We start from the raw sequence: 553,558 nt of genomic DNA on the forward strand, positions 1-553,558 counted from the left end.
TCATTCTTGTAAATGTCATTACATTTAAAAATGAAATCTGTGATGCAATTATCTCCTAACTGCTTCAGGAGCAGCTGTCCTCCCAGGGCATATACCTTTCATGTAGTACTCAACCTGGCTAACGCCTTTGGGTCCGTGCCCCACCACCATATCTTTGCCACGCTCCAGGAGTTTGGGACGCCAGAGAACTTCCTCCGTGTGATCCGAGAGGTGTACGAGGGATGCAGCACCACCATTTGCTCGGTTGAAGGGGAGACTGCCGAGATCCCGATCCGGAGCGGAGTTAAGCAGGACTGTCCCCTCAGCCCCATCATCTTTAACCTCGCCATGGAGCTGTTGCTGCGAGCGATCTCCAATGGCGCAGATGGCTTCAACCTCCACGGTGAGAGCGTAAGCGTCCTGGCTTACGCGGATGACCTGGTCCTGACCGCGGACGACCCAGAGAACCTCCAATGTATGCTAGATGCCACCAGTCGAGTTGCCGATTGGATGGGGCTCCGCTTCAGTAAAAAGAAGTGCGCATCTGTCCACATCGACGGCAGCAAAAGGGACTCGGTGCAGACGACAGGGTTCCAGATCTAGGGTGAGCCCGTCATCCCCCTGGCAGAAGGACAGGCCTACCGGCACCTGGGCACGGCAACGGGTTTCCGTGTCCAGCAGACACCCGAGGACACCATCCAGGAGATCTTGCAGGATGCCGCCAAGATCGACGCCTCCCTGCTAGCACCGTGGCAGAAGATAAACGCCCTGAACACCTTCCTGATCCCTCACATCTCGTTCGTCCTAAGGGGATCTGCTGTGGCGAAGGTACCCCTCAACAAGGCAGACAAGATTGTCCAGCAGCTGGTGAAGAAGTAGCTGTTCCTTCCCCAGAGAGCCAGCAATGAGCTGGTCTATATCTGTACCGTTTTCTTTTTATTTCAACATTATCTTAATAAAATTATTAAATCTGTTCTTATCAGTCTCTAAACTGCCCATGACTTTGTCCTGGTATGTCTTTGACCCAATATCAGGGCATGATCATCCAAACCCTGACTGAAGAAGTCCTTGTCTTCTTTGTTACTAGCTGTCTGTATGGTTCCTAACACAATGGGGCCCTGATCCCTGACTGGGTTTCCTAGGTGCTAGCCGTGATACAGATGATAATAGTAACCTCAGTAGAATTATTCCTGTGAGTGAAAACAAACCACCTGTCCAAAGGTTTATCAAGCTCAGGTTGGTATGCACCTTGGTGCAGGGATCACCTTTCCATGTGCTGGCCCACCTACAATGCTAATACATAATAATAATAATGAATGCTATAGAAAATCTGTATCTTGCCGTACCTAACAAACAGAGGTGGACACAATGCAAATAGATAATATAAAGCCTCAAATTATTTGAGATTTTTGAGATCTCTTATATAACAAAATGTTTTGTCAACTAAAATGATCTGGCTACCCACAGCTGAAATAACAAAAGTAAATACATGTTTCTATTGTTATTCATGCTGTCAGTATGGTTACCAGCAAAACTTAACAGTTATAGTAGATAACAGGCAGGTAAAGACTGTTTTTTCCATTTTTCCTGGCTCTTGTTTCTGGCTGAGAGAAAAATAGGCTCTTTTATTAGTTCACAATAACCTTTATTATAGCTGAGCTGAGCCAGGTGTAATTTGCACAAAACCTGTCGCATGGAAATAATGCCAAGGGTGCATTATCTGACAGAAAACATGAAAGCATCTCAGCAGCCTAAAAAAGAGACTTCTGACTTTGTGGGATTTTTAAATGGGGAAAAGGACTATTGCATAGGGAAAAAGGAGTCTGAATGCACCAGATTTCCAGATCTTGACCTTCCTGGCACTTGTAAGAGTCTAATCTAAACTGAAGCCTGATCCTGCAACCTTTAATCATGATACACTGCTCATACAGTTGCTCATACAGTTGTTCCCATTGACTTAAGTGTTGCAACCCTGGGCTCCTGCGGCCAATATTCCTATTAAGACCCTATTGTGAGAGGCTGAGCACCTTCATCTCCCAATGGGAGTCAAGGGAATTTAGTATATGGATGACGATGGTGCTCTGTACCTATTAGGAGACATTCAGCTCCTTAGAAGATTGGCCCCATTCTTGTTAGTCATGGTGACAATGAATGGATTATCACTAATCAAAGGTGCTACTGGAATAGCACTGAATAACCCCACTGATCAAAGGTGCCACTCGAAGGGGTTTGCAGCTCAGGCAGGGCACCAGATTCAATTACTGAAACTATGCACAGAAGTGGAATACTCCATGATCTGTGCGGCAGAACTCTCGCACTAAGTGCTTTTGTGTCACAAGCAAGTGGCCAGTGGTAGCCAAATCCTGTTCTCCTGCCTCATGTGTATAGTCTGACTGAGCAGGATTTGTCCCTGTTTTGGGGGAGTGTAGGCTGTCTGGGTAGTGTATATCCAGGCATTACAGATGAGCTTTTTTCTTTTTGTGTGTTGTATTAGCATATTATCTTGGGATCCAATTTTTTTCTCATTCACACCAGAGCATATTTGAAGCAATTCCATTGTCTTCAGTGGAGTTACTCTGGATTCACTGCAGCGTAATAAATCAGAATTTGACCTACAATCCTTTGTTTTTAATCACATACATTCTTTGCTACTTTTTAGTTTTCATCCTTTGCAGTAGCATCTTCCATGAGGGGAAAAAATAAGCCACTGAATAGAGAGGCAATCCATAGGCCCCACACAATGCACCAAGTTTCAGTAGAAAGTAGGCAAAAGGTTACTAGAGGCAGCCATACTGTTTGCCTGCTGGTGAAACCAGAGGCAGTCCCTTTAAATTTCCAAGATGCACTTCAGCAGCAGGGTTCTTTGCCAAACCCAGCATCTGGCGCTGCTCCGCTTCCCCTTCCTCTCTGTAATTATGTCCCATAAAGGACATTGTTCTAGCTAAAATAAAATCTAAACCTTTTAATCCAAATGCCTTTTTATGTTCAGCCTTCCTCCACTGAATGCCTTTGACAAGTTTACATGGCTATATGTACCTTTAACATTTAAAATAATCTTTACTCAGTAGCAGTAATTTTTGGATGAATAAAAATAATTCTTTATCGTTGATCAATGATCTCTGAAAACACAGACTACTCAGTGCAGAGTTTTAGATTTCCTCAATGATTTTCTGTTTTTTGAAGGCATATTTCCTCCTAGTCATAGTATAACTAAATGCCGTTATATATAAGTAATTTATCCTATCCAATAAAACAATTTTGTGAGCAAAAAGAGTTGTAATAAATCGACCATGCGTTAAAATTTTAAGTCCTATAAAAAGAACAAACTACATCTAAGTGGCTGCATCGGATTGGACTCAGCCTTTCAAATCTTTGCTGCATATTGTTCAGTGCAAATTGTCTGGAATCAGAGTGATATGTACAATGTGTAACATTTCTTTTGCCAGAAAGTAATCTTAAAGTGGAATTCCAGCTCTGCACATTCTCTAGAAGGCTCGCAACTCCCTGCCCCCACAGTGCCACGTCGTCCAGTCTGCATCAGGCAAAGGAATGGGAGGGGGAGAGCAGGGATACTGGAAGTTGCCTTCTTCCCTCTTCTTTGCTCCTCCTCATTACACAGCTTCATCCTCAAAAGACACTTCTACTTCTGGAGCGCTAAAAACCCACCACTGCGATAAAATGCTGCATGCACAGTACAACTTGTCTTTCTTTTACCAAGATCTATTTGAAATACTCCCATTTCCTGAATGGAGCAGCAGTAAAACTTGCCAGGGACAGAGATTCCTTGCTTTAGGGAAGGATGTGATGAATCCAAGGAAATATACATTCAAAACACCGTTAACTAATGGTCTGATCCTGCTTCTATCCAAGTCAGTGTGAGTTTTGCAATGGGATGAGGGTTGGGTGATACTTATTAGACTGTGAGCTGTGTGAGGCAGGGTCTTTTTGTTCTCTGTTTGTACAGTGCCTAGCACAATGGGGTCCTGGTCCATGAGCAGGGCTCCTAGATGCTACCACACTACAAATAATAAACCCTATTTAGCTCTTTCTTGTAAACATCACTGTTAACTAAAGATGGGACCTAAACTCAAACCTCAGATCCAGCCCCCTCAACCCTATATTTTGTAGGTGGATCCAAATCTGGACCCAGACTTCATGACTCAGGTCTCAACAGGCCCAGCCTTTGGGGAAGTTTGCATTGATGCTGAATCCACATCTGAACTTGGTAGTTCGCCACTCCTCAGGTGAGCAGGCTTTGGCCCTGAAGCCATAGAGGAAATACTTCTAGTTAGAGGCAGCTCTCTCTGGGGTGAGGGCAGCATGCTCCATATCAGTGTGGGGACAGGGAGTTTTGTCCAAGGATGCCACTGGAAGCCCTCTACTCTTAATGAAAGTTCATGGGCTCTTTAAGTCCCTGCAGATCTCTAGTTTTTAAGGTCTCCTCTAAGTGATACTAAGCTCTAAGGCATTCAGTTTATCTGCCTTGGAAAGATGTCAGCCCAGATGAGATTTCAGCTTTATTTCCAGGGAGTCTGGGTATTTCAAACCCGAAGCTTAGCTCACTTAGCCAGCCCCTTTGGCCTGTAAAACACCCACCCCCCACCCCCCGCCATATGGAAGAAATAAAATGTTGCCCAGCCCAGGAGACACCTCTGGCCTGCAAGAATAGGACATGATCATGCCAGGTTCTGAGTGTCTCCTGCACTGGGTTGAGCACTCTCAACTCCCTTTGACTTGAATGGAGCTTGAGGACACACAGTTTGTTGCAGGACTGGGCCCATGTGTCACATAGCTGGGGGAGGAGTTACAGGTAATTAACAGCACAGCTCAGAACTGGGGGAGTGAAGTAGAACTGCACATGAATTAAGCTGTCATTCCTGATGACAGCCTCTAAAGAGCCCATGACACCGTTGCCTTTCCTGTCTCCCATTCAGCATCATCTCTGTCCCACACACAGAAATCACCAATGTTTGCATGAACTCTCACAGACAGTCTCTTCCCCTGTAGGCATGCAGCTGTCCCAAGCACCCTCTTGAAATGTGGCTGATGATTGCAAAGTCCACACAACTTCCTCCCGCCCCCAGTAATGGCATCTGCGGCCTGCCCTATAGTCTGGGTGTGTTAGGGAGTTTGCCTGCATTCCAGCCTCCTCCGCAAGCCAATCAGCTTGGGCCGCTTCTAACATGTTAATGGACAGGGCTGGGTGGAAGAGCAGGGACAAGAAGGAGGCAGACATGGGGATGGAGGAAATGGCCTGAGGTTACGCCCAGGCACTGCTCTGAGCTGTAATCCAGACACTCTGGCCAGCCCCCTGGTCGTCCCTGATCCTATAAATCATTGAAGTCAAAGGGAGTCATGTCCTGCACACGGAGAGTGCTCATACAGCCCACATACAGTGTAATCCATTTACACTGTACTGTGTAGGGCAGGCAAAATCGATCTGCCAGGCTCAGAGCTGATTATGCTAATTATACTAGTTATCACCTTTCCCACACCAGACCTCTTCTGAATGGCAGAGACCTTCAGACACATAGCACCGCTTTTTAAACTGCAACGCATAATGCATATATCTCAAGGCTATGCTAGCGTGACTGTGAGTCAATAGGAAGCAAGGTGGCTAAGCTCAAAGCTCCCAAATAAAGAGAGTGCAGATACACGGATGAAGAGAAGGTGCATGACTGGCAAAGGGCTGATGTGACCTTTTGCTTTTCTTTTGTTCAGAGGTGGCCAGCCCAGAGCAGACAAGGTGGGTAGGTCCTGCTGGTCAGGGCATGTGGCAGGGGCTAACAATGTGTGACATCTCTGTGCTGCGGGACTTAATCTCTAAACTCGCAGGCTCCTGCTTTTAGCTCTGGAGGCCCCTGGTTCAATCCCCAGTCATCATGACCAAGATGGTTGGCATTCCTGCCCAAGAGGGACTGATCCAGAAAAGCTGGGTAGCGCCTGCCCTTAAGGTGGCTGGGCAGTGCCCACTTGAGGGATGGTAGATCCAAAGACAGTGGAGGCAGAGTTTGCCCCAGTTATCCAGAGAGGCCGGACTCACTGTCGGGTTTGTCCACTTGCTTTCAGGTGTCACCAACCCCTGTAAGGATAGGCACCAAGCTGTTAGTGTGGGAGTGGCTATGCAAATGAGATGAGGTTACTCTGAGCGTGTCTGTGTTGATGTAATACCGACAGACACCGGTCGCTGGCGGGCAGGATCGAACCAGGGACTTCTGGAGATTAGTGCATGAGATTCTACTGCATGAGCTAAAAGCCAACTGCCTTTTAGCTCTGGCTGTAGAGCAGACTCCATCTCTCTCTCTAAGTGGTCTTGATGCCACAAGAGGGGACAGAACACCACACCCAGGAAGTGTGTGGGTTACACTGACACCTGTATTAAGCCTCTGAGCATGCCCAATGTGCACAGAAGTTTCCAGACTATGCAGGGCACTCATGCAGTTAATAGCAGGCAGGAGGCCTTTTCTCCTGACACCTGGGGTCTTCCTCGGCGGGGCAGCCTTTGCTGGTTACTTCTGAGAATTTAGTGCTGGTGAAAGGTTCGGCCTGGTCTCTTCTCTAGACTTAGCTCCTCCACTGAGCCACTGGGCAGGGACAGCATGGGCAGTGGTAGCATGAGATTCCCACCCAGATGCCTAGCCAATGTAACTCAGCTTTGCCCTGCACACCTGGAAGTGCATGAAGAGTGATTCTCTTTGTCCTTGGCCCTGTGTGGAGGCTGCCAGCTGGCATGACTGAGGTAGTGTCTGCGGGGATCTGCCCTGACAGCCCAATCCAAAGAGGGGGCCTGCCAGGTGTCACCAGGATGGCTTTGCAGTCACGGGGCTCCATCAGAATCGATGGTGTTTTCCTCATTGTTATCTGTATTATGGTAGTGCCTAGAGGCCACAACGGAGATCAGGACCCCATTGTGCTAGGTGCTGTACAGACACACAGCAAGAGACAGTGCCTGCCCTGAAGAATTCGCAGTCCAAACAGACAAGCCAGACTAGTGCTCTCCTGTCTCAACAGGAACAATGAACTGTCCTGTCTCATCTGTAACAACAGGCCAAATTCATTTCTGCTGTAACTGATGTTGGTGGAAATACGCCAGGGATGGCAGCATCCCCATGTGTACATTATATTTGTTCCAAACCCAGAGATTTAGTGAAGCCCCAGGGTAGATTTATACACAGTGCAATGGAAAGAGAATACAATTGTGTAAATCAGTGGGGATCTACACTGCAGCTGGGAGGTGTAATTCTCAGCTCGGGTAGACGTGCCTGCACTAAAAAGCAGCGTGGCCACAGCAGCATGGGCAGTGGCTCAGGCTACCCACCGGTCTACATACCTAGGTCCTCGCTGATAACCTCTGCTTAATGTGCCAGAGAAAGGTCCCCAGATCTCTGCCAGTGTGTCTGGGGGAAGTTCCTCCAGTGCTTTGAAATGAAAATAACCGCAATTGTGAGGACTAGTCTCCTGGCCAAATTCCAGGTTGGGTAACTGCATCTGCCCCAATTCCCTCTGTACTTTCAAATGGATATGCTTGTTTTTTTCACTTCCTGACCTAACCTGTTGCAGGGTTTACTGTGCCCCTGCTAAACAGCTGGTATGCTTCACCCTGCTGGTAGCTGCATTTCAGTAGCTGGTGAAGCGATGCCTATGAATAATCTGTCCATCAGTTTGTAAAATGGGATTAAAATTTCTCTAGTTATCACATGAACAAGGATGGGAATAGGAAGAAAGGTAACACCCAAGTGAGATGGTCATGTCATAGGACAACATGCTGTCAGGCACTGGGGGTCTTGAACTTGCATCTGTGGGGATGGTGGTCTAGGAGTCATCACCACCAATCCTCCACCTCGTAGTTCATAGACAGCAGCTGGGACTGGTATCCATGAAGCCCAGCTGGGGCACAAGCCCTGCCCCTATGCTCTGATTGGGAGAATTCCAAGGCTCCTGATTGGGCTGCAGCCCCTCTTTAAGCTAGGAAGATGGCCCTGTAACTAGGCTTCATGTGGTTGTGGATGGCTGTAATGGTATTTGTTTGCTTCTGGCAGCTGAGCCTGACCGCCTTGTGTCCTGGCTTTTGATTCTGATCTCCTGGAGTTCCAACCTGGCCTGATTCCTGGTAACTGACCCATGTGCCTTCCCTTAAGCCAGGCTGCCCATGCCCTAGCCCTGACACATGCTGAGCATGATCTATGATGCCTGTGGTACTGGGGACTGTGCCTCTAAGGGCTGAGCTTCTCAGACCAAGTCCGGGTGGGCTGCTGTGAAGCTGTTGTTGTTATGCACAGCCACTTGGAACTGGACACAGAATAAAGTGGATTTCTTGTGAAGTAATGTAAGACATTTCATTTCTTGCACTTTTCCTCTCTTATGCTGGGCATTGTGTTGACTGCCACAGCGTGTGCAGATCCATGTGCTGGAGTCTGACTTTACGTTTTGCGTATGGGAACGTATGCAAAAAGTGTGATGGGTGGAGTGATGTGATTTATTGCATTTCTTTGGATCCTCCCATAAATCTGTCTGGGGGTACATGTCTCTTGTTATTGAGTATCCTTTGTTGGCAGTGATATTACTGAGACCCTGACCTGCTGGCTGTCTCCTCAGATTCTGCCTTGATATGGAGAGTTGTTTTCTTTTTTTAAAAGTTAATTGTTATTGTTATGTGGCACACTTGTACAGTGTTGCCCTTGCTTTCATGATTCCTTAGGGGCACTTCCCTTGCTGCCAGACATGGACCAATGTGGGCTGAAACCAAGACCCAGTATCTGATTGGGACTCTGTTGGCTGAAGGCGTTGAGATCTGAACATGTACCTGGATGTGAATTTTGCACATGCTAAGTGCTGATCACCCCAGAACATTAGGGTGTTTGAAATCCAGATTCAAACTTTGCAGCCGGGGCTCATCTCTTTTCCTATGAAATTTAAACCATGCAATGCAAAACAGCTTCCTAACACACCTGGGAGTGTTGACCATAGTCCCCCACCCTTCCACGGGGAATCCCATGCTGCACACCTGCTCAACACCCCAGCATCCCGTGCGCTACCCCGTCTGACTTCATTGTCAGCAGGTAGGCATTAAATTGGGGATTTTAGTCTATGTGGGCAAGCTGTGCTTCAGCCCCACTCCTTGGCCCAGGTGAGGGGAGCTACTGAAGCTGTGGAATCCTACAGACAGTGGAGGAGGGAATCGTGTTGCAGGCAGGGGACCCTGTCATAGAGGGGGTGTGAAGCTGGAAGGACCTACCTAAATGTAGGATGCTACTGCTACAACAAATCATTTAATCTGTGAATTTTGATTTTGTTAGAGGACTGGGAATCAGGATACGAGGGTCCTGCTCCCCTCTTGCTTGGCTTGATATCTGACTTTGGATAAGTCCCTTAGCTTCCCCATCTGAATTAAGTAACCCTGGTGAGTTACTACGTCGGTGTCCATAAAGAGCTTGAGAATGGCAGGTGGAAGTGCACAGTGTATTGTTAAGGAAATTGTATGTTGGAAGCAGTTTCCAGGCTCTTGTGACTTCATTCTTCTTGCTCACGTGTACAGTAAAAGAGCACTGTCTCTTTTTAGACTTGCAGCAGAGTGAAAAGAAACTCCCTTAACTGATGATAGAGCTTCTCCTGAGGCCACGTGTCTAACTGGCCCCCTGCGCTGAGAAACCCAACACCAGCCAATCTTGGGCTTCCAGCTCAGATGCTCTGAGAGCAGAGCAGCAAGCCTGGAGGGTTCATTGCGCGCATGCTTCCCTGTGCGAATTACACAACTGTCTGTGCCATCCCGCTAGCTAGTGAGGCTCAGGCCTGGCAAAGGGACGTAATGCTGCCTTGTCAAGTGTCTTTCTAACACTCGATGGCCGGAAAGGGGATAGCTTGACGGAATATAGTCGCTGACAAGGCTGGGAGGCAGAATCCTTGCTAAGATTTAAGCAGCACTTACTATGGGGTTGGGCTCTGATTAGGTGGAGTGAGGGGCACTGGGTCAGTATTGACTGCTAGAGGAGAATGCCAGGGCAGCAGGCATGCTGCTCCGGTGATGCAGGGAAAGGAACAATCAATTGCGCTAATGTTGTTCTCTTAATCAGCCCCACACAATTGTCATGACAACTCTAACGCTCCAGTTGCAAAATCTACTCCCCCTTCTTACAATGAAAAGGGTGGGGTGAATGCTATTTTACTCACCCATTTAAAAAAAATGACAGCCTGAGTGAGCAGCAGCATTATAAAAACACTGTATGGTCACTAATCCCAGCTGAGCTGCAGCTAAGCAAGCTGGGGATCCAAAGCTATGCCTATTGAATGAGGTCTTTCCCTTCACTTCAGTGGGCACTGCATCAGGCCTGGCAGCAATAAGGAGCGCATGTGATAGCATCTTTCTCTGTCTTGCTTTGGCATGGGAGGCTCCTTTTCACTCTGGGAGTAACTCCTATGTGAGAGTTCAAAGGCCAGATCATAGTATGAAAGGACAGTAAGGGGACCAGATGTCATAGAATATCAGGGTTGGAAGGGACCTGAGGAGGTCATCTAGTCCAACCTCCTGCCCAAAGCAGGACCAATTTTTGCCCCCGATCCCTAAATGACCCCCTCAAGGATTGAACTCACAACTCTGGATTTAGCAGGCCAATGCTCAAACCACTGAGCTATCCCTCCCCTGGCACCCCATGTCCCAGTTTTATAGGGAAGGTCCTGATATTTGGGGCTTTGTCTTATATAGGTGCCTATTCAACCCCAATTTTTCACACTTGCTGTCTGGTCACCCTAGGCTGAGTCCATCCCTCTGTCTGTGCAGGACTGTTCTCCGGTCTTCTGTCTGGTTTTAAATGTACTCCATTGACAGGCCTCCCACTGCTCTCTTTGGGAGACCAGGCCACAGACCTTACTGTTAAGCTCTACCTACCCTGAATGCTTCTACCATGCTCATTAGTCTGGTATCTGATCACCTCAGACCAGAGACCCTTTCCAGAGTGATGGCCCCTCATGAAGAGATACCAATTGACTGATGTTTTCCAGAGTGACTGGTGATTTTTGGGGTGACATCATTTTTTGAATGGCCCGTTTGAGGAACACTGAGTGGGCCTGACTTTCTGAAGGAGGGCGGTCCCTCAAGTTAAGTACCCAATAAATGAGAGGAAGGATGGTCTAGGGGTTAGGGCTCTAACCTGGGACTTTCGGACGCGGAGTCACGTCCCTGCTCCGCCCCGGACTTCCTGTGTGACCTCGGACAAGCCACTTAAGTCATTTGTCTCAGTTCCCCATCTGCAAAATTGAGAATGCTAGTCTGCTCATCTGCCAGAGGGGTTGTGAGGATAACTACATTGAAGGCCCCAGGGTAACAAGGGCCATATAAATACCTAAGACCAGAGACTACCCGTGTCTGCTGATAGAGTGGGGCAGAGGGCAGCTGGCTTCAGCAGTGTTACTGAGCATGCTCAGTAAAAGCTAAGCAGCAAATCTGGGGGTGTACATGAGCTTGCATGACCCCCCCCCATCACCTCTTGGTAAGACCTATAAAATTAGGCTAATGGCTTGTCTGGCTGTACACTGATACAGGACAGAGGTGGTAACCCTTCAGACCAATGGCTAAGAACAGCTCTATCTCAAAGACAGAGCTCTTTAAAGAAATATTCTTTTTTCTATAAATGTTTCTATTTAGCAAAATTGTCTAAAACTGACCAGCAGATATTTTGGATTTCTCAGTTGTATTTACCCAATGAAGTTTTCCCTAGTCTCTCACTCATCCTATGCGTCCCCTTGGCAACGATTCAGTGAGAGCGCAAAGAATGTCTGGTTCCCACCACCCACGTACTGCAGATATGTAAGCAAGGGGAGAGTTAGAAACAGTCTTGGCAGCTCTGGGGCCTCATCTGTTCCACTTCTACGTGGTCAACAAGAAAAATGCTCAAGTGGATAGGGCAGGGAATAGGGCCTCAACTGTTCTTCACCAATGGAGTTAGCCACCTACTTCTATTTATCTGAGGGCTGTAAAATCTTAAATGTCTTGAAACTTCATGTGCTTGCTTGTCGTCGAAGTATGATGTTTTATCATGTATTGATCTAAATCAGCATGCTGCTAGATGCCCAAAATAAACGTGGGACTCTAAATGTCTTGTACATGTAACCCACACACCTTCTGGGTGTGGTGTTTTGCCCTATCTAGTGGCACCAAGACCACTTAGAGTTAAAATGAGTCTGCTCTACAGCCTTAGCTAAGAAACAGTTGGCTTTTAGCTCATGCTGTAGAGGCTCATGCTTTAAGCTCCAGAGGTCCCAGGTTTGATCCTGCCCGCCGATGACCAGGGTCTGTCGGTGTTACATACGCTCTGGATGCATCTGTGAAAATCAGGACTATATCTTGGAAAGTGTGGGAATGGCTGGTGGTGATTCTATCACCGGGTATCTTGTGCAGATATGGGTAGGCAGGTGTCTTAATATAACTGGATGTTTCTTGCTCTCTAATCTTTTCCAGATTTCCACAGTGGGTTTAAGTGGTGGAAACCAAGTGTTCTAGGCAAGGAACATATTGGATTCTTTATATACTTTTCCTAGTTCCTCTTATTTCCCTTTCTCAGTATTGGTGACTAGCACCGTCCCTTTGGTTAGGCATAACAGGCTGGTATTTTTCTAAAGCTCTCAGCATTGGCCTAACTGCTCCCATTGACTTCAGTGGGATCAGAGTTGAGTCAAACTGATCATTTTTGAAAATGCTACTGTAAACTTCTTGCTGTTACATGACTGAACATTGCCTTAAGTTGTTTTGAGGGAAAAATTCCATGTTGGAGGGAAAGAAGAAAACACATATTTGTCAGTTTGGTTTTTTTAAAACAAAAGACAACATAAGGCAGCTTTTAGAAGCCCTTCAGACTGAGAATGTTGGGCTGTATCTTGGGGCAATGGCATGGTGGACAGAGCACAGGTGAAGCAGTTAAGGCGTGATCAATGCAATTCATCACATAGGTATCACCAGATCTCCTCCCAAGGTGAGATTCCTGTGTCTCACCATTTCACTGGTGTCGGAGAATAATGTGAAAGCTGCTGGAAAAGTGTCCCATCCCCCTCTAGTGCTGGTCCACATAGACTATGACAACCTACTACTGCCATCAGTTACTCTGTTAGCTCAAGTGGCAGAGGTCTGTGCAGTGGGTCTAAAGGTTCTAGTCCTGCTGGTGTCAGCAGGATGTCACATGATAACATTTCTATTCCTTCAGTTTGCTTTTTTTAAAACCTAGCTTGTGTGTTTTCTATGTTAAAAGAACATCATTAGGTTTGCAAAACCAAGTGCTCAAAAGTTAGGAAATACCAGAATTAAGGTTGCCTGTACAACCTTTTTCCAGGCCCCTTATGTGTATGCATTATGATAGGGTTTTTTATAGCATGAAAACCTCTTTCATGGCATCCCTGCTTCATTCAGTGCACAGAATCGACGTGCTATGGGGATAAATCAGGGTTGAGTAGTGAAGGAGGCTGGACCCATTCTTAAGGTATGCAGTGAGTGAGGCAGGAAGAGAGGATGGACTCCTGGTTATGGCAGCTGAATGCTGCCCAGGGGAATTGGATTCTGTCACTGCCTTTGCCAAAGAGCTCCTGTGTGATACAGGGCAGGTCACTTAAATGAGACCTTTCAAAGGGGTCACTAATTGTGTGTTCCTCATTTTCTAGTGATTTGCAGCAGTGCTGAGCTCTGATAGCTACCGCTGATGTCAGTGGGAGCGGTGCTTTGAACGTATAAAGTGCTGTGTAGTGCTAAGATCTCTGAAAAATCAGATCCCAGGCATCCCATATTGGGTGCCTAAAATTAATAGAAGCTTTTTACTTTCATTCTTTAGGCTTCAGCTTCCTATCTGTAAAATGAGGATAACACCCGCTCACCTCACAGGGCTGTTATGGAAAATAAATTCATTAGTGATTTTAAGCATTCATGTGACATGTGCCACATAATCTACAAGGGAATGAATAATTCTGTCTTCAGAGCAGGGTTTGAGTAGTGGGTAGTAAATAAGGCCTGGGGCCACACACTGGACAAGCAGAGGAAAACAAAATATTAAATAGCTGCTCATTAACTGAGTACCATTTGTCCTGTGCACCAAATGAGGCAAGGGTCCTGAGGAACAAAGTGTGTGATCATGTAATTAAAGACTGTCACAATGCAGATGAACAAAGGGGTTGAATTTAAGTTGCACAGGTAATCTCAATACTGGCATTTCCAGACTTTGGAGTACTTGACTTTGCAATCTTTTAAAGTTTGTGTCTCTATTACACATGCATTTCTCTCTCTTATGTTATCTGCATTTCAGAATGCTGTTTCTGACCACAAGAAACTTGGTAAAAGTAGCATTTGCTTTTATTCTTAGAATTACATGATGCGCTTTTTTTAATAGCCACAAAATAACCAAAGCCCCACACAGTTTTTAGCCCAAGTTAAATTTTCCTTCCTGTTTTAAATGAGGAGAAAATTGCAGGGCTCCTTAGCGAGGGTATATGTTCTAGCTACTTCATACATACACAGGCAAGGCTTCTAGCAGCTGGCCAGGGCCTAAGATGGATTTCTGAAAAATTTAAGGAGTTTTCATGATGCAACACTGGTGAATTCTTGCAGAGCAACATCTGCTAAAGCAGTCTAGCTGTTCATATCATTCAGAGATGTTAAAGGGCCTCTTCCCCAAACTCTGTTCTTTCAAGGCTCATATTTCCATGCTGGCTAAAGCTCTGGATTTTGTGGCCTTCTCATATTACAATGCCGTGTTCATGAGTTAAAGCTACATTGATTTTTAGAGTTGTCAATAGTTTTCTGTTTTGATGGGTTAATAAGTCAAGAGGAAATATTGCTCCCTAAAATATCTAGGCTTTGACTTTTCTACTAATGTCAATTCTCCTTCAACAAGAACTGGCATTCAACCATTTCTCAAACTGTAAGAGAGGAAAAGCATTCAGCAGCTGCACATGTTGCTTGTTTGCTAGGATGACACAAACTCCCCTCAGACTGTTGGAATAAAGCAAACATTGCTGGGACAGAGCTCTGGATGGCTGAATGAATCTTGACATTTTATGGAGGTGGTATTGTTTCCTTTGGGGATTTGAATGCACTCCAGCTCTCCTTACAATACACTGTGTGCCTCTCACTTCAGTTGGAACATCTTTGGGACCTCCAGGGACTACTCATCTGCTGTTTTGTACAGGGCCAAACGTATTGTTCTGCAAATGCCCCACATCATCTCCTCTGCTATGTGGAAGAGGCCAGATTCGGTCGGAATGTGTCCTGGAATGTGTCCTAGGGGCGTGGGAGAAGAGTGCGCTGCCTCTTGGCCATTCTCTGCCACTCTGTGTGACCTGCCAGAAGCCCCTCCTTTGGTGCACTGTGGGGATCAGCTGTGTGTGTGGCTGGTGTAGCTCCTGGCTGTCTTGGGAATCCTATCGGGGCTAATGCAGCAATTCTCCTGTGGGGTCCACTTTGCTGCTGCAGCTGTGGGGACTCTGCAGGGGGTAGTGTGGCTCAGGAACTGCCCTGCTATGGGTGACGGAAGGCAAGGCACAGTGGATGCCCTCTATGGGCCTGCCCCCCAAATCACAGGCCTCCCTTCCCTGCCTCGCTTTAAGCACCTCCAAATGCTGCCTGGCCTGGGGGAAGTCCAGCTGGCCAGCCCTTCTAACCTCAGGTGTGATGTGGGGATGGGATGCTGTAACTCAGTGTTTGCCCTAAGAGCAGGTGAGCGCATGGGCCTGTAATCCGCATGGGCCTGTAATCCACATGGGCTGGTCAACTGTCCTACTGCAGTTCCATAGCTTGCACTGTCCTCCAGAGGTCTCTTGCTTTTATGCCTGCCAGCTCACTCGAACTAGAGAGCTAGAGTTTTATAGCACTGATGTGTCAGCTGGTGTAAACTGGCTCAGATTTACACCTGCTGAGGATCTGGCCCATGGTATATAGCACTCCTCACTTGCAGACCCCCCTCTTTATAAAGGTGGGGAAGTATCATTATCCCTTTTCATAGACCGAGAAACTGAAGCACATAACTGTTAAGTGACTTGGCAGAACCAGAAATAGAATCCAACCAGCCTGACTCTAAGCATAAGTCTACATAGCAATAGGAGAGTGACCCAGGCTTTGGCTAGGCAATGTCTATGGTGAGGGGACACTGAGGCAAACCCATACAATGGAGCTCACCTTAAATTTTAAATGTTATAAAGGAAAAATGCAGACATTTTGCAGGAACAATAATATAAAGTAACATCAAAAACTTGCTTAGGACAATAATAAACTGTAACTTACCCTCACAATACATGCTTTCTCTCCCCCCCCCCCCAACAACATGCTGTGTCACCCCAAGAGGGAATCAACTCCTCCTCTTCCTGGCTCCAAAGTCCAGCTTCACACCTGCCCTCCCGCCTCCACCTCTCTCTGGTTTGTGCTGCTCCTTTGATGCTGCAATGAGCGCCCCTCTTTCCAATGGGTCCACCTGCCAACTACAGCTCCTCAGACAGAGGACCACACCCATTCTCCAGCTGCCCAAACTGTATTCCCTCCCTCTGCATCCCAACAGTCCACCTCACCGGTTGTACGCTCTGCACCCCTCGCAGCTGGGCTCCTTGTGTAACCCACACACCTCCTGGGTGTGGTGTTCTGTCCCATCTAGTGGCAATGAGAGAGATTGAGAGTGTGACTGACTGACTGCTCTACAGCCTTAGCTAACAGGCAGTTGATTTTTAGTTCATGCAGTAGAGGCTCATGCGCTAAGCTCCAGAGGTCCCAGGTTCGATCCCGCCTGCCGACAGCTGGAGTCTGTTGGCGTTACAAGTGGGAGCTCATCCAGGATTTTAACTGGGAAGTCTCTGAAGGTCCGGATACGCTTCCTCAGCTAGGGGAAGTATGTAACCCACGCACCTCCTAGGTGTGGTGTTCGGTCCCATCTGGTGGCACCGAGACCACTTGGAGAGAGGTAAAAATGAGTCTGCTCTGCAGCCTTAGCTAACAGCCAGTTGGCTTTTCGCTCATGCACTAAGCTCCAGAGGCCCCAGGTTCGATCCCACCTGCCGTTGACCGGGGTCTATCAGTGTTACACTTGTTCATGGCTCCTCGTGGTCCAGCTTCCTGGCCAAACCCCTTTTCACCTTCTTCCCTCACCGCTTTCCCACTGCCCCCTGTAGGTGGAGTCTGAGTCCCCTCCCCAGCTCGAGCTGCCCTCTTGTCGGCTGTCGCTCCCCAGGACAGCATTTGAGGCTGCATCACAGCTGTAGGGGGCGCTAGGGCCAGGGTCATTACATCTGCAGCACCTGTAGATGCACCTGAACCAGCTTTGGTCTGGCTAGCTCAAATTAGGAGAGCAGTGAAGCTGCAATAGCCTGGCTCCTGCAGTGTAGACACACCCTGGGTCTCAGTCCTGTACCAGCTTCACTTGACCCTACTTCTGCCCTTCTCTGACAACGGTGCTGGGGGACCGTGACCAAAAGCACCCCTGTATTCACACCCTCCACGCTACTGTAATAATCTTTGCAAAACATGCCTTGTGTGAGGTATCATTTAAAAACTAATGGTCAATATTCTTGTATACGGTATGAAATGAGTATTAATTTCATCTTCTGTTCATATCTCTTGACTATTTACCAGACAAATCTAGCAAGGGCATAAACCTGTTTCTGAAAGACAAAGGACAAGCTGCTTCCTCTGCCAATCAAGTTTGACACCTGGTTAATCACTGGTCATGTGGCCATTCTTTTACAACGAAGAGGGGCAGGAACAGAGTGATCTGCCTTTTAGCAGACTTCATGGAACCTCTTTTCTCCAAGAGTCCCCATGTCTCTGTCCTCACAGCTAGAAGAAACTTTATCTAGGGCATTTCAAAGGGTGACTGAACTATAAAAGTGAGGGGCAAAACCATCCAATTCATGGTTCATTCACCTAAGAAGACAAAGGAACCAGCCCTTTGACTTCAGAGGGGGAGCCTGAGCTGAGAATCTGGCCAGCCATACTGCTGGGAACCTGTGGTAAGGATTTTGCCTTGAACCAAGTCTAGCTTGTTAAAATGCTCCCTAGAAGTGAAAACCTTTTCTTTATTTTTCTTGTAACCATTTCTGACTTTAGAAACAAGTGTATTTAATGACACAGATTTTAAGGGAGTACAAGTACAGAGATATTAATCCAGTGTTGGGTTTAAGCTATACTGTTTGGTAACTCCAGTTAAAGTAGCAAACAGTTGAATATTTTTCCCTTTACAGGGGCAACAGACCTCTAATATCTGAACAGGCCAGACATATGCTTTTGAAAAAATTCAGGCCTGGGAGGGTGTTTGGGGTCACTCTGCCCGTGGTAACCAAGGCTGGTGGAAGCTGGAGCGTGACTGGTGGGTTGCTGACAGGCTGCTGGGGTCAGAGTGGCTGGACCAGGGCTGTAGCTATACAGAGACACTCGGGGGTGACCTGCAGGCTGTTTGTGAGCAGCCCAGGTTGGGAGCTACATCAGCACAGCATTGTGAGGCACCCAGGGTCGTGGGGCACGTGGTGAGACAATCCCTTACTGGTCTGGATTGCACTCCCAAATGTGGCAGTGGCAAATGCCTGAGAAATTCACAAACAGAGGCACCTTTTGGGGGACAAAACCTGTAATAAAAGTGAGGTGGGGAAGGGAGAACAACTTAATGGATAATTCTGAGACTGACCTAGGGCTGTTGCAGTGGGGGTAGTGATCAGCAATCTGCTAGCTGCAGCTAGCCTCAGGTACAGCCAAGGCCCGGGTGTAGCTTGGGTTCAAATCTCACCGTCGGCCCAGGCAAGGATACTATACTCATTCTGATGCCAGCATTTGGACTCTGTCCCTCCAATAGTGGGACTTTATTAGTCATTGCTGCTGCTGGGAAGAATTACTCTTGTCCCTGACCTGGATGCCCAGTTTCCTGCTGTAGATGGTGGAGAAAATGCGGATGTGGGAGCCATTCCTGGCACTCTGACGGAATGATAAACATTGGCCATTGTTAGGGGCTTATTCCTTCACCTGCTTACTTCCCTGGTCCTTCTCGCATGAACAGAGAGCAACAATACCCGAAGACCAAACATGCAAACAATTTGATGTTTTTTGGGGTGAACTTCCAGCAAGCATGATTCCAGTTTCCTTCCTTAGTGTCCCCCTTCCCAGCTCTGACATCACAGAGCCTTACTTGTGTCCCTGTTCCCATTCCCCCCCCTTAGCAAAACATGATTCCAATTTCCCCACCCCCATTCCCTGTTCCCATTCCCCCCCTTACTTCCTGATTGACTGCTGACTATATAGTAAAACTTGAGTTCTGCTTAGCTATACCTTAACCTATCATTTTACTGAAATTTAATTAACCAATTCTAACATTTTGTAACATGATTATTTAACCAATTATATCCCACCACCTTAATTAGTTTACACCCAGCAAAATTAATTCTACAGCAGACAGAAACAATCACAGAACCAAACAGAGACCATGCAAATAAACAATAGCAAAGTGTGGGAACTAGAATGACAAAACAATACAGAAGTGAGGATTTCACAACTACATCTATAAAGACATAAGGGTTTCCCAGCTGTGTCTATTGATAAGTGAGTTCTTACTGAACAGAAAGCTATCAAACTAAACCTCCTTTTACATCCTCTAGGCTCTTCCCTTTCTCTGGAGGTGATAGATCAGAGCACCTTTCTAACAGCCCCAGATTGCCTTATTTCAGTGTGACTAGTTTGGAATGTGAGGATGTGACCAGTCGCTTCCCAGCTTATAGCTGCCTCTGCTGCTTAGCCAAAGATCTTAGCCTAAGCACAGGGCCTCAGACTGTCACAGTGAGAAAAGGCCTTATTCAGTCAGATAGTGATTTTAATTCTCTCTTTTATACCTCTATAACTAGCTAAGTGTAAGTATAGACCTAAATTCTTAGAGTATAGGCCTTTACAGGCAGGCCTGAATATCTATATCCTAACATCCATCTGTAGCTTGCACCCTAAGCAGCCTTTCTGGCTAAGTTAGTAAATGTCACGCTGGGCAGACCACGTCTGGATAAGACCTCAGAACTCCGCACCTGCCGCAGCCTAAGGAATCTACCCAACGCTGGTAGCTGTGGGTACAAAGGCTGGACTCTAAGAGTTTCAGAGAGCCATACATCACACTAAGAAAAGGAGTACTTGTGGCACCTTAGAGACTAACCAATTTATTTGAGCATGAGCTTTCGTGAGCTACAGCTCACTTCATCTGATGAAGTGAGCTGTAGCTCACGAAAGCTCATGCTCAAATAAATTGGTTAGTCTCTAAGGTGCCACAAGTACTCCTTTTCTTTTTGCGAATACAGACTAACACGGCTGTTCCTCTGAAACCATACATCACACTGTAGACTCATGGCCCTACGGGTATGAAACGAAAAGTTTTGTAGCCTTCATTCCCAGGGACACCTTACTTCTAGTCTGAGTTTGTCTAGCTTCAGCTTCCAGCCACTGGATCTTATTAGACCTTTGTCTGCTACGTTAAGAGCCCTGTGTTAGGAGCGTTCTGTTCCCCATTTAAAGGCAAGTGTAACCCACACAACTCCTGGGGTGGTGTTCTGTCCTAGCTAGTGGCACTGAGACCACTTAAAGAGAGAAATTAGTAAGTTTTGCTCTACAATTGGCTTCCAGTTTTAGCAGAGAGCCACACTACAGAGACTGAACTCCATTCACACAGCCCCGAGGTTGTCCCTGGGGTCACGTCCGCAGGGCAGGAGGGGGAAGCTCGCGCTGCTGCTGCTCTGTGGGTAAACTGTCAACCAAGGCCAGTCCTTTTTCAATAGCACTAAATTCACGCACAGATCCCAGGGGAATATACGTAGCATCAGCAGCACGGGAGTCTGAATATCACGTGGCACGGGCAAGAGCCTGTCAATGCCACGCAATTGCTCTGAAAACAAAATGCATTTTTTCTTTACGTAGGGGGAAATGTTATTCTCAGTCTTGAAAGGTCCAAGGGCCTAATTCCCCACTGCTCCCCCCAAGCAAGGACATTTGGCTGTGAAGCTGGTTTATTGCGCTGATTAATGATGTACAGCGGGGAAAGCTGCTGCCCTAGCAGTGTCACTAATCACAGGGTGACCTGCAAGGAGCCATAGACCTGTCATCCTCTGGCCAATAATTACCGGTCCAGAGAGATGCCTGAGTGGTTTGAAGGATATCTTCTTCTACGAACTACAGAAGTAACAGTAGCTGGTTGGCGGCTCCTTTCCTCTGAAGTCCTCTCTGGGCTATGAGCAGTGACAGGGAAAGGGAGCATGGCGGGCGTGGGGAGCCTACTTGAGATGACACAGTTGACTGAGATGAGCCATCCATTCTGTGTACTTGGAGCCCAATCCTGCAAGGTGCTGAGTGCCCACATGTCCCATTCAAGGGCATGGACTTCAGTGAAAGTGTGGCTTTCCCCAGGTTCATTGCTGTGATGGTAAGGAGCCTTGGAGAGGATTTGGATGTGCTCGGAGCCTTTGCTCCTAGGTACATAGGGCTTGCCAGACTGGGTCAGAGCCGAGGCACCCCTAAACTAGTATCTGGTCTCTGACAGTGGCCAGCACCAACTGCTGATCTGGTGGTCATTATTCAAGCAAACCTCCCATAGCTCTCAGTGGAGAGACTGTCTTTGTGTTAAGTTTCTATGGTGCCTAGTCTCATGGGGCCCTGATCCCTGTTTGGACTCACAGGTACAACCACAACAGAAGTAACCCAGATGTTTTGATATACTAAGGAATATGAATGTAGAAGGTGAACATACAGAAAAGTGCCCTCTGGGAGACCTAGAGGACACAGCTATTATACCCATAATACCTTCCATGCTCTTTGTATCACATAGTCATAGAACTTTGAGCCGTTAGTTTCCCCTTCACCTCTGTAGTCTTGTTCCCTAGGGCAGTGGTTCTTAACCAGGGGCCCCCTGGGGGGCCGTGAGCTGGTTTCAAGCATGGTCAGCATTAGACGCTCTGGGGCCCAGGGTAGAAAGCCGAAGCCACACTGCATGGGGCTGAAGGCTGGGGCTCCGACCCCTGCCACCTGGGGCTGCAGCCGAAGCCTACACAATGTAGCTTTGCGGAGGCCCCTATAGTTTGGGGCCCTGGGCAATTGCCCTGCTTGCTACCCCCTAATGTTGGCCTTTGCTTTTATATGCAGAAACCCAGTTGTGACGCAGGTGAGCCGGGGAGTTTTTATAGCATGTTGGGGGAGGCCTCAGAAAGAAAGAGGTTGAGAGCCCCTGCCCTAGGGTATATTTTTCTAGTGCTTGATCCAGTCTGATTTTCAAAGCCCCATGTGACTGAGGCCTCTGCCTCTTTCCATGGGAGACTCTTGAGAGACAGCAGCATGGTCTAGCACAAAGAGGGACTCAGGAGATCTGGGTTCTACTCCTGAATCTGCCAGCGGCCTGCGGTGTGACTTTGGGAGAGTCACTTCTCATCTCTTTCCCCTCCTGGCTCTTGAGTGTCTTGTCTGTTTAGATTCCAACTTCAAGGCAGGAACAGACTCTTGTGTACGTACAGCGCTGAGCACACTGGGGCCTTGATCTTGGCTGGAGCCTCTAGGAGCTGCTGCAGGATAAATTATAATCTCACCGTCTTAAATAAGACGCTCTCTGAAACAAAGAGCTCTATATTTTCACTGTGTGGGAGGAAAGGGACACGCTCCCTATTAATGTCGCCATGGTTCTCATGCTGCCTAGGACCACAGGGCTTCATCTGCAGCCAGGCCTGTACTTTGGAGACCTGGCAATGCAGCACGCACAGCGTGGAGCTGTTTGCATGGTAATGGGAGCCCAACAGGGCAAGTGGCTGCCACAGCGAGCTGCTGCCTGTTCCCCGGCCTGAGGCAAGCAGTTGCTCGGAGTAATTTGTTTCATGCACGTAAGTGCTCTAGTTCTGCAGCTGGTGAAGGCAGGGCTTGTGTGAGTGGGGGAGTGAAGGACGAGGGAATGGCTGAATGGGGACATTGTTTCACCCCTAATCGCCTTGTGCGATCCTTACAGACCGACGACAACCTAAGCACTTTTTTTGCCTCATTTTCACTCTCTAGGTCACGTCCATCCTGTTACGAGGCCCGTTTCCTTCCTTGATTCCTGGGATGTTTATGTGATAGAGATGGGCCTGAATCAACCCACCTGCCCTCCCTGGAACTGAACTCCGTGATACTTTGGCTCTGAATCTGACTCTTGTAGCTTGAGTTTATGCTTTTGCAGTAAATGAATTTGAGATAGAGAGAAGTGGAGGACTTGGGGGGGGGGGGGAGGGCTAAGGGCAGCTTCCAGACCTTAAATAGTTTGGGAGCCCAACAGAGGGTTCCCAAATTTATTTAAAGGGATAATACCCAATTTCTATATACTAAATGTCAAATATACCCCACGGGTATTTTAATACCAAGCTGTGATCTTGATGAACTCCAGTTCCAAGCAGGCATCACTCCACATTGGATCTAGATAAGGCATACCAGGCAGCATGCTGTATATTCCATGGGTAGTGACTGATTATCCAATGGGCTCATGGGGCCCGTGCCCAGGGGCCCAGGCCAACTGTGGGGCCCCCAGAAAAATGGGTGCCCCAGCAGAAATCTGCCGTGGGACGGCGGAATCCCGGTGCTCTGGCAGAAGCCACGGGGCAGGCAGGGGAAGTCCCAGCGCCCAGACCCCAGCTGCAGCTCCAGGACTGCAGGAGCTCTCACTCTCTGCCGCAGCCCCGAGGCTGTGGATGGGGGACAGAGCTTCTCCAGTCTTGAGGCCGCAGTATGGGGGGCAGAAAGGAGCAAACCGGGGGCAGGGCTGCAGTGGGGGATGCAAAATGGGGTGGGACTGTGGGCAAAATGGGGGCAGGGCCGCAGGGGAAGGGGCGGAATGGGGCGGGGCATGTTAGTGCACTTTAGATATTACACCCCTGTGAAGTGCATTAACATACTGTACAGACAAACCCTGAACTCACATGTGAACTAACATGAGGTAAGAATACACCAGTTTTCTAGTGAAGACACGCCCTGAGACTTAGAACTCGGATACTGTCAAGTTTTCATACATAGATCTAGACTTTGCACCACAGATGTATCCTCTACCAGGTGGGGAGCTGCTGTGTGTGTGTAAAAGATCTAGCACAATGAGGCCCAACCTGGTTAAAACTATTGTGAATTTCTATGTAAATGTTATGTGTCACGCCTGGGGTTCTGAGAAGCTGCGGATACAGCCCAGCATAGGCCTCCTGGGTTGGGATCTGATCTTCAGAGGTAAATACTCGCTCAGAGGACGTCGCTTTGCCCCAGATGCGGGAACTGCAACTAAAAGACAGAAAGTCCCTGTATTTTAAGGTGCGTGGTACATGTTAGTGATGGGCAGCAAGGGGCTGAAGTGTTTTTGACTGCTCTCTGTATCAAGGAAGATGGCTTTTTACCTCCCGCCCCGACAATCAAAAAGAAACCCCATCCTTAGGGTACAGCACTTCTTGAGTGGTAAGTTCTAGTGGCCCCAAGTGGTGATTGAGGCATCCATACAATGTAATCATTTTAGACCAGGGGTCGGCAACCTTTCACAAGTGGTGTGCCGAATCTTCATTTATTCACTCTAATTTAAGGTTTTGCAGGACAGTAATACATTTTAACGTTTTTAGAAGGTCTCTTTCTATAAGTCTATAATATATAACTAAACTATTGTTGTATGTAAAGTAAATAAGGTTTTCAAAATGTTTAAGAAGCTTCATTTAAAATTAAGATCTGCATTTTAATTTATCAGTTTAGTGTGATCCTTGCCCTTGCTTTTCCTTGCTGAGTTTTCCAATGTACGGCACGTATTTGGATACTTTAAGCTGTACACAGGCTTCTGAGTTATCAGTTAACCAGCTCCGAGAGGGACAGATTTCATGTGTGAAAATACCTGTTAACACAGGTATGTGGATCCAAATTCTGAAAGCACTGCAAACACAATTTTCTTCAGACAGTTAAATTTCACTGGCAGGGACGTCCAGCAGGTCAGAATAGAGGCCCCATGATCTCTTTCAGTAGCTTCAAGTGCACTCCACTGATCTCCAAACTTTGATGCCCACAATTCTGAGCTTTTTAACTGAATGAGCTGCATTTTGAAATCTTCAACACCCATCCACTGAAATACAGACAAATCCAAGTCGCTTTCTTTGAACTTTTTGAGTTTAATTAGAAAAGAAAGCTTTGGGCCAAATCGCTGGAAATCTTGAAAGCTGTCAGAAACTTCTGATTCCAGTTCTTGCATGTACATTTTAATCTCAACGTCAAATGCAGTGCGCAGTTCCACGTGGCGTGATAGTGATGTAAGCAGCAAATCAGGACTTAAAAATATCCCAGTATAGTGATGCTGGAACAATTTTTAAGGTGGGGATGTTGAGCTGTGCCCCCTCTTGCCCCTGTCTGCACCCCTCACTGCCCCAGGCTGGGGCCCGTGGGCCGCAGCTGGGGCCGGCAGCAGAGCCCCCCGGGCCGGCGGCCAGGACCCCAGGCTGGCAGCAGAGCCCCCCGGACCGGTGGCTGGGACCTGGGGCTGGCAGGGGGCCAGCAGACAGAACCCCAGGCTGGCAGGGGGCCGGTGGACGGAACCCCTGGCCAGCAGTGGAGGCTTCGGGCCCGGTGGCCAGGACCAGGGCAGTGTGAATGCCAGTGAAAATCCGCTCACATGCCACCTGTTTTAGACCTGTTTCCTCCATAGGTTTCTTTCTCATTTAATTGCTTTGACAATGTCTGTCTTAGTCACATGTTGGAAGATGGTGTCAGGTTTTAGGGTCTGTGTGTGTGTGGGGTTTTTTTTTGTTTTTTCTTGGATTTGGGACAGGTGCTGTCTCTCTCCATCCCTTTTTCCCCATGTGGGCCGAGGTGCTTCTGTTGTTCATAGACTCCGATTTTAAGGCCAAGAGGGAACAGTAGATCGTCTAGTCCGGGGTGGCTAAACCGCAGCTCATGAGCTGCATGCGGCTCTTTTACAGTTAAAGTATAGCTTGTGGGAACACCCCTCCCACCCCACCACCACCATTCTCTGCCTACTAGACTGGTGGGGGGGGGGGAGGGGAGCTCAGGGCTTCTGCCCTGCGGTGCGGTGATGGGGCTAGGAGCTTCAACCCCACGGGACGCTCCTGCCAGGGCCCTGGACTTCAGCAGGAGTGGGCATGCAGGGAAGGTCATGCCTTCAGCAGGGAAGGTCATGCCTGACTAATCTAATCGCCTTCTATGATGAGATTACTGGTTCTGTGGATGAAGGGAAAGCAGTGGATGTATTGTTTCTTGACTTTAGCAAAGCTTTTGACACGGTCTCCCACAGTATTCTTGTCAGCAAGTTAAGGAAGTATGGGCTGGATGAATGCACTACAAGGTGGGTAGAAAGCTGGCTAGATTGTCGGGCTCAACGGGTAGCGATCAATGGCTCCATGTCTAGTTGGCAGCCGGTATCAAGTGGAGTGCCCCAAGGGTCGGTCCTGGGGCCGGTTTTGTTCAATATCTTCATAAATGATCTGGAGGATGGTGTGGATTGCACTCTCAGCAAATTTGCGGATGATACTAAACTGGGAGGAGTGGTAGATACGCTGGAGGGGAGGGATAGGATACAGAAGGACCTAGACAAATTGGAGGATTGGGCCAAAAGAAATCTGATGAGGTTCAATAAGGATAAGTGCAGGGTCCTGCACTTAGGACGGAAGAACCCAATGCACAGCTACAGACTAGGGACCGAATGGCTAGGCAGCAGTTCTGCGGAAAAGGACCTAGGGGTGACAGTGGACGAGAAGCTGGATATGAGTCAGCAGTGTGCCCTTGTTGCCAAGAAGGCCAATGGCATTTTGGGATGTATAAGTAGGGGCATAGCGAGCAGATCGAGGGACGTGATCGTTCCCCTCTATTCGACATTGGTGAGGCCTCATCTGGAGTACTGTGTCCAGTTTTGGGCCCCACACTTCAAGAAGGATGTGGATAAATTGGAGAGAGTCCAGCGAAGGGCAACCAAAATGATTAGGGGTCTGGAACATATGAGTTATGAGGAGAGGCTGAGGGAGCTGGGATTGTTTAGCCTGCAGAAGAGAAGAATGAGGGGGGATTTGATAGCTGTTTTCAACTACCTGAAAGGGGGTTCCAAAGAGGATGGCTCTAGACTGTTCTCAATGGTATCAGATGACAGAACGAGGAGTAATGGTCTCAAGTTACAGTGGGGGAGGTTTAGATTGGATATTAGGAAAAACTTTTTCACTAAGAGGGTGGTGAAACACTGGAATGCGTTACCTAGGGAGGTGGTAGAATCTCCTTCCTTAGAGGTTTTTAAGGTCAGGCTTGACAAAGCCCTGGCTGGGATGATTTAACTGGGAATTGGTCCTGCTTTGAGCAGGGGGTTGGACTAGATGACCTTCTGGGGTCCCTTCCAACCCTTATATTCTATGATTCTATGATTCTATGGGACTGAAGTCCCGAGCCCAGACAGGCGCCTCCTGTGGGTCTGAAGCCCCAAGACCACCCCCTCCAGGGCTGAAGCCCTGAGCCCCAGATCCTGAACTTCTGAAGATTGTCGTATGAGGCTCAGAGAGCCAATAAGTTTGGCCACCCCGATCTAGTCTGACCTCCTGTTTATCACAAGCCATTAAAACTTGCCTTGGCTACAGTAGGGTTTTAACTTTAGTTAGCACATATTAAAAACACATTTTCCCTAGTGAAGACAGGATCTTAAAGGAAGCCTTAGTTGCCAAGGGTGAGTGGGAGGATGAGTGCTCAGCACTGTCTGAAAATCAATCCTCTTTAAGGTGTCTCAAGTAGGGCACCCAAAATCAGGAGTCACGTTTGAAAATTTGGGCTTTGGCCTCTGTCCCTTGAGCTGAAGAATAAACTCCTGTAGTTAGCAGCTCCGGTAGAATTCTAATCCTCTACCTGTGCACAGACTCCTTAGCAGTCACTTGGCTGCCATTCTGCTCGATGGCAGTGTTGTGAGGGTTAAATAGCTCTTTTCATCCTGGTCCATGGTTTTGCTGCTGGAGAACAGCACAGAGCTGCACAGGCCTGTCAGACGCTAAGGAGTGAGCAGCGGGGCACTCCCCTGCGGGATTCTGAGTGACAGATGAGAGTTGAGAGAAGTCGTTCATACCCAGGGACTCCGGCCTCTGAGGGAAGGCAAACCTCAGCTATGTGAGCATCAGATGAAATGTGCTTTGCTTGCAGCAGATGAATGAGGCTGGTTCCAGGTTTATCCTAAATAAATAAAGGTAAGGGGCTGGCTGGTTCAGGGGAAGATGGATAGCAAGTCAGGCCTTTCACTCCAAACAGGTCATTAGAACATAAGAACGGATATACTGGATCAGACCAAAGGTCCATCTAGCCCAGTATCCTGTCTTCCGATAGTGGCCAATGCCAGGTGCTTCAGAGGGAATGAACAGAACAGGTAATCATCAAGTGATCCATCCCCTGTCGCCCACTCCCAGCTTCTGGCAAACAGACTATAGGGACACCCTCCCTGCCCATCCTGGATAATAGCCATTGATGGACCAATCCTTCATGAACTTATCTAGTTCTTTTTTGAACTCTGTTATAGTCTTGGCCTTCACCACATCCTCTGGCAAGGAGTTCCACAGGTTGACTGCGTAGTGTGAAAAAATACTTCCTTTTGTTTGTTTTAAACCTGCTACCTATTAATTTCATTTGGTGTCCCCTACATTTGGGGTCATTTGGTCCACTACTGTGACCTCAGTCCCATTCCCAATAGCCAGGTGTCCACGTCACTAAAACTGCCATTGTTATTGGTCTTAACAGGCACTCTAGGCAGCGTTCTTAGCAGAGAGGCTAAGGACTGGCTGTCTATGGAGAGTGAACGCCCTTCCCACCTCTAAAGATGTTTCTGGCATGAAAGGCTTGGTGTGTTTTGCTGGTTTGAAGAAATGCACATGCATGCTGTCAGGCTCAACCAATCTCTGTGTTAGGGACAGGGGCTGTTCCTTGAGCAGGGCAGGCAGGGGATCCGCTCCAGGGTCTAAAGTAAGAGTTAGCTGATGGAAGTCAGTCCAGGGGCAGGCTGTTGTGAAGGAAGGCGACATGCAGCCCCTGCTAACAGAGGGCATAAGGCCAAGTCAGAGACCCCAGTTTGGAGGGATGGCTTATCTTTGATTTTCTTGCTGCTTTCCCTTGTAGCTAAAGTGGGCTTTGGCCTTGTATCCCTTGAGTCGATGGAGTTCTTCAGCTCTGGGATCCAGATGACCCTGCCTTTGACTGCTGAGCTGGCTTACGTCATTGGTTGACAGCTCTGATTGAACACTGCTTGTAGGAAATCTCCTAAGCTGATGCAACCCATAACTGTCAGTGAGACTTATGAAAAGGGCTGTACCAGAGCCAGAGTCTGGAAGTAGATGCATCTACAAATAGTAGACGAGGAGGCTGGCCAGGTAAGGTCTGGTAGCTGGAAGAGAGTGAATGATATAGATCTAATAAATGAATTTGGGCTGTACTCCGGCCTGGTGAGCAAGACAAGGGGTTTCAATGGTCACTCTGCTCCCAGTAATGACACCTGTTCTTCTCCAGAGAATTTTTTCCCAAGCCTGAGGCGATGTTGCCTGAGACTATGATCTTGTGAAATCTCATCAGCCAGGCGAGGTTGGGCCTCTTGTAGTGCCTTGGTGGGAGATCTGCCTGCGGCAAGGTGAGAAACCTTGCAATTCATCCTCTGTAACTCACTGGTGAGTGTGCATCATAGAATTGTAGGACTGGAAGGGACCTCGAGAGGTCATCTAGTCCAGTCCCCTGCACTCATGGCAGGACTAAGTATTATCTAGACCATCCCTGAAAGGTGTTTGTCTAATCTACTCTTAAAAATCTCCAATGATGGAGATTTCACAACCTCCCTGGGCAATTTATTCCAGTGCTTAACCACCCTGACAGTTAGGAAGTTTTTCCTAATGTCCAACCTAAACCACCCTTGTGGCAAATGAAGCCCATTGATTCTTGTCCTATCCTCAGAGGTTAAGAAGAAAATTTTCTCTTCCTCCTCCTTGTAACAACCTTTTATGTACTTGTGCCTGATCCATTGGAGATCTGAGTCTGTTACAGCCCCAGCCGGGAATCGGCCCCTCGCCGTTTTGCCAGTCAGGGTGTAAAATCTTTTTGGTGCCCCTAGCCCCAGTGGCCTGGGGGCGGGTTGGAACGAAAGCTCTGTGGCCCAGCAGTTCCCACCCCCACTGCCCCCAGCCCCAAAGCTGGTGCCCAGGGCATCTGACCTGCTCACCCACCCTTAGGGTGGCTCTGGCCCCAGCTGGGGAGTCTTGGTGCTGTTGGCTCAAGCTGTGGCAGCTCGTGCTTTTAACTCGGGAAGTCCCTGGTATGTCGGCCAGTACGGCCGCTGTTGCAGTACTCCATCATGGACCACTAGGTGTTACCGGTGATGGATGAACATCAAAGGTTCAAATGTTTGCGCCAGGTGAGCATTTTCAGGCAGCTTCTCTGACCCATTTTTAGGTCCCTCTCTTGCCTCCATCCTGACTTTGTGACTCCAAAAGGCCCCTGCCCTCCAGTTCCTCCTCTGGGGAATGTTGGAAGGTTGCAGGGAAGGTGCCGCAAAATTTTTGAGAGTTGTGGAACAAAAAGGTGGATGCACGGGGCCCTTTGCGGATGTCCCTGTGTCTTACATTCCTTCACATTTGGGGGAGGGGGTGGTGGTGATACTCGGAGACCACAGCGATGAGAACGGACAGCGCATATAGCCTCTCCCAAAAAGGCTGGCCATGTAGGAGGGCAAATGCTGCGGATGTGGCCCAGGTCACCTCCCTTTGGAGGCGTACTGGCCCGCTGCCTTTTAGAGCGCTGGAAGCGAAGCTCCCTAGAAGTGTGGGGGCCACCGGCACCTGGCCCCTAGCCCCGCTCGGCCTCTTCCCTCTAGGCCCCACCCCTGCTTGGCTTCTTCCCCCGGGGCTCCCCCCACCTGCCTGCCACTCGCTCCTCTCTGCTGCAGAGAGGAACGAGTGGTCGGTGGGTGGGGTGAGCCTCGGGGGAACAGGTGGAGAGGAGCAAGAGGTTGGGGGGGCGTCTTGGAGAGGACCGAGCGAGTTGTGGGTGGCTGGGGTGGGTCTTGGGAGAAGAGGAGGGGGTAGGCGGGGGGGCCTTGGGGAAGGAGGTGGAGAGGAGCAGGTGGGGGTTTTGGGGGAAGGGGGTGGAGTGGGGGTGGGAAGGGGTGGGGCCTCAGGGGGCGGGACCACAGTCTGGGCACCAGTGGGCCCCCCCACTTCTAGGAAGCTTCCAGCACTCATGCATAAGCCTCCCCAAACAGAAGACTCACACGCAGCCTATAGTGATGGGCCAAGATTGACAGAACCAGGACCCCCTGAAGTAGACAGACCACTGGATCATGCCTGTACATTCAGCACTTGTCTAACTGGAACCTCTAATTTACAATATGGTATCTGTGATGGGGTGTCCACCCCCACACAGGAAAGTAAGGTGGCCAGGAAGGCCTGTTAATGGTCCAAGCTGCACCTGGAGAAGAAGCCAGGGAGGGCTGGGACCTAATTGCTGACGGCACCCAGCTGAGGTGGAAGGGGCAGGGCCTACAAAGCCAGGCAGCTGGCACTCGACAGGGGCCACAGTCACCCCCTGGGAAGAGGGGGAGGGTTTGGAGCTGGTACCCCCAGAGAAAGGAGGGAAAGCAGCGTGGTGGGAAGCAGCAGTGAGGGCTGGGAGAGTAAAGCCCAAAACTGCTGGGCTGAGAGTCCCAGGACTAGTGGCCACGGGGGAAGTGGCACCCTCAGGGCAATGCTGGAGAAGACTGCCTGAGACTGTTTGTGCAGAAGGACTTTGGGGGAATACCCCGGCAGGGGGGAAACCCTAAGTGACCTAGCCAGAGGGCTGAGTCACAAAGAGGATGCTGCGGTTCCTAGACGAGAGAGGGGCTACGGACCTGAGAGAGACGGTGAGGCGCCGTACGACCACAGGAAGGGGCATTGACCTCAAGAACTAATCCCCAGAGTGACCAGGAGAAGGCACCAGACAAGTGGTGAGTGAGGCCCCCCGGGACAGTAACAAACAATGGCATTTTTAAAGCTCTTTGCCAGGCTAACAGTACAGCGCTTCCCAGACCTGTCAGATGCTAAGGTCCAGACAGTCAAATACGTTCGCACAGGGGATGCTCCGTGACAGATAAGATCCCAGAGACCCCTTTGGACCCAGTGTTCCTTAGGGAAGGTGGACTTCAGCCAGGAGAATGGCAGATGAAACATGCCTGTCTTGCAGCATCCAGATGAAGCTGCAGCCCCAATGTCTCCCCACGGCTCCGCCTCTGCGAGGAAGGACCTGTTGAATTTGCTTCAGTCTTCACCATTCAGTGGGCCAGATTTCTGGGGTGCCTATTCCCCCACAATGTCAGCCCTGCAAAGCCTTGGGCAACATAAGGAGAGACACGTCACTGATCACCCTGATTTCTTTTGCACCAGACGGTCCAGTTGCTAGCAGCACATAGCCCCGGTCCTGGTGACTGCACGGCTTAGTGGGCTGAATGAAAATGGGAGGGGGCAGGGGTGTCTCCAACTTCACCGTTCCTGTCTTGTAGGCCAGCAATTAATTCTGCCTCGTCCCTCACCTCTGCTCCTCCTGGAGCTGCTGGAGTTCTTCATCCCCTCTCCCAGGTCTGGGGTGGGAGCTGCAGTGGGGTCCCGTCTCCCCCTGCGCAGGCCAGGTGTTGTAGGGGGAGGAGCAGAGGAGCCTTCCTTGTTACTCACAGAAGGGAAGGGGGAACGGAGGAGCCCTGAGCTGCTGGGTGTCCCTCACCCACCAATTACTTCTGCTGGGGAGAGCTCTGCCTACTTCCTGCAGCAGCCCTGATCGCCCCTTTAGCCAACACATCCAAAGTGCAGTTCTTCTTTCCATGGGAGCTCTGACTGCAATCTCTCTGCCAGCAGGCTCCATGTCTGTTCTTTCCATTGCGTGGGACATGAGCACATTGGAAAAGACATTGGCCCCGCAAACACGCTGTGGTCTCGGAATCAGGGGAGCTTCCTTGTTTGTATGTTGTCATGAGCCAAGAAAGGTCTACAGACTACTGCGCCCTTTCTGCCCAATTTGCCACTGGCAACCCCATTGTCTTCAAATCAGAGGGTACGCCAGCCTCCACGGCCTGCAACTCTGGCATGTAAAACTATTCCTCAGCTGCGCTGGCTCTTCAATGCTAACAAGGGCAAAGACAAAGTGTTTTTTTAGAAAAACCAGTGTATTTCTGAGGGTCTCAGCCGTGACACAGGAAGCAAGTCTACAGAGTAAGAAAGTGCATCTGACATAGTTACAGTACTAGTCCAGAGGCCCCAATGAATTTTAATGAGCGGGAAGGAGAAGATGGGGGTCCCGGGATTAGTGCACTCCTAGGCTATGTCTACACTGCAATAAAAGACCCACAGTTGGCCTGGGTCCGATGACCCAGGCTCCTGGGGCTTAGGCTGCAGGGCTATAAAATTGCCATGTGGACGGCTCAGGCTGGAGACCAGGCTCTAAGACCTCCCAAGGAGGGTGAGTTTCAGAGCCCAGGCTCCAGCCCAAGCCTGAACATCTGCATGGCTATTTTTCACCATGCAGTCTGAGCCTCGTGGGCCTGAGTCAGCTGACCGGGGCTCTGAGGCTCTGTGCTGGGAGTCTTTGCTTGCAGTGTAGATGTACTCTTGGTCTCTCTCTCTCTCTCTGGGCCTCAGGTTCCCACTGGGGCATGGGCATAATAGCACTTCCCTACCTCACAGGGGTGTTGTGAGGACAATATGTTAGACTATGAAGGGCTCAGATACTGTGGTAATGGGAACGATATAGAACTTGGCTAGAACTCCTGCACTTTGAATGGAACATTATCACCATCTTCAAGGATGTGTGCAGGCTTTAAACACCAAGGGGAGAGAGGGACTATTTAGGATGGCTCAGGGAGCCACAGCTAGAGTAATGGACTGAAATGAAGAGAAGGATGCATGTTGGGAATAGCTCCCTACCACTGAGATCTGTGAGTGTCAAATAGTTTCCCAAGACCTCAGAGCTGCATTGATCGAAGCTTTTAAAATTAGACTACGATCAATTAGAAAATTCCCACTAGGAATCTGTCTTGCCCTGGCAGTGAGGTGGACTAGGTGATTTCACAGATCTTTTCTCTCTCTAATTTATACCTTTACTTATTCCTTTAATAAAGGTGTCTTAATAGGGCTCTCTATCCAGAATTGCTATAATTGTTTGACCAGCAATAACACTCTGATGCCAGTAGGTGGTGAGCATCAACTAACTTTCAGGGTGAATGCTGAGTTCTGGCCCTCCCAAAGTGCTGTATCTGCTTGGCTTTTAAGGTGTGTGTGTTGATTTTAATTTTCAGCCTAGTCACCTCATAGTAAAATCTCCTTGCTCCACAGCAGAGGGGCTTTCTTAGGTACAAGCCCAACCCAAATCCCAGCTCTGGGGCTGTTGGAATCCAGTTCCATGCTTTGTGGTTCAACCCCCTCTCGTATGCTCGTTGAAGCTCTCTGGTTATGCCCTGTGAATCCTACTCCAGGGCCCTTCCCAGGCTGAGGGTATTGTGTAGACAGGCAGGATCAGCCTGTGGGACCTCTGGAGAAGGCACAGTCAATATTTGGCTCAGTTCCCCCTCCAGACACTAGTCTGCCTCTCTGCTCCAGTCACTCCGTGTAATGAAGCCTGATGGCACCCAGGTCCCATCACTGCTTCCAGTGCTGACTAGGCAGGAAGCTTTCTGCAGAATGAATGGAGCAGGGAGGACATGGACGTGCCGACTGTTGCCAGAAGGACACTGATTCAGCTATGTTGCTGGTTCCTCTCTCTCCTGAGCAGTAGTAGCTGCCCCAGACACAGTACCCAAAGTCCCCTGTACAGATGACATTGGGAACTGCAGGTAGGATCCCCTGAAAAACCTTAGTCCTCTCTGATCTTAGAGAGCACCTAGAGACCTCGGTTGGGGGTCAGTGGTGCGCTGTGCTGGGTGCTGTACTAGTGACATGAAAAGACAGTCGCTGTACCAGCAAGCTTACAGTTGGTGCATATGATGAAAATGGCTGGTGGAGCCAGCAAAAAAGGGGTCAGGGAGGACAAAGTAACAGTGAACCAGTCACGTGTAGTGTAATAAGCAGCACTCCAGCTGCCTAGAGATGGGGCATGGTCTAGAAGACTGAACATGGGACTGGGATCCATGAACAGTTCAATTTTCTCTCCAGCTTTACCACTGGCTTGTTTGGCCCTGGGCAAGTCGCTTAATATTTTTTGCCTGTATTTCCCCATCCATAGCATGGCGATGTTCATACCATTACCTGTCTCACTGAGATGTCATGAGGACATAATGTTAATATGCCTTGAACACACAAAGTGCTCAGCATTATTAGGTCCACTTGCATGGCAGGGCAAATGCTGTCTCAGCATTTACTTCGGCATGGCTGTTGCCCTTTACTGTGATTGCTGGGTGGCAAACCATTCCAGTTCAGGACTAGATGGTGGGAGGATGCTGCACACTGGCCACCTCCCAGGATCCCTTGCATCTACTCTATCGCGTGTGTTGCCCAGTGGCCCAGTACTTCCTCGAGCCCTAAGACCTGGCAGTTAAGTGACAATTAACGGAAAAATTCAGCTTCATCTTTAAAGTCCAAACAGCAGTGACTTGATCAAACAACTTTCTTGCTACACGCTGTAAAAGTGCAGGGCTGGATCTGCAACAGAGCCAAGCACAAAGCTCTAAGGTCCAGATTCTCAAAGGTATTTCGGCTCCTAACTTCCATTGATTCAGTAGATGTTAGAACCTTAAGGTGTTCAGGCTTCTGGGCTTAAGAGCTTAAAGTTTCTGCTTTTTTCTAATCCTGGGGCTGAATCAGGCCCTCGCCTCCTGCAGCATAAGTTAGAGCAGCCTTGTGCCTACTCTAAGTTCTATGTCTGCTGGAATGGTCTTTAGGAGCCTACTCTCCTGGCCCAAGGTCACTGTAACTCAGTGGTTTTCAAACTTTTTTTTTCTGGCAACCCAGCTGAAGAAAATTGTTGATGCCTGCAACCGTACAGAGCTGGAGATGAGGGGTTTGGGGTGCAGGAAGGGGCTCTGGGTTTGTGGGGGGGGCTCAGGGCTGGGGTAGGGGGTTGGGGTGCGGGGTTGGAGCATGGACTTACCTCGGGTGGTTCCCGGTCAGTGGTGCAGTGGGGGTGCTAAGGCAGACTTCCTGCCTGTCCCAGCACCACGGACCATGCTGCACCCTGGAAGCACCAGGTCCGGCTCCTAGGCGGAGGTACACAAGTGGCTCTGCATGGCTCTTGCCCGCAGACACCGCCCCCCCTCCCAGATCCCGTTGGCTGGGAACCGCCTAATGGGAGTGCGGAGACAGTGCTTGAGGTGGGGACAGCGTGTAGAGCCCTATGGCCTCCCCGCCTAGGAACTGAACCTGCTGCTGGCTGCTTCTAGGGCGCAGTGCGGTGTCAGAACAGATAGGGACTAACTTGCCTTAGCCGGGCAGCACTGCTGACCGGACTTTTAACGGCCCAGTTGGCGGTGCTGACCAGAGTCTCTGTGACCCACTGCCTTACATTCCACAACCCAGTACTGGGTTGTGACCCGCAGTTTGAAAACCACATCTGTAATACATTGCACTCTGGCTCACTTGTTCCATCCCCTCCTGCCCCGAGATGCCTCCTGCCCGCTCCGATGTCCCCTATGCCAGAGGAGGGGAGCAGGTGGGGTAAAGCCAGCTATGCCAGCTTTTCACCAGCTGAGGTGGGGAATCTTCCATTACCTGTTTAAAGCTGCTTTAAGTGCTTTGCTTGTGGTGCTGGAGCAGGGCAAAGGGGCCTTAACCAAGGAGAAGATCTGACTTATGGTTAGCTGCTTTTTGTAATGATGGCTGGGGCTCTGGATTTCTTCATCCAGGCGCATGCACCCCTCTCTCCTCCCGGGACAGTTTGGATCCACATTCAGGTCCAAGTTAACACTTAACAATGGAGCTCTGCGGGTCCCTGTCCTAGTGCACTAATGGATGGTTTATATGCTGAGGTAACGTCTGCTGGCTGGGCCTCGCCTGTACTCGGTCAGATTCCTGTATAATGAAAGGCTCTAACCCTGTGCTTTGCTCTCCAAACCTCAGGGCAGCATGCCTTAGGTGGGTTCGAGCTGGCTGCCTGGTGGGCTAGGCCATCTCCGGGCAAGGAGTTTCGTCTCGGGGGGGTAATGGAGGGCTGATGTGCTCTGGATACGGCTCTCCAGATGCTCCTATCAAAGCAGGCTGAGCCTTCCCCTGGGAGCCGAGGACTCTTTCCCTCCTGCTCTGGTGGGTTCTGCCCTGTTAAAGGTAATGCGGAGCTTGCACAGGAGGAGGGCAGCTGCTGTGTGGCAGCAGCAGTCCGTGTTTCTCCTATGAATGCTCTTTAATGATGACAAATAAATAGTCGCAGAAAGGAAGGGACGCTAATCTAGATCAAAAAGCAGGCCAGCATACAGGCTATGGACAGTTCCTAGCATGCTGGCACTAACCTGTGTGCTGCCGAAAACAGGAAAGTGTGGGATTTAAATGGCCATTACATCTAGGGAAATGAGGCAAGAATCGTGCTCCATGGGTTCCCCAAACAGTCCTCTCTCCCAGGAGTTAAAGGAGAGCTGCTGGCCCCGAAGGAGTGGGAAGGTCCCTCATGCTCTCCGACTCAGCCCCTGGAGGGCATGTGCATACACACATGCTACAAGGCAATGCCGCACTCCTGCTTCTTTAATCACATCGCACCAACAGGGCATGGGGGGGCTTCCCTAGTAAGTGTGAACAAAGAGCACTAGCCCCCCAAAAGGCTCCTCTTCAAATTGAGAATGCGCAGATGAAGGGATGAAAGATACTTCAGCAGCCTGAACAAAGGTAGAGGGAGTTCTCTGGGCTGGATACCAGGGGCCTGATTCTTGACTTATTTATACCTTAGGTTGCTCTAACACATTGGCGAGCATGGATTAGGTATCCCCTTCTGTGTCCAATCCACAGAGCCTGAATCTGTTACAGCCTCACCTAGATCCTTAGCTCAGGGTGTAGAGACTCACGTTGTTAGCTCCAGAGGTCCTTGGTATTGGCCAAGATTGCAGGTGTCACACAGGTACTTACACCTGTGCGAAGCAAGCGTAGACTGCTCCCATTTTGACCTGACAGGATTTGGCACCCACTCCACGCAGGCCGTGGGTGTCAGACTCAGGTCCTCTAGTCTGCATTGAAGAGGAGGGCAGCTGCAATCTGCTCCCATTTCATGCCAGTGCAGTGCAACCTTCTGGTTCTTGGTAAGATGCTAAATGCGGGTCTCAGTTGGGCTCAGCTTGGGAGCTCCTGAGTTAAAGTAAATGAGTCCATCTGCTGCAAACATATGCAGCCACACTTACCCTTTCAGAGCAGCTGGAGCAGGCTTGTGTTTAGAATGAGCTCCAGAGACATGTCCATTCCAAGCGGCCTGGGGTCTACTTGGTAAATGGCTGAATAAACTGACGAAATGCATTTCCTGAATGGCCCAGAAGCTTAGTAGGTTTCATGGACATGGGTTAGACTTTCATGTGAATAAGAATAACACCTATAGTTACACCAGATGCAAAAATAAGGGACTATCAAGCCTTTTGATTCAGGGCATAAACTGGTCACCGGTTGGGGTCAGGAAAATCCCTCCCACTTTGCCATTTACAGTTAGAGAGAGAGAGAGAGAGTGTATGTGTGTGTGTGTCAGACAAGATATCAGACTTATAGGTGGATCTATTCCAGTGTGGCCACTCTTACATCCTGCAGCCTGGAAGGGTTTTTATGGCTTGTCATTAGATGCAAGCAATGAAGGAAAATCTCTCATTCTGTTCCTTCACGTAAGTTAGAGGCGAAAAAGACCAGTTAAATCACACTGTCCATCTTATAGCCTGGAGCAACACCTGAGCCCTCTGCCCTGAAGAGCTCACAGTCCAAGACTAAATGTAATGAGTGAATGTGTCGATCAGAAGGAACAAAGGGGAGGAAGGATGAGGGGAACTATGATAAGAACAAGTGTTTACAAAGGCCAGTTGTGTGCACAGCTAGATGGCTTGAATTCATATTGCTACCCACCTAGCTGTCTTTTATCAGTTAGCAATTAACCTTGGGCTTCATGACAGACAGACTGAGAGAAGAGATTAAAAGAAGAACAGGATAGTGAGGAGAATTCTTCCACGCAGCCCTTATGTATGGAACAAGCACAAAGATGTTTATGAGAGAGATGGACAAAGAGGTGATGGTGGCAGGCACAGCTGATGGACTGGTGGTGATGTAGGTTGACATAAGATAGAAAGACCAATAAGTAAGAAGAGGTGAAATTGTAAAGGACCTTCAAGGTAAGAACCATAAAGCCTGTATTTGCTGGAGAAAGGGGGGCCTGGTACCCAGCCAAGGGGGGGATTAGAGGGTCAGAGGCAGGAGAACCAGGAATGGACAGTTGGGGGAGACAGGCCTTGCAGGAGAAGTGAGGCAGCGGCGTGATCAGCTGAAATGAGTATTGAAAAGAGCTACATATGCCTGGGAAGGGAGAATTCTCTTGTGACTGGTGTGAGAGCAGCTTCAGTAGGCAGGAGAAAGCAGAGGCTGGAGGACAAGGTGCTGGGAGCAGGCACCTAGAGGGACTTGGAGTGAAACGGGAGGAGGGGCTGGAGTGATAGGTAGGGGGAGGGTGGGGTCCAGTGGATAGGAGACTCAGCAGCAGGCAGGGGATGGAGCTAGAGGAGAGAGCAAGACATTGGTGAGAAGCGACAGGGAGGCAATGAGGAGAGGGCACATGCGCGGCATCCTTTGGGGAACTCTACAGGGACTGGATACTTGTCATTCCTCTGACTTGCCACATCATTGCTCCCAGGGCACGAAGCTATCTTGAAGAGAAGCTGGCATCTGTCACCTATTGTCTGACCTATTATCTTTGCCAGCTTGTTTAAAAGCTACTGCTTCCTTCAGAGATAGAGGGGCGGGAAAGCCTCCCTAATACTGAGGAACCAAAGCAAAGCTGAATACTGGGTGAGGAAGGCTGATGGACTGGGTAAGGCAGTGGCCTGGGACTTGAGAGTTCTTGAGAGTCCTGCCACAGACTTCTTCTGCTACCCACCGGTATAATTGGAGCAATACTCCCTTTGTCTTGCCTATTTAAGATCTTTGGTGTAAGGGTACGTCTACAGAACAACTGGGAGGAGTAGTTCCCAGTCTGGGTAGACGTAGACGTGCTTGCTTTCCTTGAGCTAGCGCCATAAAAATAGCAGTGGGACCCTGGGTGCGGGCTTGGGCTAGCAGCCTGAGTATGTACCTAGGGCTTTGGATGGGATTGTACTTGGGCAGCTAGCCCTTGCTCAACCAGAGCTTGGAATTACACCTCCCAGTTGCTGTGTCGACATACCCTCTGTGTCTGGAAGCACCTAGCCCAATGGGACCCTGACCATGGGTCCGTAGGGGCCCTGGAGACATGGAACCAGTAGGTCTTCCAGCTGAACCTGAAAGGGGTTTTCCCCTTGGTCAAGCATGTAGGAGGGAGGCTGAGGCTGCCCCAGCAAGAGGCTGCTCTTTATATGGCTTGTGCCAGGCTGAAAATAAAGAGGGGGGTGTTCTTGTAAGTCTGCCAAGAGGCAGATTTGTCAGGAGTAGAGCAGGTGCCCTTGAATTAGTTTAAATATTGTGGGTTCAGAAGTTTGACTGTGCGGGGCTTTGGATTCTGCTGCGAGAGACTGAAAACAGGGTAGGGACGAAGTGGAGTGGAAAAGCTCAAGTCTGAAAGAATGGGCAGGGATGACCTGTGAGGGAAAATCCTAATGCACGAAGAAATGCACCATATAGCGCCCTTATTTGCACCATACTGAACAAATATACCATATCTGCCACTAGCTTTCTTGGGGTGGGGGTGTGTATTCAAGCTTAATATATAGCCCCTCTCGTCTTTAACTAGAGAAATGTGTTAATGGCTGGAAGTGGGAGAAGGAACTTGTTGTTTAAATGCCAGAAAAGGAATTCATACACTACAGCTAGTTTATAATCCTCCCCAAGCTACTCTCACCGCACCCTTTTTCATTCTCTTTGGTCAAAACTACTTGGCGCTCCTGCAGCATTGCACCCTTACTCCGCACATCTCATGTTCACTTGGCATCATCTCACTCCTGAGAGGCAACTGGGTGGTGTTATCCCCACTTTACAGATGGGGAAACTGAGGTGCAGAGGGGTCTAGTGGCTTGTTACACAGAATCAGTGGCTGAGCTGAGGGTCCTACCTCCTGGACCCCTGCTATGACCACAAGAGACACACATTTACTGAGTGGCGGAGGTCACACTGTACTTTTAGGTTGGCAGTTCTTCAGAGCAGGGTTATGGTCTAGGCTTTGCTGTGCTAGGTCCTGTGTAAACACACCATAAGAGACAGTCCCTGCCCTGAAGAGTTTACAATCTGAACAGCCATGACAACAGAAGGTGTATCATCCCATTTTACAGCTGGAGATTAAGTAACTTGCCCAAGGTCACCTGAGTCTAGCGGAGACTGCAACTGAACTGTGATGTCCAGTGCCTTAACCACAAAACCACCCCTCCTATCTAGTCAGCTCTTTGTGGAATACTTTCTGTCTCCTGTATGAGTTTATGGATCCCTATAAATAACCACACTGGAGCGATCCCGCTGGCAGCTGAATGGCAAGGGATGGATATATGTGGAGATTCTCAGTGGTATAAAGCTCACTCCCTGGAGCGACGTTTTAAGGGGCTAGCAGCTGGAAGGAGCTATGCTTAAATAAAGGCAAAGGAATTTCTGCCCTGTGACCTCTTTGCTGAAGGTCCCATCCGCCCCAGGGCTTTACAGCACAACGTTGTACAAAAACACCAAGTGGGCTGTGAGCAATAGGGATAGAGTCCTCCCCCAGACTCAGGAGTTTCCCTTTAGAAAGGGACACGGGGGAGGTCGGTTGGGCCCTCTTTTCATTATGTGTTGGCAAAGGATTAACTACTGCAGGCAAAAGCTCTGCTGTGAATGTTACTGTCTCTGTAGCTGAGCTGCCTTATGCCAGATGGTGTTTACGCTGAGGGTGGGATTTTAATAATACTGTGACAAGGAGCCCTCAGAGCACTGACCCGGGCCTGGTGGCTAGCAGCAATGGGTGCGGTGAGCAATGCTGGCTAGGACCACCGGGCCCAGTGAGAATACACTTGCACCCATGAAAACCTGTAGTCCCCGCTGTGAGCCAGAGCCTCAGATCTCTGCTTGGTCACAATGGCCATTGATTTCAATAGATGTTCACCTGAGTAGAGACCAAGGCCTGCAGGATCGAGTCATTATGCTCTGTCTCCATGGCTCGACTGAAAGCCTTGTGAAGCAATGGAGATCTCATTTTGAGGGGGCTGAACGTCTAGCCATTTTTACAGGGGCCAGGCTAAGCCGTGGGATGGAAGGGTAAGGGGAACTGCCCCACGATGGAAGAAATTATGGACCTGATTCTCAGTTACTCCATTCCTGTGCTGGGGGGAGGGGGTTTAAGTCACCTTACCATATTCTGGGGCCATGAAGGAGCCCTGTCTGTCAGCCCCCTTCAGTGTAAATTAGAGCAGCTATAGGGCATCTCTCACTTCAGCTCTACTCCCCATGGGCACTGGACTATGGACAATACCCAGGTGCCTTGCATTCCAGACATACCCCAATCTTCTTATGCGAGAGGCTATGAGCCAGGGCGTTGTGAAGCCCTTACACCAGGTCTGAACCAGACAGGGAGGCCATCTGCATCAGAGTTATTCTTCGGGGGTCATTTACAACCCCTTTAAAGCCCCCGTATATGGTCAGATGTGACTTAGAGCCATGGTGTAACTGAGGGTATGTCTACACTGCAATTAGACACCCTGGGTTGGCCTGTGCCCGGTGATTTGGGCTCCTGGGGCTTGGGCTAAGGGGCTGTTTAATTATGTAGACATTCAGGCTCAGGCTGGAGCCCAGGCTCTAGGACCCTGGCTGCGGGAGAGGGGGCTGCAACCTGAGCCCAAATGTCTACACTGCAATTAAACAACCCCTTAGCCTGAGCCTGGTGAGTCTGAGTCAGCTGGCTCTGGCCAGCTGTGGGTATCTAATTGCAGTGTAGACATACTCTTGGACTCCAGTCCTGGGAGTCCCTGTGTGTATGCATGGGTGAGGGGCTTGATCCTGCTCTTATTGAGGTCAATGGCAAAACTCCCACTGACTTCAGTCGGAGCAAGATGAGGTCCCAAACATGGGAAGTTTTTAGTTCCCTGTATGGGAATAATCTACAGAGGACACAGTACAGAGCAACTAGTCTCCCTTAGAGACTAACAAGTTTATTTGAGCATAAGCTTTCGTGAGCTACAGCTCACTTTATCGGATCCGATTTATGCATCCGATAAAGTGAGGTGTAGCTCACGAAAGCTTATGCTCAAATAAATTTGTTAGTCTCTAAGGTGCCATGAGTCCTCCTTTTCTTTTTGCGGATATAGTCTCCTTTGTGATTTAGTGGATCGTGTCATTGGGTGATTTACTAAGCACCAAAACAACTTTATTTGTGAGTCTCTGGGTGCACGTACTTTCTCCCCTATTAGCCAGATGATGCTTCTCGGAGGTGAATAGGGCAACCGAGGAATTAAAGCATGCAGTCCTAACCCATGTATTATTCCCTGGCACAATTTATCAGCAGCCCAGTGTTCCTGAGGAGCAATATCTCAACAGCTGGGATTTCTTCTCTAGGAAGCATCAGCATGAGGGTTTATCAGGGAGATGGTAAAGGCGAGTGCTACATTTTACATTAAAGAGGCATTTGTGATTCACATCAGCACTGGATTTCTGCTCTCTTGGCTTCTGTGTAATAAATGTAAGAGACACATGGACAGACTCATCCCTGGGCTTGTGTGGGGACAGAGGGGAGACGATTCACCACTCTACGGTTCATGGACCAGTGTAGTCCCCCAGCATCCCTCTTGGAATAGCCCCTCAGGGTCGCTGCAGGGGTGCAGAATCACCGCAGTGCAGGTCTGCCAGGGCACATCACCTCTTGCCTTGGTCCTCTCCTGGCCTGCCCCAATATGCCTCTGCTCCATCCCTGGTCTGCTCTCAAACACCCGCTGCTCCTGTGGGGGCGATGCAGTGCGGATAGAGCCAACGCAGCATAGGGAATGGCCCCCAAGCTTGAGCTAGACCTGGGAGTGGGGAACGGGACCCAGCTGGTGCAAAAAAGCCATAAGGCAGCTGTGAATCTGGCCCCAGTGTCAGAGCTAGAAGGAACACACAGTACTGTGCTTAAACCGAACCCATCAGTTGCAGGTATTGGCATGGCATTAACGGCCTTAGTAATCAGTCTGCCAGTATTATCAAGGCTGTACCTCAGAAACAAAATGTTTTGGAAGCAAGAAACATTGGGCCAAAAGAATCTGCTTCCAGTTACCCTGGTGCATCTCTGCTGAAGTCAATGGCATTATATGTGTGTAGCAGACAGTAGAATCTGCCTTGTAGCATTGGTTGTACCGGATACAATCATGGTTTCATTAAGTCTGCTTCGCAATCAGTATTCTAGCTTAGAGAAAAGCAAAAAAGTCTCTAGCTGGACTGGTTATTAAGAGAACCTCAGACATGTGAGCTGAGTGTAACTGATTCAGCCTGGGCCAACAGAACTGCCCCATTCATCTCAGCAAGCTGTTAGCTCAGATGCGCAATGGCTATAGGTCAGCATTACTAACTAGGTCACTGCCCATCACAGCATGTCAGAAAGGGGAGGGAGGATCACAGGTCATTCAGGTGTACTTAGGAAACGCCACTTGTCACAGTGACTGGGCTAACTGCCCTTCTGACCACTGTTCCCTCTAAGCTGTGCACGTGTGCGTGCGCACACAGATCCTAAATCCCGTGCACATGGCGAAACACCGCACGCACAGCAATTTGCACAGAAGACATTTTTTGCATACCCGGCCTGTAAAAAATTTGCACAGAAGAAATTTTTTGCACACATGGCCTGTCAAAAATTAGAGGGAACCTTGCTTCTGACCCATCCTGGACTCTCTCAGCACACCGAGTCTAGCTCACAGGGCCCAAGCTGTCACCTGTCTCTCACGTGATTCTCCCACTCTCAGAATGGGCCCTGGATTGCAGTCCCCTGCGTATCAGCCATGATTTACTTCAGCAGCCCCTGCAATTTTCTCCCCTCTGGGCAATGACAGTGGTTTCAGTGTCCAAATGGCCTCCTTAAGGCAAAGTCCTTATTTAGAATAAAAGCATTTCAGAGAAAATATATCTTAAACAATCAAATAGAATAGACTAAACATATCTAGTGTTTCCCATAAGGAATCTCACTCACTGGCTTTGGGAAGGCCCAGTTTGTGTGTGTGTGTGTGAGACTCAGCCTGTCCCCCTCCTAGACAGCTTCTGACAAGTGACCCCCTCCCCTTTTCCCCCCGAAGAAGGGCATTTTAACTCTTTAGGCTCCTAGTTTTAACAAAATAAGGCTTGCAAGCTGTTGGAGATTGGAGACAGGATTCTTGAAGCTAACAGTTTGCCCCACTGTCTTTCAAGCGTGTGTTCTCATCTGATCAGCCACTGTGCCATCTTCATCCACTACCCCACTGTACAGTAACTTCCCCTCACTGAGAAGGTCACATAGTGTTCACACCATTATTATATATCAGCTGCGCATCTGTCACTCCACCATTTGTTGTCTTTTCTTATTCAAGAAAAAGCCACACCCAAAGAGCCCAGAAAGGCTCCTGAGCCCCACTGCGTGGAAGCTAAGGCTGAGGAGCAAAACTCATGGGTGTATTCAAATCTCACCGCAGGGAGCCATTCCTCTGGAGCCCAGAGAGTCTGCCTGATCATATTTTGAACATCTGCACTCGCTCCTGTGAGTGGAACCTCACCTGGTTGGGGCTTATTTTGTGGGTGGCGCTTGGAGGAGTACCACCACCGCCCCCAAACCAGAATTTGATGCCTGGTTTCGTGGTGAATGCAGAGGCGATGTGGGTTCTGCTTCTGGCTCTGCTCCAGGCTTCAAGTCTGACCACGTGAACTGTAATAGACTGGCAGAAACCCTCCCATAAAAAGCATGCATTGAACAATTCCAAATGACAAACATATTCACATGGTGACGTGTTTGCAGACAAGTCCATGAATGGGGACAGAGGCTCAGTCTGACAGATAAATGACTCGCAATAAAAAATTTGGCTGGGTGTAACCACAGCATTGGGGCCTTGATGCATAGGCTGACCTTCTCATGCCCCCTTTAGTCAGGGAATGCCTGTATCAACCTGTGTCCTGTGGGTGCACAGTGTGTGTGTTGCGGAAGCAGGCCCCACCTCCTGCTCAAGACATGCCAGAATGTCACACAGATAGTTTCTCATCACATTCCTGGGCGGGGGGTCCTGATCTTATTCGATAACAAAACAAACTGTTTATTTCTTATCCCAGGAGGTGTCTCATGCACATGCACCTGTGTGTGTTCTGCAGACAAACGGGATAGTAGCAGGCTTATTCTGATATTGGTTGCCAGCCCTTGAGCCTCCTTTTACTAAGCTGTTATGTAACCACTCTGGGTATCTGACCTCCTAAACCACTGCTGCTGAAGCTTTATCCTGAACGAGCCAAACTAGCTTTCTAATTAAACATGTGCCACGTAAGACTGTAATTACACATACATTAAGAGTTAATGTTAAGATTAATCAATTACATTGCATGCTCGGATCCATGCACCCTGGATAGCCCACAGATTGAAAGGCACTCATCACACTCCTTGCCTGTATGCCACTGCCCCATTTTTAAGTCCTGGGGTCCTTGACTGGAAGTAGAAATACCCTTCCTCTGTGTCCCTACTGTTTCTGTGTCCTATAAACAGAAAGGCTTATGCTGTCACTGCTGCAGATTTAGACCTGTGTGACCATGAGATTTACTGAAGCAAAGCATCAGCTGATGTATCTCTATACACTCATTAAAGGAATTATTTTCCACTGACATTCAATCCATGTCAGTGCAGAAAAAAGGGGAACTGGTTTGTTTCGCACAACTAGTGAATGAGAACGACTCCAACCGGGTTCCCAGCAGACAAGGGACACTGTTTCTGTGGGGGAATCCAGTTTATCTGGTGCTCATGTGTGGGGGGAAGAGCAGATGGGCTGGAATCCCAAAGAGTTCTCTTTGTTTTCTTATGAATTTCTCCACCATGCCTGAAATGAAAACACTGTTGTTAAATGGTGGTAGGCGAAAGTAGGTCAGAGGATTAGTAAATGAAGAGGAGTTATATTATTAATCAAATAATAGTAACTTACATTAAAATAGCAATTCTTTTGTCCCAAAGGACACCCACACACTTGTCATAACACATAAGCAGGAATTCACTGACCACTGAAATGCAGCCACCTCTGTGTTGGGATGCAGCAGGTGACAGCACACAACGGTGCTGCACAAGTTTAGGACAGGAAGTGAAGACGATCCCCCCCCCAGATGAATCTATAAAGTGATATTGGTCTGCAGAATATAATGACCCAAATGGGACATTTAAAACCAAATTTTGTGCAGAAAGTGCTAGATTATCAGCCCTGGAGACTAAGGCTCATAGGGATGTTCTGGGCCCAGGTCACGTACATTTCCCCTACCTTAGACAGCCTTACTGGTTCATCTAGATTCTCTTCTGGAAAAGCCACCTCTAGAGGTGAGAGGGTTGTTGTTCAGTCTCCATAACTCCTTCAATCCCTGGTCTCTCTACTCAGACATCTAACACAGGAACTAATCAGTGAGTTTTGTAACAGACACCCACCCCCTGGGAACTGGACTTAGGCTGCCAAACTGGCATTATTAATGCTTGTTAAGACTAGCTGGAGATACCTCTAACTTCTTACACTGTGAAGGCTGCGTCACTTTAGCATCTCATAGACATTAACAAATTCCCCTCACAACACCTCTGTGAAGTATTATACTCCTCCTCTTGTACAGATGGAACTAATGCACACCGCGATTCAGTGACTAACCCAAGGGCACAGAAGGTATGTCTACACAGCAAAGAAAAACCCATGGCTGGCCCAGGCTAGCTGATTTGGGCTGCGGTGCTGTTTCACTGCAGTGTAGATTTCCAGGCTTGGGCTGGAGCCTGAGCTCTGGGACCCTCCCACTTTGCAGGGTTCTAGCAACCAGAAATCTACACAGCAATGAGACAGCACAAGCTCTGAGTCAGCTGGCACGGGTCAGCCTTTACTGTGTAGCCATACCCAGAGTGAGTCTGTGGCAAAGGCAGGAATCAAACCCAGATCTGGCTCTTAGGTTATTTCTATGGTACCCATTACCATAGTAGCTGAGCGCCTCATAAACACAAATGTATTCATTCTTACAACATTGCTGTGGGTCGGGAAGTGCTTTTTTCCCCATTGTACAGATGGGGAACTGAGGTGCAGAAAGACAAAGTGACTTGGCTGAGGTCACACAAGAGGTCTATGGCAAAGCAGGGACTCAAACTCAGGCTTCCCAAGGCCTAAGAGAAGCCCCTTACCACTAGACCATCCTTCCTCTCTGATTTCCTGGCCACTGCTTTAACCACAAGGCTACCTTCCCTGCAGCAGCAACAGCTTCTGCCTTCCAGAAATCTTTTCTCGGAAACACCCTCTGTGCACTCGGCCAAACTCATCCCTGATGTAACTAAACTTAGATCAACAGTTACCACTCAGATGAATTTGGCTTTGATCAGTTTGCCTCTGGATCTGCTCCAGGAAGTTTGCCTCTAAATCCTGTTGATCTGCTAGTTGTTGCCATCTCTCTGATTTAAATGTTTGTGCGTGAGCAGAGTGAGCGATTCATTCGTGGTGCTTTCTGAACCCAGGTATGGCGGCACTGGTGCTCTGTAAGTTTCCCCGAATACACGGCTCCATCGGTGCACCTTGGTCCTGGCAGACAATACCACTGCCATTCCAGTACTGGACATTCTTGAAAGAGATGCTGTGGAAACTTCCACCAATGCAGCTTCACAGGGGCTAGCATCAGTGGCAGGAGCTCTAGTGTACACAGGGCACCTGGATTTTCCTGCTGTGATGTCTGGCCCAGCTCAGAGCTGGTCTTGCCATCAAAAACACTGGTAGTTGCCTGAGATCAGTCCCCACTCCCACTCCCTCAATTGCTACCATATTGACAGTGCAACAGAGTGAAACTTCCCCAAAGAGCCTAGTACAGACAACTGCCAGAGACTGCCACTTACTGCTGAATCGGGCTGCCTCATTATCTTTTGGGTGTATTCTCTCAGCTGGGTGTATTTTTAAACCTAAGAGGGACTTGAATCAAAATCTCAGACCTGACTGCAGGTCTAGTTCCAAACTTTCCAGCTCTACAATAGGCCAAACCAAAACCTGGTTCTGAATGGTCCTGAAATTCAAAGCTTTGGGCTGTAAACTCGGACTAAAACTTGAACCAGAGCTAAGATTTCAACTCTAATCAGATCCAGACCCTTATATTCTATGATTCTATGATTCTATGAAACCTGGACCCAGATGCAAGCTTTTGTCTGTAATTTAAACTTTCTAGTAAAAAACCAACATAGTTAATGTATCAGATGGATAAATGGGTTTATTTCCCAGTGGCTACAGTTCATGGCAGTTTCAGGTCATAGGTGTTCATGTGTGGATGTTCTGATCTATGCTGAGAAGCATCTTCTTCAAATGAACCTTAAAGCCCCAACCGAAACTTGGTCAAAACTGCAGTTTCATCACCTGCTGTCATGGTGAAACTATGGAAAGCTCTGAATTTCATACGATTTCAACAGAAAACTATAAATTAACCCAAGTTTCCTTAAAACGAGGGCAGGCTGATGTGGAATGTGCCTCCTAGTGAACATATAGATATCACCCATTGGCTGAGTTATTGAGTTGTTAACAAAACACTAAACCAGGCAAATGCCCCACATGGATCTGAATTTTGCTGTGAACATCTGGCCCAGCTCAGACTGGGTTCTGTGCAATCTAAGTGGGGGTGTCCCTTGTAATCACATTACATGGTGATCCTTTGATGTTATGTTGTATTCCTAGGTTCAGAGCTGGACTCTCTTCTTTCTTCTTCCCTCCTTAAACTCTGAGTCTTCCTATCAGACTTTGTAGGCTCCATTCAGTAATGACTCTGGCCCTTAGTGATGCTAGAATCCCCACAGATTCCCAGCTCTGGCGCCATAGGACACTGTCCCAGTTGGCATTAAGGTGTGCTAGCTGTGAAAGGTCTACAAGCAGAACGAGCCAGCTGTCCCCACAGACAGTGCTGAGATGGCTGGGAGGCGAAGAGGTCATGCTTGCCTAGACACTCTTCACTATGTCAGGTACATTACTGCTCCCAAATCCCCATCCACCTACAGCTGGGCAGAACATTGCGAAGGCTGAAAAATGATTGTTGATAAAAGCTAGGGTGCTCCTAGAAGGCGGGAGATATATGGGACTTTGGACTTTGTTTTTCAGAGGGGAACATTCAGTCAGTCTGACTCCTGTGTAAAACAGACCATTAAATTTCATCCAGCTTTCCCCTATATTGAGTCCAGTGATTCTACTTCACCTAAAGCATTTCTGTCCTCCGGAGACTAAACTGTTGTGTCACAGGCAGAGGACAGGAGGGACTGAGGTGCCTTCAATGCACCATGCTCCTGCAAATAGCAAGGAATTGATTAGGTGAGATTAGGTTTGGGAGGGCGAGCAGCATGGCAGACTTATAAAAGCTTTCTGCTGCCTGGCTAGCGAGGGGAAAAGGGAGCTGCTCCAGGCCATCTGCTGTGGCTATCTGAGCCCCCACGGGAACACTGCAAATTGGACACGAAGGGATTTGTTGCCATTGTCTAGCACATTTTCATTTCTTTAACTGAATTTAGATCGCCTAACACTTTATTATTGCTGTGACAGTAGCTCCTAGATCCTGAGACAGGCTGACATTCTGCTGGGTGCTGTATCATGCACAGTAAGAGACAGTCTCTGCCCTGAAGGACTTATTGTCTGTACACTCAAAACATTCAGACGCATAGGCACCGAGTTTCTAATCTGCCATGGGGTGCTCCCCCTGGCTCCGCCCAGGCCCAGCCCCCACTCCACCCCTTCCCCCAATGCTCCACCCCTGCCCTGCCTCTTCCCACCCCCTCCCCTGAGTGTGCTGTGCCCTCGCTCCTCCCCCTCCCCCTCCAGTGCCTCCTGACAGGAAGTGGGAGGGGGAGGTGCTGATCGGGGGGCCCACCGGGGGGGGCAGGAGGCCCTGGGGGGAGGGAAGGAGGGAGAGCTGTTGATAGGGGGCTGCTGGTGGGTGCTCAGCACCCACCATTTTTCCCCCGTGGGTGCTCCAGAGGGGAGACAGGTTCAGAGAAGGGAAGTGACTTGCCCAGGGTTATACAGGTCTGCATCCAACTGGCCTATAATGTTGGCCTCCATCGCCCACTTGGTAAATTCTCAAACGTGCACCTTCATGTTTTCTCCCTGGCTGCCCTTCATGCTTGGGAAGAGTTCCCCCTAAACATCCACAAAGCTACCTCATTGTCCTCCTTCACATCCCTCCTCAAAACCCCTTTGCCAGGATGCCTTCAGAAGCTTGACAACAGGCTTCGAGTGTGCTGAGACACTGTCTGTCTTGCTGACCATGGTACTCCCCGCATCAGACTGTCTGTATATATCTGCTGTCCTTAGACTGTCAGCTGTCTGGGGCAGGGACTGTCTTTGTGGTCTGTGTTTGTACAGCACCTGGTGCCATGGGGGTCCTGGGCAATGACTGGGGCTCCTAGGCATGATTGTAATACAAATTCATAATGACACTCATTTTACACATGCACAGAGAGGGTCAGACAGAAGCATAGGCGCCGACTTTTACTTTTCCTCGGGGGTGCTCCACCCCCGCTCTGCCCCCAAGGCCCCACCCCCACTCTGCCCCTTCCCCCAAGGCCCCACCTTCACTCCGCCTCCTCCCACCCATGCTCCTCCCCCTTCCCCCAAGGCCCCGCCCTCGCTCCACTTCTTTCTGCCCCCTCCCTAAAGGCCCCGCCCTCCCATCACTCACTGCTCTCCCCGCTCCCGCCAAGCCCCTTTCCAAGCCGCCAAACAGCTATTTGGCAGCGCTCCCAATTAGCTGATCGGCGGCACCCCTGAACAGCTGTGGCTGGTGGGGGCTGAGCAACCCCTATTTTTTCCCTGTGGGTGCTCTAGCCCCAGAGCACTCACAGAGTCGGCGCCTATGGAAAGTAACCCGAGGTGCCACAGCAAATTTCTGGCAGAATTGCGGTAGGCTATAAGGGATAAACTGCTAAATCCTGACTCCCCACCCTTCTGTTCTCGCCACGGGGCAGTATTCTTCCTTATGCGTATTCCACGCTCCTCTCTTTTGAACTCAGCCTGACATATGTGGATGGCAGCTCCAAGTAAACAGTGCCGTTGACAGGCCCCTGCACAGCTGCTGACAGCTGGAACGGATCAGCAGATTTCGTAACCAGTGCCGTGCGTGTCAGGTGAACTCGCCAGCCTCACTTCACCCCAAACGCCTCCTTGTTGTTCTCCTAGTACGCAGAAGGACTGTGGTAAATCTCCATACATAGATGCACCCTAGAGAACTTCCATGCTAGCAGACGGCCAGGAGGCCAGAGCAAAATGGAAATTCTTGTTGTGAATGAGTCACGCTACATAGGCAAGTGCAGCATGAGTATGCTTGGAAAAACATTCCATCATTATTGCTGCCCATCCTCTCGTGGTGCCGGGGGAGGGAAACATTTTGTGTTTGGGGGTTTTTTGTTTTGATTGGGAAGCGTTTGCTGACGGGCTGTGTGCAAGCTCCTCTGCCTCGGCCCAGCAGAGCTTCTGTTCCAGTCAGGAGCTCTTTGGCACTGGGGTTGCCAGTTCGGCCTGATTGCTGGGCGGTTCCTGAATCGAAGCATCACAGGACTGAAAGCTGGAAAAGATCTACCAGTCAGCGAGCCCATGCCGCTGCCAGTGCAGAATTGCTCCTTAGAGTCTGTCTGGGTTTTTTCCAGGCTTTGCCTAGTCCAGTTTTAAGTGTCCCATGCAGTAGGGCTGTCACCACCTTGATATCACAGTGATGGGTGCAACATAGGAACTAGAACAGAAATCTCTTGGAGATTATTATTATTCAGCATTATTATTAGTCTAGCACCTAAAGTTCCTAAGTGAGATCAGAGACTTACCATGTTAGGCACTGTATAGACACATACTGAGGTCCGGTCTACACTACAGACCTATAGTGATATAACTATGTTGTTCAGGGATGTGAAAAATCTAGCCCCTGAGCAATGTAGTTATACCGACCTAACCCCCGGTGTAGACAGCACTGTGTCGGTGGGGGAGCGTCTCCCGCTGACGTAGCTACCGCCTCTCCAGGAGGTGGAGTAACGACACCGCTAGGCAAGCTCTCTCCCGTCAGCGTAGAGCATCTTCACTAAAGTACTGCGTCGGTGCAGCTGTACCAATGCAATGTTTTAAGTGTAGACGGGCCCTCAGAGGCAGTCCCTGCCCCCAAAAGTATAGAACAACAGATGGACACAGCCAGAGCAGCACAAGGAAATGAAGGGGCTGCCTACACTGCAATAAAAGACCCACAGCACAGCAATGGCTGGCCGACTCAGCTGAATTAGGCTTGCAGGGCTTGGACCATGGTGCCGACTCCGTGGGTGCTTTGGGGCTGGAGCACCCATGGGGAAAAATTAGCGGGTGCTCTGCACCCACTGGCAGCCAACTTCCCCCCTCCTCGCCTTCTTCTCCCCCCTCGAGCGTGCTGTATCCCTGCTCCTCTCTCTCCCTCCCAGTGCTTCCACCCCCCCGCCACCTAACAGCTGTTTGGCGACACTTAGGACTCTCCGGGAGGGAGGGGAAGGAGCGGGGACGCTCAGGGGCAGGGACTTGGGGAAGGGGGTGGAATAGCAGTGGGAAGGGGGTGGGGCTGGGGTTGGAAGAAGCAGGGTTGCGTGGGGACTTTGGGGAAAGGGTGGAATGGGGGTGGGGCAAAGGCAGTGCAGGGGCTGGAAGAGGCGGTGCAGGGGCCGGAAGAGGCGGGGCCTGGGGCGGGGGGGAGGGGTCGAGCACCCACCGGGCAGAGGGGAAGTCAGTACCTTTGGTACAAACCCCGTGACGGAGGAGGGTCTTAGAGCCCAGGCTCCAGCCTGAGCCCAAACAGCTACACTGCAATTTTCAGTCCTGCAGTCCAAGCCCCACTAGCATAAGTCAGTGGACCCGGGCTCTGAGACTTGGTGGCGCAGGTTTTTTATTGCAGTGTAGACGTACCCCCTGAGACAGTACTGGTCAGCATGATAGACAGTGGTCTCAGCACACCTCCCTGGTCACCTAGTGATAGGGTGACCAGATAGCAAGTGTAAAAAATCAGGACGGGGTGGGGGGTAATAGGTGCCTATATAAGAAAAAGCCCCCAGAATCGGGACTGTCCCTGTAAAATCGGGACATCTGGTCACCCTACCTAGTGAATAGATTTCACTCTGGATTTGTAAGTTTTTCTCGATACTCAGCCTGTCTGTTGGGGATTTGGCTATGAGCAACAAGTGAATCACAGGTTTCAGAGGAACAGCCGTGTTAGTCAGTATTCGCAAAAAGAAAAGGAGTACTTGTGGCACCTTAGAGGCTAACCAATTTATTTGAGCATGAGCTTTCGTGAGCTACAGCTCACTTCATCAGATGCATACCGTGGAAACTGCAGCAGACTTTATATATACACAGAGATTGTTTCATATTCTCTGTGTATATATAAAGTCTGCTGCAGTTTCCACGGTATGCATCTGATGAAGTGAGCTGTAGCTCACGAAAGCTCATGCTCAAATAAATTGGTTAGTCTCTAAGGTGCCACAAGTACTCCTTTTCTTTAAGTGAATCACAGAAGCTGTTAATACCGTATCATGGTGTGAACCCAAGTCTCGAAAGGGGAAAGGTTAATATAGTAAATAACCCACTTAACTTGCAAAGGAGAGACGTATTTGGGTTTTTTGCTATATATTTAGAGCCAATTTTCAAAAATACTGTTGTTCTCCATTTCCCTTTGCACTCTCACCAGCGCATTAGTTGCATCTGACTGAAAACACAGTCTCACTATTCCTCTCCAAAGAGGTCTAAAAATTAATTACAACTTCTGCCATAGTAGCACACTAGTAAAACTGCCGAGGCTGTAGGAAATACCAGAGCGTTTTACTCACATAAGGGTGGGAGGGTTAAAGCCTATAAAATATAAATCTACCTCTGCCATCAAAACATAGAATACAACCCATTTTTATCCTCTGTTTAGTCTTCCATTCTTTGGGACGATAACAAACCATCCCCGCTACAGCATCAGAGGCTGCTGTCTGCAATTGCAGAAATCCTAACAGTTTCTAATCTTAGCCTGGTTTTCCTTGGGAGTTTATTTCTTTAAATAGAAAGGTTTAAAATGGATTGACTGGGACAATGTTTCATCGTTGTGCTAATCATTAGCCATTAGCTGCATCTTCTATTGGCTTTCTTGCCCTCATTCAGACCCTGCCTCATTTATCATTTCCCATTTCTCTTGTTCATTTTTCTTTCCTTTTTGGTCTCCGGGCTTTTCTCTCCCCACCCCCCTCATTTCATTTCATTGGTCCTCCCTTTTTCCCCTCCACATAACTTCTTTTGTACTAGTGTCAACGGTCCCATCACTGGGGTGGGGTGGATGTGAAATCTATTGTCCAGTTCTACAACACAGCTTTCTTTTCCTCATTTAAGTGAGTCAGAAAGATAAAATCAAGGCAAGCACAGATTTCTGAGCTGAACGGCTAACCAGGTGTCATGGAGCACAGAAAGAGCTGTACTTTGGCCACTATTTTGTTGACCTGCTCAAAAAATTCTAAGTAGATTGGAGATACACCCTTTCCCTTTGCAGAGGCTGTTCTGCTTTGTCCTTATACACATTATGCTCCATCTCAGCATTTTTATAATTCCGTTTTCAATAATCATTTGAACCAATTTACCTGGCTTATTGGCCTGTAATTCCCAGGATCACTGAAGTGCTTTGTGCTGAAGATGGCTTCAAAATTAGTTGCCCTCCAGTCTCCTGATATAGGAGCTGATTTTAGCAAGAGAACATATTTCTGTTAGCAGGTTAGCTACTTCATTTTTAAACTCCTTCAGAGCTCTTGGATGCGCCATCTGCTCCCACTGACTTGTTTCTCTAGCTTATCAATTTTGTTTCAGCATCTGCTCTGAAGACACCTGACGAGTGAAATTCTCCCTGTGCAGGTAGGGTTGCCATCCTCCAGGATTGGCCTGGCGTCTCCAGGAATTAAAGATTAATCTTTAATTAAAGATTATGTCATGTGATTAAATCTCCAGGAATATGTCCAACCAAAATTAGCAACCCTATGTGCAGGTCAGCACAAGGACTAGGCCCTACTTCAATCCCACTCAGAACAGGATTTCAGTTGGACATAGGCCTTCTATGGGTCCTCCGACCAAAAATCTAATTTCACTCATAAAGAGGAGGTCCAGGGTAGGTATCTCCCACCATTCTCTGTAGTGAAGACAGAGACTTGAATCACTTAGCTTCTCTGCAGTGGCCTTATTTTCCTTAATTGTTTCCTTTATTCCCTTGTAGGCCTGCAGAGCCACCAACTCTCTTGGAGGTTTCCTGCTTTTGATATTCTTAAAAAACAAACAGCAAGTAAACTGGGGTTCAAGTCTCTAATGTCTACCCACAAACTCAGACTTAAGTAGGGACACTGGGCCCAGAAACCTGTGTTTAACCTTCCCTCCCCATACTCTACTTTGTAAGTCTTATTTGTTATCAGTACAAGGGGTATCTGAAATCCAACCTACCGTTTTGTTGCCGTCTCTGCTGCCACCACTCCAATGCGAAGGAAGCACAAGGAATTGTGAAGGTGAAATGAGAGAATAGCTGCGCCACTGATTCTGAACCAGAACAGCAAGCACCACCAGGAAACCACACTGAGAGACTTCACTGATACGTGCCAAGAAGAGACAGTGCCAGAGTACCAGCTGCATAAACACTGCTGGATCAGACATGCCTGGATCTCTTACTCTTCAATTAATATTTGCGGAACCACGCCTATTTTCCTTCTGAAATTCCTTCTCCCCCTGGGCTGAATAGATTACACCACTGCTCGCTTTCCTCTCTGGAACACGTTCCATCCTAACAGATCCCAGAACAATTTACAAACGAGAAGAGATATACATATGATGCACAAAGAGATCTTCACTGAAATGCAGCCACTTCTGGGGTGAAACATAGCCACTGCTGAACAGGGCACATTATTTTTCACTTCTTTTCCTAAGCTCTCATAATATAGTCATTTGAAAATGCAATAGGAATTTAGGGAGACAGAGTGTAGTTACTTTGGTTGAAAATTGACCAGGCCACTGGAGAGAACACCTTACCCTTCTGGAAAAGTGCCATGGCATCTTTAAGAACTATTTCAGATGGACATTTCATCGTAAAGTTTATTCACAAATATTAAGGTCAGAATAGCCCATGATGATAATCGTGTCTGGGCTCCTGCATTGCACAGGCCAGAGGAGTCACCCAGTGACTCCTGCATTGAGCCGAACAACTTGGAGTTGAGCAAAGACTATCTTTTGTTAAATACCTCCATCCACTCTTTATTTAAAGATGCCGAGAGATGGAGAGTCCATCACCTCCCTTGCTAAGCTGTTCTGATGAGCAAATACCATATGTTGTGGTAATTTTCTCGGAGAAGGAATTGCAGTGGGTGTTCAGAAAGTTAGGCTAATGTCTGAAACGATGCCATTTCCTTCAGAAACCATTTGATATTTATATCACGATGTGGAATAGTTCTTACGTAAGTGCTGAAATTTTGTATACTTGTGTTAATCATCCTAGTGAAAGCCCGTATATATTGTGTGTCTGGTTGGCACTTCGCTTTAGAAATAAGCTATTACAGGCAAGGCAGGGCCTGGCATCTGCCAGGGGCCGTGAGAGGGCACAAGGCACCCCCCACAAATACCTGCATCCAAGACAGGTTGTAGGGACAACGACTGCTTTTGTTCAGGGAGCACAACAACCACTCAGTGACTGTACTGCTCCCAGCACTAGACGCCCCCCCCAAAATAATGAAGGCGAAGGATCAGTGGTCCTGGATAATCCTTTGCCAGCTTGCAGAGATGGCTGAGTGCAGAGAGTAGTAGATACAGCGCTTCTTCCAGGCACCATGCCTGCCAGACCTCCTGCTTGGTTTGGTGTGGCTCTGCACTGCCCTCCAATGAAGGGCTGAGTCTCAAAGGCACAAATTAGTAGAGCATTTTCTCCCCCGTAAGGACGTATGGCCAAATTCACGGCTTAAACTACACTTAATGAAGTGTAGTGTCAGTGGGAGACACCAAATGGCTCTGTTACCCCAGAGCTCTGTCCCGCTGAATGTAGAGGCTTTCGGAAGCCATTAGGCCCAGATTTCCCTGCCTCAGGCTATGTCTACACTTAAACCGCTACAGTGGCACACCTGTAGAGCTGCCCCTGCGCAGTTATAGAGCTTCACATAGCTGCTTACTACAGGGACAGGAGGGGTTTTCATGTCACTGTAGTTAATCCAGCACCCCAAGAGGCAGTAGCTAGGTTGATGGAAGAATTCTTCTACCGACCCAGCACTGTCTACATCAGGGGTTGGGTCGTCTTAACTGTGCCGCTCACGGGGGTGGATTTTCCAAACCCCCTCCATGACGTAGCTAACTTTTAATCATCCTAGTGAATCTGGTAGATCCGGCCTCAGACTCTTTGAGCGAAGCATTATTTAGGTAAAGAGTAGCTGTGTAATGATATGTCCACGTAAATGTAGGCCAGGTCTACCCTAGAAAGTTAGGTTGACCCAGCTACATGGCTTAGCAGTGTGAAAAATCCACACTGAGTGATGTAGTTAAGCCGACCTAACCACCGGCATAGACAGCACTAGGTTGACTGACTAATTATTTCGTCCTGGATCCAGATTTGAGTCTGGATTTCCAAATTCACCACTCCCTCCCTCAAAATTCTTGGGTAGTTGGACTGGGAGAAAGGACACAGATTCCTGGGTCTAGCTGAGCTGGATTTGGCATCATATCTAAGGCAGGAGGGTGGGGAAGGCAGCTTTAAGCCACCTTGCTGTTCCCTTGATCTTGGAGCTGGCATGATCTAGAGCAGCCTAAGAACTGCTCTGAATTATGCCATCTGAAACAGGGTCCCCTGGCTCTGCCAGCTAAGAATTACTAGGAACCAGGATCCAGCCAAGGGCAAACTGGCACAAGGCCCGAAATGTGAAATGGGGTGACAGGATCTGGGGTTCCAGTTCTGCTAAGAATTGAAGGAGGCCCTGACTGCAAAATTCAGATCTGGATTCAAGTCCAGAGTTTGAGCAGATCTGTAGTTCTGGCTTGGGCTTGTCTCTAATATGAAGTAAGGTTTCCAGCTGGGTCAGAGCAGAGACCAAGAATGGAGGGAGAGCCAGTGAAACACTGTGTAATTTTTCACTTACTCTGAAATAAAAATATATCTCGGGCTTGTTTTGGAATGAATCTAAAAAAAATTCCTCTTGATGGGAACCATCTGTAGCCTGAGGATGCTGGCTGCTTCCCTCTGAATGAGCATAGACTGTTATTCAGCATGTGTTCCTCTCCACGTTTTGCTTTTGGTCTTTACCGTCCTTAGGAATTCTAGCTATTCCAGTAGGTTTTCCTTCTGGATGGTCCTACCACTCAAAGCACAAGCAGTTTATTATGCCTATATGGCATAATATTTACTTTCCTCATTATAATAGCTTTGGCCAGCACAGCCTGCCAATGGTTGCTGGTCTTGCTAGTATAGACACTGAAAGTGTCTTCATTGTAACCCTTCAACTCCAGACATTACCTCATGTTTGTGGCTTCTTAAATCTATACCACATAACAAAACAGAAGGGAAAATCCACCCCAGGGGCCTGAGGAGCAGGGTTATCCTGGCTTCACATTGACTAAATCAATGGAAATGTCACTCCAGTTGAATGATTGTGTTAATAATGACTACCTCACATATACAGGGTACCCAAGAGATCCAGTACCTTACTGACCTGCATAGGGCTCACAGTATCTATCACTGAAATGCAGCCCCTTCTGGGGTGGAGGGTGGTAGCTGTTTAATAGCAGCACTGCACAGTACTATTCACGACAGGATAGGAAAAAGAATTCTGTATTGAAAATGGTAGCATAAGAACATAAGAATGGCCGTATTGGGTCAGATCAATGGTCCGTGTAGCTCACTATCCTGTCTTCTGACAGTGGCCAATGTCAGGTACTTCAGAGGGAATGAACAGAACAGGGAAATTATCAAGTGATCCATCCCCTGTTAACCAGTCCCAGCAACTGGCAGTCAGAGGTTTAGGGACACCCAGAGCATGGGGTTGCATCCCTGACCATCTTGGCTAATAGCCATTGCTGGACCTACCCTCCATGAACTTATCTAATTCTTTTTTGAGCCCAGTTATACTTTTGCCCTTCACAACATCAGCTGGCAAGGAGTTCCACAGGTTGCCTGTGCGTTGTGTGAAGAAATACTTCCTTTAGTTTGTCATGCATCCGACGAAGTGGGTATTCACCCATGAAAGCTTATGCTCCAATACGTCCGTTAGTCTATAAGGTGCCACAGGACTCTTTGCCACTTTTACAGATCCAGACTAACACGGCTACCCCTCTGATATTTGACTTCCTTTTGTCTGTTTTAAACCTGCTGCCTATGAATTTCATTGAGGTACCCATGAGTCTTGTGTTATGTGAAGGGGTAAATAACACTTCCTTATTCACTTTCTCCACACCAGTCAAGATTTTATAGACCTCTATCATATCCCCACTTAGGCCTGGTCTATACTACAGAGTTAGGTTGACATAAGGTAGCTTATGTCGATCTAATTATGTCAGTGTCTACACTACAGCCTTGCTTGCACCGGTATACATGCCCTACTCAGGGCTGAATTAAGACCTTTAGAGGCCCTAGGCACTGGAAAGATTATGGTGCCCCCCCATATGTAATTCAAAATCAAAATAATACTATCCCGTAAAATAAAATTTTATTTTTCGAAATGACACAAAACTTACATGTATGCTGAAATTAAAATAGCTTCTTTCAAGATTTTCTGATTGCAAAATTCTGGATAAGTTCAACGAAGCTGACTTGACGAAGCATGTCCACTTCCACACACAATAGGGAAAGTGAATCAAGTCTGTCCTGACACATTGTTGTTCTCTGAGCGTTTTTTATTCTTTTCAGCTGAGAAAAAGAGTGTTCCGTGGAGCAGTTAGTAATCATCAATGTTAGAAAAATACGTCGTGCGATCTCTACATTTGGAAGTACACATTGTATTCCGTCTTTCAACATTGTGTCATGAAGATCAACGTGACTGAATTTCATTTTTCCTGTTTCATTAAACTTTGCGCACATATAACAGTGGAACTGCTGTACTTCTCCACAGAGATTCATGTTCAAGTCAACAGGGTATGAGTCAACTGGCTTTTGGGAACCTTGTGAATATTGTTCGTCAGATAAGTCCATATCATTTAGAAAAGAAAATCTATTTGATACTTCTTTGTACACATCACCTCTCCTTCTCATATAAGCTTCAAGTGTATCAATTATAGCGTGGTAAGTAGATACGCAAAATTTGTCTCTAGGATTCAGTGCTGTTTCTGGTGCACTGCTGTCATTTGCTTGTTTTTTCCTGATTCGCTTGCGGGACTGGGCTTCTTTGTAGTTAGAATCAGGCAAGATATCTTTTGATATGTCTTCAGATCTTTCAAAATCATTCCTCAAAGTGTGTAAGTGGTCTGCTAATGATTGACAGAGGCCTGCACATGTTTTCAAATCCAATTCTTTTTCTTGGAGAGCTTGACTTGTGTGGTAAAAGTGTTGTAAAATTTCATTCCACATGGTCAACATGAATACGAACTCTAGTTCTTGCATCTTGTTTGCAATGTTTTCTGCCTCTCGCATAGTTTCTCCCTTTTGTGATTGGTCTTCAGCTATACTTTCTATTTATCCACAATCTTTGAGTAGGACTCCAGAGTTGCACTTGTTGCCACTGCATGTGCCTCCCAGTGAGTATTAGAAAGAGATTTCAACACACGATCATTGCCCAAATATGTTTTAAGAACTGCCCATCGGTGTGTTGAGGCAGAGAAAGTAACTGGACTGTTGAGAAAAAACTTACTGCCACCGGACAACAATCACCAACACTGTGGCCAACAAGATTGAGAGAGTGTGCAGCACTTGATATGAATCTGCCATATTTGTTCTGTTCTAAAAGCTTCTTCTGCATTCCTTGATAACGCCCTGACATGTTGGCAGCGTTGTCATAAGATTGACCTCTGCACTTTGAGAAATCTATTTTGCAAACTTGGCACAGATAATGCAGTACTTGATTTGCCATTTCTTCACCAGTGTGGCCTTTCAAATGGAGGAATGTTATAAATCATTCAACTGGTTTTCCATCTGTGGGAGACACATATCTTAGTACAATACTCAACTGATCAATATGTGAAAGATCAGCTGTAGAGTCGACAGATAAACTGAAGTACCCAGCAGTACTTATTTCATCCACAATAGCTGAACGAACTTTGTCACTCATTAGACCAATGAGTGCATCACATATTGTCTTGGATAAGTACGATACTAGTACGTATAACTCAGAAGAATATATCAATAATAAAACATAAATTTATTGCAATACACGACAGGATCTGATTTCCTCACATTATTTTGATCTCCGTTAGTAGGACACCCCCCTGGTTTAGGTGGGGATAAGTAATAAAAAAAGAACAGAAAAATGGGGGAAGAGTGTGTAGTGGAATGTAAGGAAGTCTAACAAAGTTCTGATTTTTCCCATGATGACTACTTTGATGCTTTTTTTGAAATATCAAATATCAATTTTTTTAAAAAAAAATCTCATTTTTTTGGGTGCCCCCTGCTTTGCTGGTGCCCTAAACACGTGCTTAGTCTGTCTACTGGGTAATCCAGCCCTGGCCCTATTACACCAGCGTAACAGCTCCATCTCCACGAGCGGAATAGGGCTTATGTTGGCGTAGTTCGGGTAATGCAGTGTCCTTGTAGACACTGCAGGTTGCTTAAGTTGGCTGTTAGTGTTGTCAATCTCACAGCTCTGTGCTGGAGCCCTGACATTGATAAGAAAGGCTGGTAGGCTCCCTGCTGCGAACCGCGCCCCTGGCTCACAGCTCGGGCTGTCCCCCTGGGATGGGTGAGGGGCTCCAGCTAGAGCCCAGCTGCCCTCCCAGGTCCCCGATCCGAGTCAGGCTTCCCACTGGGAACCTGATTTCCATCCGGCTCCCTGCTGGGAGCCTAGCTGCCCCTGGTGCTCCTGGCTCCCTGCTCCGTGCCCAGAGCCTGGGCTGTTGCTGGGCTCCCAGTGGAGAACTGGGAGCTGAGAGCCGGGGGGGAGGGGCAACCAGGCTCCCAGTGGGGAGTGGGAGCCCAGGGGGACAGTGGGGAGTTGGAGGACAGCCAGGCTCCCAGTGGGGAGCTGGGAGTCCTGGGGGGCAGATGGGCTCCTGGCAGGGAGTGGGGAGCCCTGGGGGGCAGTGGGGAGCTGCGGGGCAGTTGGGTTCTTGGCAGTGAGCTCCGTGCAGAGCTGAGAGCCCTGGTTGTAGCCGGGCTCCCACCAGGGAGTGGAGCTGAGACCCGGGCTGGGCTCCCAGCGGGGAGCAGAGCTGAGAACCCAGGTGGAAGCTGGACTTCTAGCAGGGAACTCCCCATGGAGCTGAGATCCCAGACTCTGAGTCCCCCACACTGCCCCTCTTTGGTTGGTGGAAGCGCTCCTGGTGAGGACGTGCACCACTGACAGAAGGAGGTAGAGTGCACATGAAAAACCAGAGTAATTACTGTGGCGGCTGTCAGTTGATGTATCATAGGTCGACTTAAATTTGTAGTGTAGAAATGCCCTGAGTCGTCTCTTTTCCAAGCTGAAAAGTCCCAGTCTTTTTAATCTCTCCTCACATGGAAGCCGTTCCATACCCCTAATCATTTTTGTTGCCCTTCGTTGTACGTTTTCCATTTCTAATGTATCTTATTTGAGATGGGGTGCCCAGAATTGGATGCAGTATTCAAGGTGTGAGTGTATCATGGATTTATATAATGGCATTATGATACTATCTCTCTTATTACTATCCTTTTACTAATGTTTCCTAACATTGTTAGGTTTTTTGACTGCTGCTGCCCATTGAGCAGATGTTTTCAGAGAACTATCCACAATGATTCCAAGATCCCTTCCTTGAGTGGTAACAGCTAATTTAGATCCCCTCATTTTGCATGTGTAGCTGGGATTATGTTTTCCAATGTGCATTACTCTGCATTTATCAACATTGAATTTCATCTGCCATTTTGTTGCCCAGTCACCCAGTTTTGTAAGATCCCTTTGTAGCTTTCGCAGTCTGCTTTGGACTTAACTATCTTGAATAATTTTGTATCATCCGCAAATTTTGCCACTTCACTGTTTACCCCTTTGTCCAAATCATTTATGAATATGTTGAACAGCACTGGCCTAAATACAGATCTCTGGGGGAATCAAATTCTGAAAACTGACCATTTATTCCTACCCTTTGTTTCCTGTCGTTTAACCAGTTACTGATCCATGAGAGGACCTTCCCTCTTATCCCATGACAGTTTACCTTGCTTAAGAGTTTTTGACGAGGGACCTTGTCAAAGGCTTTCTGAAAGTCCAAGTACACTATATCCACTGTGTCCACGTTTGTTGACCCCCCTCAAAGAATGTTAACAGATTGGTGAAGCATGATTTCCCTTTGCAAAAGCCATGTTGACTCTTCTCCAAAAAATTATGTTTGTCTATGTGTGGGATAATTCTATTGTTTGCTATACTTTCAAACAGTTTGCCTGGTGCTAAAGTTAGGCTTACCAGCCTATAATTGTGAGCATTGTCTCTGGAGCCTTTTTAAAAAATTGGCACCACATTAGCTGTCCTCCAGGCATCTGCCACAGAAGCTGATTTAAGTGACAGGTTACATACCACAGTTAGTAGTTCTGCAAATTCATGTTTGAGTTCCTTCAGAACTCTTGAGCGGATACCCTATTGATACCTTAATCTGGGATAGTTCCTCAGATTTGTCATCAAAAAGAAATAGCTCAGATGTGGGAATCTCCCTCAAATCCTCTGCAGTGAAGACCGATGCAAAGAATTCATTTAGCTTCTCCACAATGGCCTTCTCTTCCTTGAGTGCTCCTTTAGCACCTCGATTGTCCAGTGGCCCCACTGATTGTTTGGCAGGCTTCCTGCTCCTGATGTATTTAATTTTTAATTTTTTTTGCTATTAGTTGTTCAGTCTTTTGCTAGTTGCTCTTCAAATTCTTTTTTGGCCTGCCTATTTATACTTTTACCCTTGATTTGCCAGAGTTTATGCTCCTTTCTATTTTCCTCAGTAGGATTTGTGATGTTGCACTCTATATGATTTTATAAAAATATGCTAATGAGTGTGAATATAATGTAACTGGAATATGCTTCATGCAAAAGGTCTCTTTTAAGGTATCATTACAAAGCTTATAATCTACTGAGTGTGGTCATCCTATTTGTATAAATGTATCACTCTTGTATCTGAAACTAGAAATATGAAATATAACTCTGAGGTCCTATTGTAATTATGCAAAGTGTGGGCCATTAATGGTGGTTTGGAATCTTGATGGCTCCCATCAACTAGGAAAATTGGCTTGTTAGCACTGATGCCCCACTTGGTAAGGCAACTCCCATCTTTTCATATGCTGTGTATTTATACCTCCCTACTGTATGTTCCACTCCATGCATCTGATGAAGTGGGTTTTAGCCCATGAAAGCGTATACCCAAATAAATGTGTTAGTCTCTAAAGTGCCACAAGGACTCCTCGTTGTTTTTGCTGATACAGACTAACACGGCTACCGCTCTGAAACCTACCTTCCCACTTAGTGTGTAAATGTATATTCTCCCCATCTCACTTCTTGTGTGTGGGTGCATGCCTCGTCTGACTGCCACTCTCTTCCTTTGTTCTCTACTAACAGGTTCCTGTCTGTTCACCCCTGCCTACCCACTCGGATCCTTACCTGTGTGTGTGTGTGTGTGTGTCCCTTTGATGGCAGCTCTGACTGGAGAAGAAGCAGCATGGAGAGAAAAGGTATTTTTAAAAATATTTTTACAGTATTTGTTTTCAACATACTGTGGAATGAATGCACTGTGCGATAATGGAGTTCACCTACCCATTCAGAGCTTGGCAGCCTCTGCTGGAATGTAAGCAGACAATGTAATTACTTCAGCTGAAATTTGTCCAGGACACTGGGGTTAGCAACCCTGCGCTTGTGAAAAGTTACGTGGACAAGTGGTCAGGACTCTTGGCCTTCAGTCTCATCTAAGTGTAAGCAGGGTCTGAATGAATGCTTCCCAGACAGCTAGCTGGGAGGGGGAGAGACTTTGGGTGTGTTTATGTAAATACAGTTTACTCCTGCTCTGCTTACATATTCAGCAGATACAGTGGTGTCAAAGTGATCAACTTTGGCTGGTGTTGGGTACAAATCACCATAGTACTGAATGCAGGGGTAGTGAAATATGGTTACCAATGTTGTAATTATTGTAGGAATACAGGGAAGCAGGACTGTGCTTAGCCTGTCCCAAATGAGGGGGTCGCCCTCAGCTGAAAGAACCTCGTTAATCCAGGGGCTCAAATGGCAGGGCCCTGTGACAGTAAGAGAGGTGGGAACAGGTGTCCTAGCTAGGCAGTGGTACAGCCTCACCAAGCATCCTTGCTGGGCTGTTTAAAGAGAAAGCTAAATGGGCTCCATTAAGAGTCTCTTTGTTGTTTTAAATGCTCAATGAGAGCTAAAAATCAGGTGTGGTAGGACTGTGTTTCTGCCCATAGCTGAAATCACTCGAGATGGGGCAGTGTTTCTGTCCAGCTTGCAAAGAGCTGAAAATCACTAAGACACCTGATGTGCAGAGGTCACAGCAGAGAGGCAGGTGGTAGCAGCAGGTGACGGATAGCGGGCTGATGAGCAAGCAGCTGGTGAGGTGACGAGCAGAATGAGCGGCTGGTGGGGAGGCCAGGTGGCACAGAAAGCAGCTGGCAGAGAGACACAGCGAGCGGGAGGTGGCGCAGCGAGCCGCCAGAGGAGAGGGGCTGTGGAGCGAGTAAGAGACCTCCTTACCTCCACCCAGGCTGGGAGGTGAACTCTGCAGATGCACCTCTGAACGCTGGGTCTGCACTAACCAAGGACAGCAGCTGTGAGTGGGGTGCAAAGAAGGGATGGGCATGTTAAAGGCACTTTTGGGTTGCTGGACTTAAGAACCTGAGGGGAAAAGGACACTGCCCAGTCTACTTGGGGGGTGGGTCTTTTGCTCATAGTTTGTTTATGAACCCTCTTTGTGGTGTTTTCCCAAATTAACATTGCGTTACTTTCCTCCCTTTATTAAAAGTTTCCTTCTACACTCAGACTCTGTGCTGACGAGTGGGGAAGTATTGCCTCTCAGAGGCGCCCGGGGTGGCGTGTAAATTTCCCAGGTTACGGGGTGGGGGCTCGAGCCAGTTCTGTGTTGTATTGCTGGAAAGGAAGCCCTCGATATTGAACCCAACCTTGGTTGCTGCCGGCTCTGCCTGGCAGAAGGGTTACATAAGAGACAGAACCTCCAGCAGCACAGTGCTCCCCGGTACCATTCCACACGGACTCAGAGTTAAGGGTGACACTTAGTCTGTGTCTATGCTAGCATTTTTCTTTAAATTTCCCATGATTACGTTAACAATTTGTTATGCAAATCCACTGATGGGATGAGCTGCAGCTCCAGTTGCACCAGTCCTGGTGAGCACAGGTGGCAACGCTGCTATAGACCAGCGCTGACATTTTGACCACTGTGTCTTCTAACCCTAAACGGGCTGATAATCGCCAGAGTCAGGCCTACACAAGCACTCCCCACCCTTGCTACCATTAGTGAAGTAGCACTGGTCTTATGATGGGAAAGTGTGAGAAAGAAGCTGGTATAGACAGAGCCAAACTGACTCGTCAGCAGGAATTCCTGCAGTGCTGAGTCTGGAGATTTCCCATTTAACTATTGATCCAGCCCTAATCAGCCTGTGTGCTCTCACAGAACCATAGTCCAAAGCGTTCTGGGTGAAATCAGACTGAAAGGACATAAGAATGGCCACACTGGGTCAGACCAAAAGTCCATCTAGCCCAGTATCCTGTCTTCTGACAGTGGCCAATGCCAAGTGCCCCAGAGGGAATGAACAGAACAGGTAAGCATCAAATGATCCACCCCGTCGCCCATTCCCAGTTTCTGGCAAACAGAGGCTAGGGACACCATCCCTGCCCAGAGCTAAACTATTGTGTTGAAATACTTACAGAAATATTAATGCTGAGATGGGTAATACCTAGTGTTAATGTTCCCCCAACTTGAAATCATTTAATGACAGAGCCCAGTTATAAGTGGATCATAAATGCTGATCAGCCAAATCTGCAAGTGCTACAGCTTACATTTACTTTTATTTAGGATTTACTTCTAACTTGCACAGAGTTTGGAGAATTTAAACAGGTGTGTTTATTTTGAAGCATAACATTTGCTCATGAGTCTCCCTTTAATTGAGGGGTAAATTATATTGATCTGAATTAGTCATCAAATACGTTTTGTCAGAAGTCTTGTTGGCACAGAGTTCACAAATATGTGTAACAAACACCTGGGAGGAACTGGGTTACTGCGCTGTTTGTGTTGCCTGTGAGAACAGGATCAAGCTGTCCTGTATAGTAAGAGTTGTAGTCTAAGGGACAAGCCTGTTCCTGATGTAAATAGGTGAGACTTCAATAAAGTCAGTGGAGAACACCATCTTACCCCAGTGCTGATTTTAGCCCTGCCTCTCTATCTGTTTGAGTTATTTTTTTACTCCAAAGAATAATAAAACCTAGCTCTTATATAGCATTTGTCATCAGTAGATCTCGAAGTGCTTTACAAAGGAGGCCTGTATAGACTCATAGAATTGAGGGCCAGAAGAAACCATCATGATCATCTAGGCTGACCTCCTACACATTACAGGCTGCAGAACCCCACCCACCTGCTCCTGTACCTCACCCACAGAACCGTACCCACCCATAACCTCTAGCTGAGTTACTGAAATCTGCAAATCATGATTTAAAGACTTCAAGTTACAGAGAATCCACCACTTACTCTAGTTTAAATCAGCAAGTGACCTGTGGCCCATGCTGCACAGGAAGGGGATCCCCCCACCAAGGGTCTCTGCCAATCTGACCTGTGGGAAAATTCCTTCCTGACCCCACATATGGCGATTGGTTGAATGGAGGGAGGGGGATGGAGCAAGCAGGGGCGGGACCTCAGAGAAGGGGTGGGGCAGTGGCGGGGCCTTGGGGAAGGGGGCAGGGCAGGGGTGTTTGGTTTTGTGCTATTAGAAAGTTGGCAACCCTACCCTGTCTGAGCCCCTCCCAGTCAGGGTCAGGAGTGGGGCCGCAGCTTGTGGGGGGAGGGATGCGGACACGAGTAAGGGGGCCGAGGCTGGGGCCACAGCTGGGGGCAGGGCTGGGAGTGGAGCCCCGGCTGTGGGCCGAGGCCCCCCAGCTGTGCCCCCATGAAGGGTCCTGGAACCTCTGATTGAGGGGGTATATAGACTACTCCTCCAAACACAACAGAGAGCATTCTGTCTTGCACTTGTTACTGTAAGCAGATAACGGGAAATCTGCTTATGGAGCTTCTACTGCAAAAACCAAAACAACTCAAAAAACCCCTTGTTTCCATAGTTCTTATGGCTTCTCCACCTTACAGTCTATTTCACACAGCTTTGATTTCACCTTGCTGAAGTGGCTTGGAGTGCCTTCCAGAAACTCCAGACTAGAACACTGAGATACGGCCTTGATAAGGAATCTGAAAAGGAAATGTGAACACGCAGCATTAGGGAGGGTGAGTTTCTAAGGGGCAGAGAAGCGCCCAAAAGCACCTATCAGACTCTTTGCTCATGACATTGGGCTGGAAAGCTCATGAGAAAAGGGAGACTTTCTGCAGTAGCTGATTTCAGCCCGGTCAGAAATGCTGTAAAAGCAGCTTTTCTGTGTCATTGCTTCAGCATTTTTGCTTCCTGTTCTTTCCACCGTCAGGAAACTCTGAGGCTCAGGAGAAATGAAAGGAAGAACAAAACAGTTAATTTACCCGTTTCCAGCCTCATCCAAGGGTTGGATTTTGTTTGAGCTTTGGGCACAAGGACTATTGCACCCCTTAAACCTCATCTAAGTCATCGAAACAGAGCGTAAGCGGTGCGACACTTGTGCTGGCCCTGCATGCAGGGATGAATTTCACTGCAGGCGAATAGAGGCATGACACACCACTTCAAGCTGCAGTCTTGTCAGTTCTCATAAGCAGGTTCAGTACCTGAGAGACCTGAAAACCAAAGTGATGCAGGATGCGGTGCTGATTCAGTAGTTGTGCTCTCCTTTCAGCACTAATCCAATTTCCCACTACGGTGCTAGGGAGCACGGAGCTGCCAGAGGTTCTGTCGAGATCCTGAATGCATGTGGGTACATCTATTCTCACAATATATTTGTAAGATTAAGGGATGTCCTATGTCCTGGCTAAATTCCAATTAGGTGATTGCATTCTGCCTTCCTAAACATTTCCTTTATGTTGATGTTAACTTTTTCTCTTCTATTCTGTTTTGCTCTGATGTGGTGAGACGTTATATAGTTGCAGTATTCCACACCAGAAGGGGAGGTAAAATGATTCCTACTGTATATACATAGGCGGCCAGATTTTTGAGATCCTAGCCCCCCCACAATCTAGGGCAAGCTTTCTAAAGGACTCAACACCGATTAGTTCCCATTATGCCCCTCTGGGTGCTGAGCCCTTCTGAAAATTCTGTCCATGAGCTCAGTCTGGTCAGGTATTTGGCACTTTCAGTGAGATGCCAGGAGCTCAGGACATTCTGCACCTTAAATCTGTAAAACACTCTGGATGACAGGCACCAGGGACCAAATGGTCACAGGCACATCAGTCCAGCCTCTAGGACACGCACGTTTTTACAAGCACAATTGTTGTGTGCTATCTCTGGCAAACACAAGTGATACAACTTACACATAGATTCATAGATTCATAGATATTTAGGCCAGAAGGGACCATTATGATCATCTAGTCTGACCTCCTGCACAATGCAGGCCACAGAATTTCACCCACCACTCCTAAAAAAGACCTCACATCTATATCTGTGCTATTGAAGTCCACATCCAGACCTATTTCACTTGCAAGTAGGTTTTGTTGTGTATTTGGGGGGGAGGGTTAGGCAAAAGAAGTTTGAACTCAATGAGAAGCATATCAGCTGGTCAAGGTGTTAACTTTTGGTTTTGCCAGTGGGTGCCCCACACTGGCTCCGCCCCCTCCCCAAGGCCCTGCCCCCACTCCACCTCTCCCTGCCCCTGCTCCGCCCCCTCCCCTGAGACCCTGTCCCCTGAGCACCTCCCACCTTTGTGCCCCCTCCTGCCTTAAGGGCAGTGAATGGGGGCGGGGGCAGAGAGGAGCGAGTGGCAGGGCAGCCCTGCTCAACAGCTGATCGGTGGCAAAGCCGCCAAAGAGCTGATGGGGGCGCAGGGCCAGCCACTGAACAGCTGACTGGCAGCCAGCCCCGGGGCCACCAGAGCAGCAACCCTGGCCAGCCCCAAGGGTGCTAAGCACCCCGTATGTTTTCTCCGTGGATGCTTGAGCCCCTGAGCACCCACGGAGTCGGCGCCTGTGAGCTGGTGTAAATAGTCAGCCCTCAGTGGCACTCTGACCACTTACACTAGCTGCGGATCTGCTCCTAAATGTTTCACTCAGACACAGCATCCTTCAGTTCTGTAGTCTCCAAAAAAAGAAAAACCCAAGCAATTTTCTGAAAGCGCTGAGGATGTTGCTGTAGTGGGGGGGTTTCTGGATTTTTTTAAATCCTGAAATGGTGGTATATAAAACCACATAATCTTGTACATGGAAGAAAATATACCTGATTGCTTCTATACTTGAAACATGGACTCACACAACGCTTTCCAGACCCTGAGATTTAGACCTACAGGGATTTAATTTATGAATTGTGTGTGTAAACATGTCAGATCATAAATATATTAAGTGGAAGCGTCTGATGAGCCGTCTCAGTCCCTTATGTAAAAAGGAGCCATATTACAGTGTCACTGTACAACTAGCATCTGAGACTCAGGGGAGTCCGGGACTGAGATAACAAGGAAATTGATGTCTACTTCCCCCTAGTGAATAAAAGGGCCTTTGTTCAGGGACAGGGTTCTGGTCACTAGTAGCATTGTTTGAGGGAGATTTTTTTTCAGTTTCCTGCAAATAAGCGATGAAAAGAATGTTGTAACCCTGTAGGGTCCTCCCAACCCTCAGAAATCGAAAGAGATTAATCATAGGTAACGTTTACTATTAAGTGGACCAGAAAAATCTGTTTATTACATAGGTATGTGACTTCCAATTTCAGATTAATACTGGGGGAAACCCCTAAGAGTGCCTAAGAATTTGCAACTCCCATTGAAATCCATCGAACCGCGGGTCTGACCCACTCCACCCCTTCCCCCAAGGCCCCACCCTCGCCCTGCCTCTGCCCCCGCTCCTCCCCTTCCCAGCCTGCCTCTTCCTGCCCAGTTCCACCCAATCCCCCGAGCGCGCCAGAGAAAGAAATGACATAATCCAGTGGAACGGAAACGATTCCGTTGCTGCAGTCAATCCACTCCCTCGAAAGGTGGTAGCTAGGGATGGAAGAGTTCTTCATCTGCACTTACAGTGGGAGTTAGACTGGCCTAACTACATTGCACAGGGTGTGAGGGAGGGGGAGGCGCTGATCCGTGGGGCCTGCCGGTGGGCAGGAGGTGCTGGAGGGGGTGGGAGGAAGCTGATGGGGGGGCTGCCGGTGGGTGCTCAGCACCCACCATTTTTTCCCCATGGGTGCTCCAGCCCCGGAGCACCCACGGAGTTGGTGCCTATGGAAAATGCCATTAAATGATGATGATTTATGTCATGTTAATTTTCCTTCAATTAACTCTGACATGGCTCCACCTATGTGTCTTGATGTTTTAATAAGCTCTCTCGACCATTAATGTTGATTTTTCAATACGTCTTGGAGCACTGGGGAAGTTCCAGATGACTGGTAGAAAGCTAACATGCCAATATTTAAAGAGGATAAATGAGACAACCTGGGTAATTATAGGCCTGTCATCCTGACGTCAGTCCTGGGCAGTATAATGGGATGGCTGCTACAGGACACAATTAATAAAGAAGTATAGGAGGGTAATATAATTATTGGCAATCAGCATGGGTGCATGGAAAACAGATTGTCTAACTTGATTTTTTATGAGTTTACAAATTTGATTGATAAAGGGAATAGTGTTGCTGTAATCGACTTAGAATTTTGTAAGGCATTTGTCTTGGTACTGCCAACACTTTAAGAAACTAGAATGATACAAAATCAACATGGCACACATAGGTGCCGACTTCCTCTATTTCCCATGAGTGCTTGACCCCCCCGCCCCCGTCCCACCTCTTCCCCACCCCCATTCCAACCCCTTCCCCAAATCCCCGCCCCTGCCCTGCCTCTTCCCCGCCTCCTCCCCTGAGCACACCATGTTCCCGCTCCTCCTGCCCCCGAGCATGCTAATGCTGCCAAACAGCTGTTTGGCGGCGGCCGGGTGGGAAACGCTGGGAGGTAGGTGGAGGAGGGGGACGCGGCATGCTCAGGGGAGGAGGAGGAGGAGGTGGGGCAGGGGGTGAGGGGAGCTTGGCTGCCAGTGGATGCAGAGCACCCACTAATTTTTCCCGTGGGTGCTCAAGCCCCAGAGCACCCACGGAGTTGGCGCCTGTGATGGTACACATTAAATGGAGAACCGTCACTGAGCAGGTATGTTTCTTGTGGTTCAGTTCTTGGCCCTGTGCTATTTTACATTTTTATCAATGACCTGGAAGAAAAAATAAAAATCATCACTGATAAAGTTGACACAAAAATTGGGGGAGTGGTAAATAATGAAGAGGACAGGTCAATAACCTGGAGCAATCTGGATTGCTTGGTAAAGTGGGTGCAAGCAAACAATATGATAAATTGGAGAGGGTTCAGAGGAGCCCCAAGAATGATTAAAGTATTGGAAAACATGGTTTATAGAGAAACGTTCAGGAACTCAAACTATTTAGTTTGTCACAGAGCATGTTAAGGAGTGCCTCGGTCAGTCTCGCAGTACCTAAATGATGAACAAATAGTTGATGATGGGCTCTTCAGTCTAGCAGAAAAAGGAATTACATAATCCAATGGAATGTAAATGATTCCGTTGCTGCAGTCAATCCACTCCCTCGAAAGGTGGTAGCTAGGGCGACGGAAGAGTTCTTCATCTGCACCTACAGTGGGAGTTAGACCGGCCTAACTACATTGCACCGGGTGTGAAATTTTTCACATCACTGAGTGAGGTAGGTAGGTCGACCTAAGTTTTAAATGTAGATCAGGCCTTTGAGGGAGATCTTAGAGGCATATGTCTCCCCTTGTTATTCAGAGGGCCGTGCAGCTTAGCACTTCTTCCTCAGGGCTGTACCAAAAGATACAATTTGCTCAGAGTTTTAGTTTTCTGTCCACCTGTTGGCCAATATATGCTGGCTAGCATATCATCTCATCTAATCTAATCTAATCTAATATATCTATCTCATATTAATAATACGTACTAGTACCACCATTTATACATTAGTATGCATTAAGCACCAATATTATAGCAGTTATATAGCCTAAATTGGCCTAAATCTTTACTATAATATGTTCACTTATGCTAAGTATCCCATAACACCTTGGATTTGTTGATGTAACCTTTGGCTTAAGTAGATAGGGAAACTGTCAGGATCAAGACATATGAATGTTCTACCTTGGTACAAACTTAGGAAGTGCCCTCACACTCTTGGTACTTGGAATGCATGTGTTATGATAAAAAGATCTTCTGTACTTTCCACTGAATGAATCCGATGAAGTGAGCTGTAGCTCTCGAAAGCTTATGCTCAAATAAATTGGTTAGTCTCTAAGGTGCCACAAGTACTCCTTTTCTTAAAGAGATAAGGAGTACACTACAGTAGCAGAAAAACAAGGCAGAAAGCTGATTGGTCAAATCTAGCACCAAATGACCTACACAGTTCCTTTCACTTATAAACAGGAAGGGCATAAAAAGATGGCTTGAAGGGTGTACTATTGGGAGTACACTTTCTGTGCAAGGTACATATAACAACACTGCACAAGATGGCTTCCCAGAAACTGGCATTGTATTGAACCTTGTCCCTATGCTGTATTATTATTGGCTTAGAGCAGTAAACCTGACTGATACTGGTTATTTGGTCTCTTACATATATTGCATAACAAACCAAAATGTGGTCAAGCACTTGACTATACAATTTATCAACACACCGAACACAGAAGAAGGAGGTTTCTACGTCTGTCTTTCCATATCTTGGAATGTTTTATGCAGATGTCCAACTCGTCTGTCCCTGCCAATGACAGGTGGTTCATAATCAAAATTCATGTGGTTTGTGATCCAGGCCTGGACTTTACACAGACTAAGAATGAAACATCTGATCAAATTTATTCCTCCTCTGCTGTGCTGGAAGTGCAGCCACTAATGGACTTTAGATCTAGTTATTTATTAATTTTTTTTCACCACTCCATTAATAGAATGCAATCTTGACTGTCTTTGGCACTCCTCCCTAGACCAATTGTCAGGAAGTCCTACTTGTGATGCAATATGGGAACTTTTTAGTAATGTTTGTAGTTTTTTTCCCTATAACAGACATGTATATATCCTTTGTCTCCTGCTGAGAGCAGAAGCCAGGGGTTAGAGGTAGGCTCCTTATTTGTAATTGTGTTTCCTTAATGTGGAAAAACTAATAAACAACATTTAAAAAGGAGATTGCTTAAGACATGAAGTCAATGATGAAGGAAGGAATAACCAATGTGTGAGAGAAGAGAAGCTTTGTCTGAGGCCTCAGGGATTCAGACTGTGCAGCCCACAAGGTGGGAGGAAGAGAACTACAGATTGCTGCTTCTGCCAGAGCTCAGATCCTGGTTCCACCAGGACCAGATCTCCTTTGAAGAGGGAGTGTGAGCTGTTTCACTGATCTAGCTGTGCGTCTTATGGTGACGCAATGCAGCAGTCTGTCAGGTCCTTTTTGGAGGATGTGAGCAATGAATTAGCAGCCCTGCACAACAGGGCTGACAGGAAGACCATGCTGCTCTCCTTCCCACCAGGAGGCACTACAGGAAGCTGTGGGTGAACCATCCAGACTCAATTTAGCTCCCTCTTTCCAGCCAAGACCTTTCAATGGCCATAGGTGCAGGTGCTAAAGCTGTCTGGCCCACTTGAGGGCTTTGCTGCCCTCTTCAGTCCTTCAAGAAGCCACAGGAGGAGGGAAGGGCAAGTAGCAACAATCCCCCCAGAGAAGTCCTGAAGGAGAGGAAGATGCCTATGGCTTGCATCTGTGCGTAGCCCCACTACTGTGAGGGGTGTGTTGGTTGCAAGCATCTGTCAAGGCATCTCGAGCTCCTTGGGTTGCTGTGGCCTTGCTCCAAACACCATGATGATTCATGTCTCCCTCCTGGGCCAAGTCCTTCACAGTAACGCATTGGGAATCTGTGACCATGAGAGGCAGTCCCTGCAACCCCCTATTTAGAATCCTACAATTATAGGACTGGAAGATACCTCAGCAGGTCATCTAATCCAGTACCCTGTACTCATGGCAGGACTAAGTATTCTAGACCATCCCTGACAGGTGTTTGTCTAACCTGCTCTTAAAAATCTCCAGTGATGGAGATTCCACAACTTCCCTAGGCAATTTATCCCCATGCTTAACCACCCTGAAAGTTAGGAAGTTTTTCCTCATTTCAAACCTCCCTTGCTGCAATTTAAGCCTATTGCTTCTTGTCCTATCCTCAGAGGTTAAGGAGAACAATCTCCTCCTTGTAACAACCCTTTATGTACTTTAAAACTGTTATCATGTCCCCTCTCAGTCTTCTCTTCTCCAGACTAAAATAAACCCAATTGTTTCAATTTTCCCTCACAGGTCATGTTTTCTAGTTCTTTAATTATTTTTGTTGCTCTTCTCTGGACTTTCTCCAGTTTGTCCACCTCTTTCCTGAAATGGGGCACTCAGAACTGGACACAATACTCCAGATGAGGCTTAATCAGAGTGAAGTAGAGTGGAAGAATTACTTCTTGTGTCTTGCTTACAACATTCCTGCTAATACATCCCGGAATGATGTTTTCTTTTTTTTAATTACATGATTGACTCATATTTAGTTTGTGATCCACTATGACCCCCAGATCCCTTTCCGCAGTACTCCTTCCGAGGCAGTCATTTCCCATTTTATATGTGTGAAACTGGTTGTTCCTTCCTAAATGGAGTACTTTGGATTTGTCCTTATTGAATTTCATCCTGTTGACTTCAGACCATTTCTCAAGTTTGTCCAGATCATTCTGAATTTTAATCTTGTCCTCCAAAGCATTTGGAACCCATCCCAACTTGGTATTGTCCACAAACTTTATCAGTGTATCTCTATGCCATTATCTAAATCATTGATGAAGACTTTGAACAGAACTGGACCCAGAACTGATCCCTGCAGGACCCCACTCAATATGCCCTTCCATCTTGACTGTGAACCACTGATAACTACTCTCTGAGAATGGTTTTCCAATTGGTTCTGCACCCACCTTATAGTAGCTCCATCTAGGTTGTATTTCCCTAGTTTGTTTGTGAGAAGGTCATGCGAGACAGTATTAAAAGCCTTACTAAAGTCAAGATATACCATGTCTACCACTTTCTCCCATCCACAAGGCTTGTTACCCTGTCAGAAGAAAGCTATTAGATTGGAAGTTGATGGGTCTGCTGGGTGGCACAACCCATCCCCCATTTGGAGACTGAGGCTTCTTTCTCTGGGGTGCCTTTCACCCCCCTCTCTCCCTTCTGCTCTCCCCAGGAATGAATATTAGCAGCAGCCTCCCCTCCTGCTCTTCCTTTCTGGGGATTATGTGAGCCACATGCCTCCTTCTCTTAGGGTATCTTCCTTAGAAGCAGTGGTGCAGCCAGATCAAAACTAGCTGGGAAGGAGGAGACCAGAAATGAAAGTGAATGAGTCCTGAAGCCTCAGTGAGTGGGACATAAACAGGATAGGAAAATATTAAGAGGGTACATGTCCCTCCTCTTTTCCTCCCCACATTCTTGCATCTGTACCTAGATACTTTGTCATGGGCCTGTTTTCTGCATCAGCTTTTGTTCTTCTCCCCATCAACTGTCCTGTCTTCCCTTTTCTGGCTGGCAGTGAAACATTCCCCTCCACCTCCCTTCACACATTTGAAAGGTCTTGCAGGAAAACCTCCTAACTTGCTTGTGGGCTCTGTCTCCTGGAGAAAGATGGATTTCTCCCTCCTAGCCGTCTCTTGTTCTGAGGGCAGCTGTCCCTCTGATTGCCAGAAGGGATTACTTAATGTCTGTGGTCTCAGCCCCTCTCCATTTCCTAAGTGGTCAAAGTTGCTTCCTGCTGCTGCTGGAACTTGTGGTTGCTGTCCAGCTTGTTAGTCTCTCTAGTCATGCAGTGTTGCTCTGTGGTCACCATTCTGAGGTGCGCCAGCTGCTATTTCCCCAGTCCCCAAGAGCACTGCACAGTGGTTCTGACAGAGTGGCTCTGGATCCCTGTGTGCCCAACTTTCATTTCATCAAGAAGCAGAGAAGCCCTCAGAAGCTGAGCACCAGAATCCTTGGACCCTGACATTCTTCTATAGGGTAAGTACTTTCTCTGTTCTCAGAAAAGTGGACCTTTACTCTGGGACCCACCAGGGTGTCAGATTGCAGGTTCTTTCTTCCCAGGATATGGGAGACATCCCTTCTTCCGTAGGGTATGACTAACACAGCAAGTAAACACCCACGTCAGCTGACTTGGTCTTCCCGGGCTCACGCTGCAGGGCTGTAAAATTACTGTGTAGACATTTGGGCTCAGGCTGGAACCCGAGCTCTGGACCCTGTGATGGGGGAGGATTGCAGAACCCAGGCTCCAGCCTGAGCCTGAACAGCTACACAGCAATTCTTAGCCCTGCAGCCCAAGTCACCTGACCCCGTCGAGCCACGGCCATGCTGCAGGTCTTTTATTCCAGTGTAGATGTTCCTTTGGAGGGCTGTGGTTTTGGATGGGCAAACATTTACCTTGTAGGTTATAGATACCTACTCACCTCAGCCTTCCTGGTTAAAAGGCCAGTAGTGCACTGGCCTATCTCTGCAAGGCTCAGCTGTTAAATTGGCGAGCTGTACACTGCTGTTACCTCCCCTGCTGCAGCCATCTGCAGGTTTCTTGTTTCATCCTAGTTTTCCTGTATGGGCTGCTGAGACTAATGCACCCTTGGCAAGCAGGGAGTGAATTTGGGGACAGGGCTGCCTCAGTAATTCCCAAGCCAATCTGTTCCTTTGCCTTTACATGGAGCCTCTTCACCATGGACGCTGTGCTATCTCCACCATCCAAAGAAACCCCTGCAGACCCTTTTAGGTAGGCTCTTCCCTTGTTATTATTATGTTGTGATAACTGGGCCTACAAATTTACCCAAATTGTCAGCTCAACTGTAAAAAGTATGTGAAAGTTCATAAGATGTCATGGTAACTAAATGCTGTTGGGAAAAGGTACGAAAGGGAGACAGACTGAATTAGTCTAAACACAAAGGCCTCCTGATTAGGGTGACCAGATGTCCCGATTTTACAGGGACAGTCCCGATTTTTGGGTCTTTTTCTTATATAGGCTCCTATTACCCCCCACCCCCATCCTGATTTTTCACACTTGCTGTCTGGTCACCCTACTTCTCATATAACTCAAGGACTGTGTTAAACTCATGCTTGGTAAGGACAGAAGATGTGGAATTGGAACTTAATGAATGAAAATTGGTGTCTTGGATATTAGATTTAACTGATGGACAAAACAATGAGGGGATGGGCTAATCCACCCAGCAGTCCCTTTTGGGTGCTTAAAGAAAGAGACTTTGGGGGGAAAATGGTAAAAACAGACGGAGGCTACTGGAGTGAGCTTCACCATCATGGCTGCAACCCCCACGTTTCCTGGGACCCTGGACCTTCTTTGTCTTAATCCTGAGCAATGTCTTGACCAGACCAGGCCAGAGAGAGGGACCCAGATGACATTACCACCCCTACTGGTTCCAGCTGAATCCCAAACACCAGCTAAGATTAAATGGGATCGGACTTTAAGAACAGCACCAACGACAGCTCCAGCTCATCTCAGCTAACTTCTTCTTTTGTCCAAAAAGACAGTTCTTGCCATCTTTGATACCATCTAAAAGACTGTCAGACAAGGGGTCATTTCCTTCTAAAACCTCTCTCCAGCTAAAGGGAAAGAGAAAAGGAATGTTGTTAAAATGAAATCCTTACTTCATACTTTACATTTCAAATGCTTTAATTGTTTTCCCTTCTTTTCTGTATCTTTAATAAAAAGTTAAAAGGATTTTCAATGGTGCGTTTGCCACAGTACTAAGCAGGCTGAGGTCTCTGTATACCAAAACCTGGACCTTGTTTAACACTGTTCAGTGTTGGACAGTGACCGGGTTATGTTAACATCTCTGGCCTATTTATTCCATTTAAATTAACATAGCAGGCCCCTCTTTCAGCTGACCTCCTATCAGGCACCAATCCTCCTCCTGTCCTGCATCAGATTGCCATCCAGAGAGTTTAAGGAGGGTCTAAACCTCAGTTCTGGCCTGGTCTGGTAAGGATATCTCCTCCTCATGACAAATATCAAGCTCTCTTTCCAGCAGTCGGAGGAGCTTTCTTTTACTGACATCCCCCAACTCTCTGTGGATGATCTTTAAGCTCTATTGCTTGTCACTAGTCAAGAAGTTGCCTGGCAGTATTACATGTCTTCCAGCCCCTCAAGCAAGAATGACAGAAGAGTTTCCCTCCCTGGGAATATCTCTCAGATAACCCTTCTGACAGGACAAGAACTCTTTCCTCCTGCTTCAGGGACCTTTCCACTGTTTACTGGAAACACTTATGTAATGCCAGTATTTGAACAAAAGGCTCCTACGAAAAATGACTGTCTTAGCATATAACAAACCTGGTGTTCCCCAGGATGTCTGTGGTCACCAGGAGCAGAGAAAGAGACTGGGAGCTTATTTATGTGTTCCCATCTTAAATACAATATTTTCTCATAACCATTACCAAGGAAGAAGCCAATTGTCAAAGTAAGTTCCATTAAGTGCACTTGCTGGAAATGTTTGTACGTCGTTCCTGAGAGAAACATAGAATGTATTATAGCACAGTGTTCAACTTACACAACTTGTATGTGTGTGTGCAGGCATGTGTATATCTAGATTTTATATATCCTCTCCGGGAAATGTATTTGAAATATCCAATGGCTACAGGACTATACCAAGAAGCATAACTTAACCTTTGCCAAAGTATATCCAGGCTCATCTGCCTGAAGACTGGACAATACCTTCTATAGCCTTTTAAGGCCATAAAGGATTCATAGATTTCGGTGTCAGAAGGGACCAACAGTTCAGTCTGACCGCCTGCATAACACAGATGATAGGATTTTACCCAGTTACCCCTGCGTTGAGCACAATAACTCGTGTTTGACTAAAGCACAGATTCCAGAAAGGCATCCAGACTTGATATAAAAACATTAAAGGGATGGAGGATCCACCAAAGCTTGTCCAAAGGTTTACCATCTGCGCTGTTAAAAATGTATGCCTTATTTTTAATTTGAATGTCTGCATTCTACTTCCATCCATTAATTCTTGTACTGCCTTTCTCTACTAGATTGAAATGCGCTTTGTAGTGCCTGGTATTTTCTTCCCATCGGGGGACTTATTCACCAATCATTATGTGACCATTTAGTCTGACATGCATAACGCAGGCTCCTAGAATTTCACCCAGTGATTCTTACATCGCTGTGGCTGAAGTAGTGCAGCACTCTTAGAAGGACATCCAGTCTTACAGATAGACTCAGGGTGATGAAGAATTTACCACATCCCTCGCTAATCTGTTCTAGTGTCCTCACCTTTAAAAATCTGCACCTTATCTTGAATAGAGAGGGTTGAGGCTTTGGTGGTTAACCTAACAGAACAAGCAAACACCAAGATTGTGTAAATGTGCAAAGTATTCCTCAACAGAGTCAACTAATGATATCTCTGACTTCAGTTGCTGGGTAACATTGAACATCTACATGCTCCTAGTCAATGATCTCTTCCGAACTTGTTGCTCACACTTCTAAGACTACAAGAGTGATGTAGTGGTGGGAGTCTGCTATAGACCACCAGACCAGGGGGATGAGGTGGATGAGGCTTTCTTCCGGCAACTCGCAGAAGCTACTAGATCGCACGCCCTGGTTCTCATGGGTGACTTTAATTTTCCTGATATCTGCTGGGAGAGCAATACAGCGGTGCATAGACAATCCAGGAAGTTTTTGGAAAGCGTAGGGGACAATTTCCTGGTGCAAGTGCTAGACGAGCCAACTGGGGGGGAGCTTTTCTTGACCTGCTGCTCACAAACCGGGAAGAATTAGTCGGGGGAAGCAAATGTGGATGGGAATCTGGGAGGCAGTGACCAAGAGTTGGTTGAGTTCAGGATCCTGACACAGGAAAGAAAGGTAAGCAGCAGGATACGGACCCTGGTCTTCAGGAAAGCAGACTTCGACTCCCTCAGGGAACAGATGGGTAGGATCCCCTGGGGGACTAACATGAAGGGGAAAGGAGTCCAGGAGAGCTGGCTGTATTTCAAGGAATCCCTGTTGAGGTTACAGGGAGAAACCATCCCGATGAGTCAAAAGAATAGTAAATATGGCAGGCGACCAGCTTGGCTTAACGGTGAAATCCTAGCGGATCTTAAACATAAAAAAGAAGCTTACAAGAAGTGGAAGGTTGGACATATGACCAGGGAAGAGTATAAAAATATTGCTCGGGCATGTAGGAATGAAATCAGGAGAGCCAAATCGCACCTGGAGCTGCAGCTAGCGAGAGATGTTAAGAGTAACAAGAAGGGTTTTTTCAGGTATGTTGGCAATAAGAAGAAAGCCAAGGAAAGTGTGGGCCCCTTACTGAATGAGGGAGGCAACCTAATGACAGAGGATGTGGAAAAAGCTAATGTACTCAATGCTTTTTTTGACTCTGTCTTCACTAGCAAGGACAGCTCCCAGACTGCTGCGCTGGGCATCACAACATGGGGAGTAGATGGCCAGCCCTCTGTGGAGAAAGAGGTGGTTAGGGACTATTTAGAAAAGCTGGACGTGCACAAGTCCATGGGGCCGGATGAGTTGCATCTGAGAGTGCTAAAGGAATTGGCGGCTGTGATTGCAGAGCCATTGGCCATTATCTTTGAAAACTCGTGGCGAACGGGGGAAGACTGGAAAAAGGCTAATGTAGTGCCAATCTTTAAAAAAGGGAAGAAGGAGGATCCTGGGAACTACAGGCCAGTCAGCTTCACCTCAGTCCCCGGAAAAATCATGGAGCAGGTCCTCAAAGAATCAATCCTGAAGCACTTACATGAGAGGAAAGTGATCAGGAACAGTCAGCATGGATTCACCAAGGGAAGGTCATGCCTGACTAATCTAATCGCCTTCTATGATGAGATTACTGGTTCTGTGGATGAAGGGAAAGCAGTGGATATATTGTTTCTTGACTTTAGCAAAGCTTTTGACACGGTCTCCCATGGTATTCTTGTCAGCAAGTTAAAGAAGTATGGGCTGGATGAATGCACTATAAGGTGGGTAGAAAGTTGGCTAGATTGTCGGGCTCAACGGGTAGTGATCAATGGCTCCATGTCTAGTTGGCAGCCGGTGTCAAGTGGAGTGCCCCAGGGGTCGGTCCTGGGGCCGGTTTTGTTCAATATCTTCATAAATGATCTGGAGGATGGTGTGGATTGCACTCTCAGCAAATTTGCGGATGATACTAAACTGGGAGGAGTGCTAGATACGCTGGAGGGCAGGGATAGGATACAGAGGGACCTAGACAAATTGGAGGATTGGGCCAAAAGAAATCTGATGAGGTTCAATAAGGATAAGTGCAGGGTCCTGCACTTAGGACGGAAGAACCCAATGCACAGCTATAGACTAGGGACCGAATAGCTAGGCAGCAGTTCTGTGGAAAAGGACCTAGGGGTGACAGTGGACGAGAAGCTGGATATGAGTCAGCAGTGTGCCCTTGTTGCCAAGAAGGCCAATGGCATTTTGGGATGTATAAGTAGGGGCATAGCGAGCAGATCGAGGGACGTGATCGTTGCCCTCATTCGACATTGGTGAGGCCTCATCTGGAGTGCTGTGTCCAGTTTTGGGCCCCACACTACAAGAAGGATGTGGATAAATTGGAGAGAGTCCAGCGAAGGGCAACAAAAATGGTTAGGGGTCTGGAACACATGACTTATGAGGAGAGGCTGAGGGAACTGGGATTGTTTAGTCTGCAGAAGAGAAGAATGAGGGGGGATTTGATAGCTGCCTTCAACTACCTGAGAGGTGGTTCCAGAGAGGATGGTTCTAGACTATTCTCAGTGGTAGAAGAGGACAGGACAAGGAGTAATGGTCTCAAGTTGCAGTGGGGGAGGTTTAGGTTGGATATTAGGAAAAACTTTTTCACTAGGAGGGTGGTGAAACACTGGAATGCGTTACCTAGGGAGGTGGTAGAATCTCCTTCCTTAGAAGTTTTTAAGGTCAGGCTTGACAAAGCCCTGGCTGGGATGATTTAATTGGGGATTGGTCCTGCTTTGAGCAGGGGATTGGACTAGATGGTCTCCTGAGGTCCCTTCCAACCCTGATATTCTATGATTCTATGATTCTACACAACACTCACCAGTCTATACAGAGCACAGTGTATGTTTCTGTTTAAATAGACAGACAGCTATTAAAATTAAAACGAAAACCAGTGAATCTAAAAGCATAAACATAAAAATTACCTGTTTTCCAATGTTTGTTTCCTTGACAGACCACTATCTCCTGTGCCTTTCATAGATTCAAAGGCCAGAAGGGATCCCTGTGATCATCTAGTCTGACCTCCAGTATAGCACGGACCATAGAACTTCCCCAAAATAATTCCCACAGCAGATGTTAGAAAAACGCCAATCTTGATTTAAAAATTGTCAGCGGTGGAGACTCCACCACGACCCTTGATAAGTGGTTTCGGTGGTTAATTACTCTCACTGTTAAAAATATACTGCTTATATCCACTCTGAATTTGTCTAGCTTCAACTTCCAGCCAATGGATCGTGTTATATCTTTCCCTGCTAGATTGTAGAGACCATTCTTAAATATTTGTTTCCACGTACATATTTACAGAATGTAATCAACTCACCTCTTAAACTTCTCTTTGCTAAACTAAATAGATTGAGCTCCTTGAGTCTATCACTATAAAGCATGCTTTCTAATCCTTTAATTATTCTCATGGCTTTTCTCTGAACCCTCTCCCATTTATCAGCCCCCTTCTTAAATTGTGGGCACCAAGAGTGGACAGAGGATTCCAGCAGTGGTCACACCAGTGCCAAACACAGAGGTAAAATAACCCCTCTGCTCCTATTTGGATTCCTCTGTTTATGCATCCCAGGATCGCATTAGCTCTTTTGGCCACAGTGTCGCATTGGGAGCTCATGGTCAGCTGATTATCCATCATGCCCCCCAAATCTTTTTCAACCACTGCTTTCTGGGATAAATTCCCCCTTTCTGTCAGTAGGGCTTATATTCTTTGTTACTAGATGTATACATTTTTATTTAGCCATATTAAAACACACAGTGTTTGCTGGCTCCCAGTTTACCAAGTGCTCCAGATCGCTCTGAATCAGTGACTTATCCTATTCATTATTTACCACTCCCACAATTTTTGTTCTGCAAACTTTACCAGTGATGATTTTATGTTTTCTTCCAGGTCACTGATAAAAATATTAAATAGAGTAGGGCCAAGAACGGATCCCTGCAGGATCCTTTTGGAAACACACCTCGCTTGATGGTGATTCCCTGTTTACAATTACCTTTTGAGACCTATCAGTTAGCCAGTTTTTAATCCATTTAATGTGTGCTGTGTTAACTTCATATCGTTCTACTTTTTGTATCAAAATATTGAGTGGTACCAAGTCAAAAGCCCTACAAAAGTCTAAGTATATTACATCAACACTATTACCTTTATCAACCAAACTTGTAATCTCATAAAAAAGTTAAGTTAGTTTTACAGGCTCTATTTTCCATAAACCCATGTTGATTGGCATTAAGTAGATTACCTTTCTTTAATTCTTTATTAATCGAGGCCCATATCTGCCTGCGATGGGGTGTAGAAACCCCACACTGGGCTTCATAGGGTTAAAGGACAATACTGGGCCCAGTCAGCCCTGCCCCTTCAGACCTGCAGAGCTTGATCCAACTGGAGAAGAAGTTGAAAGGGGAGCAACACAGCTCAGATGGGAGAAGGCTGGGGAGGAAGAAAGGCCTCCCCTGAGGGTCCTGGAGAACAGCACCAGAGAAGCCTCCATGAGAGGAATAAGACTGTATGCTGAGCCCAGCTGGGGCTTAGTTATCTTTTCTTTTTACCTTATATTGGACTTGGCGCTGGGGGAGAGAAGCAGATGGTAGGAAGTGACCCAGGGAGGGTCACTCAGAAGGCAGACACCGTTGATCCCTTTAGGGCCCTGGGTTAGAGCCTGGTGGAGGGTGGGACCTGGGCTCCTCTACCAGTTGCCCCTGCTGCAGAAGGGGCATAAACCTCATGCCCATCTCACTCTCTCTCTCTGGTAAGAAGAGGGACTGGACTGAAAGACCTTTCTGCTGGGAGGTGGCCCTAGCGTGCTACCCACTAGGCCACCTAGCCCACCAAGGACTCTATTACACAGCCACTCTATTATCTTGCTAGGGATAGATGTCAGGCTGACAGGTCTATAATTACCTGGATCATCCAGTTTACTCTTTTTGAAAACTGGCATAACATTAGCTTTCTTCCAGTCTTCTGGAACTTCCCCAGTGCTGCAAGACTTATTGAAAAGCAACATTAATGGTCCAACAAGCACCTCAGCGAGCTCTTTTAAAACTCTTGGATGCAAGTTATCTGGATCAGCTGATTTAAAAATGTCTATTTTTAGTAGCTTCTGTTTATCATACTCCAGAGATAAGAGTGGAATGAAGAGCGTATTAGCATCACCATATGATGAGACCATATCATCTGTTTTTTCCCCAAATACAGAACAAAAATATTTATTGAACACTTCTGCCTGTTCTGCATTATTATTGATAATTCTAGCATTTCCATTTAGTAATGAACCAATACCATTGTCAGGATTCTTTTTATTCCTAATATAGTTTAAAAACTCCTTCTTGTCCTTAACTCTGCTGGCCATAGAGGTCTCCTTCTGTCCTTTGACTTCCCTTATCTATTTTCTACAATTCCTAACTTCTGATTTATATTCATTATTATCCACTTTCCCTTTCTTCCATAGTTTTTTTTATAGGTGCCTTCATCTTCCCTCTAAACCACATTGTTTTTTTAACCAGCCTTCTTCCTCAGTTGTGGTATTGTGGCTTTTTGGGCATCTAGTAAAGTATTCTTAAATGATTCCCAATTACTATTCACATTTTTTTAAATTAAATTCCACCTCCCAGCGGATTTATCTCATAATTTTTTTCAGCTTTGTGAAATTGCCCCTATGAAAGCATCAAGTATGTACATTACTGGTCTGGAGTTTATTCTGTTTGCATGTTATAAATGGGATCAAGTCATGATGAGTTGTACTTAAACTACCATTAATTTTAGTTCTGTGATGAGTTCCTCTTTATCCTGTGTTGGCTGCAACACTTTTTGGGTTTGGAAATTGTCATCTACAATCTTTAGAAATTCCAAGGATATTTTAGTACTGGCAGCATGAGACTTCCAGCATACGTCACTCAAAATTGAAGTCTCACAGGATCACACAGCTTTTTTCTCTACACATTATAGAGAGGTACATAAAGAGGCAGTCATCCTGTTCCTAGTGCAGGAGTGGGCAAACTATGGCCTGTGGGCTGGATCTGGCCCGCCAGCCGTTTTAATCTAGCCCTCGAGGTCCCGCTGGGGAGTGGGGTCTGGAGCTTGCCCCACTCCGTTGCTCCAGCAGCGGAGCAGGGTCGGGGGCCGCTCCATGTGGCTCCCAGAAGCAGTGGCGTGGCCCTGCTCCAGCTCCTACACATAGGGACAGCCAGGGGGCTAAGCTCTGCACACTGCCCCTTCCCCAAGTGCCGCCCCCACAGCTCCCATTGGCCAGGAACAGCGGCCAATAGGAGCTGCAAGGGCGGCGCCTGTGGATGGGGCAGTGCACAGAGCCGCCTGGCTGAGGCTCTGCATCGGAGCCGGAGGGGGGACATGGCCGCTTCTTCCGGGAGCCACTAGAGGTAAGTGCTGCCCAGATCCTGCATTGACCCCTGAGCCACCTCCCCCACATCCCAGCCCCCTGCCCCAGACCTGATCCCCCTCCTGCTCTCTGAACCCCACAATCCCAGCCCCGAGCACTCTCCTGCACCCCAAGCCTCTCATCCCCAGCCTCACCGCAGAGTCCACACCCCCAGCTGGAGCCTGCACCCCTTCCCGCACCCCAACCCTCTGCCCCAGCCTTGAACCCCCTCCAGTCCTACAAACCCCTCGGTCCCAGCCCAGAGCACCCTCCTACACCCCAAACTTCTCATCCCCAGCCCCACGCCAGAGCCCGCATCCCAAACCGGAGCGCCCTCACCTGCCCCCCCCGGACCCCAATCCCCTGACCCAGCATGGAGCCCCCTCCTGCACCCTGAACTCCTCATTTCTGGCCCCACTCCAGAGTCAGCACCTCCAACCAGAACCCTCACCCCCTCCCATACCACAATCCCAATTTCGTGAGCATTCATGGCCCGTCATACAATTTCTATTCCCAGATGTGGCCCTTGGGCCAAAAAGTTTGCCCAACCCGTGCTAGTGTGATTTGGTGGTCTATAGTAGACAGCAACTAAAACCCCATCTTGTGCTTTATCTGTTAGGACATTGATCCATAAGCATTCAAGATCTTTTCTTTGGAGTTATTAGTGACTCAGAAACTGTAATGCCATTGTTGATATAGAATGCCGCTCCCCTTCCCGTTTTGGCCCACTTGCTCCTTCCTAAATAGTTATAATCATTGAGTTTAACATTCCAATTGTGCGAATCATCCCACCATGTTTGACTAATACCGATTAGATCAAATTTATGCTGATAAATGAGTAATTCCAATTCCTCTTGTTTATTACCTTGTGTGACAGGGTGCTCAGCGGGAATGGCTCAGCCAGCTCTCTGTCACTCCAGCGCCAATTAAAGGAGGTAAATTGGAGCTGGCTGGAGACACCTGGAGCCGATGGACAAAGGGGAAACAGCTGCCAGCCCAATTAGCCTGAGGCTGTATACAGGCCCAGAGGCAGACAGAAACGGCAGGGCAGGGCAGTCTTGTCTTGTCTTTTTGGGTCCTGAGGCTAAGGAATCCTCAAGGCTGTACCTGGTAAGAACGTGGTGGGTTGGCACTATGTAAATAAACTGCATTCGTGACTGCTGAGCCAGAAGGTCTTAGAGTGGTTTTTGGAGCAAAGCGGAGGCAGGACCAAGGGAGGCCCTGCTACACCCTGTTTTCTCACATTGGCATGTGAGCAATTCAAGAATTTCTTCTCTTTGTGGTCCATGTGAGTGCTTGGACAGGATGTGGTATATCCTTGGAAGCACTACGCACTTCCTTTTTCTGTTCAGTCACTGGAACCCTGGAGTCTTACTCCAGACTCCTAATCTTTAACTACTGGCTGGCCCTGACCTGTGTTCTTGAACAGGGTGTACCTAGAACCTTGATTTTCTTGTCCAGGGTGTTTCTGTCCCCAAGAGTTTCCTGGATGGGGGTGTGGTATATTTTAAAAAAAATTCTCCTAATCCCCTGGTCTTCAGTGTGGATTGTAGAATATCTTCAGTAAATTCTCCTGCTAGGTCTTTGAAAGGGATAGATATATCCTTGTAACTTCTCATCTTCAGGCTTGGGGATGATTTATGCTCTAACTTTTCCTCTACTGTTCCTAGCTGAGAGGGAACATTAACTCTTCCTTGTGTTACCATGCTGGAATGTGGCCAGAGCCAGCCCTAGCAATTTGGAATGGGTCTGCAAACAGAGTTGCCAACCCTGCAGGGCTGTCCTTGGGTCTCCAGGAATTAAAGATTAATCTTTAATTAAATATTATGTCATGTGATGAAACCTCCAGGAATATGTCCAACCAAAATTGGCAACCCTACTTGCAAAATAATTTTTCACCTTGCTCTCCACATCCTGTGTCCTCACAATGGACTGGATTTAGGAGTAGAGGAAAGGTTGCCATGCTGGTTGCATCCTAGCTTGGAAAGAATTCAAATCCACTGTAAATAAACAAAATCTTGCAAAGCAGAGTGGTGAAACTTTCACAGAACACTTTAAAAAAATCTCAGAACCTTTCTGAAAGCATCCAAAGTAAACAGCTCACCCAGGAGTCAACCACCATTCCTGCAAAAACAAAGGCACTCTCTTGGGAGTGCAGCTAAGAAGTAATCAACTCCTCTAGTAGACCACCACTGATATGGGGACTAAAGCTGTCACTATCAACTCTGCAGGGGGAAATCAAATGGCCCATGGGGACACTTTCAATCAAAACTCAATTATATCCATTAAGGACTGAATATCTCTGAATTAAAGAACTGGAAAAAAGCATATTAATAAAAATGTATTAACACAAACACAGGAACATGCAGATCTCATGTCTCTTTAACTTCCACTTTCCTAATATCACTGTGAGCAAAACAATAGCACCCTTACCATGCTTGTCTGTATGCCATGATCTGCAATGATTGTAGGGATTTACTTCAGGTTCGTATCATTGCCCTTCAGTAGGTATAACCTACTGGTCACTGTCTGTTCCATGTCCCTTTTGGGGACCGATCTACAGAGGATGTGAATCTGCTACATCTCAGAGCTACAAAGATTGGCACTTTTGCTCCAACTTTAGGGACTCCTGCTTTTACTTCTGGAGGTCCCTGATTCAAACCCTAGTGTCAGCCCAAGAGGGCAGCAATCACATAGGCATCTCAATGCCCCACTGAGTCTCCCAAAGTCAACAGTCCACCACCAGTCTGGCATTTCTGAGGCAGTAGTTGTGTTGCCATCCTCCTCAGGTCATTGAGAATCACAGCTGGCACAGAAATACCACTAACATCTCCCCTGTGGAAAGGGAATATAGCATCCCCATCCAACCCTTCCCAGTATTTCATCCGCAAAGCACTCTCCAAGATTCACTACAGTCCGCTGCGCCCTCAGAGTACTGTGATGTATGGTTGTAGAACTTTGGGGTGGCCTGATTGGGAACTGAGTTCCATCCATCGCTCCAGCATCTTTCAAAGCCCCCTAGTATTTCACAAATGCTGAAACCTGGATTGCATAGGTCACTGGCACTTGGTTTTGGAACTGCTGGGGTGGGCTGTGTGCAACCACATATAAAACCAGGGAACTAGTTGAGCAGTGGTTGCGTAGTCCATTCAAAACATGACATTAAAAGAACATTAAAGTTGCAAAGGCAAGGATTCAAAAGTCAGGTTGCCCCTGCCACCTTAATTTAGCCTCCATGCATTATGGCACAGTTGTTAATTACATGATCACATACCATTCCCCCCCCCCCCCCCCCAGGACCCCTGCTTCATTCTTTGAACGGGTTGTTGTTCAATATTTCTTTTTATCCTCCTCACTGCATGTCTGGCCCCAGGATGTAGTTAACTCACACCATCCAAAACCCTGCACTGTATACAAAACTACTAATTTCCTGTTGCTCCTTTCTTGCTCTTTACACAACAAATGTACTATGAAAGAACCACACGGCACAGTGGGGTCCAAATAACCATGTTCATTAGCTATAGACAACGTGCAAAACCTGGCTCCATGTACACACTGCTGCTCTGGCAGGGTTCTGACACACAGAAAACAAGGGTCACTAGAGGGATCACAAACCATTTAAAGAGGGATCACAAACCATTTAAACTACCCAATTCCTATACGCTGCATTTCCTCATGAGCATTTCTGTGGTGCGGTCATCATAATATCTGAGTGTTTCACAAACATTAGTGAATTAATCTTCACAGTACCCCATGGTATTAGGTGCTATTATTATCCCAATTTCACAGGAAAACCACTGAGGCACAGAGATAAGAAGGCCAAAATTGTCAGAAGTGCCTACTACTTTTGGATGTCTAACTTGGGACACCTAGGGCTGTTTTGTTTTCCCAGAGAACTTAGCATTTTTATAGCACTCAATATGTTTACAGCACAGCTCCAGTTGACATCAGCTGCATTTGTGAATGCTCAGAACTTCTGCAAATTTTCTAATTAAAAAAACTGAAAACAAATGAACAATAACAACAATTCTATCATGTGAAACCACATTGAACCCCAGCTTGGGTCATCAGCAAGGTTCAGACATTTAGATCCACAGCAAAGTCCTCTGTCACTAGACCTAATGGAGTCACTGATAGCAGTAGAAGGCTGTTATCCTCTGTGTAGACCAGCTGGTAGAGGGGGATGTGATACATTACTGTTGAGTCTCACAGCTACTTACTGACAGCAGCGGAAAGCCAGGACTCCTGGGTTCAGTTCCAGGTTCTGAAGTCCCACTGTATCCACAACCTGTCTCTGTCACCTTCTGCTCCTATCCTGGTGTCACGGAGTGTGGGGGAGTCAGGGCCCTGCAACCCCCTCTTCCTGCGATTCCCCATGACTCTCAGCCAGCCAGTAAAACGGAAGGTTTATTAGATCAGTGCTACTCAAAGTGGTGGTCCACACTGGGGAAAAAAATTGCCAGTCTCCCACATCAGATAGCTTGAGAAGCACTGTATTAGATGACAGGAACACAGTCCAAACAGAGCTTGTAGGTACAAACAGGACCCCTCAGTCAGGTCCCTCTGGGGGCAGGGAGCTTAGACTCCAGCCTTGGCACTCCCTCCGTTTCCCCAGACCGCTCCAAACTGAAACCCCCTCCAGCAGTCTCATCTAGCCTCTCCCCGGCTCCTCCTCCAGCCTTTGTCCAGTTTTCCGGGCAGAAGGTGTCACCTGGCCCCTCCCGGCTCAGGTATCATCCCTCAAGTGAAGTCCCCCTCCCCCCCCCACCCCGCTCTCCCATCCCCAATGCAGACAGTCCCAGTAAAACTCCCCTGTGACATCCCCAGGTCAATCCTCCCCACTCCCTGCTCCATCACACCTGGTCTCCCCCATCCTGTAGCACCTGCCCCTCTTCTGTGCACCCCCTCTGCTGTCCCTCCCCCTCTGGCTACTGCAACTCCACTTCCCCAAAGGCCTGGCTTTCATCTCTTTGCACGCCAGTCAGGTGCACTCCTCCTTCTTCCGCAGGCTACTTGGGCTTCAGCAGCAGGAGCATTGAGAGCACAGGTGAGAGAGTCTACCTGCTCTCGAATCTTGTGCCTAGAGGCCCCCTTGGAGCTGGGAGGAGCTACTGCTGGAAAAGACCTGTTCAGCCTCCAAAGCCCTGGGCTGGAGGATGCTCAGGGCAGACAGAATCTGTACCAGCTTAACTGTAACAAATTTCTACAGAGCATGTGTGAACTGAGATCAGTTAGAGGTTTATAACTTGTTCAAACTTAGGTGAATTTTCAGTTCAAAAAGCACTTCCTTCACACTAGGGCGACCTCCATCGAATGTCAAGTCTATTCGATATTGGTTGGTATATTGCGTTCATCACCACAGTATGGGAGCAGCTTCCAGTGGTGCATTATGCAATGTGACTAACACCTGTCACGTTGTTCTCTCATCCTCTCCCCTCGGGGAGAAGTGTGCACAGGAGCGTTGTATTTTGATAAGGTGGGTTTTTTAAAAATACGTGTTGCTATATATTTAGCTTAGAGAAGGCAAGGTCAAAGAAATGCAGCTTGCACTTGGAGTGGAAGGTGGGAAGGTTGGTGATGCTCCTTAGATCAAAGCATGATGGTGCTAGAGCTTCTCAACAAAACACTTAGAAGAATTTTTCTAACATGGGCAAAACAAGGTATTTTCTCCTAATGTGCCAACTCTTCACAATTTGTTTTTGTTAAAGTCCCAGCTCTGGGATCCACATGATTAGAGGAGAATCATAGAAGTGTAGGACTGGAAGGAACCTTAATAGGTCATCTAGTCCAGTCCCTTTCACTCAAGGCAGGTCTACATGATAGTCAGACAAGTCAGAATCTCAGTTTCCATTTAAAACAAAAAACAAAAACAAAACCTGTTTCCATTCCTCTTGGTTGCAGAGAAAAGTTTGAAAACATGATCCCAGTGCACCCTAAAGGTTTGGAAATCAGAAAAGAAATAAAGATCATGAATTTTAAAAAAACACAATACAATGTGGGTTCTTTTTAAGCTAATCCCATGAGTTTTTGGCGCTTGACTGATGATTTTTGAATGCTTGAGATTGGCAATTGCTGTTATGGAACGTGTTATGCAATTTTAATTATAGTCAGTGTTAACTGTTCTGCCTAGAATCACATTCTTTTGTTTGCATTTTATCCTCTCTGTCTTTTCTGCTTTATTATGGTGTTGGCCGTTGTACCATTCTTTAAGTTTTGTTTTATCTACTTCATTTTTCTCCTTGGAATAGAGGGAGAATTGCATATATATATTTATCTAGTTAGGATGCAGCTTCTTGAATCGTCTTGGAGCTATTATTGAAAAGTGTGACAATGTCTACCTTGTTATCAGTCTGCTCTTCCTATTTCAGTGAAGTCCAGTTTTCTTTGTCTAAGACTCCGTTTTGGCTCTGGTGGTGAACTGGCAGCAGAGTGTCATACCATGGCTTTATCCTCTTTGTGTAGCACGCAGAGGCCCAGTCAGGATCAGGGCCCCATGGTCCTGAGCAGCACCATACAAACCCATGTTAAGAGACAATCCCTGTCCCAACCTGCTTGCAATCTGAGGCCCCCAAACCTAAAATCATTTAGATTTATGTAACTTTACCTACATGACTCCTTCCAGGGAAGCCTATGGGGCTGCTCCATGAGTATGTTCTTAAATGTTTGCAATATCAGGGTCGAATTTATGACAAGGTGAATCAAGTGAGCCTAACAGATTCCTGAAGGTGGGGGAATGATGGTGGGGGGATCAGAATGCCTGGTGGTTACAGATTCGATACCTGCACTTTTAGCAGGTATTGAGTCAGTTTCCTTTTCTGCCTGAGTTCAGCAGGGGTGGGGTGTATCCCAGGCTGTAACCATTTCCTCCCCAGGCTCCCAGCTGGGGTGTATAGCCTAGGCTGTAACCCTTTCCTGCCCATGTTCCCAGCTGGGGGCAGGGGTGTATATCCCAGGTGGTAACCCTTTCCTGGCCCGGGTTCCCAGCTGGGGGCGTGGGGGTGTATCCCAGGTCATGACCCTGCCCTGGCCCGGGATCCCAGCTGGGGGCAGGGGTGTATATCCCAGGTGGTAACCCTTTCCTGGCCCGGGTTCCCAGCTGGGGGCGTGGGGGTGTATCCCAGGTCATGACCCTGCCCTGGCCCGGGTTCCCAGCTGGGGGCGTGGGGGTGTATCCCAGGTCATGACCCTGCCCTGGCCCGGGATCCCAGCTGGGGGCGGGGGGGTGTATCCCAGGTGGTAACCCTTTCCTGGCCCGGGTTCCCAGCTGGGGGCGTGGGGGTGTATCCCAGGTCATGACCCTTTCCTGGCCCGGGTTCCCAGCTGGGGGCGTGGGGGTGTATCCCAGGTCATGACCCTGCCCTGGCCCGGGATCCCAGCTGGGGGCAGGGGTGTATATCCCAGGTGGTAACCCTTTCCTGGCCCGGGTTCCCAGCTGGGGGCGTGGGGGTGTATCCCAGGTCATGACCCTGCCCTGGCCCGGGTTCCCAGCTGGGGGCGTGGGGGTGTATCCCAGGTGGTAACCCTTTCCTGGCCCGGGTTCCCAGCTGGGGGCGTGGGGGTGTATCCCAGGTCATGACCCTGCCCTGGCCCGGGATCCCAGCTGGGGGCGGGGGGGTGTATCCCAGGCCGTGACCCTGCCCTGGCCTGGGTTCCCAGCTGGGGGCGTGGGGGTGTATCCCAGGTCATGACCCTGCCCTGGCCCGAGTTCCCAGCTGGGGGCGTGGGGGTGTATCCCAGGTCATGACCCTGCCCTGGCCCGGGATCCCAGCTGGGGGCGGGGGGGTGTATCCCAGGCCGTGACCCTGCCCTGGCCGGGGATCCCAGCTGTGGGTGCGGGGTGGGGTACCCCAGGCCGTGCCCCGGCGCTGCCCGGGTTCCCGCCGGGGCGGGGTGTCGCCAGGGCGGCCCCGCCCCCGCCCCTTCCCGTCCAGCCGGGGGCGGAGTGAGCTGGTTTCCTTCTCGCCCGCGCCGCGCTGCCGCTTTACTCCGCGGCTGCCGGCCAGGGGTGCCAGCGGGGAGGCTGCGCGGGCCGCGGGGGCGCTGAGCGAGCGGAGCCGGCCGGCTGCAGGGTTCCTCCTCCCGCTCCCCGCGCCCGGCTCGCCTCCCCCGCCGGCCCGCTCCCGGAGAGGCGCCGATCGCAGCGCCCCGGCGCCGGGGAGGAAGCGGCAGGTCCCCCGCTCTGCGCGGCTCCGAGTCCCCGGAGGAGCCGGGCGAGGTGGGGCGGCCCCGGGGGGGACTCCTCGCCGGGAGCAGGCGCCCGGCCGCGGGAAGTTGCGCGGAGTGGCTCGGGAGCTGGTGGCTTCCCCAGGTAAGCGCCGCCGCCCGCTGCGAAGGGAGCCGGGCCGGGGGACAGGACGGGGAGCAGCCAGCCTGCGGTGTCGGGGGGCGGCGCGGGACCCCCCCACCTCACACGCCGCAGGGGATGCATCGGGGCGTGTGACCGCTTTTCCCAGCGGCCGGGCGGGCGGGCGTGTCGCTCTCCTTCCCCCGGCGTCCTCTCCCCGACCCCGGCCGCTCTCTGGGGAGCTGGGCTGGGGGCGGAGAGATTCCCCTTGGGGCGGCAGGTGTTTTTGGAGGCGTCTCCCCTGGATGGGGCGCTTGTGCACCTCCCCTTAATCAGGGACCAGCGAGATGGGCTGCAAGCCCCGTGGGCTTGGCAGCTGGCTGAGCAGAGCAGCCCCGGGGGTGGGTAGGAGGCTCTCCCATGCAGAGGGGTGGCGGTGGCTCTCTCTGCCCTGTTCGGGTGGCAGTAGGATGGGGGGGGGGTCCCCTGGCATGACAGTCGCCCTCCCACCTTGCTCTCTGCCGCCCCAAAGTTTGGGACTGTGCCCCCTGTCCACGCGGGATGCTATGGAGGTGCTGGGCACGGGGGGCTTCACGCTGAATCTCGAGGGGCTTGTGTAAATCCTAATGAGGGTGGATGCCAGAGGTACAGCTGGAGCGGGGGCACCCAGGGTGGGGGTTATAGGATTGCTCACACGGGTGCCGGCGTATGAAAGGCAGCAGATTGTGATCGTTACATTTCATCTGGGTTGCATCCGGCTTTGTTTTTAGCACCGTGTTTTAGGTATGAGTGTGTGTTCACAGCAAAAGTGCTATCGGACGGACAGCATCTGCACTGCCCTAGCACCCTCTGGAGCCGTGTGTGGTATTTTTCAGGATAGGGGGTTATCTCGTGTCTTGAAATCCTGAGCCAGCAAAATCCGCAAGCCTGAGGTAGATTAATGCAGCCTCATTAGTTTAGTCAGGAGGAACACCCTGGGTCAATGCAGACAATTAGAAACCTCCCCTAGTGTCTTAATAAGTCTGACAGCATGTCTCTGCCTGGTGACACCTTCCAGGGGGTTAGCTTTGTTTTTATTAAATCTTCTTTATTCTTTATTTATATTGCTAGGGGGGAAATGTGCAGGAGAATCCATGGCCTTTTGCCTTCTTTGCAAAGAAAACACCAGAAAGGGGGAAATTCTGAAAGGGAGTGAAGCAAGAATGAATGAAGGGGCTTGGGATGGAATGATACATGCTTGGAGAATATTCGTTTTATTTACACCCCCTTCCCTCTGCAATCCCTCTGTACTTCGTGGTGAATAGACTTCCAGGCATTGAAAACTGTTTGCCTTAGCGCTTTCTGGCATTAAAACTACAGAGATGCAGATCTCTTGGACCAGATGGCAAAGCAGGATTCTTCAATCCTGGAAATCTGTCCTCTTCAGATTTTGCAACACTTCCTATCTTTAAGAGAAGAAGAATCATACAGCAAATAACTTGATTTGTTATCACTCATACATATCCTGTCTGTTTGTGTGCTTTTTCTGGTGGCGAAGGGGAGGAAAGGAAATATGGATGTAATCTGAAATGCTCTGAAAGGTGCACACTGTTAGGCAGTAAGATGCTGTGGTGAAACTTTAAAGATTAGTTCTGATTCTGTTTGTACTGGCTTTTGATTGATAGCTCTACAAAGGAATAATGGGAGCTCACAGAATAGTTCTCTATAATGGGTTGTCTACATTAGAAAGTTCCACCATGCATTTACATGGTTAGACCAGGTTTCAGAGTAACAGCCGTGTTAGTCTGTATTCGCAAAAAGAAAAGGAGTACTTGTGGCACCTTAGAGACTAACCAATTTATTTGAGCATAAGCTTTCGTGAGCTACAGCTCACTTCATTGGACCAGTGCATTTTACTCTGTGGTCATGGGTGGCCAACCTGAGCCTGAGAAGGAGCCAGAATTTACCAATGTACCTTGCCAAAGAGCCACAGTAATATATCAGCAGCCCCCCGTCAGCTTCCCCCCTTCCCTCCCTGCACCTCCTGATCAGCTGTTTTGTGGCATGCAGGAGGCTCTAGGGGGGAGGAGTGAGGGCACGTCAGGCTCAGGGGAGGGGGCAGGAAGGGGTGGAGTGGGGGCAGGGCCTGTGGCAAAGCCAGGGGTCAATCAGTGAACACCCCTTGGCACCTTGGAAAGTTGGCGCCTGTAGCTTCAGCCCCGGAGTCGGTGCCTGTACAAGGAGCCGCATATTAACTTCTGAAGAGCCGCACGTGGCTCCGGAGTCACAGATTGGCCACCCCTGCTCTAGACGATGTAGACAGCACTGTGTCCAAAAAACCTGCAAATCGGGCTGTTTTATTTTAAAGACCTGTTTGGGATAGGATTAAACATTGCCTTTATCAGAATAAGTGGGCTGATTCTACCTTGCTTTGTGGTTTAGATTCACCACTACCTAAATTACTGGTCTGTAGATAGCATACCTACCAATTAGCATCTAGAGGGTCTAGTTATTGGCAGATTTGGTGTATATTCAGTTGCCTTCCATTTGAATTGTTGGGTATATTGGTCATCTGTTCATACATAACACAATCTATTAACACACCATCTAGCCATTAAGAAAAGGAGTACTTGTGGCACCTTAGAGACTAACCAATTTATTTGAGCATGAGCTTTCTCTAAGGTGCCACAAGTACTCCTTTTCTTTTTGCGAATACAGACTAACATGGCTGTTCCTCTGAAACCCATCTAGCCATTGCCTACTTTCATCGTGGTCATTCCACAATTTGGGAAGAGGTTGCTATTTTTACCATATTTTTCACTTGCACTGTCAAGCCTTGAAGTCTGCTTCAAACTGATAATCAAACAGTAGTAATTCAACTGTAAAAAGCCACTTTATAAATCAGAAGCCACTCCTTAAATGCGCATATCAGATCAGTTGTAAGGCAGTTAATTTTAGAGTGGGTGTCTCCTTCAAGCTGTGCAAAACACTTCTTTAAAAGAAAAGGTTCTTTGTGTGTAAAAAAAGCAAAATGACCAGGATTTGTCCACTGCCATTCACAGCAGAAGCACAAATTAAATGAATTCTGGGCCAATACATTTTATTTGGTTTCTGTAGATTTCAGCAGCTAGCTCTTTGAAACTAATTTCAAAGCTTTTAATTTATAGAGGAAATTCTTTCTTTGGACCAGGAAGACTATGATTAGATGTGATATCTTGCATCTCCTCTGTGGGCCAAGGATTATTTGTTTCTTTCACTTTATAGAAAGTGCCATGCGTGTTACCATCCTCTATAAATAACTGTGTGCTACAATTGTCCTAGTTTTTTGTCTAACGTGTACTATTGTGTGGATTTGGTTATCCCATCATTATCTTCCAGGGTAACACTGAACAAGGTAAGATTCCCATTAGCAAGTGTCTTGTTGTGTCGGGTAGGTGCCCGTTGTTGCTTGAAGTGTGGCCTTTTATGCAGCAGGTGCGCCTGCTGGGGATGTTAACCAGACTCTGAATGATTCCTTTATCCATCTTTATCTGCCGCCCCCCCACCCCCTCAAAAATCCTGTCTTTCTCTCCAACAGTGGAGATCCAGCATGGCACATCTGGGCAAGGTGTGGATTGGAATTCAATTTGATGCTAAATGTAGTTAGAGAAACCATTATCCCCTCCAAAAGGGTTTTAATAACTAGCCCTTTTTTTGTAACTCATTATCCAAAAGATAGTGTGATTAACTGAGAAGATTTATTTGAGGCTTGTCAGACACTGCTCATATTTCTCCTTCAAGTGGCTCTGCTGCAATACTGTATTTCAGCTCCAAAACAAGTACGTGGCTCTTCCTTTCCCTGCACTGATTTACAATCTCCATGTAACTCTTTGTGGACACTCTTATGTTTCCGAACCAATGCTTCGTTGGTTATGTACGTACATTCTGTAGCTTTAAAACTAATGCTTGCTGGCAGGAACAATCCATCATTTGTTAATGATATAACAAATCTGTGGTCACCTGGGATTTCAGTGTTGTCACTATATTGCATGCCACAGCCACACTAAATTATCTGATATCTGCAAGGGTTGGACTCTGATTCTCCTGCTTCAAAAGCCAAGGAGTAAGAGGAAAACCTCAGCAGAGGTTAACAGTATAGGGACTATGCCCAAAGTTGAGCTCTTTGATTCTGGTCAGAAGAGGACAGTGCTACACAAACCAGCCGGTTCATTTAAAATGCTAATACTCTGTTCCATAGCACCTTTCATCTTGCTAACATTAAGCCTATTAGAGAATCTCCATTTTTACGGGGGAGCTAAGAGACAGAACTGAAATTCATTGACCTTCTCAAGGTCGCATTGTGAACTAGAGACCACAAAGAATGGAACCCGGCATATCTGGTTCCCAGTCCCCTGCTCCAAGCACACTCCCTTCCAGGCAGGGTCCTTGTCTGTTTCTTTTGTCCAGTACCACGTACACATGGATGGTACCGAGCATGTATAGAAGGGGGTGTGTGTGTGTGTAAAGCGGGGGAAGGGTTTGTAAGGGAATTCTAAATGGTTGTCTGTAGTAACAGGAGATTGTTAAACAGTGACTGGAGAAAACTATTGTTTAATAAAACCCTAAACAATCTTGATATCTGGTTTTGTTGTGTTCTTTTTTTTTTAAGCCACTTTCTCTCAATTCCCTCCCCCTCCCACACCATTCTGAACAGCTGCCTTGTGATTTGTCTGGACTAATATCCTCTCGTTGCTTGATACTGTAAAACATAAGCCACCTTATCTCTTTAATATGTAGTTTAAAATATTTTTATAATGTTCCTGCCAAGAAAGACTTTCAAGATAAATGTGCTCGTTTGAAGATCTTCAAACTAGGTTTCTCTTGAATTGCTCGTGAAGGCAATCGTAAACCTTTCCACACTAAGGTTTATCTCGGAATGCATTGTACTTAATCAATACACGATTGAAGAGGTACCTGGCGGTTGCTTTAGTTTTGTCTGCTTTGTCCGCTCAGACTTCAATTACATTGTGTATAAGGATGATTCTGTGTAGGGGTGAATCTTCCATCCTCCCCTCCGCTTGTGTACGTAAAAAATCTGCAAATAATCTCTTGCTTAACTTTGGGGGCACCTGAAGTTTGGGTGCTAACTGCTCAATTGTAGCCACAGCCATGTTGGTCCCAGGATATTAGAGAGAAAAGGTGAGTGAGATAATATCTTTTATTAGACCAACTTCTGTTGGTAAGACCTCAAGAGCTTGTGTCTCTCTCACCAACAGTACTTGACTCAATAAGAGAAATTGCCTCACCCGCCTTGTTTCATTGAATTTGATGGGAGTTGAGGGTGCTTGGCAGCTTTTCAGGATCAAGTCTATAAGGGTATCATATATATTTATATTGTGAATGTGTAAAGTGGCTGAGGAAGGGAAAAAAAGATCCCCAACCTTCTCCACTTCTGCCCTCTGTTTTTGTGGAAGTGGTACCGGTGACAGACCACAAATCTAGGCATCAGTCCCGCAGTGAGCTCTGTGCTGCCAGACCCCTGCAGCCATGCGGAGCCTCGCTAAAAGCTCTTCTCTTATTTAGAAATAGCAAGTGCTTGCTTGGAAATGATTCTGTGCAATCGTGGTTTATATATGAAAGCCCTATCTATTATTTACACTTCAAGGCACTGATCCTGCAAGTTACCCCATGGGGATTCCATTGGGGCACGGGGTTCTGCAGGATTGCTTGGTTGGGGTCTAGGTTATTTCAGCTGAAATAACTCTCTGATCTACTGTACTCTTCTCCACTTGTACTGTTTGTTTACTATTTGCTATTTTGTTGCTCTGGACTGGTGATGCTAACCGGTCAGTTTCACTTTCCGACTCTACTGCAGGGGTGGCCAACCTGGGGCTCCGGAGCCACGTGCGTGCGGCTCTTCAGAAGTTAATATGCGGCTCCTCGTACAGGCACCGACTCTGGGGCTGGAGCTACAGGCACCAACTTTCCAGTGTGCCGAGAGGTGCTCGCTGTTCGACCCCTGGCTCTGCCACAGGCCCTGCCCCCACTCCATCTCTTCCCACCTCCTCCCCTGAGCCTGCTATACCCTGGTTCTTCCCCCTCCGAGCCTCCTGCATGCCACGAAACAGCTGATCGGGAGGTGCTGATTGGTGGGGCTGCTGGTGAGCAGGAGGCGCTGGGAGTGGGGTGGGAGTAGCTGATGGGGGGGGGGGGGGAGGCTGCTGACGTATTACTGTGGCTCTTTGCCAATGTACATTGGTAAATTCTGGCCCCTTCTCGGGCTCAGGTTGGCCCTCCCTGCTCTACTGTTAGGATGATGCGATGTGTGACCTTCAAGGTAGGAGAACATGTTTTAAAAACAAACTCTGACTTAAAATGAAAAACACTGCCATTATTTCTCTTTGCAAAATCTTACACTCTGGGCATGTGCTACTGGCACCAAGCACTTATAAATATTGCAACTGTGCCACAGCATGTCGTGTCCTCCCTCTGCTCCCCCCAAGAAATCAAAGCAGAAATTCAAATAACCTTTTTCTTTATGGTCCCAGGTGTGACGCACAGTGCAGGAGGGTTCTGTAATGCTGCTTTTCAGTCGGTGGGTTTTGCATATGTTCCTGAATGACATGTGGGAATGCATCAGGCATAAACAGCACATACGTGAAGGCTACATTTTCCTTTAGGAGCAGTGGCCTCTTCTAAAGTGTCTGTGTTTTTAAATTAACCAGATGGGATTTCTGTGTGTTCCAATTTCCAAGTGCTACCATGAGGCACTCTATTAGATTAGGTCTCAGGCCACTTTTATATTTATTAATCTGTGTGATCACTAACACACTCACTGATCTAAAACTGCCTGAGTCTGAAATAATGGCAGCTGTGGTGGTGTATACTATGAAAACTGCAAGAGAAGGCAAGGAACAAGGAGATCTGTATATTTGGTTACTACAATTAATGAGCAAAGCATAACTTAAGAACCTAAGAGCAGGTTCTAGTCTCAAGTCTGACATAGACTTGCAGCATAACTTTGCACAAGTCAGTTAGAGGCTACTTTTGAAAGACTGGCCCTAACTGTGGATGTTACTCGATACCCCTCTTCCCACCCCACCCCACCCCCCAGGTCCTGAGAACCTATGGCTCCACTTGCTTTTTACCCATATACCCTTTTCTCCATTTTCCAGTCTGAGAAATGGGGATATAATACTTAGAAGCGTTGTGGGGTTTAATGTCTTGTAAATCATTTTGGGACACTTGGATGGAAGGAGATACAGAAGTACAAAGGATTTGTTTTGCTCATCCATCCGTCAAAACTTTCTTCCCTCTGTTTTAAAATATTTCCTGCATGCCCCAGTTGTTCATGTGTAAACATTATAATGGGCTTATCCAATGCTTTGATTTATGCTTTCTTCTGAAAGATAAAGATTGGATATGTTTCTGGTGACAAGAGGGTACGGGGAAGGGGGACATCCTCTGAAATCATGGTCTCTTCTCTGTCTCCGCTTTCATGCTTTAATCTAGAGGGAAGCCCTGCCTGGAGAGAAGTTTCTTTAAGGTGTCAAGTCAGTGAGGTTTCAGAAGCAGTTGCCCGGCGAGGGTGATTACCTTCGTAGGCAAGTGTTGGAATTTCATATCAATCTATTCACTGATAATTTGCATCTCTTTTGGATGAGACTTAAACCAGACAACTGAATCAGCTGTGACACAAGATCCATGGTGCTTCACATAGGTAGAGGTGCATCTACATGTAACCTTTGTGAAACCTAGTGCCAGAGGCCAAAGTCTTCAAATCTGCATGCCTAAAGTGAGGCTCCTGAAGTCACATTTAGACACCCGAAACAGAAATGGTCTCATCTTAAAAAGGTGCTGAACGCTTGCAGTTTCCAGCCTAACTTTAGGCACTACTAGGTTTGAAAATTTTGGACAGAGGTTCTCTTTTGGACCCTGTCATATGTCAAGGTATTGGCTAACTTGGGTTACCTTCTCAGGGTGTAGGTGCTGCCTTACTCAGATCTGGGTTAAAGCTCTTTCTTTTAGAGTTATGATTCAATGATATCCTTCTAACTGACTACAGGTAAGACAGCTCTGTGTGTTCAAATATTAACAATGCTGGGTGTAAACGTGTCTCTTACATTAAATTATCTGAAAGCAAATTGCTTCTCGGTACATCACAAGATCATGCATAGCACCAATGCTGCATGGATGCTTGTTGGCTAAACACAAACTTGTGTGGGTACCCAGGAAGATAACTCTTGCTGTGCATAGAAAAATTAAGTCTCCAAAGCCTGTGGCACTATATCCATGCAGCAGCTGTCCCTGAAAAGTACAGAGAATGCGACAAGTACAACTAGAGTCCTGAGTGCAAGAAGAAATGCACTCTTTAGCATTTCTATAAATGTAAGTTTGAGGGCCCGTGCAAAAGCACCATGCTCTAGCTGTTTGAACTCAGGGCTGGGGCCAGAGTTCTAATCCTGACTCTGCCACCCACCTGAATCACCCTGTGAAGTTAAGCAAGCCACTAATCCCTGAATTTTGAGTGTCACTATTTTTGAAGACTTGACCTGAGACACTTGAGGATCTGATTTTTTCTTTTTATTTTTTTGAAAGAGGTGCTCGGCACTTAACTCCAACTGAAGTCAGTGGGTGCTGTGGGGCCCTAGAAGTGTTGAAAATTAGGCAGAAGATGACTTGCATTAGGGCATCAGAAATCAGTGGCTACTTCTAAAAATTCTCACCCTCCCCCCTCTTTTTACCCTTCTGTCAGGGATAACTTGCCCACCTTTTTAAGGGATGGTGTGTGAAGATTATATTTAAAGTACCATGGAGGCCTTTGTTAACAGAGCCTGTCAGTTTGGGTTAAATGTAGCCTTAAATTTTAATACAGTCAATGAAAAATCACTCCCACTGCTTGGGGGCATAGGTGCTTTGATGGTGGGGGATGATTATATGGGGGACTGTCAGCCTGTCTCAGCCAAACCTGTGCATCCCCCATTCCTGTAGGTACTGCAGATTTGTGCAGGGATTTTGTGTTAGGAATCATTGTCCTGCCCGGCTGGAACCTGCTGAGCGTGCAGGAACAAGATGACTGTGCTTTGCACTTTCCACAGAGAGCTGGAAAACCTGCACTTTTCTGTGTGTGTGACCCTAAAGAACATTGACAGAGCTTTAAGCATTGTCATATCTATTTAAATGTGACACAGTTGTCCTTTAATGGGCTGTTAATGGCTCTGCCTTAAACCTGATGTAGGAAAATTAGTCTGTCCCACACTTGGGAAGCTAAGATGGTGACATTAAGGGGATTGCCAGGAAAGGGATGGGGTGGGGGCCTCCATCAAGGCCCAGGGGTATTAGTGGGAAGCTCAGATCTCTACTATTAGCAGCTAGGTGGGTGCTAACCATGAACTTTCCCCAAGGGACTAGTTTTACAAATCTGCCTCCTATTTAGTAATTGTCTGACAAATTTTGGAATTATACCCCCCTGCCCTCCTCTTCCCTCTCTTCTTCTCTCTCTCTCCCTCCACACACCATGCTCTCACTCTGAGAAGAAGATCACTACTTTTCTTTCAGCCCCTCCCAAACCCAGTTATCCAGAGAACTGTGAAACAAGGCCACAGAATAGCACCTGGATATTTGGTGTCTGACCCCAAATATGGTGATCAGTTAGACTCTGAGCATGTGGGCAAAACGCATCAGCCATTCACCTGGGAAGTAATTCTCTGTAGTAACTCAGTACTCTCGCCATATAGTGCGCCATCCCTAGCAGTTGAGGATTTTTGGTACGGGCAGTTGCCGAGAGGCCACGTGCCATTGTAGGCAGTCCCATCGTACCATCCCCTCTATAAACTGATCAAGCTCAGACTTGAAGCCAGTTAGGTTTTTTTGCCCCCGCTGCTCCCCTTGCAAGGCTGTTTCAGAACTTCATTCTTCTGGTGGTTAGAAACCTTCACCTAATTTCAAGCCTACACCTAGATCTTTTCCTCCTCTGTTGCTTCCAACTGATAAATCCCCAGTTTATAGCAAAAAGTTGTCTTTTTGGTCCCTCAATTCATGACTTCGCACTTTGCACTATTAAATATCTTCCCATTTCTATTACTCCAGTTTACAAGGTCATCCAGATCTTCTTGTATGATATTCTGGTCCTCCTCCATATTGGCAATACCTCCCAACTTTGTCATCCGCAAATTTTATTAGCGCACACTCACTTTTTGTGCCAAGGTCATTAATAAAAATGTTAAATAAGATTGGTCCCAAGACCAGTCCCTGAGGAACTCCACTAGTAACCTCCCTCCAGCCTGATAGTCACCTTTTAGTATGATCCATTGTAGTCGCCCCTTTAACCAGTTCCTTATCCACCTTTCAGTTCTCATATTAATCCCCATCTTCTCCATTTTAACTAATCATTTCCCCTGTGGAACTGCATCAAAAGCCTTACTGAAATCCAGGTAGATCAGATCTACTGCATTTCCTTTGTCTAAAAATCAGTTATCTTCTCAGAGAAGGAGATCAGTTTGGTCTGGCACGATCTATGTTTTGTAAAACCATGTTGTATTATCCCAATTACCATTCACCCGCTATGTCCTTAACCACTTGCTCTTTCAAAATTTGTTCCAAGACCTTGCATACAATTGAGGTCAAAGTAACAGTAGTTTCCTGGATCATTTCCCCTCCCCACCCTCTTAAAATAGGAACTATATTAGCAATTCTCCAGTCATAGGGTACGACCCTCGAGTTTACAAATTCATTAAAAATCCTTGCTATTGGGCTTGCAATTTCATATGCCAGTTCCTTGAATATTCTTGGATGGAGATTATCCAGGCCCCCCGATTTAGTCTGATTAAGCAGTTTGAGTTTGGCTTCCACCTTGGATGTGGTAATTTCTACTTCCATATCCTCGTTGCTATTAGTCACCCTGCTGTTAGTAGCACATGTCATAGATTCATAGATATTAAGATCAGAAGGGACCATTATGATCATGTAGTCTGACCTCCTGCCACAGGCCACAGAATCTCACCCACCCATTCCTGCGATAAACCTCTCACCTATGTCTGAGCTATTGAAGTCCTCAAATCAACCTCTCACCTATGTCTGAGCTATTGAAGTCCTCAAATCATGGTTTAAAGACTTCAAGGTGCAGAGAATCCTCCAGCAAGTGACCTGTGCCCCGTGCTACAGAGGAAGGTGAAAAACCCCCAGTGCCTCTTCCAATCTGCCCTGAAGAAAAATTCCTTCCTGACCCCAAATATGGCAATCAGCTGAACCCTGAGCATTTGGGCAAGATTCACCAGCTAGATACCAAGGAAAGAATTCTCTGTAGTAACTTGGATCCCACCCCATCTAACATCCCATCACAGGCTGTTGGGCCTATTTACCATGAATATTTGAAGATCAATTAATTGCCAAAATCATGTTATGCCATCATACCATCTCCTCCATAATTTATCAAGTTTAATCTTAAAGCCAGATAGGTCTTTTGCCCTCACTGCTTCCCTTGGAAGGCTATTCCAGAACTTTGCTCCTCTGATGGTTAGAAACCTTCATCTAATTTCAAGATGGCCAGTTAATATCCATTTGTTCTTGTGTCCATATTGATACTGAGTGTAAATAATTCCTCTCCCTCTCCGGTATTTATCCCTCTGATTTATTTGTAAGTGGGGGAATAGCCCTACTATTGTGGGGAACTTTCTTGGCTTCTGCACTACCCCGGTGAAGTGGGCTAGCGAAAGAATCTGAGTCCTTGCTCCCACTTCCTTTACCCAGTGGCCTCCCTGCCCTTGAGGACTCCCCTTCCACTCTCCTGTCTGGCAGAGTCCTCGTAACCCCAACAAGGCTGGGCCCAGGCTCGACCCCCAACCCTGCTGCGGTCACCTAGGACAGGGGCTAGGGTGTCCCCACTCTGGGGTACTCTCTCTGCACTGGGCACTTCTCTGACCCACTGACCATTACATACAAGTTAAAGCAAATGCAAGTTATTTAATCAACAATTAGTTTTAAAAAGAATAAGGAAAAATGGGAAAGGTTAAAGGAAACACATCACCCCGCTCTGTGGCAGGGAACATCACAAATGGTGTCTCTGGAGCGTCAGGGCAGTTCACAGTCTGTTCCTTGTAAGTCTCAGGCCTCCTGCTCAGGCCCTGGCTGTGCTGCAGGGATGCTGTGGGTTGGACACTCGCTCTGGTGGTGGTCTCAGGCTCTAAGTGGTAGGACCCTTCTTCCCAGTGTCGCCCCTGCCCTGTCGGGGTTATGATCCACGCCTGGCTTGCAGAGCCTCTTGGCTGAGGTGTCTCCCTGTGCTGGGCCCGCTGCCCAGGGTCCCCCTCGGTCTCCCCAGCTGCTCACCCCACCCAGCTCCAGACTGCTCCAGCCCCAGCTCCACCACTCGGTCTCTGCGCTGCTGCTGCTCTGCCTCCAGCTCCCTGGGCTGCTTCTCTGGCCCCTCTGGCTCTGGTTGCTGCAGCTCTGCTCCCAGGACAGGTCTGCTCTCTCTGGATTTGGCACAGTTCTGCTCCCCAGCTCAGCTTGAGCCCCTGCTTTCTCGTTAGCTCGGCCCCACTCTGTCTGACCCAGGCAATTCCAGCTCACATGGAGGATGGGACTTCCCTGGCCTCCTGATTCCCTGATTAGCCTGCCCGCCCTGTCATTCAGGCTGACCTGGAGCATTGGCCTCTCCCCATTGTTCCTGTGGACTATCAGTCTTAGGGTCCTGATTTCCCATAGACCCTTCCCCTTTTAGTGCTGGGAGCTAGCCAACAAAACACCCCCACTGACTGTTAGTAAGGGGGCAATAGTCCCCTTACATATTTATAGAGAGCAATCATATCTCCCCTCAACCTTCTTTTGGTTAGGCTAAACAAGCCAAGCTCCTGGAGTCTCCTTTCATAAGACAGGTTTTCCATTCCTTGGATCATCCTAGTAGCCCTTCTCTGTACCTGTTCCAGTTTGAATTCATCCTTCTTAAACATGGGAGACCAGAACTGCACACAGTATTCCGGGTGAGGTCTCACCAGTGCCTTGTATAACGGTACTAAAACCTCCTTACTCCTACTGGAAATACCTCGCCTGATGTATCCCAAGACCGCATTAGCTTTTTTGGCACCTTGAGCGAAAGCTTATGCTCAATAAATTGGTTAGTCTCTAAGGTGCCACAAGTACTCCTTTTCTTTTTGCGAATACAGACTAACACGGCTGTTACTCTGAAACCCGTCATTAGCTTTTTTCACAGCCATATCACATTGGCGACTCATAGTCATCCTGTGATCAACCAATACTCCAAGGTCCTTCTCCTCTATTACTTCTAATTGATGCGTCCCCAGCTTATAACTAAAATTCTTGTTATTAATCCCTAAATGCATAACCTTACACTTCTCACTATTAAATTTCATCCTATTACTATTACTCCAGTACACAAGGTCATCCAAATCTTCCTGTATGATATCCTGGTCCTTCTCTAAATTGACAATACCTCCCAGCTTTGTATCATCCGTAAACTTTATTAGCACACTTCCACTTTTTGTGCCGAGGTCAGTAATAAAAAGATTAAATAAGATTGGTCCCAAAACCGATCCTTGAGGAACTCCACTGGTAACCTCCCTCCAGCCTGACAGTTTATCTTTCAGTATGACCTGCTGTAGTTTCCCCTTTAACCAATTCCGTATCCACCTTTCAGTTTTCATATTGATCACCATCTTTTCCAATTTAACTAATAATTCCCCATGTGGCACGGTATCAAACGCCTTACTGAAATCTAGGTAAATTAAATCCACTGCGTTTCCTTTGTCTAAAAAATCTGTTACTTTGTCAAAGAAGGAGATCAGGTTGGTTTGGCCCGATCTACCTTTTGTAAAACCATGTTGTATTTTGTCCCATTTACAATTGACCTCAATGTCCTTAACTACTTTCTCCTTCAGAAATGTTTCCAAGACCTTGCCTACTACAGATGTCAAACTAACAGGTCTGTAGTTACCCCGATCACTTTTTTTCCTTTCTTAAAAATAGGAACTATGTTAGCAATTCTCCCGTCATACGGTACAACCCCTGAGTTTACAGATTCATTAAAAATTCTTGCTAATGGGCTTGCAATTTTATGTGCCAATTCCTTTAATATTCTTGGATGAAGATTATCTGGGCCCCCCAATTTCGTCCCATTAAGCTGTTCGAGTTTCGCTTCTACCTCAGATATGGTAATATCTACCTCCATATCCTCATTCCCATTTGTCATGCTACCATTATCCCTAAGATCCTTGCTAGCCTTATTAAAGACTGAGGCAAAGTATTTGTTTAGATATTGGGCCATGCCTAGATTATCCTTAACCTCCACTCCATCCTCAGTGTTTAGCGGTCCCATTTCTTCTTTCTTTGTTTTCTTCTTATTTATATGGCTATAGAACCTTTTACTATTGGTTTTAATTCCCTTTGCAAGGTCCAACTCTACTTGACTTTTAGCCTTTCTCACTTTATCTCTATATGTTCTGACCTCAATAAGATGGCTTTCCTTGCTGATCCCTCCCATCTTCCACTCCCTGTAGGTGTTCTGCTTTTTCTTAATCACCTCTCTGAGATGCTTGGTCTACAACTCCTGCCTGATGAAGTGAGCTGTAGCTCACGAAAGCTCATGCTCAAATAAATTGGTTAGTCTCTAAGGTGCCACAAGAACTCCTTTTCTTTTTGCGAACTCCTGCCTAGGCATTTTTTTCCCCTTTCTTGGGATGCAGGCTTCCGATAGCTTCTGCAGCTTTGACTTAAAGTAATCCCAGGCCGCCTCCGCCTTTAGATCCATAAGTTCTTCAGTCTAATCCACTTCCCTAAGTAATTTCCTTAATTTTTGAAAGTCAGGCCTTTTGAAATAAAAAACCCTAGTCGCAGATTTATTTTTGTTTATCCTGCCGGTCAGTTTGAACCGAATTAGCTCATGATCAATTGTCCTCCAATCTATATCTGGGAAGTTAAAGGTGATCCATGCCTGCCAATAATGGGCGGGGAGGGGGAGAGGATGGACAGAGTGAGGGCCTCCAGTTTCAACAATGTTACTGAGCATGCTCAATATGAGCCAAGCAGCAAATCTGGGAGAAGGCATGTAACCCTGCATACCCTCTGCCCCACACGTTGCCTCTAAGTGGCAGTATGACCAACGCTACATGGACGCAATGACATGTCTCCATCCTAAAGCACAGGGATTAATGCTTGAGGGTAGTGTAATCTCCAGGGCCCATTCAGTTCTGAGGGTATGTCTACATTGAAGTTGAAAATCTGCAGCTGGCCTGTGCCAGCTGACTTGGGCTCATGGGGCTTGGGCTGCAGGGCTGTTTAATTGCAGTGTAGATGTCTGGGCTCGGGCCGGTGCCTGAGCCAGAAGGTGTACAGTAACTCCTCACTTAACGTTGTTTCATTGCTGATCAATTAGGGAACATGCTCGTTTAAAGTTGTGCAGTGCTCCCTTATAACGTCGTTTGGCAGCCGCCTGCTTTGTCCACTGCCTGCAGGAAGAGCAGCCCGTTGGAGCTAGCTGGTGGGGGCTTGGAACCAGGGTGGACCGACAGCCCTACTATCTGCTCCTGGCTCCCCTTAGTTCCTTGTGCAGCAGCTGCCCAGCAGGCTATCCATTGCCGGCAGTTCAGCTGTCCCTCCCTGCACTGCCGTGTGCTGCTCCTGCCCTCTGCCTTGGAGCTGCCCCCAGGAGCCTCCTGCTTGCTGTGCACAGGGCCAGATTAACCTTTTGTGGGCCCGGTGCCAAACATATTTGTGGGCCCCTGTGACGTTCCCCTCTGGTGTTGTCTCGACCAGTGATCTGCTAAGCCTCTCCAATCCTTGACTCTGGGAGCCAGCCTTACCTTGCTCTGCTGTGAGAACCCCCACTCCTGGGCTGTTCACACACAGTCTCTGGCATGTAAGCTGCTTCCAGCTACTCGCAAGCGAATGACACTAGCCAATATCTCCAGTCCCCGACACAACCCTGGGAACCTCTGTCTTGCGGTGTCCAGTTTATGCCCACTGGACGCTGCAAGCTTATATAAGTTCATCAATTTAACAAAGAAATTGATATGTACGAGGCTTGTTGTTCCAAGGGGAGCCTCTGACACACTTCAAACCAAACACACTGCTTCAGGTAGAATAAACAAATTTATTAACCATAAAGATAGATCTTAAGTGATTATAAGTCAAAGCATAACTAGTCAGGTTTGGTCAAGTGAAATAAAAGGAAAACACATTCTAAGCTGATCTTAACACTTTCAGTGTCTTTACAAACTTAGATGCTTTTCACCACAGGCTGGCGGGTAACTTTTCAGTCAGGCTCTCTCCTTTGATCAGCGCTTCAGTCGTTTGGTGGTGGAGGTGTCTGTAGATGTAGGTGGAAGAGAGAGAGCATGGCAAAATGTCTCTCCCTTTTATCATGCCCTTTCTTTCCTCTTGGCTTTGCCTCCCCCTTCAGAGTCAGATGAGCATTACCTGATCGCAGTCCCAAACTGCCCAAAGGAAGGGGGTGACTCCCTCGAGGGTCTAACGGTCTTTTGTTGCTGTCTAAGCCAGTGTCCATTGTTCCTATAAGGCTGGGCTGGGTTCGTCCCATCCATGCCCTGCCGAGATGTGAACTGCCTCTCTGTTCTTGGAGAGTTTTTGCATGGGCTTGCTTTAAGCCATGAGGATACATTTTCAGCCTCATAACTATATACATGAAATTATAACCTATAACTTTACTATAACATTACTGTAACAATTACTATAACATCACTATAACAGCCATACTCAGTGCATTATGAGCCTTCTGAAGACACCCAACATGACAAACTTTGCATTGGATACCATGCAATCATTTTATAAAGATGAACATGGGGGTATAGGGTGTTCTCCTGAGGTACAGAGCATCACACCTCCCCTCTTAGTTTACAGCAAGAGGGTTAGTCAGTGACTATCTCGAAGGCAGTTTCTTGTTATAGTTCTCTTGGCATCCAGCCATTAAGGCCATGAGGCAGCATGCCTCAGTTTCCCCATTAACACACAGCAAACCAGGTGTGGTTTTCTTTATGACAGGTTTCAGAGTAACAGCCGTGTTAGTCTGTATTCGCAAAAAGAAAAGGAGTACTTGTGGCACTTCAGACTAACCAATTTATTTTCTTTATGGTTTCTCTGCTGTGATAGCTTTAAACCTGTTTACAGGTATTAATTGAAAAGTAGCATTATCATAAGGTTTAACATCAGTGTCGAAATTCTTATCCCCAAAACTTAAAATTTAATACCAAAATTTTTATCACAGATCGGTGTTTACAAGTATCTTTATGATACCACACCCTCTATTCAGTTAGTGTAGTTTGAGGTTAGTTTGTTCATTACCCATGGTTTCCTTTGACTCCCTTCCATGTAATCAGTCACTGGCTTTTCTTTCCCTCCAGCATTTCCCTCTGTGTGGGCTATTAATTTAATCATGTTTCTGGAATTTTGGTGCCTCAGGGTCTGGCAAGATAGGTGTTCAGGGGGATCCTGCACATTGGCTGGCCCTTTGGGGAGCGGTCTCCCAACCTCAGGACTGTACATATGTAGAAAATTCAGCTTCCCTTTTGGGGTTACCCTGTGTTTTTCCCCCTCCCAACAGAGTCTTTCCCTGCCCCCTAGCCTAGAGGGCTGTGATCTGTGCTCCCTGGGCTAGGTGTGTTTACCCTTTGATTGGATTCACCCTTTCCCGGGAGCTTTCCCATAACTCCTCTCTGTGTCTCACCAGCCTGGGGGAAAGCCACCGCCCACACAAATTGGGCCCTCTGTATTCTGGCAGACTACCACCTGGGAATTTCCTGGTCTTAACTCCTCGCTGTTACAAGCGTTGGAGCTGCATCTTGATGTAAAAAGAGACAGTTACTTTCCAAAAACTTATCAGGAATAGCATCCTGAAAAATTGGGACCTGGATTGGGGTACCTTCCCTCGCCCCTTTCTCTGTCTCCAAGAAGTCAGCTGTGTGACTGCTCCCCTCCAGAAGGTCAGTTACACAGTTCCTTCTCAAAACGTGGGTCACAGGCTGAGTGCCTGGGTGCACAGATGCTGACCAGCCATCCTCCTAGTGTCCTGGGCATCCTGCCCCAAGTGCCTAGTGAGGAGACATTCCTGCACCCCCTACTATTCCTTCCCCTGTTTCCTCCTCTGGGCCCCCTTCTAAGACACATTTCTCTGTGATGCCTAAGAAGGGTTCTGTCTTTTGTTCAGCTGCACAGCTCTGCCAGCTAACAACTGGGACAGTTTCCTTAATCCTTGACAACACCTCTCCTGCCCCTGCGCCTGAGGGCATGTTGCCTTCTGCTGGAAAGGAGCTAGTCTCAGCCCCTCCCATACTTGGAAGCACCCTGCTTCCCTGTGTTAGTCACAGGAATCCTCACCCACCTCAGTGGTTTCTGAGATCCCCTGCCCCTTCCTCCCATGGAAGCAATGGAGCATGGCGCTGGGAGGTCAGTCCCCGGAGCGAGGGGCTAGCCAGAGGCAATGGGGCATGGCATGGCAGGCTCTGCCCAATGTGAGGGCACTGTTTACAAACCGGCAGTTGCCAGACGCACAGTGGCCTGCCTGGACCTGTGCTGCCAGTATGCCCCTTCCCCTCGGGAGCGGGCCCATGCCACACCACACAGCTCTCCCCTGACTCCCTATGGCCAGAAGCCCCCTGGACCCACTGCCCAGCGCCCCTCCCAGACCCACCCCCAAATGCACAGCACCCTGCACAACACCACCCCTGCCCACAGCCCCACCACAACTGCCCCGCACCCCCCACAGAACCCCCACTCCCTAGTGCCCCAACACACACACATCCTCCCGCCCCTTCACAGCCCAGCACCCCCGCCCCCGAGACCCACTTCCCCCAAGCCCTGCCTCCTGCCCGCACTCACCGGCCCTGCGGCAGCGCAGCCAGGGCTGATCCCAGAGCCGGGAATCGCTCCGGCCCCTTGGGAGTGGCGCGATCAGGCAGGCCAGGAGCTGCCCCAGCCGGGGTCCCTCAAGACGCCCTTGCCTGGAAGGGCCCAGCCAAGCCCCCCACACTGTTCTCCCCCCCTCACCTGGCTGGGACTGGCCAGGCTTCTGCACCAGTCCTAGCGGCTCAGCTCTGGGTGGGGAGACGGGTGGGGCCCCACAGGTGCTGGGAAGCAGAGACTGCCCAGAGCTGGAGGTGCACTGGGGTCCGGCCAGGGGGCTGAGAGGGCAGGGGGTGGGGCCAGAGGGTGGAGAGGAGCCCTCGGCCAGGCCGAGAGGAGCAAGTGGTGGGCGGGGGGAGCCAGCGGGGTCTCGGGGCGCAGTGCAAGCGGAGCAGGCTGTGGCCCCTTCGCAGCATGGGCCCGGCTCCATGGAGCCGTTGGAGTCCTTGTAAACCTGGCACTGGCTGTGAAGCGTGGAGGTGGGGGGGGGGGGGGGGAAGAGAGGTGCTAATGTCAGGGTGTCCCCCCTCCCCCTGCTCCTGTACCTTTCCACAGAGCGGGGGGACATGACAGGGCTTGGGAGGGAGGGATCTTGCTGGCAGCAGCTGCTTTCTCAACTTGCTGGCCTACTTAAAAAGGCAATGTACTTAGTGGCGTCAGTGTACTTAAAGGGGCAATGTTTGTCTCTCTCACACTCACACACGATGTGTGTGTCTGTCTCTCTGCCATGCTGTCTCCCCTCCCTCCATTTGTGCTGCCTTGTAGAGTGTGAGGCTACATTTACGACGTGTTAACCCTTGAGGGCTCAGTGGAGGGCTAGTTCATCATTTAGCAGTAAGGCATTCCCTAGGAAATATCCCACCCTCTGAATCAACCACCTCAACCAAGCTTCACAATCATCATTGCTGTTTACAGTATTAAATTCTTTGTTTAAAACTTATACTGTGTGCACACACATATGTATGTCTATGGGAAAATTGGATTCGCTTAATTTCGTTTCGCTTAAAGTATCATTTTTCAGGAACATAACTACAAGGTCAAGTGAGGAGTTACTGTACACTGCAGTTAAACAGCCCCATGAGCCCAAGTCAGCTGGCATGGGTCAGCTGCCGGTGTCCAATTGCAGTGTAGACATACTCTGAGGCAAGAGGTCAGAGGGTAATAACCTCATTACTACCTAACTGGGCTGGATTTGAACCAGTGACCTCTATTGCTACTAATCCCCTGGTGGCCTTGTCATCCTGGCATGTGAAAAAGCCATCTTGTTATGAGTAAGAATGTGGTAAGTTAGCAGGAACTTCCTCTAAAGAATGGAATCGTCGAGCGTATTTTGTGATGAAGCTTTAACATACTGTTTTTCCTTCAGAGAGCCCCTGCCAGGAGTAGTTCCCATGGCTTCATTTCTAAGAGGAGAATAAACTCAAAGTGTTCAGGTCTTTCTAAAGATACAACATTAAAACACCTAAAAACTCTCCAACTTGAGACAGCCCCTAAATACTTGCTTAAAAGTGGTACATTATGGTACTCATATTTGTAGTAATGCTGGTGTGATTGTTGCCCTCTTGGCCAATGCACAGGGGGTTAAACTGGGGACTTTCAGAGCTAAAAGCATGAGCTGCTACAGCAAAGAACCTAAGCCCCATAGCTGGGGGCTGTAATAACTCCTATACCCTGTAGATTGGCCCAGTGGGGGGCCTGTAACACACACTCACTGGTATGTTACACTAGCCCTTAGAGGGCACCCTTGTACTGGGCGCTGTATAAACACACAGTAAGAGACTGACCTTTTTCCCCTCAAAGAGCTTGCCATTCAATAGCAACGGTGGAAGAAAGGAAGTAGTGTTATCCCCATGGTACAGATAGGGCAAACTTTGTACGTCCGCTCCCCAAGTCAGAGCTTCCCCAACCTTTTCAGGGTAGTCTTCCCCCCTCCCCACCCCTCACGAGCGGGGCTGAGGCTGGGGGTGGAACCAGGAGCTTGGCTGTGGTGGGAGTAGCGCTGGTTGGTGCTCCCTCCCTGCCTTTCGTGGCAGCTGGGCTGGGCCCCAATGCACGCCCCGAATATTTCTTTGTGGGGCATGCCCCACTGTTTGGGGACCTCTGCCCTAGGTCATGTGGAAAGTCTGTGGTAGGGCCAGGAATTGAACCCAGATCTTTGCAGTCTCTATGCCTTAACTGCAAGACCTCCCTCTCCCTCATGATAAGAGTGAATTAAAAAGGACACACTTTTCATACAAGAACTCGATGGGAACGTGCAAGTTAAGAAGGCTGTGAAGTGAAGCGTGTGTGATGCCTCGTCTTTTGGTCTGATTTTAGTGCAACTTATCTCTTCTTTTTTTAAAAAAAACTTTTAACTGGTTTAATTCCTGGTTCCTTTTCTGAGCATTATCTACAAATTTCTATCTCAGTAGCATCCTTCTAATGAACTCTGAATGTGTTCAGGTGAACATTTTCAACACAGATAAAAGAACCCAATGCACTTGAGGGCTGCTTCAGACTGGAACTCTTTATCAGCACTGGGACATTGGTGAAACAAAAGTGCCAGCTCTTGCCAAGCCCGTAGGCATTCGCTAAGAACTGACAAACTCTTAGCTGGAAACCAAACCAGCTCACCTGTGTAATTTGGTTCAAAATATGTATTAGTCTAATGTATTTTAGTGTTTTACTCTGAGGTGCTTGTGAGTTGCTGCATGTATTAATTTCATTTGTAGCATGGAATACAGATCTTGCAAGGAAAGATGTAAGTTTTGCTTTGTAACTTTGAAATCTTTGCTCTGAGCTTGTGAACCCAGGCATGGGAATAGTCTCCCCCACCCATTCAGGAGGTCCATCAGGATTAAATGGGCCATTTAAGGAACATCATGATACAAAGGAAAGGGCCATTCTCCAATTGCACCTTGGAAATACTGTGTGGAAGGGTGCTTTGTCTCTTTGACTGGAAGGCTAAATGTAAAAGATTAAACAAGGTCACAACATTTTTTTCATCTCTTGGCTGTTTGAACTCTCACAGAGACACTAAACTAAGGCAAAGATCACTCAGGGGTGACCCCTGGGTCCAACCCAAAAGACTTTTTTTTGAATTGACACAGCGCTCCAATTCTGTCATCTTTAGGAACCATAGATGGTAACTCACTTGTGTGTATATACATGCTTGCTTGAACCTGTAAATAACTATCTTGTTTTATTTTTTTTCTAGTTAGTAAATCTTATTTAGTTTATTACAGCACTGGCTACAGGTGTTGTCTTTGGTGTGGGATCTGAGATACAAATTGTTCTGAGATATATGTGACTGGACCCTTGGGACTAGAAGTTACCTGAATATTTTGTGACCTTTTGGTAGAGGTGACCAGTTATCACTAAATCCCGCTTGCCTGGGTGGCAAGACAGACTGGAGAGCTGAAGGGGACTGTCTGTGTCTTCATGGTAAGACTGTTCTAGTGATCCAGGAGCTCACTGAGTTGGTGAAAGTTAATTCTAGAACCAGGGGCAGTGGGTATCAAAGGCCAGGGCAGGTTAATCCCCAAGGCCCCTCTCCCTCTTCCTCTCCCCTGAAGGACTAATGTTGTTCTAGGAAACTTTAGGTCACTTCTGTATTGCTAAAACATGTCAAGATGCTCTTCCTCTGCTGTAATAATAGACTAATGTTCCTTTTTTAAAGGAAAAATGCAAAGGGGAAATGGATGGCTCATGGTAATGGGCTGTGAAACCTTTTAATGTCTATATTACTGGCTCAAATCTGGTGTCCTAGTTTTCTATTTATTCAGTGGCCTCTGTGAAATGAGTGAGTTTGTCCAGTGCCTAGAAGTGAAGGCTCCACAAACACCAATACCATAATGGCCAACGGGAGAGGCGGTCTTGGCAGAGAGACAGAGGGTTAGATAGACACTGAAACTGGATCACCTACTTGCACCCTGCCAAGGCAGTTTTGAAATGCCTTGGTTGGAGGAGAGGAGCTTGTGGTACTTCTGTGCATACTGTTCTGTAGTGATATAAACTTTGTTCTCCAGGGCTCTCAGTCGGCACCTTTCGCAAGCACTAACTTCACAGCAGAGGGAGAAAGAACCTGCCTGTGTTATGTGAGACTTTAGTCCTCTCTAATATACTAAACTAAATCATGGTGGTGGTTGTAACCCTGACTTTTACAGGGGTCTGTGTCACTCCAGTGTCTTCAGAGAATGTGGGTGCCCAAGTTGGGCGTGTCATGTTACATGATCTACAGGTGCAGAAGGTTTGGCAGAACAGAGAGGCCCTTAAAAGCCAGCTCTGCTGCTGAGCCCCTGTCTGAGCTAGCAATAGTATTGTTTTTCCCCTATAGTGTAACTGGAATATTTAAGTTGGAGGCAGAAGCGTGGCAGTTCTCTGAACAAGCAACCAAGAAATACTTAGCTCTCTTCCTCCCTCCCTCCCAGAACAGGATTAGACTACTTCCTCTTCTGTGGTGCTGAGATGCTGGAATGAGGTCACATTCCGGAAGCTTGGTATTAGCTATGTGTAAAGAAATACCTATGTGTTGGATCAGATAAGTGGCGCGGCAGAAAGATGAGATGTGGGAATGTTGGAGGAGGGAGGGAGGAGATCTTTGTGGGCATCAGATGTATTTATAACTATGCTATTACCATCCCTTGCTCAAATGCAAAGCTTGAGCTCCTTTTGGAAACCTGCCGTATTTTAGTGAAAGCTTGATTTGATCACTTTAGATAAGCTATTACCAGCAGGAGAGTGGGGTGGGGGAGGTATTTTTTCATGCTTTGTGTGTATAAAAAGATCTTCTACACTTTCCACAGTATGCATCTGATGAAGTGAGCTGTAGCTCACGAAAGCTTATGCTCAGATAAATTGGTTAGACTCTAAGGTGCCACAAGTACTCCTTTTCTTCTTGGTTTGATCGAATCACGTTTCAGAATTTCTGTTCATAGGAAGGTGGGAGATCCCAGGGAAAGGAGACATGGACTTCATTGCAGATATTTTTGCATTGTTGGAAGAGACTGGTTTTGAAAAACAAACCAGCAACGATCAGAATATTTAAGAGACTTAACAGCATTCGTTAACCTGAACGTGTGTAATAGCAGTGTAACATGATCATTCTTGTCTGCAACTGGATAGTCACATTTCATCATTTTGGTGACTGATGAATCGCGACTGAACAATCATGTCCAGTTACTGGGTTTGCTGATCCATAGACTTCAGTTTCAGTAAACACATGACATAAACGTCATATGGGAACACTCAAATAAGTGGCCTGCAGTTGAAAATTATGGCTATTGGGATTTTCAGATACATTGGATATTCTTCAATCACCAGATCTACGGGATTCAAAGGCGCCTAAGAGTTAAGTACTCAAATCTCAAAGAAGGTTAATGGGAATTACACACTTAACACCTTTTAGGTCCCTTTTGAAAATCTCAGTCATAACTGAATGCTCACCAAATGATAAAATATAATTAGTGGGAAAGGATAAATCGAATAATCACGCTAAATTGCAGCATAGCAAATAAGTTATGTATGCTTAGGGTAATGAATATTGTGAAATCCCTCTTATGTAAATACCACATAGCTGCTGTTTTCTGAAACTAATATCTTGCATCAATGGAAAATATTTGCAGTAACTTCAGTGTCTTTTTACCTAGGAATTTGGTAACTGGAATTCTGACTGATTTCACACTGCTCTATAAGCAAATTTAACTCTAACTCTAGCAAGAGAGGTTTATATCTAAAAGAAAGAAATGGTTGTTTTGGAGGCAGGCAAGATAAACATACTGTGGTGGATGGAAACATGCTAGGTGTAGCTTTGTAGCAGGGTTAGGACAAATATCAAGTATGTGATATCTCATCTCTGACCTTTTGGACTCTGTCGTCATGCCTGGATCTTTGCCCAGCCTCTCACATGCATTGCAGCTTTGTTTTTAGTTCCAGGACACAATTAATTATGGAGGCCGCTCAACTTCCAGGAAGAACATTTCAATGTGTCATTGTGTTTTGTGACCCCTGGTGACCAATGCGTCTGCAGGTACCAGCCAGCGGGAGTGGGGAGGATGAGAGCCTTCCCCCCACACCCAGCTTCCAAGGTTAATTCTGTAAAATGATCTCAAATATTGTATGCTCTGAACTAGCCCTCGCTTCAGAGAGACCCTATCTAAAACTGCTAGGGAAATGAGGTTTGTCAAGTCTTTGTTTTTTGAAGAGCTAGAAGAGGAATCTAATATGTGGTCTGTCCATTGGGATAAACTATCAAATACTCTAATGAAGTGGGGTTACGGTCAGAACATGTAACAAGATGCTGTAAAAACACTACCGATAATGTCTACCTTTGTCAAATACCATGTCTGGTCATAGACTACATGGGTGGTGCCAGCACCGTACCTGGTTCTGCTCTTTTGAGGTCTCCCATACAATGTGGTGATTTTTAGTTGGTGGAACGCTTTCCTTGGTGCTGGCAGCGAACAGTTCCTTGCCGTAATGGGCACTGATGAGCTAGAGGCGTCTAAGACAATCCCATGGTACTCGGTACAAGACTAGGCATGTTGATGCCAGCCTCTTGCCAAAATCGCAGCTTGGGAACAGCATTGTGCTCATTAAGATTCTATTTGTGGTTTCTATTCACGAAGTTTCTGCTTTTCATCCTAAAATGTTAACATTACTTTAGACAGATGCTTTGTTCTACTCCAGAAGTCGCTCTCTGTGGCGGATCGTTGTAAAATGCTCTAGTACTCCTCTTAGATGAAGGGTGCTACACGAGCACGGACTAAAACGTCTCCTTGGCTATCGGTTCTATAGAATCAAAATAGCAGCTGGATTTTATTCTGCCTCATGCATCAGCAAGTTTAATGCTAGTTAAATAGCAAAATATTTGCGCCAAGGAGAAGGTTTGGGCTGAGACTGCATTACTGGCATTAAAAGTAAACATATTTTTAAATGACTGACTGGGTTTTGAAATAACAAACTGAAAAACTTGAATGGAAGTGAATGAGTGGGGACATAGGAATTGTCAGTCCCAGAGGTTTCAGAGGAAGCTGCAAGAAACATTGTACTTGGTTGTTATGGTGTAAGTTCTCCCTAATGTCCCCTCATGTGCCTTCCCCATTCTCCTCCTCCCCTGATAGAGGTTGGCTTAAATCCGCAGGCTGCAGGGTATATCACATCTAAATCGCTAGACTTTTTAAAATCCTTAACTATAATTAGATCAAGTTCTCTCTCTTTACTGACTCTAACCAAGCTTCATAACTCTTTCTAGTGTAATGTCCAGCCCTCTTTCTATCCCTACATCAGCACTGCAGTGTAAAATCGAGGATGTATTGATAGCAATGACTTAGATCTACCAACCCCTTTCTAAGTAAAGTAATTCAATGTTAGGTTTTGACAGAGAAAGAAGAGACGTGAGGCGCCGGAGGTGAATGATGAGTGATGCACAGTTGGTGTTCGGAATATCAGGGGTGACTGGTGGTCTTCTGATGAAAAGATATTAGGAGTAGGAGCTGGCAGTGCCAACGGGCAAGGTTCTCTGGCATGGGCGCTTCATTAGGACAAGACCCTTCCTTGTTGGCAGTGGTGGTTCTTGGAGTACTGGGGCTTGAGAGTGGGAGATTGCATACTGGTGGATCTGATGTCTTGCCTCTAGCACAACGTGGGCTTGGGCAAGCCGTGCTCTGTATCCCACATCTAAAATTGAAGGGGGCTGTTGAGGATTAAGGCCCTGATTCAAAGCCCACTGAAGTCAGTGAAAGACTCCCACGAATGGGCGTTGGCTTGAACCCTGTGCAGCACTCTGGGATCTCTGATGGAAGGTGCCACAGAAGTATGACGTGTTTGATCAACTTTTTTTGGATCATCTCAAACGTAACACATTTTTCTTCCACTCCTTTTGCTTTGTCAAAGCATAGCTTCTCGTTATACAGTCCATTTGCCCGCCTTAGCGTTCCCACCCCCTCTTGCTTTCTGAACCTGCTGGTGGCAAGCCCTGTGTAGTCAGCCCCCCTGGGGGAAGAGATCCTGTTTTTATTGAGCACTTTGGGGTACTTAAACTTCTGCGCACCTAGTGGTATCCAGGCATCATTTGTATATCTCAGCCCATGTACTTCGCAGAAATCATCCTATAAGAAGGTGGCACCTGTGCAAAAAGTAATGGAGGGGATGGCTTAGTTCAGGGGTGGACAAACTTTTTGGGCGGAGGGCCACATCGGGGTTCTGAAACTGTACGAAGGGCTGGGTAGGGAAGGCTGTGCCTCCCCAAGCAGCCTGGCCCCACCCCCTACCTGCCCGCTCCCACTTCCCGCCCCCTGACTACCCCCCTCAGAACCTCCGACCCCTCCAACCCCCCCACTCCTTGTCCCCTGACCGCTCCCTCCTGGGACCCCGTCCCCTGACCGCCACCCGGGACCCCACCCCCTATCCACCCCCCTGCCCCCTAACAGACCCCCGGGACTCCCACGCCTATCCAGCCCACCCTGTTCCCTGTTCCCCGTTCCCTGACCTGACCCCACCCCACCCCCCCCGAACTTCCGCCGCATCCAACCACCCCCTGTCCCCTGACTGTCCCCCCTCCCCCCCCCCGGAACTCCCCGCCCACTTACCATGCTGGAGCCAGCCATGCCGCCGCGCTGCCCAGCAGGAGCGGCAGGCCGGAGCGCTGGCGGGGCAGAGTGCTGAGGCTGGGGGAGAGGGGGAACAGCAAGGGAGGGGCTGGGGGCTAGCGTCGCGGGCCAGGAGCTCAGGGGCCGGGTAGGACGGTCCTGTGGGCCGTAGTTTGCCCACCTCTGGCTTAGCAGCTCAAGCATCTGGGTTACAATACCGATGCTCCCTGGAATTGCAGTTTAAACCATGCTGTTCATTTTGGCCCTTGGTCCTTTTGGTTGTAGATAATCTTTGTACTGAAACAGGGTATGGGATGGGCTGTGTGTGTGTCTGGTACATCCAGAGAAGAAGGTTGGTGTGGGGGTACTCCCTGCCTGGGGAAGGGTTTGTTGGGAGTCCGCAGCAGGCAGGGAGCTGCCTTTTTACCCTCTTCCAGTAATAAATAAACATTCTGTTGTTTATTTGCTCGTACCTCTGCTGGCATTCCAGGGACCCTGTCTACTTGTGCTAACCTACAAGAAAGAGACTGGGTGAGGTCATACAGCCTTACTGTATAAGGGTGTCTTTCAGATGGGGGGGTTAGACTGGTTGATGTAAGAGCACATGGAATTTAAAGAGTGGGAGTTTGCCCTGGCTTATGACGAAAATTTACTTTTTCTAACCCCCTCTCCCTGCCATACTTCCATTGTTCTGCATTTTAAGTGGTGGGAAAAGCAATTCTTCCTCTATGTGGATGGGGGAGTTTGTAAAGCATGTAAGGATGAGGCAAGATGTGCTATGTAAGTGTTATGATAACATTAGATTTGTGAAGACCTCTAGCCCAGGAACTCCTGAACTCTGGGGCACTTGTGGTCTTGTTTGAATATTGGGGCTTGAGTGCTTCTCTGTTTTGTTCCACTATCCATCTCTTTTAGCAGAGATTTTGATCACATTTTGATGTGTCTATGAAAAACTATTTGTTTGTGTTTTGCCTTATCTTAAGAAGGCTATCTTAACAAACGAGTTTGTAAAGCACTGGAGTAGGGGTGGACTGGGAAAACAACTTGTGCTCTGAACACCACAAACCGGTCTTCTTTCACTAGAACCTGACTCTTGGGCCAGCTCAATGGAAGAACTGTGTAGACTTGGGACTTTCTATCCAATGAATGCAGGATTTTTTTACTTCCGTGTCCTCTTAGCACAAATGATACAGACACTCGGAAGGTGACTCATTCTGCCACCTCCAGTTATATTAAAGATGAGAACTGGGGTAGGAAAAACCTCTTGCTAGGATAAGGTAACATTCAAGACCAAGTCCTAATTTCTCATGGATGAAAGGCGTGGGGGGAATTGCAGACTGCAAGGAGAACATGTCAGAGTCTACCCTGTAATACCATCACTGCATGTTCAGAGGTGAAGCTGGTGGGGAAGAGGGTGTGGTATTCAGTAACTACTCTGGGCCCATAATACTTGAAAGGGAACCTCTGTATTCAGCGACTAAATTCCAACTGCCTCTGCATAACAGGACATGGGCTTCTGCATTGCCCCTCCTCTAGACTTCCTGTCTGGGAAGCTAAAACACGTAAAGGTGCAGTTCCCAGTACCACAGTGGGAGGATAGGAAAGAGCATTTGTTAGTGCCTTAAGTAGCAGTGTTGCAGCAAAAGTTTGTGGTTTTGCTTAAGCTTCACTTTATGCTAGGTAGCAGCTTGAATTGGTTTATAATGCTTCAAACTTTCAGTAACTTCAGTTTTTCTTAAAAACTTCAGTTTTTCTTAAACAAAATGCATTTCATCATAGATCAAGCAATAGCCACCCGCTCGACTGCTAACATTTTTCCGCAGTGAAAGTAGTCCTTTGGAACGCCATAGTGGCTGTGTATAAAATTTAATTAACTTTGCAGTCCCCAGTCACTCCTTTCACCAAAGCATAGACAGACAAGTTTTTTGCATAATCTTGCAGGCTGTGGCTTTCATGTGCGCACAGCCTGCTTATAAATGGCTTATTCTTTTTTTAATCAGAATTATTCCCATGTCCAGCCACCTTATGTTATGAACTACTGACGAATGGAGTTTCTAATGGAAGCGAGCGTGAACTGTAACCTTCCAACAGAGCTTGTTGTGAATGTTAAAAGTATCTCTGCAGCTGTTTAGCCTTCTTTTAACAATACAGACAAATAATTAAATCCTCTGTTTATCTGCTGGAAATTGTCTGAGTCCTTGCAGAAGCGGAAAATGGTGCAAGAAGGTGTAGACAATACGCTAGATGTAGCCTGAAGTGAAAAAGAAATTGCATAGGCTTCTCCGAACTGCACCTGCTTATGTCAGGCCTGAATTTGGTCTCTTCTCCTTTTGGAGACCCTTTATGCTATTTAAGTTAGCCTCTTAGGTTGCCTGTGCTTAACAGGAGGCTGTGATGTGATGGTGGCTAGGAAAGGAGACCAGGTATCTGGGCTTTGTTCCAGCCTCGACAGGTGACTTGGTGTGATATTGAGCCTTTCTGTGCCTCAGTTTCCTCATCTGAGGAAGAGATGGCCCAGTGGATAGGGCACTAGCCTTGGATTTGAGACCTGGATTTGAGATAAGTGTCTGCTCTGCCACAGACTTCCTGTGTGACCTTGGGCAAGTCACAGGGAGTATTGTGAAGGCCAAAACTATAAGTGGGTTGTTCAAAGAACTAGATAAGTTCATGGAGGACAGATCCATCAATGGCTAATAGTCAAGATGGTAAGAGATGCAACCCCATGCTCTGGGTGTCCCTATACTGCTGAATGCCAGAAACTGGGAGTGGATGACAGGGGAGGATCAGTCGATGATTACCTGGATGATTGTTCCCTCTGAAGCACTTGGCATTGGCCACTGTTGGAAGTGGCTAGGTGGACCATTGGTCTGACCCAGTATGGCCATTCTTATGTTCACTTAGTCTTTGTGTGCCTCCATTCCTCATCTGTACAATGGGGATACAGCACTCACAGGGGTGTTGTGAAGATAAATACGCTAAAGAGTGTGAGGTGCTCAGATACAGTTGTAATGGGGGGGGTCATATCAATATCTCAGACTAGTTAGAACTGTATGATGGCATTAGGCAAGTACTAACTTTTGGAAAGCACCTTGAGATAATCTGATGAGCGTGCATGTTTCCTGTCTTATTACGCTGTCAGCATTCAAGTGATCCTAATTCAGTTTTGACATTCGCATGTTGTTGGGCTAATAAGGGGGTAGGCAAGCCTAGGAACAAACTGTTGGGAAGGGTAGGAGAAGGGGATTCTGTTTTTTAACTTACTGGAGATTTTTAGGCCTTTTCTTCAAATAATTCTGATGAAAATAGATGTTACTTTTACTCTGGAATGAATTTTAGGTAGCCTGGGATGCCACCAATAATTATAAAGGGGAAACTGCAAGAATTGGCCGCTGCTCATCTCCTTTCATGGGCTATACTCCCTACAGGTTTGGGATGTCAGCTAGATCTGAATTACCGGGGATTGCTGGCCACATTATGGCCTGCCCCTACTCCTGTTGACTTTATTCAATAGCATGATCAGGCACGAACTGTAGTTGAGTGGCTTTGTTCTACTTCCTCTCACCCCTGCACCTCCCAATAACCCATCATCACTAGCCATCAGGCATAAAGACTAAGTTCTGCTGTGAAATCCTGCCATGCAGGAGATGGCACAGAACCCAACGTTGCTCTCTTGGACGGACGTAAGGCTTAACGGGAACATCGCTTAGTTAAGGTACTGGAGTGGGACTTGGGAGACCTGGGCTCAATTCCCTGCTCTGCTGCAGACTTCCTCTGTGTCCCTGGGCAAGTCACTTAGTAGTTGTTTGCCTCTGTTCCCAGTCTGTAAAATGGGGATAATGGCCTTGTCCTTCTCCTCTCCCCTGTAAGGAGGACTATTGTGAGGATAAATCGATCAAAGGCTGTGAGATGCTCTGAAAATGGGGGTATGATGGAGTATACAAAACCCATGCTGGAGAAGAAGGGGTAAAGGAGCTGCTCTGGGCCTGCATGGTCCAGCCCCGCTGCAGCTTCAAAGCCTGTACAAGCTGGAGGGTGGGCTTTAAAAGGGGAAGCACGGGAGCTCAGCTGTAGGCAGACAAGAAGGTAGCTGACCTGGAAAAGGGTGCCACAGGTTGTTACCCAGTCTGCAAAGGAAGGACTCGTGACTCTTTTTTTATTTTTGTGTTCAATTCTTTACTTTACCCTGTGTGACAAGGGGCACTGGTAGGAAGCGATTTGGGGAGGCAGCTGCATAGCACCCCAAGGTGCTGGGCCTGGGATCCAAGCCCTGTGGACAGGTGGGTACGGCCTTCCCTTCCAACCCCCTAAAAAGGGGACAATGACAGAAGTTGATCCCTCGGCAGGCAACTTAGTTGGGGAAGACCTGGGACATGCGAGGAGGAAGCCGGGAAGCCTTTGCTGACTTCTGATGATTTCCATGTTATTGGACACTTGATGTGTACCTGAAAGGGATGGACTTGGATGAGTGACCCGGTCGGAGGGTCACTCATCTGGGCCTAGGTGACTCACCTAAGGTTTACAGAAAGAATGGGTTTTGAGCTGGGATTGGAATCTGCAAGGCAATAGCTCCTAGTCTTATGCTTAGACCCATATATTACATCTAGGTGTCCTTTCCCTCCTCACTGGGAGATATTTATATACACCCCCCTAATATGCTGCCTAGCTCATTGCAAAAGTGTAGGGGGATGTCTGCACTGTTCATCTGGTTAACTTTACTGCAGAGGAAGTGTGTGGTGAGGCCTCTATGTGCTGCTCAAAGCATATTTTGGGGATAACTCAGTTTTTGTATTTTTTGTGGGTATTTTTGCTCACAAAAGGGTGTGCTGCTGGGCTCTTTGCACAGCTGTGGGATGGGTGTCTTCTTCCTATCAAATAGTGTTAATAAAAAATGGTATGTCAGAGGAATTTAGTAGCCCAGGAGGTCTGTTAACTCCTATTAAACAGACCTTGGAGAAATTCACAACACACTCTGCTATTTTGCTTTGGATGCTGCATGAATATTTCCAGATTGTAGTTTAATATTCTCCATTTGAATTGCTAATGTAACTGAGTGGGGTGATTGCTCAGTTATTAAAGTGCACATTTCTCAGACAGAGGTGGGCATCTGGATGGTTTTGTCTATCTGCAGTTGTAGGGTCTGAATTATTCCTGAAAGTAAGGGAAAACAGGCTGACAGATTGTCTTTACTGCTTTTTATTTATTATTTTTAAAATATTTAAATAAAGCTGTTTTTCACCTTCGGGCGGGGGGGGGGCAATCCATGTGTGTGAACTATCTTGAGGTAAAAACACAACGAAGACCAGGCTCTTTAATTTTTACCATGAGGTAAACTCACTGGGGTTGACCTAGGTGATTCTACAAAGATGAAAACAGTAAGTAGCCATATCAAACTGAAGTTCCTTCCCAAAATAAGCTAGAGCCAGCACAACAGGGGTCATCACCCTTCTTATAGGGTGGATCGCATTTTAAAAGAGGATCTTGTGGCTCAGCCTCCCCAGACCAGTTCCCAGTTGCCATTGCCCAGACCAGTTCCCCTCCTGTTTACAATTGTGTAACAGCCTTGTGGCAACCACAGCAATTTCTTACATGGAAAAAGTAATATTTAGTTATTGCTGAATGCATTTTAGCAGCTGGAAATAAGCAGAGCATGGAGTTCTCTGCAGATAAGCAGAAAGTTCCAGGGTTGAGACGCTCATAGTAATAAATATAAATCAGAAGTTAGGAATTGTAGAAAATTGATAAGGGAAGTAAGGAGAAATCTGTGGCCAGCGGAGGTAAAGACGAGGAGTTTTTAAAATGTATTAGAAACAAAAAGCATCCTGTCAATGGTATTGGTCCATTACTAAATTGAAATGCTGGAATTATAAATAATGCAGAAATGGCAGAAGTATTCAATAAATATTTATGTATTTTGGGGTGTGGGGGGTAACAGATGTTCAAGTCTCACTGTAAGGTGGTGGTAACTCTTTCCATTCCATTAATATCTGGAGGATGTTAAACAGAAGCTACTAAAGCTGCTGACTGTTTTAGAATCAGGAGGTCTAGATAACTTGTATCCAAGAGCTTTAAAAGAGGTGGCTGAGAGAGCTTGCTGGTTGGTTAATGTCAACTTTTTTTTTTTTTAGCACTTGGAAAGTTGTAAAAGACTGGAAGAAAGCTAATATTGTGTCTGTTTTCAAAAAGGGTAAACAGAATGACCCAGATCATTATAGGCCTGTCAGCCTGACATTGATCCTGGGCAAGATAATAGAATGGCTGATATGGGGTTTGATTAATAATGAATTAAAGGAGGGTAATTGATGCCTGTCAACATGGGTTTGGTTGATAAAGGTAATAGTGTTGATGTGATATACTTAAACTTCTGTAAGGTGTTTGACTTGATACCACACAGTCTTTTTGACTTAAAAAGAGACACTAGAAGGAGATAAAATGCACAAGGCACACATTAAATGGATTAAGAACTGGCTAACTGATGGGTCTCAAAATGTAATTGTAAATGGGGAATCGTCACTGAACAGGTCTGTTACCAGTGGAATCCTGAAGGGATTGGTTCTTGGCCCTAAGCGATTTAACATTTTTATCAGTGACCTGGAAGAAAACCTAAAATTACTGATAGGTTGCAGATGACAAAAATTGGGTGAGTAGTAAATACTGAAGGACGGGTCCCTGATTCATTGGGCACAAGCAAACTATGCATTTTAATACAGATAAATGTAAGCCTGTCCACCTAGGAACAGAGACTGTAGACCATGCTTACGTGATGGGGGACTCTATCCTGGGAAGCAGTGACTCTGAAAAAGATTTGGAGGTTGTGGTGCATAAGCAGCAGAATGTGAGCTCCCAGTGTGATCCTGGGATGCATAAACCATGAGGTACAAATAGGTGTATAGAGGTTACTTTATCTCTGTACACCTCCACCCTGATATAACGTGGTCCTCGGGAGACAAAAAATCTCACTGTGTTATAGGTGAGACCGCATTATATCGAATTTGCTTTGGCCCCCGCTGTTCCTTGTTCCCTGACCGCCCCCCCACAATCACTCCCAGGACCCCACCCCCATGCCCAACCCCCCTGTCCCCTGACTGCTCCAACCCCTATCCACACCCCCGGGCCCCTGCCACTGAGTGCGGGGAGGTTGGGGAAAGGACGCCCTCCGCACTTGGCAGCGGGAAGAGGAGTGACATGGCCCCAGCCCGCCCTGCTTTCCTTGCCCCGGCCCCAGCTGGGGTGAGGGGGTTGGGGAAAGGTCCTGCACTTGCCTGCAGCGGGAAGCGGAGTGCAGCGGCTGGGAGCTGGCGGAGCAGAGCAGGCTGGGGCCGGGCTGTTCTGCTTCCACCGCTGCTGGTGAGAGCGGGGGGGATCCCTTCCCCCAAGACCCCTCCCCCGAGCGACACGGCTGGGGATGGGGCGAGAGAAGCGGAGTGGGCTGCTCCCGGCTCCCCGCTAATCCCCCGGGCCACTCTGGGACTGCGGGGCCCCAAAAGTGCCCCCCCACAGCTCCTGCCTCCCAGACTCTGGGGAGGGGGGGAAAGCCCCTGATCGCCTCTGAGACCCTCTGCCCCTTATCCAAGCCCCCGGCCCGGCTACCTTAACACACTGCTCAGAGCAGCGTGTCGGACCTTTACCGCGTTGTATGTAAACCCCTGTTATATCGGGTCGCGTTATATCGGGGTAGAGGTGTATTTGGCACTGGGTGTGACCGCTGCTGGAATACTGTGTCCAGTTCTGGTGCCAAAAATTCAAGAAGGATGTTGATAAATAGGAGGGGGTTCAGAGAAGAGCCATGAGAATGATTGAAGGGTAGACTAAAGGAGCTCAATCTATTTAGCTTAACAAAGAGAAAGTTAAGGGGTAGCTTGATTATAGTCTATAAATATACACCTGGAGAACAAATATTTAATAATGGGTTCTTCAGTCTAGCAGGGAAAGGTATAACAAGATCCTGTGGCTGGAAATTGAAGCTAGATAAATTCAGACTGGACATAAAGTGCAAATTTTTGACAGTGAGGGCAATTAACAATTTTAAACAATTTATCAAGTTTTGGGGTGGATTCTCCATCATTGGTTCCTTCTGGTGTTGGAATCTATGAATTGCTGCTCCAGGTGACTTAGCCCAGGGATGGGCAAACCACCGGCCGAATTTGGCCCGCGGGCCGTTTTAAGTCGGTCCGCGAGCTTCCGGTGACAAAAAACTTCCACCCCCAACAAGCAGCGGTAGCTTGTTCACACTGGCACTTTTCGTCAGCAAAACTTTTGTCTTTTGGGGGGTGTGGGTTTTTTTATTTTTTGTTTTTTAACACGTTGGAACGACAAGTTTTGTTCGGTTGCCAGTACAGACAAAGTCTGAGATGTGCATTTGTGGAATGGTCTGCCTTGACTTGTTTCTAAGTTATTGAGGTGATGGCTGTTTCTTATTGCTTGATAAGCTGATTTTACCATGAAGATGCATGCATAACTATCTAGATAACAATCCTGTTATCTTGTCCTCCTTTCTGTCCTGCCCTCTCTCTCCCCCTTCCCCCCTTGTTGTTTTCCCGTGCCTTGTTTCTTTTCTTTTTAGACTGCAAGGTCTCTGAAGGAAGGGATCAAGTTCCCTTGTAAAACACTTGGTGTTATAAATATTTGGCCTCTGACTTCTGTCACACAGCATCAGTACTTCCCAAACCATGAATCTGACAAGAGTTCTACAAAAGGCCTGTCGTGATTATAAGTGATTTAGCCTCCTGTCTCAAGGACCAGCTTCCTAGCAATGGCTTTTCCTGCTGAAGGTGCCTAGGCATATAGATGTGATGTTCTGAATTCTCTCATCTTCTCAAAATTCAGAGTGCTCCGCTCAGTGCATGACGTACATTGTTGAGGATTGCAAAATGACTCAACTTCCTGGAGGTCTTCGTGTCTTGAACATTGTTGATAACGCTGTGGCTTGGCTTGACCGAATTGCATACGCTAAATAAATAAGTGCAGGATACATGATGTGAGGGTTCTCAGGAAGGGTTCTTTGCTAGTTTGGATCAGCAAACTGTCCAACTACACTTTGCAACTTTTTCAGTCTCCCACACAGTACAAAGTGCAAACACCACTCTGTATAATACAGCCGTCCATCCAGAAATGTGGTCTGGGGCATGGCACTCAAACACTCATAAATTAAGTCCATTAAAAGAATACCTGTTGGCCCAAATGCTGAGATCCCCTGAGAACCAGGGAAGTTACAGGTGCTCAGTGTGAGCAGCGGTTGTTCAGCACCTCACAAAGCTTGGTGTCTTCCCCCCTCCAGTGCAACAATTTTCTCGCCTGCACCCTCCCCCCTTGGGTGTTTGCCTGGCAACAGGGGGCTTACAAAAACCTTGTTGGTGACTTAGCAGGGGTGTGACTGATCTGATTGGCCTCATGCCGCCAGTTGGCGGGAATAGCAACAGTTACGCTTAATGGCCATTTGGATACGATTAGTAATAGCTTTGCAGTAATTTATAGGTCTCCCAGTGCTAGTTTTGGCAGTGGGATAATTTGGCCTGAATGCATCTATTTATAGAGCACAAAGGGATTTTTTTACCCAACCACTTGACGTTAAAGTAATAAGCTCAAAATTATACCACTAAGAAATTCACACCTCTCATTTCCTGCCTGCATTTCTTCTCCCTCACCATGCTCCCCCCTTCTCTCCTTAGTGATCCCTTTTCTTTCCTCCACTTGCTGCCTCATACTCTTTCATTCTGCCTCTGTGCTCTCCTGCTCCTTCAGTTTCATTCGTAGGACCTCTTTCTTAACGGCACTAATCTCCTCACTGTCCTTGTTTTACTACCATGTATTTCTCAAGTAGATAGCGCATAGGACAAGGAGCTAGAAACTACAGTATTCTTATCGCAGCTCTGCGGTGTTGGGGAAAATTTCTTAACTGCCTTACCTTGGTGTGTCTACCTGTAAAATGGGTTTAATAGACACATATTGGGTATTGTGATGATTGCCTAACATTCATTAATTGATATATCAGTGCTAAGTGTTGTTGTTCGATATCAAAGTGGATGCCTATGACAGCTGGCAGACCAGAGACATACAGAACTAAAAGCATGAACTGCTACTTTTTGGGCTAAGGATCTGTAGATGGGGGCTGTAACTCATATGTCTGTGAACTGTCACAAAGGGGAACATGTAACATACCCCTTCACTGGTGTGTTACACTGACACTAGTTCACAGAGATTCATGGAAGCACACAGTGCTGACATGCCCTCAAACTGTTGTATCTTTTTTAAATGACTTGTACATCAAAGGCATGTGTCTCAATAGGGGGCTTAAATCACTTTGTCACTGTTTGTACATACCTTTTTTCATGCAGCGTTGACTTCCTGTGTTGATTTGAGAACTTAAACATCGGAGGGATAATGCTTTACACCTGACTCAAAATAAACTCATGGTAGGGCCAGAGGTGCGCTTCAGCAGTGCAAACTTTGCTCAGCTCCCTGGGCAGGAGATCTGTGCTTGGAGACAGGATTTCAAAACTGTAGGTAGCTAGCAAATGGAACTCCCTCATCCGGATTCCTTATCTCAGTGGAAACAGACATTTTGACTTGTAGGCTTATAGTCGTTGCCATGAATAACTTTAAATTTGCTGCTGAGGAAGTGGAGAGGTGCAACAACAAAACCACATGAACAGCCTGGATACGGAAATGGAGAAAACAATTTGACATGGAGAATAACCACAGCTGGCACATGCTTTAATTAATCCAGACTTATGACAGGCTCGTGGCTGCTAATAGTTTTATATAGGCCCTGATTCAAGAAGGTGCTTAAGCAAGTGGGTCATCTCAAACTACCTTCCTGAATTGGAATTGTAACGCCTCTCGCGTAAGGAAGCACAATCTGCCCAGGTACAGCACGGAAATGCAGCCACTTTCGGTTTGGCGGGTTGCTGCCCACGGCACAATAATGAGAAGGAAAGGCCCACTCTTCCTCAAGGACCCAAACCCTTACTCTTAAGCTATGTCTACACTGCACTTTTATCAGTAAAACTTGTGTTGGTCAGAGGTGTGAGAAAACCACCCTCCTGACCAACAGAAGTTTTAATGACTAGAAGCGTCAGCATGGACAGTGCGATGTTGGTGGGAGACTGCTGCTGGAATACTGTGTCCCGTTCTGGTGCCCACAATTGAAGAAGGATGTTGATAAATTGGATACTCTTCAGAGATGAGTCATGAGAATGATTCAAAAACATGTCTCATACTGATTGTGCCTTTTGAGTCTATCTGTTTAGCTTAATCAAGTTACTCCCTAACTTTCTTTTTGTCAGTCTGAGTATCTACATGGGGAACAATATCTAAGAAAGCGCTCTTCAATCTAGCAGAGAAAGGTCAACATGATCCAGTGCCTGGAAGTTGATGCTAAACAAATTCAGACTGGAAATAGCGCATACATTTGTAACAGTGATGATAATTAACCATGGGAGCAATTTACCAAGGATTGTGGTGGATTCTGCATCACTGACTATTTTTAAAAACAAGTTTGGATGGTTTTGGGGAAGTCCTGTGGCCTGTGTTGTAGAAGAGGTCAGACAGGATGACCACAGTGATCCCTTTTGGCTTTGGAATCTGTGAATTTATAAACGCTATCCAGAGAACTTTTTTTAAAGTGGTGCTAACGTGCTGTTTGCTGGCCAGCCTTGGTTCACATTTGCTTGTGTGATGCATTCCTTTCTGCTACCTTCTGTCTTGTCTGTTTAGTTCTACGCTTTGCTGGGCAGAGACTGTCTACTACCATTTGTATGATGCCAATGTGGTCCTATTCTTGCTTGGTCCCTGAGTATGAGGTTAACTACTTAACAATCTTGATCGGGGCTGTAGGTTGCACCCCCAGGAAACCTTTCTGCCTCTTGAAGCAGGGCCAATCAACTTTGGGAAGATATAAAGGAGGGTGGCGGTGGGAGGGAGGAGATATTTAGTTCCTCAAGTGATGGATGCCCAAAGAAATCACAGAACATTTGGATCCTTCAACCAAGGGGGCTGAAGTCTCTGGGAACTGAAGACAGGTGAGAGCTGCTTAGGCAAAGATTGTAACTTGCTGAAATTAAGTTTTACTTTTGTTTGCTTGTTACCCTTTCTATTCTTTATGCCTTTTTGTTCAATCAACTTTTTACTTTTACAATAAACCAGTTCAGTGCACTGATTAAAACACTTTGCTAACCCCAGTTAAAATAAACTTCTAGGCACGGTCTTTTTAAGGGAGTGGCAGACTTAATTTCTGAGTGTGTTGAGTGAGAGGGCTGCACGCTACAGAGCAGATGGTTTGGGGGAAGTGTGGGATGGGGAAGGGATGTTGAGGTCACCCTGCAAAGCACCAAAACCCATCACTGGAGGCTTTTAAGAACCTGCTAGACAAATACTGTCTGAGATGGTTTAAGTATGCTTGGTCCTGCCACAGTACAAGGGGCTGGACTAGATGATCTCTCAAGGTCCCTTCCAGCCCTGCACTTCTGCGATTCTGACTAAGAAATCTGTTTTTAATCCGCATCTTCTAATGAAAAAACATTTATTTGGAAAATTCCCAGCAGCTCTATTCTTGACCCCTGTGCTTATGCAGTGGCTGGCTCTCTTCAGGCAAAACAGCAGTCATATGCCCTAGTTCCCAGATTATTTGCGTTCTAGCATCTGGGTTTTTTCCATTCAGGCTGATCAGCTCCCCAGCACTATGGGATTTCTCCATTGCTCTCACTGCTGGAAAATGGAGTATAGCTTCCCATTCAGACAGGAAGGGGTGTGGGGAGAGGAGGATGGGATCGGTCTTGGAGGAGGCAAGTTGTCGGGAGGACAAATGATACCATACAAGGTATCTTTTGTACAAACATGATTGCAGTAGTGTGTAGGGTGTGAATACAGGGGTGCTTACGGTCACATTCCCTCATCTGTTTGTATCCATCTATTGTCTTGTGTAGTACATGGATTGTAAGCTCTTTGGGGCAGGGACTGTCATTTTGTTCTGTTTGTACAGCGGCTAGCACAGGGGAGTCCTGTTCCATGACCAGACCCCTAGGCACTCCCATAATATAAATAATTATAACATAGACTTCAAATCTGTTTCTGACAATCCTGCAGGTCAGGTGCGTGGAGGGTGTAGAAGATTCAACAGGAATTATGGCCAATATAGAATTGAAGTATGCTAGTATGGATTTTTTTGCATATTTCAATAAAAATTAAGTTTACAGAAACTACTGCTGTTTCTCAAGAACCTATTTCAATTGGCTAAAGCTCTCCTTGGGGGTGTTTTTTAAATTACTGGGGGGAAATTTAGTTACTCACGCAAACCAGCTGTGTTTGAGAGATGCAAGGCTAACAGACCTGGAGGATGAAAGTCTAACCTCCTGAGAAGTTCAGTGTGGACAATGTCACTACCAGCTTCCCACCCCAAATTATCCTAATGTGCTTGGGGAAACCACCTATTCACGGAGGAAGAACTTGTCTCCATGCTCTTGTCATGGGTAGTGGCTTGGGGTTGTGAATACTTGTTGATTACAACAACAATGAGACTCTTGACTTTCTTCATACATAATATTGAACGTCCCCATGGTGGTTGTGACTTGAAGTCACTGCTGACCTGGGCTGGATTTGAACTGGTGACCAAAAGGTGAATTATGCCATATCTCATTGCTATTCCTCCAGGCCATCCAGTCTCTTAAAGAAGCTTAGCAAATACACACTGAAAAACGCAATTACATTTTTGTACTTTGCCTGTTTGTCCAAACAGTAAGGGCTGGTTTCATCCCTGGCGAAACCTCAAGTGCTTTGGGGTGAAAGGGAACTTCAAAAACTGTCTTTCTGGGGAATAGGGATTGCTGGCATTGCATTTATAAAAACAAACAGAGCAACCTTTTCTTGGCTTGAAGCAAGTATGTGATGTTAACACCATCCCCGAATAAGGCAGCACTGAACATGGAACTGCTGCCAAGAACTCTGTAGTGGTGGCTGCTGACAAGGAGACAAAGGCCAAAAAAACCTTGATTACAACAAAAATTCAATTTTAAACGACATCACTGTGGTAGCAATGATGACAGTTGGGAATCGTCCAGCTACTTGTGGGCCTTGTGAGAGTCGTGCTTTCCCATTGACAATAGTGATCTTGAGCGAGCTGGAGTATTGATCTTATTTATTATTCATAGACCATCTAAATTATAGATGCTGGGAGAGCGTGGGGTGGGGGTCAGGGAAGACCTGTTTGGTCATTTAATGCATTCCCTGGGGGGCTCCATTGCTGCAGGATTGTTTCCTAAAATCTATATTTTCCAGAGCGTTGTCCAGTCTGTCTTCAGTATATCAAATAAGGGGCCTTTGGAGACTTTTCAACTGCCTAGCTGATCACCCTATTAGAAAGGTTTTCCTGACATTAGCCTAAACTTCTTTTCTTGAGTGTTTAGACAATTTTCTTGATTAGCACGCACCCCGCAAAAAACCTTATAATTCTAGGCTCTTGTTCTTCTAGTCATCACCATAGTATCTGAGAACCTTTCACCTAAAATAGGGCAGCAATAGCAAAGCCCTTAGTCACTCTGGAGTTTCTAGCTATCTTCCCTCTTTCAGGTGACAAATCTCTGCTTTGGATAAGTGTGGGGATTTTTTGGGGTGGAAGGGAGGTTGGCTGATTCTCTGAATGGCTGGAAGAGTAGGCTTGCCAACTTCCTAATTGCACAAAACCAAACACCCCCACCCCTTCTCCATCGCCCCCTCCCTCTGTTGCTTGCTGTCCCCCACCCTCACTCACTTTAACCGGGCAGGGGGTTGAGGTGCAGGAGCGGGGTGAGGGCTGCTGCTGGGGGTGTGGACTCTGGGGTGGGGCCAGGGATGAGGGGTTTGGGGTGCAGGAGAGGGCTCTGGGCAGGGGGTTGGGGTGCGGAAGGGAGTGCGGGTTCTGGGTGGAGGTGGGCCCAGAAATGAGGGGTTCAGAGTTTGGAGAGGGTTCTGGGCTGGGGCAGGGGATTGAGGTGCGGGGTCTGGTGTTCCGGTCGAAAACGTAGCAACCTTGTGGAAGAACTTTATGTAAGAATGCTGAGACTGTGGATTTGTCTAATCTTCTTTGGAAGTTTATTCCACACTCAGATAAACTAAGAATCTCATCCCATCATCATTCCCCCCCCCCCCCCCCGTCTCGCATGCTTCACGCTGGGCTAAAATAAAAACATTTTGTGGTTATGCTAGACAACATTAAAAAAACCCCACCTTCCTGCGGCAGAGTACAAAGTGATCACCCACTGGAATTGGGAAGAGAAGTTCTTCCCCTTTCCCAACGCTGTGGTGTAGTATCGCACAATTTAGATGTGCCTTGGGACCTTTACTCCTTCCTGTGGAGTATTCTGCATTGACTGCTGCTAGAGATGGGATATCGAGGTAAATGGACCATTGTTTTTTCTTTCTGGTAGGGCAATTGCATTTTTAACTCATAACCACTAATGGAAGTGATGCACACAACTATATAGCAAGATGTAGGCATTTATCCATAGAGAGAAAACATAGTGGAGACAGCATGTGCAAATTATTTATGATGTCTGGGACCTGCCTGAGATGGATATTCTGCATTATGGAGTCTAACACTCCTCCCCCCTCGCCTCCCACCCCTGCCCACCCCAATGGTTTTACCTATGCTAGGGGCCTGATCCTGCAACTGGGCATGTGAGCCTGTTGTGCGGGGTGCTTGGTACCTCCACAGGATCAGGTCCCAACAGCACAGTAGTTAGAATGCTGGCCTTGTCCTAACAGAGGCTTTTGTCCCAGTGGTACCAAGGTAGGACTAGGATTTCATGTAATCAGATAGGTAGAGCTCGGAAGGGATCTTGAAAGGTGATCAAATCTAGTGCCCTGCGCTGAGGCAGGAGGAAGTAAACCTAGGCCATCCCTGCCAGGAGTTTGTCCATCCTGTTCTTAAAAACCTCCAAAGATGGGGATTCCACAACCTCCCTTTGGAAACCTATTCCAGAATTTAGCTGCTCTTCTACTTAGGTGTTTCCTAATATCTAACCTAAATCTCCCTTGCTGAAGATTAAATACATTACTTCTTGTGCTATCTTCAGTGGACGTGGAATACGACTGATCACTGTCCTCTCTATAACAGCCCTTCTTATTTGAAGAGTTATCAGGTCCCTCCTCAGTCTTCTTGGCTCAAGACTAAACATGCCTTGTTTTTAACTTTTCCTCATAGGTCAGGTTTTTTTAAAGACTTTATTATTTTTTGTTCTACTCTGGACTTTGTCCAATTTATCCACATTTTTCCTAAAATGTGGCACTCGGAATTAGACACAGTGGTCCAGCTGAGGTCTCACCAGTGCTGAGTAGAGCAGGACAATTGCCTCCCTTGTCTTACTTGGATACATCTGCAGAACATTAGCCATTTTTGCAACTGCATCCCATTGTGGATACATTTTCAATTTGATCTACTATAACTCCTAGCTCCTTTTCAGCAGTGCTCCCTCCTAACCAGTTACTTTCCATTTTGTAGGTATGCATATGATTATTCCTTCCTAACTGTAGTAGGATGTACTTGTCTCTTTTGAGTTTCAGCTTGTTGATTTCAAGCTGGGTGGTTGATGTGGGTGACCGTGGACGGGGGAGGGCCATGGACGGGGGAGGGCATGGTCAAGAGGGTGTTACAATAACAACTCCCTGCCATCCCTACGCAGCTCCGCCCCCCAGCCCTGTTCAGCTCACAGCCGCGGTCCACCCACAGCCCTGGTCCACTCCCATCCCCTGTGCCTCTAGAACCTCTGCCCCACTCCACCCTCATCTCCCAACCCCGCTCTACCTCCAGCCTCACCCAGGGTGCCATTTTCCATAAAGTCAGTCCTGGTGCCATCTTTTGGACGAGACGTACAAGGTCCTGACCCTTTTTTTTATTTATTTTTTTTTTTACTAAAGATCCCATAGCACTAGTCAAAGAACTGTATAAAGTTTTTAAATGCTAGAGGTGTTAATTCCAGGCTCCTGGCGAAATTCCAAATCTGGTATGGTTAGACCTTTCTGAGTTTCCCCATGTAGCTTCCATCTGATGGGCCATTCTAAACCTGTGTGTAGTGCTGCTATTCTCTCTCATCTGCTGTTATGTTTCATCCCAGAAGCAGCTGCATTTCAGTGCTGGGTGAAATGATCCCTGTCAATATAGTCTTATATATCTGTGTTTAAGTGCTTTGACATTCTCTGGCGTAAAAGATTCCAGGGTGGTAATGGCCTGTTAATAGACTTTTTTGATCTTTCCTAAAAACTAGCCTTTTAAATGTGGTGGTGGTGGGTGTGTGTGTTTTTTTTTTTTTTTGAGGACTAAGCCTTTTTTGCTTGGTGGCTTTGCTCGTAGCTTTAAACATATACATTTGGTGTGGGAGGGAGGAAACAAACTGAAGTCCGAAACAGCAGCCACTTATTGCCCATACTGTGGTGAGAATGTATGTTTCTGGCTTTCTCCCATTCGGTGAGTTAAAGCTGGAAAGCTACATCTGTTGTCAGAATGGCCAAACTCCTGAAGTAATTCAGCTCTTTAAATCTGTCACGTTCTCCATTTATCTATTTCGCCTGAACGTGTTCCCAGCAGAAAGTAGTCGTCATCCCTGAGACACTGCACCCCATATTCTTCATAGAGACGGTATGACATTAGGGTTGTAACATCATCATAAATGTATTTCATGCAAGATCGGTCATCTGAGACCATGGGAGAGGTTATGATTTACTGAATATCCTATCTGCAGGCATGTATCATTTTTGTACCCGAAGTCAGGAATATTGACGCTGTATCTGTATTACAAATGTTTTTATGCCTGGGGAATGCCCTCTAGACAAAAGGCGATCAGTCTAGATGGCTAGGGAGAACAATAGGCCTTAGAAGAAGCTTATTGCCCAGCTGGAGGGGGGAGGGAGGGGCTCTTCCTGAGGATGCTGCAAACCGCCTCCGACTCATGGCCGCTGTGACACTACAGGGACATGTGACCAAGTCACCTGCTGCTGGACTCCATCGTGGGATATCGATACTTCTCCACTGGCTGATGTAGGAACCAAGCTTCGAAACAGAGTTCCTGCCATATGCTAAGGCTATATAAGGCAGGGGAGTGACATCGTGGTTCTTCATTGTCTCCCCACAAGAAGAGACTCCTGGAAACGCCTGAGGAACACAGACTGAACTGGGGGAAGTGCTGGACCCAGGCTAAAGGGATTTTTAGCCTGTGAATAAAACACCTGGGTTTTCTAAGCTGTAAGCCAGTGCAGGCTGCTGGTATCATCACTTAGGCTGAGGATCTGCTATTCATATCCAATCTCTTTAGTATATTAAGCACGGATTGTGTTTTTGTTTATTTGCCAGGTAATCTGCTTTGATCGGTTTGCTATCCCTTATAATCACTTAAAAAAAATCTATATTTTTGTAGTTAATAAACTTGGTTTTGCTTTGTTTAAAACCAGTGTAGGGGAGTCATAACTTGGGGCAGAAAGCTGTGTATATTCCTCTCCACATTGAGGGAGGGGATGAGTTCCCTGTGCCACTGTTCAACAGCTGCACTCGCACACGTGGAAAGAGAGTGGCTTCATGCCACCTTCCAAGGTTTGCTCCAGCCTACAGTTGGCAGATGGGTGGAGATGAGGACTCCTTCAGGTCTAGTTGCAGGACAGGATGCAAACTTGGGTGGGCTGCTTCAAAGCAGTGTGATCCCCATGATTGCACACTCACTTCAAGGCTTTGTATGTAGTCCCTTTCAGGTTCAAGGCTGGTGAAGTGCCTTACAAATAGAACTGATGTTGATGTTGTAAAGGCCAAGACTATCACAGGGTTCAAAAAAGAACTAGATAAGCTCATGGAGAATAAGTCCATCAACGACTATTAGCCAGGATGGGCAGGGATGGTGTCCCTAGCCTCTGTTTGTCAGAAGTGGAGAATGGTGTGTAGTATGTTGGGGGGAGTGGCCCTTACCCCTCCGGGTCTGTGGGCAGCCAATCCGCCTCACTATGTCTCTGGGAGGTTGCCTGGCATGGGAAATCAGCGGGGCGACAGGAGATGTGAGCATGGACCGGTGATTAGGGCCGAACGACAAACACAGTTACAGAGCCTGGCCCCTGGACAGGGCGGGGCAGTAAAGAGTCTCTGGCTCTGGCCTGTACTCGGGCCGGGCAGCCAAACAATCCGTTAGTCCAAGCCCTGGGTCAGGGCGGGGCAGTAGAGAGTCTGAGGGATCAGGCCTACGCTCCGGCCAAGCAGCAAAACAGTCGGGTCTCCTAGCTCTGGCGGAGGGCCAACAAGCGCAGGCTTCTTGCCTAAGAGGGGGAGACTGTCCCCCATGGATTGGGGTGGCAGGGGGCACGCAGGTCCACCCAGTCCACTGTGTCCCAGCCCAGGGCCCGAGCAGTGGCAGAGCGGTCTGCCACTGGGTCCCCCGGGATCCTGACTGCAACATGCTGACTCACTTGCTGGCAGTGCTGCAGCCAGATGGGGTCGGCTACCCCAGGCCACTTCCCAACTCCCCCTCAGGGGGTACCTGGCTCTGTAGAGGGTCATCGGGGAAGAAGGCCTCTATCAGTGCTTGCAGTTCCTCTGTGTTCAGGTCTGTAAATGGTCCTGGCCAGTCCTCAGCTTCCTCAGGGGTGGCAGTGGCCTCCCAGCTCAGGAGCTTGCAAGAGGCATCTGGCTCCTCCGGCAGCTGGACCCCAACTGGGTTCTCTGGCATGCCTTTTATACTTCCAGTCCCGCCCCCTGATTTCTGGTGGGAGGGCTGAGTATGGTGTAGCTCCGCCCACCAAGGTTCAGTGAGGGTTCCTCCCCTTCCGGGTCTGTGGGTGGCCAATCCACCTCACTACAGGGCGACAGTGGATGGATCACTTGATGATTACCTGTTCTGTTCGTTCCCTTTGGGGCACCTGGCATTGGCCACTGTCGGAAGACAGGATACTGGGCTGTATGCACCTTTGGTCTGACCCAGTATGGCCGTTCTTCTGTTCTTAACTGATGAAATGCAGCTGCTTCAGGGGTAGAAGAGCAGGGACCCACCACTGTACAGTAAATGATGGGAAATTTGAACTAAGAATGCTGGGCTCAACCTGCTCCTCTCGCTAAAGGTGCCAAGGGGTGTGTCTAATGCACACACCCAGCAGGCAGGAGCTCTAGAGCTCTCATCAAAAACATTCCCATGTCACGTGACTTTGATATTTGTGCCTGGAAGGATCAAAAGCTAACATGACCTTTCTGGAATCGAGCCCTTCTCATGACAGACCTTTTATGTTGCTTAGCCAATGGTGCAAAAGCGATAGTTCAATAGTAAAGCAAATGGCCTTTGCACTCCTTTTTCAGACAATTCCCACCCAAGGCTAATTAAGCAAAATCAGTGCGGGTGGTACATCTCTGCAGGATGATCTTCAGATGAGAGGAACACAGCCGAAGTGCAACAAGGCTGGCTAGGTGATACAAGGCCTTTCATTATGTCCTTGGGCAGTACAGGGCAATCAAATACACTATTCAGCATACACACTATAATGGAAAAGATCTGCTTTTTGTCTGTTAAATGCAGAAAGACAATGTTAACGTGAAAGCTGAGAATTTAACAGCTAAAAACTGGAAAATGACAAGGTAGGTTTATCATTAGCAATGTTAACTCACCCACAGATATATTTTCAGCATACGGTATTTGCACTATCTATTTAGCTAGTGCTAATACAAACAGGCCTTTTACCACTCAAGAGAAAGATCTTGGTCATTGCGGATAGTTCTCTGAAAACATCTGCTTTAGGATATCTAGCAAGCTTGTGACAGTGAGAAGATTCTAAACAACTTCACTTTAGTGTGTGTGTGTGTGTGTGATCCCCCCTCCTCACCGCCCAAAATTACTCAGAACCAAATCAACTTGTCTATGAATTTCCTCCCTCACCAAACAGTAGTTCCAAGCTCATTTGCAGCCAGTTTTTGGGGAGTGAAAATGGGTACTCAGGGAAACGAAGTTTTAAAATGTTCACTCCTCTGTTAGCCTCAGATCCATGTACAGTTTCTTGAGATTTTTTTTTTTAAAGCAGCCTTTTGGGTTGAGACATTTTCATATGAGTTGTGTGTTTTAAATCTTCTGGAAGCTTTGAAAAACTTGCCCAGTAAGTGTTCTTGTATTCCTGCAGATAGCTGCCTATTCTGTTCTAGTTCTTATTCCACACCATTCACTGAGGTTGGAGTGCGCAGTGTCTCATAATTGAGTACACACAACATGAATATCGTTATTGAAAATCTGAGCCTGTGTGAGATTAGAGACCTATTGTTTGCATATATGCAAAGAGCTGGGCTGAGACCACTGTGGGTTCCTGGACTATACATTTCTTTTGCATAATTGGCACGTGTTACCTCCCAGTGCTTAACCCACCTTTCCTCCACCCATGCATAGTACAGCTAAATAATTCTTAGTGCGCTGAGCAGTATTAATTTGCCTGATGCGATTGTGACTGCCCTTTGAGATTTCGTACCCTAATTGGCTTATTACAGAGGAAATGCTGCACATGCATTCTGGAGAATGCATCTTGTGAGAGTCTCACAGCACTTACTGCTGCTCAGCAAACCTAGCGCCAAGACAATGGAGCACAGCGAGTTAGAGATTTGGGGTCAGGAGTAGGTATTGGTAAGAATAGTACAAAGACAAGACTGAGGAAGCCAGGGCGCAGCTGCTTACGTTGTTGGCTCGCTATTACCTATATTTTTATCATTAATTAATGCTGGCAAAAGATTGAAGGACTTGGAGATGGCAGTTCTTTGCCCACAAAACAGATTTGCCATGGGTATTGGCAGTGCCAGGTTCTTCATCCTGTCCCACCAATGTGATATATCAGTGACCTGGAGGTTCTGCCTCCCAGGGTGGGGAAGGTAGTTTGTCCCTCTAATCTATACACTCCTTGCCCTCTGCAGAAACTACTACCATTGGGGCCACTTACCGTGAGCTGTGGTGATGGTTGGTTGTTGGAAATTCTTGTCCCGTGAGACAGCCGAATCCATTCTTATAGGCCATCTGATGGCAACAGCCATCTGATGGCAATCCACCTGGATTGCATTTGAACTGGAGGCTTCTGGAATGTTTTATCCATAATATTGTTAAGGACAATTTTGCATGGTGAGGCCCATAGATGCTACCCTTCCAATGATGGAATAGGGCAAATATCATGGAACTTGTGTGAAAGTGGGGTCCGATGGCTTTGCACCTCAATGTTATGTTCCCATAGTTAAAAGGGTGGTTGTGCTGTAGTAAGTGGATTGCCAGTCCTGCAAATCTGGTGACTAAGATAAAGCAGCACAGTGAAATAGAGATTTGGGGTCAGGAGCAGGTAGTGGAAAAGACTCTTGATTCTGGGATTCTTGGCTCATGGAAGTGAGTTCCAGAGCAGAGAACTTCTTGCTGAGTGTCCAGTCTCCAGTCCAGAGACGTTCAAATTGAGGGATCTGCTGGGCCTTTTAAATGTCTGATCTAGTAAGAATTCTTTTTTGCAACTAGATCTATTCCTGAAGAACAGATAGGGATGACCCTTTGTGGACTGTATCTAGAATCTTTGACCTGGTAGGCCGACCTTTTTAATAGGATAAAACCAGTCTTAATTTGTGCCATGGCTTGCAAGGGCTGAGCCCTGACACCTCTGAGCTTGGCAGTTCATGGCCCTGGCACCTCTGGGCTTGCTGCATCAGTTATGAATGTAAAACGATGGCTTGAGCCCCGGCACCTCTTTCATTACAAATTAAGCACTGGATAAAACCATAGTGATGTACCAGAGTCTGGTTTGTAAGGCTCTGTTCAACTGTCCCCCAGCTGTACTGAATGGCAGCATAATTTCCTAATAATAGCACCATATTTTCTACAATAGGATGCTTGGTTGCATGGATGGAATTATTTCCACCTTTCATGATGTAAAAGTGGGACAGAGACTCAGGAGACTAGTAGTCCAACAGAACCTAACACTGGGCTTTTTTGATCCTGAAGAAAATCCATCCCACCCTCATGAGTTTTGTCAGTCAGTGCTTCTGAGGTAAATAGCATAAGGCAAAGTTGAGGGCACCACGTTTGTGTGAGAAGAGGCAGCGTTGATTCTGAAATGTGGGACAGCCTTCACTGTGAGTGATGTAGCTGAAGATGGACTATCCTTAAGTTGAGGAGCCCATCTCCCGACGATAGAAACTGACATAAGCAAGTGAGGCTTATGCCTACCACGTGCGTAGCTGTCAGAGCTGGCTGCTGGGACAAGAAACCTGTCTGCGTGTCAGCATCTTTTTGAATCTACTCCCTTGTTACTGAGTTGACTGTGGGAAGGCTTACAATGAATAGAGTTTCCTACTGCTAACCGTATCTGTAGCACAGCACTTGAGAATTTAAATACCTAGGAATAGTAAAGAAAATTTATGAACATGGGCAATCCATGGCATCTGTGTTGTGACCAGAGACAAGTCACCTGGTGCTTCACTCCTAAGAGGCAAATGAATACTTGCCTTTCCCATTGAAGTTAATGGGAATGACAGGTGTTCAGAACCTCTGAAAATCTGGCTTGTAACCTGTGCCACCATTCCCTATCTGTAAAATGGGGATTCTTACCAATATCCCAGGGGTGTTGTAAAGCTAAATCGAACATTTGCTATGAGCCTCTTGGTTCACAAAATATAAAGTTTAATATTTTCAAAAGCTGTCCAGGCTTCCTCTGATCTCAGCGCCTCTCATTCTCCTGTTCTGTCCTTCTTGCATTTTATGAAATCCTTGGAAGGTGTGCATGAGTCTTGCCTCCCAATGCCTTTCCAAGCCAAGTAACGATTCCTATTAAAATGTAGGGCTGGTATCAGGATACTTGTGCTTTGTGGATTCTTGAAACTTCCCAGTTTGCAGCTCTTGAACCATGACTAATTCTGCTGCACTGATTGCCCCCTGGTGCCAACCCCACCCCCCGCTCCTCTTGCAATGATTAAATTGCCCACGGGCCCTTTTGTACATTATGCAATTCGTCTCCTGTGGGCTAACCGAAAGCTAAATGATCATGTGCACCACACTGGGCCCAAAGAGTCACTTTCCGTGCATGCTGCAGAGAAGGCCGTCACACACCTCAGTATGGACTTGATCCAAAACCCACTGAAATAATGTAAAGATTCCCTTTTGATTTCTCCTATGGGCTGTGGGTCAGTTACTAAAACCATCCACCCCCTTTGACTAACCCTTGTAACGGGGGGCGCGTCTGCACTGGCCGCCGCAGCAGCACTTTAACGTGGCTTGTGTAGTCGCGGCACAGCGCGCTGAAAAACCCACCTCCACGAGGGACGCGGCTGGTGCACTGTCTACACTGCCACGGTGCAGCGCTGAAACGTGCAGCGCTCAGGGGGGTGTTTTTTCACACCCCTGAGCGAGAAAGTTGCAGCACTGTAAAGTGCCAGTGTGGACAAGCCCTGAGCTGACAAGGCTGCAGGCCTCAGAATTGCTAGCAAAGGTTGCCTGCCATTTCAGCTAAAGGCAAATCTCTGTTCCTCCCGAGCCTGAGGCGTTAAGCAGCAGTCTCTCCTCCCTGGAATGCTTGCCACTGACAAGCTTACCTGTGTCATCTTGATTGTTTAAAAATAACAGTGTTTTTTTTTGCTTTCAGACTTGTTTAAATGTACGTTGTCACAACTGTTTAATGCTTCCTCTTGAGTGGGAGATCTGATTACATAAAATATGTCATTTGCTCTGACAGCTTAGCTGTCATTGATGCTTAATGCAGGGTTTATGTGGATGTGATTGAAACAAAGGTTGGCTGGAGTCTGAGCATTTGTCTACGCTGGCTAAAGTACTGCTCTACATGTTTGTGAGAGAAGCTTTCCTCTAACAGCCTGACCCTAGGTTATTAGAGAGGCTGACAATATCCAGTCTTGGAGTGGACTCCTCTGTCTGATCCACTCCTTTTGTCTCTGGTGTCTTAACTTTAAAAGGAAGCATATATGTTTTGATGGGTTTTATAAACAGAAGCAGAGAATTGAGGGACCAGAAAGTGTCTTGTTTGTATCATGAAATAGACATGGGAAATTACTTTTCTTCTGGGTCATCTCTGAAACACATGAGTATGAGCAGTCTCCTCTTGATGTGCTCCTCCCTCACTCCCTGCAAAATAATACAGCTGGTGGCTTTGAAGAAGAGTATTTCCTTTCAAACAAGGAGAAATCCAAGACTCCTGAGTCCCAGAAGACCTCTCAGTAGCACGTGGTTATTTTGGGAGTGTGGCACTTTAAGGTTATCTCTTCTTCTTCTCACTCAGCAAGCTATAGCGTGGTTTCTAGACTTGCCTTTGCTGGCATATTGTGGTCTTTGAGCTCCAGAGGAAGAATAATGGTTCTACAATAAAATTGTGTACTCAAATATGGTGCCTTTTTATTAGAGGATCTCAAAGATTTTTCAAAATAGCAGTCCCTGCCTTGAAAAACTGCTGTCTATATTTGTCATCCCAAACTTTGGCGAATCATCCTAAATTTGCCAGAGAAATCCCATGTCCCGCAAATGAGATTATTCATCGGTCCTGAACTATTATTTGACTCAGTAATCACATGGTCTTCTCCAGAAGTTTGCATTCATTTTATATTTGTGGTTCCTGGAAGTGTATAATTCTACTTTTGCAATAAAGCTGACTTTTTTTAAAATATCCTCTGTTCATCCAAGAATGTGAAACTTCTAAAATGAGCTCCTGCATAACTTACTACAGTAGTTCCTTGCTGTATCCTCTCTTTTTTTTAAATTGGAAACATTCCATTGGTACAGCTGTAGTGGCATTTTGCCAAAACGCTGATTTATTTCCTTCCTTTCTAAAGTTTCTTTAGGGAAAAAAAAAATCCTTAAAGAAAAACAAGCCAATTGTTTTAGTCATTGGAGTATGCTGCTGACTTCACATAGTGCCAGTGTGGGACAGCATCCTCCAGGCAAGCTGAAAGGGCATATCAAGTGGGGTCCCACACCGATCAGTTCTGGGTCTGGTTCTGTTCAATATCTTCATCAGTGATTTAGATAATGGCATAAAGAGTACACTTATAAAGTTTGCGGATGATACCAAGCTGGGAGGGGTTCAAGTGCTTTGGAGGATAGGGTTAAAATTCAAAATGATCTGGACAAACTGGAGAAATGGTCTGAAGTAAATATTATGAAATTCAATAAGGACAAATGTAATTCAATAAGAACCTCATGGTGGTGAGGTTGCGTGAAGTATGATGCTCATGGATTACAGTTCCAAATCTTGTCCCACCCTTGCTGGAGCTGGGCAGATGAGGCTGGGCATTGTTGCTAAAGGGGTATCAAGATTTTAGAGTTTGGATTACCAGAAGAACCTTGTGGCGCTTACCAGCTACTCAGGGAGGCAGCCATCTCTTCTGGTCTTCCCATATTTCAGGGGTGGAGTTGTGGAGAACAAAGCCATATGGGACCAGATTTTCCAAAGAGCTCAATGTCCAGCAGCTCATTGCAGCAGACTTCCAAAGGACCTCAGCAGCCAACGCATTGAGCTCTCCCAAAAACCTGACCCTTGGAGCCCAAGGCAGATGTCCTTGGATGGTTGTCTGGGCACAGAAGCTTTAGGCCTTGCTTACATGTGTGATTTTTGTTGGTCACTGGTGCAGCTGCACCAGTTCAGAGTCAGTGTAGATGCAGTGCACCAATATAAACCATGATTTACATTAGGTCAGCTTACTCTGGGATGCAAATCCATGATTTCTACTGCAACATAGTGTTTGCTCTTGCCTCTGGCTTTGCATTAGTGCCAAGTGGCTTAAAAATCCAAGTGTAGAATAGTAAAGCCATAGGGTTAGAAGGGACCACAAGGGTCATCTAGTCTAACCTTCTTATCAAGATGCAGGTTTTGTTGGGTCTAAGCCATCCAAGACAGAATACAAGAGCTTGGTGTCATATTAGTGACTTGTGTGGTTTTTTTTTTTTTAAATCAATGTCATTGGAAATACCTGAGCAGAGAGGAGTAGTAGCATGTTAGACGAAAGAACTGGGCTCAGAGAGTTTGGGAAGAAATTACTAAAATTACCTGAAAGACTTTAATCCCTATCTTGTAAACGCTTGATTTTTCTCTTGACTCTTTAGTATTTGACTGGGAACTTAGTCCAATTGAGAGTTTTAGGAATCCCAAAAGTAATAAGGGCTTGCCTATATAGAGCCACTCAGGAAGGTTAATACCGATTTAAATAAAGGTGTGAATTAAAAGTAGAATAATTGAACTGCATTCAATCCCTGTGCAAAGACTCTCAATTCAGAATTCAAATGGTCTTATTCTGGCAGTTCAACTATTCTACTTTTAGTTCACACCTTCACTTAATTCGGATTAACCTTCCTGAGTGTCCCCTTGTAGACAAGCCCTAATGAATATCTGATATGAAACATGCGTGGCTACCACTTAGGCTGTAGTTACAACAGCCCTATCTCTCTGCCCCCAAACCTGTGTGCATAATTCGGACTGAGCAGAATGCGTATCGGTGAGGTAACAGCCCTGGCTACGTGGGTTGCTCTGCTTGAGATGGGTGGCTGATCCAGGCTAATGCGCTGTTCATAGTATAGATTTTTTTGCTAATAGGCAGCTTTTTGGGGCTTAAGTCCCAAACTGACCTTGCCGGTACACATCCATCTAAAGGGAGCGGGTTAGCTTATGGTTTAACACTGCAAGTTAAAAGTAAACTGTCAGAGGAGTCATTAGAAAGGGGAAGATCTGTTAAAGAAACTCCCAACTTGTTGATGTCATGGGGATGCTGCTGCTTTGCATTTCCAGAGCACCTTTCTTCCAAGGATTTCAAACTACTTCACAGACTGTAATTACGGGATGAAGGATGCTCTTGTGGGTGAGACACTGAACTGGGACTCAGTTTTTGGCCTGGCCACAGACTTTCCTGCTGGCCTTTGCCAAGCCATCTAAGGTATGTATGCACAGCCCATGGCGGTGAGCCTCCCAGCCCAGGTTGCCAGACTCAGGGGCTCAAGCTAGCGGGCTAAACAATAGCTGAATAGACAGTGCGGCTCGGGCTCTGAAGTCCATCCCTGTTCCTAGGCTTCAGAGCCCGAGCTCCAGCCCGAGCTGCAACGTCTGTGCTGCTATTTTTAGCATAGTAGCATGAGCCTTATGATTCTGAGTCTGTCGATCCAGGTGGGGAGGCTTGCTGCTGCTATGAGGTTGTCAGTACCTGAGGTTCCTATCTGGGTTTTTTGGTAAGTGGATAACGCTTCCTTTGTCTGTTTAGATGGCAAGGTCTTTGGGGCAGGGACTGCTTCTTGCTATGTCTGTATAATACTTAGTACAGTCACTGCGTGTCTGCCTTCCTTCCCCACCCCATTGGTTGGGGCATCTGTTGGTGTGTTACCGTAGGATCTAATTGTCACACACGCCCTGTGGGTTACGTAGTTATTTCTGCTTAGAGAGTTGGGTGGATTGAGGTACAGGAAGGCTGATGGCTGCATTTTCAGATGTCTCCCCTAATTTGGGTACCTCACTTACTATGTTTTCAAGCCAAGCAAGCAGGAATTGCCTTTCAGAGGTACTGACCTCACTTAGCTCCCATAGACTTCTTCCTCTGGAACTGTAGGTGCTCATCACTCCTCCAAACTAGGCCTACAAATCTAAAGCTAGGTACTTGGAAACAGGGCAGATGCTCAAGGTCAGACATCAAGTTGGTACTAGAGCTGGGAATGGTAGTGTTCTCTGCCATGCTTCCAGTTCCATACGCAGGGCCAGATAGGGAGGCAGAACTGCAGGGTCTCAGTGCGTGGAAGAGACGATGGTGTGGGGAAGAGGGATTTAGGTTTATTAGAAACTAGGAGGGTCTAGTTATTACTTAGTCCTGCCTTGAGTGCAGGGGACTGAATATCCAGCGGCTCCTCCTTGGAGCAGTGGGCACTGTTTTGGGTTCTCTGCATGGTGCTCCTCCTGGAATCTTACTGAACTAGGTGACCGGATGACAAAATGGCAGACGTAATTGAATGCTGATAAATGCAAAATAATGCACACTGGAAAACGATCCCAACTATACATGCAAACTGAAGGGGTCTACATCAGCTGTTGCCACTTGAGAGAGATCTTGGAGTCACCCTGGATAGTTCTCTGAAAACATCTGCTCAGTGTGCAGCAGCAGTCAAAACAGCTAACGATGTTAGGAACCATTGAGAAAGGGATAGATAAGACAGAAAATATTATTAATGCCACTATATAAATCCATGGTATCCTCACACCTTGAATACTGTGTGCAATTCTGGTCACCCCATCTCAGAAAAGATACACTAGAATTGGAAAAGGTAGTGAGAGAGGCAACAAAAGTGATTTAGGGTATGAAACAGCTTCCATATGAGGAGAGAGTAAAAAAGACAGGGACTAGTGAGCTTGGAAAAGAGACTACTAAGGTGGGGGATATGATTGTAGTCTATAAAATCATGACTGGTGTGGAAAAAATGAACATGGAAGTGTTATTTACTCTTTCATGTAACACAAGAACCAGGGAGTCGCCAAATTAAATAAGTAGGTAGCAGGCTTAAAACAAACATAAGAAAATACTTCACACAATGCACAGTCAACCTGTGGAACTCATTGCCAGGGGATGCTGTGAAAGCCAAAAGTATAACAGGGTTCTAAAAAGAATTAGATAAGTTCATGGAGGATAGGTGCATCAATGGCTATTTGCCAAGATGGTCAGGGATGCAACCCCATACTCTGGGTGTCCCTACTGCTGAATGCCAAAAGCTGGGACTGGACGACAGGGGATGGATCACTTGATATTTGCCCTATTCTGTTTGTTCCCTCTAAAGCATCTGGCATTGGCCACTGTTGGAAGACAGGATACTGGGCTAGATGGACTATTGGTCTTGATCCAGTCTGGCCACTTTCATATAAATAGAACCTAGGACCCCTTACTTCCCTTCCTACATGCTAACTACTAAACATTATACTCTTCATAAGAAATAAGTAATTCAAATAGCTTTTAAAATTAACTGCTCTGCCTACAAAAATATTGACTCTGGTGGTAGCAATTTGAGCTCAAATTTTCCAGGAGTTACGGCAGCGTGTTTCTTTGCTTCTTCCTTAGCTGAACAACTTAAATGGGTGTTAAAATACATTTTTTTGCCTTCCAAAACCTGGTAGGGCAAAAAATGCGTTGTTGGTGAGATTCTCTTTTCTCTTCGTCTCCTCCCTTCTTCAGCCTTGACTCTAAGGGCTGGTCTACACCACAAAGTTAGATCGAGTTACCTACATTGCTCGAAACTGTGAAAAATTTCACATTCTGTGCAAGCGTAATTAAGTTGACCTAAGCCCTGGTGTAGACTTGGCTAGGTCGAGGGAAGCGTCCTTTTGTTGATCTAGCAACTGCTTCTCAGAGAGGTGGATTTACTCCTGGAAGAACCCCTTCCATTGCTGTAGTAAGTATCTACACGACAGTGCTACAGCAAGGAAAGATGTGAATCGCTTCCCAGGGACCTGTTGGAAATAAAATGTGTTGGAACCATAGACTCTGTCAGACCTAATTTTGTCTTGATTTGCAAGGCGGAGGGGAAACTATGGCCGCGTATGACCATAGTTGACAAACGCAAGCAATTTTGTTTCTTAAACTGCACATTTCTTAAGCAGCGTTTTACTCTTGTTCTATTGTGCTGTGTTAGATTTACCCTCCCAGTGCTCACAACGTTCTATTTGCTTTAATTCTTACACGTACCCATGACCTTCTCTTGGACAAGGTATTATAGCTCCAGAAGTTCTGAGACTTGTTCATAGCATGGACAATATCTTCCTAGAATGATTTTACCCTGGACACCTCCCATCCCATTCGTGATTACAATAACCTCTCTGCCACAAAGGTAATTGTTGTTACTACCACAAAGTAATATATTAGGTAAGTATTTTAATGTGTCTTGCTGCTTTTAATGCACTTAGCACCTGGAAACAAGGAGAACCACTGCCCTGAGACCAGTCAACTCTCCTGGGACCACCAGCTAGGGGGCTGGACTATTGATGGTCTGTGGAGCTATTGTTCTGCTTTTTTTGGAGGATCTCTAAACACTTGCTGTCTTAAACTGATGGCTGGATTCGGCTCATCCTTGTAAAAGCTCCTGTGACCCCAGGGTCACATAGCCTGGAAGAGCCCTGTTCTGAGCAGTAGAGGGGAGCCGTGTGTGTGAGACAGATAAAGCTAAGCAGTAGTCATCTGTAGATGGTAGTTGCTTTGTTAGGTAATGGGGAGTGAAGACCTCTGCTTTGTATACCAGGACGGATGGTTAAGGACTCAGGTTTGATAGGTGCTCCTGTAAATACTGTGACCTTGTTAGATAGTGCCCTTGCTGTAAGCCAGGCAATGGTGCGACAAAAGGGGGTTGTCCCTTAGCTGGCTCACATATAACTTGATTTGTTACCCCAAGATCAGAATTTGTCCCACTACGGCTGTTACTTACAGACCACACCAACCCAGTGCAATGTAAACGCAGAAGTCCAGTCACTTAGAAAGAGGCAACACATCTGTAAGTGCATTGCATGGCCTAAACCCCATCTCCCCGGAGCACTCCCTGACATGCAGCATGATGTGCATTCCTGACATCAGTCACGGGTCAGGCTGGGGCGCTGTTTACATCCTATAATTAACATCTGGGTAGTTAATCACCAGGCAGCAGCAGAGCCAAAAAAGCTCTGAATTGAAGTCAGGCTCACAGTTGCAGTGGGGTCTCTGTAGTCCATAGCTGATGTGAGCTAGCAACAAAGCTGTATAGACTCAAGCCATCCACGTACGTGTGTGTGTGTGTGAGAGAGAGAGAGAGAGCGAGAAAGAGAGAGCCATCCCTCTCTGTAATACACACATGACATGTGAGAGTTACACACAGGAGGTGAAGGAGTACTTGTGGCACCTTAGAGACTAACAAATTTATTTGAGCATAAGCTTTCGTGAGCTACAGCTCACTTCATCAGATGCATGCAGTGGCAGAGGGGGATATGTGAGAGCCGTCTCCCCTGTGTGCATGCATGCCATTCCCCCTCCACCGCCCCCCCACCTGTGTGGATGTGTGAATCAACAAGTATCAGTGTCATAAATATAAAGGGAAGGGTAAACACCTTTAAATCCCTCCTGGCCAGAGGAAAAACCCTTTCACCTGTAAAGGGTTAAGACGCTAAAGATAACTTCTCTGGCACCTGACCAAAATGACCAAAGAGGAGACAAAATACTTTCAAGGCTGGAGGGTAGGGGGGAGGAGAGGGGAACAAAGGGTTCTCTCTGTGTGTTTTTTTTTTCTTTGCCGGGACCAGAGCAGGAATGCAGGTCAGAACTCCTGTAAAGGGCTAAGAAGCAATCTAGTTAGATATGTGTTAGATTCTGTTTTGTTTAAATGGCTGATAAAATAAGTTGTGCTGAATGGAATGTATATTCTGGTTTTTGTGTCTTTTAGTTACTTAAGGTTTTGCCTAGAGGGATTCTCTATGTTTTGAGTCTGATTACCCTGTAAGGTATTTACCATCCTGATTACAGAGGTGATTCTTTTACTTTTTCTTCAATTCAAATTCTTCTTTTAAGAACCTGATTGCTTTTTCCTTGTTCTTAAGATCCAAGGGTTTGGGTCTGTGTTCACCTATGCAAATTGGTGAGGATTTTTATCAAGCCTTCCCCAGGAAAGGGGGTGTAGGGTTTGGGAGGATTTTGGGGGGAAAGACGTTTCCAAGCGGGCTCTTTCCCTGTTATATATTTGTTAGACGCTTGGTGGTGACAGCAATAAAGTCCAGGGGCAAAAGGTAAGAGTTTGTACCTTGGGGAATTTTTAACCTAAGCTGGTAAAAATAAGCGTAGGGGGTTTTTCATACAGGTCCCCACATCTGTACCCTAGAGTTCAGAGTGGGGAAGGAACCTTGACAATCAACTAACTCCCATGTAAGTCAGGCTCAGTTCTTTCTTCTTTCTCTCTTCCGGTCTTCAATTGAGGAACCTTTAGTCAACACGAGGAGTGTAACAACAGTCCGGTATCTGGCTAGTGAATGCTAGTTGGGTATGTCTGAACTATTCTTGCAATAGACTACTAGTACTAAAAATTTAGCCTTATAAGTTCACAAAACAGAAGAGATTTGCCATCTATTAATAGCCCCTCATTCCTGGTTAGTCATGTACTATTTTCACTGGAACACAATATAAAAAAGCCCATTAACTTCATTAAAGCTGTTTCTGAGAGAGTGCAATTACTTTCTACTGTAAGGGGGTGGGGGAAAGGGGAGAGACTTGTAGCGAGAAACTGTGGGGTGGTAACTATGGGTCAGAGTTCCCCTTCCTATGGCAGCTGTAGACCATCTGCTTGTGGTTTAAGGAGGTGGAAGGGGATTTCTTCTGAACCTCAGTTGTTACTGAAGATGATCACTTATATGTAGTGCTTTTCATCAGTCGATCTCAAAGCACTTTACAAAGGAGTGCAGTATCAGTATCTCCATTTTACAGATGGGGAAACTAAGGCACGGAGTGGCAAAGTGACTTGCCCAAGATCACCCAGCAGGCAAATGGCAGAGCAGGAAATAGGGCCCATGACTCCTGAGTCCCAGTGCAGTGCTCTAGGTGCTAGGCCACCCTGCCTGCCAATGAAAGATGGCTACCACTGTTAGTTGCCACATCATAAAGTTTTCCTGAAGAGAATTTTTTCCTTTTAGAAATAGTCATTTTACAAACAACATACTCTGTATTGGTTAAAGGCCTTCTGTTGCATACGGCTTTTGTCTATATGATTTGACCTAGTAGGTGAGGAGAAATCTGCGGTCCATTCTTTTCTGCCTCCTTTAAACCAAATTTATTGAAAGCAGTTAAATTACAGCTTTAAAACAAAGGTTGGAAGAGGTGAGAAATGAGACAAGGAGCCTCCCTAAAGAATATGGGCTTGATCCAGCTCCCGTTGGAATCAATAGGAGCTAGCTTAGGTCCTTTCTGCACATCCTGGTCTCTTAAATATGTACACAAAGGTGCCCTAAACTTGCTCCTGAGTAGGAGGGGTGAGTCCAACAGCAGGAAGTGGAGTACAGAACGTACTGTGTGAATTCATGTTGCCATCTTGTTGCTGGCTTACAGGAGCTAAGGGCTCTATTGCTAGGGTTACCAACTGTGTGATTTCATCATGGGTCCTCCCATAGTGGGTATGTTTTCTTAAAGCCTCAGCTCCTGGAGTCATGAGGTCACATGAGAATCTGACTTGGCTTCCTAATGAAAACAATGTTTCTGGCGCTAATCATTGTAGAGAAAAGCCTGAAACCATGAACTAGGCACGCCCCGTAGGCTCAGAAACCAGAAGGAAAAGAAAAGGAACCAACACTTCTATTATTTATTGTTGTTTTTAAATTTCACCTTTTAAAGCCCAGTTATGATTTCTGGGCACTTGGGGTTAACAGAACACTGCTGCTTCCGCTTCCAGCTGGCAGAGATGTTTAGCTCAAGTGGCCGAGGCTCGTGTGTCATGGAACTGGGGTCTAGTCGTGGCTCCTGGAGGTGGAGTTTTAAGCAAGTCCTCTCGAGTTACTGCGTCTTGTCTGCATGGATTCATGACCAATGGAGAGAAGCTGTTAATTGACTTAAAATATTCCTCTCCACAGACTGTATTTTACAATGCATAAGTGTGTGTATAAAGCTTCATTGTGCTGGTCCAAACTGATTAGAATGTAGCACCTCAATTCCTCCTGACACTCCAGCTGTTAACACAATTTGTTTCTAGTAGAGGCTTCCTGCGGTTAGATGTCTGAGCCCAGGTTAAAACAGTGTTATGCAGCCAGGATGTAGGTTGGGCAGAAGGAGATGAGAAGGCTTTTCTCCGTGTGGCTGGCCCAACCTTTGAGAATGGGGAGAGAAATAATTTCTCTGCATTGGCCAGTGAATCTGTTAGTACTCGTAGCTGGGAGTGGGGTGCACAGGGGCCCCTGTCTCCTGAACTGGCAGACCTGTGCTGCTGTGAAAACATACACAATGCTGCTTTGAAAGCCTTCGCGGTGGCCTATGCGGGTGTTTCCTGTGTTTAGTGTGTCTGCGATTAACCACTTCCTGGAACTTTCTCCCCCTTGCGCAAAACCTCCTGGAGAGGAGAAGAGCAAAGGTCACCCCCACGGTGACTGGTGGCGTTTCCCAGAAATGCAGATCTGGTCTGATCAGCTCCAGAGTGGCAGAGCAGGCTGAAGGCCTGACTGATGGGTGGGGGGAGGGCACAGAACCCAGAAATCCAACTGCTCGCAGGGACAAGAATGAGAAAAGTGACAAGAGTGCATGTTGCAGGCTCAAAAAGAGGGATCTGGTGAGGAGCCCCCAGCAGAGCACCCAAGACGGTGCCTGCTGCTCCAAGGAGGAGTTGGTGGACGTTGCCCAGAGGAACCTTTGTCTCAGCGCTTGGGCAGCAGCCTGGCAAGGTCATCAAATTACTCCACCATTTGGCCTCCCCATGACCTGGAGGGACCGTCTTGAGGAGTCTATTCAAGGGCTTGTTCGCTCTGCTGAGTGACGGTGAAGTGCGAGATGCACTGGAGTGAGGGTTCGATGGGCCTGCTTAACGGGGGAGCCCCAGCTGCTGTCAAGGGGATGCTGCATGCTGGGCTCCTGCTTCCCCCTGTGATTCTCGCCCCTCATTCCCATGTTCTCCTCTTCCCCCCCCGTCTACTCCCTTTCCTTCCCTACTACCTCTTCTGCCCACCCCATCCTTTTGCCTCCTTTCTCCCCCATCCCTTACCCAGCCGCACTATGGGCACTCACTGTTGCACAGAAAACAGGAAGGCTCCCAGCACGCAGAAGGGGAGCAGGATTGGCACTAGGCCTCAGGGAGCGGCATCCAGCTATGGCACCAGCAGGGCCGAGCCACAGCCTCTTTCAGCTGGGCAGCTCTGTGCTCCCAGAAATGAGGTGGGGGGGGGAGGCAGTGGCTCGTAACCCCGGGTGCCTCCCCATGCCTTCCTCTGTTTTGAGGGGGGCAGTGCCCCTCCCGAACTGCACCCCTGGTTGTCCCCACGTGTGCCCCTCCTTTGCTTCCCTATCATTTTCTGCCAGGAAGCAAAGAAATTCTGCAGGGAGAACATTTTCTGCATGCACGCAGTAGTGCAGAATTCTCCCACGAGTGGTGTGTACACATGTCTTAAGTTGAATTGGTCAGCGAATTATTTATTTTTACAAAAAAAAAAAAATTAAACTCCTTCACTTCCCTGTGTGGTGCCCCCTCCCTCCAGTCTGTTCATTTAACATTAAAACTGTCCATGTTGATGTTTTTATTTTTACATTTCTTTTAATCTCTCTTGAAATTGCGGCCAGTTGCAGTGAAGACGAAAGCATATCTTGCCACACAATGTTCAGCACAAAGGAGACATTTATCTGTGCAGGTAGCCAGTAGCTCTCCACCCATGCATGCACTGGTCTGTTGATACCTTTTAAAACTACATATACAAGTAATGGCGTTTTAAAACCAACACCAGTTGCAGCAATGTTGTGCAGGCAAACCAAAATAATCTCTCAATTCCTAGTGCCCTTTCCAAGAACAGACCGATGGTAACAAATTGTTCAGTATAATTTAACAGATCAATTCCCACCAGCTGTTCTGCACACTGCTAGCAGCCTTTCTGGTAGCAGTTCAGACAGGATGGGCTAAATCCTGCCTTGAGTCACAGCCTTGCAACTTGACTGGGGGCGTCTGGGGTATGACTAAGGGCAGAATTTGTCCCATTTTCCATTCCAACTTGGGAGTTGGGGAACATACTGGGCAAATCAGTGGGGACGGAAGTGTGTGCTTCAAATGTTTTCAAAGAAGTCAGCCTTTCTGGAAGAATGTAGAGTTGCTTTATCTAAGCTGTTTCCAAGGCACCCACCATTGTGATGAGAGCTCTCTCCTGTGGTTCCAAGTAGCTGTAAGTATGCGACAGTGGCCAAACCCTGGTAAGCTGCCTCGGCAGGCGGGCTAAACCAGGTGGGGGTAACTAGAAGTGTGGAAACTGACGGTAATTTAGGGATTGTCCTCCCAAGCATACGAAGACCGTTCCGGTAGTCAAAGTGAAAGAGACCATATATTGATCTACTGTCTTGAAAAGCAGTGTAGCGATGCATTGTGGAAGGTGAAAGGCATGATGGGGCACTACAGAAGTCATGGCTATCCACTGCAGCTAAAGGAGCCTCCAGCTGTAACAGCCTTTGTGCCACTGGACCAAGCTTCGTCAGCCAAGAGAATGGGATTGTCCCAATGCAACGACTCTCGCATTTTAATCAACTTCATGCACGTGTCATTTAACGCACATCTCTCTTTAAAAGTCCTGTGGCGATGGGGGAGTGGCAAAGCGACAGCTGAAGATGATTCCCAGCAGTCATAGCCTCAAGCCTGCGCGCAGGCGGCCTGGGACATTGGTCGGCCATCCCTGACCCAAGGGCAGCGGGGAAGCTTGACAGCACCCCATGTGACAGAGCAGCCCTTTTTTGGATTGCGCTGCTCTCCCTTTGTAAGGGAAGGGGCTAGAAAAGATGCCTCAAACATTGCCTGCCCAAATTGAATCCGGCCAGCTTACTGCGGCTGGTGGATCGTACTCAACGTGGTCGAAAACCAAAGATAACTAAAAAAGCACTAAAGATTGCTGCTTGGAACATTAGGACTATGATAGAGAAAGACGATACTTCTCGATCTGAAAGAAGAACAGCTCTCCTTTCAAAAGAGCTAGCCTGGTATGACACCGACACTGCAGCGCTCAGTGAAACTAGATTGGCAGACGAGGGCATTATAACAGAACTGGCTGTGGGTTACACCTTCTTTTGGAAGGGAAAAGAACCACCACATGAAGATAGAATCCATGGAGTGGGAATTGCCATCAAGACCAAACTCTTGCAATGTCTTGAAGAATTTCCAATAGGCATTAACAAAAGACTCCTGAAACTCTGGTTACCACTAAATACGTCGCGATTTGCTACCATCATCAGTGCATATGTGCCCATCTGAACAAGCCCTGACAATGCTAAGGAATGGTTCTATTCTGATCTCGACTCTCTCAAGTCGACACCACAAAGTGACACTAATCGTCCTAGGAGATTTCAATGCAAGAGTAGGTAAAGATAACAACAGCTAGCAAGGCGTCACTGGAATCCAACTAAAGCAAGTTGGCAGTTTTCCCTATCTCGGCAGCAACGTTTCCAACGATGGATCTCTTGACAAAGAGATCACGAACAGGATACAGAAAGCTTCTTAGTCATTAGGAAAGTTACATAACAGTCCTGAAATCCCACAAAAATAAAAATTTATCATGCTTTTGTGCTCACATCTCTCCTCTACGGCTGTGTGACCTGGACACCATACAAATGGCATGTCAAACAGCTAGAGGCCTTCCATATGCGGTCTCTGTGTGCCATTGTGGGGATCCACTGGCAGGACAAAACTACCAATGTGGAGGATTTCCAAAAGTCAAATGCCACAAGCATCGAGGCCATGCTGATAAAAGCCCAACTACGCTGGGTTGGACACAGCATTAGGATGCCCAAATATCGACTCCCCAGAAAAATTTTCTATGGAGAATTGGCACAAGGACATCGGAATCAAGGCCGCCGCAGAAAGCACTACAAGGACAGCATCAAGAACAGCGCACACTTTGGTGCAATAAAACCTGATAATCTTGAAGTCTGCATTAAATAGATCAGCATGGTGACACACAGCACTCAGAACTTTCCAAGCCTTTGAAGAGGACAGAAATAATCAACTGTTAGCTGCCAGAGAAAAGCGACATACCACTGCTATAGCTACCAAGATGCTCACCAATGACTTGGTCTGCCCAATCTGCTCAGGAGCATGTGTGTCACGCTTTGGACTTCAGAGTCACTCCAGAACCCACAAGGAGAGAGCATGAAAACGTCATCGTCAAAGTGACGAAATACACACACGCACCATTGTGGTATCTAAGCACCAAACATTCATAATGTGAATTGATGCAGTCTGAGTGACCCTAAAAACTAGGCATTTATATACAGAGATCATCTTCAAAGTTCTCTGATTAGTTCTCCAGCATCCGTCACAGTTAAGTAAATGCTCCTCTTCACCCCTCCCTCCCCACCTTAAGGATGTCAAAACTGAGGCAGAGAGTATAAGGGACTTGCCCAAAGCCATAAGGAGTACTTGATTGGCTCCCAGGCAATAAAGTCATCACCTTTACTATGGCCTATTAAATACTGTGCATTGGGAACTCTGGTACAGAAACTGCCACGGCAGGTCCATCTAATTCTATATTCTGCCTCTGGTAGTGGCCTATGCTGTATACTTCAGAGGTGAGCAAAAGAAAAATCTCATAATAGAAGATGTGTAATGCTACTCCATGGCTTGTTCCTGACCAGGTTGTGCCCCAAGTGAGGGTTTAGAGCTCTTAGGCTGCATATGATCTCTTTGTTCTTCAAACTGAACTGCACCGTCTTAGACGGACAATGATAGACCCCTTCTGATCCGCATACAGCGCGGGTACTGGTCAATGAATAGACATTTTGCTCATTAATAAAATATTTTACCCTCCTAGAACACTTTAGATCGGAGGCTCTCCAAGCACTTTGCAGACATGAATGAGCTTAGCCTCTCCAACATGACTGTGAAGCTGGTAGGGAAGCATTGTCCTAGTTTGATGGATGGGAAACTGAGGCATGGACTGCTCGAGTTGCCACAGAAGGGTTCTGTGGCAGAGCTGGGACTATAATCCTGATTTCCTTAACTCTGTTTGGTGTCTTTTCATTACCATGTTTCCTCCCCGTCATGAACACAGCTGTGACCTACATAGCCTTCCCAAGGGCGAAGAAAGAGACAAAGGCTGGCTGGCTCAACAGAGGAACTTCTCTAAGGGCAGGTCTACACTACAGAGCGGATTGATGCTCTGAGATTGATCCACCAGCGGTCAATTTAGCGTCTAGTAAAGACCCGCCAAATGGACTGCAGATCACTCTCCAGTCGACCCCTGTACTCTACCCCCGATGAGAAGAGTAAGATAAGTCGACAGGAGATTTTGTCCTATCAACCCCCCGTGGTGCAGACACCGCAGTAACTTGACCTAAGGTACGTCGACTCCAGCTACATTATTCACATAGCTGGAGTTGCGTAGCATAGGTCGACTTACCATGGTCGTGTAGATATGCCTAAGCTTTGATCCGCAATAGACAAGCGCCAAGGCCAGGTCTTCATGGTTGATGCCTTCTTATCAATGGAATTTGTGCCAGCAAATATGACCTGTGAGATACCGATACATTTGATCAAATATTTATTATCCGACCCCTCAGAGAGACCAGCTTATGCACACTTCCACATTACTGGGGGAGTGGCAGTGACCCCCTCTATTTAGGCTGCTTAACACTTTTCCCATAATGAAGTGTAAAGAATTAAGTGCCCAAGTGCCTCCATAGTTTGCACCAGGACTTTGAAATTGGGCAGGGAGCTAGCCCTGGGGTCAGCGAGGTGTGTGGTGTCCCCTCCCCCACCCCCCTAGGCCTAATGTAAATAATGTTCGTATTTGGCTGCATTCAGATCTGCCACCTCCCATCCTTCCTCCGCTCATTGCAGTGTGTTTTTGGCTCGTTGCTCCCAAACCCTCAACCGTCTATTAGCACTGCACACGCGCCGCTCCAGCATCTTCCGTCCGTGTGCCACGCTCGTCGCGTCGCTGAGCAGGCCCCGGGCACAAGTGGTGCTGCTGCATTTTGTGCACTGAAGGAGGCAGGCCTCTGGGGATGAAGTATTGTGTAACTTAGAGACTAACCAGTTTATTGGAGCATGAGCTTTTGTGAGCTACAGCTCACTTCATCGGATGCATAGAATGAAACATATAGTAAGGGGTGTGTGTGTGTGTGTGTGTTGCAGTCTGTTTGGCCAAACCGGACAGTCTACGCAAAAGAATAAATGGACACAAATCTCACATCAGGAATCATAACATTCAAAAACCGGTGGGAGAACACTTCAACCTCTCTGGCCACTCAGTAAAAGATTTACGGGTGGCAATTTTGCAACAGAAAAGCTTCAAAAACAGACTCCAGAGAGAAACTGCTGAGCTTGAATTAATATGCAAACTAGATCCCATTAACTTGGGTTTGAATAGAGACTGGGAGTGGCTGGGTCATTACACATATTGAATCTATTTCCTTAAGTATCCTCACACCTTCTTGTCAACTGTCTAAATGGGCCATCTTGATTATCATTACAAAAGTTTTTTTACTCCTGCTGATAATAGCTCATCTTAACTAATTAGCCTCTAACAGTTTGTATGGCAACTTCCAACTTATCTGTGTGTCTGTCTGTCTGTCTATTTTACTATATGTTCCACTTTATGCATCCGATGAAGTGAGCTGTAGCTCACGAAAGCTTATGCTCAAATAAATTGGTTAGTCTCTAAGGTGCCACAAGTCCTCCTGTTCTTTTTGCGGATACAGACTAACACGGCTGCTATTCTGAAACCTGTGATTGTGTAACTATGTAGTTTAAAACGTGCAGGCCAGGTCCTCAGCTGCTATAAATCGGTGCTGCTCCTTTGACTTTTTTGGTATGTAATTTCTATAGAACCTCTTGCTGTAACAATTAGGTGCTTTAAATAAAATATTTTAAAAAATAACCAAAACTCTACAGTGCCTATGGTGTTTAAGTGGTGGCACAAAACTAAAAACACAGCTACTGTAACTTGCCAACATGTCTTACACGGAGACAATCTATATAGCTTATCAAAGAGAAGGTGCTGGTAATAACTGATAAGTACCTATGTGCAACAGAGCTCTGTAACTGAGCAGACTAAAGGGTAACAAGGTCCAATAGTTAGAAGTTGTGGCTTATTAATAGCTTGATTCCCCCACCCCACCCCCAGCTTTAACTTTTTTACAGTAATCTGGGGGAAGGAAATGGAAAACTCTCCATCACTTGAAGTCTTTAAATTGAGACACTGGATGTCTTTCTAAAAGATGCCCTCTAATACAAATAATATTAAAAAAAAAATAATTCGGCCACAAGCCACCTGGTTTGATAGTTTTCACGTCTGTCACAGGGAAGAGTAACTCCTTCCACTGCAGGAAGGGCTGGTTGAAATTTTCTGACCGGCTCTGCAGCAGGTCGGAACAGATGGTCACAGAGGTCCTTTCTGACCTTAAAATCGACCCTCCTGCCCGCTGCCTGAGTGGTGGAAGGGGGACATCCATACTGGCAGCAGCACCTACAACTTCTACCAACCTTCTGTTCGCCGAGCAGTGGCTTGGTAGCACGTGTGTCAATCAAGCTCCTAGAACAGTCAGTCAGAACTCTTTCCTCGTCTTTCTGGCCTCCATTTGCAAATGCCGTTTTTTTTTTTTTGAGGCCTGGCGCCTTTATGAGTCATAAGTCAGGACCAGACTTTCTAACAATTGTGCCTGTCAATTATTTCCTCAAGATCTAGGCAGAAGTTTCCACGTGTCCACTAATTTTAGTGCGTTTGGGTGTCAGAGTGAGATGCCTATAAATATGGGCATAAATATACAGGGAAGTGGGGGAAGAATATTCCCCCTCAACTGAGGGTAGGTGCATGGGTATGGCAGTGCCATTGGGGATAAGATGTCTTGTAGGAGGACAGCAATATCCAGTGTGCTCGCGCGCTCTCCCTCTCTCAACTCCCTTGTCACCTGCTTAGCTGCACACACGAAGCGACAGCTGCTCAGCTGCACACACCAAGCTGGCTCTGCAGGCTAGCTAGGGAAGTGGTAAAGGAAAGGTCGTTTCCCTCCAGCAGGCAGAAGATGGCGGGGCGGGGGCGGGAGGGCACGAGATTCTGGCTTCCAGCAGGTGGAGGATGTTGGGGTGGCAGGGAATCTTCTGTCACTTCTCAAAGCTTAAGGGGAGGAGGTACTGGTGGGAAGGGGTGAGGCTGGGTCAGAAGGGGAGCCAGGGAGTGGGGGAAACTTGGGAAGGTGAGGAGCGAGAGCTTTAGGGGAGAGGATGGGAGCTGAGGAATTGAGGGAGGAAGATGCAGGAAATTCAAGGTGGGGCAACAGGGTCAGGACATCTTCTTGTCCCCCTTCAACTTTGGGGCCAGCATGACCCCACTTACTGGAAGGGCCTGATCTGCAGAGGTGCTGAGCACCTGCAGTTCCCAGTTGACTGCTTGGCACCCCCAAAGATGTGTCCCTGAATTCTGTGTTTGGGGAATGTCGGCTTGTGTAACCCAGTTGGAATTGGAGATCATTGGTATAGCAAGCGTGTCTCTTGGCTGCCCCGACATCCATCCTGTGACATCCCAGTGTTGAGATCTTCAAAGCAGCGCCGGGGAATGTAACCCTACGTCTTCCATTAATTTTAATGGTTAACTGCCCTGCGCTGCTTTGAAAACCTCCACCTGTGTGTCTTATTGATCAGAATTGTTAATATGTAACATTGCTCCTGTAGCAACGGCTCCTGCTTTTGAAAGTATTTCAGTTTGGGGTGCCTTGGCAATGTTATACTGCTTGGACACTGTCTCTTTATCCAGTCCCAGGAGGTGAGGGGTTAGGCCCAAAGCATTTATTGCTAATGCAGCTTTGTGTGGGCTTGTGAGGTAAACCTGTACAGCTTTTTCCTGCCAGGTGAACTAACTGCTTTTTATTTGCCAAGTCCTAATCTCAAGGCCTGTATCTACGTTAAAGAATAAACTGTGTGCTTAAACTGGTTCAAGTGTGTCCACACTAGTTATGCTGAAATGGTGTGGGAATGGTTATAGGCATGGTCCATGTCCGTACTAGTACTGTTCTAAATTGCTTTGGTTGTAATGCTCTCTGGTGACTCAATTCATAGTTTGACAAGCATCTTGAAAGCAGTGGATTTGGAGAGATTTCAGTAGGGTACAGATGCATAAAGAGATAAGTAGTCCAGGCCTATTTGAACCATTCCAGCTTGTCTATGTCTAGGTTCACAGTGTAAGGCCTGGTCTACACGGGGGGAGGTGAACTAAGTCGGTCTAAGTCACGCAACTTCAGCTACGAAAATAGCGTAGCTGCAGTCGACGTACTTAGAGCTACTTACCGTGGTGTCGTCTTTGCGGTAGATCGACTGCTGACGCTCCCCCATCGACTCTGTGTACACTTCTCGCTCCGGTGGAGTACCGGAGTCGATGGGACAGCGCTAGGTGGTCAATTTTATCACGTTTTCACTAGACACGATAAATCGACCCCCGCTGGATTGATCGCTCCAGAGATAAGTGTAGACATGCCCTAAGAGTTGAGATTGACGTGGTTTTTAAACGTGCTGAATATCTAATCTATTTAAACCAGTTCTTGAGATACAGTAAACTTCTCTAGTGGAAGACAAAGCAAAGGTTCTCTGGCTGACTAATGTTTAACACAGATGAGAAAGCTCTCTCCCTTACTCTGCATTTGGTGTCTGACTTTAGATGCAACAGGCAAGATGCAAAAGGAACCTTCAGGGTCTAAACTCGTGTTGTGGCAGGTAAATGGATGAAACAGCTGAGTTTAAACTATAACTGACTGGAAAATGGAATTTTCATCCCGTGGGAAACGCTCACGTTTTGAAATTTCGTCCTGAACTGGTATTAAAAAGTAAAAATTAAAAGATATTCTGTGGAACATAAATTCCAAATGTTTTTCAATTCAGAAACATTGAAACCACCTTAACAAAAACATTTTGTTTTGATGTCGTAATATGTTTTTCTGGATAAAGTTGAAAAACTGTACAGTAAAAATGAATTGCCTTGTGCTAGTTCTGAACCGTTTCAAATTTTTTCCATCAAATTAAGTCAAAATCAGTGCACGCCTGCGAAACTTTTAGATTTTGATGAATCAGCATATTCTGATAAGTATTCCATCAATTCTTTGGTCTAGCTCTAGCTTAAACCATCCCATCAGCCTTTCAAGTTTTGTAAAGAGGGAAATGTTACCTTTTCTGTCGTAAAATTTCTCATGGCACTTTGCTCAGAAACAGCTGAAGTTTGATAGCTGAAATGTGGCGTTTAAATAGTCTGCAGTGAAGACAGATGCTTTTTGTTAGATGCCAAACTTAGTTGCTTTAACACCAAGCAAAGTTTAGGTCTGTACGAAAATTGCGAAGTCTGTAACCATCTGTTATTAAAATGATTTTGCAATTTGAAATCTTAACGCCTGTTCTGAGTGACCTCGACCAGAAGCTTGGAATGGGTGATACGGAATGGATCACTTGATGATTACCTGTTCTGTTCATTTCCTCTGGGGCACCTGGCATTGGCCACTGTCGGAAGACAGGATACTGGGCTAGATGGACCCAGTATGGCCATTCTTATGTTCAGTAGCTCCATTCTAATTACCACTGCTCACAAGGAGTGAGCTGGAAGCAGCTGATGTCCAAGAAGTTTATCATCAAAATTGCAATCTGTCAGGCATATCATACAGGGTCATCATCACGTGAGCCGCTGCAGCAGTTTCACCAGAGTGTGTTCCAGTTCCCCCGCTGGTTGTTAGAAGTGGCTATGCCATTTGTGGAGCAGGCAGTCAAAAGCGATGATCTCTGAGCTGGGTGGAGTAGCCTGGTAAATCTGGCCTCCTGCGCTCCCCGCACCAGTTTGTACGGGCACTTTCTGTATGAGTTCAGAGCAAATCTGAATGAGCTCTTTGTGCAGGTGTATTCCTAGGTAATGGGAGCTCCTCCAATTCAGGAATTAATACTTGACAATAGGCTTGGCAAGCCAGTCCATTGACTGCCTAGTCTACCACTGTCAAATATTCCAGCAAGAATGCCCTGATGTGGACAGGAGCTAGCTTTTTGATTGGAACATAGAGCCATGAAGATGCCCAAAGATGTGGCCCACTGCCTACCTAGCATAATGAATTTTAAAATGACTTTTCTTTTATAGTTGCTGTTTGTTTTATTTCTGTTTAACTTCATTTTTCTTTTAGTTTTTGTAACTGTTCAGTCATGAATAGCATTGACATGGAAATGCGAACCTAATATTGCTAAAAAGATCATTCTTTCCATTTTTTTAAAAAAACTTCACTTCATTGTGTTTCACATTTTTCTGAGTTTAAAATAACTCTGTTAAGTAACTTTGTTTTTGTAATTAGGCATAAGTATCTATTTAGGGCTAGGCCAAGTGAAAACCATAAAGTCTTTCTCCTTTTTTGTTACTGTTGTAAAAAATCAGTGCGTTAAAATATTTGACCATTTTTGACCAAAGTCTGACCAGTCAATTGCACCATTATTTTTGGACAGGTCAGCTGCCCAAACCTATGTCAACAATACGATATATAACTGAACCCTATTGATTGCACCTGCCCTGGATGCGTATTCACACAGCACTTTCTAAACTCCCAGAGCTTTCTCCCAGCATGCACTAAACACTGTGCAAACCTGAAATGGAGTCTCTGGAAGCAGTCTCTTTATTTGGTGGCTTCAAATTCTTGGTCTGGAATCTGGAGGTGACGTGCCCAGGGTGTTAGGATATAGATATTCAGGCCTGTCTGCAAAGGCCTGTACTTTAAGAATTTAGGGGTATTCTTATCACTTGGCTAGTTCTAGAGGTATAAAAGAATCAAAATCACTGTCTGCTGGTGTAAGGGCCTTCTCTTACTGTGACAGTTTGAGGCCCTGTTCTTAGGCTAAGGCCTTTGGCTAAGCAGCAGAGGCAGCCATAAGCTAGGAAGCGAACAGTCACATCCTCACATTCCAAACTAGTCACATTGAAATAAGGTGCTATTGGGCTGTCAGGCACTATCAGGACAGGATTGTATTCCTATCACCTCCAGAGAAAGGGAAGTGCCTAGAAAATGTAAAAGGAAACTTAGTTTGATAGCATCCTGTCTGGCAAGAACTCACTTATCAATAGCTGGGATGTGAAATCCTCACTTCTGTATTGTCTTGTCATTATAGTTCCCACTTTGCTATTGTTTGTCTGTATAATCTCTGTCTGGTTCTGTGATTGTTTCTGTCTGCTGTCTAATTTTGCTGGGTGTAAACTAATTAAGGTGGTGGGATATAATTGGTTAGCTAATCATGTTACAATATGTTAGGATTGGTTAGTTTAAATTTCAGTAGAATGATTGGTTAAGGTATAGCTAAGAATAATACTATATAAATTAGGGGCAAACAGGAAGTAAGTTGGGATTCGAAAATAAGGAAAAAGGAACTTGTATTTAAGCTTGCTGGAAGTTCACCCCAATAAACATCGAATTGTTTGCACCTTCGGACTTCGGGTATTGTTGCTCTCTGTTCATGCGAGAAGGATCAGGGAAGTGGGAGAGTGAAGGAATAAGCTCTCTAACACAGGGCTTTATAACAACCCAGATTTTTAATCATACGCAGTGGTGCTGTAGCCCTGCTAGTCCCAGGATATTAGGGAGATAAGGTGGGTGAGGTAATATCTCTTATTGGACCAACTTCTGTCGGTGAGAGATCTGAAGAAGAGCTCCGTGTAGCTCGAAAGCTTGTCTCTTGAACAGAAGTTGGTCCAATAAAAGATATTACCTCCCCCACCTTAAGTCTCAGATTTTTGTAATGCAGTCCACAAATACCTACTATGTTACAAATATCCTCTTACTGACTTAACATCTTATCTTTTTGCCCTTTCACTACCTATGCTATTTAGGCCGTTTTCATTGTGTTGCTAAGAAGTAGTCTGTTTCACTTGTAACTAGTAAACTTTTCTTTGCAGCGTGTGATGTACAGGAGCATCTCAATGGTGGTACTGTAAATCTTGTTGGGGGGAGTGATTAAGAAAACAAAACCCTGTTTTAATGGTTTTTAAGAAAGTATCCTGGAAATGCTTCTACTGGCATCAAATTTTGGAATAAAGTGCTAGGCCAGATTTGATACGACAGTGTCACTTTAATTCAGGCTTAATTTCCAGTGCTGTTAGTTGAAACTTATGGCCAGTCCAAGCAATTTACATAATATTGTGCCTTTTGGGTTGCAGTTGGAACACAGCAAAATTTTTTGGTAGAGTTCTCCAGAAATCCCCTGGTCACACCACAGGCTCCTAACTCTTTGTGGTAATGGCATTATTGGGTGTGGGGTTTGGGTTTTTTTAATGTCTAAGAGCATTTTGTTATTGCTTCCTGTGTGAGAGTCAAAATAAGACACAATTTCCTGTCTGATTCAGTGTGACCAATGAGCCTTTCATTAACCTGACTAAGCACAGTATCACAGTTTAGTCTTCTGAAATTAGATCGTAGATCACAGAATATCAGGGTTGGAAGGGACCTCAGGAGGTCATCTAGTCCAACCCCCTGCTCAAAGCAGAACCAATCCCCAATTTTTGCCCCAGATCCCAAATGGCCCCCTCAAGAATTGAACTCACAACCCTGGGTATAGCAGGCCAATGCTCAAACCACTGAGCTATCCCTCCCCACAATGCTGAATTAGGGGATAATTTATGGGGAAGGACTTGCAGAATTGAATAATAATCCTATCCTAGCTGTAGAATTCTATATGGAGATTCATAAAAACCGGTAGAAAGGATAGAGAAGTTTGTTTTGCTCCTATAGAAACCTTATTGTTTTCATCCCTCTAAAATTAAGTAGTCAAGCATCTTCTCTTATGCAAAATACGCTCTCCAAGCACTCTAAGCTTGTGGGTGGGGGGAGTGGGGCGGTTTCTGACAATGTGTGTTTTCAGAACACTACTGGGAAACAAACACACGGTTCCTCTAAGTACTTGAGATCAAAGATTGGTTTTAGGTGACACAGACAGACTAGGCAAAACAAAGAGAGAGAAAAGCCCTGGAATATCTTCTTGGCCTTTTGTAAAGGCAGTAGGCAGGTTCTGTGTTTCGTCTAGTAGGCCATGATCCAGCAAAGTAATTAGGTACATGCGGTGTCCCCTTGAAGCCAGCGGGGCTAGGCATGCACTTAAGTCTCTTGCTGAATCAGCCTATAATGGGAAAGCTGTCTCCAACCTGAGCTACAGAGCAGCTACAATTGTTCCATAATGCCATAAGATAGGCATAGGGATGTAAGTATATGCTACAGGACATACAGGTACAACACAACAAAGTTATTTATTGTTGAACTATAGCATTCTCTCTACCCTGCTCTGCCCCCAGCCTTCTTGTAACTAACCATGGGATTGTAACACTACATTGAACTTGAATACCTATGGCCACATTCTGATCTCATTTTTGCAAACGTAAATTCAAATCAACTGCACGGGCATCCCTTTCTTTTGCCCTGATAAAACTGAGCTTGGAATTGGGCAAATAACAGGTGATGTGATGCTATATTTGCTCTTTGAAGTATGGCTCCCACACGAAAGGCATAGTCACAGCAACTCGCTAACAGCCGCATGAGACTTCTATCCACAGGAGTAAACATCCAGGTTATATTTAGATTTTAAAAGCCCAGAATGTGCTGTACAAAGTGACTGATATCCATGTCAGTGGCTGAGCAGAACTTCTCTAAAAACAGCCCATCATATTGTTGCTCTTTTAATGACACTCGTGCCCAAATGAAATGAGCCCCTTCAGAGAGAAAGAGATGATAAAACCATAGCACATCCTAGTTTAGCTTAAGGGAGCTATACAATGCAGTATGAATGCCCCCAGGGTTCTTATTTAGCTTCTGTCATAGTAATGGAACAGCTGGCTTTGGTTCCAGGGTGAACCAAACCATGCTAGGATGCACATCCGTGGAGTGAATTGGAAAGCGCAATTTATGGCATAGATTCATACATGGGATGCATAAAGTTTTGAATTCTGCGGGGTGGAGAGCTGCTAAGTGTGAAAACATCTAGATTCCTGGGCTACTCTGTGGTCTGACCAGAAATCCCTATCTGCCTAAGGTAATGGACTGTGTCTTGTAACTACTCATCTCTGGATAGAAAATGCAGAGACAAAAACTGCAGAGACGAAGGTTATATATATATCGTATATATTATATATATTTTTTTTTCTTTCTTTCTCAGCACTGGCTGCACAGTGGATCTGTCTCCCTTAAGTCGCTCTGATTCCTTAAAGTTGTTCTGGCTGAAACTTTGACAGTACGGATAAGTCAACTCAAAGGTAAGCAAAAGAAACAGGATCAAGAAATTTTTCCCCCAGTGTCCCATAGTCCTGTTTCTAACTAGGTTAATTGCTACAGTGGCTTCTCCGTAATGTTGCTCTGCTCCTTTTAAAGAGCAACCTTTTATGCCGAGAAGTAACTGCTTGTCAGTGTTACGTCAATGACGTTTGCGTAACACCGACAGACCCTGGTCGTCGGTGGGCGGGATCCGACCTGGGAATTCTGGAGCTAAATGCTTGAGCTTCTGCTGCAGTGGTTCTCAAACTTTTGTACTGGTGACCCCTTTCACATAGCAAGCCTCTGAGTGTGACCCACGCCCCTTATAAATTAAAACTACTTTTTAATATATTTAACACTGTTCTAAATGCTGGAGGCAAAGCCGGGTTTGGGGTGGAGGCAGACAGCTCGTGACCCCCCATGTAATAACCTTGTGACCCCATGAGGGTCCTGACCCCCAGTTTGACCCCTGCTCTACTGCATGAGCTAAAAGCCACATGGACCTTAGCTGAGGCTGTAGCAAACTCATTAATCTCTAAGTGGCCTCTCTGCCACTAGAGGGGACAGAGCACCACACCCAGGAGGTGTGTGAGTTACGTTTGCATAAGAATATATGATGTGTGGGGTGACAAAAGCCACTATAGTTGCTAATAAATCAGAAAATGATACTCTTTTATAAATATTTCTAATTCCCATCCAGAATCTTGCACTAACAAGAGGTGTGCATGAGTCTGTAGCAGGGGTGGGCAAACTTTTTGGCCCGAGGGCCACATCTGAGTATGGACATTTTATGGCGGGCCATGAATGCTCACGAAATTAGGGGTTGGGGTGCGGGCTCTGGGGTGGGCCAAAAATGAGGAGTTCAGGGTGCTCTGGGTTGGGACCGAGGGGGTTCGGAAGGCAGGAGAGGGATTAGAGCTGGGGCAGGGGGGTTGGGGTGTGGGAGTGGGTCAGGGGTGCAGGCTTCGGGCAGCGTTTACCTCAAGAAGCTCCCAGAAGCATTGGCATGTCCCTGCTCCGGCTCCTACATGGAGGTGCGGCCAGGCAGCTCTGGGCACTGCCCTGTCCGCAGGTGCCACCCCTGCAGCTCCCATTGTCTGTGGTTCCCGGCCAATGGGAGCTGCGGGGGCAACGCTTGGGGCGGGAGCAGCGTGCGGCGCCCCCTGGCTACCCCTACGTGTAGGAGTTGGAGAGGGGACATGACACTGCTTCCGGGAGCCACGCGGAGTGGGGCAAGCCCCTGACCCTGCTCTCCGGCGGGAGCTCGAGGGCTGTATTAAAACGTTGGGAGGGCCAGATGTGGCCAGGGCTCTAGTTTTCCTAGCCCTGGTCTGTAGCGTAACCCCATGTTCTTATTGCTGTGCTAGTCCCTCCTTTTTCACTCCTCCCCTTCCTTATTCCCACTTGCCATATCTAAAACTAGACTGGAAATGCTTCAGGGTGCGGCGTGTGGGCCAGATCCTCCAATAGGGTAAATGAACTATTCTAGCTGTTGTAAATGTATCCTTCCTTCCTGACCCTTACCTTTTACCTTTCTTTTTTTAAAAACCTTTCTGGGGTGCAACTGATGTTTTAAATAATGGAAAAGGTGCTGATAGGATTTTTTTCACTTATCGAACAACTTAAACTTCGGGCTGAGATGAAGCATGGGAAGATTTGGCTCAATAGGACAATTTTTCCCCCCAGAAAGTTATGAGGCAATCAGTGAAAGTTGTAGGGGCAGTTATATATATGTCAGCCTTAATTCTTGCTGTACATTTGCAACTAGGAAGTCTCTGCTACAGGAATAGTCTATAATGACAGTAATGTCACTGGCTATCCTTAAAGCCATTTCTACTCTTCTGCACAACTCAAATTCAGCTTGGGGTCCAGCAGAAGACGATGAGCTCTTGTGTCAATGTGCTATGTGTCATGGAATTGATTAGGCAGCATGACAGGGCAGGTGTGAAGCAGGATTGCCGGGGAAGGAACCATTCCTCTCTAAGCAAATACGTTTACTATTCTAGTGTAAATGGCAAAGAATGAGTGAAACTCAAATCCACTTTGTGTAATAGATATTACAGCTCATGGCTCCGTGGAAGGGTCTCCTCCTAAAGGATTTTGTACACTGTGGGACCCGGTTTCAGTCCTGGTGTAAACAGGCACAGAACATTTATTTCAGTGGAGTCGCACTGGTTTTCCCGAGACTGACTGTGGGACTTGGATTCCATTCTCTCGGACAGCTTGCCAGAAGGGGAAGCTATTTAGCTGCTGTATGGCAGGAGGTAGTGAAGGGACTAATACTCTGCCCTTTAGAGTGTCTGCCATCTGAAGGTCTTGGAGAACTTTGCAATTGTTCTAACTCTACCCCTGCCACTTACCCCTCTGTGTGGGTGATACCCGCCCATTTCTGGTTCACCAAGCCACTGTTCCTTCTTCGTTCCAATAATCCCCCCTCAAGGCTCTCTCCTTCAGTGCTGTCGACAAGGAGCAAGTTGATAGTGAACTATATTGGGGGGGGAAAGAAAGCATATACCCAAATGTACCAGATAATCCTTCTCCTGGCCTACTGGAACTTGCAGTAAGAGGTAGAAGTTGACAGCAACTTGCAGCCTGTTCATTTTCCAATTTGCTTTTAACTTCTAAAGCACCCTGCTGACTTGTCTAGTGTTACCTTCGTTCGCCTCTGTCACTGGCTTGCCTAAGCCAGGGGGTGTCTCATGAGCTCACCTAGATTTCAGCAGCCTGGCCCATGTCTAGCTCAGGTTGGCCCATCTGGGCCTTCCATTCATAGAGTAAATCAGAGTCTTTTGGTGACCTAAGCGCAAAGTGTGGCCAGCAATGGGCCTTGACCCGGCCTGGCTTCTTGGGTTATGATAGAGAGAAAATCCATCCTTTCTCTCCTAGCTCACCCAGGAACTGCCACTTGATAGAAGTAGCCAGCCTTCTTATTTGGCCTGCTGGGCCTTCACTGGCTGCCACCTGCTCTCCCAGCCCTTCTAACTGTTGGAGGACCAAGTCTTGCTGGTTCTGTGTGCAGCTAACCCTGGGAGACCTTTCTGGGCAACCCCAGAGGTCCCAAACTTTGTCCTTCTTTTCTTAAAGGGTCACTTTCTGGGGTGTGGTGCATCAAGGCAGCAGAGTCTCTGGCAGGGGGCAGCAAATGCCTGGAACACCGCATCCTACCCGAATGTTTCTTTTTATTGGTGCTAAACTGCGTGGGCTGGCCTTTCCTACCTCTGTTTAATACGGGTCTTACCATCCTCCTATTTGTAATACAGTAACTCCGAGGAACCTGGATAAATGTCTTGTTGCGCTTGGCGTGGTGCAAACATAACCGAAGACCGTCCCTGCCCATAAGAGCTCACAGTTTAGGTGACCGGATACAGCATAAAAATGGGATGGTGGTGAGTTGCGGGGATGGTGTAACAATAAGATGAATGATCTTTTGCCTCAGTGACCTGCACTAAGGGGTATCCCTCCTAAAGAACCTCATGGATCTGTACTGTTTTCTCTCAGCCGGTTTGGTTCCTGAAGTTTTGACCTCTGGCCTGTGGTCAGCCAGAATGGAATCTACAAATGCACTGGGCACAAGCATTGATTATTGAAGCTGCATGGCGAGGAGGCTGTTTGTTGGTTTGTATTTTTATTTTTTTTTTTGTTCCGTGTCTGCTTTGAAGAAGTCTCTGCTCATGCTGATTCTGGGAGTAAGAGACCAGGAACTGGAAAAAACTAACTTGTCCTTATCCCAGAACTGGATGGCTCTTGCTATCTCCCATAGTGTAAGTGCCAGGGCAGGCCTTGCCACAGCTTAGGGGGAGGGCTCTGTGTGGCTCTTTCGCTTGTGGTTCCCCAACTCTTCTTTGGAGCCAGCGAGTCACTTCATTTCTTTTTAAATCTCACCTTCGAAATCCTCTTCGCTTTGGGAACCATGCCCGGTAAAGCCTCCGACGGTCTCGATGAATGGTACTACGTATTTTAAAAAGCATATTGTGAGCAAGCGTGGCATGGATGTTTTCAAGAACCTGCCTGTCTGGAAGCGGGGCAGGTTTCAAGTGTGTTTATGTCCAAGTGCTAATGGAGAAGCCAGCAGAACAGACGGACAGCAGTCAGTGTGTTTTGTGGGTCTAATTTTAGTGCTGGCTGCTGCCCAAAATGGGTAGCTGGATCGGTGGGTTTCCCTCTCAGAGCCAGCCAAGATCTAGCCATCTAGTGAGTTGCAGTGACCTTAATGGGCCTCAGGTAGCCCCTTGCTTTTGTCAGATGACAAAGCTAGCATTGCTGGCCATGCCTCTAAGCGTGTTGGACAAATTAAGTTACTTTCTATTTGGGTAGAAGCTTGTGAAAGAAGCTCTCTTGAAATTGAGAGGAACTGATCCAACGCTAGGAGAAAGCTTTGCAAACTACGGCCAGCTCCTTACTGCGTCAAAGTGGTTGGCTCTGTTCCTCTATTTCGAGTTGTGTATTTCTGTAGAGTGCATGTATAAATCTGAGACTAATTATTTATTGCATGCAGTGTTGTGGCTGGTGGGTGGGTGGTTGCTAAGCACCAAGGATGTGCTTGTCCATTTTAAATATTTTTTTTAATAGATCAGCAATCATCAGTTGAGAGTCAGTTTTTTTCCCCCCAATCCATATGTTAGTGTACTGCGAGAAAAAGGCATTGGGAACATGTAGAGAATTTTGAAACTTCACTCTGAAACTGCTACTAAAGGGTTCTGAAAGGAACCTTTCAATTGGTGCGTGTGGCAGTTACGGCTATGTAAGAACCGTACTATCTGCCAGCGGGCAAGAAGACTTGCATGATACTGTTGAAGAAGCTGCATATGTTGGGTTCAAATCCGTGGGTGAGAACACACGGCTTGAATAAGTGTTTGTTTGGTGACAACTGTGTTTCTCCCCCTTTTAAAGAACATAAAATCTTATTAAGCCATGAAAAGAAACTGGGAACAAGGAGAGAGATCTAGGTGATGACCCTACATCTGTCCCTTGAGGTGTTTAAGGGGGATGCTGTCGAGTCAAGCGGTTATAGGACCAAAAAGTGCTGTGTGAAAACGTCCTTGCCTAACTCCCCATGAATGGAAATGGGCACATGATGCCTCCCCCCCCAAGCAAGATGTGGCATGTGTTGGTGTGAGGCTTTTTGGGAATAATGTTGGGAAAAGAGGAGGCTTTAACATACCCCATAGCACTGGTGCAATACTGATGTAGTAACCCTCACCCTGGTACCAGGGCCAGCTCTAGGCACCAGCAAAACAAGCAGGTGCTTGGGGCAGCATGTTTCTAGGGGTGGCATGGCTGGCGCTGGCCATGCCGCCCCTAGAAATGTGCCCCCGCCGCCCCAGCTCGCCTCTGCTCCGCCTCCTTCCCTGAGCGCACCGCTGCCGCTCCGCTTCTCCCCCCCCCCCCCCCCCCCCGGCTCGCCGCACGCGAAACAGCTGTTTGGCGCGGCAAGCCTGGGAGGGAGGAGAAGCCAAGCGGCGGCGCGCTCGGGGGAGGTGGCGGTGGTGGAGCGGAGGTGAGCTGGGGTGGGGAGTGGTTCCTCTACCCCCCCATTACTTCCTGCGCTCCCCCCCACCCTCGCTCACCTCCGCTCCGCCTGCTCCCCTGAACGCGCTGCCTCTCCCTCGCCTGAGAGGGAGGGGGGAGAAGCGGAGCAGGCAGAGTGGAGGTGAGCGATGCAGCCGCAGAGAATGCAGGGCTTGGGAGAGACCACTAGTGAGTGGGCAAGTCAGGCTGGGGACGGGGTTCAGAATCCACCCTAAGGGGAAGTTTGGTAAGAGCTATTAGAAAAGCAGCAGAATCAAAATGCTGAGCTAGCGGATGACCTGGTGCCTGAGGTGATAAAAGAAGAACAGGAGAATAAAAGTCGGGCACTGGGAAAAGAGGAGGAGGAAAAGGAAAATCGGAAACGTTTTAGGTTGGGAGAAGGAGGGAAAATAGACTTGGGTAAGTGAGCAGGTACGATCAGCAAAGGGAAGAAGAGGGAAATAAAATCTATGCTTAGTGGAGAGAGAGTATCCAGAGAAAAAACAGAAAGGAAACAACTGGTGAAAAAGAATTGATCAAAAAGCTGTTAGATGAAAACAGAGCCTAAAAACAAAGCAAGAAGCCCACCAGCAAAGGACCTAAAGTACATGAACAGAAAGAATGACTGTTTGAACATCTATTGAATGAATATAGTCCAAAGTTGCCTGTTGATCAAGTGAGGTCCATGAGGTGAAGAAACCCTGCTTGTGGATAAACTCAATGAAAAGAGGGATAGTCACAGGAACATTGAATCTAAGGAGCGCTTCAAGCTGAAGAGAAGCAAAGAACAGGACAGAAAGAGTGGAGTTGGGCATACAGCCAAGGAGGGGAAAAGTTGATTCTTCTCTGAAGTGACACAGTACATTAAAAAGAAAAGGAGTACTTGTGGCACCTTAGAGACTAACAAATTTATTTGAGCATAAGCTTTCGTGAGCTACAGCTCAAATAAATTTGTTAGTCTCTAAGGTGCCACAAGTACTCCTTTTCTTTTTGCGAATACAGACTAACACGGCTGTTACTCTGAAACAGTACATTAAGTAATCTCTCTTGTTCTTGTTAGTAACCATGCATTTGGTACAATAGAAGCTCAGAGTTATGAACTGACTGGTCAATCACACACTTCATTTGGAACCGGAAGTATGCAATCAGGCAGCAGCAGAGACCAAAAAAAAAAAGAGAGAGAGAGAAAAGAGAAAAAGCAAATACAGTACAGTACTGTGTTAAACGTAAACTACTACTGAAAAAAGGGAAAGTTTGGGGGAAAAAAAAAGATTTGACAAGGTAAGGAAACAGTTTCTGTGCTTATTTCATTTAAATTAAGATGGTGTGACAGACCCAGACCAGGGGGGTACAGGAGTCTGGCAGAAGGCAAATATACTGGCCACTGGATGAACAGTTTTCTGTTCCCTAGGTGACCAGAGCAGGGGCTGCCCTAGAGCAATCAAGAACTTGCTAGAACCAATTAAGACAGGCAAGCTAATTAAGACACCTGGAGCCAATTAAGAACATACTAGAATCAATTATGGCAGGCAGACTAATCAGGATACCTGGTTTAAAAAGGACCTCCCATCAGTTAGGGGAGGGTGTGCAAGGAGCAGGGAGTGAGAAGGCGTGCTGCTGGAGGACTGAGGAGAACAAGTGTGATCAGACACCAGGAGGAAGATCCTGTGGTGAGGATAAAGAAGGGGTGTTGGGAGGAGGCCATGGGGAAGTAGCCCAGGGAGTTGTAGCTGTCACACAGCTGTTACAAGAAACACTGTAGACAGCTGCAATCCACAGGGCCCTGGGCTGGAACCTGGAGTAGAGGGAGGGCCCAAGTTTCCCCAACCCCCTCAACTCCCTATTTGAGACAAGAGGAGGTGACCTGGACTGTGGGTCCCACCAGAGGGGAAGATTCCTGGCCTATCCCCTGACCCACTAGGTGGGTCAGCAGAGACTGTGGGGATTGTTCTCCCTTTCCCATGCTGGCCAGTGATGAGGTTAGCTGAGTGAATGGCAGGTTTGAGCCACTAGCAAAAGTGGCCAAACTGAGAGCTGCTGTGAATCTCTGAGGCGAGCAAATCCACCAATAAGCGCAGGACCCACCAAGGCAGAGGAGGAACTTTGTCACACTGGTTAAAAGCAGCATTTTTCTTCTGCATAGTAAAGTTTCAAAGCTGTATTAAGTCAAGGTTCAGTTGTAAACTTTTGAAAGAACCGCTATAACGTTTTGTTCAGAGTTACGAACGTTTCACAGGGAAGAACAACCTCCGTTCCCGAGGTGTTCGTAACTGAGGTTCTACTGTAATTGTGAGATATTCCCTCACCCACTTTGTATCTACACAGAGTAAGGAAGAGGAGCATGTACAAGCTCATGAAGGTTAATGAGTAGGTCACCTATAGTTTATGATTATAAGTAGTAAGTATTTAGTAATGTTCTATGTTTATGCTCCTGGCACAATTTTGAGTTTTCCCATATGAAGTTCTAAAAATTTCAAATGATCCCTTTTTATCATGGCTTGCCTCTGCCTCTCCTCACAGTCTAGTCTAGTCTTGCTTAGCTGGGTCACCCCACGGAGGTGTTTGGGTTGCTACTGGATGAAAAGGGAAGCTGACCAGAAACAGTGAAGCTGGCAAGCTTTTTGCTTTGTTGGCCAAGGAGAGATAATTGCCCCCCCCCCCCAAAAAAAAATAAATAAAAAAATCTCTGTTCAAGTTCTTTCAGTCTTACTGGTGTCAGGTGCTAGTAATACCAGGAAGGAAATTTTTAAAATAAAACTTTCATTAAGACCCTGTCCTTTCTTAAAACATTGAACATATTCAATATTCCCAGTAAATAATAATTTCTGATAAGCACTAATTATTAGTAATTGCTATGCCTTGCCACCAGTAACACAATAAGGTCATCTAGTTGGAAGAGAGAATTAGCTTAAATTTCTATCTTATTAGATTATGTAAAACAGCCTGGAGAAAGCTAAAAAATTAATAAAAAGGAGGGCCCAGGATAAAGAGACGGATGATCATTATGATCTACTGTTGCAGCATTGATTAACACTGCTGTAATTAGGGTTTCATAATGGAAAAGATGAATACATCCTGACCAACCTACCGTTTTTAGGGGGTTTATAACTTGACCATAAAAATTCATAAACTCAGCTAAAACTTGGCAAAATGCTCCTTCCCTGGTGGAAATTTCCATTTACAAAGTAGCCTCCTTCTCTCCCTTTTCTTATTTTCCATTCCCCTTCTTAAATTGCACTGGAATAGAAGCTAAATTGCAGTTACTTTACGCCAGTTTACCGGGGATATGCTCTTCCTTTTCAGGTTTTGGAGACAAGGGTTAGTGTTTTGCAGATTTATTTCTCACATATGGAAATTGCCACTACAAAAGCAACAGTAATTAGTCTCCTGCAGGTAGAATAGCTTTTCAACCTCTAGCTGGTAGAAAGATCTAGTGGGCAACTGCACTGCTTGGTGTACTTCAGCATTACAGCTATAATATGTATGTGGATGCTACCAGTTCTCGGGTTTCTGCTTCTGCGTGCAGTGTCTTGCTATGTGGATTAATCAAAGACTCAGTCTGAGGATGGGCCTTGTGCTTTTGGTTTCATTGAATGCGATGTTGGTAGCCTCACGAAATCAGAATGGTCTGATCCCATCCACTTTCTCTTACTTCGACCGACTTGCATTCTAAAAGTTTAAGGGCAGTTTATAGTCAGAAAAGTGACTCTAAATGTGACATTGCGTGGTTCCATCTTCATAGTACCATGAGACCAGACTCCATCAGTTTACAGGTCAGATGGAGTTTTCAGTCACCAGGCCCACAACTAGCCTGGGCTCTGAAAATTCAGCCAGGATCTCTGCCTCTTATCACTACCAAGCTTCTGCAGTTGGAACTTAGCCGGTTGTTTTGGTGGTTGCTGTGGGAGTTGGGGCAGAATCCAGCTTGCTAGTCCACAGCTACGTTGGCTCCGCAACACTCAGAGGAGTGAAGTCGTCTCTTGTGTCTGTAAAAGGAGCACATAGAGAGAGGCACAAGGAGCATTGATGTTGAGTAAAAAGGCACCATGTTTATACCATCAGTTTTCTGATTAGAACACGCTAAAACTAAATAAAGTTATATAATATTTATAAGGAAATGTCGTGTGAGTTCACATCACAAGTGACTTATTCAAACCCTCATGTTCGTAAGTTTTAGCTATTGAATCTTGCAGAGCAATACTCAAAGCAAAAGTCTCTGGCACCTTTTCTGACGTGCCGAGCAACTACGCTGGAAAGTGCTCAGCACTTCCAAAAATCGGGTTCTCAGTGAACAGTTCAGAAGTGGCCTCAAGACTCAAACTTGTTCGTGGACAACATCTGTCAAATAACTTTCAAGAATGAACAAATTAATAAAAATTAAAGTCTGCTCGTAGATAAATTCAAAATTCCTTTAACCATTTTCTGTGCCTATATTACCTAGTTCTAGTGTATGTCAAAGGAGGAGTGGAATTATTTGGAGTGATCCAAGGGACAAAAGCTGCTTAAAAGAAATGTTTCAGAGGAGAAATGGTAAGCTGGATATCCGGAGGTGTGACTTGGTTACATCTTAGACTGGAATAGCATCCAATAGCTTGGCTATTTCAAAGTTTGATCGGACAAACCCTCCACATACAGCAGGGACCAATCCTGCACTGTAAGCTGGGGATGACCCATTTTAGGGCTTTCCAGTGTCTAATAGTGATAATTTTATATATTGCATGCAACTTGCTGTAGAACAGTGTATTTAAAATTCGTGCCAACCATGTAGCCAATGCCAAGGAAGTGTCATTTAACATTTAAAATCAGAAGAGATCTGAATAAAAACAAACACCTTCTTCCCCCAGATCTTGAAGAAACATTAGTATTTGAAAATATCTGCAGCTGGATTTTTACCTGGGGGGCGGGTAGAGCAGATAGCAACGGGAAAGGAAAACTTGCTTGCTAGCTGACATGGAGTGACTGAGTGGAGCTGAGTGACTGTGGAAGAATGCGCATGCCACTTCACCTGGTGAAGTGATTTACTGCATTCCTTCCGTAAGGCACCTTTCCGACTAAATTAGCTTTAGAAATTTCTAAATAACTTCCCTGCTGTTTCTTTAATTTTTTTTAGCACGGAGGATAATTTGCAGTCACTGTCTCACCGTTCTGACTTCTTAAAAGGAGAAATTATCATTTGCTGGTTAGAAATGTGTCTTAGGGTCCGATACATCCCAGTGTTTAATTTCACAGGGTTGAGTGATTTGTTTTACATCTGTTTGAAATGAGCAGTTAAGTGGGGCTGCCAAAGAAGCTGGAATCTAGAAGCTGTGTTGATGTCAAAAAGATTTTGGTCGGGAAATAAAATATGGAAGGTGCATTTTGTCACAGTTAGCCAGTTAAAGTCTCTGTTAGGGTATGTTGACACTGCAATTAAAAATCCATAGCTGGCCCATGTCAGCTGACTTAGGTTCATGGGGCTCAAGCTAAGGGACTCTTTAATTTTGGTGCAGATGTTTGGGCTCACCCTGAAGCCTGGTCTTTAGGACCCTGCGAGGTGGGAGGGTTCCACATGCCGAAGCCCGAATGTGTACACCATAATTAAACAGCCCCTTAGCTTTGAGCCCTGTAAGCCTCTTAAATCCCAATTTAAAGTGACACTTCAACCATTTATGCTTTTACTCCTTCTTAGCTTGGAGAAACTTTCTTGGTTGTTTTTATGATTTATTTCACTTACATCCCCTCTCCCCCCCCCTTCTTTTTTTTTTTTTTGCTGGTTCATCATGATGTTGTGTCTGTGTTTACAACACCGTAAGAGAATGGCTTTACATAAAAAGAAGGAAAAATCAATTGGATTGGTATCTTAATAGCCTAACACTTGTGTTGAATAAGTGTTGTAAAAATTCTAGGTAGTAAACAAAACTATTTCCAGGAGAGCGGCATGGCCACATAGAACTTGATAGTTGTAATCAAGGATTTTCAGTTCTTCTGTTCCAGAAATGCAAGCCTTTACCATGTGAGTGAAAGGAGAATCTTCTTAAAGCTATGCTATAAGCATTAATACAGGTCCAGCTAAAGTCTTTCTTCCCTCTAATGGATGGAATCATAAATACTCAGTGGGCCAAAACCTGGCCCTACAGCTGTCTATGGGAGTTTTGTCATTGACATGACTGGGGTGTTGGGATGTGGCCCAGGATCTCACTGACCTTTTGTAGTCCCTTAGTGATGCTGCTCCTGCAAGGTGCTGAATGTCTTTCAGTGCCGTTGTACCAATAATTTCCCTTTGTTGACTTTGCATGAGGAGGCTCAGTGAATAGAGTACCGCTCTGGGAGTCAGAGGTTGTAGTCTCAAGTTTGACTAGCTATGTGACTCCGAGCAAGTCACTTAACCTCCGTGTACCTGTTTCCCCCTCCAGTAAAATGGGGATCATAATGCTTATCCACCTTCGTAAAGTGCTTTGAGATCTCAGGATGGTAAGTGCTGTATAAGAAAATGGAATAGTCGTATCTACTAATGGGGCCACTTAAAGCCCATTTGAGATGTTAAACCAGCCTTTGAGGAACCCAGTGGATTGCTCTAAGTCTACAGGCTGAAAAAGTGACCTTCCATAATGACTGTCCCTTCTTGATTCTCCAAGTAATGCTAGGTAAATAATCCATATTAAATAGTAAAAATGTCACGGAAAATCTGATGTGACTGTTGGATTAACAGTAAACCGATGGATTTTCACTCTGATTGTCAATAAACTGAAATACTCTTTGGGAGACCCTCATGGCCATAGGGCTTGTCCTACACATTGCTTTGTAAGAGCCTGCTAGCTCCATTTGTGTGGGCTTTTTTCAATGTTGACTCCACTTTGGTTTCTAATGAATTTAGGAGAAACCATAAAAAGTCTTAAAAAAAAAAAAAAAACAAAAAAAAAAAACCCCACACACCCAGCACAGCCCTTTCTTGATAAACTAGAGGGTCACAGCAACGGCTCGATCTGAAGAGTGGGTGTCCGTAAATGTACATCCATCCCTATTTTCAATTTGACTAGGGTTTTTTTCCTTAATGGGAGACGGTAAACATATGAGACATCAGTAGAGTCCGGTTTGCCAGCGGACTTCTATAAACAATAATAAATGGCAGGGGAGGGGTGTGTTGACTTTTCTCATTCACTCCTTTCTATGCATGATTATTTGGTCTGTTAGGAAGCAGATGATGTCCCACACATGGGGCACTTTTTTAGTTACTCACTTGAAGACTCACATTCTCCAAACTCAGCAAGATTTCTTTTATAAACGGAACACTCCATAGTAGGTTCTGTAATGACCTGCATGGACTAAGGTGGATAAAAGGAGTTGTTGCTTGGAGAGACTCTTATTCTGGAAAATCTTTGCACAAATTGCTCTGTAAATAACCCCGGCACCTCTAATATCTCGCCTTCTCTCATGACCTAGTATTTAATAGTGCAGCTATTTTTTTTAACCCCTTTTATGTAGGTCATAGGACGCCACAGCACTGAGCAAGTTGGAGTTAACTTCTTATTCTTGCCAGATGTCATCGTAACATTCCCTGCCACAAATCTTCCATTCAAGTAAACTCCGCGGACGGGATTGCTTCTGCGTTTCTTCACCACAGAACGAGATGTATTTTTCCTGTTCGTACTGTACTAGCGCCATCTGGAACAGCCTCCCCCACTGTTTGCACCTAATTAACTCTGACTAATATTTTCCAATCCCCTCTCTCTCTTCCATGGTTTGACTCTAATAAAAACAAGGAAAACCTTGGCCCTGGAGCCGCCGTTTCCTTTCCTTTCCTTTTTATCTTCCTACCACCCAATTTTTAATTCAGTCTCCCACTTTCATTTTTATCTTCACTCCATGGTCCTCGTCTCTGGTTTTGTTTTGTTAGTCTGCTCACTGGATCATCCTCTTAAACCCCCCCCCAGCCAAAAAAAAAATAGGTTTCCATAACCTGGACCTCTCCACTTCTCGAGGCAAGTCGCATCTCCATCGCTTTCTTTCCTCTCTTCCTGGGCTGACCACCGCTTACCTAGTCCTCTGCTCCTTGTGAGCATAGGGACCTTTGGACCTTCCTTGGGGTCTGTCTAGTTTGAATATTGGCATACTCTGGCACATGAGGCTCAAGTGCCCTCAGGCTCCAGGGAATGCTAAATCCCATGGGAATTAGAACGGAGTTGCAGGAATCAACGTGAGTGTATTGGGGGGTGGGCTATTTTGGCCAAGGTGGAAGTACTGTGAGCATCTGTTTTCATTCTTTCCCCACCCCCTACTTTCCCTGACCTGATAGGGATCCGGAAATACTGGAAACCTTGCAAGAATCCTTGAGGTTTCGCACTCAATTTAACACACGCATAAGTACTCTTGTGGGTACTTAACCAGACTAATCCTTTAGAACTTCTTTCTTGACCAAAATTGCCCCCCTTCTGTTCTGTTGATTGACTTCCCATATCCACCCCAGACATGGCTGCAATTTAGTGTGCGTGTGTGTGTGTGTGTGAGAGAGAGATCTTTAGGGATGAATGTAGCTATAGAAATTATTAATAATTTTGTGGTGCCTGCTCCATATTTGCAGTAAAATGGCTTGTTAACGGAACCAGGTGAAGCCAGTGATGAAATTAATGCCCAAGGTACGCCTAGGTATTTCCCTGTTCTGGGCATACAATACACAACGTCACCACTTATGAAATGAAAGAATATGTTGTTGTTGAGCCACTGTAGGTCTATTTGTTCCCTGTGGCCTGGTTTATTGGTGCTCCGTGAACACTTACGTAACTGATTTTTTCAGTCTGTTATCTTGGTACTATAAGGTGGGTAGAAAGCTGGCTAGATTGTCGGGCTCAACGGGTAGTTATCAATGGCTCCATGTCTAGTTGGCAGCCGGTATCAAGTGGAGTGCCCCAAGGGTCGGTCCTGGGGCCGGTTTTGTTCAATATCTTCATAAATGATCTGGAGGATGGTGTGGATTGCACTCTCAGCAAATTTGCGGATGATACTAAACTGGGAGGAGTGGTAGATACGCTGGAGGGGAGGGATAGGATACAGAAGGACCTAGACAAATTGGAGGATTGGGCCAAAAGAAATCTGATGAGGTTCAATAAGGATAAGTGCAGGGTCCTGCACTTAGGACGGAAGAACCCAATGCACAGCTACAGACTAGGGACCGAATGGCTAGGCAGCAGTTCTGCGGAAAAGGACCTAGGGGTGACAGTGGACGAGAAGCTGGATATGAGTCAGCAGTGTGCCCTTGTTGCCAAGAAGGCCAATGGCATTTTGGGATGTATAAGTAGGGGCATAGCGAGCAGATCGAGGGACGTGATCGTTCCCCTCTATTCGACATTGGTGAGGCCTCATCTGGAGTACTGTGTCCAGTTTTGGGCCCCACACTTCAAGAAGGATGTGGATAAATTGGAGAGAGTCCAGCAAAGGGCAACAAAAATGATTAGGGGTCTGGAACATATGAGTTATGAGGAGAGGCTGAGGGAGCTGGGATTGTTTAGCCTGGAGAAGAGAAGAATGAGGGGGGATTTGATAGCTGCTTTCAACTACCTGAAAGGGGGTTCCAAAGAGGATGGCTCTAGACTGTTCTCAATGGTAGCAGATGACAGAACGAGGAGTAATGGTCTCAAGCTGCAGTGGGGGAGGTTTAGATTGGATATTAGGAAAAACTTTTACACTAAGAGGGTGGTGAAACACTGGAATGCGTTACCTAGGGAGGTGGTAGAATCTCCTTCCTTAGAGGTTTTTAAGGTCAGGCTTGACAAAGCCCTGGCTGGGATGATTTAACTGGGAATTGGTCCTGCTTTGAGCAGGGGGTTGGACTAGATGACCTTCTGGGGTCCCTTCCAACCCTTATATTCTATGATTCTATGATTCTTGGGAATTGTCCCTCGTTAAATATTTTATTTTCCAAATCCATTGAGTTGTCAAAGGCTGTTAGAAATTCAGTGTTCAGACTCTCTCCTCCTGAGGCGGAATCTCCTTCATACCCCTGGTGTCCTCTGATCATGGCATTCTTTTTACATCCAACCTTCCTCCTTCTCCTCAGTAGCCGTGACAGATAAACAGCAGTTCCTCCTCCAACTCCTGGCAGCAATCTATCAGCCCCCAACACACTCTGACACACCCCTCTCCTCCCAGAGCTTCACTAAACCAACAACTCTGGTTCATTCAGGGCTTGTACTTTGGAAACTTTGGCCCAAGGTGTCTTGGGTTGGGCATTCAATGTCACCTGCCGCTTGAAGACATTTGGGTCCACGTCCCTTTCTTTGGACTATGAATGGCCACGAAGAGGTGTTACTTGGTCAGTGTATAGTGAACCATAGGATATTGCTGTGTTTGGGGGTCTGATGGGCTGCAACTGCTTCTTATGAATGAATAAGCTTAACTCTGGTCTGACTTGTTAGGGCATCACTATGGGGAGGAGCTGAGGCTGTTCTTTTGCTGTGAAGACAGAAAATTCTAGTATGTGCAAGCCAGGATTTTATAGTTAATCTTAGCCCTACATTTCAACATTGTGTTAAATTGATGGTTATAATGGATCTAGTCACCGGACTAGCACTTTGCAAACTATAATTGTTAGCTATCAAAGTGTGGTGGGTGGTAATAGCTATAGATATTGTAAGATATGCCTTGGAAAACATGTGAAGTGTCAGGGAGTGTAACAGAATGGATGCTATTAAGGTTCAAGGTAATAAAAATATCTTTTAAAATGACTGAAAGTACTTTGACTAATAGCTGTTGGAGTCATATCCATCAATGAGTTTATAAATCCCTCATGGTTGTCCCTCTGGTAAGGAAAACGAAATGGTAGCTGACATAATTGGTTTGCAGATGGAGTTATTTTCCCCCCTCAACAGGACTCTCCAGTCAGACTTGAGAGTGAACTTCAATTTATCCTGCTAAGTCAGGGAGTCTCCCTTTAATAGCTGCTTTAAAGCTCTTCCCTTTTTTCAATGACTTTGATCTCCAGTACTGGATTTGACATGACCTCTACCTGGATGTAAAGATATTCTTTGAAAGCAAAGAATGTGGTCCTCAAAGCCGGTCTGCCCCTTGTTCAGGGAAAGCTCCTGGCGCGCCGAACCGGCACATCCCTTGGCCGCTTCCCGCAGCCCCCGTTGGCCTGGAGCGCCGCCGCGGCCAGTGGGAGCTGCGATCGGCCAAACCTGCGGACGCGGCAGATAAGCAAACCGGTCCGGTGCGTCAGGGGCTTTCCCTGAACAAGTGGCGGACCGGCTTTGAGAACCACTGGTCTAGACTATACTGTACTTGTAAGCACATAAAATGAGCGATGGCTAAGATGTTGTCGGCTGGTGCACTCTCAGCAGTTCCTTACCATGCCATCCTGGATTGGCCCGTCGGAGTTCACCTGGAGCCATGAAATACCCCTTAGTGTAGGGTAATTTAGACTAAACTTGAAACTATAGTAGAACTTATAAGTAGTAATTAGTAATAATGTAGCTAGTAAGATACCTCTGATAGAGCAATGTGTAGCCCTCAGAAGTATAAACTGACAGAGTATGATCCTTTGTGTGCTTCACTGGTATTGTAAGAACTGTGCTTTCCTAATCTGTATTCTCATAAATGTTTAGGGCTGCAGTACATGAAATAATTTCACACATATGGACACTTTACAGTGGTGCACAGTAAGGAACCAGGTCAAAGCTGGCCTGGGGTGCCGAGCGCATAAATTGCAGTTGCTCTCTGAATCCACCTCAGCTACACATAAGCTCATAAAATATTCCCCTTCCAGCTGTCCCTATTACCTATTGTGACGCCTCAGTATTTTCCTAACTAGAATTTAATCTATAAAATGCACTACTGCAAACTCTACCTGGCCCTGTTTGCTAGTTCAGCTGACACCACTGGGCTTGATCCATTGTTTTCTACAGCGGTTTGGAGTAGTTCCACTGACTTCACTGAGAGTTGGCCTTGGGCCCTTCAGTAAGACTTTTAAACGAGCAAATATTGTATTTTGGTAACTGGGCAGGCAGACACTAGCTTTCTCTCACTGTGACAGGGCGTTGTTTATGACTGCCTAAGGCACAGTTCTTTCTTGAGATCACTGTGCCACTAGATGGCACTTTTACAGGTGAGCCATAAGTCGCCTACTGTCTCGGCAGTTCAGTTTTTGAATGAAAGCCGTGGTGTTTAGCTGGGATTCAGTTTTTTAGAAGCTGCTTTTTATTATTTGTATACATAAGTAAAAGCTTGTTCACTGCCTGCATGTGTCTGCCTGAAATAATTGTGATGCAGAGCTGCAAAACAAATGATGTTTGTAATGCTTTTGAGATCATGTAATGCGTGTACTTATTAAATCTGGTCTCTAGTGTCCCAAAACACCTCAAGTAACTGTAGCAGCTGCAGCTCTAAGAAGAGAGAGCGAGCTTCAAGATTTATACATGATCTGTTTTCAGACTTTGAAACTTGATTAATGCAAATAAAGAATACTTGATGTTTGGATCCACAGTTGCAAGTCAAGTGGGAAAATGCCTTTCTTCAATAACTCAATATGCTGCATAATGATGTAAATAGAGTAGAAAGGAAAATGGTTCCATCCTCATTTGTGTTTTTTCTCTTTTGGGTTTGAAAAAAATTATACATGTAATGGAACAATCAAGATGGGCACATACCGAATATGGGTCATCATGTGATCTTCTTGTTGTACACTTTGTCTTCCCTTGCCCCCATTCCTCTGATACTTGTTACAGTCATTCATTGTGTCATCTCTAAATTAGACTGGAAACTCTTTGGCACTTGAACCACATAATGTCTGTTTGTGTGCTTTGTGCAGTGCCTACTATGCTTTGAGTGCTATATAACAATACCTAGAAAATCAGGCTTTAGTGATACAGTTGGATTTTCTGAGCATTTCTTGAAGATAGGATGGATCATCTCGGCTCAAATGACTGTTCCGTCAGGTTGGGTATCTTTGTCTTCAGAAGTAGCTTATTCCTAAGTGTTTCCAAGAGAGTGGACTGCTTCAGTGGAGATGGTGAAATGCACATACTCAGGTGAGTGATAGGGAGATATTCCTACCTGACACTTGTGGTAATCGGATTATTCCAAGAAGCGTAAGATTGGAGTACCCTTTTCTTAAGAGGACTATAACAGTTGCAAATGCTTCTCATAAATATATCCAACTTTCAAAAAATAAGGTCCCACCATAGTATTGGAATCATAACCAGGTGTATTAATGAATTCTGTAAGTTGACTATTGATTTTCTCTTTCTCTTCCTCCTCCGCCCCCTCTAATTCTTCATTCCCATGAGATTGGTCCGCACAATCAGAAGCATGGCTTTACTTTGAAAAGTGTGTGTGTTCCACTTTGTCTCAATTGCTCTGAATAAAATATGCTCAGTCTACAAGTGAGGAAAAAAGCTTTTTTCTAACTGACAGTTCTCAAACTCAGTCAAGTATCTGTCATGCTGTCTGGAGTGGCGTATAACGGAGAGTCCCTAGCTCAAGGCAGACTGTCAGAGAACAAGGGCAGACACCCCAAACTGGTGGTATGTTCTAAGATTAGATTTCCACCAATCCAGTAACAAATGTGAACTCCTGGATTGCTATACCAGCCTTACCATGGAGTCACAGACCATCCCCATAGTCTCTCCAGTCTATCTTGCCACCCTGACAAATTGAACTTTGTGATAGTTACTTAAACGTAAAATTGCACCGCATCAGGTTTCTCCCAGTCCCAAGAGACTAGTCACTTACCCCAGATCAATTGATACTCCAGATCTTACACCAAAGACAACGCTGGCAGCCAAATCTATAGTAAACTAACTAAAGGTTTATTAGCTAAGAAAAAGGAATAAGTTATTGAGAGGTTAAAGGGGGTCAAACATATGTACAGCTGAGTCACAGTTTGCAATTTTAAATAGTGGCAGTGATGTAATAAACTGCCAGTTTATAAAAAGTCTTTCAGGGTATCCAGCTCATCTCTGGAAATCTCTGCTTTGCATCTGGCGCACTTTCCTGTAAGAGTACAAACAGTCCAGAGATATAGCTTCTTCTGCCAGAAGCCAAGCTGGCAGTATCTACTCACGTGAGCTTATCCTTGGAGGATAAGTGAGGATTGTACTTAGCCTTTTGACCTCCGACCGCCCAGCATAACGGCCACTTGCTTTTGAAATTAGCATTTTCTGTTAAAGCCCTTAAGTCCTTCATTAGCATTTCCTAAGATTTCTTTGATGGGTTATTTAATGACATGGGTATGCACAATGTAAATGTTTGCTATTACGTTGTAACAGGAACAGACCGGTGAAAACAATACAAGTAACATTCCACTAGTTTTCATGAAGTTTAAACCTTTGAATACACACTTGTATATTGCTCACTTTGATCTATAGTAATACACGAGTGAATTGGCCTGTGACCCTGATCTGACCTGGTCTGCCAGCGTTATAGTATCTGAAAAACAAGTTGGGTTCTTTTGGACTTGCATATGATTAGTTGAGATTTTGCTTGAAATAGAGTCAAGCTTGCGTTCCCACAGCTAGGTTGACTTTACAGGGCTAATGACTATGAAGTAGTAAAAATTTGCTTTTGGCACTAAAGCAGACGTGACAGAGCTGAAGAGACACAGGGAGTAGATTTGTTGAGTAAGTATCATTTCCACTGCCAGTTTTCTGACAATAACAGTACTTTGATGCTTAGTTACACAAGCTGGTTTCACCCAAATTGGTTACTCAAGAGAAAAGAGAGCAAAAATCTAGATAAGGGTAGGGCAGACTGGCTCTGCTGCCTCTTTACACAACAGAGAATTGTGTGACGAATATGTTTAAAGACTGTTTCTTAGAGCAAGGAGGAGGAATTGTGGGGAAATAAAGAGCTCATAATCTGTTAAACTCATGTGCACATGAGGATTTTTCCACCCGTCCCCAAACCAGGAGAACCACGTGGCTGGCACTTGGTTCTCTGGATAATCATACAGCAAATGTGCAAAGAACGTGATCATAAAAAACAAACTTAATTGAAACAATAAGGCAAAATCTGTGTGAGTGGTGTGTGTGTGTGTGGGGGGAAGCATTTCTCTAGCACTTAGATGAGTAGCTAATTGCAAGGTTTATGCTTTTCCGGCTGGTATAAAACACTTTTTTTCAATGATGCAAGAAGGAAAATTCCTCAAGAAAATCATAGAACAAATGCTACAGGAGCATGCATGACTTACCAAGGGGAAACTGTGTGTGTCTGTGTTGGGTTTCAAAATCTGTTCTCCTTTAACTTCTCAATAAAACACATGCTGAAAATAGATAAGGCTGGAGGGCAGATTCTCTGTTCTGAAGCTAGTTATAGCTAAAAGAATTAGGATTTTTCTTATTCCCAACTATTAGTCTAGCTGGAAATGTTTCTTTTTCTTAGATCCACTTTTAATTAGCACTTATTCTTTGTGATGGAGAGAGTCTCATCTGGTGTGCTTCTGCATACAGCCTTGAGCTTTGCCTTCTTGGTATCTTGTCTCACTGTGCCCCAACATTGGTGTTGCACCTCCCTTCTGGCTGTTCTCCTCTTCCTCATTCACATCTGCCTCATGGACCTCAAAATCATCTTCTCCTGCCCAGCTTGGCTGAGGTTCTCCTCACCTTGGGTGTATTGCATCATGGTGAGTTCTCTCCCAATGCTGTTTACAGAGGCTCTTCCCCAGGCAGGAGCTTTCAGAACCATCTGGTGTCTTGATCAAGACCTAGCCTTTTCCGATGCATCGTGTGCTCCTGCTATTTATGTTGTCCAGTCTACCTTTTTTTTGAGGGGGGGTGGTGGTGTAAGTGGGTCTTATTGCTAATGTTCCTTTGATGCTGCGGTTGTGGCGGTATTAACCGTCATTCCTGCCAGTGATGTCTGGCGTTCCCAGTGCTTGCATCTGCCTTGCTCCTCTGTGGCTGTGGATGTATTCTGGACTCTTCTGACTGTTTTACCATTGAGCCATCTGTGTGGTGTTTGCCTCGCTAATTCTGGCATGCTGTCACTAGCTAGCGTGCAGATAACTTCTCAAAAATGTTGCAGAACAATGGTGAAGAATTTAATTACCACTGCTCTTAATCATTAATTATTGTAATATATAGGACCCAAAAGGTGCTGGAAAGTAATATCTCCTGCCTGTAAGAGCTGGTAATACGAGAGCAACGTGCACATTAGTAGCTATGCACATGAGTTTTCCCTTAGAATTCAATGGGGCTACTCATGTGCATAACCATTTTGCAGGATGTGACCCTAGGTACCCAGTCGAGCAAGTCCTCACTGTTCGTATCTTATTCCTTTGGGGCTTTGTCCCTAGATCTTAGTTCCTCTCTGCGGTCTGTGGCGCACTGGTGGTTTGTGAAGAGCTGGCTGGACGCATTGTGCTAATTCTCCAGTTGCTAAATGACACCCAAAGCACTACAAATGCCCAGACTGCTTTGCTAATGTTTTCTATGTAAGCAGTCACCGTGGTTGTGTTTTGTGCCTGGGAAGGGAGGGATCCAGGAGGCAATCTTTAATAAGGTGTCCACCCAATTTAAAAATTTGAGAACCCTAGTTCTAAGCAGAGACAACAAGTTCTCTCAACTTCTCCTGCTGATTTTTAACTCATCACTACTGCTTTCCAACCTAATTTTCAATTTAAGAACACACTTCTTGAAGTTGAATCTAATTCTTAGGTCTCCTCAGCCACTTATTAATCTGGTTCTTATTTTGATCCTAAACTCTTTCATGGTATTGGCCAGCCACTCCAGCCTCTTGTCTTACAAATTTCCTAGTGGCTGGGGATCTCCAGTATTTCTAAGGGAAAGCCAGTAGTTGCTGAGGGTGAATCATTAGATGGTCTGCTTCCCACTGAATCAGTGCCGTGACACGGACCAGAGTCCCAGTATGGTACTGTTACTAGATGTTCCTGTTACTTCGGGGTATGCTCATTTATTAGGGTTACTCTTCTGGGGAGGGGGGTTTCTGTAATTCTGTTAATGTCCTGCTTGTGTCACTTGTGTGTTCATATGGAACTCTACTCCTTCCTTCTGCAAGTCCCTTCCCAATGGAACTATCCTGCAGGACCTAGGTTCCCCAGGCCTAGAATTAGATGAACGCGCGCGCACCCACACTAACAGAGCAAGTCTGAGCGGACCGGGTCAATCAACACTCTCAAGCGGATACCCTCATATGTCCCTGTCCTCAATGGGTGGGGTTAAGCAGCCCCTTCAAGCTGTCACCTTCATGTGCCCCTGGGCTCAACAGGCTGGGCTGAGCAGCACTTTCAGCTGCTCCCGCCTTATGTGCCACAGGTTTAACACGCCCCTATCCCACTTTCACCTCCCAATTGTACTGGTTGTAACCCACTTGATGAGCAAACCCCACAGTATTTTTGGGTGCTACAGGGATCTTTAGCTTAGGTAAAAGAAGCGTTGCTGCAGAGTAAATGGGGGAAGCTAAAAACACAAAAGAGTAAAGTTCACAGAGAGAGAGAGAGAAGCAACCAGCTTAACCATAAAAGTTATTTATTGAATAATAGGGATAACGACACCAGGGGAGCCTAAGCCCACATAACATACACTATTACAGGTTAATACCTAAGGTAGAAAGGAAAACAGAGAGAGAAAGAAGGGGATCTCTCCACTCCCTGAAGCTTGAACTGGTCAGGGTTCCCAGGTGATGGGGGTAGCTCAGGGTCCTGAGGGCAGGAGACCGGCGGAGCCCGCAGCACGGTCAGTCAGGAGAAGATGGAGTCCCAGTGGAACTGATGCATAGTTTAGATCGAAGCATCACAACAGTTACTTGGGCATAGGCAGGGGTTTTTGTAGAGAAAATATAATGGTTCAAGGGAGAACACTAGATTTGTTTATGGGCAAACTGATGACTCAAGGGTTTTCTTTAGGCTAGACAATAGGAGCTGATCACTCTTGGCTCTGGGTGGTGTTTTCTTCCAGGGAGCTCACAATGCAACTAGGCTGCTTCAGTATTTTGAATATCAATCAAGGATTTATTACTAGAATTGGTCTGATAATTGCTGAGCTGGATGTGTGCAGGCGTAGGTTCATTAACATCTGGAGCAGAGATTCCCATGATGCAGTGCGTCCCTGCTTTTCTGATCCCAGAGTTCAGTGTGGTTCTCTGTTCTCCATTCTGTATGCAAATTGAAATGTCTCCCTGTCCCATCTTTCATGAAGATGAGGCTAGGGGAGTTGTCTCTGTTTTCCATTCTGTATGCTAATGGAGATGTCTTAATCTTGTCACCCTTGTCAGGAGGGGTCTAGGTGTGTCTCCCATCCGCCCTCTGCAAGCCTTTTCTCTGATCGGTTTTGGTTCAAGAAGAGACTGGCCGGGGGGGGGTGTCTTTCATGAGTCAGACAGGCTAGATACTGCGCCCTGGTTCCCCAAAAACACGGAGCTGTCTGGTATCAACGGAGGGGAGAGTCCTGCAGGGGTGGGCCTCTATAACGGACTAACTTTTTGGTTACTGAAGAGTCATGTGTCTGTGTAACTGTTGGCCTCAGCAGTGTCTTGTGGCAATGAATTCCACAGGTTAATCATGCATAGTGTAAATTTTAAAAAAAGTACTACTGGCTTTTGAAATTTTTCTTTCCATTAGATTGGCAGTTACTTTCTCTTATTATACGGGAGGGTAAGTAGACATGTCTGACTGACCTCCTCTTTGCCATTCATTATTTCATATACCTCCATCCTGTCCTTGTTCATCTCCACTGCGAACTAAACAGTCCTCACCTTGTCAGCCACCATTAACTTTCATTGCCCATCTCTGAATCTCTTCTGCTGCTGCAATATCTCCTTTGCAAGAAGGTCACCAGAACTGAACACATTATGTCAGGAGAATGTGGCTTGATACGTTCAGCATTGCTTTCAGTCTCCTACCTTCTACATCTTGTTTTTTGTTTGCTCTTTTGACTCCTTCAGCACATTGTGGGCAGCTCGAGGAGCACATCTGCTTAGTGATGGCCAAGTCTTTTCCTTTGGTAGTGTACAAATCACTTAGAATCCAGCTGTGTAGTTCATGGTGTTCCTTCCAAGGTATTTAGCATCATTGTTTAAATCTATGATTTACATCTCAAATCTTTCGCTGTGGTTCAGTGTTTTTGGTAAGAAGCTACTTCATAAATCTTTTTGTGTTTTCATGGTCTCTGTATTTGGCTACCACAAAAAAAGCCATCTGTGTTAATCTTCTCCATCATGACCCCTTGCCTCTGCACCACAGCTGGATCTCCTGTTACATCACTGTCCTGTGATTCTTCTGTTGCTTTTCATAGTGTCCAAATTCAAAATGCTACCTTAGTAAAATTGAACTAATTTCAAGCTCTTGCCACTCTTCCCGAGAACGGTCTCCTGTGTTTTGTGATCCTACCTTGCCTCTGTGCAATGCCCTCTTCTGCTAGGAGAGGGAAAATTGGAGTCGGATGGGAACGTGATGGGTTCCCCCCCAGGGTGCCACCTGGAACTGGGGAACCATTGAGCCATCCTGACCCACCAACCTGGGCTCCCTTTACACTGTACTGCTGTGACCAGCCTGCCAAGCCCTCTCCCAGGCTCCAGCACACATACAGGTAGGGACACACCCTGCTGCAGTACATACAGATGCTGTGATCAGCTCTGCCTCGGGAGACTACAGCTAAGGAACTGCCCAGCCACTCAAGTGCACCCCTCCCACCTGGAGTGTAAACCCAAAATTATACCATCTTGTGCTGCACAGAGAACTGTACAGCATAACCTTATGAAATTCACCCCCTCCCTCCATGTGGAGAAGGATATGCAACAGCTTTCTGCTCCAAGTTATGATTCCCACACACTGGCTTTAGACAAAGCAAAAATAAGTTTATTAACTACAAAAGATAAATTTTAAGTGATTATAAGGGATAGCAAACAGATCAAAGCAGATGACCTAGCAAACAAACAAACAACGCAAACTAAGCTTAATATACTAAACAGATTGGGTATGAGTAGCAAATTCTCACCCTTAGTGATGATACAAGCAGGCTGCAGAGATTCTTAAGGGGCCAGCTGCACTTGCTTACAGCTTAAAAACCCCAGGTGTTCCTTTCACAGGCTAAAAATCCCTTTAGCCTGGGTCCAGCACTTTCTCCCCCAGTTTAGTCTGTGTTCCTCAGGTGTTTCCAAGTGTCTCTTTGGGTGGGGAGTCAGTGAAGAACCACAATGTCACTCCCCTGCCTTAAATAGCTTTTGCATATGGCGGGAACCCTTGTCTCAAAGCTTGGTTCCCATGCCAGTCAGTGGAACAAACATTGGTATTCCAAGATGGAGTCCAGTACCAGGTGACCTGGTTATATGTCCCTGTTGTGCCACAGCAGCCATTGCTCGGAGGCCGTTTGTAGTGTCCTCAGGAAGACTCCCACAGTGGGAGATAAGCTTCTTCTAAGACCTATTGTTTTCTCCTAATGGCTCATGTTGAATCCATGTGAATATTTGTTTTGCTTCAAAAAGAAGCAGAGCGATCTGTCCCTTAAAGGGTGAAAACACCTTGCTCAGTTCTGTTCCCTTGCTTTGGGTGGAGCAGAAGAAAGCGTTTTTTGGAATTCATTCGAAGGCCAAAGATCACTGGTTTCTGCAAGTGCAGGCAAAGACTTCAGTTTGTAGGAAGAGTGAAGAATGCATTTGTGGTGTTTGCTCTGTAAAATACTTTTGTGGGTAACTCCTCCTAAATCACCCCCCATCTTCTCATCCTCCTGTGTATTCTGGGGAAGAAATATGTCTCTTGACTTGTGAAAATCTTAATAAAGACTTTAAAGGGAGCTAGTATATGTTGTACTTATTTACTTAGTGAGATTAAAGTCTGTTTTCCTTCTGTAATTGCTTTGAAGTGTTATCTTTGATGTTGAATTCTCGTCAACTGGAGGCCAAAAAATCCCTAGGTCAGAATGTCATTTTGAAAATGTAAATATTTCTGGTTTTAGGAACTCTGAATGGCAAGTTATACATGGGGTTGGGGATAATTATGCATCATCCTGTTCCCTTCATGTTCAGGTCATTTTTTTACAATCTTGCAAATGAAAGCAGATATAAATGATTGCTAATGCTCAGTTTTTTCCCCCTGATTACAGTGTAGCTATGGTTTTGTCATGAATGTTGAATTCCAGACAGCACTGAAAGCCTTTCTCCCTTAAAGGTACAATGTTGGTGCCACAATTCTAGAACTTGTCTGTCAGATAAGAACAGCCACACTGGGTCAGACCAAAGGTCCATCTAGCCCAGTATCCTGTCTTCCAACAGTGACCAATGCCAGGTGCCCCAGAAGGAATGAACAGAACAGGTAATCAAGTGATCCATCCCCTGTCCCCCATTCCCAGTATCTGGCAAACAGAGGTTAGGGACACCATTCCTGCTCCTCCTGGCTAATAACCATTGATGGATCTATCCTCCATGAATTTATCTAGTTCTTTTTTGAATCCTGTTATAGTCTTGGCCTTCACAAAATCCTCTGGAAACAAATGTCACAGATTGATTGTACATTGGGTGAAGAAATACTTCCTTTTGTTTGTTTTTTAAACTTGCTGCCTACTCATTTTATTTGGTGACCCTAGTTCTTGTATTATGTGAAGGAGTAAATAACACTTCGTTATGTACTTTTCTCCACACTAGTCATGACTTTATAGACCTCTATCATATCCCCTCTTAGTCATGTCTCTTCCAATAAGAAAAGTCCAAGTCTTATTAATCTCTCCTGCGATGGAAGCTATTCCATACCCCTACTCATTTTTGTTGCCCTTCTTGATACTTTTCCAGTTCCAGTATATCTTTTTTGAGATGGGGTGACCAGATCTGCACACAATATTCAAGATGTAGGCATACCTTGATTTTATACAGAGGCGACAAGACAGAAAATATCCCTTTCCTAATGATTCCCAACATTCTGTTTGCTTTTTTGACTGCTGCTGTACATTTGAGTGGATGTTTGATCTCTTTCTTGATTGGTAACTGCTAATTTAGACCATCATTTTGTATGTATAGTTGGGATTATGTTTTCTAGTGTGCATCACTTCGCATTTATCAACATTGAATTTCATCTGCCATTTATCAAACAAGCTCCATCAGCTTGCTGATCTCTGACTATTTTGATTTATTGTTAGTGCTAGTCCATAAATGTCTGATGGAGGCTGCTTGGGGCCCATTAAATATAATTCATTTCTGGTCTTAAGTGACTCTTGCAAATATTTATGCAATCATTGTAAATAGACGTGATATATTTGCTTTCTTTTGGCTTATAACTGTAGTTCTGTGCTCACCAGTTAAAAGGTGGTCATCTGCATTTTAAAGCATTGTGTTTTCAACCTGTGCTCTGTGGACCCCTGGAGGTCCACACACTATGCCTAAGATTTCCAAAGGGGTCCACACATCCATTTGAAATTTTTGCATGTGGAAAATGGTTGAAAACCGCAAGCCTGTTGTCTTCACTTGTGCAGGAACTTTCTTCAGTATTGATCATACAAAAAAGAACCTTGCCTAGAACAGAAGGGTGGGAGGAAGACCTCCATGATTGCATGTACCAAAAGCCCCATTTCTAGATGTTGGCGATGGGGGAAGAAACGTTTTGAGTCCCAAGTGAGCTCTCTGCCAGCGTGGGATTGTTCACGACTAGTTGCTTGTTCGTGTGCTGTCGCGTCTGGTTTGAAATGTCTTTATTGATGCAAGTGCCACCTCATCCCTTCTCTTGGGATATTTTCATAGAATAGAACTTCAGCTATAAAGCAATGGCACAATGTCTGTCATGGTCACATATATACTGTCCCTCACTTGTTTTTCCACCCTCTCCCCGCTCCATACTTCCTGGAGGAGCTGGAATCCTCTAGGACAGTGGAACTCTCCGTGACTAGGCTGGGGAGGGAGTCTAGTCAGAAGCTGTTCTCTGGCTATGGAGCTCTTTCACATGATGTGACAATGACCGTTAGCCTCTCCACCTTCCAGATTAAGGGCTTGGTCAGCTGAGCACTTGCTTGTTATTTTTAAGCAGATGCTTAAATATAGTCCCATTTGAAGTCTAGGGCTCTACTGGATTGGGGCCAGAGTGCTTAGCACCTTTACAGGAGTGAGCCCAAATGTTAGCATCTCATAGGTAAGGTGGAATAAGAATGGAAAAACCTTGCTCTCCTCCTGCTGGAAATGGCGAGAGAAGAGGGGCTTGAGGTCACTGGTAAGCAATCCTTTTGGATTTGTGTTAACTTTGTTTAGCCATCTGAATAGTGAATACCCAGAGAGTGGGCGAGGTACCTGTGGTGGCAAGGCAGAAGACAGTTTCTTTTCTTGTTAGGGCAGTGGTCCCCAAAGTCTTCACGTCGCACCCTGCTTATCCTTAGCCAGGGCCGGAAGTGAGGCTGTGTCCCTTGGGTGTTGGGGGAGGGGGTGCGGTCAGGGGGCTGAGGCTGGGGCTGCAGCTGGGAGCAGGTCTGGGGTTGGGAGCGTGGCCAGGAATGGAGCTGCAGCTGGGGGCAGAGGCTGGGGCTGGGGCCGGGAATGGAGCTGAGGCTTGGTGGGGGTGGGTGAGCAGGCTGTGGCTGGGGTGGCTTGAGGAGGCTGGGGCCGGGAGCAGAGCTGGGGCCGGGGCCAGGCTGGGACCAGGCCTGTGGGACTGGGAACAGGAGCGCAGCTGCATCCAGGAGCCGAGGCTGGGAGCGGGGTTGGGACTAAGGCTGGGCTGTGGTGGGGGCCAGCAGCCGTGACTGAGAGTCGAGGCCACAGCTGTCGGTGGGGCCAGAGCAGAGCTGGGGGCAGAGCAGTGTTAGGTGGTGTTCCATCCCCACCCTCTGGGGGCTGGCCTGGGCCTGGCCCCCTGCACTCTCTGAACATTCGTCCTCACCTCCCAGTGGGGAGTGCACCCCACAGTTTGGGGACCACTGCCTTAGGGATACTGTAGACTTAGGCCATTTCCTTTAAAACTTAATGGTTTCAGGGTGGTCATGAAATCAATAACTTTTAAAATTTCATTACAGTCCCAGTGGGGCAGGAGAGCCTTGGATAGATGCATGTGATTATTACATTTGGAGCTGGAGAGTCTGTTCCTAAGGAACTTCATTTCTATCTACTTAACTAGGAAGTATTTAAAGAAAATCAGCATTTTCCAGAGCAATTAGGGACTCGCAATTGAAATGAATGCCTATATGAACATTCACTAATTGGCTATCAATAATCGTTTCATTTAATCAATGTCTGGTGCTCATGCTTTTTAATGTTTTAAATATGATTAACTCTAACTTGTAATGAGAGATGTGGCTATTTGATTTCCATGGAGATTAATAATAAATACAGATCCTATGAGTCACAATGAAATTCAGCTCCTTAGTTTATTACCTTTCTTGTCAATGAAAGAAGTCGGAACTAAACTTTGACCTCAGAGCCTATGAAAGATTTTTCTAAATGTTCTTTTAAAAAATTAAGTGAAAATTTTCAAACCATTTCCCCCCCCCGCCAAGATTCTTACAACTACAATACCCATCTGCTGAAGTGAAGAAACAGATTGACAGAGCCAGAAAAGTACCCAGAAATCACCTACTACAGGACAGGCCCAACAAAGAAAATAACAGAATGTCACTAGCCATCACCTTCAGCCCCAACTAAAACCTCTCCAAGACATCATCAAGGATCTACAACCTATCCTGAAGGACGACCCATCACTCTCACAGACCTTGGGAGACAGGCCAGTCCTTGCTTACAGACAGCCCCCCAACCTGAAGCAAATACTCACCATCAACCACACAACAGAACCACTAACCCAGGAACCTATCCTTGCAACAAAGCCCGTTGCCAACTGTGTCCACATATCTATTCAGGGGACACCATCACAGGGCCTAATAACATCAGCCACACTATCAAAGGCTCGTTCACCTGCACATCCACCAATGCGATATATGCCATCATGTGCCAGCAATGCCCCTCTGCCATGTACATTGGTCAAACTGGACAGTGTCTATGTAAAAGAATAAATGGACACAAATCAGAAGTCAAGAATTATCACATTCAAAAACCAGTTGGAGAACACTTCAATCTCTTTGGTCACTCGATTACAGACCTAAAAGTGGCAATTCTTCAACAAAAAGACTTCAAAAACAGGGTCCAACGAGAGACTGCTGAATTGGAATTAATTTGCAAACTGGATACAATTAACTTAGGCTTGAATAAAGACTGGGAGTGGATGGGTCATTACACGAAGTAAAACTATTTCCCCTTGTTTATTTCCCCCTCAAACCCCCCACTGTTCCTCAGACATTCTTGTCAACTGCTGGAAATGGATGGCCCACCTTGATTATCACTACAAAAGGTGTGTCCGCCCCCCCCCCCCCCCCGCTCTCCTGCTGGTAATAGCTTACCTTAAGTGATCACTCTCATTACAGTCAAACACCCATTGTTTCATGTTCTCTGTGTATACAAATCTCCCCACTGTATTTTCCACTGAATGCATCCGATGAAGTGAGCTGTAGCTCATGAAAGCTTATGCTCAAATAAATTTTTTAGTCTCTAAGGTGCCACAAATACTCCTTTTCTTTTGCAAATACAGACTAACACGGCTGCTACTCTGACAGCACTCATTTCACAGTGGCCACTGAATAGCCATCAGGTGGGAAAGACTCTTGATCACTGCTGTGCTGGAAGGATTGGAACTGGGGGCGTAGGTAGAGAGTGAAATTAAGATTCCGATATTTCACTGAATCTAAGTTGGTTTCACTTTAGTTGATAGTGAGGGCATCGGTGCAATGCTGTGATGACTGAGGAGTTGATGCTGGAGGGGAATGGCTTTAGTTGTAGAAAATAGCAATTTCCATTCTCTCTCTCTCTCTCTCTCTCTCTCAAAAAAAAAAAAGGGCTCATTTTTGTCCATTTAGGATGTAAGCTTTTTAGAGCAAGGACTGTCTACGATATGTGTCTATAGAGCACCTAGCAGTGTGCCGCTGATCTCAGTCAAGGCCTCTAAGCACCACTGTAATGTACTACTAAAAGCAACCTATCCTCCCCAGGGAAAATTAAAAATATAAATAAATAAATAAAATTACAAACTGTAGCCAAAATTTGACCTGACAGTTTCCATTTACATTTTCATCATGAGTAAAGTAATTTTGCTGTGCTTGAAAGTGATCAGAGAAGGATAATTGTTGCAATGTATGTAGTGTGTTCTGCATCCTATTATCTCTCTAAAGAAATGTGTGCTAATTGCACTCCCTAAAGTCTTCGTAAAATGTTGCTGCTGTATTTGCAAACAAATTCCCCCTCCACCCCCCCATTGGGCATGCTAACTAGGAATCAGTTCACTTATTCAACAGTAAAACATTTTTAGCCATTGGCAGATGATGCATCTTTAAAGTCAAGGTTGACAGGCTGTGTGGGTTTTTCTGGTGTGCGTTGCTGAATGTGAATAATTAATTTGCCTTGTTTCTGGTTTTATTTCTATGTGTAATGCTAATCCGCAGAAGTTTGAATCATTCATAGGCTGCATTCTCCACGTCAGAGCTGTAGATGTCATGGGAACATTGACTGTTAAGGGTACAATCTTTTAATTTCTGTCAGAATCCCTTCTAGTTGCAGGGGGTGTAAATATTCAAGAGATGATTTCAGACTAAGCACGAAATCCTTGGATAGATGGTAAACACGGTGTGGAAACTTTATCAGCCTGACTTCCGTTAGTCAGAAGGTCCCTTGTTGTTTCTGTTACTCATCAGCCTTGTAGATCTTTTTCCTCATGGACTTCTGTTTGTTACCTAGCGACACACACAGGGGAGGTGGGAGTATTTATGCTGATAACATTGTATTGCAATTCAAATAAACATTTTAGTTTTTAATTTTTACATTGGATTTCTTGGCATATGTTTTGGGGTATTTTTTTTTAATATGCAGTTGGAAATGAATCAATAGCCTTTCAGGTGCCGAATTTGTAGTTGGCTCCACAGAGATGCACTGCAGTCAGTTAGACGTTCCCAACAGACGTAGGGGTCTGCCTGTAAGGATTTGATTTCAGGATTGGGGTCTAGAACTCCACTTGGCATGGCCAATAAGCCTTCCAAATGCAGAATGACAACAGGATGCTCCAGCAGACTGGCAGATGTTGTTTAAAAACATAATAAATTTGATACTCTGTTCCCTGCACTGGCTGTCAGATTCTCGGGTGGAATTGAAAGGTCCAAGTCACCACTACCTATTCACAGCCCAAACTTGCTACCTTCTAGTTCCTATGTGGACAACTGTCTCCGCATTTCTAGTCTACCACATAAACTTTGATTGTTGCAAGTGTTGGAACGTATTAACATCAGGATGAACTAGAGGCAGGGTATTCTTGGTAGCCGGCCCAGCCCGTGGAACTAGTTCCAGTTGGAAATATAGAATGATCTTGGCTGCACTGAGTAGTGAAAAGTTCTTTGTACCCAATTCTTTTCCATTCACAAAACTGTGAAATCTGGGACTCTTAGTATAGCTGTTTTGTACAAGTGTAGGGTAGTGTATTGTCTTTAAACTTTGAATATCCCAGTTGAAGCCATTTAACATACACCCAGATACCACGTCAATGGAATGCAATAAAGAAATGCAATAAAAAACTTGATCGATGCCTTTCAGAAATCTGTAGATTTCTGCTTGTTAACCATGCTCAAAAGCTTGGACATTTAATAGCTGTAGCAATATACGACATTGTCTGTTAGTACTTAAGGGACGCGTGCCAATCTTGATCTGTTTGTATTCTTCTGAAGCTAGGACAGATCGATTCATGAAGCCTGAGCAAACTGGCTCCGAACATAAAGGTTCATAAAAAACCCATTATGCATCCACCCACATGTGCCCCACTATACGACTCCCTCAAAGTAGAAGGAAATAAGAGGAAGGTGCTGGGGTTGAATCATCTGAGGGCTTAACTGAATTTCCAGACCATCCACCTTTTACCCAGGATCATTGTTTCAAGGTGAGGTAGAGTGCTGTATCCCATATACCAGGATGGATACCCTTTCTCGTCATTTACTCCTGTTTGTCCCCTCCCGTCTAAACTGACTCTGTTCCTGCCACACCTATAGCAATTGCTTACCTAGTGCTGTGCTGACATAACAGTCAGAAGCTGCTGATGCAACATTCTGCCCCCCCTGCCCTCCTGCAATCAAGGAGCCAAGAAATTACTACTAGCTGAAATGGCAATTGGATACAACACCCAAGGTAATACTCTCACTCGAGCCAAATGAATACATGTTTCTAGGATACGTGCTGCACCGCATCTTTGTTCACAAAGTGCGGGGCTCCTGGGTGTGCTGGGGGCATGCAATTGATCAGGTGTGTATTTGAATTTCATGCTGGATGAAAGGGATACTCTATCTTACCTACGGAGCAGCTACAGTTTGGGTAGAACAGTCGATGGGTCTCCAGCCTGACCTGGTGGATCTCATTGACAGGGTAAGAAGAGCAGTTCTTTGCCCATTCAATCCTAGGTTCCTCTAGGGAGATTTTCAGTCTAATCACCAACTAGGTTGGCATTGGGGAGACCTGGATTCTATTCCCACTGCTACTGGCCTGGTGTGCAACCTTGGGGATGTCACTTTGCCTCCTTTTCCCTTCCCTCTCTGTCTGTCTTGTTCATTTAGATTGCAAGGTCTTTTGGGCAGGGACCGTCTCTCTGGCTGTCTTTGTACATCATCTAGTGCAATGGGGCCCTGGATCTCAGCGAGACTCCCTGGGTGCCACAGTAATTACGGAGATACCAGCTGAGGCTTGAATTAAGGTTGAATTGGACGTCGCACTTTAAAGCAGGGACCTGGGCCAAATTTTAAACCAGTGACTTACAGGAGGAACTGTTCCACCTGTCGTTGTCATCCAGCGACCACATCCACAAGGGAAAGACAAGGCCTAATATTAGGAATGGAAGCAAAGCCTTTGTGTTGTTTTTTTTACTCTTTCTGAAGAGCAGCCGTGGTTTCTGGGCATCTGCTGCCTTGTGATCGATGGGATCTCGGTTGAAAGGCCTCTTCATGTGCCGACTTCCACAATCTGGTTTGTGTGTGGGACAGTGGTGTTGGGAGCAGCCTAACACAAGTTTCTCTCAATGAGTTGAGTTGCAGGAAGGAATGGACAGCTGCCGGTGGCTTCCAAATGGAAAAAACAGAGCAAATGGTCTCTTTTTAGTCTCATGTTCGTGGAACAGCATGTACACATTTGCAGTTAAAATATTCAGTAAAAGCCTGTATTTTTTTCTGTGTCAGACAGGTGAAATAACAGACTTTACAATGGTATCTGTCAGGGATCAGGTTTGTTTTTTTATAATAGATGCTGGGAGAGTACGAGCCAAGTTCTGCCCACTCCTGACCGGCAAGGAGACTGCCACTGTCAGAAGATCATGCCAGCCTTTCACAGCAGGATCACCCCGCTCCTTTCTTAGGCGCTTTGATTGGCAGTGAAATAGTTAGGTGATGGTGAGTGCACTCCTAGGCTACAGAGTTTAAATGACCTTGAAATGAACTAGGAGTGGCAGCTGATTCTCCGTAGAAGTATTGTTTGAAGACTCGGGGGCTGTCTACACAAGTCTCTGCCCTAAAATTTCCACAGTTGTTACCACAGGTGCAGCTTCACTGGTGATAGCAACCCTGCAGCCTAGCACAGTGGCTAAAACGCCTGCACCTTGGCTAGCGTTAACCACCGTTGCTGCTGCTGGAGGCGCCTCAGTGGTGATAAGCTCTTGAGACAAAGGCCCGTGTAGCCAGCGCTGGGCAGCCATGAGTGTACGCTTCGACAGGCTGAATGTTTTTTTTCTTTGCAGCCTCAAAGACTAGAGGCTAAACTTCTTTTGAAAAAGGCCTGAACTATGTTGTATAAGGGAAGAACATTGGTTCGCCAATCCACCACTGGATTGGTAGTTTAACACCTGATTTAACGTAGCTTTCAATACAGAGCAAAGGATAAGAGGTAATCTATTATGCATCACGCAAAAGTTGTCTAGATGTGCGCTTTAAATCCAGATCTAAGTTTTGCAAATGGCCCCTAATATTCTGAAGCTTTGGGCATGTTTACATTTTGCAGTTGAGGCCCATCACTAGTTCAAATGTAATATTTGAGTCTCTTGTGTAGCTTTAAATCAACATTAGTGCAACAGAAATTTGTGTGGTGTGGGGGGCGGCACGTTTGGGTTTTAATTGTCTAGGAAAGAAAAAATGTATAAGACTGTGAAGAACGCAGTCAAGATATAAGAACATAACAGAAGAACGTCAGAATGGCCATACTGGGTCAGACCAAAGGTCCATCTAGCCCAGTATCCTGTCTGCCGACAGTGGCCAATGCCAGGTGCCCCAGAGGGAGTGAACTTAACAGGTAATGATCAATGATCCTGCCATCCATCCCCACCCTCAGACAAACAGAGGCTAGGGACACCATTCCTTACCCATCCTGGCTAATAGCCATAAATGGACTTAACCTCCATGAATTTATCTAGTTCTCTTTTAAACCCTGTTATAGTCCTAGCCTTCACAACCTCCTCAGGCAAGGAGTTCCACAAGTTGACTGTGAGCTGTGTGAAGAACTTCCTTTTATTTGTTTTAAACCTGCTGCCCATGAATTTCATTTGGTGGCCCCTAGTTCTTATATTATGGGAACAAGTAAATAACTTTTTTCTTTATTCACTTTGTCCACACCACTCATGATTTTATAGACCTCTATCATATCCCCCTTAGTCTCCTCTTTTCCAAGCTGAAAAGTCCCAGCCTCTTTAATCTCTCCTCATATGGGACCCATTCCAAATCCCTAATCATTTTAGTTGCCCTTCTCTGAACCTTTTCTAATGCCAGTATAACTTGTTTGAGATGAGGAGACCACATCTGTATGCAGTATTCAAGACGTGGGCGTACCATGGATTTATATAAGGGCAATAAGACATTCTCCATCTTATTCTCTATCCCTTTTTTAATGATTCCTAACATCCTGTTCGCTTTTTTATGACTGTTGCTGCACACTGCGTGAACATCTTCAGAGAACTATCCAAGATGACTCCAAGATCTCTTTCCTGATTAGTTGTAGCTAAATTAGCCCCCATCATATTGTATGTATGGTTGGGGTTATTTTTTCCAGTGTGCATTACTTTACATTTTTCCACATTAAATTTCATTTGCCATTTTGTTGCCTGATCACTTAGTTTTGTGAGACCTTTTTGAAGTTCTTCACAGTCTGCTTTGGTCTTAACTATCTTGAGCAGTTTAGTATCGTCTGCAATCTTTGCCACCTCACTGTTTACCCCTTTCTCCAGATCATTTATAAATAAGTTGAATAGGATTGGTCTTAGGACTGACCCTTGGGGAACACCATTAGTTACCCCTCTCCATTCAGAAAATTTACCATTTATTCCTACCCTTTGTTCCCTGTCTTTTAACCAGTTCTCAATCTTGAAAGGATCTTCCCTCTTATCCCATGACAACTTAATTTACATAAGAGCCTTTGGTGAGGGACCATGTCAAAGGCTTTCTGGAAATCTAAGTACACTATGTCCACTGGATTCCCCTTGTCCACATGTTTGTTGAGAACGCTAATAGATTAGTAAGACATGATTTCCCTTTACAGAAACCATGTTGACTTTTGCCCAACAATTTATGTTCTTCTGTGTGTCTGACAGTTTTATTCTTTACTGTTGTTTCAGCTAATTTGCCCAGTACTGACGTTAGCTGTATGTTCGTTGCAGAAAGAAGCCCCTCTCACTGCGTGTTAAATTACAAGGATTGTAGATTGTGGACTCTTGTTCTGCTGTGCTTGAGAATTCAGTTGAATTCCTGTCATCAGGACAGCTCCCCATTCTCACTTTGCATATTACTACATGAGGGAGTTGGGATTTTTCCATCAAGGGGAAAGAATCTTCTTCAGGCAAAATTGCAGGGTGCTATTGAACCTTTCTGGCTGGATCAGAGGGTGCTGTTACTGAGGTGGGGCATTTAAGGCATTTTGCAATTGTATCTTCTCTTGCGCTTAGGGATGTGCTTGAATAGGAATTAATACGGTGCTGTTTCAGAACATGTAAACCATGGACGTTCTCATGATGTGCAACTTGCTTCAAGACATCAGTGGTCCTGAATCCTGGTGAGACACAGTCATGGACCCTGTTACTAATAGCAGGTGGTCATGTACAATGCACAGCTAGTTGGCGAGTGGGTGGGGGAAGTGGGATGAATGGGCTACTGCTCTAGATAGGCTCTTATATCCAGCTCATCGCCGCAGTATGAGTGCCTTCCACTAGTGCACAAACTGATGTGACTAACATCATAGAATCATAGAAGTGTAGGACTGGCAGGGACCTCTGTAGGTCATCTAGTCTAGTCCCCTGCACTCAGAGTAGGACTATGTAATAACTAGACCATTTCTGACCAGTGTTTGTCTAACCTGTTCTTAAAAACCTCCAATGACAGAAATCCTCAACCTCCACAGGCAATTTATTCCAGTGCTTAACAACACTGACAGGAAGTTTTTCCTAATGTCCAACCTAAACCACCCTTGCTGCAATTTAAGCCCATTGCTTCTTCTCCTATTCTCAGAGGTTAGTGAGATAATTTTTCATTCTCCTCCTTGTAACAACCTTTTATGTACTTGAAAACTGTTATGTCCCGCCCTTAGGCTTCTCTTCTCCAGACTAAACAAACCCAATTTTTTCAATCTTTCCTCATAGATCATGTTTCCAAGACCTTTAATCATTTTTGTTGCTTTCTTCTGAACTTTCTCCAGTTGTTCACATCTTTCCTGTAATGGGGCGACCAGAACAGGAGACACAATACTCCAGTTGAGGCCTAATCAGCACGGAGTAGAGTGGAAGAATTGCTTCTTGTGTCTTGCTTACAACACTCCTGCTAATACAGCCCAGAATGATGTTCATTCCCCCAACAGTGTTACACTGACACATTTAACTTGTGATCCACTATGCCCCCCCCCAGATCCCTTTCCGCAGTACTCCTTCCTCGGCAGTCATTTCCCATTCTTTGTGTGCAACTGATTGTTCCTTCCTAAGTGGAGTACTTTGCATTTGTCCTTATTGAATTTCATCCTATTTACTTTTTTAATGTTTCAGATCATTTCTCCAGTTTGTCCAGATCATTTTGAATTTTAATCCTATCCTCCAAACACTTGCAACCTCTCCCAGCTTGGTATTGTCCGCAAATTTAATAAGCGTACTCTCTATGCCATTATCTAAATCATGAATGAAGATATTGAACAGAATCAGACTCAGGACGAATCCCTTAGGGACCCCACTTGATCTGCCCTTCCAGCTTGATTGTGAACCTCTGATAACTAAGGGCTAAGATATTGTCACGGATATTTTTAATAAAAGTCATGGACAGGTCATGGGCAATAAAGAAAAATTCACGGAAGCCCGTGACCTGTCCCTGACTTCTTCTAAAAATATCTATCACAAAATGGGGAGCCCATAGGCAGCTGTGGGGGACTGGTTGGGAGCTCTGGGGACCTCCACCACTCAGGGGGGCTTGGAACTCCAGGGTTCCTCTACCCCATGGCTCTGAGCTGTGGGGTCCCCGTGCCTGTGGCAGGCTGGAGCTTCAAGGAGCTCCAGGGTCCCCCTGCTGCCTGCAGGACCCTATTGCTTTCTTTTTGCATGGGTACCCTGCAGCTCCTGGCTGCCCCAGATGGTGGCAGAACCCTGCAGCTCCCTGCGCCAGCAGGCTGAAGTCACGGAGGTCTTCGGAAGTCATGACTTCCCCTACCTCTGTGATAAAATCGTAGCTTTACTGATAACTATTGACTTCAAAGCACTTCACGGAACCAGGTCCTAAAAGTCCCAAAGACCTATCCCAGCATGTACCAGTCTCCATTGTTTGAGAATGGCCTCTTAAGGGGGAGGGAGGAGTTCCTGGGACAAGATGTTCCTATAATGGAAATGTATATAAAGCCTGTGTGCATGCGTATTTTGATCTGGGAATCTTTTCGATGAAGTGTCTTCCTGTCAGAAAATGCCACTATGAGCAAGGAAGACCCCACCCCAGAATAGCCTCATGGCTAGAGCACGCTCCTGGGATGTGAAACCCCCAGGTTCAAGTCCTGCCTGCTTTGGAGCAGTCACTTGAACCTGGATCTCCCACATGGCGGGTGAGTGCCCTAGCCCATGAGGCTATTTCTTATTGGGGGCTCAGCTGGAGGGAGGGGGCGCCCCAGTTTTTGTGAAATTCTGAAAGATCTCCTTTTTGTTCTGCATCAGAATAAAAACAATTTCTGAAACCTCCATGTTTCACCAAATGGAAATTATTTTCCAGCTTGCGCTACTCATGGCCCTGCACGTGTCACTCGTCTTGGATTGCAAGCTCTTTGGGGCAAAGATCGTGTATTTTGTGTGTGTGTTGAATGGCATCTAATGCTATGGGGCCTTGATCCTAGTCTGGGGCCTCTTGGTGCCAAATGTATGGGAGTGTCTGCCCGCAGCATACTAGGTGTGCTCTAAACCTTTCAGAAGGGCCAGTCTCTTCTTAAGGAAGGTCTTGTTTAAGGGCAGGCAGACGAGCGGCGAGACGTTTAGAGGAAGGAGAACAGGCAGCTTGTCCCCAAAACAACAACAGCAGGAGGTGGTCTGTAAGAAAGGGTTAAATTTGGCCAAAGGAGGCGACCTTGTAGATGAGCTTGGAGGCCAGGCTTGGAGGCCACATGGTAGAAAGCACAGCAGTGATTGAGAGAGATGGTGACAAATGGGCAAGAAATAACCCTTGTGTCCAATCTGAAATGGTCTTGACTCTGTGCCCTATCCCTGGGGACATATTAAAAACCTCTGGCAATCTGGTGTGGGTAGACCATTATTTTTGTTGAAGTGGCAGCTTCTGCTAGTTCCTGTGTCGTCTGGCTGGATTATGGTGCTAAGCAGCTGCTGGGACCTGTACAGAGAGCTTTAATCCTAGGATTGAGATGCCAGGTGTGTGAAAGAAGAGGGAGATGCAATGCTGAAGTGGACTATACTAATATGCTGTCTGTTCACTGTCTGTCTAAAGTCTGGCGGGCTTGAAACCCTGGTTGTCTGGCATGGTGTGTAGTCCATGGACGGGGCTAATTTTCCCCAACCTAGGATTAGCCTGACTTTAATTAAAAAAAATATCATCATCCCGTTCTCTCCGTGCCATCTTTATCTCCGTGCAAGCATGTGGACAAAGGGGATCCAGTGGATATAGTGTACTTACATTTTCAGACTGCCTTTGACGAGGTCGCTCACCAAAGGCTCTTAAGTAAAGTAAGCTGTCATGGGATAAGAGGGAAGGTCCTCTCATGGATTGATAACTGGCTAAAAGATAGGAAACAAAGGGTAGGAATAAATGGTCAGTTTTCACAATGGAGAGGTAAATAGTGTTGTCCCCTAGGGGTCTGTACTGAAACCAGTGCTGTTCAACGTATTCATAAATGATCTGGAAAAAGGGGTAAACAGTGAGGTGGCAAATTTGCAGATGATACAAAGCTGCTCATGATAATTAAGTCCCAAGCAGACTGCAAAGAGCTACAAACGGATCTCACAAAACTGGGTGACTGGGCAACGAAATGGCAGGCGATAGTCAATAATGCAGAGTAATGCACATTGGAAAACGTAATCCCAACTATACATATAAAATGATGGGGGCTAAATTAGCTGTTCCCACTCAAGAAAGATCTTGTAGTCATTGTGGATAGTTCTCTGAAATCATCCACTCAATGTGCAGCAGCAGTCGAAGTGAACAGAGTGCTGGGAATCATTAAGAAAGGGATAGATAATAAGAGAAAATATCATATCACCTCTATATAAATCCATGGTACGCCCACATCTTGAATACTGCGTGCAGACGTGGTCGCCTCATCTCAAAAAAGATATATTGGAATTGGAAAAGGTTCAGGAAAGGGCAACAAAAATTATTAGGGGTAGGGAACGGCTTCCATATGAGAGATTAATAAAATTGGGACTTTTCAGCTTGGAAAAGAGATGACTAAGAGGGGATATGATAGAGGTCTATAAAATCATGACTGATGTGGAGAATGTGAACAAAGGAACTGTTTACTCCTTCTCATAACATAAGAACTAGGGATCACACAATGAAATGAATAGGCATCAGGTTCAAAACAAAAGGAAATATTTTTTTACACAAGCGCACAGTCAACCTTTGGAGCTCCTTGCCAGACAATGTTGTGAACACCAAGACTATAACAGGGTTCAAAATAGAACCAGATAAGTTCATGGAGGAAGGTCTGTCAGTCGCTATTAGTGAGGATGGACAGAGATGATGCCCTATCTTCTGTTTGCCAGAAGCTGGAAATGGGTGACGGGATGGGTTGCTTGATTCTGTTCATTCCCTCTGGGGCACCTGGCATTGGCCACGGTCGGAAGACAGGGTACTGGGCTAGATGGACCTGTGGTCTGACCCAGTATGACCGTTATGTTCTTAGAATTGGAGACAGCAGGATTCTGGTGGAGGTTCCAAACACTGGGCCCTCGACTGGAAATAGCCAGAACTGAACACGTGGAATGCAGGGTGAAAGGAAGCACGGCAGTTATGGGGTGAGGACCTCTCTAGATGTAACCCATGCCTGCTTGGTCTGGCACTCTGTCCCCTCTGGTGGCACCTCGATCATCTAGAGCACAGGTCCCCAAACTGTGTGACATGCCTCCCTTAGGGGAGCACAGAGGAACATTCAGGGGTGTGTGTGTGTGCGTGTGTGTGTGTGGTGGGGCCTGGGCCAGCCCCAATGCGGGGTGGGGAGGGAGCACCACCCAGCCTTGCTCCTCTCTCAGCTCAGCCCTGGACCGGCCCCCAGCCTCAGCCCTGACTGCAGCCGAGGCCTGGCTCTGCACTTGGCCTCAGTCCTGCCCCCCAGCTACCCCCTTACCCTGTCAACATCCCCCCACCCTGCCCCAGGGGCTGCGGTGCTGCTCCTGGTACGGGCTTGGGGTGTGTGTGTGTGTGTGTGTGTGTGGACAGAGGTAAAGGGGGGCATGACCCTGAAAAGTTTGGGGGACCATTGATCTAGAGATTGTTTGTTTGCTACACCCTCAGCTATGAGCCATGTGGCTTTTAGCTCATGCAGCAGACGCTCATACACTAAGCTAAGGTCCCAGGTTCGATCCTGCCTACCAATGACTGGGATCTGTTGGCCTTACATAAAGATTTCCTGTCCACGTAGAAAATATACGAACATGGGTGAGGGGTATTGGTACGGGGTCTGGGAAGGGAATGGAGAGCCCCACAAGTCCTACCACCAAACAGTAGTTGTGTTCAGTATGCCAGATTTCCAAGCATCAGTGTCATTTGTGCAGACAATAAATCTTAGGTTTCCTTTTGCTAATGGTGATTTTTAATAGTAAAATCCATTGGATCACTAAGGATATTGGCTACAGATCTCCGCTGAGACGAAAGCAAGCGTCTAAATATAAACAGTAGCTTTGTGACATACGTGGCATAGAATCAGTGTCGTTAGTTACAGAATGTTTTCTCAAGGAATGCACTGGAACGCTGCAGAACATCGTGCACCGGTGGAGCGGGCTAGGAGGGACAGGGAAAACGAGCCCTTTACGTGTGTCATGGTAGTGGCACTTGAGTATAGGCAACTCTTTGGGCGCTTAATGCATGAACTCTTTTGGGGGAGAGAATGCGTCTGTGTCATGGGAAGGGCCCTCGGCCAGCTGCAGGCCCCATCAGCACAATTCTGTTGGAGCGAATTGGGAGGGACATGCAATGCGCTCCTGAGAACGCTGCCTCTCCGACTCACCAGTGTAGGAAGCAAGAGACGGCTTGAAACCCGACCTTGGCTTGCTTTCCAGACACCGCTAAATACTTAGGGCCAGATCCTCAGCTGTGGTAAATCAGCGTAGTTTCATTGTCAGTCGAGTGATTTAGACTTGTACCAGCTGAGGATCTGGACCTTAATATTTAAAAGCACAGAGATTTAATTGTCCGGGCTTGTGAGTAGTGCAAAAAGTAAACATCATTCAGTGTTGTGCCAGCACAACAAGTAGACGTTTTTCAAATATAAACTTTAATTGAGTTGGACAATTTGCCCAAATCCTGGTAAAGCTGGGAATACAGCCCAGGAGTTCTGACGACCATTCTCCAGTTCTAACTATGAACCATGTTCTGCTTCCATCGTTTCCATCCATTTTAAAGGATCTGAGAGTTCACAGCTTCCCTCTCTTCTCTCTTTTCAGGGCACTCCCAAGACCTGATGGATTTCTGATAGCGTGCTCCTGAAGAGCTGGGAAGAGCATGGTTAAACACCAACCACTCCAGTACTACGAGCCGCAGTTATGTTTGTCATGCCTGACCGGGATCTATGGCTGCCGTTGGAAACGGTACCAGCGGTCACATGATGACACCACAAAGGTTGGTAACCAGGTGTCTCCTCCCATATGCATCCCGTGTTCATGTTAATTTTTTGAACGTATAGCCAGGTATGGGGAACCTGAAGGCTGGCCTTGAATGTGAAATTAGGCTTCAGTTTTAAAACATGCTCTCAATAGCTCTGGTTCTATGCAGCCTGGCTGCTTTATATGTTACTGAAGTGAGGGATAGAAATTACTGGCCCCAGGGTCCTGGGGATTTCTCTGAGGTAAAGGTGGCATGTGTTTTTAACTCAAACCATGAGTGTTCCTGACCCTTTGTTGCTGTGGCAGAAGAGGATGCGTGTATCCCTGTTCTTGGCCTTCAGGCTTGTGAATTACACGGCCCTTGTCAGCTTGTGTCACAACCTCTCATTTTAATATCTCTGGTCTGCCCTTTGCATGTATGAGGAGGCTTCAGTTCTCCCTCCTTTGTTTAATTTGGTCTGTTTAAGAGCCTGTGGCTTCCTGGCTGGCAGATGTTACCTCCCTGGTGAAGCAATTCTGATGGCATAGCCCAGGGGTCCCCAACGTGGTGCCCGCAGGTGCAATGGCGCCTGCCGGGGCAGTTGTGTGCGCCCGCAGGACACTGCACGGCCGCCAGAGAACCGCCCGCTGAGAAGCGTTGCCGTTTCTTGGAGGCATTTTGGTGGCGGGGGTGTCTGTGCTAATGTGCTATTCCTACAGAAAGGTTGGGGACCACTGGCATAGCCACTGCTGGGGCTGAGGCAGCTAATCGAGCTGCAGTACTGCAACCTGGTTCCTCTTCGAAGCAGTGTGGCACAGTGGGCAGAGCACCGCAGTGGGACTTGAGGGGACCTGGGCTCTGTTCCCAACTCTACCTCTGGCCTGCTGGGTGACCTTGGAACAGTCACTTCATCTCTTACTCCTGAGGGCATTCTGCACCAAAACATTAAAAATTCCGTGCCCAATATTTTAAAATTCTGCATAATTCTGCAAGTTTTATTTGTCAGTAAATAAATGCAGAGGCTCCAGCATGGCAGTGGGGAGGATAGGCCATTGGCGGTACGAAGGTGGGAGATCACCCTGCAGGCTCCCCACCCCCGGGACACGGACTCAGTGGTAAGGCTGCACCCGACCCCGAAGCAGCACAAGGCCTGGGCCTGGGCCTGCCCCAGAAACACGCTAGGGCACTGCCCTCTGCGCCAGGTGCACCAGGTGTGGGGCAGGCAGGATCCAAGAGTGGAGGGTCTCAGTGAGGGGGGATCCAGATGTGGGGTGAGAGGGTTCTGTGTGGGACAATCTGGGTGCAGGCAGCTCAGTGGCGGGGCGGGGTCCTAGGTGTGCGGGGGATCTGGATGCACAGAGGCTAGTTGCGGGGGTTCTAGCAGCAGTGGATCTCTGCAGGGGCTTCTAGGTGAAAGTAGTTGGGGCTCAGCAGGGGGGTCTGGGTGCAGCTAGTTGGGGGTCAGTGGCATGGGGGTCTGGATGTGGGGGCTCAGGGTGGTCCAGGGGTGGGGGTTTGAGTGCAAGGAGCTCAATGGTGGGGGGTAATCTGAGTGCAGGGGTGGGGTTCTGGAGGCAGGGGATCAGGGTGCAGAGGGGTTCCAGATGGAGGGGTTGAGGTTCAGTGGAGTGGGGTTGGGGTATGGAGGGCTAGGGGGTTCTAGGTGTATGGGATGAGTTAGTGGCAGTGTTTGGATATGGGAGGTACAGTTGCATGGGGGTTGGCTGGATGGGGAGCAGCTCCCTGTACAGTAACTCCTCCCACCACAACTGAAGGGCAAGGGGGGCAGGAAGCAGGGGAGGATGCTGAGCTTCCTGCAGCTGGGGGAGGTTTCTAGGTGTGGGACTCGCAGCTGAACCTGGCTCAGGGTAGGAGCCACTGGCTGGGGTGTCCCCAGCCCTGCGGTGACTTACCTATCCGCTGGCTGCTCCGGGTGCCTGAAAGATGTACCTGCACAGCTAGGGAGTGGTGCATGACTGCTCTTGCAGCTTCCCTTTGCTTCCCTGTCAGTCATTTTTCTGCAGAGAAGCAAAGAAATCTGTGGGGGGCATAAATTCTGCACATGCGCAGTGGTGCAAAATTCCCCCATTACCTCCTTTGTGCAATGCGGGATGATAATACCAATCTCCTTCCTTAAGTTCTTTGAGATCTATTGATAAGAGCGAAATAGTCATAATATTTTATTTATTATTCGCATCATCAGTTTTGGGTACTTCAAACCTCTAGTGCATTTTTGCTTCCTATACCACAGGCAGTGCTGAGTTTCTGCAGTTAGGTTGCAGAAGGTGTGTTGAGTGGTTTCATTGTACTTGGAGGAAAGCAGAACAGTGAGTACTAGCTGGGACTGAACAGGCTATGGAAACCAGACTATTTCCTTGTTACAGAAGGTATTTCCATCCCTACCAGGGCAGCGTTTAGGTATTTTGGCAGAGGTATATGGGGAAGCTTATACTGCTGCTAATGCTTCTCTCATTTCAACATTATACAGTTTCTAGTGCATACTGCTTTAAAAACAAATCTACACTGGGGTTAAGAAAAGGTTTGAACAAACTGATATGCAGAACTCCTCCCCTCTAGAAGATCTTGTTTGTTTCTCAATGCTCAAGAGTTTTGCTGTAGCAACTGTTAAAAACATTTAAAACATGACCAGAAAACTGGGTCAGAATGTTGAGAAATACAGTGGTAAGTAGAATTACTTCACTGCACTAAAAGACATTTGCCAAGATGCTGAATTGTGTCCAGTGGCGCAGTAGAGTTAGGTTAGCTGTTCACACCCTTTAAGAAGGGTTTTAAAAATAGACATCTACTAGCTAGAATATGAAATTTACTAGCTAAAGATTGGTTGTAAGGGTACTATTCAAGAGTGAGGCCCAGGGGGTATGTGCAGCCTTAATTTTCAAGTGAAACATGCCTCGTCTTGCACTAATCTTGGTTTTGTTGCCATAAATTGTCATCCACAAGATTGAATCATGAATCTACAGTTCTGCTAAAGAAATTAATACATTGTGTAAAGCTCTTTGCACTGGACTTTTTATGTCCTTCCATGTGGGCATCAGCTCTCTGAGAGGTAAGAGAGGAGTTGGCAACCTTAACTGCATTGTATGGTTCAGCTAATTTTGCTCTGCTTGTCCGTACAGAGCTTCAGAGCTTGAAGTAGCAAGCAAGAAGGGAAAGAGTAAGTGAGTTAAACAAAGTTAGGTAGGGCCAGACTAAATTGAGATTCTAAGAGGCCTTATTTGTAGTCTTCCTGAAAACCCTGTACTATTGTAGAAGAAAACAAATATACAGATGTTAATACCTAGAATGAAACATTGTCACATCACTTAAAAATAAATAAAAAGTAGAGGCCGTGTACCTCCCTGGTTTTGATTCGGTTCTTGAGTATTTTTTCATAGGCTTTGTTCTTGCATCCTCTGTCTGTCCACTCTTCCTCAACTTTCATTCCTCTTCCTGCCATAGTGCATCCGTGTGGCGCAGAGAACGGCTGTAGCTGCCAGTGAGTGCACATAAGCAGAGCTGGATTGGAGTCTTTTGATTTTCAGCTCCAAAAAGAGATGTCTCCATCACGTTAGCAAAAAGAAACCTCCTGCAGGTTGTGGTAGTGAAAGTAGTGGGTACCTTTATCTGCTTGGTGGACCTTTCACCAGAGGGTGACGGGACATAGGCATCCCGTACGTCACACCATGCCAAGTTGCTGTCAGATAGCGCTCAAGTGTCAGGAATACAGAAATAATTTGGAAGCAGTAGATCTGCTGCCTGAAGCTTTTAGAATGTTTTTCTTCCATGCTAGTACCTTACTCTGCAAGGAGCTCCTCTATCTTTAATTGCACCACCTGAGGAGTAAGATGTTACTGATGCTGAGTAGGGATAGGAGAATCTGTCCCTGAATATTTAAACATACTACGTAATCAGTGAATTTGCTCTAAATCTATTTAGTCACTGAAATTTTGTGCAGGTGGGTAGATGTGAACCAAATCTCAAATGGTGGCTATTGCTTTGCCATTTGCTACTAAGGTGGTGGTGATCCAGAGCTAAGCAGTAGTCCTAGCATGGTGAACTCTTTAAGGAAGCTATTAATTATTGCTTTGATGTTCTGGGTGCCCAGACTTCTTGACTCCATGGGCATTTTTGGCAACTAGCCAGGATTCCAAAACCTTGCACTTAATTAAGGATCGCAATGTAGATATGTTAATCATCTCAAAACGATGTGCATCCAACCGTGGCATTTGTCTGTGCAGGTTTCCTCATGGCCTTATGAGTAAAAATTGTTCGCTACGGCTTGCCCTCTATGGAAAATCTGTAGTTGGTGTGGTTCTTTGGTCTTTGCCCTGTAGTTGCAAGGAGACAGCAGCTGCTGCCTGCTGCTACACCCTCAGCTACCTTTAGGACTTTCCCCTGTTTTCATTATAAATTATTGTGTGGTGGTTGGCATATTGCTAAGCCCTGCCCACGCTCACAGAGAGCAGTGTTCGACAATCGGAATCCGACTACCCACTGCGTCCACCTTCGGCTGTGGTTAAACGGTCGCCATATCGATATGGAGCGTGAACTTATTAGTCACCGTAGCAAGGTGCGCTTGACCCTTTGTTGTACTCTAAAACCACCATGGATTGTTGCATGGGATGCTGAATTCTACTTACCCTGGGCAGACAAGCAGAAAAACAGCTTTCAAAAGCAGTTGTGGGAGGGAGCGCCATTGTTAAATGCAGCCTGCTTGGCTGGGGTGGATACAGAAACTTGGAGATCTCCAGTGAAATCCACGTAGATCAAGTTCCTAGTGAAGAGCCAAGGTTTTAAAGTCACTTCTCCTCTCCCCACTCGCAACTTATAAAAATGCAGCTCAGACTTCCTGCTGTGTGGAAGATTTAAATGAAAATGAGAATTTTAATTGTAAGCTTGAGTTTTACATTTTTGTTAGAGCGCCGTGTAACTGTAATTGTCTCTTATCCTTCTATAACCTTTTGAAGGACAAAAGGCCACACGCTTCTTGCACATTTGATTTCCTTTTTGTATTAATTTTGACGGATGAGTAGCCGCTGTGAGGCTTGCAGCTCCTTTTCCATTAAGTGCGGTTTTCCTAACCTACTGGTGAGATTGCCTTTCATGCTTTTAAAATATTAATTGGAGTCTTCATAAAAAGGAAACAATTTTGCTTGTGTTCTCGCATTATTCCTGCAAGTGTCCTAGTTGGCATAAAACAAATGATTTAGTGACCGCTCTGTCAGAAGGTACTCGAATAAGGACGTTCTGATTAGATCATTGCTTCATCTTAATGAGACATCCTGCGCCAGCATACGATTTGCAGCCCTAGAGGTGTGAGGGACCAGTACAAACTGGGTTTGGCATATAGTTGCCATTTGTGCTTTGAAAGATCTAATGCAGAAACAGAAAAGGAGTACTTGTGGCACAAGTCCTCCTTTTCTTTTTGCGAATACAGACTAACACGGCTGCTACTCTGAAACCTGTCACAATGCAGAAATAGCAATTTCCGTAGGTGGTCACCAGACAAAACTCTCCAGCTGATGGATTCCTAGCAATGAAACGCCTAGGGAGCAGCCTTTCTAATGGCAGTGTATACATGTGGTGGTCTCCATGTGTAACTCACAGGCTTTTACCTTAACTGTCCTGATGCTGGGTATTACAGTATTACAGCAGCATTCGCTGGCAGTGCTGTAATTCAGATTCTGCTGCAGCTTCAGTCTTTTAAAATCCATTGGGGCTGAAATGTGGGATTGGGGGCTTGATTCTCTTTTCACACAGGTGTAAGGCAGGCATCTCACTCTGCTGTACATTAGAAATCAGTACTCTTCTGCTGTTGTACGAGGGCAATGTGCATGTATAAGAAGAGAAACGTGTTCAGAGTCTGTTCTGTTCACACGAATGTGGTTATGCTGCTCCTGTAAGCGTAGCATCTGAGTGCTTCAAATCTCACCCGTGGGAGAGGAATTTTTGTTTGGAGAAGTCCACAAAATCCAAATGTAATCAGTAATTTCTTGTCAATCCATTGTGCAAAACTAAACCAGCTGTTTTATAGGTTGGTTGCATCTCAGTAATTTTACAATATTGAATGGGTTTTGGTGACCAGCTTCTTGGGTTGTGGGGGAGGCAAATCCTCTAAATTGCCACTCAAACACCAACTGAAACTTTTGAGGTTTGAAAACTTGAGGTAAAACCAGGGGTGTAGCTATGGGTGGGCCGTGGCTCACCCACATAGCATCTAGGGCTACCTCCCAGCCCGGCTCTCCTCCAGCCCCAGCGCTAGCCCCACCCAGACCTGGAGGATGCAACTTGGATTGTTTGGTAAACTGGGCACAAATTTTAATGTGGCTAAATGTTAAATGTGTACATATACGAACAAAGAATATAGGTCTTGCTTAAAGGATGGGGAACTCCATCCTGGGAGGTAGTGACTCTGAAAAAGATTTGGGGGTCATGGTGGGTAAGTAACTAAAGATGAACTTCCACCATGGTGCTGTGGCTAATGTGACCTGGGATGCATACACGGGAATCTTGAGTAGGAGTAGAGAGGTTTATTTTCCATCTATTTGGAAGTAGCGTGACTGCTGCTAAAATACTATGTCCATTCTGATGTCTGCAATTCAAGGATGTTGATAAATGGGAGAGGGTTCAGAGAAAAGCAACAAAAATGATTAAAGGATTAGAAAACACACCTTATAGTGATAGACTCAAGGACCTCGATCTATTTAGCTTAGCAGAGAGAAGGTTGGGGTGACTTGATTAGTCTGAGTATCTATGTGGGGAACAAATATTTTATAATCTGTTCTTCAATCTAGTGGAGAAAGGTATAACGTGTTTCAACGTCCAGCCATTGGATCTAGAGAAATTCAGCCTGTAAATAAGGCATACATTTTTAACTGTGAGTCATTACTCATTGGTAAGGCTAAGATTTTGTCATGGTTACTTTTAGTAAAAATCATGGAGAGGTCATGGGCAATTGTTGTAGTAGCCAGGCAAGGTACTAACAAACTTCAACAGGACTTTATTTTTTAAAGTGGAAACCTCTTTTCCAAGCTGCTGCTGCACCCTCAGTAGCTCTCCCTCAGCCTCTTCAACTCCTCTCCCCTTCTTCCTGTTTCCTGTCCTTTCAGACTCCCAACAGCCAGTGCTCCCAATTCTGATAATTACAAGCAACATCTAAACACCACAGCAATACACAAAAATTCACAGCAGCCTGTGATCTGTCTGTGACTTCGCTAAAAATAACCAGGGGCAAGGCAAGGTGGTGGGGGTGGGGAGAAAGAAGGGTAGAATGACAGCTGGAGCCCTCTGGAGGGGACTGATAGGCCAAGTTCTCTGCTATGGGGGGGCGAGGGAAGGGCACAGCCCTGGCTCCAGTGTCCACAGCCTCAGCGGGGGCACGCAGCCACTTGGGCGGGGGACGTACAGCTCCTGCTCCGGAGCTGGCTACAGCTGCTGGGCAGGGCCACGCAGTCCTGGCTCCAACCCCAGACACAGAGGCGGACATGGCCCTGGGAAGCTGTGAGGGGGGTGCTTGGCTCCCGCTGCAGCCCTCGCTGCAAGCTGCAGGGTAGGGGCACATGGCCCCAGATGCAGTCCCCGCCATGGGGCAGTGGTACGTGGCCCTGGCTGTGGTGTGGGGGCACACAGTCATGGCTCCAGCCCCAGCTGCGGGGCAGGGGTGTGCACAGTCCCTCCTCCAGCCCCAGCTTCAGCCGCTGACAACTGAAGCCAAAGAAGTTACAGAGGTCTGGTAAAGTCACGGAATCCGTGCCTGCCGTGACCTCCATAACTAATTGTAGCCTTACTCATTTATTCAGTTTACCAAGGATCATGGTGGATTCTCCATTACTGGCAATTTTTAAATCAAGATTGAATGTTTTTCTAAAAGATCTGCTCTAGAAATTATTTTGGAGAAGTTCTATGGCCTGTGTTATACAGGAAATCAGACTAGATGATTACAATGGTCCATTCTGGCCTTGGAATCAATGAAAATCCACAAAGATCGGGAAATTGGAGCTTAAAAGAATGAAATTGTGTAGAACTGTATCTCACTGGGATTGGATTTCCCTTCTGGCTTTAGATTGGAGACTGACTCCTTTTTTTTTATTTTATGACCATAAGTTTTAGGCTGGAGATAGGAATGATGTGAACTTTTGTCGTTTAAAAATTTTAATTGCTGTGAGTCCAATTTAATAATAGCCGAATTTGCTTCTGTGCTCCAGCACGGGATACGTTCTTTAGTTTAGCTGTCATAACACTGAGACATTAATTACAGATATGTAAATCTGTGTCTGCCCGTACATAGTTCCCCCTGCTTACAAACTGTTTTTGTCCCGATGCCTCTAGTACATGTTGTGGTTTAAATCCCTTGCATACAGTTTACTTGGTGAATCAGCCTTGCTCTGTGCTGTGAATCCTGGACCTTGTCAGGAATAACGGAGAGCCTAATGATCTTGTGGCTGCAAAGTACTTAACTGATCAGCTGTTTTACATGTTCTAATTGAACATCTCTCTCTATGGCCGATAGCAGGAACAAATCACTGGCCCATCTAATTCAAACACACAGACCTCTCCCACTTGAATTACAGTACAATCTCCATTCGATGTACCAGCAGTGTTTTGGCTCGTTCACTGTGGCCATTCAGTAGAGCTGGGATTATCAACACCTCCACAGCATGGACCAGAGACTGTTTTACCACCTTCACACCCGTTAGTCATCAGAGAAACTACTTCTCCTGTTTGTCACTGATCACATTCATATGGCAACTACCATCACTGCTTGCATGCAGAAGCAGTGTCTGGTAACTATTGTCTAGCATGCAGTAAGTGGTGGTATCCTTTTTGGATAAAAGTTGATATTTTTCTTGCCCCTCTGAGTATTGTGTTCTTCGGTTTCCCTCTGCTTCTCCACCAGATAGTGACAGCCTCTTTTCCCCAAGCACGCTTTCTTGCTCCTGGTCCTTTTGCCTGGCTGCCTCATTCTCCTCTTCCTGGGACTTTTCTCTCTGGTATCTGCCAGCTCCAGGTCTAGTGAGCCATTGCTGTTGACCAGTTTCTTCTTTATATAGCAACAACCTTTACAAGAAGTAGCTAAGGGCTCCTTTGACCTCATTTCAAGTTGCTTTTACAGACCATTAGGTAGTTTGCAACAAAGAAGCAGTTGGGTATAAGGAGAGCCAGCACCATGTAACCAGCCAGCTCTATCCAGGGACCATGGTGTTGCTGCACTAGGATGGGTCATGCAGGTTAAGGAAGTCTGACATTCCATCCTAAAGAGGGCAGTCGGGACCTGTCTGCTAGCCAGGCCATTACAGAGAGATTGCTTTAAAAGTCCTCTAGCCAGGACCATGGTGCTCCTGCCTCAGAAGTGGCCCCTTTTAATGTTTTTTGGTACCTTTACATGGAGACATTGAAACTCACTATGAAGCTTTGCTGATCCAACCTGATACAACCCTTAGTAAGGTATGGAAGACAGTCCAGATCTACTCATGAACCGGATGAGTTTGCATCAGCTGAAGTGACTCCAAGTGCTGGGTGGGGAGAAGCCAATGAACTGCTTAATCTTAGTGCCATGTGCCAGAGCCCGTTCCAGAAGACCTGGGGAAAAAGTCCAACCTCTTCCCCAGCTCTCCCCTAACACCAGACTGTTTTCTATGAGTGCAGTGTAACTGCATCAGTGCCACCGAACTTGAGGGCTAAACCCAATTCTGAACATCTTTATTTGGGGGCTGGGATTGACGATGGTTTTTAGTGGCACTTTTTATGTTGGTTGGGGTGAACGCAATAGCTTCACTCCCGGCATGCTGTTCTCCGGGGGCCTTTGGAGGAGTTACAAACAAGTCTCAGAGTACCATTTGCGAGGGAGGCCTCCTCACAGTTGGGCAAAGTGAGGCACAGAAGCCAAGCTGCTGTAAGGTGAATCAGTGGCAGCATGGGGAACGGAGCCCAAGGGCCTTGACACAGGGTCCTGTGCTCTAACCGCTAGGTAGCACGGCCTCTCCTCAGAATAGGATGTTGGCATTGAGAGAGCGGCTCAAGAGAGAGCATAGGTTCTGCCTCTTCAGGGTTCAGAGGAGGTGCCCCAAGAACTTCACTCAGCCAGTCAGGGACAGAAGAGTGGACCCAACGTCTTAGACAGCAAAATGCCATTCTCCAAACAGCACTTCCAACAGACATAATAATCCCTTCTTTATCTGGAGCCCTTTGATAACAATTCCACTGGATCCCTGTCAACACCGGGCACCTCTGCCAAGCAAAGCCTACATCTGGGTTAACTCCTGTGACAAGTGCTTCTTTACGCCGTCGAGGATTTCCCGACAGCGCTGTGCCTCCCTGCTTCTACCACTGCTGATTGTCATGCAAAGAGTCTAAGGTATCTGGGAAAATGGGGAGAAGAGAGGGAAGGTGGCTTGGCTCTAGGGTTGCCAGGTGTCTGGTTTCCAACCTGAGTACACAGTCAAAAAGGGATCCTGGCGGCTCCGGTCAGCACCACTGATCGGGCTATTAAAAGTCTGGTTGGCGGTGCAGGCAGGCTCCCTATCTGACTCTCTGCGACTCTTGGGAAGCTGCGGGCATCCCCCTCTGCCTCCTAGGCAGAGGGATGGCCACAGGGGCTCTGCACGCTGCCCCTGCCCTCAGCACCAGCTCAGCTGCTCCCATTGGCCAGGAGCAGGTGCGGGCAGTGTGTAGAGCCATATGGTCGAGCCTCCACTTAGGAGCCGGAGGGAAATGCTGGGAGCTGCCTGAGGTAAGCGCTGCCCACACTCCCTCCTGTACCCTCTGCCCCAGCCCAGAGCCCCCTCCTGCACCTCAAGCCCTGGCCTCACCCCAGACCTCGCACCCCCAGTTGGAGCCCTCACCCACCCTTCCACCCCAACCCCCTGCTACAGCCAGGATCCCTTTTGTGCATCCTGAACCCCTCATTTCTGGCCCCACCCTGGAGCCTGCACTCCCTAGGCCAGATCCCATACCCCCTCCCACACCACAACCCCCTGCCTCAGCCCAGAGCCCTCTCCTGAACCTCAAATCCCTCATCTTTGGCTCCACCCCAGAGCCTGTACCTGCAGCCGGAGCCCTCACCCCCGCTCTCCCAACCCCCTGTCCAATCCCAGATCCCAATCCCACACCCTGAACCCCTCATTTATGGCCACACCCTGGAGGCCACACCTCTAACCCAGAACCTGTACCCCTTCGCACACCCCAACCCCCGCCTCAGCCTGGAGCCCCCTCCCAGACCCTGACCCCTTGCCCCAGCCTGGAGCGCTCTCCTGCATCCCAAACCCCTCATCTCCAGCCCCACCCCAGAGCCTGCACCCCCAGCCAGAGCCCTCACGTCCCCCCACCCTGCAACCCCCTGCCCCAGCCCAGTGAAAATGAGTGAGTGAGCAAGGGTGGGGGAGAGGGATGGAGTGAGTGAGGGCGTGGCCTTGGGGAAAGGGGTGGGGCAAGGGTGTTCGGTTTCCTGCACATAGAAAGTTGGCAACTCTACCTGGCTTTGCTGTTCTGGGACCCCATTGGGGTACAGTGGCTGAGGCCACTGAGGTTCCTAGTCCACTTAGTTGTTTAGTGCTGGATCTTAAGTTAGTCATAGTCAATGATGTTTTGATTGTCTCCTGATCTGTGGGTGACTGGGTAATGCTGCAAATTGCCTCCCAAACCTGGATGGCATTTAGATGAATGAGGAGTGTTGGTTCGTACATTATCAGTAACGGTAATTCCTAGTGCTCTGTGATTATTTAGCACGTTTCATTCAAAGATCTCAAAGCAATCCATCCCCACCAAAGCCCCCTGTGACACCGGGAGGGATTTACCCCCCCCCCCCAAGTTTACAAATGGGGAGGAAAAAGAGGCAGAAACAGGTACTAAGTGACTTTCCTGAGCTCAGATTAAGTAACAGAGCCAGAAATAAAAACCCTGGAGTCCTAACTGCTGGGCTGTCTTGCTTCTAACCACTGTACTACACTTCCTCCAAGCTCTGTTTCTAATGCTTCATTCTGTCATTGTTCTCAGAGTGCAATTTATGTGGCTCCAGTCTGTCCCCTTTCCCTCTCCTTGCAATAAATAGGTCACTTGCTGGTATAGCCTTTCAATGGGTAACAGAGGCTGCTCTCTCTTCTGCGGCCCCTGAACCAGCTCTTTGCACTACCTTGCTTTGAAGTGTAACCAGAGATGTGGGGGTCAGCATTACAGTACCTGCTTATTGAATGTTGGTAACTCATTAGCCCTCTTGTGAATCCCGATTCCTATTTGAACTAAACAAGTCCCCCAGAGTACATTGGATCTTTGAAAATGGAAACCTCTGTGCTGGCAGGCTCAAGGTGTATCTGGGCCTCGTCTGCATAAAAGAGAACTGGAATTAAGTCTGTAATGACACAATTAAATCAAGTTTCTTGACCGCATTAATCAGGGGTTGCTATCAGATTCCTGGGCTGCTGTTTGCTGCAAGTTAAAAGGAAACTGTTTAATATTTAGCATGTGTGTAGCTCTTCAATAGCTCATCCCCACGATGCCCCTGTGATGGAGGTATTATATTACCCTGTTAGACATATGGAGGGAGGGGGTTCAGTAAGGTGCAGAAGGCTGTGATGTGTGCAAGGTCGTGCGGCAAATTGGCAGCAGAGCTGGGAGTTCACTGCCGGATTTCTTGGCTCCTGCACCCATGCACTTGATGGTGGAGTCCGTAGACTCTGTTGTTCCTTGGGGTAGGGCTTTACTATAACCCTACAGAATAAACAGTGAGCAACTGGCAACTCAGTGGCTACTAGGTGTCAGTTCTGCAAGGTGAACCGATAGAAAAAGGAGCTGGAGTCTCTGGGGAGGAAAACCTGGAGATAGTATAGAAGCCTTCTTCTGAATATATAAAATGAGGAGGGAATTAGGTTTGTAAACCGTTCCTTTGCCCTCTCGAATGAGGCCCCCTGCTTGATGCTCAAGGCTGGATGTAAAGCAAAAGGGGAGGCCTACCTGTGGCTCCTTGTACAGGCACCGAGTCCAGGGCTGGAGCTACAGATACCAACTTTCCAATGTTCTGGGGGGTGCTCACAGCTCAACCCCTGGCTCTGCCACAGGCCCTGCCCCCACTCCACCCCTTCCCGTCCCCTCCCCTGAGCCTGCCATGCCCTCGCTCCTCGCCCCCCCCCCCAGCCTCCTGCATGCCAGGAAACAGCTGATCGGGAGGGAGGGGGAGGCGCTGATCGGCGGGGCTGCCGGTGGGTGGGAGGCGCTGGGAGTGGGGAGGGAGCTTAAGGGGGCGGGGGGGGGGGGGGAGGCTGCTGACTTATTACTGTGGCTCTTTGGCAATGTACATTGGTAAATTCTGGCTCCTTCTCAGGCTCAGGTTGGCCACCCCTGAACTAGACCATTCCTGACAGGTGCTTGTCTAACCCGTTTTTAAAAACGGGTTGCTGTGTTGTCCTCGAATCCCAGCCAGACCCAATCTTTCCTGCTGTGCTCTACTATTTAACGCTTTAATAAAACCTGGCCAGCAGCCCCCACTGCAGTGCAGAAGTAAGGGATTCCTTCAGGTGACCAGTCATGGAGGTCGGCATGACTGGAAAAGTTTGCGCACTGCTGCGACGGTACACGTGGAGGCATAAATAACGTAAGGGGAGACCAAGGCAGTAGCTTGAACTAAAGCGCTTTGGTTCCATCGTGGGTGATTCCACATGCCTGAGCGTTAGGGCAAACGCTAGCAACCGAGCAGTCAAAACCATTGCTCTTGTGCCGTGTGAGAAGCGGCCTGTGCTACCTTCAGAGCCGCAAGAAGGGAACTTTTGCTCTGGTTCAATTAAAGAAATCTGCACTTCCTAAGAATGTGTAAAAACAAGGGGGAAAGGGACTATATAGTGTCTGGAACGTGTCCCCTCCCCCTCTTCAAGCTATCTTCGTTCTGATGATAACATTGGTTTCCTGGTCTAATTTCTGCCACTAGGTCTCGCCAGTTTTTCCAACCTAATTGTCTCATCTTAAATAAATGGGAACTTCCTACCAATGCACGGGCTGACTTTGCTTCCCTTACTGAAGTGCCCACGAGTTCATTACGCCCTTTGTGGCAGAATGGGGGCAGAGGGAGCAGGGAGCTGACTAGATGACTTTCTTTCTCTGCGGAGTGATGGAGTTGCTAGAGAATCGACACCATAGCCCTCCTCCTTGAGGGCGGAGTGATTACTCCAGAACACATTTCCCTATCCTAGAAGAGAGCTCTTCATTCTCTTTCATCCCTCTCTTGTGCTTTTAAAGCAGAACTGGGATGACTCATGATGATGCAACTCTTCATGAGTGCAGGGTGGTGCCCTTGCAGAGGTGCTGTTGATGGCTATTTTTGTCATGCTTTAAAGCATAGAGCTGTGCAGAGAACTTGGAACTATGCTCAGTGGACTTAATGGTTGATTGTGGAACTTTGTGTGTTAAACAACTTGTTTTATATTGAAGCACTTCATATAGCTTGTTCAGTTATATCTAGCCCGGTATGTGGCCTTAGCAGTGTGATCTAAGTCATATAGCAGTGATAGTCATTCCTCAGTGGTTTAGGAGCCAAATTAGTGATCAACATTCCCCCAAAAAGCCATAGTAGTGTGAATTCGTTGTTTCATTTACTGTATGAAAATTCTCACGGCAAAATGACTAACCCGTATTATTTTATCAACTACAATTAGTTAATAACATAGTAAAAGCATCCTGATTGGTTGTTAATTAAATCACACCATGTTTTAATATCATATGCTGCAAAGAGCTGCAGGAGACACGTTAAAGAGTCACTTGCAACTCCCGAGGCTCAGTCTGAGTTGCACTGTCATGTAGACATAATAGTCTGTTTAATCCTTGATGTCAGAGATGGGAAAGACCATCTCAGGTCTTAGGAAGAATTACTGTATTACCGACCCCAATCTGTAAAAACAACATCATGAGCCAGACCACAAAAATCATAAGTTTAAAATTCATGAGGGTTTTTTATTTGCCTTCTGATTTGTCAACCTTTCAAGCTCTTAAATGCAGCCATGAATATTGGAAATGCACTTTTCTTTCAATGAAAGCTGTGATTCTCTTGCAATCACCAGGATCTCTGAAGTGTGGCTTTAAGGACAAGAACAAATATGAGACTTGACACACTAAGTAGTTCTGGGTAGAGTGTTTCAGTGAAAGAACCCAGTTGTACTTAAATGTTCCTATGCAAGGACAAACCCTACACAGTGTAATTTTGCAAAACCTGGCCATTTTCAAATATTCAGAACATGGTGCAAAAATCCCCTACCTTTTGAAGTTTTGAACTCTTTTGTCTTGAGTTGCACATAGCTATGGAACGATAGCGAAGATTTTTTTCTCTCTCTACTGCCCCTTTCAATTTACAGGGAGAGTCAGTGCTACGAGTTGATCCACGACAGAGGATCTTAAAATGAGCAATTCCCACTTTCTCTGATGCCTCTGGAGTTATCTTTATTTTAAAATCACCCAGACTGAAAGAACATATGTTGCTGCCGGGTCTAACTCCCTGGTCCTTTCTGATGCTTTTCTCTGAACTCCCTCCAGTCTATCAATATCATTGGTTGTTTGTTAGTGTCTCATTCTTAATATTGTCCGAGGAGCTATTGTCCAGCTGTGCCCTTATTATGGTGTCCCAGAGGATCCTCCAGCCCTTGCCACTCTTCATCGCCACTAGCATTCTTAATTCTTCAGCATCGTGCTCTGGAAGTGCAGTGTTACATGTGTGATGTGTTGGATTGATGTAACGTTGGATCGCTTCCACTAAGTTTCTCCATTCTCAATTAGCTCTTCCTATAATTAAGCAGGTAAGGTGAATCCAGAGTTGAACTGTCTTTAGAAAACACAGCAAAACCTTTCTTCTTGGGATGGCCTCTCCACATAAAAGATGCTCACAATATGAAAGACTTTCTATTCCTTAACCCCTCCCCTCTCCGCCCCCCCCAAAAAGAACCCTATCCAAGAAGAGTTTTGACCCTGAAAGGGGAGAAGTGCCAGAGACTCCATTAAGTCCACTAGTGGGGACATAAGTTTTCAAGTACATAAAAGATTGTTACAAGGAGAGAGACACATTATTGTTAACCTCTGAGGATAGGACAAGAGGAAATGAGCTTAAATTGCTGCAAGGGTGGCTTAGGTTGAACATTAGGAAAAATTCCCTGTCGGGCTAGGTAAGCACTGGAATAAATTGCCTAGGGAGGTGATGAAATGTTTGTGTCTGGAGATTTTTAAGAGTAGGTTGGACAGATACTTGTCAGGGATGGTCTAGATAATACTTGGTCCTGCCTTGAGTGTGGGGGACTGGACTAGATGACCTCTTGGGGTCCCTTTCAGTCCTACGATTCTATTAGTATTGACTTTACACGGTAAGTGGTCAGATATTACAGTGATAGGTGGCCATATAAAACCTTAAAATAGGTTCAGAATGGTTGGCATTTCTGCTTTCTGGGTCTTAAAGTTGCTCTTAATGAAAGGTTCCCAAGTTTCATAATGTTGTTCTGTTCAACAGCATTGTCAGAATTCAGGTGCTGAAACTTACTTAATGCTGCAGCAAGCGTTGACCATTTCCTGATGCACCTGGGCAATTGTGAAGATAGACGAGAAATCCTGACAATATTCCGTTTTTTGTTTTGCTAATTCCCGTAGTGTTGATCTCCAAGTTCCACTGATGCTGTGAGTGCATCACCTCAGTGCTGAGTTGTAATTTGACAATCGAGTGACCAAAGTAACTTGATTTCTCTGCATCTCTACTCTTCCCCTCTTCTGTCATTCCCAGTAAAGTCCTCCGTCTTGATGTTCGTAGCGGTGCTTGCATTAGAAATAACTTCTGTTTATTACCAGATGATCCTTTGGTAATCCTCCTGTGGCTTCCTAGTGGAGAAGGTCACACAAAAGGAAATGGAGAATTAATCGCTCATCTGCTAGTAGCTGTTCAGCTATTAGTAGCCTCTCATTGGAAGAAGAATAGCCCAAGCACTGAGGAATGGTTCAAAAAGTAATGGGAGACCATAGTGATGGAAAAAATTAACACAGCAGTTACATACCCAGGAAAATAGACCCAAGACCCAGATAGACAGATATTTGGTTGCCTTTTATTCAGTTTTTTTATTTGGTTGCCTTTTATTGAATATTAACATTTGATAGCTAGACCTGGTCTGTTAAATACGTATACAGGGATTTACATGGCAAGGATTTGTAAACTTGTTAAAACTAAATAAAATAGTTAAAAAGCCTATTTAAATATAGGAATAAGTGCAACATGAGTGAGTTTACTTAAGCTTGAGGAAGTGTTAAAATGCCGCAAGTGCGGATCCATAGATAACATATTTCCCACAAAAATGGTTACTTAATGTTAAGTCAAAACAGTGTATGACTGCTTCAGATACCATTTGGAGGCCAGTTCAGTGGTCTAGTTATATTACAGTGAACAGACATGCAAGAGATCCAGCTTTGGGTCTCATGCTATTAAGGGCTAGCAGAATGTGGGTGCATCTCAAGCAGCCATTCCTTCCCCCAACTCTAGACTTTTTGAGGGACTGCCTGCAATAGCAGGGGGACTGGACTCAATGACCAGGAGGTCCCTTCCAGTCCTACGTTGAGTAGTAACATTTTGCATTTCTCTAGTGACGCTCTGGCCTTCCTGAAGTGTAGCGCAGCGACTGGTTCTGGGTTTGTAGCGGTCCACAGGACACTGAGGAATGGGAGCAGTGGAAAGGAGTTAATAGCTTGGTACTTTGGATTGGCTCATCAATCCGCATACTTGTCCTTGGAGGTCTAGTTTGTAGTCTCTGTTGAGGAGGAGGTGTGAGATTAAGCACGTAAATCCTGTTGGGTGATTCCCATTAATCCTGGAAAGTCCCACTAATGTAGATGAGAAGATAAGGTCCTTGGCTGACTGGCCCCGTGTGAACAGTTTCTATGGGATCCACTTTGAATTGTGAAGGGATTTCTTGTGTGTGTAGGCATGTCACTGTCCCATACTTGATGAAATAGGTCAGTTCTTCTCATAGACATTGAGTTGATTTCATTAACTAACTGAGGTTTCGCAGCTGCACCTTTAGTTTAACTGGTAAAGGCCTATGTCTTTTGAATCTGGAGTATGTGTCTCCTATTTCTGGCATTCCATGTAAGTGAATGGCTGACTACCATGGTGACCTTCTGTAGGTGTCTGCGGACTGATAACCCTGTTTTAATATGATCGTATTAGACCCTTGGATTGAAAGTTTATATTTTAAATTTACCCTTACTGCCTTTTTTGTTGATAAATGAGGTTGTGAATGTTCATGGTGCTATAGAGGGGCTGGCTTAAGAAACAGACTGATCTGAGACCCTAAGCTGGTGAACAACATTTAACTTCTCTGCATCAAATAGTCAGCAAGTGTGCAGGCGTTGAAAATTGTTGCTATAGCAGCAGAGTGAATGCAATTTGAAAATCATGCAGGGCAAACTTCCTGACAGTGAGACTGTGATACTGTTATGATTGAATATGACCTTTTATATCATTGATATTACCACTGTTATACAACTGCAACAAATCTGGTACAAAGTGTCCTGTAATGTTTCAATGGAAAAGTTATGATTTGCTAAGTTTGATTATCTTGTTTATATGCATGTATCGTCTTTGTATCTAAAGTTGTGAATATTGGCCATAGACGTGTGTCTTATACACGTGTTATATTCCTGGCTAACACCCAGCAGATAAGAGTTGCATCAAGGCCAGACAGCTATGTGATGATGGCGCATTAAGGACATTTCACTCTAACAATGGGCCATAGAAGAAACTCATACTGCCAAGTAAGTTTTCCTGTGAATGCCCCAGTAAGAATATGGGCAGTGGCTGCTACTGTGAGTCATGAAAGCATGTAAAGACATGTGATATGTGCATGTGACCCTGGACTCCATCTTGGGCCAGTAACCTTCCACAAACAGAGGCTGTGAGCTTTATTTGGGACAGTAAAATTCCATGCACATGGCAAAGCATATAAAAGGACCTCTGAGATTTCCATTTTGTGTTCATTTCTTGCGTCATTTCTCTGGACTGGATTTTTAACAAGGAAGCTTTGAACAAGGACTGATGACCCCCAGTATGCTTGGATAATTTCCAGAGAGACTTTTGAAAGCTAGCATTTATTCCATCACTGCTGTGATCCTGATCTAGGAACACTGAAAAATCACTTGTATGTATATGATCTATTAACCATTTATAACTTTTTTTTTATTATTAAACCTTTATTTTTAGTTACTAAAGCATTGGCACCAGCATGATTACTGGGTAAGATTTGAGTTATACATTGACCTGGCAAAGTGGCTGATCTCTTGGGATTGGAAGGACCCTATATATGATGAAATTGGTTTTCAGTAACCACTCATCAAAAGTCCACTGTCTGGGTGGTGAGCCAAGGGGTGAAATGCCTAAGGAGACTGCATTTTTGACTTCTGTATCACCACACTGCTTAACAAGAAGTTTATTTTTGTTACTGGCCACCAGTTTGGGATGAGTCTGCCCTGTTTCTCAGCAGTTTGTCCTGAATTTGGCGTTCTCAGCTGTGACCCACTGAGGCCCAGTGACAAAAATCTATTCGGCTCTGGAAGAGTCTCTCAAGAGAAGTGGTGAAAACCATATCACTACTCATTTAAAAGTAGTGTACAGAGCATTGAGGGGTGTATGGAAACCTGCTCTGGGAATGCTCTAGTCTAAGTGGACTTTTTGCACCTCTAATTTCTGGTTCTGGGAGTTTTGTAGGCTGGGCATTAATTATGGATTTAGGCTCATAACATGTTTCTAGAAGCAGAACATTTTGCTTATCCAATCCGGTTGAGTGCCCTTTTAGATTAGAGTAAAACTACTGTGTCTGGTTTTGCGTGGTGCATATGGGAGGCCACAACTCTGCTGCAACATGAGGCACCAAAGTCCCCTTGGCATTTATTGGGGAATTAGGTGTCAAACTCCCTTAGGATTGTCAAAGGGACCTATCTTAAGGTCTAAAGAGAGCTGTGATAGTTTTGTTGGTGGGTTTTTTATTTTTGTATTATTTTTTATTTCTTGCTGAATCTTCTCCCCAGACACTAAAATTAAAGCAGGATCTGTGTTCAGGATCCACAATGCACTTAACTTTGTACCCCAGTCTACATATGGATTACTAACAAAGTACTCCGAGGAAAGCACCTCTTCACAGCAACAGTCATCTCTCTCATGTGCACTGAAAAAGCAGGGGAGCCGGCTGCTCAGTTTGTTTTCGGTTTCATGTAGTTTCGCACCCCTAGAATGTTGGTTGTGAAATAACCTCGCAAAGTCGTCTTGACTTATGAGGTTACCACTCAGCTGTAGCGTAGTGTCTTGTGCCAACCGGCTTGGTGGCTTTTGACGGAATTTCAGATGCCTAATGCAAAGGCAAGAGGTACCTGGGTTCACAGTGAGTTTTTTTGCACAGTTCAAGTGGCAAATTTGAAAGCCCTAGTATCTGTGCTTCCTTAAAATGTACAGGCTTAATTGTGGTGCCATCTTTTAAACTTTACGCTGAGGTGGGGGAGGTAATATCTGTTGCTGGACCAACTTCTCTTAATGAAAGAGGCAAGACCCCTGTTGAGTGGTCTCTGTAGGCCAAGGCTGACACACATTAGCAGGGAAGAGTTAGGGAAGCTTATACTCTCACAAGCTATGCTTTGCTCAATCCATGGAGGATTTTACCAGCACTAAATTCACTTGAGAATAGAGGACATAAGCCTTTTTTTGGTTTAAGAGTAAGATAGTCCCAAGTTAACCAAAGAAAGCAGAGGGTGTATGTTTTTGCAAGCAAATTAATCTTTGCAGCTCCTCCTTCTTTAAAAATTCAGGCATCACATTGAGTGATGGTGAATCCCATGAATTTTAGCTCAGAAAGCTCATCACTGAGTTCACAATGTCTTGTCCATCATTCTCTGGACTGATTTCACTATGTATCTTATGCTTTGAGTTAATTAAAGAGAGGAAATTCAGCTTTTCCCCCAATTAGTCTCATGGCTCTAGCATTTGGAACATCTCATATTAGTCTTTTATTCCTGCGGGGGGGGCAGCTGACAGGTTGAATTCCCCTAGCAGAAATAATCTTATATTCCTTTTAGGCACGCAATCAGGATGCATGATTAACAGGCTATCCCACATCACATTACTTCTCCCTTCCCTACTGCTGTCCAGAATTAAGTTTATGTATGTTCTTAATTGGCAGAAGCTCATGCATGCTGCCCTGTCCATTAGTAGGTCTTGACGCTCCTTACAGTATATGCTCCAACAGCAAAACACAGGACTGAACCAGTCATGTGATTAAAACGCAAACGTTCCCTCCCTCCTCCCCCCCCCCCCCCCCGCGCCGAGAGTTGGCAAGAGGAACAAGTCTGAATTGGTTCCTATATTTCCTCTTTGAGCTGCAGTAGTATCTGTTTAGGGAATCCTATTTTATGTGTGTGTTTGAAGCAGTGGGAGTGGTAAAAGGGGTTTCTGGACATCCCATGTAAAATTCCTCGAGCTAACTGAAGGGAGGATTGGGGTGTCTGAGAGTCTCTCCCTCCACTGGATACTGCCAAATCATCTCTGTCAGAACTGACTTACCCTGGGACTGATCACAAAATACTTCTGAGTAACAAATTTCCAGTGATGTGCGCTTAATAGTTTGCCAGGAGGTTCTGCCGTCCTTCATGTTCTCCAAATGCATTTTTGTACAAATGAGAAAACAAACTAATAGACTCCCTTTCCCCTCCTCCTTTCTCTCTACAGTGCAAGGAGCAATGCTTTTGTGGGAGTCTCTAGTTAATGTAATCGCAGCACATCCTCAGCTTAATACCCTTCTCTTAATTTTATAATCTGATTTCCTTTCTTCGGTGGAGATGTCTGCATTCGTACTTATGACAGCGTAAATCCTAATGGTTGAACTACATCCGGACAAATCTACTGTAATGTATCAGTATAAGGAAGAACAACTGGGCTGTCTGTAAATAGCTCTGTGTTCTTTCCCTTATATATTGTTTTACTGGAACTGTTCAATATTCCTTCAGTCGAATGGGGTGTGTGGAGGTTCGAAGTTCTGTTTCGTAAAGGAGTTAAGGATTGCACAATTTGGCTTCATTCTAAATTGGAGTGAAACCCAAATGTTTTGAAATTCTTTGCAAAGAAGAGTCTGAAACAATTGTTTTGGGTTGTTCAAAGTTGCGTTTTGACAATCTAAATGTTTTTTGTTTCAGTTTTGACCTTTATTTCATAGTCTAACATCTAATGTAATGCAAATTCAGAAGCGATTGTGTTTTGAATGAAAAAAATCAGTGTTTCATTCCAAAAGTGTTGAAATGGAATGTTTCAACCTTGCCGTTTTTCTCCCAAACGAAATTCATGCAAAATTGACCCATTTTGCAAAGTATTTACATTTCCATGGATCTGCATATTCCAACAAACAATGGTTCCATCGAAGTTTCTCTGACCAGCTCTAGTTATTTTGCATGTTCTCAGGCTCTGGTTAAAGACTGTTGCCTCAACAAATAATCATGCATTTCATGTAACACCATACTTATCTAGTGTTCTGAAAACTAAACAAAAACCCTGAGCCCAAACACCCATGATTAAGGTTAAGATTCTGTCATGGGTATTTTTAGTAAAAGTCAAGGACAGGTCGTGGGCAATAAACAAAAATTCACAGAAGCCCACAACCTGTCCGTGACGTTTTTACTAAAGATACCCTGGGCGGGAACTAACAGACCACTGCTGGGGTCTGACCTCCGGCAGCTGCTCCACCCCCAGGGATGCTGACCCAATCCTGGCTGCAGTTGAGGGAGGGGAAGGCGCTGCTCAGGGGGCTGGTCCGGAAGAAGTCATGGAAGTCCAGGAAAAGTCACAGAATCCATGACCTCCCTGACAGAATCCTATCCTTACCTATGATATTTGGAAGTCTGAATCCTAACTTTGCTTGTCAGACTGTCTGTGCCGTGTGCATACAGCACAGCAATTTGAAGGAGGAGATACTCTGGCTAAAAACATGGGCAAATCTATGTTCTTACTGAGAGATTTATTTTTTTTTAGTGTTCATACAGAGCAGGTAGGTCCTCCAGGTCCAAAGGATTTATGCATTCTAAGGGAAGGGGACAAGGAAAATGTCTTTCTCTTGGTGGTAACTTTAGCTGCTAGTCGTGTACTTTGCTACATTTGGATAAAACCACTCAAGCTTATGCATTCCTTTCCAAGCTCCATGAAGAGCTATTCTCAGATGTCTTAAAAGTTAGAATGCCCTTTGTGGTGATGGAAATATACTTTTATATTAAATTCTTTCTGAGTTGAGGATGCACCATACCTCGTGAAGCATTTAGCAGGAGTGGGACCTAGGTGAATAACTCATTGGCAGTGCTCAAAAGATGGTCTGTCCTCGGTTACATCCAACATCAGTGTGTAACTAAGGAAGAACTGCGCAAAATGCAGATTTCTGGCATTGCTGCCTTTTCACCACTTCTTATGCAGCTTTGTAAACTCCAGCCTCACCCAAATGTCGCTTGCCTTACTATTTTGGGGGTTGGCTCTATTCCACACAGAAAATGCAAATTTTGGTATATTCCCCAGGCAACAGCTCTTGCAGGAGAGGGGAGAGTCTTAACACTGAAACAGCCCCCTGGACTAGAAAACAGGCTTGGTTTTGCTCAAACCAGTCACCTAACGATTTTCTGCAGAAATGGCCTGCTTCTGACTTTGCAATTAAATGTGTAAAAATGGAACTTAAACTTTTTTGTGGATGCTAGGTTTACCATCACTTGATGTCTTCAGATCAGGACTCAGTGCCTTTCTGGAAGGCATGCTTTAGCCAAAACAGAAGTTATTAGCCTCAATAGAGGAGTAACTGGGTGAAATTCTGTGGCCTGTGATAGACAGAAGGGCAGACAAGACTCTCTCATGGTTCCTTCTGGCCTTAAAATCCATGAATCTTATTGAGGAATATTTTTGCATCTCTAAATTGGGCACAGAGTTTAGCTCGTTAATTATTTTGCAGCTGTTCTGCCTATTTTGGAAGGTGGTGGGTGTTGGGTGAGCCCTGGAGCCAAGAGCAGAGAGACTCTTGGAAGGTGGCAGGCATACTCCTCCTGCGTAATATAATTTATCTGCTTTAATACTGATGGTCACATTTGTGTCTTGTGCTCTGGAGTCTGGCTTCTTATGGTAACCATATGCAGTTCCTGGTCCTGTCCTTCACCTTCCAAGATGTAACTATCTAGCCCAAGACAGGTAAAGTATAAGATTAATTTCCTTGCTTGAGTTTCCAACCCACACTATAAATCTAACAATACTTCTGTCTCAGTAGTTTGTTTGACATGCCCTTTAAAATAAGGGGGTAGTCATAGCAATACCGTATATTCCTTTACAGGCCAGTAGTGCTCTGAATGCATCAGTTGGTATATTAAAAAGCTACTGCCAACTGCAGAGACATTAAAAGTGTTTATAAAACATTCTTTATTGTCTGTGATATATTACAGTGATATAAATGTGGTAGTTTGAATCTAATGTATGTGAAATTTTTAAAAAAATCTAGTGGAAGTATGAAACTAAAATATTGTTTGTACTTAAAATATGAAGACAATGGGCAAAATGTGGCCCATATGCATCTGGTCTTGTTTTCAATGAAGACAATGGGAGTTGCGATCATTTAACCGAGGTGGCATTGTTCCCATCGAGAGGTGAGGGTTAATGTTTGTTTGTTAACCTCCCACCTCGGTTTGATAGACATTAAAGATGGCAAAAACTTGTTAGGGTGTTTTGCCTGTCCCTCTGCAGGACTTTTCCCTACTATATATTCTTCCACATATTGTGGTGTATACCTCTAAATGGCTTGGGTTTGTAGCCAATTACTTCATTTTACCATTCATTTATTGTGTGATGTTATGATCAACTAACATGTCATGTAATATGTAATCATTGTATGCTAAATAGATACAAACTGTAGGATTACAGAAGTATAAGACTGATCAGTAGTTAGAAGGGATAAGTATGTCTTGGCTATCCAAGTAGGGCTGAAATGCAAGGCCTGCAGGCTGAGGCCTGTAAGATTTTAGCTTAGCCATACTAGGCCTTCGAGTTAAGAAACGTTTGACATGAGTAAGTGACCAAAGAATAATCTGATGCCGTGAGCGGGAAAAGATGTGCCAATGGTTGGTATTGCGAAAAATTAGCTGTAAGATGAATGATAGATCACAAAATTCCCCAGAGGCACATTTCTCAGACATTCTTGTCAACTGCTGGAAATGGCCCACTTTGATTATCACTACAAAAGGCTCCCCCCCCCCGCCGCCCCGTCCCCCGCTCTCCTGCTGGTAGTAGCTCACCTTAAGTGATCACTCTGGTTACAGTGTGTATGGTAACACCCATTGTTTCATGTTCTCTATGTATATAAATCTCCCCACTGTATTTTCCACTGAATGCATCCGATGAAGTGAGCTGTAGCTCATGAAAGCTTATGCTCAAATAGATTTGTTAGTCTCTAAGGTGCCACAAGTCCTCCTTTTCTTTTCTCTAACACGTGTCTTAACCACAGGATACAGGTTTTGCGCCAGTGCTAATGAGAATAAAAGGTATGACAAACAACCCCCTACGAAAGACTGGGTACCCCAATATTCTTGGGGGACACAATACGAATAAGGGAAAAGAGGATGGACACCTTCATGCGCATGTACAGATTATTAGGTATTGTCAGTCACAAGATAAGAGGACTCCCAGATTGGGTAAAAGTTTTTGTCTTTTCTCTGTGGGAAAACTTCAGCAGGAACCATCCCTCTGCTGCTGATCAGTGTGGCAAGGCATCTGTCAGACCCTAAGAATATCGTTAAGGATGTGAGTGTGACTATCTTTGTAACTTCTGCATCGGCCTTTACAGAATTTCTACATGCATGGGTGATCCTAACCTTAATAGTAACTTTGTTAGTAGAGGTGACTTTCAAACTGCTTGAAACTGTATCCAGCAGAGCCGAACTGCCGGTGGTGTAACACAGCATTACTAAATTCACTTTAAAATAAAAGGCTACAGATGCGAGGGTTTCTTCCACCTCTCTTGTGAGCAGAGCCATCCCTTGGGCATGGCAAATTGGGGCGACTGCCTGGGGCCCTGTGCCTCAATAAAATTGTGAGGAGGAAGGTAGAAAGGTGAGGCAAGTGAGTGAGGAGGTGAGTGGCAGGAGGGTGAGGAGAAGCCCCTCTACCAGAACCTCCCCCTCAACCCAAGGCCTCCTGGCCGCCGGTGGGCCCCACCGATCGGTGCCTCCCCCTCCCTCTCTGCGCCTACTGCGGATCAGATGTTTTGCGGTGTCAGGAGGTGTTGGCGGGGGAGGAGAGAGGAGCGAGGGCACAGTGTGCTTGGGGGACGGGGTGGGGGTAGGGGCAAGGGAGGGCATCCCCCCGGCAGATTAGAAACTCAGCGCCTATGTCCTGGGCCCTGCACCCTGCTAGGGACGGCCCTGCTTGGGAGACATGATATTGTATTGGTACCGATAGCACTTAGGAGCCCTAGTCATGGGCCAGCACCTCAATGTGCTAGGCGCTGTACAAACCGAACGAAAAGACGATCCCTGACCTAGGAGCTGACTGTCTCAGTAATAGACCTCACCATCAGGAAATCTCACATGATAACCAGCCTAATTTTTCTCAGCTCAGTTTCATCCCACTTATCTCTGTTTTACCCCATGGATTCTGTTGGAAACTTTCTCTGCCACCTGGATATTTCACACTTCCGGTATGGACAACCCCAAGCTCTCAAAAACCATCAGACCTCTCAAAAATCATGAGATTGCCTTCAAATTCTGATGATTTTTTTTTTAAAATTGGGCTCCTTTTTATTTGCCTTCAGGGTCCACCTGAGTCACATTTTCAAGCTTTTCTCTGCAACCACAAGGGCTAGAAACTTTTTTTAAAAAAAAAAATAGAAGCTGAGAGTCTCATAAAAGCTCTTGGCTGCAACAGCTGAGGCTTGAAGAAAAACACCAACTGTTTCAAGCCCCATGATGGAATCACAAGTTGGCCACAGTGCACTTACTATACATACAAGAGACTATTTAATATGCCCGGCGGCATAGCTCTTCAATGTTTGCTCATCAGTCTCTGTTAGTAATGTTTGCCCCTCCTCTCTGAATTCCCTTCCATTTGTCCCAGGTGCAATCTCTCCAGTGTCATGAGGAAACCGGCCATGGCTTCTTCATTCATTTTACTTTTGAAGATTTCAGAACAGTTTTTCTTATCTTCCTCTCAGTTCATTGCAATTACTTTTATCTGCATGGCGCTGATAGCATATGTATATGAAATACATTATTAGAGCAGGGCTAGCGTGTGATGTGAGTGATGCAACCTTCAAAGCACAGAAAAAGTCAAAGAGCAGCTGAGCTGCTAACTAAATGTGTGACAAATAACAGCTTCAGGCATGGACCTGTCAGAACTTATAAACGAAGTGGGGTTAGGCTGGGTCAATACTTAAATGGGAGACCTCCAAGGAACACAACTTGTGCTCTAGGAAGTGGTGAAGATAATTCATCAGTAGTGCCTTTCCTTCTGAGTTAGTACTGAGGCAGTGTCCCAGCTTGGTGCTCAAGAGTTTCTGGAGACGTCTTTCAAAGAAGACTGAAAACTAAAGCCCTTGCTGTTTGTGATCATTAAAGTTCCCATGGGGCTCTTTGAAAGAGTAAAGACCAAATTACAATTCGGGTAATTACATCTTGGTTTTCCCCTAACGTTTAATTTTTGGATGTAGTATTTAGAACACCTCACTAGACATGGGCAATGCCAGGACAGATGAGCTGGAGTGCTGTTGAGAAGCAAAGTCGGGAAAGTAACTAAAATACTACTTTGATGGATTGGATTTATTGAGGGACAGACTATCCTAAGCGATCAATTACTGAGGAACAATCTACACTCATTGCTATATTTGCTTTCCACAGGCAGCTCTTAGTATAACCTTCTATGAGTGATGTACCTAAATATTTGGATGGTAATATCTAAACTGTGTTGTTAAATTGATTAACCTTAATTTGGGATAGTGCAGATTATGTACTATATGTATTTTATGATTTTTAAACCAAACTTTGTACTTTGGGATAATTGAAGCATTATACCCAGATGTATAGACACTCTTTCCTTAACCTGAGTATTAGATAATTTTAACATTGGCTTCCATAAAAAAAAATCTGTACTAAACTTTTATGCAGTATTGTTGTGCACTCGTGTGTGGCTATCCTATTCCACTCTCCAAGTGGCTGTATTTCAGTGGTGAGTGAATGATTTCAGTGTATAGTTTGTGTATCAGTTTGTTTGCAAAATCTTTATTCACAGTAGGTACATGGCTGTTTTACACTATTGGCAAATGTCACTCTTGAGTGTTAACACGTAGAAATTCTGACTCAGGAAACACTTCTTAGCATTAAGACCAGTTAGAGTACAGAATAGTCTCCCCAGGGAAGTGGTGGATGCTTCATGCATGGAGACATTTTAAAGATAGATTGAGTGAATCACTGGTGAATGCATTGTCCAGACGGTGCAGGATGGCTCCCTAAAGAACGGACTATTCTAGTAAATCGCTGCTGTGTTCAATTTACAATTCTTGGTTGTATTTTTTTTTATCCCACTGTTGGGATAAGTAGGAGTAGTTTTCTTTGGATCAGCCAATGCTGTTGAGACTAGAATTTTTGGCATGTTGATTTTTTTCATGCAGAAACATTATAGTAACACTGCTTAATAACATCACCGAAGCTTGGAGACTTAGTTGCAATCCATACTCCTCTATAATTGATGCGTACAGAACTAGAAACTGCTAATGCTGTACTTACCCAGAAAGAGATTGATCATGATTCCGGAACTTCAGAGTAGGTTTCATGGTTTGTTTTTTTTAAGGAAGGATTTAGCCCCTGTGAAACTTTGCTGGAGATTAAGCTAAGCAGGTAGCCTAGCCGTTGAATTAGTACATGAGCCTTTCACCTCTAGCTTACTCACAAGTAAAATGAATTCAGTGGTCTCAGTGTTAATCACTCGTCATCTTTTGACCATGTCACAAAAATGTCACTTAAACTGGCGTAACTTGGTATGGCTTCGAGACACACTACTTAGAAGTCTAGGGGTACCATAGCAAGGTTGTTGCACAAGAGGTTAGAGAAACAACAAAGAACCCTAAAAAATGTCAAGCTACTCAAAGATCGTTCGTTTTTGTTAACTATCCAAATCGTTCTTGGATAAGTTCCACACTCACTGCTTATTGGTGTGACTATTTTAAATCACCTGTTGTATCATCTAATGAATCAACTATTTTTTTTTTTACCTTGCTTGAATGAGGATAGCTTTTGCATTTTCTGATAACTACAACAAATTAATGTTGCAGATGTTTCCGGTATGGGCTTGTGTGCTAGCAACTGTGTTGTGGTGTGTTTGATTATTCCTCTTCTCCTGACCAGGCTGGTCTCCAAGGCCATGAAGTTCTTGCAACTGCACAGAATGTCACCTTGCCCCCAGGTTACCTGACGCAACCTGCTGCTCCAGTGAGGAACGTGCAGCAGAGCATGGGGCCAGATTAATCATTGCCGTTCAGGGATGCCAGGTTCTGTGCAGCTCTTGGTGCAGGGTCCAGTAGAACTCAGTAAACCAGAACTGATTATAATGAAGAGTGTGGCATCCTTAACGATAGCAATGAACCTTGGACTGCTCCTTTTTCTGGCTGTCCTCCTCTTTCCATTATAAACAAACTGCTCCTATTGGCTGTCTCTCAAACAACTTGGTGTCCTATGTGCAGTTCTTGCGTGTGCCCGAAAAAGCTGTCAAGCCAAGCTCTGCCTACTAACCTGAGGTGCTGCACAGCAGGGATCTTTATATCCTAAAACTGTCTCTTGTTAAAAGCCACAGAGAGGCTACACTAACCGGAGCCAGATTTCTGCTGGACATGTCGGCGGAGCTGTTTGTCACATCCTTCCTGTTGTACCGCATGCTCTTGGTTACCTAGGCTCCATCTATGGCTAGATGCTTGTCTGAACTGTAAATATAACAGTTGGGGGAAAATGCAGTGTAGATAATGAATGCACTGGATGAATGCACTTCAAGGTGGGTAGAAAGCTGGCTAGATTGTCGGGCTCAACGGGTAGTGATCAATGGCTCCATGTCTAGTTGGCAGCCGGTATCAAGTGGAGTGCCCCAAGGGTCGGTCCTGGGGCCGGTTTTGTTCAATATCTTCATAAATGATCTGGAGGATGGTGTGGATTGCACTCTCAGCAAATTTGCGGATGATACTAAACTGGGAGGAGTGGTAGATACGCTGGAGGGGAGGGATAGGATACAGAAGGACCTAGACAAATTGGAGGATTGGGCCAAAAGAAATCTGATGAGGTTCAATAAGGATAAGTGCAGGGTCCTGCACTTAGGACGGAAGAACCCAATGCACAGCTACAGACTAGGGACCGAATGGCTAGGCAGCAGTTCTGCGGAAAAGGACCTAGGGGTGACAGTGGACGAGAAGCTGGATATGAGTCAGCAGTGTGCCCTTGTTGCCAAGAAGGCCAATGGCATTTTGGGATGTATAAGTAGGGGCATAGCGAGCAGATCGAGGGACGTGATCGTTCCCCTCTATTCGACATTGGTGAGGCCTCATCTGGAGTACTGTGTCCAGTTTTGGGCCCCACACTTCAAGAAGGATGTGGATAAATTGGAGAGAGTCCAGCAAAGGGCAACAAAAATGATTAGGGGTCTGGAACACATGAGTTATGAGGAGAGGCTGAGGGAGCTGGGATTGTTTAGCCTGGAGAAGAGAAGAATGAGGGGGGATTTGATAGCTGCTTTCAACTACCTGAAAGGGGGTTCCAAAGAGGATGGCTCTAGACTGTTCTCAATGGTAGCAGATGACAGAACGAGGAGTAATGGTCTCAAGCTGCAGTGGGGGAGGTTTAGATTGGATATTAGGAAAAACTTTTTCACTAAGAGGGTGGTGAAACACTGGAATGCGTTACCTAGGGAGGTGGTAGAATCTCCTTCCTTAGAGGTTTTTAAGGTCAGGCTTGACAAAGCCCTGGCTGGGATGATTTAACTGGGAATTGGTCCTGCTTCGAGCAGGGGGTTGGACTAGATGACCTTCTGGGGTCCCTTCCAACCCTTATATTCTATGATTCTATGATTCTATGATAAGGCCCAACTGTGTTGTAAGAATACAGCTGAAGCCTTGGAAGTAGTAAGGCCATACTGCTACTCTGTAAATAGGCGTTAATCCCATCAACACTGCATAAAGGGCTGTGAATTAACTGTTGGACAGCCAAACACATTGCAACATGGTTTACGGGTAGGTGAATGGAGCCCTATAGATGGGTTCTTGAGTTTGCGTTATTCTTAAGCAGTGGCATTGCTCCGGTGCATAGTGGTACACAGTCCACCTTTCCATTTCTTATGCTGTAACAAGCTTGCATTTGTCTTTAAAATCCCAAACCAAGGGTGCATAACTCAGCATTGAAGCTGGACATGCTAGGATCATTACTGTGGTTTCTAGCCAGTAGGTATTATCTGGATCAAATAAAAATGTGTGTGTATGATGAGCTATGTAATGAGACACATACAGGTGTGATTAGAAAGGCTTTATTGTCATGAGTTTGGGATGGTCAGTTTCCAGGGGCTTAATCCTGCTATTATAGAGATCAGGGCTGTCTGTGGAGCTGGGATTTGACTCTAAATTTCCCCAACATATGGGGATGTTCAGATGTGAGGCTTTGTTTTAGGCCTGTTACTGATTGCGACTCTCAGAAGTCAGGAGGCTTCTCTTCCTAGACTGAGGCGTGAGTGTTTAGGGTGACCAGACAGCAAGTGTGAAAAATCAGGACGGGGGTGGGGGAGAAATATCCAAAGGGAGAGTCTCTAGGTCTGTGTAAGGGAGCGCCGGTGAAATTGCATTATCTGGTGTAGGGTGCTTTGTACACAAGATGAAACCTAACCCTGGGGAGCTTGAGGGCTGAAAGTTTCTGTTTATCTTTCAAGGCAGATGCTAGGTCAGGTGCATGGCTCTGGCACTCCTGGCAAATAACCAGCAAAGCCCTGGGTGCCGACAGTGGACATCCCTCATTACTTGTCTCCTCTCTGGCATTCTCCATTTGAGTCTGAACTTTCAATGACTAGCTTTGTGTGCGACTAGCTACACCTCTACCCCAATATAACGCAAACCGATCGAACACGAATTTGGATATAACATGGTAAAGCAGCACTCTGGAGGGGGGGCGGGGCTGCATACTCCCGTGGATCAAAGCAAATTCAATATAACGTGGTTTCACCTATAACACGGTAAGATTTTTTTGGCTCCCGAGGACAGCGTTATATCGGGGTAGAGGTGTATTTGGTTTTCATTGGCCTTTAGGGGGAGTCAAGTTTATAGTCAGCGCAAGTTACCTCTCAGAATGACTTTCCAGCAAAAGGCAGGCAGCAGATAAAATAGCCTGCATCTTCTCTTTGGTGTGAATCTCGTTTTCGAAATGTAGGCTTCAGGGGTTTTCAGCTCAGCCAATGCACATTAGCACGTGGTGTATCAGGGTTGCCTGAATTGCAACACAGCCCAGGAGGGATGGCTGCGAAATCCCTTAACCAGCAGGAAGCTGCAGTAATGAGTTCGGGGACCTGGACAGGAGGAGACTTTTTGGAGTGGAGAGACTCTCCAGAGAAACCAGGGGGACTGACACAGCTCCCTGGCTTAGAGGTTAATGGAGGGAGAACCATTAACTGGATACTGAAGCACAGAACCCAGGGCAAAATTGGAAGCTCCAGAAGGGCAGCATATAGGCCTGAAGTGGACTGCGTTCATGAGTTGAACCCCCGCAAGTGTAACCGGGCTGCAACACGTTGATGGGAGAGGTAGAAAGGAACTGAGGGCAGGGGGCCTGTAGGGCCATGCTGTGCCAAGAGGGGGCATACTCGGGGACTCTGCCATACTGTCAGACCTGTGTAGTGCCTTGGGAACGAATAGACTTAGACAGTGTAGTCATGTGAGGGTTAACAGTGATTTTTTTTAATGAATCCCATTTTCTGAATAAATCCCTCCTAATTATTAGTAATCACAAGTTTCTGATTTACAGAGGCTTCACTGAATCAACCAAGGTGAAGTGTTTTCCTTCTCTCACTGGGCTTTTTCTGAGGAAACGGTGATTGTTTATGCCCCAAAGCACGGCAACTCTCCTTCACTCCTTGTTCGTGATGGTGGCTGGTATATGTAACGCAGTAACACATAGAAATGTCGTATGAGACTTGGGCCTCGTGCTGGGTACTGCATGTACTCCTAAGAGACGGCCCCTGCCCTGAACAGCTTACAATCTAAATAGACAAAGAGCTGGAGAAAAGGAAGTATTATCCCCACTTCGTCGGTGAGGGAATAAGGCACAGAGAGATGAAACAACTTGTTTAAGATCCCATAGGAAGTATGTGGCAGAGACAAGAATTTCACTTGGATCTTGAGTTCCAGTCCGCAGGAACATCCTTTCCCCCCTTTCTGTCTTCGTGGCTGCTTTTTAAAAAATGTCAGCAGCTATCCTGGTCTTATTGCAAAAATAAGCCACTTTCCATTAGCTGCTTTTACTTCAGAACATATGAATTGTTGTCTTATTTTTGGGTGCATTAACAAGCTCATGCTTTGTAGCTGCTTAAACTACTGCATAACTTTAATGAACAGCACCAGAGTGATGCTCTGATTTTACTGTACCATTTTGTTGTGTTAATTTTCCTTTCCCCAGTAACACAGTAAGCCTGAAACAGTTTTCTTTTTATTGAGCCATCCCTGAGAAAGCAAGGAAATGTCTCTTCTCATTTTAAGGTAGATAGCTAACGAGAGTGCTTTTTTGGTTGGGTATTACTATGATTATTAATGCCTTTGGTGTGCAGCTCTTAACACACTCTTTTATTATAATCATCTGCTACCATCCGGGGTTCCTGCTGCTTCAGCAAAAGCAAATGATAAATGGAGCAGTGCAAACAGGAATCCTTCCTCCATGCTGTATTACGCTTTAGTGCTTTATCAGCGTCGAGTGAAAGTGACATTGCAGTGAGCATACGGACGGAATGATCAGCCATGTGGTGAATGGTTACTGACCCCTAGATTCTGCCCATGACAGCTGTGGGTTTGTTTTTGACATTTAGCACTAGGCGGAGGGAGGTAAAACCTTTCTACTTCTATTCAGAGATGCTGTGCTTTGATTTGCAGCTAGTGCTGAAGGCCTCCTATATTACTGAGAATTTTCCCAGCCGTGTTTAAGCCATTTTAATCTCTCATAAATGCAAAATATGTCAAGTAGTAGGATGCTTTGTCTAAGTTAAAAATCCTTGTGCATTTTCTTTTCTTTGGAAGGTATAGGAATAAATGCACCCTTGTTTCTGCAGAGTAGAATTCTAACCTCACCGCGGTAATTCTGAAAAGCTAATCACCAAGACTTCAGCTAGCTGGTGAGTTTGAATGCTGGGGAGGAATCTGGGCTCTTATTACTCGCACCCCAATGTCAGCATTGTGCTGGGGAATGTAAGGAGAGCAGAGGACTTCTGTTTTCATACTTTAATTCTTTTGTTGTCGACATTGTCTCTGGGGTCTAGGAGATGTAAGAAAGGTCTAGCATGTTTGTCTGTTTAGATGCAGCCATTTGTTAACACAAGGTAACTTCTGATCAGAATGTCTGCCCTCTTAGATCTCGCTATGTGTAAGGAGGGATGTGCATTTCTTCACAGGGCTGGGGGGAGTGCCATTTCTCATGGAGCAAAACATAACATTGAATGTTGAGCCATTAAGTTTGTCAGACCTAGTTTTGATGGCCAGTACGATGGTCTTACTAAGGGCTTGTCTTCACTACTGTGCTATATCGGTGCATCAATGGAGCAATGTTTATGTAGCGCGTCCGGGCCTGCCGACAGCAGGGCCCAGGGCAAAACAGTCAATGGCCCCCCTAGAAAGGGATGGCTGAGGTTTTTGACGCTACTATTTATCCTGTTGATAACACATTAGAACCCACTATGTGTACGTCGTGGTGTTGCTTGATCTAGTTAACTTTATCTTAATTTTTATTTAAAAAAAACAAAACAAAAAACCCAACATATCTCTCCTATCCATCCAGGCCCTTTTAAATCACCAGGCTCCTGGGCAATTGACCCATTTGCCTGTCTCTGTTGGCAGGCCTGAGCGTGTGGGGTAAAGACGCACTCTGCCGATCGGAGAGCACTCTTGTTGAGGTGGAGTAACTACGGTGACGGGAGAGGCAGAAACTATGTCGGCGGGAGAGTGTCTCCCGCCAACGTACTGGGGTATAGACACTACTTGAAGCTGATGTAACTTATGTCACTCACTTTTTCACACCCCCTAAGCGATATAAATAACATCAACTTTTGCAGTAGTGTAGACATGCCCTAAGATGTTTCAGGACGCAGCTGGGGAAATAAAGAGTTGTTGGCAGCCTTACTTTGGTGAACTCCTGAGAATCCAGGAGTGGTTTTGTATCAGAGTTGTGACTTAGAATCTGTTTTTATCTCATTGTCTTATGCTCCATGTGGCCTGACTCTCGCTTTCCAGTCTGAATCATAGAATCATAGAATATCAGGGTTGGAAGGGACCTCAGGAGGTCATCTAGTCCAACCCCCTGCTCAAAGCAGGACCAATCCCCAATTAAATCATCCCAGCCAGGGCTTTGTCTGGTAGTCTCTTGTCTATGATTGTAACTCCTTGAGGGCAAACAGGGCAGGACAACCAAACTACTCGGCAGTGGTGGTAGAAAGGGGGGGAAAATGCAAGAGCACCGGAAGGTTGGGGATTGTTCCCTGAATAACTAGCCTGTAGTATTGTTTTCTCTAGAGTGGGGAAGATCAGGAATCCCTTTCTCAAAGGTCTTGTATTTTGTTCTCTCCTCCACTTCTGGGTAAATTAGTCCCTCTTGGGCCCCCAAAATAAGGATGTGAGGACAGAATCTCAGGAGATGGCAACCAGCATAACTACATTGACTTCAAGTGAGCAGTGCTGATTGACGCCTGTTGAGAATTTTGCCCCATTCTCTAGACTAGACCCTTAAGAGGAAAAAAAAAAAACCAGAGGAACTTTGGCAGACCATGTTTTCTGCTGAGAAAATAGTACAGTTCTTTGTGTGTCCGGTGCTGAATGCAGTTAGATAAGAGATCACTGATTGGGTAACGAATAGCATAGCAAGAGACAGGCGTGAGAATTGGAGCCTTACTAGATGATTTTACGCCAACTAATTGATTATAAAAGGGTGCAAAAGGTAATTGTGGTTTAGATGGGGTTGGCAAACATAGCAAGTACCGCGTAATCCTGAACTGCAATGGTAACCGCATGATGCATTAAGAAATCTAAAAGGGACTTGGATCACTTCCAGTGAGAGGGAGACAAAAAACTAATTCTGAAATCTCACTTCACTCTTCCCTTGTGACTTTTGGTTGAATATACCATGAAAATGTGTTTTCCTTGTCCAAATTCTGTAGCCCTCAGGGTACCGAGGGAAGCTGCCAAGAAAGAAAGCAGACTTGACGCCCACTATGTCTCTCTAATATACTGGGACCAACATGGCTACAACACCACTGTGTACAAAGCTAGAAGATGTTAAACATTTAATGATCGTGATTTTATGCAGATATTCGAAAGTATCTGATTGGAGCCATTTCTGGACTCATGCCTTTGTAGTTGTTTAAAACAGAGTGTTAGGAACTAGCTTGATTAGCACGATGACTCGCTGTTAAATGGAACACGAGGGAAGCAGCAGGGCCAGACAGCCAAGAACTAGTAAAGCTTGGGGAGTTGGAGAGGTGAAACTGAGAGCCAATGATGGCTGAAGGCTGGCTCAATGTGAGGCTGTGGGCTGGGCGGGCTTCGGCTGTACTCACAGAGAGAGAGAGAGTCAGTGAAAATATGAATTTCTGATATCCACGTCAGCCTGATCTTATCAGTCCCTTATGGTATTTTCTATTATTCCCAGGGCTTAGACGACTGCACTTGAATGGCTACTTTGTGCCTAGCAATGCAAATAAATAAAAGAAACTCCTTTTGTACATATTGGCATCTTGGTGTACTGAGATGTGCATAAACCTGTTCTTCATGGCAAAATACAAATTAAAATGGGAATGAGTGAGCAAATAAAATGGCAAGAGAGAAGGAAGTGTCTGCCTCATACAGAGCAGCATATCCTTTGATGTGGTGGGCAATAATTGGCTGCATTTTTAGATTTAATTATACGATGATCATCAACAACAACAAATCTTTCTGACGTGAGTCGATATAACTGAAAATATCTTGTAGTCCCTTTTTATAAAATACATATGTGATGTTATTGACATAAACTGTGACCATATAGATCATTGTTGCAACCAGGGTCCTATGGTTGCACCAATTCTTATATAGAGGAGGCCAAGTGGGGTGTTTATGGGAAGGTTGTAGTTTGCTGGTTATGATTATGCTGTCTGTGTGTATCATTTTTGTATTTGAAGTTATGAATATTGGCTATGTATTTGTTTGATTCTAAGTAGCCTCAGTGAAGCATTTGGTCAGCTTATTGAGAAAGGACTATTCTCAGTAAGTTCCCAGTCAAGAAACACTTAACTGACAATGGTCTTTGGACGATGTCAATCCACATCTGCGCTTTCCTGGGAATGTTCAAACTAACATGTAAACAATGGCATCGGCTTGCAAAAAGCTGAATCATTCATAGACAAGTGACTTGCCCAGGTGACTGCAAACTCCATCTCGTTGAGGAGATTTTACACAGGAGAACAAAGGGGTTTCCACCCACAAGAGAGAGGCTATGTAAGGCACTGGAAACCCCTCTGTTTTGTCTTTAGCTGGTTCAAAAGATAGCCTCTCCACACCAAAGAGATGCTTGAAAGAAACTGGAACAAAGGACAGTAACTACAAGGGTGTGAGTGATTGCTGGACCCAGACTAGCAAGGAATCTAGTCTGTCAAAGAAGCTTATTGGAACATCTCTGAGGGTGAGATTTACCTGCATTTAGTTTCCTACTGTATTAGGCTTAGACTTGCGTGGTTTTTATTTTTCTTGGCAATTTACTTTGTTTTGTCTGTTATTACTTGGAACCACTTAAATCCTACTTTTTATATTTAATAAAATCCCTTTTTGCTTATTAATTAACCCAGAGCAAGTAATTATTATCTGGGGGAGCAAACAGCTGTGCACATCTCTCTATCAGTGTTATAGAGGGCAAACAATTTGAGTTTACCCTGTATAAGCCTTATACAAAGTAAAACGGATTTATTAGGGGTTTGGACCCTATTGGAAACTGGGTAATCTGGGTGCTGGAGACAGGAAAACTTCCTAAGATGTTTTCAGTTACGCCTGCAGCTTTTGGGGGACGTGGTTCAGACCTGGGTCTGTGTTTGCAGCAGGCTAGCATGTCTGCTCAACAAGGCAGGGTACTGAAGTCCCAAGCTGCCAGGGGAAACTGGCTCAGAAGTAGTCTCAGCACATTAGGTGGCAGTCCCAAGGGGGTTTCTGTGACCCAACCCATCACAACAAATTAGTGTAGCAGGGTCCTCTGGATCAGTCCATTAATCTCACTGTAAAATGCAGTGATTACTTCCATGGCATGCTGTGGTATTGAGAGGGAATGTGGAATAGTGGTTAGAGATGAGAGGCAGGATTCTTGGGTTCTGTTCCCGGTTTTGGTGCTAGCTTTACTGTGTCAGCCTTGGACACCTCCCTTCTACCATCTATCAGATGTGATTAATAGTGCCAGCTCGTGGTATGTAGTCCCACGAGGTCAGCATTAAGGTATGTTGGCAGGGCTGCCCTGCTGCGGCTTGGGCTCTCAACCTGGCACCAACCACTGGAACTAAACTCCTAAAGGATAAAGCACGTGTTCTGGCATCTTCTAATTGTACGTATCTGCCTGATTTTTATGATTGAATCATTCAGTGCTATTAACCGGGTTTTAGCGCAGACGTCATGGTGTCTTAAACCAGCATAATTCCAATGTTACCTGAGGAGCTAGATCCCAATTTTAAGTTATTCTTCTAAGACTTAAGTAGCTTAATTCATTTTCCAAAGCAGACTGAACTATTGCCTGTGTGGGGAATGGCCTTCTCCCACATTTAATATATGAATGAAAACTGCAGCCCTCCTCATCGAGGTTTGAAGTGGAAACTTTGGCTGGGTGGAAGGGGGACAAAATGTATTTCCCCATCCGGTTCAGAGTAATCCTTTCCCAAGAGAGCTCAGACAGAATGTGCTATGCCAGTGGAAAACCAGTGACCTCCTCACTGGGGCCAAGCTGTCCAGAGCGGCAAGTGCTGACTTCAGACAGAAAAACACAATAGAGGAGCTTGTTTTCGGCTCTGACTTTTTCCTTTCACTGATGGATTTTGCTTTTAGACACAAATAAAAGTGACGGTAGGGGAAATCAATAGATGTTTGGGTTGGGGTGAAGAGCCAGCTCCTGTGATAAAATGGAAGCTTTCTCAATGACACAAACATAAAGAAAGGAAATTGGAAGGGTCAAGCTTCCGGACAGCAGGCGTGCTTGCTGGCAGCTTGGTTCTTCTCTCTGAACTTGGTGTGAATAGCTTCTCCTGAACTACAAACAGCGGTATCCTGAGGTAAGTGTCTGTTGCTCTGTAGCTTGGCAGATGGTTCTTCTGCATGCAGCCAGGGTGGGGCTAACTGAGGAAAATTCAGTATAATTTCAAAGTTCTCATTTGAGACATGGGCCAAAACTCCAAACTTGTCCAGTTCTGGGTTTTTGGATCTGAACCGCTTCTGTTCCTTGCATTTGCAAACTCTGGCAGGTAAGACTTGCAGAACTGAAATCGCCAGGCTCTGGAACAATTCTTATAGTGGGGGTGCTGAGAACCATTGAACCAAACTGTAAACCCTGTATGTGATGGAAACCACTTCAAGCCAGGGGGTGCAGGAGCACCCCCAGCCCCTGTAGTTCCAGCACCTATGGAACCTGCTGTTGATTTTGCCCATGTCGAGCTGTTGTCTGTTTCTCTTTCACACCCCCTCCTGCCACCTGATCATTTTGTCATCTCTTTAATGTAAGGCCTCAGCTGAGGAAGAATAGTCTTGCACTGAAGAGAAGGGAACAAACAGGTTTCACATATGGGTTTGGTTCCCAGTTCTCCCATAGATGTCCTGTGCAATTCTGGGCAAGTAATTTAATCTTGTATCTACATCACAGGCTATTGTGAAGCTTCTGGACATAATTCTCAATTGTCTTGTACCTTCTGTAATCATTTATAACTGTACAAAAGGGTTATAACATGCTACTTTTTTGATTTGGTACAGACACAAATAACTACATGTTGCAAGGCAGTGCAGTGCTTGGAAATGCTTGGATCGGAAAGTTAGTGTCTAGAACCTATTGTAATATCTTGATACCAGCGTGACTGATGTTCTGTATGTGCCACCTAAGATAGGACAAGCGAAGCGCAAAGAAGTGTTTTTCTGGTTTGAAGTATAATTCAAAAAAGTGACCTACAAACAGATAAGATTGCACAACTGGAATCTGACTTGAGGATTGTATCTGATAGCAGAGTAACTAACTCCTAAGCAGCCGGCATCATGACTAGCTACAAACACAAACAGAATGCTGCTTGGTTCCAGCATTCAGAATTGGGGTGGGATCTGCTAACTTCTGGTGTCTTTTTTGATCCTCGATGCGAGAAACTTACCTAGCCTCAAGCTGGCACTCCTGGCGTCTCTTTAGGTGTGCTCCCCAGAGAGCTGGATGCTTATAAATGTCAGCAGCCACTTCCTTTCAAGAAAGGAGTGAAAATTCACACTGAAGGAAAAGGAGCAGAACAAGTCTTGACAATAATCCCTTAAAATGTTCAGCCAACCCTGTAAAACACAGCACTTACTCTTTTTTCTTATACATATCCCTGGCTGGCTAGAATTGGTTTGGGGCACTCACTGTTTAATAATTCAGTGAATGTTCTCACTGCATTTAATTTCAGCAGCTCTAGCAAGCCGTAATCTAGTTAAGGACCTCTCATTCAGGGTTCAGAGTAACAGCCGTGTTAGTCTGTATTCGCAAAAAGAAAAGGAGTACTTGTGGCACCTTAGAGACTAACCAATTTATTTGAGCATAAGCTTTCGTGAGCTACAGCTCACTTCATCGGATGCATTCAGGGTTTCCATGATAAAATACAATATTCATGGATTTATCTGTCGTCCATAAAATATTTTGCTTTGCATTATATATTTTGCATTAGCCTTCATAGAATCATAGAAGATTAGGGTTGGAAGAAACCTCAGGAGGTCATCTAGTACAACCCCCTGCTCAAAGCAGGACCAATCCCCAACTAAATCATCCCAGCCAGGGCTTTGTCAAGCCTGACCTTAAAAACCTCTAAGGATGGAGATTCTACCACCTCCCTAGGTAACCCATTCCAGTGCTTCACCACCCTCCTAGTGAAAGCGTTTTTCCTAATATCCAACCTAGACCTCCCCCACTGCAACTTGAGACCATTGTTTCTTGTTCTGTCAGCTGCATCTTCAAGAGAAGCTCCAGAAGGAATTTTGTGTATTCAGCTCTTTTCAACATAAGAATGGTCATATTGGGTCAGACCAATGGTCTTTCTAGCTCTTCCAACAGTGGCCAATGCTAGATGCTTCAAAGGGAATGAACAGAAGAGATCAATCAAGTGATCCATACTCATCGTCCCGTCCCAGAATCCAGAGCATAGCATTGCATCCCTGACAATCTTGGCTAATAGCCATTGATGGACCTATCCTCCATGAACTTACCTATTTCTTTTTTGAATCCATTTATAGTTTTGGTCTTGACCACATCCCATGGCAATGAGTTCCACAGGTTGACTATGCATTGTGTGAAGTACTTCCTTTTGCTTGTTTTTAAACCTGCTGCCTATTTTGAGTTAGAGGAGCATGCGGGTGGCGGGTAAAAGACCTGTCTCATATTTTTTTTAAATCTCATAGTGCTCAAATATGACTCTACCCCTTTCCTTAAAGGGGAATTAGGCTGTTTACTATTAGTCCAATGAAAAGAGACTAGTTAGGTGAGTCAGGAGTAGTTGGCAACACTGTTTTCAACTCTTGAGATGTTGTTATTGCTAGTCTCATGATATCTGGTCTCTTTTTTTTTTTTTTTTTAAACCCAGCTGCTTGAGTCAGGTTATTAACTGGAAAATCTCTGCTTCCTTTAAGGATACTCTCATATCTGCACTTGAAAATGTGAACCCTAAATTCCCGAACCCCAGAAGACCTATAAAAAGAATCCTGAATTTGTTTAGTTTAAAAATCATGAGATTTTAAAACATGTTGTGACTTTTGGGAGCCTGACTTCACAGTATTGGTAACCCCAAGTAATCAAATAACCACGAAGCCCGAAAAATTAACACTTTCAATCAGGATGCCCATTGTGCAATGACTGTGTAAACAGGGAGGCCACACACCTTTCACAGGGTCAACTAAGTGACTACAGACTCCGCTCTATTTTTTAATACAGTTTTACACTCTTACAGGTTCACGTGTTTATCTCATTTCCAGTTCAAGTTCTGCAGAAGGCTACAAGCTAAGCCAGGGAGCAAGCTCTGAAACCAGGGAGACTTGCTAAATGCCTGTAGGAACATAGAAATTGCCTTACTGCAGGGGTGGCCAACCTGAGCCTGAGAAGGAGCCAGAATTTACCAGTGTACATGGCCAGAGAGCCACAGTAATACGTCAGCAGCCCCACATCAGTCCCGCTCCCACCCGCTGCTCCCAGAGCCTCCCACCCACCGGCAGCGCTGCTGATCAGCTGTTTCGTGGGGTGCAGGAGGCTCGGGGGAAGGGGGAGGAGCAAAGGCATGGCAGGCTCAGAGGAGGGGGCGGGGAGGGGTGGAGAGGGGGTGGGGCTTGTGGCAGAACCAGGGGTTGAGCCGTGAGCACCCCCCCAGCACATTGGAAAGTTGGCGCCTGTAGCTCCAGTCCAGGAGTCGGTGCCTGTACAAGGAGCTGCATCTTAACTTCTGAAGAGCTGCATGTCGCTCCGGAGCCCCAGGTTGGCCACCTCTACCTTACTGGATCATGCTAGACATCTGTCTAGACTATTCTCCAGTCACCAATGGTTTCTAGGACTAGCTGCTTCAGAGGAAGGTGCAAGAAACCCAGCAGCTGTTATGGATAACTTGTCTCTCTAGGAAAAGTTTCCTCTTCACCACCACTAGTTAGAGGCAGCATGAGGGTTTGTGTCTCATCCAAAACCATTTTTTAAAAGTTATTTATTACTATATCTCTGGACAGTCCCTACATAAAAGAATAAAAGGACACAAATCAGACATCAGGAATGGTAACCTACAAAAGCCAGTAGGAGAACACTTCAATCTTCCTGGACATTCTGTAACAGATTTGAAAGTAGCTATACTTGAACAAAAAAACTTCAGAAACAGACTTCAAAGAGAAACAGCAGAACTAAAATTCATTTACAAATTTAACACCATTAGTTTGGGCTTGAATAGGGACTGGGGCTGGCTGGCTGATTACAAAAGCAGTTTTGCCTCTCCTGGAATTGACATCACCTGCATTACCTAGGGAGGTGGTAGAATCTCCTTCCTTAGAAGTTTTTAAGGTCAGGCTTGAGAAAACCCTGGCTGGGATGATTTAATTGGGGATTGGTCCTGCTTTGAGCAGGGGGTTGGACTAGATGACCTCCTGAGGTCCCTGCCAACCCTGATATTCTATGATTCTATGATTCATCTATTATTGGGAGTGGACTAGATCCACCCTGATCGAATGGCCCTGTCAGCACTGGTCCTCCACTTGTGAGGTAACTCCCTTCCCTTTATGTGTCAGTATATTTATGTCTGCATCTGTAATTTTCACTCTATGCATCTGAAGAAGTGGGATTTTTTACCCACGAAAGCTCATGTCTAAATAAATCTGTTAGTCTTCAAGGTGCCACCGGACTCCTTGTTGTTTTTATGGATACAGACTAACACGGCTATCCCCTGATACTTATATCTCTGGATAGTCTTGTTCACATTAATGCCTATCCCTGCTAGACTCTTGGCCTCAGTGGTACTGTATGGCAATGGGTTCCATAGGCTGTGCGTTATGGGGAGTAAGTATCGCCCAAGTGTTGCAGTGAATAGTAAGAAGATTGGGAATGCATCAAAGCTAGCATGATCACTAAGCCTTGTAATCGTGAATCATTAACATCCTTCATGTTAGTATCGCTATGTTTCCATAACTGAACTCCCTGTGCAGCCTTATCACAACTTTGGCAGGTTCAAAGTGAAAGCAGCAGGAGACACCTGTTGTTGAGATAGAGATAATGAACTGTTTAGACCAGGGGTCTCAAACTCAGATGACCACGAGGGCCACATGAGGACTAGTACATCAGCCTGAGGGCTGCACCACTGACCACCCACACCACTCCTTCTGCCCTGCCCCTTCCCTGCTCCCATTCCAACCCCTTCCCCTTCTCCATACAGTTTTGCAACCCCCATGTGGCCCTCGGGCCAAACTTTTTGCCCACCCCTGCCTTACAGTGAGAGGTTTAAAGAACTCAATGTGTTTAGTTTATCAACAAGAAGATGGAGAGGTCATTTGGTTGCAGTCTATAAGTAATGGGGAGAAAGTACCAGGTACTGAAGGGGCTCTTCAGTCCAGTGGAGAAAGGCAGAACAAGAACTGATGGCTTGGACCTAAAGCAGGACAAATTTAAATGAAAAATTAGGTATGACTTTTTAACAGTGAGGTTGATTAACCACTGGAACAAACTTCCAAGGGAAGTGGTGGATTCTCCATCTCTTGATGTCTTCATATTTAATGACAGGTTTCAGAGTAACAGCCGTGTTAGTCTGTATTCGCAAAAAGAAAAGGAGTACTTGTGGCACCTTAGAGACTAACCAATTTATTTGAGCATGAGCTTTCGTGAGCTACAGCTCACTTCATCGGATGCATACCGTGGAAATCCGATGAAGTGAGCTGTAGCTCATGAAAGCTCATGCTCAAATAAATTGGTTAGTCTCTAAGGTGCCACAAGTACTCCTTTTCTTTTTTCATATTTAATCTTCACATGAAGACCCGATGCTTTTCGGGAAGAAATGCTTTGACCAGATACAAGTTGTTGGGCTCAATATAGGATAACTGGGTAAAATGTAATGGCCTGTGTTATACAGGGGGTCAGACTAGATGATTGGCCCCTTCTGGCCTTAAACTCTATGAATCTGAGATGTACCAGACAGAAGAATCAAAAAATCTGGCTCTTGCTGTATGAAAGACTGCTTAGTCTCTTGTCTCCTTGATCTTTTATACCAGGGGTTCTCAAACTTCATTGCACCACGACCCCCTTCTGACAACAAAAATTACACACAACCCCAAGATGGGGGACTGAAGCCTGAGCCCCCCGATCCCTGCCGCTCTGCATGGGGGAGGGCTAAAGCTCAAACCCCACTGCCTGGGGTTGTGGGACCAAAGCTGAAGCCCAAGGGCTTCAGCCCCAGGCAGGGGGTCCGTAACCTGAGCACCGCTGCCCAGGGCTGAAGTCCTCAGGCTTCGGCTTCGGCCGTGGGTCTTGGGCTTCTGCCTTGGGCCCCAGCAAATCTAAGCCAGCCCCAGCGACCCCATTAAAACCCCCTACTTTGGGGTCCCGACCCACAGTTTGAGAATGGCTCTTCTATACCAGTCCACATGCTTGAGTTATAGTTCCTCTCAATCAGCAGATGGAGGCAGAAAACAGACTTTTGATGTCATACCCTGTCACGTAAGATCCTCACAATCTTTCTGCCTTCAGTTGTTTCCGACATGCCTTGGTGTGAAGTTGCTTTGCAGCAAACGTGAGGCACCCGTGGTCTGCAGATCCTCATTCCCACAGGTACTATATGTAACCATACGGGCTCCTCAAAAGTCTTAGTGTTTTGTCTCCATCTGGTGGTTGGGAGGAACTATGAGTCAAACATCTGTACCAGTAAAGATGATTTCAAAGAAAGGAAAGTGATCAAATAATGATCATTTCCCATCTTATTCTCCCTCTCCACTAAGGAGAGAGATCAAATGTTCCGCTGGTGGCAAAATATTTTATTCATGGACTCCACACTAAATGTATTGCACAGTACACAACATGGAAAGTTGACTCTTGCCAAATTTTCATTTTAAGTGCTCTCCTGCAGAATGTGTGAACCCCGTCTGCTTAATAATCTGATCCACCTTGTATTAAGCTCAGACGCTCTGGTGACTTCCAGGCTTGAGGAAGAACTCTGTGAAGCTCAAAAGCTTACCCCTTCCACCAACAGAGGTTGGTCCAATAAAATATATTACCTCACCTACCTAGTCTCTCTCATATCCTGGGATCAACATGGCCTCAACAACACAGCTATTTTACGAATACTAAGACATTTCATGAATAATTTGTAGATCCAGGCCAGACGCTAAATCTTCAGAAATGAGACATTCAAATTACTTTTCTTGTCTCTTTGGCAAACTCTAAGCACTCCCATATAAATTATAGCGTCCCTGAATGCAAGTGCTGGTTCTGATTAGCATTTCAGTTGCAAATCTGGTTCAGTTGTCTTATTTGTTAGAACAGTGCCCTGGAGCGTTGCTCTAGCTAAAGGTTGTGTGTTTCTTTATGCAAGTCTTCCTTTCGCTTGAGGATCTTGTAGCTCTGCCTTGAACATTTGCTTGAGCGGCTTGAAGCTTGGAATTAACATGTGCAATCTAGCAGTAATGTTATGTATATTTTTAACCAACTTCCTATAGGGTCAGGATGTTTTTCAGTTTCATTTGCAAGCATAAAGCCAAAGGGGAAATTCCAGTGTCAGTTCCTGTTGCATGTGGAAGGTTTTTAGCAATGCTCATGCAAAGCTGGTTTGTTTGTTTTTTTTAAATAATTTATGGGAGCTTGATCTCTACCCAAATCGAGCAGGGCAAAAAACATGTTTAAAAAATCCCAGTACTAGCTCAGTGCTGCTTGGACTAGGGAAAATATGACACAGAATTGTGTGATGAGTTATGAACTTACTATGGAATGGATGAAGGCTGCACCTGTGCATTTGTGATGCATTGTCTGTATATGTTAGAATGCATAGGGGGTGACTTGGCTTGCAAAGTCTAGTCCTGTTCGGTTTGTATCTTGCAGAACCAAAACCTGGGTGGTTTGGATCTGCATTCCCTTTTCCCTCCTCTGGCATCCCTTCCCTCAACATCTGAGGAGGTTGCATTGGTTTGCCATTGGTAGCAGCAAGCCAGTAAATGGTGTCTGTGACCCTGGATGTTTAAAAGTTTTTGCAAACTTTAGTTGGGAGAGGAGGGAGGGGAGCTTTTTCTAGTGTTGATTGTTTAAAAAAAACTACCAAGGGAAAAAACTTCGGCCCATTTATATAATGTGTATGGATGACCTTAAAGTTTTCAAAGAAAAATCTGCTTGTCGTTTTTCTTTAGAAATGACCATGCTTGACTTTCCTTTGTGGGGTGGGAGTGAGTGTGATAGCAAAACTGGCTGAAACCTCAGCTTTAGCTTTCCTAGGTCTCTGGTGAACTAGGAGGGGATGCTGAGGCTTGGAGTATCTGTATATTTGCTGATCTTTAGACTTTAAAAAAAAAAACACATGCACATCCTTTCCACTTGGGGGAACTTCGTTTATTATTTTTAGATTGATTCTAAGGAGCCTTGTATGTTTCAGGATCTGTGTGTGTTGGACCACAGACCTGGAGGATGGAGTTAGCTGACATGATACTGACCACATCTTATGTGGTGAATGTGGACCAAAAACCCATCATGTTCAGTGTCACATCAGCTAAATGTCTCAGCAGTGTGTAATCCTGGAGAGCTGACACACTGATGCCGAACACTACTAGTCCTGGTCTCTATTGGCCTGTCGGTATTATGTCAGCTAACACGGTTCCTCATGTAGATAAGATTTAGGAGAGCCTCCCATTTCCTCCATGCAGGGAATGAGATAACTTACCACATCTGCCCACGCAATGCTATACTTACCAATTGTTGTTGTTGTTATCCTGCCTGTGTAACATGCCACCGGGGGAATCTGCTGTCGGTATTGATGGTGATTATGGGCTGCCTGAGCTGGTTGTATGTTCTTCCCTGTGTAAAGTGCTTGTCTCCTTAGTTTCTGCAAAGGGGGGTGAGGGATCGCCTCGAGCATTTAGAAATGCTGCTGCTGTTTCTTCCTAATGTCCCAAGTATTAACTGTTGACTGACAGCAATAGTCCATTACCAGAGTCAGCGTGACAGAGTTCATCATGACACACAAACACTTACTTGCCTGCCACAGGCTCCTCAACAACCTCTGGTGCTCGTTTCAGTTTTCTTTGTGCACAGATCATAGAATCATAGAATATCAGGGTTGGAAGGGATCTCAGGAGGTCATCTAGTCCAACCCCCTGCCCAAAGCAGGACCAATCCCCAATTAAATCATCCCAGCCAGGGCTTTGTCAAGCCTGACCTTAAAAACTTCTAAGGAAGGAGATTCTACCACCTCCCTAGTGTTCCAGTGTTTCACCACCCTCCTAGTGAAAACATTCCAGTGTTTCACCACCCTCCTAGTGAAAAAGTTTTTCCTAATATCCAATCTAAACCTCCCACACTGCAACTTGAGACCATTACTCCTTGTCCTGTCCTCTTCTACCACTGAGAATAGTCTAGAACCATCCTCTCTGGAACCACCTCTCAGGTAGTTGAAAGCAGCTATCAAATCCTCCCTCATTCTTCTCTTCTGCAGACTAAACAATCCCAGTTCCCTCAGCCTCTCCTCATAACTCATGTGTTCCAGACCCCTAATCATTTTTGTTGCCCTTCGCTGGACTCTCTCCAATTTATCCACATCCTTCTTGTAGTGTGGGGCCCAAAACTGGACACACTACTCCAGATGAGGCCTCACCAATGTCGAATAGAGGGGGACGATCACGTCCCTTGATCTGCTCGCTATGCCCCTACTTATACATCCCAAAATGCCATTGGCCTTTTTGGCAACAAGGGCACACTGCTGACTCATATCCAGCTTCTCGTCCACTGTCACCCCTAGGTCCTTTTCCGCAGAACTGCTGCCTAGCCATTCGGTCCCTAGTCTGTAGCTGTGCATTGGGTTCTTCCGTCCTAAGTGCAGGACTCTGCACTTATCCTTATTGAACCTCATCAGATTTCTTTTGGCCCAATCCTCCAATTTGTCTAGGTCCCTCTGTATCCTATCCCTGGCCTCCAGCATATCTACCACTCCTCCCAGTTTAGTATCATCCGCAAATTTGCTGAGAGTGCAATCCACACCATCCTCCAGATCATTTATGAAGATATTGAACAAAACCGACCCCTGGGGCACTCCACTTGACACCAGCTGCCAACTAGACATGGAGCCATTGATCACTACCCGTTGAGCCCGACAATCTAGCCAACTTTCTACCCACCTTATATTGCATTCATCCACCCCATACTTCTTTATCTTGCTGACAAGAATAGTATGGGAGACCGTGTCAAAAGCTTTGCTAAAGTCAAGAAACAATACATCCACTGCTTTCCCTTCATCCACAGAACCAGTAATCTCATCATAGAAGGCAATTAGATTAGTCAGACATGACCTTCCCTTGGTGAATCCATGCTGACTGTTCCTGATCACTTTCCTCTCATGTAAGTGCTTCAGGATTGATTCTTTGAGGACCTGCTCCATGATTTTTCCGGGGACTGAGGTGAAGCTGACTGGCCTGTAGTTCCCAGGATCCTCCTTCTTCCCTTTTTTAAAGATTGGCACTACATTAGCCTTTTTCCGGTCATCCGGGACTTCCCCCGTTCGCCACGAGTTTTCAAAGATAATGGCCAATGGCTCTGCAATCACAGCCGCCAATTCCTTTAGCACTCTCAGATGCAACTCATCCGGCCCCATGGACTTGTGCACGTCCAGCTTTTCTAAATAGTCCCTAACCACCTCTTTCTCCACAGAGGGCTGGCCATCTATTCCCCATGTTGTGATGCCTAACGCAGCAGTCTGGGAGCTGTCCTTGTTAGTGAAGACAGAGGCAAAAAAAGCATTGAGTCCATTAGCTTTTTCCACATCCTCTGTCACTAGGTTGCCTCCCTCATTCAGTAAGGGGCCCACACTTTCCTTGGCTTTCTTCTTGTTGCCAACATACCTGAAGAAACCCTTCTTGTTACTCTTAACATCTCTCGCTAGCTGCAGCTCCAGGTGCGATTTGGCCCTCCTGATTTCATTCCTACATGCCCGAGCAATATTTTTATACTCTTCCCTGGTCATATGTCCAACCTTCCACTTCTTGTAAGCTTCTTTTTTATGTTTAAGATCTGCTGGGATTTCACCGTTAAGCCAAGCTGGTCGCCTGCCATATTTACTATTCTTTTGACACATCGGGATGGTTTGTCCCTGTAACCTCAACAGGGATTCCTTGAAATACAGCCAGCTCTCCTGGACTCCTTTCCCCTTCATGTTAGTCCCCCAGGGGATCCTACCCATCTGTTCCCTGAGGGAGTCGAAGTCTGCTTTTCTGAAGTCCAGGGTCCGTATCCTGCTGCTTACCTTTCTTCCCTGTGTCAGGATCCTGAACTCAACCAACTCATGGTCACTGCCTCCCAGATTCCCATCAACTTTTGCTTCCCCCACTAATTCTTCCCTGTTTGTGAGCAGCAGGTCAAGAAAAGCTCCCCCCCTAGTTGGCTCGTCTAGCACTTGCACCAGGAAATTGTCCCCTACGCTTTCCAAAAACTTCCTGGATTTTCTATGCACCGCTGTATTGCTCTCCCAGCAGATATCAGGAAAATTAAAGTCACCCATGAGAACCAGGGCGATCTAGTAGCTTCTGCGAGTTGCCGGAAGAAAGCCTCATCCACCTCATCCCCCTGGTCCGCTGGTCTATAGCAGACTCCCACCACTACATCACTCTTGTTGCTCACACTTCTAAACTTAATCCAGAGACACTCAGGTTTCTCTGCAGTTTCGTACCGGAGCTCTGAGCAGTCGTACTGCTCCCTTACATACAGTGCTACTCCCCCACCTTTTCTGCCCTGCCTGTCCTTCCTGAACAGTTTATAACCATCCATGACAGTACTCCAGTCATGTGAGTTATCCCACCAAGTCTCTGTTATTCCAATCACGTCATAATTCCTTGACATCACCAGGACCTCCAGTTCTCCCTGCTTGTTTCCAAGGCTTTGTGCATTCGTATATAAGCACTTGAGATAACCTGCTGATCGCCCCTCATTCTCAGTATGAGGCAGGAGCCCTCCCCTCACAGACATTCCTGCCGGTGCTTCCTCCCGGTATCCCGCTTTCCCACTTACCTCAGGGCTTTGGTCTCCTTCCTCCGGTGAACCTAGTTTAAAGCCGTGCTCACTAGGTTAGCCAGCCTGCTCGCAAAGATGCTCTTCCCTCTCTTCGTAAGGTGGAGCCCATCTCTGCCCAGCAGTCCTCCTTCATGGAACACCATCCCATGGTCAAAGAATCCAAAGCCTTCTCTCCGACACCACCTGCATAGCCATTCGTTGACTTGCACGATTCGATGGTCCCTACCCAGGCCTTTTCCTTCCACGGGGAGGATGGACGAGAACACCACTTGCGCCTCTAACTCCTTTCTCCTTCTTCCCAGAGCCACGTAGTCCGCAGTGATCCGCTCAAGGTCATTCTTGGCAGTATCATTGGTGCCCACGTGGAGAAGCAGGAAGGGGTAGCGATCCGAGGGCTTGATGAGTCTCGGCAGTCTCTCCGTCACATCGCGAATCTTAGCCCCCGGCAAGCAGCAGATAGATGACTCAGTCCCCCGGAGGAGAGAGTCCCTGACCACCACCACCCGCCTCCTTCTCTTGGGAGTGGTGGTCGTGGAACCCCCCATCTCAGGACAGTGCATCTCATGCCTTCCAACCAGTGGAGTCTCCTTCTGCTTTCTCCTGCCAGACATATCATCTGGTCCATTCTCCGCAATGGTACCTGTGGAGAGAACATGAAAGCGGTTAGTTACCTGTGTCCGCGTTGCTGGAACCCGGACATTCCCCCTTCTTCTGGAGGTCACATGTTGCCAAGCTTCTTCACTTGGGCTGTTCTAAATGTCTCCTTGTTAAGAGAGGTAAATGCTGATGACAAGGCTAATTCCTGATTGGTTTCTATTGCCCTTATCACTGGACTATGCTGAAAAGTTCCAGACTATCAGATTGGAAATCTGAGATGAGGAGTCTATTCCCACTCCTGCCACTGTCTTGCTGAATGATGTTTGGCTGGTCACCTAACAGCTTTGTGCCTCAGTTTCCCCATCTGTAAACTGGGATAATGAAACCCACCTTTGTGCAGCTTTTTCTTTGCAATCTATCCCAGCAGATATTCTGGAGATTGGTGTCTAGTTTTCAGGCCAGTTCTGCTTCATATAAAATGGTCGTATCAGCAACACCCTGGATGGCTTTATTAGTTCTTTGTTTATAAAGGGGGAGGGAGATTTGTTTCCATTTAAGCTGGCTTGATACATTTAATTTTCAACCTTCAGTAGCACAATACAGCAGCGACTTTAAAATATCTCAGATTTGTTTAACATTTACATTACGAGTGACATAAAATGTTAAGAAATTACAAGTATTCCAAATAGCCACTAAAGTCCACATAATAATATTGATCTAAGGGTTTTTGTAGGTGCCGATCACCATAGTATTTAAGTGCTTAATGCTGACAAAAATACTTACACTTTCCAAAGCATTCTGTGGACATTTACTAATCCTCAGAACATCCCTGTAGTTAAGTATGTAGTATGTACAGAAGGGGAAACTGAGGCAGGAAGGTTAAGCGACTTGCCCAAGGCCACAGAAGGAATCAGTGTCAGCACTAGGATTATAGTTCACAGGTTCCTGACTCTCAGTTCTGTGACTGACTTCTTTCAGTTACAAATGCTTTTAAAGATAACGTGGACCAAAAAGCTCCTCCTAGGAGTGACTCATTCAGAAGCCTTGTGAGGAATCAATGTCAGAAAAATATATAAGGTGAAAGTGGCTGGGGACATAGTTCATCTACCCCACTAATGCTAGCGCCCTCATTGATACAGGTCTGATAAATGTTTAATGTGGCCTAAAGCAATCTCTTTCCTAGCAGTAAGATTCTATCTCCACTTATGAAGCTCAGCGTTTGTTTTATATATTTTGCATGTGCCTCCCCCCCCCCCCCCGTTTTATCAATTATCTCCTTGTATGACCTCTCTGTGGCTCACCTCCTCTGATCTCTCTGCCTGGGGTACTTTGCTAGGGCGCCTTGTCATCCCAGCAGAGGCGAGATTAGCCAAACACTGGATGTCTTGAGGGAGAAGGCTCACAAAGTTACTTTCAGAAAATTAGTGCATGCCAGAGTGCCTTTTAACTGCAGGTTCACTGCCTGTCTCATCTAGTGCTTGCAGCAGGTAGTAACTATGGCACAGATGGCAATTTCCTGCAATATCTTGGACACATCCTATTGAATTAAGTTTATGTATCTTTATGGGCCAGGGATTGTGTGTACAGTCATGGGGGGTGCCCTCCAGGAACTAGGAACAGTGGAGGAAAATTCACTATGGTGGTAACACCTTCAGGGAGCTACCGCCTCCTGGAGAGAGGCTCACATAGACAGGTTCAAACTGGATTCTCTAGGGACCAACAGGTTTTGTTTTTTTTAAAAAAAGGACTTTTGTTTAAATACCCTGAATTAAAACTGACTCAGGGCCTTCTGTCTGATCCAACAAATGGGCAGGACTGTCTGTCTCAGGGGGCCCCAGTCCTTCCTGGGAAGGATTGGAAGGATGTGGCCCAGTCTGGGTGCTTGTTCTGAGCTAACAGCTGTTGGAAACTTGTAGCCACCGGAAAAGCCCTGGTGGGATTTGAAAGGCTGTTCACTGCCCAGAGCCCTTGTTGGAGTTGGGGTGAACTTGGGTAAGATTATTAGCATGCATGTAGGTTTCTTGATTGCTTTTAATGTTTTCTCTGCAGTGCTTTCACCTTAAAAATAAATGTGCTCGCTTAGAAAGAGCGGTGTGGTACCTTTATATCTGGGCAGTAACATTGTTTACAGTCTCTGAGGAGAAAAGAAAAGTAAGCCTGTTTACACAGCCTGATTTTGCTGGGAATATCACAGTGGAGGCAGAGAGCTGTGCAGCCTGGAAATGCCCTGGTGAAAAGGGAGAGAGATGTGCCTTCACCCAAGGTGACAGCGGGTGACTCAGAGCCTTGAGAATGGGTGAGTTTGGTGGACCATAGAGAGGGAATACAGGTGCAGTTGCCCGGAACTCTGACTGTAACTTTTTCACTCTTGCTACTGAAAGTTAAGCGAAACTTAAGGGGCTATATAAGAAAAAAAGTATAACCTTTCAGAGTAAAAGCCGTTTTAGTCTGTATTCGCAAAAAGAAAAGGAGTACTTGTGGCACCTTAGAGACTAACCAATTTATTTGAGCATAAGCTTTTGTGAGTTACAGCTCACTTCATCGGATGCATACTGTGGAAAGTGTAGAAGATCTTTTTATACACACAAAGCATGAAAAAATACCTCCCCCCACCCACTCTCCTGCTTATAGGTTATCTATAGCTTATCTAAAGTGATCACTCTCCATACAATGTGTATGATAATCAAGGTGGGCCATTTCTAGCACAAATCCAGGGTTTAACAAAAACGTCTGGGGGGGGGGTAGGAAAAAACAAGGGGAAATAGGTTACCTTGCATTATGACTTAGCCACTCCCAGTCTCTATTCAAGCCTAAGTTAATTGTATCCAATTGGCAAATGAATTCCAATTCAACAGTCTCTCGCTGGAGTCTGGATTTGAAGTTTTTTTGTTGTAATATTGCAACTTTCATGTCTGTAATCGCGTGACCAGAGAGATTGAAGTGTTCTCCGACTGAAAACCAGCGAGAGACTGTTGAATTGGAATTCATTTGCAAATTGGATACAATTATCTTGGGCTTGAATAGAGACTGGGAGTGGCTAAGTCATTATGCAAGGTAACCTATTTCCCCTTGTTTTTTCCTACCCCCCCCAACCCCCCCAGACGTTCTTGTTAAACCCTGGATTTGTGCTGGAAATGGCCCAACTTGATTATCATACACATTGTATGGAGAGTGATCACTTTAGATAAGCTATTACCAGTAGGAGAGTGGGGTGGGGGGAGGTATTTTTTCATGCTTTGTGTGTATAACAAGATCTTCTACACTTTCCACAGTATGCATCCGATGAAGTGAGCTGTAACTCACAAAAGCTTATGCTCGAATAAATTGGTTAGTCTCTAAGGTGCCACAAGTACTCCTTTTCTTTTTGCGAAACTATAACCTTGTGTCTGAGGATAATATTGGTGTTAGGATATAGATGTAAAGGCCTATACTCAAGAATTTAGGTGTATTCTTATCACTTGGCTAGTTATAGAGGTATAAAAAAGAGAATCAAAATCACTGTCCGCCAGTGTAATGTCCTTCTCTTACTGTGACAGTCTGAGGCCCTGTTTTTAGGCTAAGGCCTTTGGCTAAGCAACAGAGGCAGCTATAAGCTGGGAAGCGAACGGTCACATCCTTACATTCCAAACTAGTCACATTGAAAGAAGGTGCTATTGGGCTGTTAGGAATACAATCCTGCCCTGATAGTGCCTATCACCTCCAGAGAAAGGGAAGTGCCTAGAAGATGTAAAAGAAAACTTAGTTTGATTGCATCCTGTCTGGCAAGAACCCACTTATCAATAGCTGGCATGTGAAATCCTCCTTTCTGTAAAAGGAAAATGAGTACTTGTGGCACCTTAGAGACTAACCAATTTATTTGAGCATAAGCTTTCGTGAGCTACAGCTCACTTCATCGGATGCATCTGATGAAGTGAGCTGTAGCTCACGAAAGCTTATGCTCAAATTGGTTAGTCTCTAAGGTGCCACAAGTACTCCTTTTCTTTTTGCGAATACAGACTAACACGGCTGTTACTCTGAAACCCTCATTTCTGTGTTTGTTCTATCACTGTAATCCCCATTTCCCTATGGTTTGTCTGCCTATTCTCTGTCTGGTTCTGTGATTGTTCCTGTCTGCTGTATAATTAATTTTGCTGGATGTAAAGTAATTAAGGTGGTGGGATATAATTGGTTAAATAATCATGTTACAATATGTTAGGATTGGTTAGTTAAATTTCAGTAAAATGATTGGTTAAGGTATAGCTAAGCAGAACTCGAGTTTTACTATGTTGTCTGCAGTCAATCAGGAAGTGAATGAGTGGGTGTGTGTGGGGGGGAAATGGGAACAGGGAATGGGGAAATTGGAATCATGTTTAGCTAAAGGGGGAAATGGGAACAAGGACACAGGTAAGCCTCTGTGGTGTCAGAGCTGGGAAGGGGGACACTAACGAAGGAAACTGGAATCATGCTTGCTGGAAGTTCACCCCAGTAAACATTGAATTGTTTTCACCTTTGGACTTCGGGTATTGTTGCTCTCTGTTCATGCGAGAAGGACCAGGGAAGTAAGTGGATGAAGGAATAAGCCCCCTAACAATTGGTATAATGGGCATCACCAGGTGGTGCTGTTTAGTCTTCCAAATATTTTTCTTAACATGTGAGCAAATGGTCAGTCTTGGAAAGACATGCTGTGCTGTTGGAGTTTTTGTTGCCTCTGTGTAGAGGGAGCTGCATGAGCAGGAGGAGAGCTTGCTCTCTGTCACTGCCTCAACAATTGAATCTGATCAGAGACAGAGTTGCTCCATGAAAGGCAAACATTTGGTTTAGGCTCAGACTCCTGAAAGAGTAGGTTGCCCTACATGCTGTTTGATCCCCTGTTATTCCAGGATTGGTGTACGTGTGTGTCATAAATATAAAGGGAAGGGTAAACCCCTTTGAAATCCCTCCTGGCCAGGGGAAAGCTCCTCTCACCTGTAAAGGGTTAAGAAGCTAAAGGTGACCTCGCTGGCACCTGACCAAAATGACCAATGAGGAGACAAGATACTTTCAAAAGCTGGGAGGAGGGAGAGAAACAAAGGGTCTGTGTGTCTGTCTATAGTCTGTCTTTGCCGGGGATAGACCAGGAATGGAGTCTTAGAACTTTTAGTAAGTAATCTAGCTAGGTACGTGTTAGATTATGATTTCTTTAAATGGCTGAGAAAAGAACTGTGCTGAATAGAATAACCATTTCTGTCTGTGTATCTTTTTTGTAACTTAAGGTTTTGCCTAGAGGGGTTCTCTATGTTTTGAATCTAATTACCCTGTAAGGTATCTACCATCCTGATTTTACAGGGGGGATTTCTTTATTTCTGTTTACTTCTATTTTAATTAAAAGTCTTCTTGGAAGAAAACTGAATGCTTTTTCATTGTTCTCAGATCCAAGGGTTTGGGTCTGTGGTCACCTATGCAAATTGGTGAGGCTTTTTATCCAACATTTCCCAGGAAAGGGGGGGTGCAAGTGTTGGGAGGATTGTTCATTGTTCTTAAGATCCAAGGGTCTGGGTCTGTAGTCACCTAGGCAAATTGGTGAGGCTTTTTACCAAACCTTGCCCAGGAAGTGGGGTGCAAGGTTTTGGGAAGTATTTTGGGGGGAAAGACGTGTCCAAAGAGCTCTTCCCCAGTAACCAGTATTAGTTTGGTGGTGGTAGCGGCCAATCCAAGGACGACGGGTGGAATATTTTGTACCTTGGGGAAGTTTTGACCTAAGCTGGTAAAGATAAGCTTAGGAGGTTTTTCATGCAGGTCCCCACATCTGTACCCTAGAGTTCAGAGTGGGGGAGGAACCTTGAGAGTGTGTAAATAAGTTACACTTGCGTATACCTAGTCTCCACATCACTGATTTCTCCTCTACTGAGAGGATGAACTGCCAGGATCCAGAATCCGCTACCTGTCAGCACAAAGAGGTGATGTCAGAAGAAGAGGCAGCAATAACACATGCCAGATAGTACGCTAGGAATGTTTCGTTGACTAGAAGTCAAGTCAGTGGTCTTCATAGTAATCTGTAGCTCTTTCATACATACTTAATTTTTCTTATCCATGCGCCCACGGTCAATGAGCAGCAGGAAATGACCATTGTTAGGAAACCCCTGTAGTCCACTACAGCACATGCAATGTCAGTGTTGGTTTCTGCCAGCTGCGTGTGCCTGGGGTGAAATGAAGCCCTGTGATAGTTGGTGGGTAGCTGTGCCAAATAGTTTGGCACAAACTACTAGGGCCTCGGAACATGAGGATTCCAGCCGACCTATAGTAGGGGAGTGTTTCCACCCACTTCCCTAATTAGTCTTCGGTGTTGCTACTTCCCCTCCCCCTGACTCCAAATTATTTGGATCCTGTTTTACAAGAGCTGCAGGTCTGTTTTAATGATATTTACTTTCAAACATGAAGTGTCTGAGAAGCAAATCCCCTCTAAGTGCAGGACTGCACGTGTCTCCTGAGAAGAGCTCTCTTGCCCCGATTCCTACAAAGACACCTAGTGACTGATGAATGAATTAATCATTGAGTGCACTGGAGTCGAGAGAAAGCAATATCAGATATTGCCCTGAATCCTGTATGGGAAATTATTATTGCTACAATGCCAACAGTACATTAAGTGCTTTACAGATATGCAGGAAACAAGATACCTGCACTGAGATGCTTACGATTATAAATGAACAGCATGCAAACAGAGGATGTACCAATAAGCATGCTGACTGACCAACAGTTTAAGAAGTACTGTGCTCATTTCCCAAGTTTTGTTTGGATTTTTTTATCACTAACTTTATTTTTCCATGTAGAGAGGGTTAGAATTTAGAGGGTGTTTAGCAAAAAGTGTTTTTAAGGAGGGTCTTGAAAGAAGGGGGAGGTTGAGATTTTGGGAGGTTAGGGAAAAAGTTCCACAGTCATGGAACTAAATGGATGAAAAGCAAGAGAGGTTGTGGAAAGTGATAGTCTTTTATCTTGCATGTACCATACTTTCTTAGAATAACTGTCTCTTGCAGTGTACTTAGAGAATTCCTTTGGGAAGGTTGTTAAACCAAGTGGAGACATGGCAAGAGGCTGGTATGTTTAGTCTCAACTATAGATTCCTGGATCTCATTAATAAGTAAAGTCAGTCTACGTCCGTGCTTGTAAAGGAGATGATTAGGAAAATTCAGGTGGAGCAGAGGAATTGTTCCTTCAGTAGGTGGCGCTCTTCTTTCTCAGAAATGGAATTGGGAAAAATCCTGTTTTAGGGAATATGAAGGAGAGCAATGAAAACAGGTGAGAATTATTTAATGTGAAGATATTACTATTCTGCCTGCCTGTTTATCGGCCCCTGATCGTATGTGAAATTAGCAGATAAGATGTCTGTAGTGACTGTCAGAAAAGCTGGTGCATCCAAACTTCCTCTTTTGTGTTGCAGAGAGTGTGCTGGAAGGAATTACAGTATATGCTGGCATCCTCTTGGTGCTGTAGTGTGGGACTGTAGCATTTGAAGTGCATGTTAATTGTGAAGCTCTTTGAAATAATGCGTTGGACTTCCCACATTGGAGAATATCAATGTGCATGAAATGACATCTTTGGACAGGAGATAAAGTAAGCAGAGCAAGAGGAGACTTTATTTTACCTAAAATTATTATATTAAACCTACATTTTTAAAATGCTATGATGTTGCTTAAAACGATCCTGGGTGCCAACAATGAGAATGTGCCATATCATTATTGTAGCGCCTGGAGGTGCAGTCAGGATCAAGGCCCATTTGTGCTAGGTGCTGTACAAATACGGAGCAAGAAACAATTCTTGCCCCAAAGGACCTGCAGTCTGATTTAAGGTAGGATGAAACAAGTGGGTGTAACAATGATTCTACAGCAATGGGGAAGGGAGGACGACCATAATGGTGGTAGGTAAATGTGGTTGGCATGTTACATTTGGCCTGTCCTTTGCAATATCATAGAAATCATAGAATATCAGGGTTGGAAGGGACCTCAGGAGGTCATCTAGTCCAACCCCCTGCTCAAAGCAGGACCAATCCCCAATTTTTGCCCCCGATCCCTAAATGGCCCCCTCAAGGATTGAGCTCACAACCCTGGGTTTAGCAGGCCAATGCTCAAACCACTGTCCTCTCACATCTCAACTCTTAGAACCTAGAAGTTAGTGTCTTCAAGGAAGCAGCACTGCAAAGCTTCTCAGCCTTATCATTCCCTTTAAGAGAAATACAAACTAATTGAGTTTATAGAACTCCTTTCACATGAGATCAGCACAAATGCCTTCCAATAACATACGGCGAACAGCTTCACACAATTATGATTAACCATATCTTTAAAAGACCAGACGTTACTTTAAGTAAGCCCAGATTCCAACACAAATGCCATGTATTTAATGCCACTAATGGTCTTTGATTTAGAGTGAAAAGTGGATAAGAGGCTTGGTGTTTTCATGGACAATTCTACTTTCCCTGTTTGTTCTACTCTGTTCTCGGACGAGTATTCCAGCGCAAGGCCAGGGCCGAGGCAGTATTAGGAAGATTTCGGTGTCCATGTTGTTCTGTTCTGTGACTAAGAGAAGATTCTCTCTCCAGATCTATCGCTCTGGCCCCTTTCCCAAACGATAAATTCACTTTGAAAGGGAAGAGATCCCACAACAACAGTAACACACTCTCTATGGCCAACACTTTAAAACTAGCCGCCTTGTGTGCCCTAGACTGCACCAAGCTCTCTGACTTTCAGAGATGCTGAACTCCCATAAAAATCAGAAGAAGTCAACTGTGTGGTCTTTGGTTTTCAGACCATCAAAAGCATTAATGGCAAGGCTGGTAGACCAGTAGTAGGGGCGACTGATTTGTTGTCTGTAGTATCTATCGGTTGTTTAAAATACTGTGTGAATTGTGCATGTAATAGTCTACTCACCCACGTTGGCCTCACCCTCCCTCTTGCTGATAGCTACATCTGCTTGTGGCATCCCATCTTAAATTAACCTGTAGTTTTTCTTTAGCAGGGTCCATCATGCTATGGGCTTGTCTACGATACGGCTTAAGTTGGATGTAACATCTCTCAGCGGCATGTAAACACCTCGCCCTCCCCCGAGTGACCTAAGTTGCATTGATTTAAAGCAGTGACGACGCTGTGCTCTTTCAGTGACCTAGCTTCCGCCTCTCACTGAGGTGGAATTACGTCACCGAGAGAGCGCTCTCTCGTCGGCATAGCACGTCTTCACTGATGTAACGCAGTAGTGAAGACAAAGCCCTGTGTAAGTGCAGTGCCTCGCACAATGGGGCTCTGACCCTCGCTGGAGCTGTTGGGCACTAGTGATGCAAATAAATAATTATGCCCTTTCGCACCAATGTCATTTTACGCAAATGTCTGAGGCTTTTAAAATATAGGGACAGAAGAGTATAATTATTGTAGCGATATGCACGTGAAGTCGTTTCTAGCTCTGGTTACTGGAGCTACTTCTAGAGCTGTTGCTCAAAATAATTATATTACAACCACCCCACCTCTTCCCATATGTGTATCTGAGGCATGTATCCCTGTTTGTTTAGGAGAGTGAGGCATCCCTTCAGGTCTAGGCATATGTTTGGAGAAAAATATACTAATGACAGACCCCAGGGTTCAGGGTACAGAGCTAGAAATGGGCAGTGCAGGAATTGAGGGGTCCCCTCCCACAGGAAGTTAGCTGAGAATTGATGCACTCATTGCATTCAAAAGGGGGAAAGCGTGCTATTCAGGAGTACCTCTGTGGGCCCCCAAGATAAGCCATCCTTGGCAAGGATGACTTTGCAAAACGGCTGTGCAAATTTACCATCTCAGGATCAAAAATTATACTCCCACCCTTTGTCATGGTGATTCATAATGAAGGTCTGTGTGTAGGGGGAAGCAGAGTCATAGCGTACTTGCTTGTCAAACACAGATGTACTCATGAGGCAAGTGAGGAACTGGAATTTTTGCAAGGCTGATTTGACGGTAGCCAGAGGGTAGAAGGAACTTATAAGAGGGAGGAAAATCACCTTCACCAACTGCAGTGTGGTGATGGGAACTCCCGAGAGCCTGTTCTAAGAACGTTGGTGCGTGCTCTGTTCAGTATCCCAAGCTAGATAAACTACACCCTTCCTACTGCTTTCTTCAGAATAACACACCCGTTTTCTTATCAAAGCCCTTCCCCCTCAAAGAAACAACTGTTCCCAAACAGGGTTTGTGCTAAGTAATTTAGCACCTGGCTTACGAACCTCTTGGTGCTCTAAGACCCAGACATTTCTGGAGCCTGGCCAAAGAGCATGTGTGTCTGAAAGTTTACAGCTGCTAGGAAATGAGTGCTGTGACAAAGTTCCTCCTCTGCCCTGGTGGATCCTGCGCTTATTGGCAGATTTGCTCGCCTCAGAGGTTCACGGCAGCCCTCAGTTTGGCCACTTTTGTGGCTCAAATCTACCATTCACTCAGTTAGCCTCATCACTGGCCAGCATGGGGAAAAGGAAGAACAGCAAGCCTCGCAGTCTCTGCTGATCCACCTAGTGGATCGGGGAACAGGCCAGAGACCTTCCCCTCTGGTGGAACCCACAGTCCAGGTCAACTCCTCCAGTATCAAGCAGGAAGATGGAGGGATGGGGGGGAATCTGGGCCCGCCCTCTACTCCAGGTTCCAGCCCAGGGCCCTGTGGATTGCAGCTGTCTACAGTGGCTCCTGTAACAGCTGCGTGACAGCTGGGCTACTTCCCCATGGCCTCCTCCCAACACCTTCTTTATTCTCACCGCAGGACCTTCCTCCTGATGTCTGATGATGCTTGTACTTCTCAGTCTTCCAGCAGTACGCCTTCTCACTCTCAGCTTCTTGCACCTCTTGCTCCCAGCTCCTCGCACGCACACCACAAACTGAAGTGAGCTCCTTTTTAAACCCAGGTGCCCTGATTAGCCTGCCTCTTAATTGATTCTAGCAGCTTCTTGATTGGCTGCAGGTGTTCTCATCAGCCTGTCTGCCTTAATTGTTTCCAGAAAGTTCCTGATTGTTCTGGAACCTTCCATGTTACCTTACCTAGGGAAAAGGGACCTACTTAACCTGGGGCTAATATATCTGTCTTCTATCACTTTCCTGTAGCCATCTGGCCTGACCCTGTCACAGTGCACGCAGTGAAATCCCTGCTGGGCAGCACATCATAAATGATTGACTGCTGGACCCAAGAAATCGCAAGCAGCCAAGGTGAGCTTGCCTAGCTTAGGGCAGGGTTGCATTCAAGATTCCTCTTCTACAATGAATAGCAAGTTTAAAAGGGAGGGAGGGGGAAGCTGTGTGAATTTAGGGCTGGTGAAAGGTGCTTCCCTTTCTTGGAACTTGCCCAGCTCTGGAGAGTGGGATTTATTGCAGGCCCATGTCGGGAGTCAATGCTGGGAGCCCTTGCTATGTTGTCGGCGTACCTCACTGCGATTAGAACAGCAGGGAGCCTGAAAGCCCTTGGGTCAAGCCAGGGTTCTCAGGGCTTCCAGTCCTAGTGCACTGACAGGGAGCCTGGGAGCCATGGATGAGCTTGGAAGCTGGGGTTTTCAGGTTTCCAGCTCTGCGGCAGAGATGCTGGAAGCCCAGGGTTCACTGACCCCAGGGCAGTCTGCATGGCTGGGCAGCCCCAGAGGTGCCAACCCTAGAAGCCCTCACTCAGGTGCCCACCAGGTGAGCCTGCAGTAAACCAGATAGATTTCCAGTGGAACCAGGCCTGTGTTTTATTGGAAACTCCTTGAAACAACAATTGTTTTGTGGAAACATGTTTTGACAAATTGATATTTTCTGGCAAAAAGTTGGTTGGTCGGGAATGTTCCCAACCAGCTGTAAGTGTACAGAAGTCTGTGCTGAAAACGTGGCTGCTGTCGCCTTGGGGATGGACTGCTAGAGGATGAGCAGATGGCCCACCATACTATTTGTGAAACCAGGGCTTGGTCTAGGCTTAAAATTTTGCCGACGTAACTATGTTGACCGTAAGTGATTTAAACTATACTCGCAAACCCTTAGTAGACACGTCTATAAGGTCATGTTTTGGCGTGAGTGAACACATGGGGAGGTCACAAGGAGCCTGTGTTCTGTTCAGCAGGGGGTTGGTATCAATCCAATGCTGCTGCTGGACATACTGGAGGGAGCTGTGCTGGACAGGGCTATATCCTCAGTCCTTCTGCACCAGCCAGCAAAGTGCACACAGTGTCCAGTCCCAGGATGGTGTAGCAGTCACATCCCCTGTGTCCCTGGGGGCATTGTGCCTCCCTGAGGAGCATTTGATGGGACAGTGCAGCTCTGTATTGCTCCTACCTACCAATGCATGCAGCTGTTGAGTCCTAAGAGGGTAGGTTTGCAGCATGGCTGTTTCCTCCTTCCTTATCCCTGCTCTATCCCTCATGACCTTCAATGAGATTTCTCCTCTCTGCAGTTTCTGTGGTGTGGGAGGGCACACATGACATGACGTGCCCTTGCTAGGAGATTATGGGCTGTGAATGGGATGCGCTGCACCTTCGAGATAACCTAATGTGGGAGGTTTAATCATACACCCTTTGGCTTTTAACGCTTTTCAGTCTTTCTGTGGTATGTGCTGTCTCTAATTTAGGCCATTTCCACTTGTTCCAAATATGATGGCAGCAGCTGTGTTCCCAGTTTCAGCTCTAGTGCGGGCAGGTTTTAGCCACTGGGCTGATCGTAGGATCATGCTGTGTAGTAAAACCTTTCTCTCTAAATACATGGCCCTGTGTGAGAATTCTTACATTTTTACTTCCTGAATTAGCATCTCATTGGCTTTGCTCCCTTGAATGTGGTACTATTTAAAGTAGTGTTGATTGACTATAATTACATGGGTTTTCACCTGTTGTACATTGTGCTCACAGCTAAATGTGTGGCCTAAATTTTCAAGTGGTGGTCCCTAAAGTTTGTCACCGAGGATGATAAATCTTTCAGAAGTACCCAAGTCTCATCTTCAAAAGTGACTTGGAGACACGAAGGAGCCAAAGTCCCCTTGACTTTTGATGAGGTTTAGGCTCCAAAGTGCTTGTCAGTTTTGACGTGGGACTTAGGCCTCTGAGTCAGTTATACGCTCTTGAGACCTTTAACCCTAAATTCTAAAATAGCACCCTGATTTTTTTCCCCCAGAGCTAAGGACTACTGCAACTTCTGTTGTGTTGGGATTTTTGGCTGCTTCAATGTGTCTGAAAATCAGGACACTATTTCTATGGGTTTAGTACCCCACATGTGAAAATGTTGGCCTAAATCTGTTCTCCGCTGTGTGTATTGTGGATACTACACCTCTACCCTGATATAATGCGGTCCTCGGGAGACACAAAATCTCACCGCGTTATAGGTGAGACCGTGTTATATCGAACTTGCTTTGGCCCGCCCGTTCCTTGTTCCCTGACCGACCCCACCCCCTACCCAAACCCCCTGCTCCCTGTCCCCTGACTGCTCTGACCACCCCCTGACAGGCACTCCCCAGAAGCGGTGGGAAGCGGAACAACGCGGCCCCAGCCCGCTCCACTCTGCCACCTCCCAGCCGCGGTGCTCCACTTCCCGCCACTGGTGAGTGCAGGGAGGTTGGGGAAAGGATGCCCCCCCTTACTCACCTGTGGCAGGAAGCGGAGAGCTGTGGCTGGGAGCTGGTGGAGTAGAGCGGGCTGGGGCTGGGCTGCTCTGCTTCCCGCTGTTGGAGAGTGAGGGGAGGTTGGGGAAAGGACGCCCCCTTGTACTCACCTGCGGCGGGAAGCGGAGCGGCATGGCCCCAGCCCACTACGCTTTCCTTGCCTGGGCCCCAGCCGTGTCACTGGGGGCGGTGTTGGGGAAAGGTCCCGCACTCACCTGCGGCGGGAAGCGGAGTGCCACGGCTGGGAGCTGGCGGAGTGAAGTGGGCTGGGGCTGGGCTGCTCTGCTTCTGCCGGTGAGTGTGGGGGGGATCCCTTCCCCCAAGACCCCTCCCCCGAGCACCACGGCTGGGGCTGGGACGAGGGAAGCGAAGTGGGCCGCTCCCAGCCTCCCGCTAATCCCTTGGGCCACTCTGGGACTGTGGGGCCCCCAAAAGTGCCCCCCTCCCACAGCTCCTGCCTCCCAGACCCGGGGGGTGGGAGGAAGAGAGCCCCTGACCGCCCCCGAGACCCTCTGCCCTTTTTCAACCCCTCGGCCCCGGCCTGGCACCCTTAACACGCAGTGTGTCGGAGCTTAACCGCGTTGTATGCGAACCCGCGTTCTATCGGGGCAGGGATGTTCTGAGAATTAATGAATGTTTGTAGTGCACATTGAATATGAAAAGAGCTAAGTGCAGAGTTTTTTTTTATGCCCCTTTGCCAACTCTTCAGGGAGGAAGACATGAGACTTCAAAATGGCTTTAGAAAGCAAAGTTCATTGCAATGGATTGTGTAGATTTTAACTAATGTGGAACTGGCTGAAAACCTAACATTTAAATAGGTTTCATTTGGGTTCTCTTTTAAAAGTCAATTGCTCATCTCCAGTGACTAGGACAAATGGAGGGAAATATTGCCTGAAATGGCAGGGATTTTTGTTTTTCTTGCTCAGTTCACGCTTACAGGGATTGCAGAGGCCATTGTTCGAACAGGACTTATCCCCTCCAAGGGGGATAGCCTTTACAAACTGTCCTATGCTGGAAATCCATGCATCAGATTACAACCAAACTAAATGACACTTTGGTCAACTGGGGACAGGCAGATGAAGGACAGAGAGATAATTGGCGAGGTGCTAACATACTGCTCTTTCCACTTCACTGAGGGACCTAGGAAAAAGAGCTGCTAATCAGATCAGATTCTTATGCTTTTCATTAAAATACAGGGGCAAATCATGCTGTCTCAAGTCATGCCATGAACTTCCTTGGACCACTCCTTTGTATGGACTACTCAGATACCATGGTGATCACTGCAGTAGAAAACTCTAGATAGATTTGGGAGCAGCAAATGCAGGATCGGTCCCAAATGAAGTGTTAGATTATTTTAGCAGAATGTGTATGTTTAATCTAAGTGGAAAAGATAAAGTTGGTGTTTTCAAATTCTCTGGCAGTGAGGTTCTTGAAAGGAGTCACTCGTCTCCATCCACTGATTAAAGAGCCGGTTCCTTTGTTGGACCTTCATACTGTCTTAGCCACTCTTATGGGGCCTCTGTTCAAACAACTTCTTCAATCTCCCTTCTGTGTCAGAAAACTGCCTTCCTGTGGTGATGATAGCTGCAAGGAGGGTGGGTGAGTTGCAGGCTTTGATGGCGGAACCCCCTTATGCTCAATTTTCTGCACCCTAAGTTTTTATCTAAAGTGGTTTTCCAGTTTCACTTGAACCAACCTATATATTTTCCAATATTCTTCCCTAAGCTGCTATGACGGCTTCCCTGGGGTGCAGCCTGAAACTGGGGTGCCGCTGAGCCCTCTGTCTTACCAACCAAATTGGTTAGTCTCTAAGGTGCCACAAGTACTCCTTTTCTTTTTGTGAATACAGACTAACATGGCTGCTACTCTGAAACTTTGGAAAGAAAATCCTGCAGTCCTTGTTTAAATAGGCTCTGAGCCCCATCTCCTCCTTGTACTGCTTATGAGTCACCTAAGTAGAATACACAGCTGCATCTACTCAAAGAAGAAAAACGGTTGCCTGTCTGTAACTAACTGTTCTTTGAGATGTGATGCAGATGTGTATTCCACATCCTCTGACCCCTTTGCGTCTGAGTCTGTTCTTCTGATGTTTGGTGCAAAGGAACTGATGGGGTCAGGATGGCACCAGCTTTATATGGCCAGGGGCAGGGCTAGTGCTGCATACTAGGGTATTGCTAGGCCAAATTCTCTGGCTCTGGTGCGCTGACATGCACATACCTAAGTAGAATACACATCTCCGTCATATCTTGAACAACAGTTAGAGGTAGGTAACTGTTTTCCCTCAGATACTGTAATTAAGTAGAGCATTGGTTCTTGTCTTTTTCCATCAGCCCATGTCCAACAGGAAAAAGATTCTGGACCCCACCCTTTGTCCTAGGGAGAATGGTCGTGACCCTCTGGACTCTATTCATGACTCCCCTGTCAAATGGAGCAGTCTTGTTATCAGACTCCCCGCTGCAGCATCTGTTTTTCGCTGAAGACTGCACATCTAAGTGAATAATCTGAAAGGCTGTAAAGCACTCAACAGAAACCTGAAGGGGAGAACTCAATTCTCATTGAATTGGTCAATGTGCAAAAGAGTGTATTCAAATAGCTACCATATGTTCAAACAACAAAACCCTTGAATTACCACTAATGGTTCAGGTATGAGCCACCTACAGAGAAGAACCCAAAATGTAACTGAACCTAAAGTTAAGCACATGTAACTTTTAGATAGCCACCAGTAGGGTGGGAGGGCAGCGTACAATCAAGAGTTCTTAAGGACAAAGTAACTACCTCGTTTTTTCCATTTTTAGAGCACTTTCAAAATATTGATCTTCCTGAACACCCCATGGGAAAGTGTAATAAATATTTGTATCTGCAATTTACAGGTGGGGAAGTCAAAACTAGAGCTGGGTGAAATTTATTCAGGTAAATAATTTATTTGCCAAAAAATGCAGTGAACAATTCATAAACTTGACCTGAAGCTTTTCAGGGGTGGCGGGGGAGGAAGGAGGGGTGTGTGTGTGAGAAGATTTAAATTCACATCTCCTTCCTCCCACCTCAGTACCTTTGTCACCAAGCTACAGAATCATATTCTCTCTCTCTAGTCTCCGTCCAGACCCAATGAATATTTAATATTTGTACTAAGTGGAACAGCTTCAAAAGGAGAGATTGAGAAAACCCTAGCCTAGAGCCATGTGGTTAGGGCACTCACTTAGCAAGGGGAAAGACCTGAGTACAAATCCCTGCTCCAGAGTGGGGAATCAAACCTGGTCCCATGTCCCAGGCTAGTGCCCAACCAAGTGTTTAATTTGTAATGAGAGGTGCCAAGGCTCAGCCCTGGCAAGCCCTGGCACAAATTAAGCCCAACCAGTGGGCAAAAGTTTCACACACCTCACTGTGATGGGTTCCGCCCGGGGTGCCACCTGGAACTGGGGTACCACTGAGCCCTCTGACCCACCAACCTGGGCTCCCTCTCACACTGTGCTGCTGTGACAAGTTGCAAAGCCCTCCAAACTTGCACTTTGACCAGCATTCACACAGGTAGGGACACACCCAACTGCAGTCACATTCAGGCTCTCTAACCACCAGCCTCCTAGCCTAGGACCCCAGAGCAGAACCGTCCTGCCCTGGTCAAATCTGGACAGTATATGGTTTAAAACCTGGTCTCTCTCTCCCTCAATGTGAAGAGGACCATGAACACTTATGACCAAGCTGAGATTTGCCCCAGGCACCTTAGTCAAAGGCACGCTGGTTTGTATTAAAACATAAAATAAGTTTGTTTAACTACAAAAGGATAGCTTTTAAGTGATTATAAGTGATAGCAAACAGATCAAAGCAGATTACCTAGTTAATAAACAAAACACGCAAGCTAAGCTTAATACACTAGATAGGTAGGATATGAATTAGCAAGTTCTTATCCTGACTGATAAACAGACTGGCAGATTCTTAAGGCACAAGCTGCCTTGGCTTTTCAGCTTGGGTTTCCCAGGTTTTCATACACAGTCTCTGTAGCCTGGGACCATCACTTCCCCCCGTTCAGTCTTTGTTCCTCTGGTGTTTCCAGATGTGGTGGTGTAGGGAGAGTGAGGTACCCCCATGATGTCATTTCCTCCCTTTTATATCTTCTTCCCACTTGCTGGAAAGCTCTTTTGCTGTGACTTGGGTCAGACAGTTCCCAGTGTGTAGCGCTATTGCTGAGAGGTTTCTGTTGTACACAGTTCCTGGGGTAATCATTAACATTGTTTGGCCTTTTTACTTTTGTACCTGAAAGGCTGCTTGTGGGTGTTTTCAACCTCAGGACATGTTTCAGTAACACATACATAGCCAACTTCATAACTTCACATGCAATGATAGCACATACAATCCAACGAGATATTAATGTCCAGCTGATTAAGACTGAGTGATACCTCACAAGGCATATTTTGTATAACACATATCCTAATAACATGTCAGTGGTGAATATTGGGGTGCCAGGGTGTTGCACACACACATGGTTTGCTGGCCCGAAATGGACTCTTTCATCTTTTTGACAAATTCCATATAGTTTTAGAACTGAATACTTTTCTGGCAGAACCGAAAAATCAATTATTCTCCCAGCTGTAGTCAAGACAGAGAGAGGTTATGTGACTTGCTCAGGGCCTCAGGGTCTGTGCCAGATCCAGGATTAGAACTCTGGAAGTCTCACCACCTGGTCTCCTATTCAGACCATTAAAATATGTTGCCTTTAGTTGAATCAAATTCTGTTTCTGAGGCTGTTGCTTTAAAAAAAATTAGTTATTTGTATTACAGAAGTGCCAAGAGGAATCAGCCAATAACTAGGACCCCTTTATGCTGTGGGTTTTATAGAAAGTCCTCGTGACTTCTATAAACCTCCCAGACTTCTATAAACCTCACTGGCTGTTTCTGCCTCCATAGCTGTCTTGTGGGCAGCCTCCTCTGCGTTAATTCCCAATCGTCTTAATTCCATCAGTCTTTTATGTTCATTTTCTTTCTCTTTTGCTTCCAGTCTAGCTAGCTCTAGTTTAGTAGCTGCTTCACTGGTAGTCATTTCCCTGCTTTTTTTGTGCTGGGCCACACCCCCTCTGCAGTTCACTGAAACTGGGATGCACTCAGCTAAGGGGCTTCTTAGTTAACAGAGACTTTCGTAGCACTCCGTGTTCAGCCTTTCTGGGCAATTTGCAACCTGTGCAGTTCTAGCTTGTTCTGATCTTCATTCTTACTTATTTTGCTTCCTTTTCTGTCCCTATTTCCCTTACCCAAAATAAGCAAACAGAAAATAACAAACCAGTAACCACTTTCTCTGTTCTCCAGTCACCACACTTAAAATTCACTTAAAATCACTACCAGTATCTCAAAGCAGTCAGCTGTGCACAGATCCTGCTCGACTACGCCACTGTGATGGGTTGGATCACAGAAACCCCCTGTTAGGATATAGATATTCAGGTCTGTCTGTAAAGGCCTATACTCTTAAGAATTTGGGTGTATTCTTATCACTTGGCTAGTTATAGAGGTATAAAAGAGAGAATTAAAATCACTGTCTGCTGGTGTAAGGTCCTTCTCTTACTGTGACAGTCTAAGGCCCCCGTTCTTAGGCTAAGGCCTTTGGTTAAGCAACAGAGGCAGCCCTAAGCTGGGAAGCGAACAGTCACATCCTCACATTCCAAACTAGTCACATTGAAATAAAGTGCTATTGGGCTGTTCGGCATTATCAGGACAGGATTGTATTCCTATCACCTCCAGAGAAAGGGAAGTGCCTAGAAGATGTAAAAGGAAACTTAGTTTGATAGCATCCTGTCTGGCAAGAACTCTCTTATCAAAAGCTGGGATGTGAAATCCTCATTTCTGTGTTGTTTTATCATTGTAGTCCCCATTTCCCTATTATTTGTCTGTATAATCTCTGTCTGGTTCTATGATTGTTCCTGTCTGCTGTATAATTTAATTTTGCTGGGTGTAAACTAGTTAAAGTGGTGGGATATAATTGGTTAAATAATCATGTTACAATATGTTAGGATTGGTTAGTTAAATTTCAGTAAAATGATTGGTTAAGGCATAGCTAAGCAGAACTCAAGTTTTCCTATGTAGTCTGCAGTCAATCAGGAAGTGGATGTGTGTGTGGGGAGGGGGAAATGGGAACAGGGAATGGAGGTGCGGAAATTGGAATCATGTTTTGCTAAAGGGAGAAATGGGAACAGGGACACAAGTAAGCCTCTGTGGTGTCAGAGCTGGGAAGGGGGACACTAAGGAAGGAAACTGGAATCATGCTTGCTGGAAGTTCACCCCAATAAACACTGAATTGTTTGCACCTTTGGACTTTGGGTATTGTTGCTCTCTGTTCATGCGAGAAGGACCAGGGAAGTAAGTGGATGAAGGAATAAGCCCCCTAACACCTCCTTGGGGCTGCCAACTGGTGTGCCAAGACTTCTGCCCCTGCTTTGCCTGCCAGCTTAGGACTCCAGCACCCTGTCTTGTTGAGCCAGACCCACCAGTCTGCTCCAACACAGACCCAGGATCTGAACCACGTGCTCCAAAGCTGCAGACTTAATTGAAAGCAGCTTAAGAAGTGTTCCTGTCTTTAACACTCAGATGCCCAACTCCCAATGGGGTCCAAACCCCAAATAAATCCGTTTTACCCTGTATAAAGCTTGTACAGGGTAAACTCATAAATTATTCACCCTCGAAACACTGATAGAGAGGTATGCACAGCTGTTTGCCCCCCCAGGTATTAATACATACTCTGGGTTAATTAATAAGTAAAAAATGATTTTATTAAATACAGAAAGTTGGATTTAAGTGGTTCCAAGTAGTAACAGACAGAACAAAGTGAATTACCAAGCAAAATAAAATGGAACACGCAAGTCTATGTCTAAGAAAACTGAATACAGATAAAACCTCACCCAATAAGCTTCCTTTTACAGACTAGTTGCTTTCTAGTCTGGGTCCAGCAATCACTCACACCCCCTGTAGTTACTGTCCTTTGTTCCAGTCTCTTTCAGGTATCCTTGGGGATGGAGAGGCTCTCTTTAGCTAGCTGAAGACAAAATGGAGGGGTCTCCCACAGGTTTAAATAGACTTTCTCTTCTGGGTGAAGACCCTCTCCTCTCTCCTATGCAAAGTCCAGCTCCAAGATGGAGTTTTGGAGTCATATGGGCAAGTCACATGTCCATGCATGACTCAGTTTTTACAGGCAGCAGCCATTGCTTACCTGCTACCTTGATCGTCCTCAGGTAGACTTCTTATGTGGATTGGAGCCTTTCAAGATCCATTGTCCATTAAGTGTTTCTTGATTGGGCACTTAATTTGCACGTTCCTTTCTCAAGAAGCTGACCAAATGCTTTACAAAGGCTACTTAAAAATCAAGCCAGTACACAGCCAATATTTATAACTTCGAATACAAAAATGATACATGCATGCAAATAGGATTAATAGATTCAGCAGATCATAACTTTTACAGAGATGTTACATGGCATATGTAGCATAAAACATATTCTAGTTATGTCATATATACATTCATAAGCATATTTCCATAAAGCCTTATGGGGGGCGCCATCACGGTCCTTTCCCAGAAAGAGCTTGCAATTTAAATATGCAAAGACAAAAGTTGGAGGAAAGGAAATAGTATTTACTGGGGAAATTTTTAGAGCAAAATGTGGATTTGTTTGGGAAAACTTCACAAAAAGCATTTGTATTGGCAAATATATCTTGGTTCATTGCTATGAACTGGATGAAATGCTTTTTGTGTTTCTTATGAGCCAGTGAAGAATGTTCTCTGAGCTTCGTAACTGATGTATCTACATCTTCGACTTTGTTAAATAAATTTTCTGAGATCATAGCAACCGCCTTGAAATAGGATTATGGGTTATTTTTTATTGTCTTCCTGAGATTTTATCCAAGGACGTGGTTCTGTTACTAAGCTACGTTTATTGTATTAGGAGGCTAAATGCCCACAGTAAAAACTTGCAGAAATGATGTATGCACCTCTCAATTTAAAAAGTGGAAAATAAATATTAATAAATGTAAAGCTATAGTCAGACAAAAATTTAGAAATGACTTTCGCATAGCTCAGAGAAAAGGAGATAAAATACATGAAAATGCACATGAATCTACTTGTTTTTAAGGAATGTGTCTTCTGTTAATGTGAGCTATCAGTGCTGTATGTGCAAAATTACAACTCTTTATCCTCCATGGAGTTTCTTGCGGTAAAATTCCAAGCTTTTGGGTTTGTTTCCTTTTAACAATGTGATATTTTTCTGAAATTTTAATGAGCATTTTAAGCTTTTATTTGCCATCTCTGAATATAGAGAGATTTTACTTTGTGAGCTAAGGGCTTGTCAGACAACTCCAGAGCATCTTTTGTAGGCCTCAGAAATATTGGCGTTCTGGTTTGGAGAATTAGTCTCTTCCCTTTCTTGAGAACACATTCTTATGCACCCATATACCAGGGGATCTTATAGGTAATGCAGTGGGCCAAACTCACTGGGCACTTCCATCAGGATTATGTATTATACCCATTCACATGGTATCTGAACAAAATAAGGATGCACACTGTAATAGACTTAAAGAAGTGATCTGCAAGGCTGCTTTTATAAAAGACTGTGGGACTTATATAGGACAGACTCCATTGCTTCTGCAGGAGAAGTGATGTCTGAGCACTGGACTGGGAGCAAGGAACTGCCAAAGTCAGATCTAGGCTCCCTCTGTGACTTTGGGGAAGTGATTTAATCTTTGTTTCTTTATCCGTGTATATTACAGTATCTGCTTCCCAAAGCTGTTGTGAGGACTCAATGTTTATAAAGAGCTAGAAGATGAAAACGCCTGTGTAAGCATATTGTTGGCATTAGTGGTTTACAGAAGAGTAATGGCATATACCTGTGAGTCAGTCTTTCTGTTTTGTCCGTTTTATTCCATTTTATTTGTGTATTGACTTTCCCCCTGAGAAACATTTGCGACATTTGCTGAAAATGGTTTATGGTTAAAGAGCAGAGTCTGTAAAACTGGAAGACACGACTAAATTCTCTCACTGCCCTGTCATGCAGATATTGTCCCAATTTTACAGATGGGCTAAACTGAAGCATGGGGTTGTGTCCATGACCATCTTGGCTAATAGCCATTGATGGCCCCATCCTCCATGAACTTAGCTAGTTCTTTTTTCAGTGGCTAGGTCTGTTAATTTGTAAATGATTCAAGTGATGGGGCTGCTATTATGGAGCTCATTGTTTTGGGACTAATACAGTGTGTACTAATAGGGCCAGATTCTTAGGGGGTGTAACTCCATGTTTCTCTTTTGGCTTAATGGACCTGTACTGATTTACATCCGCTGAGGATGTGGCCCCTGGTTTCAGCCAGTTTGAAAATCTTGGCTGATTCAAGCAGTATCCCGCATTACGTGTTTGAGATGTTTCCTGTACACTAGAATCTTTTAAAGTGCACATGTTGTAGACCCCATGCAAAGCTGACTAGGTAAAGCTGAAGTACTTGGCATATTAAGTGATTAAATAGTCTAGATGACAGAAAGAAGCTGCAGAAAATCATATTAAGCCAAAATATTTTTCCCCTGCTGTATGTATTTTTTTCAACATTACAGACCTCCTTCCATCTCAAACACTGTCCTAAATCACTGACCACTTATGACTAAACAGTTGTTTTGCTGCACACCCTGGCCACTCTGCATGTGATGGTGCTGGCATTGGAGGGGCTTGCACCATTGAAACAAGAGGGTCCCTCTTCAGCTAAAGGAGAAATCCCGGTACCTGTTAGCAATATAGGGCATATGAAACAAGTGAGAAGGTCTGATTTCATCCAGTAGAAGATAGTGAAGTCTACACATTTCTTACCATGTTAAGCTATTGGACTGTAGTTCGTTAACATTGTGAGCCCTGATGCCGGGGGGGGGGGGCGGGGGGGAAGGTGTTTAAGAATGCCACAGGACTTAAAAGTTCTGATGAGTTGAAGTGATCAAGTTATTGTGCACTTTTTCCATACTGATCACGCACCAGATAATGTTCAGTATAAACATTATCCTCTAGTCTCTGTGATAGTGCAGAAGAATAGCTAATATGTATTTCCAACATGCGCTTGTTGATTAACTTTCTTGGAAAATGACTTCAGGAGTCTAATGCATCCATCTTGCAATTCCCCAGATGCACATCAGTAGCTTAAAATGGCAATGATTTCTTTCTCCTGGAGCTTTGTATATTAATCAACTCCTTGTTGAAGGCAAAATACAGCATAGCAAGAAGTATGGTTTTACCACGGGAACAAAACTACCAAACTATTCTGAAGAAGTGTGCTCCCCAAATTACTGTCCACATTAAAAGGTCCGCGGTGAATTGTTTAGTTTTTAATCTGTCTAATCAGGATAATGCGTCTTTATTTTCTAGACCAGTGTGTCTCAACCTTTTTGATACCTTACTGCCTTCCTAAACTGTGTCAGGGAGATTTCAGGGACTGGCATCAGTCCATGGACCGGTCATTGGGAAACACTGTTCTAGACCATGAGGGATTGGTCCAAATGTTGGTATGAACCCCAGATCCCAAGGAATTTTGGTAGACTCTTTACAGCTGTGCAAAACTGCTGCTGGATAAACAAGTCTCAGAAGTATTTGTTACTCAGAAAATAGGAACCCTGGGTAGAACTCTGTGTAAGTAGCTGCTGTGGGTATTAAACACGCTGGGCCGGATTTTCCTCTTACAGTCACGCAAACCCACCGACATCACTGGAGGTGCTCTGGTGTACCTCAGCAGAATTTGGCCTATTGTGTACCTTATGTTCAGTTTCCTCATCTTGAGTTCTTATCACTTTGCAGGGAAAGTGCCACCTCCCTCTCTTCCCAGTGTACTATTTTGTGTATACACACCCATTATAAAAGGGAGGTACTTCATGCCTACCTAAAGACACCCATATGAATAAGAGTAGGGGACTGATGGGCTAAATCTCCTTTCTCACTTGTGCAACCTGAGTTATGTTAGGAATGGGGAGGCTTTTTTTCCTTGTTGCCAGTAGCTCTGCTGGCCAGTGGGGTCGTCCAGGTTGAGACGCCCCTTGTGGTTACCGAGCCTGGAGTTGGTATCACACTCCCCGTTTTCCTTTGTCTATTCTGCAAGCCCAACCAGTAGCTCTAAATTAGTTTGGGCTTTGGTCACAGCACCCTTGCAGGGAGCACCAGGATAAATGCAACTGTCACCCTAGGCCACTGCCACCATGGGGATCCAGTGTTCGTAATGATAGGTCAGTTTCCACCCTACTTCAGGTTTAACAATCGGTGCATGGCTTTTACTCATTAAACATTCATGCCTTTTTTTCTGGTGGTTAAACCATTCTCAAAGCTAGGTGGAAACTGGCTCAATTCTCTTACATTGTCTTCTCATGCCTCCGGTGTGCTGCTGTCCCTGACGCATACGGCCACAGCCAACATTCAGAAATGCCCCTTGTAATATAAAATGCTGTTGTATTTTAAAATAACAGCGTTTCACATGCTGAGTGTCCTTATAGAGCAATGTTGCTTTCTGCAGTCGAGCTTCCAGTGTCTACGGGAGCTCATTCTGAGCCAGGCTGTCGGGGGGAAACAATAAAAGAGCCATCACTTGAATAATTTAAACAGGCTGGAGGAAACACCAAAGGGAATAATCCTGCACTTACAGGGTGTATAGTGGACCGCAGAGCATCCTAAAATCATTCAGCCTCTAATGTGTGCGTTATTCTAGGACATCTGTGCACGCTGTGGGGAGGGGAGGCACAAGCCCACCGCAATTTGCGGTTGCCAGCAGCGTCTGTGGGCCTTCAGGAGGGATTGCTTCATCCCTCTCGCTTTCTTGTCGTTGATTTTAAAAATAAAAATATGTAAAATCCACCATAAGGAATTGGAGTCAAAGCTTCCAACAAAAAGTAGGAATAACAGTTGAGCTTTTACATAGCACTTTATACCCAAATGACTGCCCAGGAATTGCTTTAACCTGCATTCATTGTACAAAGAGTCACAGCATGTAGAAGACCAAAAGGAAAACGTGATTGCTGCCCCACAGAGCTCACGATCGGAATAGTGACGCACATCCGATCGACAGCAAAGCCGGGGAAGAAATAAAGGCCACTGGGCCTGATTCTCCGCTGCCCTGCATCTTGCACAGTCATGCTCTACCAGTGCCCAGTGTGTGTCAGTGTGTGTTCTGAAGTGGTTACAGTTTTGCGCTCCCGGTGCACGATGAGTGTCCATGACTACACAAGGTGCAGAGCAGCAGAGAATCAGGCCTGCTTTATCGGGCTGAAACGACAGGAGAGCCCTAGGGAAGCCTAATGTAAATACCCAAATTGGAATTAGCCTGAGAAAAAGTTTCTCTGTGAAAAGTGCCGTGAGACTTCTAATTCCCATCCGTGGTCAGCACCTCTTCTGCTAGCCATTACCTCCATGCTACCTGCGCTGCTGAGCAATAACAATTGTGGTGATTGAATGAAATGACACCATAGAATCGTAGAATCTCAGGGTTGGAAGGGACCTCAGGAGGTCATCTAGTCCAACCCCCTGCTCAAAGCAGGACAGATCCCCAACTAAATCATCCCAGCCAGGGCTGTGTCAAGCCTGACCTTAAAAACTTCTAGGGAAGGAGATTCCACCACCTCCCTAGGTAACGCATTCCAGTGTTTTACCACCCTCCTCATGAAAAAGTTTTTCCTAATATCCAACCTAAATCTCCCCCACTGCAACTTGAGACCATTACTCCTTGTTCTGTTATCTGCTACCACTGAGAACAGTCTAGAGCCGTCCTCTTTGGAACCCCCTTTCAGGTAGTTGAAAGCAGCTATCAAATCCCGCCTCATTCTTCTCTTCTGAAGACTAAACATCCCCAGTTCCCTCAGCCTCTCCTCATCAGTCATGTCTTCCAGTCCCCTAATCATTTTTGTTGCCCTCCGGCATTTTTGTTTTCAGTAGAAGCTGAAGAGCTGAAAACTTGGCCCCAACATGGTGTGTTCGAAGACTGGGCTGGGGCATTGGGGCAATATTGACTCTGAGGGAAGACTATTAATGGCATGGCTGCACCTGGGGGCAGTTAAGTCATGAATATCCTTGTCCGATCGAGACAGTCTCTGCTTCAGGATGACAAGGGAGAAGAACGCGTAGAAAGCCAGGACACTCTTGGAGACTGGAGCAAAGACTTACCTTACTTTGTGTGGATCTCCTTTGCTGTGGCTCTTCCCAAAGAGGATGATCTTTAGGAGAGATGTGAATGAGGATGGGGTGGAGGGGAGGGACCATAGCACCTGGGAATCGTGAGGTTGTTCTGTCCCTAAAGGGCAGACCAGAATAAAAGACTCAGATGGAAGTGGAAGACAATGACAAAGCATGAAGAGAGAGCGTGGTAGTGCGAGGTAGGGTGAGGGTGGATGTGCTCAGAATTGAGATCTGAGATGTAGCCTGGGGAAGAGTTATGCAAAGCTTTGAAAAGCAGGGAAGGAGTTGAAACTGGATACATAGCTCAAGGCCAGATCATTAGGGCAGTTCCAAGAGGGAGCAGTAATGTAGTCTGATTGGGCAAGGGATGTAACTTTGGGTGTGTGTGTTGGGGAGTTTGGAGACGCTGTGATACTTGCATGCCTGCTCCAGGTGGACTTGCCTTTTCACACTGTGTAGTTTGTGCAGCCTCTCACTGAGGAGGAAAAATCTGCCTTTAAAACTTACTTCCAAGAGGCAATTTGCACTGTCCCTAATTAGACCATATTTTAGATGTTTGCACCATCTTGAGTTGTTTCTTAAAGATCAAAATATCTATCATAGTCTGAATAGAGCGAGCGAAGCAATCACACCTCTGATAGCTGCGTAATCAGCAAACCCAGACGCCAACTTCTTGATGATCTGCAGAAGGTCCCTTTGTCATGTAATAAGAAACAAATTTCAAAGTAGCTCTTTAATCTTCATCTGACAACTTATGCTCTGGATCCAGGTGCACTGCCTTATTTAGGATAGAGTGTTCTCACCAGAGGAAAGTATCTGAACTGTGTCCACTCCTTGCTTATAAATGCTCACATTGATTTCACCTCTGCACGTCTTTTTACAGCTTGAAGATTCCATTAAAAAGGAAATTCCTAATGCAACTTTGTCTGTGGATGACATTTTCCATGGCTACGGAGCAGTGGTGGCATAGCCTAAAGGAATCTGCAGCACTGCAGGAATTGTGAATTGCTAATTGCCAATCCTTGCTGTCCCATTGTCTGTGATCTGTCTGTGATCTTGGACAGGTCACTTATCTCTCTGAGCCTCAGTATTCTCCCCTGTAATGGGGACAATACTGACCTGCCTCTAGGTTTCTGTGGGTCTTAGAGTTCCAAACATCTATGGCTTCTGAGGATGTAACATCCTAGTGCCAAGTATTACGTAGAGTTGTCAAAATGAGATGAAAATGTTTCAGGCCAGTGAAGGCTGTTAAGATTCATGGCAAATTGGAGAACTGAAACACTCTAACTTATTGGCCAGGGTAAAACCAGTGTAAAACAAAACCTGTAAAGGCACGAGTGGTCTGTCGTTAGCTATTAGTAGCTGCTGAACTCTCTCTTTTTTTAACAGCTTGCCTAAGAAATGAGATGTACAGCAATATACCAGAATCTATGCGGCAGAGACAGAAAGCTGTGTTGAGTTACTTCTTTATTTAATTTTCTGCTGCTGACTTAGTTTTTCAAGCTGGATACTCAGCCCAGATCTCAGACTGATAGCCAGTGTCTAAACTACTGGAAAATACAGCACAGCATTGTAACTATTGCTAGTTTTTTTTTATGGCATACCTTGCAGTGCATTGTAGATAGAAATCAGCCTAACATGGAAATGTTTGATCCTTTCTCCCATCTGACTTTGTGTGAGGAGGGACAGCATCCACCACAAGACACCAGTGTGTGCAATATTCAAGTTGACTGACTTCAGGTCAGCTGTCTGTACAATTCCATGTGCACTTGGATAGTTACAGAATTCAGCGACTTAGACAGAAACAGTCCCTGTGCTTTATTGAGCTGTTTCTGTCACTTTGCATTGACAGTTCTGGCATTGTGGGGACATACATTTTCAATATGAACCGCAGTCCGTTTTCGTGGCTCTGGCTATCAATATATCAACTTTGGTGGCTGTACGTGGCTTATTATTTTAATTCTCTGACACCCCCCTCTTCCCCCCCCCCACAGGACATATTTATGGCATGAACTTGATTCTCTGGGGTGAGCTCAGAATGGACACACTGTCTTGAAGTGTATCACATTCACATCTGTATATGGTGTGCAGAAGATCAGATTTGCAAATAGCAAGTGCAGGTGTACCTTCTGTTGGGGCTCTTATACATCTGATGAAGTGAGCTGTAGCTCACGAAAGCTCATGCTCAAATAAATTGGTTAGTCTCTAAGGTGCCACAAGTACTCCTTTTCTTTTTGCGAATACAGACTAACACGGCTGTTCCTCTGAAACCTGTGGCTAGATTGTTACTTGGATTACCTGCCCATGGAAAGGAGTAAGAACCGTTATCCCACAGAGCAAGAGGGTGGGGAATGGGTGGGACCTAGGTGCTATTCCCCGCACTCATTGAGCGGGCATGGGGGCCATCATAAATTGCTGTTGGCTTAGAGTAGCAGCAACAATTGCCTACCCTTTTGCCCACCTCTAGAACAAAGAGGAAATTGGGAAGAAATTGTGACTCAGGTGTGTCTCTCTGAATGACAGGGCTTCCTGGCGGCGGCGGGGGGTGGGGTGGGGTGGTATGGTTTATGCAGCACCTCCTGCTCCAGTTGGCATCTAAAGACACCATCTAGCTCTGTGCATGTAAAGGTTCCTCTTTGTTGAACAGTGTTTGTCCTAGTTACGACCCTAAACGAGCCATATGGTTCTTTTAATTCCAAATAACTGCTTTGGAACGACTCTCCCTCCCACCTTCACCAGCTGTTACCCCCTCCCCTCCCCTTTTGACATTTGCCCATCACAGTATTAGGCATCTGGTTTATGTACCAGCCAGAATTGTCCATATCTCAAGTTCAGGGGTACTACTGGGTTGAGAAATGAGACTGTAAATTGCATGAAAACCCGTTTCAGAGTAGCAGCCGTGTTAGTCAGTATTCGCAAAAAGAAAAGGAGGACTTGTGGCACCTTAGAGACTAACAAATTTATTTGAGCATAAGCATAAGCTGTCCACTGAATGCATCCGATGAAGTGAGCTGTAGCTCACGAAAGCTTATGCTCAAATAAATTTGTTAGTGTCTAAGGTGGCACAAGTCCTCCTTTTTGCCTGAAAACAGGCTCTGATGCGAGATTTCCAGTCTGTTGTGGAAAAGTAGAAAGACTAACGCTTTTGTAGGGCACGTTCCTGAAACCAGCTAGAGCTGAGATAAAACAAAGAGTGAACTCTGGTTGCTTGCCTCTTCTCAGTCAGAATTTTGTTGAACCCCCAGAAAAGGTTCTGGTTGGGTTAGCTTCTTAAAACAAAGAACGGAAAATCAAGGGGTTTGGATAGTGCTCACAGGAAACCTTTAAATACGCTAAAGATCTGTATTGCAATAACACTGTCCATCTGAGGATCTTGTAGCACTTTAATAAAGGCTCTTTTTGCCCCTCTGAGATAGATAATTATCCCCATTTTTGCAGACTGGGCAACTGGGTCACAGAGTCAATGCCTTGCCCAAGACCCCAAGGCATGGTGTGACAGAGCTAGGAATGGCACCCAAGTCTAACTCTCAGTTCTGTGCCTTAAACATAATTCCTCCCTTCCCAGCAAACTGTCCCAGCATACACAGAGCAAAGCCAGACTTCTTCTGTGGCTGTCTCTAGTGGCACCCAGAGGGCATTACTGTGGAGGATACTCAACACAGCTTTTTTTTTCCAGTGAAAACACAAATACTGTGGTCTTCCCAACTATAACAGGATGAAGCTAGACTGTCCCTTGACGTTTCTTTATCTGTCACTGCAGCACATCATCTCAATCTTGCTAAGCTCCCTGTTTACTTCATTCTTCACAGAGCGTTTGCCACTGATAAATATTTGATGGAATGAAAAGGATAGGTTCATTCCTGCAGCAGCAATGGGAATGATTTATATACTGCTCATCACAAACTCCGACTGTGTAGACGAGAGCTGATGAGTTAAGCAGAGATTGGCATGGGCTGGTGTTGTACAACACTCCAGAGATGCACACTCAGGAGTCGGTGCCTTTCATTGATTGGAAAAGTGATCTCTACTGCGGGGAAGGGTGACTAACTTTTCAAAAGGCAAAAGCAGGACACATGCAGGAGCTTCGCCCCCTGTTCCTCCTCTTTCTCCCGAGGCCCCGCTTTATCCAGGCTGGAAGCCAGAGCTGGGCTAAGGCAAGAGCCACCCGGGGAGCCTGGGCTGCAGTGGGGAGCCCTGGACCCTTCATCAGCCCCTGGGCAAGGTGCCAGGGTGCCTGAAAGAAGCTCCTGGCCTGCGCCCCTGCCTCCTGGGGTGCATCACCCAGGATAGTTGGAGGGTCTGGGGCTCCCCACTGCCCAGCTCCAGCTTTTGGCCTGGCTAGTGGGTGGGGACTCAGGGGAGAAGATGAACAGGGGGCAGGGCCTCGTGGCGAGGGAGGGCTAAGGCCAACTTCAGCCCCTGCTCTTCTTCCCCCCGCCCCCGCCCCCCCGGGAAGAGGCTGGTGCCACCCCTGAGCCTTGGGCATTCGCAGAGCAGCACCACAGGGAATCCAGGACAAATGCTCTCCCGGACTCATTCGGACTGGGATTGGGACTTGAACTCTCCACTTCGGACCAGGTGGCCACAATACAGAGGTGGGGGGAAGGACAAAAACCAGCCTGATGCTGCTCGAGCTGTGTGTAAGCAAGTAACAGGCTTATTTGTCTTGGTAATAGGTACTGAAAGGAAATAGCTGCATGGGGAACTGGCGGACTTCCTCCAGTCAAGTGTAGGCAAAGTGGTTACGTAACTGGACTTTGGAATGCCAGAGTTGTAAACATCAAAGAAAATGGCTTATCACAGCTGCAGCACAAGAGTTGTGTGTGCTGCTGGAAAGCGGTTAGGAGTACTTGGTCAGGTGGGATCTTTAGCTTCTCTGTTGAGACTACAATAAAGGGTATTAATTAGGGCCAACATTACGTTTGCTTTTTGTGATAGGGAGGTTGGGCCAGCAGGTATTACACTAAGACAGGAAACTCATGTGGCATACTGTGGGCCATCAAATAATGAGCAGTTGGTAACTACCGTTCTTCACGACCGACCTGAGCTGGATTCGAACTAGCAAACCAGTAGTGACCAGCTTCGTTTCCCAGGCATTGCCAGTCAAACCACAGCACCTGCTTCTCAACACTGTGCCCCAGCAAAAGCCTCTTTTTAACTTGCTGTAGCACATTATACTTCAGGACTGATCAAAAAGGGGGAAAATCCAAGTAGAACACAGATTACTTCGGCAATGTCTACACTACAGCTTTTGCAAACTCAAGTTATGTCAGCATAAAGCCATCGCAGTTAATGTATCACTTATATGTGTGCATACTTGGCTCCTTGCATTGGTGCTGCGCGTACTGACCGGGAGTGCTTGTGTCAATGCACAGTGTGGTGCACCATGGGTAGGTATGCCAACATGCAACTCACCAGCGTCCAGTGCACTCTCTTTCACTCGCATCAGTTTGGGCTGGTTAGGGAAGGTGCTTGATGCTCGCATCTTTTTAAAAACACAGGACTATTCAGAAAGTCCCTGCTGGTAACTTTGTTTCACAACTGGCAGATTACCATTGGTGATATTGAAACGCCAGTAGTGACTGGGTCAACCTACTCCTCGCTCCCTAGCTCATGAAGCAAGACACCAGCCACCTCAACAGCACCAAGGAAAGATTCAGCGACTGGCTCAGCAGGTACAGAATGACAGCTGAATGTGCTTTTGGTAGATTTAAGGGATGCTGGTGGTGTTCACTCACAAGATTGGGTCTCAGTGAGCAAAATATTCCAATGGTTATAGCTGCTTGCTGTGTCCTGCATATTATCTGTGGGGGAAAAAAAGGGGGAAAGTTGCTGTGAAGGTGGAGCAACTGTCTGCTGAGTTTGAATAGCCAGCAGAAGGACCATTAGAAGCACTCAGTGTGGAGTTATACGGCTCAGGGTGGCTTTGAAAGAGCACTTTGACAGTGAGCCACAGTAATGCTCTGTGGTGGACTGTGCTCTGCCTTGCCTTGCTGTTTTGGGAGCCTGTTAGGAATTGTGTGGTGCTTGGTGTACATCTAAGTATAACACTGTTGATGCACCTATTGATTTCGTGGTGCCTGCTGTACATTTGATTATTACACTGTGATTGTCACTGATCCGATGAGCTGTCACACAGTATGATAACAAGTAAGTGAGTGCTTTCCCTTCTGCAGCATATGTTGAGAACTAATAAAGATGAATTATTTTCCTTACAGTAGAATTTTATTGAGTAACAAAAAAACACTTTTTTTAAAAAGTCTGTGGGCAAGTTAAAAGCAAATACATAAAAAACTTAATAAATTATGGAACGGAGCTTAAGAAGGGGTAAGAACTTTCATGTCCGTTTTTTAGCTACACATACATCAATCGTGGCTTTCCCAGGTTAGTCTGTGAAGCTATGGCTTTTCTTAATGTCCCTAAGTGTGGAGTGGTAGAGATAGTGATGTAACCCCTGGTGCCATGTGGAAAGCCCCATTATGTCCTGATGCATCTCTCTCTACTTTTTCTGCTTGGGCTCCTGGGCCTTTCTCCTGTTTTTTTTTCCTTTTCTTTTTTTTTTTTCCCCCTTCCCCGTAAAGTCTGAAATATTCACCCTCCAGGCCCTCTACTCACAGTCTGCTGCAGCACTGGCTTGCAGGATCTCACTGAACATGTCATCCTGTGTTGTCCTCTTTCTCTGGCTCAGGCGTTCTGCGGGTGTGGAGGGGGAACCCCTCAAAGATGCAATGGCAGGGGCTACCAATAAAACACACAAAAGTACCATTCTTAATATAGTCACACCAGAAAGAGAAAGTTAAGATTCAGAACTCCCTTCCCTTGCTCCCCTACAGTTATGCTTATTGACGCTTTTGATTCTGAATGCTTGTGCATGGCCGTGCTCTCAGCACCAGCCATAGTGAGTGTGTCCCGCCTGGGGTGAGGCAAATGAGGAGAGAATTGCTCGGTTGCATGCAACCATCAGTACAGGGCAATGGACCTGAATACTGGGACCATTTTCCACAGGTGGTGGTGATTTTAGTAAATATCTCACTCCAGGGGGTGACAAAGGCACTGAGAACACAGCAGCTGCTGCTGTCCAGAAGCCACCTGGGCTCAAATGCCACTAGCCTGCTGACTGCTGAAGTTATCGCTGTTGGGTGTGGGAAAGCATCCTACCGCAGAGGGAGGAATGAGGCAGATGCCGCTAGAAACCTTCAGGAGAGGATGCAGAATACCTCCATGAAAAAGTCATTGTGATCTCTGACGATTCAAGGAAAATCCCTGTGTACACAAACCTCGTGCCTAACTCTACAGGGGAATGAAAAGCCGCAAACTCTTCTGCTCTTTGTTGCACTGCCACCTCTTTGAGTAGGAGTAAATTTATGAAAAGTCGATAGCTCTGTCCTGATAAGTTGGGGGCACCATGGGTACCACGCTGTAATGGGAAATAAAATAATACACTTACCCGACGTTCCTTCCCCTGCATCGAGCTTGCCTGTTGGGATTGATGGGACTGCAATGGAGTTTCAAACAGGTCCTGACTTTTGGCACAGCTGGCCCCCCCCCCCGGTTGCATGTCTCCCATCCTCCTTCACCCCCCTCCTTGTCCTCCCTGCTCACAGCAGGGGCCTCTTACTGGGGCATTTTGGAAGTATCCATGGTGGTGTGTGAGGTAGAAATGGGGTCTTTGCCAAGTTTGGCATGCAGCTCTTTGTAAAAGCAGCAGGTCTGTGGCTCGGCACCAGATGAATTGTTGGCCTCCCTGCCCTTCTGATATGCCTGCCACAGTTCCTTTGTTTTCATGCAGCACTGCTGCTGTGGTCCCTGTCATACCCTTCTCCTGCATCCCGCATGCAATCTGCTCCTAGAGGTCCACGTTTCTACGGCTGGTCCCTAGCTGCGCTTGCACAGCCTCTTCTCCCCACAGGTCCAGGAGATCCAATATCGCCTGTCTGCTCCAGGCTAGAGCATGTCTGGAGCATATAGCCGGCTATGTGAGCTGGGCAGTTGCACACAACAATGGAGAGGTGCTAAGTGTGCTTGCCAAGCTGGACAATCAGGAAAAGGCATTGCGAACATTCGCAGGGTTTTAAAGTGGGGAAGGAGAGCTTCCGGTTCCCACGATTTTGGGGCAGTGGAGTTCACAACCGTGACCAGAGTGGTCAGTGTAGGGCATTGTGGGACAGCTGCTGGAGGACTATTAGGGTCGACATTGGTAGCAGTTTCTATAATTGTGCTGTGTTGAGCTCTGTATGTCAACCATGGCTCTATGCTGCTCAGGTAAGGAGTGTGAGTATGTCGCTGTAACAAGGTGCTTACATCAGTGGGAGACAAATTTAAGTGTGGTCACATGAACAACTAGGTTGATGCAAGACTGCATATGTCGCCTTAACTTTGTAGTGTAGACCAGGGCAGTGGGGAAATACTCCCTCCTGCAGTCTAGTATCTGTTGGTTTTTCCCTGTGTTCCTTTCCTTACCCTTCCACTGCTGGTATAATATGGACAGTCTCCAAGTGGAGAGGAGGATAAGTGTGCAATTGGTTTGAGAGAGTCTGTGTGTTTTGCTCATGAGGTAATGTGATAACGGAGCTTAAAAAGTGTAGGCTCTGGAAATGGAGACCCCTGGATATGCCTCTTCTCCATTGGCCCTGTGGAGTAGGGTAAGACCCTCAAGGTAATTTCTCACAGGGTTTGTGGTGAGTCTGTCTGCAGTAGGATACAGGGATTCTGCGTGTTTCTGTTTTAAGAGCAGAGCTGGTCCTGAATTTCTTGACCATGTTTTCACTGGAAAATGCGGATTCATCTAGACAAAACTTGTCACGGAACCACGTCTGTTTCAACAAAAATTGCTTTGGGAAGGTTTCTCAGGTCCAGAGGCTAGTCAAAACGAAAGATATGGAGACATCCCAAAATAGCCCAGTGGTCAGGGCATTCACTGCGAGGTGGGAGACCCAGGTTCAAGTCCCTCTGTCTGACTCGAAGCAGGGACTTGAATGTGCCTCTCCCATGTTCTAGGTGAGCTCCTTACCCATTGGGCTGTGGAGTAAGTCCCGCTCCTGTTGGAGCTGTTCCAATTTCATATAAAGATTAAATATTCCTTGGGCCAGAGAGAGAGGGAGACAATGCTTTAATTAAGTCAGATGTGAACTCCATAGGAAAGGTCTTGGATTTGACTTAGGATCTCAGTGTCATGGTCAGTTTGAGACCTTTAAATATACCTACTCCTCAAGCTGGTCTTTCCACTGCTTGTATGAAGAAGACAGTTGGGTTTGATATGGAGATAAAGCACTATTTTATGTTGTGAACTCTTCCCCCCCCCCCCCCCCCCATTGTTATTTACAAACTACTGCAGTAATGGACTTCAATGCTGTACTGACATTCACACAAGCTATAATGCATTGCACCATTATTTCACATTGCTGCAGCAGTGGGGTGAGGTGTGGTTTTTGTTACAAGTGTGACAGCCTGCAGTTAAATCTACTGCAGTCCCATCATTAAAGCCTGCAGTAGATTGTGATTTCTTGCAATGGTTCAGTCAGAACTCTTGATAAGAAAAAGAGCTAATGATGCTCTATCCCATCCACAGAAGGGTCTATTTATCCATCCCAGATTCTTCTGGTCTTGCCAGTTCTTGCTGCATAACAGGAGGTGTGCAGATACCTGTCGATCAGGCTGACCAATATTTTCTTATGGTTTCCTTGTATTCCCCTCTCTCTGTCCATGTATTGTCTTGTGTTAGATTGCAAATTCTTTGGGGCAGGGACTGTCGTTGTTCTGTTTTCATCCTACCGTGCCGAGCACAATTGGGTCCTTGTTCATGACTAAGGCTCCTGAGGCCCATGGCAATACAAATGTGTTTTAAGTGTATATAGCGTCCTTCGTGCTGAAAAGACCCCCATAGCAATTTACAGAGTGATGTACAAAATCACCTTTGAAATAGATCTGCCCGCCTCTCCAGCAACTATTTCACAGCACAGAGTGATGCTATGCAAGTTTAGGACAGGAAGTGAATAGTGAACCCATTGAAACTGCATAGGGAATTTTGCCTATTGGTAGCTAAGCACTGAATTTTGGGTATGCAGGATGTAATTACATGAGACCGAATTCGACCAGGCCACTATTATTCCTGCAAAAAGTGTCATAGGATCTCTAACGGCCACAAGTGGTGAGGAGCTCAGCTCTGCATCTCAGCCATGGGATGGCTCAGTAAATTGACATCACTCCTTCAACATCTCTTGCCGAAGTTTTCCATAGGAACAGTATGAACAATAATTACAATAGCTGCTGGGCTAAATTTAGATACTTATAATGAGAGAGAGAGAGAGAAAAAAAACAATAACTAGCGAGGAGTCTATGCATATCTAGTGGAGAATAAACTCCCAGTGTGGCTAATCAAAGTTAAGTATGTGTGTCAAGGACAAGTTTGGTCCCTTCCCTGCTAAGCAGAGCTGAATGAATGCGAAACTCCTTCCTCTTATGGAATGGTTTGCTTTTCAAAACGCCAGTCAATAAATCCTGAACATACCTTTTAGGCAAGATTTGGCAACAACGTGCCATCAAGTTTTAAATGGGGTGACAACAACATAATTTTTAGAGACTAGCTTTGAGTTTTTTGTTGCACCCAGTGATCTACAGTTGCATTAGAGCAGCCACAGCAGGAGAAAAATGTTTATTTCAATACCGTGTTCTCTGCTTTCGCTTTGACCTGCTAAATTGGATTATAAATGAGGCATATCACAGCTCATAGACCTCATTCATGTTCATCCATAACAAAGTGTGCTGAGAGCTATTAGTTGGATTTTTATGGCAGTAAAATATGATGGGACTGGAATGGGTTTTTAAAATATGCTCAGTTAGCAATAATGTCCTCAGCATGCCAGGTATTCCTTCTTCCTCCTCATGTTTTAGATGCATCATCCAATGAATCTGATTTCTTCATATTCTCTCCTGAAACAGACCAGATGCAGACTCAATTCAGTGCTGTGGAGTGTTACCTCTTTTTGATAGAGCTGTGTTCTTTTCCACCAGGATTGCTTTATACTTTTTAAGGTAGCACATGAAAATAGTAACTCTTACCAACTTGGAAATACTGAATAGGGGTGAGGGAAATTGAGGTGGAAGGGGAGAAATGGCAGGGGGAGAAAAGGACGTTGTTAATCGACAATCTCCACTAGCAGTTAGTAGTCTTAAAGCTTATAAATTCAGTGGAGCAATCAGGCATTTTGACAGGTTAGTAGACAATAACTACATACGCTAACCAGTATGTTAGACAACCATAGTGGAACCAATTCTATCCATGATTGTCTGTTTGGAGTTCAAATTCAACATGTGGGTGTCAGTCTGAAACAAACCTTTGCCTTCTAGTGTTAAGAATGCAGAAATGGGGTCCAGGGCTCCTGAATTCTGTTCCCAGTGCAGGTAAGGCTTAACAGAGATTCCCCAGCTAGCAGTCAATATAGACTTCTCATTTATAAGGTGTTTTAAGATTATTGGATGCAAGTCACTTGGAGTGCAAAGTAAATTTATTTTATTATGATTGTAATGGCATGTTTTTCCTTGCAGTATGATGTTCAGCTGTTCTGTGTTTGAGTGCTGTGTGGAGTCCCTGGTGGTTTAAAAAAAAGAAAAAAGAGGGATTAAGCTGGAGCTTGTCCTGTGTGGAAGCCTATTTGCATATCGGTAGTGTGCGGTTGTTCTGTGTAATAAGCACCTTCTGTTTAAGGACTGTGATTCCATATAATATGACAATTATGTTTATACTATACTTTTACATTGCATACAAATTTAAATATTCAGTCTAAGAATAATGAAATATATTAATCAAATACATCAGTTTATATATTTCGCTTGATTATTTTTTGTTTTATCCTGGATTCATGGTTTCTTTGGACACACATTGGAAAAAACGGTGCTCTTATTCAATGATTCATTTGGAGCAAGCCTTATTTTGTTAGTTTGAGAGAAGTCCAGTTACTTAAGCCTGATACATAAAATTTTACCTTCAATTTTTTTTCTTTAGGAGGCAAAAATAGCCAAAGCTAGGAGGATATTAGCTAATAGTGACAAAAATCCTCAGGAAATTAGTTCATGGAAATGTAATGGAAAATGTTATAGTTAAGACTTTCTTGAAGAAGCTCTGGTGTATCCAGGAGTGAATTTAAATGATGAAATGACCTTATGTTCTATGAGGACATATTTGGCTAAAGGTTGTGTCCAGGCTTGAATCCAGGCATTTAGACTTGAAGTTGAGATACATAACTATCACCTTTGTTTGTCTGTTAGCCATTCTAGACACTGATGCAGGATCTGGGCCCATGTCAGTGTTGTAAAAAAAATCCGTACATTTATTTATGTGGAGCTATACATATACATGGTATGTTACAGAAAATGAAAGGCACATTCCTTGTCCTGAACATATTATGATCTGAGGGCCTGATCCTACCTCTAATGTCCCTGGGAGTTTTGCCCAAATAAGGACTGTGCCCTAAATTAAGACCTGACATGACGGGAGGATGATAAATACTGGGTGTGGAAGATGAGTATTACAACAGATCACATGGTTATTTTGGTTAGTATTGCATACATCTTTGAGGGCTCTACATTGAGCATTAAAATGGCTCAGATTTAAGGGCCTAGTTTAAATGCCGACCAGACTTTTAACGGCCCGGTCGGCAGTGCCAACCGGAGCTGCCAAGGTCCCTTTTCGACCGAACGCCTGGTCGAAAAGTGACCGTGGTGGCTCCAGTCAGCACTGCCGACTGGGCTGTTAAAAGTCTGGTTGGCGGTGCAGCAGGGGCCCGGGGCTAAGACAGGCTCCCTGCCTGCCCTAGCTCTGTGCGATTCCCAGAAGTGGCCACCAGGTTCCTGCAGCCACACGGCGCGTGGGCATCCAGGGAGTGTCCGTGCGCTGCCTTCGCTCCTAGTGCCAGCTCCACAGCTCCCATTGGCCAGGAACCATGACCAATAGGAGCTGAGGGGGCGGCGCCTAGGGGCCTTGGAGGCACTAAGAATGCACATTCAGGGCTTGTCTACATAAAAACTTTGGAGAAATTTCCCATCCTTGTGTTAACACCACCAGGAGCTCTAGCACAGGCTAGAACTGCTGCTGGAGTTCTCAGTGACTGTGTTGAGTAGACCTGCTCAGAGCACAGATACCTAACATGGGGTTCCAAAGACAGCTGTCCATTTACATTAGGGCTCCCAGTGTTGCGAGCTGAATTGACAGTGAGAAATATTGAAATTTTCCATAGCGTGGGAGAGACCTGTGATGCACAGATGACTGAACTGGGATTGCTCATATGAGTAAGGTTAACAGAACCTAACCCTAAAGTAGAATCCAGTAAAGGCAGATCACAGTAGTGAGCTGAAGAGGCAGGCTGGTCCAGTGGGCAGGGCACTAGATTGGAAATCAGACTCAGGTACTGTTCCCAGCTCTGCCATTCACCCGTTGGGTGAGCTTAGGCAAGTCCCTTCCCCTCTCTGCCTCTTTCCCCTCTTGACTTTTGTCTGTCTTGTCTGGTTAAATTGTAAATTCTTGGGGGCAGTGTAGTATGATGAGTGGAATTGGAGAAAGTTCTGTGCCTCAGTTTCTCAGTACGTGGCCTCGAACAATGGGGTTCTGGTCTTCATGGGTGCCTCAGAGCACTGCCGTAATTCTAGTGAATACTAATCCGGGGAGCGTCGGTTTTCAGAGAATAGATTCTGCAACTTTCCATGTTTCATATATCATAACGTTTGAAATGATTTAAATGTCTTTTTTTGGATTACGGGGTTCTTAGAATTAGAACAAATGTCCAGCACAGAGCCAAATTCAGAGGCGACTCTAGAGCGGGTATGAGTTGTTGTAACTGACATACTGTGGTGGGAAGTGGGAGAAGGTGGTGTGCGTTGCACAGGTTTTGAAATGCTTAAACACCCTTCAGTTGTCTTAGATAAAGCCACTTACCACCAAGTAAACTACAGTCCTCTAAATAAACCATTCCCTACTTTAACTCACACCTAATTGCCAGGTCCATAGCTTGTAAATTACACCAGTAGAGACTCCTCTATAATCGTTTACATCACCTTGCTCATCGTCAGTGAATCTGGCCAATAGACTGAGGTTGGAATTTTCAAAAACACCAAAGGGAGTAATTCACCGCGCTCCCATTGAAAGGCAAGGGTGCTGGGTACCTAATGGGAATTTATGAAAATCCCACCCTAGAAATGTAACTAGGCGCCTAATCTGGTTACTGTTGGGGTCAAGGGAAAGATTCCTGTTGAATTCCATGGAAGTGGGATCAGGCCCTAGGTTCTTTAAGATTATTGCTTGATGTGCATATTGTGTTACGCATTTGTGAGAAAATTGATGTTTCAAAGCATAAAAATGTCTGAAATACAAAGGGAAAAAACAGGAAAGAGGCCATTTACTTCTCTCCCATTTCTCCCACAAACACACCTATTGTGTGACTACACACCAAATCACCGACTTTGGTTTTCTCTTGCAAAGTAACGCTTCCCTATAGCCCTGACGTATCACAGACATTAATTCTGGCCCTGGGTTGGCTATAGAAAGATGATCCTTCTCATGCCAATGTTGGCATATGGGGCAGAAATTAATCTCTTCCATCCATCACTGCCATTGGTTGCTGCTTGCATCTGCTCTGTGGTGTTGAGGTCCATCCAATGCCCAGAATCTTTCGTAAGCACTTATTTTCAAAGGCATCTAATTTTCTATCTAACGTTTTAATAGGTCTCCAGCTCTCACAGCCATATGTTAGCACTGAGAGTATGTTTGAGTTGAAAAGACTTTGGTACTATATATAATGGTTTCATTACCTCAGTGAATTTAGCGAATGCTGTGGATTATAGACAGCTACACTAGCTATCTCAGTAGCATGTTTATTAATGACTGAACCAACACATTTGGTTCTCTTGTGGTCTGCCTGCTTAGAGCAATCAGCAAGTGAGGTGGGAAAATGAACTCCTTGGGAAAGATTGCTCCCAGTACAAAGTTTAGCGTGGCATAGGGTTAATGGGGAGAAATGAGTCTGTTATGGTTCTGATTGCAATGATCGTTAACACCAGTTGTTTTCAGCCCATGGGCTGCTTGTGGCCCAATCAGCACACAGCTGTGGCCCATGTGGCATCCTCAGGGCTATACAGGTAGTATTGGATGTGGCCCCCAACTGTAAATAGGTTGAGAACCACTTGTTAACACTTTTTATATGTAAAACAAGAAATATTTACAGTAAAATGGAGATTTAAAAAAATATTTAAAATACCCTTTTCCTCTTAATGGTTTTGAGAGAGCAGAATCTTTGCTCATTTTATTTCTGTTGTAATGAGACAACGGTTATTTCTGTAGCCTCTGCTACACATCACTTCTAAGGATGTGATTCCCTGATGTGATATGAAATACAACTTAAGTGCAGAGAATAATTCAAAATTAAAATAGCGCTCAATTTATCTACTTTTCTGGAAGTCCTAATTAGCCGTAAACATACCAAAAAGCCTAACGAAATCCATTGTGAGTATTTTCTTTATTTCAGTGAGCTTCCAACCAGGGCCTTATTTCGTCGTCCAGTCTCTTCCAACTGCCATTGAAGACTTGTTCACCGCTGTGTATTCTGGACAACTTAATTCCTTCTAAAATTAAATGACACCAACAGTAATACTTGATGTAACAAATATTACAATCACATGCAGTATCTTGGGGGATTATTGTATCGCTGTGGGTAAGGGGTTATAGGCTACTGCGTGAGTGAGGTTTACCACAGCTCTTTCAGAAACTAAAAATAGTGTGTACGTATGGAGTGAGGGAAGGATAATAACTGCAGCCCCTGGGCCTCTAAACAGCTCCAGAGAAGAACCGTGCTCCCCCCGTGGGGTGCTCAGACAGGTACCAGAGGCCAAGGAGAAAAAGGGCATCTGCAATAGAAGGCTGAGTTTAACCTGATAGAGGGGCTTTCTTTTTGATTCCTCAAATGGGGACGACCTTTTGTGCCAGGGGAAAACCAACCCTAAAGAAGGGTCAGAAGAACTGGTGCCTACCAGGGTCTCCCCAGGAATGATGGGTGACATCTAGTATGTTTAATGTGCCTTTAGACTTCTTTATTGTTTTGTGTTTTCACTGTTTGCTTTTGTCCTCAAATAAAGGTACTCTGCTTTGGAAAAACGGTGTGGTCACTAGTTACTGCTGACAAAGCCTGGTCATAACCCTGGAAGAGAAAGCAAAGCGCAGGGGCGTGGTGGTTAATCAGACCTGCTGAGGGAAATAGTGAATTGCAGGGGAGCTGCAAACCTCAACTCCCAGTCAGGAGCGGGACACTGGTCCCTGCCCACAGAGAGATAACAGCTAGAGGCTTGAGACTTTTAGCAGACTACAAAAGGGGGTTAAAGGTGCAGTCACCCTGAAACAGCGACACCTGGTTCTTAGAAAACCCGTCATCCAAAGATTTCAAAATGCTTAACATTCATGAGCCTTTTGCCAGTGCAGCATGGTATGTAAGCGTTTATACCAGTTTCAAAGATAAGTCTTATTAGTCCAAAAACCAACCCCTTTGTTTCACTGGAGTAGCACATAGGCCAACTCATAGTAGTCCTCTCCATGGTTATTTGAGTCCATGGCAGAGCTGGGAGTAGATTCCAGGGGTCAGAAGTCCCACTGTCCTGTCTTTAACTGTTAAAAAACATTCTCCTAGTGGTGGTGCAATTTCCATCCCTTTTCTCTGAGATTATTCAGTAGTCTACTAGATTTCACTATTCAGACCTTTTTAATTATATTTTAGCACTAGTCTTTGAAAAGTGTCTGATCCGTACTTTGGAGATTCCTTGACAAATGAGTTAAAGGTGCCTTAAAACTTTCAGAACCCTGGAACTTTGCCATACTCTGTTTACCACTGATACTTCCCTGTGCTGTGCTTGACATTGTAAATGTGATCTGTAACTGATCAGCATATTGGCAGTGCAGCAGGAGCCATTCTCAACACGGCATGACTCTCCTTATCATATAATTAAGGCTCTTCATTTTCAGTGTTTACTGATTTTTAACTGAAAAATTCCCAGGTTTTACAAAAGCCACTATTCACTTTTTACCAATTTTTTTCCCCACCTGAATTTTGGAAGTGCTGGAAATCCCTGGACCCAGCTCCCCGCTCCAGGAGAGAGAATGGTTTCATAGGCCTTAAATATAATTTAAAATCAAGGCTGGGACTTCATGTAGTGATCTGACATCTCGTGCAGCATATCGGTCTCTTCAATGCCTCTTTTTCCCTCTTGTTCATAGTACTTGAGGCTTTGTGGAAATAATTGATACATCTTAACCTTTTGTAAATGTTAGTGTGATGATTTTGCCTTTATTCTGAAGATCTTCAAGAGCAAGTTTATAATAAATGAATTGATAGTTGATTCTTGTGCATTGCTTAAAAGAGCATGTAACATTTTCATTTCATGGATTTTTTTTGAGACACCTTCTAACTGTTCAAATTTTAATTAAAAAACCCAGAGTCTCTTAGAGGCAGGTGGTCAGCCAGAATTACCAGTATTATTAGATAAATTTATTTCTTATAGGTTTATTCAAAAGCCTCTTACTCTCTACAAATTCTGCAAATTGCTTGTCTAACAAAAGAATATATGTTACCCTGTCCTCACATTTTGTTTGGGACAGTCACTTGTCTGTTTTTGAACTTGCTCCCTGTTTACACAGCACCTGGGAGCAAAGGGGCTCTGATGTATTTGAGGTTGCAAGGCAGCATAGTATTGTTATTCTGTTTGTTTACAGTATTGTTGTAGCAGTGTGTGGTCCCAGGATGTGAGACAAGGTAGGTGAGGTAATATCTTTCATTGTGCCAATCTGTTGGTGAAAGGTACAAGTTTCTGAGCCACACTCCACTTCCTTCCCCGGACCTGAAGAAGAGCTCTGTGTAGATCGAAAGCTTATATCTTCCACCAACAGAAGTTGGTCCAGAAAAAGATATTACGTTCCCCACCTTGTCTTGCTCATTTTTTTGGTGGGTCAGTGTTAATGTATTTGAGTTTTAGCCTTTTGAAGGCAGCCATTTTTCTTTCATTAGGAGAATTTGTTCTGTCCGTTTTTGTAGCGTAAACCTTTGACTGTTCTCCATTTTCTGTTGGAACTTACTAAGCTTGATTCTCCTGAAGTTGTGCTTTGACCTTGTCAGGGTTCCCTCCCCACTCTGAACTCTGGGGTACAGATGTGGGGACCCACATGAAAGACCCCCTAAGCTTATTTCTACCAGCTTAGGTTAAAAACTTCCCCAAGGCACAAATCCTTTCTTGTCCTTGGATGGTTCTGCTGCCACCACCAAGTGAGTTAGACAAAGATTCAGGAAGAGGACAACTTGGAGTTCATGTTTCCCCAAAATGTCCCCCCAAGCCCCTTCACCCCCTTTTCTGGGGAGGCCTGAGAATAATACACCAACCAAATAGTTAAACAAGGTGAGCACAGACCAGACCCTTGGGTTTTTAGGACACTAAAAACCAATCAGGTTCTTAAAAGCAGAAAAAAGTAAAAGAAGCAACTCTGTAAAATCAGGATGGAAGGTAATTTTACAGGGTAATAAGATTTAAAACACAGAGGATTCCCCTCTAGGCAAAACTTCAGAGTTACAGAAAACACGGCAATAAACCTCCCTCTGAGCATAGGGAAAATTCACAAGCTAAAACAAAAGATAAACTAACGCATTTCTTTGCTATTATTTACAATTTTTGTAATCTTGGATGCTTATATCAGGTAGGGTTTTAGGAGATGGTTTTTCCTACCCTGGTCCCGCTCTGTCCAAGAGAGTACACAAAGAGAGCCCAAACAAAACCTTCCCCACAGATTTGAAAGGATCTTCTTCCCTTATTGGTCCTTTTGGTCAGGAGCCAACCAGGTTATTTGAGCTTCTTACACCCTTACAGGTAAAGGAGGGATTTTATGCTACCCTTAGCTGTATGGTTATGACAGACCTCAATGGGAATTGTGCTCACGTTACAAACTAACAAAAGTGCTAAAAGCGGAAAGGCCAGCTGGCCACAGGTAAGTGGCACAATTATATTAGAACAGGTAGTTGATCTTTGAACTACTACTGAGTCTGATCACAATAGACCATCTAGTCCTCCATGACCTCATCTTGTGAGTGGCAGCCCAAAGGTGACACATCATTGTGAAGATATGGCCCTTAATGTCAATGATTTTGGAGATGCAATGCCATTTTCAATTCTGTAAGCATTTTGTAGAGGAATTGTAACCCCATGGAATATATGTATGTAGAGTCAGTGGGGGTCTCATCTGGAGCATGTTGGAGAAGGGGGCAGAAGGAAGTGTGTATATTACACAAGTTGGGACTTATTCGGGTTGATTGACAGACTTAAAACCCACTTACCTCTCAAGTTTACTATTGCTCTAATTTCATATTGGTGGAAATCAGGACAGACTCAGAAGGTGGTGACATTACAGTACTGTAAAACTAAGAGTGATCAGAAACCAGCCCAATGCCTCACCACTGTTGGATTGTGTGGCGGTTTCTGGAGTCACCAAGGAAGTCTCAGGCATGGCCAAATCTTTCATTCCCTGGTTCGCTTACCTAGCATGCAAACCTGCTTTGGAGAAGAGCATGTCTTGGAATGCGGGGGTAGGGGGAGGCAGAAACTCATTGTGAAAGTGGAGGGATAGGAGGAGGAGCGCTACTGAGACCCAGGGGTTGGTGGCAACTTGACGTGCTTTGTTCGGCTTAGCGCAAAAGGCAGGCAGGCTCAGTGCCCTCAGCAGCAGACTCCAGAATTAGCTTAAAGCTGGGTGGGTGGTGGTTCATGGTAGCATTCCAGTAGCACTTAGGGAATTTTAGACCATTGATCAGGGCCAGACCTCATCAAGCTATTCCAATTTACACCAGCTGAGGCTCTGGCCTTGTAATGTTCTGCTTCATCCACAAACTGGATGCAGACCAGGTGGCTTCAATCAAAGCTTATTTGGCTTTGACATAACAATTTATTGCCCCTTAGACCTCAGGCAAACTGTTCTCTCTCTGTTCTGAAAAGTCATTTCAGCCTGCAATCCAAGTGCGGGGGAGGAGAGCAATTTAACCTGCGACTGGTGTATTTCATCACAGTTCATCAAAACACTGTTATGCACTTGAGAGTGATAACAGCACCCTGGTGAAAAATACCCTTGTGTGTTAAGTAAATAAGAGGGTCTAATTTGTGCTGGGTTACAAGTGGAACCTGTCTGCTTGGCCTGGCTGCCCTGTATAGGAGCCGAGGAGGGATCTGTCCATGCCCACTCCTGCATTACCCTTCAAGCTAACAGCTTCATTAGAAAATCGTAACTTTCAAGGAAGAAACCGCGTTAGTGAAACAATAGCAGCATGTGACATAATAGCAGTTTTAACCTGCGGTCATGTTATAAAACTATCCTTCCCCATGTGTCCCTGCTCACGTGTCCCTTCCTGTTTAAAGCACTTTGTCCTACTTCTGCCAGTCTTATACCTGGGAGGATGTAATGAGTAGAGACGGTCCTAATGCAGGATAAAATTATTCTTCAAATGTGATTGAAGTGGGCTTGTTCCACCAGCTAGCAACCCAGAGGCATGATGAAATGTGTTGATCAAGTAAGCTATTTACTTGTGTTGTTCAATTCAGAGTCTACTACCAGTTCTAGTAGGGAGGATCCCAATATGCTTTTTGGGCTCTTCAGGATTCACCCACCACTTGAATGCACTCCTCTCTAGGAGGGGAGGGGAAGTATACTTTATTCAACTGTGAAACTACACGGGAAGGAGGAAACCGGTCAGAAAATAAAATTAGCCAAGAGAAAGTTGTACCACCAGTGTTTTTATTCTCTTTTTAAAAAAATAGTTAATATTTGATAAATCAAAATGATACAGTAAATGAGCATGTTTGTCACTCATGTTTAAAATCCTGAATGATCAGTCTTGAACAACTCATAGACCCTTCGGGGTTAAAGGTCATGGCATGAGTAGTTGGCGAAGAGGATCCAGATTAAATGGTATTCTCAATGTCACAAGGCATTAATTATATTCATGCAGATTATACACAGTGTAACATTTTATTCATTTAGAAGGCTGAACCCAATTAGAGCTCTGTTAGTTTCTAAAATGTTTAACCTATACTCAGTGTATGCGTTCTTGAGAGAGCTGTACTGGTACAAGTAACAGTCTGTTGCTATTCAAATACACTGTAGTGTTAAGAATGCCCTGAGAAAGGGGTTTGCTCTGAGTGGGTGAATCGGAGTTCTAATCCTAAATAACATGGACTCTCTTTGACTTTGGGGAGCTCGCTTAATCATTCAATTTCTCCCTCTGTAAAATGTGATAATACTACTTACTTCACAAGGGTCTTGTGAGCATTAATTAGTTAATGGTTGAATGCAATTCTGAAGATAAGTACTGCTAAATCATATTAATGCTGTGAAACTCATGAGTGTCAGGTGGCTGTTAGCTTTTTTTTGTCTTTATCCAAAATATATCTTGCGGTTAATGTACATGAGCCATGATTTCCCCTGATTTTCTATGAATTGCAGCACAAGAGGTTCTCACAAACCGGGAAGAATTAATAGGGGAAGCAAAAGTGGATGGGAATCTGGGAGGCAGTGACCATGAGTTGGTTGAGTTCAGGATCCTGACACAGGGAAGAAAGGTAAGCAGCAGGATACGGACCCTGGACTTCAGAAAAGCAGACTTCGACTCGCTCAGGGAACGGATGGGTAGGATCCCCTGGGAGACTAACATGAAGGGGAAAGGAGTCCAGGAGAGCTGGCTGTATTTCAAGGAATCCCTGTTGAGGTTACAGGGACAAACCATCCCGATGTGTCAAAAGAATAGTAAATATGGCAGGCGACCAGCTTGGCTTAACGGTGAAATCCTAGCGGATCTTAAACATAAAAAAGAAGCTTACATGAAGTGGAAGGTTGGACATATGACCAGGGAAGAGTATAAAAATATTGCTCGGGCATGTAGGAATGAAATCAGGAGGGCCAAATCGCACCTGAAGCTGCAGCTAGCGAGAGATGTTAAGAGTAACAAGAAGGGTTTCTTCAGGTATGTTGGCAACAAGAAGAAAGCCAAGGAATGTGTGGGCCCCTTACTGAATGAGGGAGGCAACCTAGTGACAGAGGATGTGGAAAAAGCTAATGTACTCAATGCTTTTTTTGCCTCTGTCTTCACTAACAAGGTCAGCTCCCAGACTGCTGCGCTGGGCATCACAACATGGGGAATAGATGGCCAGCCCTCTGTGGAGAAAGAGGTGGTTAGGGACTATTTAGAAAAGCTGGACGTACACAAATCCATGGGGCCGGACGAGTTGCATCCAAGAGTTCTAAAGGAACTGGCGGCTGTGATTGCAGAGCCATTGGCCATTATCTTTGAAAACTTGTGGTGAACGGGGGAAGTCCCGGATGACTGGAAAAAGGCTAATGTAGTGCCAATCTTTAAAAAAGGGAAGAAGGAGGATCCTGGGAACTACAGGCCAGTCAGCCTCACTTCAGTCCCCGGAAAAATCATGGAGCAGGTCCTCAAAGAATCAATCCTGAAGCACTTACATAAGAGAAAAAGTGATCAGGAAAGTGATCAGGAACAGTCAGCATGGATTCACCAAGGGAAGGTCATGCCTGACTAATCTAATCGCCTTCTATGATGAGATTACTGGTTCTGTGAATGAAGGGAAAGCAGTGGATGTATTGTTTCTTGACTTTAGCAAAGCTTTTGACACGGTCTCCCACTGTATTCTTGTCAGCAAGTTAAAGAAATGTGGGCTGGATGAATGCACTATAAGGTGGGTAGAAAGTTGGCTAGATTGTCGGGCACAACGGGTAGTGATCAATGGCTCCATGTCTAGTTGGCAGCCGGTGTCAAGTGGAGTGCCCCAGGGGTCGGTCTTGGGGCCGGTTTTGTTCAATATTTTCATAAATGATCTGGAGGATGGTGTGGATTGCACTCTCAGCAAATTTGCGGATGATACTAAACTGGGAGGAGTGGTAGATACGCTGGAGGGCAGGGATAGGATACAGAGGGACCTAGACAAATTGGAGGATTGGGCCAAAAGAAATCTGATGAGGTTCAATAAGGATAAGTGCAGGGTCCTGCACTTAGGACGGAAGAACCCAATGCACAGCTACAGACTAGGGACCGAATGGCTAGGCAGCAGCTCTGCGGAAAAGGACCTAGGGGTGACAGTGGACGAGAAGCTGGATATGAGTCAGCAGTGTGCCCTTGTTGCCAAGAAGGCCAATGGCATTTTGGGATGTATAAGTAGGGGCATAGCGAGCAGATCGAGGGACGTGATCGTCCCCCTCTATTCGACATTGGTGAGGCCTCATCTGGAGTACTGTGTCCGGTTTTGGGCCCCACACTACAAGAAGGATGTGGATAAATTGGAGAGAGTCCAGCGAAGGGCAACAAAAATGATTAGGGGTCTGGAACACATGAGTTATGAGGAGAGGCTGAGGGAACTGGGATTGTTTAGTCTGCAGAAGAGAAGAATGAGGGGGGATTTGATAGCTGCTTTCAACTACCTGAGAGGTGGTTTCAGAGAGGATGGTTCTAGACTGTTCTCAGTGGTAGAAGAGGACAGGACAAGGAGTAATGGTCTCAAGTTGCAGTGGGGGAGGTTTAGGTTGGATATTAGGAAAAACTTTTTCACTAGGAGGGTGGTGAAACACTGAAATGCGTTGCCTAAGGAGGTGGTGGAATCTCCTTCCTTAGAAGTTCTTAAGGTCAGGCTTGACAAAGCCCTGGCTGGGATGATTTAATTGGGGATTGGTCCTGCTTTTGAGCAGGGGGTTGGACTAGATGACCTCCTGAGGTCCCTTCCAACCCTGATATTCTATGATTCTAAGAATTTTCAGTGCAGTGTAAAGCCAGAATGATAGAGAATTAGACCTTGAGCATTGTTTTCTGTCTACAGATATTTTCCTAGGGTAAGAATCATAGAATCATAGAATATCAGGGTTGGAAGGGACCCCAGAAGGTCATCTAGTCCAACCCCCTGCTCAAAGCAGGACCAAGAGGTGGATAGTTACAGAATATCTCCATCCAGCTGAATCAAAACTCTTTCTAGTCGCTGGAAAATTTACTATACAGACTTTAAGAAAAGGACTCTTTTTTCCCCCAGAGGTAGAAAGAATTGCTTTTCAAAATGCGTGGTTTTCTTTTTGTAGGAGTCAAGGAGCTAACAATGTTTAGCACGTTTTAAAAAACCCATAAAGATGGTGATGATTGTGCTGGTGAAAACCGCTACAATGGTTGCTGTGAAAATGGCAACATTTGCTTGGTCACACATGTAAAGCCCCCCCGCCCTCTCTTTCCTCCCTGGGTTACGCTGGAATAGGCAACACTCACCTGTGTGCCTGGGCGCCTGATGTTGACATTAAAGAAGATCCTGCGTATCCCAGGGGTGATGCTGGACAGGTGAGAATCCTCTATCCACCCCTCTGCTGCAGTCCCTTTCCTCCTCAAGGGATTTAAAATTGGCGGTTCCTCCACCTGGCTGGCACCTGTACACACTTAGTGGTGTGCCTTGGGAACCTTCAGGAATAAAGCTATTCTAATAAATAATAATAATAATATAATCTGTGGCATGGGTGTAACTCAAACACCAATTATAAATAATATACATCCAATATGTTTACATTGGAGCGAACACTCTTTTACTTAACAATGAAAAACCAGGATATAACTGTCTAAGATTACATGTCACTATTAATTTAAATCCACAGGGGGCAGTTGAATAAAATCAGTTAACAAATATTTTATACAGTGATAAATGAAACCTATGTAACTGGTATTTACACTGCCAATATTCTCCCACCCCCCCCCCCCCCACCCCCCCCCCCCCCCCCCCCCCACCCCCCCCCCCCCCCGCACCCCCCGCACCCGCAGTGCACACTCCTCTGGATTTCAGAGTCTGAGATGCTTGCCTGCGTGGGCACGCTGGACAACCTGCAGCTGGAGTCAGCGCTCTGTTGGGTCTGCAACAAGCTGCACAACCCCTGTGACGACTGGAGCCGACTCCACCAAATGCCAGCAGCTCTGGGCCCTGGTTCGGTGGGAAGATCACTCTGCCTCTCCTCAGACTCAGACTCTCTGCTGTGCCCCTTCCCTTGCAAGTACTTTCCCAAACCAGCGTGAGGGTTACTCACCGTCCTCCACTGCAGGCCCAGTTCAGTCAGCTCCAGGCACAGCAACAGTCTCTGCTCTGACTCCAGTGAAGCCATCAAAGCCCCCACAGGCTCTCGGCAGCAGCTTCTGGCCTCCTGGCAGCAGCTTCTGGCCTCCTAGCAGCAGTGCCTGGTCTGGACAGAGCTCCACAGCACCAATCTCACTCCTTTCCCCAAAATGCAGTCCGCCGCCAGCTCTCCCTGCACCAGGACGTCTCTACCTCTTTCCCCAAGGCACCATGGGAGTTGTGGTCTCTAAAGCTAGATTGCCCCTCACAGGCTTTTCCTTGTCACACTCCCAATAAAGCTCAGAGGACGCTCTAGTAAAGGTGCCTACACACAGATACCAAGTTAGTTCCTATTGTAAGGAAAGGGGGAAACTGAACTTCTCAGATGGCACTATATGGTTATTCTTGGCAAATGCTGACATTTTAAAGGTGGCCAATATACCTTGTCCAAAAGTATTTTAAAAAATAATAATGGTTCTTGATCAATAAGAAACTCTTGATTTAAAAGCAAAACCACCCAAAATGAAAAGATCTGTTTCAAAATGCAGTACACTGAAATAATTTACAAGGGGAAGAGCGATTTCATCTGTTCTAATTTAACAGGAAAGATTTAATCAAAATAGTCACTGTGGTATCTGAGCACTCAGAAGTGCTTACAATTTAGCATATCCAGTGATTTTGGAAGCTTTTACAGTATGGGGGGAGGAGGGGCATTTGGGATATAAAATGTTTTCAAAGCGAGAGAGCAAACAAAAATTAAAGTGGTTTCCTTCAGCTCTTCTGGTGGCATTGCAGGGTGGTTAGTGCTATGATGTGAAAGTATGTATTGATGGAGTCACAGTAGAACAGGCTGGTTAAAACTTCAAGGGACCAAAAGCTAACCCCCAAAGGTGGAAAAACTAATTCAGTTAATTAGTTAATTTAATTAGTTTAAACTAATTCATGATACATAGCTCATAGAACTTACAGTGCAGACTTGGGGGTTGTCTTCCTAGTTCAGCCACTGACTTGATGTGTGAGTTTGGCCGAGTTATTAATTACTTTTATAATGTGTATTACCAGAACAAGTAGGAGCGCTAGTCGTGGATGCATTGGCCTGCTAAACCCAGGGTTGTGAGTTCAATCCTTGAGGGGGCCATTTAGGGATCTGGGGCAAAAATTGGGGATTGGCCCTGCTTTGAGCAGGGGGTTGGCCTAGATGACCTACTGAGGTCCCTTCCAACCCTGATATTCTATGATAAGACCCCTTTGTGCCAGGTGCTGTCCAAGGACAGATCAGAAAGACAGTCCCTGCCCAAGGAGCTTGCAGTCCAAGTATGACACGAGACAATAGATGGATACAAATGCTATAATGGGGGAGGACAAGGAAACAATGAGACAGTACTGGTCCGCGTGATAGGCAGTGGGCTGCTGGTGTGATGAGAGAGTGTTGACAAGTTGTAGTCATGGTGACAAAAGAGAGTTCTGAGGAGGGATTTGAAGGTAGATAATGAGATTGTTTTGTGGGTATTTACAGGGGGCACCTTCCAAATGTATGGGGGCAACATAAGAGAAAACACAAAGGTGTTGGTTTGAAACTGTAACAAGTGTGCAGTAGGGAGGGGACAGGTATGGTGGGGATAGGCTGTGGAGGGCCTTGAAAGTGAAGACAAGCAACTTGTTAAGATAGAGCAAGGGCATCCACTGGAAGGATGCAAAGAGAAGGATGACAGTCAAAATGACGGGCTAGGAGAATGATCTTTGCAGCGGTATTCTGAATGGACTGGAGTGGAGCAAGGTTGCATTTTTCAAGGCTGGGAAAAGGACACCACAGTAATTGAGATGATGAAAGCCTGGAGGCAAGTTTTAGTTGTGGGGATGGATATGAAAAGCCTTGTCTTAGGGATGTTAGGCAGAAAGAAATCGACAAGATTTAACTTCTCCTTGCCTCTGTTTCCTGATTTTATTTTTTTAATTGCGAAGAATACTTCCAGATCTTAAGGGGATGTTGAAGATAAATTTATTATTGTGAGGTGATGTAGGGTCCACAGATGGAAGGAGCTATAGGAGTGCCAAGTACAGTATTATTTTACAATAAGCACTCTGTGGTACAGATCATCGTTAGGAATTGCATGCTTGCCGTCAGCTTTGAAAGGTTTGTACTGCAGCTCAAAGATGGGAAAGTTCTTTAGAAACGAAGATTTGATATCTTTTGACCAGACCTGCAGGCACTCTGAAAGCCAATGTCTTGAATTCCTTTTTGTTGAAATGCCACTAAGATTAGGCACTAGAGAGTAGATAATAAATTGCAAGTACGGTGGTATATTTAATATAGAAAAAGAAGAAATGTGCTTCTCTAGTTTGATAATGTTAAGTCTGCTCTTGACCTTTTCAGTATTCTTGCCTCAAAATCATTTTTCTTTATTTTAAACAAGCAAGCAATTTTCCATCTTCCTCTGAGCTGTTGTGAACTCTGCTGGTGTGCTCCACAAAGAGACTATTGCATGTACCTGCTTTATCCATTTGTCTCTTTAGAACTTGCACTTTAATCAAACTGGCTATCATATTATGGGCACGGCTCATGTCACTCGAAGCAAAGAGATCATCTTGGGGCTGGAGTAAGGATCAGGGAGTTGAGCCTCTTGAGTTCTAGTCCCAGCTCACTCTCACTATGACCTTCGGCAAGTTACTTTTCTGAGCCTCATCTTACCCATTGGTAAAATGGATCTAAGAACACATACCTCCTGTGGATTTGGTAACTTGGAACTGATGTGACTAGAGCAGTGTGGGACCAAAGGACTATCTCCTATTAAAAGGATTACCTCCAAATTAAAAGAATGCGCACCGCACATCAAATACAGCATTCATGTGAATTATTTGTATCCACTCCACAGAATTCCCAATATTCAAGGTGTTAGGACGTGCTTATCTTCTCTGTTCCCCTTATTGGAATTCTGCAGTGTACAATCATTGTGAATGAACTTGGGTGATTCAGTTCAAGATCTTGCTGCTTGTGTATAAAGCCTTTAATAGTCTAGCCTGGAAGTACATCCTATAGTGGGGAGAAACTACAGAGGAGGGGAGTGCTAGGTATGCAGAATGTAATCACCCAAATTGAAATCTGGTCAGGACAATGGGCTTGGGGAAAGAGCCTTGCAATTTCTAATAACTGTACATGTTCATGACCTCTGTTTCTATATTCCCTTTGAAAGACTTCCCACAATAGCACTAGTAGCCATGTTTATCTGAAACAAATCCCAGTCTTCATTTACTTGCTGCATGTACCAGCCTCTTTTTATAAAGTGTCCAAAATGTTCATGTTGCCAAACTAACAGCACCACCTCCTCCTCCATGAAATACCTACCAGGTTTCATTTGTAAGGCTCCGCAAAGTGGGTCTGTGTCATCTGTTTTGACAACATGAGGGTTAAAAGTTGCACAGGTAATTGATAACCAGCTAGCATAGTCTCTTCATCCTGGCATTTTAACATTCGAGTCAATAAAGCATTTTTTAAAAACCCCAAACTTCAGTGCTAAAATCTCAACGCTGACAAACTTGTCAGTTGGAAAATTTAATAGAGTATACAAACATACATTTCATATACTTTTAAACTGTATATTTATAATGGGTACTGTTCATGTTCTTGTAATTACATTTTGTACACCTAGATGCAGTTGTTACAGGTTGATACTTCAGTAATCGGAATGACGTGATTTTAAAGTCTAATAGTTGGGGGTCTGTCAGGGCTGAAAACCATTGCTTTATACGGTTGTAAAATATTAGTGCTAGCCGTGATTATTCAAACTTAGAATTGTAAAAGTGTCACGGTCATGTTGGAGTTGATGAGCTTTTTCTGTACTAGTCCTAAGGCTAAATTAAACAAATTCTGGAAGTTGGCCAGTATAATTTCCATTCTCTGCATGTATCAGTGATGCTATGATTTTTTTTGTTAGACTTGTAAAGAAAGCTCTGTTCCTCTGAAACAACTCGCACGTCGGACATAAAATTTGTTAAAAAGTATATCAAACAGTCAGCTAAGCAAATAGATGTAGGAAGAACAATCTGTCACAGAGGGTTGGACCTAAATAGCCACTGGAGCCCCACCCAAATTAAGGTACCTACGTATAAATGCAATGTAAATAAACTGCCCTGAAATGTCCAGCTTGGCTTGTTTATCGAAATAGCTGTCATCCTAAACCTGAACATAATCCAAGCTTATCCCAAAGTGATCATCTCCGTATTTAAAGATCACTTTCCTTGTGTCAGTGTTGGTGTGAGATAAATAAGGATAGTTTTGGTAGCCTTGATTTCTACTTCATAACAAGTTTAGGAAGTTTCTATTACTGGTAATGCCATTTCAAATCCTGCAAGCCAAGAGGCAGAGGAACCCAGGAAACTAGCATCTCAGCACTTTAGGCATATTTTAAACTCCCTTTCTGGAGGTAGAATATTGATAAATGCAAATGTGTTGCTTTGGAAAACCTATCCAGTAATTTGGTGAACTGGACTCGATGGGCGTAGTAGGTTAAGTACTGGATAAAAAAGGAAATGATGGATGTTAATAAGACTGGGACTTTTCAGCTTGGAAAAGAGATGACTAATGGAGGATATGATTGAGGTCTATAAAATCATGGCTGGGGTAGAGAAAGTAAATAAGGAAATGTTGTTTACTCCTTCTCATAACACAAGGACTAGGGGGTCACCAAATGAAATTAATAGGCAGCGGGTTTAAAACAAACAAAAGGAACGCACAATCCGTGGAACTCTTTGCCAGAGGATGTTGTGAAGGCCAAGACCATAACAGGGTTTAAAAAAGAACTAGGTAAGTTAATGGATGATAGGTCCATCAATGGTCATATATGTTTGCCAGAAGCTGGTGATGGGCGACGGGATGGATTACTTGATGATTACCTGCTCTGTTCATTCCCTCTGGGTCACCTGGCATTGGCCACTGTCGGAAGACAGGATACTGGCTGGGCTAGAGGGACCTTTGGTCTGACCCAGTATGGCCGTTCTTGTGTTGAAGACTAGTGAGGTTTCTCTGAGTACAAGTCACCTCTTAAAATGAAGAGGAGGTGCGTTTGATAGGGCAGCAGTTCTCAACCAGGGGTCCAGGGCCCCCTGGGGGCCACAAGCAGGTTTCAGAAGGTCCGCCAAGCAGGGCTGGCATTCGACTCACTGGGGCCCAGGACAGAAAGCTCGAGTCCTGCCACCTGGGGCTGAAGCCGAAGCCGAAGCAACTTAGCTTTGTGGAGCCCCCATGGCATGAGGCCCTGGGCAATTGCCCTGCTTGCTACCAGCTAATGCTGGCCCTGGCTTTTATATGCACAAGCATTGTTGTTGTGGCCTGGGTGGGGTATGGAGTTTTTGTAGCATGTTGAGGGTGGGAGGTTCAGGGAAAAAGATTGAGAACCCCTGTGATGGGGAGGCAGGGAAAATCCAGCGTCTGCAAAATAGTCACAAACACCCTCTTGGGCACAAATGAATTTTGGTGGTAAGGAAAGTAGAAGTTGGGTGCATTGTGTTAATTTACGCCGCTCTAGTGCTGGTCATTTGAGAATCCCAAACCCACTTCCATGAAAGAGGGAATTACTGAGCTCATTTTATAGAAACTGAGGCAGGGGGAAGTTAGGGAACTTGCCCAGGGAATTATTTGAATCAGTGGCAGAGTTGGGAGCTCCCAACTCCCATTTCCCTGTGCTAAAAGCAGTCCGTGCCTCTCTGAACGTAGTGACAACCCCCTGAGCCATGGAACAGAATATCTCATTCTTAACTAATTCAATCTCGTTTGTCTTCATCCAAGAAAACAACCCCTTTTCTCTTCCCCCACCCCAGCTTGGCTCGGCAGATCTGGTCTTGGCTCTTCAATACCAAGGTGGTTTATCATGCGACATCTTACCGTGGAAATGTTTCCTTCTCACATTGGTTTTAATTGTTGCTTTGATACATGCGGTGTGTGCAGAAAGGCAGTAAATAGGAGCGGACGTGCATGGCAAATGCAAGGTCTCATTTATATATTCAGCATGAAATCCTGGCTTTATCAAAGCCAGTGGGAAAACTATCAATTGATTTCAATGAGGCTGTAGCATGCTGCTAAACTTTATCACTTTTCTCTTCCTGGGGGTTCACGTCAGCCTCAGGATTTACCCTTGTGAAGCCAAATTGTGCAGATTTCTGTTGGATGCTATGTGCTTTAGGATGCACCGCCTGTGTTCAGTCCACACATAGCAAGGCTGGATGTGTGGGCGGGCAATGGTGTATAAGATCTCAGCACAGCAATTTAGCCACGTGACTTTAATTGCAAATAATGTTTGTAGAAGTTGCACCTGAAAAGCCCTCAGCATCGCTCTGTCTTTACCCTGATGCTGATAATTTTAGACATGTCAAACATTAGGATTTTGAAAGGGGTCTAGGGGAATTAAGCACCCAAATGCCATTGATATTGATTTAGCACCCGACTCCCTTAGGCTTTCTTGAGGATCCAAGCTTTGCCCCTGTATCAAGAATCAGGGATGTCTAGTGGAAAACATTATTGCAAGCAAAGGGGGTGATTAAATTATTCCAGCCCTTGTACTTTCTGTACCATTTTGTGCTGTGGAGCATAAAGCAAAAAGCTATGTCACCAAATTAGAATCCAGGCTTGTGCATGATGAATTATAATCAAAATACTGTTACGTAAGTGACTAACCTTTAAGATAAAAAGGAGAAAGAAGTGGAAGAATCTTATGTGATAACAAAATGCATACTCAGTTATTTGTGGTGGTTACATTGTTTGCTGTAATTAAAAAAGCAAAGTCATAGTTCACAGGTGAAAAGCATATTTTGAAAACCGGTTAATAGTGTGTTCAGAGTTTAGAAAGAAATTATAGTAGTAGAGTCTGCTTATAAATTTTGGTATCCTGTCTTGTTATTTCTGGAGGGAGAGGACTAATTTGAATGTTCTCCTTTGTTAATTTACGTCAGTTTTTTTTCCAAGTTGACTGAAAGGCATTTGAAGCAAAATCATCTGTGCCTGCAGAACCGTTAACGCTGTGGACTATAACCAGTGGGGAACACACAGAAATGATATTAGTTAGGGACAGAACAGCTTTCTCCAAATGCTGCTTCCTAAATGAACGTCTTTGGGACGTTCCAGTCTATTGGAATAGAACACCAAGTAGCTGATTTTAAGATAATACACAAAACTGAATATTGTTGTCTGAGTCAAATGTTGCCTATTTCTCTCCACTAGAGTATTTTGCAAAATACTCTATATAAGGGTGGAAAAACAAGTGATGCCGGTGGGAACTTTGGATTTACACACACCTGTATCTGAGTGCTTTGGACATGGAAAGGCCTACAGCAGGGGTAGTCAATAGGCAGATCAGGGGCCAAATCTGGACTGCAAGATGCTTTTGAAGGGACTGCAAAAATCTTTTTATTTACTTATTATTATTAATGTTGTTGTTTTTTTGTATTTTTTCTAGAACCTAGACCTTGAAGCTTTATCTATACCATTTTCTCTAGAATCTATACCAAGAAATTTGGACTTTGACAAAAAAATAGATTACCCCTGGCCTACAGACTTACTGTAGCATTGAGGTAGAGCTCTTCTTTGAGCATCCATGACATGGTGCATGGAATCATGTGGACACAACAGTAATTGGCAAACTAAATACACGGCACCAACAGGAGTAGAATTCACAACAGTTGCCTTGACCTTGTGAGAAGGGGAAGCCCACCTAGTAAAGATACTTTGAGATTATATAGTATTTCCAATGGAAGGATCACAAAGCACTTGACAACCGTAGTGAATAAAGACTCTCAAGCACCTGAGAGATAAGTATTATCCCCATCTTACACATGGGGAAATTGCGTCCCAGAATAATGATGTCTTGCCCATACAGGAAGCCTGTGGCAAATCTGGGATTAGAACCTAGATCTCTTTGAATCCGAGACCTTTACTTTAGCCACAAGGCCATTCCTCTTTCTCAGTATCAACAGAGTGAGCATGTGTGAAGTATTTCAGCCAGCAGAGGTTAGATTTTCATTCATTGCAAACACTGCTGCAGAGCTGAGGGGATTCATTCTTTATGCATAAAAAAAGAACTCAAACTAGACCTTGTCTATAGAGAATTCTTGCACTGATTTAACTAAATCAGTAGAAAAGCTAATTTACTTAAATTGTTGCAACCATCACAAGTGGAAGTAATTATGCCAGGCTAAAGATATTTATACTGGCAAAGACATTTAAATTTACCAAGTCTAGCTATATCAGAATAAAGGTGTTTATATCAGCACAGCTGTATCCACACTAGGGAACTAAATCTACCTTTCTACCAATTTAATTAGGAGGAGAAGGACCTTGGAGTATTGGTTGATCATAGGATGACTATGAGTTGCCAATGTGATATGGCTGTAAAAAAAGCTAATGCAGTTTTGGGATGCATCAGGAGAGGTATTTCCAGTAGGGATAAGGAGGTTTTAGTACCATTATACAAGGCACTGGTGAGACCTCACCTGGAATATTGTGTGCAGTTCTGGTCTCCCTTGTTTAAGAAGGATGAATTCAAACTGGAACAGGTACAGAGAAGGGCTACTAGGATGATCCGAGGAATGGAAAACTTGTCTTATGAAAGGAGACTCAAGAAGCTTGGCTTGTTTAGCCTAACTAAAAGAAGGTTGAGGGGAGATATGATTGCTCTCTATAAATATATCAGAGGGATAAATGCTGGAGAGGGAGAGGAATTATTTAAGCTCAGTATGAATGTGGACACAAGAACAAATGGATATAAAGTGGCCACCAGGAAGTTTAAACTTGAAATTAGACGAAGGTTTCTAACCATCAGAGGAGTGAAGTTTTGGAATAGCCTTCCAAGGGAAGCAGTGAGGGCAAAAGATCTATCTGGCTTTAAGGTCAAACTTGATAAGTTTATGGAGGAGATCGTATGATGGGATAACATGGTTTTGGTAATTAAATATTCATGGTAAATAGGCCCAATGGCCTGTGATGGGATATTAGATGGGGTGGGATCTGAGTTACCCAGGAAAGAATTTTCTGTAGTATCTGGCTGGTGAATCTTGCCCATATGCTCAGGGTTTAGCTGATCACCATATTTGGGGTCGGGAAGGAATTTTCCTACAGGGCAGATTGGAAGAGGCCCTGGAGTTTTTTCATCTTCCTCTGTAGCATGGGGCATGGGTCACTTGCTGGAGGATTCTCTGCTCCTTGAAGTCTTTAAACCACGATTTGAGGACTTCAATTGCTCAGACATAGGTGAGAGGTTTTTCGCAGGAATGGGTGGGTGAGATTCTGTGGCCTGCATTGTGCAGGAGGTCAGACTAGATGATCATAATGGTCCCTTCTGACCTAAATATCTATGAATCTATGAAAAAAAAACTATGTGTAGACAAAGCATGAGACTTCATCAATTCTGAGCGTTGGAATCCTTGCAGTGTAGGTCCCTGCTAATGTTAATTTCCTTTGCCTCCACAGTGGGAGCGACTCTGGTTCTTAATCCTCACCTTCACTTTCTTCCTGACGCTGGTCTGGTTTTATTTCTGGTGGGAAGTTCACAATGACTACAATGAAATCAACTGGTAAGTAGAGCATTTCTGGTGGGGTCAACTCATGCAGATTTGTGTGTTCTTGAGATGAACCAGGTCACTGTTGTGTGTGTGAGGTTTTTTTGTTTGTTTTATTTAAGGAACTTCTTATAACATTAATGATACGTTTGGGTTCGTTTGGTGGAATCAATAACTGTAGTAAATGGGTAGTGGAGTCTGTATTAAGTGAGAACCGTCTTCTGTCTGTTTACATCAGTGATTCTCAAACTTATTTGATCACGCCCCCTTCTTTGTGCCTGTCGTAGTTTATGCCCCTCCTCCCGCCACAAAAGTACATATGTCAATTTTTAAAAAATCAGCACGCAACCCTCACTAGATATTCAAAACAATAAGGCCTTGATTCAAACAGAGCCAACGACCCATTGTTATAAGAGCAAAACCAAAACTGTGATGGTGGTCAATGCTTACAATTAAATGTGCACACTGCCTTGCAGTAAACAGATTCACGTGCAGATGGCAATGACTTTGTATAATGCGATGCAAGCTTCACCGAAATCCATTAAAATACGCAGCGCCATCTGAGCACTTGATGTGTTGTTAGTTATTTATTGCTGTGGGTAAAATGTGCACAGTAAGGTTTTTTTTCTTCTCACCCTCCCCCACCCCTCTGAATACATTCTCTGCTCCACCCTTGGGGGACCCGCCTCCCAATTTGAGAACCTCCGGTCTACATGGATAAACGTATTGATATATACGTGTATTGATATCATTTAGCCACTAGACGTGGGCTGTGCAGAGTTCCAGATGGGTATGCTCCATGGTAAACGTGGAGAGAAAGAAGGTGGAACTTAAGTTGTTGAAGCCAGTTTGTGTCTCTAGTTAGTAATTTTATTTAAGAAATGTTGCGTAAGAAGGTATTGTGATGTCCTATCCTGTTGATCCTTGTCAATTGTTTGCTTCCATAAGACTGTCAGACCCCAGATTGAATCTACATTGGCTATTCTAGTTGCAGTGATGTTTTTTATTCTAGTTTTGGCTTTTGTTTTTTAAATTGATCCTCCCAAACGTGAAAAATTCAAACCGAACAAAAAAAGTTGTGGTACTTTTTTGTCTAGGTTCAAACTCCTCTCCCCACTGTAAAGGCTAAAAGAGGCAACCAAGCAAAAATACGCATTTATACATAAACCATGTATACAAAAAACCAGCTTACTCTGATTCATTTCCATTTTATTACCCCCTTGTTGAACACCTTCCCCTGAGGCCTTGCCCCACCCTGTCTCTTCCCCCATGACCCCGCCACCCATTCACACGCCTTCCCCCTCTTTCCTCCCCATCGCTTGCTGCTCTCCCCCTCCGCATCCCCATCCTGGGTTGGGAGGGACTTGCCTGTGAAGCCAGGGCTGGGAGCTGCAGGTGCCCAATGCGGGTAGGAGGTGGCCCCAGCTGAGCAGTGGCTGATGCAGGTGATGACCCGGTGCCTCCCCAACCCGCAGTGACCCGACTTTGGGTGTCCGGTCAGGAGATGTGGCCGGACACTGTCAGGTCCCCTTTTCGACCACTTTCCGGTCAAAAACCGGGCACCTGGCCACCCTACATCGAACCTGCTCCAGGGAAGTGTTAAGATCCTGTCAGTCAAAAGCCTGAGGTGGGCTTAACTATGGAGCCACTATCAGCGCTTCCACAATACACACCTGTCTGTCTCTCCCACTTCCCTATTTATTGTTCTGACGTGTTGTTCTCGACGCTCTGTCGTGGCAGGTACGATCACAGAGGAAGTCAGTTTATGTTAAATATTCACACAATTCTTAAAAAATTATTTAATGGATTTGTTTGCTCATGTTTTATTACCAAAGGTGCTGGATCCTGATGATTTCTCTTTGGGGAAAAAAGAGATACAGTGATGCGTCCTTTATTAAGAAACGTTTTAAAAATGTATTTTAATATAGATTATAAAAATATGAAATAAGGTATATTACACATAGTTTATTACTATGTTAAAAGAATGAAGCTAATTTACCCCCCACAAGCACTGTGCATATGTATTATGGGACAGTCTTTAACTACATGGTCTCGCAGTATTTTTCCCACAGGACCCCTCCTTCACTCGTTGCACAGGATGGACGGCACTCAATTAATGAGCGGCTGTGCAATGTTTTGTTTTATCCCCATTGTTAAATGTGTGGCCCAAGGCCTTGTTTACTGCACATTATTCAACCCCTGCTCTGAAGACAGAATTAGAAAATCCCAGGAGGACATTACTGTGGTGCTCATCATTTATAGTATCTGAATGCTTCACAAACAGTCATGAATTTATCTTCACAGCCGCCCCTGTGAAGTGAGGGAGTGTGAGCCTCATTTTACAGATGGGGAGCTGAGTTACAGTGAGACTAAGGTCAAAAGTATCCATTAATTTTGAGTGCCCAATTTGAGATACCTAGGGCCTGATTCCTCAGAGTACTTAGCATTATATAGCGCTAACTATGTTCAAGTATTGCTCCCAGGGACTTCAGTGGCAGCTCTGAGTACTCAGTGCTTCTGCACAGCAGACGCCAGGGTCTCAAGTCAGGCACCCAGAAAATGAGCCACTCCCAGGTAGTGACCGCTGGGGAAAGTTAGGTTGCATTGACTTACCCAGCGTCACATGGGAATGCTTGGGCAGAGGGACGGGGTAGGCTCCGGTTCCCCAGGAATGCATTCAACTGTCTTAACCATGAAAGCGCCCTCTCTCTTCCGACAGTCCCCACTATCTCAGTCCCAGTTCCAGTTTACCACCCCACTCCCAGCTCCTCATCCTATCACTTCCCCGCCCCCATTGTGATTCTCATCCAATCTCAGTCACCGCCTCCCTCCCCCAGCTCCTTTCCTCAGTCTCTTAGCCCCACCAGTCCCAATGCCTTGTCAGAGCTCTCTCCTCCCCTATTTCTTAGTCCCAGTTTCCTTGTCCATCCAGTCCCACATTCCCTCAAGCTTATCATCTGATCTCAGGTGCTCCTTCCCAACCAGCTTTCTCCTATTCTTCTCCCAGTTCCCTCACCAGGTCCCAGTCTCCTATTCCCTGACTCCTATTCCCGTCTCCCTTCTGCAATTCCCACTCAGTTTCTTTCCCCTCTTCCAGTCCTCAGTTTCGGTAGGTTCCTTGTACCACCCTAGTCCTTTCCTGTCTTCCTTGTCCGCGTGTTGTCCCCTCTGCATTCAGATCAGATGGCTTCCTTCTCCATGCTGCAGCCAGGGCATCGAGATCGCAGGAGAGAGATGCTCCCTGCTTTTAGTTCTGGTGCCTGGCCAGTACGGTGAAAGTTCTTCCGGGCCCCTGTAGCCCTGGGCAGGAGTATGCTCCATTGCTCTGCGGGGATGGCACGTACAGAGTCAGGTCAGCACTAGGTTCTGTGTGGGGATGGAACGTGGTGGTCGAGACTGGACTCTTCAGAGATTTTACCCGCTAAAATCCAAAAGTCGCAACTGAGCATGTGTGAACTGTGATTCTCTTCCCCACCCCTCCCCAAAGCCTTTATAACTCTGCCAAATTGCGGTGAATTTTCACAGAGATGGCAGAAGGCAAATCTCTGACACACAGGCCACCCCACTGCTGAATTTCAAGTCCCTGCCCCACAGCACTGGGGCACTAGAACATTTCAAAGAAATGGATCACCAGAATTTGACTATTGCAGAACATATGCCCCCCAAGCCTTGCTCTCAGAAACAGCAGAGCCTGGGCTAGACAGCTGGTATGCAGACAGGTAACATTTTGCAAAGTTATAAGCAACTAAAAGAAGGCTTTTTCTTCAAAAGTTCAGGGAACCTTACTCAGCCCACTTTTAATAAAATTGAATTTCTTGCAATATGTCTTGGCAATTTTCTAAAACGCTTTAGAGCAAAGCCCAAGCTACTGTCAACTAAATCACCTCAGCAATCACCTTCCTGTCAAAGACAATGTGCAAATTCTATTCCAAATGCAAGTGGTCATTGATCCCGTAAATAAACTGCCTGTTAGGATGCTGAAGTTACTGAATGAGTGTTCAAAAAAACTTAATGATGGGAGTAATTTTCTGCCAGGAATGACTGATACAAGACAGGGCTGTCTCTAAACAAGTTCATGTTTTCAGCAGGGAGATTAACATAATGCTCCTGAGGATGTGTTTGGGGGTAGCTTGTATCCTGTCAGCTCTTTTGACAGTTGTATTGAGCATGGCCTGTCCGCTCTCATAGACATTTAGAGTGGAACATGTTTATTTGGGATGTCTTGTGTCCTGGAATAACTTGATGTTCCAGGGTGGGGAGAATAAAGCGCTGAAGAGAAACTCAGTCTCAGATGGTGGTACCATGCTGAGGTGTCTTTACCTGTCACCAACCCCTCTGGGACTTCTGTTGTAATGTCACTCATGGTACTTCATTTTCCTTCTCGTGTTTTTTCCTCTCCATGGTTTCTCCTCGTTGCTTACTTACCACGCTGACACATGTTGTTTCTTTGTGCTCCCCCATCTGTCTGTATCTGCCTGTCTTTTGTCTTAGATTGCAAGCTGTTTGGAGGCAAGGACCATCTATTTCTTCTGCACTTTCACAGTGCCTTGCCCCGTGGGGTCCTGGTCTGCAACTGAGGCTCCTGTGTGCTATCACAATATTCGTAACAACAATTATCTGGAGTCCAAATATTCAGCAAATACCTGTGTGCGGCTGATGTTCTAACTTTTTAAATTATTTTTGTTTTACCTGAGGGAAAAGTGCAAGGGTTTACAAGACCCCCAATATCTTTTCTTCTGTCATCTCATATCAAATGCACAATTTTCTCTCTCTGCTTTCTTGTAAGCCCCTATGCCGCAGCCGATCACCCTATGAAAAAAGCAGCACTGAGTCTCAGAGCCCAGGTCAACAGACTTTGGCTCAAGGAGCTTGTGCTGTGGGACTAAAAATAGCAGTGTAGACATTTTGGGCTTTGGCAGCAGCCTAGGCTCCAAATCCTGGTGAGTCCAAACCTCTACAGTGCCATTTTTAGCTCTGCAGCACAAGCCTGAGTCAGCTGACACGGGTTCTGAGACTTGCTGTCTGGGGTGGGGGGTGGGGTGGGGGTGTTTTCTGTGTGGATGCACTTAGAGAACTGACCAGGGCTGCTTTCAGCGCTGCTTTTGCTTTTCATAGCAAAGGAATGTAAAGTGAGTACTTCAGACTTCTTTCAAAGCCATCCTGGCCATTTCTACAGCTTTTTTTAATCTGATGACCTGTTAAAGACAATGAAGCCACATGAGTAGAGCCCAGGTAAAATGTTTGCAACAAAGCCCTAACTGCACACAACTCACTTGGTTTCAGATTCACAATGGAATTTGAAACCAAAGTGGAGCAGGGTTGCTAAGGTGATGAGCAAACCTGGGCTGCTGGGAAGTTTTGCCAGGTCTCTGGAAGAAACCAGGAGAAATCTGAACTCTGTGATCCAAACGCAACCAAACAAAGCTCTGCAAAGGTCAGTTGCCGAGTTTCCTTCGAAGTACCCCAGTGAGGAAGGCAATATTACATCTATAAAGCGGCTGGATAAATTGAAGCATAGGGCTTAAGTGACTTGCCTAAAGTCACCCATTGTCTCATTGGCAGAGTTGGGAATAGATCCCTTAAGTCCTGGCTCAAACCTCTAGACCAGTGGTTCCCAAACTGGGGTTCGCAGAACGTTACAGGGGGTTCGCCAGAAAAATTTCACTCATGGCGGCCAGAGGACCCCGGGCATTGGAGACAGCAGGTGGGACCTGGTTGCAAGCCAGACAGCCTGAGCCCCAGGGAGAGTGGGGCCGGGCAGTTGGGGCTGGCAGCCCGAGCCCCAGTGGTCAGCGGGACCTGCAGCCCGAGCTCAGTTGACCAGGGTGGTCAATGGGGTCCAGCAGCAGGAGCTGTGCAGAGTGCGGAGGAAATTTAAACTTAAATCCCTGGAAATATTCATTTTTAGGAGGGGGTTCACAAGATTTCACAATTTAGTGAAAAGAAAAGGAGGACTTTTGGCACCTTAGAGACTAACCAATTTATTTGAGCATGAGCTTTTGTGAGCTACAGCTCACTTCATCGGATGCAGGGGGTTCGCGGGCTGTTAAAGTTTGGGAACCTCTGCTCTAGACAACACTCCTTCCCTAGCACGCTATTTTCCCTTCTAGCATTAGTCAGTAGAGCCCAGTGAAGAATCCTGACCCCTCTGGATTCACACGGCTGCTGGTGGCTCCAACTCTGTATGGGTGAATGTGTCCAGCTGCTTTGCACTGCCTGCAGGACTTCTGGCAGCTGAAGCATACTGGACACCAGCCAACCGGGTATGAGTTATGGCACTCTCTAGTTTGCAATGGTGCCAGCTAGTGCATCATGTCGTTCAATCTCCTAGCTTATTCCATTATAAAATCCAAAAGGAATTATTTTTTTAATGAAGCAAAAGCCCCAGAGGACTGAGAAAGGGGGCCTCATTTGGATCTAGATCACAGATGGAGATAGCTCATGCTAGGCCTGCAGAGAGAGAAGTGAACATCGCGCTTAGGCTGAAGTGTTCAAAAGTGGCTGATGACTTTGGATGCTTGGAGTTTTGGGTATGCAACTTGTGATGCTGAGTGCCCACCGTTCTGTTGACTTAGTTAGGGTTGCGCCGCTCGTCTCACCAAAAAACTGGAGTACCCAAAAATCATGGACCATGTTTGAAAAATGTGGGCATTGCATGGTCTAGAAGTCTGAATGAGTCTGGGAGCCAGGAATTCCTGAGTCTTCTTCCCAGCACTGACACTGCTCCCTCCTGTCATCAGAAGCAAGTTACTTTCTCTCTTTGTTTCTGTATTTTCTTCAGTAAAATAGAGATATTTCATAGGAGTAGATAAGGGATTAGTAGTAGGGTTAATTTAAAAAAAAAAAAAAACCAGCAAAATGTGCAACTGAGAAAACTGCCAATTTATCCCGGATCCATGTGCTGATATGATAGACATACTTGCTCCCTGTCCTTCGTCTGTCTCTGTATCTGCGTTGTGGGAAGGACTGTGTGTGTGTCTTTGCAGCGCCCAGCCCAATGGAGCCTCAATCCTTTTGGTAGCACCTGAAGACACGAGTAATAGACTGCTGTGTCTGACAGTACAACCTCTGCGCAAATGGAGCCTGAGTGTCATACAGCTGCTAATGCAATCCTAAAACACAGTCCATGGATTCCTTTTCCTTGCAGCTTTGTACTCATCCTGGAGTTAATCTACTAACCGTTTGTATTACTGAGGAGCACAACAGCAATTCTGTTCATCCAGCCGTGAAGAGCATGGGACAAGCAGTTTTTCTGATTGTGCGCTCCTCTGTTTTGCAAATGCGCCGGTTGAATGCTTTTGACAAGAAACCGCAATGACATATTGAAGGCATATGGTGGTCTCACCTCGTAACAGGCATTGGACCCACTCCAGTGCACTCCATTGCTTCCAATGTCTTCCCAAGTGATTCAGTGCTGGCTCGGGTGGCTTAGCCATCTGCTCCATCCTCCAGAATCCCAGCCCGCTATGTTTGCATGTTTGATCCAACAAGGATTGGATGGAGAAGACCTCATGGACAGCATTGCACATGCTGGAAGGATGCTGTGCCATCCCACCTCAGCCTTAATATAGAGCAGGTTGCAACATTGGTAGGAGACTGTGGGCTCTCTGGAAACGGGTGATCCGAAGTGTGCTTTCTATGCTTCATGAGCAGGAGAATTAATGAATTGATGTGTGAAGTACAGCCCGTGGTGATGCAAAATTTGGGCACCCCATTATGAAAGCTTCTGGGAAGGCTGCTTTGGTCACCATATGCCCCATCATATGGGAGGAAGGTGTTGCTTATTAAAATTTAACGTTAATGGAACCCATGGTCCCAGTGACAGGGTTGGGAGCCCTGGGTGAGTGGATGGCATTGGGAAGAAATCTCCCACGTATAATAAAAGTAGCTGCGGAAGATGCTAACTGGACTGGAAATAGCAGGACTCTGTATATGCATTAAGCCACTCAAGCATCACAGTTTGATGTTAAAAATGGGCCAGTTGCTCGGTATGTACCAGACCCCAATTAGCCACCTGCTTTGGGATGCAGTCAAGTCCTGACAGCAGTGGTGTACAGAAACAGCACTGTTTTAAAAATAGCCTAAAATTCTATGAAAATAATAGGAAAGAGGATGGTAACTCAGTGTGAAGCTTTAATTACTGTGAGGCTAATTCTGGGGATGGAAGAAACATCACTTTCCACTGTCTACACACAGGCACACTCTGGCTTTTGCAGCATAGCTGTTTGCGATGTAATAAAATGCACTGGTGACCAAAAAAGTGCCCAGCCAAGTGGCAGTAGGAGAAGCAGGAGCACCTGTGTGGTCCAGGCAGAGACGCTTGCACTGGTAATTGACATGCAGGCAGTATGAGCAAGGATCCTCTTTAAACCTGGCCTCTGTTGAGGTCCCAACAAGCCAACAGCTGCTAGTGATAGTGAGACAAGTGGTGGCCTGTCACCCCATTCTCTACCTTTGCACCATCTGTTTTTTCATTCACCAGTCATCCAGTTGCAATCTAGAGCGTAAATTCTTTAAGGTGTGGGGGCTGTCTTCATAGAGTACAATGAGCCCCTGATCCCTGCTTGGGGCCCTTAACCCCATCAAGGTTATGAAGATTTTTTTAAAAATGATTCTGTGATGTGGCCAGCTGGCCATCTGCAGTGCCTGCCATCTCTCTCTCAAAAGCAGTGCCAGTGGCCCTCTTCAACCTGTCCCAATTAAAGTGTGAAAAGAAAATAATAGTGTAACTATAATCGTAAACAAATTGTTATACACACATGCACCCTGTTGCATTCTGCCTGTCTGAAGCTGCACCTGCAATTTCAAATGGATCGAGTATTCTTCATTTCCTGACCCAGAGTTTTGCAAACGCATTGCCAGGTGCTGCTAATCAGCTGCCACCACTCACCTGAAAGGCAGCTGCGCTCCACAGATCAGTGTGGTAATCCCTGTGTATAGTTTGTATAACATATTAAGGGCCCAGCCCTGCACAGATTTCCCCAGGTGAGCAATCCCACTGAGTTAAACTGGTTATTCATGTGGATAATGTGGTTCACGTAGGCAGATGTTTGCAGGATGGGGCCCTGAACTTGACAAGAGTTATGGAGTCCTTTGGGTTGAAGTGTAGTACAGAGACAAACCAAAACCACAGCTTGACATGTATTGCTACAGGCTTTTATCCTTTATCTAAAAGGCTGGCAGCCCTGAATATGCAATGTCCTTCCAAGCTTTTATGCTTCATGCCTCAAAAATAAGTAAATGTTTTAAATTTATTGCCTGGAGTGATTCCTTTTGGTGCATATATTCAGCTGACTTTGTCTTTGCAGCGCCCAGCCCAATGGAGCGCCCAGCCCAAGTCACCACTGCCTAGAGGTCATAGCTACATAGTCAAACCACGGATGGAAAAAGGGAGGGTACATGAGGCTTTGGAACTAGCAGGCTAGATCCTATTCTCCTCTAAGTCTATATAATAAATTCTTAATTCCTGTTTTCATCTAGATTCTGGGGAACATGGATCTGTTTTTTATAACACAGTAATACAGTTTTTAAACTTTAATATTAAACATCAAGTGAAGACTTTCATTAAAATCCAGGGGGAGTTTAAGGGATGTAGATGGCAAAAGCAATAAATGCACGGAACAGTATATATCTGAGCCATGTGATGCGCAGTAGTTCAGGCGCTCATGAGTGTCTGTGAACCCTTCCTCCCCACTTCAGTTTGTGTGGCGCACATTCCCTTATTTTCTGGATCTAGGAATCAGGATAGAAATCTTGAGCTGGGTGCCTGTATTCAAAGAGGAGAACCAAGTGATGTATTCATGGAGGTCTGTGCTGCTATGTCGACAGGCTGTCATATTTTGTATCCATCAAATCTGCATCAGGGGATGTAGCTTTATTCCTAAATATAATGGGCTGTAGTGATGAAGCCTGGTGTTCATGAATGTGTGGATCACCAGATCTAAGCCGGATAGGATAGGGCCACTTGCAGATGGAAGTGGGCGTGTGACAGACATGACAATGTTCTGAACAAATATTACTGAATGAAGTTAAATCTTGTTGAATTAAGTTTAATTAGTTGAGTTTGTTGCATTAAAAATCCAAAGGTTTATGCGTTGTTGTGGGATTGCATGGAACTTCTTGAGGAGGGAGACGTGATTCATGCAAGTTGTGGGAGGTGTTAGGAACTTGAAAGAACTGGCTGGGACAATACATGTGAAGTGGATTTCGTTGGAGGCCCTTGGGGGGCCTGGAGAGAGAAACCCATTGTCTCCTGGTTACCTGCTCCTGGAAACTCCTAATCAAAGCCACCTAGGCTGTGTAAAGGATGGACTACACTTTCCATGAGTGCTCTTGTTCTGAGCAAAGGCTATTATGAACTTGAAACCACAGGAAAATTCTTGTGTGTGGTTTGAAGCACAGCTCACCTGACAGAGCCCATGTTGGAGTTGGGGTGATCTCTGGTGAGCTTATCAGCATGTGTGTAGGTTCTTTTATTGTTTTGAATGTTTTCTCTGTAATGCTTTGTACATTATAAATAAATGTTTGCTTAGAAAAAACTGTGTGGTAACTTACTTTGTTGTTAGTCTCTGAAGAGAAAACAAAGGGCAGGCACTGGCCTGTTGCGGTAGTCTGCCTTGCTGAGGGATCACAGTGTAGGCAGGGAACTGTTCGGCCTGGAAATACCCTGGTTGGAAGGGAGAAAGATGCGGGTCTCTGCCCAGGAGAGGTGATGGCCGGGGGAGCCAGAAGCCTGAGTGTGGGTGTGCTTGCTGTATGACAGAGTGGGAGGTATGGTCACCCTGAACTGTGACGGACATCTCTTGCCGCTGTGGCAGTCTGGGCATCCAGCAGCACTGAGGAGTCCAAAAGGACCCTCAGACTGGGGTCCAGCTTAACAATTAGATGCCAGAAATCTTCACTAGCAGAGGAAGTTATGGAGAAGATGAGTTCTTCCAGCTGCTTCCCTGTTCATGTCAGCATCTCCTCAGTCTTGCCTGGGTTCAGCAGCTCTTTTCCTTGCTGCTAGTCTTGGCCAAGGACTGTGAAAGGTGGATGATCGGGGCCTTTTGCCTTTGCAAATGCTGTGTGAACTGTGCGCTGCTGGCACGTCATTCTGCATTGTCTCATGAGCTCTCCATCAGCTTCATGGTATGATGTATTCACTGAATGACATGGGCAGAGGCTTGAAACTTTTGGGATTCTGCAGACCAGATCATAGAATCATAGAATATAAGGGTTGGAAGGGACCCGAGAAGGTCATCTAGTCCAACCCCCTGCTCGAAGCAGGACCAATTCCCAGTTAAATCATCCCAGCCAGGGCTTTGTCAAGCCTGACCTTAAAAACCTCTAAGGAAGGAGATTCTACCACCTCCCTAGGTAACGCATTCCAGTGTTTCACCACCCTCTTAGTGAAAAAGTTTTTCCTAATATCCAATCTAAACCTTCCCCACTGCAGCTTGAGACCATTACTCCTCGTTCTGTCATCTGATACCATTGAGAACAGTCTAGAGCCATCCTCTTTGGAACCCCCTTTCAGGTAGTTGAAAGCAGCTATCAAATCCCCCCTCATTCTTCTCTTCTGCAGGCTAAACAATCCCAGCTCCCTCAGCCTCTCCTCATAGCTCATGTGTTCCAGACCCCTAATCATTTTTGTTGCCCTTCGCTGGACTCTCTCCAATTTATCCACATCCTTCTTGAAGTGTGGGGCCCAAAACTGGACACAGTACTCCAGATGAGGCCTCACCAATGTCGAATAGAGGGGAACGATCACGTCCCTCGATCTGCTCGCTATGCCCCTACTTATACATCCCAAAATGCCATTGGCCTTCTTGGCAACAAGGGCACACTGCTGACTCATATCCAGCTTCTCGTCCACTGTCACCCCTAGGTCCTTTTCCGCAGAACTGCTGCCTAGCCATTCGGTCCCTAGTCTGTAGCTGTGCATTGGGTTCTTCCGTCCTAAGTGCAGGACCCTGCACTTATCCTTATTGAACCTCATCAGATTTCTTTTGGCCCAATCCTCCAATTTGTCTAGGTCCTTCTGTATCCTATCCCTGCCCTCCAGCGTATCTACCACTCCTCCCAGTTTAGTATCATCCGCAAATTTGCTGAGAGTGCAATCCACACCATCCTCCAGATCATTTATGAAGATATTGAACAAAACCGGCCCCAGGACCGACCCTTGGGGCACTCCACTTGATACCGGCTGCCAACTAGACATGGAGCCATTGATAACTACCCGTTGAGCCCGACAATCTAGCCAGCTTTCTACCCACCTTATAGTGCATTCTTCCAGCCCATACTTCCTTAACTTGCTGACAAGAATACTGTGGGAGACCGTGTCAAAAGCTTTGCTAAAGTCAAGAAACAATACATCCACTGCTTTCCCTTCATCCACAGAACCAGTAATCTCATCATAGAAGGCGATTAGATTAGTCAGGCATGACCTTCCCTTGGTGAATCCATGCTGGCTGTTCCTGATCACTTTCCTCTCATGCAAGTGCTTCAGGATTGATTCTTTAAGGACCTGCTCCATGATTTTTCCAGGGACTGAAGTGAGGCTGACTGGCCTGTAGTTCCCAGGATCCTCCTTCTTCCCTTTTTTAAAGATTGGCTCTACCTTAGCCTTTTTCCAGTCATCCGGGACTTCCCCGGTTCGCCACGAGTTTTCAAAGATAATGGCCAATGGCTCTGCAATCACAGCCGCCAGTTCCTTCAGCACTCTCGGATGCAACTCGTCCGGCCCCATGGACTTGTGCACGTCCAGCTTTTCTAAATAGTCTCTAACCACCTCTATCTCCACAGAGGGCTGGCCATCTCTTCCCCATTTTGTGATGCCCAGTGTAGCAGTCTGGGAGCTGACCTTGTTAGTGAAAACAGAGGCAAAAAAAGCATTGAGTACATTAGCTTTTTCCACATCCTCTGTCACTAGTTTGCCTCCCTCATTCAGTAAGGGGCCCACACATTCCTTGGCTTTCTTCTTGTTGCCAACATACCTGAAGAAACCCTTCTTGTTACTCTTGACATCTCTGGCTAGCTGCAGCTCCAGGTGCGATTTGGCCCTCCTGATAACATTCCTACATGCCCGAGCAATATTTTTATATTCTTCCCTGGTCATATGTCCAACCTTCCACTTCTTGTAAGCTTCTTTTTTATGTTTAAGATCCGCTAAGATTTCACCATTAAGCCAAGCTGGTCGCCTGCCGTATTTACTATTCTTTCGACTCATTGGGATGGTTTGTCCCTGTAACCTCAACAGGGATTCCTTGAAATACAGCCAGCTCTCCTGGACTCCTTTCCCCTTCAAGTTAGTCCCCCAGGGGATCCTGGCCATCCGTTCCCTGAGGGAGTCGAAGTCTGCTTTCCTGAAGTCCAGGGTCCGTATCGTGCTGCTTACCTTTCTTCCCTGTGTCAGGATCCTGAACTCAACCAACTCATGGTCACTGCCTCCCAGATTCCCATACACTTTTGCTTCCCCCACTAATTCTACCCGGTTTGTGAGCAGCAGGTCAAGAAAAGCGCCCCCCCTAGTTGGCTCCTCTAGCACTTGCGCCAGGAAATTGTCCCCTACGCTTTCCAAAAACTTCCTGGATTGTCTATGCACCGCTGTATTGCTCTCCAAGCAGATATCAGGAAAATTAAAGTCACCCATGAGAATCAGGGCATGCGATCCAGTAGCTTCCGTGAGCTGCCGGAAGAAAGCCTCATCTACCTCATCCCCCTGGTCCGGTGGTCTATAGCAGACTCCCACCACTACATCACTCTTGTTGCACACACTTCTAAACTTAATCCAGAGACACTCAGGTTTTTCCACACACAATAGGTTGGAAGAGCCATAGGATCCAGGTATCCTGACTCCCGGTTCTCTATTCCAGACCCCACGGCCCATTATGTGGTTGGTAGTGCTCCCCACTGTTGTGTTAGAAACTTGGGTGTGAACCTTTCAATAGGATTGAAGCCGTGGATCAGCAGAGCTAGGAGTGCCGTGAAGGCAGCGTGTTTTGATTTTTTTGAGTGGACTATGGAGGCAAAATCAACCAAGCGGTGCTCTAGGACTCAGAAGTTCAGGTGGCCATGCCAAAGCAAACTTGTGAGTTGGCATTGCCTCACATGTCCAGCACTCAACCTCTCCTCCCTGCCGCATGAGAGGATTCAACTGCAATTGTGTTTTAAGTCTAGAAAATAACCCACTGCAGAGCCCAACGGATGTCTTTCTACTTTGCTTCCAAAAACATGGAACCTCACCACAGCGGGGAACTAAGCACAGGGCAAGATTTAAAATTATATTTAGGATCAGAATTAGGTTTACAAAAGCTGGGAGAGGGGCTTTCCGGGTCAGGCTTTATTTGCACCAGTGTACCTAAGTGCTACAGGGATCTGCCCCTGCTTTCATTGAAGTCATTCAGGAAAATTCCCATGTAGTCCCGTGGGGACAGGACTGGGCTCAAGATCCTGCATTACACTTGGACACAAGGTGTGAGGAAGAAGGAGGATCCAACTGCCGACATCCTGTCTTTTTGTGGATTTATAGAAGATGGTTTGATATGAGTCCGTGGGAGTTAAATGTATTTTGGGGCTATTTTTTTTCTCTTTCCGGTCCTTTTGTCTGCAGGCTGAGCATTGTTTGAAGACTGTTCTTGTTAAAGTCTCAGTAACTCTAATGCTACAGATGAATATAACAAGGTTCCCAAGTCATCTTAAGAAGCCCTTGCACATGAGAAAAGTGAAGTGCAGTTTGGGGGCAGCAGTCCCAGGAACTCCAGGGGTTTCTTTATTATTTGTTGTGCAAATCCCTGAAGAGTCAATGTCTGTTTTCTAACCATGTCAGTGTACGTGTCACTGCCCATTTTTCCCTTTTGCTCCTTTCCTCTCTATTGGTTGCTGCAGAGAGCAGGTGCTCTGGTTGATTCTATAGAACTTTTTGGCAGGCGAGTCAGATTAGGGGATGGCAAAGAGCCACATGGGGGAAAGCACACACTTGCTCAAGTCATCTTACTGGCAGCGCTTCGTGATCTAAAGCATTTCCAAGAGCTAGCACAGGAAATCAAACACATACATCTGTATGGGGTCTCCACTGGAGGGAACATGTGGCTTCAGCTGTTGTATAACTTTGTATAACTTTTGTCAGCAGGGGATACTCTCTGTTTGGCAAGACAGAGAGCTGGAGTCCAAGTTCATCTTGTTTCATTGGGTTCACTGATCCTTACATGAAAACTGGCAATACGGTAGGCTCTTTAATTACCGCTTAGGTCTGGGAGAGTTTTATTGGGAAGTGGCTCTCCATTTAAATACAGATTTGACATTTGAAGTCCAGTGAGAAGGGGGTAGTATCACTTACAGCGCTGATTGTGGTCTACTTGGTTCAAGCTATTATCGTTAACTCTTTCACCATCAGCATCTCTACCCTGCCAATAGAGATGGGTGGGAAGCAGGCACGGAGGAAGACTGAACCAATCTCCCTGCACTGGAGAGAAGGGAATCAAAAGCTGAGAAGGAGATAGTGAAAAGGGATGTGGGGAACATGGGGAAAGGGTGCACAAGAAAGGCTGAAGTAAAGAGACACCAAAATGCGTGTAGAAGGAGAAGTGAGAAGCTGAAGCAAGGGAAGGATTTAGGAAAGACAAAAACATCTGGGAGAATGAGTGAATTTTTTCATTGAATGTCAATTTAGTGGATGATCATTTTAGCAGGTGGGGTGGGTTAGGATGTGGAAATAGCCCCCTGGGTGTGGGGTGGGGAGCAACTGAGAGTTGCTGCAGGGAGGAAAGGGAAGGTGGGCAGGCAGGGAATAGGGAGCGAAACAGAGATGAGATAGGGCAGAAAGAGAAACAAAGAGCAAACAGGGTGGTCAGGAAGGCCCAGTGCTTGGACAATTTCAGTTCCTGGTTGAAGAACAGCTGGCTGAAGCGGAACCCAAGCAAAATGGGGGTGATGCTGGTGGGTAGAGGAAAGCACCTGGAAGAGATTGTGGCCATGGTGCAGCCTCTGTGGAGGAAGGTACACACCCACAACTGGCCGGTACAGTTCGTAGTGATTACTCACTGATTCTACCTTCTTCGTTTGGCCAGGAGGCTCCACCCTATCCTGGCAGACAGTGACCTGGCTTAATTTGCGTCTCCGTCACTGCTCATGTGGATTACAGCAGTGCAGTAATCCTAGGTGTGAAACCAACAGTGCTTGGGGAAACTCCAGCTAGAACAGAACCCTGCAATGTGTCTCCTCTGCAACACGAGCTGCTGCAAGCACCTCCAACTTGTCCTTTGCTCGCTATACTGGCTTCTCATAGAATAGTGAGTCATTTTCAAGGGTCTCAGTCCTCCTTTTCAAGGCATACAGTGGCCTGGGTCCAGAATATCTACAAGAGCCTAAAGCTCTGGGATGAAGAATGTGGTCCACAACTCTGCTGCTCTGGCTCAATGGAACTTTCTACCCCCAGGGTAAAGATCATGTGTTCAGGGGGCAGAGCTTTCATAGGGGCTGTTCCCAGACTGTGGAACAAACTCCACAGGGCCTAAGGACCATCATAAACCACCATCTTCCACTCCTGGTGCAGGACCACCTCTGACCTGCCTTTGCCAATGGACACATACAGCAGAGTGTACAGCTTAAAAAAAGAAATGAAATTAGAAAAAAATGACAACCCCTCCCACCAAAATAAAACACTCCATTGCATGTACAAGTCTCCCCCTGGAGAGACAATGAACGATATGTGATAGGTGTCAGTCATGTCTCTTAACGCCCTGCTGGCAGGCGCTCGGACACAGTGGGGATGTGGGCAGCATAAGATATTGTGGAGATGAGTGTATCTGCCCACTGTACAATGGTGAATGCAACAATGCTGAACAAATAGCTCTTTGCGACACACAAGCTGTGATGTCCTTGATCTTTGTACAAGTCTCCCATTGACATCAGTGGGAGATTGTGGTTTGTGACGCAGCTAATACACAACATTTAAAAGTGGAATTCAGTTCTTTGCACAGAAAGTTTGACACCTCATCTCTCCTGCTCTGAATAGACAGGTGCATTGAAGACTGAACCAGAGGGAGAAGGTGGGAGGTGTGGGGGCAAAGGTTACAGATACAATATGATGAGTATTACCTTGTTTTGAATGGGGGTTTTATGTATTTTTTTTATTTTTAAGGGACATGGCTTTTTGCTTGTTCAATGCCCAGCTCTGTAGTGCACCCTCTGTGGGCTGTTTGACCTACTTGCAATGAGTTGGTGGCCTCGTTCCAGCTTCTAGTGGCCAGTTTTCCACATCTCCAAAAATCACCTTCTCGATTAAGCCTCTTTCTTCTCAAGCTCAGCAGAGATTGGACAAAGGACTGAGTGGGTCATAGGGATTGAGCTCCTTTTTCTTTCCTCTACCTGGGCCTGCCAGGTCAGGGTTATGGCACACCCATGGTGTGGGGGAAGCCTACATATCCGCTTCCTGTGCCAGAAGTGGTTCTGCCCATAAATAGAGCTTTCAGCCTCCTGGGCTCTCAGTCAGGCACCTTATACAACACTAAATCTCCCACACGCAATCTGGTCTGATCGCTTCTTATCCATAACAGTATTATCCTTTCTAGTGAAAAGACTTTAATTAAGGACTAAGATGCACAGAAATTATCACTTGTCCAAGGTCACACAGCAAAGCAGTAGCCAAGCCAGGACTAGAACTCAGGAATCCTGCATCAGTCCCTTCTCTAATCACCAGAACATACCAGCTCCCCAACTTTCCTGAAGTCCTCTAAGCAAACGAGCACCTAACCTGATAGACATGCTTGCCTTACACCAGGGGTGGCCAACCTGGGGCTCCGGAGCCACATGCGGCTCTTCAGAAGTTAATATGCGGCTCCTTGTACAGGCACCGACTCCGGGGCTGGAGCTACAAGCGCCAACTTTCCAATGTGCCGGGGGGTGCTCATGGCTCAACCCCTGGCTCTGCCACAGGCCCTGCCCCCACCCCACCCCTTCCCACCCCCTCTTCTGTGCCTGCAGGGCCCTCACTCCTCTCCCCCACCCCCAACCTCCTGCACACCACAAAACAGCTGATTGGGAGGTGCGGGGAGGGAGGGGGAGTCACTGATCGGTGGGGCTGCCAGTGGGCTGGAGGCACTGGGAGCAGGGGTGGGGAGAGCAGATGGAGGGGCTGCTGACATATTACTGTGGCTCTTTGGTAATGTACATTGTGTTGTAGTAGCCAGGCAAGGAACGAACAGACTTCAACAGGACTTTATTTTTTAAAGTGGAAACCTCTTTTCCAAGCTGCTGCTGCACCCTCAGTAGCTCTCCCTCAGCCTCTTCAACTCCTCTCCCCTCCTTCCTGTTTCCTGTCCTTTCAGACTCCCAACAGCCAGTGCTCCCAATTCTAATAATTACAAGCAACATGCGAACACTGCATTCCATCTTCTCTTAAGAAACGCTCCCAGTTACAATAAACATTGTTGTTCTAACCACAGGAACAAATAGGAAACAAGGCACTATACTGTTGACAGAAATATTACACTAAAAACTCTATAGATACTACATAACATAGTCTCTAGTCCAGACAGGTGGTTGTCTGGGTCTGACAGGCCGTCTCTCAAGCCCCGGTTCCAGTGCAATGTCTTGTTGTGTTGATACTACAGTGAAGTCATCCAATGCAGACTGGGTATTGGCATAATCTCCTCTTGGTGCATAGGCAGGTGCAAGATAAGAAGCATTTCATACCCACCCATCAGAAAGTCAATAGATGTAAGGTCCCTTCTTCTCTATGATTTTAAGAGGAGCTGTGAATTTACGGTCCCCTTTGCATAAAATTCCATTTATGGTCCCCTTTGCGTCAATTTTCGTATTCTAACGAAGGAACCACACTCAAACTTTGATTCCTTAGCACCCCGCCACTTGTCTGTGAAAGCCTTAGACTTTGCTTGGTTCTGTTCAACTGTTTTTCTCACATCATCCTTGGTTGGGGCCTCAGGTCGTGCCTTTAACAATCCAGCAATGTTCAGTTTAGTATTCATCTGTTTCCCATGCAGTAACTCTGCGGGTGATCTTTGCATTGTGGCACGTCATGTAGCTCGGTATGCTTGCAAGAAATCAGTAGTGAAGGTTATCCACAATCGCCCTTCCAGTTTAGCAGTTTGCCAACTTTCTTTCAAACTTCTGTTAAACCAGTGGTTCTCAACCGTGGTCCACCGTTTGTTCAGGGAAAGCCCCTGGCACACCAGGCTAGTTTGTTTACCTTCAGCGTCCGCAGGTTCAGCCGATCGCGGCTCCCACTGGCCACGGTTCACCGTCCCAGGCCAATGGGGGTTGCGGGAAGCGGCGCGGGCCGAGGGATGTGCTGGCCACCGCTTCCAGCAGTTCCCATTGGCCTGGAGCGGAACCACAGCTAGTGGGAGCCGCAATCAGCCGAACCTGCGGATACGGCAGGTAAACAAACCAGCCCAGAGCACCAGGGAATTTCCCTGAACAAATGGTGGACCACAGTTGAGAACCACTGTGTTAAACCGTTCGATTTCCCCATTGGCTTGAGGGTAGTATACGGATGACCTTCTGTGTAAAATGTTCCTCTCTGCTAGAAAAGTTTCAAACTCCAGGGAAGTAAATTGATTACCATTATCTGAAACCAGTTCTTTGGGGTTACCTTCCCTGCTAGAAACTGAAGAGAGGAACTTAATTACTGTAGCAGACGAGATTTGCGATGTAAACACTACCTCAGGCCATTTACTGAAATAGTCTATTAAGGTGATGGCATAATGACAGTCAATTGGAGTAGTATCAAAGGGTCCTACAATGTCAATCGCCACTTTTCCCCATGTAGATTCAGGAAGAGGAACAAGCTGTAATGGAGGGGTACATGTCACTGCTGTCTTATCATGCATTTGGCAAGTGACACAGGATTTTGAGTGCTTCAGTTTGAGAGTCCATCCCTGGCCACCAATACAGATCCAGTAGTCGTTGTTTTGTTCTGACAATTCCTTTTTGAGTATCGTGTGCTAGGTGTATGGGTTTTGACTGTAATTCTTCTGGCACAAATAGCCGGTGTGTACCTCGTAGCACACAGCCATCGAGCAAAGAAAGTTCATACCGAACTCTAAAATGAGGCAGCAAAACTGGGTCAAGGTTTTTAGGGTTTCTGGGCCATCTCTTTGTCAGAAATTCCCATGGTTTTTGTTGAATTGGACACGCTGAACAAGCAGCTTGAAATTGTTCTCTTCTAACTGCAGTAAGAGTGCTTGTAATAAGTGCAACTACTACATCCTCATCCTCTGGTGCACCATCTGGTGAAGGCAAAGGCAGGTGAAAAAGGCAATCAGCTATCACATTTTGGTTTCCAAGCTTATATTCCAGTTCATAATTGAAAGAGAGTAGTCTTGCAGACCATCTAGCAATACGATATCCTGCTCTTCCCAGTCCTTTCGTGGTGAGCAACGTTGTCAAAGGGTTGTGTTCTGTGCGCAACTTGAATGTGCAGCCCCACAGGTAAGTTCTCCATTTTTCAGTAGCCCGGACACAAGCAAGTGCTGCTTTTTCGACTGCAGAATATTTTCTCTCAGTATTACTTAGTGTCCTTGAAGCAAATGCAACAGTCCTCTCTGTGTTGTCCTAATGAAGTTGTGTGAGGACAGCCCCAAGTCCATAATCAGACGCATCAGTAGTTACAATTGTGGGTAAAGCAGGACTGAATAGTGCAAGTACTGGACTATGTACAATCAAGTCTTTTGCCCTTTCGAAACTAGCTTGTGCATCCGTTGTCCACACTGAGGTTGAACTTCCCCATAGTAATTCTCGTAACGGTTCAATGACAGAAGCATAATTGGGAATGAATTTTGCATACCAGGAGGAAAGACCCAAGAAGGAACGTAAGGTTTGCAAATCTGTTGGAGGAGAAGCATTTGAAATTGCCAGGATATGAATCGGATCAGGTTTTAGTCCAGCCTGTGAAATTGTATGCCCCAGAAAGGAGAGTTCAGTTTGTCTAAATTTGCATTTGGACCTCTTGAGCTTGAGGCCTGCTTTGCTGATGCAGTTTAGTACAGACTGCAGGTTATTGTCATGCTCCTCTGAAGTATTTCCAAACACAATGATAATATCCAAATAGCACTGAACTCCATGTTGATTCTTCAAAATCAATGACATCATTTTTTGGAAGGCACTTGAGGCTGATGCGAGACAGTATGGAACACGTTTAAAACGGAATAGTCCCTCGTGTAATAAATGATGTGAGGTCTCTTCTATCTTCATGCATCATAACCTGGTGATATGCGTTCTGCGAATCAAGAGCAGAAAACATCTTTGCTCCACAGAGTTCTGCAAATACTTCTTCTATGTGAGGAAGAGGATGGCTGTCAATCACAATAGCTTTATTTGGCTCACTTAAGTCCACACAAAGGCGAATGCCTCCATCCTTCTTCTGCATCACTACTATAAGTGAAACCCATTCTGAGGAGTTAATCTCTTCAATAATGTCCTCTTGAACAAGTTTTCTAAGTTCCTCTGAAACAGCTTCCCTGACTGAAGGTGGTAAGCGCCGTAACTTCTGTCGTACAGGCATCACATTATTCCGTATTTTAACTTTATGCAGAAATCCATAAGCACAGACGAGTTTCTCCTCAACCTGGTGTTGGGTCCCAGCTGGTGTGTGTACATGGTGTGTGTACCGCAAGAGTGCTTTGCTGAGGAAGATCAATTTGTCCATTAACTACGCTGAGATATAAAGCAGCTAATAAATCTCTGCCAAGGATGGGAGTGCCTTTGTGGGCAATATAGAACTCTGCAGTTACACAGCAATCACCAAAAGTAACTATTGCTGCAGGCAGCCATGTACTGGAATATGGTTTTTCAAATAGCACACCAAGTGAAGGTTGGGTTCAGTAAGAGGCACATCTTTAAAGTAATGCAAATAGATGGAATCAAGTAGTATAGATACTGCTGAGCCAGTGTCCAACATTAGCTGAATAGAGTGTGATTTGACTGAGGGTATGGCGGAAACGTTTTCCGTGCACTTTATTTGTTCTGGAATATGTGCAGCAGTGATTTTGTCCACACTCAGCACAGTAACATCTGGTATTGTAACTGCATGCACCTGTTGATTGAACTGTCTGCTGCGACATACTTTAGCAAAACATCTAATCTTTTTGCAATGATTGCACTGAGCTACTTTTGCTGGACATCCTGTGTAGCTTGCAAGGTGTTGTGGGGATCCACAGCAAAAGCATGCTTTCACTGTATTTCGAATTTGCTTATTTGGTGGTTTTTCATTAGTTTTCCTCTTGTAATTGTTTGTCTGCAGCAATAGTGAACTTTTCTGCAAAGGAGTCACAGCCTGGACTGTGCCTCCTGTATCCATGCTCATTATTTTGGCTTCAGCTGTCGCTGACTCAATCTGGGTAGCAATGGTTATTGCTTTTTCTAGTGTACTTTGTGGTTCCAGAAGTAAACATTCTCTTACACAAAGCATGGTTTTTTCTTAATGAGCTGGTCTCTAATCATCTCATTTGCCATATTCCCAAAGTCACAAGTTGCAATCATACTCCTCAGGGAAGCAATATACTGCATCATAGTCTCCCCTGGTTTCTGCTCATGCTGGCGAAATCTGTAGCAATTAGCTACTACGTTCACTTTTGGTACAAAAAAGTTCTTTAATGCAGTGAGTGCAGTCTCATATTTATCGTCTGCAAGGGGAAAAGTGTAAAATATATGCTGCCCTTCTGCTCCAAGGCAGTGGATTAGCAGAGCAGGCTTTCTTACTTCAGAAATCTCTGTAGCACTGATTGCAAGCAGATAAGTCTCAAACATATGGATCCAGGCAGTGAAAGCAATTGGAGGCTCACTTGGGCTTTGTACAAAGGGTGCAGGTGGGTTCAGAGGCAGAAGATCCATTCTCGTTGCCAAAATGTTGTAGTAGCCAGGCAAGGTACTAACAAACTTCAACAGGACTTTATTTTTTAAAGTGGAAACCTCTTTTCCAAGCTGCTGCTGTACCCTCAGTAGCTCTCCCTCAGCCTCTTCAACTCCTCTCCCCTCCTTCCTGTTTCTTGTCCTTTCAGACTCCCAACAGCCAGTGCTCCTAATTCTAATAATTACAAGCAACATCTAAACACCACACATTGATAAATTCTGGCTCATACTCAGGCTCAGGTTGGTCACCCCTGCCTTACACCGTCATACACTCTGTGTCTACACAGCAATTAAACACCTGCGGCTGGTCTAGGTCAGTTGACTTGGGCTGAGGGGCTGTAAAATGGCTGTCTAGACATTCGGGATCAGGCTGGGTCCCCCCTCACAGGGTCCTGAGCCCAAATATCTGCACCCCAATTTCACAGCCTAAGCACCACTAGCCCAAGTCAGAGGAGCCAGGCCAGCCATGGGTGTTTAATTGGTGTGTAGACATACCCTAAAAGGCTGTTTTTTGGAAGAATTGGTTGACGCCTTCCAGTTTCTGTGGTCTGGCTCTGAAATGTAGATCAGATGCAATTTCTATCACCACCACCTTCCCCTCTGCTAGGAACTCAGGACTTGAATAGAGCACCATTGTGGATAGCTTAACTCTTATTTTCCTCCCTGTCTTTCACTTCTGATTTTACCTATATATTGTTGTTGGATTGGTGAAATGGCTGGTCTGTGACTGCCAGGTACTGGTTTGAAGCTGCTGTTCCAGCTGGAATATTTGTCTGTCTCTTTGGTGGTTTATATGGAATTATTTTTTTAAACCCAAACCCCAGTGTATTTTCCCCCATAGCACAGTATCAGCATTTAATGTGATTGTGTAACTCCTGGTTTCCCAAGAGGGATCGGTACCCAAATATTGGGGGTTGTTGTTTTTTTTTAATGACTTGTTTGTTTCATCTCCCATCTCCGATCTGCTTGGTGGGAAGGGAAAGGCCTTCTCTCTAATCCTTGTTTAATCAAGCAGAGTTGCTGAGCTATTGGCTCACTCCCTAATCTTTGTTTTCATACTTATCTTCCAGGTATTTATATAACCGAATGGGATATTGGAGTGACTGGTCCATTCCAATACTTGTAACAGCTGCTACTGGCTTTCTGTATATCACAGCATTATTGGTATGTAAGATAAAATCCCTCTTTGAAAGTTTGTGTAGAAAACCGGAGCGTGAATGTCTGTGCAAAGGGATTTATGAAATCTTACTGTCGGGAATGGCTTAGTTCTGTACAGTGTGTTTCTCATGTGCTCTCACCCTTAAACAGCCCGGAGTAAATGCAAAAATTTCAGCTTGGGATGACAACTGTGCGGTTCCACCATCAGGCCTGCTGGCTGTGTCGCTCGCCGAAATTGCAACTCATGTGTTCGTGCTGCAGCTGGCCTCCTGAGAAATAGATCTCTCCGGTGTCTCATATTCATGATGGTTTCAGTCCTGTCTGCTCTTGCAGCACCAGGTTTTGGTCCCCTCGGTCCTGGGCAAAATCTGCTTCACTGCGTCCTGGGCTGCCAGGGCCAGTATTTTCAAGCTGATGCTTCAACAGGCAGCAAATTCTTGCCTGACACAGTGTAGATAGTGCCTTGGGCCAGCTCCATGGCCCTGGGCAGTAACACAATAGTAGTTTCCCTCTCAAGGGGGATAAAAGTCCATTTATTAGATTATTTCTATGAAGAGCACTCTTCTGTACAATTGCCACGGTCTTAAACCTTCCTGCTAACCCCATCCTATAACTGCTTTTCTTCCATGCCATTAAGCAATGTCTTATTGAAGGTGCATTTTCTCCACATGCTGAATGAACATGTATAGCTTGTCCGTTCTGATCTCTGACTGGCTTCTCTTTTGATTGTCCTTTCAGATTTTAGCACTATGTCACATAGCTGTGGGACAGCAAATGAACCTACACTGGCTCCACAAGGTAAATTGCTCCTTCTCAGTTAGGAAACCACCAAGGATCTGAGTAAACCAAAGAAGACTGAAGGAATGTATGGAGGTCCCAAAACGTATTGCTCATGGAGGGGTGTCAGAACTACTTGGCTGGCTGCAGCACTTGACTTTAAATCTTGGCGGGAGGAGGGGGTGGGGGAGGGGGAGACGTATCCCAGCCTGTTACATAGGAAGTAGAACCAAAACCTTCCCTTCTCTCAGCTACTAAAGATCCCATTGCCCCAGTCTGGATAATTTGGTTTTTGCCTGCCACAAATTCCCCAGGCATTTCCTGCCACAAATTGTATGTGCTCTTGGAAACAGTCGCCACATTTCACCCACTGGTGGCGGTTTTTCAGTGGGGCAGAGAGATTCCTGTATGTTTTGCTAGATAAAGGGTGCTATATAACTGTTAGCTTTTTACCTGGGTTCCTGTGGCTGATGGCAAATGCAGAGTCATGTGACATTATGGTGAACCTTCAGGATTTTTGAATCTCTGGTTGGAGAGCCGAGTTCAAAGAGGTTTAATGGTGGCAGGTTGGAGTCTCTTCTGCAGCAGGTATTATCTGAGCACTGCAAGAAAACATAAGTTAGGATGGCGAATGGCAAAATTAAGCACCAGACAGTTACTCCCTTTACTTCTGAAGCACACTAATATTTAGGTCTAGCTTATTATCTTATGCAGAAAAAGTCTGCAGGAGACAAGACAGTTCCTGAAGTTTGCTTTGCAGAGTTCCCACTTGATTATTCCGTTAGGGAGGGCTGGAGTTTCCCCCACCTGAGGAATGAACAAGAGGTTCAGCCCTGACAACCTAGAGATCTGAGATCTGCACGGCCCATGGATGTCCACACAAGCCCCCATGCCTCCATACTGCCCTTCTCGACTCCCGCAGACCCTTGTCTCCACAGCTCCTTGAAAGCTTTCCCTGGCAGTATCTATCCCAAAGCATTGCCTGAAGGAGACAAGGGGGCCATCTTGTTATGTGAGAGTCACAAATATAACTCCCCTTTGGCAAGTAAATGGAGGAACTGCACAGAGAATAAGTGACTTACCCATAGTCCTACAGTAAGTCAGTGGAGCAGCTGGCAATATGGCTATGCAGCACTTCCTGTTTTCAAAGCATTGCACAAGGAATCCTGACTGCTAGCTCCCTGCTCTAACCACTAGACTTCTTTACTAAGACAAAGCTTCCATGTGGGAGGGGGGTTGGGACCTGAACTCTGAGCAGTTGATCTACCTTTTGCTTTCAGGGGACTAATTTCGCTAGTGGGGACTGTTGCCCGATCTTTAGATTGTGTATTAACTATATTGATTAATATATAATTCTTAAGACTTAAGAATCCCCAGTTATCGCTTTGATGGATGACAGGTTCTTGTCCCAAGATCAGGCCCAGTATTATTTAAATTATTATATAACTGGGAACCCCGATGTGCACAGGTGCAACACTTGCACTATAGGAACCCTTTTATATTTACAAGTTTAGTTTATTAATACATTTAGCACAGTCACAAACACCCCAACTCAGTAAGGTAGGTAGAGATACTATAGGATGTACCTCTGCACGCCCGTCTACTTGTAGAACACCTGAAATGTTAGTCATTGTCTTCCTCATCACCATTGCCTTCTACAGTATCACCAGTGGCCATCATTCTGGCACCTCCCAAGGACTACAGCTCTCTCTCCTACTGCCCCTAGGCTGGGATGTCACTTTCATAATAGGTTACGCTAACACTGTTATGTTGGATGCATATTCAGTGGGGGATTCCCCCCCTTTCCTTATTTGTATTTCATCATCTTACTAACGTTGTAGTGTCTTTTTTCTATATATTAGTATATCAGTGATCTCAACTTATTATCATATACGTCAGTTTGTTACCATGGCCCTTTTGTGGTTAGGTATCACATTTGTTATTTCTTTCCTAACTGGTTATTTCAGTTCTTTCCAAGTTGTGGTGTACCTGTTACATTTAAAGGGGTATGAACTTAGGAAGCCCCCTATGCCAACCTACTTCAACCTATCCTCTATGTTAAGGTCACAGCTATATATGGGCCTTTATGCTTTAGCTCAGCACCATGTATCTAGGTGAAAGGTCCCAAACATGAATGCTAATTTTGACTTAGTGCAACATACAGGATGTGGCCTGGGGGTCCCTTGAGTTACAGCCAAAATATCCTCTACTGTAGACCTATAAACCTAGTATAATAAAACAAATAATCAAACCCATAAGAAACTTATAAGAAAAGATATATAGGCAAGCAAGCAGGCTAGCCTTAGATGTGTGTCGTGTACCTGTTATGTAGGTCAGTTCATTGCCAAGACACTTTTGTGGTTGACGCATGTACCTGTGGTCAGAACTTCCCCTTAAATTCTATTTTCAGCTCCCCAGGTTTTCTGTTGGGCTGTTGATCAGTGCAAAGTTTATCTGTTCAAAGATCATAGGCCTCAAGCCTTATACTAACTTGCTGAAGCTAATGTCTTATAGGATACAGGTCTGTACATTTCTTGCATTACTGCTGAATGTAATGCAAAGCAGAATATAATGCAAAGCAGTGAATGTAATAAAGGCAAGCTATAGCCCACTGGGCTAGAGAATAGCTCCCATTGTGAAGCTGATTTTAATTTTTAGTAACCAATTTGCAGCAAAGCACATCTGTGTGCCTTGTTTGATTTGCAAAAGCACACAGGATACAAGCTTCCATTTGCAGGTTATTATTTCATAGAGAGCACCAGCTTTGTGCTTGGCACTGTGCAGACCTGGAGAAAACATCCCCGCCCTGTTCCAAACAGCTTGCTGTGTAATTCAGACACATGCAATGTCATTCTGTGCTGTTCACAACGTACTGGAGAATGGTTCAGGCACAAAACAAGGAGGGTGTTGAAAGGTTTCATGAAAGATCTATGGTTTGAAGAGGGATGTGACGAGGTGTGAAGCAGGTCCCTGGAGGCACAAGGAAGGGAGCGTTCCAATCATAAATGGTAGTGTGGAAAGAAGTTCTTAAGCCCATAGTGAGAGAAGGATAGCAAGCGGGGTGCTTGGGAGGATCTGAGGGTGTGTCTACACTGTGATTGAAAACCTGCAGCTGGCTCAGGCTCGTGGAGCTTGAGCTGAGGGACTGATTAATTGCAGTGTAGACATTTGGGCTCAGGCTGCAGCCTGAGCTTGGGGGCCTTCCTGCCTCACAGGCTCCTATAGCCTGGGCTCAAGCCAGAAAATCTACACCGCAATTAAACATCCCCTTACCCCGAGTCAGCTGGCATGGGCCAGTGGCAGCTTTTTAATTGCAGTGTAGACATACCCATAAAGACCAGGAAGGGGGAGGGGTGTACTGTAGGCAGGGGAGGAGGTGTTGAGTCGTGAACTTGAAAGTGAGAGGAAGCTGGTGAACGAATTCGTGGATTGGCCCAAAACCAAGCAAAATTTGGCAGCTTTGGCTGTGTCTTGATTTGCGTTTTCAGGTTCAGGTGAAATTTGGGGACCTCCAACCTCTGTAAATTGGAATAGAAAAAGATGTCCATACACCAAAATCCACAGAGCTTAGCGGTGTATGGAAACACAAGTCTGCAGGAGAACAAGTGCTAGATGAAACACTACTAAGTATAAAATATATATATATATATACACACACACACACACACATGCAATACACAAATGCATAATAATTGATTATGGGACAGGTCCTACAAGCTCTCAATACACAACTCCTGTTGAAATCAGTGGGAGTTCTGCACCCGGGGGGATTTTGCAGGATTGGACCCTTAACCAGCATATGTGCAGGGGATTTGAATTCTGCCACTTTCCTGTCTCTTTCCTCTTTCCAAAATGTGTTGCTGTTGGGAGGTGGTGGGTGGGGAGGTAAAGAAGGGGGGCGGAGGATGTCTGCTGCTGAAAAACAAGTTGTTGATTCTGAGTACAACATATGTTTCTTGGCAAGGAGTCTGGTATTTTTCTGACACATTCCAGGTGGCTGGTGGGCTTGGGTGAGTAACACCAAAAGAGAAATATGTTACAGGGATCAATTGGTGATTGCTGCCCCCGCCACCCCTGTCCCTCACAAATTCCAAACCAGACTTGTCCGTTTCTTTCCCTTGAACTTTCCAGATGCTGCAAGGTGGGAGGCTGAGCGAAGGGGTGGGACCGCTGAAGGCCAGAATTTAAATTTGTGTCTTGGTTCTTTTTTGTTAACTTTGGATGGCTGAAATCCAATGCCATGTCAGGAAATATCTGCTCCATGCACTGTCAGGATGCAGTGGCCTGTATTTTCAGGGCAAGGAATCTGTGTTCAGATGAGGGTCTCTTCCATGATCCTATAAAGAGTTATGGATCATGGGCCAAGTTCAGAGGCCATGTGTAAGACAGTGTCAACTCCTTTAGACCAAAGGCTCTATCTTCACATGTACCTTCTTCCCACTCCTGTGTTACTCCAGCTTGGTTTTCTTTGCATATCTGGGGTCTGAGAGGGGGAGGAGGGTTCAAGGGAGTCTGGCGCTACCTGTACACATCACCACTGAATTGGTCCCCAAGCTGGGAGCGAATCCGGCTATAACTCTCAAGCATTCTGTTAATTGCCGTCCACTTGGCTGATGTACGCGGGCAGAACACTTTTGCCGTTTCCCCCAAAGCTTTTTTACCCAAGCAGATGAGTTGAAGGTAAGCGGAGTGGCAATCAGCGTGCCTTCGTAGTTCTGTCGTCAGGGTAAGGGCCTCGGGGTGGGATACTTCTGTTCACAGGCTGCCTGGATCAAATGCACACCCCTCTATCCCTGCTATTACATCCTGCCCAGAGCCCCTGAATGGGATGTACCAGTAACCAGCAGATACAGGTGCTAAAAGGAATGAATCATGAACACTGTTGAGGGACATACAGACAGAATACAAGCAGCCTTCTATATGTTGCTGAGCACTTCCTCCCAGATGATCTGCTAGAGCAGAGAGCACAACAGGAAGGTCGCTAGTCACATCGGTATTTGTGTAATTCCACCTACTCCAGCAACCCATGAAGGCTCACACAATCCGAACCGCCGTCAATGCACCTTTGGAATTCCCCACCTTTATTGTTCATGTTGCAAAGACAACTAATCTCAGATTTCACTTCTCTGACCTGCGTAGGTTGAGTAAATCCAGTATGATCAGGAAATCACTGGAAATAATGCGCGAGGCCACCTCATTTGGTGGTGAACGGAGAGATTTTTGTCTTGGCCAGCCAATCCAAGACTTCCCCTCCCTCCCGTCTGAAGAAGGCCTCCCAAAGTTTAGAAATGGGTCCCTAAAATTCTTACCTATCAGACCTTCCTCTCCAGTGCAGTTCAGACCAAGTTTAGCCTTAATCCATCCCTGACCCCCTTAGTGTAAACTTCACCTCTTTCTTATGGGCAGCTGCTGAGAGAAATTTCACCCTGACCGTTCACATAGGAATGAGAGGAAACCATATCATTGCACTCTTTTCTATTGCGCCATGAATGTTTATTGACCATTATGCTCGTGTTTGCGCACGCACCCATTCCTGTCACCAAGGACCTAGAGGCTGGTGTAAATTCATTGGTGTCTGACAAATTACACCAGTTGAGAATCTGCCCCTTACAGACTAAAAGCAAGCCATATGGTGATTGTTCAAGAGAAGGAGAGACGAGGTGGGTGAAGTAATATCTCTTATTGGTCCAGCTTTTGTTGGTGAGAGAGACAAGCTTCTTCAGGTCAGCTCTGCGTAAGTTCCAAAGCTGGTCTCTCTCACCAACAGAAGCTAGTTCAATAAAAATATTACCTCACCCACCTCGTCTCTGTAATATCCTGGGACCCACTTGGCTACAACAACAGTGCATGCAGGAGAAGGAGCGTACAGGGGTCGTGCATGAGGAGGAACTGCTCAAAGGGGTGGATTAGAAAGAGTAGGGAGGGTGCATGGCAGATGAGGACATGGGAATTATTCTAGGCCCAGGAGAATTTCTTTCCCAGGTGAGAAGTATTTTACTCAGAAATAACAAGAACAGGTTTTTTGAAGGTTTTTTTTAAAAAAAAACAAACAAACCCAACAATGAAAAAGAACCTCAGCTCTTTTCATGGCAATGGACAACGTGTCTTAAGTTCAAACAAATCCAGATAGTTGTAGGAGTTTTGTACTGTATGTTTTGTCTAACCTATGCTTTCTCTCTCAAAGACTTTTTGGTCTTTTTTTTGGCTCTGAAATTTTCTGTAAAGAATCCAGATCCAGCCAGGACATGAGACCAAGGCACAGAACAGCAGCATCCTCTGAATCTAGCCAGATGTACAGTGCAGACTGAGATAACAGATGGAAGAGAACAGTGTTCTGACGCATTTGCTACAATGTTCTTTGTGATAGAAATGATGGATAAGACAGACATGGCAGGCTAAAGCTGTAAAGCTGAAGTTCTTTCTGTGCCATCATGAGGCTATTTTAACCTTTTGCCTTCAGTGAATCCAGTGATTTTTTTTTTTTTTTTTTTGGTGCTGTGCATAGACTCGTTCATTCTGAATACGTCCAAGTGCCTGCAAAAGATGCACTGAAATAAAGGGGGAAGCAATGCATTGGATTCTGCCTTTTTGGGGTGTTAGAGCTTCATAAAAAATCAAATAACACCACTAGCTAAAATTTGCTAGGTTCATCTACATAGCTCTTTCAGTGCACCTCAATGCAGATGAGCAAGAGTGTTGTTGCCATTTCAGATGGTGAGTCTCTCCCAGGGAAAGTCATGTTGAACTGTGCCCAGCTTTCAGAGGTGGCTGCTTATTGGCGTGTCCTTGTTGTGGTGTACATGTACACCACGGTGGTGTGTCAGCATGACACAATGCCAAACCGCTGTTTTGGAATCCTTTCACTTACTGCAAGCTAAATTTGGAGGACTGCTCTAATAAAAGTGGGAAGACCCTTGAAAATGCAGTGTAGATGACATCCCTTCACCTTTTTTATAGAGCACCTGACATCACTGATTTGGGAGCAAATGCCCTGGCTAGGGCTTTCCATGCTTACTGCTGAGAATCTAGTCCCACCTACTGATGCCAGTGAAATGTTCTTGTTTCATCAAATGTGTCTCAGTTGATTCATATTTTGAAGCCTGCTCCAAGAAGGGAAGAGAAAAAGGCAATGGTCAATTTCATGGACTGTTTGAGTCTGGTAATCTGTCTGAATTAATAAACTAGTGGAGGATTTAAGGCTGAGTTTAACCAGTGATCAGTGTGGTTACTGCCAAGTTAATTTTTGTCCTGGGTGAAAAAAGATTGTTGACCTGTCTATAATCAGGCCTGCCTCACTACGCTGTGGGATGGGACTGGATTGTGAGGTGGTTCTGTAGGAGAAAGTGGTGCAGTGTGTAACGCTGGTTACAGAATATGGTTAGAATGTAAGTGTGAGTGAATGGGAAGATTTGAGGCCAATTATACTATCTATACATAAAGCTGTTTTTCTTATGGGAAGCATTCATGTTTGTCCAGATCATCCCTTCTCCTATCTTAAAACAAAAAGAAAAGGCGGACTTGTGGCACCTTAGAGACTAACTAATTTAGTCTCTAAGGTGCCACGGGTCCTCCTTTTCTTTTTGCGGATACAGACTAACATGGCTGATACTCTGAAACCTATCTTAAAACAGTCACACGGCAAAATGTAATGTGTGTTGGTTCAAAATTAAGCTTGTGGTTTTGAATGAAAGTACTGTAGAATCTTTCCATTTCTGAAATAGTTTTTGTGACATCTCCATGACTAGAGGCTTGCAACCCTGGTAGCCCATTCTCTACAGTCCTCTGCTAATCTTTGTGGATGAATAGTCCTTTTGATCCACCCAGGATACCATGTTGTCAATCCAAGATCTTTTTTCTGCCTTGTATTCTTCTGTCAATAACCTTCCCTTCCAGTGCCTGAAAACATGCATTGCCCACTAAATCCCTTAAAACGGGTCTTGCAAATTGAATCTCTCTCTTCATAGGGTCTCTAACTAGAGTTTGTTGAGTTCAGATCATCTCTAGTACCAAAACATCCTTTCAGCAAAGATCCATCGTCTTACCGAAATATGTGATGCCGAAAACATCATTTAGTGGAAACTCATTGAAAAGCAAAAATCAGGAGTTTCAAAATGGTCTTCAGAGGACTTTTTTCACAATATTGTTCCAACTAATATTTTCTATTTCAGCACCACCTTAGTTGCTAGGTACCTTTAACTTCCCTCCCTGTTGGATTGTTACAACCCATAGCCAAGAGGGTATCACTTGTATTTCAAGTGGGCTCTGTGTCCTGCCACTGCCGATCTATTGCTAAAAAGAGCACCGAATAGAGTGTCAGGATTTAAAAAGGAAAAGCATGCACTGGAAACACGCTTGTTGAAATGTCACTTGCTCTGAGACTGCCATTGCTTGCCCTTTGGCAAGTCACTTACTCTCTTTGTGCTACAGTTTGCCCATGTGTAAAATGAAGGTAATACCAAAATCCATCTCACAATGGTGTTGCCAGACTTACTTTCCCTTTGTAAAGCACTTAAAGAACCTCAGATGAAAGGTACTATGCTAAGCGGACTACACAGCAACAGTGTTCTTATTAGGGATTTGACTTGTAAATACTTTCTTCTTTTGTTTCAGATCGGCCTGATGGCGACCTTGGTAGTTACTGTAGTAACCATGTCTTCTATAGCACAACTTTGGGATGATGAATGGGAGATGGTAGTTATTTCAATGCAAGTAAGTTGCATAGTGCGTTTGGCTATTTAAAGCCTTGTTGCAAAGAACGGTGCTTGTTCTGTAGTTTTCAATACATAGGGTGAAATCCTTGCTCCCATCAGGTCAATGACACAACTCCCGTTGACTTCAGAAGGGCCAGGATTTTACCCATAGTCTCTATCTTTGGAGTTATTAGTTCTTATAAATCAGGCTGAAGCAGAGCTACAGAGCTGGACATATGAAATATTGATCTTGGATGTCACATAAAGCCCTCTGAAATCAATGGCCTATTGGGCTGCATTAGTAGAAGCATTGCCAGCAGATCGAGGGAAGTGATTATTCCCCTCTATTCGGCACTGGTGAGGCCACATCTGGAGTAGTGTGTCCAGTTTTGGGCCCCTCCACTACAGAAAGGATGTGGACAAACTGGAGAGAGTCCAGCAGAAGGCAACAAAAATTATTAGGGGGCTGGGGCACATGACTTATGAGGAGAAGCTGAGGGAACTGGGCTTATTTAGTTCGCAGAAGAGAAGACTGAGGGGGATTTGATAGCTGTCTTCAACTATCTGAAGGGAGGTTCCGAAGAGGATGGAGCTAGGCTGTTCTCAGTGGTGGCAGATGACAGAACAAGGAGCAACGGTCTCAAGTTGCACTGGGGGAGGTCTAGGTTGGATATTAGGAAAAACTATTTCACTAGGAGGATGGTGAAGCACTGGAATGGGTTACTTAGGGAGGTATCTAGGTGGAGGTGGAATCTCTATCCTTAGAGGCTTTTAAGGCCTGGCTTGACAAAGCCCTGGCTGAGATGATTTAGTTGGGGTTGGCCCTGCTTTGAGCAGGGGGTTGGACTAGATGACCTTCTGAGGTCTCTTCCAACCCTAATCTTCTATGAGTCTATGATTCAATGAGACTCCAGCAAGCTCAATTAAGTAGTTATGTTGTTTCAGTTTGTGTAGCTGTGTCCCAAATTTTGAATCCTAGGAGTACAGACCTGGAGCTTTAAAATTGCTTCTGGCCTTAAAGGGGAATTTGGGGGTGGGTGGGTGGTGGGGGGTGTAATGTGCTTCTGTTTAAAAATTAATTAAAAGAAGACCCCTGATTTCTTCAGAGCAAGTGGAATTTTCATGTTGTAAGACAGGTGAATAATCGGGGGAAATTATTGCCAAATATTTTAGTGAATCCTGAATTGCTTTTTGAACAAGCCATTTTTTCACGTCTCTTTGTTCACTTCCCCAAAGATGTGTTTAGTGGTTTGGGTTGGGGTTAACTATCCTTTTTAGGAATACTCAGATGCATGCTCAAAGAAGGGGATGCATACACGAATAAGGCTATTCCCTATTTGTGGCAGAAGTGACTTCCCCTGGTTTCTGAAGATTTAGTCATGTAGTAAGGGAGTGGGAGCAGTACCATGTGACTAAGGAAACCAATCACACACAGTGAAGAGTGAAGTGTCAAAGCATATACTAGATAGTACTTAGTCCTGCCATGAGTGCAGAGGACAGGACTAGATGACCTCTCGAGGTCCCTTCCAGTCCTATGATTCTATGATTCGACAGGTGGTGAACAGCCATCAGGCTATGCTGTGTGTAAAGTTGTTTGCTGGACAATCTAAAGAGCCAGAGTTTTATATTTATAATTAGTATTAATATTAGATAGCAGCAGCAGTGGTAAGGCGGGGGGGAAAGGTGATGGGAGTATGAAGACTAGGCTGCAAAATGTGTGTTTCCTCCTGCACTCTTGTGTGTTTAATCTGCTGTTTTAAGTAGGGCTCTGTTTCCAATAGATAGTGGCAGCAGGGGACCCTCACATTGGCCTTCCACTTGTGTTTAGAGTGCCAGAACTGCACAGCTTTGTGTTTTTTGATGTCCAAGCCACACTGGCAGGTTGAGGGTGGTGATGGCTGAAACTGGGTGCAGTCAAAAGCTGATGGAGGTGCAGGGACACCTGGAGCATGGGGTTGCATGCCTGACCATCTTGGCTAATAGTGATCGTTGGACCTATCCTACGTGAACGTAGAGCTACTTTGTTGCAGCAGCTAAAGAATGCATGGGATCTGTCTCAGAATGGGGTAGGCAGATTCCCTCTGGAAACTTCACTGTTCAGCCGAGAGCGCTTGTCTTAAGACTCTACTGTGTGTGTGTAATAACTGTTTGAAAAGTTAAGTGACGCTGCCTATAAAATACCTTTCATTCAGTCCTTTTTGTTTGTGTTCCCCTAGGCCACAGCTCCCTTTCTGCACATAGGAGCCCTGGCTGCAGTCACGGCCCTGTCTTGGTTGATAGCTGGGCAGTTTGCAAGAATGGAAAAAGCCAGTGAGTACCAACCAGACTTCACCTTGTTTGCCCACATACTGCTGTCTACGTGTGTTCTGAGATATGTTTGGAGTGATGTGTTTTTAAAGAACAAGATTGGCTGTCAGCTGACAAGATCCTATTGTCAAGAACAGCTGATTGATCTAGGATTTGTGCCCTTGAAGTTACTTTCTCAGATCTTCAGACCCTCTACTGTTCAGAAGAACTGGGGGAGGTTATGGTCACTATCCTAGATAACTGGACAAACTCGGATGGAAGCAGGAGTGGGCTGGCCCAGTCAGGCAGCAGTAAGCCACTTACTGTTTTTCTACCAGTAGACGCACACTATAACTGAAGGATGTGAAAAAGCATTTTCTGAAGCCTTTTTTGTTTTAAGACTTCCCCAGCAGCAAGAAAGAAGTTAATTACACCACGCTCCAGCAGAGTGATGTGTTCTTACGTATACAGTTTAACCACAAAACCCTCAACCCAAGACATCTCATTGGCTCCCCATTCATTTCAGTTCATAAATACCATCCTTGTTTTTAAAAGCCTTCATGTGCTTATTGCTTGTATTACAGTAGTGCCTACAGGCCCCAGTTGAGATCTGGCCCCATAACTCTGTCAGTGGTTCTCAACCCATGAGCCACTTTTGTGGCCCAGTCAGCATGGAGCTACGGCCTATGTGACATTCTCAGGGCCATACTGGTAGTATATATATTTTGTGGATAAGGCCCATGTAACACACAGAGAGCTGCATATGCGACCCACAGTGGTTAAAAGGTTGAGAACCACTGCTCTATATATTGCACAAATGCATAGTGAGACACTGTCCAGGCTTCAAAGAACATAATCTAAGGAGACAAAGATAGAAAGAGCAGAAAGGCGAGTGGTAGAGATGGGAATCGAACCTATAATTGGTTAAGAGATAGCAAACAAAGGATAGGAATAAATGATCCGTTTTCACAATGGAAAGCAGGGTCCCCTGAGGATCTGTACTTGGACCAGTGCTGTTCAACATATTCATAAATTATCTGAAAAAAGGGGTGAACGGTGAGCTGGCAAAGTTTACAAATGATACAAAATTATTCAAGATAGTTAAGTCCAAAGCTGACTGCCAAGAGCTACAAAGGCATCTCACTAAATTGGGTGACTGGGCAAGAAAATGGCAGATGATATTCAGTGTTGATGAGTACAAAGTAATGCATATTCGAAAAATAATCCCAATTATGCATATAAAATGATGGGGTCTAAATTAGCGTTGCAACTCAAGAAAGAGATCTAGAAGTCATTGTGGAGAGTTCTCTGAAAACATCCACTCAATGTGCAGAGGCAGTCAAAAAAAGTGAACAGGATGTTAGGAACCATTAGGAAAGGGATAGATAATAAAACAGGAGATATCACAATGTGACTCTATTAATCCATGGTGCGCCAACACCTGGAATACTGCGTGCAGTTCTAGTCACCTCCATCTCAAAAAATATATATTAGAATTGGAAATGGTGCAGAGAATGGCAACGAAAATGATTAGGGGCAGCTTCTGTGTGAGAAAAGGTGAAAAGATTGGGACTGTTCATCTTAGACAACTTAAGGGGGGATATGATGGAGGTCTATAAAATCATGACTGATGTGGAGAAAGTGAATAAGGAAGTGTTATCCCTTCACGTAACACAAGAACTAAGGGTTGCCTGATGAAATTAATAGGCAGCAGGTTTAAAACAAACAAAAGGATGTACTTCCTCACACAACACCCAATGAACCTGTGGAACTCATTGCCAGGGGATGTTGTGAAGGCCAAAAGTATAAGTGAGTTCAGAAAAGAATTAGATCAGTTCATGAAGGATAGGTCCATCAGTGGCTGTTAGCCAAGATGGTTAGGGCCACAACCCCGTACTCCAGGTGTCCCTAAACCTCCAGCTGCCAGGACTGGATGATGGGATGGATAACTTGATAATTGCTGTTTTGTTCATTCCCTCTGAAGCATCTGGCACTGGCCACTCTCCGAGACAGGCTACTGAGCTAGATGGACCATTGATCTGACTCAGTATGGCCGTTCTTATGTTCTTAATCTAGTTCTCCTGACTCCTAGTCCAGTGCCCTGTCCACTAGATGAAACTGCCTCTCCTCTAATCTAGCTTCATGTGTAATCTATCCAATCTCATGGGCCTTGGAGCTTTCTGCTGCCTTCACCATTCTTTCAGTTCGCCGGGCACTAGCCACCTCTCTTTGCCTTCAACAAATATCAAATATATTTTCTGAAGGGTTCAACTATAGAGCCTATGAAATTACTGTGTTAATGCTGTAAAAATTCTTTTAATTAGTAATTGAAGGGTAGTGTGAAATGCAAGCCTTGGGAGGGTTTGGCAGTACTTACAAAAAAATTGCCAAGAAGTAGGTGTTGAGTATGTGGAAGCAGCGGCTGAGTGAGAGGAAGAATATTAAACATGTAAAGAATTCATATTAAGAGAGATTTCTCCAAAGGAAAATTTGCTGTAGTTTAATTTACAAATGGAAAAGGTGTACCTGTTCAACAAAGAAAAGAAAAGAAATAATAAAATAAAATACAGTGTGTAATTATTCTGCCAGTCCAGGTGGGAGGAACTGTCTACGAGAGTAGATAATATGTGTTCCTTGAAGTTCTCTTCTCTGTATTGTGCTCTTAGCTAAGCCAGGAAAAATTGCCACTTATTATCTCTATTTCCTCATATTAAAACTTTACAACAGCCTAAGGGCACCGTTCATAGAGTAACTTCCCCTCTTACACCATAACATCACAAAATGCCTTGTATATTCAGGGATCATTTTACCCATCACTGGAATGCAGCCACCTCAGGGGTACAATGCAGCAGCTCTTCAGTGGTACAAACCTGCATCACGCTGCAGTATAAGACAGGAAGCAAAGAACACTTCATCAATGGAAACTGCTAGGGGAAAGTAAGGAATGCGAACACAAATCCATAGCACAAGGAGAAAGTTGCATCTGTCTTGCCTGCCTGACCATAGTCATTTGTAGACATACTGGCTGTTGCCCACTGTCATTGGCACAGGAGTCTACGGTTCCTGTCCCTTTTCAGGCATCAGACTCTTTAGCTGTTCTTTTCCCCAAATCCAGAAAAACCAGCTCAAAATAAATGGTCTCTTTATAGCTCTTGTTGTTTATAAGTTCCTTCCTCTCTCAGAACTCACCCAGAAGGCTTCCAAGGCCAAACCCAAGACGCAGGATTAAAAGAAGCAATAAAAGCAGTGAGGCGACGGGAGGAGCTCTGCCAATGAACTCGTTCAGGAAACCAGATAAAATGGGGTGGGAAGGAGGGGGCTCCTCACCAAGGCAGAAAAGAAAGGAGAGGAGAAATGTACTCTGAGAAACAGCATTGTCTGTGTCTGCCTCCAGAGTATCAAATGTCTGTTGGTGATTACAGAAGAGAACAACCCCCTTCGCTTTCCCCCAAGGTCTTCATTGCACAAGCAGATAAATACTCTACAGAGCTGAGAAACTGCAGGTAGATTTTTTTCTAGCCGTCTTGGTTTGATCATAAAATGTGAACCTTTATTTTTCAAGTCAAGGCAACTTACTGCTGGTGAAAAGGGCTGGAGGCTAATGGGCTCCAGTCATCTCCAGAACAGGAACATGACAGATGAGAGATGCCTGATGCGCTTTCTCTGTTCTTACACAGTATCCTTCTCTGTAATATCTCGGAGCTTCTTATACACTCAAGAATTCATCATCCTAAAGCCCCTGTGACCTTGGGAAGTGCAGTCCCCAGTTTGTCAGAGATTGTGGCTTGCCCAAGATCATGTAGGAAGCTGGCTGTGATTTCCAATAAGGAGCTAGTTGTTGGTGAATGTTGTGGTGTGGGAATAGAACCCTAAACCTCGTGAGTCCCAGTCCGGTGAGTCACCCACAAGGCCACCCTCCAGTGGGACATAATGCTGAGCTGAAGGAACTGCCTTTGGGAGGCGAGACGCTAGTTCAGATGCCATGTACATTCAGTCTGTGGCCTTTTGCTGAGATGACTCACAAAGGAGCTAGCTGTGGCGATTTTGCAGTGTGGTGCACAGACACCAGTCTCTGCACGTGGAGGATCCCCCTCCATGCACAGTTCTGCCCGTTTTGACACACAAGTTTGGCTGCTGCCTGCAATGGACTGTCCCACCCCGCCCTGCCTTTCCCATTGCTCAGCCCCGCAAAGAGCCCCTGTGGCATCAAGGATCTACATGTGAGCAGGATGTGACAGGCTGGGGGCTATCCCCTACCAGCCCCATGTGGGGATCTACTTAAAACTGGTGCTGTCCTAACTTCCAAGTGGACTCTTTCTGTGATGTGAAGACACCCTTAGGGTAGGTTGCCAGGAGCAGCGATCAGCAGGGGTATTCCTGACAGGGAGGTGGGGGTGAGGGCGCAATGGCCTGGAACCACTGTGGAGACACAGGGCCTCCATGCTAATCACCCTGGCCTCTGACAAGTCCTCCAGGATATGAGTGCCTGGCTGGCAACCCCCTAGCTTTGTCCACGGAGTGGATGGAGGCAACTTTAGGTGAAAAAACTCCTAGGAAACTCCACCAGGGGAATCGCACATATGACTTTCCACACAGTGGGATGGTCGCTAGAAATGGGACTGAGATTGGAACACAGTTTGTCATACCACATGTCTTTTAACAGCCACAGTGACTTTGCTCATGACTCACCTGGACCCTATAGGTGAAAGGCTTGCTGCTTTTCCATCACGTACACTCTGATTCATCCGATTCCACCCATAAACAGGGTTTGCTGGGACTCCCATTCCCCATGGCGTATGTATATGCCAGTAGTGTGTCTGGTTTTCTGTAACCACAAACACTTTCCAATCTAACTCAGAAATAGTTTTGATCCTTTATCAAACTCTGCCAGGCTACTTTGGAGTGGTACCCGCCATCCCTTGACATGCCAGGCACATCTTGTTAAAAAACAGACTTCTCGCTTTGTCTCCTAAATAATGTACCTAAGTTCATGGGACTGCACCACAGTTAAAATGCTGTGTCCAGGAGGAATGTGGTCCCAAGATTCACGGTATTAAAAGGAAAGTGATGCCTTCAGCTGCCTCCCACATTGCTCTGTGAGGTTTTCTAAAGAGATTAATGGGCTTCCTGGAAATGAACTTTACATTTCCCAGCATTTGTGGCTAATGGTGGGATTCAGCTTCAATCCCATTTCACAATGGTGCACGTCCTGTGATCTATGCTGAGTGACATTGACCTTTCTCATGCAGGTCAGTGATCAAAATCTGTCCTAGCACATGTATTTCATTTGGTATTTGCCTAGGATTTGGATCACTGAGCTGCATCGGCTCAATCAGCAGAGGTGGATAGGAAAGGAAAGGGTCTTTCATACTGACAAAATGGGCTATTTGAGGCTTGGTGGAATCATAGTGTGTATTTCTGGGGCAGAGAAATCCAAGTGGAAAGAGCCATTATAGAGTAATCCATAGCAAATTGGAATTACCTGGAAGTTTCCAGTGATGTAATTTAGCTCCAGAGCACCACAACTATGTGATGCTGTACACCATGATGGCACCTAGTTTACTTATCTCCTGAACGCTCGGGAAGGACTGGAGCTAATTTCTCTCCCACACTTACATTCTCGTCTAATTGATTGGCAAGTAGGTGCATGCTTGAACAAGGATATTAGATGGCAAAAGCAAAGGGCAGCTTATAACTTAGCAACTGAACATCTGTGTTCAAACCATTAACCAGACTTCCTGTGGCTGTTACTTCTCACAAGAAACAACCGCGGTATCATTGGTTTCAAGTGACTGTTAATAGCCCATCATGTTCAAAGCACCTATCATCCTAACTAATGCAGCTCGGTAGGGAGCTAGGAGTACCTCTGCAGTGGCTGTCAGCACCATCTTCTAAAGATTCCCATCTCATTTGAGTGAAGTCCTTGGCAGGCAAAGGAATGCTGCCCTTTGCAAAACGCAGGACTGAGAGTCAGGAGGTCTGGGTTTTGTTCCTGAATCGGCCATAGACTTCCGGTGTTGCCAACTCTCATGAGACTTGCAATGTTTGTTGTTTCTCTTAACGCCCCGGCTCCTGGAGTCAAGTAATTATGTGAATCTTATATTTTAATTGAAAGCTACATTTCTAGCTCTCATGATTGTAGAGAAAATCCTGAAAATGGGACCCAAATGTACTCCTGAGCCAAACATCCTCGCCTTTTGAGCTTTGACTGGCGATTTTTTGGAATGCTTGGGGTAGGCAATGCTGACTTTGGGCAAGTCATTCAACCTCAGTTTTCTCCATCTGTGATACTTGCCTACCTGCCAGGAGAACTGTCACAATTTAATCCATTGGTTGAGACGTCTGAGATCCCGAGGTAGGAAGCCCTGTAGAAGGACAACATACTTTTTATTTATATTTACCACTTTTGCTACAATACTTAAACACTCTGTGTGTGTGTGTGTGTGTACTGCTTTTTCTCCACTGCTGTTGTAGCCATTGAGCTCAACTGCAATGAAAGCCAATCCCAAGGCAAGTTGGAGCCATTAGAGGGCAGCAGACATGGACTCTGACCCATTAGAAGCATTAGTCACTGCAAGCTGCATCTTTATCCAAGATATAGCGCTCCTGAGAGCAGCAGTGGGGGCTGCTTTGTAGGACTGACACACTTGACCTGGTCCCCGGGCTGGTCTCTGGACTCCCTGATGTGACTATAAAAGTCTGGAGGGGTTACGCTTCCCAGGAGAGATACTGGAAGTTACACATCCATCTCTACACCTCCAAGACAAAAGACTGGTGAAATTTCACCATACAAAAGACTGGGAGTCAGGACCGCCGGATTGTATTTCTGGCTCTCGCTGACCTTCAGCAAGTCACTTAGGGCTGGTCGTCTCTATGAAGTTAGGTTGGTTTAACTACATTGCTCAGGGTGTAGACACCACTCAGTACCTGAAAGAATTCTTCCATTGATCTAGCTACTGCCTTTTAGGGGTGTGGACTGCCTACGGTGCTGGGAGAACCCCTCCTGTCGGCACAGGTAGTGTGGACACCGAAGTGCTACAGCAGCGCCACTGTAGCGTTTCAAGTGCAAACAAATCCTCAGAGAGGTGGATTGACTACAGGCATGGAAGCACCCCTTCTGCTCTTCTAGCAAATGTCTACATTACATCACTACAGCGGCGCTGCAGCTGTGCTGCTGAAGGGTTTCTAGTGTAGACATATCCTAAACCTCTGTGTGTTTGGTTTCCCTATCTGTAAAATGGTGGTAAAGCACTCTGAGACGCTGGAATGGGATGCACCACTGGCCAAATACAAAGCATTGCTATTCTTTGTAGCTGGAGGGAATTGCTATGGTTTGTCCATTATGTTCGGGGGAGCAGGACAATGTCTTTCGTTTGTTTTTTCTGGAGCGATTTGTTCTGAACCAGCATTTTCACTGGCTGCATTTGTGTTCAGCTTCACAGATGTTGATATTCACTGCATACTTTGCCATCGTAGTTGCACTTTACCTCGTTCCCCTCACTGTCTCTTCCCCTTGTATAATGGAGAAGAAGGACCTGGGACCAAAACCTGCCATCATTGGCCATCGTGGTGCACCAATGGTAAGTAGCTTCATGTTTTAATCAATTTGTCTGTGCTGGGTTTGGCTGCCCTGGAGACTAAAGTCTGCTATCCGTAGGACATGTGCAGCATGACTTGGTGTGTGATCTTGGGCATGTCATTTAACCTCACTGTTCCTTGGCTTACTCATCGACCTACCTTCTTCACAGGGGGTTGGGAAGCTTGGTAAATTGCTAAGTGCTTAGAGATCCTCTTACGAAGATCACTATTTTGCTATGGAAAGGCACCTGCCCTGAAATTTCCAAAATCCTCCTGATTTTAGTGGCTCACTGTTGCTCCCCACGAAACCTGCTAAAGAGAGTTTGAAAGGCTCTGAAGTTATGTTGGGGGGCCTCCAAAACTTTTCTGTAACCCACATTAACCTAGTTAGTGTGTCTTTGTCCTTATGTGTGGCTGGATCATATAAGAAATATGTTCCTGCCTGTGACTTAATGGACTTGGTCTTTTAGCTCACTGGTTCTCAACCAGGGGTACACAGAGCTCTTCCAGGGGGTATACCAACTCATCTAGATATTTGCCTAGTTTTACAACAAGCTTTGTAAAAAGCACCAGTGAAGTCAGTACAAACTAAAATTTCATACAGACAATGACTTGTTTATACTGCTCTATATACTATACACTGAAATGTAAGCACAATATTTATATTCCAGTTGATTTATTTTATAATTATATGGTAAAAATGAGAAAGTCAGGAATTGTATTTTTAGGTCTAATTTTGTAAGCAAGTAGCTTTTAAGTGAGGTGAAATTTGGGGGTAGGCAAGACAAATCAGACTCCTGAAAGGGGTACAGTAGTCTGGAAAGGTTGAGAGACACTGTAATTAGCTCAAGCAATAGAAACACATGCTTTTAGATCAAGGTCCTAGATTCCTTTCGCTGTTAGGACTTAGGCAGGGGTATTTAAAAATGCAGCACAAGAAAATATCTTTGGCAGGTGACATTTTGAGACACAATGCTTACATGTGCCGTGCAATGCAAGAATACAACATTGTGATGTTGTACATAAAAATTTTAAAATGGCAGTCTTAAAAAACTGCTTTGTGGGTGGTTGGTTGATTATTTCCCAGCGGATCAATACCAGTATACATTTATTTTGTGGCTAACCAAACACCACTGGCTCTCTGCACCTCCGGGCCATGGTTGGTGCATTTATAAATATCTAGGTAGAGCAATAGAGCAAGCCAGTTTTTGGAGATAATCCTGTTTCTTCTGATACTTGCTTATTCTGTGCCTCTGCTGATGGGCATCTTGAAAAGTCTGAGATGGATCCAGGTAGAGCTTTTGCCAGCAGGCCAGTAGGTAGGGCTTTTTTTTTTTTTTTTTTTGAGGTAGGGCTTTTGCCAGCAGGCCAGTCTGTTGTGGTTAATTCTTGGGACTCTGCAGCCATTAACAGATTAGCTGCAATGGCAGTTGGCCATCTGAGGATATTGGCATGCCATATCTTCCTTCTTGGAGTCTGTTCCGTATGGCTGCTTCACGGGTACAGCAGAGCACTTCATGACTGGCTTTCTCCTTGCTTCTTGATAGAGTGCTCCCTGTGACCATTAATTTTGGTAGGAGGGGGAGGAGGAAACAGGCTGCAGTTTAATCATTAGCACAAAAACATTTTATCCTTGTGTGGCTTCCATAAAAGGAACTCGTTCTTAGGGGCATCCAGATACAATTTGTCTGCAAGGCTCAGGCTCACTGAATCCCTCTTGTGATTCCGTCATCTACATCGGTGACTCCCAAGCTTGATTGGTTCACACACCACCTCTTAAAAAGTTCTTGTGAAGGTAACGGCTGGAATGCGAAGCTCATGCACCCCCAGTGATGCACATGCTGTGGTTTGGGAACCCCGATCTATGTTCATTACAAAACGCAGAACCTTCCTGTCATTTAAAGGGCTGATATTACATTTGCCTCTTTAATGGCTTTTTTAATAACAGCTTTTGTTCAAATTTTCTGAAGACATAAATCCAGGGAAGATAGAAATCAACTTTATACTTCAACCTGAAATTCCAGCTGAAGTTCAACCAAGCTTGGGGGAGATGGGGGAGTTGTTTTTGAGGAGTGGTGTGGAGGTGGAATAAAGTTCCATTGGTGGGAGTGTAAACTTTTTTCTCTGTCTATCTACGTTTTATATGGATGTGGCTGAGCCCGGAAGTATCAAAATAGCTCTATGATATTCTGGTCTCTGATTATTTCCTGCCTAGCAGGAAGTCATGGAAATTTATCTGGAGACTCTTTTGCTATTAAATTTCCTGAGTTGGAGATTTGGATAAATTTCCATATGCTTATCTGACCAAACCTCAAACCATATGAGGCTTCATACTTCACATTATTTCGTTGCACTTCTGTAGTATTTTTGTGTTGCGTAATAGAAAGGCTGCTGCTAAAGACCAGCTTTTCTCCTTCCCTTCACCAGAACGCAGTAAATAAAGCTAATCACTGTACAGTATCTGTTGTGTAGGTAGGTGGTTTATTTTAACGCTTCACAGAAGACAAGATTAGAAGCAAAAGTGTAACTTCTCTGAGCTGTGAAATCAGTCGGATAAGAAACTGGCAGCTACATTGAAAAGAAAAATGAGAATGAAAGAGAGAAGTGGCTAAAATATTTTGTACTGCCCCCCTCTTCCTAGAAATATCCTGAGTGTCACCTCGAGTCTTATTGTATATTTCAGGGGTCCCTTCTAAGCTCTCCTTATTTGGATTATTTTCTCTTAAATGCTGATGCCGCACCAGATTCACTTGTCATACCAAGTGTATTTACTTTCAGACCTAATTATTTTAAAGCTTTGCCAAAAGGAATTCCACAAATAATACCTAATTTTCACAAAAATACTTGCCGTGCTTTGTCACTGAGCTAACTGTTTTGGAGAAAATCTTACTATGTTTGCAACAGGGGAACTAGAGAGTAAATTACCCCGCTTAAAGGAACTGTGCTGCAGAATACCGGCAACACTATTAAAGTTCTCCTTTAAATAGTGCAGAGATCGAAGGTCTCCAAAGCTTGGGAGCTGGCACCAAGGGCAACAGTAGATCTAACAGATAAGATCTGATAATACTTCACTGATTATATAGCCTGTGTTAATCTTTATCTCCAGAAAGGGGCAAATGTGATTTCTGGGTTGTGCTGAGAGAGTCAAGATTTAATGAGAACTTGTGGCACCTTAGAGACTAACAAATTTATTTGAGCATAAGCTTTCGTGAGCTACCGCATCCAAGGAAGTGAGCTGTAGCTCACAAAAGCTTATGCTCAAATAAATTGGTTAGTCTCTAAGATGCCACAAGTCCTCCTGTTCTTTTTGCGGATACAGACTAACACGGCTGCTACTCTGAAACCTGTCAAGATTTAATGGAGCACCCTATAGTTAGTTTCTGTACTAGCCCAATGAGACTGCACCTAGAATATTGTGTTAACATCTGGAAACGTTATTACCTTAAAGATTTAGGTAAATGTAACGGATTTCAGCAGAAAGCCACTGAAATGATGAAGGGTCTGGAGGGACTCTCTTCCAAGGAAAGGCTTAGTGTCCGGGAATGATGACTAAGTGAGGGGTGGAGGGCAGGAAATTGATTAGGGTGGTTCAAGGAGTAAAAGCAAGGAATGTTGGGTTACAACTAAAGGAAGATTTAGGCTGAATATTAGAGGACCTCTTTATGAGGATCAGATTGGGTCATACTATTTGTGCAGCTGTCTCTCGCGGGAAGCAGCCGACGGGAGTTGAGGACGCTCAGCAGCTCACACTATAACCCAGCACAAAGGACGCATTCAAGTGGTGCGAGTGCTTTAGGGTGCAAGTTGCATTACTGTATCAATGTCCATTTCCATCATCCATATATATGCATTTATAAATGAATGATGTATTGGCAATTTATGCCATGAGCAAAAATAGCAACTAGGTTCATAACGCCCATTGATAGTAAACGGGAGTTAGCAAAAAAAGGAGGACTTGTGGCACCTTAGAGACTAACCAATTTATTTGAGCATGAGCTTTCGTGAGCTACAGCTCACTTCATCGGATGCATACTGTGGAAAATACAGAAGATGTTTTTATACACACAAACCATGAAAAAATGGGTGTTTACCACTACAAAAGGTTTTCTCTCCCCCCATCCTACTCTCCTGCTGGTAATAGCTTATCTAAAGTGATCGCTCTCCTTACAATGTGTATGATAATCAAGGTGGGCCATTTCCAGCACAAATCCAAGGTTTAACAAGAACGTCGGAGGAACAGTTTTTTTTGGGGGGGGGGGAAATAATAAACAAGGGGACATAGGTTACTTTTTATAATGACTCAACCATTCCCAGTCTCTATTCAAGCCTAAGTTAATTGTATCCAATTTGCAAATTAATTCCAATTCAGCAGTCTCTCATTGGAGTCTGTTTTTGAAGTTTTTGTGTTGAAGGATAGTCACTTTGAGATCAGAAATCGAGTGACCAGAGAGATTGAAGTGTTCTCCGACTGGTTTATGAATGTTATAATTCTTGACATCTGATTTGTGTCCATTTATTCTTTTACGTAGAGACTGTCCAGTTTGCCCAATGTACATGGCAGAGGGGCATTGCTGGCACATGATGGCATATATCACATTGGTGGATGTGCACGTGAACGAGCCTCTGATAGTGTGGCTGATGTTATTAGGCCCTGTGATGGTGTCCCCTGAATAGATATGTGGGCACATTTGGCAACGGGCTTTGTTGCAAGGATGGGTTCCTGGGTTAGTGGTTCTGTTGTGTGGTATGTGGTTGCTGGTGAGTATTTGCTTCAGGTTGGGGGGGGCGGTCTGTAGGCAAGGGCTGGCCTGTCTCCCAAGATTTGTGAGAGTGTTGGGTCATCCTTCAGGATAGGTTGTAGATCCTTGATAATGTGTTGGAGGGGTTTTAGTTGGGGGCTGAAGGTGACGGCTAGTGTTCTGTTATTTTCTTTGTTGGACCTATCCTGTAGTAGGTGACTTCTGGGTACTCTGCTGGCTCTATCAATCTGTTTCTTCACTTCCGCAGGTGGGTGTTGTAGTTGTAAGAATGCTTGTAAGGAGAGTGATCACTTTAGATAAGCTATTACCAACAGGAGAATGGGTTTGTGGGTTTGGGGGGCGGGGGGGAGAAAACCTGGATTTGTGCTGGAAATGGCCCACCTTGATTATCATACACATTGTAAGGAGAGTGATCACTTTAGATAAGCTATTACCAGCAGGAGAGTAGGGTGGGGGGAGAGAAAACCTTTTGTAGTGATAAACACCCATTTTTTCATGGTTTGTGTGTATAAAAACATCTTTTGTATTTTCCACAGTATGCATCCGATGAAGTGAGCTGTAGCTCACGAAAATTTATGCTCAAATAAATTGGTTAGTCTCTAAGGTGCCAGAAGTACTCCTTTTCTTTTTGCGAATACAGACTAACACGGCTGTTACTCTGAAACCTGTCATAATGGGAGTTTGGTACCTGTCATTTATGCCATTGAAAATGTCTGCCAAGATCACCTTTCTGGTGAGGAGAAAAGTTCCCTGGTTCTTCTAGAACACCTGCCCTGTCCCAACCCCGCCACCAACCCTGACCCCTAGTCTGCGGGGCTGGGCGGCAGCAGGAGCTGCTGTAAGGAGCCGGACAGCAGCCCTGACCCCGCAACCAACCTTGACCCTGACCCCCACTGTCTGGGGCCAGACAGCAGCCCCGGCCCTGGACCCCGCCGCCCTTCAGTATACAGTTGGGCTGCAGCTGTGTGCTAACTGGGCTTCATGCCGCCCATGGGCCGCGAGTTGCGAGCCGCTGTTCTAGAAGGATCAGAACCTAGATTTGTGGTGACCGGCCTTTAAGATTGGAAGAATTATGCATCACTGCTTTTGCATAAACTCAAATGTAGTAAATATGGTTGTTCCATCAACCCCCTGCTTGTTTTTAGCTGTTAATCTTGAATATATGTTTGTTACTTTGTGTCAGAAGTGAGATTGTTAATGATGGGCCTGTCTGGTATTGCAGGTAATCAACGGGAAGATTTATAGTACCAACAGCTTAGCATCGTAGATGCATCTTTCTGAAAAATTACATGATGCTTTATTTTCACTTCTTTTTATTGAGACCAAACAAGGCACTGGCGTTCTAAAGCAGCGTCAGGGTGGTACTGTGGAAACAACCAACCCAAGTGCACAGTGGAGACAGGAATGGTTCATAATCATGGTGCTTGGGTCTCCAAATAGCAGGGAAGTAAATGCTCTTGGCAGAGCACCCAGACAGCTGTTCTTCTAATAGTGTGTCTTAACAGCATTGACAAAGACATAATGTTGAAACACTGTCTGCATCTTGTAGGAAACACACTAAAGAAAAACTCCTCTGACCTTGAGTACCACGTATCGGCTCTTTGTTCTGTCCCCATAGCACATGGTGGATATTTTTGTGCTGTGTGGAAATGCTCTGCACCGAGGAGGATTTTGTCAGGAATGCTGACTTGCTGATTTATTGTAGGTTCACACTTACAAAACCTTTTAAAGCCAAACTGGAGAGCCAATTTGAAACACCCAACACTTGAGTGGAGGCATGGAGGGGACCTGCTTCTGGTATGAAGCATCCTGATGGGCAGCCAATTTTTAATCTCTCTGACAATTACATTGTAGTTTATTATATCCCAGAAAGGCTGGGCATTATGGTAGCAACGGGAAATTTATCATGAAATATATAATTATCACCTATGTCTCGCCAGTCGTAGGTAATCAGCTTTCCACACCATTATGAAGCTGTGATCCATTCCCCGAAGAACTCATGTATCACTGAGTTCTTTCAGCCTCTGTCTGACCGTCTCAGTGCCAGGTAGTGGCAGCCAAAAAGTGTTAACAGAGAACACTGACTGCTGCTCACAAACAAGCCCTTGAGTGAGAAACAGTGAGAGGAGGCATGTATGTGCAGGGAAGACTGCACATCCCACTATGAGATGCTCCATCTTGATCTGAGCAGCTACCTTCTACCAAGGGTTATGGCTTATTGGATAACCTTCTAGCCAGCTGTGGTGTTCTGGCTCATCCATTCCTCCTCCCTACCTGGAAAGTAACGCATGTGATCTGTAATAAGCTACAGAAAACAAATAGCCTTTTTGCACAGTGGAAGAATTAAGTGAACAGAAAAGAAAAAACGTCTCAAAATGTTCAAACGTGGGTGCCTAAAGTCAGGCATCCAACTACACATGGTAATAGGGAAATATGGCCTGGTATTCAAAGGGGTCTGTTCATCTTCAGCTCCCGGTGACTTCAGTGAAAGGAGAGGATCCACAGCACTTTTGAAATCAGGCAACATTTATTCAGTTCTTTATCCTTAGGCACCAAATTTAAAACTTGGCCGGAGGGATATAAAGGATTGTAACCGGAGACATCAACTTCATCTACATATCGCCATCACTGATGTAACTAATGAATCCCATCTAGAGTCTGTCATCCAATTGAGACCTTAAAACAATAATAAAAATCTCTTGTCTCGCTATTAAATATCTAATAGTATGTTTTGTAAGTTTTGCTTGGTCTCCTTGGCCAAAATGTTTCTTCCCTCATTGCTGCATTCTTGTTTACCTCCTTCCATCCTCAGGGTGACGTACCAGTAGTGCTGAATATGTATAGTCCATTAAATCTATTGGAATCCTTTGGGATTATTATTAGAAGCTGATTCAAAGCTAAGACATTTCATCTGTCTATTAGGTCAGTGTCTCACTTCTTATATGGTTTATTTGGCTGAAGTTTGTGGTGAGTCTCAGAAGCCATGTGGGAGATCATATTGTGATGCTGTATCAAACCTGCTGCAATTCAAAGGGTTTAACTCCCCCACAAGCTTTGTGATCCATAATTCAAGGGAGTATTTTATGACCTTGAGTAAACAACCCAAATCCCTTCCCCTCTAGTGCAGCAAGACTTGAAAAGGATCCTTTAGCGAAGGGTCTCTACGGGTTTGTTATTTGGGTCTAAAAACTCCTAAACCTTTCCTGTTTTTTGTTTTAGACAAAACAAAGTCCAGAGGTGGGAGAAACACCCGGCTTTGTACAAAAGGCTTCAGATCCCTGGGGCTGACTTGCATGAGGCCTATTTCCTGCACACTCTGCAAATGTAAACGTAACTCTTTATTTGGGGAATGGGTGTTTTTATTTTGAAACCTTTTTGCTGTTTAAAACCTGGTTTTAACAATGTCACTCCTGAAATGGATCCCATAACAAGTAAAACATGAGGCAGAAAGAGCATTAGATGCAGGGAATTCCAACGGAAGCCTTTGAAGAGAAATGGTTTGCTGCTATTTTGGTAGTAGTCATTTTTTGGGCGGGCTATGAGTATCAAGAATGTTAGTGATTACCTGTGTAGGGACCCACTGACTCTCAATCATTCTCTCTACCCAAGGTACTATAGTATCTGAAAACTATACAATTTTAAAAATGTCATCCCTGTGAGGTAGTGCAGTACTACTGCACTGATGGGGAACAGAGGCACGGAGAGACTGAGTCCCTTGCCCAAGGCAACACAGGAAGTCTGTGGCAGAATATAGGATTGCTGAGAGTGTCCTGAATCCCAGTCTAGTACCCTAACCACTGGACCACCCTTCCTCTGTCCAAATAATCACTATATTTCCCATCCTTCCGCAGTCTTGTCTGTTTAGAATGTAAACTGTCTTTTTTTCTCTCTTTGTATAAAGCCCAGCACAACATTTGTCCTGAGTGGGGCCTTTGGGCATTTTTGAGATATAAACAATACATATGGATCCATGAAACTGTGAACTACCCAAATCTGACTTACACAGAAGAAAAACTCCGTCTTCCAGATCTTGTTCTGTCACCATGTCAAGGCTGGTTATAATTGCTTACCAACAAAGTGGTGGTTGGTACAAAATACCAAGAAATTCCCTTCCTATCTAATCCTTCCCATGTATCATTATAAGCAAGAGCCAAGTCTTTCAGTACAGCTGAGTAATAATGCTGGGAATGTTCTGTAACTATTTAATTTTAAAATGAACTGAGTTTATTTGCACCCCTTTGTTCATTTCCCAAAAACATTCGAGTCATCCAGGAAGTTTGAAGCAAACTTGGCTAGCGGCAACAAAAGGTCTTGCATGCACAGCCAATCAGAGGACAGAAACAATGTTGTTTGACTTATCTGACCCATTACAGCAAAGCAGCTCGGTTCACATTTAGAATATTCACAACAAATCCATAGAACAAAAAAATGCAGAAGGATATTAATTTGGATAATAAACTTAAGGAAGTTGCAATTGGCTTGTGAATGTTCTCTGTGGAAAACAAACTACATTTGCTGAGTAAGTAATACACTGCAAATCATTTGCTCCATTCTCTGCTTCAGCAATCACTGAGAGGTAGATTTTGGACTGATCGTTGCAAGTTATCAATTAAATCAAGCTCCACTGTCAAGAACTAATTTTCCAAGCACTCTGCATAGAGGATTCCAATTGACATTCAAAGGAGTCTTGATCCTGATGGGGGGCTTGCATGATCAGGCCTTAGAATGAAAACATTACTGTCTTCTTTCCATCAGGTTAACTTTCCTATAACTTGGTTCTCTTAAGAAACCAGTTATACCAGATGGCAATAGAGCAAGGGTTTTTTAAAGAAAATCTGCCTGTTAACATTGGACTAAGGGAGAAACTTATTCCTAGTAGTGATATAAATATTTCCATCTGGAAGTGATTCATCTCTGTTTTACAGTTTTTGCTAGAGAATTAAAAAAACCCAAAACTTAAAACAAAACAAACCCCTTATACTCCAAGTGGATGACTTTGTTGTGGCAGTGGCTAGCTCCCTTGGGCACATCTCTGCTAAGTATGTCACTGATTGCTTTGCATTTCCTACTTTTCTAGGGAGAAGAGAGGTTGGTGGGAGTGAAACGTATTCCACTTGGATAATCCCAGTGCTCCTTTACAAAAGTCCTCTTCAAAGCTCACAGCTCTGGTTTTAAAATCACTTTGCAAGCATGAAGCGGCTGGGCAGAGAGAAGTGCTTTCTCAGCAATAGTGAGCAGACCTCTGGGAATAAACAAAAAGCTGGTCTAAAGGGAGTGGGTTTGATTTATGAAGATCCCTGGCTCTCTTGTGTTCTCTTGGATGCTCTGCAGAGTTGTGTGTGAAGGCATTGTCAATTGAAGAGCCATAATAAAGCCAGCACTAAATGACACTTCCCTATACCCAGGCATGGGGAATAGTGAAGTGATATACAAATTGGTGGGGGAAGAGGCCTTGTGAAAAATGGAGAATCAACAGTTGTAGATAAAGGAGAGGTGGAGTCTAAATTCTAATGATTATATTTGTGTATCTGTATTGTGGTGGTACCCAGAGGCTCCAATCAGGAGCAGTACCCCATTGTTACTTATTTGTATTCCTGTAGCCTGTAGGAGCCCTGGGACCAGAACCCCATTTTGCCAGGCACTGTATAAGCACAGAGCCACAAGACAGTCCCAGCTCCAAGGAGCTCACCGTCTAAATATGAGATGAGGGACAACCGATGGATACGGATGTGGGCATACAACGGAACAGAGAGACAATAACAACATGACAGGCCGTGGTTTGAGCTAGATCCTGCATGCACACGCACGCATGCAGTGGAAGGGGCAGTCCTTGCCCTGGAGAGCTTAGAGTAGCTTGAAATTAGATCAACAAATGAGTGTTATGCACACACAAGAAGAAAAGGGAGCTAGAGAGGCAAAGAGTAATGGGTAAGGCGATCACGTGGTTACATAGACCAGCCATTGCCCAGCTTCATAGCACTTCAAGTTATATGTCATTGGAATTACAAGAAATACTGCCTTTAGAGCCTGATCCTCCACTGTTGTCATGCAGCACAGTGCTGTTGGCTTCAGTGGAGCTTGATGGTTTATTCCAGCTGAGGATCTAGTGCATAGTGGGCACCATTTTAAACATTTAGGGTTCATCACCCCAGGTTCTTGCTGTAGACTTGGTATCTTCCTTAGCAGATCCCACAGGATCGCAGTCACCGCAGAGTAGCAAATAATGAATTTTGATGGTACTGGCTATACAACCTCCATTTCTGGAGCTGAGTTGTGAAATGCTTGTTCCTCTGAATGTCCAGCATTAGCACTAGAGCTGAGTGTGGGGACAAATCTAGGTTTCCTGAAGCTGGTGAATCTGGGTTGTGGCCTGAGCTGATTTGTGGTTCTGAGTTGAATTTTTTTGAGAAACCAATGGCTTTGCAGGGTGGTCAGCCGGCAGCCAGACAAAACATGGCTTCTACAGAGTTTTTTGCTTTGAGTTTTCTGGTTCCTTAAAAGTGAAACTGAATGCTGCAAGCCCCAGAGGAACGGAAACAGCTCTGCAAAAACCTCTCCATGGCTTGAAACTGCATTTTCACCCAGCACTGGTTCTGTCTAAGCACAGATGCTGGGATTTTCAAAGGTGTCTAAGGCAGTCAGGTTCCCAACTTTCAGTGAATTTCAGTGAATATCCCAGCTTTAAACTGCAATCCTCACCATGGTGTCTGTGTCAGCCTGGCCCAAATACACTATATCTGATATGCTGCTCAGTACAACCTATAGACAGCCAGTATTGTATGACCAGGTGACAAAGCAAGACAGTGTCCCAAAGAAACAGTTTCCTTAGTAAGCTTTGATCTCTGTCATTTTACAGGTGTGGGTATTATTAGAGGCCAAATGACCAATGTCCGGTTGGAAGTTTCAAAATGGCTGACATACCCTCTTCCGTACGTGTGCTCTAGGGCCTCTCAGACCAGAGGACCCTAAAGAGCTTTATTTATACAAAAACCATTTCACTCACCACTGAAGCGCAGCTACTTCTGGAGTAGAGCCATTGTATCAGCGGACAGCATCACCACGTATATGTTTTCATTTGGCTCAGTCTAAGCTGTTGTGCGTTTTACATTGTGAGTCATCTTCAATGTACCTTGTAGAAACTCTTGAAGAATGGCTGGCAGCATTGGAATCTTTGCTTGTTTTATTACATTTCCTTTGTGCATCTCCTCCTACAATTCGTCCTCATGGAGACCAAGATTCCCCTGGCCATTTAGTTTTGGGCCCCCTCTGTACTACAAAGCCTACCGTTTCCTAGTCCTACTGGTGTCAGAACATAGTTTGGGCTTGCCTGAGGGTAGGCCCGAACAAAACCCATACTAGTGTTTTAGCCTTGGTAAAGAGCAGAGCACAGCTTCTTCTCATCCACACAGACAAATCTTGTTCTCACTTGGTGTGGGGTGCTTAAACGGGGAGTCTGCAGTATGTGCAGGACCTTATTCATTCAGCGACACCTCCGCCTTGGGAAAATTTTGAGAGAGAGAGAGAAGGTGGGTGAGGGAATATCTGTTGTTGGAGCAACTCCTATTAGTGGAAAGGACAAACTTTTGAGCTTCACAGAGCTCTTCCTCAGGTCTGGAGAAAGTAACCAGATCGTCCAAGCCAAATACAAGGTGGGACAGATTGTTAAACCTAAGGGATTCACACCTGTTGAGGGAGACCATAGAATCATAGAATATCAGGGTTGGAAGGGACCCCAGAAGGTCATCTAGTCCAACCCCCTGCTCGAAGCAGGACCAATTCCCAGTTAAATCATCCCAGCCAGGGCTTTGTCAAGCCTGACCTTAAAAACCTCTAAGGAAGGAGATTCTACCACCTCCCTAGGTAACGCATTCCAGTGTTTCACCACCCTCTTAGTGAAAAAGTTTTTCCTAATATCCAATCTAAACCTCCCCCACTGCAACTTGAGACCATTACTCCTCGTTCTGTCATCTGCTACCATTGAGAACAGTCTAGAGCCATCCTCTTTGGAACCCCCTTTCAGGTAGTTGAAAGCAGCTATCAAATCCCCCCTCATTCTTCTCTTCTGCAGGCTAAACAATCCCAGCTCCCTCAGCCTCTCCTCATAACTCATGTGTTCCAGACCCCTAATCATTTTTGTTGCCCTTCGCTGGACTCTCTCCAATTTATCCACATCCTTCTTGTAGTGTGGGGCCCAAAACTGGACACAGTACTCCAGATGAGGCCTCACCAATGTCGAATAGAGGGGAACAATCACGTCCCTCGATCTGCTCGCTATGCCCCTACTTATACATCCCAATATCTTTAAATTCCTGTGTGGATTATGGTGTAGGGTATTCTTTCAGTTCTTTGTAGTAGATGGTATCAGAATTGTTGGTGGGCTCATCATGAGTAAGGCTGCAAGTCTGTCATGGAGGTCACGGATTGAATTTCCAGGACCTTTCTGACTTCTGCAGTGGCCAGTGCGGCTGGCCCCAAGGCTACCTGAGCAGGTGGGGCAGCCCCGGGGCCAGATGCGCCAGCCACTGCTGGAGCAGCCCCAGGGGCCAACGGAGCAGCAACGGTCCCGGGGGTGCCCCTGGAGCAGCAACGGTGTCTCTAGGTTCCACACCACCCATGCCCCCCTCAACTCCCTGGGGTTCCCAGAGCAGCTAAGATTTGGTCAGGGGTATTTATAGTACAAGTCATGGACAGGTCATGGTCTGTGAATATTTGCTTATTGCCCGTGACTTATCCATGACTTTTACTAAAAATACCTATGACTAAATCTTAGCCTTAGTCATGATTGAGGACTACAATGGTGCCTCCTTTGTCTGCTGATTTGACCATTAACTGATAAGTGGATTTTTTTTGCTATTGGTGCGACGTGGTAGCTGTGGGTGATGTCTTCGTTGTGAAAATTCCTTGAGGTAGAGTCGGTGAACGAATGTTTCCAGTTCTCCACGTCAGACGTTCAGTCCCTTGGAGAGTACAGCTAATTCAGTTCCCGGTGTCTTGATAGCTTGATGATATTGGGGTGTCGTGTAGTGTCCATGTGGATGGGTCCTGGTGTCGTGGTTTCTCCTAGAAGTTAAACTTGATAATAACAACCACCAGCGCGGTGATTTGTGGAATCTGTGCTGTGGTGTTAGTCTAATTTGTTTTGGTTTTTTTTCAGTGTTCCACAGACAGAGCCTCAGAGAAGCTTCACTGCTTAACATGGAAATATTTAGCAACTTGTTTATAATCACTGTGGATATGATTTCTTATTTGCCTTTTGATGCTGCAGTTCAGTTTATATTTCTAGTCACTCCTACTGTGCTTAGCTCAGTGAGAGAAGTGCAATGACTGGGCAGAAAAAACATCTGCCAGAATCCACATTTTTCTTAGAGTGCTGGTCCTCATGTACCTGAGTCAAACAAGTAGTGTCCACTGGCCCACACATGCTCTGGACCAATGGTATAAGAGGCAGTGGGGGCCAGCAGCTCTCCAGTTCCTTCTTACTGCCATGTGGAATCCAAATGTCCACAGATTTTCTCCAGATTTTCTCTTTGATCTCCTATAAATAGCTATGGGTAATAGTTTCATAGTTTTATATTTTTTACATTAGCGTAGTTAGAATTTTATAGTATCGTTCGTACAGCTTGGTTTTTTCCTGTTCTGGTCAGAAGCCTTTTAAGTAGGCTTGAAAAAGTGGATGTGAGGCCTGTGTTCACAATAGCTCCTAACTCAGACAGTGTGTCCATACACCAGCCTTGCATTTCTCTCTCTTAAGATACCCCATGTAGGGTCGAGCTCAGACTTTGTCTGTGCAGGTCCTAGCCTGTTGTTTCTGTGTGAGTGACTGCAGCCTGTGAAAGAGACTGTCAAGTGATGCTCAGTGGAAACAGGATTAGCTTGCTTTGTTCATTTTAATGAAACCCGAACTACTCGGTAAGACATGAGAAGCTATGCAAGAGCAGGGAGTGCTTTAGCAAAGGGTAACCGGTATGTTTGCTCTGGCTGACCAAGATCTTTGCTTGAATGCTGCCCCCTTCTGACAGCTTTGGACATTGCACTTGTATTTGAAATAAGAAAAGGAGTACTTGTGGCACCTTAGAGACTAACCAATTTATTTGAGCATGAGCTTTTGTGAGCTACAGCTCACTTCATCAGATGTTTACCGTGGAAACTGCAGCAGACTTTATATACACACAGAGAATATGAAACAATACCTCCTCCCACCCCACTGTCCTGCTGGTAATAGCTTATCTAAAGTGATCAACAGGTGGGCCATTTCCAGCACAAATCCAGGTTTTCTCAGCCTCCACCCCCCACACAAATTCACTCTCCTGCTGGTGCTAGCCCATCCAAAGTGACAACTCTTTACATAATCAAGTCGGGCTATTTCCTGCATAGATCAAGGTTTTCTTGACCTCATGTGACTCATGTGGTGAGAGTTGTGGGTGTTCCCCCTTTCTTTGTCTGTTGGACTAGTCTGTCTTTGATTTTCTAGACAGACATTGTGGCTTATTCTTATTTTTGTAAAACAGCATGTACATTGATGGAAACCTCTTCAAGCCAAAGGGTGCGGCAGCACCCCTACTTGCAGCACCCATGAATAGCTGTGACTGCGGGGTACCAACTCCATGTAACCAGCCAGCCTTTATGGGCACGCCAACAAACACTCTGCAGGCCATCAGTCCTCTGTAAACCACAATTTGAGAACCAATGCAGCTGACCAGTACATGTTACCAAACCTTTTAAACAGCGTATGACTGCAAATCCAGAGCTCACTGGGACTTTGGTGCACATCATGATCATTCAGTATCGATCTACCAATGAACTGACCCCTACCCACTGAGTAAAGGAGAATCTCTGTTAGCAGTGAGCAGATTTAAACCATGATGCTGGGCAGATTTAGTTCCATCTGTGAAGTGCCGTAGTCATTACACATCCTACCCCAAGCCAGTGTGTTCCAGTATCATTACATGATTCTCCCTGAGTACATTGTATGAAGTCTTGTAATATTTTTTTTAGTAATGTTGCTTTGTCGTCTCTCTCCAACCTTTTAATGATCTCCTGTAAGTATTTTGATTTATTTGTTGTGTTGTTGTTGCAGCGTCATGTGTGGCTGACCGAAAGGGGGATTTATAAACATTGCTACTTTATTAATAAACTTTTTCACTGCTTCTTCCCTAGCTGGCACCAGAAAACACTCTGATGTCCTTCCAAAAAGCAGTGGAGCAGAAAATACATGGAGTGCAAGCTGATGTAGCGATAAGGCAAGTCTGTGTAACTGTTTGCTTCAAGTGCAATGATTTTCTTTAGGGACCGGTCCAACCCAAATCCCTAGATCTGCTTTGTTTTGTTTCCAGATCTGAATTTTGCCACTTAAGTTTTCCACTGTGGCATCCTCTGAGAAGGGCCTCTTGGAGAGTGTGCTCGTATCTTCTCATATGCTGCTATTTATAAAGTATGTAAATTAGTCATTTGGCTGGCACAATGATTAGGGATTAAATTATAAAGGAAACCAGGCTTTCTACTAATCTTCATATCAAGGGCCAAAATTCACGACAGGGTGCCATCTTATAGTTTGCTTTATTATGATGAAATAAGGTAACGTGGGGCTGGTTTGCCTTAGTCTGGCTGCCTTCTCCAAAGAAGTACAGTGGAAGTTCTGGTCGCATGGAAGGAAAATGAAAGTCCTAAATTTTTTCATTGTGTTGTACAGTGCCTCCCGAGTTAAAACAGTCATGAGAATTTACCAGCCCAGATGCAAAATCCCTTTGCCTTCCCTTACCCTGATGCAGAAAATGTAATTAGATTTGTATCTGCCTGTTTACCCACACACACACCTAACCCCCCACAAAAAAAACCAGTTCTACCCTCTAGAACTTGGCAAGGCTGAGTTGGGGGAGTCTTTGAAAGAGTGGAGTTATTCTCACACAAAAAATGTCTAAGAGGGCAATTTTCTGCATTTAATTTTCTCAGACCTCCTAGATCTCTTAAATATAAATATTGTATGCATGTTTTTTTTCATAGACATCCAACATGTGCACATTTGCAGAAAGCAAATTGGACATAGTCTGTACAACAAACTTCCATTCAGTAGGAGCAAACAACAGTGGGAGGCAAAACTTCAAAGGGACATTTTTAAGGATGATTGTGTACGACCGCTATTACGGTAGCACCTAGCAGCAGCAGTCAGGCTCAGGGCCCCATAGTAGAACCGCTGTGTACAAACACAGAGTAGAAGGACCGCCCTTGCCCCAAGGAGCTAATTTAAGGCCAGGTGCAGCATTGTGTGTGATAATGCTGCACCGAGGGAGGGAGGGAGGGAGGGAGGCCGGCCAGCTATATGAAAGGTTAGGTGGTATATTTATTTTGAATTAGAAGATACAAGTCACAGACAAATATCTAAAGTTCCTGCTGCTTGTCTTTGAACTTGCCCATTTGGACCAAATTGAAGGTTGTTAAGTGGAAGATATAAAAAGGGAGAGTATCACAGTGGTTATGGTTAATGTTGTTCAGCTGACTTCTCCTCAATTTGCATGCAACAGAAATGAATGAAGTGGAATAGACGAATGGGGCACAGGAGAAAAAAAAAAAGGAAGTGAGAGAGGAGAATAGAGGCAGGGCGAAATGGGGAAGGGATAGCAGGAGAGAACTCACTTCCACGTTGGCTGTGGATGTACAGCAAACCACATTCAGAAAAGGCATTCCCTTTAGTACCTTCCCAAGGCTTTAACCACACTTGCCAGGCTGAATCCTGGAGAGGGTGCTTTTTATTTCTGTCAGGTTAGATACTAAATCTGATTCTCTTTGCATGGGGGAGGATGTGGATTCTCTTGGTTTCATTTTCCTGCACTGAAAGTCAGTGACCTTCTCTTGCTTGTCTAATAATGACACTGCGTTTGCATATAGTGTGGATCAGGATTCATATCTGATGCTAAGAAATAGCTTGAAATTAACCCACTAGAGAGACACATAATTGGTATTTAAAAAAACACCCAAAAAACCTCTTTGGTGGGTTATTCTATCTGAAAGGCATCTCTGCGGTAAAAGATAGGCTTGTGGGTTGTGGAGTTTGAACATCAGGGCTTCTCTTTTGCAATCGCTGTCTGACAGCAAACAGATTTAAACCCTAATGGAAGTTCCTGTCTGCTGTAACAGGAGGTCATTTTGCAGTGTTGAAGGACAAATCAGGGTTGATAGCGGCTTAATCCCTTAATGAATTCACTTTTGAATTATTCTAAACTGTTGCAAAGAGAATACCATTGGAAGCAAAATAATCGCTTGTGTGTTGGGGATGATCCTGGTCGCTTTGCATACCTATTCTAACCGAGTCAGCCAACCTTATGGAAGAGCGGAGTTGAAAGTATCACTCAAGCACCCTGAGCCTGGACCAGATCATCCTGCTGAAATGGCAGTCCTGTGTCCACCGCCCCCTCCAGGAGAACCCAGATCTGTACTTCAGCTGAAAAGCTTTTGTCTCCCCTACCTCCATGGGAACGTGGAGTCTGCATGTTTCCTTGACATCATGCCCCGCCTTGATTCATAAAATGCATCCTGTAAGATCTTTATAAAGTCAGGGCTCCACTATACATGCAGTGCCTTTCTTACCTGTGCATGTTTGTACGGTGCTACTTAGCCCGTGCGTTCCAAATGACAGTACACCTGGATGGGGCCCAGGAGGGGATTAGAAAGGGGAGAGAACGTTAAAGGCCACGCAGGGTTTCTGCATGGCACTGTGGTGGTTAAAGAGGGTCTGAGTACACTGTGCTGAGAAATGTACTGAGTCGTAGGCTCCTGTCTACCTTAAACATTCAACACACTTCATTCCGTGTCTGCTCGGCAGTTTTAAACCCCATGAAAGACCTTCAGATGTCGAGGCATGATGTGCTTCTAGCCAGGACTGGTGCTCTGTCAGCGTGTTGCTTTGGGTGGAAAGGCAGTTTATATAATTCATTGCTAGAAATAGAAAACTAGATTTGAGTGACATTTCAGATAAGGGCCTTCTGCAGGCATTGGTGAAGCTGGGACTGCATTTGCTCTGTCAACTAAAGTAGGTCTTTGTACCGCTCCCAGCTCAAGGCAGACTCCCAATTAGGTTCAAATGGGTTTCACTGTAACCCTGTCTGTATTCAAGATCTCCCTCTTGAGCCTCACTCCAGTGGGGATCTGTGCTTTGATACCCCGAGCCGTTTCCAGGGCTTCACCCCCCGCACCTCAGGCCAGCCGATCACTGGAGAAGCGTGGCAGCAGCTTCCCGACGAACAGCTGTCCCAACATGTCTTCCCCACTGCGAAAATCATGTCTAGAGCCTTATTCTTTCAAAAGAGTTTGCTGCACTGCTCTGAGATAGATTTCAAACCTCCACAGCAAAGAATTCCCATCCACAGCTCTTCAACCTCTGTGGGATCCCTCTTTTTCTTTTAATGTTGCCACACTTCTGTCATCTTTTTTGAAGTGTTTGTTAAACACCTGGGTGGGGCACTATATAGATGCAGCTATTTTACTTCATGGGGCAAAATTCTGTTTATGGTATCTGCCCCCTCCTCTGCAGCTGCTTGTATGGATGCTGCCTTCAATATATTTTACTCTGAATCTAGCACACCTCTCTAGGTTAACCCATATCTTCAGAGGAAATGTGTGTGTGGTTATTATGGTCAGAAAAGCAATTTCATAAAAATAACAACTTAGCTCAGCTCATCTGCTGCCTGGTCTGCATTACAAGTGTATCTGGTTTTTCTGACCAAAATATGGATGTTTGTTACTCCGGTTTTAGCACTGCAGAGCCGGTACAACTATGGATAGCAAGGCTGGCTCCCACATCCTCAACAAAATTGTTCAGTAAGTTCAGGTATAAAGCCATGGTTAGTTCCCTTTTTAAAAAAGTTCATAATGTAATGAGAGACAGGCAGGCGTAATGTGACCACAGGATTAAGAACCAGAGTGCTAATCCTAGCCCCAACACTATCTCCATCTATGGCCTGGGGCGAGTCTCCTAATCCCCTTCCTAGTTTTCACATCTGTGGAATGGGAATACTGCTCCTGTACTTCACAGGGTCATTGTGAAATGTAGCCAGCTCATGTTTGGAGAGCTCTTTGTGGCCTAAACCCTTTATGCTACTGCTGAGTAGTAGTAGTTGGACCGTTTAGGGCAAGGTGAATCTCAAAAGGTTACTCTGGATTTCATGTTTGCTTTGGATGTTTATCGGAACTTTTTGCGCAGTTGGGCTGGGAATCTCATGAAAATAGGCTCTCTTGTGAGATCCCCCAGCATCTTCTGCTTCCGACTGGCTTGTAAATAACACAAGCACTGTGCCTCTTGCCATATTCGTGTGCTTCCTGCCCCCAACCAAGTCCCAGAAGTGCAAAAGCAGGTCAAAATGAAAAATGAACCACCAAAAAACACCCACAACTAAACCCGAGGAACTGGATAACTCTTCTTCAGCAACCTGTGTCGTCCATTCCGACTGCACTGTTGCTGTCATTCGTTCCTTGTGAGGTGATGTTTTCAAAAGTGCCTAGGTTACTCAGGATACTAAATCACATTTTCAAAAGTGACTTAGGCTTTGTCTACACTTACAGCAGCATGTAGAGTACATACACTACACGCCCCCTAGCATGAGTTTAAATAGCCAAGACAAGGCTTATGCGAGTAGACTAAAGACACGGCAGAACCTTAAGGTAGGTACCCTACAGGGCTGTCTACCCACCCAAACCACAGGGAAAGGCTCTGGTAGTGGAAAAAAGGGTTCTGGCAGTAGGGAGGCAGCTCCTTGCTGTTGGAAACTTTCCTCGCTGCATCACCCATGCCAGACACTTTTCACTGCAGCGTGTACTACACGTACCCTACACAAAGTCACCACCGATACGGACTATGCATCAGACACTTAATGGTCTAAACCTTATTGAAATTCCACGGGACTTTGAGGGTCCTAAACAGGGAAATTGGGGTCCTAAGTAACTCAGGTGCTTTTGAAAATGTTATCATTATTTTAACATTATCAAAATGTTATCTAATTTTTAGGTTGTAAGACTTTCGGGGCAGGCATTATTTGCTTTACACATGTATAAAGGGCCTCCCATGCTAAAACAAAATTAACGGGATTCATAATGAATTTTCAGAGGGTTTTGGGCCTCAGTAGAACGGGGTGAGGTTTTGGCAATCATTCAGGTGGGGAGTTTTGTTCTTATCCAAGTTAGTTTACCAAATCCTAAGAGAAACTCTAAGTTAAGGGTGGAGCTGTGCAAACCTTGAAATGGATGAAAGTATCTGAAATGCATTTTAAAGATGATTTTTCTCCTATGTGTGTAGCTTTGTAAATGAATCAAGAACACTGAGGGCCTGCAAAATTAATTGAGATCTTGACCCCATTTTAACCCTGGTCTGAAAAGCTGGAGAGAGGGTGGAGCAGAAACCATCTGTTCTTCTCTAATATTGTGTACGTGCTAGCTAATAGCCATAGGTTAATGGAGATGCTTGTTTGCTTTGCAGCTATGATGGGGTGCCATTCCTTATGCACGACAAGACACTCAGGAGGACAACTAACGTGGAGGAAGTGTTTCCAGAACTGGCCTACGAGCATTCTTACATGTTCAACTGGACTGACCTGGAGAGGCTTAATGCTGGAAAATGGTTCCTAAGGGTGCGTGCGATCATATACTGAAGATAGGGTCCCTACCATCTGGAGGGGGTGGAGGCAGGGTGTTGTGTGCCCTTATCCAAAGTCAGGACATTGGTTGAAAGTTCACACCACAGACCCTGTCAGGTGGATGGGCGTGCTGCTGTCCCATCAATAAAAGGGTTTAATGAAGGGTGAATAGACCAAGCCAGGCTTCTCCGGTGCTGCTCTGTCAACCCCATTCAACTCTGCCCTACGGCACCAAGTACCTTAGCTCAGCCGTTTTGATTGTTGGGCACAGCACTGTAGCCAATTCCAGCCTGTCAAATGAAGGAATCTTCCAGAGGCCCCCACCACGGTTCTAAAACGGAATGCACAAATGTTGGTCTGTGTTTGCACGTCCTGAAACTCTGACTTCTGTGCACAAACATTGAATTTTGCATTTGCATCTGCTGGGAGCTGGTGGCAGGTTGATAGGGCAATGGGCTAAGAGTAAAGAGACTTGGCTTCTAAAGCTGCTCAGCCGCACGGCTGCTTGAGAACATGGGCAAGCCACTTACACTGTTTCTCAGATCCCCATTTTAAAAATGAAGAAAATAGGACAAAAAAAGTGTTAAGTATTATTCCTTATTGGTACTGCCGTGAGTTCTCCTAGCAGGCCCTCAAATGTTACTGCACATCAGTCAAAAGCTTCCTCCATCCCCATGTTAGGCAGAGACAAAGAAGAGTTGTGTTTATATTGAATCAGCTCCTTACAGAGAATATAGCACTTGTCCTTTCTTGCTAAAATACTCCTGATTGTGAGGCTCTTCTACAGCCTCTCGAAGATGAGAACTTTTGGTTGTATCCTGCTTTCGCTCTGCACAGCAGTGGGATGTTGCAAAAACCCTCTTGTGTTCTAATGTTTTTAAAATCCTTAGTGCAATTTACCAGTCCAACAGCAATGTGCTTCCTCTTTATTTCGCTTTTAAGACCCCTTACCATGCCTCCTGTGTGGGGATTAACATGTAAATCAGATGGTGGGGTGAATGGATTCTGAGCAGACTCCATTTTTTTTATCAAATACCATTTCTTTCTTAATAAAGCTGGGGGCTGACCTCAGATTCACCCTCGGCTGAGTGCAATAGAGATGACATGGAGGTTTAATGGAAGGTGACACTCAGATTTAATGAATATATATATCCCAGCTCCTCTGCACTGTCAGATAAGGAACCTCTCCAGATTGCACAGCATATTGGGGACTGGCAGCTCTGGGTCTGTCTGAAGTGACTCATCGCTAGTGGCGTCTAGCATTTCCTCTACCACAACATCCATCCAGCAGTGTCACTAGGGTGCGGCCACCAATTATGGACTCCCTTTGTAATTCTGCCTGTCCAGTTCCTCGGCCTGCCGAGTAAATTCTGTTTGAATGACGCTGAGTTCCCCTACTTGGGTGTCTAACAAAACAACACCCACATAGCTTCCGGCTGCCTGGGGAGAATGTCTAAAGCAGTGGTCCCCAAGCTGTGGGGCTGCCCCCCTACGGGGGAGCAGAAGAACATTTGGGGGGCAGGCAACAGGGCCCGAGCCAGCCCCCAAGAGGGGGTGGAGAAGGAGCACCACCCAGCCGCAGCTCTGGCCCCAGCCATAGCTCTGCTTGGCCCCCCTGCTCTATCCCCCAGGCCCAATTCCCCTCGACACCTTGCTCCTGCCCCAGCTCCTGCCCCATCCCCAGTTCTGCTCTTAGCTCCACCTTCAACCCAACCTCTTCTGCTGAGCCAACTGTGCAGTAATGGAGCCGGGGGAGGCACAGACTGATTCCACTACTGGTAAGGGGGTGGGGGTGCGACAGGAAAAGTTTGGGCACCGCTGGTCTGAAGGGTCAGCACTATCGCTTGATTTCAATCACCGAAGGCTGCCTTTTTTGTAGCGTTTCCCCGGGTTGCCTTCTCATTACTCTTTGTGGTTGGATGATAATGTTTAGATGGTTTTAAACCAAGGTATAGCACTTTTCATCCAAGGGTCCCAAAGCACTTTAGAAAGGATGGTAAATAGAGGAACACAATAATTCTACTAGATTGGATCAGACCACTGGTCTGTCTAGCCCCGGATCCTGTATCCAACAGTGACCTGTACTGATGTCTTCAGAGGACGGGGCAAGAAACCTCTCAGGAGGCTATGATGAGGTAACCTGTCCCCCAAGGAAAACTTCCTCTTGATACCCCATAGCAAGAGGTTTTTTGCTGTTTTTTTTTTTTTTGTGGGGGGGGGGGAAGAGAATCATCACCATGTCATAGAATATCAGGGTTGGAAGGGATCTCAGGAGATCATCTAGTCCAACCCTCTGCTCAAAGCAGGACCAGTCCCCAGTTTTTTGCCCCAGATCCCTAAATGGCCCCCTCAGGGATTGAACTCACAACCCTGGGTTTAGCAGGCCGGTGCTCAAACCACTGAACTTTATTCCCTGAAGCGTGAGGGTTTAAATCTCTTCCAAAATTCTTTTGGGTTTTCAATCTTTACTATAATGGCCTCTTCAGTCCTAGCAGATAAAAGTAAAACAAGATTGTATGGCTGAAATAAGGTGCAATTTTTTATTAGTGAGCGTAATTAACCTTTGGAACAATTTACCAAGGTTTGTGGTGGATCCTCCATCACTGGGAATTTTTAAATCAATATTGGGTGTTTTGCTAAAAGCTCTGCTCTAGTTCAAACAGGAGTCAATTCAGGGAAGTCTTATGGCCTGTGTTAAACAGGAGCTCAGACTAGATAATCACAGTGGTCACTTCTGGCCACCAAATCTATGAATCTGTTATAACTCTGGATGGTCTTTGTCTTCATATAAGTATCCCGTCCTTTTTAGAAGCCTAGTAACTCTTGATCTCAGTCATATCTAGTGGCAGTGAGTTCCACGGGCTAATTAATACTTCCTTCATCCGTTTTGAATTTTCCACCTTTCTGTTTCTGTATTATGAAATGGGCCAAGTTAAATGTTTCCAGACTCTTCAAATGTATTTTCATGCCCCTGATCGTTCTGCTCACCCATTTCCAACCCCCTTCTATTTCTGCTATAGTCTTTGAGGTGGGGTGACCAGAACTGCATACAGTACTCCTGGTAAGCATGCATCATATCCTCCAATGGGAAAACAGGGACAGGGAGGATTTGCCCAAAGTCGTTCAACAAGTCAGTGTCAGAACTGAAAATAGAAGCCATCTCTCTTGGCACCTAGTTCAGTACCTTATTCACTGGGGCCACACTGCCTCCTGGTATGAAAGACGTTGCTTGACTGTTCCCTTTCAGGACTGAGACCTATCAATAGAGCTGGGTGGGAAATGGTTTCCCACACTGTGAAAATTTCTGAGATTTCAAATATGGTTCCCATTCCAGGATGTAACTGAGGCCTCGTGAAATTTTTCATGAAGAACAAGAGAGAGGGGGAGGAGCGAGAGAGATCACAGAATACCCAGGGGACCAGGGTGCTCACCTGGGACATGTGAGACTGAGATTCGAGTCTCTCTGCCTGATTCACAGCAAGGACTTGGACCTGGGGTTCTGACCTTCCCAGGGAGCACCCCCAGCCACCCGGTTACTGGGCATTCTGAAGTCTGGGTTGCCTCTCTCTCTGACCAGCAATTCCATCCTGGACCTGAGAAACCTTTCCTGACTACAGTTTGAATGGAAACCGACCCTTTCCCAGGAAAGACATCTGTTTTAATGAATCAGTATTTTCTGGCAAAAAAAACCTGTTGTGTTGGCCAACTTTCCCTAGCAGCTTGGCTAGTCACAAGGCAGATTTCAGGGGCAGCTGCCAGAGGTAACTTCATTGCCACCACGACATGGGCAGAAATGAGTTCTGTCTGACCTCCGTCACAGCAGGGACCCCAGATGCATGGCAATAACTTTGACCCTTGTTTGTTTTCAGAGTGACCCCTTCTGGACTGCTGGCTCCCTCTCGGGTTCAGATTACCTGGAAGCTGCAAACCAATCGGTCTGTAAACTGGCTGATATGTTGCAGATCGCCAAGGACAACATGTCAGTGATCTTGAACTTTCAGGACCTGCCACGAGATCATCCATACTACAGCACTTACATCAACATTACCCTGCAAACCATACTGGACTCTGGGATCCAGCAGCAGGCTGTAAGTCCTGCAGCGTTTTGGAGACAGGCTCGTGGGCTGGCTCTTTCAAGCTCAGAGGAAGAGGAGTTTGCTTTAGTAACTGGAGAAATCAGGGTTCCATGCAGAAGATTGATTTCTGGCCAGTTTTCTTTCTGCTGTAGAGGCTTTTGACCTCCTCTGTGCTTAGCCGTGGTGAAACCATGCTGCCCACTTCCCAATTATAGTGTCCATCCTCTAACTCACAGCGGTCTGGGGTGTTCCGATCCCAGAAAGCCTCGCTCTTCGTTCCCTTGCACTGCTCTCTTGCAATGTGGGTGCTGTTTGGGTCGCACCAGGATTTGGGCTGCCCCAGAGCACACAATCTGCCGGGGCTCACACAGGGAAATCAGGATGCAGGCAGTGCGGTATCAGGAGGCCTCGTCACAGCTTGATCCCAATGTTCTCTGAGGCTGAATGGTGCTGGGTCCTGCCACCAGGGGTGTAGGATGCAGAGACAATCGCAGACCTCTTCATGTGAGTGGCTGTTCTAAAGTGCCCAGCAGCAGGAGCACGTGAGACTCCTCCAGCACAAGACAGCTCCTTCCGGTGTGTCCAGCTAATCCCCAGAGCCAGGTTTCAGTACAAAAGCGAAGGGAAGCCTCCCTCTCCAGCAAGCCCCCATCAGTTCCTCCTCTTCCCACCTTTCAAGGAATTGTTGCCCCTTTGGCCAGATGGTTCCCAAAATCGGGCACCGTGCAGGGTGGTGTTTTCGGTTTGGATGAGAAATCAGTGATGCAGAGTCAGGGTATCTTAGCGTGATCTGTTTATTTACAGAATGTGCTTGTGGTCCTGTTTCCCTGAACAGAAGGAGGAACAAACATGCACACAGGCAGCTTCTGTTGGCAGAAATCCCATCCACACCTGCACTGTCCCAAGAAGCGGCTGCCAGTCTGCCTCTGCTTCTCCTCAGGGCTCCAGAGGGTCCTGCTTGCTCAGTTACTCACTCCAGCTGCTGAACCTGCAGCCTCGTCCCAGCTCCTAGGAAACCCTGTTAGCTGCATGAGCTCCCAGCAGCCACTCTCTTCCTTTAAGCAATGATTCTTTCAGGGTGGGAGAAGCTGGAAGTGGCAGGAGCTTACTGCAGAGCAAAGATTCCCATTTCCCAGGTTCAAACCTCGGGGCACTGGGGCAGCTCTTGAAATGTGACATCTGCTCAGCCCAGCCAAAATGGGAAACATCTGAGATTTCCCCCTCCTTCCCTTCTGATTTTAAATTGTTGAAAGTAGCTTATAGTCAAACATGTGGATGTGCTAAGCAGCTGAACATCTTGTGACTGTGAAATATTTCAGACTCTCCAGTTAGGTGAATAATACATCTGTATGCAGAGGAAAAATGGAAATGTTTAGCAATCACACTTATGAAATTATTAGCCTGGGGAAGGATCCATTTTAAGCTGTCTTTCTAATGACGACTGCTGCCACCCGAGTTTCAATTAACCATGAGGCCACACCACCAGATATTTATTTATTTATTTTTGTGAGCCTGTTTGAATTTCCGTCAGCTTTCCTGGAGCTCATTTTATCACAAGGGGAATCGTGCTCCCTTCTTTGCAATTGTGTGGGCAAGCTAATGCAAAGAGGTGAGCAAAATAATTATGAAAATACAAGCCCTTGGTAGTGAGAACAAAATCCATTTTGATGCACTCTGCCTAGTTCTGTGAACTGAACTCCTTTGCTCCAGAATTTCCAGCCTAGCTGGCTGAAAATGTGCATAACCTGTTTTAAACTGTTCTGGTGCATTATTAGGTGAGCATTGATTAGTTATTCTTCATTGATTAGTGGAATTTAAGGCCAGAAGGGACCAGTATGGTCATCTGGTCTGACCTCCTGAATAACACCAAAGATTTTCACCTAGTAATTCCTGTGTCGAGCCCAGACCTTGTGACTGAGGGTAGAACCTATTATTGTTAATTTGATTAAACTAATGTGTGTACAATGCTTTGAAATCGGAGTGGGAAGTGCTAAAAATTGCCAGGTTTGAACGGATTTAGTGCTGATGGAAGTGAAGACTGAATAATTCTAGTTTGAGCTGGGCATAGTTTGGGCAGTTGCTGGAAAGCTTTTCCTACCCAGCTCTGCCAGAGCCTGCTTGGTATCCTTTCCATGGGTCCTTCTTGTGCTGAAATGGATGTTTTGATGGGCGCAAAGTGCATCTTAGCATGAAACCTTCCAATATCTTATCCCTTGTCCTCTGGGTTAGAATTTAAACCCGTGTCCCTCGAGCTGAAAGTCTGGTGCCAAGACCCCACATTGCCAGCTAGTCAGCCCTGCATTCAAAATGCAGTCAAGTAAAGACGTGTGAGGCTTTAAGCCCCTTTAAGCTGATTATAGCATTAGTGCAAACTCTCTAGCTTGGCTGTCCTTCCCGCTTCTTTGTACTCCAAACTGCTCAGAGCCTGTATTCCTAACGCTTTCCCAGCTGCAAACAGGTTTCCGTCTTTGAGAATCATCTCTTTAATCAGAATGGCTCCATTTATTGACTCTCTCTCTGTATCTCCAGGTGATGTGGCTGCCCAACACAGAGCGGCAGCTGGTGAGGCAAATTGCGCCAGGTTTCCAACAGACTTCTGACATCAAAGCAGACGTGGAGCGCTTGAGAGACAAAGGCATCAAACAGCTGAACCTGCGGTACACTAAGGTCACCAGTGAGGACATCAGGTGCGGGCCTCAGCTTTCATTGGTCTGAATTTCCACTTGCTGTGTGCATGTGCTGTGTGCATTTTGCAAAGCCAAAGTATATAGCTGCTCCCTTGCCCCTTCCCATTGAGGCCTGCTGGGCTCTCAAGCTGTGGTCAAGCCAGGAACCAGGACCCGGCACTCAACCCACAGATTCTAGTGATCACAGTGGTCTCTTCTGGCCTTGGAATCTACGGGCCTTTGGCCTTCTGGCTTCCAGGCAGCTGCTGTCCTTCCACAACAAAGAACTGCTCCCACCTAACAGGGCACATAGCTGGCTGTCCAGCGGGAGCTTTGCTGTCTGGTGGGGGGAGCATCTATAGTGGCAACATCACTTCAATCAAGGACAGACTCCATTTTCCCCTTTAATGGGCCCATCGTATCTGCTAGTCCATGGGAGACAGCAGGAAACTCCCCCTCAGCTACATCAGCAGCAGTGCCCTGTTGTCACTTGATGATGGGAGGATCTTAGTGTCTCCTACTGGAGACCCCTTGAATTTGTCAGCCCCGGTTTCACACCTACCTCAGGCAAAGGAGAGCAAGACACAGGCCAGGCTGAAAGTACAAGAAAAGAGGTTAATAGGATTGTAATTTCTTGCTAAGTAACGCATGAATCAATGGGTCACCGAGCAAACTGAGGCTGACCTACCATCAAGGGAAAGACGCGAAAGGAGTGAGATGCTGAGCACTTCCTACAGGCATTGTTTGCAGACACACCCAGATGCAGGGCAAACTCTCAGGCCATAAACCTTCCGACGTTCCATAGCGCTGGTTTGCGCTGCGGTTGTGTCCGAGTGGGGCAGAGAGGGGCAATGGCAAGCAGGGCCCTAGCTGAAACAGAGCTCATCCCTGTGTCCTAGTGGCTAGAGCCTGGGACTCAGGAGAAACGGGCTCTATTCCCCTGTGTGCCACTGGTCTGCTGTCTGTCTTTGGGCAAGTCATGTCCCCTGTTTCTGCCTCCGTTTCCACATCTGTAAAATGAAGCTAGTGATCCTGACCACCTTTGTAAAGCGCTTTGAGATCTACGATGAAAAGCGCAATCTAAGAGCTAGTTAGTTATAGTGTATATAGAAACCTCTTCTCTCTCTCTCTCTCTCTCTCTCTCTCCCTCCCCCCCTCCCCCCACAAAAACACAGTTATCGTCTTGAAGATTTTTGTCAAGCACGAGACAATCGACTCAACCCTTGCAGTGCTGAAGGGCTGAAAACTCAGACGAAGCTCCTCCTCGGTCTCTCTCCCTTTACTCCAGCATGCTCTTCCACCCCCTGACCCTGGCCATTTGCAGTCTAGTCAACCCGCTGCAGGAAACCTTCCTCAGTCCCCAGGCCCATTGTCCCCAGCAGAGCCACCTAGGAATTGACCTTTCTGGGCAGTTTTCAGGTATTATCTTCTGGGAACCGGCCAGTTTAGAAAGGTTTACAGGATTGAGCAGTGAGGTGGCTGACCAGGCCTTTAAAGACTTCTCAACAGAATCCCTCTCTCCTGCTGTATATTAGGGAATAAAATGTATTGCATTATGGCCTCTGCGTTAAGGCTTTGCCACTAGCACCTAGTGGTCGTGAAAGAAGTTTCTTTATGCAAGTTTTATGACCTGCTAATTATCAGCATGGTAAAGGGGACACATCCTGGGATGTCCCGTGTTAAAATGTTCTCCTCTAGGACAAGCATCCCTTGCTGGTGTGGAGACCTTGATCTCACAGCACTGAGACATATTTTGATGGTGTTGCAGGTAGGGGTGCTGGAACAATTTGTATAGCTGGAGTGCTATGATGGAAACCATGTATTTGTTGTTTGTTTTTACTACTCCAAGCCAGGGGGTGCAGCAGCACCCCTGGTTCCAGCATTGCTGGCTGCATGGATATCAAAGATCTTTCCTGATTTCTTTTTAGTTATTTACAGTGAGATCCCAAGACATGGAACAGTTCCATTGAAACTGGGACCATTGTGTGAAAATCTAGACCAAGGGCAGCCCTGGATCTGACTCCTTGGACAATAAAGGGGGTTGTGTAGTTTAAATACCTGTGCCACCCTAGTATGTTTGCCAAAGATCCTGTGGGAGAAGAGATTTATGTTATGATGGTCTGGCCCATTTCCAAGCGAGGGTCATGGAAGCAGAAGGAGAGAGTGGCTAATCTTAATAGCTTTTTACACGGAGTTTAGTGTGTGACAACATTAAGGGAGCCTTTTAGAAATCAAAATATTAATCATCTGATTCTCATTCCAATACCAGTTTCAGAGGAAGTTTAGGCAACTCATTCAAAGCACATCCAGCCAGTTTTTCAACCTGATTAGCAACCGCCCTTTGCGTCTCATTCATCTGCTCCAGAGCTGCTGCTGCTGTGAACCTCTGATTTAGGCCAAGCTCCTGAGTTCTTTCAGACATTACTTTGTGCCAATAAATTTGAACACAGCCTTTTAACGACCCTATTTAAATCGGCCTCGTTTCATCTTTAATTAGCCAATGCCGTCTTTCTTCTTGGTAGTATGTGGAGTTTGAATTTCATAGGGTGTGAATCAAAATGACCTCTGCTGCTAAAGTTAAACAGATAAGGGATGTGTTGCTCCTAGGTGACCTGGTTAATTTTTAGGATTTATTGCTTGCCAAGCTTGACTTGGTCCTTAAGAAAACATGGAAATCAAACGGTTTGGGAGAGGAGATAATATTTTAAAGCTAGAAAGGAAAGTAGGTCCTGTTATGTAGGTAAGGACTGATGACTGAACTGCAGTGTATCACATTGTAACCGATGCTGTTTTTTGAAAAACAGATAGTTCATAACCCATGGATGTTAAATGGTTAAGGGCCAGATTGTGCTACTGCAGTGCGGGTTGCCACTGAGGACCAGTGTGGAGCTGTGCTGCGTCGGGGGAGCTGTCCAGACATGTAGATCGATCCAGGCACTGTGCCGAAGGGGATGGGGAAGGAATGAAGGCAAAATATGCCCTGTAACTTTCAGTGCATGAGATGCAGAGAGGTCCAGTCATAGGGTGTTCAGAGACTTGGGTTCTATTCCTAGCTCTGCCACTGACTTGTTGTGTGACCTTGGGCAAGTCACTTCCCCTCTGCCGCTGTTTCCCCTCCCACCCTTTGTCTTGTCTATTTAGATAAAGTTCCTCCAGCGTATGTACAGCGCCTAGCACAGATGGACCCTCTTGGTGCTGCTGTAGTAGAAATTAATACATGCTTTTAAATTCTAAATCCACATCAATTTTGGCCCAGATGCACCACTCCCCTTTTTTAGTTGTCGGATTCCTTCTACTAAAGACCCTGTAATGACAACTGAATCCTCTTTTCCTGCTACACACACCACGTTTGCACAGAGCAGCTAGTATTATGAACGTAGTTAATAAAAGCTCACCGCCTGCTGCTCCGCTGCTGAAAACAAAACCAGGCCATGTTACATACGTTCCGGAACTAGAGGAACCAGCTCTGCCAGAGTGCTACAAGGAGCAATCTTACGATTGCCTGGTAGCCCCTGGTGCTCTGGGTAGAGCAAAGCCTTGCCCACCCTTTCTCCTTTCCGTTCATTCTCCATTTCTTGGAGAATTATGGAGAAGGGGTGCCCATCCGGCAATTGTGCGGTGGTTTGTTCTAATTATCCTGGCTCCGTTCTGTTTGCCTCAGCAGCCTCAAGAACCAAACCTGCCATGTTGGCAAACTGAAGGGTTCAACCATAGGGTTCAAAGGGACATTGCCACAGTCCTACATCAGACTCGTTAACTGGGGAGCTACTGACCACACGGATTGAATCAACCCTGATGAAATGCCATCCTTTACCACAAAATACATGTCCTAACTACTGTATATGCAGTGCTTACTCGGCATGACCAGCATTGCTTTCAAGAGTGTATAGCTTCACCCTCAATATTCAGTATAATCAGATCGTATTAACAGCCTTGTGCTACCTCCATAATTACATATGGTGTTGACCATCTTCAAAGTGTTAATGAATCGTCACAGTCAGATAAGGAAACTGAGGCAGAGCGACTTACCCACGGCCATAGATAGGATCAATATCCGCATTGCAACTCGAGAGTTCTTGTCTCCCAGTCTTATTCTGACCTCTGAAGCAAACCCCTTGAAAAGTGGATTCAAGCACTCAGAAGACTTGAGACCTCTTTTGTTAGCAAACAAGAGCCCCATAAATCTATGTCTGGACCCAGGCAGGAGAGTAAGAGTATGACTGACTCTTACATCGGTCTCCAGTTTAATTCAGTGACTTGCCCTTTCAGTATTATAGGCATCTGCAATGGCTGTTCATTTAACATCACCCTAATTAGGGACGCTTTTTAAAAATGTGTCCAGACTACCACCATGTGGGGTGATAGAATTATGTATATCTAAGCTGGAATCTGCTCTGGTGAGTGAATAAAGCTTTTAAGATCAAATAGTGGTTTAATAGGTTTTAAGGCCAGACAAGATCTTGTGTTTCAACATGACCTACTTCACCAAATTTCAAATCTGGCCACTATTAAAAAGCATGCTGTTTGTCAGATGACTCTAATCTCCCTTTGTATTTATTTCATGCGAATCACCCGTGTATAGGATATGGCATTTTGTGTCCTCTGTTCACTGTACTTACAGAGATACTAACCTACTGCTCTGTTATTTTTCTCGGCAGGGAATACGCCGCCGCGAACCTGAGCGTTAATCTCTACATTGTGAATGAACCATGGCTGTACTCTATCCTGTGGTGTGCTGGTGTTCAGTCTGTCACATCTGATAGCTCACAAATCCTTAGCAAGGTGCCTTTTCCCGTTTGGCTAATGGTAAGCAAGACCACATGTGAAATATCCATATGGTACATAAGATTCGCCTCCACTGTCATCCCTTTAAAAAACAGGGACAGATTTCTGGGTATGTTCGAGGCTGCTCTGTCCTGTAGAAGCCATACGTTAGAGGGGTAGGTTCAGCGGTGTGCTATCAAAATTTTAATGAGAGACTCCTTCAAAAATGTTCAGTTTCAGACCTACAGGATTCCCTGGGTTGGATACTTTCCCCTCTTCCCCCAGCAAAACTCTGTCTTCATACTCTTCTCTTATCCAAATCAATCAGTTCTTCCACTCCATGCCCCCCGGCTTAGTACCCTTCAACACACCATGCTCCCTCTCACCAATACCACATTGAGGTACTGTACCTCTGTGTGGAACCCCTATCCGGCAGCTGTTCCTAGCAGCAGCAGTGGTGATGGTGGCAGAAGTGGGTTTTCCCTAAGTCTGTCTATGGGATGTTAAGTGGAAAGTGGATCCCCTCTTCAAGTGAGCTGGGTGCTCAGTTGGGGAATGGGCTCCCTTTGGTTGATGAGGTGGCAGGTCTCCTCAGCTAGTGATAGGAGTGACAGAGCTGGACACCTCTGGCTGGTGGGTGGGGAGCAGAGCTCTGGTCCCTTGCATAGTTCCAGCTTTCCAGCCCTGGGTGGGCAGGCACCAGTCAGGGGAGAGATGGGTGGCAGTGGCTCCAGGACTCATGCCCCCTGCAACAACAGTTTGCCCCGTCTCCTTATGGACAGCTAGAGCAGGGCTGTAGGGGTTGTGGAGACTACGTTGTGCAGTCCCTGCCCGCCATGTGTACCTAGAGCAACTGGTGGGGGCATGCTGGGAAGGGACCGTCCATTGTAGCAGCTGTCACAGTTGCAGCAATAGTGAGCCCGCCCAGAAAGGGCCCTAACTTTGAACAAGCTGAGTCCGCTTCAGCATTTCAGGGCAGATTGCAAAACTCATTTTTGCTGTCTCCTCGCCAATATAACCGGCTCCTGCCTGTGGTTATCTCTCCACTGTGTGGGGGGAATTAGATCATGAAGACTGGCCCTGTCGGCCACTGAGCAGACAATGGCCCATCGAAAATTTGCATTTCCGTGTATTTGGATCTTTGAAGCTTGAGAAAGCCAACATGAAGATGAAGTGATGTGAGGCTGCCGTGTCTAGGGATTCTCAAAGCAAGTCAAGATGGTTAAATATTCAGGGGAGTGGGGGTCTCTTTAAGAAATGAAGTCTCGTGCACCATTGCAGGGCTGGCGATTATCTAGTACTGACCCAAGAAACCCTTTCTGATCCTGCTCCATGAATCCATGACCCTGCAATGTCTTGTACACTATCTGCAGCTTGATCTTGGAGCTCTTCTTGGACCAGCTAGTCCTGGAACAAACAAGGTGAGGGCAACTATTGATTTAGTCTTAAGAGGCACACAGGATCTGGTCCAAGAGGTGAATATAGCTGAACTGCTAAATATATTTAATTATATATATAATTAAATATAACACACCTCTGGGGGGGGAAATCCCAAAGAAAACCTCCACACCAGTAGTTAGCTTCAAAAAGGGGAACTATGCAAATTGAGGAGGCTAGTTAAATAGAAATTAACAAGAACAGCAACAAGAGTAAAATGCCTGCAAGCTGCAGGGCACCTTTTTAAAAACACCATAATAGAGGCTCAAGCTATGTATACCCTAAATAAAAAAACAAAACCAGTAAGAGGACCAAAAAAATGCCACCATGGCTACACAAGAGAGTAAAAGAAGCAGCTGGAGATCAGACATAGTTTAAAAATTTGAAGTCAGACCCTACGAAGGTAAATACTCTGGCAAGTGTGAAAGTATGATTAGGCAGGACAAAAAAGAATTTGAAGAGCAATTAAGAAAAAGACACACACACACAGCAATATTTTTTTGAAGTACATCAGGAAGCCTGTCAAACAGTCCATGGGGCCACCGGTCGATCGGGGTACTAAAGGGGCACTCAAAGGAGACAAGGCCATTTCAGAGAAGCTAAATGAATTCTGTGCATCAGTCTTCACTGCAGAGGATGCACGGGGGGGACTCCCACATCTGAGTCATTCTTTGGGTGACAAATCTGAAGAACTGACCCAGATTGACGTTTCAGTAGAGGAGGCTTTTCAACAAATTGGAAACAGTAATAAGTCACCAGGGCCAGATGGTATTCCTCCACGAGTTCTGAAGGAACTCAGATGTGAAACTGCAGACCTACTAACTGTGGTATGTAACCGATTGCTGAAATCAGCACCTGTACCAGATGACTGGAGGATAGCTAATGTGATAGTGATTTTTTTTTTTTAAAAAGGCTCCAGAGATAATCTTGGCCATTACAGGCCAGTAAGCCTAACTTCACTTCCAGGCAAATTGGTTGAAACTATAGTAAAAACCAGAATGGTCAGACACCTACATTAACACAATACATTGGAAGAGTCGACACAGCTTCTGTAAAGGGAAATCATGCCTCACCAATCGATTAGAATTCTTTGAGTGGGGTCAACAAATATGTGGACAAAGATGATCCAGTCGATGTAGTGTACTTGGACTTTCAGAAAGCCTTTGATGAGGTCTCTTACCAATGGCTCGTAAGCAAAGTAGGCAGTCATGGGATCAGAGGGAAGATCCTCTTATGGATCACTAATTGGTTAAAAGGCAGGAAATGAAGGTTTGGAATAAATGGTCAGTTTTCACAATCTAGAGAGGCAAATAGTGAAGTCCCCCAGCAAGCTGTACTGAGTTCAGTGCTGTTCAACATATTCATAAATGATCTGGAAAAAGGAGTAAGCAGTGAAGTGGCAAAGTTTGCAGATGATACAAAACTATTCAAGATAGTTAGGTCCAAAGCTGACTGTGAAGAGTTACAAAAGAATCTCACAAAAATGCATGACTGGGCAACAAACTGGCAGATGAAATTCAATTTTGATAAATGCAAAGTAATGTACATAGGAAAACATAATCCCAGCGACACATACAAAACGGTGGGGTTTAAATTAGCTGTTACCACTCAAGAAAGAGATCCTGGGGTCATCCTGGATAGTTCTCTGAAACCATCCGCTCAGTGTGCAGCAGTAATCAAAAAAGTGAACGTTAGGACCCACTGGGAAAGGGATAGATAACAGGACAGCAAATATCATACCACTGTATAAATACATGGTACACCCACCCCTTGAATACTGCCTGCAGTTCGGGTCACCCCATCTCAAAAAAGTTGTGTTACAATTGGAAAAGGTTCAGAGAAAGGCAACAAAAATGAGTAGCGGCACGGAACAGCTTCAACATGAGGAGAGATTAAAAAGCCTGGGACAGTTTAGCTTCGACAAGAGAATACTCGGGGCTTGTCTTCGCTACCACGCTAAATCGGAGCAGTTGCTATCGGGGCAGCGGCATCTGATTTAGTGCGTCAACTTAATTAATCCACCTCAATGAGAGGCGGAAGCCATGTTAGTGGTAGAGTGTCTCCTGCCAACATAACGTGGTGTAGACACTGCATTAAGTCGATGTAAGTTACGTTGCTCAGGGGGGCGGTTTTTTCACACCCCCTGAATGGCATAACTTACATCAACTTAAGTGGTAAGAACGTAACATAAGAATGGCCAGACTGGGTCAGACCAAAGGTCCATCTAGCCCAGTATCCTGTGTACTGACAGTGGCCAATGCCAGGTGCTTCAGAGGGAATGAACAGAACAGGTAATTATCAAGTGATCCATCCCCTGCCGTCCATTCCCAGCTTCTGGCAAACAGAAGCTAGGGACAGCATCCCTGCCCTGGTGGTGTAGACAAGCACTAACAGGGGATATGATAGAGATCTATAAAATCATGACCGGTGTGGAGAAAATGAATAAGGAAGTGTTATTTACCCTCGTCACATAACACATGAACCAGGGGTACCCACTGAAATTAATAGGCAGCAGGTTTAAAACAAACAAAAGGAAGTACTTCTTCACACAACACACAGTCAGTCTGTGAAACGCTTTGCTAGGGGATGTTGTGAAGGCCAAAACTATAACAGGGTTCCCAAAAGCACTAGAAAGGTGGAGGATAGGTCCATCAATGGCTATTAGCCAGATGGGCAGGGATGCAACCCCATGCTCTGAGTGACCCAAGCCTCTGTTTGCTAGAAGCTGGGAATAGACGACAGGATGGATCACTAGATGATTTCCTGTTCTGTTCATTCCCTCTGAAGCACCTGGCATTGGCCACTGTGGGAAGACAGCATGCTGGGCTAGTTGGACCATTGGTGTGACCCAGTATGACCATTCTTAAGTTCTTATCACCTCGTGCTGCAATGTGACAATATGTCTTACTATTAAAGCAGGGTAGTGGCTGGTCAGTATTTGGATGATTTATAATAATAATACCTAGCACTTCTATCACACCTTTCATCAGTAGATCTCAAAATGATTTACAAAGGAGTTCAGCGGTATTATTCCCATTTTACAGATATGGAAACTGAGGCATGGGAAAGCAAGGTGACCATGGTCACCAACAGGCCAGTGGAAGAGCCAGGAATAGAACTAGGTATATTGAGTTCCAGTGCAGTGCTCTGTCCTCCAGGTCTCACTGCCTCCTTTGTGAGCAAGTTCTGAATCAGCCCCCTCCATAAGCTAGGAGGGACGCTGGGCTCCTGGAGACAGTCTTTCAGAAGATTCCTAAAACTTGGTGACCTCTTTGCAATTGCTGTAGTTCCCATACTGTTCTCACGTGAGTTATTGGTGGTATTGTCTTAGTCTGATGCATGGCCAGATTCTAACTGGTATGATTATATTCTGCCTCCCTAAATTCCCTCTGGAAATTTCAGTGGGCTACAGTCTGTTGTGCTTCCTATTGTGTATCCTTATTCACACAAGAATTTTAGTGACATTTTGGTGGTGGTCGGAACAATTGCTGTGAAGTTATTTGGGCTCCCCCTGGATGAATGATGCAATCTAATCCTCAGTCATTCATTCAAAGTACTCTTTTCACTGACTTTTCACAGGTGTCGGGCCACTGAAACAGGAACAGAGGTGAGGCCAGCTCAGTCGGTCACTTAAAAACAGAATTGGGTTAATTATTTTAAAACATTGGCCAGTGGTTCATCTTCAAACATCAGAGTTTGGAAAAATACAGTGAGACCTGTCTTAATATATTGAGCTCTCTTATAGAGCACTGTTCATCTATAGATCTTAGAGTACTTTACAGAAGAGGGGCAATATCACTATTCCCATAAACTAAGACAAGAAGGAGAGATGACTTGCCAAAGGTCAGACACTCAGTTGGAGGAGGAACCAGGAATCGAGCCCAGGTCTCCTGACACTCAGTTCAGCGCTAGGCCACAATATCTCTCAAGTCACCACCACGGAGAACAATAAAAATGAGTTTCCCTCATCAATATTGCCTGCCACAAGAAAGTGAATGAGCTAAAGCCACATTGGCTTGTGCTGCACAACAAATGGGTGGATAAAAACAGGTGTATTGCAAAGAACAAGTCTGGTAAAGAGAAAAATATGTCCCGTCTTCTAAATTCTTCCCTTTGATGTAACCCCTGAGTTCTGTGGGAACTGTGTGTACATCCCAGATGGAGTTTGGTTCAATCTTCCCTTTATTGAGTCTCTCAGATGAACCCATACTTCAGTGCATACTGGTGTATAATTGGCTGCTGTTCACCATAAAACTCCCTGCGTACTGTAAGTGTCAGGACCATGTGTGAGTCGTACCATCTGAATTCTGTTCTGCCTAAATCGGAGTCTTTCGGAATTGATTTCAACCTGGGAGCCAGCGCAAACCTTTCGTTCTTGCTGAAAAGTGATGATCTCCAAGGCACGTTTCTTTATGGCCCTCAGGTGACCCCAGGGGCTTTGTTGCACTTTAAGGATGAATAGGGATGTCATTTCCATTTGCTGCTGTGGTAAATTAGTGCCAGCTGCATCAGTCTCTGGTAACTGAGGCTCCTTGCTGACAGAAATGCTCGCTCATGCCTCGCTGATTCTTTTCATCAGCCAGTTCCTGGTATTAATACTTCTAAGTCCAAAATGCAGATTCAGTTCAGCTGCACAGAAGCAATACTAAAGTATTTCCAGGGCTGTTATTTTAGCAGGTCCTTTAGGCCTGTCATGCCTGCTGCCAAGCGTATGAAGGAGAGATTTTTGAGGTGTAACTCTGTTCTTTTGCAATTATATACGTGCAATTTTCCTCATATCCTCTCTTGTGAGCAGAGGGCTTCTAATGAATGGCAGAGGGCTTCTAAGCGAAACTGTCAGTACATGTCAAACGGTGAGATCTGATGGATGACTGCTCAAGTCTTGAACCAACTGAGCTCAGGGCTTGTCTACACTTACCGGGGGTTCGACGTGTGGTGATCGATGCATCGGCAGTCGATTTAGCGGGTCTTGACCGCTGGTCGCTCTCCTGTCAACTCCTGTACTCCACCGGAAGGAGAAACACAAGGGGAGTCGACGGGAGAGCGTCTCCAGTTGACATCGCATCATGTGGACCCCGCTGTGAGGGGATCTAAGTACATTGACTTCAGCTGTGTTATTCACATAGCTGAAGTTGCGTAACTTAGATTGATCTCCCCCCATAGTGTAGACAAGGCCTCAGTTTTGTGTATCTCTGCAGAACAGATGTGTTTACTCTCCTGTGCCCCTTTCCCAGCAGTGCTCAGCATTAGGAGTTGTGGGAAGATTTCGGTTTATTGGTGTGTTGCAAATGCTGTCACTCGTAGTGTACGTGAATTAAAACACATAGATAGTTTTTCTTTACAGAAATTATCCTAAGTTCTAAAGATAATATTTTATTCCAGTTGAGAGAGAGAGAGCTGTTCAGAAAACAGAACTTTCATCCCATGGGAAAGTCTGATATTTCAAAATTTTGTTGTTCAAAATATCAAAATTTTTCTCGTGGAATGAAAAGTTCCAAAAAAACCTTAAATTTGGGAATGTCCTGATGAAAAACTGGGCATTTTTTGATCAAAACGTTTAGTTTTGAAATATTGATGTTTTGGAAATCTTGATTCAAAATTAAATGTTTTGCTTTGAATTTTCCTTTCAAAAAATTGGAAAACACAGTCAATCAGCTTTTTCCCACCAAAAAAAAAAAAAAAAAAAATCGCTTTCAACAAAACCCTATATTTTGTCCAGAAATTTTCAGTTAAAATGTTTTGACCTGCTCTAATGAGAGGTCATGTGTCTGTGATGTTTGTTTTAATATAGTTAGTGTATATAGATAGGTGCAGTATGTTCAAACATTTAAATACAGATTTATTACAATGTCATTGTTTCACAGTTAAAAAATGCAAAGATTTAAAACTCCATCAGAAATATTGTTGGATAAAACTAATAGGATGTGCCAAGTTATGATACAATTTTTACAATATAAAATGTGCCATACTCAGCCACACTGAGACAGACAAACAGGAGTAGAAGTCATTACATGCAAGGAGATAGAATAAGCATTGCTGAAGGAAGGAATTACAGATTCAGAGGCCAGAAGGGACCCTTGTGATCATCTGATCTGACCTCCTGTGTAATATAGGCCATGGAACCCCTCACCCCCCAAAATAATTCCTAGAGCAAATCTCTTAAAGCATCCAATCTTGATTTATAAATTGTCATTGATGGGGAGTCCCCCATGACCCTTGGAAAATTGTTCCAGTGGTTAATTACCCTCATTGTTAAAAATGTATTCCTTATTACCAGTCTGAATTTGTCTAGCTTCAACTTCCAGCCATTGGATCAGTTAAACCTTTCTCTGCTAGATTGAAGAGTCCATTTCTAAATATTTGTTACCCATGTAAATACTTACAGACAGTAGTCAACTCACCCCTTAACTTCTCTTTGTTAAGCTAAATAGATTGATCTCTGAGTCTTACCTTTTGTGGTCTGTTTTTCATCCAGGTAACCCGAATGTTGCGTGAGTGTAGCTTTTTTACATGACATATTCCATCTTTCTTCTTAAAAGAATAGAAAAAAGTGGCTTGCGCTTACTTGTATTAGCATTTATAAAGTCCCAATGACTCTCTCACATCTTGTGTTTAAGCAGTGCCAGGTTTACAGTGGCGCCATGGAGCCAGGCCCATGCTCAGAAGAGGCCTTGGCCTGCTCCGCTTGCACTGTGCCCCGAGACCCCGCCGGCTCCCCCTGCCCACCACTTGCTCCTCTCGGCCTGGCCAGTGGCCGGCCAAGGGCTCCTCTCTGCCCCCTGGCCCCACCCCCCCGGCTCCTCTCTACCCCCTGGCCGGACCCCAGTGCACCTCCGGCTCCAGGCAGTCTCTGCTTCCCACTACCTGTGGGGCCCCACCTGTCTCCCCACCCGGAGCTGAGCTGCCTGGGACTGGTGCAGAAGCCTGGCCAGTCCCAGCCAGTTGTGTGTGTGTGGAGGAAGAACGACAGTGTCTGGGGCTTGGTTGGGCCCCTCTAGGCAAGTGCGTCTTGAGGGAGCCCAGCCGGGGCAGGCCCTGGCCTGGCTAATTGTGCCACTCCTGAGGGTCTGGAGCGATTCCTCGCCCTGGGACCAGCCCTGGCTGCGCTGCCAGTTCGGCCCGGCAGACACAGTCACGGCCCAGTAGGGCACTGGTGAGTGTGGCTGGGAGGCAGGGTGTGGGGGAGTGGGCCCCTAGGGAGCCTGGGGGGTGCTGGGCTGTAAGGGGGTGGGGAAGATGTGTGTGTTGGGGCACTGTGTGACTGGCAACTGCCAGTTTCTAAATAGTGCCCTCGCACTGGGCTGAGAGGAGCTGGGAGGCCCCTGCCATGCCATGCCCCATTGCCCCGGCTGGCCCCTTGCTTTGGGGACTGACCTCCCTGCACCATGCTCCATTGCCTCCAGGGGGGCCCACAGATATGTTTGGAGGTGGGCCCAAAAAAGGTTAATCTGGCCCTGAAGTGCACTGCTAACTTGGGGACTTAGCAAGGTGAGTGGGCTCAGCAAAGGGTGACCCTTTGCTTTATTGGAGATGGTTATATCTGCAGGGCTGTGTTAGCAGAGGTACATTGATTGGTATATCTGCCCTCTGAGCGTAACCTGAAGTCATTTTTCAATCACTTGACTTTTTAGTTAAAACTAGATACTCTCCACCCTCTTGCAGCAAAGCACATGATGTTCATGGGACTACTTGCATACTTAGGGACAGATCTTCAGCTGGTGTTGATCAAAAATCCATTGAAGTCAATGGAGCTATGCCCGTTTATACCAGCTTTGCATCTGCCACTGAAATGCAAAAACATGCTTGGACCTGGATTTGTAAAGGTGTTTAGGCATTGCTGCCCTCAGCATTGCAACACCAAACTGGTTTAGGAGCCTAACTCTCATTTTCAAAAGGGATTTAGGTACTCAGGAGCCACAATCCCATTGACAGTTGGTGGGATTTTGGCTTCTAAGTGATTAAATCCCTTTTGAAAATGAGTTTTAGACTCCTAAATCAGTTAGGCATTGCAACGCTGAGCCCAGCCACACTTAGGCCCAGATTGTTAAAGGGATTCAAGTGCTTAGCTGAATCAGGGCCTTGCTCCTCAATGGGGAGTGTGTCCAGGCCAAGTTTCAAACCTGAGCTGTACCTGCTGTAGTAAAACGTTCAAATCAAAGTTTGGGTAGAGAATTTCTTGAGGTTATTTTTTCACTCCCCCATAAACTCAGAAATCACCAAAGGCAGCTTAATCTCTTCTTCAGAGAGAGAGAGAGAAGATGTGGAAATGTTCAGCCCCAAAGGTGAGTGTTGTGAACACTGGTAGCATGCGAAAAGAGGGCTAGAATGGATGCTGCTTTGCAGGTCTTTCCTGGCAATGTGGTGTTCTTTAAAAGTAAAAAACTGGGGTAGTTTGAGGATCCAGATGAACTGGGATCCAAAATCCTGCTTGCTTGGGTGTGGCTACGGTAAAAAGAGATGTTTGGTCCATCTCCAGGGCACATCTGTGTCATGAAGTTTGTGATATTTCTTTATACGACAATCTATTTAGCCTTGAGTGCTCTCCAAATTTGGACAAACTGGAAGGTATAAGGTGTGCTTGTCTTTTTGTCTTCCAGCCTCCACACGAGTACAATCTAATCTGGATAACAGCTGATCTCATTTCATTTACCATAATTGTAGGAGTTTTTATATTCCAGAAGTAAGTAGCATTATCACAGATCAACTCTCATGTATTTGTGGTGTGTTTGTTCATCTCAAGGGTGGGGAGATGCAGTATTCTTTAGAGCCCTTGCTTATAATGACACTTATAATCAGCCCCAGTCCCAATTTACTTATCTCCTCACCTACCCCCACTCAGTTATAAGCAATTGAACGAGGCTGCTACATGGGCCATAAAGATTACGATGAATGAGGACTTCTGAAAAGGGGTGGTCGTTCAAATTTGGTGTGGTTCTTGAGGTGGCACTAAAAAATGTGTGTGGGAGAGAACTGTCGATGCTTAAGAGAAACAGGAACCACAAGGAAAGAGCTTAAAATTCTTCAATGTTATATGAGGAATTCTCAGCAGCTCCAGAGATTCTCCCGTCATGGGAATGCTTTAGAATGCGAAGAAACCTCTATGAGTTGGGATGTTCTAAAATTGGAACGTTCAGTTTGGAAGAAAAGCATGAGATTGTCAGAACTTCGCCGATCACCTAATGGCTTTACAGTTCAGGTTTCTCTGAACGTGTGGAGAAAGGTTCCACACCCTTCTCTAACGGACAGAGGGAGCATAACTTCTACTAGCGAGTACTGGAAACTTCACTAAAGATAGCATAGCTAAGGTTGCATTTGGTTCCTTGGTTTATCTGAGGATTAAATATCTTTGTTAAGCATGGAAACAAATGCAGAACACAAACTAGATTACCTCCCTCGCTCATAGGATGGAGATCTAATTTTTTGGCAAGTTGCAAGTAAACCTACTTGTTTGCATTAGGAATTCATAATGGCAGGGTAGGGGAATGTTTAACATGTTTTTGGAACCCTGTAACAAGTATCGGTCACCCATGCCATGCTCTCCTTTGTTTATCCTGGGGGGATCCCTGGCACATCCCCTGAAACTTGCCTTTCCTCCTAAGAGGAACTTTTCATCACCAGTTATGACAATGTGACCTGGCTGTCTTGGAAAACCTGGACTCAGCAATAGATATGCTCTGAGGACAGGAAGACAGCAGGGTCTGCCTAAGGAAATGTGTCATTTTAAAACTCCACCTTCTCCTTTTCTGAGTTTCTCTTTGTAACCTTCTGTTTGGCACATCTGAACCACCACAGTGTGTGTACTGAATGGGCTGTAATTTCCATCCTGATTATTACCACAAACATCCTGGCATTAGGCACAGCAGTCGCCCATGAAACATCCGCTTCAGCTTCGCAAGCTAGTGATTGCGATGTCACGTTGCCCTCATTAAGTTGCTTTTGACTAATTCCCTGTGCAGATAATTATCTTGCTATTTTTGTAATGTGTTACAGTAGAGTGTCTGCAGCTGTTGAGAACCCCACTTACTGGCTGGACTCCATGCCAGAGACTAGAGCTGTCGTACTGCATCTAACTGGCCTCGTTCAACTCTGTTATATCTTTGCCATCTGCTGAATTCAGTAACCCAGATTCATAACGGGGTAGCTCCAAGGCTGCGGAGTTATGCCGGCAATGAGTTTTGTTCACTGACTTCATTGTTGTGGCATAAGTGTAACTGACCAACAATATCCTCATATCACGTTAGGAAATTTCCCAGAAACCAAAAGTACATCTGTAAAATTATCAGAATTTTGACTGTATTTTGGATCTGAATAATATAGATTTTGAGGCCAGGAAGGGACCCTTGCGGTCATCTAGTCTGCATAACACAGGCTATAGAAAAGGAGTACTTGTGGCACCTTAGAGACTAACCAATTTATTTGAGCATAAGCTTTCGTGAGCTACAGCTCACTTCATCGGATGCATACTGTGGAAAGTTTAGAAGATCTTATTATATACACACAAAGCATGAAAAAATACCTCCTCCCACCCCACTCTCGGCAGAGTGGGGTGGGAGGAGGTATTTTTTCATGCTTTGTGTGTATATAATAAGATCTTCTAAACTTTCCACAGTATGCATCCGATGAAGTGAGCTGTAGCTCACGAAAGCTTATGCTCAAATAAATTGGTTAGTCTCTAAGGTGCCACAAGTACTCCTTTTCTTTTTGCGAATACAGACTAACACGACTGTTACTCTGAAACAGGCTACAGAATTTCACCTGGGACTAAAACTTGATTTCTTAAATTGCAGGTGAATCATACAAATCAAATAAACCCTTACCCCAGACGAACGCCAGATAAAGAAATGCACTGAGCACACTGTATCAGTCACAAGGGTGTGACTGTCTGACTTGCTCTCTTGTTTGGGAATTTTAAGGCCGGAGTGGCAACCATTTGACCCTTTGTTTCAGAGTCTTCAAGTCTTTCCTAAAGCAGTTCTACAGCAATTCCTCTGAATCCCTTCCAAGAATCTGCATCTTAAGACAGTCTGAATTTATGTATTTATTTAATCTTTCTATTTTACATCCCTTAAAAACCAGGCTATTTAGATATTTACCAAGGCTGCTGAGAGTGTGGAGAGACAGGGATAATTTCCAGTAATCATGGATTTTTAAACGGCCAGAAAAGGAATGTAAAGAGCATGGTGAGAGGTGAAATGAGCAGACATTGAGGGAGTGGTAGAATTATTATGTAAGTGCCTGAAATCCCCATTGTGCTAGGTGGTGGTAAGAGCTCAGAAATACTCTTGGTGACCATATATAAATTCAAAGTTGGTGCAAGCAGGGACACTTGCAGTTCACTTCAGTAGTACCTGCTTTCCCTAGGGCTGAATTTCATCCCTTGTTTTACCCTGTAGCTCATAATGTGTCCAAACCTGTTAGTGGAATTACCCAGAGGCCTATAGTTTGCAGGGTCAATCAGTTACAGGTGAGTATTAAAACCTCCCATAGCCAGGACTTGTTACCCTCCAAAGTGTCTCTTTTAAAGACTTAAGAAGAAGAAGAAGAAGAAGAAAAATTCAACGCCACAAATTCCAATTGCTGTAACTAAAGCCAAGGACTTGCCTTTACAGATGTGGGACTGGGAACCTACACTGCTGCCCTGTGGTTGTCACTCAGAGGGAGCCATTCCCATGGCTCATGCCCGTCTCTACCGTGTGGAAGTGTTGGTGCTGCATTTGGGGAGTTCAGAAACCAATCCCCAAACCCAGCTGAATCATTCTCTCTCCCTCTCTCTGCTGCAGTGAGACAGGCTCAGAATCTGACCCTTGTGGATTCTTTGCAAGTCTTGCTGGGCAAATCAGTTACTTCCTTCACCCCAAGGATGAGGCGATGGGTTGGAATGGAGCCACACCTTAATGTGCTCGTCCTACCCCCTAGGCATAGCTTTCCTGCTTTCCATAGCAGGGCTGCACTTTATTCTACTGTTCAGCCTCAGCCCTAGTGACCAGATGTCGAATCTCTGTGGTCTCGCTAGTGGGGAAGTACCGACTGTGATGACGTTCTAATCCAGGGGTGGGCAAACTTTTTGGCCCGAGGGCCACATCTGGGTATGGAAATTGTATGGCGGGCATGAATGCTCACGAAACTGAGGGTTGAGGTGCAGGAGGGGCTGAGGGCTCTGGGGCGGGGGCAGAAATGAGGAGTTCAGGGTGCGGGAGGGGGCTCCAGGCTGGGGAAGAGGGTTGAGGTGTAGGGTGGGGGGTGAGGGCTCCGGCTGGAGGTGCAGGCTGCAGCGTGGGGCTGGGGATGAGGGTTTGGGGGCATAGGAGGGTGTTCTGGGCTGCGACTGAGGGTTTCAGAGGGTGGGAGGGAGATCAGGGCTGGGGCAGGGGGTTGGGGCAAGGGAGGGGGTTGGGTGCAGGCTCCGGGCAGCGCTTACCTCAAGCAGCTTCTAGAAGCAGCGGCATGTCCCCCCTCCAGCTCCTACACAGAGGTGCAGCCAGGCGGCTCTGTGCACTGCCCCGTCCGCAGACGCCACCCCGCAGCTCCCATTGGCCTCAGTTCCCAGCCAATGGGAGCTGCAGGGGCAGTGCGAGGAGCCCCATGGCTACCCCTACGTGTAGGAGCCGGAGGGGGGACATGCCGCTGCTTCCGGGAGCCGTGCGGAGCCATGGCACGTACAGAGCGGGGTAAGCCCCGACCCCACTCCCTGGCTGGAGCAGGGCAAGCCCCAGATCCTGCTACCCAGCAGGAGCTCAAGGGCTGGATTAAAACATCTAAAGGGCCGAATGCGGCCCCCTGGGCTGTAGTTTGCCCATCCCTGGTCTAACTGATCTTTTTTGCTTTCTTGCCTTGTTTATTTTTTTCCTGCTCTGACTATTGTGCATGTTCCTCCTCTTTCTCTCTGCTGCATTCTGGCATCTCACAGCTATCACATGATCAGGTAATTCTGGTGCTTTCCTCTTCCTCTTCTCATTCCACCCTCCTCTTTCTTTCTGGTAGGGCTTCACTGCAGACTGGGATAATACAGAACACCCCCTGAATGATGCTTTAAACTGCACAGCTCCGCAAATGTCTTGCTGAGTGTCTGAGTCGTAACTTGTTCAATAGTTACTAAAATTAGACTGCCCCCATGCCACATCCAACTGACCCTTCTAGAGACACTTGGACATTCCACGTCAATGGTACAAGCCACTTCCCTTTGCTGGAGGGTTTATTCTAGGATACCTGAGCACCTTTTAATTAGGTAACCTTCAGGAAACCATGGTGCTCTCCAAGTAGAAATATCCCATTGCAAGATTACCCTCCAGGTAGCATTTTTATAGTCTAATCTGCTCTATTTAGTCCTTTCCAAGTTAACAAATTTGGCTTCATAATTTATATACAATATTTCAGGTTTTTTTACCCCTTCTTGGCCAATTTCAGTTACCCTGAGAGAACTGGGAAGGAGTTGTGGTGCGCTGAGCGTAAAGCTGACCGTAGTTCTTGGCAAATCTTCGGAGCCAGATTCTGTTCTCAGTTATACCAGCATAATTGTATAGCAAGGGAGGTACTCCACAGTTCTCCCGATGTGTCCTAGATCACAGTCTGGCTTGTGGTGTGCGCAGCTGACATCACGCTATCTCCTTAAAGCGTAATGTATCTGCCATCCAAGGCAAAATGCGGCATCATTATTCACCCCCATCGTCAAAGTGCTGTCTTTCACTTTTCATGATTGTCTTGGCAACGATAAGATATTAGCAGGGGGGAGGGGTAGTGAAAGATTTGGCGGTCAGCTGCTGCACTGGTCTGAGCTCAGAATCTTTCAAGATTCTCCTTTCACTGACACCACTATAAACCGGGAGTAAATCCACTGAAGTCAATGGCATTTTGCCAGTGTAGGTTGGAAGAGGCTCAAGACCCCAGGACACTGCATTTCAGGCTCCCTGAAATACTCTTCTGATTGTTTATTGTATTGGGCTGTTTCAGTTGCTTCTGCCTTTAGGGACTATTTGAAATCTGTCCTCACTCTGCAGTAAAGCCTTCACCCCTTTTAGTTCTATGTTTGAACCAAACTCTTCATGTGTAACCTTCTCCATACATTTAGCTCTGAGCAATGAGATTGTATTACTGATAAATGTCCCAGTGTGTGTGTCTCTCCTTTTTTATTTGAGTTTGAACATTTGCCATTTGTAAGTATTGCCTGCTAGAAGGTACGTGACGACTTGCACAGTTGTCTTCAGTCTGCAGAGTAACTGGATCTCTTGTTATCTGAAGCTGCCTTTTAAAATGGCAGCGAAAAATACAGTGAACGTTATGGGAATGTTACTGATGTGGAGCAAATTCTTCCCCAGGTACACAGGCTCAGTTCACATCAACATAATTGAGAAATGTGCATGTGTTTCTATGGCCTTTCATAGCCAAGGTGATCAGACTGGACATGTTAAATGCTCACTGGAATTTTTTTTTTTTAAAGGGAATTCTGGATTCCAGGCATATACTAAATGTTGAAAACCCCTTATATAGCATTTCATCTGCGATTGAGACTCACAGGACCCTGACCCAAACCAATGTGTTATTTTCAATTCTGTCTAAAAGTAAAAAGCACATACCCCATTTTATTTAAAAAAAAAAAAAACTGTCTTGGGTTTGTGGGACTAATGATATTCAACATTAGGGTTCTGTCTTGTTTTCAACTGTCCTGTGCAAACTATATTTTCTACTGGTTCGTTCAAGCCATATTTTGAGTTAGGCCTCATTGAACGTGTACCTGGTTCTTTACATTATTCTGAAAATCTGGGTGGTAAGAGATGATGGAAATACAGTGGTTGCCATTAACAGCTTATGGTTAGCTAATAGTTACCATATGGTGAGGCTGGCCATAACATTGCCCTACACTTAGATTAGGAAATAACCGTGCTATCCTGATAAATTCTGACTGCTTAACGCCAGCCACTCTATACTTCACACTTAAAATTGCCTACAGTCTGCAGACTGTGGGCCCTGTTTAGCTCTCCTCATCCAGGCAAAACATCAACCACAGGGACCTCTACAGTCATTGGGAGTCTTGCCTGGGTAAGCATCATTACCCTTGTAATTTGCCTCCACCCCCCAAAAGCTGGGGGGGAATAGCAACCTGCCCTTAAAGCCACTAGGTTGCAGCTATTTCAGAACCATGAGGCAACGAGTTCCTAAGCTGAGGGCTGCTCACAGAACATCCTGCCAGCAGATTTCACCCCTCTTATATGCTGAGCAGGCTCTAATTCATGCCCTGGCACTGAGCACGCCGTTAACCCGCTGTGGGGTGTAAGGGAGAAGGTCTGTTTTATTACCCCATTCAGTCACCTCTGAACTTGGCCTCTGGCCTTTCAGCTGTGTGTCTGAACCAAGCCTCAGTCATGGCCAAAAATATCTAGTTCCGCTGGGCCTTTCCTTTAGGGATGGGACACCCTGACGTAGTTCGTCTTGCACACCAGCCAGAACGGATGCTGAAAGTTGCAAGTACCCAAGAAATGTATAGGACAGAACTTCACAGCTGACCATTTCATCATGGGCCATGACAGCAGAGACCCTGATCCTGCTAGATGTTGAGTAGCTGCAACGCTGATTTCAGTGGGAGACGAGAGCCCTCTGCCCTTCGTTGGGTTGGGCGCTGATGTCAGCAGCTCTTTTCTTCAAAGTCAGTTAATGGCTCGCCTTGGAACATCCTCTGAGCGCGTTCAGGAGGACATTTATTTAGCAAGTCATGCTCCGCTCCACCACCTCTTGCCTCATCCAGATTGCTGCTGTACATGCCTTGGCTCTGTCAGCCCACTGTAGCTTTGTCCATCCCACGCTTTTTTCCTCTCCCTTGTAAAGAGCAGTCTCCTGCCTGCCTGCTGTTGTAACACCAACAGACCCCTGTCGTCAGCGGGCGGGATCGAACCTGGGACCTTGGGAGCTGAGTGCATGAGCCTCTACCGCATGCGCTAAAAGCCAGTTGGCTGGTAGCTAAGGCTGTAGAGCAGACTTATTTAACTCTAAGTGGTCTCGATGTCACAAGATGAGACAGAACACCGCACCCAGGAAGTGTGTGGGTTACATACTCCCCCTAGCTGAGGAAGCGCATCCTGAGCTTCAGAGTCTTCCCAGTTGAAATCCCGGACGAGCCCCCACTTGTAACACCGACAGGCCCCGGTTGTCGGCAGGTGGGATCGAACCTGGGACCTTGGGAGCTTGGTGCATGAGTCTCTACCGCATGAGCTAAAAGCCAACTGCCTGTTAGCTAAGGCTGTAGAGCAGATTCATTTTCTCTCTCTCGCTAAGTGGTCTCTGGCCACTAGATGGGACAGAATACCCAGGATGTGTGGGGGTTAGACAGTGTTTTATAAAGAGTTCCAACAGTGCAGAAAGGCTGCACAGGGCGTATCTCTGCCTGAGTATTCCTAGAACCTTTTGAGTAGATTTTTTTTGTTTGCCGGCTGTGGGCCTGGTCCTGTGAAGTGCTGAGTACCCTTAACTCAGGTGGACTTCAGTGGGAAGTTCCCACCTTGCACTAGGTGCTAAATGCCTAGCAAATGGATTCCTTGCAAGAGGTAGTATTGATTTTCCCTTGATATTCCACTAGGTGGCGCCAGATAACTGGAAACCTGACAGGCTTACATCTTTTTCAGTTTACACTCATCCTAGATCTTGATGAAGTATCAACATAAAGTTACGGATCTCTTTGTTACTATGTAAATAAGGGAGAACTAGCTGAGATCCTTTACTGAAAGCTAGAACCTGATATACTTCCCCCACAGGGAAGAGAGTTGGACTGCGTGTTGGTGGGAATCACACCCTCCTATTCAAAGGCAGCAGTTGACCCTAAAATCTAGAAAACAATGCTAAAAAAATGTCCACTTTGCTAAACTGTTTCAGGCGCAGGATTTTTGCCCCAAGTATTCTCTTGGCAGCTGGTTTATTAGTAATATGGAGATGTTTGCTTTAGGAAAGGCAGTGGGATGAAGTTCCTCTGACATAAAGGTGTGAAATCGAATGTCCAAAATGTTATTGCACCTAGAGAGTCTAGTATGCAGCCTAAATATAAGTAGCCATTGGTATTTATATTATAGTAGTACTCAGTGGCCCCAATTTGGATTGAGGCCGTGTGGTGCAAGGCACTGTACGTACCCATAGTGGGAGAGAGTCCAATCTAAACAGACAAGCCAAAGGAATGGAGGGGAAGAGGAGTACAGAAAGGTGAAATGATTTGTCCAGGGAAGCCCAGTACATCAGTGTGAGCTCTGGGGACAGAATCTGGTTTCCTGGCACCCAGTGCAGCACCTTTACCTGCTCTGCCTCATGGCTGCCTCATCCTTGCCTCCATCAATGTAGATTCAGCCTAGCTCTTCACTGTATCCTTTTTGGGCAAAAGTATCCAATAGCTCTGAAATGTAATTGTCCACGTGTTAAAGGGACACTTCCCGGCTAAAAGGGAAAAAAGACAAAGACCTTCCTGGTGTTGGTAACAATTCTTTAGCTGATTAAAAGTGAATTTTTAAAAATCTGGTATACATTTCACTGTGCTTTTATTTTTCTCATTTATTTGATTTGGACAATGAACCTCAACCTAGACAGTTTCACTTTTATGGTCACATCACCTTGCTGGATTTCATTGTTTTCCCAGTGTTGTGTGGTGGAAACTTCAGGAAGATGTTTAATTTCACTGACACTTTAAAAAGAGAAAAACAGGAATAGAACATTTTCCCCCAAACCCAGAAATGTTGGGTCTAGGTTACCTGACTCTGTCCCACTAATCAGAGCACAGTCACTAATGTGACCAAATCACAACACTTCTTGCTGTGCAGTGTTGAAACCAATCTCTCAAACCACCTGGGCGTGTTGTATATGGATAATAATATTCAGAATTACAGTACTAAGGGTTTGAAAAAATCCTTACGAGCTTTGGAAAGGGCTACAAATACTCATGCTTCAGGGCATAAACCATCCTCTAGTAGGGGGTCAGGAAGAAACTTTTCTTGGGAGCAGGTCATTCCATAACTACCCACTTTGGGTTTGCTTGCACCTTCCTCTGAAGCAGCGAGTAGTGATGTCTTCCTTATGCATGTCTCTGATTTGTCTGAAATGGACATTACTACTGAACATTTTCCTTCCGTAATTAGTCTGTATACCTTTAACAAAGCGGGGAAGATGAAGGCACTTTCACAGAAATGGTGTCATTTGTTTAAGACTGCCTGATTTTCAGAGATATTGAGCTGCTGTGCACCTCAGAAAATCAAACCATCTCTGGCTAACACCAGAGCCCACATGAACTCTAGTGGAGCAAAGCCATATTGCATCGCCGGGGTTTGTGACTGCATTTGTCAGTGGCTGCTTGCTTAGAGAGCCTCTTAGGCCATTAGAGGATAGACCTTTTGAGGGCAGAGCTTTACATCCCCCTTTTCTGCTGCAGATGGCGTCTGGGAAGCATAAGGACCTACAACCCGGAGCAAATCATGCTCAGTGCTGCTGTCCGCAGGTCCAGCAGGGACGTCAAAATCATGAAGGAGAAATTGATCTTTTCAGGTATGGCCACTTGAGAGCGAGATCCGCAGTATGTCAGTAAGTAAAGCCAGGGTCAGAGGGAGGAGTTCTGCTCTTACCTGGCCATCAGTTAGATAATGGAGCCTTTTATTCCAGTACCTCAGCTGCTGTCGCACTCTCTGAGCGTGCCTCTTACTAGAGATATTGAGGATAGCACCACAGATCTAAGCAGAGAGCTGACCTGTGTATTGGCTGCTAAGATGGATGGAGAAAGAGGGCAGAGGAGGTGAAGAAAAATCAAATCTAAATAACTGAAAATCTGTGGTGGGATCCTGCGGTTAGCAGCAAGCCAACGAGCCTCCTACTGATTTTCTCAGCACTGGACAGTGCCACTGATCAGGATCTGGCCCTGCAGTCCTCACTCACACATGGCCACTGGTATTAAGGTGGGAGTCGGGCTTTCAGGGTTGGGCCCCAATATTGCAGTGTGAGGATGTGTAATAACTGAAGCTACTGCTTTGGCAGGAAAGATCCAGCAACCACAGGCAGGATCCTGGTCTCGTAAATCAGTGTTGGATCTGTCCAGGCATAGCTGGGATAACTGACTAGGAGGTGAGGCAAACCCCAGGGATTTTGAGTGTTTACAAAATCGCGAGGCTTTATGCAGTTGTTATATTGGAGCATTAAGAAATGTACCAAGTTGGACAATTGGATATTGAAAATCTTCCCTGGTGGTGATATTTTTTGTATTACTGTCACAGCTAGAAGCCTGAGTCATGGACCAGGTCCCCATTGTGCTAGGCGCTGTAAAAACACAGAATGAAAAAACAGTCCCTGCCCCACAGAGCTGACAATCTAAGTACTAGACAAGAGACAGGTGGAGACAGGCAGGTGGGAAGCAAGGAAACAGAGGTGATACTGACCCGCCTGATAGGCAGTGGTCTCCGCACTCTAGCAGCCTCGCCATTGACAAAATGTTCTGTAGGAATCATGGCAAAGGAGACTTTTGAGGAGGGATCTGAAGGCCAACGGGGCTTTAAATGTAGAAGCTTCCTTCTCTCCAGTAGAAAAGGGAAGTAAATGGTGAGCTGTGTAATGGGCTGATCGTCCCTTTGACGACGTGTGTAGCAGGCACTCAGCAGGGTCAGACAGTTTTGTTTCCAGCACAATTGCAGTCACCTCTTTAAATATCAGCGTAGTAAGAAGGTGATGCTAGGCCTTATCGTTAAGACCATAGCGCATCGGTATAACATCTGATGCACTCTCCATCGAGACGGGACTGTGCCCTGTGCTGGAACCCTAATGGACTTCATGATCTACTGGATCTTTTCCATCTCTAACTGTGATCCTGAGCATTGGCCTGTTTGAAAATTTGAGTCAATTTGGACCCTTGCTTCATTGAGGCTCTTTAAACTATCTTGCAACTTCTAGCCTCTGGCATCTGAAATTGACCTGATTCATTCCCTCCCCCTCCCGCCGCCTTAAAGACAGTAGTTCTTTAGAAGGTAAGAAGAGCTGAGTGCTTGCACACGGCATTAGCTGGCCCTGTCCCATGGGTGAAGGGTTCTGAAGGGGGTGCAGGTCTAGGGCACTGTGGGTATGGGAAGTAATGACCACTTAAGCACATGCTCTTCCCCACACGCACTGGCATGTCATCATTTTTCCAGCAGGGGGTGCACTTACCACAGGATTGTCTCAATTGATCTGTATGCCGGGTGGTTGTAGCCTGTGGGCCCCAGGCTATTAAGAGACATGAGGTGGGTGAGGTGACACCTTCTCTTGGACCAACTTCTGCTGGTGAGAGAGATGCGCTTTTGAGCTACAGAGAGCTCTGCTTCAGGTCTGGGAAAGGTACTCCCAACACAAAGGGCACAGAGATACTTTGGGAAAGGTACTCCAGTACCTTTGCGGACTTTGTGTTATGACCTGAAGGTGAGCTCTGTGTAGCCCGAAAGCTTGTCTCTCTCACCCACAGAAGTTAGTCCAAAAAAAAAAAAATTTTTACCTCACCCACCTCTGTGGCTGCGATATGAGGAGGGGCCTGATCCTGATCTTGCTTATACTGATATAAAGGCAGTGGAATCACCCTGGTGTAAAATCACTGTTTGGGTCAGAATCAGGCCCATATATTCTGCCACTGACGCGCTGTGTGAATTATTTTTTTTTTAGGGGGGGACGTGCAATTCACTTAACTTCTCTGAGCCTCAGTTTACCTGTCTCTAAAAATGAGAGAACGTGGGGCCTGAGGTGCTGAGCGCCATAAACTTCCTTTAACTCCAGTGGATCGGCCTCGAGGGAACGCATTTGAATAAAACGCGGCTGGGGACTCCAGTGATTGGCGGCACTTGAATCATGACTTCATTTGTCTTTCCTCTCCCCCAGAAATAAACAACGGCATGGAGAATGCAGATGAGCTGTCGTTGTGTTCTGAAAACGGTTACTCCAATGAGGGTATCGCCCCCTTGGATCGTCGGGACATGAAGCTACGCATGGACTGAGGAATTAAAGGCCCATGGCACGACGCCCTCCCCCCCGCAGTACTCAGGTCTGCGATGGGTGGTATTCACGCTGTCTGGGATGTGGGAACACTCTGTGGAACTACCGGACATGCAGAGACCCCGTCTATTGCTCTTGTTGCTGGCTCCTGACATACTCTGGACTGTGAGGCTGGGGCAGCTTTTTGTAAATATGTAGAAAGTCCTTTTTTTGTCTCTTTTGTGTATTTTGGGGGGTTGTATGTATTTCTTCCAGGGCACGAGTGGGAATAACTTGTGCATTGAAACAGGAACATTTTGGCTGAATCTGATGAAATATTGAGGTGGCATCTTGGACACTGGGGGAGACAGGTGGGGCATGGACCTGATCCTCCCCCTCCACTCCACTCTTCCCCTTGGTGCAGCGATTGTTAGCTGAACTTGTTTAAAAAATATGTTGTGACGTTCTTGTGACGTATCATTTCTTTTTCTGGCTAATGAAGTTTTAACTAATCAGATAGAAGGCTGTTCAGAGCTTCCTAGCAGGAGGGAAGGTGCTGCTCCCAGAGCGTGTTCGGAATCAGCGGAAGGAATCAGGTTGGCTGACTCACTTTCACGCCTTCCCCCAGAATAGCAGGACCGAAGCATGCAGGGATCGTATGAAATATATGATAGAAAGTGCTCAGAGCAAAACCCTTGGCAAGTTTTATGGCCTATGCTGCAGTCCTTCCCCAAAGAAATTTCTTCTAGATGCTCCTGGGCTGGTAAAGACCTTAAATAGACCCCTAGTTTGTATTTCATAAGTCAGCCTCCATGAAGAGTCTCGATTCCATGATGGCTAGTAAAGAGGACCCAACACCTTGTTCATCACCCAGATCCAGCTAAAGTGCCCGCCACTTAGAACAGGTGGTGTAGTTTGTGTTAACCCTTAAACTGGTGGTGGGGAAGGGAAGCCACAATCAGCAGTGGCGTGGAAGCCTGTGTTTCTCAGTCACAGGTCAAGCAGCTCAGCTTGACGAATTGAAGCTTGAAGAAGTAGTGAAGAATTCTGGATTGTAAATCGTAAAGCACAAAGTGAAGCAGTCTCGGAGAACAAGGGAGACCTTCTCCTGAATTCTTTGTTGTTGTGTAAAAGACTGCACGTTAATCTCCTCCAAAGGAGCAATAATGACAGAATATGAGGTGCTTGCACAGAATAGGAGCTCCCGTTCGCGTTTTTCCAGTGCAAGAGGCTTTAAACCAAAATCCTACATTATAATAAAAAAGCCCAGAAATTGAGTGGATCAGTGATGCATTTCCCCCCCTCTTCCAAATGTCAATATTTATTTTCTCCGTCAACTCCTCCTCCCACTCCCCCACACACTCCTCCCACTCTTTTCACACATCACAGCTGGGCCACAAATGAAAGTCCCAGGCACTTGCCCTTTTTGACTGTAGTTTTCCCCTTCTCTCACTGAGATGAGTCAGGTATTGGGCTATTTAGCTTTTTCACTATTTTGCCTGTTCTAAAGTCTGTTGCAGCCAGAGAAGAGACTCCTATAGACTTCAGTAGGCTTTGGATCAATCCCTAATGTGGTATTTGTTAGTTTTGCTTCTTTACTGTAGCTTGGCTAACACAGAAATGTGGAATACGGGAAATACCATTGATCACTTCTTTTGAAGTTCATCAAATGCTGCCTTGAAAATCAATTGAGTCTGAAATTTGGCTCTTGATGAGGGATTTGAGTCAAGTCTGCGATTCTTCAATCAAAATTAAGGTGAAATGGGATTTATTTGCAGAGTCCTGCCTGAAGAAACTGAAGCCATGGCATTTATTTTGCTAAACAGAGAGCAAACTCCGTTTAGGGTTTGCTGTAAAGTTGTATCGGATGCCAGATGTAGAGTGTGTTAATGGGTTTGCCAAACCATAGTCGGAATAGAAATACTGTCATGAAATTATTTGCAAAATGATTAAAAATGTAAACATTCCCCAGCAGTGTTAGAAAGCCAAACCCAGAGGTGTTGTGTCTGGTGCCTAAGAACTGGAAAGTGAAACTGACTAGAAACAGAAAGTGAAACTGACTGAACTAATTGAATGAAGTGCAAAATGTCAACAGTATCTAGGTGGTGGGAGGAAAAAATTCTCCTTGAATCTTTTGTTTTTAATAATCAAAGATGTAACACAGGTAAGGAATTAAATATATTTATATTATATAAAGGTGTGGCTCAATTATTACCCTTTTAGATTCTTATCAGGGTTACACCACTGTAAATCCAAAGTCCAGCTATTAAAATAATTTGAATTGACTGGATTTTTACCAGTGTAGCTGGCATCAGAACCTGGCACAGGGTGTCACCCCCAATACACTACCCTCTTTCATGGTACTCTATCAAGTCTGTGTGAAACAAGATGGCTTTCTGCACAACTGAAAGATCTTATATAAAGTTGCTCTTCCTTCCATTGTGGTGCAGTATTGAAACATTCCTGGCTAATTGTCATATCAACTGAAAGACTTTGTTACATCTCAGCATCTGTTGATGGTTACCTGCGTGTTTGGGTTTTATCCTTGGAGATGACTTTGTGGAAAGGTCAGACACTTTTTTTTTTAAAGTTTGGGTGGGTTAAAAGAAACTCAACAAGGCACTGTTGACTAAACAAAGTTCATACAATCATGGGGTTGGAAGGGACCTCAGGAGGTCATCTAGTGCAACCCCCTGCTCAAAGCAGGACCAATCCCCAATTTTTGCCCCAGATCCCTAAATGGCTCCCTCAAGGATTGAACTCACAACCCTGGGTTTAGCAGGCCAATGCTCAAACCACTGAGCTATCTCTCCCACCTTCTACCCCCAAAGTTGATTCACAACACACATTTTTGCTATGAGCCCAGGTTATACAGTGATTATGACCACTGTTGCCCTAAAGATTTGCTTTATTTTTTTTAAAGTCTGAGTTTTCAATGAAAATATATCTAGACCAAAATCAACCCTCCATCCCTCTGTGAAATAAACATTCAGTATTCCTCTGCTGCTGTGATGCTGTTGTGTTTTCTGAGCTTGCTTACAAAATGCTCATGTCTTTACAGTAAAGTAGTCATTCTCTCCACAGGGTGAGACTGAAGGGTTCTGCTTGCTTGCGGTTGCTGGGGAGCTCAGGGCTCTCCTTTGTGAAACCAGAAGCCAAAAAAGGAGCTTGCAAGAGCAGGGGTCTGGCCAGCAATCTGGACAACTTCAGACTGTCCAATTATGTTCCACCTACCTAAGATTCCCCCCTGTGGTTTCAGCTGGATTCTGTAGGACAGGAGGTGAAGACAAACTGTCTTCCTGTTGCGGTGCACTGCTAAACAGCTGCTCTAGTCACCCCAGAAATGGCCACATTTAATTGGTGGGTGAAGGGATTCTTGCATCTGCACACTAGAGCTGGGTGGGGAGATGGGTTTCCTTGCCCGTGATTACTTTCAAATTTTAATTTTTTTCCTGTTTTTAAATCAGGATGAAAAGTCAAAATTTTGAATGTTTATGAACCAAAACACAACTCTTTTTTCACTTTTGGGTCAGTTAAAATGCTCCGAATTTGGCCTTTTTCTTTAAGCTTTTTTTTTTTTTAAAGTCTAATGAGCTTAAATTTTGAAATGAAAAGTCATTTTGAACTGAAATCTTTTCACAATTTTTTTTTCCTTGATGTTCGTTGGAGTGGGGAGATTCCTTGAACCCGACACTGTTTCTTGATCAGTTTTGGTTTCAGCAAATTGATATTTTTCAACAAAAGCTCCCACCTGCCTGAGGCCTAGGCCTGGTCTGTCCTCACGTGGCCCAAAGCAGAGGGCCACGCTGGGCATGTTGATTTTTATCTTCGCTTTCGTTGACGGCTGAACAGCGATGCGATACCCTGACACTGCTGATTGATGCTATACTATCCCCAGTGGATGGACAGATGGATCAGATAGGAATACTTCCTACAGACTCATGTTCAGTGGAATTTGATGTATGTCACACAGTATGCCTGGATAGAGTAGGGAGTGTTACATACAGTATGTGATGGAAAAGCTGAGCCGCGTGGCATAGAGGTGTAGCCTCATTCGGGACAGAGGATCTTGGGAACCAACCCTTGGGAATCAGGCAAACAACACTGCGTTTCCAGTTTGCCAGTGAATCGAATGCAAATCTTGGAAAGCCGTGGGGACCATGCCTTGATGGCCGTGGAGTTGGTACGTTGAGCAGAATGGAGCCGGGGTGGAAATGAAATTCTGATGCGAAACAGACGTGAAATGTCATGAAACAGTCAGGACCATTTCTAAGGTGGAATGACAGGTACCGTTCAAACTGGTGTGTGTGTGTGAGAGAGAGAGAGAGACAGCACAAGCAGGCTGCATGCTGCTGCAAGGCTCAGAAGGTTCTTTAGGACAATGGGCACGTCCGAGAGGAAAATGCCAGGTTGCAAAGGGCTCCTTTAAACTTCAACGTGGCTATTTGGAAATTCACCAGACAATCAGGATTTACTGGGGCTGACGTGGGGCTAACTCCCCTTCTGTCCTATTCTTGTCTATGGATCTAATTATACAACTTGAATGAGCAGAGCCAAGGGTGGGGGTGCTGGGGTGTGGCTGCACCCTCTGGTTTGAAGTGGTTTCCATCCTATCCAGGGTTTACAGTTTGGGTCAGTGGCTCTCAGCACCCCCACTATAAAAATGGTTCCCATGCCACTGAGCAGAGCTGCCTTCCTCATCCTCAGTTTATAGCTGTTGGAGGCCTTTGCCCTGTGGTCTCGGCTCTCTGGGCGAGTTTATTTAACTGCTTAGTGTGGTTTTCAGAGAGACACAGAGACTCTATCAAATGAATGTTCCACCGGGACCCCGGTTTACTCTCCAGATGGCTCCTCTCTCATAAGCTGCCCCCGGTGTAACATTTTTCTGAGCTGTGACTTTTCTTGCCCCTCCCTCCTTTCCTGTCTGCTGATTTCTGACACTGGGACTCCTCCCTGAAGGGCTGCGATTGACAGCTGCAGCGAATGCCCTGCTGCCTGCAAGCCCGTCAGGCAGGAGTGGAGGAACAAAAGCGGATTACTCCCCCTTTCTCCCTGTGTGAGCTTTTGTGCTTTTCCCCAGCAGCCTCAGAAGGGCTGATCTCTCCACCTCTCCTCAATGCCTCCTGCAGCCCTGTGAGGGAGGCACAGTTGTAGCTTCACTGGCCCTAGCTGTGGTCCAGGTAAGTACTTGCCTTGCGGATGAGGGACCCCTTCTTCCTGAACAAAAGGGATCTCTGACAGTCAGCCACTTGGGCACCTGCCATGCGGGCTGTGCAGGGAGGGGATGGCAGCAGTGACAACTGGCAGAGACCAGTGGCCTCTTTGCCCTGTGATTCATGCACATTAAGTAAAGGGGGTGGACCGGGAAGCGAGAGGTTTGGCTTGACACCCAGGGGTTCTCTTTGTGCTAGCTGTCAGGAGCCCCGCTGAGCCAGGTTAATGTGGAGGGTTGTACACTCACACCACTAGCTTGGCACTTGGAGATCAGGGCTGGGAGGGGGCAAGGGTTGTCCGATCCTCAGCCACACACCTGTGCTGTTCGTTGTACAGTGTGATGCCCTGCTATACAAAGTCCTGGTGCTCGTGTGTGTCACAGCTCCAAGGCGCGCTCTGTGCAGGTGGCTTTCAGGGTTTTCTTTGTTTAACTCAGATGAATTACCTCAGTCGAAATCAATTTCATTTTCTTTGAGATGCATAACGAAAGGACTCTTTTCTTAGTGACATTCCGGGGCTCGCTTATGCCTGCGTAACTCAACTGATGGTTCTGTTTTTTCGAGCTCTCAGCATCAAAGCATCTCACAGTCATTCATGGATTTTACCGCCACGATACCCTGTGAGGCAGGGAAGTGCCATTCTCCCAACTCTACAGAAACTGAGTGGTCCAAAGTCACCCGGGGTGCCAGAGATGGGAATTTAACTCAGGTCTCTCAAGTCCCAGTCCAGTCCCCTAAACACTAGATCATCCTTCCTCCCTATATGATACCCTACTGCTGATCTACACTGTTGTAAAAGAAAGTGAAATCAGGCCACTTTGTACCAGTGAGCACAGAATAGTCCAGTGATTATATAGGAAAGGGGAACAAAACTGTCAAGCTTTACAAGTTGAATGAGCAAAAGCTTCGTAAATGACAGGAGATTTTTTCCATGCTTCACTGACACCTGTACTGCAAAATCCATAAGAGAGGTTTCAAAAATGGCCTTGAAAATGAATCTAAAACCAAGGCATCTTTTCCCAAATGGTTAATTTTGTTTTTAAAAAATTGGTGAAAATTATTTTAATATGGGATTTTTTTTATTTTTTTGCCAAATTATTTGGATTTTCAGTTAAGACTTTGTTCACTCATTCTTTCAGTTTTCATTTTTTTTCTGTTTTTTCCCCTGGTTGCCAATTTTGATTGCTCAGCTTCTGGCCACAATGGAATTATCCAAAAGAATTAAATCCATAAATTCTAAAACACTAAATTATGAACGCTCCGATTTTTTAAAAATGAGTCTACCCCAAGTTCAGCAGGCATCTTTTGTTGGGGGGAAAAAAAAGATCTGACGATTAAAAGTCACACACAACCATTTTCCTTAATTTTGTTTCCCATCATAGATTTTTAAAATCAGAAGGGTCCAATATGGTCATTGGGTCTGACTTCCTATATCACACAGGCCATAGAACTTAACCAACAACTTGTGGTTGAAGGAAGCTATCTTTTAGAAAGGCACCGTGTGTGTGTTTTGTAATAATATAATCTCCAAGTGATGGAGAATTTAGGCAGTTCTGCCTTGGGCCATTTCTGGTCCCAAAGAAGTGAGACTTGAGGCAGATCTGAATTCAGATTAAATTGAGTAAATGCTGGATTAAAGACCTGAATCATAATTTAGAAACTGACTATAGTTATTTATTTAGATCACTGCCCTCCCCTCCCCTTAGGCATCGTCTGCACTTAACTTCCTACAGCGGCAGAGCTGCACGGCTGTAGCGTGTCAAGTGTCGACACTGCCTATGCCAACTGGAAGAATTCTCCTGTTGGTTTAGGTCATCCATCTCCCAAAGAGGTGGTAGCTAGGTTGATAGAAGAATTCTTCCATCAACCTAGTGCTGTCTTCATGGGAACTTAAGTCAGCTGAACTATACCGCTCAGGGTGTGGATTTTTCATACCCCTGAGTGGTGTAGTTATCCCAAGCTAACTTTCTGGTAGAGACCAGGTCTTAAGCCATAGTTTTCATCATTGTTAGTTTCAACAGTACAATATAATAGTGTGAGAGCTCTTTAGCCCCGTTATCATCCCCTGGGCAACAAACTAATACAACTAGCAAGGAAGGCAGTTTAGTGGTTAGAGCGCGGGACTGTTGCTCCGGAAACCTGGGTTCTATTTCCTGCTCTGCCACATTGGCCTGATGGGTGACCTTGGGAAAGTCGCCTCCTTTCTCTGTGCCTCAGTTTTCCCTTCTGTAAAATGGGGATAATACCAATCTCCTCTGTAAAGGACTTTGAGATCTACAGATGAGCGCTAAATAATAATAGCATGGTGCATCTGGTCACATCTTCCTGTAGTAGCTGGTTCCAGCACAGCAAAGAGCTGCTGATGGAGTTACTACTTAAGCTCAAGTGCTTTTTGGTGCTGAGGTCCCAGGTTTGAGCCCTGTGGGGTCCGTGTGCTGGTGGGTGTGATCTGGTATAAAGCCACGTAGCAAAGCTAGGCCTGAGCTATGCAGTTAACCCCTGTGGGAAGGTTTGGGCCTGGGGGATTGCTTCTGGCCCATCTCTTAGGCCACATGCTGACAGTCGTCTTTCCAGCTAGTCGAGCCCTGATTTCAAATGTGGGTGTCTGAATAGGGCATTGAATTCCCATCTTGGACATTTGTATCAGTAATTAGGTGCCCAAATGGCCTTTGAAGTGCAGAGCAGAGCATCCAGCCAAGGGATTTGAGTGCCCTGTTACGGTCCCCATGTTTCGAAACCGGACCTGCAGCACCAAAGAGCCCAATTTAAGGGGCCCTGGGTGGGGAGGGTGGATAGAGCTATTGGAGGATAAAGTGGTTTCTGAATTGCCTCGTCAGGGCCAGGTGCTTGGCATTAGCAAATAGTCTGTGGGCTCACGAGAGGGCAAGAAGGTTGGGTTATTCCTAATGCGAGCCAGAACAATGGGAAACCAGAGAGCAGAACTGCAATTAGCGCTGCTCAGGCTGCGGCTTACGCTTGCCCTGTCAGAAAAGAAGCCATCAAAGGCAATGGGAGGCTAATGAAACATGCAAGAAGAGGATGACAAAAGAGAACAAGCCCTGAATTTGCGCACCCCGGTTACTTCCCTTTAAGAGGAAAGGGGGCATTAAACATGATCTCCATCTTTATTGCTCTTACCTGTAAGCCTCTTGCCGTTTGGGTAGGAAGATCTCTCTTAACTGTGGAAGAGTGGGCCTTCTCGGTCCCCTTGCACTGCTGCCTGCAGATACACCAGTTGAGGACCAGTCCTGTGATGTGGGTGCAGTTGCATTGACTTCAGTGGGGCTACGCTGATTTACACCAGTTGAAGATCTGGTCCCACTGGTGTCTTTCACCAATGCCATCTCCGGTCTAGCTTTCCCAGGGGCTTTGTGCCGACAGGTACGTCTGCATTTATGGAAAGAAGAATAAAGGATCGATGGAGGGAAAATGGGAGCTGCCTGGAAAATGGACGATTGTGGGTGGGGGTCACGGTGTTCTGCGTGTGTGTGAGATGGACAGAAGAGAAGCTGGGCGTGGCTGGTCAGCTCCCCATCAAAAATGAGTCTAGGGATCTCAATCCATTTCCTCGTGTTATCCCCAAAACCCTACCACCATTGGTACCTCTGTGGCTAATCTCAGCAGACAGGCCAAGAGAAGTGACCATGGAAATGGGATTTCAGGAGGGATGTTGGAAGACATTGAATCTGGTCCGTGGTTCCAGATGTATATGTCTTAGAAATTACTGGGAAGGATTTTTTTTTTTAAATCTCCCTCTGTAATCCTAGTAGCTCCTCTTTGCTGCATAATGAGCCAAGTTCATCCCCTGGTGTATCTCCGCTGAAGGCATGCGGTCATGCCGTGAGCCTAAGCCCTTCTGTATTCCCACCCTACACGCTACTGCCAGAATCTTTCTACAAAATAGGCCTTGTGAGGTGTCCTGTGAACGCTAATAACTCAGTGGTTATGAATATCATTGTAAAACACCTATGTTACCGTTGTGTGAGGTCATGAATTCTCTGTGTATGATGCTACTAAAACATGTTGAAGGCCAGACACCCTTGCTTAGGGAAAAGTGATAAATGGGTGTGTCTTAGACCAAGGAATGTGGGTTACCTCCATTTAAATATTGGCAGTAAACAAAGCCATTGAGCTAAACCAGTGGGGGGGGGGGGGGGCAGAGAGGGTATCCTGTTCTGAACTCAAGAGCCAGAGAATTTAACATGACCCCTGCACCCCAGAGAGACACAGGAGACTGCAGTGCTTCAGTGAAGGTGCTACCTACGCCAACAGGAGGGGTTCTCCTGCCAACGTGGATAATCCACCTCCCCCAGGTGTGGTAGCTAGGTTGACAGGAGAATTCTCCTGTTGACCTAGCACTGCCTACATCGGGGATTAGGTAGTCTTACCTCCATTGCTCAGGGGTGTGGATTTTTCACACCCTTGAGCTAACGTAGCTGTACTGACCTCATTCATCGCCTAGTGTAGACTGGGCCAAAAACATCCCTTTGGAGATATCAGGACAGAGATACTCCATCTTTTACTTCACCTGAGAAAACAAAGAAACCAATCCATTTGATCTCTGTGATGAGTCCTGACAAGTAAAAGCCTGGCAAGGAGACTGTGAGTGAGAGAAATCATCTTGAATAAAGACTGTATTATGTAAGATTAAATTTGGCTTTTAGATGCATGTTTTCACTTCTATTTGCTTTTAACCATCTCTACCTTTTGCTCTTTAACTTGGCATCACTTAATCCACGGTTAATGAACTTGTTTTGTTTTCATTATAAATCATCAGTACAGTGTGCACGTCTAGAAAGCTGGCAGGTTGGAGTGGCTGCCTGTCTTTGTAAAGGCAGTAAACCAAACCCTTTCTCTGGGTGGGTCTGGCGAGAGGGGCTGGATTTTGGGGAGAATTCAGGGCTGGAAGGGTACCCAGGTTGGGAACCCAGGTTGGGAAAGCCAGCATAAGACTTGTGGGCTGCTAGCCAACTGTTGGGGCCAGAGCTCTGGACCAAAGCTGCAGAGCCACAAGACACCCAGGGTTATCAGGCAGCCAGTGACCGAACCCCCTTACTGGCCTGTATGAACCCCAGGGGTGTTGTGAGGATAAATACACTAAAGATTGTGAGGTGCTCAGGTACTGTGATGTGGGGCCATATAAGCACCATGAATAGACAGTAATTTTCCTTTCAATTATCTACATGTTTATAGCTGGGGGTTACAAAATTATTCCTTGTTTGTACCTGTGACTGGGTGGACCAAGACCCTTGAGGCCCTCTTCTGGAGACCCTGTGGTCCTACCAAACCCCACCCATGGAAAGGAGCAGTGAAGGTGGGTCCTCTGGGTCTTCCTAGAGAGACCTTATGGAAGCAGCCAATCGGAGCCCAGCAGGTTCAGATAAAAGGAGCTGCAGGACCTAAGTTGGTCAGTTCCTGGCTAGGGCAAGAGGAATAAGGAAAGGGACTCTGCTCTCACCAAAGGAGCTCAACAAGCTGGATCTGGGGGGAGAGGACCTGAGAACTGTGACCCTAAAGTAATGGGTGAAAGTCAGGGGGCTAGGTGGGAAAAGGCCCAGGGAAAAGCAGTAGCAAACTGGAGGCAACAGTACGTGGCTGGGTTGGGACCCGGAGTAGTGTGTGGCCCGGATTCCCCAGTGTGGCCCCTGGGGAAGTGACCTGGGCTCCCGGAATGGAACAAGGCTTGCTTAGAAGTCTGAGTGAAAGGTGGAATTTAAAGGGCCCAGAAATGCGGCTCAAGACCCTGGTGAGCGCAGGTAGCTTGCTGGACTTTTGCTACCCAGAAGGGGTTCATCCATTTTGGCTGCATGACTTGGCTGCAGGGCTGAGGCACTGAAGACCCACCTAATGAGGTTGACAACGTATAGGGGGCCCTTCCTCAACATGCTGTTAGCTTGGGATAGTTTTCAACATATTTCATTTAATCGAATCACAAGGTGTATATGTGACCTGGAGACGCCCTGGTGCCAACTGGCAGAGGACACATGGGTTGCGTAGGGTTTTATGTGGGTCCCCTGGGTCACACGTATGCACAGTAATACGTCAAAGCGTGGCATATGATGTCTCTGAGCCAGTAGCCCTCTGGGTGTCCTAATCATTGCAAAATGTACGTACGGATAGTATTGAAGGAGTTATGTATCTATACTGGAAATTCTGTTAAGGTCCTGGGATTAAAGCAGGCCACCAGGACGTGACATTCCTCAGGAATGTTTCTTTGAGGCAGGAGGTAAGACCACCTAGCTCTGTGTCTGGCCGCTTGTGTATTGTTTATTGTATGCCTCGCACTGGAGGCCTATTTACATACTGAACCAGTTGCTGAGTACGAAATCTACAAGAAGAAACTGTCAGCAGGGCAGTGTCTTGTTTATGAACCAAAACAAAGTCTTGTTCTGATTTCATAGATACTAAGGTCAGAAGGGACCATTATGATCATCTCGTCCAACCTCCTGCACAACGCAGGCCACAGAATCTCACCCACCCACTCTTGCGAAAAACCTCTTACCGATGTCTGAGCTATTGAAGTCCTCAAATCGTGGTTTAAAGACTTCAAGGAGCAGAGAATCCTCCAGCAAGTGACCCATGCCCCATGCTACAGAGGAAGGCGAAAAACCTCCAGGGCCTCTTCCAATCTGCCCTGGAGGAAAATTCCTTCCCGACCCCAAATATGGTGATCAGCTAAACCCTGAGCATATGGGCAAGACTCACAAGCCAGATACCCAGGAAAGAATTTTCTGTAGTAACTCAGATCCCACCCCATCTAATTTCCCATCACAGGCCATTGGGCCTATTTACCATGAATATTTAATGATCAATTAATTACTAAAATCATGTTATCCCATCTTACCATCTCCTCCATAAACTTATTGAGTTTAATCTTAAAGCCAGATAGGTCTTTTGCCTCCTGATTCCCTTGGAAGGCTATTCCAAAAGTTCACTCTTCTGATGGTTAGAAACCTTCGTCTAATTTCAAGTTTAAACTTCCCAATGACCAGTTAATATCCATTTGTTCTTGTGTCCACATTGGTAATGAGCTTAAATAATTCCTCTCCCTCTCCAGTATTTATCCCTCTGATATATTTATAGAGAGCAATCATATCTCCCCTCAACTTTCTTTTAGTTAGGCTAAACAAGCCAAGCTCCTTGAGTCTCCTTTCATAAGACAGGTTTTCCATTCCTCAGATCATCCTAGTAGCCCTTCTCTGTACCTGTTCCAGTTTGAATTCATCCTTCTTAAACATGGGAGACCAGAACTGCGCACCCAGGTGAGGTCTCACCAGTGCCTTGTATAACGGTACTAACACCTCCTTATCTCTACTGGAAATACCTCGCCTGATGCATCCCAAGACCGCATTAGCTTTTTTCACGGCCACATCACATTGGCGGCTCATAGTCATCCTGTGATCAACCAATACTCCAAGGTCCTTCTCCTCCTCCATTACTTCTAATTGATGCGCCCCCAGTTTATAACTAAAATTCTTGTTATTAATCCCTAAATGCATGACCTTACGCTTCTCACTATTAAATTTCATCCTATTACTATTACTCCAGTTCACAAGGTCATCCAAATCTTCCTGTATGATATGCCGGTCCTTCTCTAAATTGACAATACCTCCCAGCTTTGTATCATCCGCAAACTTTATTAGCACACTTCCACTTTTTGTGCCGAGGTGAACAATAATAAGATTGGTCCCAAAATCGATCCCAGAGGAACTCCACTGGTAACCTCCCTCCAGCCTGACAGTTCACCTTTCAGTAGGACCTGCTGTAGTCTCCCTGTTAACCAATTCCGTATCCACCTTTCAATTTTCATTTTGATCCCCATCTTTTCCAATTTAACTAATAATTCCCCATGTGGCACGGTATCAAACGCCTTACTGAAATCTAGGTAAATTAGATCCACTACATTTCCTTTGTCTAAAAAATCTGATCTATTTAGAGGTTCCAGGAGACACCTTGGATCCTCCATCAAGAAGGCAAATTGACAGCGTGTTTGTCTCATGAAGGAAGTGTCACAGCCAGCCTGGCTTTATATTGCTGCAAGGACTTTGGGTGAGCGTTGCCCTATCAGACACAAGAGTATCTTGTTGATTAAATCTAGGATCCAGAATGTGTGATGATTTTATTTTACACGTAACCATTTGTTTTCAATACTTCCACTTGGGCAATCACCCCAGTCTATTCTTTGCTTCTGTTTGTTTTCACTATAAACAAGTGCTGTGAGTTGAGAGGAGCAGTGATCTCAGGTGGAACTGGTAAGCTGGGGTGTCTTGCTCCTTTGGGAGCAGCAACTCTGTGAACAATGTGAGTGTCGAGTGGACCCAGGGGCTGGATGCTCCAGGGAGATGCTCTGAGGGCTCCAGGGTTAGGGTGTGTCTGTCTCTAACTGGTGAGTGACAGTGGGTCCTGTGTAGGCCTAGAGAACAGTGCTTGGGTTGCCCATGGCTGGTGGAATCAGGGAACTGAACCAGAGCAGGCAAAGACAAGATCTCTTCATGCATGTGCCATTGCCTTCTGTTGCATGCTCAGCTGATCTCTGAGCTACAGGTAAGAGATTTCCTTTCCGCACAAGCATAGAGGTCTGTGGTTTGAGAGTAAGACGATCTGAATTTTGGCCATGGCTCATTAAAGGACTAAAGCACATGCGCACATCCTGGTGATTCGGTGGGAGTTAAGCATGTGCTTAAACCTAAGTATGTGGCTACGTGCTTTGCTGAATCAGGGCCTTAATTCCTGATGTTGCTGTGAAGTTCTTTATGACCATGTGTACAACCAGAAAGTCCTAGGGAACTGAAGGTTTGTTGCAATGTTAGGGTGAGTGCATGCAACAAAATCTTTTAACTTGAGAGCAATTTTAGCCAATACTTACGAGCTGATGTTAGTTGCCAGTAATTTGACAACTATTTCATTGTGTTCCTTGCTCTTTCCCCTCCATCCTTGCCCTGAAATCAGGATGCATCAGATGATAAAAGAAGAATCCAGTTACAGAACAAGCAGCCTTGAAAATGCAACTCGAGAGCAGAGCAAAGAAAAGCTGCACATGAAACTCTGCAGTGGGTCCTGCCATGCTGAGCAAATCCTCCGGACTCTGAACTCCTACCGGCAGAGCGGCATCTTCACGGATGTGGTGCTCTTGATCGATGGGCAGGAGTTCCCCTGCCATCGGGCCACCTTGTCAGCCAACAGCACCTACTTCCGGGCCATGTTCGGTGGTAGCCTCAAGGAAGGCCACCAAGATATCATCAACATCCAGAAGATCTCTGCCTCCACCATGAGCCTCCTCCTGGACTATATGTATGGGGGAAACATAGTCATTCAGGAAGACAATGTTGAAGACATCTTAGAGCTATCTGACTTGCTTCAGATCTCCAAGCTCACAGATGCGTGCGTCACCTTCCTTGAAGGCCAGCTTCACCCGTGCAACTGCTTGGGCATCCTGAAGTTTGCCGACTCATTCTCCATCGCCTCCCTGGCTGAGAAGAGCAAGAGGTTTATGCTAGAAGGCTTCGTGGAGGTGTCATGTCATGAGGAGTTCCTGGAGCTGAGCGCGAAGGAGCTCGTCAAATATCTGTCAGATGAGCAGCTGGTAGTCCCCAAGGAGGAAGTGGTCTTCGAAGCGGTGATGCGGTGGGTACGGCATGATGTTGCCACCAGGAAAGGGGCTTTGAAGGATCTCCTCGAGCACGTGCGCCTCCCTCTGCTGGATCCCATGTACTTCCTGGAACAGGTTGAAATGGACGAGCTCATCCAGGACTCCAAGGAGTGCATCCCTTTACTGCACGAAGCACGGAAGTACTATATTCTTGGGAATGAAGTCAGCTCTCTGCGGTCAAGGCCTAGGAGGTAAAAACAGAAACTGTTTCCTAAAGCTGCATACCTGAGTCACGGATTCCTAGATACTAAGGTCAAAAGGGACCATTGTGATCATCTAGTCTGACCTCCTGTAGAACCCAGCCCAAAATATTTCACCATTAATTACATAGCAGGTGTGACCAGGGTCTCAGTGGGGGCCAGCTGAGGTCACTCAATTAGGGTGAACTGCAAAGAATGGGGCAGACAAACCCCAAAATTAGTGGATAATTCAATACTTAAATTCATCAAGCCAGCATAAAACAGCTTCTTTATTAGCACACTAATTATTCAGAAGTCAATAACACAGTTCCCTTAAAGTACCCAGCCTCAGGCCTCCATCCAGGTACCCAAGTCAAATATGATGAAGATTTCTGAAAATCTTATTTCATCACATAAAAGAAAAGGTTTGACCAATCCCAAAGGATCAGACACATTACCTCCCCGGTTACTGAATATTCCACATCTTACCCAAATACACGCTCCCAGCCCATTCTTATTAACTAAACTAAAATTTATTAAAAAAAGAAAAGAGCAAGAATATGGTTAAAAGATCAATATACGTACAGACATGAGTTTAATTCTTGAGGTTCAGATACATAGCAGAGATGGTGAGCTTTGTCGTTGCAAAGAGTTTTTAGAAATAGTTCATAGTCCAATATCATATTCAGGGCGGACCAGTCAGCACTAGGATCCCAAACTGGTGGTTTAAGCTTTCCCTGATGAAGCATCAAGCAGATCTGAGATGAACAGGATCAGGATCCAAAGATCTTTTATACAATTTCAAGCCTTCTTTGACACGTTGCAGTCCCTTGGGGAACAATAGGTAATTAGGATGACTTTGAAGGAGGGTCCATCACCGGTACTTAGCTATACAAATTAACATAAGGCGATTTGCTTGTTCCTCCACCATTCACAGATTATTTGCTGTATATTTCAAAGTGAGGTGAACACAGTGATATCTGGTGTTTACAATTCATTTAAATGCTAGGATGTTCTTTTGATCCCTGAATTATCAGAATACAGCATAAACAGGGACTGTTGATTACATTGTTGACCATTACGCATATATATGTAAATACACAAACATTATGTCCCCACATGTCTTTAAGGGTTGAATATGAATCATGCATCACAGCAGGGAAAGATGATTCTCTTCCCAGCAGTAAAGGAACATCATGCAGCCCAATAGTCTTGGTTCTGAAAAGACTTGTGCATAAGTGTTAGCTGGTGGTAGTAGTTTATTTAAAAGTCCCTAAAATTCACATGAGCTACTTATATGGTTCCTCATGCTAATGCCTTCCTAAATTGCCTTTGCTTAAATTGGAGAGGGCTCAAAAAAAAAAGAACTACAAGAATGATTCGAAGTCTCAAAAACATGCCTTTGTGGTGAGACGCTAATGAAGCTCAGTCTGTTTAGTTTATCCAAGAGAAGGCAAACAGGTGACTTGGTCATGGTCTACAGGCACTTTGCTGCTAGACGGGGAAGAGATTTCTGAGAGTAGATGGCTCTTTAATCCAGCAGAAAAAGGATGGATGAGACCCAATGGCTGGAAGCTGAAGTGAGAAAAATCTGAGTGAAAAAACACACACAATGTCAACGGTGAGGTTAAATTAACCATTGGCACAAGTTACCACAGGTTGTGGTGGATTCTCCATCACTTGAAGTCTTTAAAGCAAGACTAGATATTTTTTTTAACACTAGGCTCTAGCTCAAACAAAAGTTGAAGGCTTAATGTAGAAGTTACGAGGTGAGGTTCTCTGGCCCATTTTATGCAGGAAGTTAGACTATATAATGGTCCCTTCTGATTCTAACAACTGTAACCCGTTGCCAGATACAACTCTTTACTCCTCCCTTGCTTCACCTGTACATCCCGAAAAGCTTCCCAAAGCAGGCTAATGTTGTTATCCCCACTTACCAGAAAAGACAACTTGAGGTTCACAGTCTTGGAATGAGCTGGCCAAAATTTTTGGAATTTTGAAATTTCTATGAAAAAATTGGTCCAAAATTTTGAATTTTGGTGGGAAAAGGGGAACGCTTTTCCCCACCATTTTTTTTGCAAATTTCCCCTTCTTCCCCCCACCTTCCATTTTCCCACTAACTACAGAATGGATCAAAACAATCAGAAGTTAAATAAAACATAAGACAAAGTGTCCATCTTCTGCAATTCCCCCCTTTTGGTTTTCATTAGCTCTAGGCAGCGGGCAGGGTGTGTGCCGGAGCCACTGTTTATGGACAATCCTTTTGTGTTATTTTGAGTGGCTTTTAATTTAAGGGATAGGCACCCAAAGCACATTGTGGGTGCAAGAAATGTGACTGGAGAATCCCCCGCTCAGTGTGCTAGGCCACACTGCTTCCCCAGAGCTGCAGCAACGTTATCAGCTCTTCTCTAAAGTTAGGAGCTATTGGAGGAATTGCTGTTTCATGCAGGGTGCCATCAGTCTGTGGAATTTACTGCCGCAAGTCACATGGATTTAAGTCAAATGGATTTGAAAAGGGGCAGGATCATTTCATGGCCACTGATAGCATTGTAATCATACATGCTGAGTGATGCGTAATCAAATCTCATGCCTGAGCGTATGAACTGGAAGGGACCTTGAGAGGTCATCTAGTCCAGTCCCCTGCACTCATGGCAGGCCTAAGTATTATCTAGATCCTCCCTGGCAGGTGTTTGTCCAACCTGCTCTTAAAAATCTCCAATGATGGAGATTCCAAAAACTCCCAGGGAATTTATGCCAGTGTTTAGCCACCCTGACAGTTAGGAAGTTTTTCCTAATGTCCAACCTAAACTTCCCTTGCTGCAATTTAAGCCCATTGCTTTTTGTCCTATCCTCAGAGGTTAAGGAGAACAATTATTCTCCCATCTCCTTGTAACAACCTTTTATGTACTTGAAAACTGTTATCATGTCCCCTCTCAGTCTTCTCTTCTCAGGACTAAACAAATCTAATTGTTTCAATCTTCCCTCATAGGTCATGTTTTCTAGACCTTTAATAATTTTTGTTGCTCCTCTCTGGCCTTTCTCCAATTTGTCCACATCTTTCCTGAAATGTGACATTCTGAACTAGATGCAATACTCCATTTGAGGCCTAATCAGCACGGAGTAGAGCAGAAGAATTACTACTTGTGTTTTGCTTAAAACACTCCTGCTAATACAGCCCAGAATTTGATGTTTGCTTTTTTTGCAACAGTGTTACACTGTTGACTCATATCTGCAGTACTCAGTCATTTCCCTTTTTGTATGTGTGTAACTGATTTGTTCCTTCCTAAGTGGAGTACTTTGCATTTGTCCTTATTGAATTTCATCCTACTTACTTCAGACCATTTCTGCAGATGATTCTGAATTTTAATCCTATCATCCAAAGCATTTGCAACTTCTCCCAGCATGGTATTGTCCATACGGGTCAGGAGGGAGTCCCGCTATCTGTTGCATTGCACAGCTTGACTGGGGGATTTAGTTTGTTCTGTTTTTCACTGAAGCAGCGAGTATGGGCCACTGATGGGCAAGGGTCTGGTCTGGAATGACAGACCTTGTGTTCAGTCTTGAGAGTTTGGACGGAATGCTGCCGCAGCGTGTTCTGACACTTGTCCACGGGAATCAGCCTGGAGGCAGGGAACTGAACTCTCAAGTCCTAAGCTAGCACCCCAACCACCTTCCCCCCTCTCGTCTGGCAGTGAGTTTGCCATGGGCCAGCTGCCAAGAAAGCTCTGTTTCCCATGGTCACTGGTCTTGCTCTTGAGGCTGGCAGCTTTCTTGGTCATGAGGAACATAACTGTCAGGAGAGAGAATGATCACAGAGTGGGGACTTCCGGTAGCTGGGCCGATCCTGTGGAGAGTTTCGGAGGTCACTTTTAACTTTGACTCTATTTAACAGAAGCTGGACAATGCCTTTGAACTGCACAAACCCATAATAAAGACAACTCCTTCCCCAAAGTGCTTACAATCTAAATAGCAAAGACGGACAAAGGATGGGAGGGGGAACTGAGTGACAGAGGGGTGAAGTGAGGTGCCCAGAAAGTCAGTTGCAGAGTTGGGAATAGAACCCAGATCTCCTGACTCTCAATCCAGTGCCATATCCCCTAGATAACGCTGCCTATCCCAATGAGACTCCTCATGGTAATAGGTAACATAGTGCTTTCTACCAGACAGCATGGTAGGTGGCTAAAGCTTGGATGACAGAACAGAAAGTTGGGACTGTTGCTTTAATATTTACCCATGTGTTTCTCATTCTAGGTTCATGGAATTAGCAGAGGTCATAGTAGTTGTAGGCGGCTGTGATAAGAAAGGCCTCTTGAAGCTCCCCTTCACTGATATGTACCACCCGAAGAGCAGGCAGTGGACAGCACTCTCTAGTGTGCCAGGGTACACCAAATCGGAGTTTGCAGCCTGCACCCTAAAGAATGACGTGTATATATCAGGTGAGAAACCCACCCAACAGCCCCGCAGCTACACCTCCAAGCATTTCGGAGAGAAACTGCCAATTCAGGCTCTGTGATGCTTTCCTCTCCAGCTGCAGAGTCACCCGGGTCTGTTTTACGTGTGCGTCTAGGACCTGTTGCAAAGTATGTTATGCAGTATGTGTGTTTCTGCTCTTGTCACGCTGTAGTGGTTAGCAGTGTTCCTTGTACTTATAGTTGGAAGTGTAAGCGGCCGAGAATTCATTCCCAATATATCTCCTTGGCCACAGATTCACAGATGTTAAGGCCAGAAGGACCTTTGTGATCATCTAGTCTGATGATCCTTTTAACACAGGCCACAGAACTTGCCCAAAATAATTCCTAGGGCAGAGCTTTTAGAAAAACACCCAATCCTGGTTTATAAATTGTCAGCGATGGAGAATCCAGCATGACTCTTGGTAAATTGTTCCAGTGCTATATCCACTGGATAACTTACATCTTTTTTCCAGTCTGAATTTGTCTAGCTTTAGTTTCCAGCCATTGGACCATGTTATACTTTTCTCTGCTAGACTGTAGAGCCCATTATTAAATATTTGTTCCCCATGTAGATGCTTAGACTGTTACCTCTTAATCTACTCTTTGTTAAGATAAACAGATTGAGCTCCTTGAGTCTCACTATAAGGCATTTTTTCTAATCCTTTAATCATTCTCATGGCTCTTCTATGAACCCTCTCCCATTTATCAACACCCTTCTTGAATTGTGGGCACCGGACCTGGACACAGGATTCCAGCAGTGGTCTCACCAGTGCCAAATACAGAGGTAAAATAACCCCTCTGCTCCTACTTGAGATTCCCCTGTTTATGCATCCCAAGATCACATTAGCTCTTCACCACCGTGTCATTGCTAATGCCGTGTTTGGCTCCCCACATCCAGCAACGTTATTCTTCCACACATCCATCGTTGCCATTCTGGCTGTAGCAACCTGAGAAGATCAGGGCAAACCTGCGCCTACCATGACACACAGACTTCTTTGACCACCCAAGAGCATGCTTGTGGTTGAGGCACCTGTTGTGGGCTTATTTGCCCTGCCCAGATTTCCCTGCAATGTCGATGTGGCATGAAGAATGGTCTGCAGCTGGCAACAGAAACCAGTCTGTTATAACTGACCTGACCCTGTGGGTACCTGACTTTGATTTACTACCATGCTCATGGGTCCTTCTGAACCGATTTTTGAATGGACCTGGGTCAACTTGCAAGCCAGCCTCCTCTCCTGAGGCCAACGAGAGGACCATGTGGCTGTGGTGTGGCCAAAGACCGACAACGTCTCCCATCTCTCGTGACTGCTTTTGGACCAGATTGGATGGTGGTCAGAGGGCTCTGCGCTCCGCTGAGGAGGCTGCTGCAAATTGGGTTGGCAAGGTCTGCCCCCGATAAGAACGACCACAGTGTGTGTCACACCGAGAGGTCACATTCCGCTGATTATCCACCGAACCCCCCCAAATCTTTTTTGGAGTTGCTGCTTCTCAGGACAGTCCCCCATCCTGTAAGGATGGCTGACATTCTTTGAGACTTTTCTTTCTCCTCCTTCTCCACCTTCTGCCTCTACAAGCGAGATCCCTATGTCAAGCACTACATCAGTGCGTGGTGGTGGTATTTGTCATTTACACTAAGCTGTCTCAGAGCCCCCAGTTCTGAGGTGATGGTGGTGGCTCTCCCCTTGATGGTGTGGGGCCTCTCTGTCTTCCAGGAGGGCACATCAACAGCAGCGATGTTTGGGTGCTGAGCTCCCAGCTGAATGTCTGGATCAAAGTTGCCTGTCTGCACAAGGGCAGATGGAGGCACAAAATGGCGACTCTTCAGGGCAAGGTACGTACTTCATTCCCCTCAGTCTGCAGTTTAAAGTTATAGACTGTCGACCAAACCTATTACCTGAGGTTTCAGCATAGGTGCCAACTTCTGCTGGCGCCAGCGGGTGCTTGATCCCCTTTGCCCCCAGCCCTACCCCTGCCCTGCCCCCATTCCAACCCCTTCCCCGAAGTCTCTGCCCCCTCCCTGCCCCTATTCGACTCCCTCCTCAAATCTCTGCCCCAGCCCTGCCTCTTCCCTGCTGCATTCCCGCTCCTCTCCCTCCCTCCCCCCAAAACAGCTGTTTTGCGGCAGCATGCACTGGGAGGTAGGCAGAGGAGTGGGGACGCGGCGCACTCAGGGGAGGAGGCGGAGGTGAGCCGGGGTGGGGGAGCTTGGCTGCCGGTGGGTGCAGAGCACCCACTAATTTTTCCCTGTGGGTGCTCCAGCCCCAGAGCGCCCATGAAGTCAATGCCTATGGGCTTCGGCACTTATTCCTCCTCCCATGGTAACAGCAGATAATATAGGAACATGTGACAGATCCCATAGGAACAGGTCCCATCGGAAGAAGATCTAAAGGAATACAGGAGAGCTGGCAGCATAGGCACCGACTCCATGAATGCTCTGGGGCCGGAACACCCATGGGAAAAAGAAAGTAGGTGCTCAGCACCCACTGGCGGCCCTGCTGATCAGCTCCTCCCCTTCCCCCGAGCACCTCCCGCCTGCTGTGGATCAGCTGTTCAGCGGCATGCAGGAGGCGCCAGGGATGAGGGTGGGACAAGCTTGGGGGAGGGGGCGGAATGGGGCAGGAAAAGGCGGAGCAGGGGCGGGAAGAGGTGGGGCGGGGATTGAGACCCCCGGGGAAATGAGGAAGCTGGCGCCTGTGTCTGGCAGTCTTTCAAGGAGACCATTTTAAAGGCGGGGAGGGGAAGACAGGAAGAATAAGATGATGACAATACGGCTCCAAGAGGAGCTCTTCAGTTACCAGAGAGTCAACACAAAGTACAGTAGTAACATGGACAAATTGCTAAGGAGGAGTGCAAAAGAAAAGCATGAACATTTAGGGACAGAATCGGACAGGCGAAAGTACACTGAGAGTTTCACCTAGAAAGGGACATAAAAGGAAATAAGAAGTAGTTACTTAAAGCTTCAGTCTTCACTAATAAGGTTAATGGTGACCAGATACTCCACACAATTAATATTGACAACCGGGGGAAGGAACTCAAGCCAAATAGGAAAGAACAGTTTAACAAATATTTAGATAAATGAATGTATTCAAGTTGACAGGACCTGATGAAATTCATTCTCGGGTGATTCAGGAACCAGCTAAAGCAATCGTGTAACCATTAGCAATTATCTTTGAGAATTCATGGAGGCCGGGTGAGGTCCCAGCAGATTGGAGAAGGACAAACATGGAAGGTATCTTTAAAAGGGGGAACAAAGAGGGACCAAAGGAATTATAGACGAGTCATCCTAACAGAGACACCTAGAAAGGCACTGGAACAAATTATTAAACAATCAATTTGTAAGCACCTAGAGGATAATAGGGTTATAAGAAATGGCCAGCATGGATTTCTCAAGAATAAATCATGCCAAACCAACCTAATTTCCTTCTTTGACAGGGTTAGTGGTCTAGCGGATAGGGGGGAAGCAGTAAAATATACGAATGGCCATACTGAGTCAGATCAATAGCCCATCAGTGGCCAATGCCAGGTGCCCCAGAGGGAATGAACAGAACAGGTAATCATCAAGTGATCGATCCCTTGTTGCCCATTCCCAGCTTCTGACAGTTGGAGGTTTAGGGACGCCTGGAACATGAGGTTGTCTCTCTGATCCTCTTGGCTAATAGCTGTTGATGGACCTGTCCTCCACTAGATGTGATAGCTTGATTTTTGTAAGGCTTTTGACACAGTGCCATATGCTGGTTTCATAAACCAACTACAAAATGTGATTGAGATTAAATTACTATAAGGTGGGTGCACAACTGGTTGAAAGACCGTACTCAGAGTAGTTACTAATGGCTCACTGTCAAACTGAGAGGAGGTATCTACTGGGGTCCTGCAGGGCTCAGTCTTGGGTCCAGTACTAGTCAATATTTTCATGAATGACTTGGATAATGGAGTCGGGGAGAGTATGCTTACAGAGTTTGTAGGTGACACCAGGCCAGCAGGGGTCGCAAGCGCTTTGGAAGACAGGATTAGAATTTAAAATGATTTTGACAAACTGGAGAATTGGTCTGAAATCAACAAGATGAAATTCAATAAAGATGCATGTAAAGTACTTCACTTAAGAAGGACAAATCAAATGCACCACTACAAAGTGGGTGATAACTGGTTAGGTAGCGACAGAGCTGAAAAGGATCTGGGCATTATAGTGAATCGCAAAATAAATGAGTGAACAATGTGGTGCAGTTGGAAAAAAGGCTAATCTCATTCTGGGGTGTATTAACAGGAGTTTCGGATGTAAGACATGGGAAGTAATTATCCCACTCTACTTGGCACTGGTGAGGCCTCAGCTGGAGTGTCTAATTCTTGGTGCCACACTTTGGGAAAGATATGGATAAATTGGGGAGTTCAGAGGAGAACAACAAAAATGATAAAAAGTTTGGAAAACCTGTTCTACGAGGAAAGGTTTTTTTTTTTAAAAAAGGGCATGTTTAGTCTTGAGAAAGGAAGACCAAGGGGGGAACCTGATAAATCTTCAACCATGCTAAGGGCTGTTATAAATAGGATGGTGATCACTCCACTTCCGCTGATGGCAGGACAAGAAGTAAGGGGCTTAATCTGGAGCAAGGGAGATTTAGATTAGATATTAGGAAACTCTTTTCTAACTATGTGGGTAGTTAAACTCTGGATTAGGCTTCTAAGGGAGGCTGTGAAATCCACATCTTTGGAGGTGTTTAAGAACAGGTTGGACAAACACCTGTCAGGGATGGTCTAGGTTTACTTGGGTCTGCCTCAGTGCAAGGGGCTGGACTAGGCAACCTCTCAAGATCCCTTCCAGCCCTACATTTCTCTGATTCTATGTGATAGCAGTAGTCACTTCTGTCTCTGCGAGAATACAACTGGGCTGTATGAATCATTCACTCCTGGCTATTTTGATATAGGAGTAATTTTGCTTCGATTGAAGCCAATGACAAAAATCTCAGTGTTTGATCAGGTGCCTAGTGTTGCTGAAATGGCCTACTATAAAATCTGATACTTGTGACAATAAAATATATAATTGAAGGGTACAGAGCTTTGTGGTTAGAAAGCTGGACTCGATCTTTGTGTGCAAAACATGCAGCCCAGAGGTTTTAAAATGGGGCATCCTGTTGCTTACCTTGTGGAGTTCAAGGTGTGGGTTTCTTCTCTGTCTTGGTGCCCCTCAGTCACACAGTAACAGGGCAGGTCACCTCCTGTGTGTCTCCTTGTGGCCAGAGATGATGCTGAAGCACCTTGCCTCAGTTTCCCCTCTTCTTCAGAGCTCCAGATATAAATTCTTCTCCAGCTCATCAATGCCCCTCCTGGGAGCTGGATTTATTAAATTAACAAAAATTCCAAATCAAAGTGCTCAAAGCCCCATCCAGTCCTTGCTCCCAGTCTTCCCACTCAGGGGTGTCCCTTTGCCTTAAAGACTGAGGATTCTCTGCTGGAGCCTGCTTACACCCAGCAGCTGTTGTCCTCTGTTTTGATCTCCCTGAGCAACTCCCTTTCCAGGAAGCTTCTTGCTGCCCTTTATAGGGCAATCCCCTAATCCTTGCCCAAGTGTGCCTCAGAAGTAACTAGCATTGGGTGATCCCAGGCCTCTATGGGCAAGCTGCTCTGTTATACACACCTTCCTGTTAATAGTTCACTCTGCATTCTAACCGTTTGTCTCTTTTCCATGCCCCAAGGCAGCTTTTGCACATGCCCCTGTGGGATTGTTATGCCCAGTACCAGGTGTCAGATTCTATATCCCGGTGCTCCTCGCTCCCAGTATGATTTCTGCCGACTGACTCTGCTCCTTCCATGGCAGATCTACGCAGTGGGGGGGTTTGACGGCTTTTACCGCCTGGCCAGCGTGGAATGCTACGATACATTCTCCAACAGCTGGTCGGCCGTCACCCCTTTGCTGGAAGCAGTGAGCTCGGCGGCTGTGGTCCCCTGTCTGAACAAGCTCTACGTGATTGGGGGTGCTGTGGATGACAGCGCAAACACAGACAAGGTACCGTGGTGCCAGGGCACGGCGAGGATAAAGGGAACCCTCAGCAAGTTTACTTTGGTTGAGACGTCTTGTAAACAAGGAGCCCGAGGGTGTGATTCCTTTTTTTTCAGGTGCTTCCTCAATGCCCTCTTCTCCAGCTGTGATGTTGCCTGGGTAGTTTGCCTGACCCGTTTGTGGTTGTAGTAGGGGAGAGCTGTCTAGTGGTTAGAGCAGAGGACTGGACGTCAAGTCTCCTGGGTTTCATTCCTTGCCTATTGTGTGACCTTGGGCAAATCACTCACTTTTTGTTCATCAGTTTCCCTAGCTGTAACAAGGCAATAATATTGACTATGCCTACCTCATTATTATTAATATTGTTGTTTGGATTGCAGTAGTTTCTAGGACCCCTAGTCATGGACCAAGACCCCATTGTGCCAGGTGCTGTACAAATACCGAAATGACAGTCCCTGCCCCCTCCACCCCCCCCCCCCCGAAACATTTACAATACAGGTTACGCCTTATGGGGGGCTATCTCACAAGCTGGCGCTTTAAGGGGAGTTGGAACCAGCCTCACCTGTGGCTGATGAGCTGTTTCCCAGCTGAGACTCATCCAGTCATTATCGAAGCCTGCAAGTGGCTAAGCTGGAAAGGAGAGCTTCAGAAGGGAAATGGGCTTCTGTGGCAGGCCCTGGAGCTGGGGGGAGATGTGCAAGGGGAGAGATCTCTGGGCCTCTGTAGAAGACCCTGGGTCAGGGGGAAGGCTAGTTTTATATGGGGATCTGAGGTTGAACTGTTGGATTGTGTCTGAAGAATAAACTGTGCCCTGAAGGATGCAGTTGCCTGTGGTGTTAGTCCTCTTGGGGAAGGGGCAGGCCAGGCTCGGGCTCAGGGACTGTTTAATTGCAGTGTAGATGTTTTGGCTCAGGCTGCAGCCCAGGCTGTAGGACTCTGTGAGGTTGGAGGGTCCCAGAGCTCGGGCTGTAGCCCAAGCCCCTGTACACTGCAGTTAAACAGCCCAAGCCCTGCAACCCCGAGGCAGCTGGCACGGGCCAGCTGTGGGTGTCTAACTGCAGTATAGACCTACCCTCAGTGGCAGACAGCAGCCTATGGGCATGTTTCAGATGATCACACAGCTTGGGGATTATCCGACTGGGGAAGGCCTCCATGCACCAGATATGCTGCTACAGGACTCGCTAGTTAATAGTCATCATTATATTAATAAGAAATACTCAGCACTTTTTATCTTCAGTTCACTTCACAGACGTGGAACTAGCCAGAGGCGCACACGCCCCTGCAGGAGGCAGGCATTATCCCCATTTTACAGACTGGGGAATTGCGAGGCAGAGGCCTACGTTTTCAAACGTCCACTGGCTTTGGGTATTTTATTTTTCAGGGGGCCAACTTGACACTTACAGGCCTGATTTGTTTTCCAGAAGTGCTGAGGGCTCACAGCTCCCCTTGAATTCTTTTGGAGGTGCAGATGCTCTGTACTTCTGAAAATCGGGCCCCTTAAGGCATCTGGTTGGGCCCCCAAAAATTAGTGGATACTTCTGAAAAAGCTGAAGTCTAAGGGCCACATTTTTAAAGGTATGTAGGCACATAAGTCCCATTGGTTTCATTGGGAGTTAGGCACCTCAGTACCTTTACAAATCTGGGCCTAAGTGACTTGCCTGAAGTCACACAGTGAATCAGTGTAAGAGCTAAGAACAGAAACCAGGTGTCCTGACTCCCAAGTCCTGTTGTCTGTTCACAGGACCATGCTCCTTCTCCCATTCATTCATTTTATGATAGATCCACAGCAATGTGTTGGCTCAAAGGGACTGTGCCATCGATGTGCGTTGGGTTCAAAGGCATAGGTGCTGATTCGGTGAGTGCTTCGGGGCTGAAGCATCCAGAGAAAAAAAAATTGTGGCTTCTCAGCACCCACCAGCCACAGCTGTTTGGCAGCACCGCTGATCAGCTGATAGGCGGTGACACCAAACAGCTGTTTGGTGGCTCAGGGAGAGGTTTGGGGGAGGGCGGAGACCAGTGAGCGGGGGAATTTGGGAGGAGGCAGGAAGAGCAAGAGCAAGGGCAAGGCCTTGGGGGAAGGGGCAGAGTGGAGGCGGGAAAGGAGGAGCAAAGGAGGGGTCTTGGGGGGGAGGGAGTGGGGTGTCAGGGCAGAGCAGAGGTGGAGCACCCCTGGGAAAAGTAAAAATTGGTGCCTATGGTGTTAGGTTTTAGTTACTGGGATTTTGCCTGAGCAGGGACACCACGAGAATCTGTGTTTCAATAGCTGATTTCCTGTTTCTCCTCCCAGGTCCAGTGCTATAATCCTGAGGAGAACAAATGGACATTCCTGTCTCCCACTCCCTTCTATCAGAGGTGCATTAATGCTGTCTCCTTGGACAACATGATTTACGTTGTGGGTGGACTCCTGAGTAAAATCTTCAGCTACGATCCCAGGAAAGACACCTGGAGAGAAGTGGCCACTCTCCCAGGACCTCTGGTAAGGAGAAATCTCTAGAGCAGGGATCGGTAACCTTTGGCACGCGGCCCATCAGGGAAATCCGCTGGCGGGCTGGGACAGTTTGTTTACTTTGCAGCTTCTGCAGATTCGGCCGATCGCAGCTCCCACTGGCCGCGGTTCGCCGTTCCAGGCCAACGGGGGCTGCGGGAAGAGAGTGGCCCGGCCTGAGTGGCTTTCCCTGATGGGCGGCATGCCAAAGGTTGCCAATCCCTGCTCTAGAATATCCTCTGTGCACATTAGAATCTTTGCAGAAGTTTAAAGGCAAGGTGCTAAGAGCTCTGACCCTTATCCAGTAAAAGCACTTAAGTACATGCTTAAATCCCAGCATGTAAATAGTCACTGCTCCACCCCAGAGCTGGCTGAAATTTTCTGGCAATGTATATTTTTTTTAATGAAAAATGGCTTTTTCATCTAAAATGAAAATGGTAAACATTTTCTGATTTTCAAATGGCAGAAAGGGAAACTGAATTTTGTTTTTGGTATAACTGTTGCAGTAAAAAAAATTGGTTTTTGAAAAGACAAAAATTCAGATCTTTTTTTTCATTTAGGAAAAAAGAAAAACCTGAAAATTTTTCATTTAATTAAAAAAAAAAAGTCAGATTTCTTATTGTTGAAAATGCGGTAAGGAATTTAAAAAATATGTATTTCTATTTAAACAAACCAAAACCCTGTTGACTTTTTTCAATCAGCTCTACTCAGCAGCTTGCATGATTAAGCCTGAAGTGCAGTGAATTTCACGCGGAGGTGACGAACTGCCTTGTTGTGCTTCTTGTGAGCATCTGCTAGTTCTGAGAAGCACAGTATAGAACAGAAAAGATCACATCACTCGGTTCAGGCAGGATCTCCCTTGTTTGTCTCTAGATGTCTATAAAAATCCACAAGCATCGCCCAGAAACAGCCCTTCTGACACCCAGGGGCTCACAACATCCAGGCCCCAGACCTCTTGTCTTCTGCTTACCGTTCTTTCCCTCCCTGCTAGATGCATGATCTCGCAGATACACAGGTCCAAGCGGAGTCAGTTGAGACTAGAGCATGATCCGCACTTCGTTCCTTGTTAAACCTCCCCTTTGAACCCTGTTGTACAAAGCTGGAAGAGGTACCCTCACCTCTCCATCCTTTCCTCCCCTCTGCCCGCAGGAGAGCTGTGGGGTGACGGTGTGTGGTGGGAAGATCTACATCCTGGGTGGCCGGGATGAGAATGGGGAAGGCACGGACAAAGCTTTCACCTTTGACCCAGCGACGGGGAACGTGGCTCAGCAACCCCCGCTGCAACGCTGCACCAGTTACCACGGCTGCGTTACCGTTCTCCAACGTGTGAGCAGATGACCCTGTCGCTTCCTTCCCCTCCCCAGGAAGAATCCCCCTGGAGAAGGCAGTTACCCTCAGTGCCAAAAAATGACCCTCTGTCCTGTTCATTATTGTTATGTGCCAGTCTGTGTGGAAGAGCAACGTCAGGTGACCAATGCAGGCAGGAAGGAAGGTGGGGGTCAGGGGAGTCACGACTGCAAATATTAAGTAATTGCTTTCATTGTTTTGGTGGAGATGAATGCTGCTTTGTGCTGGGGGAGCAGGGATGTGGGCAGTACGTAACATACGGGGCAGGGAATACTGCGCTAAGACCGTGCCCTCCAGTAGGTCTCAAGTAAAGCTCGTCAGCAATTTTCTGACAAAACATTTTCTTTTCTTTTTTTTGGTCAGAACCAAAACCGTTGGCAAAATGGCATCTGATTCGACAGACTCTGAAAACTTTTGCTTTAAAAAAAGGAAAGTTCCAGTTGTTCAAGACTAAGTGAATTTTTGCTTGTAAATTTCAGTCAATTTACACCCACACCCACATACACGGAAAAAAGGTCGCATTCTGCACAAAACCCTTTGAAATTATAGAAACAGTTAAAATGATTTGAACTGATTTTATTTTATTATTATTATTTTTCAATTTGTGGAAATTTTTCAGATTTTTTGCCTTTTTTTAATCCCAATTTGGGATGGGGGAAAACATTTCAAAATGTCAAAACTTCTCAAGTGTCTGAAAGGTATCTGATTCTATGTAATGACCTTTAATCAGCTCAGCCCTACCAGGTATCTGCTTAAGACAAGAAAGGTTTCACTATAGATTCCAGTTCCCCAGTTCATTACAACCTGAGGCCTTGATCCTGCAGAGATGTCTGTACATGCATCCCAGTGGGAAGGTTAAGATTCTGTCATGGGTATTTTTAGTAAAAGTCAGGGACAGGTCATGGACAATAAACAAAAATTCACGGAAGCCTGTGACCTATCCCTGATTTTTCCTAAAAACACTTGGACGAGAGGGGGGACAAACAGAGTGCTGCTGGGGCTTGCAGCTACTCAGCCTCACTGCGTCTGTGGCAGGGGCTGACCCACAAGGGCTGATCCAACTCCGGCTGCTGCTCTGGCGGGCCAGGGACCGCTGCTTAGCTGTTCCGGCAGCCCCTGGGGCTGACCACCAGCCCACTGTTCCAGTTGCCCCGGAATCCATGACCTCCATGATGGAATTGTATCCTTACCCCTTGGTCAAGGTGTGTTATGTCTCCCTCTCTTCCCAATCTACAGAGGGTATGAGTGCATTACAGTCCTGGCTAGCAAGCCTGGCTCTTAGCTCAAGCTGTAGAGATTTGTGCTTTTAGCTATGGAGGGCTTTGGTTCCATTCCTTGAGCCAGCCAAGAGAGCAGCCATTTAGAAACTCCAAGGTACTTGGTGTCACATGACCTAAACCCACTTCCAGCATCCCCCTGATTGAGTTTGAAGGCCCCTATGTAAGGAGGCCATAAATGGACCACATAATTGTTCAGAGGTAGGTTCCCTTTAATAGTGACAGGCAACTGGATCACAGTTTTCAGCTGTTTGTAATATTGGGCTGGAAATCTTGTGGGCATAGGATCTTTAGTGAGTTTCTCTAGCTTCTCACTCCAGAGCTAGAAGCTTGAAAACCTTCTTTTTTTTTTAACATTTCAGAACCTCAGAGACCATCTATGTATTGAAGGCTCAGGGGGTACTTATTGTTCCTGAACCATCTCTTCTGTCCCTACCCTTCAAATCCCCAAAAGCTCAGTGTCTTCAAAAACAATGTAACTTGGGATGAGATAAAATATTTGAAGAGTCCTTAACCATTCCTGCCCCCTCACAATGATGATTAAAATCCTTCTGCAGACCTTTATTTGTTTTAATTTGACAAAGTTGATGTTTATTCCTTAGGCGCTGTGTGAGAAATATCTGACTTGCTCGAGTGCTAGGTAAATACTAAGTCATGTCAGTGCCCTTACAAGATTTACTGTGATACAATAAAATGGGCCCATAGGCTTTTTCTAGCTCTGGAAAGGACTCCTTTGCTCTGCTCTGCTCCCCCCACACCCTCAAACTTTCCATTGGTGCTGAACATCAAGGAAAAAGGCACAATCTCATTATTCCCATTAGTCGTCATCCTACCAAGGAGAGATTCTGCATCTTCATTTCATCAGCTTGGAACTGAGTGGTCCAATAGCAGGTAGGTGGAAATGGGCTTGTTAATTTTTGGTACTATTTGCCCTTTCCTTCCCATTCTTGTAGTGCCCTCGCCTGCACAATTACTTCTGTGGTCTCCAGTGACTATGAAGCCTGAAGACAGCTTTTAAAGTGGAGGAATGTGTTGCTGGGCTGGCAAGGTAGAGGTTAAGTCCCCTGGTTCTGTACAGAACAGGTACAGCATGGGCAGTGGCAGGGCAAGCTTCCTCTCCAATGTTGTGGTGGTTTTGTATTACAGTAGCACCTAGAGTCTTAAGATCAGGGCCCTATTGTGCTAAATGCTGCATAATGTAGGAAGAGACAGTTCCTGTCCCAGAGAGCTTCCAAACATTCTCCCCATTTTACTGATGAGAAACTGAGGCACAGAGTAAGTGACTTGCCCAGGATCACACAGGGAAACTGTGGCAGAGATGTGGGAATTGAACCCTCTTCTCCTGTATCCTAACCTGGCATCTTAACCATCAGGCCAGCCTTCCTTTTACATTGTGGCTGAACCAGGAACTGTGCCTTGGAGGGCATCTCGTGGGAGTAAGAGTGTAGTTTGTTCTACATGCTTGTTCAGCGCTGCCTGCTGGCATCCCCAACGAGGTGTGTGATGTAAACGCCTATGAACCAGGCCTGAGATTGCTAATCCGCTTCACACAGGTCATAGCAGGAAGACAAAGCTCAATGATCCCAAGACCTTTGAAGGGAGGGGAGGTGGTGGATGACTTGCTTCCAGATGACTGCGAAAAAGCAGTTTCTTTGCCCACAAAGTTAGTGCCAGGGTGGGTGTGTTGGCGTTTTGATTAAAACGAAGGCTGGACAGTGCCAGAAGGTCTAAAATCCTGTCCCTGATGAGTGTACTTGAATTCCATGTCCTTCCATTTTACTGTAGCCTTAATTTTCTCTCCCCTACCCAGCTGAGTGACTGATTAAATTTAGAGGCACTGCTTGCTTCTGTGCTAGTCTTTGTTCCTTGAGCCTGTTTTGTCACTGCCAAAAAGAGAGGTATTTTTACAGCAGGTTGACCCATGCACGCTATCCTAGTGGAGACAAGGCTCGGTAGTTTTTACCACCAGGTAGCTAGGGTAAAGTCAGCCTCGGATGGGGGTACAGTGCTGACCTTGCCTAGCCTGAATGAGCTAGCTCTGATCGTCCGCTGCTCACAGAGGTCACATGTTCTGTTAAAGTCCTACATTTCTTCCCCTCCCTCACCCTGACTGTTTCCCCCAGTCATCGGTGTGTGGTGGCTCTGAGGAGGTGTTCAGATACTTCTAGATACTTCTAGCTTCTTCTAGGACCCTCATTGCAGAATTGTTTACCTGGATTTGCTTTGTCAAATTTCTCCACTCTTTTCATTGTGCCCATTAGCTGACCTCGTAACCTTTCCTCCTGAGAAAAACGAGGCCTCGGTAGCCTTTCTTCACTAAGGTTTTTTTAATAATCAAGGTGTAAGCGGGGGAATAGTCCTGCTATTGAGGGAACTTCCCTGGCTTCTGCACTAGCCCGGTGAAGTGGGCTAGCGAAAGGATCTGAGTCCTCGCTCCCACTTCCTTTACCCAGTGGCCTCCCTGCCTTCGAGGACTCCCCTTCCACTCTCCTGTCTGGCAGAGTCCTCGTAACCCCAACAAGGCTGGGCCCAGGATTCCTGGGGGGCTTGACCCCCAACCCTGCTGCGGTCACCTAGGACAGGGGCTAGGGTGTCCCCACTCCGGGGTACTCTCTCTGCACTGGGCACTTCTCTGACCCACTGACTATTACATACAAGTTAAAGCAAATTCAAGTTATTTAATCAACAATTACTTTTAAAAAGAATAAGGAAAAATGGGAAAGGTTAAAGGAAACACATCACCCCGCTCTGTGGCAGGGAACATCACGAACAGTGTCTCTGGAGCATCAGGGCAGTTCACAGTCTGTTCCTTGTAAGTCCCAGGCCTCCTGCTCAGGCCCTGGCTGTGCTGCAGGGATGCTGTGGGTTGGACACTCGCTCTGGTGGTGGTCTCAGGCTCTAAGTGGTAGGACCCTTCTTCCCAGTGTTGCCCCCGCCCTGTCGGGGTTATGATCCACGCCTGGCCTGCAGAGCCTCTTGGCTGAGGTGTCTCCCTGTGCTGGGGCCGCTGCCCAGGGTCCCCCTCGGTCTCCCCAGCTGCTCACCGCACCCAGCTCCAGACTGCTCCAGCCCCAGCTCCACCACTCGGTCTCTGCACTGCTGCTGCTCTGCCTCCAGCTCCCTGGGCTGCTTCTCTGGTCCCTCTGGCTCTGGTTGCTGCAGCTCTGCTCCCAGGACAGGTCTGCTCTGCAGGCTGCTTCTGTGACTCTGCTCCCAGCACTGACCTGCTTCCTGGGCTGCTTTCCTGGCCCCTCTGGCTCTGGTTGCTGCAGCTCTGCTCCCAGGATGGGGTCTGCTCTCTCTGGATCTGGCACAGCTCTGCTCCCCAGCTCAGCTTGGGCCCCTGCTTTCTCCTCAGCTTGGCCCCCACTCTGTCTGACCCAGGCAAATCCAGCTCACACAGAGGATGTGACTTCCCTGGCCTCCTGACTCCCTGATTAGCCTGCCTGCCCTGTCATTCAGGCTGACCTGGAGCATTGGCCTCTCCCCATTGTTCCTGTGGACTATCAGTCTCAGGGTCCTGATTCCCCATCGACCCTTCCCCCTTTTTAGTACTGGGAGCTAGCAACTAAAACACCCCCGCTGAATGTTAGTAAGGGGGGCACAGTCCCCTTACAAAGATTAGCTGTAAACCACGGCAGCCACGCCTCTCTGGTGAGGGAAGCTAAGCCAGCTGAAAAGTCTTCAAATCAGTCTTATTAGAAATGGGAAAGACTGATTCGGTGTAAATTGTTTCGGTTCTTGCCTGACCTGAGTGCAAGGGAAGCATGTTCTCTCTTGCTTCTGTACAATCAGTGACTCTTGAGGGAAAGAATAGAGGCCCTATCATTGGAGTCTCATCCACAGTCTCCACGACTGGTCTATTTTCACAATAGAATTTTCTGCATTGCTTGTCTACACACGCATTGTACCTTTCTAACTATTTCAGTATAGCCAATGTGACGCATCCCCTTTCGCGTGGATGCAATTATACCGGCATGCTGATACCAGGATAGCTTATTGCTGAAGGAAAGAGGAGTAAGTTATACTGGTATAAGGCACCTTTTATACTGACATAACTGCATCCCCCCAAGAGTTGTACTGGTAGAACTATTCCCGTAGGAAGTCGCACCCCTAACTGAAATAGTTAAATCAGGACAAAATTCATGTATGGACTGGGTCTGCGGCTATGTCTACACTACCTTACTGAGGTACAGCTGTGCTGCTGTAAGGTCTCGCGTGTAGCCACTTTATGCCGGCAGGAAAGAGCTCTTCCATCGGCATAATTAAACCACCCCTAACGAGTGGCAGTAGCTAAGTCGGCAGGAGAGCATCTCCCACCTACGAGGTGCCATCCACACTGGTGCGTCAGTCAGTGAAACTTTTGTCAGTCGGGGGTGTGGTTTTTTCACACCCCTGACCGACAAAAGTTTTACTGATAAAAGTGCTAATGTAGACATAGCCTTAGTCCGTTGTGTAGATTTTAAGACTAGAAGGGACCGTTATGATCATATAGCCTCCTGCATAACAGACCGTAGAATTTCTCCCATCTGATCACATGACTCCTATTTCTGCCTCTTTGTATCTTAAACAACCCACTTCCCTCCTTAGTGTTAAGCCCCCTTCTAATACATATGGGCTGCTGTCCTCTTCTCTGTTTCCACCTCCCACCCCATTGTCATTTGGCCAGGAGGTACAGTTTTAATTCTGTGATCCTTTCCTCATGAATCAATCCCTCCAGCCTTCCCAGTGTTTCGGTTGCTCATATGCAAAGCAACCTTTACACTTAACAAAGGAGTGAAAACTGCCCTGTGTATGCATGTGCGTGCAAGCTGCCCTGTGTGTGTGTGTGTGTGAGAGAGAGAGAGAGACCCCACAAGGGGCTACTGGGCACTGAAGATCATGGAAATGAAGAGTGCTCAGCACCTTGCATCATCGGACTCTACAAGGGGGATGGTTCTGACCCCACATTCTTATCATTGGCTACGGTTCTCTTCAATACAGGACTACAGTTTTGCAAACCGCCTACTAGTTTCTTGTTAAGAATTTACATGCAAGACTTTTGTGTTTTGACGCTCGTAAAGAGTCTTCATACCAAGGCTCATGCTGGCTGCTCCACATCGTGTCTCACCCTGGAACAACAATATCCAAAAGGGAATCATGGTCTTCTAAACAAGGTCTCACCAGTGTCTTGTAAAGTAACTTCATCCCTCACTTTGATTCTTACTCTCACCTGATGTGTTCTGCAAGTTCCTCATTCTACTTTACTCTTCAGCTCAGTAGAAATACACACCAGGAAGGGTAGCTTTTGTGTAAAACATTCAGTGCAGCATCATCCCCTCCTCCCCCCATGGCTTGTTTCATGTGTGTTATGGTGCTGTAGATGTAACATGGTGGTGTAGTTGAAGCCAGAGGGTGCTAAGGTAAGATGTTCTCAGTCTGATATTGGTACATATTGTTGTACAACAGAAACTTGCCTGAATTTTGTAATGCCGTGAGCACTGTCAATGCTGCCATTGTTTAAACTTCTTTCCTTTTTTAGAAATAAATGTTTGCATTAACTTTTAATTTTCCTTGAAGGTATTTTTGATTGTTTTCCTGTTCTGGTGACCACCCCTTTGCTGAAGGTCAAGCATATATTGGTGGAGCAGCACATGAGTGTGTTGAGAGTAGCATTCCCTGCTCTGGTGTAGAGACTTCAAAGCCAGGTTCTGATCTGATTCTGGTGTAAGAGTCAGAATCCGGCCCCATAGGGGATGTCTACACTGCATTTGGGAGCAAGTCTGCCAGCCCGGGTCCATAAGGGGCTTCTGCCAGTGCACTTAAAAATATCTGTGTCGATGTTGTGACTCCAGCTCTGAAATCTAGGAGTCGGGAGGAGGCTGTTTCCTAGATGCATTGTGCACACACCCTGGTGAGCTAATGTTGGTGGCTTTAGGGGATTGTACTCTTTAAATGTGGTGTGGAAGGGCACGGTCAAGTCACTCGTCCTTCATGGATCAGCAAGCTTCAGCTGAGGAGTGAAACGTTTTGTACTGAGTCTTTGCCCAGATGTGAATAAATGCCTACAGCTGGGCAAAGAACTGCTTTTCCCTGTTTGCTGGCAGTTCCCAAAAATTAAAAAAAATTTCTTCAGTTTGAGTTGAACCAAATCTGAAAAGTCTGGTCAATCAAAGGCCATTTCAGGGTGAACGCAACATGTTGTTTGACCCAAACCTCTCTGTGTCTGGGCATTTTAAAAAGAACTAGATTGACAACACAGGAGGGGGGACGAAGCAGAGAAGAAAGTGGTGATGGTGCCCCCTTATGCCATGTAGCCCAATGGCTAAGGCACTCCCCTGGGATGTAGAAGACCCAGGTTTGAATCCTCACTCTGGGAAGAGAGGGCTCTTGTGACTGGATGGTCAGTGAGGAGTCAAACACTAAAACCAGATATTATAATGAACTAGGTGGTGATAAACCCAATAATGTCCATAGTTGATCATCCCAGGATATAAGGGCAATTAGATCTCATGATTTAAGGTATAAACTGGTCACCCTAGAGGGCAAGATGGGATTCTTTCCTGCTAACCACCTCGTGCACAGCCTTGCACAACTGGTCACTGTCAATGCCTTTCTAGCTCTCTTAGGGAGACTCGGTAATGGATCACGGACGGTGTGATCATCTACATTCTCGGTAAGTGACTTCCTGGCATGCCCCTTCCCACCACGGTGCTCTGCAAGCTGACGTGGCTGTGAGATTTTGGCTACAGCTCCTGCTTTGTTCCACGCCATCCCGTGCCCAGAACACTAGCGAAGAGTCTCTTGCTATACGGTGTACTTAGAACTCTGGTGAGGTCTTACCACACTGCTCACAGGAGGGTGTTACTTTGCTATGGATCTCAAAGCCCTTGTTCCCAGGAATTGATGTAGGGGAGTGAATTGCTCCCCATCCTTCACTTCAAGCTGAGGGAAAGATCCCCCTTCTCCTTGCCTCGTGAGGACAGGCCTCACCAGGCAGAGGAAGGAGCAGGTGCTGGGAGTTTTTGGGGCGTTTTCTGTTTGAGGGGCAAGCAGCAGCATTTGGCAGCAGAAGAAGAGATGGCACAACACTTTTCAAGCACATAAAAGGTGGTTACAAGGAGGAGGGAGAAGAATTGTTCGCATTAACATCTGAGGATAGGAGAAGAAGCAATGGGCTTAAATTGCAGCAAGGGCGGTTTAGGTTGGACATTCGGAAAAACTTCTTCCTAACTGTCAGGGTGGTGAAGGCACTGGAATAAATTGCCCAGAGAGGCTGTGGAATCTCCATTACTGGAAATTTTTAACAGCAGGTTGGACAAACACCTGTCAGGGATGGTCTGTTATTACTTAGTCCTGCCACGAGTGCAGGGGCCTGGACTAGATGACCTCTCAAGGTCCCTTCCAGTCCTATGATTCTGTGATTCTATGCTGTCCCAGCTGGTTGTCCCTCTGAAGGACATGGGAGCTGCCTATAATATTTTATGAATATAAATTACGCCCATCTGCTTGTATGATTTTTACTGGGGTGTTTGCTACAGGATTACAAGGGGTTAATTCAAGCAAAGGTAGGTGGCAGTAGCTGCAGAACCTGTCGATTGCTTTCAAGTTTTACCTCTGACCCTGCTGAGTTCCACAGTCTGGTTTAGCTCAGGGAGGCAGGGGTGGGAAGCTGGAAGAAAGAGCTTTGGGGAGGATAAAAACAGAAAGCAGGGGAGAGGTGAAGAAAGGACTGCAGGGGAGCAGACAGTCCCCCAGACCCCAAAAGGTGGAGGTATTTGGGATAAGCTAGGCCTCCCTAAGCCTCTAGGTAAGATAGAGATGCATGCAGACTTTTTATTATGTTAAAAACCTATTTCTCTTATGATAGTTTGTTCCCATTCTTGAGATTAAACAATGCTTTGTTTTAAAAATGTTGTTTGGGTCCCTCTCTTCCCCACTGGCCACAAGCTTCTGAAGCAAAGACTTGCAAGAGCCCGAACCCAGTCAGGCCTGCTGGGGAGGCATGGTTGTGCTCCAGCCAGGAACTGAGAGTGGGAGAATTGCAGAATTCTACCCTAGGAGTGGTAAAGGCACAAGGCTTGACACCTGAGGAGATGCACTCAGAGAGATCAGGAGAGAGACAGAGGTGCGGCTAGCCCTAAACTGTGACAGTCCCCTCTCTGCTTTCTCTTTTCTTAACCTTAATCTGTCTCCAACAACTGAGATTGGGGCCTCACTGTATTTAGGGCTGGACAGAAACAGATTAGCAGGAAGAATTTAGATGAAAAAATGCAAAAATGGGAGTTTCTTAAAGAAGAGTTTATTAGATGACCAAGAGACATGATTTCACAATTTAGAAAGAGGACAACTTTGGCTAAAATCTCTTCTCAATTCAGTAATGAAGTGATGGCAGCAATTTACAAATAAAAAAGCAAAATTTAAAAAGGGGGAGAAATAGAAAGTGATATAAATTAGAAATTATGAAGTGCAAAAAATTGATAAGGGAAGCTAAAGACATCAAGAAAAAATCCAAAACTTGATGGGACTAAGGATAATAATAAGGACTTTAAGTATACTGCAAACAAAGAAATGTTAGAGATGATATAGGCCCATTACTAGATAGAATGGTAATATTGTTAATAATGATATAGAAAAGGCCAAAGTGTTTGATAAATATTCCTGTTCAGTATTTGCAAAGAAACAAAATGATACACTTATAATATATGAGGATGATGAAGTACTTTCCAGTCCATTAGTAATCAAGGAGGATGTTAAATATCTACATTTTAAAATCAGCAGGTCTGGATAATTTTCAAGACTTCTAAAAGAGCTGGCTGAGGTCTCTGGCCTGCTGTTACTATTTTTATAAATTTTGGAATACTGGGTAAATTCCAGAAGACTGGTAGAGTGTCAGTGTTGCGTCAATATTCAAAAAAGGTAAGTTTGTAACTGTAGGCCGGGTAACCAGATATCAGTCCTGGACAAAATAATGGAAAAGCTGATACAGAGTTTAACTGATAAAGAATTAAAGGTTAGGAAAATAATTAGTGGCAGTCAGCATGGTTTTATGGAAAATCGGTCTCGTAATCTCATCAAAAAATGAAATCAGGTTTGTTTGACAAGTTTGCTTGATAAAGGTCACTGCACAGAGATAATATACTTAAATTTTTGTAATGCATTTGACTTGGTACTGCACAAACATTCTGATTTAAAAAACAAAACAAAACCCAATAACACTATACAATATCAATGAAGTACACAAATGGATTAAGAACCGGCTCACTGACCAATCTCAAAGTAGTTGTCAATGAGGAATCCTCATTGAATGGGGCGTTTCTGGTGGGGTTCTGCAGGCCTGATGCAATTCAACATATTCATCAATGATCCTGAGGTAAATATAAAATCACTGCTGATAAAATTTGCTGATGAGACAATCGTTGGTGGAGTGCTGAATAATGAGGACAGGGCAGGCAAACGGAGTGATCTGGATCACTTGCTAACCTGGCCCCATTCAAACAAAATGCACTTTTGATACAGTGGAAAGCAGTTATACATTTAGGGAAAAGGGGTGCAGGCCATACCTACCGAATGGGAGACTGTATTTTGGAAAGCAGTGACTCTCTGAAAAGAATTTAGTTGTCAGAGTGGACAAGCAACTGAACATGAGCGCCCAGTGTGAGGCGGTGGCAAATAGGACTGTTGCAATCCTGGGATGTATGAACAGGGTAGTAGGAGGAAAGGGATTATTTGGGTTCTGTATATGGCATTGGTGAAACCAGTACTGGAATGATGCATCCAGTTATTCTGAGATATGCTGTAGGAATTATTCTGGAGAAGTTCCATGGCTTGTGCTGTACAGACAAGATGATCACAATGGTCCCATCTGGCCTTAGAAGTGAAAGGTTCTGCTGTCCACATCTGAAAATTGGAGCAGGGGCGGAAAAGAAACAGACAAATGATTAGACGGCTGGAGGAAATGCCGTACTGTGAGGAACTTAAAGAGCTCAGCTTCTTTAGCTCATCACAAAGAGATTGTGAGATGACTTAATTACAGCGTGCAAGCACCGTCATGGGGAGCAAATACCAAGCAGTAAGGATTTCTTTAATCTCGCAGAGAAAGGAATCACCACCACCGATGGCTATAAATAAAAGCCAAACAAATTTTAAATGAGAAATCAGGCACAACTTTTTAACTGTGTGGACGTTGGAACAAATCACCAAGGGAAGGAGTGGATGCCGCATCTCTTGGTGCCTTCAGATCAAGGGTGGCTGCCTTTCTGGAAGATAGGCTTTAGTCAAACACAAGTTACTGATCTGAATCCAGGGGCAACTGGGTGAATGTAATAACCTGTGACAAACAGGAGGTCAGACTAGAGCAGCGGTTCTCAAACTTCATTGCACTGCAACCCACTTATAGAATCATAGAATATCAGGGTTGGAAGGGACCTCAGGAGGTCTAGTCCAACCCCCTGCTCAAAGCAGGACCAAGCCCCAACTAAATCATCCCAGCCAGGGCTTTGTCAAGCCCAACCTTAAAAACTTCTAAGGAAGGAGATTCCACCACCTCCCTAGGTAACTCATTCCAGTGTTTCACCACCCTCCTAGTGAAAAAGTTTTTCCTAATATCCAACCTAAATCTCCCCCACTGCAACTTGAGACCATTACTCCATTGCTATCACAGCATGTCCATCCATTTAACCATCTCAACATCTTCATTCCCATGGTAGGGAACATACTTCCCCGTAATTGGCCAAGTCTCTGTCCCCTACATGAGGATGGGTTGAATTACAATGTTTATACACCCTACCTTTTAACTTGATTGCCATATTTTTATCACAGAGAACTGGGGTCAGCTCCTGCCATTCGCACCAACCAGCTAGTCACTCCCGCAATACAGGTAATAAATAAATGAATAGATTCCCCAGGCCAAGAGGGACCACTGTGATCATCCAGTCTGACCTTCCACATAACACATGCCAGAGCACTGCCCCAAAATAACTCCTAGAGCAGATCTTGTAGAAAAACATCCAATCCTGATTTCATAGAATCATAGAATCATAGAATATCAGGGTTGGAAGGGACCTCAGGAGGTCATCTAGTCCAACTCCCTGCTCAAAAGCAGGACCCATCCCCAATTAAATCATCCCAGCCAGGGCTTTGTCAAGCCTGACCTTAAAAACTTCTATGGAAGGAGATTCCACCACCTCCCTAGGCAACGCATTCCAGTGTTTCACCACCCTCCTAGTGAAAAAGTTTTTCCTAATATCCAACCTAAACCTCCCCCATTGCAACTTGAGACCATTACTCCTTGTACTGTCCTCTTCCACCACTGAGAATAGTCTAGAATCATCCTCTCTGGAACTACCTCTCAGGTAGTTGAAAGCAGCTATCAAATCCCCCCTCATTCTTCTCTTCCGCAGACTAAACAATCCCAGTTCCCTCAGCCTCTCCTCATAACTCATGTGTTCCAGACCCCTAATCATTTTTGTTGCCCTTCGCTGGACTCTCTCCAATTTATCCACATCCTTCTGACAAAAAAAATTACTACACGGCCCCAGAAGGGGGGACCAAAGTCTAAGCCTGCCTCAGCCCCGCTGCCTGGGGAGGAGGGCGGCGCAAAGCCAAAGCCCAAGGCTGAATCTGAAGCCAAAGCCTGAGCCCCACCACTCAGGGCTGAAGCCCTTGGGCCCTGGTGACCACATTAAAACAGGGTCCCAACCCACAGTTTGAGAACCCCTAGACTAGAGGATCTGGCCATAATCTCTGTTTAAAACATGGTGTGCATGAGAGAGCCTGCCCCAAAGAGCAGACAAGGGGAGGGGAAAACAGAGGCACAGAGATTTCCAAGGTTAATGGCAGTGCTGGGATGAGAACTCAAGGCTACCCACACTGGTGAGCTCACCCAGCTGTTTTGATCCACTTTAAGCATTATTTGTGCTCTATTATGCACTCAGGCTATGCACCCGTCGCCTGCTGATGCATGCCTTGGTGCGGCATGTTGGCATGCTGGAAATGTCTCAGGGGAAGAATAATGGTCAGACTTGGCTCACATGGGGCTCGATCCTGCAGTGCGTTGGGCACTCTCAGCTTCCACTTCAGGTCAGTCAGATCAGCATCTGACTTGGGTCACTCCTGCTGCTTCATAAAAGAGCCTCCAGGAATAGCACCCAGCTGGGCAGTGCTCTGCTTTAGCAGGAGTTGAGTGGTCAGCACCGTACAAGGCTGAGCTTGTGTCATACTTTCCAATCCCGATCTCACACTGTGAAACACAGTGTGAATTGACAGCCTGATGTAAATGATTTGTAATAATATTAGGCAACTCGCTTTCCCATTCCTCCCATTTTTCTGCCATCTATTCCCTTTTCATCCCCTCATTGTGGCTTGGGCCATTCCTGGCTGGCTGCTTGTGGTGCTTTATCTAGTCCAACATGAAATAAACTAATTGTCCACTCTGCATCATGAGGTTTTGGCCATACCTGCTCCCCAAGGTAATTCATTCCACATGCGCATGCTTTAGCTCTCTGATCAATCCATCCTATTTGCACATAGATCGTTTTAAAGTACAAAGCTGAAAAGCTCCTAATCTCCAGTGCAGAACAGGCAGGGAGTCACCACACTCAGATCCCCTGAGAGATCACTTTTTGTGTATGGTGATCCAGCTGGAGCCAACTGATAGTGTAGCAGTCAAAGAGCATTGCACAGTGACTAGGGCCTCATCTGAGGAGACGGCCTGGCACTGATTAACAGAGATTAAGGGTCACAATAGCCATCTGAGAGCTGCTGGGAAGAGATAACAACAGACTTGGGGATTGTCTTTCCTAGTGTGAAATAAATCTGCAAAACAATAAATTCAGAAAGGTTTCACTTTTATTACAAGGATGATTTGGTTTTCCACATTTTGGACCAGGCTGTTAATTTATGAAATGCAAACAATGGCATTCTACAGAACCAGATGGCTCATTCAGATACCAGTCTTCAGACGCAAACATGTATTTGAGTGTGAATGCATATTTGATATAGAGTATTATTATTTTCTGTTTATATTACAGAGTTAGGACCCCCACTGGGCTAGGCACTGTATAGACACATAGGGAGACATGGTCCTTCCCCAAAAGTCTTCCAATCTGACTAGACATGACGAACAATGAAAGGAAGAAAGGAAGTATTATTATCCCCAAAGGGGTGTGTGTGTGTGTGTGAGAAAGAGAGACGCTTTCTAAACACAAGTTATTGGGGGACATAGAGGGATACCTGGGTGAAAGTGAGGAAGAAAAATGACCCTTGGAGAAAGAACAGAGCAGCACCTCATGGTGTAGAATCATAGAACCCTAGGGTGAGACGGGACCACAATGGCTGTCTAGTTTAACCCCCGGCCAAGATGCAGGATTTGTAGGCTCTTAACCATCCAAGAGAATGGAAGTATGCAGAATAAGATGATATGGGGGAATCATCATTATAAGTAGTATTAGGACACAGCTCCTGGGGCAAATTTTTTTTGCCCCTGTTATGCCCATGCTTTACTACAGGTTATAAGCATGCAATATGCAAATCTCAGGTTGACATGGTTGCTTTACCTGGAACCTGAAATAAAGGGTAGAACGTTGTTACACTGCCCTGGGAGCCCCTGGGAAACAGACTGCTTCCCAGTTCCTGCCTTGTCCCCGAGGTGGAATAATGTGCCCCAGCCTTACACCTGGCACAGATTGCGTCCCTGGCAGGCTGGTGCAGCTGATTGGCCAGGGTGTTGGGAGTGCAGCCAAGGTTCATCCCATTGTGTGTACCACCCAGGGGCACAGGAAGTGGGCTGCCAATGAATAGCAGCTGCAGTTCTGATAGCTGGCACAGGGCGGTACAGAAGGACGCCTTGCATCCTTTACTCCCATGCATGAGATCATTAGCTAGGCGTCAACCCAGCCTATGCTCAGGAGGTTGATGTACTGACAAACACCAGTAATTGAAGGTCTTTGCTTGGGCACCCTGTTCAGTTTCCATTATCTTTGCAAAAAGGGCATTTGAAAGCATGTTTGGGCTGAGGCCAATCACTGGTGTGCATGGCTGGGGGGGGGGGGAAGGTTGTTGAATATGGAGCCGGTTTCAATGACTGCTCCCGAACTGCTGAGAGACCAAAAGGAAACTGAATGTCGCCCTGTGTGGCAAACCCCACAATCGACAGTAAACACGGTGTTGCTGTCATTCATTCGGCAGCCGTTCTCGGTAATTATTCTATCCACGTCAGCACATACGCTGCTTTCACTGCTGTACCACGCCGAGGGGTGGTACCTCAGCCGACCACGGGTGATTAGCACAACAGCCTGAGCTGTATGTAAAGGTGAAGATGAGGGCAAAATGGTGGTCACCTTTTATATAAAGGGTACCTTTTATGAATGTAGTGGACTGGAGGGGACCTCCTGGGTCACTGAATCCAGATCTTGCTAGTACAGGAAACCTCACCATATCGTTCCATTCATAAACTGATCAAGCACCATTTGAAGCCTAGTTAGGTTGTTTGCCCCCAATAATCCTGTAATAGTTTATAAAGGGTTAATAGATGTTTTAATTTAGTTATTCGGGTGTTATAGACCGCAGCAGATTCTATCACACTTAACTCGTCCCCATCACCGCAGTATCTGAGCACCTCTCAGCTGTATTTATCCTCACAACACCACTGTAAGGTAGGGCAGAGCTGTTATCTCCCCATTGTACAGATGGGGAACTGAGGCACAGAGAGACTGGGGGTATGTCTACATGGCACACTGAGCCCAGGCTCTGCTTGAGGTTGGAGCCTAAGCCCCGCTTCTACCTGCACACCAATCAGTCTGACGCAGCTCAGCAAGTCCTGAGGACCTCGGTCTAGGACCCTGCTGGGGAGGTGGGTCAGAAACTGAGTCATACTGAGATTCTGGAGGAGCCCTGTCATTGTGGATGCAGCTCAAACCGCAGCCTTAAGTAAGAAGGTGCAGTATGGACACATGACCATGGCTGTAAGACCCGGGTCCAGCAACTGTAAACCCAGGTTTACAGTGCAGTGTGGCTATAACCTAAGTGACTTGCTCAAGGACTCACTGTGAAGTCGGAGCAAGGAATTGACCCCAGGTCTCCAGCTAGTGCCCACGCTACGGGACCGTCCTTTGGCTCTCACAGTACTCCGACCATCTATAACCCCTTCTGCTGAGGCATTTACAGTCATCCCGAACACCTGCTGCTCATGGCTGGAACATGCTTACAGTCTTTTATTAACCCTTTAGGAACTACAAGTTTACCCTTGGGACCAAAATGTTGATAGCAAAAGTGAAAATTCTTCACTCCATTCTTGTTCACCCTGGACAAAACCTGTTAGCTGCAGTTGCCCAATAGTCCTCAAATTCTTCTTCTTTTGCTGAATGTCACAGTTGAGTCTGCTGATTAGTGTATTCTTAAAAACTGGTCCAGTGCACTCAGAGCATTGGCTGGCTGCTTTTCCATTGCCATTCTTTAGTAAAGTGATAAATCATAGCCACACTGGTGATATTATTTTGTGAAACGGAAACCTCTGTTTTTTTTGTGTGTTTTTTGGCAGAGGGTACAAAATGCATTTACTTAAATGAAAGTGTGACACCGACAGACTCCAGCAGGCAGGATCGAACCTGAGATCTCTGGAGCTTAGTGCATGAGCCTCTGCAGCATGAGCTAAAAGCCACCTGCCTGTTAGCTAAGGCTGTAGAGCAGACTCATTTTCTCTCTCTCTCTCTCTCTCTCTAAGTGGTCTCGGTGCCACTAGATGGGACAGAACACCACACCAGAAAGTGTGTGGGTTACAAAAGCTCCTGCTAATACACTGAATTAGACTCACACACATACCCAGCAAAAAGGAGAACTTGTGGCACCTTAGAGACTAACAAATTTATTTTGAGCATAAGCTTTCGTGAGCTACAGCTCACTTCATCAGATGCATTCAGTGGAAAATACAGTGGGGAGATTGTTTTTCTTTTTGTTGAAGAATTGCCACTTTTAGGTCTGTAATCAAGTGACCAAAGAAACTGAACTGTTCTCAGACTGGTTTTTCAATGTTATAATTCTTGATGTCTGATTGGTGTCCATTTATTCTTTTACATAGAGACTGTCCAGTTTGACCAATGTACATGGCAGAGGGGCATTGCTGGCACATGATGGCATATATCACATTGGTAGATGTGCAGGTGAACGAGCCTCTGATAGTGTGGCTGATGTGATTAGGCCCTATGATGGTGTCCCCTAAATAGGTATGTGGGCACAGTTGGCAACAGGCTTTGTTGCAAGGATAGGTTCCTGGGTTAGTGGTTCTGTTGTGTGGTGTGTGGTTGCTGGTGAGTATTTGCTTCAGGTTTGGGGGCTGTCTGTAAGCAAGGACTTGCCTGTCTCCCAAGATCTGTGAGAGTGATGGGTTGTCCTTCAGGATAGGTAGTAGATCCTTGATGATGTGTTGGAGGGGTTTTAGTTGGGGGCTGAAGGTGACAGCTAGTGGCATTCTGTTATTTTCTTTGTTGGGCCTATCCTGTAGTAGGTGACTTCTGGGTACTCTTCTGGCTCTGTCAATCTGTTTCTTCACTTCCGCAGGTGGGTATTGTAGTTGTAAGAATGCTTGATAGAGATCTTATAGGTGTTGGTCTCTGTCTGAGGGGTTGGAGCAAATGCGGTTGTATCGTAGAGCTTGGCTGTAGACGATGGATTGTGTGGTGTGGTCTGGATGAAAGCTGGAGGCATGTAGGTAGGAATAGCGGTCAGTAGGTTTCTGGTATAGGGTGGTGTTTATGTGACCATGGCATATTTGCACCGTAGTGTCCAGGAAGTGGATCTCTTGTGTGGACTGGTCTGAGGTTGATGGTAGGATGGAAATTGTTGAAATCATGGTGGAATTCCTCAAGGGCTTCTTTTCCATGGGTCCAGATGATGAAGATGTCATCAATGTAGCACAAGTAGAGTAGGGGCATTAGGGGACGAGAGCTGAGGAAGCGTTGTTCTAAGTCAGCCATAAAAATGTTGGCATACTGTGGGGCCATGCGGGTACCCATGGCAGTGCCGCTGATTTGAAGGTATACATTGTCCCCAAATGTGAAATAGTTATGGGTGAGGACAAAGTCACAAAGTTCAGCCATCAGGTTTGCTGTGACATTATCAGGGATACTGTTCCTGATGGCTTGTGGAATGTTGGTGTAGAGGGCTTCTACATCCATAGTGGCCGGGATGGTGTTATCAGGAAGATCTCCGATGGATTGTAGTTTCCTCAGGAAGTCAGTGGTGTCTCGAAGGTAGCTGGGAGTGCTGGTAGGGCGTAGGGCCTGAGGAGGGAGTCTACATAGCCAGACAATCCTGCTGTCAGGGTGCCAATGCCTGAGATGATGGGGTGTCCAGGATTTCCAGGTTTATGGATCTTGGGTAAAGGATAGAATACCCCTGGTCGGGTTTCCAGGGGTGTGTCTGTGCAGATTTGTTCTTGTGCTTTTTCAGGGAGTTTCTTGAGCAAATGCTGTAGTTTCTTTTGGTAACCCTCAGTGGGATCAGAGGGTAATGGCTTGTAGAAAGTGGTGTTGGAGAGCTGCCGAGCAGCCTCTTGTTCATATTCCGACCTATTCATGATGATGACAGCACCTCCTTTGTCAGCCTTTTTTATTATGATGTCAGAGCTGTTTCTGAGGCTGTGGATGGCATTGTGTTCCGCACGGCTGAGGTTGTGGGGCAAGTGATGCTGCTTTTCCACAATTTCAGCCCGTGCACGTCGGCGGAAGCACTCTATGTAGAAGTCCAGTCTGTTGTTTCGACCTTCAGGAGGAGTCCACCCAGAATCGTTCTTTTTGTAGTGTTGGTAGGAAGTTCTCTGTGGGTTAGTATGTTGTTCAGAGGTGTTTTGGAAATATTCCTTGAGTCGGAGACGTAGAAAATAGGATTCTAGGTCACCACAGAACTGTATCGTGTTCATGGGGGTGGAGGGGCAGAAGGAGAGGCCCCGAGATAGGACAGATTTTTCTCTTTCAATCTCTTTGGTCACTCGATTACAGACCTAAAAGTGACAGTTCTTTAACAAAAAAACTTCAGAAACAGACTCCAACGAGAGACTGCTGAATTGGAATTAATTTGCAAACTGGATACAATTAACTTAGGCTTGAATAAAGACTGGGAGTGGGTGGGTCATTACACAAAGTAAAACTATTTCCCCATGTTTATTCCCCCCCGCCCCCCGCTGTTCCTCAGGCGTTCTTGTGAACTGCTGGAAATGGCCCACCTTGATTATTGCTACAAAAGGTTTTTTCCGCCCCGCTCCCCTGCTGGTAATAGCTCACCTTACCATATACACTGTAACAAGAGTGATCAGGTAACACCCATTGTTTCATGTTCTCTGTGTATATAAATCTCCCCACTGTATTTTCCACTGAATGAATCTGACAAAGTGAGCTGTAGCTCACGAAAGCTTATGCTCAAATAAATTTGTTAGTCTCTAAGGTGCCACAAGTCCTCCTTTTCTTTTGACAGAATGAAGTCACTGAGCTGCTACTATGCAATCTCATTAAAATCAATGTTTACATGGGAGAACTGGAGGGCGACAGATCTCCATATCCTTCAAAAAGGTGCAAGGAGTGACCCTGAGAATTACATCCCAGTGTGTTTCACTTCAGAACCAGGAAGTGAATTATAAAACACCTAGATGAATGTAGTATGATAGGACAGACCAGCCTGTCTTCTGTAAAGGAAAATCACACCTCCCTGGTCTAATAAAATTCTTTGAGCATGTCAGCAAAATGGTGGATGAGGGAGAACCAGATGACAACTAATCTAGAATTTTTTATTTTAAAGAGGTATACTTTGTCATGTTGAGCTGGAACTCAGCAGTTCTGAAGAAGAGTTCATTAAGAGGACCTGAAAAGCCAAGCAGGAGCTGTGCAGCTGGTTTTAAAATGGGAAAGGGCCATCATTTTTCCAGGTAAGGTGTCGAGATAGGAACTCTACAATCATATTGATGTCATGCTCACTAAACAATAGTAGGAGAGAGTCAGATATGAAATAGTTGTTCACAAAATAGGTGTAGAATAGAGCCACAGCTGTGCCAATTCCCAAGCAGGGCATGAATATCAATAAAAGCCTTCCAAGATTCAAGAGCCAATGGAGGAGTTTGCTCATCTTAGACTGGTTCAAGGATTTCTCCACCAGTTTGGCTTCAACTCTTTCCTGCAGTAATAAGCCAGCTTGGACCCTGTCCTCATTTTCCATTCTCAGAAGTGCTGCGTGCTGCATTGCCATTTCCAGTTGTCCGTTCAGATGTATTATGTCCTTCCTCTGAAGCTCCCTGATCTGAAGAAGCTCCGTCAATGTCTCTCTTAACTGGGAGGAACAGCGCCTTTCCTCGTCACGTTGCTGCTCTGCGTCTTCCAGTTTGCCTTCTAGATGCTTCATGTAGCTTTTGATTTCTTGTGTTAAGTTTTTTGTTCGTAATAAGTCTCTTGCTGGAGCAAATTTATAGTCTTCGTCAGCAGATAGCTGGCAAGAACTTTCATAGGTTTCCAAGGTTAGTTGCTTGTTAGTTCTGTCCAAGTTCTTGTTTTCTAATTCTAATTGTTTGATCTTCCCGTCTCTGTGTTCCAACATCTCTCTGATATTCTCCACCTCTTTCTGTAGCTCTTCCACTGTGAATTTAAGATAGTCTGTCTTGGTTTGCAAGCCCCTGTTCAGGTCTTCAGTATCTTTGTTTCCTTTTATTAGTTCCTGGTTTTCTGCATCAAGGTTGGCAACTGTATCTCTGAGGTCCCATATTTCATTTCGCAAACGTTCGTTTGCACTCATCAGATCCTGAATGGACATTTCCTGAGTGTGATACTCTTGGTCTGAGTGGTGGAGGAAGGGTGGTGGGCTCTGGAGATGAAACGGTCAAAGTCTCTGGAAGAAGATCAAATATGCTCTGATACAGTATGCTTGTGGGTTATGTTGACATACATGTTTTACTCTGAATTGTTTTATTTCATAAAAAAAATATAAAACAGCCAAAGGAAAAATATTTGGGGGATCGCTCTGACTCTATTTTATGTCAGCAAGTGACAGATAAACATTCCTTAGCACTTACTCATCAGTCATAAAGTATGTTGAGTATTTTCATACGTAGTCATAAACACCTTGCTGTACATGGAACCCCGGCCTATGCAGTGTGGCTCTTTGTCCCCCTCTAGTGGGTGGACTCCATACAGGTTTGCATCTGCTTAGAACCTTAACTCGGGCAGTAGTGCCTTGTACTTTCAGCTCTAGAGGCCCCAGGTTCAATCCCCACAGAAATCCATACCAGGATTTGACCTGTAGTGGAGTTTGGGGGCTCAGGATAACCTTCCCAGCCAGGGGAATGTATACCCTGTAATTACACAAACATTATCCAGCATTTAGTATTTGTATTATGGTTGCAGCTAGGAGGCCCTGTCATGGGCCAGGAACTCATGGTGCTAGGCGCTGTACAAACACAGAACAAAAGAGACGGTCCCTGCAATATGTTAGCCTTTGAGATCTTGAGCTCGCATGAACTTGTTGCTGTGAGCCTTTAAACAAACTCAGTCCTGATCGTACCAAGGTCCCTTAAAAAGGCATAAAAATGTGCAGAAATGTCTCCAGGGGAAAGCGTCTTTTCTCAAGAATGACACCTTTTTTCCTCCCAAGGAGCTTGGTATGGGCAGAACTCTCGTCTCAAGAAGCCATCATCAATATGGGCTAGCTGTTCACTTCCTTCCATTCTTTCTCTTAGGGCCTGATCCAAAGCACATTCAAGTCAATGGAAAGATTCCCATTGAGTCAGTGGCCTTTGGATCACGCCCTCAGTGAGTCTCTGTTTTGGAAGGCACATGAAAGCGTTCTTTAACAGTGTGGGCATTAAATCCTAGAACTGTTCTGGGTAAACCAGATTGTATTGTATTGTATAAATCCTCAGGAGTTACAGAAGAATGAAGATTTGAAAGAGTCTATTTAATCTGAGGGAGCATTTTGTGGCAGTGATTCGCTACCTCTGAGTGCATGTAAAGTTATTTTCTGTCCCAGTCCCAAGATGGACCTCAGGATGATTTCTCTCATGCTATTGCTCCAGCCAAGGTACTTATATAACCGCCACCACCAGAGCTTCTGAGCACCCCCCAATCTTTTGTGTATTTTGTGTATCAACTGTGAGGCAGGGCAGTGCTATTATCAGTGTATGGATAGGGACCCGAGGCATGGAGAGACTAAGTGACTTGGCCAGGGTGACACAGGAAGTCTGTGGCAGAACATTGATTGAACACATCACTCTCATGGCACAGGCTAGCACACTGACCACTGGATCATCCTTACTCTCCCTGCTTCTGTAAAAGGCTGCTGATTTGCAAATGTAAACATGCCTCCTTCCCACTTCTCCATAAGATTGGATATGCCTTGTCCACCAAGAACCAAAAATCGTGCATTCTCACAAACAACCATGGTGACCATTGATTACAATGGGCTATGGATCAGACTGATAAAGGAGCCATTCAACGGTCATCGGGTGCTGTGGGATAACTCTGTGTGATGGGTAGGGTGACCAGATGGCAAGTGTGAAAAATTGGGACGGGGGTTCGGGGCAATAGGCACCTATATAAGATAAAGCCCTGAATATTGGGACTGTCCCTATAAAATTGGGACATCTGGTCACCCTAGTGACGGGGAACCGGGAGAGGGTAAATATATATCTTTGCATAGGGCCTGGAAAATCCTTGCTCCAGTCCTGGCTGCCTGTCTACATTCTAACCAATGGACCACACTGCTTCCCTGCAGCTCTGGGAAACAGCTAGACAAGGTCAGAAAGAAGCTCTGCAAGTTCAGAAATACCGCAGCCTCCAAAGAGCTGAGCTGAATTCATCTCAGAGGGGTGGCATAGTCTGACACTGCAAGAGGCAGAAAGGAAAGGGTTACAAATGATGTGGCTAATGGAAAGAGCAGATAACATCCCCCCTCCCCTTGTGTTTGCTCTAAAAGACTAAGGGGGGTGGGGGGATTATTCTAATGGCTTGCCTTTTATCTGAAGGGAGATGAATCCAAGGGCAAACCAAATAGATTTATTCAGGTCAAAGGAGTACCCAGCAGCTGATGATCACATTAAATATTTATGTCCAGCTGGGGAATTCCCCTGATTATTGTTTTTTATTTTTAATGCCCATCCATCCAGACGCGACTAGTGGACATTTTCCAGAGCACATGATAGTCAGTGGTGACTATGTCCATAATGGTGGAAATACCCGGCTCCAGGGTTAGATTTTTGGCTGCAGATTCACCCCGCTTGTGAGTCGGAGTGAGCCCTGTGATCTTCCCCCTAATTTAGGGATAGGGGACGGTCGAGTACTGGAGGTTTTGATTAAAAAATCAGTTTCCTTCTAATGCAAATAATGCCCGTCCCCTCCTTCGTCTTCCAAATAGCGACTGGAACACAGCAGCTCAGACAGATGTCTGGGTTTTCAAAGGGTCAATGGGCAGGTTACATGCTATGGTTTGGTGGCTTCCTCTCTCTTGCCACAGGGGCTCTGAGATGCAGGATACACTGCTCAATGGGGAAAGAGCACATATACACTCAGCAGCATGAAAAAGGGATGTTAGAGGCTCATAGCCGGTTATCTGCACCATCCCTGCATTTGGAAATATGTGGATCCTGGACCCATCTCGCTAAGTTCAGGTCAGTTGCAATGCTGGAAGCCGTAGCCCTGATTCATGAGTCTTGACACACTGAGGGTGGTTTTATGACATCGTTGCACTCCCCCAGATCCTATGGTTCAGTCCCAGGTAACAAGCCAGAGCAGCCCTGGGACCCAAGGGAGTGTTACACCAGCTGCAGATCAGCAGATTGCGGCAGGGCTCTGCCCACCGTGCATCCTGTGCCAGAGGAACGGGGGATCAACAGGGAGCACTGTAGTGCCAGCTACTTTGTCTCTATGCCAGGCAGGAGTTCCACTTACACCTAGTGAATCCTCAGCGTCCCAGTTAGGGCAGGACTGCGGTTGTACCAGACGCAGGGATTTGGCCCCAGGATTTATACTTTGTGCAGGGCCAGGAACACGATCAGTACATCCCAAACTACATCAGCGCTGTCAAGCTGTATCCTATTCATGATGTGGTTTTCTGTCCATCTTACTGCATTTCTATCCTGCTGCTTTGCTGGCTGCTGGGCTGTCTTGGTCTCGCCCCCATCATATCTGGGCCGGCGCCGGCAGGTCCTCCCTTCTCGACAAGGCCTGACCCGGCACAGCTAGGGCCTGAGGACTAAAATGCCACTAGACCCCTTTGTCAGAGCTTGACGTGCTCTGTTAGTCTTAGCTCAAAAGGCGGGCAGGCTCAATACCCTCAGCAGCAGACTCCAGAATTAGTTTAAAGCTGGGTGGGTGGTTGTTCGTGGTAGCATTCCAGTAGCACTTAAACAGGGGTGGGCAAACAATGCCCGGGAGCCACATCCGGTCCTTCAGATGTTTTAATATGGTCCTCAAGCTCCCACCAGGGAGCGGAGTCTAGGGCTTGCCCTGCTCTGGTGCTCCAGCCAAGGAGCGGGGTCCAGGGTTTGCCCCACTCTGCATGTGCCATGGCTCCGCGTGGCTCCTGGAAGCAGCGGCATGTCCTCCCTCTGGCTCCTACACATAGGGGCAGCCTGGGGGCTCAGCACACTGCCCCCGCCCCAAGTGTGGCCCCCGCAGCTCCCATTGGCTGGGAACCGTGGCCAATGGGAGCTGCAGGGGCGACACCTGTAGATGGGGCAGGGTGTAGAGCCACCTGGCTGTGCCTCTGCATAGGAGCCGGAGTGGGGATATGCAGCTGCTTCCGGGAGCTACTTGAGGTAAGCGCTGCCCGGAGCCTGCACCCCTTACCTCCTCCTGCGCCCCAACCACCTGACCCCAGGCTTGATTCCCCCTCCCACCCTCCAAACCCCTCGGTCCCAGCCCGGAGCACCCTCCTGCACCCCCAACCCCTCATCCCCACCCCCACCCAAAGCCCTCATGCCCAGCCGGAGCCCAGCCCCAACCCCCTACCCCAGCCCGGAGTCCCCTCCCACACCCTGAACTCCTCATTTCTGGCCTCGCCCCAGAGCCCGCATGCCCAGCTGGAGCCCTCACCCCCTCCCACACTCCAACCCCCAATTTTGTGAGCATTCATGGCCTGCCACACAATTTCCATATCCAGATGTGGCCCTCGGGCGAAAAAGTTTGCTCACCCCTGACTTAGGAACACCCATCAAGGCTCAGGACCCCACTGTACCAGGCACCGTACAGACATGGAACAAAGAAGACACTGCTCCAGAGCGTTGACAGTCTACAGGACAGACTGCACAACAGGGGGACAAAACAGCCCAGTGGCATGGCTGGGAAGAGGAGGTAACAAAGGAGTTGAACATAAAAGCAGACGTCTCAGCTCGTCACTTGCCTTCCCAGTGCTAGGTGGAGTGAGCATCACAGCAGAGGTAAGTATTAAGGGAGGAATTTACAAATGGCAGTGTTGACCACGCAGTAATTCCGCAGGGGCTAAATAATCTCTTATGAATGCAGCTGGGATACTACTGAAATATTTATGGATTCCCTTTCTGCTCCCAAGAGCAGATTTTCTACTAATATAACTATGGCAGTTGCGGGGGCGGGGGGGCTGATCGTTTTTACCAAGATAATTAAGGCAGAACAGCCGTTAGTGCTGATGCGGTTGTACTGGTATACAGAAGCCTGGTACCAGGATAACTTGTTCCCCCTTCCCATACAGAAATAAGCTATGTTCGTATAAGCAGATTTATACCACTGTAACTTTGTCCACGCAAGGGGGTTTGCACTGCTTTAACTAAACCAGTCTAAAGCAGTACAACTCTTGTGTCTAGACCAGACCCAAATAGCACTAAAATAAAAATACATTGTGCTTCCACAGCGCCCTCTATCTGCGGATCTGAAAATGCATTGTGAATAACCAGGAATTTCTACTGGCCTAGTCGTTCTTCGAAAAATTATTCCAGGAACTAGGTAAATAAAATGGATGACAGCAGAAATGGAACCATCCAGCTGTGAACTCCTATAGGCCAAATATTTGAACATGTTTCGGCTCAAAGGCATGTATAATAACTCAACCTTCAGTCAGGGGAAAACAGCCTCTATTTCGTTGTAAATCTCTCCCCAAAAGAACCTCAATTAGAAGAGGGCACAAAAGTAACTGTAATATAGACGTATTTAACAAAAAAAGCCTAGGAAAGTCTTTCTGTTCCAGAGTCAAGTAGTTGACTTAGCTGAGTTTCAACTTCTCTTTGCCTCTGTCCCATAAACAGAGATGTATATGGCTGATCATGTATTTTGGCTTGTAGCTGCCCTCAGTCTGTCCCCACATACCTCAAAATTCCTGTCAAATTACATAACCAAATGTAATACTAGTGTCAGGGCCTGATCCAAAGTTCAGTGAAGTCAATCCCTATCAAGTTGTCATGCCCATCCCTCCGATAGTGCAGGATTTTTCCCTGCGCAATACTCTTGCCAGCCCAATATCTCAAGCGTTGGGTGTCTTGTGCTGATGGGTGCTTAGAGAGACTATTTCACAGCCTAACTGATCTTATCGCTTGGAAATGTTTCCTGATTATCAGTCTTAACTCAGTTTCTATCCTCTACATGGTGTGTGTTGGATTCAACTCCTTAAATATATTTGTATTAAGGATGGGAAAACCTCTGGTGATTTTGATGATACCCCCCCAAAGGTTCTGAACCTTCTCAAAGTGAATTTGGTATATTAAGTTCTGTAGAGTTTTCAGTACTGAAGATCACAGTGGTTTGGGGTTTGGACTGGATCAGTGAGGGGTTTAGACTGGGGATCAGAGAGTAGATCTGAATGCTAAAGCCGGAGGGAGAATGGAAATTGTTTCACAAAGGATTTTGAAAAATTATTTCAATTCCAATTAGGACCAAAAAAGAAAATTCCCCCCAACATTTGTTTTGATTCAGTTGAAATGTTGTGCTTTGACGAAAAGGCTTTGTTTTGATTTCAACTTTTAAGAAAATGTAAATTATACTATAATACAAAGATTTTTAAAACATCAAAAGAAAACAATCAAAACGTTTCATTCTGAACTTCTTTCCTTTTTCTCTCTCTCCTAAGTTAAATGTTGGCCAAATCAGCACAATTTCACACAGCACTTCAATTTGGACAGAACTGAATATGGTTCTGTCAAAGCTCCTGACCAGCTCTAATAAATACACGTAAGAACCAAACTGGAAGCTCCCTTTTGAAAAGAACCCTTTCTCAGATTCAAAATTATTCTGCATTGGTGGGAATTCCCCGCATACATGGAGATTGATCTATTTGTATTTATCGTGTGCCAGCAACCAAGGTGAGATGAGAAAAGACGCTCAGGTCCTCATTCTAAAATTCACACTGAAGCAAATTTACAGCCAGCTGTAAATACCGAAACTTGAATTTGCAAAACTAAAGCACCCTTCTCTAATACTAATCAATTTAGAATTCTTGGCTCTGTTGACCAAGTCCCATAATTTACAATATGTATCTTGAGAGAGACAAGGTGGGTGAGGTAATATCTTTTATTGGACCAACTTCTGTTGGTGAAAGAGATAAGCTTTCAGGCTCCACAGAGCTTTTCTCCAAGTCTGGGGAAGAAAACAAGAGTGTCTGAGCTAATTATGAGATGGGATATTAGGGGTAATGCATGTTGTAGGAGGCTACTGAAATTTAGTTGGAAGTTGAGGGATAGATTGTTCTGCATAGCCTTCCCCAGAACTCAAGAAGAGCTCTGTGTAGCTCAAAAGCTTAATGCTTCGTCCACCAACAGCGGTTGGTCCAGTGAAAGATATTACCTCACCTACCTACTCTCTCTAATATCCCGCGACCAACATGGCTACAACAATACTACAAACAATGTGTGTCTTGCTTGGCTGACCTACCCCAAAGCGCCACCTGCTGAGTAATCAACAGCACTACACCTAGAAATGCAAACTTACTGTCTACCCAAAAGGGTTGTGTTTGTGTGTTGGGGAGAAGGGTTTTCCTTCACTAAAGCAAATGGAGATCCCTGTTCCAAGATGAAGGTTTCCTGCAGGTCTGTAAATCCTAGCTAATAGAAACAAATATGCCATTCAGTTCACAGCATGATGAGCCATTCAGAAAATAGCTTGTGAGTTCTACTGGGATTGGGGTACTCAGTCCTTACGCCAGTGCGGGCTGTAACAGGGTGGAGGACCTCTTTAAAGGTAGGCGTAAGCCAGCATTCTTGTTCCTGAGTCATGACCTGTGCAAGACCAGGCAGCCTGGGGGTTGTATGGCCCAGAGGAGCATGGGAGTACCAAGGCTAGCTGAGAAGAGGTGAAACAGGATAAAAGCCAGGTGTTCCTCAATGAAGACAGAGAGAGACTGGGGATGAGAGGAGACCTGGGGGCAGGGCTCTTTGCTCAGGGAGCAGGGAAGGAGCTATGAGCTCCAGGCAAGGGGCCAGGGAGAGGCAGGTACTTGTTCTTTGGAGTCAGGTTGCAGGTAAGCTCTGCACTGAGGGGGGAGGATTCAGTCCTGCAGTTGAACAGGATGAGGATAGTTTGTGATGGGACCAGAGGAGCAGAGGGTGAGCTGGAGATCTGGTGTGTGCTCCCTGGTCTTATTTGAAGGTTGGGGTTCCCAGAGAGGGCGGGAGGCTGACATCATGGGCCGATGGGAGGAGGGAGTCAGTCTCTTTCAATAGTGAATGGGCCTTGTAAGTGAAGACAAGTAGCTTATGTTCGCTAAACTAGAGAAGGAGAAGTCAGTGGAGGGGATGCAAAGAGAGGGGTGACATGGTCAAAGCGACAGGAGAATGAGCTCTGCAGCGCTATTCTGTCTGGAGGTGAGTGGGGCACAATCATGTTCATGAAGGCCAAAGAGAAGGATTCAAGGCACAAGACGACAAGCACTGTCACTGCATGGATGGATAGGAAAGGCCGGACCTCGGAGCGGTTAGGCTGAGAGAGTTGGCAAGATCCAGAGGACCTAGAGAGACGCCCAGATTGAAGGTCACACCCAGGTTGCGGACCTGAGTGACGGGCATGGTTTCGGTGTGAGAGAAGTGTTGATCTAGCCAGGTGGCCCAATCACCCAACCCCAAATCATCCTGCTATCCAGAGGGGAAAATGAGGCATAAACCACCCTCTGAGCAGAAGGGGACTGTGGGCCAGCAAGGGGAGATGAGGCAGCGGCCACACCTGACTTTGAACAGGTAAGGGCCCATTTAGGGTGCAGTGAGATACAGCCAGTCAGCTCCCATGCTGAAAATAATTTTATATGTGAAGTAAAATAGGCCATCACCCTGCCCCCATGACCAGCGCAGCACCCCACAAAGGCTTGTATCAGCATCCACATTCCCCCTGTGTGCTGGGTGAATGACACCCAGTGCTCCCCCCTCCCCCCGCCCCTGGAGCAGCACCGTCCTGCACCTTACCATTGACTGTGCCTGAAAGGGTCCATCTAGCCCTGAGGATGTATAATAACATCTGCTGAATCGCACCCAGTACTTCCCAAAGCACTTTGGTCTGCCACTGAAGTGCTGACCCAGGCCACTCCTGTGTGGCTTGTGAGATTGGACAGGTTCACAGAACCAGGTGGTCTGGATGCAGAATTAAATTCAACACTACATTTGTAGTATTGTTGTAGCCATGTTGGTCCCTGAATATTAGAGAGACTAGGTAAGTGAGGTAATATTGTTCACGAGACCAACTGCTGTTGGTGTTAGATGCAAGCTTTTGAGCTACACAGAGCTCTTCTTGAGGTCTGGGGAAGGCTATGCAGAACAATCTATCCCTCAACTGCCAACTAAATTTCACAGCCTCCTACAACATGCATTACCCCTAATATCCCATCTTATAATTAGCTTAGACACTCTCTTGTTTTCTTTGCCCCGGACCCCCTCAGGGCTGGGGGCCACAACCCCCAGCCCTGAGCCCCCTCCTGCACCCAAACTCCCACCCTCCATTGGTAAGTATAACTCTTAGTTCATTGGAATTTTTGACTCACCGGCACCTCCAGTTTCCCCCAACATGCTGGCTAAGAAAGCTTTTCCTGTATTTGAACTTCATGGCTTCTGGGAATGTAAAATCTCCACTGCTATTTCCATTTAATACTGCTGGTTTAGTGCTACAGGGAATGTTATGCAGCTTTCTGTAGCAGAGATTACTGGGTTCATAAGATCTTTCCCTAAAAACACTTTCATATAATGTCCTTTTCCCCCCTCCCTAACCCACATGCTATTAGTAAGTTTAATTTAATTAGATTTTAAGCAATTTGGGGCAGAGACTTTTTATCCTGTTTGTACAGCTCCTAGCACAATGGGGCCATGGTCTGTGACTGGGGCTTATAGATGCTTTCACCCAAACATCTTAAGCAGAAAGGAATTCCCAAATAGGACATATGCTACATATAAAAGCATGGCCCTCTTGAGATGTGGTTTCTGAGATGTCAAGACTATGTTGACTTTCCTGAATGGCAATAATTCAGTTTTATTAAATAAGAGGAAAGTTGTACAGCAAGCTAGTCCTCCTAGAAGAATAAGACTGGAGCAACTTTCATGCCGTACGACTTATTACCAGTAGGTGTCACCTCAAGGCCACTATTTACTGGACGTAAGGGCTACACAGTAGCAGTTCTGCCTGTGTAACGTTTGGGTGGGGTAGAGTTTATTTCCCTGCCCTTCTCCTAGTCCTAGTGCCTAAAAAAAACAACTCCAATAGAATACCACATGGAGACCCAATCTCAATCGACTCCAACAAATCTCAACAAACTCCAATCTCAACAAACTCCAATAGAATAGCACATGGAGACCCAATCTGGGTCTCCCACACTGCAGGCTGCTGCCCTGCCCACCTGGCTATGGTGTGTAACACACTCAGCCATCAACATATTTCAAAGATGATGTTTTGGCCTGTTCTTCTACTGATTCAGCCTTGATGTCCTGTCATCCATTTCACCACAAGGCCAAGCCTTTTACCATGCCATCACTGTGCATGGAGCAAACACCCTTTCTCTTCCAGTCCACCAGGTCTCCAGCCCCTCTTCATTCACATTTCTCCTGAAGTCATAGAATCATAGAATATCAGGGTTGGAAGCGACCTCAGGAGGTCATCTAGTCCAACCCCCTGCTCAAAAGCAGGACCCATACCTAATTAAATCATCCCAGCCAGGGCTTTGTCAAGCCTGACCTTAAAAATGTCTAAGGAAGGAGATTCCACCACCTCCCTAGGCAACGCATTCCAGTGTTTCACCACCCTCCTAGTGAAAATTTTTCTTAATATCCAACCTGAACCTCCCCCACTGCAACTTGAGACCATTACTCCTTGTCCTGTCCTCTTCCACCACTGAGAATAGTCTAGAACCATCCTCTCTGGAACTACCTCTCAGGTAGTTGAAAGCAGCTATCAAATCCCCCCTCATTCTTCTCTTCTGCAGACTAAACAATCCCAGTTCCCTCAGCCTCTCCTCATAACTCATGTATTCCAGACCCCTAATCATTTTTGTTGCCCTTCGCTGGACTCTCTCCAATTTATCCACATCCTTCTTGTAGTGTGGGGCCCAAAACTGGACACAGTACTCCAGATGAGGCCTCACCAATGTCGAATAGAGGGGAACGATCACGTCCCTTGATCTGCTCGCTATGCCCCTACTAATACATCCCAAAATGCCATTGGCCTTCTTGGCAACAAGGGCACACTGCTGACTCATATCCAGCTTCTTGTCCACTGTCACCCCTAGGTCCTTTTCTGCAGAACTGCTGCCTAGCCATTCGGTCCCTAGTCTGTAGCTGTGCATTGGGTTCTTCCGTCCTAAGTGCAGGACCCTGCACTTATCCTTATTGAACCTCATCAGATTTCTTTCGGCCCAATCCTCCAATTTGTCTAGGTCCCTCTGTATCCTATCCCTGGCCTCCAGCGTATCTACCACTCCTCCCAGTTTAGTATCATCCGCAAATTTGCTGAGAGTGCAATCCACACCATCCTCCAGATCATTTATGAAGATATTGAACAAAACCGGCCCCAGGACCGACCCCTGGGGCACTCCACTTGACACCGGCTGACAACTAGACATGGAGCCATTGATCACTACCCGTTGAGCCCGACAATCTAGCCAACTTTCTACCCACCTTATGGTGCATTCATCCAGCCCATACTTCCTTAACTTGCTGACAAGAATACTGTGGGAGACCGTGTCAAAAGCTTTGCTAAAGTCAAGATACAATACATCCACTGCTTTCCCTAATACACAGAACCAGTAATCTCATCATAGAAGGCGATTAGATTAGTCAGGCATGACCTTCCCTTGGTGAATCCGTGCTGACTGTTCCTGATCACTTTCCTCTCATGTAAGTGCTTCAGGATTGATTCTTTGAGGACCTGCATCATGAGTCTCATTTCACTCATGATTTTCACAAGAAATGACTCATATATTGAATGAAAACCAGCCAGACCAAAAATGATAGCCACTGCCTCATCTAGGCATCTCTGGACACCCCATCTAACCTGCGCGTAGCCCTCAGGGCCAGTCTTAGGGGTGGGCCATGTGGGTGACCGCCCAGAGTGTCAGTGGTCGAGGAGGATGGTGTGCAGTCGCGCAGAGGCGTGCTCCTGGTCTAGTGTCAGAAACTGCTCCCTGGGGAGTATCGTGTGTGGGCGTGCCCAGATTTCTCCCTACTTCACCGAGGAAACTGGGGGGAGGGGCGGGAGGTGAGCAGTGAAGCACAGATACTGCTTTCCCCCCAATGCTTCTCTCCCTTCGGGGTGGTGGGAGCGAGGAGCAACACCAAGCGCTCCGTGCATCCAGGTCACGTTTCCTACCTGGGTTGTGCTGTGAGGTGAGCATCAGGAGCTGCTGCTCTCTGCCCTCCCCTTACGCAGCCCAGGTGGGGAACATGACCTGGATGAGGGGAGCCCTGACGTTGCTCCTCCCTCCCCCTCACAGCCTCCTAGGGGTGCGCAAGGAGGAGCAGAGCTTGAGGGGGGAATGAGCAGCAATGCCAGCTGCTCTGTGCATCCAGGTCAGTTTCCCCACGTGTGCGCAGGAGGGGGGTGCAGGGGTTAGGGGTGCAGAAGTGGGGTAAGGGGTGAAGGGGGGAGTGCAGGAGTTAGAGGCGAAAGGGACAAAGGGTTTTTTTCCGGAGGATGATCTATTTGAAAACAACAAGGCAGCCTTTCACTAGCTAAAGGAGAGCCTGTGCTGTGGGTTAGACAGAAAATTCCACCAAGCGCTAGGCTGGCACAAGTGGATTGGTTTGGTTACCTATATCTGATTCTGTATAAAGACTGTATCTGTTTCTTAATGGATTTTCTTTTCCCCTGCCCTGTTTTTCTTCCTATTTTCTCATCCGATTTTTTTCTCGAGTCTTTTCTAGTTTTTGGGTCCTCAGCACTTTGAACAAGCAAGGCTTTTATCATTACAAATAGGGCCCTGTCCAGCCCAAACTGGCCTCCGGAGGTGTGAATGTATGGAGGCTGCCGCACAGACACACCCCTGGAACCCCGACCTGGGATATTCTATCTACTACCCAAGATCCATAAACCTGGCAATCCTGGGCGCCCCATCATCTCAGGCATTGGCACCCTGACAGCAGGATTGTCTGGCTATGTAGACTCCTTCCTCAGGCCCTACGCTACCAGCACTCCCAGCTACCTTCGAGACACCACTGACATCCTGACGAAACTACAATCCATCGGTGATCTTCCTGAAAACACCATCCCGGCCACTATGGATGTAGAAGCCCTCTACACCAACATTCCATAAGCCGTCAGGAACAGTATCCCTGATAATGTCACGGCAAACCTGATGGCTGAACTTTGTGACTTTGTCCTCACCCATAACTATTTCACATTTGGGGACAATGTATACCTTCAAATCAGCGGCACTGCCATGGGTATCCGCATGGCCCCACAGTATGCCAACATTTTTATGGCTGACTTAGAACAACGCTTCCTCAGCTCTCGTCCCCTAATGCCCCTACTCTACTTGTGCTACATTGATGACATCTTCATCATCTGGACCCATGGAAAAGAAGCCCTTGAGGAATTCCACCATGATTTCAACAATTTCCATCCTACCATCAACCTCAGCCTGGTCCAGTCCACACAAGAGATCCACTTCCTGGACACTACAGTGCTAATAAATGATGGTCACATAAACACCACCCTATACCGAAAACCTACTGACCGCTATTCCTACCTACATGCCTCCAGCTTTCATCCAGACCACACCACACGATCCATCGTCTACAGCCAAGCTCTGCGATACAACCGCATTTGCTCCAACCCCTCAGACGGAGACAAACACCTACAAGATCTCTATCAAGCATTCTTACAACTACAATACCCACCTGCGGAAGTGAAGAAACAGATTGATAGAGCCAGAAGAGTTCCCAGAAGTCACCTACTACAGGACAGGCCTAACAAAGAAAATAACAGAACGCCACTAGCCATTACCTTCAGCCCCCAACTAAAACCCCTCCAATGCATTATTAAGGATCTACAACCTATCCTGAAGGATGACCCAACACTCTCACAAATCTTAGGAGACAGGCCAGTCCTTGCCTACAGACAGCCCCCCAACCTGAAGCAAATACTCACCAGCAACCACATACCACACAACAGAACCACTAACCCAGGAACCTATCCTTGCAACAAAGCCTGTTGCCAACTGTGCCCACATATGTATTCAGGGGACACCATCATAGGGCCTAATCACATCAGCCACACTATCAGAGGCTCGTTCACCTGCACATCCACCAATGTGATATATGCCATCATGTGCCAGCAATGCCCCTCTGCCATGTACATTGGTCAAACTGGACAGTCTCTACATAAAAGAATAAATGGACACAAATCAGATGTCAAGAATTATAACATTCATAAACCAGTCGGAGAACACTTCAGTCTCTCTGGTCACGCTATTACAGACATGAAAGTTGCGATATTACAACAAAAAAACTTCAAATCCAGACTCCAGCGAGAGACTGTTGAATTGGAATTCATTTGCAAATTGGATACAATTAACTTAGGCTTGAATAGAGACTGGGAGTGGCTAAGTCATTATGCAAGGTAACCTATTTCCCCTTGCTTTTTCCTACCCCTCCCCCCCCCCCCCCCAGACGTTCTTGTTAAACCCTGGATTTGTGCTAGAAATGGTCCACCTTGATTATCATACACACTGTAAGGAGAGGGATCACTTTAGATAAGCTATTACAAGCAGGAGAGTGGGGCGGAGGGAGGTATTTTTTCATGTTTTGTGTGTATAAAAAGATCTTCTACACTTTCCACAGTATGCATCCGATGAAGTGAGCTGTAGCTCACAAAAGCTTATGCTCAAATAAATTGGTTAGTCTCTAAGGTGCCACAAGTACTCCTTTTCTTTTTGCGAATACAGACTAACACGGCTGTTACTCTGAAACCTGCTATTAGAGTGACCAGATGTCCCGGTTTAATAGGGACAGTCCCGATATTTGGGGCTTTGCCTTAGACAGGCACCTATTACCTCCACCCCTCACCCCATCCCGATTTTTCATACTTTTCTGGTCATCCTAGTTGCTATGAAGTCTGGTCTCTGTTCCTAGGGGCTGCTTCCTCTAGGATGCTGTTGTGTTCTGGCCTTCTTAGGGGGAGAGTCTGTGCATGTGAATATTGGATCCAGCCAACCAGGGAAAATTGTGAAAGGCACTGCCTGGCCAGAGCACCTCAGAGATAGAGCTATGTGCAGTGGAGAGGAGACAGACCCACTGTGGGGAATTCACCTGGTGTGGGGGTGTCCCCAGAAGAGCTATGGGAGAGTGGGGAACTCCCATTGCCATTTCTGGCACTGGGAGGCAGAAGTTCCCACAATCACGCTGTCTGGTGAGTATCACGAGTTACACAGGTCTAGCATGGAGGAGAGGGACTCCGAATGAGGAGCTGCCATGTATGGGAAATGGAAGCATGGCCCGTCCACTTCCTCTTCCCTTCAATAAACACATTCCCATGCAGCTCTGTCATTCCCTGGGTCAAGCTGTGGAAAGGGCAGTTGGCAGAGGGTGTTGCTTATTCATGCTGAGCTGGTCTTTCCTTTAGTGATTGGCCTATTGCTCAGCCCACCTGAGAAGCCTACAGATCTGTCAGGAGAGGCTGAAGTGATGGAAGAAAGCTGGCCCAGTGGTTAGGGTGCTAGGTAATGACTTCAATTCCTTGCTCTGCCACAATTCCTTTTGTGGCCTTAGAGCAAGTCACTTAGCCTCTCTGTGCCTTGGTTCTCTACATGAAATAAAAACACTGCCTTACCTCATAGGGGTGTTGTGAGGATACACAATAGAGAGCCTGGAGCACTGGGCCTGAGCCAGAGGCTGTGAACCAAAGTTAGGCCATGTATTAAAGTAGATGTTTACAAGTTCACTGTCCCGTGTGACCTTGGCAAAAGTCTTGCAAAAAGGGAGGTACTCCTACGAAGCAACAGATACCGGGTATAAGTGGGAACACACTCCAGGGGCATCCTGAGCTAAGACTAGATCTGAGGATGTTTTGCCCCAGACTCCTGGAGCATAATACAAAGGAAGGTAACAAGCAGATGTCCTGAAGCACGTGCGTTGTTTGTCTCAGTCTATCAACGTTGGGGTATCTTGCCATAACGTTTTGTCCAGCCGCAGGGGCAGCGGCAAGTCTCGCTGCTGCCTGAGCGGAGTCCTTGCCACACTGCACTCGGGTTAGCATACCCGTAACCATGGAGCCAGGGTGCTGGGACTGTGTCTTGAGGGCAATGAACCTGGCCGAGTGCCTTTGTCACTGAACTGTGCCGGTGGTCATTCTTTCTGGGTAGTACTAGGTCTGCTGAACCAACTATCTGCACAGGGCTGGGACAGCATATGCAGAGAGCACACACGCACCTAACTGACAACTATATACACTTCAGGCACTCAGATAGGATGGTAATGGAGCGCAGACAGGTAAGATAGGACCTACATCTCAGAGTGAACCCTCCCTGACTGGTGATAGTGTCAAGCATTCAGATTTTCATTCCACTCTTCTGTTTTTGTTTTTCTATAATGCTTTTTTTTTTGGCATCCCACTGCAATGTCAGGAAGCAAACCCCTCGAATAACATTAAACTGTCGCTTGCCATGGAAACGGCTCAGCCAGTAGCATCAGCAAGTTGAAATAACACATTGCAAGCTGATGTGTGTACATAGCAACAGGTCACCAAGGATGTAATGAGGACTCTGCAGAGGCAAACTTGATGAGGCATGTTCTGGGAACAAAGAGGAAGAGAGTGGCTGAGAGGCAGCAGACAACAAAATTGAATTTTCTGCACAGAAGGGCTTGTATGTTTTGGGCTATTTAGCATCGTAAGTGAGGACAGTCCGGCAATTAGATGTAAGTGCGACTACATGACATGATCTCAAAACACATGCACGATTCTTCCTTGTTTCAGGAATGGAAGTGCTTGTACCAAGACTCTCAATTCCCCTGCTCAGAACCACCGGGAAGTTCAGCTCCTGATCTAGCTGTGATGGTTTTTGATACATTTCTATGAACTTGAGATCTAGAGGCTGACATTGCAGCTTGAGGCCGGTGTTAGTTTTTTGGACAAGAACATGAAACTCCAGGGGCTGCAAACTCTTCTGGGTTGATCCACAAGCAACAATTGAAATTGTCAAGTTTCTCACAGTTCTTCTAGTGAATCATGAGTGATATCAATGCAGTTTTGCCAACTTTCACAGTTTTATCATAGTCTTGTGATATTTGGTGTTTTTTCTTAAAGTCCCAGGTCATGCGATAAGAATCTCACCTCCCTTTTTTTTTTTTTAAAGGAAGTTTTTAGCCGTTGTGGTTGCAGAGAAAACTGGAAATTGTGAATTATAAAGGTTCAAAATGCAGAAGGCAAATAAAGACCCCATCATTATTTTCAATCTCATTCATAAGCCAATATCATGATTGTTGCGGGAGGTGGATAAGAGGGCTTGATACATGATTTATGAATGCTTGGGGTTGGCCATGCTCTCAGTGCTTCAGGAGCCCCAAGCTATTAAGCACAATCTCAAAAAGTGCTCATTCATTTTGGATGCTCCAACTTCTGAAATACATCAGGAAGTTTTGAGCACTGCCCACTCCATTTGAAATCAATGGGAGCTGTAGCTTCTCTGAAATTCAGGCCCAATGTGTCTCTGGTTGGGGTGCCCAAAATCAAAGGCCACTTCAAATCCTGGATCTGTTTGCTGAAGGGCGGTGTCTTCCCCACCCTGTGTATATTGTTGGCAATGATATGGCCTGCTGAGGTGGCTTCTTTGGCCACTAGATGGCACTCACATTTAATGCAAGGCTGGCTAAACAATGGAGCAAATGGCAAACAATAGCAATTGAAATGAACGTGTGAAGAGAGAAATGTATGTTAGGGACCCTTTTGTACCAAAAGCCCCAACAAAAAGCACCATGTTATGTCAAGGAGAGTGTGTTTCTGGAGCGTTGCAAGTGAGGCTGAAATTCCCTTTGAGACTGAGTGAAAGGCAGGTTAAAGGGAATATCCTTCCATCAGTACCAGTTACCATAAGTCGGAGCACCCAAGGCAAAAAAATAGTGGGTGGTCAGCACCCGCCGGTGGCCCCACCCCCCAGCGCCTCCCGCCCACTGCGATCAGCTGTTCAGAGGCATGCAGGAGGCACTGGGGAGGAGCAGGGACAGGAAGAGGCTAGGGGAGGGGGTAAATTGTTCCATTGGTTAATTACCCTCATTGTTAAAAAAAAAAAGTCTTATTTCTGGTCTGAATTTGTCTCACCTCCACTTCCAGCCACTGGATCACATTGAACCTTTCTCCAATAGATTCAGGAGCCCATGATCAAATATTTGTTCCCCAAGTAGGTGCTTATAGACTGTCACCGCTTAACCTTCCTTTTGTTAACCTAAATAGATTGAGCTCCATGAGACTGTCACTACAAGACACGTTTCTCATCCTTCAATCATTCTCGTGACTCTTCTCTGAACCCTCCCTAATGTATCAACATTGGTATTGACTTCTGGGCAGCTGTCACACTTAGGGTACCCAGATGTCCCTATTTTATAGGGACAGCCCTGATATTTAGGGCTTTTTCTTATATAGGTGTCTATTACCCCCCACCGCTGTCCCAATTTTTCACACTTGCTAACTGGTCACCCTAGTCACACTAGTACTGAACACAGGGGTCAAATAACCTCTCTACTCCTACCCAAGGTTCCCCATTTATGCATCCCAGGATTGCATCAGCCCCGTTGGCCACAGTGTTCGGAGCTCAAGCTCAGTTGATTACCCACCACAACCCCCAACATGTTCTCAGAATCACTGCTTCCCAAGAGAGAGCCCCCCATCCTGTAAGTTTGGCTGATGTTCTTTGTTCCTAGATGTATACAGTTACATTTAGCCATATTAATTAGGGTTGCCAACAGTCCCTTATTACAAGGAACGTCTCTTATTCTTTCATCTCTGTACAAGAGCAGGAGTTGCTGTGTGTTGCAAAAAGCAGCAAGAAATACCCCTGGTGAATGTAGGTGAGTGCTGCTTATTATTATTATTATTATTTATTATTAATAATAATGATGATAATATTGGGAGGAGGGTGGGGTGAGGGTGATAAGAAAGCAGTCCCTTATTTTTGAAATACACTGTTGGCAACCCTAATATTAATATGCATTTGTTTGCCTGCACCCAGTTTAACAAGTGATCCACGTCGCTCTGAATCAGTGACCCGTCCTCATCGTTATTTATCACTCCTCAATTTTTGTGTCCCCTCCAAACGTTATCGGTGATGATTTTGTTTGTGTACCATGCCCATCACCCGACACGGACCTGAGCATCCTTCCATGATGCATCAATTCATGTGACTGGCACCTATCAAGTGTGTTTTCACCATACCTGCCCCCTGGAGTGGGAGGGGAAAATTGCACCTGGAATATTTTTGGTGGGGTGAGAAGTAGTTTTGCCTATTTAGACGGCATTGCTCTTTTGGGCAGGGCCTGCCTCTTACTGTTTGTGTACAGCACTTTGCATGGTTGGGGCCAGATGACACTGCAATTCAAATAATAAGAGCGAAGAATTGTTTTGTCTAAACTACACCAAGTGATGTGAGCCATGCAGGGGATGGTAGAGGGAAGGATCCCTGAGCCTGGGTCAGTGAAGCTGGCAGAGGGGAGTGTAAATCGCACCTCCCTCTACCAATGTGGCCCACTGTAAATAGCACCAATCTGGCCCACAGAGGGGACTGGTGCTACTGTTTCCACAATTGTTCTCATCCAGGGGGCTGGGGTGTACAGTTTAATTTGCTGCTGGGCCTTTGTGGGAGTCTGTCTCAGGGTAGCTGTTGCTGGGGATGTGCCCAGTCAGCTCTGGCCTTGTTCCCATGATCCCACCTGGCATTTTCAGGACTTCCCTGGCTTCCTGCAGCTCCTGTACGAGAAGGGAAGCTGCCACCACTGGGCATTGCCATAACCTCTCCCACAGGAGATTTGCTAGCTCAGGAGCCTGCAATGGTATAAGTGAAGGTTAAAGATTAAAACAAGCTTTTCCCCAGCCTGTTACTGAGCACCTCAAAGAAAGCAGGTTTCAGAGTAGCAGCCGTGTTAGTCTGTATCCGCAAAAAGAAAAGGAGGACTTGTGGCACCTTAGAGACTAACAAAGAAAGCAGTGGGTTGATCCATGTATTGTTTCACTGAAATGCCATAATAATGGCCACTTAGCGCCTCCCATCCTTCATCCCCAAATTACCCAGCAATTGACTGACTCCTCTCCCTTCCCTTTCAAAGACAGTCATTAGTGGACAAGACCATTTGCATTTCCTGTTCATTCATTTGCCTAGGCCAGAGAGTAAAATGAACCGTTTTCTGCTAGAGTCTCTCCCCTGGGACCCGCCTCGCCATCTGCTGATGACAAAGCACTAGCCCCTCTTCTCCTATCAACCAATAGTCATTCATCTTGATCAGCCGCAACTAACTCTGCCGAGCCGAGGGTGTAATGAGAATCCAGCTATCCAATTACAATTGAGTGTGGTGATTTATTAGCAAGGGGGAGGGGGAAGCCGGAGAGGAGGGAAACCTTTGCAAATACCCATTTGTTATGTTGCTAGGGTGATTTGTAAAGGGGAGCGGAAGTCTTTTGCTCTAGCTCTTCTGCTTGTGTAACATGCAAGCTCCCATGGTTAAAATGTTGATTATTTGTATTGTAGTAGTTTCTAGAGTTGAAACCATGATCAGTGTGGTCCCGTTGTGCCCGGAGCTGTATATAAACATGACAGGTTTCAGAATAGCAGCCGTGTGAGCTGTAGCTCACGAAAGCTTATGCTCAAATAAATTGGTTAGTCTCTAAGGTGCCACAAGTACTCCTTTTCTTTTTATATAAACATGGCAAGAGACCGAAGGTTTTTTGTCCCAAAAAAGGGAAGGAGCGCCCAGTGGTTAGGGCACCAGATGAGAACTGGGTTCAAATCCTTGCTGGGACACAGACTTCTCAGTCCGTCTGCTGTCTGTCCCCCATCTGTACAACAGGATTGATAGGCTTTCGCTTCCCCTCTCCTGAGGGGGGCCTGGGATGGGCTGTAAACCCCACATCAGCACACAAGGTATTAAGATGAGCTCAATAAGTACATCCAGTCACACCTGGATGACGAGCCAGGCTCGATTTGGGAAGAGACCCAGCTGGGGAGAGCTGGGGGTGGGGGGTTACTATAAGGATAGGGCTACAGGGCAGAAGAAGGGGAAGCCTGGGGGAAAGGAGGTCTTGGGGTCACCTCCTAAGAGGAAGCTCTGGGAAAGGTTCAGGAAAGCTGGCCTGCAGGGGAAGGGAACATCCCTGGACAACAGGCTCTGAAAGACCATCAGGGCTTTGAAAAGGGAGTTAAGCCCTGAAAGAGGGGTCAGGCTGAGAAGCTGGGCTTTGGAAGGAGGCCTGGACCAAAGAGAGTTGAGCTCTGAGAGGAAGGCTGGGGTCAAATCATGACTGGTGTGGAGAAAGTGAATAGGGAAGTGTTATTTGCCCCTTCATGCAACACAAGAATCAGGAGACACCCAATGAAATTAATAGGCAGCAGATTTAAAACAAACACAACGCACCCAATGCACAATCAACCTGTGGAACTTGTTGCCAGGAGTTGTTGTGAAGGCCAAAAGCATAAGTGGGTTCAAATAAGAATTAGATAAGTTCAAGGAGGATAGGTCCATCAATGGCTATTAGCCAAGATGGTCAGGGATGCAACCCCACACTCTGGAGGTCCCTATACTTCTGACTGCCAGAAGCTGGGACTGGATGACAGTGGATGGATCACTAGAAATTACCCTGTTTTGTTCACTGCTCTGAAGCATCTGGCACCTGGCACTGTTAAGACAGGATATACTGGGCTAGGTGTACCACTGGTCTGACCCAGTATGGCCATTCTTATGTTAAATACATTTAAAGGTGGTGATACTCAGGGTATGTCTACGCTATGAAATTAGGTCAATATTATAGAAGTCGATTTTTAGAAACCGATTTTATACAGTCGATTGTGTATGTCCACACTAAGCGCATTAAGTCGGCAGAGTGCGTCCTCACTACCATGGCTAGCATCGACTTACGGAGCGGTGCACTGTGGGTAGCTATCCCACAGTTCCCGCAGTCTCCACTGCCCATTGGAATTCTGGGTTAAACTCCCAATGCCTGATGGGGCAACAACATTGTCATGGGTGATTTTGGGTACATGTTGTCAGTCACCCCTCCCTCCATGAAAGCAACGGCAGACAATTGATTCGCGCTTTTTTCCGTGCGGATGCTATTCTGCTTTCAGCAGACAGTGCAGTAGGACTGCTAACCATCGTCCTCCACCACTTCTGCTGCAACTCTGCTCTCATGAATCCACCTTGCAGGTCCTCTCGTCGTTCTCTATAAATATCTATTCTCGTGGCATCCGTCATCAGCCATCGCTTCCACTGCAACTCTGCTCTCCTGCAGATGCCATACCACGGCAAGCATGGAGCCTGCTCAGATCACTGCGGCAGTTATGAGCATTGTAAACACCTCGCGCATTATCCTGCAGTATGTGCAGAACCAGAACCTGCAAAAGCAGGCGAGGAGGCGACGGCAGCATGGTGATGAAAGTGTTGAGGACGTGGACACAGACTTCTCTCAAAGTACGGGCCCCAGCAATTTGGTCATCCTGGTGGCAATGGGGCAGGCTCATGCCGTGGAATGCCTGATTCTGGGCCCGGGAAACAAGCACCGACTGGTGGGACTGCATAGTGTTGCAGGTCTGGGATGATTCCTAGTGGCTGTGAAACTTTCGCATGCGTAAGGGCACTTTCATAGAACTTTGTGACTTGCTTTCCCTTGCCCTGAAGTGCAAGAATACCAAGATGAGAGCAGCCCTCACAGTTCACAAGCAAATGGTGATAGCCCTCTGGAAGCTTGCAACGCCAGACAGCTACCAGTCAGTTGGGAATCAATTTAGAGTGGGCAAATCTACTGTGGGGGCTGCTGTGATCCAAGTAGCCAACGCAATCACTGAGCTGCTGCTATCAAGGGTAGTGACTCTGGGAAATGTGCAGGTCATAGTGGATGGCTTTGTTGCAATGGGATTCCTTAACTGTGGTGGGGCGATAGACGGAACGCATATCCCTATCTTGGCACCGGACCACCTTGGCAGCCAGTATGTAAACTGCAAGGGATATTTTTCAATGGTGCTGCAAGCACTGGTGGATCACACAGGACGTATCACCAATATCAACATGGAATGGCTGGGAAAGGTACATGACGCTCGCATCTTTGGGAACTCTGGTCTGTTTGAACAGCTGCAGGAAGGGACTTACTTCCCAGACCAGAAAATAACTGTTGGGGATGTTGAAATGCCTATATGTATCCTTGGGGACCCAGCCTACCCCGTAATGCCATGGCTCATGAAGCCATACACAGGCACCCTGGACAGTAGTCAGGAGCTGTTCAACTATAGGCTAAGCAAGTGCAGAATGGTGGTAGAATGTGCATTTGGACGTTTGAAAGCATGGTGGTGCAGTTTACTGACTCGGTTAGACCTCAGCGAAACCAATATTCCCATTGTTATTGCTGCTTGCTGTGTGCTCCACTATATCTGTGAGAGGGATAAGTTTATGGCGGGGTGGGAGGTTGAGGCAAATCGCCTGGCCGCTGATTACGTGCAACCAGACACTAGGGCGATTAGAAGAGCGCAGCAGGGCACACTGCGCATTAGAGAAGCTTTGAAAACCAGTTTCATGACTGGCCAGGCTATGGTGTGACAGTTCTGTTTGTTTCTCCTTGATGAAAACCGTCCCCCTTGGTTCACTCTACTTCCCTATAAGCCAACCACCCTCCCCACTTCGATCACCGCTTGTAGAGGTAATAAAGTCATTGTTGTTTCAAAATCATGCATTCTTTATTAATTCATCACACAAATCAGGGGATAACTGCCAAGGTAGCCCGGGAGGGGTGGAGGAGGAGGGAAGCACCAGGTAGGATTGTGGATGAGGGGAGGAGGGAAGGACAAGACCACACCGCACTTCAAAACTTATTGAATGCCAGCCTTCTGTTGCTTGGGCAGTCCTCTGGGGTGGAGTGGTTGGGTGGCCGCCCCCCCGCCCCCGCGTTCTTGGGCGTCTGGGTGAGGAGGCTATGGAACTTGAGGAGGAGGGCAGGTGGTTACACAGGGGCTGCAGTGGCGGTCTCTGCTCCTGCTGCCTTTCCTGCAGCTCCACCAGATGCCGGAGCATATCCGTTTGATCCCCCAGTAGCCTCAGTATTGCATCCTGCCTCCTCTCATCGTGCTGCTGCCATCTCTCCTCTTGCTCCCGCAACCTCTCATCTTGCTCGTCCCTGCTGTCCTCGTATTCATTTTCTGCTTTCCTGGGCTCTGCTATTGTTAGCCTCCACGTATTCTGGTGAGCTCTTTCAGTGCGGGAGGACTGCATGAGCTCAGAGAACTTTTCATCGTGAATGCGTTTCTTTCTCCTTCTTTTCTGCGCTAGCCTCTGGGGCAGAGATGATTGGGAGATCACTGAAACATTTGCAGCTGCGGGAGGTAAAAAAGGGAGAGTAGTATTTAAAGAGACACATTTTAGAGAACAATGGGTAGACTCCTTCACGGTGAACCAAGCTGTTAACATTACATAGCACATATGCTTTCGGTACAAGGTCGCATTTTGCATCTTACATTGAGGGCCTGCCAGTTTGGTGTGCGAGATCACACACACAGGGCCGGGCAACAGAATTTGGCTTCCAGGCAGCCATGGTAAGCCACAGTCTTTCGGCTTTTTCAACCTTCATAACATGTGGGAATGGTTTCAAAGAGCAGTGCCCTCCTTTCCCATACCAAGCACTCGTTGGGTTGGCCATTTAAAAGGAGGGGCTGCAGTTTTTGGGTTAACTTGCAGCACAAACCCAACTACCCCCCGCCCCAATTCTATGGGATGATCACTTCACCCCTCCTCCCACCGCGTGACTTGTATCAGGGAAGATCCCTGCCAGCCAAATGAGAACAGCTCAGTGTGAACAGCCCCCTCCCCACCGTGTGGCTAAAAGTGGGGATGATTTCTTTTCAGCCACAAGCAAACAGCCCAGCAGGAATGGCCACCTCTGAATGTCCCCTTAATAATGTCCCTGGAGGACTTCCGCTCCATCCCCAGACATGTTAACAGACTTTTCCAGTAGCTGAACTGGCTGCGAATGCTTCCCAAGTCTTCAGGGCAAATTAATCATTAAACACTCTTCCTTTTCAACCATGTATTATATTTACAAAGGTACACTCACCAGAGGTGCCTTCTCCTGCTTCATGGTCCGGGAGCCCTGGTTGGGAGGGTATTGGCTCCAGGGTGATAAACGGTTCCTGGCTGTTGGGGAGACCGGTTTCTCTGCCTGCCTATTGTGTGCTATCCTCATCCTCATCCCCAGAATCCTCATCCCTGTTGTGTGAGACTCCCCCCTTGCAGGAGTCCACAGACAGGGGTGGGGTAGTGGTAGGGGCACCCCCTAGAATTGCACGCAGCTCATCATAGAAGCAGCATGTCTGGGGCTCTGACCCAGAGAGGCCATTTGCCTCTTTGGGTTTTTAGTAGGCTTGCCTGAGCTCTTAATTTTCACGCGGCACTGCTGTGGGTCCCTGTTATAGCCTCTGTCCATCATGCCCTTGGAGATCTTTTCAAATAGTTTGGCATTTCGTCTTTTGGAATGGAGTTCTGATAGCACGGATGTGTCTCCCCATACAGAGATCAGATCCAATACCTCCCGTTCGGTCCATGCTGAAGCTCTTTTGCGATTCTGGGACTGTATGGTCACCTGTGCTGATGAGCTCTGCATGGTCACCTCTGCTGATGAGCTCGCCACGCTGGCCAACAGAAAATGAAATTCAAAAGTTCCTGGTGCTTTTTCTGTATACCTGGCTAGTGCATCTGAGTTGAAAGTGCTATCCAGAGCGATCACAATGGAGCACTCTGGGATAGCTCCCAGAGGCCAGTACTGTCAAATTGTGTCCACACTACCCCAAATTCAACCCAGCGATGTTGATTTCAGTGCTAATCCCCTCATCAGGGAGGAGTACAGAAATCAATTTTAAGAGCCCTTTAAGTCGAGAAAAATGGCTTCGTTGTTTGGACGGGTGCAGGGTTAAATCGATCTAACACTGCTAAATTCGGCCTAAACTCGTAGTGTAGACCAGGGCTCAGATACTGTGGTAACAGTCCAACATATGTTCCTTAGGGTTTGTCTCCATGAACATTGGACTGCAGCAAGCTGGGGTCTGACTCGACCCTGCACCAGTCTGCTGTGGTCTAATTTTGGGGTGCACTAGCAGTTCGTTAGAGTGCTTTGATGTAGTCCTGTTTGAGAAGACTACATCAAAGTCCACCAGTGGACTGTTAATGTTCATCAGCAGAATGCACAGGAGCGGTTAGTCTGTGGCAGGCTAGGTTGGGGTAGATTCATACCCCAGCTTGGAGTGAACTAGATGTTTGTGTAGACAAGCTCCACCACTGTTAGGGTCCTGGGCTGGGACCCAGTGGAGTAGTGTGGGCCAGTTTCCCCTATTCCCTGCTGCCAACCCCACCCCTGGGGTGGTAGCCTCCTCACCTTAGGCCAGGAGATCTGCATTTATCTGCCATATGGCAGAGCCAGGATGTCAGAGCCCCTTTGACTGTTTGGTCTTAAGCTGTGAGGTGCTCCATGCTGCCGGAGATCCTGCACTCCTGAGACGACCAATCTCCCATCTTCTTGTTCACTGGCTGTCGTTTAGAGGTGTGACCGTGAGGAGGTGTGGCCAGCCCCTGAGACTGACAGGGAGGGGTGGTCACACTTGCCGACCTATGGTGGAGAATGCAGGCTTCGCCTGCCCCCTGAGGTAGAAGGGGACGACTTTTCATACTAACCCACCACTCTCAGAGGGCTGCCATGGATTTAGACCAGCTGGTGAAATGGTCGGCTGAGATCCAGGAGCAGCAGCAGTGTTTGTTACAGCAACTGAGGGGGTGCAGAAGTAGCAGCTCATTCAAGAGCTGGGGGCCCAGCAGCAAGAGCAGCGACTGTACACCTAGCAGCAGGACACGCTCCTGCCCAGCCCCTCTGTGGGCTGGTGGCCAGGTGGATCAGGCCGGAGGCGTTTTATTGGAACCCAGGGTTGGGAAAGGGAACACACATTATCCTGCAGAGCCCACAAAGAGCAATGGAGCTAACCAAAGCCAAGCATCATCCCTGTTGTAATTCAGCCTGAGTAGGAGCAGGCCCCAGCCACAGAGCAACTGGCAATCCACACACATGTGACCGATCCATAGGGGAACATGTTGTATGCTTCTCCTGTGAGAGACTGACAGGCAGACCAATGTGGCAAAGTCCCAACTCAGAGGGGATTTGTCAGCCCCTACGGATAAAGCATTTTTAACCACCCAATCCCCATGTTATGATTTTTCAGATGTGATGTAGAGTTTGCACGACTGAGTCTTTGAGCTCCGTTGGGGTATAAACCTGAGCATATACACAGAGAACAAGTTCTGCAAATGACTAGCAAATAGAGAGTGGGGCAGGTACTTGTGGTTTAATTGACAAATGCATACACCTCAACACACTCCCGAGGTCGTATACTGCTCTCAATTCAAGTGCCATACAGGCAGGTGTGTAAGTCCCGAAATACATAAATTAACCTGAAAACGCACCAGGCCTGGTTCTGAGCTGCTATAAATCAGGGCAGCTCTGCTGCCATCCCGCTGGGGCTCTCCACTCAGGCAGCTGTTTGCCGTGATATCTTTGTCAGTGAATTGACAGATGGGAAGAGTGCGGCAGCTGGCAGAATGGTTTCAAGGCTATTTGATTTTAATGTATTTCCCCTGGAGAAAGAATTTTGTGTTCTTTTCCCCCAGCCCCACAGGCCCCAGTCAGGACTAGCAAATAGAAGTCAGTGTGTGGAAATGGTAGAGCCCAACTCCCTTTTAGTGATGATTGTTCATATTACAGTGGCGCTTAAGAGACCTCCACCCCATGGGGTCCCTTTGTGCTAGGTGCTGTACAGACCCATAGTCACAGAGTCCTTGCTCTGAAGCATTTACAACATATACAGGCAAGACAAAGGAAGGCTCATTATCCCCATTTGATTAATGGGAAACGGAGGCACAGAGGGGGTCAGTGATTTGCCCAGTTATCCTGGAAGGCTGTGATACACCAAGAAAGAGAACCCAGCATAGGTGCCGACTCCATGAGTGCTCCAGGGCTGGAGCACCCACGGAAAAAAATAGGGGGTGCTCAGCACCCATCAGCCACCCACTGAAGAGCTGGAGTGGGGGGGAAGAGGCAGAGCAAGGGTGGGGCCTTGGGGGAAGGGGCGGAGTGGGGGCGGGGTCTCTGGGCAGCATAGAGCAGGGGTGGTGCACCCTGGGGAAAGCTGAAAGCCGGCGCCTGTGGAACCCAGTTTTCCTGACCCCTGGCCAGATGTCTTACCCACAGGATTATTCCTCTCACAAGTCATGCACGAGCATCCAAAATGCAATATTTGGCTGTCACAAGCAGAGACTGGCCTTTAGGGACTGAAACAGAATGCTTTTAAATCCAGGGCTGGAACGGCAGGGGAGATGTGGAAGAGAGAGCTGCCCCTGTGAAGGGAAATTAATGAGTGTCCGTAAAGGTTTCGGCCCAAGATAGCGGACATCTTGTCAGCCCCCTACTTTCCAGCGTGGGTTGGGTTGAAATCGTGCAAAAACAGATTGTGAAATGCTGGCCTGGTTCAGCCTTCATTCCAGCCTCAGTGTAATCTGGATCTAAAGCCCACCGTCTCTGCCCATTTCTTGTGCGGCTGGCTGGGTGGTGAGGGGTATAATATGAGAACTGAAGTGAAGGAGCTGCTGCTTTTAAAATATTTACCATCTGAGCTCTGGTTTCATCCCTTGTAGTACAGAGCCTAAGGGAGGTTTTCTGTGTCCTAGAAACAGCTAACCATGTTTCCCCTTGTGTATGTAAAATATTGATCTTGGCATGTGCACATGCAGAAGAATTATTTACATTAGGCTAAAATATGGAGGGCACTTTTTGTGCACGTGTGTGCGCGTACATGACTTTTCAGGTATTCGCTATGTGATCCCATGGCGTTGCGCTAAGGGAGCACGTCTTGGGAGTCAGGTGAAAGTGCTGTGTGGAACATGTGCAAAGTTTCATTTTGGAAAGGGGCTGCCACACCAATCTCACAACACCCTGCTGAACTCGGCTAAAGGCCCAATCAGGTGATTGCGTAAACCCCTTTCATAAGTAGTCTTTGTGAGCAGGCCCATGGCTGTGAATACAAAGGCTATGCATGTGAGGACTGGGCCCTCAGACTTTATTTATGGTTGATTTACACCCAATATTGGTTGTTTTTTTAAACTAGGGCCCAGTCCTACTCCCCCTGAAGCCATTGACTGCTGTGGGATCAGGGCTGAGCCCTGAAATAGTTCTCAATTCAAACTGTGCCTCCAGAAGCTTGGGTCAGTAGGCTGTTTTTTCAGATTTAGTTGCTAGTCCCATTTGTCGGCCTTATGGTGGGTGCTGGAACTGAGGAATACTTAAGAAATAGTCCCCGTGCCCTCTTTGCCCCGCCTTATAATCATCCAGTCTCCCCACAACAGCTGCAAGAGCAAACTCTCATCCACCCCTGCCTAGACCCAGCCAATAGAGAAAACCCCCAGTTATGAAGACTTCAGTGGCCATTGGATCAGGCCCCTAGGTCTTCCAACCTTCCCTGCCTTTCCCTTCTTCAGAGAAGGTTGGATATCTTCCTTTGCTCCTCCCCAAGACCCTCTTCCCTATAGGAGCAGCTAGAGTATGATGCTGCCTTAGGGAAAGAAAAAAGCCATTTGGTGACAATTCTTCTATGATATTGACTAAAAATGGTCAATGCCACTGAAAGTCACCAACCGCAGCCTGTTCCACTGAACTGTAGGGTACAGATGTGGGGACTTGCATGAAAAACCCCCTAAGCTTATTTTTACCAGCTTAGGTTAAAACTTCCCCAAGGTACAAACTATTTTACCTTTTGTCCCTGGACTTTATTGCTGCCACCACCAAGCGTCTAACAAATATATAACAGGGAAAGAGCCCGCTTGGAAACGTCTTTCCCCCCACAAATCCTCCCCAAACCCTACACCCCCTTTCCTGGGGAAGGCTTGATAAAAAATCTTCACCAATTTGCATAGGTGAACACAGACCCAAACCCTTGGATCTTAAGAACAAGGAAAAAGCAATCAGGTTCTTAAAAGAAGAATTTTAATTAAAGAAAAAGTAAAAGAATCAGCTCTGTAAAATCAGGATGGTAAATACCTTACAGGGTAATCAGATTCAAAACATAGAGAATCCCTCTAGGCAAAACCTTATGTTACAAAAAGACACAAAAACAGGAATATACATTCCATTCAGCACAACTTATTTTATCAGCCATTTAAACAAAACAGAATCTAACGCATATCTAACTAGATTGCTTATTAACCCTTTACAGGACTTCTGACCTGCATTCCTGCTCTGGTCCCAGCAAAAGACACACACAGACAGAGAGAACCCTTTGTCCCCCCCGCCCCAGCTTTGAAAGTATCTTGTCTCCTCATTGGTCATTTTGGTCAGGTGCCAGCGAGGTTGTCTTAGCTTCTTAACCCTTTACAGGTGAAAGGGTTTTTCCTCTGGCCAGGAGGGATTTAAAGGTGTTTACCCTTCCCTTTATATTTATGACACAAGGGCATGGAAATTTGTACCACAGAGCAGCAGCTCCCTGGTGCCGATTGTGACCTATTGCTTTATAAGAACATAAGGGCAGCCAAACTGAGTTAGGCCAAAGGTTCATCTAACCCAGTATCCTGTCTTCCGACAGTGGCCAATGCCAGGTGCCACAGAGGGAATGAACAGAACAGGTAATCATCAAGTAATCCATCCCCTATCATCCATTTCCAGCTTCTGGCAAACAGAGGCTAGGGACACAATCCCTACCCATCCTGACTAATAGCCAGTAATGGACCTATTCTCCATGAATTTATCTAGTTCTTTTTTGAACCCTGTTATAGTCTTGGCCTTCACAACATCCCCTGGCAAGGAGTTCCACAGGTTGACAGTGCGTTGTGTGAAAAAATACTTCCTTTTGTTTGTTTAAAACCTGCTGCCTATTAATTTCATTTGGTGACCCCCTAGTTCTTGTGTTATGAGAAGGAGTAAATAACACTTCCTTATTTACTTTCTCCACAACAGACATGATTTTATAGACCTCTATCATATCCCTCCTTAGTAGTCTCTTTTCCAAGCTGAAAAGTCTGTCTTATTAATCTCTCCTTATACGGAAGCCATTCCATGCCCCTGATTTTTGTTGCCCTTTTCTGAACCTTTTCCCATTCCAATATATCTTTTCTGAGATGGGGCGCTCAGATCTGCACACAATATTCAAGATGTGGGCGTACCAGGGATTTATATAGAGGCAAGATGATATTTTCTGTCTTATTGTCTATCCCTTCCTCAATGTTTCCCAACATTCTAAATGCCGTAATCAATCTTGACAGTCTGCTGTGCATGTCTGGGTTTGGTGCATGAACATTAAGAACCTGACAACTCAGGAAAAGGAGGTTATTTACTTATAGTCAGTGATGTAAATACTCCACATGGCCATTTGAGTTTCCTCAAACAAGCCTTCCTGTGGCCTTGCCTGTTACATGCCCCAGAGATCATTCCAATTTTCTGCTACAGTATCTTAGTTTTGGCCTTCATCCACGGCAAAAAAAGGTGAAAAAAGATCGATTTGTCTTCAGTTCTGTGTGGATGCCAATGGCACTTTAGCAGGACCTCATCTGCCATCACCAGTGTCCTCATTTTCACAGTACTCAGAGCCTCTGAATGTCATACCCCTTTGTTACTGATTGGACTTCAGCTGAGATTCAGAAGTAAAATAAGTACTTCCATAAATAGACAGAGAGCCTCTTTAGGTATCTAGCTGTCCTAACTTTCCCTTTCATCTCTAGATGAATCTAATCTAATCATAGAATATGTGGCCCCAGTTCAGGAAAGCATCCCTATTCAGCAAAGCACTTAAGCATGGGCTTTAGTCCCACTGAAATCAACAGCAAAGCACCCAAGCCCAGATACTCAAAAGCATTTAGGCTCCCTGTTGGTTTCCAGGGGAGTCAGGCATATAAATACCTTAAAGGAGCTGAGTCCCTTTCACTATAATAGTGCAGGAACATGCCCTTTACAATTTCTTCTGTACTTTCCAGTTTAGCTTTCATCTCTTTTTTTCAGGGAAAGTGCCAGTGTAATAGAAAAGATACCCTATTCCCTACCTCTACAGCCAAAGAAGAATAAAAATCACTGTGTGTATATAAAGTCTGCTGCAGTTTCCACGGTATACATCTGATGAAGTGAGCTGTAGCTCACGAAAGCTCATGCTCAAATAAATTGGTTAGTCTCTAAGGTGCCACAAGTCCTCCTTTTCTTTTTTTGAAAAATCACTGTCTCGCTCTTAAATAAACACTGTTTGTCATGAAGCTTGTTTTGTATGAACATTTGCAGAAAGTGAATTTTAGGCCAACAGCCAGGTTCTGTTTAATAGCAAGAAACAAATTTCATTTTGTGACAAAATAAAATCCATTTGGGCCAAAACCAGAAGTCGCTGAAAAACGTGAGGACACCAAAGTTCAAACACCCTTCTTTTTTTGGCTGATTTGTAGCCAAAGAAACTCACCCCAAAACAAAACCAAAAAATGCCACCAGTGGGAAGGAAAGGTTGTAGGCAAACACAAGGGTTATTACTGGAACTGGTTAAAAAAAAAAAAGAAAAGAATGAGACATTTTCAATTGGAAAAATTACCATTTTTAGAAAATTAATTTTTTCCCCATTAAAATGTGTTGGCATTGTGAAATTTTTCATGAACAATGTATTTTAAAATTTTTTTTATCACCAAAAAAAAAAAAATCTTTAAAAAGGGTCCATTTCAAACTAGAACAATTTTGAACTTTTGAATTGTTTCATAAAACTAGCTCTTCATTTTTTCACCATTCTCTCATTTTTAGCAATCGACTGGTAGTACAGCAGTTAGTCACTTGTGGCGTGCGCACATCTCTGTGGCTTGTTTATTTGTTTATTCTTAACTGATATCACGTTTAGATTAGAGGATAAAGTCTTCAGGGCAGAAGAAAGCCTTCCTTTGGGGCTCCCGATTAAGGCCTCTGAACATTACTGCTATGCGAATGTTAAATGATACAGTAAGATGGTTACTATAGGTTATAATTGATTTATAGTGGGAATAATGGGAGAAATGAGTTTTCAGGAATGAATTAACTGCAGCGAAGGTAGAGGGAATGGATGAATGGGAACGGGGCATCACTGGTGCCTCTTTTTATCTTTAAAAAGGAATTTTCCAAGTAGTCTTTGGAAACAGCTGTCACTATTTTGGTATCTCCATTCAGTGAAGAAGGCTGATGTGTCTCTGTGGGGGATGGCAACTTAATGGAACTTTCAGCAGAAAGCCCAGCTTGGTAGCAGGACTTCACCCCTGGAAGTCTAGCTAAGGTGCTTATATTGGTCCCCATTACCATTGGGCGCCTCACAATCTATAATGTTCTTTTTTCAGAGTAGTAGCCGTGTTAGTCTGTATTCGCAAAAAGAACAGGAGGACTTGTGGCACCTTAGAGACTAACTAATTTATTTGAGCATAAGCTTTCGTGAGCTACAGCTCAAATAAATTGGTTAGTCTCTAAGGTGCCACAAGTACTCCTTTTCTTTTTATAATGTTCTTATTCTCATAACATCCCTGTGAGGTAGGACAGGGCTGTTATTCCCATTACACTGTTGGGGAACTGAGGCACAGAGCGACTGAGTAACTTTCCCAAGATCATACAGGAAGTCTGTGGCAAACCCAGGATTTTAACCCTGGTCTCCTAAGTCCCAGTCTGGCACTCTACTCATCCTTCCTCTCAGAATGTGATAATGCCCCAAAGGGTCTGAATATTTGGGATAGCAACAAGTCATAACAAACCACAGAGAAGACAAAACCAACTGAAATACGGTACACATGGCAGCATGCTAGGCCTCAAGTGGGGAAATCATGGGCTGTCTTCCATGCAGATCCCTAGCTATCAAAGGAATTCATCTCTTCTGTTCCTGGCTTTGCCACTGGATTGCTCTGTGCTTCAGTTTCCCTGCCAGTAAAATGGGAATAATGATGCCTACCTCCTTTTGAGATCTGTGGATGAAATGTGCTAAGTACAAGCTAGATAGTCCTTATTTTCTAGGAACGCTCTAATTCCTGACTGCTTGGCTTTCGCTGAGTGCTCGTCTTTGGTTTTATTCTTGTCTGTGAAGCTTTTCCGTCATGTATTGCTGGCTGCTGGCCTTTTAAACCTGGAAAAGGCAACTAGCTACAGCTACTTTGGCCTGTTGTTGCAATAGGTAGCAACTCTCTCCCTTCCAGCTGGTGAGCAACTAGTGTGTGGTGTCGGTTTTCCCCTGCCTTTGTCTCTCTTCTCACGGAGGTGCCAACACATCTTTAGAGATCTTCTCAGACCCTTTGTAAGGTGTTAAGTTATTTTTGTGTGTGGTTAAACTGGCTGGGCCCATGAAGGGGGTCGGAGGCAGGGGGTGGGCTCCGAGAAGCCTCTCTCATAAGGCTCATGTGGCCATTTGAGGTCATCAGGGGAGCAAGATGTCACCCTACCCACCCACCCCAACCCATTCCATTCCATTCCATAGCAGGAGAGAGAAGGACGGTGCTTTTCAAATTCTAGGACCTCTGCATGGGGTCTGGGGAGCAGCAGGATGGGAACTGGGCAAAAAACCTTTAATGGGCCAAAATAAGGCCTTGGCTATGCTTGTCTTTTAAGCCAATTTGTAACCTGATTGGCTCAAAACACACCTTGACCTAAAAGAGTTAATACTTGGTACTGTATCCATGGCAACTGAGTGCGTTGGCTTCCTTTAGCCTGCTGGCACACTGATTTGTTTGTCTTCAGCTTGTCCTTGGGCACATGCAGACGTCCCGGTGCATCTGTTATGGGCTCCAGGCCTTCAGTTCTAGGAGCTGTAGTCACGGGGAGAATGACTAGGAGTAAACATGTGACCTGCAGGAAGCCAGATTGAAGGGATCGGTCTCTGCGGCAGAGAGGAGTGGTGAGGGCAGGCGGTGCTGGAATAATTTTTATAGTGGGGGTGCTGATGATGGAAACCATGCATGTATTTGGTGTTTGTTGTTACTACTTCAAGCCAGGGGGTGCTGCAGCACCCCTAGTTCCAGCACCGCTGATTGAGGAATGGGGAAGGACCTGCAATGGAACGCTCCATGTATTGCAGGCAGATGGACTCGGAGTGGTGAGGGGCTGGTGAAGCCCTAATGTGTTGTACGCCGAGGGCTGATGGATTGCAGAGGGGGCTGTGAGACTCTGCTCCTGGGGGTGAGGGGTGAGAGAGAGGCCCACACCTAAGGATTTAAAGTGTCTTGTGAAGAGCTACTTGTCCCTGGAAAGGCCAAAGGAGACTGTGTTGGGTGTTAAATAAGCCAGACCCGATGAAGGAGATGTTACTTGACCCACGCGGATGTGTGCATTCACTGGGGAGCCACACTGGGGAATCTGAGAGAGCAGCTGTGTTCCCTGTCACTGCAGCATAGAGGGGACCCAGCATAGTTTAGCGATTCCCGCTTCCTATCATCACTCTCCACAATGAAACAGCTCAGATTGTATTGCCCCTTGTGCTGCTGGGGGGCGAGGGGCCCTCTCTGCACATGTCCTCTGGGCACTCTCTCCCCTGCAGAGGCTCTATGGGATAGCTGCTCAGATTCTCCCAGAATGCCTGGATAAACCACAGCTGGGCAGCATGCCAGGCATGGATGCACAATAGGGTTGTGTTGTGAAAAAATGCTGTTTTGTGGAGTCGGGCACAACAGCACAAGCAATCAGATGAGAGTGAGAGAATCTGGTGTGGTTACAAAATCACAGTTTTACGTTCAGTCTAGAAAGAGTGTTACACTTGTAAGCTGGGTCTGACGGAATGCTCCCCTGACAGCTAGCTGGGAGCAGGAGAGACTTTGGGTGTGTTTATGTAAATACAGTTTGCTCCTGCTCTGCTTAGAGATTCAGCACATAGAGCGGTGTCAAAGTAATCAGTTTTGGTTGGTGTTGGATACAAATCATTTTAGTACTGAATGCAGGGGTAATGAAATGCGGTTACCAGAATTATACCAAATTGTAATTATTGTAGGAATACAGGGAAGCAGGACTGTGCTTAACCTGTCCCAAATGAGGGGGCCACCCTCAGCTGAAAGGACCTCATTAAGCCAGGGACTCGAATGCCAGAGCCCTGTGAAAGTAAGAGGGGTGGGGACAGGTGTCCCAGCTAGGAGGCTGCACACCCTCACCAAGGGTTCTCTCTGGACTGGTTTAACCTGTTTAAAGAAAGAACTAAATGGGCTTCATTAGGAGCCTCTTTGTTATTTTTAACGCTCAATCAGAGCTAAAATCAGCTATGATAAGACTATGGTTTTGCCCAGAACTGAAAATTACTCAAGATGGGGCAGTGTTTCTGCCCAGCCTGCAAAAAGCTGAAAATCACTAAGAGGCTGATGTGCAGAGGTCACAGCAGAGAGGCAGGTGGCAGCAGAAGGTGATTGACAGCTGGTGAACAAACACTGGTGAGGCAGTGAGCAGAATGAGCGGCTGGCACGGTGGCACAATAAGCAGCGGGCAGTGAGGCGCAGTGAGTGGCCAGCCGGGGCGGCTGGCAGATAGAGGCTGTGGAGTGAGTAAGGTGCCTCCTTACCTCCACCCAGGGTGGGAGGTGAACTCTGCAGATGCTCCTCCGAAGTCTAGGTCTGCTCTAACCAAGGACAGCAACTGTGAGTGGGGTGCAGAGAAGGGTCAGACATGTGAAAGGCACTTTTGGGTTGCTGGATGTAAGAACCTGAGGGGAAAAGGACACTGCCCAACCTACTTGGGGGTGGGTCTTTTACTCATGGTTTATGTTTATGAACCCTATTTTTGGTGTTTTCCCAAATTAACACCGACTTACGTCCCTTCGTTTAATAAAAGTTTATTTTCTACACTCAGACTCTGTGCCTGTGAGTGGGGAAGTATTGGCTCTCATAGGCGCCCGGGGCGGTGTGTAAGTTTCCCAGGTTACGGGGTGGGGGCTCGAGCCAGTTCAGTGTTGTATTGATGGAAAGGAATGCCTAGATATTGAATCCAGCCGTGGTTACTGCCGGCTCTGCCTGGCGGAAGGGTTGCACACTCATGAGCTGAGATAAGAGGTGTCCAAAGTCCAGATGCTCATACTGCAGCATTGATGCATCTCTAGTTGGTAGCACTGCTCATAAGCCCAAGTGCTGGTGTAAAGCTCAAACCAGTGACCTATGGCCAGAGGGGGAGAGACTCTCCAGCTAAGCCCATATTGAACCTATTACTGCTGCAGTTACAGCTAGCCTTGCTACTGCTGTGGAAGAAAATTGGAATAACAAGTGAATGCAGGACCCACTAGCAGCAAGGGGGTCCAATCAACTGCCTTTCTGTTCTCTCCCCCTTCTGGAGATAGCAAGCCAGCTACAGATTTGTTCTGACATGGACAAAATGTGACTCGGGTCTGCAGCCAATCATGTTTTTGCAGATTATATCACTCCTCCATGCAGCATTTTCCCCTCTTAAGCGTCTTGAGCAGTGCTTGATTTATGGCTTCACTTTCTACTGTCGACAGTACTAAACCAGAGGAGCAGCGGAAGGCTAAGAACAATTTGGTGGCTAGCTGGATGCAGACAACCAACTGCTTGAGCAGCTGGGGCACTCCAAATATATCTGTGTTACTGAAAAGGGGAATGAGGACTGAAATAGCCATGCGGTCCATGATCAATATGGAAGACTGGAAAAAGAAAAACATAAACTGGAAAATACTTACCCATATTTGGCTATTTTATCTCTATACCAAACCTCTTCAGAGGTCCTTTTGGAAATGGCTCAATTGATTTCCTTCTGATACCCTGCTGCCACACTAACTTATTGTTTGGCACATTTAGGGATTCCTATTTGATTTTCTTCTTTGTGGGAGTAGGTCTGCAAAGTGCTGAACGCTTCTGTGAGATGCCGAGTACCCTCGGCTCCCATAGGCTTTGATTGGCATTGAGGTTGCTTCGCACCACACCGGATCAAGCCCAGATTCATGAATTCCCTGCTTTGCAGCCATGAGCAACCATCTCAGAGCTTTCCCTGTAATTAGTGCACTCTGTTTCCAGGAAATGACAACATTCAGTCATCCAAAGTGGCAAATATTTTTTCTAAAGTTAAATTCCATTTATTGCTACAGTCCAATGACTGAGAGCCAGATTCTGCTCTCATTTACACTGGTGTAAAACTGGAGTAATTCCGTGGACCTCAAGATATGGATTTACACCAGCCTTATTGATTTCAGAATCTGGCACTGTGTATAAAATTTTCCAAAGTTCCTAGGTGACATAAGCTCCTAAATCTTACTGAAACAGTGGCATTTAGATGCCTAATGGTATGTCTACACAGCAAGCAGCAACCTGCAGCTTTGAAGTGGAGTCATCCCTGAAGGTAGAGCCTGATTAAGCCACAGGTGGTGATGAGTCAGTCCTGTGCTAGGCTCCAGCCAATCTACCAGTCAGGAGCTGGGCTGGTGACTCTCAGAGCAGGTATATAAGCCTCACAGGCGAGACAGCAGCTCAGTCTGCCCGGTGTCATGTTGTAGCTTAGAACTCTTCCTTGCCTGATAGTGGTGATAGATGCCACAGGCTTTAGCCTGCTCCAGCCCTGCTCTCACTCCAGCCTTGTTTCCAGTCCTGCTCCAGCCTAGCCCCCAACCCTACCCTTGCTGTGTTCTCAACCTGCTCTCGACTCCTGGCCTAGCTGCTATTGCTATGGTATTGATCACTAGGCCAACTGCCACTGCTCCAGCCACTAGACGTGACCCTCCAAGTCTCAGCTTCTGACAGCAGGGAGTCTCAGAGCCTGGGTTCCCCCACCCCAGGCTTCAGAACCCAAGCTCCAGCCAGAACATCTACACAGCTATTTTTAGTGCTGTGACGTGAGCCCCACCAGCCGGGTGTTTGGACCTGGGTTCTGAGACGCTGCTGCAGGCTGCTGCTTGCTATGCAGGCGTTCCCTAAGTGACTTAGGAGCTTTAGAAAATGTCCATGTGTCTGCTTATTCTCCTTCATACTTGCAATAGTGCTCAAAGACCCCAGGCAAGGCCCTATTGTGCTCAGTGCTGCATAAACTCAGAGGCAGACAGTCCTTCCCTGGAGGATCTTGCAGTCTACAGTCTGAATCCTGCAACCACTTTCATACGTGAGTTGTCTCTGCCATTGAACTCAATGGGACTATTCCGTTGTGTAAAGTTTCTCAAATGCAGAAGAGTCTGAGCATTGGGGCTGATGAAATTGATACCTTTCACACCTGGGTTTTGGTGGAGGGGCCGAGGGGGGTTGGTTAAGAATCTTTTTGAGAAACCATCATGATCTCTGCCATTCATGAAGGTGTCAGCAGCAAATGATGGATGAATCATAGAATCATAGAATATCAGGGTTGGAAGGGATCTCAGGAGGTCATCTAGTCCAACCCCCTGCTCAAAGCAGGACCTATCCCCGACTAAATCATCCCAGCCAGGGCTTTGTCAAGCCTGACCTTAAAAACGTCTAAGGAAGGAGATTCCACCACCTCCCTATGTAACGCATTTCAGTGTTTCACCACCCTCCTAGTGAAAAAGTTTTTCCTAATATCCAACCTAAATTTCCCCCACTGCAACTTGAGACCATTACTCCTTGTTCTGTCATCTGCTACCCCTGAGAACAGTCTAGATCCATCCTCTTTGGAACCCCCTTTCAGGTAGTTGAAAGCAGCTATCAAATCCTCCCTCATTCTTCTCTTCTGAAGACTAAACATCCCCAGTTCCCTCAGCCTCTCCTCATAAGTCATGTGTTCCAGTCCCCTAATCATTTTTGTTGCCCTCTGCTGGACTCTCTCCAATTTTTCCCATCCTTCTTGTAGCGTGGGGCCCAAAACTGGACACAATACTCCAGATGAGGCCTCACCAACGTCGAATAGAGGGAAACGATCACATCCCTCGATCTGCTGGCAATGCCCCTACTTATACATCCCAAAATGCCATTGGCCTTCTTGGCAACAAGGGCACACTGTTGACTCCTATCCAGCTTCTTGTCCACTGTAACCCCTAAGTCCTTTTCTGCAGAACTGCTGCCGAGCCATTCGGTCCCTAGTCTGTAGCGGTGCATTGGATTCTTCCGTCCCAAGTGCAGGACTCTGCACTTGTCCTTGTTGAACCTCATCAGATTTCTTTTGGCCCAATTCTCCAATTTGTCTAGGTCCCTCTGTATCCTATCCCGACCCTCCAGCGTATCTACCACTCCTCCCAGTTTAGCATCATCTGCAAACTTGCTGAGAGTGCAATCCACACCATCCTCCAGATCATTTAGGAAGATATTGAACAAAACCGGCCCCATGGACAAAGATTTATTGTTGTTCCTCAGTCCCACCCGTCAAAAAGGAGCATTTTCTTGTTATTAAAGTAAGGATTGTTTCAGCCCTTAGATTTATTTGTAACCTGAAAGTGGTCAGACTGAAAAAGTCATGAAAATGTCAGCCGTGGTTAATAGCCTTTGAGACGGATTTATGGCTCTCCTTCTGGGACATGAGGCGAGCGACTTCCAGCTGAAACAAGCTTAGCGCAGCAACGGCCGGCTGGGCCAGAAGGTGGCTTACAAGATAGAAGTGCTGTCTTGGATACATTAAAGTCCTAGACCCCAATCATCACTACACTATATTTCATGTGGACAAACTTCTGTGTCCATACAGGGTATGTCTACGCTACAACTGGGAGTGTGCTTCCCTGCTCAGGTAGATAAATGCACTGTAGCTCTGCTCAATCTAAAAAATAGCAGGCTGCCACTAGCTGCAAATAGCACAGGTGGTGGTTCGGGCTAGCCACCCGAGTAAGTGCCCTGGAGGTCTGGGTGGGTTTGTACTCCAGTGGCTAGCCCACGCCACTGCCCCATGCTACCCCCAAGCTATTCTGCTACTTCGAGCATGCTAGCTCAAGCAGTGTCTAATGTGTGTCTGTCTACCCAAACTGAGACGTATGCTCCAGGTTACAGTGCAGACATCCCTCATGTGGATTCCCATTGGAGGTGTGGCTCTGAGGGTAACAGAGTAAATGATGGCAAGAGTAGGTTGTCATCCTCCCTGGGCACCAGTTTTGGCAGTGGGTTACACAGATATTTGCTGCCAGCAGATGAAGGGCGAGATTCAGGAATCTTGGGTTCCATTCCAGGCTCCAGAGAGGAGTGTTCTCTAGTGGTCACAGACTCTTCTGCCTGTTCCCCCACCCCATCTGCAAGTTGACCCCTTCTGCCACATCCCCTCCAATCTGTTCCCGTTCCAGTCTTTCCCACCCCTGGCCCCAGTCCCATTCTCATTGCCTACCCAGTCCCAGTCTCCACACCACAGGCTTCTCATCCCAGTCTGTCTCATTGCCTAACCAGTACCAGTTCCCCCTTCCTGGATCCTCCATTCAATTTGCCACTCCCTCCCCAGGCATTTCATCCAATCTCACATTCCCCCCACCAAACCCCTTCTACTCCTTGTTCTAGTCTCCTCCCCGTCCTGGCTCCATGTTCCAGTCTCCTTGCCCAGCCAGTCCCATTTCTCCCCCTGCTCCCCATCAGATCCGTCTCCCCCAGGCTCCCATTATTTCCCCTCCACTTGCTCCCAGTCCCAATCTCCTTGTCCAGCCAGTCCCATTCTCCACCTGCTCCAGAGCTCCTCATCCAATCTCAGTGCCCCCAAGTCCACTGTTTTCCTCCCTCCTTCCCAGTCTCCTTGCCCATCCTGTCCCAGCCTTCCCTCCTCAACTCCGAGTTATAGTTTCTCTCTCCTCCAGTCCCCGTCTCCACAAGCTTCTTGTCCCAACCTATGCCTTTGCCTTCACCCCCTCTCTCCTCCCCCAAGATCTGGCTCTTCTCCCCTGAATGTTCAAGTCAGGCATCTTCCTCCTCCACGCTGCCTGGGGGCCAGTAGTGATGGATCATTGAGAGCACAGGAAAGACAGGCTCCCTGCTCATTTCCAGTGCCTGGTCCTATGGGGGTGGAACATGCACAAGCCAATCACATGTAGGGGGACGGCTCATGGCCACTCGCTCTGTGGGGATGGCAGCTGCAGAAGGTGGTCAGCGGGAAGAGCTGTGAGGGGATGGAGCATGCTCAGTAAGGAAGGAATCTTTGGAGAATTTATCAGTGAAACTCAGAGAAGGCTCTACCGAGCATGTGTGAGCTGAGATTTTTGTCATAAGGTTTAGAACCTGGCCAAATCTGAGCAGCTTTTCACAGGAACAACTAAAGGCACATCCCTGACACAAAAAGGCCAACCCACTGCCAAATTGAAGTCCCTGCTCCAATGCATGGGAGCACCAGAGCTTCTTAAAGTAGAATCCCATGCTTCAATAACAAGAGTATAGCAGTTGGAATATACTATTGGCCACCTGCTCAGGATGGTGACAGTAACTGCCAAATGCTCAGGGAGACTAGACAGGCCACAAAAATAGAAAACAGTAATAATGGGGGATTTCAGCTATCCCCTGGCTGACTCGGTATCTGTCACCTTGGGACAGGATGCAGAGATAAAATTTTTAGATACCATTCATGACTGCTTCTTGGAGCAGCTTCCCCAGAATCCCACAAGGGGAGAGGCAATTCTTGGTTTAATCTTAAGTGGCGCACAGGGTCTGGTCCAACAGGTGAATATAGCTGAACTGCTCTGTAAGAGCGACCAGGCTGTAATTAAATTTAACATGCTGGTAGGTGGGTAAAATTCCAAAGAAACCAACCACATGAGCATTTAACTTCAAAAAGGGGAATTACACAAAAATGAGGAGGCTAGTTAAAGGGAAATTAAAAGGAACAGTCACAAGAGTGAAATGCCTGCAAGCAGCATGGACAACTTTTAAAAACACCAGATGCTCAAACTATATGTATACCCCAACTAGAGAAAAAACAGTAAAAGTTACCCCCCCCCTCCAAAAAATGCCACCCTGGTTAAATAACAGAGTACAAGAGGTGGTGAGAGGTAAAAAGGCATCCTTTAAAAATTGGAAGTCAAATCCTACTCAGGCAAATAGAAAGAAATATAAACTCTAACAAGTCAAGGTCCAAGTATAATTAGACAGGACAAAAGAGAATTTGAAGACCAATTAGCAAAAGACGCAAAAACTATCAGTAAAAAAATTCTTTTAAGTACATCAGAAGCAGGAAATCTGCCAAACAATCAGTGGGGCCACCAGATGATCGGGGTGATAGAGGAGCACTCAAGGAAGACAAGGCCATTGTGGAGAAGCTGAATAAATTTTTTGCATTGGTTTTCACTTCAGAGGATGGGAGGGAGATTCCTGCACCTGAGCCATTCATTTTAGGTGACAACTCTGACCTAGACTGAGATGTCAATAGAGGAGGTTTTGCAACAAATTTATAAATTAAACAGTAATAAGTCATCCGGACCAGATGGTATTTACCCAAGAGTTCTGAAGGAACTCAGGTATGAAATTGAAGAACTACTATCTGTGATATGTAACCTATCACTTACATTAAAGTCTGAACCAGATGACTGGAGGATAGCTAATATAATGCTGATTTTTTTAAAAGGCTCCAGAGGTGATCCTGGCAATTACAGGCCGGTAAGCCTAATTTCAGTACCAGGCAGGTTGGTTGAAACTAGAGTAAAGAACAGAGTTATCAGACACCTAGATGAACGTGATATGTTGGGGGAGAGTCAATGAGGCTTTTGTATATTGAAATCATGCCTCACCAATCTACTAGAATTCTTTGAGAGTGTCAAGAAACATGTGGACATATATGACCCAGTAGATATAGTTGTACTTGGACAAATAGAAAGTCTTTGACAAGATCCCTCACCAAAGGCTCTTCAGCAAAGTAGACAGTCATGGGATAAAAGGAAAAGTCCTCTCATGGATCAGTAACTGGTTAAAATATAGGGAACAAAGGGTAGGTATAAATGGTCAGTTTTCACAGTAGAGGGTGTGGTGGAAAATTAACCACACATCGTGTTTGGATCAGAACAAGCCTGAGGCTCCTTTATTGATTACAAGCGCATGGGGGTAACAGCTCAAAGTAGCTGCCCCCGATGCAAAGCACACACAGCTTTTTAAAGCTTAAAACAGACAAATTGCACATTCTTCTGTATTAATTACCTTATTTGGAATACATTGCAAAATTAACACTGGTCAGAAGCAAAAATAAGCATCTTCCCCACTAGCCCCTCTTGTTATTCACTGTCTGTTCTTTTGCAGTCAGCGACCTTTCTAACACAACTGTTCCGGCTATATATTTCATAAGCTTGATGATTGCAAATTTGTTCTGTCCCCAAACCACAATTGGTCAAGCACCCTTCCATCAATTGCGTTTTCCCTTATTTGGCATATAATATAAGCTTTTAACAGTTGCTCTGCCTTATTTGGAATACAGCAAAACAAGCTTTTCCTGTTATTGACAAGAGTAATATATACCTCAATAGCTTTCATCAAATTATCTTTCAGTGCAGTCTCACCGTTTGTTAAAACTTTAACAGCGTTTAAAAAGTTAGGAAAAAAGTCTGTGTAAAAAACCAAGCAAACTGAAGGAGTGACCCCCTAGAGCCTGGCTAAGGCAGACTATAGTGCATGAATCACTGGCTAGTCTAATTAGGCTTATCTGTTTTTAAAATGTAGAGAAACTAATACAGCTCCGGCCTGTGCTGTATTAATTTAATAAAATCTATGGACCCAAAACAAACACAGGCGCTTGTACCTGCGTCTCAGCACATGGGTTGCAAACATTTAAAAACAAAGACATTCTAATAATGCAATAGAAAAATTCATACTTAAATCTAAAAGTCCTAAGAAAATGAAAGCTTAATATAACTTTTGCATGGATGTGTTAAAAAGCGGGGAGGAAAATAAACTTCTCTCTAATCCACTGGGTTACAGAATAAGGGGACTAGAAACTCGCTGTTACTCAGGTCCGATGGTTTTCACTCTGGGGTGCTTTCTGCGTTTCATTTGTTTAAAATTGAAATAAACATGTAAAAATGTTAAATAAAGGGCTCTGTCTTCAGCTAGGTTTGTCTTTTAAAGTGTTTATTCCTTTACAAAACTTAATAGAACTTTCACTTGTATTTGTTAAAAAGCAGGTGAAGAAGTAGCCTTCTTATCCCTGATCCACTGGCTTACAGAGGGTGTTTTTGCTAACAGCGGCTTTGCTGCAAAAGCAAGCAGTTTCAAACTGTCCTTACCAAAAAAATGACCAGTGCTAGTCTAAACCATAGGGGGGAACCATTACTTTTATCAACAGAATTTCTGTGTTTTTAACCCTGGGTTGTTTCTGCAGACTCACATGTTATTGAAACACCTATGCCAAACGGGCCATATAAAGAAATGTGTTTTCAGATAGCCTCGTTCTTCAAAGGGGTCATCTTCTTTTCTAATCCACTACCTTCAAAAGGCTGTTTCAAGTTGTTCTCACTAAAATCCCCATAGGGAAAAGCTTTTAAAATTTTTTTCTTAGTCAGGGTTTAGACCTGTGGTGCTTCTGCATGCTCCTTTTTTTATTGAAACGTATGCCAAAGCATTAAATGAAGGAATGTGTCTTCATATAGCTTGTCTTTTAAAGTGTTTATCCCTTTACAAGCCTTTCACCTCTATTGGTTAAAAACTTTAATAAATTACTTTTATAAACTAACTGGCTGTGGTTTTAACCCTGAGGTAATTTCTTTTTTTATTTTACCTTGTTAATAAGCTTAGTTACAAAGCAATGCCTTCTTCACATAACAAAAGAAAAGGTTTATTTCAACAAGTATTTGGTATAATTTTGTTTTAAAAGCAGCCTAGGGCTTTCTTGTTATGGTCTGGCCTTCTTACCTCTGATTCACTGACCCACAGACGCTGTGTTTGTTGAAAAAGCATGCTGCTTCAAAATGTTCTTACTAAAAAATGACCCATGTTAGTCTAAAACATAGGGGGAAACTTTTTTATCACTATACATTACTTTTATAAACAGGATTTCTGTGTGTTTAACCCTGGATTGTTTCTGCAGACTCACATGTTATTGAAACACCTATGCCATGGGGGTTAAATGAAAAATTGTGTCTTCAGATAGTCTTGTTTTTCAAAGGGGTCGTCGTCTTTTTCTAATCCACTACCTTCATTGTCTTTTCTAATCCACTACCTTCAGAAGGCTGTTTCAAGTTGTTCTCACTGAAAACATTGGGGGAAAACTTTTTCTTAGTCAGGGGTTAGGCCTGGGATGTTTCTGCCTGCTTTTTTTTATTGAAACACTCCTGTAAATAAAGGGATGTATCTTTAGGTGGGTTTTTCTTTTAAAATGTTTGTTTAATAAGTTAGAAAAGAGGGGATTTTAGGTATTACTTCACAAATAAACACATTTTAAAATTGTTTATAGTGTGTGCTGGTCACCTTTTGTTACAGGGTCCTGTTTGTTTAGATAAGAGCAAAGCAGGCAGCCTCTAAAGAAAAAAAAAAAAGGCAGGAATCCTGGGCTACATACTTTAGCTTTAATGGTTACAAAGTCTTTATTTTATATAGTAAGCTTATTTACAGTTAAAGTTACTGTTCTTTTTAGTACAAGTCTTTGGCATCATTTTATTTTAAAAGCAGGCCTTGGGCTTTCTTGTTTCTGATCACAATGGCTTCTTTTTTCACATTGTTCTTACTGACCATGTTAGTCTAAAACTTTGTGTTTTTAATTCCTGAACTGTTTCTGCAGGCTTACCTTTTATTAAAACACTTATGCCAACAGGACTAAATAAAGGAGTGTATCTTTTCAAGGGTTTATTCCCTTACAAGACTTTCACCTCTCTTTGTTAAAAAGTGGGGAAAGAAACAAGCTTCTTCTCTCTGGTCCAGAGGTTAACAAAATAAGGGAAATATAAACTGTCTGTTACTAAAAACCTGGGGTTTTAAACCTGGGGTAATTCTGCCTGCTCTATTTTATTGAAACACCCCTGTAAATAAAGGGCTGTATCTTTTCAAGTCAATATAAAGCAGAGCTTTATTCCATTACAAAACTTAACGTAACTAACTTGTGTTTGTTAAAAAGCAGGTAAAAAAGCAGCCTTCTTCTTTCTAATGACAGCTATCAGCTGCAAAAGCCTGTTGTTTTATATTGGGCTTACTAAAAAAAATAACCAGTGCTAGCCTAAAACCTAGGAAAAAACTTTTAAAAATTGTTTGTTGCTAAAAGCGTATGGTTTTAACTTTTATGAAAACCCCCTTCTAAAAAAAACTTCATGGTGGGGAAAATGCTGGGGGTCTGTTTCTTTAGATAAGAATAAGGCCGTTAAAAGGGGAGGGGGAGAATCCTGGACCTATAAAATTGGTTCAGGAAAATGAATTCTATGACGCTGCTGTAGAACAACCTCTGATTGGCCCGATCCAAAGGCGGGAATAACGAGTCTGAAAGTTTCTGACTGTAGTTGCCTCATTTTACAGAAAGACAGGCAAGGTAAAAATGTCTCTCTCTCTTCGATTCAGCCATGTGCTGTCTCTTTCCTCTGTTCTTTCTTTTAACCTACCCTGATACTGAATGCTTTTTTATTCACTTTTTTTATCATGTGTTTGCTAAATTGCCTTTTTAAACCTAGCTTTTAATGTTTTTTATTCACTTTTTAAATATTATTTAATGCTTTAGTCACTCTTTTATCATGTGCTTAGTAAATTTCCTTTTTAAACCAAGTGTTTAATGTTTTTTAGCCATGTTTAGTAAATTTTCTTTTTAAAGTTTTATAGCTTTTAATGTTTTTTTAGCCATGTGCTTACTGAACAGGTTTTGCCTTAGTTTTTAATATTGTTTAATGCTTTTTTTATTCTCTTTTTTATCATGTGCTTACTAAACAGGCTCTGCAACCATGTGCTCTGTATTTTTCCCCTTTTCTTGCCCTGTTTTTTAGGAAAGGTAAAGATCTCTTTCTCTCTCCAATTCAGCCATGTGCTCTCTATTTTCCCTCTGTTACTGAATGCTTTTTATTCCCTTTTTTATTACTTACTAATTTTTAGTGCTTACTAAATTCCCTTTTCTTGCCCTGTTTTTAACCTTTTTTCTTAACCTATCCTGATACTGAATGATTTTTTATTCACTTTTTTTTAATCATGTGCTTACTAAATTGCCTTTTTAAACCTAGCTTTTAATATTTTTTTAGCCAGTTTTTGGCCATGTGCTTATTAAACAAGGTTTTGCCTTAGTTTTTAATATTGTGTAAAGATTTTTTTATTCACTTTTTTATTATGTGCTTACTAAACAGGCTTTGCCTTAGTTTTTATTATTGAATGCTTTTCTATTCACTTTTTTACCATGTGCTTCCTAAACAGGCTTTGCCTTACTAAATTTCCTTTTTAATCCTAGTTGTATTGGTTTTAGCCAGTTTTTGACCCTGTGCTTACTAAACAGGTTTTTAATATTATTTAATGCTTTTTTATTCATTTTTTAATCATGTGCTTACTAAATTTCCTTTTTAAACCTTGCTTTAAATGTTTTTGGCCATGTGCTTACTCAACAGGTTTTTCCTTAGTTTTTAATATTGTTTAATGCTTTTTTTAATTCACTTTTTTATCATGTGCTTCCTAAATTTCCTTTTTAATCCTGTTTTTATAGTTTTTAATGTAAGGTAAAGATCCTCTCTAAATCTTGGGACTACAGGATTGGTTCAACAAGCGCATTATTCTGTGACCTAGCTGTAAAACAATCTCTGATTGGTCCACCAAAAGGAGGGGCTAGCTCCCAAGAGCGCTGCCCAGAACAGCTATCATTTCACTACCAACAGTCGATGGGATAGGATGTTTCGCTCTGCATGTGATCAGTAACACAAACACTCTATTCTTTAATAACAGATCTCCTTACTGAATCACATCCAATAACCTTACCCAAATGTCTCTCGCTCTAATCTTTCAGTGTATCACATTTTCTATTCTTTTATAGCATACCTTTACCAGCCTCTCTTTTCTTTAATAACCTGCCCTTTAACAACAGCTCTCTTTACTCAATTATCTTTTTTCAGTAAACCTGACCCAAACTTTCCTTTTCATCAACCCTAAACTTCTCTCACTCTAGTCTTTCAACCTTTTTCTCTCAATGTCTCACATTTTCTATTCTTTTATAGCATACCATCATCTCTCTTTTCTTTAATAACCTTCCCTTTAACAAAGCTCTCCTTACACAATCACCTTTTTTCAATAAACCTGACCCAAACTTTAAACTGCTCTCAGTGTATCCAAACACAGCACTTCCCCCATTCAAACGAGCACAAAAATTTTTTTCAAAATGGCCGACAGCGCCAAACTTCGGCACCAACGGAAATGGGGTAGGAGGATGGGACAAAAGACCCAAATGGGGTGTGGAAACATGTCAAAAATGCATGGTGATGAAAGCTATTGAGGAAAATACTACTGACAGGTTTGTTCTTTTGCGGTTAACGGTCTTTCCTAATTTCTAGCTGCTATGGTTACATTTCTTAAGCTGTGCTGTTGTAACTGCCCCATAATGAAATTTTCCTCACCCTCTTCTTATGCTCTATATACACAGTTAGCTTGATCAAAGTTTTAGACCTGTAAGTTAGGCCTACTAGATTTTTCCTCCACAAGGGTCCCCCCACCGGGATCTGTACTGGGACCTGTGCTGTTCAACACATTCATAAATCATCTGGAGAAAGGGGTAAACAGTAAGTTGGAAAAATTTGCAGATGATACAAAATTACTCAAGATAGTTAAGTCCAAAGCAGCTTGCAAAGACTTATAAAGGGATCTCACAAAACTGGGTGACTGGGCAAGAAAATGGCAGATGAAATTCAGTGTTGATAAATGAAAATTATTGGACATAGGTAAACATAATCCCAACTATACCTACAAATGATGGGGTCTAAATTAGTTGTTACGACACAGGAAAGAGATCTTGGAGGCACCCTGGATAGCTCTCTGGAAACATCTGCTCAATGTACATCAGCAGTCAGAAAAAGCTAACTGATTTTTAAGAACCATTAGGAAAGGGATAGATAGTAAGATAGAAAATATCATAATGCCACTATATACATCCATGGTACTCTCACATCTTGAATATTACATACAGTTCTGGTTGCCCCATCTCAAAAAAGATATATTAGAATTGGAAAAAGTACAGTAAATGTAGAGGTATGAAACAACTTCCATATGAGGAGAAGTTAAAAGTACTGGGACATTTCAGCTTGGAAAAGAGATTACTAAGGGTGAATATGATAGAAATGTATAAAACCATGAATGGTGTGGAGAAAGTGAATAAGGAAATGTTATTTATCCCTTCACATAACACATAATTCCCTCGCAAGCATCTGGCACCAGCCACTGGGCCAGATGGACCATTAGTCTGACCAGTATGGCTGTTCTTAAGTATTTTTATTAACATTATAAAATAATTTATGTTCCATTAGCCTTCTCCTCAGAAGCAACTAATTTGTTTTGGCTTGAAACGTTCCAGAAAAATTCAGCCTGAGCCAAACACCCGGCTTCAAAAATATCAGCCCAAATGGTTAAAGTTTACCCAAGTTAAAACCACAGAAACAGGGTCTTATAATGGGAAGTGTCGGGCAACCTTAATAAGAAGCAGTGCCACCATCCTTGCATATAATAACGGGGTGAACAAAAAAAGACATATTCAGGCAACCGTACATTTTGTGATGTTTGTGGTCTGGATCCATATTTGGCCAGCTGGGCCTTTCTCTCGTTTATACTATATACGGTTACTAAAAGGAAGAAGACAAAAATCATTCTAGTCACTTTTGAAATTCAGTGTGTAAGGGACTTGCTAATGGAAATATGTAATAACAATAAATTGAACTGGGATTCCCACAAGGCTCAAAGTCAGTCTCCTCCCCCACCCCCAGTAGTAGAAAAATGTATATACTGTTCTCTGTAAGAAGCACACTTGCAGTAAATCAGCATGTGCTGTTTTAAATCAAGTTGAAGAGCTTTTCTCAGACATTTGCTAGCATTTCTGATATGAGTGTTCTACTGAGGTGAAGTCAGAATGAAAACTGGACACAGCAAGCAGCCATGTATTGAAATAAAAAAGCAGGCAGATTACACAGCCCATAGAAATTCATTAGTGAATCACGCTACTAGGAAATAGCCATAATAAGGAAATGAGTCCTAATTATAATGTCCTAGGAACCAATTCTGGTATAATAGAATCATAGAATATCAGGGTTGGAAGGGACCTCAGGAGGTCATCTAGTCCAACCCCCTGCTCAAAGCAGGACCAATCCCCAATTAAATCATCCCAGCCAGGGCTTTGTCAAGCCTAACCTTAAAAACTTCTAAGGAAGGAGATTCCACCACCTCCCTAGGTAACGCATTCCAATGTTTCACCACCCTCCTAGTGAAAAAGCTTTTCCTAATATCCAACCTAAATCTCCCCCACTGCAACTTGAGACCATTGAGACGTCCCTCGATCTGCTCGCTATGCCCCTACTTATACATCCCAAAATGCCATTGGCCTTCTTGTCAACAAGGGCACGCTGCTGACTCATATCCAGCTTCTCGTCCACTGTCACCCCTAAGTCCTTTTCTGCAGAACTGCTGCCGAGCCATTCGGTCCCTAGTCTGTAGCTGTGCATTGGATTCTTCCGTCCTAAGTGCAGGACCCTGCACTTATCCTTATTGAACCTCATCAGATTTCTTTTGGCCCAATCCTCCAATTTGTCTAGGTCCCTCTGTATCCTATCCCTGCCCTCCAGCGCATCTACCACTCCTCCCAGTTTAGTATCATCCGCAAATTTGCTGAGAGTGCAATCCACACCATCCTCCAGATCATTTAGGAAGATATTGAACAAAACCGACCCCTGGGGCACTCCACTTGACACCGGCTGCCAACTAGACATGGAGCCATTGATCACTACCCATTGAGCCCGACAATCTAGCCAACTTTCTACCCACTTTATAGTGCATTCATCCAGCCCTATAAGTTCTAATTAGCACTTTACAAACACTGACTAATCTTCACAACAACTTTCCATGAAGCAGGTAAATAACGAGTTATCCCAGTGCAGCTTTGCATGCCACAAAACTGAAATGGAGAGATCAAATATTTTGCCCAAGGTCACAAGATGAGTCAGGGGATAGAATTCAGGAGGTTCTGGCTACCAGGCCTTAGATTTTGCTCCAAACTCAAAGTGAATCTGAACAAAATATTTCTGAGTTCTGAAAAAAAGTTCCATAAAAATACATTTTGCACTGGTTCTGGCTGGGATGGAAACCAGAAATGCTAAGATACCAGGAGAGGGAAGCAGTTCTTGTGGCACTTTTGGTATTACTAGAAGTACTGAAACTCTCACCAGTGAGTCTGAGTTCTTTCAAGATTCCCAGCAACTTGTTGCAGACCTGAAGGCTTGGGTCAGATAAGGATCTGGATAAGAATCCAAGTGGAACTTTATCTTGTCAGAGCCAGGATGAGAACTCACGAATTCCTGGCTCCCAGTCCATTGCTCAGACAGAAATAAATTTTAGGAACAATTTGAATGTGAAGAGGGCAGTGGGTTGGAGAACAGGTTTATGGAGGGCAATGTTGCCATAGCTGGTATTTTTTCTTAAATCCCCATATCCTGGAGTCACGTGAGAATCTCTGCCTTCATTTTTTACTAAAAGGAACCTTCTAGCCCTCTTGGTTGCAAAGAAAAGCTTGAGAACCTGCCTTGAGTGCACCCTAAAGGTTCCTAAACAAGAAAGCAAATAAAAAGAAACCTGTATTTTTATTTTTAAAAGTCTCCCGTGATTCTTTAAGGCAATATCATGATATAGGGAGCGGGGTCTGACTCACGTTTGGGGTTGGCAACACTGTGGGCAGCATGAAAAGCATGCAAGTAGGAGAAATGGGCATCAGGTTTACATTGCAAGGAGGGGGAGGCGCAGGAAGGAAACAGTGAAGGTCAGAGAACATATACAAATCATGAGCAATGCAGTAACGTGAGAAAACTCTTACCTTGTCCAGGATTAGGCAGAGCCAGAGCTGGGGCCTGGAATATTATCTCTTTCCACACACACACACGCAGACACAGATGGCAACTGTCTCTCAGATCCTTACACACTCTCCATGCAGCCTGCTCCCATGTTTGAAAGCAAACAGCAGCTGTTTCTAAAGACTGCCATTGTGATGTCACTCTGTTCTTCTCATGCTGTTACCACATTCTGCCTGTTGCTGTGACATCAGGGTTGCCACCATCTTGAAATTAACCTAAACTATTGCAGGAAAAATACCCGCCTTTTGAAATAAATGGTGTGTACTTTAAACGTGCCCCCTTTAGTTAAAGCCAGTTTTGCAGAAGAAAATCCCATCATTTTTAAATACAACTTTGGCAGAAAAGTCTTGCTGAGAAGTCAGCCTCACTGGAATTGAATGAACATTCAGTGAGATTTTTTTAAATACAGTTTTTCATCTTCAGTGACATGGTATAAATGCCACAGTGCCCTCCACATTTTAAAGACAAAAAAATGCTGGTGTAAAGCCCAGGGCTCATTCCAAGGATGTTTTAGTGGTGCCAAAGGGAAAACTTAAGTTTTTTTTAAAACTGTCTCTTCTTAAAGTTCCTAGGAGAAGCAAGCAGGGGCTACATCAGTTGGTATCCCCTATTCCCTTGCGTAATAACTAAAATCAAATAGACCAGAGGTTCTCAAACTGTGGCCCGTGGACCACCACTAGTGTGTGAGCCCCATTCAGTTGGTCCGTGGATAGTGCCCTCTAAGATGCACGTCTGGGTGGCCATACACGAGAGAATGCGGGGAATTTGGGACATGCAGGGCTGCGGCAGCCAGAGAAAGAGGCGACTTTCCCCAGCTCCTGGGCTGCGGCTGTCGGAGACAGACCCCCCTCCTTCCCAGCCCCACCTTGGGGGCTGCTGCGGTGGAGGAGAGAGGGAGAGACCCCCCCCCTTCCCAGCCCCAGCTCGGGGGCTGCCGCGATGGGGGAGAGAGAGCACATCCATCGCACTAGTAAGATAAGAATACTGATATTAAAATATGAGTTGTGTGCTTTTATTTGTAGAACAAAAAAGGATAATTATTATTAAGTTATTTTTATATAGCACTTTTATCCAAAGCACTTTACAATAGTTAGCTAATGGCACAAACAACACTTGGAAAGATCATTAAGTTGTCCGCCAAGACCCTCAGCAACTTTCAAGTGGTTCATGAAAAAAAAAGTTTGAGAACCACTGAAATAGACATATTGGGGTGGATTTCCAAAAGAAAATAAGGGCCAGACCTTCAAAAGGTCCAAGCACCCATTGTGACCGTCATGGCCACATATTCCAAAGAACTTGGTATGTATCGTGATGAGCTCTTTTGAAAATCTGGTCACTTAATTTTGAGCTCAGATGGGAGTTGAGCTTTTCTGAAAATTCTTACCAAACATGAAACCCACAGTAAACGCTACACGTACTATCTGAAATCATTTGAAAAGATATAGTTATGAACCTTAGCTCATCTTTAAAAAAAATACTTTTAGGTACCATCAGTGCACCCTTCAGATTTAAAGCTAATTTGACTATGTCTCTCTAAATTAGCAGTTAGTAAAGCAGGCCAATTGCCACTACTAATCATTTCTTCACCAGTGGGGCAGTGTATGTGAATGGTAATTCTCCAAATGCTGATCTACATCCTTCATCAAGTTTCAGTGAAATAGGGTGATGAGCCTTGAAGTCAGAATAATTGTTTGCCAAATTCCTGCTGCTGGGGTCTCTGACTTACTAGGTGCTTTGACATGTGATGACAATGCAGGAGAGGGAGGCAGAGATGTGCCCACTGGCCCAATGAGATGAAACTTGGTGCCAAATGCTTTCAAAATGAGCATTTGTGTCAGGGGAATTGACACTGTACTTTTAGACCAAACAGGATCATAAGTGGCTGTTGTAGTACCCCTGGGTGCAAGGGATAAATGCTCACTCATGTGCAGCTGAAAAGACCTTCATGTAGCCTGTCCAGAACTTTGACTAGAGCTGACATGCCACTTGGGACCGCATTGCTTGGGCTGCCCAGGATGCTGCTGCTGTTTGGTGTGAGAGCAGCAAAGACCATGGCAATGAACGGGCTATTTCTAGAGGGTTGTTGGGATATGAGTGGGTAACACCATTCTTTGCCTTTGCCGCTTAGGGCAGGGGAGCCACCTGTGGTTAATATAATCACCTGGCCAGTAGAGATTTCATGCAGCGATTGATCTTCTGGGTTCAGAGTGCGCTGTTTATAGTTACCAGCTGATGGGAGGTCAGTGGCCTTTGTGAAATGAGTTAGGGGTAATCTCAGTTCAGTTCCTACTCCCTATCATGTTTGCCACCAAGGGGCTAGCTACATGGCAAGTGAAGGTGTAGCATGGGGTAAGCATACCTTCATTAGCTTTATTCTAGCTAGCATGGGTACCAATAGTAGTGTAGACATGGTATCATAGGCTTCAGCATGGGCTAGTCACCAGAGTATGTACCCAGGTGTTCTGGTCGACTTGTACTCACCTGGTCATGCTGAAACCTGTGCCACCATGTCTACACTGCTATTGTTACCTGTGCTGGCTAGATGAAACACCACCACCCCTTCGCTTTCAGTGTAGTCATGCCCTAACTTTTGTGCCTTGTGGGCTTCTTCCGCCTGGCCAAGGATTGTCTTGCCATGGAAACTGGAACACCCTTGAGATGGTCCTCCCAGGACAGGATCTCTATGGGCATAGAGAGGACTTCAGTTGGGAAGGCTGGCCTAGTGGCTAAGGCTCTGCATTGAGTCTTAGGACATCTGGGTTAAATCCCAGACTCTGCCACAGGTTTTCTGTGTAACCTCGGTCACATCACTTTATCTCTATGTGCCTCAGGTCCCAAGCTGTAAAACAGCAGTGACGATGTTTTCTTTCTCCCTCCCTTTGCTCTGCCTTGTCTAATTAAAGTGTAAATTCCTTGGGGGAGGGACTGTTTCTTTTGCTTTGTGTTTCTACACCTAGTGCAAGAGGACCCAGCCTTGATTGGGACCTGTAGATGTTCTGCCATACAAATAATAATACTACATTAGATCCCAACACCTTTCACCAGCACTAAACCACTACACAGTCATTTTGTAAAAGGGATGACGCCCTTTTGAAGCAAAATGGTGGCTTGATGGCCGTAGCTTTGAGCTTCAAGAAATGATCAAACCTGGTCTGCTTAAATATCAAACCCTTCTGCAACTCGCCTGTGGCTGCTGGGCACAGTCTCGTTGGTGCTGTTTGACAGTTGCCTTTGCTTGTTTAAAGGTATCTTTTGTCCTCCAAAAAGCTTTATGGACAACAGAAAGAAGACAGACAGACAGACACACACACACGTACCCTGATTCCAAGAGGTGCCAAGCACTCCTGACACCTACTGACCTTATTGGGAATTGCAGGTGTAACCCACACACCATCTGGGTGTAGTGCTCTGTCAGCCAGCTGGGTTTTAGCTCATACAGTAGAGGCTCATGCATTTAGCTCCAGAGGTCCCAGAGGTCCCAGGTTCAGTGCCAACAACCGGGGTCTGTCGGTGTTACACAGGCACTAGGTATCATTATGCATTAGACCATGAACACTGAGTAACCTATTTTTAAATTGTACATAACCATGGGAAGCAGAGCGATGCCAATGCGCACGCATCACATCCTGTGATCCAGCGCTTATTTTGATGCAACTGTTCTGAAAACTGAATGAAGTGGACGTAGACCCAAGTCACTCCCATTTTATCTTGCTCTGTACCTCTTTCAGAGCCTCATGAGGAACATCAACATATACACACACACAGAACACCCAATAAAATAAGTCTTTGGTGCTGGTTAACAGCCCCAGAATACCATCCCTGGAGATTGCTGCTCCAAGGTTTTCAAAAGGGGCTAGAAGTTTTGGTTGCCCAACTTGGTACATCTTAGAGGTGTTTTTCGCAGGGTGGACACTCAGCGCTTTCTGAAGGTCCAGCCCCTTTAAAGTGTCACAGGTTGGGCACTCAAAAATTGTGGCCCACAAAATTGCTGCTCACTTTTGAAAACCTTATCTTACATGTGGAAGGGGTATGGAATGGGCACCATTAACACCAGCTTCCCCCCCATACTCGCCCACTGTAGGATTCCCAGACATGTGAATTGGGAAATAAAACTGGACAAGGATTCTCAGGCAGAGGGTGTTAACTACAAGTAACTAACAAAATGAAAACAGCAACTGAAATCTCCCTCTCTCTCCCTCTATTCAGCTGCTGTGATATCTGTGTGCCATGTATAAAATTAGGCCCTGATTGTACAGCTGGGTCTGCCTGGCTGGCCCTCTGGACCTACATGGAGCCCATGTGGCATACAGGTAGGCATGGAGGTCTGATAGCGGGGAGCCAGTTGTGGGATTGGGATGGGAGCCTGGAATGTTTTCTGTAAAATACATGCCCCTCTCTGCTCTGGGGCTTCACTGCTGCTATTTAGAACCTGCTGTTTGACTCCTTTAAAGTGTATGTGAGCCCTTCTGCTCTGGCCAGGCCATCGATAATTAGAACAACTGCTCTGGAAGTTGTCAGGCCAGCAGGGGATCAAATTCCAGAGCTCCAGGCCCTTCATGGAGAGTGCCATGCATCCTGACACTTACAGCTAGGGCCTGGAGGCTTGAACAAGCCCCTAGGTCTCAGCTCCCACCGTGTTGTGATGAGGATAGGGGTGGTCTCTATGCTGTAGGAATCGCACCTGTCCAGCGTCCTGTCTCTGATGGGGGCCAGTACCAGGGGCCTCAGAGGAAAGGTCTAAGAAGCATTGTAGCCGCTATGGAATAATCCTGGATCACAGTCCCACCACTGGGGTGATTTGTGCCTCCAGGGGTGCTAGAAGAGAGCATCCTCCTGCTCCCCTGAATGCAGGGACTGTGAATAGGCCAGGCCCTCATGCAGGAGTACAGGGGAGACTCCTGGCACCATGCTCTATCCTGTGCTAAGGCCGGGTGCAGTCTTCCCCTAAACAGGCAGCGGTGTGCTTCCCAAGGTGGAGTTTCCCAGGAGGCATATCCTGCAGCAATCCAGCCACAAGGTGGCAAAGCTCTGGATCACGGCAGAGACGGAATCAAAATTGCCTCTTTATGTATTTAACTCTTGACATCAGGGCAATTGTAAGCCAAGTTTCTGTCCAAAAATATTTTAAACAGCAGAGCGAACCGCTAGCCCTCAGGGTCCAAGTTCTGTAATGGAAACACCAACTCAGCCGTAATGATTTCGATAAATAAAACAGTGTCTGAGCCGGATAGAGAGAGAGCTGCCTTTCACGAAAGGGATTGATTGATGTGCTTTGACGCTGGAGGTGTATTTGCAGTAATGTCACATGTGTTTCTGAAGTGCCTGGAGCAGAGCTCAGACTTAATCAACGTCCATAGCAGCCTAAAAGTGTCGGTGTGTTTGGCATTCCTTCCAAATGCGCATAGTCTTCCACCACGATTCCGGAGTGTGTGTGTGTCACATCCAAACTGGATTCACTGCAGGGGAGAGCTGTTAATGTGAAGCGAAGGCAGTGCTTTGGGTGTCCCAGGGCCAGATCCTCAGTTGATGTAAATCAGCATAGCTCCACGGAGTTCATGCTGATTCACGCCAGCTGAAGATCTGGCCCCTAAATAGCTAGCTATGTGGGCTGCCATCAGAATGCTGTATATACAGCTCAAAAAGAGCCAGGTGTTCTCCACGCTAACCTAATGTGAGGTTAAAAAATAAATAAAGAGCATGGCTGATTTCAGGCATTATAAACCATATGAGCACGGGAATTCCCTGCTGGCCCCGACCTGCTCTAGCACCCTGTCTCTGTTAGTGATCAGGGAGCTGCTTCAAAGGAAGATGCAAAAAAACATTGTAGTGAACAATTAAGGAATAAGATACCTCTGGGGCATTTCTTCCTAGATTTTGCCCTGAAGCATGAAAGTTTATATCCTCTTGAATGCATGTAATATTACCGAGCTCTTCTATAATGCCTTCTTTCATCAGAAGATCTCAAAGCACTTCACAAAGGAGGCCAGGATGCTCCATCATCCATGTAAACGTAGAATCCTTTTTTAAGCCTACAGAGCTCTTGGCCCCAGTATGGGGTGCAGGGAACCCTGAAGTGGGCAGTTATGGAATACCGTCCATAGGGGAAGCTTATTCCTAAACCTCTCAGTTATATCTTGCAGCATGGCTCTCAGTTTAGCCATCACAAATTAAGACAAAGTAAATCACGAGTGAAGTAATTATTGATAATGTGTGTGTGTGTGAACAGGAGCAGATTCCGAGCTGCTAAGGTGCATTTGCTCCTAGGCTAGGAGGAAGGACTTGGGGACTAAAGGTAGTGTTTTCAGGGTATTTCTTGAGACTGGTCTTCTTGTGGTTAAGGCTAGACTGGCACTCAGGAGATCTGCCAAAGACTCATGTGACCCTGGACAAGTCATCTAGTCTCTCTGTGCCTCAGTTCCCCAGCTGAAGAGTTAGAAGGTTTTTCCTAATATCTAACCAAATCTCCCTCGCTGCAGATTAAGCCCAATTACTTCTCCTCCTCACCATCCTCTTTATAACAGCGCTTAATATATTGGAAGACTGTTATCCGGTCCCCCTCAGTCTTCTTTTCTCCAGACTAAACATGCCCAGATTTTTTAACCTTTCCTCGTAGATCAGATTTTCTAAACTTTTTATTATTTTTTGTTGCTGTCCTCTGGACGCTCTCCAATTTGTCCTCATCTTTCCTAAAGTGTGGCAGCAAGAACTGGACCCACGACTCCCGCTGAGGCCTCACCAGTGCTGAGTAGAGCGGGACAATTTCCTCCTGTGTTTTCCATTTGACACTTGTGTTAATACACCCTAGAATGAGATTAGCCTTTTTATAACTGCACCACATTGTTGGCTCATTGAGTCTGTGATCCACTCTAACCCCCAGGTCCTTTTCAGCGGTTCTACCACCCAGCCATAGGAATGAAGCCATTTCTGTTTGTGAGGGGCTCGGATACCATGGTGACGAACACCATGGAAAAGCCTGTACTGAAGTTTATAACCTCAGACGTACAGGATCTATGCTTTGCTAGTCATTGTTAAAATAAGAGGCCTGATTTGCCACTGCCCTGCACCTTGTGCACTCACTTACACTAGTGCAAAGGGGTGTGAAACACTACCAGACCAGAATGGTGGCATTTGAGAGTCACTTTCCCCATGTAAATGACTGTGCAAGGTGAAGTATGCTGTGTTCTTGTAGCCAGGTTGGTCCCAGGATATTACACAGACCAGGTGGGTGAGGTAATATCTTTTATTGGACCAGCTTCTGCTGGGGAGAGAGACAAGCTTTCGAGCCACACAGAGCTCTGTTTAGTTTCCCAGGCCTCAATCATTGCATCATAGAATCGCAGGACTGGAAGGGACCTTGAGAGGTCATCTATCTAGTCCAGCCCCCTCTCCTCTGAAGAAGAGCTCTTTGTAGCTTGAAAGCTTGTCTCGCTCACCCACAGAAGATGGGTATCGACTGAGCAGTAGCCTAGTTAGCCAGGCCACCTCTTTTATAGTAAAAATCTACTGAATAAGTAGGATTAGACATTTTAGCTCTCAAGGAGGTCTGTGCTGCTCTTGACAGCAGACCATTCATTGTGATGACCCACCATCCTTCTCTTGGTTCAGAGAGCCTCTAAGAGCTTGTCCTCATTGACATTATTTGCCTCTTGCTAATCCTCCTTTGACAACTAGCAGTTACAAAAGCTTTAATCTAATTAAGTTTCTGATCACCAAACGGACTCTGACTTTGTACTGGAGATGTAACAAGCAGATCCAAGTTTCTCCATTCATAGCACAGGGCTTTCTTGGCCCTCTTTAAGGGTTTGGTAGGGCCAGGCAAAACATTTGCATCTTTCTCTGCCAAATGTCAAACCATGTTTCTGACATTTTCTGATTATTATTTTTTGCTAAAAGGATTCAAAACACACACACACACGCAAATGGCTTCAAATCCATTAAAAATGGGGGGAAATAATTTGGATTTGAATAGACTCAAAATGACACATTTTCATTTTTTTCCACTGGAAAAAGGGTGAAAAGGGAGAGTGGGGGAAACCCAAAAAACTACACCTATTGTCCTACTCCTAGCTTTTATAGACCATGGAGGTCCTTGACTGCTCTCACAATCTGCCCACACCTCTACCTGTCAAGGACATATTTTTCCCATTGATGATAACTCACTGTAAGAGCATTTACATCTTGCTCAATATTATCCCTCAGTCTTCTTCATCAGACGCCATAAGGATTTCCTTCCACAGAAGATTTGTCTTCTGTCATGCTAACTGCGTGCCCTGCTCACTGAAATGGCAGAGATTTCCCTACCTCTACTATACTTGGTTCTCCATAGACCCCCCCCTCCCCCACAGTTCCCTATTAGATCATCTTTGCCAAACTCCAAAAAGCCGAAACAGAAAAAAGTTCATTTCAATTCCTCCAATCAAGAGGAACCATTTTTTGTTTGATTTGATTGAAAACAGATTTTTTTTTCATCTCAAATTTTTAATCAACAAATCAGAAAATTTCAAATGGTACAAAATTTTTTTGCAAAAATGTTCATATGATTCAAAAAGACTTTTTTTTAAATTGAAAACTTTCTGATGAAAATTTTTCAACCAGCTGGAGAATCTGGTAAAATGACAATTAAGAATCGCTTCCTAGGTGGTGGTAAGTACTATTCCAAAATGTACTCAGTCACTGGTGAGGTTTTGAGCAGAAAACCCTTTCCCACTAAAATTTATTAGTATTTTATTAGCCTCCCCTTGTTTCAGGAAGGTTTTATTTGTTTGTTTCCAGGGCTGAATAAATGGTTTATCTTTCTCTTAGACCCAAGTTTAATATTTAGCTCTTTTTCTATAATAACTATAATTCCTACCACCAGCCAATAAAGGCTTAGGCTGTCATAAATTCCCACAAGTAAAAAGTTCATTTTTAATATAAGAATTGCTAGTCCTTTGAAAAATTACTGTTATGAGACTTGTGATTGTTGTGCGTAGTTTCATGGCTCAGAAATGTACATTCCCTTTCTTTTCCCAAGAATGCCAAGTAAGGAATTGCTAACCATAAATGTGTTCCATCGAGAAAAAAGGAAAATCAGTTACATTGATCTATCTGTTTTAATGACTTCCATGAAGATTGATAAAGTCCAGAATGTTATGCACTGTGAACAGAGCAACCAAAAGGTCTGGTAAGATTTCTCCTTTCCATTTGCAGAGTGAAATATCATAGGCAATTCCTCCAAAAAGCCAGACAACACAAAATATTCAATATACTTTAAGCTTGTTTAGGAAAGCACTTATGATTTTATCTTCAGATTTTATCTTGAGTCACATGATATTTGATGTTTCATAAAGCCCCAGCTGCTGGAGTCATGTGATCAGGTGAAACTCTCAGCTTTTCATTTAAGAAAAGAGTAAAAAAAGACTTGAAAAATGGGACCCGTGAGTAACCGGAGGGCTGGAAAAAAAGCCAAACTTAAAAGCACCCAACCTTTATTTATTTAGCTCATGTTTTTTATGCCAATTACAGGATTTGGGGGGTGAGGCTGGCTCATTATTTTTAAATGCTTGCGGTTGGGAATGTTGGAACTTGCAAACTGGTTCTTTTCATCCAGCCCTAAGAAGCAATGGGCAAAGGCTGGATCCAAGCCCAAATAGCTCCAAAGCTTTCGAGTGTTTGGATCTGGGATTTTGGTTCTGTACAGCAAGGTGATAGTGGATCAGCAATGTCTCTTGGATCTGATCGTCCCAGATCTTTGGCTGTTGTAAATCAGCATTGCTCCATCCAAGTCCAAGTACCAAATCAGTGCTATTTTACACCAGCAGAAGATCGAGCCCTTTTATGTTTATGGTTTAGCTCCTTGTGGCTGTGTAGGATTCCCACTCTAGACTAGAGGATGTAAGCCACTCCTCTGTGCTCAGGGTAAGGGTACAAAATGGGGAATAACGGGCTAGGCAGTAGAATTGCAGAAAAGGATCTGGGAGTTACAGTGGATCACAAACAGAATGAGCCAGCAGTTTGATTACTCACTTACTTAGCTCTTAGTTCCACCTGTGTCACTGACACATCGGGCAGTCCAGTTCCTCCATACATTATGGTCACTCATTAGTTGTGATATTTTGTCCCAGATAATGCCAGTGCATTCAATATCCCCTGTCACTGTCTTCTGCCAGTTCTTCCATGGCCTTCCTCATTTTCTCTTTCCTCCCTCCGGTGCCTAATTCAACGCTTGCTTAGCACGTCTCCCATCTTCCATATGGAGCACATGTTCCAACCACCTGAGCCTTCTTTCTTTGATGATATTGTCTGACACGTCCTGCTGTGGCTGCTCCCCTATGCCCACGTTTTTTATTTTGTCTTTCCCTGAAATGTGTAGTATCTTCCTCTTCCATCTATGATGGTTGGCCTCCAATCTCTTTTTTGTTAGCCACTGTCATCGGCCCCCTCTCTGCTCCATAGGGTAGCATGCTCAGTGCAGTTGCTTGGCATAATCTGTCCTGTAGTTTGGTGCAATGGGTGGCCTCTGTTTGACCAGATATTGTTCATCATTCCAAAAGTGGTGTTTGCTTTTCCGATTTTCGTATGAATATTTTTATCACAGCCACCTTCAAAGGTCATCACCCTCCCTAGGTAGCAGAACTCTTCTACGTGTTCAGTTCCTTTTCCAGCCATGTACACCTTTCCCTCTGTTGTCGTCTTTCTCACCTTCATAATCTAGGTGTTCTCTGCATTTATTTTCAACCCATTTTTTGCTGCTTCCTGTCCTCTATCTGATGACAGGGCAATCATTCTGTCCCATGTCACACTTCAATGTCATTGGCAAAGTCTAGGTCATGTAACTTGTCTCCGCTATAATATTTTACACCATCCACAAGACTTTTTGTTGCTTGCTTCCTCACCTAGTTTACTGCTAATGCAACAAGGATTGGGGATAACACATATCCTTGTCTAACGCCAGTCATAATGTTGAACTCCCCCACCCAGGCCTGTATCTGATCTTACTGCCTATCTGCTTCCATGATATAAACTCATTATGTTGATCATCTTGGCTGATAGCCCATAGTTTCTAGAACGTGAAAGCTCCTGGGCGTGACAGAATTCCAGCAGAGGTACTCAAGAAGCAAGGTGAAATTCTGAATGAACAGTTAACAAAACTCTAACAAAATATGGGTGAAAGAAGAAGTGCCACTAGACGGGAAAGATGGTATCATCATGGCATTGCCAAAAAAAGGTGGGCTTGTGTAACCCACACACCTTCTGGGTGTGGTGTTCTGTCTTATCTAGTGGCACTGAGGAGGGAGGGAGGGAGAGAGAGAGAGAGAGGGAGGGAGAGAGACAGACAGACTGCTCTACAGCCTTGGCTAACAGCTAGCTGGCTTTTAGCTCCTGTGGTAGAGGCTCATGCACTAAGTTCCAGAGGTCCCAGGTTCGATCCCAACGACCAGCTTCTGCTGGTGTTACAAGTGGGGGATCGTCTGGGATTTCAACTGGGAAGTCTCTGAAGCTCGGGACGCACTTCCTCAGCTAGGGGAAGTATGTAACCCACACACCTCCTGGGTGTGGTGTTCTGTCCCCTCTAGTGGCACCAAGACCACTTAGAGAGAGAGAAAGTAATTAATGAGTCTGCTCTACAGGCTTAGCTAACAGCCAGTTATCTTTTTAGCTCATGCAGAAGAGGCTCATGCTCTAAGCTACAGAGATCCCAGGTTCAATCCCGCCCCCTGACAACTGGGGTCTGTCAGCGTCACACTTACTCAGTGCATGAACAGAAGTGGTATTGTACTGCTATCCATCCCAGGCAAAGTGCTGGCTACTGTTATGCTGAATTGAATGAAGAAGGTGGTGCATGAAATATTACAAGAAGAAGCGTCTGAGTTCCAAGCAGGTATATCAGTTTGTGAACAGATATTCACTCTTTGTCAAATCATCAAAAAAGCTCCTGCCATTTTAATTAACTTTATTGACTTCAGGAAAGCATTCAGTAGTGTCCACAGGGAGACTCTGTGGAATATTGCTAGCTATTGCTAGAAGAACAATATGATGCTGCAGCGAAAAAGGCTAATATCGTTCTAGGAGGCATTAACAGGTTGGTCATATATTAAAAGAGGAAAATAATTTTTCCACTCCATTTGCCACTGATGAGGCCTCAGCTGGAGTGTCCAGTTTTGGGTGAACATGTAAAGAAAATGTGGAGAAATTGGAGAGTCCAGAGGAAAGCAACAAAAATGATCAGAGGTTTAGAAAACACGAGAGATGAGGAAAGATTAAAAGAACTGGTCAGGGTTAGTCCAGAGAAGAGAAGGCTGGGGGGGGGGGGCATGGTAACAGTCTTCAAATAATTAAAAGGTTGCTATAAAGAGACTGGTGATCAATTGTGCTCCACGTCCACTGAAAGACAAGAAGTAATGGGCTTAGTTTGCAATGAGGGAGATTCGGGTTACAAATTAAGTAAAACTTCTTTAATTATAAGTACAGTTAAACTGGAACAGGCTGAGCAGGGAACTTGTGAAATCCTTGTCACTGGAGGTTTTTAAGAGCCCATTAGACCATCCAGGAAAAGTGTTTATACTTAGTCCTGTTTCAGCGCAGGGGACTGGACTAGGTGACCTCTTGAGGTCTCTTGCATCCTTACATTTCTATGATGCTATAAAGATACATTTTGTTTCTCACATCAAATACCTGAAGCAACCAAGCGTGCACTTACCTCCTTAACTAACCCTTCACCATCCTATGGCATTGCATTAATCTGGAGTAACAGCAGTCAAAAATAAATAAATAAAAAAGGCAAGGAAGCAGCAGCAGTGGGGAGGAAGCTGCATGCAAGACCCCGGAGCTCCTATTAAAGAGAAGGAGTCCTTTACTTTGAGTGACAGCAGTACAATTTTGTCTGACAGTGTAGCGTTACCCAGGCGGATGGCTAGGTGTGACAGACAGGTTCTGCCAGTCATGAGAGTCAACATCAAATTTACTTCTCTCTGGGGGCATGGAAATTAATCTCGTGTTGGCAAGTGGCCACTGACGCTAGCAAGTCTTACCTTAAAGCCAGAGTTTGAGGATTCCGTATACTCCAGGGGTCAGCAACCTTCAGCACACAGCCCATCAGGGGAATGCGCTGGCGGGCCGCAAGGCGTTTTGTTTATGTTGACCATACGCAGGCACGGCCCCCCCACAGCTCCAAGTGGCTGCGGTTCACCGTTCCCGGCCAATGGGAGCTACAGGATGCAGCACGGGCAGCAGGGACGTGCTGGCCGCCACTTCCCACAGCTCACATTGGCTGGGAACAGCAAACTGTGGCCACTGGGAGCTGCGGGAGGCTGTGCCTGTGGACGGTCAACGTAAACAAAATGTCTTGCGGCCCGCCAGCGCATTCCCCTGATGGGCTGCGTGCCGAAGGTTGCCGACCCCTGATATACTCAGTTCTAAAATAACCCATTCTGGTCTGGGAAGAGTAATTAGTTTCACTTACAGCCAGGGCCTTGTGTAATCTGTGCCATGATGAAATGATGGTCCGGTGGCTAGAGCTGTAACCTAGGGCTGAGAAGATGTAGGTTTAAGTCTCTTCTATACCACAGACTTCTTGTGTGACCCTGAGTAAGTCATTTAGCTTCACTGTGCTACCCATCTGTACAATGGGGGCAAAAGCACTTCCCTACCTCACAGGAGTGTTGGGAAGTTAAATATATCAAAAGTTGTGAGTTGCTCAGATACTACAGTAATGGTTAGCATGAAAGTTTCATAGATAGCCTGGGACCAATTTCTGCAGCAACAACTCCTGGATTTTGCAGCAATGTTAACTTATTCTACTGCTGTGAAATATTTTTATTCCCAGCATTTCCAATCCCACGTGCCAAAAATGGTCAGCCCCACACCAAATCATGAGATTGTCCCTAAAATCATGAGATTTTACAAACCCCATAAACATCAGGTTCTTTTTACTTAGCTTCTTGCTTCTGACCCTTTGGGGAGCACGCAGGTCACATTTTCAAGTTTTTCTCCACGACCATTAGGGCTAGAAACCTTTTTCAACTGAAACTGAGATTTTTACAGGGGAGCTGGGGCTTTAAGAAAATCACCTCATATTTGGAAGATTCCGAGTAATATTGTGAGAGTTGGCAACATTGCATTATCCCTGCACCTGACCCTCCAATTACAATCACATACAGCTAGGCCTTATAGTTAAAAAATACTCATTGATGTAAAATCTGCCAGAAATTATTTTTGACTATGATTATTTGTGAGTTTGGGGTGTTTTCCCCCCCTATGATCTCTATGCATTTGGGGGGAGGGATAGCTCAGTGGTTTGAGCATTGGCCTGCTAAACCCAGGGTTGTGAGTTCAATCCTTGAGGGGGCCATTGAGGGATCTAGGGCAAAAATTGGGGATTGGTCCTGCTTCGAGCAGGGGGTTGGACTAGATGACCTCCTGAGGTCCCTTCCAACCCAAATATTCTATGCAGTGTGGCTTGAGATGGCTACAGGTCCCAGTCTTACTGGGAGAGCCTTGTTTTTTTCCATATGATGTCCTATGAACTTCTTTTGGGACAACTGAAATGTCCCAATTTTTCATGAATCAGAACATTTGTTGCTTTTGTAACTATAAAATGTTGGTTCAAGACGTGCTGCTATATCAAGCAGAAGTTGCTGTGTTTACCAGGAGCAAATGGCTCAGTGGCCCAAGCGTTCAGGATGATGAATGGTGTTTGGAGTGAAGACAGAAGCTGCCAGAGTGTAAACACACTCAAAGCTGTCCTTTGACTCAGAATGAGTGTTAAGGAGGCTGGATTAGAGTTTCATTAAAAACTCATTCAGCCACTAAGGGTAGCATTCACAAAGGTATTTTGCTGCCTAACTCCCATTGCAATAGCTGGTGCTTCAGAACCTGGCAGTTGTGACAGCAGCACATGTTGTTTAATAAGCGCCTGCTTGTCTTTTGTATGAGTATTTCACAACTATAGAAAATGTCACCATAAACATGTCCTGCTTTTTGTGCTCAGAAATCTGGTCACCTTAGCCTCCCCCAATCCCTGGGCCTTGGTTCCCACTGTGTTCTCCAGGCAGCTGGACTCTAAACCTCCCCTTCCCCACCACTTCTTGTGTACCAGTGAACGGGGGATGTTGCAGCTGGCTTCTGCCGCGCATCGCCCCACCATGACTCCAGGCAGCCCAGCTGGCCAACCTACACTTTCAGCCGTCTGACAAGCCATTCAATCAGTTCTGATTCCACAAGCTAGGGGTGTGGACACATACACACCAGCCAGTTCATGTCCAGCAAGGCAATTGCCTGGCCAGGGTTGGAATGTGGCATTGAGGAAGAGGTTATTTTATTCTGGATCTAGCTCCCCTGAAGCTGATGTTATGGACTCCCTGGCAGAGGATGTTTTGGTGGTGGTGGGTGGGGGTTGAATGCCTGTTGACTGCATTCTAGCCAGAGGCCACTGAATGCCCATCAGAAGGTAATAACTTTTACTCATGTCTTGTAAGTTCTGCATTCTGGGGCTACATCCAAACTGGAGCCAGAAAGCAAGCCAGTTACATTGTGATTCTGACCCAGACCCCAAACTATAGGGGCGGGTTTTGGATCCCGGCAGTGGGATTCAACCTGCGCGCGCTCCCAAAATTCCAGGCAATGGGATCTAATTTGAGCTTCTCTTCTTGGCCTCTCACATGGAAACACTGTCCATAGGTAACCCCTCCCCTCCCAGCCCATCCCCACTGCAACATCTCAACAGACAAAAGCCATGTCCAAGATGGTGACTTCATCCTACATCATTAATGAATGCTAAATTATTGAGCAGGTTCATAAAAAATGAAAGACACATTTTATTTTACTAGAAATCCTATGGGTAACCCAAATATGTCACACAGACTGATTGTTACCAAATGAGAAGTCCTGCCCCTCATTAAATATATAGCAAAGTGGGGTAGAACGTGAAAGATGCATGGCGATAAGAAGAGAAATAAAGTGCTTGCAATCACAGCTGAGGGAGAGAAGGATGGAAAAGAGAGAAACTGGGCAAAGAAAGAGAGAGAAATGAGGGGTAAAGAACTCAGGTTGAGCTTAAAGGCATTAAAGTGACCAGGAGCATAAGTTCCACTGAAAGTCCTAGCTCACTTAGGGTAAGAAACATTTCCATGCTTTTGATTTTTTTAGACATTAGGGCCAGATCCTCAGTTGATGTAAATCAGCACTGGCAAAAATGGAGCTATGTGTATTTACACCAGCTGATTATCTGGTCCATAAGATGGCATTGAGGGATGTACTGAAAGTTGGGGCCTACTCCAATTGAAAGATTTTTGGAGCAGCTAATCCTGGAATACACAAAGGGAGAGGGAATTCTTGATTTAGCCCTAAGTGGAGCACAGGATCTGGTCCAAGAGGTGTATATAGCTGAACTGCTCAGTAATAGTGACCTTAATGTAATTATATTTAACATTCTTGTGGGGGAATACTGAAGACGCCCACCATAGTCGTATTTAACTCCAGAAATGGGACCTATGCAAAAATGAGGCTGCTTGTTAAACAGAGATTAAAAAGAACAGTCACAAAAGTGAAATGACCAAGCAGCATGGAAAATGTTTAAAGACAACAATTTGCTTGGGGTGGGTTTTGCTCTGAATCCTGTTGGTGGTGTTTCCCCATCGTAACGCCACATTGTTTCTCTTCGTTATTAAAAGACTTTTACTACACTCAGACTCTGTGCTTGGGAGAGGAGAAGTATTGCCTCTTAGAGGCTCCTAGTAGGTGTGGTATATATTTGTCCCAAGTCACTGGATAGGGGCTCAAGCCAGTTTTGCATTATGTTATTGGAATGAAACCCCTCGATATCAAACCAAGCCCTTGCTACTACCAACTCTGACAGGCAGAAGGGGATACAATTAACATGTAAGGCCCTCACCGAGGGGCCCATACAACCAGATACTAATACCTACCCCCATGTGGAACTCATGTCCCTTGTCTAGCGACTGCTACTAAGATGATGGTGCGTCCCTCCATCATAACAAAAGGCCAAGTACAGTTCCACTGTCCTTGATTCACATAATCAGGATAATAACAATTTATTTTGCCTTTCCCAATAACAGAGAAACTGGGGATCCCACAGCAGCCAAAGTGACCATTTGGGCAGCTATGGGCTCATTCTAGGCGGGGTGGGTGTGCCTATGCAAATGAGATCAGCCCCCAAAGTTCTTTTCCACAACTTGCCACAACTCACCACCAGATGTCAGGGTGGAGCTCATCCTGACTCTGCTTACAGAACAGCAAAAAAAAAAAAAAACAACGTTAAGCACATCAGCAGCAGGAAGCCAGCCAAACAGTCAGAGGAGACCCTGGCCAAATGAGCTGCTAAAGGAGTACGCAAGGAAGACAAGGCAGTTGCAGCAATGCTAAATGAATTTTTTCCATCAGTCTTCACTGCAGAGGATATGAGGGAAATCCCCACACTTGAGCCATTCTTTTTGGGTGACAGTCTGAGGAACTGTCCTAGAGTGACATGTCAATAGAGGAGGTTTTGGAACAAATGGATGCATTAAACAAGTAATAAGTCACCAGGATCAGATAGAATTCACCCAAGAGCTCTGAAGGAACTCAGATATGAAATTGCAGAGCTGTTAACTGTAGTATGCAACCTATCACTTAAATCAGCTTCTGTACCAGGTGACTGGAGGATAGCTAATATGACACCAATTTTTAAAAAAAGGCTCCAGAGGTGACCCTGGCAGGTACAGGCTAGTAAGCCTAACTTCAATGCCAGGCAAATTGGTTGAAACCATAGTAAAGAACAGAATTATCAGACACCCTTCGATGAATACACTATGTTGGGGGAGAGTCAACATGGTTTTTGTAAAGGGAAATCATGCCTCACTAATCTACTAGAATTCTTTGAGGGTAGCAACAAACATGTAGACAAGTGCGATCCAGTGGATATAGTGTGCTTAGATTTTTCAGAAAGCCTTTGACAAGGCCCATCACCAAAGGCTCTTAAGCAAAGTAAGATGCAATGGGACAAGAGAGAGAAAGTCCTCTCATGGATCAGCAACTGGATAAAAGATAGGAAACAAAAGGTAGGAAAAACTGGTCAATTTTCACAGTGCAAGGTGGTAAACAGCAGGGTCCCCGAAGGATCTGTACTGGGACCAGGGCTGTTCAACATATTCATAAATGATCTGGAAAAAGGGGTAAACAGAGAGGTGGCAAAGTTTGCAGATGATACAAAATTACTGAAGGTTGTTAAGTCTGAAGAAGACTGCGAAGGAGTACAAAGGGATCTCACAAAAGTGGATGAGTGGTCTTTTAACTTAGCTGTTACCACTCAAGAAACAGCTCTTGGAGTTATCCTGAATAGCTTTCTGAAACCAAATACTCACCAACAACCACATACCACACTACAGAACCACTAACCCAGGAACTTATCCTTGCAACAAAGCCCGTTGCCAATTGTGCCCACATATCTATTCAGGGGACACCATCACAGGGCCTAATAACATCAGCCACACTATCAGAGGCTCGTATACCTGCACATCCACCAATGTGATATATGCCATCATGTGCCAGCAATGCCCCTCTGCCATGTACATTGGTCAAACTGGACAGTCTCTACATAAAAGAATAAATGGACACAAATCAGATGTCAAGAATTATAACATTCATAAAACAGTCGGAGAACACTTCAATCTCTCTGGTCACGCAATCACAGACATGAAGGTCGCTATCTTAAAACAAAAAAACTTCAAATCCAGACTCCAGCGAGAAACTGCTGAATTGGAATTCATTTGCAAATTGGATACTATTAATTTAGGCTTAAATAGAGACTGGGAGTGGCTAAGTCATTATGCAAGGCAGCCTATTTCCTCTTGTTTTTTCCTACACCCCCCCCCCCCAGATGTTCTGGTTTAACTTGGATTTAAACTTGGAGAGTGGTCAGTTTGGATGAGCTATTACCAGCAGGAGAGTGAGTTTGTGTGTGTATGGGGGTGGGGGGGATGTGAGAAAACCTGGATTTGTGCTGGAAATGGCCCACCTTAATTATGCACATTGTAGGGAGAATGGTCACTTTGGATGAGCTATTACCAGCAGGATAGTGCGTTTGTGTGTGTGGTTTTTGGGAGGGGGGTGAGGGGGTGAGAGAACCTGGATTTGTGCAGGAAATGGCCCAACTTTATTATCATGCACATTGTGTAAAGAGTTGTCACTTTGGATGGGCTATCACCAGCAGGAGAGTGAATTTGTGTGGGGGGGTGGAGGGTGAGAAAACCTGGATTTTTGCTGGAAATGGCCCACCTGATGATCACTTTAGATAAGCTATTACCAGCAGGACAGTGGGGTGGGAGGAGGTATTTTTTCATATTCTCTGTGTATAAATAAAGTCTGCTGCAGTTTCCACGACATGCATCCGATGAAGTGAGCTGTAGCTCACGAAAGCTCATGCTCAAATAAATTGGTTAGTCTCTAAGGTGCCACAAGTACTCCTTTTCTTTTTGCGAATACAGACTAACACGGCTGTTACTCTGAAACCATCCATTCAGTGTATACGACAGTCAGAGCAGTTAACAGAATGTTAGGAACCATTAGGAAAGGGATAAATAATGACAGTAAACAACATAATGCCACTATATACATCCATGGTACAACCCACACCTTAAATACTGAGTGCAGTTCTGGTTGCCCCATCTCAAAAAACATATATTAGAATTGGAAAAGGTACAGAGGTGGCAAAGTTTGCAGATGATACAAAATTACTGAAGGTTGTTAAGTCTGAAGAAGACTGTGAAGGAGTACAATAAGGAGTACCTCAATAAGGATAAGTGCAGGGTCCTGCACTTAGGACGGAAGAACCCAATGCACAGCTACAGACTAGGGATCGAATGGCTAGGCAGCAGTTCTGCGGAAAAGGACCTAGGGGTGACAGTGGACGAGAAGCTGGATATGAGTCAGCAGTGTGCCCTTGTTGCCAAGAAGGCCAATGGCATTTTGGGATGTATAAGTAGGGGCATAGCGAGCAGATCGAGGGACGTGATCGTTCCCCTCTATTCGACATTGGTGAGGCCTCATCTGGAGTACTGTGTCCAGTTTTGGGCCCCACACTTCAAGAAGGATGTGGATAAATTGGAGAGAGTCCAGCGAAGGGCAACAAAAATGATTAGGGGACTGGAACACATGAGTTATGAGGAGAGGCTGAGGGAGCTGGGATTGTTTAGCCTGCAGAAGAGAAGAATGAGGGGGGATTTGATAGCTGCTTTCAACTACCTGAAAGGGGGTTCCAAAGAGGATGGCTCTAGACTGTTCTCAATGGTAGCAGATGACAGAACGAGGAGTAATGGTCTCAAGTTGCAGTGGGGGAGGTTTAGATTGGATATTCGGAAAAACTTTTTCACTAAGAGGGTGGTGAAACACTGGAATGCGTTACCTAGGGAGGTGGTAGAATCTCCTTCCTTAGAGGTTTTTAAGGTCAGGCTTGACAAAGCCCTGGCTGGGATGATTTAACTGGGAATTGGTCCTGCTTTGAGCAGGGGGTTGGACTAGATGACCTTCTGGGGTCCCTTCCAACCCTGATATTCTATGATTCTATGATTCAGAGAAAGGCAACAAAAATGATTAAGGGTGATCCAGTGGATATGGTGTTTCCGTGTGAGGAGAGATTAAAAACACTGGGACTGTTCAGCTTATAAAAGAGACAACCAAGAAGGGATATGATAGAAGTCTATAAAATCATGACTGGTGTGGAGAAAGTGAATAAGGAAGTATTAGAATCATAGAATATCAGGGTTGGAAGGGACCTCAGGAGGTCATCTAGTCCAACCCCCTGCTCAAAGCAGGACCGATCCCCGACACATAACACAAGAACCAGGGGTCACTCAATGAAATTAACAGGCATCAGGTTAAAACAAACATAAGGAAGTACTTCTTCACAGAACGCACAGTCAGCTTGTGGCACTCATTGCCAGGGGATAGCGTGAAGGCCAAAATTATAACTGGGGTCAAAAAAGAATTAGGTACGTTCATGGCGAATAGGTCCATGAATGGCTATTAGCTATGAATGGTCAACTGTATGCTCTGGGTGTCTGTAAGTCTCTGACTCCCAGATGCTGGTACTGGACCACAGGGGCTTGATCACTTGAAGATTGCCCTGTTCTGTTCGTTCCCTTTGAAACATCTGGCATTGGCCACTGTCGGATGACAGGATACTGGGCTAGATGGACCATTTGTCTGTCCCAGTATGGCTGTTCTTATGTAAAGCCTAACTGTGGGAAAGTGGATGAGAGTTTATAAAGTGTCACAATAAACTATACCAATAAATGGTAATGGGAAAAGGTGCAAAAGGGAGACAGGCATACTGAATTAATCCAATCAAAAAGTCCTACTGAT

General features: G+C 45.8%; 2 protein-coding genes across 5 annotated transcripts; both read left to right on the forward strand.

Annotated features, from left to right (window-relative positions):
• Positions 1-96,171: 96,171 nt before the first annotated feature.
• Positions 96,172-431,387, forward strand: GDPD5 (glycerophosphodiester phosphodiesterase domain containing 5). Of its 4 annotated transcripts, XM_048839760.2 has the most exons (18): positions 96,172-96,492; positions 173,624-173,720; positions 217,283-217,457; positions 330,504-330,607; positions 354,514-354,607; positions 355,340-355,399; positions 363,989-364,087; positions 366,285-366,378; positions 373,789-373,934; positions 389,850-389,932; positions 395,155-395,305; positions 399,181-399,399; positions 401,917-402,074; positions 406,712-406,859; positions 416,852-416,934; positions 421,162-421,176; positions 426,646-426,758; positions 429,099-431,387. In XM_048839760.2, exons 3-18 carry the CDS (start codon positions 217,341-217,343, stop codon positions 429,212-429,214), a joined length of 1,800 nt encoding a protein of 599 aa, XP_048695717.1. In that variant the 5' UTR covers positions 96,172-96,492; positions 173,624-173,720; positions 217,283-217,340; the 3' UTR covers positions 429,215-431,387. The 4 variants fall into 4 exon arrangements, with proteins under 4 accessions (XP_048695717.1, XP_048695728.1, XP_048695720.1 ...); XM_048839763.2 differs by lacking the exon at positions 421,162-421,176 and having other exon boundaries at positions 96,173-96,492; XM_048839771.2 differs by lacking the exons at positions 416,852-416,934; positions 421,162-421,176.
• Positions 431,388-434,163: 2,776 nt separating this feature from the next.
• On the forward strand, positions 434,164-465,325 carry KLHL35 (kelch like family member 35). The gene is made up of 7 exons (XM_048839804.2): positions 434,164-434,371; positions 443,354-444,244; positions 448,484-448,668; positions 450,396-450,514; positions 454,490-454,678; positions 456,957-457,145; positions 458,304-465,325. Exons 2-7 carry the CDS (start codon positions 443,355-443,357, stop codon positions 458,490-458,492), a joined length of 1,761 nt encoding a protein of 586 aa, XP_048695761.1. The 5' UTR covers positions 434,164-434,371; position 443,354; the 3' UTR covers positions 458,493-465,325.
• The last annotated feature ends 88,233 nt before the right edge of the window (positions 465,326-553,558 follow it).

This window comes from Caretta caretta, chromosome 1 (genome assembly GCF_965140235.1).
Source record: "Caretta caretta isolate rCarCar2 chromosome 1, rCarCar1.hap1, whole genome shotgun sequence".
NCBI lineage: Eukaryota > Metazoa > Chordata > Testudines > Cheloniidae > Caretta > Caretta caretta.

Bases quoted from the DNA above. Each gene is read 5' to 3' on its own strand.
- GDPD5 (XM_048839760.2), top strand. From the start codon at position 217,341: ATGGTTAAACACCAACCACTCCAGTACTACGAGCCGCAGTTATGTTTG. The intron at 402,075-406,711 runs GTGCGGGCCTCA...TTTTCTCGGCAG, and splicing joins GTCACCAGTGAGGACATCAG to GGAATACGCCGCCGCGAACC. The intron at 406,860-416,851 runs GTAAGCAAGACC...TTTGTCTTCCAG, and splicing joins CTTTTCCCGTTTGGCTAATG to CCTCCACACGAGTACAATCT.
- KLHL35 (XM_048839804.2), top strand. From the start codon at position 443,355: ATGCATCAGATGATAAAAGAAGAATCCAGTTACAGAACAAGCAGCCTT. The intron at 444,245-448,483 runs GTAAAAACAGAA...TTCTCATTCTAG, and splicing joins CTGCGGTCAAGGCCTAGGAG to GTTCATGGAATTAGCAGAGG. The intron at 450,515-454,489 runs GTACGTACTTCA...CTTCCATGGCAG, and splicing joins TGGCGACTCTTCAGGGCAAG to ATCTACGCAGTGGGGGGGTT.